This window comes from Halichoerus grypus, chromosome X (assembly GCF_964656455.1).
Source record: "Halichoerus grypus chromosome X, mHalGry1.hap1.1, whole genome shotgun sequence".
NCBI lineage: Eukaryota > Metazoa > Chordata > Mammalia > Carnivora > Phocidae > Halichoerus > Halichoerus grypus.
In genome coordinates, this window is record NC_135727.1 from 36,519,731 (window position 1) to 37,096,446 (window position 576,716).

The 576,716-nt window shown below is 39.8% G+C and overlaps 4 protein-coding genes, 1 long non-coding RNA gene, 1 other non-coding gene and 2 pseudogenes across 6 annotated transcripts; 2 read left to right on the forward strand and 6 right to left on the reverse strand.

The window, feature by feature from the left end:
• Positions 1-10,145: 10,145 nt before the first annotated feature.
• On the reverse strand, positions 10,146-211,977 carry LOC118528468 (uncharacterized). The gene is made up of 5 exons (XM_078064000.1): positions 211,791-211,977; positions 54,049-54,114; positions 53,033-53,096; positions 49,130-49,223; positions 10,146-10,478 (listed from the first exon to the last, which is right to left on the reverse strand). The coding sequence occupies exons 1-5, from the start codon at positions 211,975-211,977 to the stop codon at positions 10,449-10,451; spliced, it is 441 nt and encodes a 146-aa protein (XP_077920126.1). The 3' UTR covers positions 10,146-10,448.
• LOC118532384 (small nucleolar RNA SNORA76) lies at positions 22,365-22,499 on the forward strand. The gene has a single exon (XR_004915682.1). It is a non-coding gene; the product is annotated as a small nucleolar RNA SNORA76 (small nucleolar RNA).
• LOC118530343 (uncharacterized) lies at positions 184,223-190,234 on the reverse strand. Its single transcript, XR_004914586.2, has 2 exons — positions 189,911-190,234; positions 184,223-188,566 (listed from the first exon to the last, which is right to left on the reverse strand). It is a non-coding gene; the product is annotated as an uncharacterized LOC118530343 (long non-coding RNA).
• Positions 195,246-197,259, reverse strand: LOC118530342 (importin subunit alpha-1 pseudogene; annotated as a pseudogene).
• Positions 211,978-212,118: 141 nt separating the features above from the next.
• On the forward strand, positions 212,119-472,348 carry TRPC5 (transient receptor potential cation channel subfamily C member 5). Its single transcript, XM_078063933.1, has 11 exons — positions 212,119-212,983; positions 343,567-343,965; positions 378,460-378,981; positions 422,517-422,853; positions 424,221-424,360; positions 429,227-429,549; positions 443,923-444,118; positions 465,293-465,496; positions 466,118-466,159; positions 467,173-467,262; positions 470,014-472,348. Exons 2-11 carry the CDS (start codon positions 343,588-343,590, stop codon positions 470,704-470,706), a joined length of 2,925 nt encoding a protein of 974 aa, XP_077920059.1. The 5' UTR covers positions 212,119-212,983; positions 343,567-343,587; the 3' UTR covers positions 470,707-472,348.
• On the reverse strand, positions 384,150-384,842 carry TRPC5OS (TRPC5 opposite strand). Its single transcript, XM_078063932.1, has one exon. The coding sequence runs from the start codon at positions 384,814-384,816 to the stop codon at positions 384,484-384,486; it is 333 nt and encodes a 110-aa protein (XP_077920058.1). The 5' UTR covers positions 384,817-384,842; the 3' UTR covers positions 384,150-384,483.
• Positions 472,349-495,464: 23,116 nt separating the features above from the next.
• On the reverse strand, positions 495,465-558,859 carry ALG13 (ALG13 UDP-N-acetylglucosaminyltransferase subunit). The gene is given in 31 exon segments (XM_078064661.1): positions 495,465-496,380; positions 498,998-499,178; positions 501,175-501,215; positions 504,972-505,133; positions 511,585-511,750; positions 512,972-513,043; positions 516,376-516,456; positions 516,783-516,838; positions 516,941-516,973; positions 519,160-519,280; positions 519,628-519,784; positions 519,976-520,089; positions 520,932-521,178; positions 521,920-522,047; positions 523,085-523,185; positions 523,543-523,607; positions 525,224-525,332; positions 526,321-526,396; positions 528,257-528,419; positions 528,622-528,703; positions 533,034-533,106; positions 534,480-534,526; positions 535,252-535,302; positions 537,364-537,447; positions 538,002-538,178; positions 538,181-538,219; positions 538,221-538,345; positions 538,348-538,373; positions 555,834-555,972; positions 557,593-557,755; positions 558,740-558,859. Coding segments are annotated over 31 exon segments (3,426 nt in total). The 5' UTR covers positions 558,821-558,859; the 3' UTR covers positions 495,465-496,114.
• Positions 513,662-513,774, reverse strand: LOC118529086 (U4 spliceosomal RNA; annotated as a pseudogene).
• Positions 558,860-576,716: the final 17,857 nt, after the last annotated feature.

Below are 576,716 nucleotides of genomic sequence, written 5' to 3' on the forward strand. Positions count from 1 at the left end.
TATATATTCCCAGAAGACTAAGACTGAGTCAAAGTATCGGTGTTAAAAGTAGTGTAAGATGTCAAACTATGTGACAGATACACAAAAGTTCCGAGGGACAAATTGTTATTTTTGAGAAATCCTAGAACACACTGCAAATATTTGATCCACTGCCCTCATTTCCCAAAGCTCTATGTTGTGGGTCCCAAGCCTGCTTAGGCTTATGCAATTAGTATAAGATTATTTAAACCAGCACTCATAAGATCTGTGTACCTTCCATAATTATCTATAAAATGTGTGCATATAGGTATTTCTCTGGAGAAAATCAGTAGGTTTTATGTCATTCCCAAAGTGGTCAAAGACCCTCCACTCCTGAAACAAAGACTCACTTCTAAACTTATTTTATTTAGGAAGAACTATCCCAGTAAGGTTTCATGAGTATTAGTACTTGCTATTTTATACCTATCCATCAGTTCTAGACACTTAGCCAATGGGGCAGCACATATGGAAACTGGCTTTGGAGTTTCTGCTCAAAACTAATAGTTAGGGAATTTGGCCAAGTCACCATTTAGCCTATGTCTAAAATTCTGAACAACCACCAAGTCCCTGTAGGTACTATTTCCATGTCCAAAAACTGGGAGGCTGTTTTATAAACAATGTAACCTTAGCAACAGTTTTGTGACCAGGAAATATTATAGATTAGAAACTAGTGTACTCTTAGTTAATAAGATTGCTTTTAGTGGCAGAAAGGAAATTAATTTTAACCAAGAACCATTTTAATTCCCTTTGTTCCATCCCAAGGTAGGTATAATTCCACCAGACACCCTGATGTTCAGGTGACTGCATGGGGACTGTCACCTCATTCTTACTGATTAAGATTATAAAAGGTATGAGCAGATAGTATGCAGGTAATATTGGCAGGTAACCATATCATTCCTGAAATCTCACTGGAAGTATATGATTCATTTTAACAAACTGAACAGATAATGGATGCCCCATTCTTTAGAGTTGGCAACTAAAGGGCAAGAATAAAGCAAAATTTGGGGAAGATGAAGAACATGTCTATTAGTGGAATGCATGTTTTCAGAATTGGGTATATGATTATAGTTGGGGGCTGTTAATGGAGACCCTCTGTGACTCAGCCAGCTGTGGAAGGAAGATGAAAGCACTCCTAACAGAGGGAACAGCTTGTCATATCTATCTCTTTAGCTATCCTGCCCTCATAGCCAATAATGACTATCCCTGACATTTCCTTTGAGTTACGGAAAACAAGAGTTATAAGAAGAAAATCAAAGAGCTGCCGGAGGTCCAGATTGGCTTGTCCTTTGATTCTCTGCAGGCTGCCTGTGTTGCCATTAGCAATTCTTAGGACAGAAGCTTTCACAAGCGCAGTAGGAAGAGCAAAGGTTCCCTCTTTACACAGTAGATGTGTTCTTGGGAAGTCAGATGTAACTTGAGGACTGAAAGTCAGTGAGTCACTGAACAGTTGGTTCTGTTGAAAGAATGTTTGATTTTAAGGTCTTATTTAAAAAATTACATATATATATATATATATATACACACACACACATAGATATACACACATATATATATCTAAATTATATAACATATATTCAGATTTTTTTCTTATTGAATGGAATACATATATTCTGGATTGAGCTATTTTGCTCCATACATTTTGGGGTAAAATCTTTAGGTCGGTTCGTAGTCCAACAAAAAGAAATACTGAGATATACTTAGATTGTAAGTTTAACAAACTAGCATTTTCTAAAATTTTCATTTTATGGAATTTTAATATAGTTGGTTTTATAAACTAGATCCTGTATTAAGTGCCCATTTAAAGGAAACCTCTGGGTAAGGAATCATCTTTTGATGATTGTGATACTAAGCACCCACATTTCAGAGTACTGTGTATTTAGATTTTTGCTTATCAGGTGCTCTTAGAAATGGAGACACATGGGTATTCAATGTGGGGAACAGGCTTCAGAGGCCCTTGCATTGCTAGTTATTATCCAGCAGCACTGTCAGTTCTCCTAATTTTGGGAGAAGGGGTTACAGAGAAGATACCAGACCACAGGTAGTTTTTCCTTCTCAAATAGCAAAGAACGGGAAAAAAAGCAAAGGACAAATAAAGGTCTTCTGTCTTATATCCCCTTCCTTGGCCAAGAAAATAATTATGGTCTGGGCTCCTAGCTGGCTTTCAGCTCTGGAGGGGGGTGGAAGCATCAGAAGTGGCAAACACATTTGGATATTTTCAGAGACTTCAACAGAGGCAAAAATCGTGGAGAATACAGAAAATGCACATTCACTCCAGAGGTTATTGACAAGATTAATTACCTCATAACTGCTTTAATAAAATGACTCCGAGCATATTGCAACTATAATTATCCATAAAAATCCTAATGAATTCAATTTCTCCAGAAATCACCCTGCTGCAACTGGTGAGTATAAGAGTAGGGGGAGGAAGCCGTCCAGCTCCTGGGGGGAAAAGCAGGAGGGGAAACATAGGGAGAGGTGGTTGGTGAAGCTAGCAGGTGTCTAATTAGGTCAAGTACTTTCTGGTGAATGGTGTTTATTCTGGCTTTTGCTTTATGATGTTTTGTAATGATCTATGGACCCCATTTTTACATGCCAATGTTTCTGTTGAAAACAAACCCAAACGTCACTCTTTCCCTTTTCTCCCCACCACCCCACCATTTTCTGTGTGTGTGTGTGTGTGCACGCATGTGTGCACATATACACATATTTATATTCATGAATTTGGTTCAAATCCTCTTTGCAAAATGTACACTATAAGAAATTGGGCCAAGTCTCATCCTGGTCAAACTGAAAGGAAAGAAACGTTGCTCAGTGACGCCCTCCACATTTTCTACATCCTGCTACCAACTTGGGTACCAATCCCACCTCTGGGACCCTCATACTGCCTCTGGACTACTTAGAGCCCTTTTCTGATACCCTTCTCCCATGCAAGGACCGACTCATAGCTGGTTTCGCCTCCCTCTTCCTCATGTAAAATGTCCCTATCTTGGGTCCTCTTCCCACAAAATGGTGCTGTCACCCAGCTGTCTTACTGAAAATGTAATGACAAAGAAATGTATTTTAGACTAGAAGTCAGAATGACCCTCTACCACTTAATGGCCATGTAGTTTGGGGGAAAATCACTTAATTTCTCTAAACTTTAGTTTCTTTCTCCGAAAAAAATGGTTCAAAAATGAAATTTGCACGCCTACTTCATAAGTCAGCTATGTGCCAAGGCTATCCGGCTGGTATGTGACAGCAGAGGTATATGGACAGAGGTTCACAGACTCTCAGTCCAGTGCTCTTTCTACCACACATTACTGAATGGTACAAATGGGAATGTGCAATACTCATAAAAAGTATTAATGCCACCGTCCTTGTTTTATTATTGTGTTACCAGTTTGTAACGTGACTTCTTAAGACAATCCTTCTCTTCAGTCAAGACTATCTGTCATTGTCATCACCTCTCCACATGCCATGCCTTGGCTCATTTTTCTTTTTTCTTTTTTTAAAGATTTATTTATTTTAGAGCAAGAGAGAGATCAAGAGAGTGTGCCGCGGGGAGGGGCAGAGGGAAAGAATCTCAAGCAGACTCCCTGTCAAGCATGGAGCCCAATATGGGCTCATTTTATGACCCTGAGATCATGACCTGAGCCAAAATCAATAGTCGGATGCTCAACCGACTGAGCCACCCAGGTGCCCCATTGGCTCATTTTTCTATTTGAAAATTTTAAACTCTTTCACAAAGACTTCTCTCATGGGCGCCTGGGTGGCTCAGTTGGTTGAGCGACTGCCTTCGGCTCAGGTCATGATCCTGGAGTCCCAGGATCGAGTCCCGCATTGGGCTCCCCGCTCAGCGGGGAGTCCGCTTCTCCCTCTGACCCTCCCCCCTCTCATGTGCTCTCTCTCTCTCTCAAATAAATAAATAAAATCTTAAAAAAAAAAAAAAGACTTCCCTCATGATTTCACTCTGTATTGACAGCTTCCTTTTTTGAAGACCCACAAACCCCATCTCTACCAAGAAATATAGCAGTTGTTTATAACTACTTTCAAATTGTTCCCTAGTTACTCATTACATTAATAATAGCCTTCATTTTTTAGACTTCACTGTATTCCAAGACAATAACTTTAATAATCATAGTATTTCCAATACTCCACAGTATTTCCTGACCGAACTTCCTGTTCTATAGCCTGCTGCTCTCTGACATAAACACTTACGCCAGGTACAGTTTTAACTAGTAAATGTTGTCTGCATGTTCCATGCTTACCTAAAGCATAGCATTGTGATTAAGAGTACAGCCCCTAAGATCAGGATCAGGCTACTTGAGTTCAAAAGTGAGCTCCCACTTACTAGCTGTATACCTTGAGTAAGCTACATAATCTCTCTGTGCCTCAGCTTTCTCACTTGTAAATGGGGATAATAATAGTACCTGTCTCACCTACCTCACAGGGTTGTGTGTAAAGATTAAAGAAGTATAGGGGCACCTGGGTGGCTCAGTTGTTAAGCGTCTGCCTTCGGCTCAGGTCATGATCCCAGGGTCCTGGGATCGAGCCCCACATCGGGCTCTCTGCTTAGTGGGAAGCCTGCTTCTCCCTCTCCCACTCCCCCTGCTTGTGTTCCCTCTCTCACTGTGTCTCTCTGTCAAATAAATAAATAAAATCTTTAAAAAAAAAAGATTAAAGGAGTATATATATCAGATATATATATTATAACCTTGGAATGAATATTGGAAGTGTGTGTGTGTATACATATACACACAGCATTTAGAATTGTACAATCACATAGTAAGTGTTCAGTAAATATTAGCTATCATTTCTTGCCTGCTAACTATGTGCTAGGCTGTGACATACATTATATATTTATAATTATATATTATATACATTATATATTTCATATGCACAACAACCCTGTGACACGGTCTCTGTTATCACCCACCATTTCACAGATGAGTGAAAAAAAAACTTAGAAAGGTTAAAACCTTTGTCCTAATCATATAAAACAAATAACAAAACCAAGATTCAAACCCATATTGATCTGGCTTCAAGTCAATATTCTTTCCATTACACACTGCTTATTCAAACTGGTTTTTTGTTTTTTGTTTTTACTGTATATGCTTCGTCTTCCCAATAGGACTATAAACTTCCAAGGGCAAAATCTATGTGTGATAATACTTTTAGATCCCACCCTATCTCCACTGTAATCCTGTTTTTGTTTGCTACAATGTTGGCTTTCAATAAACATTCACTGACTTGGAAGGCACTTTTTGAGTCAAGCCTAGAAACTAAAATCCTTCAGGCACACGGGCATCACTTCTCTTATTGCCAAACTCATAAAAAGGGTTTCCTGCCTAGGACTTATCAGGCTCCCTGATCATTCACTACCAATCCAGCTGGTTTCTTATGCCTCTTTCCTTTTGTACTTTCAGGCTAGATAATCCCTATTTCAAGAGATGAAATGAGCTGACGCTAGGGATTTGAAGGGTCTCGCATGTTCAGGATCAAGTTCTGTTCTATTCATTCAATTATGTCTGCCAATTATGTGCCCGGTAACTTTCTAGGTACCAGAGACATGGACAAGACTGTCCAGACTGAAACTCCAGACTCTATAGTAGTGTTCACTAACATGACAATCACCTCCCTGCAGAAGTATAATACTTCCCTCTCCCTTGAAGTCAGGGCTTGGGCATTTGACTTGTTTGGGTCAGGGTAATGAGACACATGTCACTTCTGGGCAGAAGTTTTAAGACTTACTGCATGCTTGGCTACCTGTTATTTTCCCTCCATAGCAATGAGCAGCAACGTTATAGATGATGGCTATTCCATTAACCTGGGTCCCAGAAAAAGGCTGGCATAGAGAAGAGCCCCAGCCAATTCACAAGGAGTATGAGAAATAAACTTCTGCCAATTCAAGCCATTGTAATTTTTCAGGTTATTTCTTACTGCAGCATAATTTAGCATATCCTGATTGACAGAGTTAAAGGAGAAAAATAAAGAAAACTGCATCCCACTCCCCTTTGCATCCAATGCTATGGATTTACTAATAACTGTCCAATTGACTAATAGGGTTTGGAAGGCTGAATACGTGCACACTTGAGGGGAAACAATGCTCAATATCAATCATAGCTACAACAGTATCCTCAACAAAGTAGGTAGCACCTTCCTTAGAGAGTGTCAATAAAAACAGACACCAGTACAAGAAAACTATATACATATATCTGCATAGATCCAGGAGAGCTAAGCTTGAGTGCTTCTTTCACTAGCAAACTGGTAATCATTTTTTTTATGTTGCAGTATTTCTTTTGGTTGTTTTTCATAAAAGTGGACTTCTAACATTCTCCCTGGGAATCTCTTCACTGTACATTTTCCAGGTAAATATTTGTGGTCTACCTAGGTCATCATGACTCCATAGAGGGCTGTGGCAGCCATGAGATGGAGTCTATAATAGGCATAATTGACCAAAGGCCCTTAGCGTCTGCCCCCCCAAATCTGTCACAGCATTTGTCCCAAGTCACACTCCCTACAGGCTACTCCCAACTAAGTATGGCAGAGAAATTAAGGCAGGCCCATCCCTGGGAGACACAGGACCCCTCTGATGGTTGACTCCCCGAGGCCTCACCAACCCTTCTTTAGACTGCTCGGAAGTCTAGGACACTTCACTGGACTTTCTTTCCCTGTCCCCTTTACTCAGGGTCAGACTTAAGTTGTGATCTGACAGCTCTCCCAGCCTTTTCTGGCCCTCTTCCCATTTTCTCTCACAGGTGTTTCTCCCTAATAAAATCCTTGGACATTAAATATCATATTAGTATCTGTTTCTCAGAGAACCTTGACAACCATATGGGCCAATTTGTTGCCAGCCTTAAGATGTCACACTTGGGGCCTAGACCTGGAAGAAAGAAATCACGTCCACTTATATCATGCATATCTTTCAAATGAATGTCCTCACCGGTATGCAGGCCCCTTGAGAGTAGGGAATGTGAAACAATGTTGAGTCCACAAAGTCTAGCCCAGTGCCTAGTACAGAGTAGGTACTTAATATATTTTTGTCAAATCACCAAGTCAGTGAAATGCTCCCTAGATTAGTGGTTTGTCAATTATACTTCTCAGAATCCTATACTCCTTGACGGGAGTTTAGAGACCATTTAGTCCATGTAGGAACAAACCTATTTTGTACTAGTACCTGGAAATCTCCTGTTTGCTGACTATAAGAAATGTGATGCTACTACTCTTCGACTTATCCTAGGATTTAAGAATATTTTGGTCAAGATATTTTTTCTTATGTCTAATCTCATTCTTTGTCAGTACTCTAAATCACTTGTAGAAGATTGTCAGCATTCTCTTTATAACCTTTTTATGTTTATATATGCTCACTCATGTATTCTTTTATCAAATATTGAGTATATTCTATGAGTCAGGTTCTGTGCTAGGCACTAGAGATACAAGGTAAGACTTAGTCCTTGCATTCCACCTAAGCCTTTAGCTTAGTGAAGTAAGCAAACATTAAATAAATAATCCAATGACTAGATATGTACCCACAATTTGTGATAAGTGTTATGAAGGTAAAAGACAAGGAACTGTGGGAAGATGAAATGGGCTTAACATAATTGAGGTTGAGGGAGGAGTTAGACAAGGTCATTCCATGTAGTGATATTTAATCTTAGATGTTATATTTCAATTAGTTTCCTTGAGAAATAGTCTGTGGTTTAATTGATTCTACTACACACTTTATTTCATTTTATATGCTTCTCTTTCTGCCAGGAAAGCTCTTCTTTCCAGTCTTCACCTGAGGAGAATCAACAGACTCTAGCAATAGATTATATGTAGGGGCAAAGTAAAAGAAAAGAGTCAAGAATGAACCCTAGGTTACTGGCTCGCAGACTGGAAGGATGAAGGTGGTGCCATTCCCTTAGATAGGCAAGTCCATTGGCTCTACCTACACAATGCATAGTGTATCTAACCACTTCTTACTATATCCACTGCTATGGCTTTAATCCAAGCCACCATCGTCTCACCCTTGGACTTTCACAATAGCATTCTGACTGGTCTCCCTGCTTCCACTCTGGCCCCCTACAGTCTATTCTCCTCACAATGGGCCAGAGATCCTTCCAAAATCCAGATCAACTTATGCCTCAAAACCCTACAATGGGGGCGCCTGGGTGGCTCAGTTGGTTAAGCGTCTGCCTTCAGTTCAGGTTGTGATCCTGGGGTCCTGAGATCAAGCCCCGCATCGGGCTCCCTGCTCAGCAAGGAGCGTGCTTCTCCCTCTGCCTCTGCCTGCAGCTCCCCCTGCTTGTGCTCTCTTTCTTGCTATCTCATCTCTTTCTGTCAAATAAATAAATAAAATCTTAAAAAAAAAAAAAACACCCTACAGTGACTTTTTATCATGCTTGGAATGAAAATCAAATTCTTCTTATCATGGCCTACAAGCCCATATATGATCTGGCTCCTGGCTACCTCTCTGATATTTCTCACAACTTTTCTTTTGACTTCTTACTCCAGCCATTATGCTTTTTCTCAAACATACCAAGTATATCCCTATTCAGGGCATTTGCACTTTCTGCTGCATGTGAAATATTCTCCCAGATATCCGCATGGCTTATTCCTTATTTTTGTTCAAGTTTTCCTTAATTAATATCTTCTTCAAGAGACCTTCCTTGATCATCCTATTAAATACAGTATGCTCCCCATCACTTTTTATCTCCTTAGTCCACTTTGCTTCAATATACTTAATGTACCTTTTACATATAAAAAACCCATTGGACTTACTTGTTTTTTTATTATCACTCCCTACCAATAAAATGTAAACCTCAGAAGTCAGAAACCTGCTTACTGTTATATCTCTGATACCTAATATTGTGTTTGATACCTAATATGTAGGAACAAGGGTGGGAGAAGACAATGAGTTTAGTTTGGGATGTGCTGATTTGGAAATGATTTGGGGACATTCAAGCTGGGATGTTCAGTAGGCAGTTGCATAGTAGAGCCTGGAGCTCAGATCAATTTGGAGATAGTAATTTGAGAGCCATGAGCATAAAGATGGTATTTAAAGCCATGAGACTGGATGAGGATGAGGTAGACTAGAAAGGACTGTACAGTGAAAAGAGGAGAGGACCCAGGACTGGGTCATGGCAATCAACAATATTAAAGACCAGTGTGATGGATATCATTCTTCCTTAATCTTTTTCCTTCAGCCTCTCCCAATTCTTCCTTGGCTCTTAAATGTCTATTTCCAGAAGGTTTGTCCTAATTTGGCAGAATGCTGGGTTAAAAAGAGGCAACTACTCCTACATATACAAAATAAAACCCACCCTCAGAGAGTAACATTTTTCTGGATCTTCTAAGGGATGAGCCAAATTTAGGAAGGATCCATCCATTGAAAATACGCCTGAACAATGTTTATTATGGTTTGTGATTTAGAGTTACTTAAAAAAACTATGAAGACACTGTTATTAGGAATTCTATTAATATTAAAACCCAGGCATATGTCACTGTAACTACTAGATCATCCTTGGGTTTCATTTAATCTACTTTCTGTGCTTGTCCCTCCTTCTTTTTAACTACAGCACATTTGAAACAGTTTAGGAGAAGCTGAACCAATTCTCATTCTTCAGTGTCAGGAACCCAAAAGGAGGCAGGTCCTTAGATATAAGCTCTCCAAAATGGATTTTCAACTTTGATAAGCAAAGACATTGTGATCACTGGGCATGCACACTGAGCCTTTGATTTTAGAGAAATGAAAGCATCAATATTTGTCATTTAGCTTGTTGGGCTTAGGTTGGAGAAAAAATGAAAAATCAGGAGACTTCAACTCTGTTGGATGCTTTAAGAAAATGTCCTTTAAATTATTCAGGGTCCATTTGTCTCCATCTAAGAGTGCACAAAGTGTCAGATTAATTTTCAGCAGTTAAGAATTAAGGCTCTTGAGTGACTCTGTGATCAGAGTGGGTAACTGAAATATGCTAAATTGATGATGCCTGGGACATTTCTTTTTTGTGTCAGAGGCACAATAAGCTGTCAGGAATTAAGCAGTATGAGCAGTGGAGTCATACAAGGCTGGATACCAGGCGCTAGTGAGTCGTGCCCTAAAGGAAAAAAGGAAGGGTGGCACCTTGCCATTAAATAATGATTACAGCCTGACCCAGGCAAAGATGTAAAGCAAAAAGGAGCATTTTATTTACTCAGTTTGGAGCTAAGTTGTGGTCTGGAGAGCTCTGCTGCTGAGTGGAGCCTATATGATCTTAAAGAGCAGTAGGCTTGCTAGAGGAACTTTGTGCCTTTATTTTCAACAGCTGTATCCTTATCTATTCAAGAAGCTTCTGATCCCGTTGGGAATACTACACCTCTAGGGGAGGGTTTGGGTCTCCTCTGCAGGGTTAAGAGTCCATTCCAACTCAAAGTGGACTATCCACTGGTATTCTTTGTTGCACCTTCATCAGTCTTTGTCTCTGAGAGTTCTAGATCTCTCTGGCATTGGAATCAGGGTTCTGGAAGAGAGGACGATTGACCCGTTAGATGACAGTAGACATAACTTCTCTTAATATATCCATTTGACAGCTGAGGAAACTAATATCCAAAAAAAGGTGAACAGCTTATTCATGCCATGGTACAGCATTCAGTGGCAGAACAGATATTCAAAGTAATGTCTTCTCTTCCTAAGTGCTCATTATCTAAGAAAATGCTACCTCAAAACAATTTTTTCCATATATGATAAAAAATTAATTAAGCATTCCAGGAGCTAAAATAAGTTTTATGAAAGAGAAAACCATTTCTGCAATGGTTCTTTTGAATTAAGTCCATGAACCAGAATCTCTTATCAAAATGTAAACTTCAAAGCTGAAAACAAGTACTTAATTTTCCAAACTCTAGTATTGTTTCTTGAACCATGACCCAGACAAAATTATTATTCATTTCTTTTATTTTTTAAATTTTTTTAATCAAATTTACACACACACCTATTATAATAAATCAACAAATTCTACAAGGTTGGGCCAAACAACAGTCCCCATTCCTCTTCCCTCATTCTTTTTTTTCCTTCCCACTAGGAAACCACTTTCAAATACTTTCATTGATTCTTTTGATGCATATCTCAATATCTCTAAATTTACAAGCTTGTATTGCTAACTCATGAGTTTTCTGTTTTAGGCATATCTATTAATTTGCATGTTTGGAACGTTAAAATTTGCTACTCTTCCTTTTCTCTGCCTACCACAAACACATCTCCCATTTCTCTGAACTCCCAATATAATTATATTGAGTTTAGATCAGTGTTTACATTACGACAATATAATAACCTTGGACTATTTTCATTTTGCTGCACAACTTCTTATTTTTCTTGGAATTAATAATTGCCTGGGAATTCTAAGTTAAAATTTTTTTTTCTTCAGATTTTTAAAAGCATGGTTCCATTATCTTCTGGCTTCCTGTTTTGCTGTTAAAAAGTCCAAAATCATTCTTGATGTTTTGTCTGTGACTTTCCTTTACCCCATCCCAAAAGCTGTGGAATCTTCTTTTTTCCCCCTAAGAGTCTAAAATTTCATAATAATGTGCCATGCTGTGGGCTCATGTTTATTCATTGTGCTGGACACTAATTGGGCCCTTTAAATATGGAAAATTCACTCTTCACCATGGGAAATTTTTCTTATATTATTTCACAGATGATTTCTTCTTTTCCATTTTCTCTGTTGTCACATCTGTCTCCTTCTGCATTTCCTATTATTTAGATGCTGGGCCTCTTTGATTGGTCCTTGAATTTTCTCAACTTCTCTCTCCTATTTTCCACCTATTGTCTTTTTGCTCTACTTTCTGTGAGATTTTCATACCTTATCACTCACCCTTTCCACTTATTTTTGTTTTTGCTATTATGTTTTAAATTTCCAAGGGTTTTGTGTGTGTGTGAATGCTCTTTTTTTCTTTCTTTTTACATAATCTTCTTCTCATTTCGTAAATTCAATACAAATTTTAGCTCTCTGATGATATTTATGGTAGTGTTTTCTGGGAGGAAGGAATTTTATTCTCCCTGTATGGTTTCTGTTTCCTCCCTGTTGCCTTTAACTACTTTTTTGTTTTGATCTTTATCTTTCAAAGTTAGAGGCTTTCATCAAATCATTGTAATGCTTGGCTCTCTGCTCATATACTGACAGACAGAAGAGCTGACTGGAAATTCTGAGAGTATGAGTGAGATTGTTGAACAAGACCTTCACTGTAAGTAGTATGGACATATGTCCTGGTATCACCAGGACAGTCCCAGGTTATGCCTGCCGCCCCAGCATAATTATTAATGAAGCCTCCTTTTACTCTAAAAAATGTCCTACTTTGTATGATAAAATAATTGGTCATTGTAAACACAAGGTGATCTGCCTGGGCCATTTGTTAGGAAAGTGAATGTTAGTAGATTTTTAGGTTTTCCTCTTTGGCTGGTCAAATTTCCCAAGAAATACTCTCATTTTCCTACCTAGAGGTAAATGTCTGACTGCCAACATTCAAGAAACTGCCAAAATAAAATGTTTTAAAAAATTAAAAACAAGACTTTCACACAAATCTAGGGTCAGGCAGATTCTGAGAACATTTTGAGGAACTGGACATGACTTATAGTCATTTCAGAAGCAATTTTAGAATAAGATTGCCTGATTAGATATTCTGGTTAATGTCCAACAAGACAATACAAAATATAACTTTTGAAGTTACCTTTTCTACTGTACAAAAATTATGTGCACCTCTACTGGATAAAATCTGCAAGTTAACTTATAACTTCCCAGAGTCTGAGTCTTTAATATAAAAATCAAAGTCAAATATAGGTATATTTCCCAAGATAAGTAAATCATCTTTGGGTGGGCTTGTTAAACAGTGCTCCATATCACATCAAAATGACATGCTGCACTCTTTTAACCTTATTTCCAGCTTTTGGAAAATTTTTCCAAATAGACCGAGACAGAGGAAAAGCCTGAGGTTTCAGCATTCAGATTCATTTCACATAATCTCATGTTCTTTATGATATTCAAGCTGTCAGCTGGTCATGGTATCCCACAGCTAGAGACCCTATGTCTTACCATCTCTAGTTTTCTCCTGAGGTAGAGGTGGGGCAGTGACCTAAAAGTGTGGAGTTGAGGGAGCACATCTAGGGACCTATTTCTTAAGCAGCTTTCCATCAATCTTCCTTTAATAGCTTCCCCTTTATGCCCAGTTCAAGAGGCACATGGCGCCTCCAGCTGTGATCTTTTGATGATACTACAGGGTAAACCAGGTTGGCTCTCAACTTCCCCCACTGCCAGGCTAAATAAAATTCATGTTTATTAGATTTGCTAATTCTGTTAACCTTGGGATACCTGGGTGGCTCAGTCGGTTATATCTTTGCCTTCAGCTCAGGTCATGATCCCAGGGTCCTGGGATTGAGTCCCGCATGGGGCTCCTTGCTCAGCGGGGAGCCTGCTTCTCTCTCCGCCTGCTGCTCTCCCTGCTTGTGCTCTTTCTCTCTTCCTTTCTCTCTGGCAAATAAATAAAATCTTTTTAAAAATTCTGTTAACCTTGATCTATTTGCTTTCCAGCTCCCAAAATATTGTTGCCTTCCTTCCATTTCTATTTGTGGGCCTTATGTCTTTAAAACAGAATCATTTTATTACAGTTTAGAGGCATTTCAGGAGGTTTGGTGAACTCTCCAATGTCAGTATCTTTGGATCTTTCTTCCAAAACTGGTAAGATTTCCTAGCAAATATGATTCCAATCTGCCTGCAGAGTAAAGATCTGGCTGCCAACATTCTAAGAGTTGAATAGGGGAAGAAAACAGGAGGTTTCTGATTTCAGTATGCATAGATTCACTTCCCCTCGTCTTAAGTACAACACTCTTACCTTTTTCTGGGTTACACGAGAAGCTTTCACTGGACCCAAGAAACGAGGAAAACAAATGGAGTGAAATTAAATACATGTGTTCAATCCACCAGCATGTTAACTCATGTCTGAGTATTTCTTTCCTTTTTATTAAAATCTACAGGGATAATTATAAATAAGAAATTTAGCTATTCAAGTCATTAACTTAGGACAAAGCCAAATGTGTATTTTGTGCACTGAACCTTTTATTCATTGCCCCACCACAAAATATGAACAACTAGCGCTGTGTTAAGTATACATAAGAAGTATAGAACAGTGCCTAGAACTCAGTGTTAATTATTTGTTACCATTTTCTGAAAACAAATGACAAATTTAATAGGTAAATTTTAGTGAACTGATGAGCTGTATCAGCGGCCACATATCCCATGTGTTAATATAACCATCTATTTACTTTGCTTTTTGCTGTACATTTTAAATTAATTCAATAAACTGTATGGTTCAAGCATCTTAACTTAGTCTGTGAGCCTTTCTGCTCTATGACCTGTAGGGTAGTCTGCTAGTACCATACTTTGAGATGACCATTTCATGAAGGTAATTTACCACTCCAAGAGATTCTGAGGTCAAAGTAAGTTTTAAGTGTTGGATAAGACAGAGTTAAACCGATTTTCTTACTGTAAAATTATTTAGATCTTGTAATAAACTAGTGTAGAGTGTAGCTTTCTAAAAAGGAGATACAGTAGCTCTATTTCTCAAACTTTTTGACAAAATAAATGTTTTTTTCCCCAGGAGAATCTCATGAGGCTAATGTTCCACAGACCATACTTTGGGAAAGACCTCATTAAGAAAATAGGTACTGCCATCTTGGTGCCTTTTCAACATCAATCTCTTGTTCATGTTTCCTTTCACTTCTGCCCCTGAGCAAAATGATTGGATTTACCGACACATTTTAGCAAAGAATATGGTTGAGGCTGTCAAAAGGTTGACTGGTTTGAATAAATGTCCACTTTAAATTGAAAGCCAAATGTAGGGGAAAGAAAATCCATAGAGACAAATGAATGAAGACCTTGGAGACATTCTAAAAGATGACAGGAAAGGGGAAGAATGCCTGGTGAATCAGGTTCAGAAATGAACTACTGAGGCTCCCAAAAGCTCCCCAGAGAGAATAACAGCCAAATGAACTGAGTGCTAACTCTGCACTATTTTCTTTTCAAACATTGATTATTTCATTTTTCTTTCCAACCATCCTGTGAGATTGGTCCTAGTTTTCTCACAATTTTACCAGTGTTATCAATGCACAGAAAACTTAAGTAATTTACACAAGATCACATGGTTAGCAAATTTCAGAGCCTGCATTTGAACTCCAGTTTGGATGCCTCTAGAGGTGGTGCTCTTAAATATCATGTTAAATTCTCTCATTGAGGGGCGCCTGGGTGGCTCAGTTGGTTAAGTATCTGACTCAGTTTCAGCTCAGGTCATGATCTCAGGGTCGTGAGATTGAGCACCACGTCGGGTTCCACACTCAGTGGAGTCTGCTGGAGGTTCTCTCTCTCCCTCTCCCTCAGTCCTCCCCCCCCATACACGCTCTCTCTCTAAAATAAATAAATAAATATTTGAAAAAATTATCTCATTGAATAAGCTGTTGAAGAGTCTATTATGACAATTTCAGCAAAAGGACCACAGTTAACTCTGAGGCTAGTCCAGGGCTGGTCTAACTGGCACACTCCCACATTTAACCACACTGACACTTACTCCCCTGGAGGGAGGCATGGAAATTTATTTAGCTCTGTGGCTGGTTCTGTATATGATTTTGGTGACTTCAAGATATTTTCTACCCAGCTTTTGGACAGCTATCATACTGGAAAAAAGCAGAAAAACTAGACCTAACTAATGTGTTAATTGCAGATAATGGCCCAATAAAGCAATATAAAGTGATGTGTAACATGCAGATGCTGATGCCAAAATACTTGGGTTTGAATCTTGGCTCTGCCATTTATAAGCCATATGATTTTCATAAATTCCTTAATTTTTCTGTGCCTCAGTTTTCTCCTCTATAAAATGGAGATAATAATAATATCTTTCTTATAAGGCTGTTGTGAAGATTAAATGAGTTCATATATGTAAAGCACATAGAACAGGGTCTGGCTCATGATATGTGCTCTATTTGTTCTAGTTATGGTTATTATCCCACTATTAGGACTATTACTATTTCATTATGGGAAGCTTCCTGGAGCTAAAGAAGGGAATCTCAAAAAGTAGAATTTCAGATTTTTTCCTGTTGGATTCTTAATATTGTGTTTGTTTGGCATGACTGACCTTTCTCAGTCAGAAGGTTTGCTCTTCATTTTACAACTTCTTCTCATTAGCTTTTTGCCCTTTAAAGAAGTTTGTGTTATTACTATTTTAAAATACTGCTGAAGTTTTCTAATTAAGCTCTGCAAATCCCCTGAAGTGTTTACAGCACGGACTAAGAACAGACTGCTGACTTCTAAAGGGAACACATCTTTCCATGGAAAATAGAAGACATTCTCCTCTGAAAGTCCCCTCCAGCCTCATAACTTCAATGTATCTCACATCAAATTTGCCTTTCCCTCCAGACTGGCACCCCTTCCTTCCCATCAGCCCCTGGTATACCACACCTGAACACCCCTCTTGTTACAAGCCAGTCCTACTATGGAACAGTGGCTCAGAGGCTTCGGAGTCAGACAGACCTGGATTTGAGTTATTTGCTACTGGTGTGACCTTAGACATATTACTAACTAGAATTTATCTGAGCTTCAAGTTCCTTTTCTATGAAATGAGGATAATAATATCTACCCCCTTATAAGGCATCTGAGGAATAGCTGAGAAAAGGCATGTAAAATCATCAGCCTAGTGCCTGACATGTAATAGTAGCCAACACATACTGAGGTTTGCTATGTGCCAGGCAGTGTTCTAGCACTTTTTACATGTATTTACTCATATAACCCTCATAATTCAATGCCATAATTACCATTATTATCCTTATTTTGCAGACAAGAAGATTCAGGCATGGAAAGGTTAAGTTATTTGCTCAAGGTCACAAAGCAGAACTGGTGTTCAGGTCAAGGCAGGTTAGCTCCAGAAGTCATGCTCTTATCTTAACCACCCTACTCTTTCACCTTCCATGCAGTATACACTCAAAACTCTCACTATTTTCAACAAGTGATGACACTTACTGAATGCTGAATGCTATGTGCCAGAGACTATGCTGAAAGCTTTGCATACACGATGTTAATTAATCCTAAACTTTATGAGGTATGAACGCTTCTCTCCATTCTATAGATAAAGAAACTGAAGCTCAGAGAGGCAAAGACACTTATGTATGTGGCCCGGGTAGGAAGTGACAAAGTTGGATTCCAATCCCAGATCTATATGACTTTAAAAGCCCATGCTTCTAGGCACTTTATTCACCTTCCTGAAAGTTCTTTCCTCATATGATGGGAGGGAAATGCTCCTGTTTTTCAGGTCATTGTGAAGTTGCTATAACCAGATGAGGATTGTCCATAAGCATTGCAAATCATTTTGTTAAATGGAAGAATTCTTTTGTCATGAGATTTCACCTGAGTATAGAAATGTTAAGGTGGCACACTTAGGTCAGGGAGAGTGTCACACTTAATGCCTTCAACTGTGAATATTAATTTTTGGCTCTAAATGGCCACATTGACCCTGGAAGACAGAAATCTGGAAAACAGCCTTAAACACCTTACTCTTATTTGTTTCAGCTGAAAATGTAGTCTTTTCAAAGGCCCTATGGTGTGTGAAATGGACGTGCTATACTGTTAAGTGACCAATAAAAGTGATTACGCCATTCTTCTACTCAAAAGTCCTATAGAATTAAAATCAGTACATTCAGGTTGACATTCGAGAGCCTTCACTTACTTCCCTAACATGAAACCTATATTCCACTCAAAACTTTCTATTCACTGCTACCAAGTACACCTTTTGCCATTCCTGCCTCTGCATCTATGCCTCTTGCTTTCCCCCTCCTCCATGCCCATCCATGCAGTCCTAGCTGAGGATCTACCTCCCAGATGAATTCCAACTCCCAATGACCCCTTTGCTTCTAAATTTACAACTCAGTCCATTTCCTTACGTGCTCATTCAGGGCCAACATACCAAAATGACGATTTAAGTCATGAATTTTTGAGTTTCTTTAATTTTTTCAAGAAAATTTCTGTGTCACCATGATTTTTAAATTGTATAATGATCGAAAATCTTGTCTCCAAATCAGTATCATAAACTCCTCAAGGGCAAGAAACATGTATGTCTTCAATTCTTTTTTTTCAGTGTTCCTAACTTCTACCTCAGTTCTAGGTACATAGGGTTTTTATTAAATAAAATGAATGAAACAGAGTAATGCTATATGCAAACATCTAGAAAGCACAGACCACAGCAATTAATTGTATGGATGAGTATATCACAGAACAACCAGAATAAATTAAGCACTTGGCTTGGGGGAAATTTGGTCTATACCAAGTCCTGCCAACCCTTCAACATGTTCAAACTGTCAAGAATATATCTTTTTTTTATCTTGCTCCTTTCAAAAGATTGATCTCAAAACAGCTCAGGCTTTCTGCCATTTCTGAGTCATTGCTAATCTCATGCTGTCTTATATATGAATCATTCAATTCTCCCGCCATATCCTTTTGTCTCCGAAAGCCCTCCTTGTTCTCCTTAATCTCATCAGAGAGTATCAACTTAGTTCTCATTGTGCTGTTCTTATCTCTTTCCTGCAAACCCTAACTGATGTGGACTACTGTTGTTCCCTTCCATTTTTTGCTCTCTTTAGGACCGAATCTTTCACAGCACTTCCACGGATTAGAGCGGGTGCCTCATTGATTCCTGACTGTGCTTTTTACCCCTGAGGGGCTAATAGGCACAGCTGGCCTATACATCAGTTACTTCTGTGTTACTCAAGGGCCTTTAAAAAAAAGTCCACCAGCCTTCAAATACTCCTTCTTTACAGCCAGTGATACAGTAAAAAGTGGCATTTCACATTACTTCTCTGGGTTAAGACTCAAAAAGCCTCCTTCTCTTCAGGTGTATCCTCTTTTCTCCAAACAGAAGGCACTTCTAAGCACCAATCATCATCATGCCACCTCCTAATTGCCAACCCATTTCCCCTTCAGGGAATGGTACAGGCTGATCTGCTAACTATCAGAAAAGAAGGACCTAGTCCTAGAAAGCCAGAAAAAAAGAATGAAATAATAGGCTAATTCAGTTATTAGCAATTGGAACCAATGCCCAAACTCCATAACCTCTCCTCATCTCATCAAAATTTACCTGTCCTTTGTCTCCCTCCCTAGGAATTTTGCTGGGTAATGCCACTGTCATAAAAACTAATCTGAGCAAAGGCATTAATAACGAGTATTGTCTTAAAATATTTGACTCCTGAATATATCAATCAAAACAGTTATTTGTTATCAACAGAACTGAAAAACCAGAACTCCAGATATGTGACTAAACTAGTTAATGTTTCACAGTTCTGCAGTATTATAGAAATAGCTTTACCTAATGAATCATTGAACACTAAAAGAAAGAAAGAGAGAGAGAGAGAGAGAGAAATAGCTTTAATTCATCATTGGTAATTTTTTAAAAATCATCCAAACCAGTTAAGGCACCTGAGGAGATTCCAAGTGCTCAGTAAACAGGTTGATTCTTTTACCTTCCAACTGGTAGATGTGACCCTAATGGATATGATTAAACTTTCTCACCTAAAGGTAGGCTTTCCCAACAGAATTATTCCAGGGGTCAGAGAAAAGGCACTTGATTATAGTAGAAGAGGGAGGGGAATGAGTCCTCTCTAAGCATGCTGCCAATACTTCGATTTGAATGATGTTATAAATGGTCTTACCTAGCATTCTAATTATCCTTCTCCATAATTAATCCTGCTCATGGCACAAAGCTATGCACAATTATGTTTTTCCCTGGAGGGAACACCATGCTTCAGGATTACTGCAATATGTGGCTTGAAGTGAGTTGGACAATAAGAGGAAGAGAAAAGTGAGCTCTAGTGTTCAAATTATTACATATAATGCTTAGATGATTGGTTCAGTGCCCTTAGTTTGAAAATGAATTATTTTGTACTTTAGGACTAAAGAAAGGCACCTAAGTGAAAAATCACAGGGGAAAGTTCTACATCTTGATCTGGGAGACAGCCTTTCAAGGCAAAGGGACCTGGGATCAAGCCCAGTCCTATTAAGTGTGTGGCCCTACATTTTTTATTTAACTTGGTTGAACCTCAGCTTCTTCAGCTGTAAAACAGGCATCCCTTTCTCACAGAGTTGTCATGAGTACTAAGTTGCATAATGGGTATAATGAGTTTGGTAAATGGGAGGTACTTAATAAGTGCTAGTTCCCCTCTCTTCTTTTTCCCTGATGTGAAGTGTGTATTTGAGCAAAAGGCTTGGAAACTTGCACTGTCAGAGCAAGAGGAAGCTGAGAGTTCATCTTGTTGAATTACCTCCTTTTTACAGATGAGGAAACAAAAGTTCACAAAAGTTGTGTGTGCCTTACTGAGTTTTTTATAAAATAGGAATGGAGCTACTGATTCGAATCTCAGTACTCTGGAGAAGTCTATAATTTACTCTGCATTACCCATTCCTATCCAGATCTGGAATATGAAAAGGAGGTGCTCTTCTCTAATCTTTTCATAGGTTTTCTACTTAAGCCAGCTTTGTAGTTTAAATGGACAATTACCCATCTGCAGCCCACAACTTCCACAGCAATTTGCTGAGGCAATTTCCTAAGCAGCTCTCAGAATTACTTAGGACATGGTTATAGTCAAGTGGATACAATGAGGCTCTAGGATTCCAGAGAAAAGAAATGGCATGGAGATGGAACTGACAGAACCTGAAAATCTGCCTAAAAGTGACAGAAGGTAGTGGGGAAAAGATGTCTAAAGTTTGGAGCTTGAATGACTGGGAAAATGATGATTTTATTAACAGACATTTGGAAGTCAAGAATAGGAGTAGATTCACAGTGGAGATGGAGAAGATGATGAGTTCATTTTTGACATGTTGTGTTTGAGTTTCCAGTAGAACATTCAGGCAGTGATGCCCAGGAGGCAGAGGTACAGCTAGGCTTTTTGGAGTTTTTGTGTCAATAGTTAACAAGATGCTTTCTCCAGGTAGATAGCCCCGAGCATAAGACTTGATCAGAGAACAGACAGCTAGCACATTCCTGGAGAAAAAAGTACCACCCCTTTATCTAGTCTGCATGGTGTAGCCTGGTGCAGGGCTTGATGAGCACAGCACCAGCTAGATTACAGCCCCCTTACTTCCTCCAGAACCAGCTGCAGTTGCTCTGCCAGTAGCCAGCTAGAACTAGGTAAGAGTTGAAACTTCTCAAAGAGAGTATATAGAAAGACACAGAGGAATGGCCTTATTGGGCTTAGGTGTTGTGAGGGTTTCAAGGGGTTGTTTATCATTCATTCATTGTTTTCATTCTTTTCATTCGCTGAGAGAGCAAGCTTTATGTATACAAGGGAGAAAAATCCTTCCAGGAAGAGATAACAGCAAGGACAAAGGCCCTTAAGCAAGAATATGACTAGCATGTTCTAGAAAGAGCCAGGAGACTAGTGTGATAGAGCAAAGTAAGCAAAAGCGGAGAGTGATTGGAGATGAGGTCAGAGTAAGTAAAGGATGGGGATCCATGCCAGATTAGATAGGATCTTGCAGGCCATTGTAAGGACTTCGCTTTTCTTCTAAGTGAAATAGGAGCCATTGGAGGGCTTTGAATGGAGGAGTTACATGACTCGTGTTTTGAAAGGTCCACTCATGGTTCTGTGTGGAAAATATAATACAGGGGTATAAAGCAGAAACAGGGAGTCTAGTTAGAAGAAGCTACTGTAATGATTCAGATGTGAAATCATGTTGCCTGGACCAGGGTTATGGTGATAGAAATGGTGAGAATTGGTTGAATTCTGGATACATTTTGAAGGTAATACCAACATGATTTCCTTATGAATTCGATGGACAGGGGGAGAAATATTAAGAGAGTGTGAGAGAGAGAGGAAATTCAAGGATAGAATTGCCATTTCCTGAGATGGGAAAGAATATAGGACAAGCAAGTTTGGAGGTGAAGATCAGGAATTCCATTTTGGAAGTAGGAGTCTACAAGTTAGAGAAGAAGTCCATGCTGGGGATATCAAATTGGGGGGTTATCATTGTACAGTTAGTATTTAAAGCCATGAGGGGCACCTTGGTGGCTCAGTCAAATATCCGACTCTTGATTTTGGTTCAGGTCATGATCTCAGGGTCATGAGATGGAGCCCAGTCTCGAGCCCTGCATCAGGCACCCTGCTCAGTGGGGAGTCTGCTTGAGATTCTCTCTTTCACTCTCCTTCTGTCCCTCCATGCCCAAGGCTTGCATTCTCTTGCTCTCTCTCCAAAAAAAAAAAAAAAAGCTATTTAAAGCCAAGAATCTGAATGAGATCACTGAGGGAATAAGTACAGATAACAAAAAAAAAAAAAAGGGTAGTGAGATGGAACCCCAGGGATCACAGAGATCAGAGAACACAGAGAGGACGCGCGCTGCCTTTGAGCCCCCGCTGCACCTGCGCGAGGCGCCAGGGGGTCAGGCTGCAGCACCAGAGTAGGCGCTTGCACATAACTGGGGCCGCCTGGTTCCCCTGCCTGTGGCCCTTTTAACCTCGAGTGACACAGCTGAAAAAAAAAAAAAGAGGACACAGAGAGGAATCAGCAAAGGAAATCGAGAAGGAGCAGCAGTGAGGTAGGAGAACCAGAAGAGGGCCAAGTCCTGGAAACCAAGTGAAGAAAGTATTTTAGGAAGCATATTAGTTGTATTAATTGCTGCTGATAAGGCTAGTAAGATAAGGAATAAGAACTGATCACTTAACTAACAAAATGGAGGTCATTGGTGACTTTCACAAAGAATGATTTTGGTGGAGTGATGGAGGAAAAAACCTGATTGGAGTGAGCATAAAAGACAACTGGGGACAGCAAGTAGAGACAAATTTTTTTAAAGATTTATTTATTTGTTCTAGAGAGTGAGCAAGAGAGAGAGCACAAGCAGGGAGAGGGACAGAGTGAGAGGGAGAGAGAGAATCCCAAGCAGACTCCCCACTGAGCATGGAGCCCAAAACGGGGCTCAATCCTATGACCCTAAGATCATGACCTGAGCCAAAATCAAGAGTCAGATGCTTAACCAACTGAGTCACCCAGGCGCCCTGCAAGTAGAGACAAATTTTTTGAGGAGTTTTGCTAAGAAAGTGAGCTGAAACTGAGGCCACAGATACAGGACAGGTGGAGTTAAGAGGAGGTTTTTTTGGGTTTTTTTTGTTTTTAAGATGTTAGCAGTAATAGTATGTCTATATAGCAGTAGGAATGAACCACTAAAGAGTGAACATCACCAATGCAGGAGATCAAGGGGAGAATTGCTAAAGTTATAGCCTTGAGCAACCTAGAGGTGTTGGGATGTAGTACCCACAGGGAGGAGTTGGCCTTAGATAGGAGCAGAGATGGTTCTTTCATAGTAACAGCAGAGAAGAGAAAGAATATGGGTATACTTGCAGTAGGAGGGTAGATGTGGGAATCTGTGGGACTTCTATTCTGATTGCTACAGAAGGTCAGCAGTTGTTAAGGGACATGAGGGAGGAGGTGTTGGGGGTTTGAGGGAGAGGGAAAAGTATAGTGAGAGAGTGGATGAATGGACCAAGGAAAGGGAGTGGCAGTCAACACCAAGGGCCCAGCTGAGATTAATGGTCATGAAAATAAGGAGACAGTTAACACAAGGCTTCATCTGTATTCCCTCCAGCTCCCTCGCCTTCACCCCTACTCCTTTCTGCTCAATTGCATAAGAAACGGTGCATGGACCATGTCCTCACCTCCAAACCATCTCCCTTTTTGCCTCTGAGATGATCTCTTCTGCATAGCTCAAGATGAAGGAGAAGCAACCAGTTCAAAGTGGGAAGTTAGATTTTGAAGAGGGTAAATCTGGGGCACCTGTAGGACATCCAAATGGCTTCAGATCTAGGACTTGGGTCAGGGCTCTGGGCTGATTTGGCACAGATCTGGCACAGATTTCGGAGTTGGTTCTCATGGCCAAGAGAATGGCTGGTGTTATGCAAGGGAGGAAGGGAAGATAAAGGAAAGGAGGAGGGTTCAGGACAGAGCTGTGGAATCTGACTACACTGCCAGAGCAGGTAGGGGTAACGGGAAGATTTTCTAGGGAAGCAAACAGAGGACACGCCACCTGCCTTTCACCTGACTGCTGTTAGTCAGGCAATGTTTGAAAAAGCACAGGTATGAACCCTGCCATATTTCATCTATTTTTCACTATGCCATGAGCTGGTTGCTGCCTCACTGCTTTACAAATTCTCTCGTCCCTGAGGATCTCAAAGGACAGAGTGTTCTAATGCTGTACCAGCTTGAATCACGGATGTTAGTTAAACAGGAGGAAAACAAATTAAAACCCCCATATGTCCAGGTTACACAGGGACTCTCCCTTTCTCTCTCCTTCTTAGTCAAGCCCTGGCCCTGGGAGCTAACATCCCTTCACATCTGTACACTTTTTACTTGCAAAGAGCTTTCATGACTGTCAGCCAAACTGGATCCTTACAGAACCTCTATGAAGTGGGAAGAGAAAGGATTATAACCTCTGCTTCACAGGTGAAGACTCTGAGACCCAGGCAAGCAGAGATTTGTAGTCACCGGGCTGGTGGGTGGCAGAGCTGCTCCTGGAATGTAGGTCCTCAGCCTCCAGGCCTGGTGTCCCATCCCCAGCTGGGCACTGCTGAAAGGGCTGTTACTGTGTGGCTGCTCTTTATGTGCTCATGAGAACCTGCCAGTCGTGGCTCCAACACCTGCCTCAGCCTAAGAGCTAATTTAGAGCCTGCCACATGTCCACTACCATACCAGTGCTTATGGGGGCCTCAAACAAGGTACATCATGGCCCCTGTACTCAAAGAAATGAAATCTTCTGTATTCACCTCTCTCCTACCCCAGGCCTGGGTGGGGGTGGCAGGTATTGAGGACTAATGATGAAGGATGAGAAGATGGGGAAAAAAAGGACAACCAGAGTCCCCGCTAAGTGTCAGGCACAGTGTGGAGTACATAGGTTATGATATATGTCATCTGTATGATGTGTGTAATACACATGTGTACACACACACACACACAGTTTCCATGGATTAACTTACTTAGCTAACTCTAATCCATGTGCAGTGTCTGACACTTAGAAAACACTGAATGAATGTTAACTGTTCTTCCTCTTCCCCATCATTATAATCAGCAGATATATTTCAAAGTTTGGGGACCCGCAGTGTGTGTAGAGCTGTTTACAGAGGAAAGTGGGAAGGCTCCAAACATGAATTTGATTGACCTCAATAACCCAGTAGGGACCTGGAGCTAAAGAAACTGCTGAGCTTTGCTTGGCAATGGTGCATCTCTCTACACACTAGCCTAAAAATACCAAACTATTAGGGTTTTTGAATTTCCAAACATGTAGTAGTAGTAGTAGTAGTAACCTTTGTTTTTCCCTATATTCTCTCCTGGACACCATGGTTTCAGCCAGACACCTGACTGTCCTAAATTTTACTCTGCCACCTCTCTCTTCACAGACTACAGATGCTCAAGCCTCTTGCTTCACTGAGAAAAATCAACGTCATCAAGGGAGACTTCCTATGTAGCAACCACTCCCACTGTTGACTCCTTTTCTCCAGTCTCAAAGAGAAAACTATCACTCTTCCCGTCCAAGGCCAACTCATCCACTTGGCTCCTATTGCCCCCTCTGTTCTCACGGACATTGCTGTATAAGGCATCCCCTCACTCTCATCCGCAATCTCATTCCCTCCTGCTGACTCTTTTTCCACAGCATAGTGACATGCTCAAGGCTTTTTCACATTAAACCAAATCAAAAACCTTTCTTAACCAGCAACCCTTCTAGCTGGCATCCTCTTGCTTTCCTTCCTTCCTTCCCCTGTCTTTGAAATGATAGTTCACGCTCACCATTTAAACACTCTGATTTCTCATTAATACCTCAACTTAATGTTAATTGGCTTCATCCCTCACAATTCCAATAACCACGTTCTCCCTGAAGTCACCAATGATCTTCATAATTTCAAATTCAATTGATATTCATCTGTCATTTTCTTAATTGATCTCTCTGTTCCATTTGACATTATTGCCTACTCCTTCCTTAAATGTCTCTCTCCTCTTCTGATTTCTTGAAACCATTCTCTCATTGTCTCTTAGTCTTACTCCCTTGCTGGCCATTCATCCTTGGTCTATTCCAGATTCTCTTGCCCTGCTCAAACCTCAAATATTGTTGTGCTCCAAGACTTCCACCTTAGCCCGCCCTGGGTGATCAGCTCTGAACCTGAGGCCTCAGAACCCTATGCTTCTCTCTACCACTGTACTTAGCCCCCTGTTTCATAATTGTCTTCCTATTTGTCTACAATATCCTTGAGATCAGAGCTCATGCCCTGTTCATTCTTATATTCTCAGTGCTTTGCACAGTGCCTGTTATGTTATGCACATTCCATCAATTTGTTTCATAAATGACTTAAAGTTAAGGTTTGGCCTTAGTTAGGCTTTACCAAATTGTGAATTCCCCAGGATCAGTTGCCAGGTTTACAATTTAAGTAACCACTCAATGTTCTGAATGAGGCTAGATAAGCCCCTTACCCTGCCTATGCCTCAAGGCAAAGTTGCTTATTTAAAAGTAGATATTCATGGGGTTCTTTATGATCCTGGGGCCCAAATCGGCAAAACCTCTCTGTGATTGTGCTTAGACTCAGTATACTGTAAGTAAGGTGATGTATATGTCTAGCTGGATTGAGGCAAGAAAGATGGGGCTTAAATGAATGGGAAAAGAGAGGCATATAGATGTATATAGACATCTAGATGTCTATATACTCTTTTCCCTCAGCCTTGCAGAGAGTCATCTGCCTGGATATGTAAAGACAGTAACACTGATGACAGGACATAAGAAGGATGGTGATTGTGTTAATTTAGCATTCAAGTTTGGTATTTAAGAAATTTGCCTTTAGAAGACCAAACCTTCCCTTTGAGACCCATTATCAATGCTCTGTTGTAACAGTTCCCCAATATAATACCCCCACCTCCAGACATTCAAGGCCCTCCTCTTTGAAAACTTAGCCAGCTAACACAAGTCTTTCCTTCTGAATTAATTGCACATTACTGTGATCCTTTTCCTGTGTGCTTATTTGTCAAACGCAGAGTCAAAGGCCTCCATGAGCTGACAGAGAAGAACTCTAAAGGGCAGTGGGACCTTCTTGGAACTCCCAATATCATAGAAGATGGGCCAGTCTTAAAAGCTGTACTTGCTTCCAAGACCCAGATCCATTTCCTTCAGGGGCTCCTGTGAGCTGGTGCTGATAAGCACAGATGAGTTAGATATTGCAGCCAACAGCCATAGATAAATTATTCTTCTTTCCAGCCAGCTAAGATTCTGTACCCTACCATTAAAAAAATCCCAGAGTTTTCCATCCAGGGGGGTCAGAAGACAGAATTCTTTCTACCTCAAACTTCAAAAATTGGCCTTATCAGGATCAAAGCTCAGATCATGAGGAATAACTGAAACAGGTCTTCCAAAGCAGAAAGCATCTGTCTAGCCCACCAAAATTTCTTTTATAATAATCCAGTGCTAACCACCTTAGAAAATGTTTCCCAATTATAGCTAGAGATTCCACATTACTATCTTCTCAGTAATCAGGAAAGTCCTGGGTGGGTATGGAGAAAATATGAAGTATTTTTTTTTTAAAGATTTTATTTATTTATTTGACAGAGAGAGTGAGAGAGGGAACACAAGCAGGGGGAGTGGGAGAGGGACAAGTAGGCTTCCTGCTGAGCAGGGAGCCAGATGCGGGGCTCGATCCCAGGACCCTGGGATCATGACCTGAGCCAAAGGCAGACGCTTAACGACTGAGCCACCCAGGTGGCCCGAAAATATGAAATATTTTAGAAATATTATAGAAAATAAAACTATGATCTGGTTAAGTACTCAGAACAGAAAGACAGAAACAGAGGAAAGAGCTCCTGGGAATTGCTTTAATTGCTGATGGTTAGACAATGAGTCAGTCTCATCATGACTACCACTTTTTCTTGAAATGGAGATTGGAATTGCTTGCCCCATGTTCCAATGGGGATTCTAAGGCATACAGAGTCTAGATGTTATGGCAAAAAGGCAGATATCTGGATGGCACTGTATTGTATACCCCTGGTAGGTTCATTACATAATGTCCAAGAATAAGTTCTCCAATAGTTATTAGGTGCCAGACACTGTACCAAGTACTTTAATACATCATTTCCTTCAATCCCTGAAATAGCTCTGGGAAGTAATAGTTATGATTATCATCATCAGTTTACAAATGAGGACACCATTAACTTTCATATTAGAAACCGTAATGGAAGTAAAGATGCTATTTAGAACAGGACCAAAGAAAAACACACAAGATTTCTATGAAGAGGACTTTAAATTATCAGTAAGAGGTATAAAAGAAAACTTGCACATATAGAAAGATACACTGCTCTTGAATGTGAAAACTCAATATTGTAAGATAACAATTCACATATTATTAGTCTAAAATTTAGTCTATTCATTTGTGATCCAAATGAAAATACCAACAGGTCTTTTTGGATTTAGACATGCAGCTATTAAGTTCATGGGGAAAAATAAACATGTAAGAATAGCCAGAAAAATGCTAGAAAATAGACTATAAAGCTATGGTCATTATAACACTCTATGACTGGCTAATAAGAAAACAAACTGGTCAGTGGAACAGAACAAAGTGTCCAAAAGAGCATCTATACAGATAGGAGTTTTGCATTGTATAGATGGTATTTAAAATCTATCAGGAAATGAAGTATTCCATAACTCACGTTATTGAATTGATTACTGATTGATAACTGACATTATCAATTGTTATTAAATTGGCTAATTCCCTAACCAAAATACATCCCAGATAACAAAAGATTTAAATATATAAAATAAAATGATAAAAATGCTAATTGAAAATATGACAGGATATTTATAAATTAATCTAATATTGAGGAAAGTCTTTCTAAGCAACACACAAAACCTAGGAATCAGGCAGGAAAAGACTGATAGATTTCAATACAGAAAAGATTTTAATTTCTAACTGCAAAAATTCTTCTAAACATTTAAAGAAAAATGAAATAATATTTACAGCATAGGATAAAGACCAAATTTCATTTATATATAGAGTTTGTAAAACATATAATTAATACTAAAAACTCAAATTAAAATGGATAAACAACAAGGACATGCAGTTCACAGAATAATTTTTAAGTGGCTTTTAAATTAATAGTTAACATCACCCATAATTAAATGTATATTTTTAACTAATAGATTCCATTTCTAGAGCAGTTTTAGAATCACAACAAAATTGAGTGGGAGGTACAGAAAGTTCCTATATACCCCCTATCCCCACACATGCACAGCCTCCCCCACTATTGATATCCCCCACCAGAGTGGTACATTTGTTACAATCAATGAGACTACAGGGACACATCGGAATCATTCAAAGTTCAAAGTTTACATTAGGGTTCACTCTTCATTTGTACAACCTATGGGTTTGGACAAATGTATAATGATATGTATCCATCATTATGTCACCATAGAGTGTATTTTCACTGCCCTAAAAATCCTCTGTGCTCATTCTATTCATGCTGTCTCCCCCCCCCAACTCCTGGCAACCACTAATCTTTTTACTGTCTCTATAGTTTTGCCTTTTCATTATACAATATGCTTTTGCATTATACAGATATATAGTGACATATACCCACCATTGTAATTAAATGAATTTTTTAGTGAGAATATTTTCAACCATCAAAAGAGAATACTACAAAGAGCTTTATGCTAATTAAACTTAGGGAAAATTGTCTCCTAACTAACCCATAGAGAAACAGAAAACCTGAAAAGCCCTCCAATTATTGTTGAAAAATTGAGTAAATAGTTAAAATCTCCCTCAAACAAAAGCAAACTTTCAAAGAACATATAATATCTAATTTACATGAATATTCCAGAAAAAAGTATTCAATTATTTAATGAGCCTAGTTTAGTTTTGACATCAAAAGAGAAAAGGACAAAACAAGAATGAACAATTACAGGCCAAGCTCAATTATGAACATAAACATAAAAACACTAAATAAAATATCACAAAACCAATCCATCTATACATCACATCAGGACCAAGTTTGGTATATCTGAAGACTACAACGATGGTTTAGCTTTCAAGAAAAAAACATATTATATGTCTTTTAACATTATAAGATCAAACAGAAAAATAATTTGATGAAATGCAGGAAAAGTTTTTGATAAATATCAACACCTTTTTCTAGATAAAAACTCTCAGAAAAGAGGGGAGGAGCAAGATGGCAGAGGAGTAGGAGACCTAAATTTCGTCTGGTCCCAGGAATTCAGCTGGATAGGGATCAAACCATTCTGAACACCTACGAACTCAACAAGAGATCAAAGAAAAGAATAGCAGCAACTCTCTGAACAGAAAAGCGACCACTTTCTGGAAGGTAGGATGTGCGGAGAAGTGAATCCGAGGCGATATTCGGGAGGATAGACGGCAGGGGAGGGGGCCTCCCTCGGCCGCTTCTGGCAAGTGATAGAGCTGCGGAGCACAAAACTGGAACTTTTAGAAGTCGGCTCCACTGAGGGACATCGCTCCAGTGGCTAAGCGGGGGATGGAAACCGTCTGGGACAGTGTGGTCTCAGGACCCTTGGGGTCACAGAAAGACCAGGGGTGCCTGAGTGTGGCAGAGCTCCCAGGTATCGGAGCGGGGAAGCCGGCTGCAGAGACGGAGCCCAGGTGCGGGCTCTCAGCTCGGGGTTGCCATAAACCGTGATCCACGGCACAGTCGGGCCACTGCTCCTCCAGCAGGGACCCAACAAGCGGCAGATCTGGGGAGACTCCCCTTCCTCCCCCGGGAGGAGTGGCATGGGAGCGCACCGCAGGGATCTGCTGGGTTTGGAGACTCCACACCGAGTCGAGTGCCAGAGATAGAAACACTTGGTCACAGGATGGGTGAGCACGGAGTGCGGCCGGAGACCGGGGAGACGGGAGTGACTGACTGCTTTTCTCTGGGAGCTCACTGAGGAGCAGGGCCCCGAGTTCTTGGCTCCTCAGGGGTGGAGATTGGGAGGCCACCATTTCACTCTTGGCCTCCAAAGCTGTACGGAAAGCTTGCAGCGAACAAAAGCTCCCGAGAGCAAACCCGAGCAGATTACTTAGCCCCGACCGGGCAAGGGCGGGGCAATTCCGCCTCCGGGAAAGACATTTGGGAACCATGGCAACGGGCCCCTCCCCCAGAAGATCAGCGAGAACAGCCAGGCAAGACCAAGTTTACCGCTCAATGAGAACGGCAGAACTCCAGCGCTAGGGGAATACTGCACATAGAATTCATGGCTTTTTTACCATGATTCTGTAGTCTTTCAAAGTAAATTTTTTTAATTTTCTTTTTTTTTCTTGAATTTTTCTTTTTCCCTTTTCCAACCATCATCTTATCAATCCTTTTTTTAAAAAATCTTTTTTTTTATTTTTCATTCTTAGAGTCATAATCTATCCATTCTTGTTCTCTCTTTAAAATTTTGGGATACAGTTTCTTCTAACAGACCAAAATATACCCTATATCTCTAGTGTATGGCTTTGTTCTAGTCTCCTGCCTGCTCACATAATCTCCCCCCCTTTTTTTAATTCCTCTTCTTTCTTTTTTCAACCAACTTCTTTTCTTATTAACTCCTTTTATAAAATCTTTTATACTTTTCATCTTTATAGTCATATTCCATCCCTTCATCGTATTTACCCTTATTTTTGTACATATATAAGTTTTTCTTTCTTTAAAACTTTGGGAGGCACTTTCTTCTAACAGACCAAAATACGCCCAAAATCTGGTGTGTGGCACTGATCTATCTACAAGCCTCATCATATTTGATCATATTCTCTTTTTTTTATCTTTTTTCTTTTTCTTTTTTCTTTCTTTCCCTTTCTTTTCCCCCGGTTTCAGGTCTCTTCTGATTTGTTTAGTGTATATTTTTCTGGGATCATTGTTACCCTGTTAGCATTTTGTTCTCATTCATCTATTGTCCTCTGGACAAAATGACAAGATGGAAAAAAATCACCTCAAAAAAAAGAAAAAGAGGCAGTACTGACTGCCAGGAACCTAATCAATATGGACATTAGTAAAATGTCAGAACTAGAGTTCAGAATGATGATTTTAAAGATACTAGCTGGGCTTGAAAAAAGCATGGAAGATATTAGAGAAACCCTTTCTGGAGAAATAAAAGAACTATATCTAACCAAGTTGAAATCAAAAAGGCTATTAATGAGGTGCAATCAAAAATGGAGGCTCTAAACTGCTAGGATAAATGAGGCAGAAGAGAGAATTCGTGATATAGAAGACCAAATGATGGAAAATAAAGAAGATGAGAAAAAGAGAGATAAACAACTACTGGATCATGAGGGCAGAATTGGAGAGATAAGTGATACCATAAGATGAAACAATATTAGAATAATTAGGATCCCAGAAGGAGAAGAAAGAGAGAGGGGGGCAGAAGGTATATTGGAGCAAATTATAGTAGAGAACTTCCTAATTTGGGGAAGGAAACAGGCATCAAAATCCAGGAGGCACAGAGAACACTCCCTCAAAATCAATAAAAATAGGTCAACACCCCGACTTCTAAGAGTAAAACTCACAAGTCTCAGAGACAAAGAGAAAATCCTGAAAGCAGCTCGGGACAAGAGATCTGTAACCTACAACGGTAGAAACATTAGATTGGCAACAGACCTATCCACAGAGACCTGGCAGGCCAGAAAGGACTGGCATGATATATTCACAGCACTAAATGAGAAATATATGTAGCCAAGAATACTATATCCAGCTAGGCTGTCACTGAAAATAGAAGGAGAGATAAATAGCTTCCAGGACAAACAAAAACTAAAGAATTTGCAAACACAAAACCAGCCCTACAAGAAATATTGAAAGGGGTCCTCTAAGCAAAGAGAGAGCCTAAAAGTAACATAGACCAGAAAGGAACACAGACAATATACAGTAACAGTCACCTTACAGGCAATACAATGGCACTAAATTCATATCTTTCAGTAGTTACCCTGAAAGTAAATGGGCTAAATGCCCCAATCAAAAGACACAGGCTATCAGATTGGATAAAAAAACAAGACCCATCGATATGCTGTCTGCAAGAGACTCATTTTCGACCCAAAGACACCCCCAGATTGAAAGTGAGGGGGTGGAAAACCATTTACTATGCTAATGGACACCAAAAGAAAGCTGGGGTGGCAATCCTTATATCAGACAAATTAGATTTTAAACCAAAGACTGTAATAAGAGATGAGGAAGGACACTCTATCCTACTTAAAGGGTCTATCCAACAAGAAGATCTAACAATTGTAAATATCTATGCCCCTAACACGGGAGCAGCCAATTATATAAGCCAACTAATAACAAAAGCAAAGAAACACATTGACAACAATACAATAATAGTGGGGGACTTTAACACCCCCTCACTGAAATGGACAGATCCTCTAAGCAAAAGATCAACAAGGACATAAAGACTTTAAATGACACACTGGACCAAATGGACTTCACACATATATTCAGAACATTCCATCCCAAAGCAACAGAATACACATTCTTCTCTAGTGCTCATGGAACATTCTCCAGAATAGATCACATCCTAGGTCACAAATCAGGCCCCAACTGGTACCAAAAGATGGGGATCATTCCCTGCATATTTTCAGACCACAGTGCTTTGAAACTAGAACTCAATCACAAGAGGAAAGTCAGAAAGAACTCAAATACATGGAGGCTAAAGAGCATCCTACTGAAGAATGAATGGGTCAACCAGGAAATTAAAGAAGAATTTTAAAAATTCATGGAAACAAATGAAAATGAAAACACAACTATTCAAAATCTTTGGGATACAGCAAAGGCAGTCCTAAGAGGAAAGTATATAGCAATACAAGCCTTTCTCAAGAAACAAGAAAGGTCTCAAATACACAACCTAACCCTACACCTAAGGGAGCTGGAGAAAGAACAGCAAATAAAGCCTAAACCCAGCAGGAGAAGAGAAATAATAAAGATCAGAGCAGGAATCAATGAAATAGAAACCAAAAGAACAGTAGAACAGAGCAACGAAACTAGGAGCTGGTTCTTTGAAAGAATTAACAAGATTGATAAACCCCTGGCCAGACTTCTCAAAAAGAAAAGAGAAATGACCCAAATAAATAAAATCATGAATGAAAGAGGAGAGATCACAACCAACACCAAAGAAATACAAACAATTATAAGAACATACTATGAGCAACTCTATGCCAGCAAATTAGATAATCTGGAAGAAATGGATGCATTCCTAGAGATGTATCAACTACCAAAACTGAACCAAGAAGAAATAGAAAACCTGAACAGACCTATAACCACTAAGGAAATTGAAGCAGTCATCAAAAATCTCCCACCAAACAAAAGCCCAGGGCCAGATGGCTTCCCAGGGGAATTCTACCAAACATTTCAAGAAGAATTAATACGTATTCTTCTGAAACTGTTCCAAAAAATGGAAATGGAAGGAAAACTTCCAAACTCATTTTATGAGGCCACCATTACCTCGATCCCCAAACCAGACAAAGACCCCATCAAAAAGGAGAATTACAGACCAATATCCTTGATGAACATGGATGCAAAAATTCTCACCAAAATACTAGCCAATAAGATCCAACAGTACATTAAAAGGATTATTCACCACGACCAAGTGGGACTTATCCCTGGGCTGCAAGTTTGGTTCAACTTCCGCAAATCAATCAATGTGATACAATACATTAAAAAATAAAGAACAAGAACCATATGATCCTCTCAATAGATGCAGAAAAAGCATTTGACAAAGTACAGCATCCTTTCTTGATCAAAACTCTTCACAGTATAGGGATGGAGGGTTCATACCTCAGTATCATAAAAGCCATCTATGAAAAACCCACAGCAAATATCATTCTCAATGGGGAAAAACTGAGAGCTTTCCCCCTAAGGTCCAGAACATGGCAGGGATGTCCACTATCACCACTGCTATTCAACATAGTATTAGAAGTCCTAGCCACAGGAATCAGACAACAAACAGAAATAAAAGGCATCCAAATCGGCAAAGAAGAAGTCAAACTCTCACTCTTTGCAGATGATATGATACTTTATGTGGAAAACCCAAAAGACTCCACCCCAAAACTGCTAGAACTCATACAGGAATTCGGTAAAGTGGCAGGATAGAAAATCAATGCACAGAAATCAGTGGCATTCCTATACACCAACAACAAGACAGAAGAAAGAGAAATTAAGGAGTCGATCCCATCTACAATTGCACCCAAAACCATAAGATACCTAGGAATTAATCTAACCAAAGAGGCAAAGAATCCGTACTCAGAAAACTATAAAATACTCATGAAAGAAATTGAGGAAGGCACAAAGAAATGAAAAAACATTCCATGCTCATGGATTGGAAGAACAAATATTGTGAAGATTTCAATGTCACCTAGAGCAATCTACACATTTAATGCAATCCCTATCAAAATACCATCAACTTTTTCCAAAGAAATGGAACAAATAATCCTAAAATTTGTATGGAACCAGAAAAGACCCCGAATAGCCAGAGGAATGTTGAAAAAGAAAAGGAAATCTGGTGGCATCACCATTCCAGACTTCAAGCTCTATTACAAAGCTGTCATCATCAAGACAGTATGGCACTGGCCCAAAAAACAGACACCTAGATCAATGGAACAGAATAGAGAGCCCAGAAATGGACCCTCAACTCTATGGTCAACTAATCTTCGACAAAGCAGGAAAGAATGTCCAATGGAAAAAAGACAGTCTCTTCAACAAATGGTGTTGGGAAAATTGGACAGCCACATGCAGAAGAATGAAACTGCACCATTTCCTTACACCACACACAAAAAGAGACTCCAAATGGTTGAAAGACCTAAATGTGAGACAGGAGTCCATCAACATCCTAGAGGAGAACACAGGCAGCAAACAATTGACCTCAGCTGCAACAACTTCTTCCTAGAAACATTGCCAAAGGCAAGGGAAGCAAGGGCAAAACTGAACTACTGGGACTTCATCAAGATAAAAAGCTTTTGCGCAGCAAAGGAAACAGTCAACAAAACCAAAAGACAACCGACAGAATGGGAGAAGATATTTGCAAATGACATATCAGATAAAGGGCTAGTATCCAAAATCTATAAAGAACTTATCAAACTCAACACCCAAAGAACAAATGATCCAATCAAGGAATGGGCAGAAGACATGAACATTTTTCCAAAGAAGATGTCCAAATGGCCAACAGACACATGAAAAAGTGCTCAACATCGCTCAGCATCAGGGAAATCCAAATCAAAACCTTAATGAGATACCACCTCATACCAGTCAGAATGGCTAAAATTAACAAGTCAGGAAACGACAGATGTTGGCGAGGATGTGGAGAAAGGGGAACCCTCCTACACTGTTGGTGGGAAGGCAAGCTGGTGCAGCCACTCTGGAAAACAGTATGGAGTTTCCTCAAAAATTTGAAAATAGAGCTTCCATACGATCCAGCAATTGCACTACTGGGTATTTACCCCAAAGATACAAATGTAGGGATCTGAAGGGGCATGTGCACCCTGATGTTTATAGCAGCAATGTCCAGAATAGCCAAACTAATGAAAGAGCCAAGATGTCCATCGACAGATGAATGGATAAAGAAGAAGTGGTATATATATACAATGGAATATTATGCAGCCATCAAAAGGAATGAAATCTTGCCATTTGCAATGACATGGATGGAACTGGAGGGTATTATGCTGAGCGAAATAAGTCAATCAGAGAAAGACATGTACCATATGACCTCACTGATATGAGGAATTCTTAATCTCAGGAAACAAACTGAGGGTTGCTGGAGTGGTTGGGGGGAGGGATGGGGTGGCTGGGTGATGTATTTTGGGGAAAGTATGTGCTATGGTGAGCGCTGTGAATTTTGTAGGACTGTTGAATCACAGACCTATACCTCTGAAACAAATAATACATTATATGTTAAAAAAAAAAAAAAAGAAGATAGCAGGAAGGGAAAAATGAAGGGGGGGAAATCGGAGGGGGAGATGAACCATGAGAGACTATGGACTCTGAGAAACAAACTGAAGGTTCTAGAGGGGAAGGGGGTGGGGGGATGGGTTAGCCAGGTGATGGGTATTAAAGAAGGCATGTACTGAATGGAACAGTGGGTGTTATATGCAAACAATGAATCATGGAACACTACATCAAAAACTAATGATGTAATGTATGGTGATTAACATAACATAATAAAAAAAAAGGTATAAAAAAAACCCTCTCAGAATACTGAGAATAAAAGTTAAATTTTTAGGGGCACCTGGGTGGCTCAGTCTGTTAAGCGTCCAATTCTTGGTTTCGGCTCAGGTCATGATCTCATGATTGTGGGATCCAGCCCTGCATCAGGCTCCACGCTCAGTGTGGAATCTGCTTTAGATTCTCTCTCCCTCTCTCTGCCCCTCCTCCTGCTCATGCTCTCTCTCTCAAATAAATGAATTAATTAATTTTTAAAAAGTTAATTTTCTAAAAGTCCGAACCTTGGAGACAGTGAAAAGAAAAATTAGTGATTGCCAATGTATGTGCAGGTGGTGCTGGGAGGAAATGAATAGGCAGAGCACAGAGAATTTGAGGGGCAGTGAAAATACTCTGATATTATAATGATGGATATATCTCACTCACTAAGCATGTGTCCACACCCATAGAATATACAACACCAACAGTGAATCCTAAGGTAAACTATGGACTTTGATTATGATGTGTCCGTGTAGGTCCATCCTTTGTAAAAACTGTACCATTCTGGTGAGGAATGTTGATAATGGGGGAGGTTATGCAAGTGTGGATGCAGGGGGTATATCAGAAATCTCTGTATCTCCCTCTCAATTTTGTTGTAAACTGAAGACTACTCTAAAACAATAAAGTCTTTTTAAAAATTTGATGTCCTGGGGTGCCTGGGTGGCTAAGTCGGTTAAGTGGATGCTCAGGTCATGTTCCCAGGGTCCTGGGATCGAGCCCCGCATTGGGTTCCCTGCTCAGTGGGAAGTCTCCTTCTCCTTCTACTCCTCTCCCCTGCTCATGCTCTCTCTCTCTCTTTCTCTCTCTCTCTCAAATAAATTTTTTTAAATTTTATTTTATTATCTTATGTTAGTCACCATACAATACATCATTAGTTTTTGATGTAGTGATCCACGATTCATTGTTTTCGTATAACACCCAGTGCTCCATGCAGTACGTGCCCTCCTTAATACCCATATTTTTTAAAAAGTTAATGTCCTTGACTTAATAAAGGCTACCTACTGGAAAATGTATAACAATTGTAACTGGTGATACATTTGAAATATTTGCTTTAAAGTCAAGGACACATGAAGAATGCCTACTGCCACTGTTTTTAGTCAGTATTATACTGGGAAGTCTGGCCAATACAACTGAGCAAGAAAATGAAATCAAATATTTCAATATGGGAAAGAAAAAAATAAAATTGATATTATTTGGACATAATGTTTGTCTACACACAAAACCCAAGAAAAACTACAAGCTTTTAAAACTAAAATATCATTGGATATACAGTTAATGTATAAAGACTGTGTTCTTATACACCAGCAACAAATAATTTAAAAGTAAAATAAGTATAGATGTTACTTACAATAGAAAAAATACTATAAGTATTAAAGAATAAATCTAACAACAGAGATATAAGACTTTTATGAAGAAAATTATAAAGTATTATTAAAAGCATAAAAGAAGATATAAATATATAAAGAAACATCAATGTTCATGTGCCATATTCATGGATAGGAAAATCAGTAAGTATCACAAAGATTATAATTTCTTCCAAGTTATTTCATAAATTCAATACAATTCCAAAAAAATTTTTCCTTCAAAAGCTAATTGTAGAATTTATACTAAAGAATAAAAGGCCAAGAGTAGCTAGGAAAACACCAAAATAATAATAATAATAATAATTAATAATAATAATAATAAATGGAGGATTTACCCTCCATGCAACCATGACTTATAAAACTATAATTATTTTCTTTTTTAAAAAAAGATTTATTTGTTTATTTTAGAAAGAGAGCACACATGTGCTAGTGGGGGTAGGAACGGAGGGAGAGAATCTTCAAGCAGACTCCCCACTGAGCACAGAACCCAACTCAGGGCTCAATATCAAAACCCATGAGATCATGACCTGAGCCTAAATCAAGAGTCAGACGTTTAACCAACTGAGCCACCCAGGCATCCCTATTTTAAATTTTTTATTGAATAAATTTGACATAATGTTGTGTAAACTTATTTTTTATTTTATTTATTTATTTTATTTCATTTTATTTTAAATCCCAATATAGTTAACATACAGTGTTATATTAGTTTCAGGTGTACAATATAGTGACTCAACAATTCCATACATCACCAGTGTTCATCACAAGTGCCCTCCTTAATCCCCATCACGTATTTCCCCCATCCGTCACCCACCTCCCCTCTGATAACCATCAGTTTGTTCTCTATATTTAAAAGTCTATTTCTTCATTTGTCTCTCTCTCTTTTTTCTTTGCTTATTTTTTTAATTTCTTAAATTCCACATATGAGTGAAATCATATGGTATTTGTCTTTCTCTGACTGACTTATTTTGCTTAGCATTTTACTCTCTAGCTCCATCTATGTCATTGCAAAAGGCAAGATTTCATTCTTCTTCATGGCTGAATAATATTCCATTGTAAATATCTATATACCACTTCTTACCTATTCATCTATCAGTGGGTACTTGGATTGCTTCCATAATTTGGCTACTGTAAATAATCCTGCAATAAACACAGGGGTGTATGTATCCCTTCAAATTAATGTATTTGTATTTTGGGGGTAAATACCCAGTAATGTAATTACTGGTTCCTAGGGTAGTTCTATTTTTAACTTTTTGAGGAACCGCCATACTGTTTTCCACAGTGGCTATACCAGTTCGCATTCCCAACAACAGTGCAAAAGGGTTTCTTTTTCTCCACATCCTCACCAACACTTGTTTCTTGTGTTGTTGATCTTAGCCATTCTGACAGGTGTGAGGTGATATCTCATTTGCATTTCCCTGATGATGAGTGATGTTGAGCATCTTTTCATGTGTCTTTCGGCCATCTGGATGTCTTCTTTGGAGAAATGTCTATTCATTTCTTCTGTTCATTTTTAATTGGATTATTTGTTTTTTGGGTGTTGAGTTGTATCAGTTCTTCATGTATTTTGGATACCAACCCTTTATTGGGCATGTCATTTACAAATATCTTCTCCCATTTAGTAGGCTGCCTTTTAGTTTGGGTGATTGTTTCCTTCGATATATAAATTTAAAATGTACAATGTGTTACTTTGATATATTTGTATATTGTAATATAATTGCTGCTGTAGCATTATTTATCACATTACATAATTATAGTACAATATGGTTGTCTATATTCTTTGTACTATGCATTAGATCTCTTTGGCTTATTTACTACCTTTTGCAAGTTTGTACCCTTAAACAACATCAATATTATTTTCCTACCTCTTAGTAACTATCATTTTACTCTCTTTTTTTAGACTTTTTTTTCTAAAGAGGACATCAACATGACCAACAGGCATATGAAAAGATGCTCAACATAACTAATCATCAGGAAAATGAAAATCAAAACCACAATAAATTATCACCTGACACCTGTCAGAATGGCTATGATCGAGAAGATAACAGACAACAGTTGCTGGTGAGGATATGGTGAAAAGGGAACTTTTTTTTTTAATTAATTTATTTTTTTTGATGTAGGGTTCCATGGTTCATTGTTTGTGTAAAACACCCAGTGCTCCATTCAATACACACCCTCTTTAATACCCATCACCAGGCTAACCCCTCCCCTCACCCCCCTCCCCTCTAGAACCCTCAGTTTGTTTCTCAGAGTCCACAGTCTCTCATGGTTCGTATCTCCCTCTGATTTCTCCCCCTTCATTTTTCCCTTCCTACTATCTTCTTTTTTTTTTTTTTAACATATAATGTATTATTTGTTTCAGAGGTACAGGTCTGTGATTCATCAGTCTTACACAATTCACAGTGCTCACCATAGCACATACCCTCCCCAATGTCTATCACCCAGCCACCCCATCCCTCCCACCCCCAACCACTCCAGCAACCCTCAGTTTGTTTCCTGAGATTAAGAATTCCTCATATCAGTGAGATCATATGATACATGTCTTTCTCTGATGGACTTATTTCGCTCAGCATAATACCCTGTAGTTCAACTCATGTCATTGCAAATGGCAAGAGTTCGTGTTTTTTGATGGCTGCATAATATTCCATTGTATATATATACCACTTCTTCTTTATCCATTCATCTGTTGATGGACATCTTGGCTCTTTCCATAGTTTGGCTATTGTGGACATTGCTGCTATAAACATTGGGGTGCATGTACCCCTTCGGATCACTACATTTGCGTCTTTGGGGTAAATACCCAGTAGTGCAATTGCTGTGTCATATGGTAGCTCTATTTTCAACTTTTTGAGGAACCTCCATACTGTTTTCCAGAGTGGCTGCACCAGCTTGCCTTCCCACCAACAGTGTAGGAGGGTTCCCCTTTCTCTGCATCCTCGCCAACATCTGTCGTTTCCTGACTTGTTAATTTTAGCCATTCTGACTGGTGTGAGGTGGTATCTCACTGAGGTTTTGATTTGGATTTCCCTGATGCCGAGTGATGTTGAGCACTTTTTCATGTGTCTGTCGGCCATTTGGACGTCTTCTTTGGGAAAATGTCTGCCCATGTCTTCTGCCCATTTCTTGATTGGATTCTTTGTTCTTTGGGTGTTGAGTTTGATAAGTTCTTTATAGATTTTGGATACTAGCCCTTTATCTGATATGTCATTTGCAAATATCTTTTCCCATTCTGTCGGTTGTCTTTTGGTTTTGTTGACTGTTTCCTTTGCTGCGCAAAAGCTTTTTATCTTGATGAAGTCCCAGTAGTTCATTTTTGCCCTTGCTTCCCTTGCCTTTGGCGATGTTTCTAGGAAGAAGTTGCTGCGGCTGAGGTCGAAGAGGTTGTTGCCTGTGTTCTCCTCTAGGATGTTGATGGACTCCTGTCTCACATTTAGGTCTTTCAACCATTTGGAGTCTCTTTTTGTGTGTGGTGTAAGGAAATGGTGCAGTTTCATTCTTCTGTATGTGGCTGTCCAATTTTCCCAACACCATTTGTTGAAGAGACTGTCTTTTTTCCATTGGACATTCTTTCCTGCTTTGTCGAAGATTAGTTGACCATAGAGTTGAGGGTCCATTTCTGGGCTCTCTATTCTGTTCCATTGATCTAGGTGTCTGTTTTTTGGGCCAGTGCCATACTGTCTTGATGATGACAGCTTTGTAATAGAGCTTGAAGTCTGGAATGGTGATGCCACCAGCTTTCCTTTTCTTTTTCAACATTCCTCTGGCTATTCGGGGTCTTTTCTGGTTCCATACAAATTTTAGGATTATTTGTTCCATTTCTTTGGAAAAAGTTGACTGGTATTTTGATAGGGATTGCATTAAATGTGTAGATTGCTCTAGGTGGCATTGAAATCTTCACAATATTTGTTCTTCCAATCCATGAGCATGGGATGTTTTTTCATTTCTTTGTATCTTCCTCAATTTCTTTCATGAGTATTGTATAGTTTTCTGAGTACAGATTCTTTGCCTCTTTGGTTAGATTTATTCCTAGGTATCTTATGGTTTGGGGTGCAATTGTAAATGGGATCAACTCCTTAATTTCTCTTTCGTCTGTGTTGTTGTTGGTGTATATAAATGCCACTGATTTCTGTGCATTGATTTTCTATCCTGCCACTTTACTGAATTCCTGTATGAGTTCTAGCAGTGAAAAGGGAACTTTTATACACTGTCAGTGGGAATACACATTGGTCCAACCACTACAAAAAACAACATGGGGGTTCCTCAGAAAGTTAAAAATAAGTCTTTCACATGATCCAACAATTCTACTTTGTGGTATATACCCAAAGGAAATGAAAACAGGATTTTGAAGAGATATCTGTACCCCCATGATTATTACAACTTTATTCAGAATAGACATAGATACAGAAACAACCTAAATGCCCATCAACAGATGAATGGATAAAGAAGATGTGGTATATATATACAATGGGATATTATTCAGCCATGAGGTAGCTATCATTTTTTGTGTATTATTGGTATAAGATTAGACAAATAGAACACTAGAATGTAACAGAAAACTCAGAAACAGACCTACTGTACATATCTGAGGTTTGTATAGAAACGTAGATTCCATTATAAATTAATTAAGAAAAGATGGGATAAACTACTCAATAAATCTTGTTGAGCAACCAGCTATCTGTATGAAAAAAGATAAATTAGATTACCATTTCATCCTGCTGAATTAAAGGGTTAAATATGAAAAGCCAAACCCTAAAACTTTCAAAAGGAAAGAAGAAAGAGATTTGATATTGGGGTACAGAAAATATCTTAAAACTCACTGAAATATGCAGGTCATAAATGAAAAGGTAGTCAAATAAATTTGACTACATTGAAATTAAAATTTTCTACATAACAAAAGACACCATAAACAAAATGAAGAGGCCAGACACAAACTGGGAGAAGATATTTGTAATAAATATAGCCATTTCATTGTAATGAATATAGCCATCTACATTTAAATGTAGAATATATAAATAGGTTCAATAAATTAATATAGAGAGGGCAAAGCACCCCAAAGAAAATGGCTCAAGGATATGTGCATGTATTTCACAGAAGAAACCTAGATGATTAGTAAATGTGGGAAAACAGACTTGATCTCACTAACAATCAGGCAAATGCAAATTAGGATAATGAAGGACCATTTTATACTCTTCAGAATGACAAAAAGGCATAAATTTAACATCTAGCGGGGTTGGGACTAGGGAGAGGTAAGTGAGGCACTCTCCTCAGGCACAAAATATAAGGGAGCACCAAAAAACTCACTAGTCAAGATAAACAAGGTTCTAGAAACTCAAATTAATGCAAAAAAAAAAACCCAATAAAGAACAAAGTATCAAACTTTTAAATAAAGTCAGAATTTGACCATGTACTTGCATGACATCTCATTTACCTTAACCCTAATGTTGATCTAGTGGATCAAAAGACTGCTAAGGATTTGGGAAAATTGGACATTTTATGTATTTCTGGTAGGAACATAAATTTGTACAGCTAATTTGGAGAATAATTTGATAATACTGAAGATGCCACACCTTACATCACAGTAATTCCAGTTCTAAGATTCCATCTTAAAGAAACTCTGATATTAATGTACAAGGGTGTGCTCTGCAGCACTGTTACAGAAAAAAAAAAGGTGGCAATCATTGACAAAGATTCTTGGCTAAACTCTACCCAGGCTCCTCTGAGCCCCTTCTTGACTAGGCCTCCAACCTTGGTCTATAAGGACTGGAACAAAAACATTAACATGGTTTCTAACAGCTCAAAGCTACATACTAGGATGACCTAGCCCCCCCTTAAAGTGCCTTTCTGAAAAAAACTCAAGTCTGCTCAAAGAATTGACTGTTCCAGCCAACATCTGAATATAGGGCCCCATCTCCCAGTCTCTGTGGGAGGATAGGAGCCTAACTTCAATAAGGGCCAGTTAGCAAATCCAGTTGGATTTCACATTGACAAACCCCCCTCTTACTTCTTAATCTTTCACCTCCCTGACTCTTCTGAGTCTTTACACCCATCCCTCTTCCCTCATTCTCCCTTTAAAACTCTGTCATTTCTGTATAAATCCAAGTTGAGTTCACACTGTTCTCTTTTTCCTGTGGTAATAGTATATTACTGATTATAACCCATCCCCATAAGTTTAATTAGTGTCCATCTCTGTTAATCTTTGACAACATTTAACTGTTCCATAGGAGGAAAATGGATAAACTATTCTTTCTTCGTACAGTGGAATACTACATAATAGCTAAAATGAATGAACTAGATGTACATATATCCACAGAAACCTCAAACACAATTGTGAATAAATAAAAGCAAGGTGCATAAACCTCAAAAATAATTTTGAACTAAAAAAGCAAGTTGCAAACAGACAATGTGATACTACTATATAAAGCTTAAAAACACACAGAGATACTACATATTAATGTGAGTGTATATATCATAAATATGCATATATACACATATAGAATAATATACATTATATATTTGTTAAATATATTATTAAAGATCACTACCCCATATGTATTTGTAATGTATATTATATATTGCTATATAATATGTATATTATAATATATATATGGGTAGTGATATATATCAACTTCGAGGTGGTTATATCTGAGGATGAAGGGAGAGGAAAAGGGTCAAAAGTGGGATTCTAGTTAAATCTATAATATTTTATGTCCTCTTTAAAAAGAAAGAAGAGGGAGAGATGTGTAGCAAATAAGGTAAACTAATAGCATCTATTTAATTGTTGCTATAATACTATTTCCTGTACTTTTTGTGTGTTTGAATTTTTAAAAATAAAAATAAAAATGAATGATCACCTAGTTTCCACCTTCTAGATTAGCAGAAATGAAAATTTAATAATGCACAGCATTGAGAGGGTGTGAAGAAGCAGGCAATGTCACACGTTGGAGGGGGGAGCACAGATTAACACAACCTCTTGAGACGGCAATTATATGATATCTGTTTAATGAAGAATGCCTGCTCTCTTTTACTTGGCCAGTACAATTTAGGAATATATTTTCAGACTGGCACACAAAGAAAAAGGTTGCTCATTGAAACATTGTTGCATCATTGATTATAAGAGCAAAAGATGGCTAACCTAGATGAACATAAAACAGGGGTCTGATTAAAGAATTTATAGTTTACCCATGTGATAGAATAGTACGCAACTATGTAAAGAAGCCAGTTTGATTTGTATGTACCAGGCGTTGACAGACTACAGCCCACAGAACACATCTGGCTTCCTACTGGTTTTTGTAGGTAAAATTTTATTGGCACACAGTCAAGCCTATTTGTTTTCATATTATCTGTCTATGGCTGCTTTCATGCTACAGCAGCAGGATTGAATAGTTGTGACAGAGACCATATGGCCTACAAACTTAAAACAGTTACTATCTGGTCCTTTATAGAAAGTTCGCTGATCCCTGGAACATACTGATATGGAAAATCTTCAAACATGTTCATCATCCACAGATATTTCTATAGCCTCCAGTATGTGTCAGACATTTTTCTAGGTGCTAAAAAACAAACAAAAATCCTGCCTTCCTAGAGCTTACATTCTACTGGAATTATTACACATAAAGGACAAAGTGCAGAAAAGTATATATAGTACGATATCATTTGTATTTTCAGTTGTACATTTGCTTGTATAGAAATAGAATATTTTTGAAGGGATTCACAAGGAAATGGCAACAGTGAGTGCTTCAGGGTAAGGGTTATAAGACTATATCAATGGAGGGAAATTTACTGGTCATTGTTATAAAATGTTGTGATATTTAGATGAATATGCACTACACACACACACACACACACACACACACTCGAAAGCTAGCCTGAAGCAACCAAAGTGAAATTTAGTGGGCAAAATGAAATCCTGCCTATAAGTTGAAAATGCCATTGGGTATGTTCTGAATGAAGGGAAATTCACTTAAACAGTTCATGTGAAAAATACTCGGGCACTTTCATTAACTATAGGCTAAAAATGAATAAGTCATATGGCATGGTTGCCAAAAAGGCTAATGTGATTTTAGGCAATAAAATAGTTTTATTATCCAGATCAAGAGAACTGATTATTCCACTTTACTATATACTGTCTCAACCATACCTGGAGTATTATGCTCATTTCACCTTTGTATGCCATAAGTTAGGAGAGATACCTCCTACATCTAGGGAAGAGTATCCAGGAGAGAGAGAAGAAACTATGGAAGAGTTTCAAAGATTAGTTTCAAAATAGAAGACTTAAAGGAAATAAGAGATCTATCTTTAAATATGTGAAAGCAAGAGGGATTAGTCTTATTTTATTTTTGTCCATATATATCCAAATAGCACTACTATGACCTCCACAATCACATGAGTTAAGGGAAGCAAGTTTTGGCTCAGTATGAAAATGTTCTAACAATTTGGTTGCAAAGTGGGAGCAGAGTGGAAGGAAATTAATATTTATTGTCTACAACATGCATACATAATACTAATCTTTACAGCAATCTTGCAAGGAAGGTATTACTATCCATTTTCCAGAAGAGAAAATGAAGTCTCATAAATGCTGAACACCGGCCATAAAAGCCCTCAGTGGCAACCCATTTGGGACCCCTCTCACTCTGGAGAGCTCTTTTTCTTTCCTTTCTGTTCTTACCTTCACTTAATAAACTTTCACTTCACTAAAAGAAAAAATGAAATGTTGAGTAACTTCACCTAAGACTCTACAGCTAATAGCAGCAGCATAAGGATTTGAGTCCAGCTTACAACATGCTCCTAACTTGGTCCATACATCTCATCCTGTCCCTCCAATAACAATGTAGCCAGAATGCTCTCTTTTAAAACATAAATCTGATCATGTTACTTCCCTGCTGAAATTTCTTGGCGTAACTTGAAAAGCCCTTCATGATCTGGCCCTCTCTAACCACTTACTGCTTGGAACTGTACTGTAGCCACAAAGAATCTTTTTGAATTACTCAAATACACAGAGAAAAAAATGTATTTTAATGGAAAACTATGCATCCTCTGCAGTACACTTTTCTGGGTTATCAGATTCTATCCCCGATCTTTGTCTTTGAGCCATTTTGCAAGTCATTGCAAGTTGTAGATAACTGAGAGACCTGTAAGTTATGTCCTACCCAGCAGTGATTTAGTTGACTAGTTTCCACCCCTGTGGAAAAACCAGTTTTGTCTTTATTTGCAGTTCATCTCAATATTCCTTTACTCCATATAAATCTGTGCTGTTTTGACACCAGTTACAACATCTGCCTGATTTGCTCATATCATTTAGTAAAATAAATTCTTTAATACATATTAATTTTTATATGTGTATAAGCATCATGATTTTACCTTTCTCTGAAAATTATTTTTTAACATACGCCATGCTCTCTCCTTTCTTGTCTATTTCTTGCCTCATGGCCTTCACATAGTCTGTTCCCTCTACCTAGAACAGATTCCTTATCCCATTTTCCCCTGTTGCTGGCAAAGGGTTCATAAAACATCTGTTGAATGGAAGCAACGGGAAGGTTAGAAGGAAAAAACAGGCAACCAACTCGGGTCTATCTGACACCAAAGTTGTTTTTTCCAATAGGTTGCAGCCTTTCACATCTTGCACATCATCTAAATGGCCTACCTCAGAGTAGTGAACTCCCTGTCACTGGAAGTATTCAAGTTATCACCTCATTAGGGATGCAGTATGGTGGAATTCTGGCATAGAGACTGTTAAGTACAAAAAACATTCTGACACTTGTGAAAACGGTAAGGAAGACTTTATTCAAAGTATATTGCAATAGAGTTACTGCAGTAGTTTAGAAAGATTGGTCTGAATTCTGGCCACAGCAAAGACAGAAATGGGTATTTATAGCCAATGGGCAGCATGAGGGGATCAATGGATAGAAAATCACTGAGAGGAAATATCACTGGGGGGGAAGGGTTCTTACTAAATTGGCCTAACAGGATTCTTTCTCAAGGCAGGCCAAGGGCTTAGACATCAAGAATGAGGGATGAGGAAGTTGATCAGATATCGAGGGTAATTAGATATCAAGAGTGGGAAGATTACTTACTTAGCAGGATTCTTTGCTAAGAAAAAGCTGAGCAGGCCAAAGACAGGGCAGGGGCCAAAGTCAAGGCCTAGTCAAGAAGAGGACTTAGAGGAGCCTGATTATGTATGTAATATATTAGATATATATATAGCCCAAACCTATATGATATGTCTGTGGACACTTCAAGAGAAAGCAACCTTAGGGCAAAAGGCATTCCACCTCTGTGAGTTTCCCACAGGACCCTGATACCAGCCCATGTGGCCTTTTGGTTTTTGGTCTATTAAGTTCTGAGCAGAATCTAGCAGGGAAAGCATCAAGATGACTGTCATTTCTAAAGTGTTCCTGGAAGGCTTCCCACTGTGGAATTCTTAGGGAACAGCCCCATGCATTTTTTTAAGTGGAGCTGCTTCTTTCTATTTATGTGGGCTAGTCATATCAGTAATTTGCAAAAGAGAGAGAATGGAAATGAGCTCTATGAAAAGGTGAAAACACTTCGCAATAGACTCACCTCTTGCCCAGGAGCCACTTCTTTGACATCCATCAGAGAAGGCACCAGAGGTAGTTTCTGTGGCACACAGCACAGGTGTAGCCCAGGGCCCATGCTTTGCACAAGAGACAGAACCCAAATCAGTAGCAGAGAAGAAAGAATGACTTCCCATTAAAAGCCCCAACATGGCTCCAAACCTTTTCATATCTATTACTCCACATCAGGCATGGAGTAATTCCACCTTTAGAGTCACTCCTTTTTGCTGAAGCATTAACTCAGAAGCTTATACAAAATAGGACATGGAAAGGATAATCTGTTAGCCCCTAATAACCAGCTGTATGACTTTGGTTGAGGTAATTTCCATCTCTGGGCTCTAGGATCACCAAAGTAATAAATGAGGGGTTTAGGCCAAATCTCATCCAGCTCTGATTTTCTATGCTCCTGTGTTTCTTTAGCCCAAGAGGGCACTTATTATCGACTAGAAAGAGCTACCTAATTAAGAGAGTTCAGAATAGACAAGTTGTGATAGAGGACAGGGAGAGAGAAATGTACAAAGTGGGGACACTGCATGGAGCCAAGTCTGGCAGTGGCACCATAGCCAGAGGACTTGGGCAGCTACGGGACAGAACCAGCAGGGAAAATCGGCACCCACAGTTGTGGGGACCCTAGTGTATACTAATTACAAACTTTACTTATTACATAATTTTGCAATGCACAGGCTCCACCCACGCTCCATGTTCACACACAGATCCATGCATACACACAGTCTCTCTCTCACAGTCTCTGTCTCTCCAAATATAATAGTTTACAATAGACACTACCTTTTATTTCAATAATCAACCTGACATTGGAGGTTATAAAGCAAACACTTCCCAAGCGCATGTTATCAGAGCAGTACTTGTTATAAGATTGAGCTTAGGGATTAACGAGCTCATAGCTTAGGAGAAAGCTTTTTTTTTTTTAATTGCTTTTCCTTTTATTTAATAACATGGCTCTTTGTAGGATGTCTTGAATAATTTGGGCCAGGTAAGATGGTATGAAACAGTTTATTTTAAACTCAGTTCATTTTAGGTAGATTTCATGGCACCTAGCAATGTTGTTTATCTTTTATGACAAAGAGGGAAGCAGCTGATAGTATGGAAAAAGTTCCACTTAAATCATCTCCCAGAGCTCAGACGGTAGAGAGCTCAGAGATTGATCTGTCTCTCCGGGTGTCCTTTGGTTGCTGCTCACTTTCCATGCTTCAGTGTATCTCATTTTCATAAGGTTCAAAGACACATTTTTTATTAAAATGCTTACAACTTCCCCAAGTAAATCCTTTGAAATCGAAGTGTACCTGTTTTTCTCTTAGGCGTTGGGGCACTTTTTAAAATAAAGCTGTAGGGGCGCCTGGGTGGCTCAGTCGTTAAGCGTCTGCCTTCGGCTCAGGTCATGATTCCAGGTCCTGGGATCGAGCCCCGCATCGGGCTCCCTGCTCCGCGGGAAGCCTGCTTCTCCCTCTCCCACTCCCCCTGCTTGTGTTCCCTCTCTCGCTGTCTCTCTGTCAAATAAATAAATAAAATCTTTAAAAAAAATAAAAATAAAAATAAAATAAAGCTGTATATCTGCTTTAAAATGAAAAGCTATTTCATCCTAGCTTATTACTACCAGGTATTTGAGGGATAGAGACTGGGAGTTATGGCTATAAATCTTTCAGAAGTGAGTGCCAGCCTGCAAGGTCAATATGGAGTCATTTCTAATCTTTTATCCTTGATTTTAACACATACACCCACACACACATTATATATGATCTATGTAAGTGTGAAAAATAGTCAAAGATAGTCAAAACTAACCTTGTATAAAACTTGGTTGAATCAAGACTTAATTTCTTTACTTTAAACACTGTGAATATTGGAAAATTCCCTCAGTAATCCGGAAGTTTTCAAATGGCCTGATGTGCAGTCCTGTCTTTCGCAGGATATAAACAGGGACCACACCACAAACAAAGAATGTCTTTCATCTTTCTACACACGGCCACTGAAGGAAGGAAGAAGAGCAGGAGGAAAGAAAAGGTAGGAATGAGCAGAGAGGAGGAGGCAAGGTCAGAAAAGAATAAAGAGCTTGATGTTGGTCAAAGCACCAAGAAACAAACATCTAACACACTGACTTTTTTAAAGAAAATAGTACGTGCAATCCTTTATATTTTAACAGTAGGTAAAAATGGACAGAATTTAATAAAGTGCAGCAGTACAGGCATTTCTAAAATACTTCCTTTTTCTCATTCAAGGAGCATCCGTAAGTGAAGCTCTGTGGCTGAAAGTAGTCTTTTTGAGGATTAAATGAGTTGTTATACGGTAAAGCGCCTAGAACAGTGTCAGTAGAAATGTTAGGGTTCAGGGCAAACAGTCAAGAAAGAATTCTTGAGATGTCTTTGGTGCAAAAAGGTGGTTTTATTAAAGCATGGGGACAGGATCCTTGGGCAGAAAGAGCTGCACTAGGATTGTGATGGGTGACTGATTATATACTTTCAAGTTGGGATAGCATAAGTCTCTAAGGAATTTCGGAAGCAAGCTTTCCAGGACCTTGAGGGGACTAGCTGTTGTTAGGACAAGGTCATTTACTACTGTCTAGTAAAACCTTAGTCATGAGACTCTTCAGATGTGTATCAGTGGGCCATATGCTTGGAGGATGATTGCTAACATTTATTTGGGGTGGGGCAGGAGAGATAAAGGAAGTTTCCAAAGGAATTTTTATATGTGAAAGTAGACTTACAGGATCCTGGGGGGTCAAGATAATGTTAAGCTAAGATTGCCTTTTGCCCTTAGCAAAGTATTAACATCGAGGCAGTGAGCTCCTAGAGGAGCTTCCTCTAGGAGCTCACTGCCTGTTTCAAGGACTTGTCAATGGGCTGTAAGTAGTAAATTTAATTTTTCTTCTGCCTTTCCCACATCAAGTAGTTGGTAAATATTTAAATATGGTAGCTACTATTATTACACCATCATAGTCAACATCACAGTTATCATCAACATCGTTACATTTTGCCCAGATAAAGATCTTGAATGGTTTCCCATTCCTCTCTTATTGTTTTTAAAATAAATCCACAAAATACTTTAGACGTCACGTTTGTGTTCCCAACTACACACATAAATAGGACAGTCTTCGAGAGTATGACCTGTGGGCTAAATATAAAATAAGCTGCAAATGTGATCTTTCCCCTCTGAAGGCTAAATGTTCCCCACTACTGATAACAACCAAACATTTGATGACCAGTTGCAATTTTCTTTTGCAACTTTAAATATGGCTCGCCATGTAGCCATAACAATGCTTTCGGTTAGTCTTCTTTCTCCTGAGAGATCTGCATATAGAACGTAAATTACCAATTATTGTATTATCACTTAACTCCACTGAAGCCCCCATATGCATGTGACATTAACCTAGCTGCTGTACACACAATAAAACAATGCAATCTCTGCCCTGTGAACACTTAAAGCAGTGACACCCACAAACATAAAGGATGCACAGTCTGGGTCTACATAACATTCCCACTCATCTGTTGGCCAGTCAATTCAGCCAGAAGAGCTGATTCTAGTCCTGTGCAGTTACAGCTACAGACAAGCTCAAGGCTGAATAAATCAACAACCACACAACTTCACTTAGGTTCTCAAAATCTTAAGCCTACACATGGGTCTTTGTGATTATACGAAAGAAGGCAGTTGTGGATTTAAGTAAGAGATAATTATTTCTTCCTCTTACAGGAGCAGTACAAGAATGTTCCACTCTATTATTCCAAGAAGGTCACCGGTGGGAGAAGTGGACTGATCAAGGGACAAGCAATGGGAATTTTGGTACTGTATTAGGGCTCCCCAGAGAAACAGAAGTAGAATGTGTGTGCGCGCGCATGTGTGCATGTGTAGGAGAGAGATAGATTACAAGAAATTGGCTTACATGATTATGGATGCTGAGAAGTCCAGCCCCAGGAGTCTGAAGGAAGGAAAAGACCAATGTCCAGCTTGAAGACAAAAAGGCAGAGCGAAAGTATTCTTTCTTACTTGGTCTACCCACATTGGGAGGGGCAATCTGCTTTACTTGGTCTACCAATTCAAGTGTTAATCTCATCTAAAACACCCTGATAGACACAACCAGAAATAAGGTTTAACCAAATATCTAGGCACCCATAGCCCAGTCAAGTTGACACATAAAATTAACCATCACAGGATCTAAAGGTTGCTCAAGATGAATAGTCAGATAAACTAGTAAGCTGTTCACATACACACATACTGGCCTTCACTCCCCATCCCCCAAAACTTTATTCATTGGCATCAGTATCACTCAAGGCTTGTCACCCATTAGCACTTTCTGTTTATCCCAGCAAGAGCCCATAAAGGGATTATTTGAGTTTAGGAGGGTGAGAAGATAAGACTGTTTCCTTAACCCACTCACTAACCTCACCCTGGCCTCGTTGAAAACTATTGAATATCCCACCTTCATTTCTCTCCCCAGCCACTTTATAGTGCTGGGCTCTAGTTGACACCTTAAGGACAGAGCAGTCCCCTAGGAAGGATGTCCCCAGGACTTTAAAAGTAAGCCTGTGCCAGCAATAAGCTATCATTCAGGATAAACCTAGACTGCCTTTATCTCATTTTTCAGCACCATTCTATTGCTATCTTATTGCTAACCTAGGTTCTTATTCATGATTCTACCTCCAAAATTAACTCTGCATAGTTAAACATACCCTCCTGACCCTCAAAGCATTGTTTTGAAGAGAAAATAATCACCCAATGAACACTCCTTGGTTTTTGACCCTTAAACTCTCTACTTGAATTGGATCTGGCTTTGACTACACCTTAACCCATTCTTAACTTTGCATCACTCCCCACATTCAAAGGGTGGACCACAATGGGATACTTATCTTGCTATAGAAGAGAAACTTCCTAGAAATATATTGAGGACTCTGGTTCTACCTTTTCTTCCTCTTCCTTTTCCCAAAGCCACGATTCCTTCTCCAAACAGCCTGGCTCCTCCAGGAGCTATAAGAATGATAGGGTGCATGAGACACTGTGTTCAAAATAGGCACTCTCTAACAGATGGTGCAGAATGGTGAGTTAAAGAGAGAAAGCCATTGTTAGGCAACATTTCAAACAACAAAACTAAGTTGTGGGGGCTTGGGGAGGCAATTGTGTTTTGGTTCAAAGCAGCAAATTACCTGGATGCCTTACGGTATCTGACAATCTAAGAATATCAAATTATCCACTGAAAATCTGGCTACCTAAGCTGCTTTTCCCAACTGCACATTATTTGCTCAACAAATTTTCTGCTTGCAAGTCTCTGAGAGGAAATTTCAAAATGCTCTTTTCACCAGTAAAGAAAAATAGATATTTTTAAAAGAGACTATAGAAAGAATCTACAGAATGAAACACCAAATTTCCCTGAAACTTTCAAGTTTCTCCTGGAAATAATTATAGCTCTCTGTAGCAAATGATGCCTTCCACTTACATTAATTAAGCATGATAACCTAGATAAATTGCTGCCAACTACAGTATAAAATAAATATATATTAATTTCATCTAAAACCTCAAAGGTTTGAAGATGCTTAACCCCTTTATCATAGATGGGGAAGAATATTCACCAAATCCGTTGACATGCAAGCAGAATTGGTCACAAATGAAAGATGCAGGAGGCCCAGTTCTGCAAGACTAGCTTTCATGGTTGGAGAAAACCAGTCCTTTCTGTTCTTAAGGGAACCAGTTCAAGTCATGACCAACAGAATCCTCAAATGTTGTTACTATGGCCAAACAATAATCATCACTAGTGATCAGGTAGATTCCAAGTTATCTTCTGGAACAGGTCCACCTTGTCTTAAATGGAAAAGTGGCATGGCATAGGGGAACAAACATGAGCTTTGGCATCAGACCCGGGCTAAGTATCTGGCTCAGCCACTTACTAGCTCTAAGATGTTGAGCAAATTATTTAACCTCTGAGTTTCATTTTCCTCATCTATAATCAAGATAATCTTATTTACTAAATTCAAAGGATTTTTTTGAAGAGCAAACAAAATAAAGCACCTCAATGACCCCATCATAGTTCCTAGTACCATGTTTTGTGCCCAATAAATGAGAAATCAAAAAAATGAGGGGCCATGCCACAACATGGAGGAACTTTGAAAACATAATGTTAAGTAAAAGAAGCCAGTCACAAAAGACCATATGTTGTATGATTCCATTTATGTGAAATGTCCAGAATAAGCAAATCTGTAGAGACAGAAAGTCAATTAGTGGTTGCCTAGGGCTGGGAGTGGGGAGTGGGGTATGGGGAATGACTGTTAATGGGTACAGGTTTCTTTTTGAGGTGATGACAATCTCAGTCATTTAAATGATATATTTAGACCACTTAAATTATTCATATGTAGGGCTTAAGTCTGCTATTTTATTATCTGTTTTCTATTTATTTGTTTGTTCTATTTCTTATTCCTCTGTTTCCCTTTAAAGGCCTTCTTTTGGGTCACTTGAACATTGAATAGAAATCCATTTTGATTTATGTTTAGTGTATTTGAATTTTATAATTTATTTTTTTTGTTTTTTTTTAAGATTTTATTTATTTATTTGACAGAGAGATAGAGAGAGAGTACAAGTAGGCAGAGAGTCAGGCAGAGGGAGAGGGAGAAGCAGACTCTCCGCTGAGCAGGGAGCCCGATGTGGGGCTCGATCCCAGGACCCTGGGACCATGACTTGAGCTGAAGGCAGCCACTTAACCGACTGAGCCACCCAGGCGCCCCTTGAATTTTATAATTTATAATGTGTTTATATATGTTTTTGTTGGTTGCTCTAGGTATTACAACAAAACATTACTATGTTTTTGTTGGTTGCTCTAGGTATTACTATTACATATATATATATGATATGTGTATATATATATATATATACACACACACACACAACATAGCACATAGATGTGTATATATATATATATATATATATATATATATATATATATATACACACACACACACAACATAGCACAGTCTACTTGGACCAATATTTTACCACTTCAAATGAAGTGAGGAAACCTTACATCCATTTAAGTCCCTTTACAATATCCCCACTTTTTAAAATATAAATATCTGAAGTATTTTCTCTATACATTGGGCAGTTAAAGTTATAATTTTTGCTTCAACCAACAGACCATTCAAAATCTGATGAGAAGGCTAGTCTGTTATATTTACAGATTATATTATATATGTTATACTTACACATTACATTGTGTTGTTGTTGTTATTGTTTTTTCCTTTCTGAAATCCCAGCCTTCTTCTGTGATCATTTTATTTCTCTTTAGGGAACTTTCTTTAGCTATTCTTTAAGGGTAGGTTTGCTGGTAACAAATTCTCTTATTAGTGTTTTTTGTTTTTTGTTTTTAATTTGAGACTGTTTTCCTCACCCTTTCATGCCAGAAGGGTATTTTTGCTGCATACAGAATTTAGTATTGATAGTTCCTTCAGTGCCACTTCCTTCTGGCATCAATGGCTTCAGATGATAAATTCACTGACATTTGAATCCCTGGGCCCCTATAGGTAATTTATTGTTTCTCTTTAGCCTCTTTCAAGATTTTTTCTTGTCTTTAGTTTTCAAAGTTTTGATTATTATGAGATCTTGACATAGGTTTCTTTGGATTTATCCTTTTTGTAATTTACTTAGCTTCTTAAATCAGGAGCTTTGTGGTTTTTGCCAAATTTGTGAAGTTTTTAGCCACTATTTCTTCAAATATTTTTTTTCAATCCACAGTATTTCTTCTCTCCTTCCAGGACTCTGATAATGCAAATATTAGATCTTTTGTTATTGCTCACTGTCACTGAAGCTCTGCTCATTGTTTTTTCAGCCTATTTTCTCTCTGTTGTTCAGATTGGGTAATTTCCATTGACATTTCTTCAAGTTCACTGATTCTTTTCTCTGTCATCTCCAATCTACAATTGAGCCGGTCTGGGAATTTTTTTTTTTTTAATTTCAGTTAATTGTTTTTCAATTCTATAACATTCCTTTTTTCTTTATATTTTTTATTTCTTTACTGAGATACTTAATTTTTCATTTATTTCAAGAGTGTTTATTATTGCCCAATGAAGTGTTTTTATGATTGCTACTTTAAAATCCTTGTCAGATAATTTCAAAATCTGAGTCCTCTCATTGTTGATTATCTTTTCTCATTTGAGTTCTGGTTTTCCTGATTCTTGGTATAACAAGTGATTTTCAAATATATTTTAGAAAATGTAGGTATTATGTTGTGAGACTCTGGAGTTATTTAACCTTCTTTATAGCAGGCAACCACCATATTTAAGCACAATATGCAGGTATGGGTAGGAGTGGATGTTCAGCTTCTGTCTGGGCCTGTTCATACCACCTTAGCAAAAGTAGAGGCTAAATCAAACCACCCCACTGTGAATAGTGAAGTGAAAGTTCAGCTCCCCTCTTCACCCCATTGATACCCTTTCAGTGAATATGGGGCATAAACCCACACCAAGAGGGTGTGTAAGCTCAACACCCCTCTGGGCCCAGCTAACACCAATGATAGAGGAGGAGACAGAGGACCAACTCTCCACTTTGCACAGCCATGTTCTGCCTTGTTGCTGCCATGTGTGAGTGGAAGATCAGCTACCCTGTGGGCGAAGCTGACACCAAGAAGGGGAAAAACAGAATGCTCATTTGCCCAGCCCTATACACCATCATTCAGCCTCACTGTTGTGTGAATAGCAACTCAACTCCCCACTGATCTCTCTACTGGACCCTGCTAACATAATCTTGCTCCTCCTTGTCCTACCTTGTTGATGTTGGGCAGGGATGGAATCTCACTTCCCACTGGCCCCATTGTTTCTGCCAGGTGTGGGGATGGAAAATCAGCACTTCCTGCTCAGCCCTACCAACACCACCCAGAGAGGGAATCAGAATATCATCTACTTCCACAATGCAGGAGGTAATGGGGTGAAGGAATAAGACAGTAGAAGATCGGCTCCCTACTCTACCCATCGATGCCACCTGGGTGGGGAACTCAAAATTTTTCATCTGTTTTCCAGGTAGGGATATGGCAGAAGATGGCTTCTCAGTGGGAGAAGTGGAGCATAACCATCTATTTCCGCAAGAAAGAAGGGTGAGGTGGAAAGTTAGCTTCTGTTTGGCCCACTGAAACTATGGGGGGGGGTGTAGTTTTTTCATTGGTGTTTAGTTGGAGTAGGACAGGTATTGCCAAAAAAGTTTCTTGTTAGGTCACCCTTTCCCCAGCGCTTTGGCTAGAAGTAACAGGCTTTTCTTGGCGATTTTTTGGCTGTGCCTGTTGGTTCCAGGTTAGAGGGTACTTCAGTATGCTGTCTGGGATATATGGGAGGTAAAAAGGGAACACAGCAAAATCACTGCTGTGTTGTTCCTTAAGTCCTGAGGTCCCTAAGACAGTTTGCCTTCTTTTCTCCTTTTGGAGATTTCTTGTTTGTTTGATGTGTTAAGTCTATGATTTATTGGTAAGAGAGAGAATGTGAAAGGAGTGAGGCTGCTCCATCTTGTCTGCAAAAAGAACATTCCAGTGCTCTTTGTAATAGCAGTAAGAGTGAAAACATCCTAGTTGTCTATCAAGAGGGGAATAGAATAATTACATCTGATGTAGTTTTTTATATAAATTCAATTAGCCAACATATAGTAGATCATTAGTTTCAAATGTAGAGTTCAGCTAATCATCAGTTGCATATAACACCCAGTGCTCATCACATCACATGTCCTCCTTAAATCCCATCACCCTATTACCCCAATCCCCCCACCCACCTCCCCTCCAGAAATCCTCAGTTTGTTTCCTATAGTTAAGAGTCTCTCATGGCATCATAGGGGAAGGGAGGGAAAACAGAATGGGAAGAAATCAGAGAGGGAGACATCTGGTGTAGTTTTAAGGCAAACTACCTCAGCAACTATAAGGCATTGACTAGATCTCTATACATCACCATGAGCATAACTTAGAAAACAATGGTGAGGGGCGCCTGGGTGGCTCAGATGGTTAAGCATCAGCCTTCGGCTCAGGTCATGATTCCAGGGTCCTGGGATTGAGCCCCACATCGGGCTCCTGGCTCAGCAGGGAGCCTGCTTCTCCTTCTCCCTCTGCCTCTCTCCCTGCTCATGCTCTCTCTCTCTGTATCTCTGTGTCTCAAATGAATAAATAAAATCTTTAAAAAAAAAAAAAAAGAAAACAATGGTGAGTAAAGAAAGTAATATATGGAATAATAAGTAAAATATGATGCCAATTATATAAATAAAATATTGTATACACAAAAAACAATATCCACTGTTTATGGTGATGTACATAAGAATATAAAATTTATTATACTGCTTATCTCTAATGTGGAGAAGAATGAAACTGGGGTGGTGGTCAAAGGGGACTTTAGCTTACTTTTAATGTCATAATGCCTAAAACAGACTAGAGGGAAATAAGACAAAATGCTAAGAGTTAATTATAGTAATGGGGGGATATGGGTGTTATTATTCTTAACAATTTTCTGTACTTTACATCTCAATGGAAGTCAAAGGACACATTTACTTGGTAGTAGGAGCCATGTTAGTGAAATCTCTGAAGAAGTGGTCATTATGCAATCTCTTGTGAGCTACCTTTTTAACTCTAGAAAAGGATGACATGTTCCTTTAGTAGATCATGGCTTTTAGCCTTCTTCATATACCAACGTCATTAAGACTCACCCAGCATCATTTGACTCTCAGAACAAACTGCTCCTCATTCACCCACAAAGAATGTAGTAAGTGCCCCCTCTCCATGCTAAGTGCTGACCATATACTGGTGAATAAGACACAGGCAATGTTTAGTAATAAAATATATCTACAAAAGCTATAACAGAAATGTATACAAAGTATATACCTCCATTACGGCAACATTCAGACTAATTTCCCTTTAGAGTTTGATATGATATAATAATTAAGCTATAAAAGCTTGAAGGGAGGAAAAATCTGTTTCCCTCCCTTAGGTTGTACTTAAACTAGAGTAACATAGGAGCCAATCCCTAGATAATTTGCCAATTAGCAAATAGTAGGCATCTGCCTTACTGATGGCTACAATTCTTCCCTTATGAATTTGCTCTTCAGAGGCCACTCAGCTTCAAGGGAGATCAAGCTGGAAGTCACTACCCTGATCCTCAGGGAATTCTCAGGACAAAACTCTAGCCCCCGCACACTCTGTGAATTGTTTTTTATGAGTGAAACAGCTATGTGGCAAACCACTGTACTCCCATAGGCCGATATCTAATTGTCCCACTTCCTCAATGAACCACACAAGTCTTCCCTCCATGATTCTGATGGGAATTCTTATGACCAATGCAGCCCTTTATGATACTCCTAAAATAAATCCATCTTGGCACCTGACCTAGCACTACATAAAGTTAGTCCTGATCAAGAGAAGAGGCAACTTGCCTGAAATCTAGGATTATTTACCAAAGACCACTTAATTCTAGGGCTCTTTGGTTCTTTTCTGAAACCTCTAGGGGAGAACCCTTTTCCTTGTTTTTTCCAGCTTTTAGGAGCGGCTCACTTCTCTTGGATTATCACTCCCTTTCATCTTCAAAGCCAGCAATGGCATCACTCCAACCTCTGCTTCTGTTGTCACATTGTCTTCTGCCTTTGACCCTCTGGCCCTCTCTTACTAGGACCCCCGCAATTACATTGGCCCCACCCAGATAATCCAGGATAATCTCCCCATCTCAAAATCCTTAATTTAATCACATGTGCAAGACCCCTTTTGCCATGTAAGGTAACATATTTACAGATTCCAGGGATCAGGATGTGGACATCTTTGGCTGGGGTGAGGCATTATTCTACTTCATTATTTTATCCACCTCATAGTCTCAACTTCTGATCCAAAACTTGCCTCTGGTGTCTCTACTAATTCTTGGTATTGACCCTGGTTTGAGTCTAGACAGCATGCATTTCTCTACCTTTTGGTTACTCTGACAGGGTAATATATTTAAGGGTATACCTAGACAGTGAAGAGCAGGCCCTGGCCCATGAAGAGGGGAAGGAAAGGACATTTAATTCTCACGATGAACTTGTGAGGTAGATACTATTATCCCCATTTTGTAAATGGGTAAACTGAGGCTCATCGAGTCACATCACTTATTTAGATCACACAGATAGGAAGGGGCAAACCATAGTTGAGGGAATGCTGTTGTGATAGTGGTTTCCCAGAACCAACTCATCAAAAGTAGGCAAAAATAACCAGATAGGCAAACTGCTAGGTTCATTCAAACCATTCATTTCCCCTCCCTGGCACTTGGGCCAGCTTTGCAGGCTAAATTATTTCACATTTTCTCTTCCCTTTCATCATTTTCCCACCCCACCTCCAAAGCAATAACTTCCTCTATTGCCAAAAACATTTGGTGCAGCCTGGGATGAATGACTCTATATGAGTACTTGTAAGAAGCTATTTCCACAAACATTTACAGCTCTAAAATGGATCATTTCCTCAGCCTTACTCGTGAGTAGACTCTTGGAAGCTGAGATTTCCCTATATGCTAGTTGTAATATTTCCCAGATTTAAACAGCTAAGGACAGAGTGGGAGCAAGTCAGAATCCTTGCTCAGGAATGGCTTCTTCCTTGATGCGTCAATAAAGCCGGTCCATTGACCTTCTGGGAAGGGTGCCAGGTCCAACTTCTCAATGAGACCTTGGCTAGCCCTTATAGAGTTCTAAATTGGCTTGGCATTTTTATTGGATAGAACTAATATTTACACTTTTGTTTATGTCACAATGACTAAAAAGATATTGCCCCATAACTTGGGAAGAAATATTTTAGAGTTCTGGGACTCAGTTCCATGACAGGCCATATGGTCAAACCCTGCCTTCACAGGAGACACAATCAGGTACACTGTCTGCTTCTAAGGCAAACAACAGCCCTGGCAGTGCAGACAATTATGGGGATAGCTTTGGGCCCAAACCAAAGGAACATGGCTCTTATGAAGCACTAAGGCATTCTGGGACCTTAGCAGAGCCATTCTAGAGCTTCAGATCTACATGCTGAAGTCCACTTTCCTAAATTGAGCAGGCTGCAGGCTCAGGTTTGACTCACATTTGGGAGGTGTTCATGTCAATTGCTGCTAAGGAGACTGTATTCTAGTCTAAGGTAGCTATTTGTCATTTGTCCTTGACTGAGGCCATTAATATAAGTTGGCTGTGGAGGGTAGTGGTAGGTCATAAAGAAGCCAAACTGAAATGTCTATTCATTTGAGTTCGATATCATCTGTGGCAAATAATTCTTTGAGCAGGACTTGATAATATTTCTCAGTTTTGCTGCCAGAAACAACTTGAACTTTAAAAAAAAAAAAGAAAAGAAAAGAAGGCAACGTACCTGAATCTTGAAAACAGACAAGTCTGAATCATAAGCTCCAAGAGAAGAATCCCTGAACACATCTAAAAAGCCAAGCCTACCCTCCCACTTGCTACATACTACCCAAACCTCAAAGCCAGGGTGAATATAAGCAGTCACCAGACCAAAATCATAAAGCTCTACTGCGCACTCCCCCTCTTTTTTGCTCCATTAAGCATTATGTGTTCATAATGACATTGTTTGAGAGTGATAAATTAAGCCATCCAGGTTTGCATTTTACTGGGGGGAGTGATGTTGATCCCCACTTGCCTGAAGTAGAAATTCAAAATCAGATTTTCTAGAGTACAAAAAGGAGCCCATCAACCTGGCTTCTCTCCAGCCACTAATTTCTCTGGCAAAGGCAGAGGAAAAGGAGGAGGGAAGACAGGTGGGTAGGTGGGATTCAAAGATGACTCATGGCTTATAGCCCTTGACCCAAGCACAGCCTGTGGAAATCACAAATGTTTGCAAGCTGACCACTAGTCCTAGAGCTAACCATAACTATGGAGAAAGCACTCCTATATTTAAACTAAAAACCCAGGAGGTTCCCAGTCCCCAGAATATATGGTGTTAATGATGGTGCCACTGCAGTGAAGGTTCCTAGGAAATTCAATTATTTTACATGAATCCAGGTTAGATTTTTATATCTGCTGGTTCCATTTTTCCATGGTTATATCCTACTTGTGAGGGCTGATGACCCAACAGAAGGAACAAATGGATAAGAGTATATAAGGTGATACTCCAGCCCTTAAGTTCCAGAAAAAATTGTACTGGTTAACAAGTCAACCATTTACTACTTGTGGCAGAAAGTTTTTGTTGTTTTTTTTTTTAAGGCAAATCAATATCCATGTCATCTTGCCAAATAATGCCAAAACAATAGGGACCAGGGAACTGGTACTTGTTGACTATGTCTTCTGTGGCAGGGCACTATGCTGGCAGCTTTACCTCTGGTCTCTCCCCTAATCCTCACTGCATATTTGTGAGGAGTATATTATTAACCCTGTTGGACAGGGGCAAAACAGTACTACAGCTCAGAAAGATTAGGTGAATTTCCCAAGGTCACACAGCCAGTAAGGGTTCTATCTGACTTCAAAATCATAATCCATAGATTATTGACTGTTGAGAAAAATCTTCCAGTAAGTAAAACCAAAGTTCTAGAGTGACAATGGGACAATTTAGAAAGTCCAACAACATTCCTTTTGCTGCTACTTTTCCAGTAACAAATGGATTTCTAAAGGCAACTGTTAGGTCCATTTGAGTCACTTAATCGCCAGGAGTCAGATACACTCAGGTGGTACCTATGCCATACAAAAACATACAAAAAATGGATCTAATTCCTCCAAAAATGAATTTAATAGAAATGAAAACATTTCAATAGCACTTTGATATCTATTATTTTCTTTTACCCTCACAATACCTCTGTCAGATAGAGCAGAGACTGCAATTTGGATCATACTGATGGAAAAGCTGAGGCTCAAAGAGACCTAACTTGCTTACTATTACCCAGGGAGGAGATGGTAAGGCTCAAAGTAGGCTTGGAATTACCTGCTTTCTATTCCTTGTAACCTTTCTGTCATTCCACTGGTCCACCTGAATTACAATATCTGCCTATTCCAAGTTCATCTATCTGGACTTCTAGTTCTAGTGTGCCCTGTCATATTGCCAGTGATATGCCTTTTTGACCTCTTTGCCCCCATGTAATAATCAAAGATTGATTTCACAGAAGCAAGGGAACATAGCAGTTAAGAGCATGTGCCCTAGAGTCTGACTCCCAGGGCTTAAATCCTGGTCCTACCATTATTCCTCATATGACCTCAGGCAAGTCACATAACTTCTCTCAGCCTCCTGATCTGTAAAATGGGAATAATAATAATATTTACCATAGAGGGTTTTTGTATCACATGACAGAAGGCAAAGTGTTTATCATAGTAATATACATGATTGAACAAAAGCATTGACTCTTGAACTAGAAAAAACTAGGTTTGAAGTCCCACTTCTACCACTTGTGGCCATTAGTAAGTTGCTGAACCTCTCTGTGCATCAATTTGTTCATCTGCAAAATGGGGATGATAATAGTACTTATCTGTATAGAGCTGTTGGAAGGATTTAAGAGAAAATACATCTAAAGTATCTGGTACGTATTTAGTCATCAGTACGTAGTAACTATAATAATTATATTTTTAGCCTCAATGCCTGGCATGGTGCCTGACACAATAAATGCTCAGTAAATATTTATGGAGTGGAAGTGAACAGCCTAACACCTGCAACAAGGACAAAACCTTCAAAAGACTGGATAGTAGACAAGATAATTAGTGGGCTGAATGAGGATTAATAATGTCAAGTCCTTGTGGAGGTACTTTTTTTCCCTAGAGGCGACACCTTTCTTGGCATAAATGTCAAGCCTCACTCTTCTCATAAAGGGTTTGAGTATCTGGCATTTTGTCTTTATCAGGAAGTCAGTGAGGGAAGACTGGGTGCAGTTGCTTGGTTTTAGTAAATTGATTTGAAATTTTGTTCTGAGATAATTCCCAGCTAATCAGATCTTGTTGAGACAAAATTAGAATTATATGGAGGAAAAAAATCTCTCACAGATTTCACTGTGTTACAATTAAAATAAGAATAGTTTGAGGGGCACCTGGGTGGCTTAGTCATTAAGCGTCTGCCTTAGGCTCAGGTAACGATCCCAGGGTCCTGGGATCGAGCCCCACATTGGGCTCCCTGCTCCGCAGGAAGCCTGTCTCTCCCTCTCCCACTCCCCCTGCTTGTGTTCCCTCTCTCGTTGTGTCTCTGTCAAATAAATAAAAAAAATCTTTAAGAAAAGAGAATAGTTTGAGGCACCTGGGTGGCCCAATCAGTTGAGTGTCCGACTCTTAACTTCAGCTCAGGTCATGGTCTCAGGGTCGTGAGATCAAACCCTGTGTCTTGCTCCATGCTGGGCGTGCAGCCTGCTTGAGATTCTCTCCCTCTCTCTCTGCCCCTCCCTCCAACTGCTCACCCTCTCTTTTTCTCTCTCAAATAAATAAATCAATCTTTAAAAAAAAAAAAAGAATAGTTTCTTTGAACTTGTGGGTATGGCAGGAAGAAATCAAAGCAGAGTCTATCATGATTCTGGGGCCTGCCCTCACCACCTACCACTCTCCTCAACTAGGGCACTTCCAAGAAATGTAATCAGCACTGATTTCCCTCAGTGTTATTCAAATCCTTAGTTCTGACTCAGTGATATCCTCCAGGACCCCTGCATCCACAAGCGGGGAGAGTGAGCATTGAAAAGGGCTGTTGAAATACAGCTCTGCAACCCTCCAGTCCCTGGGCTGTCAGCAAGTGCATGCAAGTATGTCTAAATATTGTCACACCATTATCTACTGCTTCTCAGTGCAGGCCAACAGCAAGTGAAGTCACTTGCCGCTTGGCAATTCAGAGAGCTGCTCTGAACCTGGGACCCAGAATCAGCCTGAGGCAAGATGGCAAAGTCTGGAAAGTTTGTCTCCTGAGCCACACAATTCCCATTTCCGAATGGCCAAGTTTACTTTAAAAATACTCTAATATCCCCCCTCTTCTCACATGCTACTATTCAAGTGCTCTATTAACCCCTGCCCAGTTCTGATACCCAGGCAGCCCATCCTGGCCACAAGGTTAAGCCTCACTTGCCCGAATCTCACTGAGCATTACCGAACGCCTGGCAAAACCTGCTTCACTCATTTCTGCACGGGTGTCAACAGCAGCTAGTGGCTTCACTCACAATGATCACACATTGAAAGCAGCCTTCAGTAATGCCCAAGTTTACAGAAGAGCATTCCAGAAAGACTTTAGGTATCACAGAGTTACGTAGAGTTGGATAATCTCCAGCACACGAGCCCGGCAGCAAGCATCCTGGAGGATCCAGGCCTAGGCTTGCAAACTCCAGACACATCTGCCTCTCTCCCACCTGTAGGGCCAAAGGCTAAGTTGATGGACTGCTGTTGGCTGTTTCTTTGACAACCTCTTCATCACTTCATCAGCCCACTGAGCCTGGCTGCCACTCAAGCAGACCGCAATGCATGGAAAGTGAGTTTTGATACACTGGAACTTTAATAGGTGGCCATGTAGTACATCTCAATTCCAACTTTCTTTCTCCTGACTTACTCAGAGCTCTGAAAGTCATAAACAGCATGAGGCAGGAGGGGCAAATGGATATCAGGCAAGTCAGCCATTTAAGGCCATAGCTCCTGCATGGGTCGGCAGCCCTGACCAAGGCTCGGGGCGAGGCTGGGAGTCACCAAAGACAAACTCAAATGCTGTTCTTTTTGTTGGGTGGGTAGGGGAAAGGCATTCAAAGGTGATAAGGAAAACTCCTTATAGACGGTGATTTGATACCAAATAATTCAAGATGCAAAGCCATGGGTGACATCTGTCAGCATAGGGCAAATGCATGAATAATAATAACCAACATTTGTAAGAGCCTGGCACTTCCCATAAGTTATTATTAATCTTTACAATGATCCTGCAAGGTCGCTCTTATTCCCATTTTACATCTGTGGAAACTGAGGCTTAGAAAGGTGACTACTTCTCTACACAGCTGGTCAATAGTGGACCTGGGGTTTGAGTTCATGTATGTCTGGCTCTGAAACCCGTGCTCTTATCACTCTGCCCCATTGCTCTCCTGTACCATGCTACCCTGTTTTAAGCAGAGTGGATCTGCTTAGAGCAGGCCTCCAACAACGATGTCTCTCTGTAACCCATCCCATAGCGATGGGAGTGGGGAAATGATACAGGGAAGGCTTCAAGAAGGAGGCAGCCGCTGAGGCAAGCCTTGAAGGATGGGCAGAATTTTCAGAGAGAGAGCTGGAGGGAAAGAATCTTCCCAAAATTGGCTGTATAGTGTGCACAAAGGCATAGACAATACAGGGATTAAAGGCATGGGCTTGGGAGTGAGAAAGGGCTGGGTTTAAATCCCAGCTCTGTCACCTACTCACTGCATTCAATGTCCTTCCCCTTCCTATGTGCGGGCTAACTTCCTACTCACACCCTCTCATATTCACCCCTTCAGGTGTGCAGGTGCCAGTTCGTACAGGCTTGCAAGAATCAACTGTGCGCGTGGCTTCCCAACTCGGAGTTCAAGGACCTCACGTATGTAGCTGGAAATAAATCATGGTGGAAATATGTATGCCATGAAAATTGGCAAATGCTACAAATCAGATTTTTTTTTTTTTCTTTTTGAGACATGGTACCAGCATACCACCACACAAACTCTCCAGAGGTGGAACCAGGCCATCTGTGTTCTTTTAAAACCTCCGCATTAATTCTGCAGACTGGCCATTCACAAAGCTTCTTGGGACGGTGGATCTCAAACTCAGTTATGCATAAGAATCACTGGAGGGAAGCCTGCTAATATGTGTGCTAATATGTGCTATTCCTGGATCTTTCTCCTAAAATTCTAATTCAGTGGATCAGGAGTGGAGCCCAGGCATCTGTATTTTTACAAGATTGCACCCTCCACCACCACCATGTTGGAGGTGATCTAGGGTGTTCGGTCTCATCTCCAGGGTATAGACCCTGCAGACAATGCAGGCAGAGCGAAATGCAGGGCTCTCAGCTTGCACCCATAACACACATCTGAGAAATAAGAAAAAAATCACTCAAGTTTCTCACCAGGTTTTCTGTTTTTACCTTTGGGAAAGCAACTGATTAAGCAGCTGGAAAGAAATCTTTCCTCATAATGAAGGTGGCAAAAAAAAAAAAAAAGCACATGGGTTGCCTGGGTGGCTCAGTCAGTTAAGCGGCTGCCTTCGCCTCGGGTCATGATCTCGGGGTCCTGGGATCGAGCCCCACGTCGGGCTCCCTGCTCAGCAGCAAGCTGCTTCTCCCTCTCCCTGTGCCCCTCCACCCCGCTCATGCTCTGTCTCTCTCTCTCTCAAATAAATAAATAAAATCTTAAAAAAAACCCACAAGAACAAAATGCACAAAGTAAAAGAAAGCCTACCATTTAGTCATGACGATTCTCCTAGCCATCTCTCTGCCCAAATCATGCACTACATACATACATAAGGTACTAGAGAAGATTACTGGAAAAATGAGTTTAGGAGAGACCAATCTCTGGTCTTGGAAAAGAGGTGGGCTTGGAGGGTGGGATGGAGAAGAAAGTCAAAAAGGCAGAGAAGTATTGTAGGTAAGCAGGCAGCTTTTGAAATCAAACTGCCTAGCTTTTCAATCTCTGTCCTGCCACTCATTAGCGGTATGTCTTCAGACAAGTTATTTATTAACTCTGTGCCACACATTCCTTATCTGTAAAATAAAGCTGTTATGAGTAACTAACTCCTGTGATTGTCATGGAGATTACATGAATTAATATTTGTGAAGTACTTAAAATAGTGCCCAGCACATGAGAAGCCCTATATGTGTTTGTTACATAAATAAACAAACGGCCAGTTGGAAGGGAAAACATTCCTGAGGGCTATGGGCCAGACATTGTGTTCATGGCTGAATTAGAGTCTGACCACTTGTTAAATGAAAATCACACTGGTGGGGAATGCAGCATGGATCCCCTCCAGTAAACTCTCACCTGCCTGGGAATGGAAACCACTATGATTGTTTTGTGTGACCAATGGGAGAGCTTGCCTGCCATCAAGGTGACAGATGAGCGAGTGGGAAGTGCAAACATCCCTGCTGTGGGTGGCTGGACTATTTTTCTGAAAGAACCTGGAAGGTTTGTAATTATTTTTATTATTCATAATACACATAATGCAATTCTCCGAGCTCATTCGGTGTTACCCAACATACAGAGTTGCACTGTTCACTCTGTGGGCCATGTATCTTCTGGCATGAGTCTCCGTCAGACTGTCTATCCCTGACTGCCCAAGCAGTCCCAGTCTGTACCTATTCTGGCTATAACCGTAGGGAGCAATTCTGGGCTCCACCAATTCAGAACATGTGCAGAACCAGGTGAGAGCCAGGGAGAGCAGACAGTTAATCAACAGATATTCAGAACTGAGGCCTAAAAGGGAAAAATGAAGGAAATAGAACAGTTTTACCAGGGAAGACCAAGGAGTGAGTTGACTGTAATTTCCAGGAATTCTAATGCATCGCTACATGAAGAGGAAGATAGTATTATAAATCTCCATTAAGGAAAAATGAGCACTGAGATACGATGTCAGTAACTTAGGTCAGATATAAAGAAGAACTTCCTGAGAGAAAAGGGGAATAGACACTACTGTGGATTGTTGGACAGGGCAGGGAGAAGCTGAAGGTCCTCATTCAAGCAGAGTTTTGAACTTGCAACAAGGTCTGCTGGAATAGTCCCAACGTAGCTCCTCGTAGAGGGAGGGAAATGAGCTAAAAGTCCCCTCAAGATCTCTTCCTATGAGTATAATAACTGGAAATGTTCATGGCAATAGCCTGAAGGTAGCACAGATGTCCCTCGGGACAGGAGGATGCAGAACTGGGGGCTGGGGCCCTTTTATTGACCCAGATTGCACAAAAGATGCTGTCTCACAGGGGAGACAAAGGTAACAAGCACCTTACCCCATCCCCAGCTTATTCTTTGTCTTTAAACTATCTGTCTCATTTAAGATAGTCAGGTCCAAGCTAGATTAGATTACAGCAAGGAAATAGGATTCTTTTAAGTAGATAATATAAAACATGTCTAAGGAAACTCAATGATAATTGCATTATCTCTGGCATGCTGTCAGGGAATTATCTGTATTGTATTAGGTGGTGGAAAGATGCCAAAAAGCTATTCAAAATGCAAGCCCAGTTGTGCTAGTCAATCAGTCATTGGTTACAAATGAATTAAAAAGCTGGAAGTTTTCATATTCATAATTCGAGTCACCCTCCTATAACAACAGTGATGAGCGCTGAATATAATTAAGAAGTGACAGCTTGAACAGGCAGAAAAAAATTCTTGTGATGATAATCTCATCTCCTGACCCTTCTTCCTCTTCCCCACATCCAGTTCAGGCTGCTTGCAAAATGTCAGCCTCAAGAGCAGTGTTCAGCATCCCATGCATGCTTCGGTCACTGCTGAGAATTGTCAATAGTTCTCTTTCCTTGATACATTAACACTTGTATCATAATATGTTCAATCTGGACTAAATGAGGGTAAAAACAAGGGTAATGATTGCCCTCTCCCAACCCCCACTTCTTTCACTGGTGACTAGAAGGAAAGTACAAGACAGTTGTCAGCAGTATGCCAGGGCCAAGGGACCTTCTTGCCAATTACATGGCATCAGCCCCATTCAGTATTTCTTTCACTAGATCCTAATGAATGACAGAAAGATCTTTACTGTTAAAACCAATACAAAAAGAGTGCTTCACTGGCTGTGGCTATGAAAGCTGGGCCTATTTCTGATTCTAGAAGTCTGCAGTCCTAGTTGATCTTCCAGGCTTTAGAATATATTTCCTGTCCCAAGTGATAAGAGGACCCACTCTAATGGGCGGAGTGGGAGGAGAGAGTGGAATTTCTGGAGACAACATAGGGAGAGTATTGTCCTCCCATCAATTTTTTTTTTTTTTTTCTGGTCATGACTACAGATCTTATGGGTCTGGTAAGCCTCCATATATTCAAGAAAACCATTTCAGATCTTGACTTCTTAGGATACTATACAGTTCTCATAGTGCTATCTTAGAACTCACTCTCCATTCTGAGAAATGAGCTCTTTTTAGAGTGAACGAACGAGGAGTACAGAAGGAATACAAGATGAGCTCAAGATCTTTTATTGTTTCACACTCATTGTTTCTGTTGTCTAGGACACAATGAAAACAAGAGAAGCAAGGCCTTATTTTCAATAAAAGCTCAGAATCTCACAGGAAACAGAACCATCTTGAACAATGAAAGCAACTGAGCAATCCCAAAGGAGTTCCATTCAGCCCAAGAGATGCCATAATAAGGAAGTTCAATCTTTGCTTTTGATAGTCCATTACTCCTTCCTTTGGTAATACCCTGAATTTCCTTTGGAAAACAACTCCTCATGTGGTTTGGATGAGGCTGACTCCATCCCCATGACTTCACAGAAGAGCAGGTGCCCCAGGCCTGACCAGTAAGAGTAAACCTCAAGATATTAACTAAAATTACTGGAAAAGAGGGTTTTCCTGCTAGAGTTGCTAAGCTAGTAGGACATAAGTCTAGAGCTGTTAGTGCCCATCTTTCTCAGCATTTGGGAAAACTTGGCCGAGACCAACAACATACAAAAAAGCAGAACCAAAAGACAGAAACAGATTCCTTATGACCTGGCTGGAATACCTTGATCAAGCCACGCCTGATGTCAAACACCTCCACTGCACTGTTTGGTTACATGAATCAATTTTTCATTCAGAACCACCTTGGGGTTTTGTTTTTTTTTCTTACACACAGCTGAAAAAGTACTGATTTGTATACAACCAAATAATTATATCTGTTACTTAGAGAGCACCTTGCAGTTCTTTTGAATCCAATTAATTGAATGATTACTGGCTATACTGCTAATAGTGTCACTATTGCCTCAATTGTGCTATTGCTTCAACTTGACTAGAGTCCTTTAAAAAATATGATGAGCCCACAAAAAACAAATATTTTTCAATTCAGCAAATACAATCAATCTAGTTTAGCAAGACAGCTTGACCTTATTCTTAGTTTAAGAAGTCACTATTTCACCATACACTAAACCTCTTCGAGGATTATGGAATTTATTTTCCCCATTTTATTGTGACTTTACCTTTATTCATATATAGGCAATATATAAATGTGTTGTATTACTGCAATCACTGAAATTCTATGTATTTATTTCACTTATTAAAAATGTTCCATGTTTCTACCTGTTAAAAAAAGAGAAATCACTGTTTCATAGGTTTATTTAAAAGTACAATTATGTTCTAGGAAAAGAGGGCAGAGTCCCTTTGAAAGAAAAATATTAGTGTTGAGTCAGCTATAACACTGCTATGAGAAGTTTTTAATGAGTAAACATAACCGAGAATATAGAGAGGGAGCTACTGGTTTGACAGTGCAGGTGGAGGCAGAGATAAAAATATTAGGATGATTTGAATCTAAGGGAATGGGGAAACAAAGGAGGAAGTAGAGTAAAGGCTGAGAAACACAGGGAGAAGGTAGGGAAGAAGAAGGATTTTTCTATCCTAAGCAAACCTTAGAATGAAGTCACCAACAGTCTAACCAGAGCTATACACAGCATAAGGGCAGAGATCGTGTACCACACTACAAAATATTTTGGAAAATATATCCAAATATATGTAAAATTATTTACCTACAAATGATGTACATAATACATCGTGAGTCACTAATATCTCAAGGCAAAATATATACTTAGGATGGGATATGATCATTAATGATAATGAATATAGTTTTTTTCTTTCAAATAGTCTTCTCAATAATTTTGTTTTGTTCTGCTTTTGGAAAACTGCTTTTCCAAACGAATTAGCTCACTACTCTCTTTATCTGATAAATCAATAGCTGATGAAAAGCTCAGGTCACAAATAGGAGAGGTGCCAGCTCTGCCATTTTATTGTTGTTCATTTGTGCTTACGTTATGAGTAGGATCTTGAATCCACAGTTGCTTTGAAAAAATATTTATGAAGCCACATATCCATTTTATGTTAGTTTAAAACGGATAATATAATTCATAAATTCACCGAGGTAGACCTATGTAAACTGCAATGTAGTGCAATGTTCTGAAGGCCAATCAATGAGTTTCTGCTTGTGGAATTCTTACCCTTCCTTTAGCATATCTTGTAAATCTTAGGGGGAATGAGTCCCTCTAACATAGATAACGAATAAGGGTACCAATGTCAATTTGAGTATTAAATATAAGTACATCCTTTCATAATGAAAGTTACTATATCACTAGAATTTTTAACATTTTCTTCAAGCACACCATTCTGAAGACCACTAATCTAGAAACCCTCCTCAGCATAACACATAGACCGGCATCTTCCTAAAAGCCCTGAGTCATGTTTCATTTATTATTCACCAGATCAGTCTAATGTGATATTAGGAGCTACTCTGCCTACTTCTTTATTTTTATTGAAGTATGGTTGACATATCATATTATATTAGTTTCAGGTGTACATTTGACATTTATATACATTATAAAATGATCACAATAAGTCTCGTTACCATCTGTCATCATACAAAGTAATAATAATATTACTGACCATATTCCCTAGGTTGTACTATACATCCCTGTGACTTTTACTTTTTTTATAACTGGAAGTTTGTACTTCTTAATCCCCTTCACCTATTTTGCCCATCCTTCACCCCTCTCCCCTCTGGCAATGACCAGTTTGTTCTCTGTATTTATGTGTATGTTTCTATTTTGTCTTATTTGCTCATTTGTTTTTTAGATTCCACATATAAGTGAAATCATATGGCATTTGTCTTTCTCTGTCTGACTTATTTCACTTAGCATAACACCCTCTAGGTCCATTCATGTTGTTGCAAATAGCAAGATTGCATTGTTTTTATGGCTCAGTAATATTCCATTAGATTGTTCATCCATTCATCTATCAATGGACACTTGGGTTGCTTCCACATCTTGGCCATTGTAAATAATGCAGTAATAAACATAGGAGTGCTTATATCTTTTCAAAATAGTGTTTTCATGTTCTTTGGACAAATACCCAGAAGAGGAATTGCTGGATCATATGGAAGTTTTATTTTTAATTTTCTGAAGAACCTCCATACTGTTTTCCATAGTGACTACACCATCTTACATTCTGACCAACAGTGCACAGTGGTTCCCTTTCCTCCACATCTTAACCAGCACTTGTTTCTTATCTTTTTTGACAATAGCCAGTCTGACAGGTATGAGGTGATAGCTCATTATGGTTTTGGTTTGTATTTCCCTGATGATTACTGATTCTGCCTACTTCTTTTTTTTTAAGATTTTATTTATTCGAGAGAGAGAGAGAGAGAGAACACACAGGGAGAGTGAGAAGGAGAAGCAGACTCCCCACTGAGCAGAGAGCCCAATGTGGGGCTCGATCCCAGGACCCCGGGATCATGACCTGAGCTGAAGGCAGATGCTTAACTGACTGAGCCACCCAGGTGCCCCTAATTCTGCCTACTTCTTAAAGCCAGAATTATCTTGTAGTCTTTGTGACTCCTAAAAATAAACTTTAAAAGGCAAATTTGTTTTCTTTGCTTATTTGTTGATAAAGGAATTAAAATGCAAATGCTGGTAGAAGCAAAATAATTTCAGACACTGTCAACCATAGTCTACCATGACTATGGTTGCTTCCAGGAGCTCAGATCGTTGTACCATAGCTGATAACCAAGCAGCATTAATGTCTACCGAGTGGTGGCTGCTTAAATTGCCGGTAGAATATCTAATCAGAATTGTCAAGAATGAATCATTAACTCTTCATACAGCTAGCAAAAAACTGCTAGATTAAATTTCTCATTAAGTATACAGAGGCCAAAGACTTTGGAATAAGCAACAAGATGCCTTCAACTTATGGATGGATGTTAATAGGCTGCTCCACTGCCATTGGGGGAAATGAGCCAATTTCTCATCCTACAGATGCTGAAGAGGATTTCTTACCCCTTTGTACTTGGGGCTCCTGGGTGGCTCAGTGGTTTAAACATCAGACTCTTGATTTCGGCTCAGGTCATGATCTCAGGGTTGTGAGATCCAGCCCCATGTCGGGCTCTGTGCTGGGTGTGGAGCATGCTTAAGATTCTCTCTCTCCCTCTCCCCCTGCACCCTCCCCACTCACGCGTGTGTGCTCTCTCTCAAAATAAATAAACAAAATCTTTAAAATAAACATACTCAAGGAGACAATTCTATTCCAAGTCTCTCTAAAGCCAATCATACTTTCCATCTTTACAAGTCCATTAAAAATAGGAGCCATCCCAGGTCATGATCCCAGGGTCCTGGGATCAAGCCCCGCATCGGGCTCCCTGCTCGGCGGGGAGCCTGCTTCTCCTTCTCCCACTCCCCCTGCTTGTGTTCCCTCTCGCTGTGTCTCTCTCTGTCAAAATAAATAAATAAAATCTTTTAAAAAAATAAATAAAAATAGGAGCCATCCATCACTGTAGGAAAACTCTTCATGAGGAGGCAAAGAAAGTAGGGGGAAGGAAGAAGACAGATCCCAAATTTAACCCAGAATTTTCAGATAGGTTTCATATAAGTTCCTATAACCAGAACTTATAGACAAAATAAGTAATGGGCTAGAGCAGACAAAATATCCCTCCAGTGCCCAATACTAATCCCTAAAACTCTTCCTTTAGGGATAGATTCATTATCAGGGGTTTAAGGCTATGGCAGCTATCAAAATACAAATATCCTATAGTTAGATATAGGGCGATTATAAAGTCATATGTTCTAAAACATTCACTGAAACCACTCTTTTTGCTTAATTGCAGAGTTAGTGCCTAATATGGTAGACTATTTTATTTGGATAAAGTTTAAAGAGGCCTTCTATTTCAAACTTTCACTTGCTTCACCAATCTTTTCTGGAATGTCCCTGACAGATAGGGCTCCAAAAGCTGACTGGGAACCCTTTTTTTTTAGCCCAAAGCAGCCCACTTAATGTAGGTGTTTCAAATTGAGTCCAGATTGACCTCCCTAGAATGTCTACTTGGATTTGGTGCTGCTCCCTAGACCTTCAATCTGGAAACTAAGCAAGTAACACTGCCTCTCTCCAGCCCTTGACATAAAGGAAAACAATGTTGACAGATGGGAAATGTCCTGATCTTCATGTGTTGGGAACTAATCTGAAAGCCTTTATATACTCAGTAACCCTTATGCGTTACTGGTAGGAATGCAAGATGGCAGTCACTGTGGACAACAATATGGTAGCTCCTCAAAAGTTTAGCATAGAATTACCATATGACCCAGCAACTCCACCTCTGGGTGTATATGCAAAAGAATTTAAAGCAGGGATTCAAGCAGATATTTGTTCACCTATGTTCATAGCAGCATTATCCACAGTCGCCAAAAAGTAGAAACAACCAAAGTGTTCATCAACAGATGAATGGATAAACAAAATGTGGTATATTCATACAATGGAATATCAATTAGCCTTAAAAAGGAAGGAAATTCTAACACATGCTACAACATGGATGAACTTTGAAAACATTAAGCTAAGTGAAATAAGCTAGATACAAAAAGACAACTATTTTATTATTCCACTTACATGGGGTAACTAGAGTAATCAAATTCATAGATACAAAAACAGAAGGGTGGTTGCCAGGGGTTGTGGGGAGGGGGAACGGAGATAGATTTTTTGTTATGTATATTTTATCACACATTTTAAGAAAACTGGTTAAATCTGAATAAAGTCTGAAGCCTAACTAGTAATTAAAAAAAACAAAAACAAAAACAGGGGTACCTGGGTGGCAAAGTCGTCTGACTCTTGGTTTTGGCTCAGGTCGTGATCTCAGGGTTGTGAGACTCTGCACGGACTCTGCTTAAGATTCTCACTGCCTCTCTGTCTGCCCCTCCCCACTTTGCTAACACTCTCTCTTTCTCTCCATAATAAATAAATAAATTTTTTAAAAAACTAGTAAAAAAATATTCAATGGTAGAAACAGAACATGTCTACATGGCACCAAGAACTGGACCCAAGTCTCTACCTGTGATCTGGCCCCAGCAAGTACAACAGACTTTGTCACCTGCCTTCATGCGGAGAAGAGATGTTAATAAACACAGACTTATTCTCATACTACAACAATGATACTTTCTGAATGTTTACAATATGAAAGGCATTGCTCCAAGCACCACTTACTTATTCACTGATTTAAATCCTCTCCATAGTCCGATAAAGTGAATAATGTTACTAGCCTTACTTTCCTGAGGAAAAACTGAAGCACGACAAAACATTATGTGGCTTCTAAAATATTTAACACATAGTAAAATTGTAGAAAGCCCAGTCAGTTCTCCCCCTTGCTGTGATTAGTCTGTTTTCTGTTTTGCTGGCTATTCCTCCCAACTTAGAATAAAGACACAAAGGTGAGCTTATCAGGTTTTCCCATAGGGCAAACATATTGAAGAAAACAATATTGCTATTCACAAACATACTTCTATGTCCCCTCCAGGGTCATTGGCAAGCCAATGTTGTGGGGGAGGGGGTGAGGTCAGCCCGTTCAAACCCACATTGCAAGCCAACTTAGTCATTAGTACATCACCGTAATTAAATGTAGCAGCTCCTATGTAAATAGGTTTTAGGAGGGAGAGATAATATTGGTTGAACTTGGGAAAGAAAACATCCACTGACCAAGTGAAGGACACTGCAAGGTGACTAGGGAAATACTGAACGCTGAATATCTCACCGCCTATTCTGCCTCAGGCCCACCCTGCAAATATGTTTGCACTTCAACTTTGCTACTAGCAACCCTCTCTCAGAACCTCAGCTGGGTCCCCTCCCAGTGCTAGTTTAGGAGATTATGGAGATAGGACTCAAAACCCCAGCCTCAGTGTCTGGGAAGAAGAAAACCAAAACAGCAAGAGATCAGGAAAGCGTTTTAGAAGAATGGCCAAAGGACCCAGGATGTTTAGTTTGGAAAAGAGAATGTTTAGTGCCATGAGGCCTTGTTCATAATAGAATAGCAGTAGCTGTGGTTGTACTCGGTGCTAAGACTGATCTAAGTAATGCCTAGGCATCACATCTTTTAATTTCCACAAAAACCCAATAAAGAGAGTACTGCTGTTTCCCCTGCATTGCAGGTGAGATAATTTTAGGCTAAGAGAGGGTAAGTTTGCACAGTAAGTAGGTAGTAAAGCTGACCATACTACCTGATTACACACTCTCCATTCACCCCTATCACCAAAACCTATTTGTTTCTTCCATAGAAATTCCTACAGTTTGTACTCATTTTATTTTTTGTTCACTTTAGAGACTATAAGCTCGAAAGGGGCAAGATCTATATCTAGTATTGTTCCACATTTTATCTCCACCAGCACAATGCTGGTATATTATTTAGCACTCAATAAATACTTATGGGATGGAAGGAAGCAAAGAAGAAGGGAGAAACTAAAACCCAGGTAGCTCTTATGTCAGAACCTACGCTCTTAACCACTGAATTACACTGCTGAATTGTTATAGGCTGCCAGCATGAAATTTTGGCCAACACTCTGATTCAGTCATCTGCAAAGTTCACAACAAACCCAGATCCATGTGCTGTGTCAAAGCAGCCAAATCAACAGCAGGCAGAACTCCTAAGACAGTCTATTAAATGCTGTCTTACTCTGTGTGCCACCCCCATGGTCCAATTCTAGGCAGCACTGTTCTTACTGGAATACACATTCTAATAAAGCATCCTACCATGCTGGGCTGGTCTGGGGTGTGGCTCACACAAGCAGATCCACAATTTTCTTGGGAAGCAAATATGCCAATGTGCTTTTCCTGCATTCCAGTGGCCTTGGTACAAGAATCATCTATTTCACCTTCTGTCCCTATGTTTTAATTATTCCTCTTTCTAAGCTCCTCAGTGGCTTTGCTATAAAAAAAAAAAAAAAAAAGTTAAAATTAAAAGAACATTTTCCTGATTAAATCCCCTCCCTGCACTTGCAAACCTTCAGTTGTCTATTTATGACTGTGAGCTTCATTTTACTAAGTTCTATTTCTAGGCCACTAATATCATCTCATGCAGAGAAAGATGTATTCAGCATTCCATGTGGTGTCGTTTTCTGAAGGGGGTGAAGTCTCATCTCCAAAGCCTTATTATTCTTTTTTTACAGAGTTTTAAAACACATAAACCAACTGTTTTGAAGGAATAGCTCCCTTATGTCCTTGCCATTCCTATTACTGGATTTTAATGGTGAGGAATGAATGCATATCCCATGACATAGTAGAGACAATTCTCAAGGAAAAATAGCTCCCCTTCAGGGAAAATATGATGTTCTCTAGAACTTGGTGAAATCCAAGCTAAAATGCAAACTTTTATTCTCAAGTTCACAAAGAAGCTGAAAAATCTAAGACCTGCTACCATGAGCCTTTTCCTCCTTGGATGTGATGCCCCGAAGCCCATCTGAAAATTTTGGTTGAAACTTCAATGAATGCAAATCAACTATGTCAATGGTTTGTGTTGCTCATCTTTGTGGAGTCCCCACTGGCTCTAGGGAGCTCAGCTTGAATCTGGGATGAAAAGATACAGGGATTTCTGATCTTCAGGAAAGTAATAAACATGAATTTTGGATAAGATATAATGAAAATGAAGTAACGTACAAGAAATGAAAAGATTAGCTGTGTATGCCAATATCTTCAATGTTCTTGTTATTGTTGAACTAAGTAATACAGAACTAAACATATCATAACTACATTATCACATAATCCATTACATCATATTCTGTAGCTTAAACACAATGAAATCTATCATCAAATAATCACTTAATATGTGTCAGCTACTGTGCCATGTGCACATTTATTCAATTATTCAATTTTCACAACATAACCCTATGACATAGGTACTATTACTATTCTCATTTTACACACGGGGAAGCAGAAGTACAGAGAGGTAAATAACTTGCCCCATGATCACAGAGCTCATAAGTGACAAAGCTGAGATTATAACACAGGTCTGTCTGACTCTAAACATCACACTCTTAGCTACTGTCTTATAATGACTCTCAGATAAGACAAGGAGTAAAGATTTAAGAGGGCTAGGTGAAAAAATATATATATAAAGCATGAAATGATCATAGTTAAGCTGTTTTTACAGTAAAGCAAACTCTAAGAATCTAAATATTCTAAGCCAGCTTTGAAATAAAACTGAAAATTATCCTAACATCTAAGAAAACACCTTTGGAAAAAAGAATGCAGTTAACAAGAGGAGAATTTCAGAATAGGCAATCTGTAAAGAGAGAAGAAGCTGGGGGTAGGGAGGAGTAACTGCTAACAAGTATGGGATAATGAAAATGTTCTGGAATTAGTGGTGATGATTGCACAACTCTGTGAATATATTAAAAATCATTGACTTGCATGCTTTAAAAGGGCAAATTTTATGGTATATCTCAATAAAACTGTTATTAAAAAAACACTACAACAAAAACTTATGATGTACTATATGCTGGCTAACTGAACATAATAAAAAAAAAAAAAACAAGAGGTGAGAATGAAATCAGAAGTATATGATGGCAGAAACTTGCTTCAGAAATAAAGATCTAAAAGGGCTAGAGGGGCACCTGGGTGGCTCAGTTGGTTAAGCGACTGCCTTCGGCTCAGGTCATGATCTCAGGGTCCTCGGATCAAGCCCCGCATTGGGCTCCCTGCTCGGCGGGAAGCCTGTTTCTCCCTCTCCCACTCCTCCTGCTTGTGTTCCCTCTCTCGCTGTCTCTCTCTCTGTCAAATAAATAAATGAAATCTTAAAAAATATAAAAATAAAATAAAAAGGCTAGAGGTTCAAGGTCATTTGTGATCTACTTCTCCTGAGACACCAGGAGCCCTACTCACAAGGTTTCCAGAACACCTAGGAGACAACAGCACTGCCTGCCCACACAGTGCCTCCTTCTGGGCATTTGTGTATGGTGGTAGGAGTGGGTGGGGAAAGGGTAGTTACATAGAACCTTCTTTCTTAGGGGCATTTTGGTAAATAGGTTGATCTTGCTTCTATCCCAATCCTGTTTATAGAGAGCTGATTGGTGCATCAATCTGAAGGACTATGTTGTCATCACTAGGAACCCAAGAAAAATTCACTGTGAACTGATAAAAGGATTTTAAGTCTAGATAGACCACAGTACAGTCCTTCAGCCTGTGATATCACATTGGGGCTTTGCTACATATCATACCTGGAAGGTTCTTAAGAGACTCAAAAATTGCCCTTTCTCCCAAGGACTGCAAAAAGCAGTTGGACTGTGCTCCTCAGGTCAATTTCTGATCTAAAAACAGGACAGAGTATCTATGGTTGTGTCTTTACATACACACCCAGCCTTTCTGATAATTTAACCTGTTTTTAAGCAATTTAAAAGGTTTCCTTATCTAGCAAGACAGATAATGAAACTGACTTTCTCCTTTGATTAGAATGGCAGCTTAATTGAGGCCATAGGTACACGAGAGCTATATTGACTTTTTCAGTCTTCCCAAATGGCCTTTACTATTATTGGACATCATCCGAGCTCCTGGAAACAATTTTAGTGAAGAACACAAAGATCTTATTTGCTTAATCGATTAGTGAAAGAATACAGATAAACTGTTGCCAAGTCACCTCTTGGCCTCAGAGCTACTATTATAAGGACATGATCCTGCAGGCAGAACAATATCTGAGTTTGATTAATGATGGTGAGGACTCTCAGATCAAGTATGTCTCCTGAACTGGCCACTCCCACTATTTCCCAACACTGCAGAGGTCCTATTTCCCAACACTTCAGAAGTCATAATTTGTATAAGCACCAATGATTTATAAAGAAACAAGAGGAACACGAACATCTTCTCTACACAAACAATTATTTAGTGACCTTTTCAGTTGAACTCCTCTTCAACTAACAGTAGTTTGGAATCATAGCACTGTCTGTTAATCTCCAGGGTAATTTTCCCTGCCATGGCAATAGGTGCTCTGATTTAATCTTTGACTTCAGTACCACAAGTCCTTGTTCTTAGCAAACTGAACAGTGCCCTGGTCTAATAGCTGTCTAAATGGGACATATTTTCAGGCCATGGAATTCAATGGGGTCAATCTGTATAAGGTCTCTGATTTCCATTACTATTGCTAAATATATGTTTAGAATAAGCATAAGCTAGAGGAGTAGGGCCCAGTGCTGTGACCCTGCATTCAATTCTATTAAATATCTAATTCAATGGTTCAAGCCATATTTTAGAGCCCCAAGATTCTATGGTGGGTCTTAGGGGCCTCTAGAGAAGCTTTAAGGGGCAAGACTAACTGGGCAGGCACGGGATCCCAACCTATTTTCTGCTTCCCCAGAACAATTCTATTTATCTGTTTGATTTATTGGGGTTCCATAGAAGATTTCATTTGAAAACAGTGATACTCCTTTTTTAAAAATATTAATTTTATAAGCCACTACTGCAATTAATCCGGACATGAGTGACCATTAACATGGATGGGGTTTGCAAGTAATGAAATTGGGGTGTCAAGAATAGCCCTTGTTTAAAAATATATGATTAAGTTTGCCATCCATTAATTTATCACATCCATTTTGAAGCAATGTTTTCAGCCTAAATCACAGTCAAGTACTTCCAGATAGTCATAAGTACAAAGTAGAAAATATAACAGGATGATGGCATAGCATGATCAGAGTGGTAGACAATGGAACAATGTTAGATAGGATGAGAGTCAGAGAAGATCCCCAGGAGGTGACACCGGGATGAGATGATATGGAGAGAAAAATAAAACATTCAGCTGGTACTCAGTGAACCAGTGCAATATATGCAGTAAGTCAGGATGAGGTCAGAGAAATAGTTCATGCAGCCACCAAATGAGTTTAAGTATGGATTGATTAACATTTGCAAAACATTAGTCCTGGAGCTGGTTGTGGAGGAGGACAAGAGAGGAATTGGGAAAGCATTAAGGAGACTATTATAATAGTTCAGTTGAGCAAAGGTGGTGACTAACTACTAATGGTAACAGGGGAGATTAAGAAAAGTAGATATATGTGGGATATACTTTTAGAGGTAAATTTGAGAGCACATGTTGATGAATCAAATGTGATTTGTGAGAAAAAAAGAGAAATCAAGGATGATTCTTGTGTTTTAAAAGGGTTATGCATTTGGATGAATGATATAGTACCACTAAGGGAGATTTAAAAAATACTGTGTAATGAACAGATAGGTTTAACCACTTCAGAGGAGGGAAGTAGGGAACAGAATCAAGTGAATTATGTTTTGAGCATATTATGTTTGCAATACCTATTGGACATCCAAGAGATACCAAGAAGCCAATCGGATATAGGTGTCCAAAGTACTAGGAAGATATAAATTTGGGATTAGTAAGCATAGAAATGATATAAAAGCAATAAAACTAAATGAGATCACCTACATAATGGGTATAGATAGAGAAGAGAAGGAAAGATACAATTAAGCACTGAGGAAACCCCAATTTTAGAAGCTAGAGAAAGGGGTTTCCAACAAAATAGCAGAGAAACAGCATTCTACCAGGTAGGAGGAAAACCAGGACATGAAAGTTTGGAGAGGAGAGTGTTTTAGAAAGGAGGGTGTGGTTACCTCTGTCAAAAGTTTCTGAGAGGTAGAATAAGGTAAAGACAGAGTGATGGTGGGATTTCAGGATTTGCCAATGAGTAGGAAGATTGGGGGGAAAGGGGCAAGTCATTACAGTCTTCCCACCTTTTGTGAGATCCTATCACTTGGCTGGCCACCTACTTTAGAGGTATAAGAATAGCCATAGTCAGTAGAGACCTTTATGAAAGAACTAGAGAGAAAGTTATAGAGAGTAATTTATAAAGAGAAAGCATTGCAAATAAACATATTCTTTTTTTTTATTATGTTATGTTAATCACCATAATTACATCATTAGTATTTGAAGTAGTGTTCCATGATTCATTGTTTGCGTATAACACGCAGTGCTCCATGCAGAACGTGCCCTCTTTAATACCCATCACCAGGCTAACCTATCCTCCCACCCCCCTCCCCTCTAGAACCCTCAGTTTGTTTTTCAGAGTCCATAGTCTCTCGTGGTTCGTCTCCCCCTCCGATTCCCCCACTTCATTCTTCCCCTCCTGCTATCTTCTTCTTTTTTTTTAACACATAATGTATGCAAATAAACATATTCTTGTCAACTGTTGCTTAAAACTATTGCTAGGAGTAGGATCTGGCCCCATAAATTTTAACAGATCAAGTCTTTGATTTACAGGGGGCTAAAGGCCATAAATGACCACAGATGTGCCTAGAGAAAAGTGTACTTCCTCTACCACCCCAGAAAAGAGCAATATTTAATAAAGAGAGATTCAAAATGTACAAAAGGGAACTTCCAATATTAACCCTGTGCAAATGACATGTAAGTAATCTCAGGAAAGATGTGTAGGTAATTTAAAACCACAATCTATATCTAAAGAAGATATCCTAAAAGCCCCAGCCCCTTATGAGTATTGCAACATATAATCAACACACCCTCTTCTGATGCACTGCCTACTTTGTTGGCCCATGTCTAGCCAGCTCTTTTCCCATTGACTTGGTTTTTTTCCCCAGTATATATATTTTAACACATGGTAGAGATAAGGCTTCTAATTCAGACTGGTGAAATAGAATCATAATTACCACTGGGCACTCAATACTGGCTAGTTCAAAAATAAAAGATACCTCTAGGCACGTATTGAATGGAGCACTGGGTGTTATACGCAAACAATGAATCATGGAACACTACATCAAAAACTAATGATGTAATGTATGGTGATTAACATAACATAATAAAATAAAATTAAAATAAAATAAAATAAAACGCTGAACCTAAACCAAAAAAAAAAGATACCTCTATAATGGTTTATTTAAATCCTTCATATTAAAATTAATGCAGATCAATTAACTCTTTGCAGTGTGGAAGTGTTTGTACGTGTGTGTGTGTCTGTGTATGCACATATGCATCTATGAATCTAGGCACACTGTACATTTGAGAAATGAGCTGTTCAGGATGATCAACCCCATTATATTTAGCTCTACTACCAGACCAAGAATTTGATTCAGACTTTATTTTGTATAGACACAGTTCATAAATTGTTTTGTATGTGCTCCTTTTTTAAGGAAAAATATCTTCATATAATTCCAACATTTTTTTCCTTGACTTAAGTCTATCAAGAACCTCATTTTATGACCTCTTAAGTCATGAATGACCTCTTAAGGACCTCTTAGGTCATCACGAATCTCAATTATACAAGGACATTTTAGGGGAGTATGATCTATACACTTCTTTGCCAAAGGGCCCCACGAACAAGACTTTCCCTTAACACAGGTAGAACTCCTTTATGCCTCAGGGCCTTTGTATCTGTTGCTCCCTCTGCTGGTAATTGCCTACCTACTTCTGGGACCCTAGTGCCCTTACCTAATTTCAGCACAAAGAGTATTATTACCTAGCTCCTTAGCTTAGAAGTTATACATAGTTATATATTCCATGGTATTCTACAGTTCTCCAGAGTAATACTCTGCACAACTTCAATCACTTGCTCTACCTCTGACACAAATTTTTATATCTTGAAGTCCCTGTCAGACAGTCAGTATTCAAGAAATGTTGGACTTACAGGTAAATTCTATCAAATATTTAAAGAAGAGTTAATACCTATACAGACGAGTGAAAAGAAGGGGCACATGCACCCCAACGTTCATAGCACCAATGTCCACAATAGCCAAACTGTGGAAGGAGCCGAGATACCCTTCAACAGATGAATGGATAAAGAAGATGTGGTACATATACACAATGGAACATTATTCAGCCATCAGAAATGATGAATACCTACCATTTGCATCGACATGGATGGAACTGAAGGGGATTATGTTAAGTGAAGTAAGTCAAGCAGAGAAAGACAATCATCATATGGTTTCATTCATATGTGGAACATAAGCAATAGCACGGAGGACCATAGGGGAAGGGAGGGAAATCCAAAGGGGGAGAAATCAGAGAGGGAGATGAACCATGAGAAGCTATGGACCCCGAGAAACAATCTGGGAGTTTCAGAGGGGAGGTGGTTGGGGGCAGGGGGTAATAGGGTGATGGGTATTGAGGAGGGCACATGCTGTGATGAGCACTGGGTGTTATACTTAACTAATAAATCATTGAACACTGCATCAAGGACTAATTATGTACTGTACAGCAGCTAACTGAACATAATAAATAAATAAATAAATAAATAAATAAATAAATAAAATCCTAAAAAATACCTATTTTTCTCAAACAGTTCCAAAAAATGGAAAAGAAAAGAAAGCTTCCAAAATCATTCTATGAGGACAGCACTACCCTGATACCAAAACCAGATAAAGACATTACAAAAGAAAAGAAAAATACTGGCCAATATCTCTGATAAACATAGATGCAAAAATCCTCAAGAAAATATTAGCAAACCAAATCCAACATTTTTAAAAAACCATTCATCATGATCAAGTAGGATTTATTCCAGGGATGCAGGGGTGGTTCGATATTTACAGATCAATCAGCATGGTGTATCACACTAACAAGAGAAAGGATAAAAACCATGTGATCATCTCGATAGACACAGAAAAATCATTTGACAAAGTACAACATCCATTCATGATAAAACCTCTTAACAAAATAGGCTTAGAGGGAATACACCTCAACATAATAAAGGCCATATAAGAAAAACCCATAACTAACATCATAGTCAATGATACAAAATTGAGAGCTATTCCTCTAAGATAAGAGACAAGGATATCCACCCTCACCACTTTTATTCAACATAGTATTGGAAGTCCTACCCACAGCAATTAGACAACAAAAAGAAATAAAAGGTAGCTGAATTGGCAAAAGAAAAATTTCACTATCTGCACATAACATGATACTATATATAGAAAACCCTAGACTCCACCAAAAAACTACTAGAACTGAAAAATTAATTAAGACAAGTCACAAGATACAAAAATAATATACAAGAAACTGTTGCATTTCTATACACTAATAAAGAAGTAGCAGATACCATACGATCCAGCAATTGCACTGCTGGGTATTTACCCCAAAGAAACAAATGTAGGGATCCGAAGGGGTACGTGCACCCCAATGTTTATAGCAGCAATGTCCACAATAGCCAAACTGTGGAAAGAGCCAAGAAGTCCATTGACAGATGAATGGATAAAGAAGATGTGGTATATATATACAATGGAATATTATGCAGCCATCAAAAGCAATGAGATCTTGCCATTTGCAACGATGTGGATGGAACTGGAGGGTATTATGCTGAGTGAAATAAGTCAAACAGAGAAAGACATGTATCATATGACCTCACTGATATGAGGAATTCTTAATCTCAGGAAACAAACTGAGGGTTGCTGGAGTGGGGGGTGGGAGGGAGGGATGGGGTGACTGGGTGATAGACACTGGGGAGGGTATATGCTCTGGTAAGCACTGTGAATTGTGCAAGACTGTTGAATCACAGATCTGTACCTCTGAAACAAATAATGCAATATATGTTAAGAAAAAAAAAAAAGAAGAGGATAGCAGGAGGGGAAGAATGAAGCGGGGGAATCGGAGGGGGAGACAAACCATGAGAGACGATGGACTCTGAAAAACAAACTGAGGGTTCTAGAGGGGAGGGGAGTGGGAGGATGGGTTGGCCTGGTGATGGGTATTAAGGAGGGCACGTTCTGCATGGAGCACTGGGTGTTATGCACGGACAATGAATCATGGAACACTACATCTAAAACTAATGATGTAATGTATGGTGATTAACATAACAATAAAAAAATTTTAAAAAAAAAGAAGTAGCAGAAATAGAAATTAAGAAAACAATCCCATTTATAATTGTACCAAAAATAATAAAATACTTAGGAATAGGGGCACCAGGGTGGCTCAGTCAGTTAAGCATCAGACTCTTAATTTTGGCTCAGGTCATGATCTCAGGGTCGTGAGATCAAGCCCCACATTGGGCTCTGCACTAGGCATGGAGCCTGCTTAAGATTCTCTCTCTCCCTCTCCTTTTGCCCCTCCCACCCCCACCCCCCCCCATGCTCTCTCTCTCTCTCCCTCCCTCTCCCTCTAAAAAAAAAATACTTAGGAATAAACTTAACCAAGGAGGTGAAAAACTTGTACTCTAACAACTATAAAACAATGATAAAAGAAATTGAAGATGACACAAACAAATGGAAAGATATTTCATGGTCATGAAATGGAAGAAGCAATATTGTGAAAATATCCATACTACCCAAATAATCTACAGATTTAATCAAATCCCTATCAAAATATCCAAACCCTAACAAACTACTAATAACATTTTTCACAGAACTAGAACAAATAATAATAAAACTTGTATGGAATCACAAAAGACCTCAAATAGCCAAAACAATCCTGAGAAAGAAGAACAAAACTTGGAGATATCACAATCTCAGATTTCAAGATATACTACAAAGCTGTAATAATCAAAACAGTATGGTACTGGCACAAAAATAGACACATAGATCAAAGGCACAGAAAAGAGAGCCCAGAAATAAGCCCATGTTTGTATGGTCAGTCAATCTATGACATAGGAGGCAAGAATATGCAATGGGGAAAAGACAGTCTCTTCAACAAATGGTGCTGGGGAAACTGGACAGCTATATGCAAAAGAAGGAAACTGGACCACTTTGTTACACCATACATAAAAATAAACTCAAGATGGATTAAAGACCTAAATGTGAGACCTGAAACCATAAAACTCCTAGAAGAAAACATAGACAGTAATTTCTTTGACATCAGTCATAGAAACATTTTTCTAGATATATTTCCTCAGGCAAAGGAAACAAAAGCAAAAATAAACTATCAGGACTAAACCAAAATAAAAAGCTTCTACACGGCAAAGGAAACAATCAGCAAAACTAAAAGACAACCTACTGAATGAGAGAAGATATGTGCAAATGATACATCTGATAAGGGGTTAATATACAAAATATATAAAGAATTGATACAACTAAACACCAAAACCCCACAAATATTCCAATTAAAAAATGAGCAGAGGACCTGAGTCAACATTTTTCCAAAGAAGACATCCAGATGACCAACAGACACATGAAAAGATGCTCAACATCACTCATCATCAGGGAAATGCAAATCAAAAACACAATGAGATATCACCTCACACCTGTCAGAATGGCTAAAATAAAAAATATAAGAAATTACAATCGTTGTCAAGTATGTGGAGAAAAAGGAACCCTCATGCACTGTTAGTGGGAATGCAAACTGATGCAGCCACCATGGAAAACATTATGGAGGTTCTTCAAAAAATTAAAATTAGAATTACCATATGATCTAATAATTCCACTACTGGGTATTTACCCAAAGAAAACAAAACACTAATTCAAAAAGACATATGCACCCCTATGATTATTGCAGCATTATTTACAATAGTGAAGATACAAAAGCAACTTGAGTGTCCATTGATAGATGAATGGATAAAGAAGATGTGGTTAATATATATTTCATATAGATATACACCACATCTTCTTTATCTATACACTAATAAAGAAGTAGCAGAAATAGAAATTAAGAAAACAATCCCATTTATAATTGTACCAAAAATAATAAAATACTTAGGAATATATATATGGAATATATATATATATATATATATATATTCCTAAGTATTTTAGGAATATTACTGAGCCATAAAAAGAATGAGCTCTTGCCATTTGCAACAACATGAATGGATCTGGAGTGTATAATGCTAAGTGAAATAAGTCAGTCAGAGAAAGACAAATACCATACAATTGCACTCATATATGGAATTTAAGAAACAAAACAAATGAACAAAGAATAAAAGAGACAAACAAAAAAACAGACTCTTAAATCCAGAAAACAAACTGCTGGTTTTCAGAGGGGAGTTGGATGGAGGAAAGGTTAAAATAGATAAAGGGGATCAAGAAAAAAAGAGAGAAAAAAAGAAAAAAACAAACAAGAAATGTTGGATGGATGGATGGATAGATGGAAAGATGGGTAGAGGGATAAATGAGTGGATGGCTAAGTGAATGGATGAGTAAATTCATGAATGGATATCATAAATAGGTTATAGGAAAAATATAAATATTCATAGAAGTATAAATATTCACAGAACTATTGAACAAGGGAGGACAAAAGGACCTAAATTACCTTTTAGTGTAATCCTTATCTTTCATAACTTCAGAAACTGAGCCCAGGGAAAGGAACATGGCCTGGTTAAGATCTCTAGTTAGTGGAAAAGTCAGGAACAGAATCTAGGTCTCCCGATATCCAAGCCATTCATTCACTTATACATTTATTTATTCATTGAATATTTATTGGGAGTATACTACATGCCAGACACCATTCTAGGCTCTGAGGATACATTAGTAAGCAATTCAGATGAAAATCCCTGCCCTCATGGAGCTTATATACTAGTGGGAAGAGAAAGACAATAAACAGGTTAGTAAGTAAATTATGTGTTAGAAGGTGGCAAATCCGGGGCACCTGGGTGGCTCAGTTGGTTAAGCGTCTGCCTTAGGCTCAGGTCATGATCCCAGCATCCCAGGATCGAGCCTTACATCGGACTCCCTGATCAGCAGGTAGCCTGCTTCTCCCTCTCCCTCTGCCTGCTGCTCCCCCTGCTTGTGTTCGCTCTCTCTCTCTCTCTCTCTGTCAAATAAATAAATAATCTTTTTAAAAAGTGGCAAATCCATCTCTGTTCCTTGAACATATGCCCAACTCATTTTCATTTCATTTCTTCTTAAGAATAAAAAAAGAGGGGCACCTGGATGGCACAATCAGTTAATCATCTGACTCTTGGTTTCAGCTCAGGTCCTGATCTCAGAGTCATGAGATCAAGCCCTGTGTGTCAGGCTCCATGCTCAATGCAGAGTCTGCCTGAGACTCTCTCTCGCTCTCCCTCTGCCTTCCTCCCTCAAATAAATAAATAAATATATTTTTTAAAAAAGAATTAAAAAATAGTATATCCAAGTTTCTTTCCTTCTGCCCCATTTATCCACTCATACACATATCTCTTCAGAGCACGCTGCCCTCCCTATGGACCATCACAACCCCAGATCTCTTTAGTATTCCATTTTCTGCCCAGTCGCATTTTTTGCTGAGTCCTAATCCCTCACCGTGTGCTCAGTATCAGACACTCAGATGAGGCCCTCTGCTCTGAACCTCTCTTCTTTTGCTTCTCTGTACCATGGAAAAGAAGTCAGGGATTAGCTATTTATGAGGCTGTGAAGAGAAGCCAGTCATGAAAGTGACATCTACAGAAACTAATTTGGGACTTCTGCTTCCAGAAATATGTGGTCGACATACTTTTCCCTATTTCTCCCACTAAGTACAACTAAAATCCTGAAAATTACATAAAAAGCAAGCATAAGAAGATTCTGAAGGGTGAAGAGAAGAAAGTACAGCAGCTAGAGACCTCAGGACCAGAAACCAACATGGAGATATGGTCCTTGGGTTTTTGTTTTGCTTGTATATCTCAGCAAATAACCTGGTAGTGGAAGAAACCAATAACCTGGTAATGCCAATGGATGCAGTCCCAAAAATTGCCAACAAAAGTCTGCTTTTTCTAGCCAGAGAATCAGGAAAGAAGAAGCCTAACAAGAGAGAAAACTTTTAAACAATATTGCAGTGCAATACTGCAATGTTACTCTATTCCAGCTGTACACCACAGAAAAACTTGTGGCCTCATCCAAACCAGTAAAGGAAGAATGGACAGCTTAGACTTCCACACTTACAAGGTTGCAATGAGGCAGCCTAACTTCCATGCTAGGGTGGTACCAAATAATGCCAAGCAAGAAGCTGACACTTTCATCACTGTATGACCAGAATGAGCCACATTGTCAGTGGAGGCCAGGTAGGGCAACTAGACTTCCACCCATCCCCAGCATTAACAGGGCTCCATTCCTGTCCCCACTCCACCTAACTGCAGAATACACATTCTTTTCAAGTACATACGTACATATAACAAGATAGACCATATCCTGAGCCATAAAAAAAACAACAAATTTAAAAGAATTAAACTCACACATAATGCATTCTCTGACCACAGTGGAATCAAACTAAAAACCAATAATAGAAAGATAAAAGGGAAATATCTAAAAATCCTCGTAACTAACAAATACATTTCTTTCTTTTTTTTTTTTTTTTTTTGAGAGAGAGAGAGATAGCATGTGCACGAGTGCGGGGAGGAGGCAGAGGGAAAGAGAGAGAATCTTAAGCAGGCTCCATGCTCAGCACAGAGCACCACGTAGGAATCAATCTCACGACCCTGAGATCATGGCCTGAGACAAAATCAAGAATTGGACACTTAATAAACTGAGCCACCCAGGTGCCCCTAAAGAATACATTTCTAAATAATACATGACTGAAAGAAGAACTCTTAATGGAAATTTTTTAAACATGTGGAAATGAATGACAAGGAAAATACAACATCAAAATTTGTAAGACACAGATAAAGCTGTCCTGAGAAGGAAATTTATAACAATAAATGCATACATTAGAAAAGAGGGAACTCTCAAAACAATAATCTAAGCACTCACCTCAAGAACCAAATAAAAGAGCAAAATAAAACCAAATCAAACATAAGGAAGAAAATAATAAAGAACAAAAATCAATGAAATTGAAAACAAAAACAATAGGAAAAAATCAATGAAACAAAGAGCTAATTCTTTGAAGAGGATTAATAAAATTGACAACCCTCTAGAAAGACTGAAGAAGAGAAAGAGAGAGAAGTCACAAATTACCACAGGGAAACTCAAACAACACTTACCACTCCAAATCCTGCAGATATCACAAGGATATTAAAGGAATACTATTAAAAAACAAAAAACAAAAAACCTCGGGCGCCTGGGTGGCTCAGTCGGTTAAGCGGCTGCCTTCAGCTCAAGTCATGATCCTAGGGTCCTGGGATCAAGTCCCACGTCAGGCTCCCTGCTCAGTGGGGAGCCTGCTTCTCCCTCTCCCTCTGCCAGTCTCCCTGCTCGTGCACATGCTCTCTCTCTCTCCCTATCTCTCTGTCAAATAAATAAATAAAATCTTTAAAATTAAAAAAAAATCCTCTACAAAAATTTGAGCACTTAGATGAAATGAACTAATGCCTCAAAAAACAAAATCTACCACAATTTATCCAATATGAAATAGATAATATGAACAGGTCTATCACTATTAAGGAAATTAAAGTTGTAATTTTAAAACTGCCCAAAAATTATCTCTAAGCCCAGACGGTTTCACTAGAGAATTCTATCCAAACACTTAAAGTATTAATACCAACTCTACACAATCTCTTCCAGAAAAGAGAAGAGGAGGGAATACTCTTCAATTCATTTCATGAAGCTAGTATTATCCTGATACCAAAACCAGACCAAGAAAGTACAAAGAAAGAAAATTTCAGACCAATATTCCTCATGAACATAAGCACAATAATCCTTCACAATATATTAGCAATTAGAATTCAGCAATATATGAAGTGAATTATAAATGATGACCTAGTGGGGTTTATTCCAAGGATTCAAGGCTGGTTCAGTATTCAAAAAGCACTCAGTATAATCTACTGCATTTGCAGATTAAATAAAGAAATCAGATAATTATATCAATTGATGCAGAAAAAGCATTTGACAAAATTCAACACCTCTTTATGATAAAAGCTCTCAGAAAAACAGGAATAGAAGGAAATGTTCTCAACTTAATAAAGAGAATCTACAAAACACCTACAGCTAACATTACAAGTAATGCTGAAGGGGCCCTTGGGTGGCTCAGTCGTTAAGCATCTACCTTCAACTCAGGTCATGATCCCAGGATCCTGGGATCGAGTCCCACATCAGGCTCCTTGCTTGGCGAGGAGCGTGCTTCTCCCTCTCCCACTTGCCCTGCTTGTGTTCCCTCTCTCACTGTGTCTCTCTCTCTGTCAAATAAATAAATAAATAAATAAATAAATAAATAAAATCTTTAAAAAAAAAATAAGTAATGCTGAAAGATTGAACGTTCCATTCCCAAGACTGGGAACAAGCCAAGGATGTATGCTCTCACCAATTTTATTCAACACAGTGATGGAAGTTTTAGCCAGTACAATAAGGCAAGAAAAGTAAATAAAAGGCACACAGATCACAAAGGAAGAAATACAACTGTTCCTATTTATAGATGGCATGACTGTCTATGTAGAAAATCCTGAGGAATTTACAAAATCTATAAAGCTTTGCCTAGGACTATTAAAGGAATTCAGCAAGATTGCAGGATATAAGATAAACATAGAAAAACAATTGTATTTCTATATATTAGTGATAAAAATGTACAGACTAAAATTAAAAATACAATTTATTCAAAATATGAACTACTTAGGTTTAACAAAACATGTGCAAGACTTGTATTCTGAAAACTATATATTGATGAAGGAAGTCAAAGAACATCTAAATAAATGGAGAGACATACCGTGTTCATGGATTGGAAGAACAACAGTTCAGTACAGTAATGATGACAATTCTTCCCAGATTGATACATGGGTTTAATTCCTATCAAATTCCTATCAAAATGTCAGCAAGATGTTTTGTAGACATGGACAGGTTTATTCTAAAATTTTATGGAAAAGCAAAGGAACTAGAATAACTAAAGCAATTTTGAAAAAGAAGAGCAAAGTGGTAAGAATCAGAGGCAAGTGATAAAAATCAGTCTACTTGATTTCAAGAATTACTACATAGCTATAATAAGATGGCATGGTTATTAATAGAGAGATACACATAGATCAAGAGAACAAAATAGAGAATCCAGAAATAGATCAACACAAATATGCCCATATGATTTTTTACAAAGGTTCAAAAGCAATTCAGTGGAGGAAAGACGGCTTTTTCAAAAATGGTGGTGAGCACTTTGACATTTATGAGGGAAAAAAAACCTTGACCTGAACCTCACACACACAAATTATAGCCCCAAAAAAATTTCAAAGTGAATCACTACCTTAAATGTAAAATCTAAAACGATGAGCAAGAAAAAGATAAAACCTTCAGGATCTAGGAGTAGGCAAAAAGTTCTTAGACATGACATTAAAGACATGATCCATAAAAGGAAATATCAATATATTTGAACTCAGGGGAGCTTGGAAAGATGGCAGAGTAAGAGGACCTTAGGCCCACCTTGTCCCACGTTTACAGCTAGATATCACTCATACGCTTGTAAATAAACTGGAGAGCAATACAAAGACTGGCAGAACAAACTACAAAACTAAATGTAGAGAAGTCACATCTGAGAAGTTAGGAAGGGCAGAAAGAGTGGTTGGGAGGGTCCCACAGAAAGGAGGGAGTGTGAGGAAGAAAAAGCACCAAGGAGCCCACACAGCTAAGACAAATACCCATGAAGTCTCGCTTTGAAAACCAGAGGGGCTGAATTCCCTGAGTTTGTATAACCAGCGGGGACTTGGAGTTGGGGACTTTAAAAACTGCCTCAGCCCTGGGTGAGCCTAGAGGATGAGTGATAGCTGGGTCACCACCCTTAAAGAAACAGCAGCTCATGGAGAAGCAAATAGAAGCAACAGCTTGCACAACAGGAGGGAGATCTGTTTATACTGATTTCAGAGTTTGTTGGGAGGACTTCTCTGGGAACAAAGGATCTGGCAGGTGCCATTTTTCTCCCCCACTCCTGGCATAAACAGAGCCATCTGTGGGAGGCACCACTGCACAGACATTTACTACCTAACCTGCTAGCAGTGCACCCTGCTCCCATGTTCTTCTGAGGACTTGCCCACTCTAAGCCTGCTAGCCTCAGCCTTGGGTTCAGGGAAAATTTGGTTAATGCTGTGGGTTTGCACCCTGCACAGCTACCACACACACAGATGCTGCACACCTCCTGCCACCACCACTTCCACAGTGCACTGTGCCCCTGGCTACTGCCACCTCTTCATACTACACCCCTGGCTGCTACATGCACCAGGCCCCAGAGGCCACCATGTTTCAGGGGATCTGGCCTAGAACTAGCAGCTCAGCCCAAATTTTGTTTACACTGCCGCCCCACCCCCAAGCCCTCCTGCAGTCATGCTACTTCAGAACTGGCCTGCCTGGGTCTTATTAACACCACAGAGAGCAAGCACAGCCTACAACAGGCAGAGAGTCAGTGCAAAAATCTGGACTGAAAGAAAAATTGTCTCAGACAAAACAGCAGGATGCAAGCAACACACATAGGAGACTCCCCTGAAGTGCCAGGTTCTGGTAAACAGGGAACACCACACTGCAGAGTACTACAGGCCCTCTTCTTCATAAAGTTACTACTTTCAAGAGCAGAAGATGTAGGTGACTTTCGTAACACATTTGTCTAATGAGACAGAGGAATATGTCCCACATGAAAGAGCAAAACAAAATCACAGCAGGAGATCTAGGTGAAACAGAAATAAGTAACATGCCTGATAGAGAATTTGTTGTTTTAAGAATTTATTATTTTTAAGTAATCTCCACACCCATTGTGGGGTTTGAACCCACAACCCCAAGATCAAGAGTCACATGCTCCACTGACTGAGCCATCCAGGTGCCCCATGCCTGATAGAGAATTAAAAATAATGATCAAAAAAAAAAAAGTACTGATCATAAAGATACTCACTGGACTTCAGAAAATGGTAGAGGACATCAGTGAGACCTCCAACAAAGAGATAAAAAATAACATACCAGAGATGAAGAGCTCAATAAGTGAAATTTAAAATACAATAGATGGAATAAATAGTAGGCTACAAGAAGCAGAGTAACATACCAGTGACCTGGAGGATAGAATAATGGAAAGCAATCAACCTGAACATATGAGAAACAAACAAATACTACATAATGAGAATAGACTTAGAGAACTCAGTGGCACTATCAACCAAAATAACATTTTCATCAAAAGGATCCCAGAAGCAGAACAGGGAGAAAGGGGGGCAGAAAATGTATTTGATAAAATAATAGCTGAAAACTTCCTGAATCTAGAAAAGGAATCAGAGACCCATATTCAGGAGGCACAGTGATACCACAACAAACTCAATCCAAGGAGGTACACACCAAGACATATAGCAATTAAAATAGCGAAAAAAAAAATAGTGATAAAGAATTTTAAGGATTACTAAAGAAAAGAAGACAGCTACATACAAAGGAAACCCCAAAGGCTATCAGCTAATTTTTCAGCAAAAACACTGCAGGCCAGAGGGGAGTGGCATGATATATTCAAAATGCTGAAAGGGAAAAATCTGCAGCCAAGAATACCCAAACCAGGAACGTGTCATTCAGAATAGAAGGAGAGATAAAAAGTTTCCAGACAAACAAAAGTTAAAAGAATTCATGACAACTAAACCAGCTCTACTAGAAATTTTAAGGGGGACTTTGGGAGTAGAAAACAAAAACCAAAAGTAAGAATAAGAAAAATAAGAAGGACAAAAGCAGGAAAATTAAGTATACCAGTAAAAATCAGTCAAGAGAAGCACAAAAGAAAATTAGGTAAAATATGATACCAAATTGGGGCACCTGGGTGGCTCAGTCATTAAGCATCTGCCTTCAGGTCAGGTCATGATCCCAGGGTCCTGGGATCGAGCCCTGCATCGGGCTCTCTGCTCAATGGGAAGCCTTCTTCTCCCTCTCCCACTCCCCCTGCTTGTGTTTCCTCTCTCGCTGTGTCTCTCTCTGTCAAATAAATAAATAAAATCTTTAAAAAAAATAAAAAAATATGATACCAAATTTCTGAACCATGCAGGGGGAGAATGAGTTCCAAATTAAGTGACCATCAGCTTAATATAGACTGCAATATGCAGAAGATGTTACATATAAAACGAATGGTAACCACAAATCAAAAACATTAATAGATATGCAAAAAATAAAGAGAAAGAAATCCAAGCATATCATTAAGAAAACCAAAAAAAAAAAAAAAGAAAGGATCAAAGAAAAGTTTCAAAAACAACCAAAAAACAAGTAACAAAATGGCAATAAATACCTATCTATTAATAATTGCTTTGAATGTAAATGGACTAAACATTCCAATCAAAAAACATAGGGTGACAGAGTGGATTAAAGAAAAAGCAAGATGCATGTATATGCTGCTTGCAAGAGACTCATTTTAGACCCAAAGACACCTGCAGATTGAAAAGTAAGGGGACGGAGAAATATTTATCATGCAAATGATGTCAAAAGAAACCCAGAGTAGCAATACTTATAACAGAAAAACTAGACTTTAAAACAAAGACCCTAACAAGAGACAAAGAAGGACACTATATAATCATAAACGGGACAAACCAACAAGAAGATATAACAATCGTAAATATTTATACACCCAACATAGGGGCACCCAAATACATAAAACAGTTAATAACAAACATAATGGAACTAATTGATAATAACATAATAATAGTAGGGGGACATCTGGGTGGTTCAGTTGGTTAAGCATCTGAATCTTGGTTTTGGTTCAGGTCATGATCACAGGGTGGTGAGTTTGAGCCCTGCATTGGGCTCTGTGCTCAGTGCGGAGTCTACTTGAGATTCTCTCTCTCCTTCTCCTTCTGGCCCTCGCCCTGCTCACTCTCTCTTTCTCTCTCTCTCTCTCTAAAAAATAAATAAGTGAAATCTTTTTAAAAATACAGTAGCAGTAGGGGAACTTTAACATCCCCCTCACATCAATGGACAGATCATCCAAACAGAAAATCAACAAGGAAACAGTGGCTTTAAATGATACAGTGGACCAGATGGATTTATCAAATATATTCAGAACATTCCATCCTAAAACAGCAGAATACACATTCTTTTCAAGTACACTTGGAACATTCTCTAGAATAGGTCACATATTAGGGCACAAAACAAGCCTCAACAAATTCCAGAAGACTGAAGTCATACCACGCATCTTTTCTGACCACAATGCTGTGAAACTGGAAGTCAACCACAAGGAAAAATCTGGAAAGACCACAAATACATGGATGTTGAAAAACATGTTAATAATCAATGAATGGGTCAACCAGGAAATAAAAGAAAAAATTTAAAAGTACATGGAAATAAATGAAAATGAAAACACAACATTTCAAAACCTCTGGGATGCGGCAAAAGCAGTTCAAAGAGGATAGTTTATTGCAATACAGGCCTACCTTAGGAAACAGGAAAAATCACAAATAAGAAATATAACCTCACACATAAAGGAGCTAGAATGAACAAGAAACACAACCTAAAACCAGCAGAAGAAAGGAAACAATAAAGACTAGGCTATAAATAAATGATGTAGAAACTAAAAAAAAAAAAAAAAATGAGCAAACAATAGAGCAGATCAAACCAAGGAAACTAGGACCTGGTTCTTTGAAAAAAAAATCAATAAAATTAATAAACCTCTAGCCAGACTTATCAAGAAAAAAAGACAATGACTCAAATAAATAAAATTACAAATGAGAGAGGAAAAATAACAACCAACAGCACAGAAATACAAATAATTATAAGAGCATATTATCAAAAACTATATTCCAACACATTAGAAAACTTAGAAGAAATGGATAAATGTCTAGAAACATATAACCTACCAAAACTGAAGCAGAAAGAAATGGCAAATTTGAACAGACTAATTACCAGCAAGGAGACTGAAGCAGTAATCAAAAATTCCCAACAAACAAAAGTCCAGGTCCAGAGAGTTTCACAGGAGAAGTCTATGAAACATTTAAAAAATAGTTAACACCTATTCTTCTTAAACTATCCCAAAAAATAGAAGAGGAAGAAAAAGTTCCGAATTCATTGTATGAGGCCAGTATCACCTTGATCCAGATAAAGACACCACCAAAAACAGAGGACTACATACCAATATTTCTAATGAGCATAGGTGTAAAAATTCTCAACAAAATAGTACCAAAATGAATCCAATAATACATTAAAAAAATATTCACCACGATCAAGTGGAATTTGTTACCAGGGGGCAAGGATGGTTCAATATTTGCAAATCAATCAACGTGATGCATCACATCAATAAAAGAAAGAATAAAAACTATATGATCATTTCAATATATGAAGAAAAAGCATTTGACAAAGTACAACATCCATTCATGATAAAACCTCTCAAGAAAGTATGTTTTTTAATTAATTTATTTATTTTGAAGAGAGAGAGACAGAGACAGAGCATGTAAGCGAGTGTGGGGAGGGGCAGAGGGAGAGAATCTTCAAGCAGACTCCCCCTGAGCACAGAGCCAGATGCGGGGGCTCAATCTCACCATCTATGAGATCATGACCTGAGTTGAAATCAAGAGTTGGATGCTTAACTGACTGAGCCACCCAGGTGCCCCAACAAAGTATGTTTAGAAGGAACATACCTCAACATAATAAAGGCCATAAATGAAAACCCACAGTGAACATCATACTCATGGGGAAAAACTGATAACTTTCCCCCTAAGGTCAGGAACAAGACTAGGATGTCCATTCTCACCACTTTTACTCAACATAGTACTGGAAATCCTAGCCACAGCAATTAGACAACAAAAAAATAAAAGGCATCCAAATTGGTAAGAGAGAAGTAAAACATTATTTGTAGATGACATGATACTATATGTAGAAAACCTGAAAGATTCCACCAAAAACTGCTAGAACTGATAAAAAAATTCAGTAAAGTTGCAGGATATAAAATGAATGTACAGAAATCTGGTGCACTTCTATACACTAATAATGAAGCAGCAGAAAGAGAAGTTAAGAAAAAAATCCCATTTAAATTACACCAAAAACAGTAAGATACTTAGGAATAAACCTAACCAAAGAGGTGAAAGCCCTATACTCTGAAAACTAGAAAACACTGATGAAAGAAATTGAAGATGACACAAAGAAATGGAAAGATATTATATGCTCATGGATTAGAAGAGCAAATATTGTTAAAATGTCTATACTACTCAAAGCAATCTATACATTTAATACAATCTCTATCAAAATAGCAACAGCATTTTTCACAGAACTGGAACAAATGATCCTAATATTTGTGTGGAACCACAAAAGATCCCAAACAGCCAAAGCAATCTTGAAAAAGAAAAGCAAACCTGGAGGTATCACAATTCCAGACTTCAATTTTTACAAGGCTGTAGTAATCAAAACAGTATGGTATGGCACAAACATAGACACATAGAACAATAGAACAGAATAGAAAACCCAGAAATAAACCCACAATTATATAGTCAATCAGTCTTCATCAAAGCAGGAAAGAATATCTAATGGGAGAAAGACAGTCTCTTCAACAAATGGTGTTGTGAAAACTGGACAGCTATATGAAAAAGAATGAAACTGAACCACTTTCTTACACCATACAAAAAAACAAACTCAAAATGAATTAAATACCTAGATGTGAGACCTGAAACCATAAAAATCCTAGAAGAGAACACAGGCAGTAACTTCTTTGACATCAGCCATAGCAACATTTTTCTAGATATGTCTCCTGAGGCAAGGGAAATAAGAACAAAAATAAATTATTGGGACTGCATCAAAATAAAAAGCTTCTGTACAATGAAGGGAACCATCAACAAAACTAAAGGGCAACCTACAGTATGGGAGAAGATATTTGCAAATGACGCATCCAATAAAGGCTTAGTATCCAAAATATATAAAGAACTGATACAACTTAATGCCCAAAAACCAAATAATCCAATTAAAAATGGGCAGAACACATGAACAGACATTTATTTCTCCAAAGAAGGCATCCAGATGACCAACAGACACATGAAAAGATGCTCATCACTCATCATCAGGGAAATGCAAATCAAAATGAAATGAGATATCACTTCACACCTGTCAGAATGGCTAAAATCAACAACACGAGAAACAGTGTTGGCAAGGATGTGGAGAAAAAGGAACAGTCATGCACTGTTGGTGGGAGTGTAAACTGGTGAAGCCACTGGAAAACAGTATGGAGGCTCCTCAAAAAGTTAAAAATAGAACTACCCTACAATCCAGGAATTGCACTACTGGGTATTTACCACCAAAATACAAAAGCACTAATTCGAAGGGATACATGCACCCCTATGTTTATTGAAGCATTATTTACAATAGCCAAACTATGGCCACAGCCCAAGTGTTCATCAACTGATGAATGGATAAAGATGTGGTATATATAAACAATATATTATTTAGCCATAAAAAAGAATGAAATCTTGCCATTTGCAACAACATGGATCAAGTTAGAGAATATAATACTAAGTGAAATAAGTCAGAGAAGGACAAATACCATATGATTTTACTCCTAGGTGGAATTTAAGAAATAAAAAAAATGAGCAAAGGAAAAAAAAGAGAGAAACCAAGAAACAGAGACTTAACTATAGAGAACAAACTGATGGTTACCAGAGGGGAGGTGGGTGGGGGGATGGGTGAAATAGGTGATAGGGATTAAGGAGTACACAATATTGTGATGAGCACTGGGCGATGTATGGATTTGTTGAATCACTATATTGTACACCTGAAACTAATATAAAACTGTATATTAACTATACTGGAATTAAAATTTAAAAAATATATTGAAAGAAAGAAAGAAGGAAAGGAAGGAAGGAAGGGAGAGAAAGAAGAAGAAAGAAAGAAAGAAAGAAAGAAAGAAAGAAAGAAAGAAAGAAAGAAAGAAAGAAAGAAAGAAAGAAAAGAAAGAAAGAAAGAAAGAAAGAAAGAAGAGGGAGGGAAGGAAGGAAAGAAGGAAGAGAAAGAAAGAAAGAGGGAGAAAGAAAGAGAAAGAGAGAAAGAATGAATGAAAGAGAGAGAGAAAGAAAGAAAAAGAGCAAGAGAGAGAAAGAGAGAGAGCAGAAGGAAGAAAGAAAAAGAAAGAAGAGAGAAAGAAAGAAGAAAGAAAGAAAGAAAGAAAGAAAGAAAGAAAGAAAGAAAGAAAGAAAAATTTGAGCTCATAAAAACTAAAAAATTCTACTCTGTTAAAGATGCTGTTAAGAGCCCCAGTGAGATATCACCTCACACCTGTCAGAATGGCTAAAATTAAGAACACAAAACACAACGGGTGTTGGCAAGGATAAGGGAAAGGGGAACCGTCTTGCACTGTTGATGGGAATGCAAACTGGTGCAGCCACTCTGGAAACAGTATGAAGTTTCCTCAAAAAGTTAAAAATAGAACTACCCTACAATCCAGCAATTACACTACTAGGTATTTCCACAAAGGATAAAAAAATACTGATTAGAGGGGTATATGCACCCTGATGTTTATAGCAGCATTATCAACAATAGCCAAACTATGGAAAGAGCCCAAATGTCCATAAACTGATGAATGGGTAGAGAAAATGTGGTGTATATATATACAATGGAATATTACTCGGCCATCAAAAAGAATGAAATCTTGTCATTTGCAGTGATGTGGATGGAGCTAGAGTGTATTATGCTAAGCGAAATAAGTCAGTCAGAGAAAGACAAATACCATATGATCTCACTCATATGTGGAATTTAAGGAGAAAAACAGATGAACATATGGGGGGGAGAGAAAAGAAACAGGCAAACAAACCATAAGAGACTCTTAAATATAGATAACAAACTGAGGGTTGATGGAGGGAGGTGGGTGGGGGATAGGCTAGATGGGCAATGGGTATTAAGGAGGGTACTTGTTATGATGAGCACTGGGTGTTTTATGTAAGTGATGAATCACTGAATTCTATACCTGAAAACAATATTGCACTGTATGTTAACTAACTAGAACTTTAAAAAAAGATGCTGTTAAGAGGATGAAAAGACAAACTACAAATGAGGAGAATGTATTTGTAATGTACATATCTGACAAAGAAGTAGCATCCAGAATATATAAAGAAATCCTCAAACTAAACAGTAAAAAATAAATAAGCCAATTAGAACATGGACAAAAGATGTGAAGAGACATTTCACTAAAGAGGATGTACAGATGGCAAGCACATAAAACAATAAGTATAAATTGATGTTGATGAGCACACCATGCTTAAAGATATAATTTGTGACAATAACAGCATTTATGGAATGGAAAACAGCTATAGAGAAACAAAACTTTTGTATGCTATTGAAATTAACTTGGTTAATTTGAAATAAATTGTTACAATTAAGATGTTATTGGCAATTCCCAGTTCAACCACTAACAAAATAGCACAAAAGTATGCAGCATTATAAATGACAAAGGAATGAAACCGATACATCAGAAAATACCTATTTAACACAAAAAAGGCAGTACTGGAGTAACTGGGGAACAAAAAAGACATAAAACACATAGCAAACAAATAGCAAAATATCAGACATAAATCTACCTTATCAGTAGTTACATTAAATGTAAATAATGCTAAAACAATTTGGGAATGAATGGAAAGCTGGGAGAACTGGATATCTACATGCAAAGAAACATGAAGTTTGACTGCTACCTCACACTATTTACAAAAAATTAACTTAAAGTGGATCAACAACTTAAATATAAGAGCTAAAACCATAAAACATGTAGAAGGAAGCATAGGTGTAAATTTTCATGACCTTATATTAGTAATGGTGTCTTAGATATGAAACCAAAAACACAAAGAAAAAATAAAATGTACTTTATAAAAATTTAAAACTTTTGTGCTTCAAAGAACACTATAAAGAAAGCAAAAAAAAAAAAAAAAAAAAATCCAAACAATGGGAGAGAAGATATTTGCCAATCATATATCTGATTAAGTTCTAGTCTCCAGAATATATAAAGCATACTTGCAACTCAATAATAAAAAGACAACCTAATTTAAAAAATGGAAAAAGGATTTGAATAGACACTTCTGATAAAATATACATATGTACAAGACATACATAAAAAGATGCCTGGGACTCCTGGGTGGCTCAGTTGGTTAAGTGTCTGCCTTCAGCCCTTGCATCGGGCTCCTTGCTCAGAGGGGAGCCTGCTTCTCCCAGTGCCTGCCACTCCCCTTGTTTGTGTTCTTTCTCTCTCTCTCTCTCTCAAATAAATAAATACATAAATCTTTACCAAAAAAGAAAAGATGCTTAACATCATTAGTTATTAGGTAAATGCAAATCAAACCACAGTGAGATTCTACTTCAATACACACCAGGTACACTACAATCAAAAAGACAGAAAATAACAAGTCTTGGTAAGAATGAAGAGAAATTGGAACCCTCATACATTGCTGTTGGGAATGTAAAATGCTGTAACCACTATGAAAAACAGTTTGGTGGTTCCTCAAAAAGTTAAATGTAGAGCTATCATAAGACTCAACAACTCCACTCTTAAGTATGTACTGAAAATAATTAAATATTGGTATTCAAACAAATGCATTCATACAAATGTTCATAGCAGGACTGATCACTATAGTCAAAAGATAAAAACAACCCAAATGTCCATCAAATGATGAATAAACAAAATGTGGTATATCAACACAATGGAATATTATTTGGCCATAAAAATAAATTGAGTACTGATACTTGCCACAACATGGGTGAACCCTGAAAACATTATGCTATGTGAAAGAAGCCAAACACAAAAAGCCACATATTATATAATTTCACTTATATGAAACATTCAGAAGAGATCAATCCATTGAGATAGAAAGCAGACTATGGTTTTCTAGGGCCTAGGGGCAGAGGAGAATGGTGGAGGGACTGCTGAATAGGTGTAGAATTTCTTTTGGGATGATAAATATATTCTGGAATTATATAGTAGTGATGGTTACACAACATTGTAAGCATACTGAAAGGCACTGAATTGTACGCTTTAAAATGGTGCATCTTACTGTGTGTGAATTCTATGTGAACTTAAAGAGAAAGAAAAAAAAACTATGTTACCCTACTTAGTGGCTTTATAATCTTTGCCAATTTATTTAAACTTCTGTGTCCAGCTTGGTTCCTCAAGTGTAAAAGAGTAATGGTAGCTGTAGTTACCTCATATGATTGTTTTTTATTTATTTATTTATTTATTTAAATTTTATTTCATACGATTGTTTTTAAGAATAAATGAGAATATAGATATAATGCCCCTAGCATAATGCCTGGCTCATAGTGATCATTCAATGTATTACTATTATCGTAACAATAATTATTATTATTTTCTAGCAGAATGGGGATAAGTTATACACGGCCAAGTTTATTTTTTTTAAAGACATTATTTATTTATGTGAGAGAGAGAGAGAGAGCATGAGGAGGGGAGGGTCAGAGGGAGAAGCAGACTCCCTGCTAAGCAGGGAGCCCAATGTGGGACTCGATCCTGGGACCCCAGGATCACGACCTGAGCTGAAGGCAGTCGCTTAACCAACTGAGCCACCCAGGCACCCCATATACACAACCAAGTTTAAAGTGTTACAATCTGTGGCTAGCCTACCTTGATGAGTATTTTTTTTCTCCTCTTTTTCTCCCTGAAGGACATGTTTATAGTTTTCTAACACCCTATGTTTTCATATCCATGGATGTGACTGTCCACTAACAAATTGCATTCTCATTTTTTCTCCCCCATTTGACTGGTAAGATTAGTGCCACTTTGAGCTCTTCTTATCAATTTATGCTGAATATTTGGGAAGACACACACAGGGCTAAACAATATCCCTAGTGCCAAAATCTTTGGCGCATTCACCCTGACACTTTGTTTTTTTTTTTTAACTTTCTATTTAAATTCATTTTTGTTAATATATAGTGTAATTTTAGTTTCAGGGGTAGAATTCAGTGATTCATCAGTTGCATGTAACACCCAGTGCTCTTACATCAAGTGCTCTCCTTAATGCCCATCACCCAGTTACCCCAATACCCCACCTCCAGCAACCCTCAGTTTGTTTCCTATAGTTAAGAGTCTCTTATGGTTTGCTTCCCTCTCTGTTTTTATCTTATTTTATTTCATCTGACACTTTCTAGTGTAATGAGAGCCACAGGATGAAAAACATCATTCAAAAATCACTTGATGAGATCACTGAGGGTAACACGTCTGAATTGGGAGTCAAGGTCATATTTGCAAGTTTACCTCTCCCATTGGTCTTTCTAAATGCCTATGTACTTGTTCTTTGGTAACAAGAGAAGGGAGCTGAATTGGAAGGAGATCCTGAAAATCTCATGGGGGAAGTTTGCATTACAAAATGCAGCCAAAGAGTTCCACTTTGATTTGTGCTTGAGATACCTTAATGCCTAGTCCCATGGTGACAGCAGGCATAAAATCAACAAAGTTTCTAAAAAATTTTTTCAAGAAAAATTAGTCTAGGCTTTTCTCTATGACACCTTAGGATGTCAGGAATGGTAAGCGGGAAGGCAAGAAATGGATTCCCAGTAGCCATAAAATTTATCAGTATTTAAAGTTAATGAAGAATTTAGATATGCTGAATTTGAGTCTATTGCTCTTTCCATAGCATACACATGCTTTCTAATGAGACTATGTCAGAGATCAAGATTATTTTGATGGGAAAGAAGTATTAGGTAAAGGGCACATGCAATATTCCAAGAGAATAAGCCAAGATGAGGCACTTGGAGAAGTAGAGGTTACAAGAAGGAAGAGATAGCAACCAGTACAGCATGAAGGTCACACTTTACTTATTATTTTTGCATTTTTTTACCCACTGGTTCATCATCATGTATCATCCCTACCTTCCATGACACCCCCCTGCCCAATTCAGGGACTGGGCATTATGGTATTTTGCTCAGCATGCTCCAGGCGACCTCACTGGTATATTTTTAGAGTATAGGGAAAGGGATTTCCCTACTGGTAGAAGGTGAGTTGTGACCCTCTAGCTCAGAAGTCCAGTCTGAAGACAATACATGGACACTAGCCACAACACTAAATTACCCATCATTAATTACTGTATTAGGGACTAACCACATGCAGAAAGTTGACCTCAAAAAGGGAAAACAGGTCCTCCCATGAGATACAGCTATTTCATTTCCAGTGTCTCTTGAAGTGTTTCTATACCACTTTCAGACTTGCTAGCCCCAGGCAGAGAAAAACAAACTGATATCATAGGTAATTATAAATCCTAAGGAGAGAAGACAGAAATTGAATTGTAAAGTATTAATAACATTCATAAATTTCCCACATGAAGGGGAAACTCAGGAGAGGCTCCTATAGCATATAATCTATGAGAATGAGTTCCCAATAGGACTTCACCAACTCTTAGCTCTCAAAGAAGGAAATGGAATCAGGCTTTGTCAGGAAGTTTGTTTCCTGAGGAGTTTTTCTAAGAATTAGGATTAGACAATATCCTTTAGGGAGTTAGGCTTCTTTGATAGGCCTTTTGCTAAGTGAATAGATTTAACTTTTCCACTGGATTGGCTTTTCCACCGGACCAGTATGAAATTAAAATGGGAAAGATGGTTCCAAACTAAGCCAATGCCCAAAACCTGAAAGAGATCTGTTCTGCTCCAACTATGGTCAACTGAAAAAAAAAATTAATCAACAAACATTCACAGAGAACCCATTGCATGTCAAGCACCTTTAAGAATTTCATAGGCACACAAAAACATATAGAACAGGTCACTGTCTTCAAGAGCCTACACACTAGTTGTGAAAAATAAACCATGAGTAGATAATAAAAAGAAACAGGAAAGGGCAATGGACCAGGAGGCCAGAAAATATGGGCTCTAGTCTTGGCTCTAACATTTACTTACTATGAGACCACAGACAGGTCCTTTCTACTCTATGGAACTCAGTTTTCCATGTGTAAGCTGAAGAGGTTGGAGTAGATTCTTAAGGGCCTTTTTAACTCAAACATTTAATTAAAAATAATGAGTGTATAAAAGTGGGAGGAAAATAATTGAACATTCCATGCTAATAAGAGTTTCAATTTTTGGAAGATGAATTTCTTTTCTATTCCAAGGGCATGAGGTATCTTCCCAAAGCTTTGGGGTCACTGGAAGCTGAGGGCCATAGAAGTACAATGCCAGGGATAGATAACATTTCCTCTCCAAGGATCAGTAAATGCAGTCTGGAAAGTTGGTGACTCATTCTAAGACCTCCTCAGGGCAATTGTAGAGGGCAACTCCAAAGTCAGCTTCAAAGTTTTCAGACTCTCCTTTCTCATCATCTGCTGTCCAAACACAGGAGGATTGAAAGAAGATACATATCAGGGCCATTACTTTGGCAAAGAGCCCAGTATCTGCCTGAGAATAAAGGTGGTGTTTGGTGCTCATAAATAAGGCTGGCAAATTGGTATCCTTTGTAATATTGATGAGAGGACAATGCCAACTTCAAGACAGAAAGGCCCATAGGTAGACTGGAGGTGAGGGGAAGACAATGGAATGGGAATGGGATGATCTATTATAGAGAATACAAGCACAGGGTTTGGAGCCATTCAATCTTAGGCTCAACTCTAGCTCTAACACTTTGAGCAAAGTGTTTAACAATTTATTGAGCCTCAGTTACTTCATGTGTAAAATGAGGACAATAATAATATTGACAATGTAAGTGTTATTGTAAAGATTAAAGAAGATTTGTTTATAAAGGGAGGGGCATGCACCTGACACCTAGTAGGTGCTCAATAAATGGTAACTGCTAACAACACCATCATCACCAATTTCTCTCCATACTGGCAGTAAAGATATTTCTAAATCATTCACATAACAAATGACTTATCAAAGGTCATTGACATTAAATATTAAAAAGTCATCAATGTCTCCTATTTGTTACGGTTTCAGATCCAAACCCCTTGTTTTGGTACCTAATGCTTTCTACAATTTGGTCTCATGCAGCCTCTCCCATTTCATTAGTCTTTGAAGCCATTTACTTGCAATCCCAGGCCTGCTCAATAGCCTTACAAATCCTAACCATGACTGGGAGTGTATTGGGAGCTTTATCTCTTCCAGTGGATAGGTTTGGTCTTAGTTGTTCTTCCTCATTCATTGTGTCCAGTGAGCCTGGAGTGACCCCAGGACTCATGTCCCTGTGGCCTTTCTGTTCCTTAACCCATGGTGATTCAGTCTAGATGACTGAGCTTCTACCTCAGTTTCTTGGTACAAATGACTGTGTTGTCTGTCTGCCTAGATCTAACAAGTTCTTTCTCAGGAAGTTGGGTTCTGCATTATGGAATCTTCAGATATGGTCTGTGTTTTTATTACAACAGACTAATAATTGAGAACCAGGATGCCACCCCATATCAGACTTTGAGTGTTGTCTGTCACCTAGACCCTTGTGCTCTCGTGCTTTAGAAACCCCAGTACATTCCTTTGAGTACTAGATTGGACTGATGATATTTAATCAGGGTCACAGGAGGAAACAGATGTCACACTTAAAGTGGTTAATTTAGGCGAGTTTAATAAAGGGGCTATTTAAATGGTGTGGGAAAGGGTAAGAGAATCCAACAAAGGATGATGAAGCACCCTAAAGCTAGCAATAGCAGAGGAGCCTTTACCATGCCTAGGTCTAAAGGGACAAGTTGGGGGGAGCAGTTACTAGAACCCAGAGAGAGACCTATAGCTGAGACTATAGAAGACTGAAACTTTTTCCTCAAGAAATCATGGTCTTTGAGGGAGGAATTCAGCCACTGACAACTAACATGAACCTGAGGGAATAATTATCTTGATCTCCATCTCCTCCCATCTTCTGGGGCTGTCTTCCATTGGCTGCACCCAAATGAAAAGTCAAAAGGCAAAATAACCTAGTCGATATATCCATAAAGGTCAGCTTCCTGGAGCACATAGCAGAATGCAGAAGGGTAAGGACTGAGTCTAGAAAAACAAATGGAAAATGCTCAGCACAGGAGAATACTTCTGTTGGAGATTACACTAACAGGTGGACCAGTTCTGCTATCACCAGTCCTTCCCTGCTCAAACTTCCTTGTGCTGCTGAGGTACCTACCATCCCAATGTCCAATTCCCACCCCTCAACTGTGAGTTATGCCAAAGACTAGATCTTATGCATCTGTTTGTATTCCCCTGTACCATCCATAATACTTGCTGACAGATTGTTTGGCAAGAGTTACAATTTCTCCAAATTGTCTTCTTTATATCTTGTCTGCCTTTCTACTCATTCAACAAGTATTTCATGAGTTTCCATCATATGTTAGCCACTGTGCTAGGTGGAGGGATACAATGATACGTAAAAACATACATATTCTCTCCTCTCATGACACTTGCAATCTAGTAGAAGAGAAAAGCACTAATCAAAGAACCACACTAGCAAATATAAGAACTAATGTCTAGTAAATGCTTACAATATACCAGGCACAGTGTGGTGGTTTTGTATTATGCCAAATTAGTTATAATCTAGAGCTATGTTTCTCAGAATTACTTACCCTGTATGGTTCCAAGTTATGGTTGACTGCAAGAGAAATTTGCACAAGATTCGAATGGTGAAAGTGAAGGAGCAACCACTGTGACACTGAAGATCCTTATGGGACCAGGTTTCAGTTCATGATCATGGTTGCTAATCCACTGACCCAGCTCACTGGCATGGAGCAGGGGCCATGCCTACAGCTCCTCTAGCTCCCTCAAGATGTCTTCCTTTAGCTTCTCTAACTTTGGGCCAGGTACATATTCAGCTCCATGGTGAAGGATACCAGCTTTTCCTGGAGGTTACCCACATCATCAAGGCTGAAGGTGGTGAAAGATAGATAGTTTTAGATTGTCCTCATGGGATCCAGTTTGTCCTCTTAAGTTCCAGTTTGTCTTTTCTCTCCCCCACTTCCCCTGATGATTTTAGGCTCAACACCAAATACTGAAATGAGCCTTGCTGAAACTATTTAATTAGTTCCCACAATTGCATAATGTCTAATCCTTATAATAAAATATCTTTTTATCTATCACATATAGTGGTTCTGCTTCTCTGATTGAACTTTAATTGAGATTGAAGTGGTTACTATTAGTATCCCCATTTTAAAGATGTGGATACTAAGGCACAGAGAAATTAAGCTACTTGTCCAAAGTCAAGCAGATAATAAATGGGGGAAGCCAAGTTTTGAACCTAAGTAGTTTGGCTTAAGAGTGTGTGTGTGATTAACCACCATACTGTGTGCCTCTCAAACCTCAGTTTGAAACTATGCACACAGAGGTAAATAAGTACGATGAGAAAAAGCACACAATTCCATAACAGCACAGCATGTAACAAAGAAGCTTGAATGAGATTATATATCTATCTCTCTGTTTACTTATCAATCCTATCTATATACTTAGAAAAGATGTATCTTTGAGAAAATAGCTGATGCAAGAGGAAAAGCCTAACCTTATTAAAATGAGGCAAAGGTGAAGAAAAATCAAGATCACTTGCCCTCTCCTGAACCACTGTTGGGGAATAGTGGCTGTCTACTCCACAACAAAGAAACCAGCATAGTAAGTGCATAACCATGCAGAAGTTGTTTGCAGTTCTGAACATTGATGAGAGTATAGTGTTAAGTGCACTAGATTGGGAATCAAGAAAATCACCTTATAGCTCTATCACTGATTAGTTGTGTAACTCTGTGCAAGTGACTTTCCTTCTCTGAGCCTCAGTTTCCCCTTTCTAAGATTATATGGTTGGACTCCATTATCTCTAAGACTCATTCTAGTTCTGGGACTCTATAACCAGTGGCCTGTGAAATCAGAGTCTGTCCAGGCTTTCAGCTCAGTTAAGAAAACACTTGGGTAATGAGCTGGGGACCCTTGGAGATTATTTGCAGACTCTTAATAGAAAACCAGAGAGCTAACATTTAGATAATTTTGCTGGAGCTCCTGAAGAGAAAGAAGTGATGGTTGGTCCAGTTTACCTGGTCATAAACCAGTCTTGCAGTCACTGGCTATAGCCTATAATCCATTTCTCTGACCGAGATCTCAAATGAGTTCTTGTGTTATAATAAAAGAGATGAACACATTCATTTTGGAGAGGTGATCTCTTCATTCAAAAAGTCTCCAGGGGGACTTTTATCAAATAGCAGAATGTGAAAGCAAAGCATGATTCAAGGAAACCACATGACCTTCTGCCCAGAGAATGATGAATACTTTCTGCTTTGGTCAGGAAGGAAAACATGAACTAGAATTGATTTGCTCTCTTCTCTTGGGAGAGAGTGGGAGTGAGAGCATTAGAAATTCCATTTTGAAAAGTCTGGATTCACATCTTTGTATTTTTTGATAAGTGGGAGTTAAGAGAAATAAAATACTTGTCCTGTTCAATTATGTTTGTTGTTCTGCAGATTGAACTGAATACATTTTTCTAATTAAATTTTAAAATGATAGAGTTTTTAAGTAAGTGAGCAGTTCAGTATCATGGCTAAGGTTATAATTCAAGCAGCCACCTCTTAACTGAAGAAAGGAAGATAACAGCTACAGATTTAGCATCACATCCTGAAGCATCTGAATCAGATAACTGAAACACTAGGTGTGTGGAGGGGAGACTTCCTCTTATCTTTAAAGAGCATGAGGTGATTTAAAGAGATTTTTCTTAGGTCCACGAAGACCAAGGTCCTGAAGGTATATGGATGCAACGAGATCACATTGTTTTGACCTACAAGTCCATAAGGTACTCTAACTAGTTTTTAAGTAAGAGAAATGAATAACCTCATTTAATTAGCATGGAGTGGTTTTTAAGGGGAAAAAAAGAGGTTTAATTAACTGCTTGTAAATGACCCTATTTCAAAAGATGCAAAATCCACAGGGGGAGTTTATGTTTGGAAAAAAAGCTGATATCACAGGAAGCCATTTTTATCTCCCGTTTTGCTTCTAGTTGCTCCTTTTGTTGTGGCATTTGTTCAGTTCGCTCATTTATTCAAATATCTATTAAGCATGGATTTTATGTCAAGTGCTATGCTAGATATTATATTTCTTTGGCTTTTAAGAAATATGTTTAGATGTTAAGCCTCCAGAGCTGAAAGTTCAATGCCAATTTTAAGATTTTTCACTTTGCTTTGGAATTTCCTCCCTCTCTGGTTTTCCTCCAACCTACTCCTTTAATTCAGGTTGTAGACTATCAGGAAAGTGGAAAGGGGGGTGTGGCATGCAAGACAGTATAAATGCAAGCCACAGTGGGCATATAAAGGAATGTCTGCAAATGTCAAGACATTTTAGTGACCATATATAGCAAAATTTGCCTCTGTTCGTTGGACTCCCTCAGGATTCTGATCAGTACCTGTGGACAGAAATCTGCCACATCCAGCAAAGGATAAACCAAAGTACAGAGCAAATGCTTCTGCCCTAGCGTTAGTGTTTGTCTTTAGTATCCCTTGCTCACAAGTGCTGACTTGCTGTTACATTGGATTTTTCAGCTTCTAAATCATGATCACCTAGTTCTGGGACAGCACCCCCAACTTTCATCAACACTATCTATTCCCTTGCCCTGCTTTTTTATTTCATAGCACTTACCACCTCCTGACATATTATACATTTCTCCATTTACAATCTGTATAAGCCCCATGAAGAAAATTTTGTCTGTTTTGTTCACTCAGTGCCTAAAATAGTGTCCAATATATAGTTAAGCACTCAAAGAAAATATGTTAAATAAACTAATGAATGAATGATACCTGCCTGTTCCTTTTTGCCTTAGCAGACTCTTTGGGCTTCAATATCCATGTCTCAGCACTGGAGCATCAACCTCATCTTCCTGTTCCTAGGGCATCAATCCTTTGCTTGCCCTACCTGACATAACCAGATTCTGATTAATGAACTGGACCTACATATAACCCAGGAACGAAAAGAGCTAAATCAACATTTTTTTTGCATACAAAATGGTCCGCCCACAAAACTATTCATTTATTCATTTTTCTTTAAAGCTATTTTCCATGTTACTGCATATGTGAGTACATAAAATGGTTTTTACCTAAATATATGAGGCACAAGCATAACAACCCCCCACAGCCCCCCTATGAATGAATCATACTTCATTCAGGTTCTGGTTAAGCAGGTTCTGGTTAGCCTTACTTGACTTATTCTCCTTCCTAGGCAATGTTTGCATTTTAATGGGGAACACTTTAATGCCCTAGGCCTAACTCACAGGAGTGAAGAGCTATGGGCCACATTAATTAGGGGGCAGCAGAAATTGGGGCAACAGAAATTGGGGACCTTTTTAACCTCTAGTCAAGTCAGTCTAACTTGCCCCCTCTTCCACCAGCCCATTTGGTAGGCCATGCTTAGAAAAGAGTTTAGAAAATATTGAATACTAGGAATCTGTTCCTCAGGGAGGGATCAATCTAACCAACCACTTTTTTCTTTACCAACAAACTCTTTTAACTTATGCCCAGTAGGCCAAGAACCCAAGAGGACTCTTTTCTCTACTGACAATTCAAGAGACTCTTCACACTTTCTTTGCTCCCAGTGTGTGTTAAGGACCTATTTTCTAAGTATGTAATCAGAGGAGAGAAATACAATGAGAATTGTGTTCCTATCTACTTCAGAAGCGTCCTTGGTATATGTTATGTCATCCCAGGGAATTAATGTGGAAACTGGGGTTGGGGTAGGGAGGCTTGTACTTTGCACATGTTATCATAAATGAGATTGCCATGGCAATCATAAATGAGATGCCATCCCTAACAATAAAGTGGGAGGGGTGAGGTTGGGAGATCAGTTAAGAAGGCAAGTTTTTTTTTTTTTTTAAATAAACTATGTATTTTGGAATGATTTTAGATTCACAGAAAAGTTGCACAGGTAGTAAAGATAGTTCCCACATACCCTTCACTCAGTTTCCTCTAATGGTAACATCTTTATATAACCATGGTACATTTGTCAAAAGAAATTAACATTAGTGCAGTCCTATTAACTAAATTACTTGATTTCACTAGTTTTTCCACTGATGTCCTTCTACTGTTTCAGGGTCCAAGCTAGGATCTCACATTGCATTTAACAGACAGCTTTTTGGTAGAATGTGAGATCTAATCAGGAGGCCAAGCCAAGGCCGAGCTCATTAGGGGAAGCTGCTCACTCGGGACTCTTTTTTTTTTTTTTTCTGATTGCAAATTCTGGTTAGTCTGCACTGCATGGTGCAGCCAAGAGGAGTTTGGCTAAACAGCAAAATCAAAAAGGACATTGCAAGGGGAATGACATCTTTCAGATAATGGAAAAGCATGAGAGAAAAGAAAGGGAACAGGTGCCAAGTAGAGATTAGGTGGACAAAAAAGAATTTGATGGCCTCTTTCCCAGAGCCTCCAAAGTCACTAATCAGAGTTTCTGAAATGCATCAAGGAGAAGAAACCACCAAGAATTCAGTAGGACTCCATAATAAACACAGTGGCAGGGGCGTGCTCAGGCATGAAAAGGCATTATGGTCAGGCATCCAGGCTGACACACTGAACGAATTCCCTGCCTCTGACTCTATCAAGAATGACAAACCTATATTATCAGGTAGCCATGTTGGAGTTACTAAACTAAAGTGTGACAAACACATGGAATGTTCTAGACCAGGGGTGTGCAAACTACAACCCTGCAGGCCAAATCTTGCCTGCTGCCTGGTCTTGTAAATAAAGTTTTATTGGAACACTTAACATTTCCATTTGCTTACATATGGTCTATGGCTGCTTTTGCACTACAAAGAGAGTTGATGAGTTGCAACAGAGACCCTTTGGCCCATAAAGCCTAAAATATTTACTATCTGGCCCTCTTTATAGGAAAAGTGATCGAGATTTAGTCAATGGGTAGAGAAATAAGAGCCTGGATTTCTAACAAGTGGAAGCTGTGCAACTGTCAGAGGTCTAGTGCATGGCCACTGGCACACCCAGTAGTAAGGGAGGCTTCCCTGGAGACTGGGAACATCAGAGTGCTGAGCCTCGCTTCTACCCCAGGCCCAGCTGCTGAAATCTCTAATTAAGAGTAGATTACTGAACCACAGAAAGGCTGGAAAGGCATGCTAGTTGGAAGGGGGAAGTCACTCCTGACCTGTACTCTGAGAGATTGGTAATAATGAAAAACAGAAATAAAGGAAATCCATGAGTATAATCTATTTAAATATTTTGATGCTTTCCTTTGACAGAATTGTATCTTCAGGATGACTTTAAAACATTAGACTATCATCAGATAAGATACTATTTTTATCATTCAAGTCTTTATTGAATACTTAGTGCATGGCCCTATGGGGTTACAAAGAGGCATTAAACCATTATGATTTTAGTGAGGAAGAAAAGGCACGCACCCAACCACCTATAATAAAAGTACAATAGAGAAAATATCAAAATGTCTAAATGCCCCCATTTAATCCCAATTCACTCTCACTCATAGGATTGCTCTGTATTTCCTTTCCCTATATCATCCTTCCAACCTTTCCATTGGGCTCTCTGGAACCAGCATCTCAAGGTAAGCAAACTCTCTGACATGGTCAACTTCACATAACACTCCTCTGCTTAGCTGAAATCTGGCTCTACCATAAGCCTCCTCAAGCTCTCTCAAGAGCAGGCTGCTCATTTCCTTATGTCTCAGAAGTCATACAATCATAATTGCTTTTATCATCTTCATTTTAGAGATGAGAAAACTGAGGCTCAGAGAGGCCAAGTAACTTGCCCAAGGCCACACAGCCAGTGAGAGGAATTGGAACCCAGCTAGGACTGATTGGAGCATTACACTCTTTGCCACCACACTAGACAGCCTTTCAAATCTTCTATAATCCTCCATCATCATTTGTTGCTAAAAGTGAAACATCAGAAAAACAATACACTTTAAAAAATTATTTTAGGATCAGGTACTTTCCTAGAATTCTTGATGCAACTGCCTGATGTTTCTGTAGGGGCAGCAGGGATTACACAGGCTCACTCTATGTTCTAGCAGCACCTGTTACCCGCCCACTCTTTTTTCTTGGAACCAAATTCTGTCATCAGCCATCTAATTACAGTCTTGAGGCCAATTTTTGTCTGATAGAGTATCTGCCAGAAGCCATGTGGAAGTTGGAACCAGGAGAGGTCAAAAGAGACATAACCGGGAGAGCCAAATGAGCAGAGTCTGGGACAATGCTGTTAACTAGCGGTACTCCCTAATTAGTCTGCCCCAGCACTTCAGTGTGCTGCAAATGAGCTACAGGTCTGCCAATATATTGATGATATATGGATCCCTCAGCCTCAAAGTCCCAATGCTGATTGCCTCTGGGTGCTACAACTCTCATCATTTTCCACCAGGATCCCACAGAAACATTTTTTTACTTATGCCACAGTTGCAGTGCAGGTGTTTAGAAAGCCCTGAGCTTGAAGATAGCTAAACTGACATTCTGGCTGCCAAAGGTTTCGTGCCTTATATCCGATGTGTAACCCCTTCTTGTCTCCTGGTCTGCTATGATGTCAGAGGCTCCGGCTGCCTTTCAGAGAGTTTGAGAGAGTCAGGCGTGAGAGGAAGTGCGGGAGAGAAGCAGAGTCCACCACAGTGAGGTGCAGTGATGGCACTCAAGGCGCACTGGTGTCCAGCTTTTTAGAACCATTTCAGCTCTCTTGATAAATCTTTTGCTCAGCATGCAAGAGAGATGCATGAGCAAAAATGGGCTTATGGACAAATAGGTGAACCTTTCCAAAATACTTCTGTCAGTCAGATCAGCCCTGACCAGACAGGGGCTGAGATCTTGGAGACTACCCAAACACAAATGAAGTGATAGAGAAATAGACATATATATAAAGGGAAACAGTCTTGGAAGGCTATATACCAAAATGTCGACAGTGCTGTTTTCATGTTTTTAAAATTTCTTCAGGTCGGGACGCCTGGGTGGGAGGCTCAGTTGGTTAAGTGTCCAGCTGGTGATTTCAGCTCAGGTCATGATCTCAGGGTTTGTAAGATGGAGCCGGGTGTGGGTTCCACGCTCAGTGGGGAGTCTGCTTGAGATTCTCTCCCTCTGCCCTTCCCTCCGTGTATGCTCTTGCACATGAGCGCTCTCTCTCAAATCAATAAATAAGTCTTTTAATTTTTTTTTTAAATAAAATCTCTTCAGGTCTTTCTGTATCTTCTCATTTGCCTTAACATTGAGTATGCATTTTCCTATAATAAAAAATAGTAGAACTAGGGCGCCTGGGTGGCTCAGTTGGTTAAGCGACTGCCTTCGGCTCAGGTCATGATCCTGGAGTCCCTGGATCGAGTCCCGCATCGGGCTCCCTGCTCGGCAGGGAGTCTGCTTCTCCCTCTGACCCTCCCCCTCTCATGTGCTTGCTCTCTCTCATTCTCTCTCTCTCAAATAAATAAATAAAAAATCTTTAAAAAAAAAAAAATAGTAGAACTAAAGCTATTTCTAGTTTGAAAAATGCCACCACAACAAATAAAGTACTGAACAACCTTGGATACATCCAAACCTCACTTAAACTCAGTTTTCCTGTAAAATAAGGATAATACCAGTGCCTTACAGGTTGTTATAAAGATCAAAAGAAATAGTAGCAGACACGTAGCAGGAACTAAAAAAAAAAAAAAAAAAGCATTTCTTTAAGCAAACAAACAAGCCCTCTCTGAAAGAAGAGTGTCAGTGATACAAATATGAGATTGTTTCTGCAAAAAAAACAATGGAAGTCCTTGAATTCAGGGTCAGACTGCTTAGTTTTTGTGCCTATAGAGGTCAGGTAAAAACAACAGATGAAGCAATGTATGTAGAATGAGGAACCTTATTCTGAAGGAAGAAACTTTCCTAAATTCTATTAAAACATTTTGCTGTGCCATTGTTCACTCCTGTGTCACTTTAACTCCTCTATTTTCCCTTTTCCTGGTGATATGGAAGACTGAATAAACCTAATGGAGTCCTCAAGTATGTCACTGGAAGATCCACCTTGTTAGATGTAAATCTAACACACAGAAGGGCATCTGCCCTTTTTGGTACTGACCATAATGATCCAAGACTCTCTAAGTAGACACAGGATTTGGCTCAAACCAATCTGACCTATTCACCTGTAAACTCATGGCCTGTGGTATATTTTTTGCTCTAAGAAAGTTTGTCTTATCTCATTATTTCATGTGAGGTACACAAACATAGAGGCTTTCCATGCGTTTACCTTTAAACAAAAGAAATCAAGTAAGAGAACAGAGTAGGGGATACCTGTCAAGCCAAAATCAGAAGATGAGCAGCCACAGTAAAAGAGGAATGGACTCAGAAAGTCATCATAAAACAAAAAAGATAATCATTACTTATGTAGCAATTACTGTGTATCAAGCCCTGTTCATACTTCACATACATCAACTCATTTAATCTTCACACAACTTCATGGGGTAGGTACTTTTACTATCCCATTTTACAGATAAAGAAACTGAGACACAGACTCACTCAGGTAATCCAGGTAATAAGTGGTAGAACCAGAGAGCCTGACTGCTGGGTTCTGCTTGTAAAGCACAGCACTATGTCACCTCTCTAGGCCACAAAGCACTTTCCAGCACACACTGCAGTTAATCTGAGTAAAAGAGTCATGGGAATAAAAGGTACAGCATAGGGAATATAGTCAGTGGTATCGTAATAGCATCATATCGTGACAGATGGTAGCTACACTCGTGGTGAGCATAACAATTACGTTGTACCCCTGAAACTGATGTAACAATGTGTGTCAGCCATACTCCAATAAAAAGAAAAAAAAAAAAGAGAGAAACCCTTGATGTGTTCCTTCTGAGTTTATCCAGGAAGTTTTTCTTTTCAAATGTCCATCTTTATCCCTACTTATTTACCTCTTCTAGCCTGCAATCATCCTCACCCACACTTAATGACACTTGGGACCTCAAAAAACAAAACAAAACAAAACAAAACTTCAGCAGAACCTTGCCTCCAGCAGGTCCTGAAAACTAACCCCTTACTTCTTCCCTGCCTTCTCATTCATCTGCACTCACTGGATCTTGTGCTGTTGGTAGTTTGCCAATACACACAAAAAGTGTTCTGTCTCCTGCACGTGCACCACCCTTGCTCCTCCTGCCAATTCAAGCCATTCAAGAATATGGTATTTTATAGGAGATGAGAAAGAGAACTGAAAGAATTAAATATCCAAAGAATCAACTGTACCCTATCTTTACATTCCCAGGTAGTGGACCCAGAGGCTACACTGGCACTTGGAGTGTTTTCATTGGGTAGCACCTCTGAAAGACATTGCTGAATGATATGGATCTATAAGCCATTACTCATCAGCGCTTTTGTCAAGAACATTATATTATATAATTATATAATTATAATATATAATTAATTATATTAATTAATCATTAGAGCTTTTAAGAAAGGGCTGATCCTTTGGATGGAGGTGGTTTCCACAAGTCAGTTATTCCTCAGGTTGCAAATCTCTTTAATCTCCTTCCTCCTGAAGAGTGCTGCATTTTTCTATATGAATTGATTTTAATGAACATATGTTCCATTTCTAATGAATATGTTCTCCATTAATGGCATTGGAGTGGGAGGCAAAATGCTATAATGCTGGCACTCCTTGATAGTAATAAAATCCTTAGGAAGTCCCTGGCATTACACCTGCAAGATCCAACGATCTGGGGGCTGGAAGAGCACCTAAAGACTGAGAAAGGAAACTGTTATAGTGACAACTCATTCAGGCCTTCCTTGGCTGTTACCTGACTGCAGAAGGAATAGAAAGCCAAAGTAATAGGAATGTGATAGGAATACAAAACCAAAGTAATGAAAACTACAGCAAATAAATTAGAGCCAACAATATTAAAAATAAAAGAGAGCGGATTTAAACCAGTGGGCTCTGTCAGTAGGGAATGGGATTTCATACTGGGATTGGCCCAGCAGGAGACAGGTGATTCAAGTTGAGTGGGTTCAATCAATCCAATTCCCCAAGGACTTGCCGGGGCCTACCCATGTGCCTAGCTTTGCTCTCAGAGCCAGGGAGGAGGGAGGAATGGAGGTGGGATATGAAGAGAGGATTAGAAAAGAAAAAACAAGAAGAAAAAGAAGTCCTTTCCTTCAATGAATGGACCACTTAGTTGCAGAGACAAGACACACTAACAGTAGACAAAGGATAATTCATGCCAATCTATAAACAAGTGTTGGATAAGATGGTGCAAGCTACTGTATTTTCTCAAGACTAAGTCCTGTGTATTTCTTTTAGCATTTTAATGCTTCTGAAAATAAAGGCTGTCTTACAGTTATTATGTGCATTTCATATAGTGTTTCATTTTATTTTCTGAAAAACTGTTTTTAAAAGCAATCGTGCACCTTAGAATGACAGAAATACGGTATATGGGCTCTGATTCTTTGAAAAAGGAACAATCTCTATGATCCCAGTATGAGACATAGTCACCATATATGGGGCAGTATCTGGTCAGGTGCCTGAAAAATGAACGCAGTAGAATAAGGCAGAGAGAAGAAGGCACTGCTGCTGTGGATAATGGGAAGGGACAGACACACAGCCTCAACAATGCCAGAGACAGGAAGAAACGTGGCCTGGCAATAGGCAGGGGAGCCTGGCTGGAAATGAAGCTGTTTATAAGACTAACAGGAGATCAGGCAGGAAAAACAGGTGGGCCTTGCTCTTTTCAGGAGACCCCACAGTATGAGGTAGCCTATAACCAAATTGCCGTGGTCAGGAAATGAGCTAATTGAGGAAGGCACCCTGAGGTGAGTCAGGAGGGTGAGCCTTTGAGAAGCGGTTGTAAGGAAACAGACAGGAAGCCAGGAACCAGGCCAGAGTCAGAATTGAGGGGGACTATCCCAACAGGAAAAGGCAGGCTGGAAGCAGATTATAGACAGATTTTTGGATTTAGATAAAGATAGTGGGATTCAGTCCCCTCTGGGCAACAGGCATAGCCAACAGCTACCAGAGTGACATGTCCTCTCTATGCCCTGCTGGGCCATCTGTGAGCAGTCAAAAGCTGGCAAGTATGAGGGGAAGCCAGAGAGAAACAGGACTTACCTATCCCGTTATTCTATGGTCTTAGCAACTGACCGGCGCAGAGAGATTTGACTTACCTAATACTTTTTCCAGAAAAGAGTTTGTTTTTTCCTCAGCCAAAAACTCAACAGCCATTGGGAACTTCAGCAGGATAGTTATGGAGGGAAAGGCAGCTAAGGTCAAACCACCAATTCCAGGAAGGACCCTAAGTAGAGGTCAGTACTGGAGGTCAGGGACTGGGATGCCTGCAGGGAGGGTCTCCCACACACCCCTCTTCCCATCAGCTACCTCAAGAAGTACCATGAAACTCTAGCCGCATGAGGCTGCTTGCAATCAGTGGAAATCACACAGGCTTTGGATCAGACTGCCTGGTTTCATTCCAGCTCCACCACTTACTAATTGGCTTCCCATGGACAAATCACTCCGCCCCCCACCCCCACACCTGAGTTTCCTTAGTTATAAAACTTAGCCCGATTTTTACCAATGAGATGACTGAGGTTTCAAAAGGATGCATGTTACTTTTATATCCTTCACTAAACTATCTCCCATGACTGCAGAGAAAGTAAACTAGTTGCCCTATTCCCAAAGGCTCATGCAATTCCTGCCAGCCGTGAATTAATGGATTAACACTTAAGAGTGGGTGAGCATTGGAGACATCCACCCTACCCCAAGTTTTCAAAAGGAACTAGCCATTTAGTGAAAGCCTACTCTCCACCAGGTGCTTTTCATATTTCATCTCATTTAAACCTCCCAATAACCCTATAAAAGTAGGTACTATTGGGGGACCAGAGTGGCTCAGTCAGTTAAGCCTCTGACTCTTGATCTCAGCTCAGGTCTTGATCTCCGGGTCGTGGGATCGACCCCCATGTTGAACTCCCTGCTCAGCACGGAGTCTGCTTGTCCCTCTCTCTCTCTGCTCCTCCCCCCACTCATGCTCTCTCTCCTTCCCTCTCTCTCTTTCTCTCTCAAAAAAATGAAAAGAAGTCTTTAAGAGTAGCTATTATTATTCATCTCCAAACTACAATTGAAGAAATTGAGGCTCAGAGGGCTTATGTTTCTTTGCCAAGATCACACAGTTAGTACTTGAGTGGGTCTGACTCCAGAATTCAAGCACACACTTTCCACTCCAAATGTGCCCGTCATTGGAAGCAGTTTCTGGTTGTGCTGTAAAAGGCTTTATCCTCAAGGAAAAGAAATGGAGGCCTCAAAGGTTCCTCGGTAGAATGTTGGGAGGTACTTTGTGAAGTGAGGAAGATGCTGCTCGCTCTACCTATGGTAAGGGCCGCCCCTTGCTGCAGCACGCTGAAACACAGGTTTGCAAAACTCTGGCCCAAGGAACAACACCTTGGAACCTCACGTCAACCCTCTAAGGTACACAGGACTGCTATTATTACTCCCATTTCACAGAGTTAAGGATGGTGAATCTCGGGAAAGGTAACTGATTTGCCCAAGGTCACAAAGCCAGGAATTTGACAGAGCCAATATTCAAATGCAGGGTTTCTGGCTGGATTCTACACACTTGTGTTCTTTCTACAATTTCATGTTGTGCTTTGTACAGTTCCCCATGTGCTATGGATGCTCAACAAATAATCAATGATATCTACCGCCTGGCTCCTGACCAAGAGTAGAACACAGTGAAAATGTGTTCCATGCATCTCAAAGCATGGGAATATAAAGAACAGATAAATGAAGAGAAGTGTAAAGTGTGTGCCAGGTGCTTAGTATTCATCATTTAGCATCAGCAGCGGGCGTCAACGTTGAGGGAATTCTATTTTCAGATGCCGCTAAATAAATTCATCTCCTTTCCCTGGTATGACAATAATAGTAATAAATTCTTCTGACTTTTCAAGATGAAACTCTGTCTCCTTACACTCCTCTGAAGTAGAAAATACTAAGAAAATTGGAACAAAATCGGCGGCAGAAATTCCTGAATAAACTACATTCTGGGGAGGCTTGTCTACTTCAGATGGCAAAGGACATGAAATGAATCCATATATTTCCGAGATGGAATCAATGACAATTAACTATAATAAAGGTCTCCTAGTAGATAAGTACTAAAGTCACTTTTTGCCCTGAGGTTTACCCTCTCCCATAAATTTTTTAAAAAGATTTATTCATTTGAGAGAGAAAGAGAGAGAGAGCACAAGTGGGAAGGGCAGAGGGAAAGCGAGAGAGAATCTCAAGCAGACCACATTGAGCATGGAGCCTGACTCGGGGCTTGATCCCACAACCCTGAGATCACAACTCTGGGATCACAACCCTGAGATTATGACCCAAGCAGAAACCAAGTGTTGGAGGCCCAACCGACTGTGCCCCGTCTCTCCCATATAATTTTATCTAAAGAACTATTTCAGTTTAACCAGCTAGAAAATAGTGTAGTAGAAAGTACTGTGGGCAGGAGTTTCTAAACCAAATTCTATCACTAATGATGTCAGGCAAATCATTTCTCCTCTCCTCAATGGGAAAATGTTGCCAGGCTAATGTTTTTTCAATTGGAAAATGATTGACAGTTATCAGTTTTAGAACCAATCATGCAAACACTGTCCCTATGATATCCATCCCCAAAACCAATCCACTAAAGAGAAGAGTGGGAAAAAATGGAAAGGAGAGTTTTCCTAGATGTTACAAGCAGAAAACCTGCCTCCTTGGAGGGCAGTTTGTTGCCCCAGAATGATTCTCTTCAATCAAGATTGATTCAAAGCAAAATAATTTTTTCATACAGTTTTAATTGTTGTTGTTGTTTTGAGTTTCTATTTGAATTCCAGTTAGTTAACATATAGTGTAATATTATTGTTGTTTTGTTATTATTATTTCTTTGGATTCATTTTTTTAAATATGTTATGTTAGTCACCATACAGTACTCATTAGTTTTTGATGTAATGTTTTGTTATTATTATTGTTAAACCACATTGATTTGGTTAACTGCAGATCATATACCTGTGATGTAATTGTCTAAAATTTCTTTCCAAAACCTTCTTTTCTAAATAGCAAATGTAATTACATTTAATTAGAAGAAATACAAGTTATTTCTAAAAATCTATCCTGTTGAAGCTAATTATAAAAGTTGCTGGTTATAAGGGCATGACCCTAGCAAGTCATGGTTTGCAAGTGGAAGAAAAGGTGTTAATCAGAAAGGTGGGGGGCATTCAAATGGATTTTCCCCCAAAATAAAAAAAAAAAAAAGAGAGAGAGAGAGAGAACAGCAACCTGGCAGAGTAATCCTGGCAAGCACAAGGCCTCATGGTGCTCTGAGCCACATCAATCAGGCTGTCCCTCATTCTGTCTTCTTTGGCCCATAGAAAGGAGGGAAATGAAAGGTGAAATGTTAGTGCATGCATTTGACAACAAGCTGGGTAATGATTCTTTAGGCAGAAATACTCTAGTTGCTTTTGAAACTCCACCATTATAAGATTCCAGCACTGAAGTTCCAACAATCTTACATATGAATTAACTTGAAGATAGGATTCAGCATAGATTCTAAATCTCATCAATGTCTGGGGCAGATTTCAGGGTAGATTAAGCTATAACTCATAATGGTTAAGGATTAATAAGGAACCATATTGTATCTCCATGTTTAGTACTTGTTCTGAAGAATTAACATATTCGTTTGTGCTATGTTTAGTTATTTTAAGATCTATTACTAGAGATAAGACATAGGCACAGATACTGTAAAGGAAAGCTGTAACAAATAATAGCTATAACTGGACCTCAAAGAGCACATGCTTGTTGTTCAAATACCCTAGACCAATGAATCAAGGTATATACCAACTACCTAATGTCAGAGTAGCCGAAGTGCAGGATCAGGTTTAGAGGGATGGATAACCTTTTTATTACTTACATTTTCAAGCTTTAGGTGACAACAGAAATGTCACACTCACAATTTGTATTTAGTCTCTAAATCTAAAATGTAAAGATCAATTAAACTGATTGAAATATTGCACTATAAGCCATTAACAAGGTTTAAAATCATTGAAAGTGAGGAGCTTGTCTTCTGCTTATTTTGTTTCCCCCAATAGTGACTAGCATGATGTTGGGCTCATGGTAGGCATGAATTACATAACTAGTAAGTGATTGGGTGTAGCAGAGGAGAGTCTCAGATTTGCTGTTTGGCTGCTTGGTTTCTCTTTAGAAGCCACTCTCTCTCTCCATGAAAATTATCAAATTAACGTTAAGAGGAGACCATGAATTTGCAATTAAGAGTGAAGAGACCAGGCAAGAATAAGGTTTGGCAAATGAAGCAAAATGTTAATTTTAGTTTCTGTTGGGGCTTACATAGAGTCAGAGACTGAAGGGTAATCTTTGCCTCTTGGATCCAGTCGACTGGGCATATCTCACTATTACCTGCAGCTCAGCATATCAAGTCATCATAACATTCCCCCACCACACAAAAATCACCTTCTCTTAGGTATTTATCTCTGTCATTGGTACTCCGTTCTCCTAGTCCTCTAGGGTCAAAACCATGGTGAACATAAAATTTGTCATCCAAATCAGGACACTTGAGAGCAAAAGGGGGAGTTATTAAAAATAATGCCAAGATAACTGGTTTAAACCAGAGCCTAGGGTCACCCTTTTCACACACACATGACACTTACTTATCCTTTTCCAGTTAGTGAATCATGTCACTTTTTCCTTCCACATTTATTAGACCAATGCTCTCTGACTCCAGACTAATTCAACCTTAATTCATTGTACCAGCCTGATATTCCTTAAAGCACCTTTTCAGCATGTTATTTCTCTGTTGAAGTCATCAAGGTCTAACACATTTACTGCCAGAAATACCAAGCCTAAATGTGCATAGTTTTCTTTTCCCCTCCTTTTTTTACTGAGGCATAATTGACAAACACCACTATATTAGTCTCAGGTGTACAGCATGATTCAATACATGTACATATTGCAAAATGATCACCACAATAAGTCTAGTTAACATCCATCACTGTACATAGTTACACAATTTTTTTCTTGTAATGAGAACTTTTAAGATTTACTCTCTTAGCAACCTTCAAATATTCAATACAGTATTTAACCATAGTCTCCATGCTGTACATTACACCCCCATGACATCAATTTTATAACTAGAAGTTTGTACTTTTTAACCCTCTTCACCCATTTTACCCACTCCCATCCCCCCACCTCTGGCAACCACCAATCTGTTCTCTGTATCTATGAGCTTGTTTGTTGTTGTTGTTGTAGCTTTTTAGATTCCACATAGAAGTGAGATCATACAGGGGTGCCTGGGTGACTCAGTTGGTTAAGCGGCCAACTCTTGATTTCGGCTCAGGTCATGATCTCAGGGTCCTGGGATCGAGCCCTGCATCGGGCTCCACGCTCAGCAAGGAGTCTGCTTCAGGATTCTTTCTCTCCCTCTGCCCCTCCCCCTGCTCAATCTCCCTCTCTCTCTAAAAATAAATAAATAAATCTTTAAAAAATAGTGAGTTCATACAGTATTTGTCTTTCTCTGTCTGACTTATTTCACTTAGCATGATGCCCTCAAGGTCCATCCATGTTGTTGCAAATGACAGGATTTCATTCTCTTTATGGCTAAATGATATTCCATTGTATATATACACCATACTTTCTTTATCCATTCATCCATCGATGAACACTTTGGTTGCTTCCATATCTCAGCTATTATAAATAATGCTTCAAAGAACATGGGGATGTATATATCTTTTGAGTTAATCTTCTTCAGATAAATACTCAGAAGTAGGATTGCCAGATCATATAGGGGTTCTATTTTTCATTTTTTGAGAAACCTCCATAATGTTTTCCATAATGGCTACACCAATTTACCTTCCTACCACAGTGCATGAAGATTCCCTTTCTCCATGCCCTTCCCAGCACTTGTTATTTCTTGTCTTTTTGATAATAGCCATTCTAACAGGTGTGATGTGATATCTCATTGTTGTTTTGATTTGTATTTCCTTAATGATGAGTGATGTTGAGCACTTTTTCAGGTGTCTCTTGCACATGTGTGTCTTCTTTGAAAATATGTGCATTCAGATCCTCTGCCTCTTTTTAATCAGACTGTTTTTGTGGGTTTTTTTCTTTTTTTCTATTAATGTGTATTAGTTCTCTATATACTGTGGATTTTAGCCCCTTATCAGATATATGATTTGCAAATATTTTCTCCCATTCAGTAGATTGCCTTTTCATTTTGTTGATAGTTGCATAATCTTTGATAGCTTTCATAATATGACTCCTCTCTATCTTTGTAACCATGTTGCCTGCCACTGTACACATGGGCACTCACCATTCTAATTTGTGAGGAGCTCCACAATGTTTGAATGCAACAAACGCTCTCATTTCTGGGCATCCACTCAAAATAATCTCCCCAAAGACACTCTCTTCTTTCCCATCTAAATCTACACCATCTCACAGTGCCAGTCCCTCATGAACTTCTTTCCCTCTGTCCTCCTAGAAAAGGAAATTAAAGTAGGTTTCATCTTGCACACCAACTCTAATCAGCTGTGATTGACTGCAGATATATGTTGAGAAGGATTCTTAATCTGAGTCCAGGCTTAATGGGAATGAATAAAGTGATAGTCTATCCACATCTAGTGATGAGCATGAAAGAGTGGAATGGAGACATACAAACCACATGTAAAACATCCCTACCCTAGATTCTTTCTACTATTTCCTGTGGATTGGCCTAATCTCTCCCATTAGGACTATAAGCTTCTGTAGGACCTAGCACTGTTTGGGGACATAGTAGAAGCTCATTAAGTACTTGCTGATAAAAGGTCTCTGGAATAAATGAGTGCAATTTCAATTTGACATCCCCGTCAGGGAAGATTTTTGGGGAATATAATGTTGCTATTGTTGTTAAAAACATAGGCTTTGGAATCAGGGAATTTTGTATTCTAATCCTGGATTGGCCCCTTAGTAGCCATGTGTCCTGAGCAAGTGACTCAACCTTTCTACATGCCCGAGTTTCTTCATCTGTAAGATGAGAATGATGTTCATACCCACTTTGCACTGTGTGTGTGTGTGTGTTTGTAGTTTTTAAAATAAAAGATCAAGTATATATACTTAGCAGAGTTCCTGGCACATAGTAGGTGCTTCAGCAAATTAGTTGCTGTTGTCTTGGTTTGTGTGTTTGAGCTGCTGCTTATCCATATTTACTCCTATGGCAGGGAAAGCTCTATAGTCTCTGCCCTCCAGGGCTCTCTCCCCTCATGTTGTTCTTTGCCACCCCTCAAGAAAAAGCAGAGCTAAAACTTTGATTCACACTGAAGGGTGAGGGGCTTAATGTGTTTGCTACCCCAGAGGTATTCCTATTTTGAAAGAAGGATGCTGGAGAGAGGGGAATGCTTTTCTCCAAGGAATGAATCCCTGTTGTTAACATGTTAAGAACTGACATATTAAAAAATTGGGGAGAAATTTTTGAACTGGGGATAGGGACCACGTGTTTTTCACTGAAGGAACAACAAGGACATTGCAACTGCAAGACTTTACAGTTTACCAAGCTCCTTTACATACACACACCACACAGGTACTTATAAGAGGCAGTTCCCCTTGTATTTAAATATCTTAAAGAGTACATCCCTTTTTATGCACTCCTACTTATCATTTCCTTTCTCATTCCACACACTTAATGTTGCAAAACTTTATCTCTTTCCTCTAATTCCTTAGCATGGCATTCAAAGCCCTTTGTAATCCATTTCTAACCTATCTCTCAGAGCTCTCCTACTCTCTCACCTCCTCCCAAAATATACACACAAGACACACATAGACACCCACCCCCAGCTCCTGTAACATATTCTGATCAGTTATGCTTTCTCTCTCCCTCTACCTGCTAGGTCTATAACCAACATATCCACTTTAAATGTCCACCTTCCTCAAAACTCTCCCTTAAACTCCCTATGTCCCACCCCTATCCAAGCTGAAAGCATTTATTTTTTTTAATGATTTTATTTATTTGACAGAGAGATAGAGTACAAGTAGGCAGAGCTACAGGCAGAGGGAGAGGGAGAAGCAGGTTTCCCGCTGAGCAGGGAGCCCGATGCAGGGCTCGATCCCAGGACCCTGGGATCATGACCTGAGCCGAAGGCAGCTGCTTAACTGACTGAGCCACCCAAGCTGAAAGCATTTAAATACAGAGTGCTTGCTGTCTGATAAGCCCTTAAGTGTGACTTTCCCTTCCACTCCCATAGCACTCTGCGAGTGTGTTCACTATTGTACTTATCATATTGTGTTATAAGGAGCTGTGCACATATATGCTTTTGGAGTGCAGAGCTTGATACCATGCATCTCTGTATTCCCCATGCCAAGCACACTGCCTGACATATAAAGGCTTGTAGAATGAATGAAACGCCCAAGATAAACTATTAAGTTTTTGTCAGAGACAGGTTTAGAGCCTAGGTCTACCTCCCCCAAGGGACCATGACTTCCTTAAAGTCACAAACTTTTCAGCACTTAGTAAAGTAGAGGCACACAGTAAGTGCTTAATATATATTTCACTGAAATGGTAGAATCCACAAATACCAATGAACACCTACCAATTTATAAGCCTCTGCTCCGGGTTATCCCATACCAACAGACAAGATGTACTCAGGTTCTGTCCCAACCCTCAAGACAAAACCACATGTAGCCCTAAGAGATAGGATAGGACAGGAAAAACTAGAGTAAAGTAACAGAGTGTGTAGTCAGACTTTAAGATATGTGAGAAGGAAAGGATCTATAAAAGCTGAGATACGGAGGCTCTGTGGAAGTGGCTCTCTATCTGGATGCTGGAGGACAGGATGTATTTATATAGGCACAAGAAAGGGGAGGAGGAAGAGTATTGGAGATGTGGAGAACAGTAACATCACAGGGATTGCTACAGAGAGGGACATCCTTGGGATCACTGAGGAGACCAATCTGGATGGAGTACATTTGGCACAATGGAGAGAGAACAGCACGTAGCTATGCCGAAGCAGATTACTGAGGGTCTTGAATGAAAAGCTGGGGTCTGAACATGCCTGGGGACAGTGGAGAGCCCCCAGAGGTTTGTGTGACAAGGAATAAAGTGACAAAGTGAAGAAAGTGACAAAATGTTTGTCTTACCTTGCCCAGTCAGTTATTAAATAGCCTATGTAAAACTGAGTTTCTGGATTTATTTGAATCTAAATACATTGGCATGAAGAGAGGTATTTTTACTATTTCCCCTCTGGATCCCTTTGGAATATGAGATTAGTAATTTAACATGACAATATTTGGGAACATGGATGTCACATCTTAGATCAGCCACGGAAGTTCACAGTGGTACTGGGTAAGCCACTGAACTTTCCTGGGACTTACTTTCAGGCTGTCAAATATGTCTATCCTGCCTCGGGCTCCAATGGAGACTTACACTGATGCTGAAATAATAAATGAGCAAAAGATTCTACTCCTGATTATAACTAAAATTACCTATGATGGCTGCAGTAAAGCCACTTCATATCTCTACCTTAAAAAAAAATCTCAGAAGATGATACAAATCAATGTGACAAAGACAAACACACTAATAGAAAAATGGGTAGAGGACACAAAAAGGCAACACACAGAAAAAGAAATACAAGTGGCCAATAAACAGAATATAAATTAAAGCAAGAATGAAATATCATTTTTTTCTAACAGATTGTTAAAGATTTGTAAGACAGATAATACCCAGTGTGACAAGAGTTCCCAGAAGCAGGCTTTCTCTTGTGAGCTGGCTAGTGTGGATATTTGTGCAAACTTTTTGAAAGTCAGTCTGACTATACATCTCAAAGGCCTTCAAAATGCATATTCTTTGACCCAGTGTTTTCATTCCTAGGAACTGACACTCAGGAAATTATCAGAGAACAACACAAAGATATAGCCACAGATTAATTACATAATTATTTCTAATAGTAAAAATAAATGCAAACAATGTGCACGTCCAACAGTTGAAGAATGGTTAAATTATATCTTAGTACATGCACAGTAGATACTATGCAGCCATTAAAAATGTCATAGAGGAAATATATAATGACATGGAAAGATAGCCATCACATATCATTAAATGGGGAAACATCATATAGAATCTAGCATATTTGGTAAAAAAAAAAAAATCTGTGTGTGTATGTATGTATGTATGTATATGTATGTGTGTGTGTGTGTCTGTGTGTGTGTGTATATATATAATGATTTTCATAGTACGTGAAGAGAGACAGAAGACCAAAGAGGATACATACCAACATGTTAGTAGGCATCTCTCAGTGGTGGGACTGCAAGTCCTTATTACCTTCTTTTTGTTTGTCTGTATTCCATATTTTACATAATAAATATTACTTGTATTTTTAAAGGACTATTTTAAAAATCACATTAGGTGTCTAATAAGTATTTCTTTAAAAATGGCTTGTTTTTTAAAAGACATGAGCTCATTTAGAAGCGTTTCTGGTCTAGGCTGAGATTATGAGGACTTCTTGTTTATCAAAAGCAGGCAGTTTCCTTTCAGCATTGGATGCTGGGGCCAACTGCTATTCAAGTTGCCTTTCAAGGCAGCCACCTAAGAAGCAGTGGGTCAAGGCAGGTAAGGCCCGGCCAGTGTGGTAAAATCAAGAGAAATCACAAGAGCTGTTGGGTCACAGGGAAGCAAGGGGCAGGTTCAGGGCAGTCAAGAGGGTACCATGGATCCAGAAGGAACAAATGAAAGGCAAGATCTCAGCAGGGACGCCTGGCAAAGATCAGTTTCCACAGCACCAGACTGTGCTGAAGCATAATGGTGGGAGCAGAGTCTGCATTTAAGGGGAGGACCAGGCAGAGGTTTCAAATCATGCAAAAAGGAATAACTGAAGAGAGACTCCTTGGAAAGAAGGTAGAGCAGCTCAAGAAGCAGTAGAGGAGGGCATGAGTGCTGAGGCTTTCTGTGTTGGATTTAAGCAGCCCTCCTGGCATGGTGTGATTGTTTCCCTAGCGCATCTACATAGAAGTAGAATGACAGGTGTTGGGTATTGAGGAGCTTCCAATTCAATAGCATCTCCTTTCCTCACTCAGGTTATTAATCAAGAGGTTTTTGGTTTTTTCATTGTAAAAATAAGGAAAAAAATAAGAAAGATATTAAGACATAAAGCTGACACTAGAGAATGTGTTTATATCAGCAGCCAGGTATATTTTCTCTTTTTAAAACCAAATTTATCCCCACTCAAGTCACAAGCAACATTGGACAGTAAAACTTACACCCCAGAGGAGCACAGGAAGACAGGTGCTCAACCTCATCCTAGCCTCCTAAGAGGAAGGAAAGGTGGAAGGGCTGGATCTCACCAACTCAGTCCTGCTTCCACACTCACCAATAAAAATCAATTACTTCTCTCCCCTGCAGAAGAGTGAGTAAAGGAGCAGAGACAGGCCAAAAGTGCTACACTAATGGGACTCCCTCGGTGTGAAAGGAGATACCTAAAGTGAGGAGGAAGCATGCCCTCACTAACAGCAAGATCATACGATCTAAACATCTTCAGTTTCACTAGACCCAGGCAAATCGCTCATTTAAAATGTCTGTGCCAATTTGCACTCCCTCAGTACCATTTTCTTCACATTCACATTTGGAATCATCGGACTTTTAAAAATTTGCCAACGTGATAGATAAAAAGTGGTGTCTTGTTTTCATTGCATTTCCCTCCTAACTAGTGAAGATAGGCATGATTCTTTTTCTTCTTCTTCTTTTTTTTTTTTTTTAGTTTTTATTTAAATTCTAGTTAGGTCAAAAGAAAGACGGGTGCCTGGACGGCTCAGTCAGCTAAGAAACTGACTCTTGATTTCTGCTCAGGTCATGATCTCAGCATCGTGAGATTGAGCCCCACTTTGGGCTCCGTGCTGGGCATGGAGCCTGCTTAAGATTCTCTCTCTCCCTCTCCCTCTGCCTCCCAGCCCCCCACTTGTGCGTGCTCTAAATAAATAAATAAATAAGTAAATTCTAGTTAGTTAACATATAGTGTAATATTGGTTTCAGGAGTAGAATTTAGTAGTGATTCTTAACCATTCAGATTTTCTCTTCTGTGAATTGCGTGCGTATACATTTTTAATTTTAATTTTTCTAATTGGGTTGTTAGCCTTTTTTTTTAAGATTTTATGTATTTATTTGACAGAGAGAGAGCACAAGCAGGGGGAGTGGGAGAAGCAAGTTCCCCACTGAGCAGGAAGCCCAATGCGGGGCTTGATCCCAGGACCCTGGGATCATGACCTGAGCCGAAGGCAGAAGATTAACTGACTGAGCCACCCAGGCACCCCTAACCTTTTTTTATATATGTGTATATGTTCCTAAAATATTCTGGATCATTTGCCAGCTAAATTTGCCAGCTTTGCAAACATCTTACATTCTGTGAGGTGTCTTTTGATGCACAGACAATTGATTTTAATGCATTCATTAATAGCTTCCTTTATGGTTTGTCCTTCTTATGTCATGTTTATGAAATCTTTCCCAGCTCTGAGGTTATATATTTGGCTATACAAAAATTGTAAAGTTTTGTTTTTTCTGTTTAAGTCTTTGTGATGTCAAGTCTTCTGGTTACTAAAATGGAATATCCTTGTCTTTTTTTCAGGACTACTTTTATTTCTTTCATTAAACGTTTTATAATTTTACAGTGTCTCTTACTTTTGTGAATGTATTTCTTTCCACCACATTTTTCTAAATTTAATTTCTGCTGTATAAGTATTCCCTTGATTTTTTTTTAAGAGAGGGAGGGGGAGGGGCAGAGGGAAGGAGAGAGAGAATCTCAAGGAATCCCAAGGCTCCATGGTGGGGAGGACGTTGCTCAATCTCACCACCCTGAGATCATGACCTCAGCTGGAATCAAGAATCAGACGGCTCAACATACTGAGCCACCCAGACGCCCCGCCTTGATTTTTTAATATTTATCTTATATCTAGATCACTTATTGAACTCTTATTAATCCAATCTGATGAGTCCTTTTTTTTTTTTAAAGATTTTATTTATTTATTTGACAGAGAGACACACAGCAAGGGAGGGAACACAAGCAGGGGGAGCAGGAGAGGGAGAAGCAGGCTCCCCGCCGAGCAGGGAGCCCGATGTGGGGCTCGATCCCAGGACCCTGGGATCATGACCTGAGCCGAAGGCAGACGCTTAACGACTAAGCCACCCAGGTGCCCTGATGAGTCCTTTCTTATAAAAGTTTTGTTTAATATATATTGGTTGTGATTAATGGTTTTTTTTTTTTTACCTGCTTTTGACTTTTTTTTTTTTTTTTTTTTTTGCATTTTACCAAACTTTGTAATTTGGCTTTTGTGTTTGTCCATTCTTACTTTTCGTTGAGTTTCTTTATTTCATTTTCCCTCTGCTGGTTGGAAAATTTTTTAGTGATTAACTTTACATTTTTAACAAACATTAACTAGAGATTTCTGTATCCAATATCTCTATCCTCCTCTCAAGCAAGGCAAAGGCCTTCATATGTTCAGTAACACTGAACATCCACATATTTCCTGTGATTGCGTTCTAGAGTTTTAGTTAGATCTTCTGTTATAAATATACAAATGTCATTATTTTATACAGTTTGTAGTTAATTATAGTTTTGTTGTTTCTGTCCTCATCATTGTTACTTGTACCTTACTCCTTCCTTCTGGGTTCACTTCCTATTTGTCAAAATACAGTCTTAAGTAATATTGTATGCCAACTACACTTCAATTAAAACTTCTTTTAAGTGCAAATAAAGTAGTTCTCTTTTTTATATTTTAAGACTTTATTTTTTTAGAACAGTTTTTGGTTCACAAAAAAATTGAGAGGAAGGTACAGAGATTTCCCATATAGCCCCTGACCCCACACAGGCAACCTCCCTCATTATCAACATTCTCCTCCAGAGTGGGACATTTGTTACAAATGATGAACCTACATTGACACATCCTTATCACTCAAAGTCCATAGTTTACATTAGGGTTCACTTGTAGTGTTCATTCTATGGGTTTGGACAAATGTATATGAAATGTACCTGTGATTATAGCATCACACAGAGTATTTTCACTGCCCTAAAAATCTGTTTGTCTTCTTCATCCCTCCCTCCGCACTAGCTCCTAGCAACCAATGATCTTTTTACTGTCTTTGCAGTTTTGCCTTTTCCAGAATGTCACATACACAGAATTATATAGAGTGTAAATTTTTCAGATTGGCTTCTTTCACTTAGTAAAATGCATTGGGTGTTCTCCATGTCTTTCACACCTTGATAACTCATTTATTTTTAGTGCTAAATAATATTCCATTGTCTGGATGTACTATAGTTTATTTATCCACTCACCTACTAAAGGACGTCTTGGTTGCTTCCAACTTTTAGCAACCATAAATAAAGCTGCTATAAATATTTGTGTTCAGGTTTATTTGGATAAATTCATTTGGATAAATACCAAGGAGTGTGATGATGGCTGGATCATGTAAGAGCATGTCTAGTTTTGCAAGAAACCACCAAAACATCTTCTAAAGTAGCTGTACCATTTTGAAATCCCACAAATAATGAATGAAAGTTTCTGTTGCTCCACATCCTTAACAGCATTTGGTATTGTCAATATTCTTGATTTTTGCCATTCTAATGGGTATGTAGTGATATCCCATTGGGATTTTTTTTGATATCCCATTGTTTTAATTTGCTTTTCCCTGATGATATATGATGAGGCACATCTTTTCATATGCTCATTTACCATCTACATATATTCTTTGATGAGGTCTTTGTTAAAGTCCCATTCTTTAATTGGTTTTTTTTAATGTTGAGTGTTAAGAGTTCTTTATGTATTTTGGATAACAGTCCTTTATCAGACATGTCTTTTGTAAATATTTTCTTCTAGTCTGTGTCTTGTCTTTTTATTCTTGTGATAGTGTCTTTTGCAGAGCAGAAATTTTTTATTTTAATGAGGTCCAGTTTATCAATTACTTATTTCATGGTTCTTCAATTGGTTCCTTTGGACAAACTGAATTTTCTCATTGTTGGATTCAATTTGCTTTGGTGTTGTACATAAAAAGCCACCACCAAACCCAAGGTCATCTAGGTTTTCTCCTATGTTAACTTCAGGAATTTTATAGTTTTGAATTTTACATTTAGGTCTGTGATCAATTTTGAATTATTTTTTGTGAAGAGGGTATGGTCCATGTCCAGATTGTTTTTTGCATGTCAATGTCCAGTTGTTCCAGTACCATTTTTGGAAAAGACTATCTTTGCTTCATTCTATTGCTGTTAATCCTTTGTAAAAGATCAGTTGACTATATTTATGTGGGCTTATTTCTGGATTCCCTATTTTGTTCTATTGATCTATTTGTTTATTCTTTTGCCAATAATACATTGTTTTGATGACTGTAGATCCATAATAAGCCTTGAAGTGAGGTAGTGTCAGTTCTCCAACTGTCCTCCTTCAATATTGGGTTGGCCATTCTCAGTCTTTTATCTCTCATTATAAACTTAAAATCAGGGGGCACCTGGGGGCGCCTGGGTGGCTCAGTCATTAAGCGTCTGCCTTTGGCTCAGGTCATGATCCCAGGGTCCTGGGATCGAGCCCCGCATCGGGCTCCCTGCTCAGCGGGAAGCTTGCTTCTCCCTCTCCCACTCCCCCTGCTTGTGTTCCCTCTCTTGCTGTGTCTCTCTCTGTCAAATAAATAAATAAAATCTTAAAAAAAAAAAAATCAGGGGGCACCTGGGTGGCTCAGTCGTTAAGCATCTGCCTTTGGCTCAGGTCATGATCCCAGAGTCCTGGGATCGAGCCCCACATCGGGCTCCCTGCTCAGCGGGAAGCCTGCTTCTCCCTCTACCAGTCCCTCTGCTTGTGTTCCCTCTCTCGCTATGTCTCTCTCTGTCAAATAAATAAATAAAATCTTTATAAAAAAAAACAAAACTTAAAATCAGTTTTCTGCATCTATTGATATGATCACATAATTTTTATTCTTTAACCTGTTGATGTGATAGATTACATTGATCTTTGAATGTTGAATCAAGTTTGGGTACCTGGGGTAAATCCCACTTGGTTGTGGCATATAATTCTTTTTATACATTCTTGGATAGAATTTGCTAGTATCTTGTTGAAGATATTTGTATTTATGCTCATGAGAAGTGTTGATCTATAAATTTCTTTTCTTGTAACATATTTGGCTGGTATTGATATTAGGGTAATGCTGGCCTCATAGAATGAGGTAGGAAGTATTCCCTCTGCTTCTGTCTTCTGGAAGGTGTGTAGAGAATTGGTATTATTTCTTCCTTAAATGTTTGGTAGAATTCACCAGTGAACCCATCTGGACCTGGTGCTTTCTGTTTCAGAAGATGACAATTATTGATTCAATTCCTTTAATAGATATAGAACTCCATAGATTGTCTATTTCTTCTTGTGTGAGTTTTGGCAGACCATTTTTTCAAGGAATTGGTCCATTTTAGGTCATAAAAGTTATGGGCAAAGACATTCATAGTATTTCTTTATTATCCTTTTTAATGTTCATGGGATCTCTAGTCATGTCCCCTCTTTCATTTCTGATATTAATAATTTTTGTTATCTCTTTTTTCTTAGCTTGCCTAGAGGCTTTTTTATTATATTGATATTTTCAAATAATCAGTTTTAGGTTTCATTGATTTTATTTTTTTAAATTTCATTGATTTCTGTACAGATTATTATTATTTCTTTTCTTCTGCTTCCTTTGGATTTCATTTGCTTTTCTTTTTCCAGTTTCCTATGGTGGAAGCTTAGTTGTTGATTTTAGCTCCTTCTTCTTTTCTATTGTATGCATTCAATGCTATAAATTTCCCTCTTGACATTGCTTTCATTGCATCTCACAAACTTCGGTAAGTTGTGTTTTCAATTTCATTTATTTAAAATTATTTCTTAATTTCTTTTGCGATTTCTTCTCCTTCATATGTTATTTACAAGTGTGTTGCTTAATCTCCACACATTTGGGGGTTTTCCAGTTGGCTTTCTGTTATTGATTTCTTATTTAATTCCATTGTGGTCTGAAAGCAGACATTGAATAATTTTTATTCTTCTACACTTGTTAAGGTGTGTTTTATAGCCCAGAATGTGGTCTATTTTGGTGAATGTTCCAATGTGAGCTTGAGAAGGTGTGTTCTGCTGCTGCGGGATGAAGTAGTCTATACAGGTCTATACATGTCCACTAATAGCTCATGTGGTTGAGCTCAACTATGTCCTTAGTGATTTTCTGCCAGCTGGCTATGTCAGTTTCTGGTAGAGGAATTTTGATGTCTCCAACTATAACAGTGGATTCTTGCAGTTTTTTCTTGCAGTTCTATCAGTTTTTGACTCCCGTATTTTAATATTCTGTTACTAGATACATAGAGATTAAAGATTACTATGTCTTTTTGGAGAATTGAGCCCTTTATCACTATGTAATATCCCTCTTTATCCCTAATAGTTTTCCTTGTTTTGAAGTCTGTGCTGAAATTAAAATAGCTACTCCTGCTTACTTTTGATTACTATTAGCATAGTATATCTTTCTCCAGCCATTTACTTATTTTAAAATATAAAATATAAAACTATAAAATTTTTCTTTATTTTTTAAATTCTTTATTTAAATTCAATTTAGTTAACATATACTGTATTATTAGTTTCAGGGGTAGAATTTAGTGACTCATAAGTGGCATATAACACCTGCCTTTACATTACATAAGTGCCCATCTTAATGCCCATCATCCAATTATTCCTTCTCCCCACCTACCTCCCCTCCAGCAACTCTCAATTTGTTTCCTAGAGTTCAGCATCTCTAATGGTTTGCTTCCATCTCTATTTTCATCTTATTTTATTTTTCCTTCCATTCCCCCTGTGTTTATCTGTTTTGTTTCTTAAATTCCACCTATGAGTGAAATCAAATGGTATTTTTCTTTCTCCGACTGACTTATTTCACTTAGCATAATACCTTCTAGTTCATACAAATGGCCAACAGACACATGAAAAAATGCTCAACATCATTCAGCAACAGAGAAATACAAATCAAAAACCACAATGAGATACCACTTCACACCTATCACAAAGACTACAATGAACAACTCAGGAAACAACAGGTGTTGGCGAGGATGCAGAGAAAGGGGAACCCTCTGACATTCTTCATGGGAATGCAAACTGGTGTAGTCACTCTGGAAAACAGTATGAAAGTTCCTCAAAAAGTTAAAAATTGAGCTACCTTATGACCCAGCAATTGCACTATGTGGTATTTATCCAAAGGATACAAACATAGTGATTGGAAGGGGTACATTCAACCTAAAGTTTATAACAGCAATGTCTACAATAGCCAAAATATGGAAAGAGCCCAGCTGTCCAATGGCAATTGAATGGATAAAGAAGATGTGGTATACATATACAATGGAATATTACTCTGCCATCAAAAAGAATGAAATCTTGCCATTTGCAATGATGTGAATGGAACTAGAGGGTATTATGCTAAGCGAAATAAGTCAGCCATTTACTTTTAATCTATATGTCCTTATATTTAAAGTGGGGTTTTCTGGGCTGCAAGGTTGGTTCAACATCTGTAAATCAATCAATGTAATACAATACATTAAAAAAGGAAAGAACAAGAACCATATGATATTCTCAATAGATGCAGAAAAAGCATTTGACAAAGTACAGCATCCTTTCTTGATTAAAATTCTTCACAGTGTAGGGATAGAGGGTACATACCTCAGTATCATAAAAGCCATCTATGAAAAACCCACAGCGAGTATCATTCTCAATGGGGAAAAACTGAGAGCTTTCCCCCTAAGGTCAGGAACACGGCAGGGATATCCACTATCACCACTTCTATTCAACATAGTATTAGAAGTCCTAGCCACAACAATCAGACAACAAAAAGAAATAAAAGGCATCCAAATTGGCAAAGAAGTGAAACTCTCACGTTTTGCAGATGATATACTTTATGTGGAAGACCGAAAAGACTCCACCCCAAACTGTGAGAACTCATACAGGAATTCAGTAAAGTGGCAGGATAGAAAATCAATGCACAGAAATCAGTGGCATTCCTATACACCAACAACAAGACAGAAGAAAGAGAAATTAAGGAGTTGATCCCATTTACAATTTCATCCAAAACCATAAGATACCTAGGAATAAATCTAACCAAAGAGGCAAAGATTCTGTACTCAGAAAACTATAAAATATTCATGAAAGAAATTGAGGAAGACACAAAGAAATGGAAAAACAGTCCATACTCATGGATTGGAAGAACAAATATTGTGAAAATGTCTATGCTATCTAAAGCAATCTACACATTTAATGCAATCCCTATGAAAATACCATCAACTTTTTTCAAAGAAATGGAACAAATAATCCTAAAATTTGTATGGAACCAGAAAAGACCCCGAATAGCCAGAGGAATGTTGAAAAAGAAAAGCAAAGCTGGTGGCATCACAATTCCGGACTTCAAGCTCTATTACAAAGCTGTCATCATCAAGACAGTATGGTACTGGCCCAAAAAACAGACACATAGATCAATGGAACAGAATAGAGAGCCCAGAAATGGACCCTCAAGTCTATGGTCAACTAACCTTCGACAAAGCAGGAAAGAATGTCCAATGGAAAAAAGACAGTCTCTTCAACAAATGGTGTTGGGAAAATTGGACAGCCACATGCAGAAGAATGAAACTGCACCATTTCCTTACACCACACAAAAAAATAGACTCAAAATGGATGAAAGACCTAAATGTGAGGCAGGAATCCATCAAAATCCTAAAGGAGAACACAGGCAGCAACCTCTGCGACCTCAGCCGCAGCAACTTCTTCCTAGAAACATTGCCAAAGGCAAGGGAAGCAAGGGCAAAAATGAACTATTGGGACTTCATCAAGATAAAAGCTTTTGCACAGCAAAGTAAACAGTCAACAAAACCAAAAACCACTTTATGTGGAAAACCCAAAAGACATTTCTGCAAAGAGGACATCGAAATGGCCAACAGACACATGAAAAAGTGCTCAACATCGCTCAGCATCTGGGAAATACAAATCAAAACCTCAATGAAATACCACCTCACACCAATCAGAATGGCTAAAATTGACAAGTCAGGAAACGACAGATGTTGGCGGCAATGTGGAGAAAGGGGAACCCTCCTACACTGTTGGTGGGAATGCAAGCTGGTGCAGCCACTCTGGAGAACAGTATGGGGGTTCCTCAAAAAGTTGAAAATAGAGCTACCCTATGACCCAGCAATTGCACTACTGGGTATTTACCCCCAAAATACAAATGTAGTGATCCAAAGGGGCACGTGCACCCCAATGTTTATAGCAGCAATGTCCACAATAGCCAAACTATGGAAAGAGCCTAGATGTCCATCAACAGATGAATGGATAAAGAAGAAGTGGTATATATAAACAATGGAATATTATGCAGCCATCAAAAAAAAAAGAAATCTTGCCATTTGCAATGACATGGATGGAACTAGAGGGTATTATGCTAAGCGAAATAAGTCAATCAGAGAAAGACAATTATCATATGATCTCACTGATACGTGGAATTTGAGAAACAAGGCAGAGGATAAGGGAAGGGAGGGAAAAATGAAACAAGACAAAACCAGAGAGGGAGACAAACCATAAGAGACTCTTAATCTCAGGAAAAAGACTGAGGGTTGTTGGAGTGGAGGGGGGTGGGAGGGATGGGGTGCCTTGGTGATGGACATTGAGGAGGGTATGTGCTATGGCGAGTGCTGTGAATTGTGTAAGACAGATGAATCACAGACCTGTACCCCTGATACATTATATGTTAATAAAAAAAAAGAAAGAAACCAATGAGTTAACAGTGGAAATTAGAAAATATTTTAAACTAATGATAATGATATCCTAATCCGTCATAATTTGTGGGATGCAACCAAACCAGTGCTTAGAAGGAAATTTATAGCCTTAAATGATCATATTATATAAGAAAAATGGTTTAAAATAAGTGTTAACTAACTGGAATTTAAATAAAAACTTAGAAAAATTAATATTACAATAAATAAATAAATGAGAAAAAAATAAATAAAGTGGGTTTTTTTGTAGACAACATATAGTTGGGTGTTTTTTTAATCCACTCTGACAATCTTGGTCTTTTGATTTGTGCATTTAGACTACTGACATTCAAAACGATTATTGATATAGTTCAATTTATATCATATCTATATTATTGTTTTCAATTTGTTGCTTTTGTTCTTATTTTTCTTTCACTCATTTTTTTGCCTCTTGTGGTTTCAATTGAACATGTTATATAACTCCATTCTATCATCTCTCTTAACATATCTGTTATTTTTATTTATTTATTTATTTATTTTTAGTGTTTACCTAGTGTTTGCAATATACATTTACAACTAATCCAAGTCCACTTTCAAATAATGCTGTACTGATTCACTGGTAGTGTGAACACTTTATAGTAACAAAATAACCCTAATTTCTTCCTCTTTTCCCTTGTATCATTGCTTTCAATCATTTCACTTATATATAATCATAAATTAGCATATATATACATACATATACATCAAATATATTCATAAGCATACATAAATAATTTGTTGCTATTATTTTTTGAACAAATTTTTGTTAGATCAATTAGGAATAAAAAATAAAAATTTTTGTTTTACCTTCATTTATTCCTTCTTTAATATTATTCCTTTTTTGTGTGTATCTGAGTTTCTGACTTAATTTTATTTTCTTCTCTCTAAAGAACTTCTTTTATTTTTATTTTTATTTTTTTTTAAAGAACTTCTTTTAACGTGTCTTGCAAGGCAGGTCTACTGGTTACAAAACCCTCAATTTTTGTCAGAGAAAATATTTTTTTCACTTTTTAAGGGTAATTTCACAGAATACAGAATCATACGTTGTTAGGGTTTTTTTCTCTCAACAATTTAAATATTTCATTCCACTCTCATGCTTGCATGATTTCTGATTAAGTGGTTCTTTTTAAAAGGTCTTGTAAGTGATAAATTCTTTTAGTCTTCTTATATCTCAAAATGCCTTTATTTATCCCTCACTTATGAATGGTAGTTTATCTGGTTATAGTACTCTAGACTGATACTTTTTTCAGCACTTTGAGTGAAAATCTGCCTTCTACTACTATCTGCAGCCTAGAATTTATTTAGCTTTTTCTTAAATTTAAATTTCTGTATTTTTATATTTCCAAGATTTCTAATTGTGTGTATTTTTGGTTTAATTTATGCCTGGCTTAGTTTTTTTAATGGATGTCTTTACGTATATTTGAGTATTTTAAACAAGCATATTTTAATATCATCTTCTGATTATGTTATTTTCATCTGCAATCAACTCATTTCTTGATTGTTGATTTTATTGGTTACCTTCCTTAGGCTTATTTTTTCTCAATTTTGGAATGTTAACTTGCAGGTTCAACTCGAGGAAGATCAACCAATCTTTCTCTTTCATCAACACTGTATAGTACATCTTTAGTTGCCACTACTCACAAAACCCCTACCCCATTCCGTAGTTCAGAACCAAGTATCTTAGGCCCCCTGTTTTGATATGATATTGGTGATATTGTAGATAAAATTGTTGATCTAGTCAGAGATTTAGCTTAAGTTCTAAATGCTAAGATATGTCTGCTTCCACTTCCTTGGTATATAGCTTTACACGTCATAATCCCAAGTAATGGTGAACCTGTTTTCAACCTTCTCTCAATGCAGAGAAGTCTGACCTTCAGCCCCAATGCAGAAAAGACTAATATCAGCCCCTACTTCTGAGTAGCAAGCTGAGCTCTAATTTTTAATCCTCCTATAAAGCACTTTTAGTTCTGGTATTCCAAAAGAGTTGATCATCCATCTACCTCTGTGCTTACATCTAGAGTAGGATTGAAATAGACCTATGATATTAACCTTACCTTCAGGGGTGAGTTTGTGTGTGTGTGTGTGTGTGTGTGTGTGTGTTTCTGTTTAGTTTCTCATCCATGGAGATTTTTACCTTATTTTGGGTACAGCTGTGTTTTCTACATGTCCTCTGTCTATATTTTATCCATCATTGCTGTGTGTTAGGAAAGGAAGAATTCAAGCATGAACTAACCATGCCATTTTGATCAAATGATTCTTGAAGTGTCTTTCATTTACTTTTATTTATGTTACTTGGTTTTTAAATAATTTAGCTCTATGACCTGTAAGTCACAGATGATATAGGAAATAACTCAAAGAAAACAAATCCTCCTGGAGTTTTTATCAGAGAAGAGGACATTGTTGTCATTCTCTTCAGGAAAGGTTAAAGAGATTGAAAAGAAAGTCTCAAATAAGGCAGCTGAAACTACTGAGAAATTATTTCAGAATAGGCTGTAAAGGAGGACAATAACCAGAATTATTTTTTTGCACTGAAACCTAATGACCAACCCAATAGCCACTTAATTTTGTAAGCATGATGTGATGCTGAACTGCTGAAAACTTGGCCTAAAACTCCCAGAGCCATCCAGAATAAGTCAAAAGATGCATTTTGGTGAAGTCTTAACTTTAAACTATAACTATATTAACCAAATATTAATAACAGGATTAATAATTATGGTCCCTAGGGAAATGATGTCAGTGAGAATACTGAGCAAGCCCTCCCAAAAGCTACTTCTCCATAAAAGCAATGAGAACACTTGCCCAAAAAATGGCAAAATCAACTTTTTCAGAACTCTGGAAATTAATCATAGGCTTGCAACAATCCAATCAACATTTATTCAAGAAAAATGGTTGAATCTTGGTAAGAGTAGTGAGCTTTGTCATATTTTACAGGCCCTGCTGACAACCTCCACCCCCCAGCTCCATGTAACCTTGAATACCAACATGCCCACAATCACAATGAAGCTAAACAGCCTAGCAGCCACTGGATGGAGAAAAATGGTTTCAGAGCTTCGTCAAACCACTATTATCAGAATTGCCATTATTTGACCTGTCTTGCAGTTCCATTAAACCTCATGTCATTGGGCTTGTCTTTATTTGACCTAACTCAGACATTGCTCAGTGCAAACAGCCTTTTCCTTGGAGTTTTGAAAACAGTCTGTGGCAATTGTTTAATATTGCATCTACCTAAGACAGCAAAACTTGGGGAAATAAGAAGGTGGCCTAAAAACTTAAAATAAAAAGAGAGGGAATGAAGGGCACCTGGGTGGCTCCATCAGTTAAGCATTCAACTCTTGATTTTGGCTCAGGTCATGATGTCAGGTTTGTGAGATTGAGCTCTATAATCAGCACAGAGTCTGCTTGAGATTCTCTCTCTCCCTCTCCTGCCCTTCCCCTCCCTGCTGTCCCCTCCTCTCAGGGCTGCAGCTTACAGCTGGGCACTGCACAACTCAATGGGCCATCAGCCACATGATTCAGTGGAACTGGGGCCTCTAGAACGGGGCCGTGTGGTGCCCCTGTGGCCCTGGGTCTTCTCACCTCCACTCTTATCTCCATGCCCCTTCTCTCTGGAAGGAAAGAGGAAATGGAAAACTCTGGTTTAATTTTTCCCCCTTTTTTTTTTTTTTTTCCCAAAGGTTTACGTTCAATGTCTGAGCTGTGGCTCTAACCCCTAAAGCTCAGCTTACAGTTATAGCACACCGATGGACTGAGAGGATGTGTGTGAATGCATGTGTGCACCTGTGTGTATATTTTGGGGAGGGGTGTTTATTTTTAGTACCCCATTCTGGGATTCTCTAATGCAGCATGGGTGTGCAAACATGGTACCTTCTCAAGTGTAGTTCTTTCAAACATAGCCAATGCTGGAAAAAAAAGAGATGCACATATTGGGGTTTAAAAAGTTCCAATATATTCCTAAGGATCTAAAAGGCCATAGAAATGGGTAGGACTATGTGCTTCCCCAGGAAAAACTTAAGAAAGCCCTAATCTCTCAACTTTGGCTGATCTTGAGGCTCTGCATGTGCAAGTAGGAGGAGGTAAAAGGTAAGACAGAGTTATAAACTCTGAGTTATAAACTCTGCCTTATATACCTTATAAGCTGGAGGGCTAACAGCATGCCCCAACAATCACACAGAGACCCTCTGCAGTGATTAAAAGACATTTTGGTTCATGAGAGACTATGGACTCTGAGAAACAAACTGAGGGTTCTAGAGGGGAGGGGGGTGGGTGGATGGGTTAGCCTGGTGATGGGTATTAAAGAGGGCACATACTGAATGGAGCACTGGGTGTTATACTCAAACAATGAATCATGAACACTACATCAAAAACTAATGATGTAATGTATGGTGATTAACATAATAAAATAAAATTTTTTAAAAAGACATCTTGGTTCAAATAATTTAAGGAAATCACTGTCCAGTCATTAGCTGACCACTAAGATAACTAATCAGAAACTTCAGTGACCATGCATAAAAAAGAATACAGACGATACAGAATTAGTACATGAAAGTCACTAAATAAACAAAACCAGCATGCCAACAATAATAACCAATGGCAACAACAAACACTGGGGCAGTGGGAATCCAGTTTCCAGATTTGACACATTATATTATTGAACACATCCAGTTTTCAACAAAATTTTATAATACATGCAAAGAAATAAGAAATTATGGCTTATAGATAGAAAAAGAAGCATTCAGTAGAAATTATCCCTGAGAAAGCTCAGATGTTGGATTTATTAGGTGAAGATTTAAATCAGCTATTTAAATATCCTTTTAAAAAACTATGTCTAGAGAATGATGCCTTATCAAATAGAGAACATCAATAAAGAAATAGGAATTATAGGGGGCGGAGCAAGATGGCGGAGGAGTAGGAGACCTGGATTTCGTCTGGTCCCAGGAATTAAGCTGGACAGGGATCAAACCATTCTGAACACCTACGAACTCAACAGGAGACCGAAGAAAAGAGTAGCAACAACTCTCTGAACAGAAAAGGGACCACTTTCTGGAAGGTAGGACATGCAGAGAAGTGAATCCGAGGCGATATTCGGGAGGATAGACGGCGGGGGAGGGGCCTCCGTTGGCCGCTTCTGGCAAGTGATAGAGCTGTGGGGCACAAAATCGGAACTTTTAGAAGTCGGCTCCACTGAGGGCCATCGCACCAGTGGCTAAGCGGGGGGTGGAACCCTCGTGGGACAGTGTGGTCTTGGGACCCTCGGGGTCACAGAAAGACCGGGGGTGCCTGAGTGCGGCAGAGCTCCCAGGTATCGGAGCAGGGAAGCCGGCTGCAGAGACGGAGCTGAGGAGCGGGCTCTCAGTTCGGGGTTGTCATAAACCATGATCCGCGGCACAGTCGGGCCACTGCTCCTCCAGCAGGGACCCAACAAGCGGCAGATCCGGGGAGACTCCCCTTCCTCCCCCAGGAGGAGCGGCGCGGGAGCGCACCGCAGGGATCTGCTGGGTTTGGAGACTCCGCATGGGGTTGGGCACCAGAGATAGAAACGCTCGGTCACAGGCCGGGTGAGCACGGAGTGCGGCCGGAGACTGGGGAGACGGGAGTGACTGAAGGCTTTTCTCTGGGGGCTCACTGAGGAGTGGGCCCCGAGTTCTCCGTTCCTCCAGGGCGGAGATTGGGAGGCCGCCATTTTCACTCTCGGCCTCCAAAGCTGTACAGAAAGCTTGCAGGGAACAAGAGCTCCTGAGAGCAAACCCGAGCAGATTACTTAGCCCGGACCGGCGAGGGCGGGGCAATTCCACCTCCGGCAAAGACATTTGGGAACCATGGCAACAGGCCCCTCCCCCAGAAGATCAGCGAGAACAGCCAGCCAAGACCAAGTTTACCGATCAATGAGAACGGCAGAACTCCAGCGCTAGGGGAATACTGCACATAGAATTCATGGCTTTTTTACCATGATTCTTTAGTCTTTCAAACTTAAATTTTTTTTAACTGTCTTTTTTTTTGAATTTTTCTTTTTCCCTTTTTCAACCAACATCTTATCAATCCCTTTTTTAAAAAATATTTTTTATTTTTCATTTTTAGAGTCATATTCTATCCCTTAAGAGTACTTACCCTTATTTTTGGTATATATATATATATATATATATATATATATATATATATATATATAAGTTGTTCTCTCTTTAAAATTTTGGGATACAGTTTCTTCTAACAGATTAAAATATACCCTAAATCTCTAGTGTATGGCTTTGTTCTAGTCTCCTGCCTGATCACATTCTCTCCCTTTTTTTTTTAAATCCTCTTCTTTCTTTTTTCAACCAACTTCTTATCTTATCAATTCCTTTTATAAAATCTTTTATAATTTTCATCTTTACAGTCATATTCCATCCCTTCATCATATTAACCCTTATTTTTGTACATATATAAGTTTCTCTTTCTTTAAAATTTTGGGAGGCACTTTCTTCTAACAGACCAAAATACACCCAAAACCTAGTGTGTGGCACTGATCTATGCACCAGCCTGATCATATTTGATCATATTCTGGTTTTTTTTGTTTTGTTTTGTTTTTGTTTGTTTTTATCTTTTTCTTTTTTTTTTTTTTCTTTTTTCTTTCTTTCCCTTTCTTTTCCCCTGGCTTCAGGTCTTTTCTGATTTCTTTAGTGTACATTTTCTGGGGACGTTGTTACCCTGTTAGCATTTTGTTCTTTCATTCATCTGTTCTCCTCTGGACAAAATGACAAGACAGAAAAAATCACCTCAATAAAAAAAGAACAAGAGGCAGTACCGACTGCCAGGGACCTAATCAATACGGACATTAGTAAGATCTCAACTAGAGTCCAGAATGATGATTTAAAGATACTAGCTGGGCTTGAAAAAAGCATGGAAGCTATTAGAGAAACCCTTTCTGGAGAAATAAAAGAACTAAAATCTAACCAAGTCAAAATCAAAAAGCCTATTAATAAAGTGCAATCCAAAATGGAGGCTCTAACTGCTAGGATAAATGAGGCAGAAGAGAGAATTCGTGATATAGAAGACCAAATGATGGAAAATAAAGAAGATGAGAAAAAAGAGATAAACAACTACTGGATCATGAGGGAAGAATTCGAGATATAAGTGATACCATAAGACGAAACAACATTAGAATAATTGGGAAGAAGAAGAAGAAGAAAGAGAGAGAGGGGCAGAAGGTGTATTGGAGCAAATTATAGCAGAGAACTTCCCTAATTTGGGGAAGGAAACAGGCATCAAAATCCAGGAGGCACAGAGAACCCCTCTCAAAATCAATAAAAATAGGTCAACACCCTAACATCTAATAGTAAAACTTACAAGTCTCAGAGACAAAGAGAAAATCCTGAAAGCAGCTCAGGAGAAGAGATCTGTAACCTACAATGGTAGAAACATTAGTTTGGCAACAGACCTATCCACAGAGACCTGGCAGGCCAGAAAGGACTGGCAGGATCTATTCAGAGCACTAAATGAGAAAAATATGCAGCCAAGAATACTATATCCAGCTAGGCTGTCACTGAAAATAGAAGGAGAGATAAAAAGCTTCCAGGACAAACAAAAACTAAAGGAATTTGCAAACACGAAATCAGCCCTACAAGAAATATTGAAAGTGGTCCTCTAAGCAAAGAGAGAGCCTAAAAGCAACAAGACCAGAAAGGAACACAGACAATATACAGTAACAGTCACCTTACAGGCAATACAATGGCACTAAATTCATATCTGTCAATAGTTACCCTGAATGTAAATGGGCTAAATGCCCCAATCAAAAGACACAGGCTATCAGATTGGATAAAAAAACAAGACCCATCGATATGCTGTCTGCAAGGGACTCATTTTAGACCCAAAGACACCCCCAGATTGAAAGTGAAGGGGTGGAAAACCATTTACCATGCTAATGGACACCAAAAGAAAGCTGGGGTGGCAATCCTTATATCAGACAAATTAGATTTTAAACCAAAGACTATAATAAGAGATGAGGAAGGACACTATATCCTACTTAAAGGGTCTATCCAACAAGAAGATCTAACAATTGTAAATATCTATGCCCTTAACATGGGAGCAGCCAATTATATAAGCCAATTAATAACAAAAGCAAAGAAACACATCGACAACAATACAATAATAGTGGGGGACTTTAACACCCCCCTCACTGAAATGGACAGATCATCTAAGCAAAAGATCAACAAGGACATAAAGACTTTAAATGACACACTGGACCAAATGGACTTCACAGATATATTCAGAACATTCCATCCCAAAGCAACAGAATACACATTCTTGTCTAGTGCCCATGGAACATTCTCCAGAATAGATCACATCCTAGGTCACAAATCACGTCTCAACCAGTACCAAAAGATTGGTATCATTCCCTGCATATTTTCAGACCACAATACTTTGAAACCAGAACTCAATCACAAGAGGAAAGTCGAAAAGAACTCAAATACATGGAGGCTAAAGAACATCCTACTGAAGAATGTGTCAACCAGAAATTAAAGAAGAATTAAAAAAATTCATGGAAACAAATGAAAATGAAAACACAACTGTTCAAAATCTTTGGGAAACAGCAAAGGCAGTCCTGAGAGGAAAGTATATAGCAATACAAGCCTTTCTCAAGAAACGAGAAAGTTCTCAAATACACAACCTAACCCTACATCTAAAGGAGGGGGAGAAAGAACAGCAAATAAAGCCTAAACCCAGCAGGAGAAGAGAAATAATAAAGAGCAGAGCAGAAATCAATGAAATAGAAACCAAAAGAACAGTAGAACAGAGCAACGAAACTAGGAGCTGGTTCTTTGAAAGAATTAACTAGATTGATAAACCCCTGGCCAGACTTCTCAAAAAGAAAAGAGAAATGACCCAAATAAATATAATCATGAATGAAAGAGGAGAGATCACAACCAACACCAAAGAAATACAAACAATTATAAGAACATATGATGAGCAACTCTATGCCAGCAAATTAGATAACCTGGAAGAAATGGATGCATTCCTAGAGATGTATCAACTACCAAAACTGAACCAGGAAGAAATAGAAAATCTGAACAGACCTGTAACCACTAAGGAAATTGAAGCAGTCATCAAAAATCTCCCACCAAACAAAAGCCCAGGGCCAGATGGCTTCCCAGGGGAATTCTACCAAACATTTCAAGAAGAATTAATACGTATTCTTCTGAAACTGTTCCAAAAAAATAGAAATGGAAGGAAAACTTCCAAACTCATTTTATGAGGCCACCATTACCTTGATCCCCAAACCAAAGACCCCATCAAAAAGGAGAATTACAGACCAATATCCTTGATGAACATGGATGCAAAAATTCTCACCAAAGTACTTGCCAATAGGATCCAACAGTACATTAAAAGGATTATTCACCACGACCAAGTGGGATTTATCCCTGGGCTGCAAGTTTGGTTCAACATCTGCAAATCAATCAATGTGATACAATACATTAATAAAAGAAAGAACAAGAACCATATGATCCTCTCAATAGATGCAGAAAAAGCATTTGACAAAGTACAGCATCCTTTCTTTTTTTTTTCTTGAAAGATTTTATTCATTTATTTGACAGAGAGAGGCACAGCAAGAGAGGGAACACAAGCAGGGGGAGTGGGAGAGCGAGAAGCAGGCTTCTTGCCGAGCAGGGAGCCCGATGTGGGGCTTGATCCCAGGACCCTGAGATCATGATCTGAGCCGAAGGCAAACACTTAACGACTGAGCCACCCAGGCACCCCTAGAGCATCCTTTCTTGATCAAAACTCTTCAGAGTATAGGGATAGAGGGTACATACCTCAATATCATAAAAGCCATCTATGTAAAACCCACAGCGAATATCATTCTCAATGGGGAAAAACTGAGAGCTTTCCCCCTAAGGTCAGGAACACGGCAGGGATGTCCACTATCACCACTGCTATTCAACATAGTATTAGAAGTCCTAGCCACAGCAATCAGACAACAAAAAGAAATAAAAGGCATCCAAATCGGCAAAGAAGAAGTCAAACTCTCACTCTTTGCAGATGATATGATACTTTATGTGGAAAACCCAAAGACTCCACCCCAAAACTGCGAGAACTCATACAGGAATTCAGTAAAGTGGCAGGATAGAAAATCAATGTACAGAAATCAGTGGCATTCCTATACACCAACAACAAGACAGAAGAAAGAGAAATTAAGGAGTTGATCCCATTTACAATTGCACCCAAAACCATAAGATACCTAGGAATAAATCTAACCAAAGAGGCAAAAAAATCTGTACTCAGAAAACTATAGAATACTCATGAAAGAAATTGAGGAAGACACAAAGAAATGGAAAAATGTTCCATGCTCATGAATTGGAAGAACAAATATTGTGAAGATGTCAATGCTACCTAGAGCAATCTACACATTCAATGCAATCCCCATCAAAATACCATCCACTTTTTTCAAAGAAATGGAACAAATAATCCTAAAATTTGTTTGGAACCAGAAAAGACCCCGAATAGCCAGAGGAATGTTGAAAAAGAAAAGCACAGATGCGCCTGGGTGGCTTAGATGGTTAAGGTCTGCCTTCAGCTCAGGTCATGATCCCAGCGTCCTGGGATCGAGCCCTGCATCGGGCTCCCTGCTCAGCAGCAGGGAGCCTGCTTCTCCCTCTCCTTCTGCCTCTCTCCCTGCTCATGCTCTCTCTCTCTCTCTCTGTATCTCTGTGTCTCGAATAAATAAAAAAATCTTTAAAAAAAAAAAAAAGAAAAAGAAAAGAAAAGCTGGTGGCATCACAATCCGGACTTCAAGCTCTATTACAAAGCTGTCATCATCAAGACAGTATGGTACTGGCACAAAAACAGACACATAATTCAATGGAACAGAATAAAGAGCCCAGAAATGGACCCTCAACTCTATGGTCAACTAATCTTCGACAAAGCAGGAAAGAATGTCCAATGGAAAAAAGACAGTCTCTTCAACAAATGGTGTTGCGAAAATTGGACAGCCACATGCAGAAGAATGAAACTGCACCATTTCCTTACACCACACAAAAAAATAGACTCAAAATGGTTGAAAGTCCTAAATGTGAGATAGGAGTCCATCAAAATCCTAAAGGAGAACACAGGCAGCAACCTCTTTGACCTCAGCCGCAGCAACTTCTTCCTAGAAACATCACCAAAGGCAAGGGAAGCAAGGGCAAAAATGAACTATTGGGACCTCATCAAGATAAAAAGCTTTTGCACAGCAAAAGAAACAGTCAACAAAACCAAAAGACAACCGACAGAATGGGAGAAGATATTTGCAAATGACATATCAGATAAAGGGCTAGTATCCAAAATCTATAAAGAACTTATCAAACTCAATACCCAAAGAACAAATGATCCAATCAAGAAATGGGCAGAAGACATGAACAGACATTTTTCCAAAGAAGACATCCAAATGGCCAACAGACACATGAAAAAGTGCTCAACATAGCTCGGCATCAGGGAAATCCAAATCAAAACCTCAATGAGATACCACCTTACACCAGTCAGAATGGCTAAAATTAACAAGTCAGGAAACGACAGATGTTGGCGGCAATGTGGAGAAAGGGGAACCCTCCTACACTGTTGGTGGGAATGCAAGCTGGTGCAGCCACTCTGGAAAACAGTATGGAGGTTCCTCAAAAAGTTGAAAATAGAGCTACCATACGATTGAGCAATTGCACTACCGGGTATTTACCCCAAAGATACAAATGTAGGGATCTGAAGGGGTACGTGCACCCCAATGTTTGTAGCAGCAATGTCCACAATAGCCAAACTGTGGAAAGAGGCAAGATGTCCATCAACAGATGAATGGATAAAGAAGAAGTGGTATATATATATATATATATATGTATATATATATATATATATATATATATATATACAATGGAATATTATGCAGCCATCAAAAAGAATGAAATCTTGCCATTTGCAATGACGTGGATGGAACTGGAGGGTGTTATGCTGAGCGAAATAAGTCAATCAGAGAAAGACATGTATCATATGACCTCACTGATATGAGGAATTCTCTATCTCAGGAAACAAACAGGGTTGCTGGAGTGGTGGGGGGTGGGAGGGATAGGGTGGCTGGGTGATAGACACTGGGGAGGGTATGTGCTATGGTGAGCGCTGTGAAGTGTGCAAGACTGTTGAATCACAGATCTGTACCTCTGAAACAAATAATACATTATATGTTAAAAAAAAAAGAAGAAGAAGAAGATAGCAGGAAGGGAAGAATGAAGGGGGGGAATTGGAGGGCGAGATGAACCATGAGAGATGATGGACACTGAAAAACAAACTGAGGGTTCTAGAGGGGAGGGGGGTGGGAAGATGTGTTAGCCTGGTGATGGGTATTAAAGAGGGCACGTTCTGCATGGAGCACTGGGTGTTATACGCAAACAATGAATCATGGAACACTACATCAAAAACTAATGATGTGATGTATGGTGATTAACATAACATAATAATTAAAAAAGAGAGAGGGGAAAAAAAAGAAATAGGAATTATAAAAAGAATCAAATAGAAAACCTGGATTTTGAAAGTACAATAATTGAAATGAGATTTTCATGAGGGGCTCACCATCAATCTGAGAAGTCAGAAAGAGTCAGTAAACTTATAGAAAGGTCAACTGAGATTATCCAGTACAAGAACAGAAATAGCAAAGAATAAAGAAAAATGAATAGACCCTAAGAGACCTGTGGACACCATTAAGAATACTAAAATATACCTAATGGGAGTTCTAGAAGAAGAGGAGAAAGAAAGGAGGGCAGAAGGAATTATTTGAAGAAACAATGGCTAAAACTGCTAATTTGATGAGAAATCTTGATCTACAAGAAACTTAACAAATTCTAGGTAGGATAAACTCAAGAAGATTCATACCTAAATACCGTTAAAACACAAAATGGAGACCAGACTTGAAAATTCACCGAGCAAACAAAACCATCTAAGTCGTATAAGTGAAACTTAATTAAGCTTGTTCTGCTAAACAAGCAAAACTTAACTTGGGCTGCTTCTTGCAAATGCCTCTGATAATCATAAAAGAAACTCAAGTCATCTTCCTAAAAATGGTATAAGGTATTTACTTTTAATCTGGAAACCCCCATTGTAACAACCAATCATAATAAAGATTAAGCAACTTCCGCATTTTTCCCTTTATAAGCCATTTTGTACCATCATGTCCCTAGCTTCATATCAGTCTTTGAATTTGAAAGCTCTCAGTTTATGAACTATTCTTATATGCACAATAAACTCTGGCTAAATACTCTATGGATCTGGTGATTTTCATTTTGCTTTACCTAGAATTTTGACAACACATTATACTCAAACTGTTTGAAAGTCAAAGAAAAAAATCTTGAAACTATTGTACCTAGTTTCTATATTTTTTATTTTAAAATGTTTGTTTTAGGGTGACAGATGGGAGCTACACTTGTGGGAAGCATAGCATAACATACAGAGAAGTTGAATCACTATATTGTACACCTGAAACTAATGTAACATTGTGTGTCAACCATACTCAAATAAAAAAAATAATAAAATAAAATAAAATGTATGCTTTAGGACTATTTATGTCATCTCATATTCAAATAGCCAAACACAAGCATTAGAGTTTCATTTTTATGGACATGAATACTTGTATGGAAAATTGTACTTATTTCTCTGTTATATTAGCTTACAGAGAGCCTGATTGCTTGAATCTTGAATCCATAATCAAAATGCTTACAGACAAATTATTTCAGAGGAAAAAAAACTTGATTATTAAATAAATCAAAATATAAAAAACCATTACAGAAATATCTCAACAATCAACTTTCATTTAGTCAGCTTGATTGGGAAATGGCATATTTCTTAATTGATCACTCTGGGCAACTAAAAGTTATCAGCCCTTTTTACTTTCTACATAAATTGCCATTTTTCAAATAATCAAGATGATAACATGAAAACCAGAAAATCTACTCTACAGAGAATGACCATTTTTTCTTCAGTGATTGAACCTTGTTTATAGCTTTAATGTTCCCATGGAGATTATGATTGCTCATTATCCAGTACTAGAGATATAACTGGTTTTAGAAACTTGAGTTGAATATGTACCAAGTCCTAACCAGTCCTTGGATGTTGCTTTTTAAAAAATCAATTCCTTATGTCAGTTTGCTTATTCTTTCTCGTCAAAGCAGTGGGTAGAAAATGCCAAAGAAATCTGTTTATCTGACCTTTCTATGGTCTAGACTTCAGATACATAAACAATTGTTTTACCTGGCTGTAAACTAAATAGTTTGAAAGCTATTGAACACTTGTTAATGACTGGGTAAATGTTCAGTAAGCTTTTTCATAGGTTCTTTAAGGTCCTCTGGGGACATAAGTTCATCCAACTTTCTAAGATACCTTCCTTAAAGCCAGTGAGACTTTGCTGTAACAGAAGAGTCTGCTTTGACAGTTTGAAAGGACTGTGAACTTTCTCGAAGAAAATGTCAATAAAGACCCAAAGTCTTATTTTTCTTGAGTCTAACTCTCTAGTGGAGGTAAGACTAGTATAAATCTGTTGGGGGAAAAACTTCAGAAAGTTTACTGGACATGGAAGGGGGTAGAGACCACTTCTTCTAACCTTTTTAACAGGACTGCTACATAGCTGGGTTAATCTGCAGAGCAATAGCTTTCTTTCCTAAAGGCCTGTGTGGCTGGGCAGGAGAGAATACAAGGTCAAGTTGCTACCAGGGTGGTAAGTTATTCATTCATCCATTCAACAAATATGTAATAGAAAGCTACCATGAACCAGGCACTGTACTAAGCCCTAGAGATACTACAGTGAACATTAACAGACACAGATCCCATTCTTATGGAGGTTACAGTCTAGTGAAGAATAATTATTCTCCAAGTTTCCAATTATAAAAACTTTCATTAAGGGTTTCCTAAATGCCTTTCAAAGTCCACTCCAAATTTATGTTAGTCATCAACCACTGAAACTTGGAGCCAAGAACGAAGTGATTTTTCTTCAGCATCTTCCAAATTGCAGAGCACTGAGAAAAAAATTAAAAACCTCCACCCCTACCCCAGCCCCATTTATAGCCCTCACGACCATAGTACTATAGGCTGCGAAGGTATTAGGAGCAACTATGGCCATTTAGGATGAGTTTGTTCCTCTTCGGGCCAGTCTGAAAATAGCACTCTTGATTCACATAAAGAAGAAAATAGGGGCGCCTGGGTGGCTCAGTTGATTAAGCGACTGACTCTTGGTTTCAGCTCAGGTCATGATCTCAGGTTCAGGAGATCAAGCCCCACATTGTGCTCTGTGCTCTGTGGGGAGTCTGCTTGAGATTCTCTCCCTCTGCCCTTCTCCCCACTCGTGCTCTCTCTCAAATAAATAAATATTTTCTAAGAAAAGAAGAAAGTACCCTGGGCAAGATACTATAACCTTATTCCCTTATTTCTGATTGGTCCTTAAAAGTCTAGAAATCTGTAGGAAGAACCACCTCCTCCCAAATGTTGTTTGTTTTATGGATTTAGTTAAATGCTCAATAAGCACATTAAAATATGTGTTGACCTACAGTTGCTCTCTCCTTCTCCTCTGTTCCCTCTAGCATTCCATTTGTAAACCTGCATGAATGTTAACATGGAGATTTTGTGATCAGAGGAGTTATGAGGTCAGGGCTTGGAACAGAATTGCTGCAAAATAGGTTTGATTAGTCATGCTTTGAATGGATTAAAGCAGCATGAACACCTGCCTTGCTGAGGGGGACAAAAGGTGAGACTGTAGAAATAAATTAAACTCATTTTGCTTCCAGGGGAACATATAGACCATACTGAACACCATCAAATCTGTTTCTTTCTTTCCCAGTGGCTAATGAAAAGAAATCGTGAAACGACATTCAGCATTGACATGAAATCATCATACTTCTCATTAACTTCAGTGCTGGAGAAGTAGCATAAATGGCTTCATTACTGATATTTCTCTACATAATGCAGAAGTGATAAAGGCAAACTTTAGTAATGAGCCAGGATAAACTGAACGGTCAGTCCACATCAGGTTGTGAGGCAGGGCTGGAGAGAGTGGTGAAGAGGCAAGGAAAACAAGCATCTCCAAATAATTACCACTTATCAGTCTCCAACTCTATAAGTGCTTCATAATTGCATTTGGCTCAACCCTGAGCTTTTCCATTGAATATGTGCTGAGAGGCTTAAAAATCATGCACAAAAAAGGGAAGCTTCCAGACAAAGAAAAACATTCCCAATGGGACAAATCTCTATGAGACCATGCATTGACATCAGCATTCACAGCCAGCCAGGGACTGTCTTGTATGCCTGAACCTGGTTGTAAATAACATCCTTTCTTTTGGAAAATTTAAAAATGAAAGATTTAGCTTTCTTGATGTACCCTAACTACTCCTCTTTTTCTGGACTTTGTTTCAGACAATGTGGCCAGACCTCTTTCCCATGGGAGGGTGAGAAAGCAGGGGTGGGTCCTCAGAAGTCCTTGCCTGATGTGCCTCGGAATCCCTTGTGTAAACCAGATGGCCAGTACTGAGAAGAGCGGAAACAAAGAGTGCTTTTCAGAGTCCAGAGAAAATGGGTAGGTGGGAAAATAACCTCAGTTAATGCCATCAGAGTAATGGTGTCCAATTGTTTCTTCTCATAATCTTCCATGTTCCACATTCACCTTTATTAAAGCAAAAGCCCTGGTTGATCTCTTAGTACAGTTATTTAACCTGAATTCCAGGTTCCTCTAGAGCATCCATGGATGGGCCTAAGGGGGTCCATGAACTTATGGCAATAGGCAAAAATTCACAGTCATATGTCTATACAACTTGAAAAAAATATTTCATAACTATTGTCAGATTCTCAATGGAATCTTTTACTCTAAAAAGGTTAAACACCACTGTTGTGGATGCTGCCACTACTGCACGTTTGTATGTCTTCCCTCTTGAATTTCAGTATATTAAAGCAGGGGATAGAGAGGCAAAAGAAAAGTGGCTATGTTTGGGAAGGTGGTGGGGGGGCAATTTGTTTCAGTCAGGAGCAATCTATTGGAATTGAAAAAGCATCTCTGCCTAGGTTTCTGCCATATCCTTTAACCTCTTCAAGATTACCTGCCTTCTCCATTTTATCTGCTCCTTCTGGAAGTGACAAACCATCAAATTCCAACTTGAAAATCACTACCTGACTAATAAATCTATTTTAAGAACCTCATCTGTTCTAAGAACCTGGCCCCAAGATTCCTTTATGTATACACGAAGATACTGTCCATACTTGGAAATCTTCCCATCTCATGGTCTTTATATTCTTTTTCATGTACCAAATTGAAATTTCTGTTTCCAAGAAAAGCTACCAAGCTATATCCTGACAACTTCTAAAACACAGATAACTTAATTAGTGCTGGCCTAGCATCATTCTAGCTTCCTGGGCAGTGCACATATTCTTCGCTTCATGGGGACAGTAGAATTGTCCTGCCAAGTTTTAGAGAGAGCAATTTTTTCAAGGATCACCAGCATTTCTTTCAGATGAATAAAAAACAAACTCCTTGCAGTGGACTACAAATCTGAATGCCCCCTGCCCCAGTCACTCTCACTACTTTTCTGACCTCATCTTCTGCCATATTCTTTTCCTCTCTCACGTCACTCCTGGCATATGGGCCTCCTCATTGTTACTTGAACACACAAGCACACTCTAACCTCATATCTTGTGTACTGGTTGTTCCCTCTATCTAGAAAGGATTTCCTACCAGAAAACCCCATAGCTGACTCCCATGCTTGCTTCAGGTTTGTACTCAAATATCACCTTATCAGAAAGACTTTTCCTAACCACCTTATTTCAAATAGTGAGTAACTTCCACCCCAGGTTTCTCCTTCTCCTTTACCCCCTTTTATTTTCCTTTTTAGCATGTCTCACCATCTAATGTATATTTATCTTCTTCCCTCACTAGGCTATAAGCTCCATAAAGGCAGGAACTCTATCTACCATGTTTCCCACACTTTCTCCCAGCACCTAACGCAATGCCTAGCATATAATAAGTACTCAAATATTTGTTGAATGAACAATGAACAGAGTGCTCAGTATCAAAGCTCTCAAACTGAGTTTCTCATTGGCAATTTAGGGAAAAAGAAAAGGTATCTGTATTAACCATGCACTTCATTTCTATTCGAAAGTCAGATGAGAACTTGAAGTATAAGCTTCACTAACACACACTCCAATCTAAATTATAACCCCCATTATTCTTTGTCAAAGCTCCCTGCCCTTTTATTTCATAGCACTATTCAACATGTGCAATTATCTTGTATTTATTTTTAAAAGATGTTCAACATCTGCTTCTTCTCATTAGAATGAAAGCTGATGAGGGGTCAGGGACCTGGTCTGCTTTGTTCACTACTTGTATCACTAGTGTCCAAGTCACGGATGGGGACATGAGGGACTCTCAATAAATATAAGTTGAATGAGTAAATGAACAAATAAAAAGAAATTTAGAGAAGTTAAATCCTCCTTCTTCTTAGCTACACTGTCCCAATGCCAATGAAGGGGAGGCAGTTTAAAAAAAAAAAAAAATGTATAACTCCCTCAAAACCACTGTTTAAAGATTTGGAGTTGAAGTAGGGACGTATAGGAAAGTAAGCCTCCAATTAACATACTGAATATTTTACTTTGCATTTTTGACCCATTTATGTGGAGTGTGACTACAAATTTTGAAAAAACTGGTCAAATAGGAGGAAATGGGAGAAGGATGCTTTCTCATATCTGGTTTGGTAAAGAAAACACAAGTACCACCTATAATTGCTAATGTTTTATTCTCCAGATCTATGAAAGAAGATGACATGTAGTCCAGTCACAAACTTGTTTTAAATTTGACAATTTTGCTGACTGTCTTGACTTCAAATCTCTCAAAGCTCATTGAAACTTTATTTTCATAGATAGAGCAGATGCATGAGAACAAGCATAAAATTCTCTCATTGTTTTCTCTGGAGCCACAGTCAAATAAAACCCTACATTTGCATAGCTATCCAGAGTTGAGCACTTTTACCTATATGAATTATTTCATTTAATGATCACTACTCTGCGTGATGGGTACTAATGATATCACCATTTTCCACATGAATCAGCTATGACCTAGGAAGGAGCAAGGAAATTCCCCAGGTTACATGGCTGGTAGATGACAGAGTCAGGATTTTAAAGATTTTATGTATTTATTTGAGAGAGAGAGCACGACAGAGAGCATGAGGAGAGCATGAGCAGGGGAGGGGATGTAGGGAGGGAGGGGCAGAAGAAGAGGCAAACTCCCCGCTGAGCAGGGAGCCTAACCCGGGGCTTGATCTCAGGACCTTGGGATCACGACCTGAGCTAAAGGCAGACGCTTAACTAAATGAGCCACCCAGGCACTCCCAGAGTCAAGATTTTAATCTAGATTTTTAATTCTAAGTTCAGTGCTCCTTCTATGACATCCTTCTGTTTCCGTATTTTTCACTTAGGGAAGCTTTGTTGTCTAGGGTGACAAATTTGTCCTGGTTTGCCTATGTCTTTCCTGGTTTTAGCACTGAAAGTCCTGTGTCCCAAGAACCCTCCCAGTCTCAGGTAAACCAGGATGGTTCATCACCCTAGTTGTCATTCAGACTGTATCTATAAATTCACCCTCTTTCTACCTTACAGTGCCCATAACTACAACCCAAATTTGATATTTGTTTTATCCCTGCGCTCTTATTTGTCATATGTTTATCCTTTGCATATAGAAAACAAAGATTTAGAGAAAACAAATCTATATACTTTTTGCTTCATGCCTAGTGTAAACAGGCACTTAATAAAGTCTGTTTAATAATTCTGTGATGGGCACCATGATTCATGTTTAGGAAGGAGCAATGAAGACTAGATCCAAGGTATGGGTCTACTCTTTGTTTATGCACAAGACCCTTCCCCTCTTCTGGATCTCAATTCTCTCATCAGAAAATAGACATAATAATCCCTGCCCTGCTCATCTCATAATGATGAAATAAGATATGAGTGAAAATAATCTAAAAAGGGCTAAGTATATTAGCAACATTGTATTAGAAAAGCAGGAGGCAGATGATGAACCTAGCCTCATGGGTAGTGTGTATATGGAACAGCCTGGTTCATGTCAGCCATTTTTGTACTCAGCACTGCCCTGGAAGGCAAGCAGTGGATCATTAAAGCAGTGGAAATCAACAGATTAGCTCTGCCACAATCATATTATTCTGCCTGCACAGACATAACCCTAGCTTTGCCCTCATTACGACCACCCGATGGCTGAGAACATAGCACTCTTTCATCCTTCTTGGAGCCTATTTACCTATTTACTGAATTTGCCAAATATGTTCTCTGCCTCTGGGTGCAATTAGCAATAGGCAGGATGTCACATCCTGCCATTAGTACCTAGACCACTTCTCAGATGACCGGAAACTTAGAAATAGCCCCAGGCTCATATTTCTAGATATTCAAAGTAAATGTAATTTAAGAAAACTGACAATAATAAACGCTTGAACCTTGGGGAGCTTGTAACCCACAGTCTCCCCATCCAAAGAAGAAATGATATATGTCACAAACTTCCCAGACCTCTCAAACACCCAGTTGTTTTTGCTAAAGAACTTGGTGATGAGTGCATGGCAAAAGCCTGAGATTAAATCTGAGGGGGAAAAAATGATGCAAAAGAGACCCAGTAGGGAAGAAGCATTGGCAGTTTGGCATTTCACCATATGTTTGTGCCTTTTTCCAGAGCCAGAGTGAGACCCAAGATGAGGCTGTTGTGACAGTGACCATGACAGCTGAGCTGAGGCAACATCTTGAGGTTAGTGAGACACACACCCCCGACCTACTACCAGGAAAAACCAGATTAACAGCAAAATTGTTAAATCAGTTGGTGCTTGAATACATTGCTACCCTCCTTTATGCTCCCCAGCTACATTCTCAAATGATTGTTTCATCAGGCTGACTGACAGGCCAGTGTCCTCCTCTCAAAATAACTTTTTTCTTTCTACCACCTTCTTTGCTGATGACTGTAGGTAAAACAGGCAATAACCTCCAAAAGTGATGTTCTGCCCCTACATTTTGCCCCCGCCAAAGTCTAATCTTCACAAAGTAACCAGAGAGAGCCTTCTAAATTCTCCATGGCTCCCTATCTCATACTAAGAGGCAAGGTAGTACTTAACTATTACCTACAAAGTTCTCACCATCTACCTTCCAACTCCCCAGTTACCTCTCTGATCTCTTATTTATTTATTTATTTATTTATCTATCTATTTAAGAGAGAGAGCATGAGTAAGCACATGAGCCAAGGGAGGGGCAGAGGGAGAGGGAGAGAGAGAATCCCAAGGAGACTCCCCCACTGAGGGTGGAGCTCAACATGGGGCTCAGTCTCACAACCCTGAGATCATGACCTGAGCCGAAACCAAAAGTTGGACACTCAACCAACTGAGGTACCCAGGCACCCCTCTCTGGCCTCATTTTTTACTGCTGTTCTTGTTCACTCAACTCCTGCCACACTGGCCCCTTTGCTACTCTGTATATGCATTATCCACTCCCCTGCTTGAGGTTCTTTGAACTTGTCCTGTACCCTCTGCCTAGAGTGCTCCTCCCCATATTATTTGCATTTCTTCGGCCCTCTACTCAAATGTCACCTTTTCAGTGATCCCTTCACTGGTCTCTCCATTCCAAACTGAAACTCTCACTTAGGATACTTTCAATAATTTCTATCACCTTTTCCTTCGTTATTTTTCTTCCTGGTACTTAGCACTAACATACAGTGGCATATTTTACTTACCTTTTTACTGTCCATCTCCCTCAAAAATATTGTAAGCTCTAAAAAAGTGAGGATTTGTGTCTGTCTTATATCCCTAGTACCTATAAAAGGGCCTCACTCATAGCAGGCATTTATTAAATATCTGTTGAAGGAATTAATAAGTGAGTGAATGAGTGAACGAGATTAATCTTATAGGATAAACTGCTAATGTAATCATCAGCTGAGGCTTTTTTCTTTCCAGGAGAAAAGAATGACTGAATGGCTTAAACAATGAAAATACATATGTCTCCATTTGCAGATAGATGAAGGATATACTGAGATACTTAAGGGCAGGGAGACTGCTTTCCCTACCTGCCTTAGAGGCGTCATCATCCCCCACTCCCTACCTGGGCTGCTTAACAGATTAAGACACATTAATAGGATAAGATGCAGGGACTACTTCTGACACAGGTAAAACTAGTTGATTTTTTAAGCTACTCTAAACTGGGAATTTACTATGTGCCAGACCCTTTATATACCCATCTGAACTCCTCACACAAACTTATCAAAGTATACATCATTATTTTTATAAGATTTTATTTATTTATTTATTTATTTATTTATTTGAGAGAAAGAGAGACAGAAAGAGCAGGAGGAGGGGCAGAAGGAGTGAGAGAGGGAAAGAATCTCAAGCAGACTCCCCAGTGAGTGTGGAGCCCCATGCAGGGCTCAATCTCATGACCCTGAGATCATGACCTGAGCTGAAACCAAGAGTCAGACACTTAACTGACTGAGCCACACTGGCACTCCATTGTCCTTATCTTATAGAAAAGAAACTAAGAGAAATTGAGTGACTTGCTGAAAGTAACATGACTAAAAATATACCGAACTGGGTTTCAAACCCAAGTCAGGAGCACACAGAGACTCTGTTCTTTCTGTTCTACCATACTACTGTAGTTGAAGGGAGGACATGTAACCTTATCCAAGATTTTCATACTGAGCAATAGGTCAAAATCTTCAGACTTGGCATTACTTAGCAACTGCAGTGAATATTTTCCATTCTTAGCTACAGAAGGCCTTTGCACTGACACGAATTATTTGCTGCCCTGCCCCACCCCCTGCAGCACAAATGTCAATCTTGCAGGCTATTGACTGTATTTGCCTGTACGTCCCTCACTATATTTCTTTTCCTTTTTTTTTTTTTAATTTGACAGAGAAAGAGACAGAGAGAGAGGGAACACAAGCAGGGGGAGTGGGAGAGGGAGAAGCGGGCTTCCCGGCGGAGCAGAGAGCCCGATGCAGGGCTCCATCCCAGGATCCTGGGATCACGACCTGAGCCAAAGGCAGATGCTTAACGACTGAGCCACCCACGCGCCCCTGTCCCTCACTACATTTCATTTCCATTAGCAGAGCTGGGGCTGGAAGACCAAAACCAGAATTTCACACTTTAAGTGTTAAATAGCAGTCCGATCACGTTGGGAGAAGTAGAACACATGTACTCCTTCTTGTTTATGATATGCTAATAAGCACTAAGGAATTCCAAGCCTATATGACTATACAGTGCGAGTTCCCAGAAACAAAACGTTCCAATGAACACCAAATGAAAGGAAGGCACCAGGCTCCCTTGAGGTCTTCCAAATGATTTTCCTCCCCTTCTTACAGCCACCCTTTCCCAAAAAGGAAAGTCTGTTATTCACTCAATATATGTTGGATGAGCATAGTCGTCGGGCCCTGTGCTAGGTGCCAAGGTGAATGTGATTCCATCTAGTAGAGGAGACAGACATAGTCAGATGATAAATGACTTCCCAATGTGGCAAAGACTATAGTGGGGGTAGAAAGAGGATCCAGGGAGTACATAGAGAGGGAAAAGTCTGACTTTTTCTAGAGGATATAAGGAAAATTTTCCTAAAGAAATGTCAAAGAACCACTCAAACAATTCTTTTTAAATTAACCATTTTTTGAACACCCAATTTTTTCAAGTTATGATGTTGAGCCATATTCATCTAGATGTTTACCTCAAATGGGGGCAGTGAGGAGCTTACATTATGGTCAGTTCATTGAAGAGCAAGTGGTCCACCCCACATGTATTGATGACTCTGTGGTATGTGGCCCAGAGGCACAGAAGAATTTCCTAACACTGACCAACAACCCTGTAATACCAGCCCTTGGTCACAAGGAGGGCAGATGAAAATCTAAATTCTAGAATTTTAAAAGCCAAAGGACACAGAATCCATCCAGTTGAGTGGTTTGGGAAACACAGGGCAGAGAGTGGGGGGGGGTGAGTAGAAGCCCAGAATATGGGATTACTGACCTTATACTAAAGTTTGAAATAGTGCAACTCTGTGATTTTTTTATATTGGGTTTCTGTATCTACTTTTGTTTTAGATGAGGGTCCTATTGCTGAAAAAAACTGAGTAAAATGACTGGAATTTAAATAAAAATGTGGAGAAAAAAATAAACTAATCCACTCTCATTTTACAGATAAGGGAAACTAAGGCTCAAAGGAGGGAAATAATTTGCCCCAGATGACACTGTGATGTGGAGCAAATGATTTTACCTCTATGAGCTTCAGTTCCCCTATCTGTGAAATGGGAATTATAATAGTGTATTCCTCGTATCATTGTTTTGAGGATTCATTGAGCTAATGCATTCAAACACTTAGGCCAGTGCCTAAAACATAATAGATATGGGAAAAAAATGATTACTACCAGGATGATGATGATGATGATGATGATGATGATGATGATGCAATTAGTTCCAGCTAATTATTTAAAACTCAAGTTTCCTGCTTTGCAAATCAGCATTCTATTCTCTATATCATATTGGCTCAGGACAGGCCTCTCAGCAGCACTGGTCAGCATGACTTGACACAGTTGATCACTTCTTTCTCCTGGATTTACTTTTTACATTTGGGTTTCTGGGAAAGGCACTCACTGAGTTTGTCCTCCTACCTCACTGGCTATTCCTTCTTAATCTCCTCCACATCCGCATTTCCCCCAACCATTAACCTCAGGGCTCAGGCTTCAGATCTCTCCTCTCTTCTACACTCATTCCCTGGGACATCTTATTCAGGCTCATGGCTTTAAATTCCCTCTATATGTTGAAGACTCAAAAATGTATATCTCCAGCTCAGACCTCTCTCTCCTGAACTCCAGATTCATACCAACCGATACCAACCAATCATTTCAATATAGACATCTCAAAGTAAATATGACTAAAATAGAATTCTTGAGTCCAAATTTGCTCTTCCTCTCACTGTTCCCCATTTCAGTAAATACCCCCAACATCATCCCAGTCGTTCAAACCAAAAACCCAGGCACCTTTTCTCTTTTCCTCCCATTCCGTAGGCAGTCCATCAGCAAGTCACATTGGCTATGCCTGTAAAATTCATGATATTCATGATATTTACAAATTTACCCATTTCTCATTCCTGCATTGCTAAAATCTTAGGCTAAGCCACCTCCAATCTAATCACCCTGTATTCACTCTTGCCATCTTATAGACCATTCTCTGTGTAGTAGCCAGAGTGATCATTTTAAAATCATTATCCAGATAACGTGCTTCTGCAATGACTTTTCATTGGACATCCTTAGGTAAAGCAGCATAGCCTTGCCCTCACTCCCAATGCACTCTTTCTCACTATCCCGCTTCTTTCCTTCATAGTACTTACCACTATTTGAAATCTTATGTACCCGTATATATATTTTTACTTGTTTACATTTTTAAATGTCTTCCACATACACACTGGCCAATGGAATGTCAATGCCATGAGGAAGGATCTTTACCTTCTCTATTGCTCCATCCCCAGCACTTAGAACAGTGCCTGGCACAGTAGACCTTCAGCAAATAATTTTTGAGCACATGAGTGAAAATAGAAACCTGACCAGAGACTTGACTTCACTGGGTCCCAGTGTTCCCTGACTATCTCTGTGAAGCCCCCTTCCCAAATGGAGTCCACATTCTAGGTAAGACCATAGGGAGTTTGGGAAGAAACTACTTTCCACCTCATCTCGACTCTGACAGATGAATTAAGCATCAATATAGCTCTCAGAGAGTATTTTTTTTGTGTGGCAAAACTGTGATTTCTCCAGTCTACAAAGGATTTTAATGAGAAAGGATCCATCATGATCAAAAGTACTATTCCTAACTATGCTCATGATGAATGTATAATAATTAAGATATTCCAACTAGTGTCACTTGCTTGGCACATTCCAGTTATGGAGGATGCTATAAATAAAGAGATTAAAAACATCACCTGTTGCAAACATTGTATAGGAGAAGAGCTCCTGCACAGAACCCTTCTGGATAATAGCTCTGATGATGAATAGCTTATTACAACAGAAAGAAATTGACTTGTAAAACTATAGATGCAGGGAAGGAGGGGAAGATCATGCTGATGTACAGGGTCACTCCAAGCCAGCATCAGGATCCTTGAAAACAGGTCAAAGTTGAGATTAAAAAGTAGGATTGTCCCTAGGTAACAATGCACAATGTACAATTAGGGAATCTGTCCAATGGAGGAAGTGATAAGTACAAGGGTTTTTCAACATCTCCAGTCATTATTCAGCTACTTGGAGAAGTGAAGGAATAGAAGGAAATTTGGCCTGGTGTTTATAGCACAGTAGGTTGCAACATTGAATTCACATTAGAATCACCTTTGAATATTAAAAGCCACTCATGCCTAGGATTCACTCCCAGTGATTCTGATTTAATTAATCTGGAGCAAGTCCCAGGCACTGGTATGCTGTTTAAGATTCTCCGGTGATTCCAATCTGCAGTCAGGTTTGAGAACCATTTTTAGCTGATCCAAATCTTCAGAAGGCATCCTGTTTCTTTAACTCTGGTTCTCAGAGTTGGTCCCCAGACCTGCAGTAGCAGATAACTCAGGAATATGTTAGAAATGCAAATCATGGGGTCTAAACTCAGATCTACTGAATCAGAAACTCTGGGGACAGGGCCCAGTGATCTGTGGTTTAACAAGCCCTCCAGTGATAAAGCACCCCTAAGCAGGAGAATCACTGCTTTAACCAGCAATAATAGATTAAACAAAGTGAATATATCTAACTGTAATAGAGTTAAACGGCTGGAACTGCAAGGAGCAACTAGAGGTACTTTGATTACAAACTGGACTGAAGCACTACAGCTGGAGCTGGGTTTTTGCAGGGCTCCCACTTCAGGAGAAAACGTTAGTGAGTTAAGAGTGAGCTCTGAACCAAAATGTAAATATAAGATTAAATCCAAGTTTTTTTAATTTTTTATTTTATTTATTTATTTGATAGAGCGAGAGAGCACAAGCAGGGGGAGCGGCAGGCAGAGGCAGAGGGAGAAGCAGGCTCCCCGCTGAGCAGAGAGCCCGATGCGGGGCTCAATCCCAGGACTCTGGGATCATGATCAGAGCCGAAGGCAGACGCTTAAACATCTGAGCCACCCAGGTGCCCCTAAATCCAAGTTTAGAAGATATCTGGAAATATTTAGGAATTAACAACAAGGGTACCAGTTCATACTTAGAAGACTTTTTTCTTTAAAAAATATTAGTTCTATAGAAGTGCTTTTAAAAAATTATTGTGCTACTGAAACCTGTGGGCAGCTTATTAAAAATACAGATTCCTGGGCCCCACATCCAGAGGTTCTGATTTATTTTTTATTTATTTTTTAAATATTTATTTGAGAGAGAGAGAGAGCAGGGGGATGGGCAGAGAGAGAGGGAGACAAGGAGACTCCCCGCTGAGTAGGGAGCCCAACACAGGGCTGATCCGGGAAGCCTGAGATCATGACCCTGGGCCGAAATCAAGAGTTGGACACTCAACCAACTGAGCCACCCAGGATCAGAGATTCTGATTTAGTAGGTCTGGAGTAAGACCTATAAATTTACAGTTTCAGTAAACTTTTTAGGTGATTCTGTAGTAAGTGGTCTTCTTTTTTTTTAATTTTTTAAATTTTATTACGTTATGTTAGTCACCATACAATACATCATTAGTTTTTGATGTCTTCTTACCAAACTGTAAGAAATGCTGTTCTATATGAACTTGATTTTATCAATGGGCTGATCAGAAAGAATTCTGATTAAATCCTAATGTCAGTGGTCTAGATGGCAGATGAAATGTGTCCCTTGTAGATTTAATCATATGACCTTGCAAATAAACATACCTACTGACATCATTCTGGTGGCTATATACTAACTGGGAAGAAAATAACTGACAGGATTCAATGGCTTCTTTAGTGCTGAATCCACATGCCCAGAATTACAGAATAACAACAATAATGCCAAAAACAAGACCCATAAAGTGGACATGTGGGAGCTGACTGCAGTTTATTCTATATTTTCAATTTAATTCTTGTTTGGGACCTACTTATTTTAACTGTATGATCAAATTTCCTAAGTTCATCTCAGAGTAATTTTAGGATGTCTTAGAATACCTATCTTGTCATGTAAAGTAATGGAGAGGTCACAGCTTTCTGACTGACTTATCCTATAGCAGCCCAACACCATACATCTCTAGTCACAATCCATAAATATTCAGTGATGGTAATGGCATCTAAAACATTCTTCTCTATTTCCAGACTATGCCTGAATGTATGCTAACATAAGCCATAAATGGGAGATGAAGTAGTCTACTATTCAGCTTAAAACAACATATACTGTGCTTGCACCAATTACATACATACACATACAGAAACACATTCATATCACAGGACTTTCAAACTCCACTTAGCTTTTTAGTCTCCTACCCCATGGTCTAGCTGAACTTATTAGAACAAGGACAACTCATTCATTGTCATAGACCAAAGCCATTGTTTAGTGTCCTCAGAACCCCACCTTGGGTATGGCTAGTCCAGGCAATTGTCCAGGCCCTGATCTTTGACTGACAGAAGGATCTATCTTCAATAATAGGAAATAATTAGTTCCAGACTGAACATAAGTCTAGTTCTGCCTAACAAACCTAAAAGTAAGAACTGAACATATCGTTCTCTTTCCAAGTGGTGTCACTATGCCCCAGAACAAAACTAAAGAATATTTATAGGAATACAAAAAAAAAAAAAAAAATCCAACCCCAACAAAGTAAGACTCACAATATCTGGTATCAAATAAAAAATTACCAGGCATGCAAAGTGGCAGGAAAAGATGACCCATAATGTGAAAATAAAATCAACCCACCAAAACTGGCCCACTACTGACATAGACATTACTATAAGCAGAAAAGGATACTTAAAATTTATTATAACTGTATTCTACACATTAAAAGTTAAAGATATGGAAGATATAAAGAAGACCTAAATCAAATTTGTAGAGATGAAAACTACAATGTGTGATATGTAAAATGCTACTAGACATAATTAATAACGGACTAGATAATACACCTAAATCCACAAAAATAGATAGTATCCAAAACGAAACACAAAGAGTGAAGAGGAGAAGAAAGAGAAGGAAAGAAAAAATATTTAAAGATGATGGACAAAAATTTTCCACATCTGATGAAAATATAAAAACACAGATCCAAGAAGATCAAGAAAAACCAAAAAAAAAAAAAGAAGAAGAAGAAGAAGAAAACCGCACCAATTTACATCATAATCAAATTTCAGGAAAGCCAGTGATAAAGAGAAAATCTTAAAAGTAGTCAGAGAACTCAAAAACAAACTGAGGGTTCTAGAGGGGAGGGGGGTGGGAGGATGGGTTAGCCTGGTGATGGGTATTAAAGAGGGCACGATCTGCATGGAGCACTGGGTGTTATGCACAAACAATGAATCATGGAACACTACATCTAAAACTAATGATGTAATGTGTGGTGATTAACATAACAATAAAATTTTTTTTTTAAAAAGTAGTCAGAGAAAAAAGACACATTATGTAGAGAAATAAAGAAAAGAATGACAGATTTTTTCACTGGAAACAATGCAAGTGAGAGGACAGTGCAGTATTATCTTCAAAATACCAAAAGAAAAAACTGTCAAGGGAAAATATCTTCTAAAAATAGAGAGGACACACCCCTATACTTTTGAGTATGTACCCAAAAGAAGTGAAAGCAGGGACTTGAACACGTATTTGTACACCCATGTTCAAAGCAACATTATTTACCATAGTTAAAAGATGGGAACACTAATGTCCATCAAAAGATGAATGGTTAAACAAAATGTAATATACACATAAAGTAGAATATTATTCAGCCTTGAAAAGGAAGGTAATTGACATATGCTATAATATGGCTGAACATTGAGGACTTTATACTAAGTGAAATAAACCACTCACCAAAAGACAAATATTGTGTGATTTCACTTATATGAGGTACCTAAAGTAGTCAAATTCATAGAGACAGAAAGGAGAAGGGTAGTTGGCAGGGACTGATAGCAGGGGAGTGGAGAGTTAGTGTTTGATGGGTATAGAGTTTCAGTTGAGAAAGATGAAAAAGTTCTGAATATGGATGTTAGTGATAGTTGTACAAAAATGTGAATGTATTCAATGTCACTGAACTGAATAATTTAAAATGGTTAAAATGGTAAATTTTATGTTATGTATATTTTACCACAATAAAAAAAATCTTTAAAAATGAAGAGGGATTAAAGATGTTTTCAGACACATAAAAAGCTGACACAACTCATCACCAGCAGACCCATGCTTCAAGTAGTGTTAAAGAAAGTCTGTCAGACAGAAGAAAAATTATACTAGATAGATACATAGATCTACAAAAAGAAATAAAGAACACCAAAAATGGTACACATATGAGTAAATATAAGAGAACTGTCTCTTATTATTTTAATATTTTAAGAGATAATTGTTTAAAAAAATAAAAACAATTTATTGTGATATTTGTTGCATGAATAAAAGCAAAATCCATGACAACTGTAGCACAAAGGCTTAGAGGAGAGAAATGGAATTTTACTGTTGTAAGGCTCCTATACTATATGGTAAGTAGTATAATATCACCTGAAAATAGATTGTGATTAGTTAAAGATGTATATTATAACCAACCCCCAAATACTAATAAAATTACAAAACAAAGACTTAACGTTAATAAGACAATAAAGGAGATTAAATGGAATTAAAAATGTCAGTTAATCCAAAATAAAGCAAAAAACAAAAAAGACAGGAAAGGGAACAAAGAACACATATGACAAAAGAGAAATAAATAACAGGAGGAGAGGATTAAAGCTAGCCATATCAGCACTTACATTAAATGTAGATGGTCTAAACACCGGAAAAAACTCAACTGTCCATCCATATGTGAATGGATAAACAAACTGGTATATCCATACAATGGAATACTGCTTATAAATAAAAAGGAATAAATTGTTGATATACAACATTTAGATATATCTCAAAATAATTACATTGAGTTAAAAAAGCCAGACCAAAAAAAAAAAAAAAAAAAAGGATATGTACTGTATGATTCCATTTATATAAAAATCTGAGAAATGTAAACTATTATACTGTGACCAAAAGCAGTTTTCTGGGGCTGAGAGGGGATTCCAAAAAGGCCTGTTACAACTTTGGGAGATAATGGATATGTTCACTATCTTTATGGTAAGAATGGTTTCATGGATGTAGACATATGTGAAAAGATTAAATTATACACTTTAAATATATAGAGTTTATGTATGCCAATTATACCTCCATAAAGCTGTTTTGGTTATTTTTTTTAATGTACTATGGGAATTCTGAGCAGATAGACTCAAAATGGATCACAGTAGTAGGACATGGAGGCTAAGTTTCTCATCAGATGAGTGTTAAGAATGATCTCTAGGGGTAAATTATCCTTTTCTAGGATCTGTATTTGCCTTGAAATGATGGAAGTATGGAAAATCTCAAATTGCATGCCCAAGTCTGAAATGAATTAGTTCCACAGAACCTAAGATAGAGAAGGGTCTTAGAGGTCCAAAGGTTTTCAAACATTGTTCCACAGAGCACTGGAGTACTTCTGAGTTCTCCAGAGTGTATGAAGAGGGTGGTGTTACAGGAGTTGAGAAGACGTAAGAGTTAATTCTTTCTCTTCCATCCTGACTCAATTAGAGCAGCTCTACTCTTATCTGCTTTACATACTGAATTTCAGAGTAATATTTTATTTTTTCATTTTTTTTACTTTTGAGAGGGGGAGGGGCAGAGGGAGAGGAAGAGAGAATCTTAAGTAGGCTCCACACCCAGCATGGAGCCCAATGTGGGGCTCGATCTCACAACCCTGAGATCATGACCTGAGCCGAAATCAAGAGTGGGACGTTTAACCAACTGAGCTATCCAGGCACCCTGAGTAATATTTCATTTTAAAAAATAAAAGTACCCCATGACTAAAAAGATAAAAATGGAAAATCACAGGTATAGCTCAAAAAAATGTGCTATGTGACTAATTATTTACTACATCCATTTACTGTACTTATTGTAGAGTAGCTAAAATGTTAGAGAGATTGGGAGGTCCTGCTTACTATGCTAGTTATTCTAGTTATAGCATAGCATGGGAAGGAAGAAGTTCTTGAGCAAGAAAGCACAAGGGGAAAGCTAGCTGACCTGATTTTTCATGAGCCAGTCTTTGTTTAAAATGATACAGATCAATACTAATAACAGCAAACATTTATTGAGCACTTACTATGTACCAGGCACGGGATAATCACTTTACATGTATTAAGTCCCTAAATCTTCACAACCATCTTATGGAATAAGAGCTATTTATCACCCTCAATTGTCAGATGTGGAAAACTGAGGCATAGAGGGATTAAGTAGTTAAGAGCATAGAGCATAGAGTTAAAAGCATAGAGCTATTAAGTGGTGAAGCCAGGAACAGAACCCATATATGCTTGACTCCAAAGCACATGCTCTTGACCATTAAATGCTATTGCTCTCTAGATCAACTATTTTCAAACTATATGGAATTGGCTCATGGATGTGTTGGTGGTATGGAGAGGGAATGAGAAGGGGGGAGGGAATCTGACTCTTTGCCATCACTATCATCACTTTGTGATCACAGCCGCTCTACTTCTATTTGTTTATATAAGATGTCCACTGAACACATATGTTCACTACTAAAAAAATTTAAAGAGGTTTGAAAAGCACTGATAATAGTATGATCCCCTCATGTTACAAATGAAAATACTGAGGACACAAAGGGAATGTACTCTACCTTCAGTAACAGTAACATAACAAGTACGAGGCAGGTCTTGACTCTGTCCAGCATTCTTTCTTTCTTTCTTTCTTTTTTTTTAAGATTTTATTTATTTATTTGAGAGAGAGAGAGAGAGAGAGAGCACATGAGAGGGGGGAGGGTCAGAGGGAGAAGCAGAGGGATGAGAGGGGTGAGGAAAGAGTTCTGGGAATCCCTGGCCCGTGGCTATAGGGGTGAGAGCCAGCTTGGTGCCTCCTCAAGGTGGGGCTCGGGGCTGAGCGAGGTGGCTGCTTACCCCTGCCTCCCACCCGGCCCACCCCAATTACCCTTCGAGGAAATGTCTTGCCTGCCCTTCTGGTCCAAAGTGACTAGAAATTTTTTAAAGACCTTTTTTTAAAAGAAGAAGAAGAATGTAGCAGGAGGGGAAGAATGAAGGGGGGGAAATCGGAGGGGGAGAAGAACCATGAGAGACGATGGACGCTGAAAAACAAACTGAGGGTTCTAGAGGGGAGGGGGTTGGGAGGATGGGTTAGCCTGGTGATGGGTATTGAGGAGGGCACGTTCTGCATGGAGCACTGGGTGTTATGCACAAACAATGAATCATGGAACACTATATCTAAAACTAATGATGTAATGTATGGGGATTAACATAACAATAAAAAAATTAAAAAAAAAAATAAATAAAGACCTTTTTTTAAAGATTTTATTTATTTATTTGAGAGAGAGGCGGAGTGCACGGGCTAGGGGAGGGGCAGAGGGAGAAGCAGACGCCCCGCTGAGCAGGGAGCCCGATGCGGGACTCGATCCCGGGACTCCAGGATCATGACCTGAGCCGAAGGCAGTCGCCTAACCAACTGAGCCACCCAGGCGCCCCAGCATTCTTTCTTATATGCCATTATTTCACCATGAATCCCAACAAGATCTCATCAAAATTTTAGTGGAATACATGAGTTTTGAAAAATCAAAATTGAAAGTAAGCGATGTCTAAAGAGAATACCCTGTTCTGAAATTCAGAGTGAGCTGTACTCCAGGAAGTGATAGCCATCTCTAACATCCAGTACTAAAGGCAAAATATTTTTCCTTGACCACTAGTGGGCACTGAAGTGCACAAATAATTTAATGCTATAATGGAACTTTCTTAGTGCACATCAGGTACAAGTCTAGGTAGGAATTTATTTTTTTCTTTTTTTAAATTTTTTATTAACATATAATGTATTATTTGTTTCAAGGGTATAGGTCTGTGATTCATCAGTCTTACACAATTCACAGCACTCACCATAGTACCTACCCTCCCCAATGTCCAACACCCAGCCATCCCATCCTTCCCACCCCCCTCCACTCCAGCAACCCTCAGTTTGTTTCCTGAGATTAAGAGTCTCTTATGGTTTGTCTCCCTCTCTGGTTTTGTCTTGTTTCATTTTTCCCTCCCTTCCCCTATGATCCTCTGTCTTTAAACTTAAGCTTCATGCATCAAGCTTTTCGTAGGGATATGCCATAAAACTGAAGAGAAGATAATCACATCCAACCTTGCATTTGAAAATGACTCATCCAAGTTCTGGCAGAGCCAAGGTGCTAGGTTTGGTGCTCATCCTCTGTCTCAGATTTCAGGGCCATTTTTTCAGTTCCAGACCCTAAGACCTTTATCTCGGATGTAAACCTCAGAATTTGAGGGGGCTTATGAAACTCCTGAATTGTTACACAAAATTTTGCATGTATGTGCATATTTCTAGAGAGTGAATATTTAGTTTTCTTTAGAATCTCAAAGGAGTTCATAACCCCTAAAAAGTTAGGAAATGCTAGTTTGGACTGAGTTTCTATGAATGAACTGGGCATTAAGCCCTTTGTGAGATCAGAGGGAAGTAAGCTGTTAGCTTGACCTGAAAGCTCCAGCAATAGTAAAAAGTGAAGCTGGGGTTTTATATTTCTCCCTGCCTGCCTGCTGCTTAATCTCCTTTGTGGAGAGCGTGAGAAGAGGTAATAAAGAGAAACAAAAGCTAGATTATTTCTATGTGTTCTGTTTATATGATGTCAGATAACCTATTTAGCATAAACTCTTGCCTTTTAACCTGTTGTTTCAGTGTCATGCAGAGGTAGTCTGATACAGTGGGGTAAATATTGGCTTTAGAGACAAACAGACCTGGATTCAAATCCAGACTCCACCACTTTGGGACAATTTACTTAACTTCTTTGGGCCTCTGTTTTCTAATTTATAAAATGGGAATTATAGGAACTACTTCTTAATGTTGTACAGGTTAAATGGGATAAGGCAAAGAGCCTAGTAAATAGAAAGGGCATAATAAATAGTAGAAAATTTTTAATTAGAATTCACTATTATCACCATACACACAATCTTTCTACTCCAGTTTTTTAATTCCTTCTACTTATTTCTCTCTGTTCTGCTAAATCTATTTATTTTCCTGGTTGGTCCCTTTCTTCCATCTTCCTTGCTTCCCCTCTTTCTTTTCCAATATCTTTCTACCTTTCTCTATTTACTCTCTCTCCTTCTCTCACTGTATATGTCTCCCTGCTATTCACCTATCAGGAAAGAGGGAAATATGAAGCAACTTGAAGGATTCAAGACATGAATAGTCAAGGGAAAATAAAAGCCATATTTCAAAGATATCAGGTCTCTTTATTGAAGTTCTGCATCTTCACCTGAAATCTCATCTATAAATATGTAATTACCTCTAAACTTACCATGTCCCCTTGAATGGCTCAATCTCAGCCAAAATCAATGTCAGGTTTCCTGTTGCACTCTGAGCTGAAAATAAGTCCCTGGGTACCATGGAGATTTGAAGTTCTCCCTAAGCTCTTGAGCTTTTACATAAATGAAAATCCAAACATCCAAGCAATATATACCCAAGAACTTGTTTGCTACATTAATTAGTTAAAATATGATGCGAGCCCCCTTACCAATGCCATAGAGACAGAGGGCTGACTAATTTAAAAATCTCCTTTAAAGCAGAAAACAGTAAGAAAGGATACATAAATGCCTTAAATATTTTAACTTAAAACATAAATGTGCATTCCTTTTCCAATATTTTGATGTAGGACCAAGGCCTATTTATAATTTTCCTTGTATAAAACTCACCCATAAGTGTCATCAATGATTTCTAGTTTCAGTTCTTTTGACACGGAGTAAGAGCCTATAGGCACTTGTAAAGCATACTGACTGAAGAATCCTATATTGTATGATCTTATTCCCAATTATTTATAGATGTCGTAAACCCATTTGGCTTGACAGCTGCATTTTTAGTGACATGGATTTACTGAATTTTTCCAAATCAGTTTAGTATTCTTTTGTTTTTATTATTAAATGTATCATATAAAAATAACTTATAATGTGTATGTAAAATATAGAGAATAAATATTAAATGAAGATCCATGTACTCACAACCAGTTTAAGAAATATATCATCACAAATAACTTTGAAGGCTCTTGTGTCAAGAACTGTGAAGGGTCTGAGATTTTACCTACTTGTAAGTTGACAAGTTGGCCTGTCACAGTTTCACGGATGCTGACAAAAATCAATCTAGTTGTTTATCTTTATGCCAATACTACACTGTCATGATTATTGTAGTATTATATTAAGACTTGAAAATCAGCTTAAAAAATCCTCCAAATTTGTTCTTTTTTTAATTTGTTTTGGCTAATTTAGGTTCTTTATATTTCCATGTAAATTTGAGAACTATCTTTTCAATTTCAAAAAAAAGCATACCATCATTTTAATTGGGGTTGAGTTAAATCTGTAGATAAAATTGTGAATAATTAACATTTTAATAATATCAAATCTTCCTTCTGATTCATGAAAACAAGATATCTCTTTACTTACTTAGGTCTCCTTTGATTTTTCTTAGTTTTACACATCTTTTCTCAGATTAATCCATAAGTATTTAACATATTTTGAAGCTACCGTTAATGGCATTTTTTTCCATTGCAATTTTGATTGTTGCTAATATATAAAAATACGACAAATTTTTATTGATGTATAGTTGACACACAATGTTACATTAGTTTCAGGTGTACAACATAGTGATTCAACAACTCTATATGCTATGTTCACCACAAGTGTAGATACCATCTGTCATCATAAAACATTATTACAATACCATTAGCTATATTCCCTATGCTATAACTTTCATTCTTGTAACTTAACTCATTTCATAACTGGAAGCCTGTACCTCCCACTCCCCTTCACCTATTTTGCCCATCCACCACCACCCTCTCCTCTGGCAACTGTCAGTTATTTTTCTGTATTTATGGATCTGTTTCTGTTTGTTTGTTTTGTTTCTTAGATTCTACATATAAGTGAAATCATAAGGTATTTGTTCTCTATCAGACTTATTTCACTTAGCATAGAACCCTCCAGGTCCATCCATGTTGTTTGCAAATCCGAGATCTCATTCTTTTTTACGGCTGATTAATATTCCATTATATATATATCTTCATCCATTCATCTATCCATGGACATTTATGTTGTTTCCATAACTTGGCTACTGTAAATAATGCTGCAATAAACATAGGGATGCATACATCTTTTCAAATTAGTGTTTTCATTTTCTTTGGGTAAAAACCCAGTAGTGGAAATATTGGATCATGTGGTACTTCTATTTTTAAATTTTTGAGGGACCTCCATACTGTTTTCTACAGTTGTTGCACCAATTTACATTCCCACCAACAGTGTGTGAGGATTACTTTTTCTCCATACCAACACTTGTTATTTCTTGTCTTTTTTATTCTAGCCATTCTAACCGGTATAAGGTAATATATCATTATGGTTTTGATTTACATTTTCCTGGTGATTAGTGCTGTTGACATATTTTCTTGTGTCTGTTGGCCATCTATGTTTTCTAAGAAAAATGTCTATTTAGGTCCAATTAAGTGGGATTTATCCCAGGGATATGAAGATGTTTCAATATCCACAAATCAATGTGATATATCACATTACCAAAAAGAAAGGATAAAAACCATACAATTATCTCAATAGATGCAGAAAAAGCATTTGACAAAATTTAACATCTATTCATAATAAAAACTCCCATCAAAGTGGGTTTAGATGGACCATTCCTCAACATAATGAAGGCCATATATGGCAAACACACAGCTAACATCATACTCAATGGTGAAAAGCTGAAATCTTTTCTTCTATAATCAGGAACAAGACAAAGATGGCCACTCTCACCACTTTTATTCGACATAGTACTAGAAATCCTAGTCACAGCAATCAGAAAAGAAAAAGAAATAAAAGACATTCAAATTGGTAAGGAAGAAGTAAAACTGTCACTGCTGCAGATGACATGATACTACACACAGAAAACCCTACAGCCTCCAGCAATAAACTACTGGAACTAATACATAAATTCAGTAAAGTGCAGGATACAAAATTAATATACAGAAATCTGTTGTGCTTCTTTATACACTAATAATGAAGTTGCAGAAAGAGAAATTAAGAAAATAATCTCATTTATAATTTCACCAAAAAGAATAGAATACCCAGGAATAAACTTAACCAAGGAGGTGAAAGACCTGTGCTCTAAAAACTATAGATCACCAATGAAAGAAATTGAATATGACATAAAATGGAAAGATATACCATGCTCATGGATTGAAACAATTAATATTGTTAAAATGTCCATATTACCCAAAGTAATCTACAGATTCAGTACAATCTCCATCAAAAAACTAATAGTATCTTTCACTGAACTAGAGCAAATAATTCTAAAATTTGTATGGAACCACAAAGATCCCTAATAGCCAATGCACTCTTGAGAAAGCAGAACAAAGCTGGAGGTTTCATAATCTCAGATTTAAAGATATACTACAAAACTATAGTAATTAAAACAATATGGTACTGGCACAAAAATAGACACACAGATCAATGGAACAGAATAGAGAGCTCAGAAACAAACACATGCTTATATTGTCAATTAACCTCTGACAAAAGAGGCAAGAATATACAATGGAGAACACAGGTTCTTCAATAAACGGTGCTGGGAAAACTGGATAGCTGCATGCAAAAGAATAAAAGTGAACCACTTTCTTACACCATACACAAAAATAAACTCAAAATGGATTATAGACTTAGATATGAGACCTGAAACCACAAAACCCCTTAAAGGAAACATAGGCAGTAATCTCTGAGACAGCCTTACAACATTTTTCTAGATATGTTTCCTCAAGCAGGGGAAACAAAAATAATTGAGACTACATCAAAAAAAATTTTTTTGTACAGGAAACTATCAACAAAATGAAAAGGCTACCTATTGAATGGGAGAAGATATTTGCAAAGAATATATCTGATAGTGGATTAATATCCAAAATATATAATTTATACAACTCAACACCAAAATAACCAAATAATCTGATTTTTGTATGTTGATTTTCTATCCTGAACCTCTGCTAAATTCACTTAGTTTTAGTAGCTTTTTTTGGTAGATTCCATCAGATTTTCTACATAGAAGATCATATTGTCTTAAAATCATGACATTTTAAATCATGACATTTTCTACATAGAAGATCATATAGTCTTAAAATCATTTAGTTTTAGTTCTCCCTTTCCTATCTGGATTTCTCTTTCTTGCTTTATAGCAACGGACAGAACTGCCAGTCTACAGTTGAATATAAGTGGTAAAAGATTACTTTCTTGCATTGTCTCATGATCTCAGGGCAGAAACATACTTTCACCTTTACTTATAAAGTTAGCTGTAGTTTTCTGGCTGGCACACTTTATCAGGTTAAGATTTTCTTCTATTCCTGGTTTGCTGAGAATTTTTATCAAAAATGGATGGTGGATTTTGTCAAATGCTTTATCTGTGTCTATTATGATGATCATACGGTTTTTCTGTTTTCATCTATTACATTCATCTTTGAGAATCAGCTTGTCAATTTCCAAAAAAAAGGATACCATACTACCATACTCTGCCTCGTGAGCTCTAATTACCCTTCCCTCCCCAGACTCTCAGCTTCATCTCCTCTAATTACAGAGTTTAGTGGGCTCAGTCTGGGTTTCCCTCCTTGTGCCATGGGCTGAATACTCTCTCTAGACAGTAATCTAGGACTCACCTTATTTTTTTTCCTGTCTCTCAGGTATTACCACCTTTCCTTCAGTGATACCCAATGTCTTGAAAATTAATGTTTTATATGCTTTGTCCAGGTTTTTTAGTTGTTTTAGGTAGAAGGGCAAATCAAGTTCCTATTATTCCATCTTGGTTACAGGCAGAACCCTGTGGGTATTGAATTTTGTCAAATGCTTTTGCAGTGTCTATTTGAGAGGAATCTATAATTTCCTGCCTAAGGCCTATTAATGTTGTGAACTACATTGCTTGATTTTCAAATAGGAAATCAAACTTTCAATACAGGGATGAAAATAAACCATGAGTTAGTATCCTTTTTGTATATTGCTAGATTCTATTTGCTAATATTTTGCTATGGATTTTTGTTCATGTGGTATATTAGCCTATAGTTTCCTTGTCTTTTATTTTTCTGATTTCATATCAGGGAAATTCTGGCCTCATAAAATGTGCCATGAAATGTCCCCTCCTCCTCTATTTTCTAAATGAATCTGTGTATGGTTGATATTATTTCTTTTTTTTTTAAAGATTTTATTTATTTATCTGACAGAGAGAGACACAGCGAGAGAGGGAACACAAGCAGGGGGAGTGGCAGAGGGAGAAGCAGGCTCCCTGCAGAGCAGGGAGCCCGACGCGGGGCTCGATCCAAGGACCCTGGGATCATGACCTGAGCCAAAGGCAGACACTTAACGACTGAGCCACCCAGGTGCCCCCAGTTGATATTATTTCTTAAATATTTGGTAGAATTTACCAGTCAAGGCACTTGGGATTGGTGTTTCCTTTGTGCAGAGGTTTTTAATTATAAATTCAATTTTAAAAATTGATGCAAAGATATTTAGATTTTCTACATCTTCTGTAGTCAGTTTTCATCCACTGAATTTTAAACTTTCATTACAGTATTTTTTTATTTCTAGGAATTCTATTTCATTACAATTCAAGTCTGCTGGTTCATTTTTATACTTTCTTGTTCTCTAGAGATATTTTAACCTTATCTCTTAGTTTTTAAACATAGAAGACATATTTTATAAACAGTTTAAAGAAATAATTTGTGTCTCATAAATCCAACATGTGAAGCCTTTTGGGGATACTACTGTTTTTTGTTTCTGCTGGTGCTCATTCTTGGTGCCTTGATATATTTTGTGCATAGTAATTTTGACAGTGGGTTATTCATTATTCTTGGAAAATTATTTTGGGACATTCTTTTTATCTTTTTATTTAGGTGAAATTCACATAAGAGTAATGATCTTGAAGTGAAGAACTCAGTGATATTTAGTACATTCACAATGTTATACAATCACCATATCTACCTAGTTCTTAAATATTTTTGTCAACCCAAAATTAAAGCTCATGCCCATAAAGCAGTTAATCCCCCGGCAAGCACTAACCTGCTTTTCATTATTGATGGATTTATCTATCCTGGACATTTTACATTAATAGAATCACACAGTATGTGGTCTTTTGTGTCTGGGTTCTTTCACTTAGCATGTTTTCAAGCTTCATCCACGTTGCAACATGTATCAGTATTTCATTAATTTTTATGGCTGAATAATACCCCTGTGTGAATAATTTGCTCACTTACTCATTCATTAATGGGTATTTGGATCATTTCTACCTTTTGACTATTGTAAATAGTGCTGCTATGAACATTCAGGTGCAAGTATTTGTTTGAATACCAGGGTTGAATTATCTTGGGTATATAACAAAGGGGTGAAATTCCTGGGTTGTCTGGCAATTATATGTTTAACTATTGAGTCACATTCAATAGTTTTTATTTTTCTAGAAGTCTGTTTATTTCATCTAATTTTTAACAGTATTAGTATGAAGTGTTTTGTAACATTCTTATTAATCTCTGCTATATCTCTATTTAAGTCCTTTATTTTATTCCTAATATTGCTCATTCAACTTGGTTTTCACAGAAATAACAATTTTACTTTTGTAGTCATGTTCCACTGATTGTCGTAATATTAAAATTAAAGTATGGAATTACAATAGCAAGTTCAATTGGCCCAAACAGGTTTGGAAAAAAATACAACCCTATCTTGTCTCTTATACCTCTCAACTGGTAGCAGCAAGACTATTCTGATTTAATAGAGAGAAGTTTATCAGCTGCAAGCATTTAGTAAGCCCTGGGCATCTGTCAATAGGTTTTCCAGAGGGACTGGAATGTAGAGATACAATTTTTAGCATATATCAAATTCTCTGTATGCAAATGAAAAGAGGTATGTTTCAATTTGCTGAAAAGCATTTTAAAAATTGGAGTATAGTTGACAGACAATGTTACATTAGTTTCCGGTGTACAATATAGTGATTTAACAAGTTTATACATTATGCCATGTTCACCACAAGTGTAGCTACCATATATGCTTTTCAACCCCTATGTACTGTTTTTCACGTTCTCTAGTAATATAGTATTTCTGGTAGGGGTTTTTTTTGTTGTTTTTTTGTTTTTTCAGAAAAAGAGAAACTGTTAAGTTTGAGGGTTTCTCTTATATATTAATGAGCTTCCACATTCTTAAAATCCTAAGTTTTATATACCCATGTGCAAATTCTTGACCTATGTAATGAAGATTTCTCTAATTAAAAATAATTCATGTCACCTACATAAAATAACCTTGCAAAAATTCTATTTTGATGTCCATGCCATTAAAAAATTGTTATTTGTGTATTTTTTAAATTCCAGTATAATTAACATATAGCGTTGTATTAGTTTCATGTTTACAATATAGTGATTCAATAATTCAATACATTACTCAGTGCTCATCGCAATAAGTGTACTCTTAATCCCCTTTACCTAGCTCACCCATCCCCCCATCCACCTCCCCTCTGGCAACCACCAGTTTGTTCTCTGTATTTAAGAGTATGTGTTTTTTTGTTTGTCTCTTTTTTTTCTTTATTTGTTTTCTTTCTTAAAGTCCACATATGAGTGAAATCATATGGTATTTGTCTTTCTCTCACTGACTTATTTCATTTAGCATTATAGCCTCTAGATCCATCCATGTTGTTGCAAACGGCAAAATTTCATTTTTTATGGCTGAGTAATAGTCCGTGTGTGTGTGTGTGTGTGTGTGTGTGTGTGATCTATCCATCTATCTACAGATGAACACTTGGGTTCCATATCTTGGCTATAGTAAATAATGCTGCAATAAGCATATATCTTTTTGAATTAGTGTTTTTGTTTTCTTTGGCAAGGAAAACCAAAGCAAAATTAAACTATTGGCACTATACCAAAATATAAATATTTTGACAGTGACGGAAACCATCAACAAAACAAAAAGACAACCCACTGAATGGGAGAAGATATTTGCAAATGATATATCCAATAAAGTGTTAAGATCCAAAGTATATAAAGAACTTCTACAACTCAACACCAAAAAAATCTAATTAAAAATGTGCCATGACCATTTTGAAAAGAAGACCAAAATTTTGCTTTTGGTTTGGCCCCAAATGGGGACTAATAACTGTCATCCTAAAACTGAAGTTAACTAGATCATGAGCTTTCTATAAACATAATCCAAGAAAGCTGACTTGGTAAGCAGTAAGGAGAAATGCTGTGAAAACATCTTACATTAACTCATCATTTTTAAAAGATTTTATTTATTTGAGAGAGAGACAGAGCACGAGCGGGGGGGGGGGCAGGGGGAGAGGGAGAGAGACTAAGCAGACTCCCTGCTGAGAGGGGAGCCCGATGCAGGGCTCCATCCCAGGACCCTGAGATCATGACCTGAGCCAAAGTCAGACACTTAACTGACTGAGCCACCCAGGTGCCCCAAATTATCATGGTCTTTAAAGAGATATAAACCACACCAGAGGCTGGCCAATAACAGGTGCAACAAAATAAGAAATATATATTTGGTCTCTGCCCTCTGCTTCTGAAACAGAGCTCCAAACTGTGGAAGGAGCCGAGATGCCCTTCAACAGACGAATGGATAAAGAAGATGTGGTTCATATATACAATGGAATATTACTCAGCCATCAGAAAGGATGAATACCCACCATTTGCATTGACATGGATGGAACTGGAGGGGATTATGCTAAGTGAAATAAGTCAAGCAGAGAAAGACAATTATCATATGGTTTCACTCATATGTGGATCATAAGGAATAGCATGGAGGACCACGGGGGAAGGGAGGGAAAACTGAATGGGAAGAAATCAGAGATGGAGACAAACCATGAGAGACTCTGGACTTCGGGAACCAAACTTAGGGTTACAGAAGGGAGGAGGGTGGTAACCGGGTGATGGGTATTAAGAAGGGCACATGTGGTGATGAGCACTGGGTGTTATACGCAACTAATAAATCATTGAACACTACATCAAAAACTAATGATGTACTATATGCTACCTAATTGAACATAATAAAAAAATTACTTAAAAAAAGGAAAAAGAAAAAGAGCTCCTAAAATTCTTATAATTTCCTGAGTGACAGGTGTGCTAGGAGCACTGTTATCTCTAATATTTGGTCTTTCACCATGGTTCCTGACACAGAATTCCTTGTAATTTCCTTAATGATGGAGGTGATAGGAGCAACTTAACACAGAGCTCCTAAATCCCTTGGAATTTTAGGGTAATAGGAGCATTTTTTGTTCTAATGAGGAGACTTTTGATGTACCCCTAGACAGCTTCAGAAGGAGGACTGATCACCAGAAAGACGAAGCCATGATTAGAAGCTTGAAATTTTCAGTTCCATTACCATCCTATGTGGAGGGAAGAGGGACTGGAGATTGTGTTAATATTTGATCATGCCTACATGGTGAAGCCTTTATGAAAATCCCTAATTATGGAGCTTAGAGAGCTTCTGGGTTAGTGAACACATCCATGTGCCAGGAGTGTTGTACAGCCCAATTCCATGGAGACAGAAGCTCCAGCACTCAGGACCTTTCCAGGACTCACTCTATGTACCTCTTCATTGGGCTGTTCATTGTATCCTTTATAATGTTATTTATAATAAACTTGTAAATGTAAATAGATATTCTTCTAAGTTTTGCGAGCTTTTCCAACAAATTACCAAATCTGAGGAGGTTCATGTGGGAACCCCTAACTTTGTAGCCAAGTCAAAGAGATGTTTGGATACCCTAGGGACCCACTACTTGCCAATGGCATCAAAAGTGAGGGCAGTCTTGTGGAACTGAACATTTAAACATGTGAAGTCTGACACTAACTCTGAGTAATTAATGTCAGAATTGAGTTAAATTACAGGACATCCACTTAGAGTTCAGAGTTGGAAAATTGTTTGGTGTGAGGAAAAAAAGCTATATATTTGGTATCATAAGTGTTGTGAGTAGATAAACACTTTTCCTTTAACATGAAAGATAGCAAGTACTGTAAATAATCAACAGATGAACATTATGACACATTAGAGTTAGTAACACTGTTCTTTGAGTTTAAAGATGACATAAGAGAAACACAGACATTATCATCTGGGCTCTCAAGATTTCTATACAATTCTTGCTCTGGTTGGCAAACTTTTCATTCCAAACAGCTGCTGTTTTAAGCTTGCACAAACTTCTCCCATCATAGTCAGACTCAACAGAATGTCTTGCTTCCTTTATCAGAGGGGGAAAAAAAGGTACCATTAAGTGTGAAATTTCATTAAGTGTGAAATCCATTAAGTGTGAAATTTCCTGCCTTAATACTCTAATATTTCTAATAATAGAAACCATATTTTCCTCCTTTCATCTTTCAGAGGTCAATGTTTCCCCACTCCAATTCAAGTCTGTCTTGACCAAAGCTAATACATCCTTTCCAAGACTTACATATTTTCACATCCAGTGCCAGCTCATTCACATATTTACATTTTCATTATCACTCCTATGATTATGACGATGGCCTCCACCTCTACACTGGAGTGCACTCCCTTCCATATCCACTTCCTTCCATATCGAACTCCATCAATGGTCCCTTCTCTCTCCTGTGTCTCCCTGTCTCCCATTGATTTCCTTAATAAAATGGATTGATTGGTTGCTGATTTCATTGAACATCAATAATTGTGGACACTATAAAAAATTGGAAAACAGACAAAAAGAAAAAATATACTTTAAAGATACCCATAATCTCGGGTGCCTGGGTGGCTCAGTTGTTAAGCATCTGCCTTTGGCTCAGGTCATGATCTCGGGGTCCTGGGATCGAGTCCCACATTGGGCTCCCTGCTCAGCAGGGAGCTGTTTCTCCCTCTCCCACTCCCCCTGCTTGTGTTCCCTCTCTTGCTGTCTCTGTGTGTCAAATAAATAAATAAAATCTTTAAAAAAAAGATACCCATAATCTCAACACCCAGAGATAGATATTCTTGATACCTTGATGTCTATCTTTTTCCTCTCCATCTCCAATATTTGTTGTGGTAGCCAGCCTCCAAGATGGTCCCCAATGATTCCCACCTGCTGGTATTCACACCCTTGTGTAGTTCTTTCCCACATTGTAACAGGGTTTGTCTGTTTGACAAATATCAGATGACAGAAGTGATAGTATGGCATTTCTGAGATTAGGTTAAAGAAGACTGTGGGTTTTTTTCTTTGTCTCTGTCTCTACACTCTTTTGGATGACTCATTGTAAGAGAAGCCAGCTGCCATGTCATGGAAACATTCAGGCAGCTATTGTTTTGCCCATACGGTAAGGAAAAGAAGCCTCTGGCCAATAGCCATGGAGGAATTAAGAGATGACAACAACCATGTGAGTGAATTTGGAAGTGGATTCTTTGACCCAGTCAAGCCTTGATATGACCACAGCCCTAGCCAACAACTTGTCAGCAAATATGTGAGGGGCTCTGAGCCAGAGCCACTCAGGTAAGCCATTCCCATATTCCTGACCCTCGAAAACTATGATACCATAAAGTTTTTTGTTTGAAGCTATTAAGTTTTGGTATAATTTGTTATGCATCAATAGGTAATTATTACCGTAGTGTTCAGGAACCAGCTTCTTTCAAGGATATATTTCCATGTACAGAAATCTGTTGCATTTCTATACACTAATAATGAAGCAACAGAAAAATAATTTAAGAAAGCAATCCCATTTACAAATGCACCAAAAATAATAAAATACCTGGGAATATACTTAACCAAGGATTAACTTAACTAACTGTGAAAATGTCCATGCTACCCAAAGCAATCTACAGATTTTATGCAATCCCTATCAAACTACATTTTTTACAGAACTAGAACAAATGATCCTAAAATTTGGATGGAACTACAAAAGACACAGAATAGCCAAAACAATCTTGAAAAAAAAAAAAAAGCTAAAGGTATCACAATTCCAGATTTCAAATCATACTACAAAATTATAGTAATCAAAACAGTATGATACTGGCACAAAAATAAACACATAGATCAATGGAACAGGATAGAAAGTCCAGAAACAAACTCACAATTATATGGTCAATTAATCTTTCACAAAAGAGGCAAGAATATGCAATGGGAAAGTCTCTTCAACAAATGGTGTTGGGAAACTTGTCAGCTACATGCAAAAGAATGAAAGTGGACTACTTTCTTATACCATACACAAAAATAAACTCAAAATGGATCAAGGACCTACATATGAGACCCAAAACCTTAAAAATCCTAGAAGAGAGCACAGGCAGTAATTTCTCTGACATCAACCATAGCAATATTTCTCTAGATATGTCTCTCGAGGCAAGGGAAATAAAAGCAAAAATAAACTATTGGGATTACATCAAAATAAAAAACTTCTGCACAGCAAAGCAAGCAATCAACAAAACTGAAAGACAACATACTGAATGGGAGAAGATATTTGCAATTGACATATCTGATAAAAAGTTAGTATCCAAAATTTACAAAGACCTGATACAACTCAACACCCAAAAACCAAATAATCCAATTTAAAAATGGGCAAAACACATGAACAGACATTTCTCCAAGGAAGACATCCAGATGGCCAAGAGACACATGAAAAGATGCTCAACATCACTCATCATCAGGGAAATGCAAATCAAAACAAAATGAGATATCCCCTCACACCTGTCAAAAACACAAGAAAGAAAAATGTTGACAAGGATATGGAGAGAAAGGAACTCTCTTGCACTGTTGGTGGAAATGCAAACTGGTGCAGCCACTCTGGAAATCAGTATGGAGGTTCTTCAAAAATAAAAATAGAACTACCCTATGATTCAGTAATCACACTACTGGGTATTTGCCCAAAGAATACAAAAACACTAATTCAAAAAGATATGCACCCCTATGTTTATAGCAGCCTTATTTACAATAACCAAATTATGGAAGCAACCCAAAGGTCCATCAATAGATGAATGGATAAAGAGGATGTGGTGTATGTATATACAATGGAATATTACTCAGCCATAAAAAAGAATGAAATCTTGCCATTTGCAAAAACGTGATGGAGCTAGAGAATAATGTTAAGCAAAACAAGTCAGTCAGAGAAAGACAAATACCATATGATCTCACTCATGTGGAATTTAAGAAACAAAACAAATGAACAAAGGAAAAAGAGAGAAAGACAAGCCAGGAAACAGACTCTGAACTATAGAAACAAACTGATGGTTACCAGAGGGGAGGGGTTGGGGGGATAGGTGAAATACGTGATAGGGATTAAAGTGTACAGTTATCATGATGAGCACTGAGTAATGTATAGAATTGTTGAATCACTACATTCTACACCTAAAACTAATATAACACTGTATGTTAACCACACTGGAATTAAAATTAAAAACTTAATGAAAATGAAAAAACAAAATAAAACAACAAGGAATATATTCCCATATATGGCAATCCCACAGCTAACATCATATTCAGTGGTGAAAAGCTGAAGGCTTTTTATCTAAGATCAGGAACAAGACAAGGATGCTCAGTCTCACCACTACTATTCAACATAGTACTGGAAGTCCTAGCTAGAGCAAGCAGAAAAGAAACAGAAATAAAAGGCATCCAAATTGGAAAGAAAACATTTAAGTTGTCTCTATTTGCAAATGACATAATATTATATATAGAAAAACCTAAAGACTCCATCAAAAAACTGTTAGAACTAATAAACAAATTCAGTTATATTGCAGGATACAAAATTAGTATACAAAAATTAGTTACATTTCTATATACTAACAAGGAACTATCCAAAGAAAGAAATTAAGAAAACAATCCCATTTATAATAGCATCAAAAAATAAAATACTTGGGAATAAATTTAACCAAGGAAGTGAAAGGTCTACACACTGAAAACTGTAAGACATTGATGAAAAAAATTGAAGACACAAAGAAAAAGAAAGCTATCCCATGTTCCTGGATTGGAAGAATTAATACTGTGAAAATGTCCATAATACCTAAAGTGATATACAGATTCAATGCAATTCCCATCAAAATTCCAATGGCATTTTTTTCACAGGAAAAAAAAACACTCTAAAATTTGTATGGAATCACAAAAGATCCCAAATAGCCAAAGCAATCTTGAGAAAGAACAAAGCTGGAAGCATCATCACACTTCCTTGTTTCAAGTTATATTACAAAGCTATAGTAATAAAAAACAGTATGGTACTAACATAAAAACAGATACAGACCAATGAGACAGAATATAGGGCCCAGAAATAAACCCACATATATATGATAAACTAATCTTTGACAAGAATACACAGTGGGGAAAGGACAGTCTCTTTAATAAATGGTGCAGGGAAAACTGGAAATCCACATAGAAAAGAGTGAAATTTTACTCTTATCTTACACTGTACACAAAGATTAACTGGACATGGATTAAAGACATAACTGTAAGACCTGACACCATAAAACTCCTAGAAGAAAACATAAGGGAAAAGCTCCTTATCATTGGTCTTGGCAATGACTTTTTGGAAATGACACCAAAAGCACAGGCAACAAAAGCAAAAACATGCAAGTGAGACTACATCAAACTAAAACGCTTCTGTGCAGCAAAAGACAGTATTAATACAATGAATAGGTAGCCTACAGAATAGAAGAAAATATTTACAAACCATATATCTGATAAGGGGTTAATATCCAAAATATATAAGGAATTCACACGATTCAAAGCAAAAAAAGAAACACCTTATTAAAAAGTGGGCAAATGACCTGAATAGACAATTTTCCCTCAAAAAGACATACAAATGGCCAACAGGTGTATGAAATGGTACTCAACATCTGTAATCACCAGGGAAATGCAAATCAAAACTGCAATGAAATATTATCTCACACCTGTTAAGATGCCTATTATCAAAAAAACAAGCAATAAATGTGGTGAGGGTGTGGAGAAAAGAGAACCCTTGTATAATGTTGGTGGGAATGTAAATTGGTACCGTTGTGGAAAACAGTATGGATGTTCCTTTAAAATTTAAAAATAGAACTGCCATATGATCCAGCAATCTCACTTCTGGGAATGTATCCAAAAGATATGAAGGTCAGTATTTCAAAGGTATAGCTGCCCTCCCATGTTCATTGTAGCATTATTCACAATAACTAAGATATGGAACCATTTAAGTGTCAATGGATGAATGGATAAGAAAATGTGATATACATACACACAATGCAATATTATTCAACCATAAAAAAGGGAAGTCCTGCCATTTGCAAAAACGTGAATGAACCTGGAAGATATTATGCTAAGTAAAATAAGCCAGAAATAAAGACAAATACTGTATGATCTCAATTATATGTAGAATCTAAAAAAGTAAATCTCATAAAATCAGAGAGTAGAACACTGGTTGCCAGGGCTTGTGGGGGGGGTGGCGGGGGGAGGGAGAGATGTTGGTGAAAGCATACAAACTTCTAGTTATAAGATGAATAAGTTCTGGGTGTCTAATGTACACTATGGTACTTATTATTAATAATATTTTATCATATACTTAAAATTTGTTGAGAGTAGATTTTAAGTGATCTCCCCCCACACACAAAAATGGTAACTATATGAAGTGATGGACGTGTTAATTTACTCAATTGTAATAATTTCACAATGTATATATATATAAAATCATCACATTGTACACCTTAAAAAATCATGTTGTACAACCTAAATATATATAATTTTTATTTGTCAATCATACCTCAATAAAGCTGGGAAAAATTAAAAAGAACATATTTCCAGGTCTATAACTATGAGCTCTATATTACTATAATTAATGCCTGTTATATTTTATTTTAAGGATAAATCATAATTTGCCCAGTTGATCCCCTACTATTTCATACTTAGGTTGCTTCCAAATTACAAACAATATTATGAATATAATTGATATATCTATACATTAAATATTATAGATTAATAGCATTATTTCATTGGAATAAATTACTGAAAGTAGAATTGCTCATTTAAAGTCTATAAATGTTTTTAAACTTTTAAAATACATGATCAAATTCCCTCCCACAAATACTTTTTTTAATGTTTGAAAGAATTCACCTATGAAACTCTATGTAGTATTATTTCTGTTTGTTTTTATTTTGTTTTGTTGTTTGGTTTGTGGTAAAAAAAATTTATAGTTATTTGACAATATTTTCCATAGTTACTAACTTTCTACCTTTCTTGGGTCAATTTGTGTAATTTTCCTCAGGATTTTAAATGTATAACATTCTCTCTCTCTCTCTCTCTCTCTCTCTCTCTCTCTCTCTCTCTCCCTGCTATGTCTACACTGTGTCTGAGAGGATGTTAATTGTATGATTTAGACCCCAGGATCTGAAATCAATCTACCTAGGTTTGAATCCTTTAACTTGGGCAAATTACTTACTCTCTCAATATTTTCATTTGTAAAATAACATCTGCTTCAGCACCTTCACCAGGTGTTGTATGGATGAGATTAGTTAATATATACAAGCATGTAGAACACTTAGAACAATCCCTATAATATATTTAGCCCTCAGTTTTTAAGCTGAGACATACATTTGTTTTCTGGGGCTATCATTACAAAGTACCACAAACTGGATGGCTTAAAACAACTGAAATTTATTCACTCCCAGTTTTGGAAGTCAGAGTCTAAAATCAATTTTCTATAGGAAGCTAATCTCTTCAAAGTTTCTAAGGGGAGAATCCTTCCTTGTTTCTTCCAGCTCCTGGGGGCTCCTGGTATTCCTTGGCTTGTAGCAGTGTAACTCCAATCTCTGCCTCCATCTTCATGTGGGCTTTTTCCCTGTGTCTCTCTGTGTTGTTTTTTTTAAAAGAAAAGAGTGGAATTTAATCTTTATTTACAGGACGCTGCAAGAGAGGAGATTCCACATAGAAATAAGAAACCCACTGAGAGGAGGAGCTTCATTCAGGTTGTACAGTTTGGAACTGGTCAAGTAGAGTTTTGTTGTAAAAAGTGCTACAATAACAAAACACATTTAAAAAGAGTTTTTAGTAGAGAAACAGTAAGACAAACTTCTACCAAACAGAGTACACAACAAACAACTTTCTGCCTCGGCTGTACAATCTTAAAGTTAAAGGTCCCGGGAGTGTCATCCTGAACTTGGAACGTTTAGCCTTCAGAGGTAGTTTCTGGCACAACATTCTGATCTTCCTCTTCCTCTACAGAGAAACACTTCTCAATCAAGTTTAATGAAGCTTTGTACACAGACTCATTTTCATGGTTTTGTAGAGCTTCAATTTTGTCCAAACCTCCACATTCTTCAATCATTATACTAAGTTTCTCAGTTTCACCTAGTTTCTCAGCAGGCTGAAAGATGTTTGAAATGGCATCCAGAATAACCAGAATAACTTTGGTATCTTTTGCAGTTAAGAGGTTCATCAATGGTTCTATTATGCCACAATGAACGAGGTATACAATCTGTTCAACTGTCCCACCACTTGTATAGTTGGTCACAGCCCAGACAGCTTCCTTTTGTGTCTTTTTTTTTAAGATTTTTTTTTTTAATTCATTCGAGACACAGAGATACAGAGAGAGAGAGAGAACATGAGCAGGGGGAGAGCAGAGGGAGGGGGAGAAGCAGGCTCCCCGCTGAGCAGGGAGCCCGATGTGGGGCTCGATCCCAGGACCCTGGGATCATGACCTGAGCCAAAGGCAGACGCTTAACCATCTGAGCCACCCAGGCGCCCCCTTTTGTGTCTTAAAGTCTGCCTTAGAGAGAACACCAATGAGGAATGGGACTAATCTATGATTCACAACTTGCTGTATCTGGTCCTGGCGACCAGCTGTGATGTTTGACATTGTCCACATAGCTTCCTTCTGAATATTAGTTTTGGGGTTCGTTAGGAGGCTGGGAAAAACAGCAAGTGCTCCTGCATCTATTACAACCTGAGTTCTGTTCATCTGTCCCAGTGACAATATTTCCTATGGCTCTTAGCACAGGAGTCACGATGGGCAATTCAGTAGCTCCTAGAAGCTTCACAAGCTGGGGCACAACTCCTGTTTTCACAACCATTTCAATCCGTTCATTTGGACCATCCGTAAGGTAGGAAATGGCCCAGCAGGTATCTGCCAATACTTCTGGATCATCACGATGCAGGAGACGAACTAAGGTAGGAAGAATCTGCTCAACAGCATCTAATGGGGGGGCAGGATTCTTATTGCGACAAAGGTTTGAAAGTGTCCAAGTAAGGATACGTAAGTAACCACATGCTAAAGATGACATATCAGGAACTGCAAGGAGAGCCAATAGTGGGTCAACTGCACCATACTTGATAACCAAGTCTCAAAAAACTGAACCATCGCCTGCAATGTTTCCTAGAGCCCATACAGCTTGTTCACTGATGTGGGCATGGGAAGATGCCAACAGAGAAATGAATGCTGGGATAGCACCTCCATCTACCACAGCCTTGGTCTGTTCTGACGTCCCAGAAGCAATGTTAGTGAGAGCCCAAGCAGATTCAAACTGAATGGGACTACAGTCAGTTCTGCCCAAGAAGGACACAAATTTTGGAATCAAACCAGCCCGGATTATGTTGTCCATGGGGGGCTGTTTTTCCTTAGAAAGCAGTTTCCTAGCAGCTTGAGTAGCCTGGAGCTGGCTTTCCAAATTGTTGCTATTTATGCCTTTGACAATGTCATCAACAGACCAATTTACAGTGCCCTGGTTGTTGCAGTTTTCCTATAGTGGAGAGGTAGCCTCATCAGGAAACGAGCTTAGTTTCTCCTTTTCAGCATCCGGTCATCCTTCTTAGCTTTCCTCAGCTCCACATTAACTTCTATTCGGCGCCGCCTCATTTCTGTACTGTCTTTCCCCTTGTTCTTGAATCTGTTAAGGCGGGCAGCTGGTGAATTAGCATTCTTGTTGGTGGACATGGTTATGAGACAAAGGGAGAAAGCTACACGGCCGGCACAGGCTTCCACAGGAGGCGGTCTGGGGCGCGCAGGCTGCGGGTCAGCTGCCCTCAAAACGTCCACCACGGATCACCCCAGAGACGGTGTTCTCTCTGTGTTTTCCTGTGTGTCCACCAATCACTGTGTGTGTCATTTTGTCTGTCCTCTCTTCTGTGTGCTCACCAGTCATTGGATTTAGGGCTCATGCTCATCCAGTATGACTTCACTTTAATTACATCTGCAAAGACCCTATTTTCAGTAAGGTCACACTCTTGACATTCTGAATGAACGTGAATTTTGAGGGCACACTATTGGACCACTACAGAACATTTACAATGTTGTGCCTTCTTCTTTATTTCCTCTTATATTCTTGATTACTCCTGCCAGGGATTTTTCAACTTATGTGTCATTTCAAAATCTGACTCTTACTATCAGTTTTTCTGGGTTTCTATTTTCTGTCTCATTTCTTCTTTCATCTATAATAATCACTCATGCCTTCTTAATTTTCTTTTTCCTTTTCTAGCCTTGTGATGTATTTTTCTCCATTTGACAAAAAAATTATGTGGATTGTCCTTTGAATAAAGTATTGAGAGTGTTCTCTAAGTTGTTACTATGTTGTATTCATCATTATTACATAAATAATATTTAACTGAAGTTTTGATTTTATCTTTGATCCAAAAATTATTTATTAGAGGAAGTTTCCTAAATGTTCTGCCTGCTTTGATTTTGTTTATATACTTACTTTTGGATTTTAATAACTAGGCACTTTGATTTGTGATCAGAGAATGTGAGATTATGACCTAAACTACCTTTGGTTTTGTAATATATTAAAGTTTCTTTTGTGGTCTTTTTAGTATGAAAACATTATTGTAAAAGTTTCATGAGCATTTTGTAAAAATGTGTGTTCTGTGTAGTATGCAAAGTTGTAGATATAGACATATGTATAAAGTCAAACTTATTAATTATATTATTTAATTTGTTAGTTCTCTTTCTTCTTTGTCTATTCGATCTGTCAAAGACTAAGACAATTATAAAGCACAGGCTGCAACTTGCCAACCCAACAACCATTCTTTTCTTTCTTCGTGATAGCAGAGGCCCGTCTGAATTTTAGCTTAGCATATTGTCACCCAAATAAAAGACCATATTTTCCAGCCTCCCTTGCAGCTCCCACCTAAGTTCTGACAACCGTGATGTAAGTGATATAAGTGTGTGTGGCAGGGGCAGCTCCTCTTCTCCCTTTCTCCTACATGGAATGTAGCTATGATAGCTGGAGTTCAAGCAACTATTTTGGACTATAAGGCAATACACTAATGATGGCAGAACACCAAGATATAAAGCCCTGGAATAGCTATACCCAGAATTCTTTCCATAAGGGAGAAATAAGCCTTTATCCAGTTTGAGCCCCTGCTATTTTAGGTTTTTCCTACATGCAGCCAAAAGTAATTCCAATTAATACAGGTAGGTTAGTGTCTCCCACTAGGATTATAATTTTGTCAATCATTCCTTGTTAATAGTCTTTGTTTTAGAAATTGTCATGATACACTAGTTGGTGCATGAAAGTTCATGACTCACATTTATTGTAGACTTTAGCTTTTGTCAGTAAAAAATAATGCTCTTTTTTCCCAACTAATATGTTATGCCTTGCTTTTTGAATTCATTTGATATTCATTTTACTTTTTTTATTCTTTGATAATCTCTTTGTTTCTAGCCTTTCTCATTTAAACTATAAACCAATGCAGTCTTATTTCTGCTCTCACCACTGTACTGAAACCCCTCTTGTTAAGGTCTCTTTATTGCTGAATACCTTTGGTCTGTTTTCAATCTTCACTATACTTTATCTTTCTAGAACACTTCACACTTGTTTTTTAAGATACTGTGTTTTGTTTAGTTTGTTTTGCTTTGCTTTGGTTTTCTTTCTGAAACCCAGAGCCACATTTCTGACTACCTAGCTGAATCTCCCACAGCTGTCTCAAAATTGAATTTATCTTATTCCCATTTAAGCCTGTTTCCTTCAGTATACCTCATTTTGGTTAATATCGACACAACCAACCTTAACATGATCCTTCACTCTTCTTTGGGCTTTACTGTGTATTTGGTAATTAGTTACCAAATCTTGTCAATCTTACCTCAAAAATTTCTCTTCCATCCTTTCTATCATGGTTATTGCTTTAGTTTAAACATTCATTGTCCTTTACTTGGACTATTACAACAGTTCCCTGACCCATTCACTTCTAGTCTCTCCTTCATCCCCCATAAAGCTACCAATCCCATTCTCTGAAAAAGAAAACCAAAAATATTTTATTACATATCCACCTTGCTTTGAAAACATCTCTGTTGATTCTCCACTGCCAAATTCCTTAGTATGATGTACAAATTCCTTGGCAATATGACACACTCCCTCTTCCGCTTCATCTCCTACCACACCTTCCCCACACACTTCCTATGCTCCAGTTATATTAGAGTTCTCACATGACTAGAAAATATGCTTTTAGTAAATCCTTTCATGGCTTCATATTTTTGTACATGTTGTTCTCTCTGCAGAGAATATCTTCCCTCTGTTCTTTCTTCAGCACACTCTCATTAATCTTTCAATCCCCAGTTAAAATATCACCTATTCCGTGAAGCCTTCCCAGACTCCCACAGAGTTAGTAACTAGTCATTCTTTCTCCTCTATACATATCCCACCATTTTGCCCACACCACTGATATAGCACTAATCATGCCGTGGTTATCTTTTGCAGTGTCTATTTCCCTCCTACAGATCTAAACCTTCTTGAAACCAGGAACTGTCTTACTCAACTCTAGGATCTAACACAATGTCTGGCTTTAAAAAAGGAACCCATAGCCATGGCCAGAATGAAGAAGACTCCTGGTCCTCAAAACACCTACACCCTCCCAGATCACTAATGCCTAAAATTCTACCTTTCCACCTCTGACTTAAGGAACTCACTACTGTGAAAATGTGTCTCTGGGATGGGCCAGAAGTGCTCATAGTCATTTTACCAAACCTTTTCCAAAGAACACATTTAGAGAGGTATAAAAACTGCATTTTCAGCACTAGGTACTTATTGGGGAAATGGGAGAAAACAGATAACATGCTTTGTTGGAGGAAACTGTTTTTCTTTCAATATAGTCCTGTGTCATCTTGGTAGATAAAAATGAAGTAATTCAACACTTTTGTTTGTAGTTCCCAAATAGGAAAATGGTTATTTGTAATAGCTACACCACATTGTTTAATGTGGCTTCGAAGGCACTGATGAAGCTCCTGTCAGGTCACTCTGCTTAAAAGTCTAATGACACTCATTACCAACACAACTTTGAGGATACAGCTGATATATTCCTCATCAGCCTCTTGCTAAACAAAGTGGGCTTCAGAAAACATGGCCTCCCTGCTGATGACCTGGCTGAGTCTGATGACCTCGTTGCTGAGCATAGCCTTGGTAAGAATGGGTCACAGATAGAAGAACCATGAGAGATGATGGACTCTGAAAAACAAACTGAGGGTTCTAGAGGGGAGGGGGGTGGGAGGATGGGTTAGCCTGGTGATGGGTATTGAGGAGGGCACGTTCTGCATGGAGCACTGGGTGTTATGCACAGACAGCAAATCATGGAACACTATATCTAAAACGAATGATGTAATGTATGGGGATTAACATAACAATAAAAAAAATTAAAAAAAAAAAAGAATGGGTCACAGATGATAGGAATAAAACCACTCAGGCTGACAAATGGGATGTCTATACGTGGTTGGGATCTTATAGCTGAAAATAATCAGAGATGGGTACCCAGCCTTATGGAAAGAAGTACATGACATAAAAATATAACTAGGGGCCAGGTGCTGTTTTAAATATTCTTCAGCTATTAACTTTTTTGATCTCTTAACAAACCTATGAGGTAGGTAATATTATCATTCCCACCTTACAGATAAAAAAAAAAACTGAGGCACAGAGATTTTGTAACTTCACAATCATCACTCTGTAGTGGGATCAGAATTTAAGCTCAGGCAGTCTGGCTCCAGATTCCATATAATCCCTGCTACTTTAAAACTCATACCATTCTACTATAGCCTTCTAACATTCTTGTTATACACCAACTTCCCAGTCACTTTATCACCACCATCCCTATCCTCTTCCATTCACTGAAAATTTTAGGTTCTCAAATTTGTCTACACACCAACTCCTGCCATCACCTTTAGTGACATCCATGGCTGTATGGATGATCCAACCAACACCCTGATCCTTCAGTTCTATTTCCAATTATCTTCTCCTCCTTCACTGTACCTCAGCCATCCACTCTCACAGCTATACCATTGACTTTGTCAGACTAGAAACCACTCCTTCTCTAAAACTAATTTCTGACCCCACTCTCGTACCACAAGTCTCTCTATCCTTCTGCTGTGTGCACTCCATTTTTCTCAAGACAATGAAGTTCTTCAGCCTCACTGGGACCACCTGTTCATTGAGCCCTCTATTTTAACCATATCCATAGCCTCCACCTGCCTTCACTTCTCTCTCTATTGAGCTTGGATTCAACAATTCATCACATCTCCAGCTCTTTGGATCCACTACACTTCTATCACAGCCACCTAGCAAAATCCTGGATAAGTTAACCTTCTCCCTTCTGCATCTGCACTCAGTCTGCTGAGCAGTGTTAGAAGAACCACCAATCTGCTCTCAACAGTGCCTGGTAGTTCTGGTTTACTCAATTAGCTGGACCTCCCATTCTTAAAATTATTTTCTACACACTCCTTAAACCTCCAAACCTCTACACCTTGAGCCCTTCCTCTCAGTAAATGGTCTCATTTCCCAGTACTCCACAGAAAATATAAGAAGGTCAGAAGGAAACTGCCCCACCTTTGCACCATGAAATCTACAAACTTATCTTAATGCACACTGATGCTTTTTCTCCTTCATTTATGTTATAGTAGAAAAGATGTCCCCCTCCTCTCTAAGGCTAATTCTGTACCTTTTGGGGACTCCACTATATTATCTCCTTTCTCCTTCCCTCCTTTTTTATTGGTTTCTTCCTGTCATGATTTAAACATCTCAAAGCCTCTCCCATCTTAAAAATAAACAAAGAAACCCAACCTCACTTGACTCCATATGCCCCACCAACAAGTCCTTCCTTTCATTTCCTCTTTTCTGCCAACTCTCTTGAATTCCCTCTTGAAATATTTATTCCCTGGCCACGACCCTCAACTGCTATTGGAATATCACACTATTCTGATTTTTCTCCTATCTCTCTAGTATTTTCAGTCTCTTTTGTGGCTTTTACTTCACTGCTTGATCTATAAATATTGGAGGACTACACACAGCTTAGCCCTCTGCCCTCTTCTATTTATACTCTCTCCTTAGGTGATATTAAATCACATGGCTTTAGATACTATCCACATACTGACAACTTCCAAATCTTGTCACCGACCTTGACGTCTCTTTGGAGCTCCAGATTTATATGACCAACTCTCTAACATCTCCCCTTGGATGTCTCACAGGCATCTTAATTTCTTCCTATCCTACCTGAACCTATATTCTTCCTCTCAAATATGTATATCTGTCAGTTTCCCCACTCCAGTAAAATGGTATCACTATTCACCTACTTGCTCAAGCCAGAAACTTGGAAATTGTCTTTGACACATTCTTCTTCCTCACCCACCACAGTCAATTCATTACTAAGTCTTATTGATTATATTTCTTAACTATCTCATGATTCTGTCCTCTTCTCTACAACCTGACTGTGACTGCCACATTCTAGGCCACCATTACTTCTTTCCTATATTATTTCAGCACCCTCTTAGCTAATCCTTCTGCCTCTAATGTTCTTCTCCTCTAACCCATTCTCTCTAAACAGAGTGATCCTTTTAACATGGATTCCTGGTCATGTAACTCTCCTTCTTCAATGGCTTTTCACTTTTCTTAGAATAAACTTCAAAGTCTCTAGCACGGCAAGTACTCACATGATTTTATATAATTGCATAATCTAGCCCCCGACTATTCTGGCCACTCTTTTTTACTTGGAATCTATATAACAGCTGCTTCTATTTTCTTTCACTTCCTAAAACATATGTTTTTGCCCAGGAATCCTCACATACTATGACCTTTGTCTGGAATTTTTCCCTCTAATCTAAGTGACAAGGAGGAATTGCCAACAGATGTTAATGATTTTATGGAAGTGGAGGCCTAAGGGAGAGGGAAGAATCCACGATAAACTTAAGTCTGGAGGGCTGAAATAATAAAATTCCTGATTATATTTTACTTATTAAAATAAAATGGGTTTTCTGGGGAAAGTAGTCCATTTCAGAGCAACTGAGTTTGAACTGATGATTGAACATTTAAGTGGATAGGTATGGCTGTAAGAGGTAGAGACCAGAGAAGTTGATTTGCATGCCTATGAGAGAAGATGAGAAAGTAGATATAGCGGGAAGTCAGGTTTTCCATTTCATAGTTATTGCATAAATATATGAAGAATAGATTATTAGCTTTCCCATAATGGTCATTTACCATACAGAATCCCAAAGCAGAAGGGGAAATCAAACACAAAATAAGGTATAAATGGAGGAATTAGGAAACAAAAGAGATATATAGAAAAAGAATAGCAACATGGCAGTAGTAAGTTTTTCCTTATCAGTAATTACTTTAAATGTGAATGGATTAAAGTCTCCAATTAAAAGACAGATATTGACAGAATAGATTTAACAAAAAATCATAATCCAAGTATATTCTGCCTTTAAGAGACTCACTTTAGAGCCAAAAATACAAATAGTTTGAAAGTGAAAGAATGGAAAGATATTCTATGCAAATAGCTACCAAAAGAAAGCTGGGGTGACTACACTAATAACAGGAAAAATAGACTTTAAGTCAAAAATTGTTATAAGGGACAAAGAAAAAAACTATATACTGATAAAAGGTTCAACTCATCAAGAAGATCTAATGATGTAAACATATATACACCAAACAACAGAGACCCAATACATATGATTCAAGAATTAAGGGAGAAATAGTTCTAAAATAATAGTTGAAGACTTAAATACCCCACTTTCAATAATGGATAGAACAATGAGACAAAAAAATGAAAAAAGAAATAGAAGACTTGAATAATACTGTAAGCCAACTAGATGTAAAAATATATGCAGAATACTCCACCGAACAAATTTTTAGACCACAAAACAAATCTCAATAAATTTTAAAATATTGAAATCGTATAAAGTATCTTCACCAACCACAATGAAGTGAAGCTAGAAATAGAAATCAATAACACAAGGAAAACAGGAAATCTCACAAACATATAGAATTTAAACAGCAAACTCTAAAACAACAGAAGTATCAAAGAAGAAATCACAAGAGAAAATTTAAAAATACTTTAGGAATAAAAATGAAAATACAACACACCAAATCTTAGGTGATATAATGAAAGCAGTGCTCCAAGGGACATTTATATTGCAAACATCTATGTTAAAAAAAAGAACTCAAATCAACAATCTAACTTTACACTTTAAGGAACTAAAAAAAAAGACCAAATTAAACCCAAAGTTAGCAGAAGGAAGGAAATAATAAAGATTAGAGAAGAGATAAAGTAGAGAATAGAAAAAAATAGAGGAAATCAACAAAGCAAAGGTTATTTATTTAAAAAGATCAACAAAATTAACAATATTTAATTAGATTAAGAAAAGAGGGAAGACTCAAATTACTAAAATCAGAAATGAAAGTGGGGACATTTTACTATCAATCTTATAGAAATAAAATGGGTATAAGAAAAGAATGAATAGTTGTAGACAAAGAAATTAGATAACTGGAAATAAAATGGAAACATTTCTAGAAATACGAACTATCAAAACTGAAGAAGAAATAGAAATTCTGAACAGATCTGTAAAAAGCAAAGGTATTGAATCAGTAATCAAAAACATCCCATAATCAAAAATGTCTCAAAGAAAAACTCAGCACCAGATGGCTTCACTGGTGAATTCTATCAATATTTAAAGAAGAATTAAAGCTAATCATTGTTAAACTCTTCCAAAAGAAAGGAGAGAATACTTCCTAACTCATGCTATGAGGCCAGCATTACTCAGATACCAAAGCCAGACCAAGACCTTACAAAAAGACAAAGCTACAGACCAATATCTTTTATGAATACAGATGCAAAATTCTCAATAATATACTATAAACTGAACCCGGCAGCATATTAGTAGGATTATATACCACAGCTGAAGGGGAATTAGCCCAAGAATGTAAGGTTGGTTCAAGAAAATCAATCAATGTAATATATACCATGTTAATAGAATGAAGGGAAAACTATATGATCATTTCTACTAATGAAAAAAAAAAGAGCATCTGACAAAACTCAACACCCTTTCATGATAAAAAACCCTCAAAAATTAGGAATAGAAAGCAATGTTGTCTACCTGATAAAGGGCATTTATGAAATACCCACAGATAACTTCATTCTCAATTACAAAAAAATTGAAGGCTTTTCCTCTAAAATCAGAAATAAGACAAGAATGCCCACTGTTTTCACTTCTAGTCCACATTGGACCAAAAGTTCTAACCAGGGCAATTAGGCAAGAAAAAGAAATAAAGGGAATTCAAATTGAAAAGGAAGAAATAAAACTATCTCTACTTACAGACAGTATGAACTTAAATAGAGAAAACATCCTAAAGAATAAACAAAACAACTATTAGAGCTTATGGACAAACTAGACAAAGTTGCAGGTTATACAAGATCAATATGCACAAATCATCTGTGTTTCTATACATTAGAAATAAACAATCCATAAAGGAAATTAAGGAAACAATTTAATTTTTTAATAGCATCAAAAAGAGTAAAATACTTAGGAATAAACTTAACCAAGGAGGTACAAGACTTACACATTGAAAACTATAAAACACTCCTGAAAGAAATTAAAGAAAACCTAAATAAGTGGAAAGACATTGTGTGTCATAGATTGGAAGACAATATTGTTAAGATGGAACTACTCTTCAAAGTGATCTATAGATTCAGTGTAATCACAACTAAAATCCTAATGGCCTTTTTTGATGAAATGGAAATGCTGATCCTCAAATTTATATGGAGTTGGAGACCCTGATTACCCAGATCAGTCTTGAAAAAAGAACAATTTTGGAGGCCTCACGCTTCCTTATTTCAAAACTTAATACAAAGCTACAGTAATTAAAAGAGTGTGGTACTAGAACATGGATAGACAAATTAGCACAATTGGGATAAAATTAAGGGTGGCTCAGTCAGTTAAGCAGCCAGCTCTTGATTTCAGCTCAGGTCATGATCTCAGAGTTCTGGGATGGAGCCCCACATCAGGCTCCATGCTCAGCGAGGAGTCTGCTTGAGGATTCTCTCTCTCCTTCTCCCTCTGATCCTCCCCCACTCGCACACAGGTGCTCTCTCTCTCTCTCTCTCAAATAAATAAATATTAAAGAAAAAAAAGAATTCAGGGTCCAGAAATAAACCCATATATCTATGGGCAAAATGATTTTTGACAAGGTGCCAAGACTGTCCAATGGGGAAGGAATCGTTTTTTCAACAACTGATGCCGGGACCAGATATCCACATGCAAAAAAATGAAAGTGGACCCCTATCTCACATCATGAATAAAAATTAACTCAAGGGGCGCCTGGGTGGCTCAATCGTTGGGCGTCTGCCTTCGGCTCAGGTCATGATCCTAGGGTCCTGGGATTGAGCCCCGCATCGGGCTCCCTGCTCCATGGGAAGCCTGCTTCTCCCTCTCCCACTCCCCCTGCTTGTGTTCCCTCTCTCGCTGTGTCTCTGTCAAATAAATAAAATCTTTAAAAATAAATTAACTCAAGATTAATCAAAGACCTAAACGTAAGAACTAAAAGCATAAAATGTTCATAAGAAAACATCAAACTTTATCAAAATTATAACTTTTTCTTTTTTTTTTTTTTTCACAACGAATAAGACATGGAGCTAGAATTAAAACCAAGGTCTGTTGACTCCAAAACTTACACTCTCTAATACGACCCACTCTCCAAGAGCCTTCCATAGCTAGCTCCTCATTACTCCGTCCATAAGGATCTGTGTCATTGGCCAAGAATAAAGCACAGCTCACCAGATACTCCTTCACACCATAGAAAAATACTCAAATTAAAATTAAATTAAATTAAATTAATTAAAAATTTCATTTTTGTACCAAGCCCTCCCTGAAAAAAATTGCCTAAGGAGAAACAAACTTTCTCTGTCCTACCCTGGCCTCCACAGATTTACAAAGCCTGACCCGAAACTGGGGTGATTTTAGATGCCTCAGGAAGTCTTTATGTGAAAGGAATACCTGTCCCCTCACGCATTCACTTTCCTTACTAAGTAGATAGAGGCTTTACTTTTTGACAATTAGATGGGGAAAGGCTGAGGACAGAGCTATTCCTGAGAGAGAGAACACTCTGGTATTTTGATTAGGGCAGATCGTATCATTCCATGAGGGCAGGTTTTTAATAAGCTAAGGGGATGAGGGCAAGCAGAATAAAGACTAAACCTGCCCTCCCTGAGGCCACACACAGAGTCAGTCACAAAGCAGCAAGACTTGATTGGGGTCTTGTCTCTGTCACTAACTATCATGGAACCCTAGGCAAGGCCCAGTGTTCTCTAAATGTACTGTGATGCTGTAATTCCACTTTATAAATTTGCCCAGGGCTAGCTGCATTTGCATTCCTATTAATGGTAGGCACAGCAAAGTCCTTAGCTAATCTATGAAGTATGGTTCTGTTTACACTTCTTTTATTAAGATTAATCACTATTTAAGGCCTTATGCCTTGATTACAGGGATTCTGTTGTGGTATAAGAATTTGAACACACTTTTGAAATGTAAAACGTGTTTTCAATTACTTACAGCCATTCATGGTCCCAATTCAGGCAAAACTTTTACTTAAATAAATAATTAGCCTTGGCAAGAGAATCATAATTCATGAATATACAAAGTTTAAATGTGCTGACTGGTAGTGCCTGTGTTGGATTTTCACAAGTGACATGTTGCCATCTACATCTGCACGGTATTGGCCTAGGACTTATTCAAAGTAAGTGACACTGATGTAGGTCTGGCTCACCGGAAACTCATTTTCTAAGGCAGGCACTCACTCAGCTGAATTTGAACAGATATTCCCCACTTCCTCCTGTGTTTTCCTTTGCTGAAATCCGGAGCAGGATCCTACAACTCACACTAGTGTTCTTTGACTTTCTGGGGCAGCGAGAGAGTTAAAACCCACAATCAACACTCCACAGAATTTTAAGAATCACCTCTTCTTCTTCCATTCCATTCCTTTCTTTTGTCTTTGCCACCGTGGAGTATTTCTCTAATGTGCCGGTGACTAGAAGCCTTTTCCTTTGTAAATAAAAGCCTGCCCTTCAAACTGCTCAGTGTGTTAAAGCCTTTGTGATGCTGTGGTCATTTCAATGCTGGGCACATTGTTATGGTGGTGTATGTGTCACATAGAAAGAAGTCACAAAGAATTCAACATAGGTCTATGGTGCTTAGCAAGACAAAGAGCCATCTCCCTAAGGCAGAACCTTAAAGAATAAGTCACTGAGAACAAAAGGGAAATAAAAGGGGGAGAAAGCCAGGTGGGATTCAATCCAGAAACTGGTTATCCATGAAAATCTGTAACCCTTTCCCTTTGGGGACATAAAGGTCAATAGTTCCTTAGTATGCTGAAGGCTGGAATTGTGTCTTTACAGGTCTTTGCTATAATCAACACCCTGCTTATAGTGAGTGCTCAACCAAAGCTCCATGGCGGCGGGGGGGGGGGGGGGGGGGTGGTGGCAATGATTATAACAATGAATTGAATCATTTGTCAAAATTTCTCGATTTGTAAGAACTCCTTTCTATGCTGTTTCCTCACAAACTATTCCATACTTTCTGAGATTCTGGTCAATACAAGATCTGGACATGTCGTGTGGGGAGAATTAAGGTAAAATTCAGTCTTTGAAAAATGACACTACTTTAAATGCTGTGGTTCTCGGTGGGGAGGCCGATTCTGCCCCCTAGGGGACATGTGACAATGTCTGAAGACATTTTGGGTTGTCACAAGGTGGGGGGTGTTACTGGCATCTAGTGGACAGAGGCTAGAGATGCTGCTAAAGAGCCTACAATGTCCGGACAGCCCCTCACAATAAGGAATCCTATGGCCCCGTAAGGTCAGTACTGCCTAGATTGAGATACCCTGCTTAATGGGGAAAAGAAAATTCCTTGACTCTCTGGGTCTCTCACACCCATCTCACTTTGGCTCTGATATTACACCAAACTCTGGTCTACCTGTCGCACCTACCACTATGGTCAAGGCTGTAAGAAGAGTAAAGACAGTGCCCTTGAATGTTGAAGTCTCAGTTGCCTTAGGAAGTCATATCTGGATGGTGTTTGAATAGGCCAGGCCATGTGGGCTAACCTCACCTAGAAGCCAGGTAGATCTAGCTTCAATTACTCATAGTCACTTCCACTTCTGGCTTTGAACCACTTTGGCAGTTGTAGCCTTTGGTTGCAAACTGCCCTAGGAGAGTTCAAACAGACATACACTCTCAGCCACCAAGTAGAAAACTTGAATATTTCCATATTCACAGAGAAGATGAGCCCCTCCCCCCGCCCCAGCCCCTAGGCTGACAAGCAAATGAGGCAAGCTCAGGCTCCTGCCAAGTCAGCTTAACTGCATTAGGAGATCCTCCAGTTAAGTCTGTCCTAGAATTCATATAGTAGTGCCTGATATTTGAATGGGTGCTTTTAACTTTGGAAGAGATTTTCTTTTGTATATCCTTGATCTCCGGAAGAGGTTAGCAGGGTAGGGTGAGCACAAGAAGAAAATTTGGGGTCTTATCCACAATTCACTGGGAAAACATTAAAATTCAAAAACACCCATAATCCCCCTATGTTAAAGGCAATTGCACTGTATATAAGGCCTTTGAAGGAGACAGTTCACAAGAATAGGGTTCTCCTTCTCTTCCTGGACACTGCTTCTGGTTGCATCTTAAGCTTGGCTGGAAGCCTCAGCTAGACTGCACTTTGGTCAGAGAAAGGGAGATGTCCCAAGGTCTTGTCCAGAGCCACATATCCTACTGACCCCTCATGCCAAAAGAGGAACCAGCTTAATCCCAACATTGACCTCTTTCATTTGGGAGGTTGTACACTTGAGGTTGTTGGCCACAGTAAAACTGCCTTTGAATGGGTTCCAGAATCAAGTGATTTTTTTTTTATCTATATCATTGCCCAGTGTTTAGAAACACTTCCTGAAGTGTTTAAACAGTATGGAGGGGGAGGCTCCATCCTCACCCCTCTCCCCCCCTCACACCCACAAACACAAACTCTTCATCCCCTAAGGCAATACTTTTCTCAGATGCCTTGCTCCCACACAAAGCTTTATACTCTCCAGAATAGTGGGCCACCTCAGGGTGAAGGGGACTGAGGACAACAGAAAAACTTTTCTTGCTTGGTGCCCCGAGGGACTTTCCCAGGGTAGCCTAGGAGAGTTGCTAGGGCTCCCACTAAACATAACTACGCCAGCTTCAATGACAAGGCAATGGAACACTCGGCCATTTAGACAGGGCAGAAGCTTCTGGCTCCTTCTAGAGCTCCACTCAGACTCACAGTGTGTGTGCAGGCGACAGCTGGAAGAACAGTGGAGCATTCTCTGAGCTCTGGATTACTCTGAGAATGGGTACGGAAAAGGGTTTCAGGTACCAGCCCAGCGTTCAGAAAGGTAGAGAGCCTCGCACCCCCCTTTCTGAAGAGAGGAAGTGAGGGAGATAAAAGACAAAGCCGAGCTTTGGGGCTGTGAGGTGGGGCCACAAGATGATGCCAGCTAGTGGACCTAAGTGCCTGCAGGTTGCAGGTAGTAGTCTCAGGCTTGGGGGGGTGGGGGGGAGGCGGCGTGGAGCCATTCAGTTCCAGCAAGGTTCAAGAGGGTCTGCGTTCTGGGCGCAAGAGTATGGGGGCGAGAGGGGGGAGGGGGCTCACGGGACACAAAGGCGCAAAAATCAACGAGTTGCCCAAGTGTCTGGTGACACTGCCCCCCCATAGACACCACTGCCACCATGAAGCAACTTACTCCCTCATCCTACAATACCACTATCCGTCCCCACTCCCCACCCCCCTTCAATCTAGGCTGGTCTTGGGAGACCGACCCTAAGGGTGAGAAGGACACAAATGTGAGAATCGGGCTAGTTCCCGGGCTGCCTGCACTGGGTTACATTAAACCCGTCAGGGATCAAAACCAGAGCAGACGACCCCAGGTCAGCCTCTGGCGACTCAGGGTCCCGCTGTCCAGCTGTCCGGCTGTCCACCGGCCGCTAGACCACGCTCTCATTGGCTCAACTCCCCTTCCCCCTGGATGACCGGTGGCTGCCAGCGCAGCCCCACCACCGCCAGCACAGAGCCTGGGCTGGGAGGGGTGGGGGTGGGTGGGGGTCACGGTCCAAAGCAGGGGGTACTCAAGCCAAGGGGCAAAAAGAGACTCTGCAAGCCAACCGCCCCGAGGCGCTCCGGTCCCCTCTACCCGCACCCGCGCTTAGCCCCCCAGTCTCTGCCAACACCCAGGGGAGGGGGAGGCCCGGGGAGAGCAAACGAACGAAACAGAAAATTCCGTACCGAGGGGGGAGAGATGAGGCGGTGGGACGGGGCAGCGGGGGCTGACTTGGGGTTGCGGCTGCGGCTTCCTTCCACCCCTGGCCAACGAGCTGCAGAGAAGGCAGTAGCGGCTGCCCCTGCAGGCTGCCCCGTCCTCCCTCTTTCCCTCCCCCTTCCCCGCCTCCCCCGCCCCGCCCCGCCCGCCCATGCCTGGAGCTGGTGGGGGGGGGCGGTGTGAGGCCTCGGCCGGGGCTGGGGGAGGTGAGAGGTGCTTTCGCCATCCGCGGCTTTCTCCCCCCCATACACATACAGACACACACACACACACACACACCCCTCAACCGCGACGGGTTCTCCGCAGCTCGCAGACACCCAAAGGGAGGGAGAAAGGGAGAACAGGAGCAGAGGGAAGCCGGGAGCAGATAGAAGGGAAAAGGAAGAGCTCAGGGTTGGACATTTTTGGAGCTAGGGGTGGGGAGGAGAAAGGCAGCGCACCTCCTCGATTTTCCCCTCCCCACCCCTCTTTGCTTTTCTCTCCCCTTCGTTGTATAGCATTTTCCAGAAGCGGCAGCAGAAGGGGACAGAAACCTCTAGTCTAGAAAGATTTGGAGGGGTGGCCGGGTCTCCCGCCAGCCGCTACCTGGCAGCTGGAGCTTGAGCGTGCGTTTGTGCATGTGAGAGCGTAAATGCGGTTCTCTCTCTGTGGTTCTCTCTCCCTGTCTCTTCTCTCTCTCTCCCCCTCACACTCCCGCGTCGGCCACCCCTGTCAGTTTCCCCGTGTCAGTTTCTTCCCCGGCTCTTACTGTGTGGCTGGCTGCGCGAAGGGAGTGCGTGCGCTTGAAGCGGCCCAGGTTGGGTCAGACAGCCGGGAGAAGCGAGCGAGAACAGGCAGGGGGCGGGTGGAGCGAAGAGTTTCGGGGCGCTGACGGAGGCGAAAGGTGAGGAGGGCCGGCCAGCCACAGGGAAGTTTGGCGATAACTGAGGAGCGGAGGGAGAAACCAAGGTAGGAGCCAGCACTCGCGCCTCTCCCCACACCCCGCCCCTTTCCCTGTGCTCCGCCGCCCACCGCCGGGCAGCCTGCAGGCCCGGGGCTGTCCCAGGCGGCTGCTGTTTGCGCGCCGCCGGGAGACCGAGTCCGGCGAGGCGGCCGCATCGCGCGCCCTGGTTCGCGGACACCAGACGACGCAGATCCGAACAAACCACTTGGCCCCGGGGTAAGTCGACAGGCGGCCCGGTGCCCTCTGCTTCGCTGCTCGAGCGCTGCCATAAGGGGCGGCGAGGTGCGGGTTAAGTGAGGGTGCTGGGATGCTGAGGGCTGGGAGGCGCTGGCTGGCAGGCTGTGGGCTGGGGTAGTGGGGAGCCGACCAAAGCCAGCAACAGATTGTTTTTTGGACACAGGGAGAGAGATGCGATGGGGTAAAGCTCTAGGGGTGTTAGGAAAGGTGGCTCTTGGCAATGACCAAAAGAATCGTTTCTTTCCGGATGTTTTCCTACACCAGAGCTTTGCCCTACCCCGGTCAGTGATCTGCTCCATCCCTGGGTAGGTGTCAGGCTCCCTGGGGAACCTGCTCCCAGGCTTCCTCAAAATCCACCTGGGAGGTAGATGGGCATGGGAATAAGGACACTGATCCTGTTGCCAAAAGCCACTTTAAGATGCAGAGGGCTGGGGTGAACTCATGAGTGTCCATTTACCCTTCTTTCTGTTTTGTATATTTCAAACTTAAGAAATGACCAGATTCGTTTTCCTGGCTTCCTTAAAGGAACTAGGAAATGCAAATGGGGGGACATCAGTCAGATCTCTGCTCTAAAGTAAACACCCCACTCCCTCCAAACACATATACTGACTTGGACATTATCATACCCCTACACACACACACACACACACACACACACACACACACACACAGGGGTACTGAGCTGTATTTGCAGATCCTGGTATTTCTCCATGGACTCTAAGAATGTGATATGAGAAGAGCTTCTTCCCCATTGCCAACCTGGGCTTCTGGCCATAGTCAGGTATGCCGTGATGGCCGAGTGGCTAGCAAGGTTATCACTCCCTCATGAAAAGCCTGAAGCCTAGAAACCAGCGTGGAAGACAGGATCTCTGAACTTTACCCGAGTTTATTATGAGTACGAGAGACACAGATGAATCAATAATGCTCCCTTTAGAGATTGTGTGTGTCGGCCCTACTTCAAATGAGAAATAATTACTACACTGACATGGTACCCAGACCCACTTGTCTATTGCCATGTATTTATCTTTATGGCATTTAGCAAATATGACAAGTTTGTATGTCAGCATTCATGATTGTCTTTTGTCAGTTTCAGACTGGGTTTTGTTTTTTTGTTTTTTTGTTTTTTTGGTTTTTGGTGTTTTACAGCTGATTTATATCATATCTCCTTTCCCATAGATTCTTACAAAGCTGAGATATAAATGATGTCAAATAGTACCTTTCACTCACTCTTTAAAATCTGCTTATTGTAACTCAAAAGGCATGAAAATACATTCACATAGTAGCAAGTTGGTTTCAAAGCAAATATTTAGCCTGGAATAAAGGAAACCCACAGGGTCAAGAGGAACCACTCTTGCTCTGTTTGCAAGGTTGAAGGAAAAACTGAATGCCACTTGAAATCTATGTTTTGATCCCTTGGAGATGCTGCTCTCATGGAGTTTTACTATATATATAGTTTTATATATATATGCACACAGGGTGTGTGTGTGTGTGTGTGTGAGAGAGAGAGAGAGAGAGAGAGATGCTTTCTTAAAGTTGTATCATATATATATATATCGTGTGTGTATTTTTTTTCAAGGACCCAGATCAACCCCCTACAATCTGGGCTGTGTGCTGCTGTAGCAGAGAGGGGGTGCTTCCAAAGCACCCAGGCTCTTGTGTTAAACTTTCTATTTATTACTATGTTACCGGAATACAATGAATTACCTCCTTCCAACTCAGCAAATGAGAGAAACAGATTCTGCATTAAGTGAAACTGTTTATGTTGTATTGGGCAATTTGTTCTAATGCTCACTGCTTAGAGACAGAACAGAATGAGGATTACTCAAGTAAGATCTGAAAAGGTGCCCATTCTGTTACTTTTTTTAGGCAATCATAAGCAAATATCTTCTTAGATGGGTTAAAATTATACTTTCCCATAAATAGCAAAGACCAGGTTGCAGACAGGTAGGAAAGAACTGGCAGTTTCATATTGGGGAAGAACTGAAAGCGTCCACAGGGATGAAGGCTAAGGAAGGCACAGGTCTCTGCTCTGTTCTTGGTGATGTGAGTTATCTGGCTGCCACGGTGGGTCCTGATCCACAGTTACTCAGGGGACAAGGAGGTAGGTTGTGCAGGGATATAGAACCAATGTAGTCCCCAAACGTGTTGACACAGGTTCCCCGGGCTTCAGTATATGCTCCAACATAGAAACCTGCACCAAATATCTCATCTCTGCCAGCTATACGAGCAACAGTCCTATGATTCCATTCTTTCTAGAATTCACAACCAGAATGACACACAGAACCAACCATACACGCTGGGAGAAGGGTGGGCCAGAAAATTAAAGATAGGGTAGGGAGGAAGAGGAGAGGGACAGGAGAGAACCCAAAGATGTTTTGAAACACATGGAAAGAAAACCATCCAGGTGTTTGCTTTCTTTTGCTCAGCTGAGGATGGAATTAGTCCAGAAAATTGATTCTGATGTGAAGCACGCTAAAATTGCGTATGATTTGCCTTGTAAACACTGAGTAAACAATAATAGAATTCCTTAGAACCAGAGAATTGGGAGCAATGGAGTACCTTTCCCCTTTTGCCATCTCATTTCACTCCTTAGCATATTAAATTTCAATCTGTGAGCCATTCAGGTGCTTAATTATCGAATGGATATTTCAAATGTGTCATGCTATTTCCTTCCAGCCTATTTCCAAATATTCTAATGTCTTTTGCTGTGGCTCCATCACTGGAGGAGAGGAACCAACACATCTCTGCCTGGTTTATTCCTGCCAAAGATGCTTGTTTTTAGCTAAGTACACTAAGCTGTTCAGAAGCCTCCTCTTAGCTGGTGGGGAATATGAGGGGCAGGACCTTTCTCCCCAAAGCGCCCTGCGGCCTAAGGTGCCACCAACCTAAGCTGGCCCAGTCATTTTCCAGGTTTTCACAGAGGGGTATGACAAAGTTTGCATCCTACAGGCAGAAATGATGCCTCATTCTAGGCAGAAATTGCAGTAATCTGTTCTAGATCAGGGCGAAGCTGAGGCTAGCCAGTGAGTCCAGAGCTTAGTAGCTGAGATTTCCATAATGTCATTCTTTCTAAAACTGCCATAGCTTTCCTGCTGTTGATGGGTCTTTCAAGCCCTTTGAGCCGTGAGACCAACTGACCCACCCTGATCGCAAAGAAGGAGTCCTGAATAATTCAGCCGTGGTCTCATACACAAATGTGTGCATCATGCTCAATAGAGCAACAACAGATGATTCCTAAAAGAAATAAAAGCTGGGGGGACAAAGCAAAAAATCGCCGTTTGCTGTGTCCAGGGAACTTTGCAAGTTCCCTAGCTTGGGTTCTCCATCACCCATTGTGGGGTTAGCACTTAGATGCTGGTAGCCAATGCAATTGTCCCAGCTTTTTGCAAGAAAGAGCCGATGGTGGAAGACAAGCAGGGATCAGGGCAGGGCCCAATGCCCTCATTTCACCTACACAGAAATTGAGGCCCAGAGAGTAAAAATGACTTGCCAAAATCACACAACTACCTAGTAACAGAATCAGAACGAGAACCCAAGACTGCCTGCTAGTACTGAATACATTTCCTAAAGCTCTCTGAAGATCTCTCCAGGAAGTCAAGAGGAAACCAAAACCAAGTTTGCCAAGATCACAACCCTCTACTTCCTTGCCATGTTTATATTTACCATGTTTACTGCCATATCCTTGTGACTTGCCTTCTCACCCTCCATCTGCCACCAATACACACACATACACACACACACACACACACACACACACACTTCTATCTTGGCAGCTAAGAAAAATAGCATATGCCCACAGCTAGCATATTCAGGTGGAGGGCAGAATTAAACATGACAAAGATTTAGCTGCTCACACTTATCTGGCTGATCTGGCTCACACCACCAACAGCAAGGCATCTAGAAAACCCAGACTCCGCTGCACTCTGTTAGTCTTGAGAATGGAAATTGGTGGATTCCAGTAACTATGGCTCTGGCCTTGTATAGTCATTCTCAGAACAAGCACCCATAAATGCACATGTGTATACACACACATGCATTCACACACTTATTGAAAAATTAGAACAAAAGAAGCAGAAAAGACAAGGCAGATGGTTTTTATAGTAGAGTCTGAGAAGAAGGAAGGTTTGTGTGTTGGGGGGGCTGTTATTTCCTGCCTCTATTCTTTAGCCTTCATACCTGGTTTCAATTAATCCCACCCTAGATTTTTTTTTAGGATCTGAGAAAATAGGCTGATGCAAACACATCTCTTATAACCCAGAAGGATAATATGAAGAACTTCTATATTATAGTGAGGATATCATAAGGTTAGGAAAGAGAGGTTAGGTTGGAGTGGGTTAGAGTCTTGCTACTCCAAGTGTGGTCCCCACACCAGTAGAACCACCATCCCCTGGGAGCTATTTAGAAGTGCAGAATCTTAAACTCTTCCTTGGGCCTAGTGAATTGGAATCTGATTTTTAAGATTCCCCAGTGATTTGTTTGCATACTAAAGTTTGAGAGGCACTGGACTAGAGCTTATCCCAAAAAGCATCTGAAAGTCATCTGAAAATAAGCAATTATCCTCAGGGCATGCAGGGACAATTCAAGTGGCTTATCACTTGAAAATTTAAAATATAAACTTACCCCCGGTCCACTTCTCCCATTATCCAGTGTAAAAGCCATAAATGTGGGCAAGAGAGTTGATTTAAAAGGAATCAGACTGTAGGACTGTTCTGCTTACCAGGAGGACCTGGACTTGGGGATGCACACAGACCTAAGTTCAAATCCTGATCCTGTCCACAAATAACTGGCTGTATAAACTTGTACAAGGTACTTTGTCTCTTGGCCTCAGTTCCTCATCAGTATAAAGGGATTAATAATAGCACCCACTGACACTGAGTTGTTATGAAGACTACACGAGACACTATAAGACACCGGCATATTATGAACAATCAATATGTGGAAGTTATTACTATAATTAATATGATTTTGTCATTAAGTTTAGTTGGCTAGAAAACTAGTCACTGGATGTGATGTCATAGGGCACCTAGCACCTATTTCTAATTGGTGTGAATCACATTGGGCTTTCCACAAAAAGAACATTAAGACAAACAAAAGTAAAATATATTTCGACAGAATGGGGGCCCCAAAACAAATATTATTCAGAAAGAATTAAAGGTGGTCCTGATGAAATCACTTCATAGAATAAGACTAAAGTCAGAAGTGGCCCTATTCGGGGCTCCTGGGTGACTCAGTCTGTTAAGTGTCCAGTTTCGGCTCAGGTCATGATCTCAGGGTTGTGGGATCAAGCCCCATGTCAGGCTCCCGATTCTCTCTCCCTTTCCCTCTGCCCCTCCCCTCCACTCACATGCACATGCACACTCTCCCCCTCTCTCTAAAACACACACACACACACACATGCACACATACACACAAAAGAAGTGGCCTATTATATGGCATGTCTCAAAATTACCAAGTTATAAAGTTAGTAGTGAGGCTCGTTCTGCATGTTTGCACATATGTGCAGTAGGCACACACCTGTGCACACGCACACACCCCTTCAGTGGAGCAACTGTGAAAAAAATCAAGGCCGAAATAGCATTCCAGGGGCAGAACTAAATATTACTGATTTCTGGCCTGATAACAACCTGTAAAATGGGTGAATAATAACCCCTATTTCATAGGGTAGTTGTGAAATGATCTGGATAAAAAAAAAAATGATGAAGGTAAAAGCATAGCACAGAAACTCGAAGGACATTTTTTTTAACATGAGCCCACTAAAGGAACAGACATTATATATGAAGCTACAGTGATTTTTCCCCTAGAAAGTAATGACCTGTTATCAGGTAAGAAATACTTTTCCTTATCAACACGTCTGACAAAAGGCAGCTCAACAACAGTTAACACTTAGAGAGTGCTAAGTTATGTGCTAAGTGTCTTACATGCAGCATCTCGTGTAAGCCCTCAGGACAAGTCCATAAAATAGGTACATTATCCTCTTTACTGTACAAACAATACTAAAGCTCAAAGGAACTAAGTAAATTGCTCATTGTAGACTTTAATGACTTAGGTAAACACTATACCTGTCACTATTTTACAGGTGAAAGAAATGGGAAACTCCTACCTTCTCCCAGTTCTCTATCTGCTCAATTTTCCCACCCATAAAAGATGATAGGTATAGTACCTATGAATTCCAATAATTCTATGAATTTTAATAAATTTTATGCATTCCAATAAAATCACTAAGTACTTGATTCTCCAAAAACTTCTTGGTTGACATATGTAGTCTGGGGCAGCCTGATCGCGAATATAGAGATGGGCGCCACAACCTCTGGGTCCCAGTCCTTTGGCATGTTTGAGACCTCCAGCTCTGAGGCGCTGAGGTTGCTCAACAGCCATTGATTTTCAAGAGGATCAGATTAGTGGGGCATCAGTAACCTTATAATAGACAATATTGATCACTAATTTCTAAGATTTCTATGATCACCCTAAATTAACAATAGCAATTGCTATGAATTATTGAACATCTTTGTATTAGTTCTCCATTGCAGCCATAACAACTACAAATTTAGCAGTTTCAAACAATGTGCATTTATTATTGTTATAGTCCTGCATGTTAGAAATGGGACATGGAGATTGCTGGGCTAAAAATCAAGGTGTCAGCAGGGCTGCATTTGCTTCTGGAGGCCCTAGGGGAGAATCCACTTTTTTTTTTTTTTTTGCTCATTCAGGTTGTTGGCATAATTCACTTCCTTGTAGTTGTAGGACTGAAGTCCCAATTTCTTTGCTGGCTGTCAGTTAAAGGCTTCCGGAAGCCCCCCACATTCCTTGGTCTGCTGCCCCATTCCTCCAACTTCAAAGCCAGTCAGGACAGGTGGGTCCCTTCACACTTTGAATCTCTCTTACCTCTTCTTCCTTTGCCTCTCTCTGACTCTTCTGTCGTCTTCTGCTGTTTTTGAGAGCCCGTGTGAGCACATTGGGCCCACCTGGATAATCCAGGAGAGTCTCCCTATTTGAAGGTCATCTAATTACTAACCTTAATTCCATCTAAAAAAAAAAAGTCCCTTTTGCCAAGTAACCTAACACATTCACAAGTTCTGGGGATGTGTTGACTTATTTAGATGGCCATTATCCTGCCTACCACAGTCTTCTTTGTGTTGAGTGCTACAAATATGTTAACTTAAATAATCTTCACTACAGCCTCTATATAATAGGTATTATTATTCCCATTTAACAGATGAGGAGAAAAGATCAGGCAATAAGTGGTATGCACAGCTAGTAAATGGTGGAGGCAGGATTGGAACATAGATCTCTCTTCCTCCAAATCTTGCATTTCCCTCTTGGCCTACAGTATACTGCCTCTTCATTGTCAGAAAGCTCTTTCGGTTGTTTTTTTTGTTTTGTTTTCCTTGTTGTTTTGTTTTGTGCTTTCTCTTTTTTATTTACATTTTTGAATAGGTATTTTATATCCATTGCTGAAAAATCAGAATATATAAAAGGATATTCAGTGAAAAACCTTGCTCCCACTCTGTTTACTATCTACTTGGTTGCCACCACCCCTTCCTTATTTTATTTTTTCCATCTAGAACTTCTGAATGCAAATGCAAGAAACTATGAACTGATGTTCAGAAAGATCTTTACATCATAACAAAATCTCTCAAACTATAGCTCAAATCTATCTTGTCCTTTTGCTGTGTTCTCACTACAGTGTAACTTTGGAAGAACTAACATCTGTATTAAGGGACAGATCTTTGAGCTAATCAGTTATCTGAGCAACTGGTGACTATACCCAGTTTCTAAAATACTGTACAGTCCCTTTGGCCCCATGATGCTCACCTGAATACTCTGTACATCTAGAAACTTAATGTCTCAATATTGTTATATATCCCACACTGGGGAGAAAACCATAACCATAACAAATTCATGAAATATGGCTAATATTATTCCATATAATAATAAGATGACCATATTTTCAAATAAATAAGCTCAGTATCTTATTTATGAATAATCTTTGAAAAATTACCACAGCTTGCAAAAGAATGTGGAACGCCTACATAATTGTAAACACTGAAACAGACTACCATATAGTTGGGGAGCATGCTATGCAGCGACAGGTGCGCACACACACACGCGCGCACACACACAAACCACGAAAAATTACGTTTAGTTTTAAACAAAGAATTACGCAAAGCTGATAACAAAATCAATACACCACAGTTAATTATTTTTGTTATCCCTGCTGTGGGCATTGGTCTTTAGCAGTGACTTAAGAACTGCCCCTTCCCAGCGTTATCAGTTGCATGCAATATATACTTGCCCTCTAGTAGCACAAAACAGAACATCTTATCATCTCTTTTTGTTTCCATCCTTTAAACCAGTGTTTTTCAAAATGCGGGCAATGAATCATTAGTGTACTTTGAAATCAGTTTAGCAGTTCATCACCACTATTTTTAAATTAAAGCGATTAAAAGAGAAAAATGTGAATCATGTGTAGTAAGGGTAAACATTGTTTAATGACACTTTCGTTCAGTAATGCGTGTGTGTGTGTGTGTGTGTGAGTGTGTGTATGTGTGCAAATGTGCACATGTTTGTGTGTATATTGGGTCCAACGTAAAATGTTTTTCTTGCTGTGGGTTATTGTCAAAAAGTTTGACAAATATTGCTTTGAATGACTGGAACCACTGACCAGACGTTATAAACAATCTTTATAACTAAATGAATCTCTGGGGCGCCTGGGTGCCTCAGTCAGTTAAGCATCTGACTCTTAATTTCAGCTTAGGTCATGATCTCAGGGTCATGAGACCGAGCCCCACGTGAGACTCTACGTTGAAGGTGAAGCCTTCTTAAGATTCTCTCTCTCCCTCTCCTTCTGCCCCCGCCCATGCTCACTCTCACTCTCTCTCTCTCAAAAAAAAAAAAAAAAAATGAATCTCTGCCTAAACATAAAAACCATAATCTTCCTGAACTATAAAGGCATTCCATGCTGTACCTGGGCATCGTGGTCCCTAATCTGTGGCAATGCTCAGAAAGCAGCAAGGATCTAAAACACAAACAAACAAAATTTTAAAAATCCAATAAAAACCAGAATGCTTTCTCTCTGGGATATAAGAACATCTGGAGATTTATAACATCTGCATTTGGAACTAAGCTTCCCAATTGTCACTTCCTTTGCCATCTCTTAGATACAATCACTCAGGAGCCCTGACCGGTGCTGAACATGACCTGAAAGTCTGCAGTTTACGTTAAATATTTTACTTCAAGAGTCACCAGAGAATTTTGTGTTGTAGACTGTGCTGTCATCTTCACACAGTGGTCATCTCCAGAAACTTTTCCTAGATGAGTAAAATTTAGTCTAATGATAACTACCGAGCAATGAAGAAAGATTGACAAGAAGTTATGTTTGGGGATAAACTGAGGAAAAAACTGATGACATGGTGATGCATAAGTAAAGTTTTTCCTAGGATGCTGATATCACAGAAGAGAGGATTTTTACTTTTTTTGTACAGTAATTATGCCAGGGAACAGAAAAATGAGAGGACTCATGGGGAAGAAAGAAATAGGAGAGTGTTAAGGAGCAATTAAACGATTCAATCTCCAAGTGGTAACTGAGCCCCTACAATCAAGCCCTTGACATATATTCAGTAAGTGTAGACTAGATGGAAGGCACTGTGGGGTGCAAACATGCATCCCCATCCTTTTCTCTCTAGGAACTCACAACAGGGTCAGGAGTGAGTGGATGATAGGAACAAACATGAAATGAAGTCATGGTATGGCTGAGTAGAACATTGTGGTTTAATCCATTCATGGATTAAATCCATGCTTCCAGGAGACAGAGCTGGAAATTTGGGTTGTGGTAAGATTGTGGAGGACTTTATCTGTTAGGCTGTGGCTAGATTTAATTTAGTGGATAAAAGCGAGATAGCAATTGATTTGGAGATGAGAAATGAAATAATGGTAGCAATGTTTGGGGATGTTTATTCTGGAAGTGGTATGCAGGAAAGATCGATGGCGGAGCAAGAAATCACAGGCATATCAGTTAGGAAGAAATTATAGAAATCTATGGATGAGGAGTAAGTAGCACTGTGGTTAAGTAAGGAATCTAAGTCCAAACCCATTTTGGTGTGATTCTAGCTCTGCCACTCTGAACTTTAGTTTTCTCACCTATGAAAAAAAGATATTAAGAATACCTACCTCATAATGCTATGAAGAAGAAAATATAAAACACTTAGCCTGGTACTTAGCCACAGCAAACACTCATACATGTTAACTGTTACAGTTGTTATTATTGTTGTTATTACTATAGTAGTGGACCTGGAAAGGATGAGGCATAAATGACACATAAAGGAACAGTAGAAATACTGTGGTGAATGACTATATATATGTGGTGAAGGTAGTCAAAGATGACTGCAAGTCTTATCCAGGTGACAGAAAATGGTGATGCCATAAGAAAAGATGAAGGTGGGGGAGAAGGGAAGATGATGAGTTCAGATTTCAATATCATATTAAGTTTGAAGTCAGGCAAGACATCCTCATGAAAATGTCCATCAAAAAATTTGAGATGTGGGAATGTAGCTCAAGAAAGAAGTTAGGAAATGAGATGAAAATTTGGGAAGTCATAGGCATAGGTATAAAAAATTACCTCTAAGAAATAGATTGAAAAATCTCCAAGGGAGAAAGTCAGAAGAAGGAGAAAAGTGAATAGTTAAAGTAGAACTTTGTGGGCCCTATTTATTGGAGGGAGAGGAGCCAGAGAAAGAGTGAGTGAAGGCAAAAGGAGACCTGTGTGAGACACTGTGGAGAATTCACAAAAGAGAACGTTCTATGCTCTGTGGACATAAGATGTTTATAATCCAGTTGAAACAAGTTGACTTATAGACTTGTGATGGAAAGCTTTATAAAGTATGAAATATATAATAGTGAAATTCAATTTAAACACATAAGCTCCCAGTTCCAAAATATACATTATCTTGTTGACTAGAGTAGTCAAGATGACTTCATGGGTGCGTAGCTCTTGAATGTTGAATGGCATTTGGAGATATATGGGGGGGTGCCTTTCAGATGAGAGGAATTGTGTGATCAAAGGTGAGGAGTTAGAAATGGGCACATCAAGTTTAAAGGAGAGAGAGAGATCATTCTGACAGGAGTGAAGGGGAGAAGATTAAGAAAGGGAAGAGAGGAAACATTTTCAAATCAATCACATAGCTAATCTCAAGTCCCAGCGGAGGGGGATTTAAAATGTTCAGTCTCATCTTGGCTTTAAAGCTGAATGTTTCATGTCACTTTTTTCTGACATGAAACTGGACTCCCAGCTTTCTTAGTTAAGTGACCGAGTGGACAGCATTGCTGTTAACAAGAATAACAACGTATGAAGGAAAATAGTGGATTAGGGTGAGGGGATGTGGAGGTGGGAGAGAGATGACATATTAGGTTTGGAACATGTTGAAGTCAAGGTGCCAGTGGGACATCTAAGTACAGATGTTAAATAGGCAGTTAGGTATATGGGTCTAGGACTCAAAGGAGAAGTCTGAGCTGGAGATACAGATTAGGAAGTCAATATCTGATAATAGTAGCATAATAATAACATGATGATAATGAATATTTTATTAAACATATATTAACAACATGGTTCCAAGAGTTTTCCAAATAATAAATCATTTAACCTTCGCAACAACCCTAGGAGGTCACATAAGTAGTATTTATTGGAGCCAGGATTTAAACCCAGGCAAGTAAACTCAAAAGCCCATGCTCTGAGTTACTACCTTAATAGCAGGTGTTAGCCATGGAAGTAAAATCAATTACTCTAGCAGAGTAAACAAAGAAATAAGTCAACTATTGATCCTGGGAAATACCAACATTTGAGAGGTAGATAGAATAAAAGAAGCTCTCAGAAGAAGACTAATGGATCATAAAGGTAGAAGGAAAACTGGAAGTGAGTGTTGCCTTCAAAATCATGGGAGGAGAAAAAAGTGGAGTGTATCATCAGCATTAAGAGCTTATCCATTGGATTTGACAACCTGAAGAGCCCTGAACAATGCAATGGTTAGAGCAGGGGCCAGCAAACCACAACCATTGGCCAAACCCAGCCCATTGCCTGTTTTTATATGGACTGCAAGCTAAAGATGGTCTTCATGGGGTTTTTTAATTTTGTTTTTTATTTTATTTTTGAGAGAGAGTGTGTGTGCAAGTGGGGTGTGGGGAGGAGCAGAGGAAGAGGGAGAGAGAGAATCTTAAGCAGATTTCATGCCCAGCACAGAGCCTGCAGCAGGGCTCGATCTCACAACCCCGAGATCATGACCTGAGCAGAAATCAAAGGTCCTTCACTTAACTGCACCACCCAAGTACGCCAGTCTTCACATTTTTAAATGCCTGAAAAAAAACTCAGAAGAAGAAGTAACATAGTTCATAGCCTGTGAAAATTATGACATTCAAATTCAGTGTTCATAAATAAAGTTTTATTGAAACACAGTCACTCTCATTCATTTATATATTGTCTATGCCTGCTTTCACACCACAAGAACAGAGCTGCACAGTAGCTCCAGAGGACATCTGGCATGCAAAGCCTAAAACCTTCACTATCTAGACCTTTATAGAACAAGTCTATGGGTAACTGAGTTAAAGTATGTCAGATTACCTCTGTTCAAATTCCAGCTCTACTACTCACTGGACTATGTGACCTTGAATAAGTCATTCAAAGGCTCTAACCACCCTTGTATATTAAATGGAGCTTATCATAGTATTTAGGTCAGAGGGTTGTTGTGAGGATCAAATATGACTATTCATATAACGTGCCCAACACAGTGTCTGGTTCATCGTAAGAACCTAATAGATATTAGTTGCTGTTAATGTTCTGATGTGGTAGAAATGAGTCTGGAGACAGAAGATCAACTGCAATGGGTGGCAAAAGGAATTGGAGATGAAAACTATACAAATAGAAACTATACTTTTGAGAATTTTCATAGTGCAGTTGAGGATGCTGGCAGAAGTAGCTTGAATGGGAATTTGTATTTTGGTTGACGAGACTCAAAACACATTCAAGGGCTGAGAAGGGGAGAATCGAGTGAAGAAGATTGAGCATCTGAGAAAAAATATGGCACAACATACAGCGGAGGTAGGCGGTAGGGGATCAAGAGCAGGGGTGCAGAGATTAGCCTTAGAAAGGAATAGGAGCACCTCAAAAAGTAAAATAAAATTGGATACAGATATAAGATTTGCCATGGAGTGGAGGAAGAAAGGCTTTTCTCTGTGAGGTAGGAGACAAGCTTTTCTGTTGTGAGGCAGGGTGCAAGGGAACAGGATGGATCCCTGTCAATGGGACTTTCAAAAGGAAGTCAACCCAAGAAATAAAAAAAAAAAAAAAAAAAAAAAACATGTATAGAATAGCACCATGGGCTTAGCAGAGCTTAGAAAATCAGAACTTGGTGGAACCAATGTGCACAGCCAATGTGACTTCCTCTTCAGGTACTCAAAAGCCTGAGAGAAGAAATCTAGGAAATGAAGGGTTGAGTGGACTCAGGACTTGAAAAAGTGTTGAAAGGCTTGGAAAATGCAATTTTAACCCTGGCAACCACTTGAACCCACACCACCTTGTCCTTGGAACCACCACCTTGTCAGCAGACTCTGAAACGTGCTCATCTTTATCCTGTCTGGTGTGGTATCTAGTTTGCATGATGGCACAGCCTCCCAGGCATTTCTGGATTTCTTTCCCTGAGGTCTCTTTGCAACATGATAACAGACACAGTACACTGGAAAGGTCTGAGGAGGAACATAAACTGTGACTTTTATGGAGAGAGAATGATACTGCTAAAGGATGGGGACTAGTGCCAGAGGTCGCTTGAGCACCTAACAAAACTCCCATGAGCCCGACAATAAAACCCTTTTAATTTACAAGAAGCAAGACACAGGCTTTATGGTGTCCCAGCACATATCCAAATAAAATGCTACAACAGCTGGTATATTAGGTTTCGTTCCCTTGAGACCCCAGAGGTAAAGGCAAGGCTAACAGGCCAACTCCTATCTGGGCAAACCAAAGGTAGAGCAGGGATGGTAGAAAGGGATGTGTCTCTCTAGTTGCCCGAAGAGGCTGGAGATGGAAGAAACGAATGCTTTGGCTAAGAGTCAAGGTGGCAAGGAAGAAATGGAACAATGGGTGCTCCCAAACAGGTGCTCACTGAGCTCCCTTGGTGGTGTGCAGCTCAGCTGACACAACAGGGTAGATCTGAGGATTCTGCACACACTCCCTTCCTGCTGGTGAAAGAGCGTCTCCTGTAGGCATTTCTCCATCTTGCCCTGACCTTCTGACCTGGGACCCAGAAAAGTGCACATTCCCCTTGGAGGCTGCCAGGCTCATTTGGTGGGCCTACTAAAATGATGTAGAGGACCAGTTTGCAGTCAGATAGCAGGGCACAAGGCATTTCCCAAAGCACTTTCTCATTTAGCATTTTAAGCAGATGGGTGCAGTATCAAGAGCACTGACCTGGAAGTCAAAAGAGTCCTAGGTTTAAGCACTAGATCTGCTACTTACTGGTGGTGTAACCTTAAGCAAGACATTCAACCATTCTGGGCCTCAGCTTTTAGCATTTCTAAAATGAGGATAATAAGAGTACTGTCCTTACAGATCTGTTATGGTGATTAAGTAACAGTGCTTAGCACAGAGTCTGGTTTATGATAAGTATTCATTGGCTGCCATCATTGTCATCATCATTATTTTCATTTACCATGTAAAGACCCTGAAGCATGACTTCCAACAAAATTGGGCTTAAATCTTGGCTCAGCCACATAACTTTCCTGAGCCGGTTTCCTCATCCTAAATTTAAATCAGACTTTCTGATCAAATAAGATATTTTGTGTGCAAAGGTACACACTACTACCCAAATGCTCATTTTCTGTTTGAGAGAGCTTCACCTCATTTTATAGACCGAGTGGTAAAGGCATTTACTCAATGAAACAACGACAAACCTGGAACGAGAACCCAAGGTCCTCTGCTCCCAAACCATGGCTCTTCCCACTTGTATTCTCTGGGAGCCATTGGTCCTGTACCCAGAATAGAGGGTCTCCACTCATCCCAGCAGTGGAAGCTCTGCTATTATGTGTGGTTCCCTGCTGCTCACCAGCCAGAAAGGCAGCAGCACTGATGGAGGCCCTTTCAGGCAGATGTCAGGAGCAAGGACTTCACACACTTCTTTGCCCTGGTAGCAACCGAATAGTAAATACAGAGCTCTAGCTACCTTCACTCTCAAAATACTTTCCTTTCCCCACTAGCACCTGACCTTGGTGTCTGAATTTCCATCAGGTGAGCTTTGTTCCTGTAAGCTTCAGCCCTGGCTCAAAAGATGAACTCCCTAGAATCTGCATACAATGCCTGCTACCTAGGATCAGTCATCGGTTCAATAGTAGGAATCAGATCTTCAGCTCTTTTTCTCTCTGGGAGAGGGGAAAAGGGAGATCTAAGATATAAGACACTACTTGGGCCTCCCATACAGCTAAAGGGCTCTAGAGATCACAGGGAAAATATTATAAATAGAGAGAGGCACATGAAGGGTAGGCTGTTAAAGCAACCTATCTGTACCCTTTCTGGGAATGGAGGGACGGGAAGGACCAAAAAGACATCCCTGGAATGTGGAAAAGAATATGGGCTTGGAATGGAAAGGTCAGGGTTCCTATATTACAAGCAGATTTCTTAATCTCTTTAATCTCATTCTGAACCAGCAAGGCCTGTCCCTGGCCCTCATGGGGCCTACCATCAATGCTTAGAATGGTGGGGACATCCACAAATAAATGCAGAATTATAATGGAACATGGTAGGTGTACTTAGGGCCCTAGGACTCAGCTCTTGCCACACAGGTGATGGGTCCTGAGTAAGGCTGAGGCTCCTGGTGTGTGAGGTAGCTAAGTAAAGAGAATGGCAGGATGCTGGGCTTCACACTCCACTCTGAAGGGGCATTCTCACCATGCCTTCTTCTTTTTTTTCCCCTAAATGAGCTCTGAACCTTAAGTGACAGGAAGGGGGAAGGTCATTATGAGAGGTAAAATCAGAAGTGGTAAGGAAGAAACAAGCCTAGCCCCATTATCCCTTAAACCAAGCAATTTAGGCTTCTTTGTACTCTCCACTAGATTTCATTTAATTTATTTTATTAAATACTTGTTATATGTTAGACACTAAGCATTTTACAAATATTAACTCATATAATCCTCAAAACAGCTCTATAAGATAAAAACTCTAATAATGCCTCTTTTACAGATAAGGAAAGCAAAACACAGGGACATTAGGTCAATTGCCTAAAGCAACAAGACTAGTAAATGGTGAAACCCATATTCAAATCCAGGCTAGCCCAATTCTAGAGAAGAGATTATGGATTATGTTCTTTGGCTTTATGTTGTCTGACAATGTAAATCCAAACTGTACACCTACCATGTTCCATTAGAATTCTGCATTTATTTGTGGGTGTCCCCACCATTCTAAGCATTGATGATAGGCCCCATGAGCGCCAGGGACAGGCCTTGCTGGTTCATCACCAAAAACCCAGGGCTTAATATAGGGGCTGAATAATTGAATGTGTTTATTAATGAATTACAGATTCAGTGAGTATTCTCCGCAAACCAACTAAGTACCAAATACTATGCAAAGTGTGTAGGATGGTGGGGAGAGTAGATAAGACCCATCTCCCTACCTCCCAGCTTATTTTATTTGTGAAAAACAAATAATTGCAATACCTCGTGACAGGAGCTATTTTCAATGTATTTACAGAACTATCAACAACTCTGGGACCACGGGATCAGAGAAGCAGCAACTTTTGGTTCTACATATAGCACTTAGGGAGAGCTATCAGAAAGGGAGGTAACATTTAAGCTGCAACTTAAAGAAGTAGGTATTCACAAGCAGAAAACAGGTATCAGGTGAATGCATCCCAAGCCAAGACAAAGGCATAAGGAAAATCAGAGGTGTGCAAGGGACAGATAGTAAGTATGGTATGGCTGGGGTCCAAGATACGTGAGTGGGAGTAGCAAAAGATACCTTTGGAGAGTCAGGTAGAGACCTACTGATCAATTCAAACTTGATCCTGTAGCCAGAATAAAACCATCAGCAAGCTTTTAAGTAGGGGAAAGATGTGATTGAATTTGTGTTATGGAAATCTCATAATCACCAAGTGAAAGATGGAGGAGAACATGAAGTCAGGAAGGCCATAAAACAGGAGGGTACAATAATCCAGTAGAGTGGCAAATCCAGATGGCAAAGTCCTGAACCCAGACAACAGGAATAGGAATGGAGAGAAGGGAATGGAGAATAGAGGTTTTAGAGGCTGTACTGATACCTCTTGGTGATGGGGTATGGGAGAGTCATAGAAAAGGGGGATTCAAGATGACTCCTAGTTTCGTAGCCTGGGAAACAGGATAGATGGTATCACCAAAAACAGATACAAAATGCATGAGGTAGGTTAAGATGGGGGTGATGATCAATTTGGTACTAGATTTGTTGAATTTGAGGTATGTGTGGAAGGATTACATTCCATTGGCAGTGCTCAGTAGGCAGTTGGACACATAGATCTTAAGTTCAGGAGAGAGGTAGAAGGAGATGGATTTGATATTCATTGCTGTATAAATCAGTCATTGAAACTACATGCATGAGTGAGATTGGTCTTTGTTTAAATCACCTAGATCATGACTTGATCCATCCTATGTTTTAAGGGAACGCATTATCTAAAATTTTCAATAGGGGGATTATTCTCCATACAACAGTTCTAGATGCTTAGGAAAATCGATCTGTTGCAATGGACAAAGCAGAGGATTCGCTCACATTCTGAAGGCTTGAGCCAAAGACCCTGAGTGCTTCGTTCTTATATCTGAAGCTAGCTGACAGACGTATGTGGGGCTACCACAATGGACAGCAGCTCCATGATCTCTACATTACAGGAGGGACTTCATCTATCTTGCAGTTGTCCCTTGCCCCTGATGACTGATTGACTATTGAGACCCAGAGCAAAGCTTGGCAACAGCCTTTCCTTTTCAGAGGAAAATAAAAAAGAAATAGAAGGAGAAGGAAATGGGGAAGGGACAGAAGTGGAGGAAAAGGAAGAGGAAGTGGAGGAGAAGAAAGAGAAAGGGCATCGATGCTAAATTGCTTGGTGACCTTGAGCGAGTAATTTCTCCTTTGTGTAACTTGAGAAATAATGATATCTACCTGATCTACCTCACAAGAGAGCTGTGAGAATCAAATGAACTGAGGAGTATGAAAATGTTTTTTAAAATAAACTGTAAATGAGGGGCATCTGGCTGGCTCAGTCAGAAGAGCATGTGACTCTTGATCTTGGGGTCATGAGTTCGAGCCCCATGTTGGGTGTGGCGCTTACTTAAACAGATAAATGAACCTTTTTAAAAAATACACTCCAATTGAAATATAATATAATTCCAAGCACCAAGATCCATGGGCTCTACTTTCCAATTTATCATTGTTCCAATCAAAAATGGTACTCTGCATCCATTTACTTTCCTATATATGACAGAAGCAACCATGGAACTTTGTTATTTTGGAGTGTGCATGTGTTTGGGGTGGGGTGAGGAATATGCTGGTTTGTAGACAAACTATTAGAAATGGCTTTGAAATAAGTAAATGTTTAAAATGCTAAGTAGGTTTTTATATACTACCTGACATTATTCTTTTAATCTTTCATATATATTCCTCCAGTATCTCTTTTGCTTCAAGGAATTCATTTAAGCATACACTACTGAATCCAATCCCCTGTGAGGAAAGGAAAAAAATCTTCCTGTGCCTCTTAATCGCTCTTCAGGCAAAAGGGATCCTTTATTTAAATTGATAAAATAAAAATAAAGGCATCATTAGTTTTCTAGGGCTGATGCCTTCAGTTGCATAAAAAAGCAACAAGCATCAATCCCTGAGATGTCTGGTAGTTCTCGAAGTCTGAAAATGAGCGTGAAGACATATGCTAATATCAAGCAGAAAGACAGTGCTGCACAAGGGAGTAAGGAGGAAGACACATCAATGAATAAAAGGTATTTGGCCCCTATTGAGTACCAAAAAAAGGTAAGTCCAGATAGAATCAGCAGACTTAAAATTTGAATGAAATAGCAAGAGAGATGAATCAGGACACAATGTCATAATTTCAGTTGGCCCTGCCTATAGTCCAGACTTCAAACATGCCAGTCTAGAATCTCTAGGATTCTTCCAGAGTCCCAAGATACAACAATACAAAATGGACTTAAACAGACAACAAAAATAGCTCCCTGAGTCTCATCCTTTCACAAACTAGCCTAAGACAGCCTTAAACAACTTCCAAGCAGAGAAAACATTTCCGGTAATGCCACTCTTCTTCAATCTTGTGGACTAGAAGCCTGAGTCATCTTACTTTCCACCTTTTCTTTGCCCCATATATGAAATCAAGTCATTCATTAAGTCCTGTTCATTCATCTTTGACATGTTGTTACTCTATATCTTACTACATTTCCCACTGCTACTACTGTAGTTACAGTCCTTATTACTTCCTGTCCAGACCACTCTAGTAGCCTCCTAGCTAGCCCAACTGCGTCCAGTCCCTCCCTGTCAATCCATCCTGCACACTGTCACCAGATGCATCCTCCCTTGATATAATCCTTTTCTTAAAAACTTCAGTTGTTCCGTGCTACCTACAGGATAAAGTTCATACTCCTTTCCCATGCACCCTAGGCCTTCCATCATCTGGCACCAGCCACATTTTCAATATGATCTCCTTTCATAAACCCTTTGTTCTAGAAAAACTATTACTGTTGTATCCCCCAGCACAATCTATGCCTCTCGCACATTTGCCTCTACCGTGTATTCTATCAAGAATATAGTTCCTGCACTAAACTACCCATCCTTCAAGAAATATTACCCATCCTTCAAGATCTAGCTCAAATTCTATTTCACCCAACAAATATATTTATTGCATGTCTAGTATGTACCAGGCATTCTAAAGCTTTTGCTAGCCTTCCAAGTCTTTGGTGATTGTTCCCTCCTCTGAGTTCATAGGATAGTATCTGAATTTCACAATTGACCCTTTTAAATGATTCCCATTTTATCATTCTTAGCCATAGTTTTCTGTCTAAACATTTTCTCTTCCCAAGCAGACTCAGCTCCTTGAGAGCAGGGACTCCATTCTGTATTTTTTTCTATCCAATCTTCACTCCACACCCTGAAAATTACACATTGTCTTGCATATGATAGGAAGTCAATAAATATTTTTTCAATTATTTTTATAACAGCATATTTACAACCAGAAATCTTTTTGCTTTGGGAGAGAGTTGTCAGGCAGCATCAAAACAGTCTAAATGAAGCACAGCAAAAGTAGAGTAAGTTGGCTATCTTTGCCACAACACAATTGAATTCCAAGTCTAGAATGAAAACACATCTTCCTGATTAAATGGAATGGCCTGGAGATACAAAGAATGCCTACATCATATAGGAGAAATAGAAAGATGACTATAACTCATAAAGGAAAATCAAACCATTATATCATTGGAATAAATTGTTCCTGGTTTTAGGCAAGAGAATAATTCAAAATTCTCAATAATACCGGTTAGGAATTCACTTTAGGCTTCCTTACAGATTGTGGATTAGTGTAAAAAAAAAAAAAAGAGCAAAGAGGTGAACCAGCACCAGAAGAACCTACTTCTGGACTTTTTCCTTTACTCTCTTTCCCTCCCTCTCACACTGTTTCCTCCCTGCTGTGTCCCAACTACTCCTAGGGCCCCTATACACAAACACACACACACACACACACATTCCAATGTGAGTGTGGAGCAGGGAGCGGGGAGGGAGAGAGAGAGTGAGAGGGAACTGGGGAGCGGGAGAGGGAGGAAAGAGAAAGAGGAGGGAGAGAAAGCCAGCTCCCTTGGTAAAGATTGCACTTTCCTGGCTCCTTGGAGCGCTCAGATTCAGTTGGTGAGCGTGGGACTGCAGTCCTAACCCCAAACCAAATGCCAGAGACTCTCAGGGAGCTTGCTTCCTGACCTACTGTGCCTTCACCCAGCTCCTCTTCTTTTGTTTCAGCTCTGATTTCAGCCCCCCCATTCGTCTCAGATCTGAAGATTACTAATAATGGCCTTCAGTTTTCCGCTGCAGCACTCTTCCTCAGACATGGCTTTGCATTCTCCCTTAGCCTCAAATTTGTGTCTGGCCTCCCAATGAAACAAGCCTGTTTTAATATCCAGGAAGTAGCTCCAAGTATACCCTAGAGGCTTGTACACCACAGGGAATATAACAGGGTTGAGTGTCGGTGTTCAGTAGGAGATGAAGGACACCTTCTGTCAACTTTCTTTTTCTTGTTTTGCCACCTGCCCTGTAGCCTTCAGCACAGATTTGATCAAAATTGAACTTGGCCATAGAATAGACAGAGCTTGGTACAGTCCAAGAAATCCTGTGGGAGTTTAATTAATAAACAGTTGCTGAGCAGTTTCAATTGCTTACACACTGAATCAGACACAAATCAGAATGGAGCCAACCCAGGAATTGTTTTCCTTAGCATTGGAGGAAAGTTTCTAAAGACAAAACAGATTTAGGTCCGGGAAATGGCCAATTGTTGGGAGAGGCAATGGGAAAGCCAAAATTAAGCCATTAGACATTTTCATCTAGGAGTCTCCAAATAGGAAAATCAAGAAAGAGGTTTTATCTGCCCCATTTCACAGGGGATCTGTAGAGGCATGAGTTCAAAGAGAAAGCAAATTGCACCTAACAAACCAACCCTTTCTTGGGAAGCCTTTCAAAATAGGCTCTGTCAGTAGTTTTCAACCTTTTTTTTTTTTTTTTTTTTTTGCTTCTACAGCATTCATACAAACAACATAACTCCAATTAGCAACATATCTCATGTACAAAATAATTTATCGTGAGAGCTTCCCTTGGGAAGTTTTCTTATGTTTATGTGCTCCCCCAGTGGAGAACCACTGAGCTAAATTAGGGTGATCAATTCAACCAAACACAGGAATCAGAAAGCACCAATGTCTTTGACACAGGGCCTCAGATAAGGTTATTTCCAATTTGTTAATATCCGAGTAATTTATTATGCTAATATATTACACTGATAAGAACACCCTCAATGTGCATCAATATTGGAAAATGTTAGATCCTAAATCCTTCAAAAGATATATTGCTAGTATTATTTGCAACCTCACTTGAATTTATAAGAGTAATATTTTTATTCTTTCTTGTTTCAAGTTCTGAACAGTTGTATGTGGCCCTGGGTGGCCACCCCTCCCTTCAGAGTGTATAATTTCATCATTCCGAGGTAGTTTGTCAGGGGTTGCCAATTTAAATGTCTTCAGGGGCCAGACCAAATAACATAAATGTGTGAAATCGATGGATACAAGACAATTGGGAGTGGTGAGAACTATGGTAATCAGGAGAGGACATGCCCACCAAAAGACTTAAATTCAAAACTTTTTTTTTTTATGTTCAATTAGCCAACATATAGTACATCATTAGTTTTTGTGTAGTGTTCAATGATTCATTAGTTGCATATAACACCCAGTGCTCATCACAACATGTGCCCTTCTTAATACCCATCACCCGGTTACCCCATCCCCCACCCCCCTCCCTTCTGTAACCCTCAGTTTGTTTCCCAGAGTCCAGAGTCTCTCATGGTTTGTCTCCCTCTCTGATTTCTTCCCACCACATGCCTGCCAAACATGTATTTCTAAGTTTTGGACTCAACTTTGGGCACCACCTTTTCTGCCCTTGGTTAGAACTACAAGGGAAGTGGGATGGGCTGGATAAGTCTCAGCATCTTTCAGATAGATTTGGTCATTTTGTGTTTAACATTGTAAATCAATCAAAACTCCTTAAGGATCAGGTTATAAATGAGTTTTTGTAAAAATCAATTTTCTTATATTTAATACCACTCCCCTTATTCTATCCCCCAAGTTTTGCATGATTCTCCTTTGACTTAAACATCTCCATAAAGTTTCTTACATTTACTATCAACATTGTCCCTAATTATTCTTTGTGAGAGCTACTTGGGATTTTGGAGAGTATGGATCTGATGCCCTATCTTGGCCTTATTCTGAGGTCAACACAGATGAAAACTCTGAAAAACAGACACTTTGGGCACTTTGGGCAAATTTATGATGGTAAGGATGGACATGGAGTTCTTGGGTTAGCAGACAATTACTGGCTTGGTTGTTGGGCTCTGTTTTCTACATCTTCCTAACCTTCCATCCCTAAACTCTAGCATAACTCAGAAGCTCCAGAGAGCTACCTTGTCCACTAAGTGCATACACTGAACCATGCTCTTTGAATGGATTTTACATAATCTGGACAGTTCTAGAAATGGAACTGCATCATGTGACAGAGACTTTAGCAACCAAAATAGCAGTATGCAATGAGAAACTCTGCTGACCATGACAGCTGCAGAAATGCTTTAGATGTAAATTTTCTTAGAGGGCAGAGATCATTCCATATGTTGTGAATAGAATAGCACCAAATATGTTTTAGTAACGCTGAATAGCCACCTAGAAAGGCAGAATGGGCTTGGAGAGATGGTAGTCTATGAGTAGTCATGCAAGGTGTAATTGAGTTCTCATTTCACCATTGATGGAATTCCTCAAACATCAGTGAAGCTAATCAAGAATCAATATTGTTGCAATCAGAAGTGGGTTTTTGAGCAGGGAACTGAGGGGATGGAAAGAGTTTGATGAAGATTATTTTGGTGATCCTGCTCCTTGTGTTTGAGTGACAGGGTGAATAATGGTTAAGCTCATAGGCTCTGGAGCCAGACTCTCTGGGTTCTGATCACAACTCTAAGGCTATCTGTGAGGTCATGAGCAGTTTGCTAAACTTTTCTGTGCCTAATCCCTTCATCTGTAAAATGAGGATGATAATAATGATATTTACCCTACAATGTTGTGTAGGCATTAAATATGAAGCACATAGAACAATGCTGACATGTAATGAATACTCAAATAGATTAGCTATTATTAATATGCTTTCCTCTTAAAAGCTATTAAGAGTAAGAGTTGAAATCAGTGCTCAATATTTAAAGGTTTAAAGAGACCTTAGCAAGTCACATCCCCTCTCTGGGTCTTAGTTTACCCATCTGTAAAATGAGATGATGGGACAGTATCATAGTTTTCTAAGAATTTTTTGGTAGTACAACATTTTATTCAAGATCAGTTGATGCTTCTTTTTAAAAATCTATACCTTAGTATAAAGGAATGATATCCTGCATATGCTTTAGATCCTCTTAGTCCCTGGGACTAAGAGTGGTCCTGTCTACTCTGCCTTAACTCTGATATCAGAATTGTGAAATTATAGGCTCCTGCCCTCAGCTCATATGCTCACACCAGCTGCTGGGGGACGGTAGAGATCATCCTTTAACAGTGAAAGCTACAGCAAACATTTGACAACAATATTTTGTTCCTTTTGTTCCCTATCAACCTAACACTGGTCAATGGAATTACACAGACCAGCTGGTCGATAAAAAGACTAAGGTTAGCACACTGGCTTTTCTTCTCATCCTGACCTATTGTCATGCCGAATGGCAGGGTAAGACTGCTCTAAAAAGTCCAGCCTAGGAGATCAGCATCTAGCTAGGAGAGGAAATTCCAATATTGTTCTTTCTTCACTGGGTGGGGGCTCTGGAGAAGTCACTTCACCTCTCTGAACCTGGAGAAAAAAAGAGTTTGCAATCACTGTCCCTTCTCTCACAAAAACACAGCATAGAGAGCAGAAACAAGATCAAAATGGGGTCAAAAGGTACAAACTTCCAGTTATAATATAAATAAGTCGTGGGGATATAATGTGCAGCATGGTGACTATAGTTAATAACACTGTACTGCATATTTGAAAGTTGCTGAGAGTAAACCTGAAAATCCTCATCACACACAAGTAACCATGTAAAGTGACAGATGTTAACTGGACTTACTGTGGTGATCATTTCACAATACATACAAATATCGAATCATTATGTTGTATACCTAAAACTTAATATAATGTCATATACCAATTATACTTCAATGAAAAAGAAAATGCTGAGAAGCTGGTACAAACCATCCCCAAACTCCTCAGATCCATGGTTACAAAGCAAAAATATTAATCATTGTGTTTCATGGCTTGACTAGGAGTCAGTGCCCTACACATACACTTTCTTAATTCATCAGGGCAGCTCAGCTAATTCCAAGCCTGCTGAAGTTACCCCTCAGAGCTACTCCCAGGGCTATGGTAACACATAAGGTGGACAGAGTCTTTGCTCTCACAACACTAACCCACAGTGTGGCTTTAGGCTTATCAGTTTTTCTCTCTAGGTTCGTTTTCTAATCTAGAAAGCAGTAACTTGGACTGGAAACAAAAAGATAGGCCAGGGGCTAGAGAAATGGCAAGTAGTAACTGGCTTTAGTGGTCTCTCTCCATTACTATCTTTCAAGCAAGTTGTTCCTCTAATGGTGGACCACTGGTTACCTACACTGAAATCTTCTGGGGTGCTTGTAAAAATATTACATTCCTAGCCACTATTTAGACCCACTGGTTCTGAATCTGTGGTAGTAGGGCCCAGGAATTTGAGTTTTAATAAGCTCCCCAAGTGATTCATTTATTCACTGAGAAACTTACTAAAGAACCAATCACTGGCTTGGTCTAACCAATCACTGGTCTGGCCAATCACCAATTTCCTGAATCCAGTTGTAGCTGGAGAGAATTATATTGGGGAAAAGATTTTCTGGCAAGGTAAGTCAGGCAGGCACATAGGAATGTAGAACCAACAACAGCTGTGGAAACTCTTAGCACATATTTCTGTTTTTTAAAATGAGGTGACTAGTTTTGTTCATTCAGGAAAAAGCCTGAACTATGTGAAGGGAGGTTTATATTTCTGTCTCCAGAAAGAATAATGAAAGAATAATGAAAAAATGCTTTTGGTTTTGCTCTATACATTTCTTGAGCTCCACAAACCAAAATGAACTTATTTTATAACTGAAGAAACTAAGGCTTAGAGAGGAGTAGTCATTTGTCCAAGGCCACATAGCTAGTTAATTGGTTATATGTCTTTATTAAATCAGTCATTGATGGGAAGACCAAACTTACTTGGTTTAATTACCTATCTGCCCACATTTCCCTCTCCTCCCCCAAATCTGAGAAGAAAACATCATTTTTTTCCATTGTATTTTTGTCTCCCCATTAGTATTTATTGCTTATTGGCTGAAGCAGAAAACTCTTCTGAGATTTTGGGCAGAGCATCTAAAGGAGATCTAATGACACTTTGTGACCAAAAGTGAAGATTCCAAGAACACTGTTCACAGATCTTCAGCTACTCTGATCAGGCCTTCAAATTGCTGACACTAGACCTTTGGTTTCATAGCTATCTTCTGGAGCAGCCAGGAAAGAAAATGGTTTTTTAATAATTTCCAAGGCATATGAAGGATAACCCAACAATTGGAGCTGCCATTCTATGGTTGGCTGTAAATGCTGTCCATGATGCTACCCCACTTTAGAGATGCCTGCTAGACACTGGCAAGAGGAAGACATGCAATTAATGGTAAAAAAAAAAAAAAAAAATGGCCCCTCTCTAAAATACAGAGTTAAAGTGAACATATGCCTTCAACCCTCTCAGGAAAATGAGCCAAAACCAACCAGTAAAATGTAGCTGCACAGGCTGCCTGGCAGAGAATTTTCATACATCGCTAAGCAGTAAAATGCACTAAACATACAGTACTATGTCTGGAAAGGACCTTCCAGATCATCTAGTTCAACTCCTTTCATTTTAGAACTGGCTCAGAGAGGGAAAGTGAGTAACCCAGGGTCCCCCAACTAGATTACTGGCTATAGACATTCCCTAAATCAAACTTATTGGTGGGAAGGCAAGTTTCGTGAGATGTCAGAATTATAGACCAGTTTTTAAAATGCATCTCTCTTAAGAATTCCACAGAGTTTATAGAATAAATAAGTAAACATGGTATTATATAAACCAATAGTTTATAACTTTGGCTGGCCATCAGAATCACTTGGGGAGGCTTTTTAAGTGGATATGCCATTTATTAAGTATTCTCATGCAGGGCCACTGTATACAATTGTTCAGGTTATGCACTGCACAAGAGTAATGGGAGTAAATGGGGGCTCAGCTTGAGCCGGTGCAGAGACTTACCAAGCTATGGACTCTGGTATGAAGCTGCGTCTGCTTGAAGGAAGGTGAACCTTTTTCTAACTTGTACAAAGGCACAATATGAATTAGCAGCAGCCTTATATCCATGACTCCCACCTCTTGCAGGTATCACTGCTACTCCCTGTGATACCCTCCTGTGATACCCTAATATCCTAATATTCTTTTAACCCCTGATCTTAAAATATTAAAACCCCAATCTTAAAAAAGGCTTAATTTGGTGGCTGTCCCTACTGTGTCTCTGAAAAGAAAAAGCCCTTTCAGTGGGTGGTACCCTTTCCCCTTCCTCCTCATTGCAAATATGCAGTTGCTTGGTGCAAAGATTTTCAAGTTTTCTTGATTTCTAACTCTGCTATTAAGAGAAGTCTGTTATTATATATATATATATATATATATATACATATATATATATACACACATACTACCATACTGTGTACATTATAAAACAAACACAAAAAAGAAATTTTAAAGTGTACAATTTAGCTATATTTAACTTCATATAAGATGAAATTAACTATATTTTAAAATAATTTATAAATATATTAACAGTTCCAAATCCTTTTTGTTTTCTCTAAAACAGTATTAAAATAATATCTTTAGAGAGAGTAATGTGATTTAATAAACTTCATTTTTAAAAATTTTTTATTGTTATGTTAATCACCATACATTACATCATTAGTTTTAGATGTAGTGTTCCATGATTCATTGAATAAACTTCATTTTTTAAATCTTAGTTTAATCATTCATTATTTAGCAATCTGAAGCTACATTTCTAAGTTCAGTAATTTCAATTTTTGGTATTAATGGCTGTCAAACACCCTCTCCCCCCAAAAAAGATATCTCACAAAGACTTCTAGAAAATTTTTGTAGCCCACTTTATAATAGTTTATTAATTAGATTGTTGCTGGTTTTATTTGGTAATGTGACTGATGATGAGCTCATTCTAGAAGTAGAACCTTCTAGGAGCAAAATGGCATTGGCTCTGTCATTTTCTTACTGTTCTCTTGTGCTTACACTAAATTTCTCCACAATCTCTGGTTTATTTGCAGGAAGATTTTCAACTATTTGCTCATTGTGTGAGGATTAGGTTAGTTGAAACTAGACAATATGATCTGTAATTCCACATAAGCAGGCACACACAAACTGCAATGTGTTTCAATAATGTGCAGAGTAAATGAAAGAGTGAGGATGACATCATAAACTTTCCCTTGTCCTGTAACTTCCATCCTGCCCTTCAAATGCTTCCCTTATTATTCATGATCTGCAACTGGCTGAGTTCCTCCAATTCCTTTGTGAACTCTAGTCCTATGGTTTTCTTGTATCCTCTCCCAAAGTAATCACAGGAGAGATCACAGCAGTTGGGAAAGAGAGACATGGACTGGGTAAGGCTTCTCGGGGAGGCTACATCTGAGCTGGGTCTTGAGTAATGGGCAGAATTTTCAAGATGGAGAGAAAAGGCATCCCAGGAAGAGGAAACAATATGAGAACTTTCAAAAAGAGCAGGTGGATGTGTTCATAGACTTTGAGGACAGTCAGGCTTTGGGGTTCTGATCCCTAGTTCTGGCCATGGTCCTCACCTCTGTCGCATGTCACCATTGATTCCCTCTGCCCACCTCTCTCATACCCACCTGTATTGACATCTGTATTTTTTAAGCCAGGTTTGGGAACCACAAAAATATATCATAGCCATAATTATGGTTATAGTCTTTTAACTCACATCCTGTCACTCCCTATTGCAGTATTTCATAGTGGCTCCCTATTGCCTATGCAGCTAAATCCTAGCATCTTAGTCCAGCCTCCAGCACCCTCACCTCAACCACCTCATCTCTGTATACCAAGATAATTTCTTGAGGCCTTCACCCACAGCAAATCTTGTCCATCTATTATTATTTAACATATGACATTCTTCTCCCTTGACAATTCACCCCCCTTTGCTACCAATCCACATCACTCTCTTCAAGGCTCAGCTCAGAACATTTTGCCTCCAGGAGGTATTTCCCATATTCATCTACCCCACCCTGATTACTTTATAGTACTACAGCCCCTCAAGCTGTCGGTAATTTTGTACCACAGTCAAACCTCAACTAGTTTAGATCAGTTGAACATTCCAATAAATGAAGAAAAAGATCAAATTTGAAGAATGTGGAGCTTATAATACTTTTTAAGTGCATGTATCCACCTAAACTGGTGACTCTCAAAGTATTACCACATAGACGCCTGGCTAGGTCTGCTTTATTAAGATTTGTATAAAATTATAATGACTACAACAATTGGATATATATAAGCTAGATACATGAGCTAATTTGATACATGTAAGCTAATGGATTACTTAAAAACAGTTTTAAGTACATTAAGGACTGTCATATATGGAAAGACTGATACCTAGTGCCATGTCCCCTCCCCTGCCATCTCCTTTCTCCAACCTCAGGGAAAGTGTACACTTGCAATGCTCCCCATTTTCCTACACTTAGTTATCACACCAGGAAATTGTTTCTTGCGCACACACACTTTCTTCTACCTCCTTCCTGTATCTCCTCTCTGGGCCAGCTCTTGATCTGTTGTACCAGAATAACTCTCTACCATTTTCCTATATAGCTCCAGCTAGTCATTCCTCTATTAATTTTAAATAGCAGGGTATAAGGATGGTGCTATTGATATACCAGCTTCAGAACTGGTGTCATTAATCTCCAAAGCCCTTGAAAGGTGAGGGAACGGCATTGGTTAAGCACTTACTATAGTAGGTGCTGTAATAGGTGCTAAGCATACAGAATTTCATTTAGTTCTCACTACAATCCTAAAAACATTGCTACTCCTACCACCATTTTATAAATGAGGAAATTGAAGCTCAAAGAATCTAAGTCATACAACCAGAAAGTAGCAGACTTAGATTATTTGACCTCAAAGTCCTTCCCTTACCATTCTGATCCACAGTTTGGCAAAGTTCCTTCAGACTCTCCAAGTCTTCACCATTCTCCTCTTTGATTCTCAAATTAAATTTGCTTTTACTTCAGGACTAGCTTTTAAAATATATCACACAAATTATGATCTCCATTCATTGTCTTTCAAAGAACAAAATGGTCTATATTGTACACCAGAAACTAATATAATACTGTATGTTAACTATAGTAGAACTAAAATAAAAACTTTAAAAAAAAGAACAAAATGGCATTCCAGCATACCCTATTTTTTATTACCAATAACTACTATTTCAAACATTTTCTGAGTTAAATAGTCTTTTACGATTCGGCTTTAGAAGGAAGACACCATATATAACTTCTTCCTACAGGAAAATGCAGACCAGGTTCCCAACGTTGATTTAAATATCAGCTTCTGGAATTGAATCACTAAAGCCTTTGTACTCATGAGTGACCTCATTTGTAAAGTGTTTCCATTTCTGCAGTTAGACTGCTTTCTACTTGACTACACTAATGTTAATGTTGCCATTTGCTGACAGGTTTTCTTCACATTGCTTGATACTGCCATCTGATTCGTGCCCTGACTCTGTTATTGCTACCCTACCTCTTAGCACCATACTTCAATGGGTAAGGGGAGCCACTACTCTACTAAATGAAATTATTTAGACCTTTCCATAAATGTTCCCTGGCACATATAGACATAAACCAATTGAATAGACTAGAGAGCCCAGAAATAAACCATATATATGCTCAAATGATTTTTGACAAGGTTGTCAAGACCATTTGATGGGGAAAGGACAGTCTTTTTAACAAGTGGTGCTGCAAAAACTGGATATCAACATGTAAACAAGTTGGAACCTTACCTTATGCTATATACAAAAATTGATTCAAAATGGATCGAAGTCATAAATGTAAGTGCTAAAACTATAGAACTCTTGGGGCGCCCGGGTGGCTCAGTTGTTAAGCGTCTTGCCTTCAGCTCAGGTCATGATCCCAGGGTACTGGGATCAAGCCCCGCATCAGGCTCCCCCTGCTTGTGTTCCCTCTCTCACAGTCTCTCTCTGTCAAATAAATAAATAAAATCTTTAAAAAAAAAAACTATAGAACTCTTAGGAGAAACCACTAAAAAAAACTTCATGACATGGATTTGGCACCAAAAGCACAGGCAACAAAAGTAAAAAAAAATAAAAGATAAATAAGATACCAAAATTTAAAGCTTGTGTGCATCAAAAGACACAATGAACAGAATAAAAAGGCAATCTACAGAATGGAAGAAAATATTTGCAAATCATATATCTGATAAGGGGTTAATATACAGAATAAATAAAGAACTCCTACAACTCAACAACAACAAAATAATTCAATTAAAAATGTGCATAATAAAAAATAAGTAAATAAAATAAAAAATAAAAATGTGCTAAGAATTTGAATAGACATTTTTCTAAAGATATACAAATGGCCAACAAACACATGAAAAGATGTTCAACATGACTAATTATTAGATAAATGTTAATCAAAACCACAATGAGTTACCACCTCACACCCATTAGGGTGGCTACTATAAAAAAAATAAATGAATAACAAGTGTTGGAAAGAATGTGGAGAAATTGGAATCCTTGTGCACTGTTGGTGGGAATGTTAAATGGTGCAACCACTACAGGAAAAAATATTAGGTTCTTCTAAAAATTAAAAATAAAATTACCGTGTGAGCAAGCAATTCCACTTTCAGGTGTATACCCAAAAGAATTGAAAGTAGGGTATCAAAGAGATATTTGTTTGTCCATGTTCTTAGCACCATTATTCATAATAGCCAAAGGTGGAAACAACCCAAACATTCATCAACAGATGAATGGGTAAACAAAATGTGGTATGTACATAAAATGGAATATTATTCAGCTTTAAAAAGGAAGGAAATTCTGACACATACTACAACATAGGAGAACCTTGAGGACATTATGTTAAGAGAAATGAGCTAGACAAAAAGGACACCTATAGTACAAATTCACTTATTTAAGGTATCCAGGATAGGTATCTCAAATTCATGGAGACAGAAAGTAGAATGGTGGTTTCCAGGGGCTGGGTGGGTAGAATGGGAGTTGTTATTTAATGGGTATAGAGTTTCAATATTGCAAGATGAAAAGGGCTCTAGAGATCTAGAGATTGGTTGCACAACATTATGAATGTACTTAACACTACTGAACTATACACCTAAAAATGGTTAAGATTGTAAATTTTATGTTGTATGTATTTTACCACAATTTTAAAAAAGTTTCCCTGGCAAAGCTGGTTCCAAGATCAGATGAAGCAATTCAGTGGCCTCTTTTCTCATGAGAGTTCAGTTTCCATGTCCACTTCTATCAAATTTAGAGCAGATGAACATTGCTTTGGAAAACAATAGTAATCCCTGCTCCAACGTTACTGAGGCAGAAGACGGATGGGAAAAGCAGTAGATGTTGAGTTGACAAGACATACTGTATCAGTCAGGGTCTCAGCCGGAAATGGAATGCACCCCAGATGTTCAACGAGATTCTAATAAAGAGAATAAACAAAGGGTTGGTGAAGCACCTGGAGACTAGCAACACCAGGACCCCATTGCCACTCCTGGAAGTGAAGAAGTAAGAGGAGGAAACAGTGAGAAGTAGAACCTTGCAGAAGGAGCTACCTAGCAGAAGCTAGAGTTAGGGCACTAAGGAAATGACACCAGAGCTAAGAAAAAGCAGAGAAATAATATAGTGAGCTTTATCTCTCCCTATCCTTCAGTATTCTGCAGGAAACTCCCATTGGCTGATCTCAACTTAAAGCAGCTAGCAAAGGACCTAGGTTATATGTTCTGCTGGAGTTAGCCTCTCAAGACACAGATCAGGGCAGAGAATAAACAAGGGGTGTATGTGTTGGAGGAGGCAAACAAAATAAAAGCACACTTTGGTTCTAGTACTAGGCCTGTTACTAACCATGGACCTTAAGCAAATCAGTTAACCTATTTTGATTTTTTACACCCAGGAATTTGTATGTAGTAACCTCTGTCCTGCTCCCTGGCAGGAGTCCTATGAGACTCAAATAAAATAACAAACGACAGACTTTTCTTTATAAAGTGCTGTTACACATGGAAAAACAAGATTTTCTCCACTCTCCTTAATACGTTTTTCCTCTACCTCGGAAGTTCAGAAAACAATGTGGCACAGCTCCTATGTTTTCTTCCAGAACTTTCATGGTTTTAGGTCTTACATTTAAGTCTTTAATCCATTTTGAGTAGATTTTGTGACTGGTACAAGATATGGGACCAGTTTCATTTTTTTACATGTGAATATCCAATTATCCCAGCACTATTTAATAAAGAGACTCTTCTCCATTGAGTATTCTTGGCTCTGTTGTCAAATATTTAGTTGCCTGTATATGCTTGAGTTTGTTTCTAGGCTTTCAATTCTGTTCCATTGGTCTATTCGTCTATTTTTATGCCAGTAACATACTATTTTGATGACAATAGCTACACTTTATAGCTTGAAATTAGGGAATGTGATACCTCCTGCTTTGTTCTTCTTTCTCAGGATTTCTTTGGCTATCCAGAGTCTTTTGTGGTTCTATATAATTTTTAGGAGTGTTTTTTCTACTTCTGTAAAAAAATGCCATTGGAATCTTGATAGGGATTGCATTGAATCTATAGATGGCTTTTGGTAGTATTCACATTTTAAAAATATTAATTCTTCCAATCTATGAACATAGGATACCTTTCCATGTGTCTTCTTCAATTTATTTCATCAGTGTCTTGTTTTCAGCATTAAGGTCTTTCAACTCCTTAATTTTTTTCCTAAGTATTTTATTGTTTTTTTTTTTATTTAAGTATAGTTGACACACAATGTTAAATTAGTTTCAGGTATACAACGTAGCTACTCAACAAGTCTATTCATTATGCTATGCTCACCACAAGTGTAACTACCATCTGTCACCATTCAACACTATTACAACACCATTAACTATATTCCCTATGCTGTGCTTTTTACTCCCCTGACTTGCTCATTCCATAACTGGAAATCTGTTTCTTTCACTCCCCTTCACCCATTTGTCCCATTCTTCACCCCCCTTCTCTCTAGCACCTTAAGTTTGTTCTCTGTATTTATGGGCTTGTTTCTGCTTTTTGATTGTTTATGCATTTTTTAATTATTTTTAATTTTTTCACTTAAATTTAATTTAATTAACATGAACTGTATTATTAGTTTCAGAGATAGAAATCAATGGTTCATCAGTTGCTTACAACACCCAGTGCTCATTACTTCAAGTACCCTCCTTAATGCCCATCACCCAGTTACCCCATCCCCCATCCACTTCTCCTCAGCAACCCTCAGTTTGTTCCCTATAGTTAAGAGTCTCTTACGGTCTGCCACCCTCTCTGTTTTCCTCTTATTTTATTTTTCCTTCCCTTCTGCTATGTTCATCTGTTTTGTTTCTTAAATTCCACATGTGAGTGAAATTATATGGTATTTGTCTTTCTCTGACTGATTTACTTCGCTTAGCATAACACCCTGTAGTTCCATCCACATCATTGCAAATGACAAGATTTCATTCTTTTTGATGGCTGAGTAATATATCAGTTCTTCTTTATCCACTCATCTATCGATGGACATCTGGGCTCTTTCCATATTTTGGCTATTTTTTTAAATATTTTTTTAAGATTTTATTTATTTACTTGACAGAGAGCACAAGCAGGGGGACGGGCAGAGGGAGAAGCAGCCTCAGGCTCCCCACTGAGCAGAGAGCCCAATGCAGAGCTCCATCCTAGGACCCTGGGATCATGAACTGAGCCAAAGGCAGACACTTAACTGACTGAGCCACCCAGGTGCCTCTGGCTATTGTTTCTTAGACTCCACATATAAGTGAAATCATTTGGTATTTGTCTTTCTCTGTCTGACTTATTTCACTTACAATAAATACTCTCTAGGTCCATCCATCTTGTTGCAAATGGCAAGATCTCATTTTTTTTTTTTAATTCTGTACATCTCTCCTTTATTTTTTTCATCACAGTATGTGTACTCATTAATCTAAATCACCCATCCTTCCACCCACCTCCCCGCTGGTAACCATTAGTTTGTTCTCTATAGTTAAGAGTCTGTTTCTTGGTTTATCTCTCTTTTTTTCCTTTGTTAGTTTTGTTTCTTAAATTCCACATATGCGTGAAATCATATGGTATTTTTCTTTCTCTGAGTGGCTTTTTTTGCTTAGCATTATATGCTCTAGCTCCATCCATGTTGTTGCAAATGGCAAGATTTCCTTCTTTGTTATGGCTAAATAATATCCCATAATATTATTATATACATATAACACATCTTCTTTATCCATTCATCTATTGATGGACACTTGGGTTGCTTCCATAATTTGGCTATTGTAAATAATACCACAATAAACATAAGGGTGCATATATCCTTTGGAATTAGTGTTTTTGTGTTTTGTATTTTTTGGATAAATAATCAATAGTATGATTACTGAATCATAGAGTAGTTCTATTTTTAATTTTTTGAAGAATCTACGTACCATTTTCCAGAGTGGCTGTTCCAGTTTGCATTCCCACCAACAGTGCATGAGTATTCCTTTTTTTCCACATCCTTGCCAACACCTGTTGTTTCTTGTGTTGTTCTTACAGGCTATTCTTACATTCTGCCCATTTTTTAATTGGATTATTTGATTTTGAGGTGTTGAGTTGTATCAGTTCTTTTTATATTTTGGATACTATCCCTTTATTGGATATGTCATTTGCAAATATCTTCTCTCATTCAGTAGGTTGTATTTTAGTTTTATTGATTATTTGCTTCACTGTACAGAAGTTTTTTATTTTGATGTAATCCCAATAATTTATTTTTGCTTTTATTTCCCTTGGCTATGGAGACATATCTAGAAAAATGTCAGAAAAATTGGTTTCAGGTCTCCCATTTAAGGTTTTAATCCATTTTGAGTTTATTTTTGGTATAGTCTAAGAAAGTGGTCCACTTTCATTCTTTTACATGTTGCTGCCCAGTTTTCCCAACACCATTTGATGAAGAGAACATCTTTCCCATTGCATATTTTTGCCTCCTTTGTTGAAGATTAATTGGCTATGTAATCATGGGTTTATTTCTGGGCTTTCTATCCTGTTCCATTGATCTATGTGTCTATTTTTGTGCCAGTACCATACTGTTTTGATTAGTACAAATTTGCACTATAACTTGAAATCTGGACTTGTGATACCTCCAGCTTTGTTCTTTTTCAAGATTGTTTTGGCATTCCAGGGTCTTCTGTGGTTCCATAAATTTCAGGATCGTTTGTTCTAGTTCTGTGAAAAATGCTGTTGGTATTTTGATAGAGATTGCATTAAATCTGTAGATTGTTTTGGGTAATATGGAAATTTTAACAATATTTGTTCTAATTCATGAGCATGAGATATCTTTTCATTTGTGTTGTCTTCAATTTCTTTCATCAGTGTTTTATAATTTTCAGAGTATAGGACTTTCACTTCCTTGGTGAAGTTTATTCTTAAGTATTTTGTTATTTTTGATGCAATTGTAAATTGGATTGTTTTCTTCATTTCTCTTTCTGTTGCTTCATTAATAGTATATAGAAATGCAACAGATTCTGTACATTAATTTTGTATCCTGTGTCTTATTGAATTCATTTATCAGTTCTAGTAGTTTTTTGGTGGAGTCCTTAGGGCTTTCTATATATAGGATCATGTCATCTGCAAATAATGAAAGCTTCACTTCTTCCTTACCAATTTGGATGCCTTTTATTCTTTTTTTTTTTTTTTTTGGCATGATTGCTGTGGCTAGGACTTCAATGCTATGCTGAATAAAAGTGGCAAGAGTGGACATCATTGTCCTGTTCCTGATCTTAGGGGGAAAGCTTTCAGTCTTTCACCATTGAGTATGATGTTAGCTGTGGGTTTTTCATATATGACCTTTATTAAACCTACTTTGTTGAGGGTTTTTTATCATGAGTACATGTTGTACTTTGCGAAATGCTTTTTCTGCACCTATTGAAATGATCATATGGTTTTTATCCTTTCTCTTATTGATGTGATGTATCACATTCATTGGTTTGCAAATATTGAACCACCCTTGCATCCCAGAAATAAATCCCATTTGATCATGGTGAATGTTTTTTTTTAATATATTATTGGATTCAGTTTGCTAATGTTTTGCTGAAGATTTTTGCATCTATGGTCATCAGACATATTGTTCTGTAGTTCTCTTTTGTGTAGTGTCTTTATCTGGTTTTGGTATCAGTGTAATGCTGGCCTTCCAGAATGAATTTGGAAGTTTTCCTTCCTTTTCTATTTTTTTGAATAGTTTGAGGAATAATAGGTAATAACTCTTCTTTAAATGTTTAGTAGAATTCACCTGTAAAGCCATCTGGTCCTGGACTTTTGTTTGTTCAGAGTTTTTTTTTTATTAATGATTCAATTTCATTGCTCGTAATTGTTCTGTTCAAATTTTACTTCTCCCTGCTTCAATTTTAGGAGGTTATATGTTTCTAGAAATTTATCCGTGTCTTCTAGTTTGTCCAATTTGTTGGCATATAATTGTTCATAATATTCTCTTATAATCTTTTGTATATCTGTGGTGTTGGTTGTTATTTCTCCTCTTTCATTTCTGATTTTGTTTATTTGAGTCCTCTCTCTCTCTCTCTTTTTTGATAATTCTGGGTAAGGTTTATCAATTATGTTGATCTTTTCAAAGAACCAGTTCCTGGTTTCATTGATCTGTTCTATTGTGGTTTTTTTAGTTTTTATTTTGCCTATTTCTACTCTAATCTTTATTATTTCTTTCCTTTTACTGGTTTGGGGTTTTGTTTGTTGTTCTTTTTTTAGCTCCTTTACATATAAGGGTAGGTTGTTTATTTGATATTTTTCTTGATTCTTGAAGTACACCTGTATTGCTATAAAATTCCCTCTTAGAACCACTTTTGCTGCATCCCAATGATTTTGGACCTTTGTGTCTTCATTTTCATTTGTCTCCATTTATTTTTCATTTCCTTTTTGATTTCTTGGTTGACTCATTGATAGTTTAGTAGCACTTTATTTAAATTCCATATATTTGTGCTCTTTCCAGATATTTTCTTATGGTTTATTTCTAGTTTCATAGAGTTGTGGTCAGAAAAGATGCATGGGGGATGCCTGGGTGGTTCAGTCGGTTGAGTGTCTGCCTTCAGCTCAGGTCATGATCCCAGGATCCTGGGATCGAGCCCCGCGTCAGGCTCCTTGCTCGGTGGGGAGCCTGCTTCTCCCTCTGCCTGCCACTCTCCCTGCTTGTGCTCTCTCTCTCTCTCTCTGACAGGTAAATAGATGAAATCTAAAAAAAAAAAAGATGCATGGAATGACTTTGATGTTTTTCAATTTATTGAGACTTGTTTTGTGACCTAATATGTGATCTATTCTAGAGAATGTTCCATATGCACTTGAAGAGAATGTGCATTCTGCTGTTTTAGGATGGAATGTTCCGAATATACCTGTTAAAGCCATCTGATTCAATGTATCATTCAAAGGCACTGTTTCTTTAATTTTCTGTTTGGATGATCTGTCCACTGATGTAAGTGGGGTGTTAAAGTCTACCACTATTATTGTATTACTACCAATTACTTCCTTTTTGTTTGTTATTAACTGCTTTAAGTATTTGGGTGCTCCTATGTTGGGTTCATAAATATTTACCATTGTTATATCTTCTTGTTGGGTTATCCCCTTAATGACTATACAGTGTCCTTCTTTGTCTCTTGTCATAGTCTTTGTTTTAAAGTCTATTTTGTCTGATGTAAGTATTGTTACCCTGGCTTTCTTTTCCATCCATCTGCATGATAAATGCTGCTCCATCCCTTTTCACAGGATCTAATTTTTTATGGCTGAGTAATATTCCATTGTATATATATATACCACATCTTCTTTATCTGTTCATCTATCAGTGGACACTTGGGTTGCTTTCATATCTTGATCTTTGTAAATAAGGCTGCAATAAACATAGGGGTTCATATATCTTTTTGAATTAAGGTTTTTGTTTTCTCCAGGTAAATACCCTAGATGTGAGACATAAAACCATAAATCTCCTAGAGGAAAACAGGCAGTAATTTCTTTGATATCAGTCATAGCAACATTTTTCTAGATATGTCTCCTCAGGCAAGGGAAATAAACACAAAAGTAAACTAGTGGGACTATACCAAAATAAAAATCTTTTTGCACAGCAAAGGAAACCATCACAAAACAAAAAGGCAACCTACTGAATGGGAGAAGATATTTTCAAATGATATATCTGATAAGGGTTAATAGTCAAAAAATATAAAGAACTTATGCAACTCAACACCAAAAAAACACAAATAATCCAAATGAAAAATGGGCAGAGGACCTGAATAGACATTTTTCCAAAGAAAACATACAGATGGACAACAGACACATGAAAAGATGCCGAACATCACTCATCATCAGGAAAATTCAAATCAAAACCATATGAGATATCATCTTACACTTGTCAGAGTGGCTAGAATCAAAAAGACAAGAAATAACAAGTGTTAGCAAGATGTGGGGGAAAAGGAACCCTCAAGCACTGTTAGTAGAAATGTAAATTGGTATAGACACTGTGGAAAACAGAATGGAGGATCCTCAGAAAATTAAAAATAGAAATTCCATATGATTCAGTAATTCCACTACTGGATATTTACCCATATTATTTTATTGTTTTTGATACTATTGTATATTGGATCAATTTATTTGTTTTTCAGAAATTTTGTTATTAGTATATAGAAATTCTACTGATTTTGTATGTTAATTTTGTATCATGCAACTTTACTGAATTCATTGGTTAGATCTCATCAGTATTTTTAGTTTGAGTTTTTAAAATTTTCCATATACAAACCCATGTTATCTGCAAACAGAGACAATTTTACTTCTTATTTTCCAACTCTGATACTTTTTATTTTCTTTTTTCCTGATTGATCTATCTAGGTCTTCCAGTACTATGTTACATAGGATTGATGAGAGTAGGCACCCTTGTCTTATTCCTGAGCTTAGAGGAAAAGCTTTCAATCCATTCACCATTGAGTATAACATTAGCTGTGGGCTTGTCATATATGGCCTTTATTATGTTGAGATATATTCCTTCTATGCCTAATTTGTTAAGAGTTTTTATAATGGATGAATGTAGAGTTTTGTCTAATGCTTTTTCTGCATCTACTGAGATAATCATATAATTCCTTTTCTCTCATTCCAGTAATGTATCACATTGATTGATTTATGTATATTGAACCTTCCTTGTATTCCATGGATAAATCCCACTTGATCATGGTGAATGATCCTTTTAATGTGATAGTGAATTCAGGTTATTAGCATTTTATTGAAAATGTTTACATCTATATTCGTCAGGGATATTGACCTGTAGTTTTCTTTTCTAGTAGAGTCCTTTTCTTGTTTGGTATCAGAATAATGCTGGTTTTATAAAATGAGTTTGTCAGTGTTTCCTCCTCTTCAATTTTTTTGGAAGAATTTGAGAAGTATTGATGTTAATTCTTCTTTAAATATTTGGTAAAATTCGCCAATGAATCCAGGGTTTTTATTCATTGGGAGATTTTCAATTACTAATTCCATGTCCTTACTAGTTATTGATCTATTCAGATTTTCTGTTTGTTCCTGATAGGTCTTGGTAAGTTGTACATCTCTCAGATTTTTTCCATTTCTTCTAGAAATGGAAATAGTTTGTTGGCATATGGTTGTTCATCGTAGCTTCTTATGATGATTTGAATTTCAGTGGTATCAGTTTTAATGTCTCCTTTTTCATTTATAATTTTATTGATTTAGGTCCTTTCTCTTTTTGCCTTGTTTAGTCTAGTTAAGGGTTTGTCAATTTTGTTTGTATTTTCAAAGAACCAACTCTTAATTAATCTTTTCTATTGTTTTTTGTTCTCAAATTCATTTATTTCTGCTCTAATCTTTATTATTTTTTTTCATCTGCTAACTTTGGGTGCAGTTTGTTTTTCTTTTCTGTGTTCCTTAAGGCATAAAGTTAGGTTGTTTATTTGGGTCTTTCTTGCTTCTTAACCTAGGCCTTTATTGCTATGAACTTCCCTCTTAGAACTGCTTTTGCTGCATTCTCATAAGTTCTGGTATGTTGTGTTTCCATTATTGTTTGTCTCAAGAAATTTTTTTTATTTCCCCTTTAATTTCTTCTTTGTTCAGGAGATTGTTGTTCACTTTCCATGTGCTCATGAATTTTCCAGTTTTCCTCTTGTTACTGATTTCTAGTTCCATGCCATTTTTACCAGAGAAGATACTTGGTATTATTTCAATTTTCTTGGATTTGCTGAGACTTCTGTTGTGGCCTAGCATAAGGTCTATCTTAGAAAATGTTCCATGTGCACTTGAGAAGAATGTGTATTCTGCTGTTGTTGGATAGAACATTCATTTGGTCTATACAGTGTTGCTCAAATTTGCTGTTTCCTTATTGATTCTCTAGATGATCTATCAACTGTTGAGAGTGGGGTATTAAAGTCCCCTACAATTATTGTATTACTGTTTATTCATCCTTTAGTTCTGTTTTTGCTTTATATATCTAGGTGCTCTGATGTTGGATGCATAAATATTTATAATTGCTATGTCTTCTTGATGTATTGACCCATTTATCATTATATAATGACTTTGTCTCTTCCTACCATTTTTAAAGTCTCTTTTGTCTGATATAAAATAACTATTCCTGCTTTTTTGTTGCTGTTGCTATTTGCTTGAAATGTCTTTTACATCTCTTCACTCTCATCTATATGTGCATTTAAGGCTAAAGTGATTCTCTTGTAGGCAGCATATTCTTGGATCTTGGTTTTTTAATCCATTCAGCCATTCTGTTTCTTTTAAGAAATTTAATCCCTTTACATTTAAAGTAATTTTGAGGGGCACCTGGGTGACTCAGTCATTAAGCGTCTGCCTTCAGCTCAGGTCATGGTCCCAGGGTCCTGGGATCGAGCCCCACGTCGGGCTTCCTGCTCGGTGGGAAGCCTGCTTCTCCTTCTCCCACTCCCCCTGCTTGTGTTCCCTCTCTTGCTATGTCTCTGTCAAATAAATAAATAAAATCTTTTTAAAAAATAAAGTAATTTTGATAGGTAAGGACTTACTATTGCCATTTGGTTAATTATTTTATACTTTTTGTAGCTCCATAGTTCTTTTGTTATCCTGATGTCTTTTTTGTGCTTTAATGTTTTTTGGAATCGGTATGCTTTGACTTCTTTATCATGTTCTTTTGTGTAATTACTACAAGGTTTTTCCTTGTGTTTACCATAAGGTTTACATAAAATATCTCAAACTTGTAACACTATGTTCAACTGATAACAAATTAACTTCAATATAATGCATATATGTTATACTTTTACTTCTCCCCTCACATTTTAGGTTATTTCTATTACAATTTACTTGTTTTTTATATTGTGTAACTAACAGATTATTGTATTTGATTATTTTTGCTATATTTTTTAACTTTTAAACTGGAGTTGTGAGTTATTCATTACTATTACCATTGTAGAATCTAATTATGACTATATATTTTCTATTACCAATGAGATTTACATTATGCTTTTATGATATTAACTAGTATTCTTTTACTTCCCTTCAAAAAGCTCCCTGTAGAATTTCTTGTAAGACAGGTATGGTGGTAATAAACTCCCACAGCTTTTGTTTGTTTGAGAAAGTCTTTATCCTTCCTTTGTTTATGAAAAACAGCATTGCCGGGTATAGAATTCATGGTTGACAGTTATTTTCTTTCAATATTTTGAATATGTCATCCCATTCTCTCCTGATCTGAAAAGTTTCTGGTGAGAAATCTGTTGATTGTCTTATGGGGGTTCCCTTATGTATAACTTCTCTCTTTTCTCTGGCTGATCTCAAAATTCTTTATCTTTGGGGCGCCTGGGTGGCTCAGTCGTTAAGTGTCTGCCTTCGGCTCAGGTCATGATCCCAGGGTCCTGGGATCGAGCCCCGCATCGGGTTCCCTGCTCCACGGGAAGCCTGCTTCTCTCTCTCTCCTGCTCCCCTGCCTGTGTTCCTGCTCTTGCTATCTCTCTCTCTGTCAAATGAATAAATAAAATCTTTAAAAAAAAAAATTCTTTATCTTTGACTTTTGAATTTTTAATTATAATGTGTCTCAGTGTAGCCCTATTTGGGTTCAATTCATTTGGGATTCTTTGGGCCTCATGGATCTGCATGTCCATTTCTCTCCCCAGGTTCAGGAAGTTTACAGCCATTACTGCTTTAAATATACTTTCTGTATCTTTCTCTTCTCTTCTTTTTCTGGAATTCCAATAATGCTAATATTATTTCTTTTCATTGTGTCCCATAATTCCCATAGGATTTATTCACTCTTTTTCATTCTTTTTTCTTTTTGTTCCTCTGACGGTGTAATTTCCTATGTCTTAATCATCCAAATTGCTAATTCTTTCTTTTTCATGATCCAGTCTACTTTTGAAATTCTTTATTTAATTCTTCAGTTCAGTTACTGTATTTTTCAACTCTAGGATTGTTTTGTGGTTTTTGTTTTTGTTTTTGTTTTTTGATGGTTGCTATTTCCTTGTCAAACTTCTCATTTTGTTTATGCATCATTTTCCTGATTTCATTTAGTTGTCTGTTTTCTTGTAGCTTACTAAATTTCCTTAAGAGGATTATTCTGAATTTTTTGACAGTTCACAGACTATATTTCTTTAGGGTCAGCTTTTTGGAGCTTTATTAGTTTTCTTTGGTGGTGTCATATTTACCTGATTTTTTAAATTATCCTTGAATCTTTATGTTGATATTTGTGCATTTGAGTAATGTGACTCCTCTTTCAGACTTTACAAATCCACTTTGGCAGAGATAGTTCTTCACCAGTTAGCATAGTTTGGTTTTCTGGGTGTGTCTGCTGGTAATGTCTTTGGGTAGGTGGGTCCTGCTATTATGGTCTATTTTGGGGTGAGGCAACTATTTGAACTCTGAAAATAGGGATGGGGGTATACCACTGGCTGAGAACAGTTGGATAAGACTACTGGCTGGGTTCTCTACCCAAAGATGGACTTTGCAATTGCCTGAATTCTCTGATCAGGTTTACCAGATAGACAGGACTGGGTACTATATTCAGTAGTAGAGGGAGTAATGATTTAACTTTGCTGCACTGAAAGGGCAGCAGGCCAGGGCCCAGGGCCTGTACAGCTCATTTGGAAGCCCAAATCAGGCTGAGTTTGCACTAAATTTTCTGGTCAGGTGAAGCCACCAGTTTTGCTCTGCAGAGAGTGAAAGCCATGAGCTGTGTCTATGTTCAAGTGCCATGGTACATAGGGCTGTTGAATGGGTTTTGTAGCTTCCTGTGTGTTCTGGTTAGGTTCTCTGGTTGGACAGGCTAAAGTATGTATCAGTGATGAGTAGGGCTATGAATTAGATTCCCTGCCTGGGCACAGTGGGAGAAGCAGCTCTAAAATTGGTAAAGCTATTTGTTGTCCTAACTTAAGTTGACCCATACCCCAAGTTCCCTGGCCAAACTGGGCCACTGGCTTTGCACCACAAACTATTAGCTCTGTCTGTCCTTCTCTCAGCTCAACAGCCACTGGGACACACAGCTCCCAGGAGTTGTCACCAGCCATTCTGGTCAGATGGAGTGGGAAGATACTTTCCACAGTGGGTAGGGCTATGACTCAGCACCTTGCCTGAGTATGGACATACCAGGCTCTAGGCCTGGCAAAACTTTTTGTCTGGGGATCTGAATCATGCAGATCTGCACCCTGCTGAGTGCACCACTGACTTGGTTCTATAGAAGAGCAAAAGCCACTGGTTAGGATTACTACTTGGGCACTGCAGGTATGAACTCAGTCTGCCAACATCTGTGTGCTGGTTGTTGCAAGCCATTCCCCCTTTTCTATTACAGTCATATTCCTAGTGGCTGGGCCCTGCAGATTACCCTGCAGTCCTTGTGGTGCAAGATCAGAGTAGGGGCTCCCACAAAGTGACCCGCAGTGCTAGGGTAGGCTGGTTCTCTTTCCTGAATTCTCTTTCCCACTGAAAGATCAGGAAACTCAGCACTGCACTGTCCTGGGGGAGGGGCAATGTGGTCAACATGTAGCCATTTCTCTTACCCTTCTAGTACAGTCTCTCTTGGTCTCTGAGATGCAGTGCGCTACTTGTTCTATGATTCTCTCAGTGGTGTCTCATTCTTAAATAGATATTTGTTTTTCAGGTGATGGGGAGAAAAGTCAAGAATGACCTATGCTGCCATTTTGGTGATGTCACTCTCCTCAACCCCAGTTATTATTTTTGCTTTTTGTCAAACCAATATTGCCATCCATGAGAATGGAAGCCAGGGCGTTAGTTATTACTTTGTCTTTTACATTATGCTATGTAGTAGACCAACTATCCTATCCCTGAGATAATCATCTAAGGCAATATTGCCCAGCATGTGCTCATCCTGAATTTTAACAAATGTTACAAGGGTGTGGGAGAGTCATATCTCTCTGGAAAATGCTGGGATAAACAAAGGAAAGTAAACATCTTTACTGCAGGACTTCTCATAACCTTTAATGTTCTAATATGTATTATGCATTTCTGAGAGCACTAAAATATGTAGTTTTTTGCTTTGTTAAGTTTTTGCTAAACTTATTTGACTGTAGAACTCTCCCACCACTGTACCCACAGCATCTCAAGTTCTTTGGAATGATCTGAATTGCTAAACCAAGTCCTATATACAGACAGCCTTTCTGTACATTTGTATCTTAGTCCCAGATATGCTATATTTACAATTAAGATATATTTTAACCCATAACAAATGCTTTCTCTCTCAGTCCCTGCCCTGGTGACCCCTGTAGTTGGTGGTATTTCCAGGTGGATTTGAGTCAGGGGGCATAAAAAGGCATAGTTTCTTACCCAAATCAGAAAAAAAAGGCATTCCAGAATGCCATGAAGACAAGGTAGTCCCTTAGTGCTTGGCATCATTTGGGCAAGATGAAATGTGGCTGCTCTACTTGCACTAAAAATAACAATTCACATATGAAGAGCAGATGCAGAGAGGTTTCATATGCCCCATGTCATTTCTAAACAACTGAGATAGGTATGATCATCCCCATTTTACAGATGAAAAACAGCAAGATTATGTGTATATTTTAAGGTTACTCAGCAGAGCCAGGACTCAAAATCATGTCTAGACATTTCAAATCCTGTGCTTCTTTTAATTCCTTATAATGATCCAAACTCATTAAGTACTTGGTGCTAAGCATTCCACTGCTGGGACAGGAGGCAGTGTTGAGGATATGCTCTTGCCCTGGATTAATCTCCAAGAAGAAAGGAATAAGCACGGTATCTTTAAAGAGTTCCCTTTTAGGGCAGGTGCACTCCAATGTTTATAGCAGCAGTGTCCACAATAGCCAAACTATGGAAAAAGCCTAGATGTCCATCAACAGATGAAAGGATAAGGAAGATGTGGTATATATATACAATGGAATATTATGCAGACATCAAAAAATGAAATCTTGCCATCTGCAATGACATGGATGGAACTAGAGGGTATTATGCTAAGTGAAATAAGTCAATCAGAGAAACACAAGTATCATATGATCTCACTGATATGGGGAATTTGAGAAACAAGACAGAGGATCATAGGGGAAGGGAGGGAACAATGAAACAAGATGAAACCAGAGAGGGAGACAAACCATAAGAGACTCTTAATCTCAGGAAACAAACTGAGGGTTGCTGGGGTGGTGGGGGATGGGAGGGATGGGGGGACTGGGTAATGGACACTGGGGAGGGTATGTGCTATGGTGAGCACTGTGAATTGTGTAAGACTGATGAATCACAGATCTGTACCCCTGATACAAATAATACATTCCATGTTAATTTAAAAAAAAGAGTTCCCTTCTATTGCCAAAGTTAGCCATACTCATTACAAAAGGTCAGCAACTGCAAATAAGCAAAAAGAAGAAAAAATCAAAATACCAATAAACACCCATAACTATCTATCCAGAAAAAACTACTGTTGATACCTCGGTGTATAATGTTTCAAACCCTCTTCTATGTATATTAGATTCTATTATGCATTTTCTTTCATACGCTTGTGATTTGGAATTGGGCCGTGTCTTCCAATGGATGTTCACAGTCGATGTGGTAGTGCTTCCCACACAAATATGGTTAGGGTTATCATATAGATGATGTATCTTAAAATCATGGCATCTTAGAGTCAATTAGAAATCTTTTTTTTCCCAAAAATTATGTCAGATTGCTGTTTTGGAACCTGCTTTTATCATCTCCCATATTTCTTGGCATCATTACATGTCAATAGATATATTTCTACAAAAATATATTTAGTGGATGCAAAACAGTCCGCTGACTGTACCATATGTTTTTTTTTAAGCCAAACACCTATTGCCTGCCATTTAAATCATTTACAACTATAAAAAATAAATAAGTAAATTGTTTACAACTATAAACAGCACTAAGCAACAGATATCAATCGAGTAATTGAGGTCTTACTAGGTGCCAGACATAGTACTGAGTGCTAGAGATATGACAATGAACAAAATAGATATGGACCCAACCTTCCAGGGACTAGTCTAATAGGGATAGCAAGCATTAACTCAGTAAGCACATTAATAAATATTCACAGAGGTTTATAAAATATCAAACACTATGAATGATAAGAAAAATCTTTCTTGGATTAGCCAAGCATGAAAGGCTTCTCCAAGGAAGGGACGATTAAGCTGAGATCTGAAGGATAAGAAATAGACAGTGAAGGGAAGGCTGCACCAAAGTCGACTCCCACAAGTCAAGTATGAAATACCTACTTTCTTACCAATATGGAACAGTCTCCTTTTTTTTTTTTTTTACTGCTCTGCTGTGGAGGGGGACTAATTTTTTTTAAATTAGCATTTAATATTTGTAAAGTTGAGCATTTATTTTTACTTCATGCCGTTTCCTCTCCACCAGAAGAGCTAATCAATAGCATTGTGTTCTCAGCTGTGACAAGCTGTGTCTACTACACAAAACCATAGCATAAACCCCAGGCAGTGGTTCCCAAAGTATGCTCTCTCTGGGCACTTTAGAGTACAGTGGAATCACCTGAGAACTTGTCAGAAATGTGAATTCTCAAGCCCCACCAAGACCAACTGAATCAGAAAGTCTGTGGGTAGGGCCCAGCACCCAGTGTTTGAACAAGCCCTCTCCATGATTCTGACATCTGATTAAGTTTGAAAACAACTTTCAAGGGAATACTCAATGGATATTTGTGGATGGATGTAGGTCATCTCACCAACAGAACCACCAAAGACAAATCAGAATATGAGCCTCAGTTGCAACAATGACAAAAAATAAATAAATAAATAAAGGCTTGAAAAGAGTTCATTCATTCATTCTCCAACAAATAATTTTTGAGCACCTACTATGCAGCGGACACTGCGCAAGGTGCTGGAGACTCAAGAAGTAACACAAGGGTCCCTGCCCTCACAAAGCTCATTGTCTGGTGGAGCAGTTCCTTGTTAAAATGAGTTAAATGGCCAAGAAAAGTTCTAGCTTGCACCTTTTCTTTAAGTCTTGGAGAGCAGGAAAAGTGGGGCAAAAATAATATAAGTACATTATGGTCAGGATGGGGTAGACAAAAGTAGAAGGCGAGAAGTTGGTCCATCTGACTTGGTCCTGCTGAATCTCCTTTACAGACGTGCTTCACAACAGAAGTAGATTCCAGATGGGAGAGATGCCAAGGTTCTACACTTCTACACAGTTCTCATTATCCATGTTATTTCTCTAAATTGCATGCATCTTTTACCTTTTCTAGGCAGTATAGCCATGACTTCCCTTGATTCCTAAAATGTGCCCCAAGGATTTACAGTTCTATATTAATGTGATACATAAAATAGAGTCACCTTGACTTTGCATTTATCTGGCTTATGTAAGCTCTAACCTTTTGCTGCAGTGCAACAGAAATGCCAGATCCACTTTGTCTAGGCACGTAAACAAACATTCTGATTCTAAATAATATACTGGGGGCCCTGGTGACCATGAGAGCATGACAACCTGCAGAGGGTCGAGAATTAAGCCACTGATCCAAGAACTGGTATAGAGGGAAACACCAGGCTCTGGCTCAGCTCGTCCTCCCAGGAGAACTGCTCATTGTAGTGAGAGCTTTGGAAAGAGCTCCAGAACTTTTCCTTCCACTGGCTCTAAGCCAACAAAGCCATCCAGACGAGGGTTCTAATGAGCTCACCATCCCACCAAGTTCCATAGTCTTGAACGAAATTTTTAAAAATATTCTTTTTTAATCCAGAAGAAATAAATTTTAAAAACAGAGGGAAAGACTTAGTTTGCTACTAGTTTTCTCTCCCCCCAGAGCAGGATTTCTCAACCTCAGCACTCTTGATGTTTTAAGCCAGATAATTATTTGTCGTGGGGCCATCCTGTGCACTGTAAGATGTATAGCAGCATCCCTGGCCTCCACCCACTAGATGCTAATAGCTCCCTCCCTCCCAAATTGTGACAACCAAAAATGTATTGAATTATCACTGATGTTCCTTGCCTCCAGTTGAGAACCACTGTCCTAGAAATAAGCGCAGTTAGAGATCTTGGACATTAACTCTTGGGGAACCACACAGACTATATTTTCCAAGCCTGATGGATCAAATCAGTCCACATATAGAGGATACCACTTCAGGGTTCACATAAATAATTTGGATATTTAACTCCCTCCCACATACAATATTTTTTCAACTGCCTCCCTTGACTTGAAACAACCCAGCATATTGGAGTAATATTTCCCCTCACTAAAGATGAATTCCTGAAGGCCAACGTTTAGGGGCCCCAAATCAAGTTATGATGCCTGCTCCTTACAAATGTATGGCACTTTATATTTTTTGCATCTGTAACATATTTGAGTTCAGTGTAACATTCATTGGTTCTTTTCTATGTACCAGGAGCCTATAATCCTCATACCACCTGTATGAGTTTTCTGTGGTGGCTGTAATGAATCACCACATATTTGGTGGCTTAAAACCACAGAAATGTATTCTCTCACAGTTCAGGAGACCACAAGTCTGAAATCAGCATTCCTGGGCCAAAATCAAGGTTAGGAGGGCCACATACCCTCCAGAGGGTCTAGAGGAGAATCTTCGGTTCTTTAACTCTTGCAGCTTCTGGTGGCTACCAGAATCCCATGACGTGTGAACACACCACTCCAATCTCTGCCTTCTGGTGGCTACCAGAATCCCATGACGTGTGAACACACCACTCCAATCTCTGCCTCCATAGTCCCATTACCTCCTCCTTTTCTCTGTGTTGTCAAATTTCCCTCTGTCTCCCTCTTATAAAGATGAATGTGATTGAATTTAGGACCTCCCAAATAATCCAGGATAATTTCCCCATCTTAAAATCCTTAATCACACCTGCAAAGACGTTATTTTGCCATATGAGGTAACATTCACAAGTTTCAGAAATTAGGACATGAATATTTCTTAGGGGGGGTTACTATCAGCCTACCACACCACCCTTGTGAGGCAGGTAAAATACAAAGATTATAACTTCCATTTTATAGATGAGGAAATACTGGCATAAAGAAGTTAAATGACTTATAAGAAGTTGCATAATGAGAGACTGGCAGAGATGGGGCAAAAATCCAGGGCTCTTAATTCCTCTTTTTAATTAACTATTGGCCCAGAGGAATAGAGTCATTTTTCCCTTTCCTTCAGAAAACATAGTTAAAAGCACTGTGGAGTTTGTATAATCAAGAGGGATTAAGAAGTGGAATTTCTAGGCTAGGGGAAATTCTGGCAAACGCCATATCATGCTGAGGGGCTTAGGGGTGGGCAACTACATAGAATCTCCCAAGATATTGGAACAGCACAGGGGAACCAAAGTAGATTTTACCTGGTATTAGAAGAAGGCAAACTGTAGTATTTTAATATTCATTGAGCCCATGACAGCATGCTGTTTCATTTCCTATTCAGCATCTACATTGGCAATACTGAGTAGGCATATGTTATACACAATTTTACAAAACTTTTTCACACAATAGTCTCTGGCTGGATTCTCACAACACCTCTCTCTGTATGCAAGGGCAATCATTATCGTTATCCCATTTTATGGATGAGGAAACTGAGGTTTGGGAAGTTAAGTGACTTTCCCTAGCTGGAATATAATCCAAGCTTTCTTCCTCTTATCACAATTTTCTTTTCTAAATGGTACCTCTCAGTTAAGAATGAAATATGCAGATGTCTCGTAAAATTATCGAGATGTCAGTACAGATGGCAAATGCCACTTTATATATATAGTTATGTAGTTAACCCTCAAGAGACTCAAATACCCTTCAGGCACTTTTCATGTAATTCGGATACATGAACTACAGGTGGCAGTAAGTCCCCTGGGTAAGTGGTTTGAATGATGAAATTTAAACCCTTATGTGTGGGCTTACCTTAGACTACAACAAAAATTGTGGATTTCTAGGACTTCACATTTTATAAAGAATATTATACTTTGCTGGTCTATCTTATTTTAAATAATATGTTCAGATATGCTTAAAGATCAGGCACAGAAAATCATTTATAGAAAAAAATATATATATACATATATATGTTGTCCTTCAAAATAATCCATTATCAACTACAGTTTAACTAAAGCATGGTCTCATCCTCAGACTATAATTAGGATGCTGTATTCTACTTCAATCTGAATCTTTATTTTTAAATCAAATTCCTTCCTGACTAGTACATGGCTTCAAGATTTCTATTTGCCTTACCAACAAAAGAGCCATGGGCTCTTTTTCTTAGGTGGAAAAGTTTTTATTCTTCCCCAGTTTCTATCTAAGACTTCATGGAAAAGGCTTCTAGAATGAGAAAAGACTAGGTAAGACAGTTTCTCCTTTTGAGTTTCCTGTCTATCTTTTCTGCCTCTTCTCAGCAGAGAAACTATCCAACAGCAATTTGTTAATTACTACAAGCACAGAGCCCCATAGCTTTTCTTGCTATAAGAATGAGGTACATTTTTATGCTAGCCCTAAAAGTACCTTAGTTTGTTAGGGCCACTATAATAAAATACCATAAATGGGGGCTTGTAAACAACAAACATTTAGCTCTCACAGTTCTGGAAGCTGGGAAGTCCAAGATCAAGGTGCCAGTAGATTTGGTGTCTGGTGAGGACCCACTTCTTGGTTCATAGACATCCATCTTTTCACTTTGTCCTCACGAGGCAGAAAGGGCTACGGAGCTCTCTGGGGTCTCTTTTTAGGAACACTAATCCCATTCATGAGGACTTCACTGGCATGACCTAATTACCTCCCAAAGTTACCACCTCCTAATAGTGTCACCCTGGGCATTAGCTTCTAACATATGATTTTTGGGGGGACACAAATATTTACTCTATAGCAGACCAGAACATCCCTCCTCTTAATAGTTATTTCCAAAGGTAACTTGAAATTTACATGTGATGAGTTTCCTTAGCAAACTGCTAACTACCTACAACACCCCCATAGTACCTTCTGTCACAGGTAGGTTCTTTTTTCTTTCCAGGCTGTGATGTAACCCAAGCTCACACTAAAACAGCAAACTGAAGAACCTACACATTTAAGCACTTTTTATATGGATACGTTTGATGGTCAAAGATACACTGGTATGTTGTAGTTAACATGTCTAGTTTGTCACCAACCTTAAAAGTGAGACTGTCCAGACTTGGCATTCTGTAAAGAACTGTGACAACTCAGAAGAAATATATGCCACAGTTCTTGTCTCAAGAGGTTTACAATCCAGTTAAGGACATGAGATTCTTTTATTTTATTTTATTTTATTTTATTTTATTTTATTTTATTTTATTTTATTTAAGAGAGCGCACACACAGAGGGAGAGAGCGAACCAGACTCCCCACTGAGCAGGGAGCCCAATACAGGGCTCGATCCCTGGACCCCGGGATCAGGACCCAAGCCGAAGCAGACACTTAACTGACTGAGCCACCCAGGTGCCCCAAGGAGATGAGATTCTCAAATGAAGCATTTCTATAATATAAATATAATGCGTACATAAGTACTTATCAAAAAGAATGATTCCATATAGTATGAAGTATAGTGGGTTATAGAGACAGGAGGGTTTTGTGGAGGGGAACTTAAACACTGGGGAGACTTCACATAACCATATACAAGAGGCAAGAATAGTTCAGGTGGAGGGACTAAGGCTCACGAAATAAGAGAGGTGAGAACAAACCTGGTAGGGTTGCAGGCCAGAATAGGGATTTGCCTGAATAAAAATTAGGGTGGAGAAATATAGTCAAGTTTTATCATGTATGGTTTTAAAGGCAGAGAGTTTGGAAAAGATGATCAGCCTGTTAATACTTTTTGTTTGCCCAGTATGGAGACTGGGCTTTAGCAGTAAGAATGAAGGCTCAGGTGGGAGAAAGTCTGTAGTTAGGATTAGTGATAGAGGAGAAGCCAGGTGTGGGGGACTGAAGGGGGCCAATCCATGAGAAGAAGAGAAAAGGGAGGGACCATTACCTTCAGTAGGTAAGCCAAGGAAAAGGAGCAGAAAGCCATCAGCACTAATAGAAGCCCAAAAACAGTCGGAGAAGGGATATGAGTTGTGTTTGATGTGGTTAGTCTCAGAGGGTGATAGGTATATGCATAGAAGAGACCATTGAAGATGTTGACTCAGATAGAGGAAGAGAGTTAAAGGAAAAATATTCTTGCCTCTTGGAGCAACTGAGCACAGCCCATTAATAACATCAAAGTCCTCGGGTCCAATATGGCACCTTCTATTTTTCCTCCAAATGTACAGCACCATTTATCTTCCCTTCCCGCAGATCGTACATTTAATGGTTGTCACGTCGCTCAGGAAACTTGATTGCAACTCTGTCATTTCACGGGTATCAATTAGAAGGTTTATACCAAAGTCCTTGCAGAAGACAGTTTTCAGATAAGATATGCACTTGTCATATCTGCATTGAGCATCTGTCAGCTTCATCATAGGCAGCAAATAGAGAATTAGTTTCTAATCCTTAACACTCTAGCTTCCCCATGCTGCTTTTCCTGAGTGGATTGAGACATGCTAATTAAGCTTAGTTTATTTGATTTGCATTTGAGTAACCATCCCACTGTCCATAAGGTGACAGATAAAACAAAAAATATTTTCCAAATTGACCAGTTTGCCTAAAACCATTGAGAATGAGAGAAAGAGTCAAGCTATAAAATATCTTTCCTCAATAAGGGGAGCCACGTTCATAAAACATGTTGATTTCTTTCCCACTACAGAGCTATATGCAATATAACCTGTAAAAAAATAGATCAGAGATCCCTGTCATTTTCAAGGCACTGGTCCAAAAACCAACAAACGAAACCTCAGCAAGATATCTTAAATCCTCTTTACCAGCTGAAATGAGGCAGTTGATAATAAAGGAAACATTAAAGAGACAGAATCTTCAAGGTCACCAAAGAGGCAGCTCCACCCCTTACCCCCAAGGTTGCCAGTAGAATATAGTGGTCTTAAGAGTGTGGACTGGATTGTTTAACTGCCAGGGTTCAAACCCCAGGTCTGCCACTTGTTAGCTCTGTGCCCTTGAGCAAGTTATGTCAGCTGTCTAAATTTTATTCTTACAAGATGGAGATAATCACAGTATTTAGCTCATAAAGAGGGGTAAATGGGTCAATGTATTTAAAATACATATCATGGTATCTGACACATAGCAAGTATTTCATAGATGGTATGCTCATTAATTATTTCAGTTTCTTCCAGCCATATGGAAAGTCATCAGTTTCATGGGTATTAGCAGGCAACTATAATTCTAATGCTTACAATTATTAAGAACTTTTATTTATACAAAAAAAAACATTCATTTATGCCCTTGTCCTGAATGTAACAGATGCTATCATACCCATACCTCTTCACACTCACCACTTCAAAGCATATTACCCCAGCTTCCTACCGCCAGCATTTGCATTTCTTTTCCTGAGGACTTTCTCTGGATGCCAAAACTTGTTTTGCCAACCTGTGTGGCAGGTTGGACATGCCAGAGCATTAATGTCCCTAAACCAGACTGACAGGAGTTAGTGTCACCTCACCTCTCAGGTGGGATAATCCTGAAGCAAATGACTTACACTGCCTCTCAGACTTTCCCCTGAAGGCTAAGGCACCAGTCAGTCTCTGTGGTAGCTAGTTTGATAATGTTCCCTTTAATGCCGGCTTTCTTCCCTTCCTTATTTTACTACCCCATTCTTCTACCAGTGTCCCTTCAACTCTCAAACTACTTTCACGTGAATCCTTGTCTTAGTTTGGGAAGCCCCAAAAAGATCTTCTCACAAACCTGTGAGATAGGTAAAGGTAAATATAATTTTGCAATAAGTAGAGTTATGGGTCATGTGAGTATTTAATGGAAGAGCTAGCCCTAGAACCCAAGTCTCTTGACCACCTACATTCTTTTTCTGTTGCCAAAAAATACATATCATAGCTTTTTCCAGCTCCACACAGATTAATAATGTCAGTAATTCTCTCATTATCCTCCTCCTCATTGTGTATCAGTTGATCTCCCAGAAGTATGTCTGCACAAGGCAGGAAAGGGTCACACTCCAACTGACTCATATCATTGAACTTTTCCATGTGTGACATGCATATTTATCAGTTTGTTCTTTAAGGGTATAAACTTAACTAGCCATCTACCTAATGAAAACTAAATTATCTGTCAGAGTCTGGAAATGGATTGTTCTAAGTTCATCAAAGAGTATAGCTAATAGAGAAGTTCTGAATTAACTAAAACTTTTTTTAAGTGATGTTTAGCACGGTGGTTACACTGAATACAAATTAAGGTTCTATTAGTGATTTGGAAGGAAGTTGGGGACCCGGAGGGCCTAAGGGTCATGTGTATACATACCAATTCTCATTACATTGGGAGACATACAAAAAAAGCTGGGTGCTGCTGGTTCCCCACCCAATGCACTACTGGGTAATAAGGATTTATCTATGTGAGGCACCATCTTTTCTGGGCTGTCTCTATGTTCTGTATCTCCCACCCAAAAGGAAAGTACCCCATAACCCTGGGTACTAAAACTAAAGCTAGTTAGACTGAGCATCTGTTAGATGTAGAGCACAAGAAGGTTCTGTACATTGGGGTCTCTTATTTGGAGAGCCTCCTTAATTAATGGCCATCTGGTCCCCCATGAAGGACTGTAATTAGGGAAGCAATGTACGAGCAGATACACCAGTGAAAAACTTGTCTGTGCTTGCCTTCCCCCCAAGACATTCAGTACTCAGGTGAATGCCAAGGTCACATTGAGCTATTTTTATTTTTCATAAAAAATGATTTGGGTCTAGAGGTTGGGATAAAATAAATCATTGATTGAATTAAGTGACAGACACAGGACTTACTAACATCTGAATGCTCCTCACTGAACCTGATTCAGCACAGATCTGCTGTTTTCATTGTCCCTGTTTTTTCCAGTTGATTTTAGGCTCTGCAAGAAAGTAATAGAGGCTCCCTGCCGCTTCAGGATACATAAAAGAACCAAACAAGACACTTACCTTTGTCAAAAGGATCTGCGAATGTCTTTTTCACTACAAACATGAATGAAAAACTTCTATCATGGTTATTCCTTAAGAGAATAATCAAAGGAGGGTTTTTCATTTAAGTCCCCAAAGAACATTTGCCCAGGATGAAATCATCCCTGCTGCAATATTCAAACCGAGGAATGTGATCAAACCAGAAGCTTCTATTTTCATGCAAAAATAAAAATAAAAAATAAAAAGGGGCTTTACCCTGACCCTTTCTATCTACCTCATCTCCCCCATCTACAGGACCTATAGTTAAAGTCTTCAGAGTCCTCAGCATTAAGTATAAGATGTTCATGAGATCAGAAACTGAGGTTGCAGGAAAGAGGTACAACCCACTGGTGTGCTTAAATTATGGCCCTCAGCTATGGCTTAATATATTTCTCTGAAAGACGAAGTAATAAGGGTATCATTTTAGATTAACAGAGTGCAACATGGAGCATATTGTCAGCTACCTACTGGCTTTACAATAACTTGAATGTTACTGTAAAAAGTGACCCTCCACCTTTCCCAACCTCACCTTTTAACCTCAGCAATATCACTTAACTGTAATGTAGCTAAGAACCAGCAACAAAGCAAAGAGGGTATCTGAGCACCACATTCATGCATTTTAACACATGTGCTTCTCTCAAGGTGAGCTGTGATAGGACTTGATTCAGGATCTCTACACTTGTATTTTATACACAATTATAACCAAGTTTAGCTATTTTATTTTTAATCCTATCAAAGATTAGGAACATCATGACAGTGGATGTTAAAACAAAGACAGGAGAACACTTACAACAAAAGGAGAGAGGGAAAAAAAACTAGGAAAAAGCTGACAAAATAACTCTCTGCAGTCTGGGAACATTTAGTGTTGGAGCAAACGTTCTTATAGCCTGTAATAGGCCCTGAGGGTATCACTGGATACAGCACACTGAGAAGTTAAAAATCACAGCACGGACACTGAGTCATCGAGAAAAGATGAAATTATATTCAATATATTCTACTTAAGGAGGCAAGGAAGTATGCAATACATGTTAGAAAACGTTCTAGCCAAAATGATTAAATTAAAAATCATTGAAATGCAAAGAGGTAAATTTGAACTTCAGAAAACTCTATTATCCAGAAAAATTCCTTTTTCTAACATCTGAATGCTCCATGTGTTGTTGTGGTTTCATTCTACATCATTCTGACTTCATATTTTACAGCCTTGGTCACCTCTTAGTGAAAGAAGGTGATGATTTTGCATCTGATACTCCTTTTTGCAGTGGAAAAATACGTGTACCTGGTTTTGCCAAGTTTTTCGACTCTTGGAAGAAGGGGGGAATCTTTATTTTTAATTGCATACTTTTGAATGCTTCTAAGGGGTCACAAAATGTCCTGAATCTTATATTAGCAGGGAATTTCCAATTAAAATCCAGTACAAATATAGACAGCCCCCCAAAGTAGAAGAAAATTACCCACAATGCATCTTTGCTGTAGAATGTTGGTCCAATTAGATTACAAGGCAATTATTGTGATTTCTCATCTGTACATTCAGCACTTAGTCTCCATTTCACCTAGAGCAACTGCAGCTTTGACAATTTGTCTGACAGTACCATAACCTACATTTTCTGAAAATGCCAAAGAAATGGAAGCTACGTGTTTGTAAGGTACAGTTCAGAGATTTTGGGAAAAGATAACAATAAATGGACCCATAGCAGAGAGAGAGAGAGAACTGAGATGAAGAGGAAATTGTATGGCTTATTTCTAAGAACTACTACTAAGGGCTAAAAAAGTACCTATCGTGGAGGGCAATGCTGCAGAAAAGATTTAGGGGAGAAAAAAAGGTAAAGTCAAGATGGCAAAAGAAAATTATCATGAATTTCCCAATAAGTAAAATGGTTAGATTCCAGAGGAAATAGCCAGTGTAATCCAGATAGGGCAAATCTGATTAATGTATTTTTTTTGCCTGCCCTTTGGTGGTAGTGGTAGGAGGGGAATTAAAGAAAAATCTGGAGTAGCCTTTGAGTGGATCTGAGCCTTCAATGTTAAGGAGTCCAGACTAGGAATGGTAGGTGAACTGCAAAAAGTGGTAAGTATGGACTGAGAGAAGAGGACTAATCAGGCAAACTTAGATACCAGAGAAATTTCCTAGCATGGTGCGTATGTAATTATATTTCAGAGCTGTTTAGCAAGAAAATATGTCTTCCACTGAACAAAGGATATTTACAATTGATGGAGAAAGAAAGGAGAAGTAACAAAGAACAAACCAAGAGGATACTAAATGCATCAATGAAAGCCATTTGTGGGGACATATTTTGAGGGAAGACTGGAATATGGCCACTTGACTGAAATGTTGCTTGACTTCTCTTCCCATTGCCTTAATAATTAACAGAGTCTTTTCCCATCATCCATCAACATTCAAATACCTGTGGGTATCCTCTAGGCCTAATTCTAAGCAAGGAATCCTATGTGGGGAAGGTATATGGACACCAGGGTTCCTTTTAAGGGTCACTGGAGAGAAGTGTCTGTGGTGGGCAAATGTAATAGCTTTCTCAAGCCAAGCCTTCCAGAACAAGCCCTGGACTCAATAGCCCAGGTAAAACTTTGTTAATGAGAGTGATATCAGCAAAATGTCAGACTTGGCAGATCCAAACTCCCATCCCTCTCTAGAAACATTGAAGAACAGCAGAAACTGGCAGCATCTATTTTGTCAGAACTCTGGAAAACAGTCAAAGATCTACAGAAACCATGAAAATGCTGAATCCAGAAGAAAAGCAACTTCCACATTGTAGGAATGCTTTACAGCATTTTTACTTGCCCTTTTACCTACTCCCTCCCCAGCTCAGCAGCAGTCTTGAAGACAACAAACTCCATTCCTTGTATGAGACCCTGGTTCTCGGTTCTAGAAGGAGCAGAGTAGATCTTCTCTGATAATTATTATGTTTATCTCTTCTAAACTGTCTGGGAACTCCCTGAAGAACTGATGTAAGGCACTCATATCTGTTTCACTTAACTCAGAAATCATTCAGGGCACAAAAATAGTGGACTTTGCTCAAAAACACTGTAAGGCAAATGAAACACCTGCACCCACCTGGGGTAAAAGATTATGGTTCAGACAAATAATAGACTGCTTAAAGCCTGAAAGATTACCTGGGAAGAGAGTTTTTTGGAAAAGGAGGGCATTCAAAAGTACCCATGTATACTGGGGAATTTAGAAAGCCACACACATTCCCAGGGCAGGATGCATGTTCAGAAAAGACCTACGAAGATCCTAAGTTTTCACCTCTAGTTGATCTCCAGGCTCAGTGTAAACAGGAAGTGAAGGCCATGCCAGAGTTTTAAACAGTCTGACTAAGTGTTGAAATCGAGTTTTCCCAGCACAGAACCAATCTGCAAAGACTGGGAGATGCGGGCTTTTTGGTTTTGTGTTTTGATGTTGAAGGGAGTGTGTGTGTGTGTGTGTGTGTGTGTGTGTGTGTGTGTTCTGGAGTTCAAAGAAATCTCTGTCAAAATACTAGTTAAATTAGTCAGTCAGTGAAAGACAAATACTATATGATTTCACTCATATGTGGAATTTAAGAAAACAAAACAAACATAGGGAAAAAAGAGAGAGGGGGCAAACTAAGAAACAGACTCTTAACTCTGGAGAAAAAACTGATGGTTACCAGAGGGGAGGTGGGTGGGAGGATGGGGGAAATAGGTGATGGGGATTAAGGAGTGCATTTGTGATGAGCACCTGGTGATGCACAGAAGTGTTGAATCACTATCATACACCCGAAACTAATATTACACTGTGTGCTAACTAACTGGAATTTAAATAAAAATGTAAAAAAATAATAAAAAATAGAAACAACAATAAAAAAGAAACTACACTGGTTAAAAAAAATGCTAGTTAAACACAGCTAAAGAAAAAGAGACTTCATTGAGTACACATGACAAAGAATACAGTCTATGCAAAAATTGTTTGAATTTTATAGACTTCTGTGATCAAAAATAGTGAACTCTGTACTGGAATTAAAATAAAATTTTCAAAAAAAAAATAGCAAACTCTGGAGAAGTTTGATTTCCGGAGCTATGTAACATCATATTTTATTAAATATCAAGTTTTCAACAAAAGATCAAAAGGCATACAAAGAAACAGGAAAGTATGGCCCATCACCAGAAAAAAAGAAGCAGACAGAAATCCCCCCTGAGGGAATCCATTGTTAAGAAAGAAATTGACAGTTGTAAGCTCCTACATTCAAAAGAAGAAAATTATCAAATCAATAACATAACTTTACACCTTAAAGAACTAGAAACAGGAGCAAAGTAAATACAAAGGTATTTAATAAGGAAAAGGAAAAGGAAAATAATGATCAGAGTAGAGATAAACAAAATAGAGAACAGAAATCTAATACAGAAAATAAAAGAAACTAATGGCTAGTTCTTTGAAAAGATCAACAATATCGACAAACCTTTAGATAGACTGACAAGAAATGAGAGAAGATGCAAATAACTAAAATCAGAAATGAAAATGGGAACATTATTACCAACCTTATAGAAATAACATGAATTAGAAGAGAATACTATGAACAATTCTATGATAGCAAATTAAATGACCTAGACAAAATGGAAAAATTCCTAAACACTTACAAATTACCAAAACTGACTGAAGAAGAAATATAAATTCTGAGAGATTAAATTAGTAAAAAACGAACCCAAAAAAATCCCTCTCAACAACGAAAAGTTCATTGGTGAATTCTGCCATACATTTGAAGAGTAACTAACACCCATCCTTCTCAAATTCTTTGAAAAGATAGGAGATAAAACTTCCTACCTCATTGTATGAGGCCAGCATAACCGTGATAAAGACATCACAAGAAAACTACAGAATATACCTTATGAATATAGACACAGAAATCCTCAACAAAATACTAGCACATTGAATCCAACACCATATTAAAAGGATTATATACCATGACCAGATGGGATTTATCTGAGAAATGCAAGGTGGTTCAATATCAGAAAATCCATCAATGTAAAACATTACATTAAAAAAAATAAGAAGAAAAACCACATCATCTTCTTAATTGATACAGAAAGACTTATGCATCAAAGGACATTATCAAGAAATTGAAAAGATAAACTATAGAATCATAGAAAGGTTTTATAAGTTAGATATCTAATAAGGGCCTAGTATCCAGAATATATATAAAGAACTTTTGCAACTCGACAACAGAAAAATAAGAACCCAATTAAAAATGAGCAAAAATCTTAAGTATACATTTCTCCAAAGAAGATATACAAATGGTCGACAAGCACATAAAAAGATGCTTAACATCATTAGTCATCAGGGAAATAACAATCAAAACCACAATGGGGAACTTCACAGACACTAGGATAACTTATAATTAAAAGAAAAAGGACAGGGGCGCCTGGGTGGCTCAGTTGGTTAACGTCTGATTCTTGATTTCCACTCAGGTCATGATCTCAGTGTTGTGAAACTGAGCCTCACATTGGGCTCCATGCTCAGTGGGGAGTCTGTTTCTCTCCTCCTTTCTTGCTTGCCCTCTCCTTCTGCCCTTCCCCCTCTCATGAACTTGCACACACTCTCTCTCTCTCTAAAATTAAAAAAAAAAGGACAATAGCAAGTGCTGACCAAGATGTGGAGAAATTAGAACTCTTGTACATTGCTGATGAGAAGGTAAAATGGTCCAGCCATTTTGAAAAGCCATTTGGTGGTTCTTCAAAAAGTTAAACAAAGACTAAAATTGTAATATGCACCTGCATTCCACTCTTCGATATATACCCCAAATAATTAAAAACAGGTCCTCAAGCAAGTATATGTACACACATGTTCATAGCAGCACCATTCACCATAGCCAGAAAGTGGAAATGGCCCAAATGTCCATCAGTGGATTTATGGATAAAGAAATTGTAGTATATATAGGGGATGGAATATTACTCAGCCATAAAAAGCAATAAATGCTACAATGTGGATGAGCTTTGAAAACATTATGCTAAGTGAAAGAAGCCAAACAAAAAATGTCATATATTGTATGATTCCATTTATATGAAATATCCAGAATAGATAAATCCATAGAGACAAAATGCAGATTGGTGCTTGCTAGGGGCTGGGGTAGAGTGGGATAGCAGTACAAATGAGGAAGAACTGCTTCATGAATTAGGGAGTTTACTCAGTCATGATGGAAATGTTTTAGAACTAGATAGAGGTGATGGTTGCCCAACATTGTAAATGTATTGATTGCCACTGAATTGTTCGCTTTCAAATGGTTTTATGTTATGTGAATCTTATCTAAATAAATTATTGTTTTAAAAAAAAACTTTATTGGTGTTCAGTACATGTTTTAAATGTTAATATTTTAAATAGCTTGCCCCTATTAACATAATTAAGAATACACAAGCTTCATCAAACTGAAAACAAAATTAGCCAATTAGCAGGAGCAGGAATTGGAAACAGGAAGTTGGAAGAAATGCTTGCAGTTAAAATGACAATAAAAACACTGTCTGACTTTCATAGCCAAGAAGCCATTCCCTGATGCCTGTCTTTGATTTGACTAGAGGCAGGAGAGGTATACTCAGACCTTTCATCCAGGCAGACAGGAGGAAACAGGAAATAAACTTTTAATTCCATGTCTGAAGGGGCTGTGCTTTCTGCCCTTTTTCTTTCTGGGGAAGATGATGTTCATTCAACTCTAGAGGAAACTCCAGAGAGGGGAGCCAGAATTTAAAGACAAGCAAGACTGAGATTTCTCAGTTTATCTAGACTCTTAGAGAAAGCAGTAACCATGTTTTAAATGAAGGCTGAGTAGTATAGTGGAATAGACCTTCCATTTTGGAATAAAAAAGACCTGGGTTTGAATCCTAACTCCACCTTTTGAACTCACACTATTTACCTAGCCTTCTCAAATTTCAATTCCCTCTTCTCTCAAATGTAGATATATAACTCTGAAAGATTGTTGTGAGGATTGAGATAGATATAATATGCCTATCACAATGCCTGGCACATGTAAATACTTGATGCTAGTTATTTTTCTTCTATCAAATTACAAATGCCTTCTCCTCCCACTTCCCTTCCCCTCCAAAAAAAGTAATTAGAATTGGTTGATGAGAAAGGACCAGTAAGCCAAAACTCCAATTACAAAAGATACCAAAACAGTTTATCAGGTGATAAAGTAGAGTATCCAAAGCAATGCTTTTTTCACCTGATAAAACATCCTGCATGAGGACGGATAAAAGCATATTCCTCCAGGAGAGATCAGCAGAATGAGAGAAAGACGAGGCTGATGGGCAATTTAATCCCAGAATCCTTGTCTTTTCTAATGACTATATAAGAAACCAAAAGTATCCACATCCCCTAAGCAAAGGGAAGTACAGCTTATGAATGAATCACAATGAAATCACTTGAGTAGGAAGAGTAATGGTTTTCTTATCCTCCCCAGGGGTGCCAGGATTCTGAATGCTATAGTAGCTTACAAGAATGTGTGTGCAGATTCAGACAGATGCTAGTTCAATTCCCAGATCCCCTGCTCACCACCTATGAACCTAGGCCAGTCACTTTCCTTCTCTGAGGCTTGGAGTGCTTTCTCATTTATAAGTAAATACTCAACTTGTAGGTTAGTTGTGTGTATTACACAAGATAATACATGTAAAGTGCTGAGCACATAGTCAATAACCCATTAATATTCATTCCCTCCCTCTTCCTATCACATAAAATTCTACCATATTTTACAGAAAGGGATTACTTTTTAAAGATGAGGCTGCCATGAAAATGAATCATCTCCACCTTTCTTTTCATTCAAATGATCACTTCAGGGTCCCCTACATTAGGCTATGTACATCCCTACTGGCTCAATTTAGAAGTTGAGAGACAAGAAGCTTTTGTCAGTAAGGAATACAACATGCTACTAAATATAGCCCCAGATTTTCTGCTAACTAGCACACCATCTTTCTGGGCCTATGTTTACATACAGTGAATGAGGAGCTTGGGCTCACGTATCCCTTCTAGTTTCAAACTTACATGAAACTGATCACTAAAGCTGACAGTGAATGACAAGTCACAACCTCTGCTAGCAAGAAGAAAAAAATGGACCTATGGATATTTGAGGGACCTCAAAAGGTCAACTAGTTTATTTAATTTAAGCCCAGCACATAGGATGGAAATCATAAATACTTCCTTGTTGGCTTTTTCTAAAGTTTATTCTCTCTGAAAGTAAGCCTCTGTACTTTATATGCATAGAATAAAGAGTATGCAAATAACATGGGTATGTAATAGTCACTATGTTAATGTAATGAATCAACCTATTTTCAGACACATGATGATGAGTTCTTCGGTATGAAATGGTTTTGAGAAAATTATAAAATAGGACCTAGAAAAGAGAATTTTGTTATTTGATCTAAAATATCAACATAGCCTACTTTCAGATCTGAGGACATTTTTTCCTATTATCAGACTTACTTAGTTAAGCTTTGACGCCTGTACTTCAAAAGATAAAACATAACAGGACTTACAAAAGTTCACAAATGTGCACACACATGTGCACATGCACACAGACACACACACACAGACACACACACACACACACACACACACACACACATGTTCTTCTCCAAAAAGAGGTAGGGTCTATCTCTCAAATTATAGAATTAGATGGGATTCCAAGGAGACCTAAATAATTTTCACCCAGTAAGTCAAGCAGTCTACCAATGCTACCAAGGGTAGAGCTCCCAAGAAGGCAAAACTTAGGAAAGGTTACTAAAGGGCAAATTCAAAGACTCAAGATCAAAGTCAGAATGTGGTAACTATTGCCTCCATCTCCTTAGTCCAGGAAAAAAAGCAAAAACTTCTTCAGACTATTGAACAGAAGACTAAATTTTACTCCAAAGGAGCTCACCCTTTTCCTTGTCCCGCATATCTCAAGGTAGCACCTTCTTTCCACAGGCAATATATAATCTAGAAATCCAATGTCATACACAATCACTGCCTTTAAGAAGCTTGCAATCCATCCAAAACTGGATTGCAAATATGCACACAGAAGTATAGACTATAGGGGCGCCTGGATGGCTCAGTCTTTAAGCGTCTGCCTTCGGCTCAGGTCATGATCCCAGGGTCCTGGGATCGAGCCCCACATCGGGCTCCCTGCTCAGTGGGAAGCCTGCTTCTCCCTCTCCTTCTCCCCCTGCTTGTGTTCCCTCTCTCGCTGTCTCTCTCTCTTTCTCTCTGTCAAAAAAAATAAATCTTTAAAAAAAAAAAAAAAGAAAGTATAGACTATAGAGGCTAGAAAGCGTCTTTAGAGATCATCTAATTCAGTGGCTTTCACACTCTCATGCAGCTTTTAGGATTCCACAGAAGGACCTCAAACCAACATTAAGAAGGGGTCTAAGTTTTTTATTTTTTGGTTTGGCTTGGATTGGTTTGGTTTGGTACCCAGAAGACTCTCAGTCCATAGCCTTGTTTTTTTTTAAAAGAAACCCCCTTTTCTGTCTCTGTACTGTATATTGGAGTTCTACAGATTTTATTGCAGGAAGTGTTCCATGACCAAAACAAAAATTGAAAACCACAGCTCTGATCCAAATTCTTCATTTCAAAGATGAAGAGATGGAGGTCCAGAAAAGTCCAGCCATCTGTCCAAGATTTTGCTGCAAGTGTTTAGCCAAGCCATGAAGTGTTGGAGAGGAGAATACATATTGCCTTGTGGTATCTCTGCTACTACTAAGTGCCAAATTAGTGCTGGACACAAATCATGTGGGGAGACAGAATCACAGGGGGGCTCTGGTGGGCAAGGACTGCTTCCTAGGGGAGATTGGACTTAAACTGGGCTATGGTCTGTGGGGAGGGTTTCAACAATTGGAAGGAGAGGGTATCCTGGCAGAAGTATAGTCTGAGTAGAGGTACAGGGGTGCTAATGCAACCAAAATGGCCTTCTAGCCATTCTTTGTGGAAATGCTGTCAGTTACCTGTCTCCTGCTCACAAAACTTTTTGATTCCTATTTTGACAAAATCTGTTTCTATTGACCCTTTTAGAATGATGTCAGTAATGGAGGAATCTATAAAATAAGCTTCAGTATGAGCCCTAATAAGCTGCAGTTTTTACAGTTGGCATGTTCACCTAATTCTTGTTTTTATCTCCAACAAGAAGCTTGGAAATAAAATATCAAATTCTATCCCATAAACTGAAATACCATAATTCACAGGGCTTTTTTATTATATATGGCTAGACTTTTTAAATAATATCTGGACACCCATTTCCTGCACATAATTTTGTTGAATTGTTGCAACTACACACATACAAAATTCTTTCTGGAAGAAATTGTATCTTTTTTTCTATTTAAAAGACACAAAGAAAGCAAGGCATTCATGTTGCCCTTAGTATAAATAGTATCTGGGAAAATTATAACAAATTGTTCTTGGTTAAAAGGGAACAAAATGTTGGGAGTTAATATTATTGCTCATTAACAATAATTGAGTTACTTGACTTTCTATAGCATACTTATGTCATAGGTATAGGGTGAACATTCATTATAGTAGCTCTTCTCACTATAAAATGGGAGTAATACAGGGGAGATGACTTACCAAAAATCATGCCACAAGTAAATCAAGTCAGGATTACAGTTTTGGTCTCTTGATTCTTAACAAAGCTTCCTTCCTCCAAATTCACCCTAATTTAAAATATTTTCTCAAGAATAATAAGATTGCTGGGGCACCTGGGTGACTCATTCAGTTAAGCATACGATTCTTGATCTCAGCTCAGGTCTTGATCTCAGGGTTATGAGTTCATGCTCTTCACTGGGCTCCACACTGGGAGTCCACACAACAAAAAGGTATAATAAGATTTCTTAGAACTTTGTCTTTTCTGTTGTTCTTTATGGAGCAGTCAACGTGGAAGGAAAGGTGTATTAGTAAGGGTTCTCCAGAGAAACAAAAACAATAGCATGGGAGAGAGAGAGATTGATTATAAGAAATTGGCTCACATGACTATAGAGGCTGTCAAGTCCCAAGATCTGTAGGGTGAGTCAGTGAGCTAGAAACTTAGGACATCCAGTGGTATAGTTCCAGTCCAAGTCCAAAGACCTGACAACCAGGAGGACCAATGATGTAAGTTCTAGGCCCAAAGCTAGGCAGGCTTGAGACACAAGAAGAACCAATGTTTCAGTTTAAGTATGAAAGCAAGAAAAGACCAGTGTCCAGCTCAAGCAGTTGGGCAGGAGGGGTTCCCTCTTACTCAGGGGTCAGCCTTTTTATTCTATTTAGGCCTTCAACTGATTAGATGAACGCCACTGACATTAGGGAAGGAAATATGCTTTACTTAGTCTATCAGTTCAAATGTTAATCTCATCCAAAATACCCTCACAGACACACTCAGAGTAATGTTTAACCAAATATCTGGGCACAAATGGCCCAGTCAAGTTGACACATAAAATTAACCATCACAGCAGGGATGGAGGACACTTTTATCTTCTTGTCAGAGGAAATAGGGCTTGGGTAATCATTAGTCCTCTCCATTTCTGCTCAGAGATGGACCAGCATCCCTAAGAAGGTAGAGTTCATTTTTAAGATGACCTAGATTGAATGAAGCTTCCAAGACCAGAATTCCTATGGAAAAGATTCCTAGGGATTGAGGACACCATGTCCCTGCCTATATAAATGAGGAAGGGTTTAAAATTACTAGTTGAAACTGCCCTCACTCCTTTTGCAAATTTTCTTTTATTTGGACTGGTCCCACCTTGCATTTTCACCTCTGTTGGGACTTAGGCAGTGCTTAGAGCATCAAGAATATGAGGACATAGGGCGCCTGTATGGCTCAGTCATTAAGTGTCTTTCTTGGCTTGGGTCATGATCCCAGGGTCCTGGGATCGAGCCCCACATCGGGCTCCCTGCTCCACAGGAAGCCTGTTTCTCCCTCTCCCCAACTTGTGTTCCCTCTCTCACTGTGTCTCTCTCTGTCAAATAAATAAATAAAATCTTTTTTAAAAAAAGAAGAATATGAGGATATCAGGCAAAGGCACTGAGCTACAGAAAAACATGGAATTATAGCTGTAAGTAAAGGTAGATTATAGCACCAGAATATAGAAACACATCAAGAAAATAGTCCGGTTCCAGGGAGCTCATGGAAACTGCAGGTCAGAATAAAATGACAGATCAGAGCCAGGGAATCAATAGAAGACTCCAGAAGCTAGATGGCAAGGCAAATCCAAGGAAATAGAGTAGTAGAGGCTGACACAAGGATCCAGAGACAAGAAGACTTGGAAACCAGATAATTCTGTCTCTGACAGGAAGCCTCTTAGACTTTTTCACAAGAGCCTGGGACCTGCTTGCCAGGATCTGGCCAGTCCAGGACCAACATGTCCACAAGTCACAGAATCAGGATCTTTGTGAAAAGGATCTTCCAAGGACTGTGAGAAACTCACCAGAGGCTGGTGGTTGGAACAGCTTTCAGTGGCAAGTGGGAAAATTGCAAAGAGAAGGCCAAGAGGGAAGAAGACAATGAAGAATTTTAAAGTAACTAAGTCCTGTTTGTAAGAAATCTTCCCCAATCCCCAAGGATAGGTTTAATAGAGAGCTTCACTGTATCAGAATTGGACTACATAAATGCTAAACAATAAGAAGATAGAAAGTGCTAGTCTTGCTGTCAGTAACTCCATATCAGTAACTCTTACTCCAGTAAAAAAATTATTTCCAGTAAATCCCATGGCGATTAACATATATTTTTTCTCTTTTCCTAAGCTTATTCCAAGTTGGAAAACCTTACCAACGTAATTTTCTTTTTGTGGTTGTAATTTTGGAACTACGATGCCTTTTCTAGATTCCATACTCTCATTCCATGACAATTACACTAAAAAGCAATATATAGATGTTGGTTACAAGGTCCTATCTGGAACAATGAATGAGCACTCATTCACCCATTCAACACATGTATTGTGTCAGGGATTTTTCTAGGCACTAGAGATACGGCAGTGAAACACACACACACACACACACACACAAATCCCCTCTCATAAAGCTTGTGTTCCTGTGAATTGTGCTTGGGGTGGGGACTGGTAACTAGGATTTTGACCTATCCTGGAACACACACGAAGAATCAGAGGCTCTTTCCTCCCTGCCTGTACTTTAATGGTTGAATGAAGTATCTGAGTCCTAGAAAAGTACTCCTACTTCCTAGCAAATATGACAGAGGATTGGGATAAATGGAAATCTGAATGTGGCTTAGAATATCCAATTCTTACAGTATAAAGACATTATCTTCCCCCACTAATTCCTTATTTACTTACCTACTCCAGAATGTACACCTAAGCTCTACTTATTGAGCTCCTGGGCCTCTTGAAGCCAGACCCTTTAGAGTCATCATTCAGAATCTACAAACATTTACTGAATACCCATTGGGTGCCAGGTGTTTCGCTAGAAATGCTCACATAATTATTCCATTTATTCCTCACAACAACCCTGTGGGAGATGCAGAATAGGTATTCTTCATCTTCCTAGACTGTGTTTCCCAGCAAGATGTGTCAATAACTTACCCAAGATCATAAGCTAGTAAGTAGTCCACTTGGAATATGAAAATTAGTCTTTTGACTCCATGGCTCTTGCTCCCTGGTGTCCTTATGGAGGGCCTCTTTTTCCCTATCAGTCCCCCTATGTGCATGAAACATGGCCACAAACACAGCACACACAGTAGCCTTAGTCCTTGGAGCAGGTATATTCAATCATCTTGACTGTTCAGTAGCTATTATTCCCTTTAGATTCTACATTGGCATGGGGACACCAAGAAGGGACAGGGAGGTAGTGGTGGTAATGAAAGATTCATTCACTAGCATGTGACTGAGAGTCTGCACTTCTATCCCTATTCAGTTTGGGATTGGGAAATCAGAGGTTGCAGCAGTTTCACAGTAGAGGTTAATACAAAAAAAGAAGAGCAGCCTCATCTGTATAAATGGTGAAATTTATAGATTTATAGATATCTATAGATATAGATATTTATAGAGATATATTTATAGAGATATAAAGATATATAGATATAGATATAAATTTATAGATATTCTCTTTCACCACTGGTTGGTGGAGAAAACCTTCAGTTTGTTTTGACCTGGCTACAAAGAGGTAATTAGATGGATGCACCTATATTGATCACCTGGAGGCTTTCCTGTGTTGTTTTTTGTTTGTTCTCTTTTTGTTTTTTACCTGCCTATCACACTTACTCTGTGGGTTGGTAGAGTGGACACCATTTAATATTGCAAACCCAGAGGGTTTCCTGGATCACTAAGTCAGTTCTCAATTATATGTAAGGATGGAAAAGATAGGGAAACAAGAGAAAGGGATAGGTGACAGTTAATTCCCCACAGCCCAATAGAATCAATAGTGTGTTTCTACCCTAACTTCTTCCAGACCTTTCCTTAAAGCTTCAAACAACAAGAAAGTGAACTGATTTTCTGCCAGTACCTTCTATCCTCTTGTGACCCTGTGGTGGAGGTGGTAATAAGGAGAGTAAAGACCCCAAAGGCCAGAAGCAAATTGAAGTCATCAAGCAGGTAGCCTGAAGCATCAGACAACTAGATAAACATCCCCAGAAGAGTTAAGAATCGACTGCTGTTGGGAGTGGGAAAAGTCAGCTGCCGTCAGGATATTGATTATTTTTGCAGTAGAAAAATTATTCTCAGTGCCTGAACCCCTGGAAACAGAAACAATGAGAAGAAAACATTTTCAATGAATTATCTAAGCTGATCTGACAAGGATCTGAAATGGGCCCCACCCCAAATCAAAGGTAAGGAACACAGGAGGCAGATGCCTTTAAATTCAGTCATGCCAGGCAGGCCCCAGAGATTCCATTTTTATTCTTCTTCTGCCTCTGCAAAAAATAATACTTGCTCATCTCATCACATTGATAATGTACTATCAACACTGGAGGAACAAACAGTATGTGTGCATTTTTTTTTTTGTATGTGTGCATTTTTAAACTTTGGGCCTAAGAATGTCATTCAGGTTAATGTTCTTTTTTTTTTTTATGTTGTTAGGTTGATGTTCTTTTGAGACCCCAAGGTGTTACATTTCCTTCTGAATTCCTCACCAGATCCTTTTTGAGGAGTTAGAGCAAGAGGGCTTTGGGACTCAAAGGTTATTTCCATCCCAAACTGTCAAGACTCCTGGCCTGCACTTGCCGGGTCCTCTAGGTCCCTGCCCTTAAAAGCCTGTTCTCAAATCATTCCATCACTGTACTTTGTCCTGACTGAGACATAAAGCCACTTCTTTTTCCAAGTTCCTCATCTCTTAAACAATTGGTTTAAAGAAAAACATGTTTCTGAAAAATGGGAAATTCAGCACAATTCATGACCTAACATTCGGTACATTCAGGGTTAGATGTGAATGAGAGGATATATTCAATGTTATGAACAAAGTCAATTTGTTTTTCTAAAACTCAAAGAATAAAAGTGTTTTGGGGCTGTAGGTTGTTTCAGAATAAGGTAGTCATGGGAAAAGTGAGAAAGTTAGTTTGGATGAGAGATTTTAATCTCACCAGATTTCAAATGCTCCATCTGCCAACTCTTCCAACCATCAATAGATTCTACAGAGCGAACATGAGGTGGCTGCTCCCTGGGCCTCCGTTTCCACATATGTAAAATGGGAGGGTTGTTTTATATTAGCTTTCACATGCCTTCTAATCCTCACATTTCCTTATTTCAGAGTTCCCTCCACAAGTCCTTTGGCCATTTCCTAAACAGGCTTTCTCAGGCTCTGAAAGAATTGGCTCCATCTGTAGACTCCAAGTTTCTGCTCATATTTTCTTTCTCACTGAAACGATGGAAGACCTTTGTCTGAGGTCCTATGGTAGGCAGAACTCCCATATGGGCCACCAAGATTCCCAGTCACTGGTGCATACACATGTTCTCCCAGTTATTCAATAAAACATTAATCTAGGTACTGCTATGAAAGTGTTTGCAAATGTAATTAAGGTCCCAAATCAGTTGACTTTAGGTGATTATCTGGGCGGGACTGACCTAACTGCATGAGCCCTTTAAAAGCAAGGAGAGTTCTCTGGCTGATGAAGGAGAGGAAGTTAGAGAAACGTACGCTAGCTGGCTTGGAAGAAAGCAAAGATTCATCTTGTGAACTGCCTTTGGGGGCCACATGGCAAGGAACTGTGGGCAGCCTCCAGGAACAGAGAACAGTCTCCAGCCAACAACAATTAGAAGAAAATCAAATTCTTCCAACAACCTGAATAAAATTAGAAGAGGCCCTCAGCACCGATGAGCAATGTAGCCCAGGCCAAACACCTTGATTTCAGTTCAGTGAGACCCTGAGCAGAGAATCCAGGAATGCTGTGCCAAGATTTCTGACTCACAGAGACTGTAAGATAATAAACTTATGTTCTTTTAAGCCATATGTTTCTAATAATTTTTTATGTAGCAATAGAAAACTTTTACAGTTCCTTTTAAGAGGTTTTTTAAAAAGATTTTATTTATTTATTTAAGAGAGATAGTGAGAAAGAGCACAAGTGGGGGGTGGGGGGCAGAGGGAGAAGCAGGCTCCCCACTGAGCAGGAAGCCTGATGCTGGGCTTAATCCCAGGACTCGATCCCAGGACCCTGGGATCATGACCTGAGCCAAAGGCAGATGCTTAACCAACTGAGCCACTCAGGTGCCCCTATTACAGTTCCTCTTAGTCACAAAGTCCTGACTCCTGTTGCCACCTCCACTTTTTCTTTTTGAGATTTTTTTTTTTTTAATTCTAATTCCCGTATAGTTAAAGTACCACGTGTGATATTAGTTTCAGGTGTACAATATAGTGATTCAATAATTCTATACATCATTACTCAGTGCTCCTCACACTAAGTTTTTACTTTAAATTTCCTCATTTGAGGAATTATTTCCTCCTCTTCACATCACTTCTCTGAACAGACATGAGAAGGGTTTGCAAATTATAAATCTGTAAGTGGAACAATGTAACATCACTTAGTCACAGCTACAACTTCCTGTCATTAGTGACATTAAAAACATGAAGTAACTTGTTACCCAGAGGATGGAAAAATAAATCCAAGATGATTCCATGTACCTTCTAGCCAAAGTTCCAGGGTTCAATGCAAGCCCAGGTGCAAGATTAATTCTTTTATTCAGTTATTCAGAAAAACTTAGAGAACACTACTCTATGGCAGGCCACGGAGACACCATAGTAAAGAAAACAGACAAGGCGTCTGCCCTCATGGAGATGACTGAATAGTGCAACAGAAATATAATGACAGCCACACTGGTCATCTTAAATTTTCAATGATCCACCTTTAGAAAAGTAAATAAAAACAGATGGAATTAACTGCAATATATTTTATTTAACCCAACATACCCAAAATATTATTTCACCATGTAATCAATATGCAGAATCATTAATGAGGTATTTTACATTCTTTTTTTCATACTAAGTTTCAAATTCTGGTGTGTATGTTACATTCACAATGTATCTTATTTCAGACAACCACATTTCAAGTGCTCAATAACCACATGTGGCTGGTTCATGGCTATTGTAGCAGATGGAATGGGTGTGCTTGATACTACAACACACTGTGATCATTTGTTATGCTATGAGAATTACTGGGGACTGTGGGAACATTAAAGCAAGACATTAAACTCAGTCCTGAGGAAGGGGTTGGGGGGAAGGAAGGCTTAATAAATGTTAACCAGGTGAGTGGTGAGTACAAGGGTGTTCCAGGATGAGGGAATAGCATAAGCAAAGAACTGGCCATATGAAAAAGGATGAGTAGGTTCAAAAGCCATAGGAAGGAAAGCAGAGCATTCTCAGAGAGCCCCAAATATTTCAGATACTGCTGCAGTATGGATGGGGAAGGAAGAAGTACAAGGCCCAACACCCATCCCCCTCTGTCACCTCACCTCAAATTAGCCTCACTGCCTGCTGATCCACTCCGTCACCTCTGCCTCTTCCTATTTAGGGTCCCCTTGTAAGCAAACCCTGCCCAGTCCTTTCTCTGCTTGGAAACATTACTCTCTAAACCTCTCCTATCAAGAGTCTGTTAAATAGCTTAATTCGACCATGAAGTTAATGACAATCACCCAAGGAAAAGCCTATCCCGAGGGCCCAAAATAGTGGTTTTACAGTTCCCCCAATATTTAGGTTATGTTGCCACTACTATGGGCTTCTCTGCCTGCTCCAGAAGTCTCTCTCTTCCTACATGAAAGTAAAGATAATGATAACAACAGTTCACATGTGTTAAGTCTTTATAATGTGCCGAGTGCTTCACATGGATTATCTCTTTAAGTCTCACAAGAGCCCTTTATAATAGGCTCTTTGGTTATCCCTTGTATAAAGACAAGAACAGAAGCTTAGAGAGGTGAAATGATTTATTCAAGGTAATGCGGCTAATAGGTGGTATGGGTGGGATTTAAACCCAAGGAGTCTGAATTTGCATAGTTAACATTAAGCCAAAGTGCATCTTTACCTCCTCCTGCACACGCACACACAGTAAAGGCTTAGCTCTGAGAAATACATGGTTAGGTTGCACCAAGCTCTCAAAAACATGAGATGGTAGTCATTCTGAGGGAAGGGACCCAAAAGGATGGAGAGCATCCTATTCCTCATGGTCTTAAGGTAGTAGGATGTGGAGCCAGAAACAGAAAAAGGATTAAGACTGACCTACCAACACTGCTTTCTGAGTACCTCTAGCTAGGCCAGCACTTATGCCAGATCATCCCTACTCTGGGCTGCACCAGAGAGAAATTACTAAAAAAACTCAATATCTAATAAAATAGGTGTTGTTGGGGGACATACACACACACACACACACACACACCAATCTCCCAGAGGTGCTTCTCTTTAAAGTGTAATGTAATTGGTGTCTCAGGGCTGCTGGACTCATTTACCATCTCTGTTTTTGTCTCTGATCCATTGGATGGCAAATGCAAGAGATACACTGTCAGTCATTCCAAGCCGACGGAAGGACTAACCAATTCCTTCCCAACCTCATCAACCCTATCTAGCTACCCTCCCCACCACCACTGTCTTTGTGGAGAATAATTAAGTTTGCAAGCACTGAGCACTGTTAGCTAGAGCTGACTATAATATTCAAAAACAACCCAAAACATTCTTCTCTCTGATCTGCTGCCCTGGATTAAGAATGGCTTTGATTCGTTTTGTTCTTCCTTGGTGCCTATGATCTCTAATTTGCCCTTGCATTAACAATAAACCCGCTCCTCCTTAAATGGTAGAAGAGGGGCACCTGGGTGGCTCGGTCCATTGAGTGTCCAACTCTTCGGCTCAGGTCATGATCTCAGTGTTGGTGTCATGGGATCAAGCCCCATGTGGGTTCTGCGCTCAGTGGGGAGTCTGCTTAGGATTCTTTCTCTCCCTCTCTATCTGCTCTTCCCCCCTGCTCAGGTGCCCTCTCTCTCTCTTTCTCTCAAATAAAGGAATAAATCTTTAAAAAAAAAAACAAAGGGTAGAAGAAAGCTCTACCCATGGCAGGTGGAGATGGAGCCCAAGCCCTACAGAGACTGAATCAAGATAAACAAACTAATGATTTAACTCTTTCCTCAGCCGCTGGCTGCCTTCCATTACTCAGGAGAATGTTTGCTTAGTTCCCCTAATGCAGTCCATTTGTCTTTCACTTGTCTTTGCAAATGGATAATTGATAACTTTGAGACTGCTCTCCCCAACACAGCTGTGTGAGTGTGCACACCCTTACAGTGTTCAAAAATTGTCTTGGTGTTTGAGGGTAAAAAAAAAAATCACTCATCACAACTGTCTTTTAAAGGGGGTACAAGATGAAGAGAATTGTGCCCCTTCCCTTAAAAAAAAAAAAAAAAAAAAAGAACGGTGGTTTGCAAAGTGTGGTCCCTGAACCAGGAGCATCCACACACCACATTGGAAACTTGGTAGAAATCCAGATTCTCGGGCCCCATCCCAGTGCTACTAAATCAGCAACTCTGAGGGTGAAGTCAGAAGTCTTTGTGATGCAGGTGATTCTGAGGCATGCTAACATTTCAGAACCACTGCTTTACCGAACCCTTCTAAAGCAAAGCCCATAGTTGCTTAAAAAGGCAAGGAGACAGAGTAAAGGGAAAAGTGGCTTTGGTTTTAACGGTAGTTCTCAAACTTGGATGAGCATTAGAATCATCTGGAGAGCTCTAAAAATACTAATGCCCAGAGGTTCAGACTCAGATGATCTGACATGGGTCCTAGGCATTAGAATTTTTTAAAAGCTACCCAGGTGGTTCTAATGTGTGACCAGGTTTGAGAATCACCATTTTTAGAAATATAAGGTCAGGTGTCATCTGGAGGGCTTTCCCCTTTCAGTTATCGAATGGTAAATGAAGCAGGGGAATGCCAGGATGGCTCCTGAGTAATAGGAAGGTATTACCAGTTTGAGAAAAGGAAGGCAAGGGAGCTACTGCACATCAAGTGCCTGTTATGCACAAGCGCTCTGAGAGGCACTAGGCCCACACAGCCCTGGGCAGGTAGATTTCCTGGGAGCAATCATTGTAGAGCATCCAAGGGGAGGTATTAGGATAAAAAGATGACTAGTTCACAGGACCAAGCAGAGTAAATGCTCATCATAATCATTCAAGGCATAAATGAACAAAAAAAGGTAGAAGGAGCCAAGCATATATTTGGAATGGTTTAGGTACATCCCAGCATAGATGAAGAAGGCTAGACTAGATGACCCTAATAATTCTCCCTGATTTCTTCTAGAATGCTATGGAAAAGCATAAGGACAGATATGATCTGGAAGCTATTTCAGCACATTCAAAATGATAGAGAAAAGTGAGGTACTATGTCCAAAACCATTCTCATCTAGAAGTTTGAGATGATTCAGGCAACCTTAGGTAGGAACGTAGGAACCAGGTCAAATATCATGATACCCATTTTGTAGACTCGAACAGTGATTCTCAGTGTGTGCTCCCTGGAACTTGTTAGAAATGCAAATTCTAAGACCCACCCCAGTCCTAGAGTTAGAAATTCTGGGGGTGGGCCCCTGGTGCATGCTCAATTTTGAGAACTACACCTCTGGTGAGTTCATTCAATGGATTATCAAAAGAGTCTTTGATTTTTCCTTTTTTCATGTTAGTAAGTATTCACCAAGGAGCCTGCCTATTGAGCCCCTGATCACAGGCTCCTCAAAACACAGTGGAAAACACTGACAGAGGTACAGGGCTGCAGTGAGGACTCGCAATGTGGTTTGTAGGAAACACTAGAGTGGGCCTCCGAACCCTGACACATGCTTGTAGCATAGGAAGGTCACCAAAAATCCGGCACAAAGCAGTTTCTCAATAAATATTTGTTATCTGAGGGGCGCCTGGGTGGCTCAGTCAGTTAAGCATCCAACTCTTGGTTTTGGCTTAGGTCATGATCTCAGGATTGTGAGATCAAGCTCCAGGTCGGGCTCCAGGCTCAGCGGGAAGTCTGCTTGAGATTCTCTCTCTCCTTCTTCTACCCCACGCCCTGCTCGAGCTCTCTCCCTCTTCCTCTCTAAAATAGATAAATCAAATCTTTTTAAAAATATTTGTTATATGAGTACCCTTATAAATCAAGGATAATGGTGCTGAAGGAGGCAGGGTATAGTGAAGGGAGCAGGAGCGAGATATATCTGAGTTTGGGTACTGGCTCTGCCTTTAAACCCATTTAAAAAATAAATAAATAAGCCCATTTTTTTTGACCCAGAGCAAGGTATTTTCCACTTGAGCCTCAGTTTTCACAGCTATAAAATGGAAGAAGGATATTCTGATTGCAAGACCCTCAAGCATTCTGTTGACATCTAAATTGCTCTGTTTAAAGATCTGTCCTGTGATACTGAGAGAGTTTAGTGACCCAGACAGTTTTTATAAAGATAGGACCATATAAACACAAAATCTTCTTGCAGCCTCGGAATATGTTCTATATACATCATCAATTTCCAGCACCCAGCAAATGATTATTACTACTACTATAGGTGGTGGTTTAATCATTAATGTGTGGCAACCTGCAAGCACCTGCAACCACCTGATCAAACACTGTCCCAGCCCGTTTAATAAGTAGAGCTTTCCATTGTCTGAGTAGCACACAGGAGTCCCTCTTCATGGTAGGAAGCTGTTTGGAGTAGCCATGGAACATTTTGCACAAATGACAGCAAGCTGCTATACTCGTTAGGGTTGTAGGACTGAGTGAATCCCTCAATTGCCCTTAAACATTAGAAGGTGAAAACATAACAAAAGGTCAAGGAAAACCTCAATACAAATAAGGAAGGAATGCAATAGGAAGGGATGCCAGAGGCCAGCCCTGGGTGCAAATCCCTGCCCCACAGTAGCTGTGTGGGAGCTTAGACTTGTCATTTAACAGTTCTAGGTATTTTCAACTAAACATCTTTGTTATAGGCATCTTTGCTGCAAGCATTTCATTGCAAACATTTGTGCCATATAACTAACTGGCCATAAGGCAATTCTGCCATAAAATATAAAATAACTGGTTGACAGTTTGGTTTCATTTCTCCAGTGACAAAGTTCCGATTTTTATATTATATAAATCTTAGCCCTCATAATGGTCTATATAAATCTTAGTTAGGCCTCATAATGGTCTATACAATGACAAGTAGACATGGTAGTCTTAAAATAGTGGATAACAACTATGTATATTGACTTGATAGAAAATACGGTGATAAAATTTACTGGAAGTGTGAAATAAGAGTATAAAGCCAGATTGCATATGGTACTATCCTGGAAAATGGTAACGTATCAGTGACAGTGGTAACAAAGCTCAGTTAGAAATGCATTACAGAGCTAGCATTTCCTCTGCATTTTCCATAGAACCTTGGAATGTCTATCAACAATCTGCCAAGAACAAACAACAATGCAGAAGATTTTCACAACATAGTACAAAGCTCAGTTATAAATATGTCTGCTAGTATTTGGAAACTGATACCTTTCTTAATGAAGGAAGAAACTTCAGCAAAAAAATTCAAAGTGTGATGCCAAACAAGAAAACGATGAATCGACAGGCAAAAAGAAAAAAAAGTACAATACTATGAACAAAAAAACTGAAGACAAGGGCTTAGGTACAATCCACAAAATAAAATCAGTTATTTGCACAGTATTGTCCTAAATCTACACACATTTTTAATGTATTCAAATATTTTGTATATTACAATGATGTCTTTTAAATTTGTTACTCCTTTTTAGTGTTTCATTATGTCCTTTTTAATGAATGGCCCTCTTTAATTTTTCATGATTTTACCTTTTACAGCAAGATTGCCTTATGGCCAATTAGTTATGCAGTGAAAATGTTCACAGCAAAGTGCTTGCAGTGATGCTGTCTATAGCAAAGATCCATATGGCAAAAAATCGGACACACCATTTAACAACTCTGAGCCACAGACTCATCTGTGGAAACGAGACAATAACACCTGCTTCATAAGGTTTTTCTCAGGATTAAATAGGACAATGGACTATGTAAATGGACCAGTATAGAACCCAGTGCAATCTTAAATGCTCAATCCGTGAGAGGATGTTATTATCCTGAATGACCTTTGCATGTGAAAGCAAAGGGAATTGTGAGATCCTGGTTACGGCAATTTAATCAAACAGAAATAGGTTTGACAAGTACCTGCTGCATACTGAGCTCTGTGTAAGGTACTGAGAGTCATAGCCAAGAAACGGCAGGCAAAATCACACAACATTGCAACATTCGACCATTTTCCCGACGGACTCACCAAGGTTACATGGTTTGACCTGATATATGAGCCTGCGCCTCATTTCACATGAAGTCTGATTCTATGGAAGAATGATTGATGTGCAGGAAAACAGTATCAATCCTCAAATGTTTAACCAAGTGCTGAATTGTATCTAATGAAAAATGTACAGTGCATGGAGGCAGAGTTAGTGGGCCGAGGGGCAACAAATGGGCTCTCTTTTTTGGCTAAGTAGCCTACTGAGATCCCCACATTTTCCGAATCTTTTTTTTTTTTTTCTTTCCAAAATGCCTTCCTTTTGGCCACCCATCTAGCCCCACTCCCTTCCTTCCTGTTGGCTCATGGATATGAGGGCAGTGGAGCACTCAGCCTCTGCTGGAGAAGCCCTGGCATGCTGAAGGCTGGTTTGAGGAGCTCCCCTGTTCCAGGCAAAGGAACTCAGGGCAGCCCAAGTGAGACTGAGATGGATAACAGGCTTTGTTCCTTGCGTTTCCACAAGCCTCCAGCCTCTACCAAGAAGAGGCAGCAGCAGCAGACTCTTTCCAAGTCACAGTCATGATAAATCCTGTAATTTTTTCATTATAAAAATATATGCATATCCCCGTAGAGCCCTGCCATTTCCACCTTCCTTGGGTGGCTGCTGGGTTTCACACCCACCAGATTAGATACATTCTGACTTGTTCAGGCACTGCCAGTTTAGATCCCTTGGTCCTGGAAGCAATAAAATTGGCCAAGGGGATTAAGGTTCACTAAACCTAAGGAGAAATTAGGGGTCACTTTTCCAGGCAGGGGTTTCCCAAAGGCAGCTGCATCTCTCAGCTGATGATGGAATCAGACTCATCCTTCCCCCCACCCCCACTGCCTCCTTAGGCTTAACCTGTCTTATCTTTGTCAAATTGGGGAGAACAGCACTTCCTTCTGTTGAGGACTAAGACCACTCTGTTCCCAGCCTGGACGTTCCTCATGTTCTCCCCTGCGGGAGTGAGGGGCTGTCTGGCTGGCTCTCTCCCAAGCAGGAAGTTTGGCTGCCAGTCATCTCTGGCCCCACATTTATTCCATAAATATTTATGTAAGCCTTACCATGGTGCCAGGTGCTGTTCTAGGCACTATACACATAATAACTCACTGATTATTCCCATAACAACTCTGTGCAGCATGTACAGTTATTAAGCCCATTTTGCAGATGAGGAACCTGAGGCACAGAAAGATGAAATAATCTGTCCAAGGTCACAGAGCTGGTAAGTGGGAGAGCTGGGATTTGACCAGGTAGTCTGGCTCCAGAGCCTATTCTCTGAACTACTAGAGTATCCCATCTCTTGAAGTAAGGTCTTTCTAAGGGATAAATGGGCCAGAGGGAAGGCCAGAGGTCATACTCAGAGGCACAGCCACTTGCTCCAGGGCTTGAATTGTCTCCTCCTTGCCCTGCTGTGTCAGAGCTCATGCTCCGCACCCTCTCCTGAGGCATCCAAAGCCCTTCCTGAATTGTGAATAAAACTTGGCAGAGGTAGGGCACCTGGGTGGCTCAGTTGGTTAAGTGTCTGCCTTCGGCTCAGGTCGTGATCCCGGCGTCCTGGGATCAAGCCCCGCATCGGGCTCCCTGCTCGGGGGGTGGGGAGTCTGCTTCTCCCTCTTCCTCTACCTCTCTCCCCACTCTCACTCTCTCGTGTGCACACACTCTCTCTCTCTCAAATAAATAAACGAAATCTTTAAAAAAAAAACTTGGCAGGAGTTATACAGGCATCATTGGTCATTAACACTCAGGTTCAAAGCATATTATCATATTCAAAGCCAAGCAGAATCCTGAGAATCGGGGTCCCCAAACAGGTAAGTCATAAAGACAAGGAAGCAAGTTGAGGGAAGGTGTATGGCTGGAAAAGTTGCCCAGAAGAGACAGGCCTGAGAATGACCACAATGAGGAGTCCTGAGTAGTTAGGGATGTTGTGCGAAAATACTGGGTACCTGGGGCACGAGGCCTCTGGTGGTGGGTGGGTGTCCAAACTCAAAGTTGCCCTCATTGTAGCTGTGACACTCCTCAGTCAAGCCTGCCCCCAGCTCACCCACCTTGTGGCGGCATTTGTGAGAACGAGGTGACAGCAAAGCATCCAGATCAGGAGGCATAAGAAAGCCCTTTAATGGTCTGAACAAGCCAGGGTTGTTGACTATGGCAGTGACAGGCAGATCCCCTCGGACATCTTGCAACCTGGACTTTCAGCCCAAACCACTCAGCTTCTCTCATTATGATTCAGGTTATGATGACTCTCCCCTTTATCAAACATCTGATATGTGCCAGACACTGTTGTGTTTTACAGGCATTAACTCATTTAATCTTCACAGTAACTTTATTAAGTGGTTATTATTATGAATAAGAAAACCAAGGCTCTGGGAAGTAATTGGTAAAAGGTCACATGGCTAGTAAGTAGCAAATTGGGACTTTCTGTCCCCAAAGCTAGCTTCTCTGTTTCTAAAATACAGTCGAGTCCATGCAAAAGGTGACTTCTGCATGAAGTTCTATCAATCTTCTATTTCTCACATGGATGTATAAAAGATTCCAAGTTCTGTGGTAGACCAAGGACCCAGTAGATTGGGCATCAGGGAAGAAGTAGGCCAATGCCACTCAGATCATCCACCAAGGCACCCATCTCCCCACTTATGTCCAACCCAGGCCCTCCTCACTAGGATAACTAACACATGAGCATTTGTTTGGTGCTTTTCATGTTGGAAGGAGGGCCTACTTTCTTTGTAGGGTATCTTTGGAGTACAGCTGGACACTTTATGAGATAGGAGATTACCAGGGAATAAATAAGATGTGGAGCAGCAACTCCTCTCCTCTACCACCCAAATGGCTAGGACATGTTAAGTGGACTCCTCCATTTCGGTTCTTTAATATGGAGCTGCCCAAGCACTGGTTGACAAGCACACCTGCCCTGCTGCACTGGGACTGAAACCACTCTGATTCCTGTAGGTTCAGACTGTTCATTCTTCAGAGTGATCTGGTTGGAGAGCAAGGTTACCTGCTGTAGAGCCATTCAAAGGCTTTCATCTTGGACCAGGATGGCCCAGAGTGCCTCTGTGTCCTAATAAGCAGATTAGGGGGAGCAGGGCCAAGGAAACGCTGAGAACATAGGGGAGGCTGTAAGTCAAGGAATGAATCTGGAAAGACCTTCAGGATCTGAAGACTCTTGGGCATGAAAGGAGGGAGAAGTTATTGCCATGTACTCTCTAACTCCAACCCATGTAGGAACTCAATTTCTAGTCCAAAGAAAGCAGATTGAAGGAGAGTTTACTTTGCCTGCCTCTATTCCTGGAAACAAACTAAATAAATCTCTCTTAGGAAGGAAGCAAAACATAGCTTCAGGGCTAAGCCAGAGACCAAGTCACTTATGGGACAGCAACTGATATGAATTAATAACATTCAGACTCATCTAAACGCCAAGCACACAGGTGAAACTGCATAGATTTCCAGAGCAAATTTATCAATTCCTCTCTCAAATTAGCTCCCCTTCCTGATTCTTCCATTCTGTCATCCAAACTTGATCTCAGAGTTTTCACTGAATATGAGACGTGAAAGAGAGAGGAACATTCATGAAGTCTCATGGATTCTAATTTCCCAATGTGGCTTGCATCCATCCTTTTCTTTCTAGCCCTGACCACCACCACCACCTGAGTCCCTGACTTTGTCCACACCCCACCCCCTCCGCCTCTCAATACCTTCCAGACTGTCTTCCTGTCTCCAGAGCTGGCTTCATGGGCACGCTATCTCTGCACTCTCACAGGGACTCACACTTGGTTTAACACTCTGCTGTCACTGCCTTGAAAGTCTTAATAATTTTTGAACAAAGGACCCTGCATTTTCATTTTGGAATTGGCCTTGCAAATTATGTAATCAGTCCTGCCTGTCTCTCCCCATCTGGACCCATCTTACACATATTTGTTGTCAGAGTGTTTTGTTCTGGGTTTTTTTGCTAATGCCAATAATAATGCCAGTAATGTCTCTAATAGCTCTCCAGTGCCTCTAGAATCAAACCCAAACCCCTACAGCCTGGCCTCTGTCTAATCTTCCATCCATCCCATACAAATTCAATCCAGTCCAAAACTGGGGATGGTTTTTATCATGAACTAACTGCAGCAGAATGGTTAATGGCTCACATTTTGGAGTCAGAAAACCTGGCTTAGTGTCCTAGTATTATACTTACTGGCTGTGTGACTTTGGGCAAATGCCTTAACCTCTCTGAACCTCCATTTCCTCATCTGTATAAAAGGGATAAAGGGATACCAACCGAGCCTATCTCATAAGGTCAGTATAGGAATTAAATGAGATAATAGAAACAAATCTCTAAGCACAGTGCCTGCCTCCTAGTAAACTCTCAATGAACATTACCTGCTAATACTGTTGTTTGTTGTGATTGTTACAGAGCTGAGTGGTTCTAGAAGTCACCATGCCTTTGTTCCACTCTAATCAGCCACATTATTGGCTGGATTCCATGTATCTCATGGTGACCTGCCATGTCCCTCTACTTCTCTCTCATGTACACCTCAACTACCTTCCTCTGGTTTTAGAACATCATAATTTGCATGCTGTTGAACTCTCTTCTCCCTCTGCTAGTGTGAAATCAATCTGATGGGTCAGCAGAAGCTGCAGAGGCAGGCATGGAGAAGAAGCATATTTGCCAGTGAGGACTTCTGAGGGAAGGAGCTCTGGGAACTGATATTCAGGCTTTGAGCACCACTCCTTCTCCCTGCCAAGGCCTATTCACTTCTCGGGCAAATCCCGTGGTGGACCTTGGGAGATACATAGAGATTTTGGATGAGCTTTGTCCAGGCATCTGCATGAAATGGCTCTGGAAAGTCCCCTAAATCAGATCAACTCCAACTTTGCAGCACAGATTGATCCTGAGCTTCTGAAGTCATGCACAAAGTAATCAGGGAATTGGCTCAGCCTATATGAAGAGTAAGAGCCTAGCTTGGGTCTTCTGCATGGGTCCTTTCTGATAACCCAGCTGTGGTGAGAACAGCTTCCAGCAGTGTCACCCCTGTTCCTTCCCATCCACTTACAGATGTGTTTTATCCTTGTCTTGGAGCAGAGGTCCTTAACCCTGCCAAACTTGAGAATCACCTGCGGAACTCCTGAAACATACCAATGTTGGGCCACACTCAAGACCAATTAAATCTGAAGGTCTGGCAGAGGGGCTCTTGGTGATGTTGACAAGCTTTCCATGTGAGTCTAATGAGCAGCCAGGGCAAAGAACCACTGGACTAGCCAAGATTAACGGCCTCTTCTTTTTTTTTAAAGTAATCTCTATGCCCAATGTGGGGCTCAAACTCACCACCCTGAGATCAAAAGTCACATGCTTTACTGACTGAGTCAGCCAGGTGCCCCCCCCCCAGATTAGCAGTCTCTTTTTTTTTAAGATTTTATTTATTTATTTGACAGAGAGACAGATAGCGAGAGCAGGAACACAAGCAGGGGGAGTGGGAGAGGAAGAAGCAGGCTTCCCGCTGAGCAGGGAGCCCAACGCAGGGCTTGATCCTAGGACCCTGGGATCATGACCTGAGCCGAAGGCAAACACTTAACAACTGAGCCACTCAGGCACCCTGATTAGCAGCCTCTTAATCAATCTCCTGGTTTCCATGTCTTTCTCCTCCTTGAACACCTCTATGTCACCTACTGCTTAAAATATAAAATCAAAGAGCCCCTGAATATGACCCTTATTTGCTTTCCTGTGACCTCTACCCATGTACTTTACCCTCTAGCCACACCTGGTTCTTTACAGTTCACAGAGGCACCACCTAGATCAATCCCATTGAAATTTTGCTCACATTGTTTCCTTGACCTAGAATGCCTCCCCTTCTTTGCTTAAACTAATGCTTCTCAAACGTGAGGGCTTGTTACAACACAGATTGCTGGGCTCCACTTAAGAATTTCTGATTCTGGTAGGTCCAAGGGGGACCTGAGATTTGAATCGCTAACAGATTCACAAGTGATGCTGATGCTACCAGTCAAAAGACTACGTTCTGAGAACCACTGACATAGAAAAATTTACCCTTTAGGTCAGGCCAGTTCAAATGCTGCCTTTACTACAAAAAGTTCTTTTCCCACCCCCACCCCCACCTCCCAAGTGAAAGTGAGCATTTCTGCTCTGTACTCCCATGGTGTTTTATCTGTGTCTCTGTTCATTATATTTGGTTGTATTTCTGTCTCCTCCATTAGACCAGAAAGCCATTGAAGGTGGCTTTATATTGCAGGCATGCTTGCTTCCCCTATAATGCTTAATGATGCATTCATTCTGAAAGAGCTCTGTAAATATGTCTTGAATGAAACCATACGCTCTAACATGTAGAGGAAGCCTAGGTATGTGGGCAGTCTCTGCAAACTGAACTCGAGTCACATACGATAACACCATTCTTCTCTGAATGCATAGTTAAGCCCAAAAAACTTCAGCTTTCCCTTAAAACTGTAAAGTAAAAACTGCTCTCCCTTTCCATAATTTCCAGAAGGCCTCTTTCAAATTGACCCTGCAGTACCAGGGAAGAAATGACTCTAGTAGGATTTGCCCTTGGCACACATTAAAGGAACAAATTTGTCTTTAGCATCTTTCCATCTCTCTTTAATGTCTTCTTACCCCCACCCTTGTATTTCAAGCACCCAGGGTTTTCATGCTGGTCACTAGCTCTACAAAATGCTCCACAGCAGAAGGTCTCGTGCTCCAGCCAGACTTTTCTGCCCTCTTCACATGTCCTTTGGTCTCTGTACTCTGCTAAGATGCTCTGTTGATAATACAGCTTCTAGATAGAGCTCCGTAGTTAAGAGCATGGGCTCTGGGGCCAAACAGTCCTTATGGACTCCTGGATCTACCACTTATTTGCTAACACTGGGAAAGTCACTAAATTCCAATGTTACATTTTCTCATCTGTAATATAGGGATATCAGGCATACTTTGCACTGTTACCACAGGAATAAAATAAAATAATGTGTGTAGAGCACATACCACACATTTGGCACATATTAAGTACTCAGTAAGTAGTTGCTCTTACAAATGCATTAACATAATACTATTAATATCTAGTGAGAGCTTGTCAAGTTATCCACTCTACCACCACCCTAATCCTCAGGCAGCCTTTGCATTCTAACAACAACCTAATCAGGGAGGGTCTCTGGGGAAACCCTCCATTTTTCACACTGCAGCCAGAATAATCTTTTTTTTTTTTTTTAAGGGACTTTCTCCTCTTTAAGTCCAAGAATATTTTTGAATCAGATCTTCACCTCCTATCTTCAATATTTGGACAGTGATCCTTCTGACCTTCCTTTACTTTTTATTTAAAAAATAGACTTTATTTTTTAGAGCAGTGTTAGGTTCACAGCAAAATTGAGTGGAAGGTACAGAGATTTCCCATACATTCCCACTCAGGCATGGCCTCCCCTGTTATCCCTCACCAGAGTGGTACATTTGTTATCATTGATGAACCTACACTGACACATCATAACAACCCAAAGTCCATAGTTCACATTAGGGTTTACTCTCAGTGTCGTACATTCTGTAGGTTTGGACAAATATATAATGACACCTATCCACCATTACATTAGCATACAGAGTAGTTTCACTGCCCAAAAAGAATCCCCTGTGCTCCATTGATTCATTCCTCCCTCCCTACTAACCTCTGGCAACCACTGATCTTTTCATTGTCTCCATAGTTTTGCCTTTCCCAGAGTGTCATATAGTTGGAATTAAACAGAATGTAGCCCCTTCAGATTGGCTTCTTTCACGCAATATGGATTTACAAAATGATCTTCCCAGAATATAAATTGGGTCACTTTCTTCTTCCACTTAAACTGTTTCCTGTTGTTTCTCCCTTGCTTGTAGGACAAGGCTCTAAATTCAGTGGTTCTTAACTGGGGGCTGTTTAGGGACTTCTTGGTTGTCATAAATGCCAGAGGAACAGTTTGACATTTAGTGGGCAGAGACCAGAGAGGCTAAACTTCCTGCAACTTTGCATATATGAACTGGCACTCCCCACCCCCATGTACAACTGTGGTATTCCAAAGCCAGTGGCACCCCTATTGTAAAACACCCCCACTGAATTCTCCAGCTTCGTCTCCCACCACTCCCTCGCTGTCTGGACCCGTCACACTGATCTTGTTTCTAGTGCTCCACAGCACTTTGGACCTGTTACTCTTCCTACTTAGAACACATTTTTTTTTCTGTTCAGTCACTTAACTCCTACTAACCCTTCAAATCTTAGTTTAAGCAATATTTCTTCAGAGAAGACTTCATTAACTCCCCATTATAGTGTACATTTCCTTAGAACTCTGTTGCTTTACTTCAGAATATTTAACTCAGTTTATAATTATATATTCATTTGTGTAATTATTTGATTAATGTCTATCTCACCCATGAGATCAGAAGCTCCAAGAAAGCAGGCATCACATCTGTTTTTGCTCACCATTGTATACCCAACGCCTAGCGCAATGCTTGGCTACTAGTAGGCACTCACTCTCTCTGAAATGAATGCCCACATAATTACCCCTAGGCTTACTCAAGTCCCAAGAGAAAGGGTGGCTAACTACATGCCATGTTTCAGGGGTCTTGGAACAACTGGCTTGTGCTGAACTCTCTGAGTAGGAGGAGGAACTGGAAAGAGTAGAAAGAGTCTTCTCTTTAGCTATTCTGCTTGCATTCATGCTTATTAGAATGGAGTCAGAATGGTTATGTTTCCAATTTCTTCCTGATTTCAAAATGCTACACATAGACATTCTGATTGATTGCCTGCTCCCAAACCTAATTATATTAAAACAAATGAAGGAGTGTTTAAAGCATGTTGTTTACTCACTCTTTTGATACTTTCAAGATGTGCAGGGCACCTGTCTAATTTTTAGAAAATTTGGAAAACACTGTCAAGGGTCTAACAGTCTTGGAACGTGGTACTATGAGTGGACTATAAGTGAACACCTCAATTCTCTAGTGAGCTCTGCATTGAACATCAAGGCAACAGATGGCTTAAGCTCTACATGGTTTGGAGGTGGTTTGTTTGTCTTTTTAATTTGATAGTCTAGGCAATCAGAAAGAAAAAGAGCAAGAGGTATGTACAGGTGTGTAATGGGAGAGGAGCTGCTGAGAAGAGCAAAAACATACTTCTTAGGCACTGGAGCCAAGGAATAGTGGTGCCGATCATTGTAGAAAGTGGTATCACAGGGCACAGTGGGTCTTACCCTGACAGTCTTGCTGGGTGCAGGGGAGGCTGCATCTGCATTATGCTGTCATTATTGGGATGTCTGCTATTTGAAGACATCTCCTGGACCTCTAAGAAGTAGCACGCAGCTGAGGTCAGGGTTAGGAAAGTCATCTCCCACTTGCTGACCCCTTCCTTACCCCCAAGCCTGAGTTTTAGATGACTGCCTTGTCCCTCCTTCCCAGTTCTTATGTTCCAGTTTGGGCTAGAACCAAAGGAGCTGGAGTGAAGATCACTTGGATAGCCTAGTGCTACTTCCTGACTGTCAGCCAGCGTGTGGAAAACATACAAAGTGGCTCAGAGAGTTCTGGTGGACTTGTGCTTTGTAAAAGCAGAGAGCTTCCCCTCCTCCCAAAAACTCATTGTGACTCATCTGATTATATGGATTTAACACAGATGGGAAAACCAGAGTCTTCCTAATTTTTAAATCCCCTCCACTTTAGAGCATAAATTCACAGCCCCAAGCAAAGATCTGTGAATTAAACATTTTATATGAGGCTGTAAGTACACAAACCTAAATGATCCAAGCTTCACTAACCTTGTCTAGAGCTTTTACATTTTCTATTTTCCTATACTTGCCCACTATAAAGGTTTTTTAGAGGTAGAATGTTATCAATTTTTTAAAATAGGAAGAATTGTCATCAATTGATAATTTCCAAGGTTTTTTTTCCCAAAAGGAAAAAAAATCAGAATAGAGAATATATTTTTATTTTAAAAGGTAATTCTCACTCCGTGTTAAAAAAATTAATAATACAGAATTATATAAAAATAAAAGTCTACTTTTCCCTTCCCTTGTTCCCATTTTCCTCTGCCATTTCCCCCCACCTGAAAAAAAACAACACATTTCCCAGAAGACACTGTTAATAGTTTGAGTCTTTTGAAAAATGTTATTTTATGGAAATAAAAGAACAGACTTTTCAGAATGATTTTTAAATGCAGCCACAGGGAGCTGGTCCTCAGTACTCACCACTTCAGACTGACAACATTTTGACCAGACCCATAGCATGGAGAAGTGGTAACACATAATAAGGCCACTGTCCCTACAAATTTTCATCCCCAAGGCTTTTGTAAATGTTTTCCCCCATGAACCCCATGTTTTTTTTATATTTTGCTTACCAAACTGGTTTTGTAAAGGAAAAATTCATTTTTCCCACTCTCCCATAATCAAAGCCAAATATAGCTGTCCTTCAAAGGAAGTTATAGAACATAAACTGCTCCTTAGCGTAAGAAGACGCTAATTAGGGACATTACTTTTTCTTTCTTTCTTTTCAATTTTTTATTTAAATTCTAGGTAGTTAACATACAGTGCAATATTGGTTTCAGGAGTAGAATTCAGTGATTCATCACTTACATACAATACCCAGTGCTCATCACAACAAGTGCCCTCCTTCATACCCATCACCCATCTAGCCCATCCCCCACCCACCTCCCTCCATCAACCCTCTGTTTGTTCTCTATAGTTAAGAGTCTCTTATGGTTTGTTTCCCTCTCTTTTTTCTTTTTTCCCCTTCCCATATGTTCATCTGTCTTGTTTCTTAAATTGCACATATGAGTGAAATCATATGGTATTTGTCTTTCTCTGACTCACTTATTTCACTTAGCATAATACACTCTAGTTCCATCCATGTTGTTGCAAATGGCAAGATTTCATTTTTTGATGGCTGAGTAATATTCCATTGTATATATATACACCACATCTTTATTCATTAATCAGTCAATGAACATTTGGGCTCTTTCCATAGTTTGGCTATTATTGATAATGCTGCTGTAAACATCAGGGTGCATGTGCCCCTTCAAATCTCTATTTTTGTGTCCTTTGGGTAAATACCTAGTAGTGTCATTGCTGGATTATAGGGTAATTCTATTTTCAGCTTTTTGAGGAAACTCCATACTGTTTTCCAGAGTGGTTGCACCAGTTTGCATTCCCATCAACAGTTTAAGAGAGTTCCCCTTTCTCCACACCCTCGCCAAAACCTGTTTCTTGTGTTGTTAATTTTAGTCATTGTGACAGGTGTGAGGTCTCATCATGGTTTTGATTTGTATTTCCCTGATGATGAGTGATACTGAGCATCTTTTCATGTGTTTGTTAGCCATCTGGATGTCTTCTTTGGAAAAATGCCTATTCAGGTCTTTGGAAAAATGTCTATTCATGAATTACTTGAATTCATTCAGCAAATAATTACTGAGGAATTAAAATATTCCAGACACTATTCCAGGCACTGGGGATACAGCAGTGAATAAAATCACCAAAGTGCCTTCCCTGGTGGAGATGACATTTTGGTGAGGTGAGACAGATGATAAGTAACAAACAAATAACAGATATGTCAGGTGGTGATAAATGCTATGGAGACAACTAAAGTGGAGCAAGGTGGTGAGGGAACACTGGAAGTTGGGATGCTGTTTTATATAGGATGATCAGGAACAGTCTCTCTAATGGCAATATTTAAGTAGAGATCTGAAGAAAATGAGGAAGTGAATTTAGAACGCTCCTAGAAAAAGGTACAGCAAGTAAAGGATCCAGGGGCAGGAGTCTGTGCATGGTATATTAAAGAAATACTGTTCTATTCCAGTGTGAGTAAAACACATTAAGCAAAGGGGAAAGTAATAGAAGGAGAGATCAGAGAGGTAACTAAAAGCAGATCAGGTACAAATTTTGCCCTTTCCTGTGAATGAGATGGGGATCACAGGAGGGTTTGAGCAGAGGAGCTGTGTGATCTAAGTTAGGCTTAAAAAGAATCAATCATCTGTATGGAAGTGTTGAATCACTATATTGTACATCTGAAACTAATATTACATTGTATGTTAACTAACTAGAATTTAAATAAAAAACTTTTTTTAAAAGTATTTAAAAAAGGATCAATCACTTTGAGTGCACTTTAAAGAAATGATTCTGGGCAAGGAGAGGTGAGGCAGGTTTCAGTGGAGGGGGGCCCAGCATGGACAATGGCAGTAAAAGAATGAAAGACCAAGGTCAATTAGGATGATATTGTAATCATTCCAGTGAAAGGAGATAGAGGCTATTGACCAGATGGTAGCAGAGAAAACAGGGAAAACTGGTCAATTCTAGATATATTTTGAAAGTAGAACTGGTGGGTTAAATATGATGGTTGAAAGAGAGGGACTAAAGATTCATTCATTTATTCAGCAAAAATGAGCACCTTCTATAGGTACCAGGTACTATTCTGTGTGCTTGGGACACAGCAAACAGAAATCCCTACCCTCATGGAGTTTGTTTTCTAATGGATAATAATAGCTCACATTTATTAAGCACTTCCTATGTTCTAAACTCTTTGCTTTCTTAACTAATTTAATCCTCACCACAAGCCAATAAGGTATGTATGGCACATGATGTGATGAGCACTGGGTGTTATTCACAACTGATAAATTATTGAACACTACATCTGAAATTAATGATGTACTATATGTTGGCTAATTGAATTTAAAATTTTCTAAAAAGGTATGTATGTATGCATGCATGGTATCTTCTCTATTTTGCAGATGGTTAGCCTCACAGAGACAGTGTCTAAGTTTTTTGAAGTCTCACAGCTGGTAGGGAGCAAAGCTTTGTTTCAAAATCAGGAAGTTCTGCTCAAGAGTCTGACTTCCAACCACTACACTCCACTGCCTCTTTACCAGGCCAGTATACACACACCAAGGGTCAAAGCTGGACCACCTGGGTGCAAACCAGGATCCTAAGTGCTAGATGACTTCAAGTATTTTGGCCTAAAAAAAATGCAAGAATGCACTTGCCATTTACTTAATTATGAACAGAAAATAGTAGCCTATGGACTGAATTGTGCACCCCCCCCAATTCATATATTGAAATCCTAATCCCTAATGTGATGGTATTTGAAGATGGGGCCATTGGGAGGTAATTAGGGTTGGGTGAGCTCATGAGGGTGGAGCCTTCACGATGGGAATAGTGCCCTTATAAGAAGAGACATCACACACTTCCTCCCTCTCTCTCACATGCTCTAACTTTCACTCTGTGTGTCTGTGTGTGTGTGTATGTGTGTGTGAATGTGTGTCTTTCCGTGTGTGTCTCTCTCTCCCTACCATGTGAGGACACAGTGAGAAAGATGTTGTATGCAAACCAGGAACGGAATCAGCAAGCAACTAGACTTCCAGTCTCTGTTAGTATGAGAAATAAATTCAGGTTGCCCACAGTATTTTGTTATGGTAGTCTACGCTGACTAATAATATACCTGGGCACAGAAAGATTTGGGCCAGTGCATCATCTCTCTAAAATGTCCTGTATTGTTTGACACAGAATATTGTGTCATAGGACCATGTAAGTGTTAGTTCTAATTATCCACTAGAATGGCTAAGTGGAGTTCAAAAGAGCAGAAGTCATCTGGCCTGCTGAGAACCGACACACTGCCAGACAAATCAGGAGGCTTTGGTCAGTGAAATTGCCCTGAGATTCTTCTGTGGAAATCTCCCATCAATATGGCAGAAAGAAACATGTGGGAACAAGAGTGGAAAAGAACCCTGAAATTTAGAGTTATAATTATAGAAATTGCCCTCATTTTTGTTGAATGTTTACTATGGTGTAGGCTCTGTGTTAAGTGCTACAAATGCATTACCTCATTCAATCTTCACAAAAACCTCAGAAGATATTAGTATCTCTATGTATGAAACTAAGGTTCAGAAAGGCTCAGTGACTTACTCAGGCTCTCCCAACTAATAAGTGGCAGGGATGGGACTCAAACCCTCACCTGTTTGACTGCCAACCACCACTGTTCACCAGTGAGCCTTGCCAAATCGTCCACTCACTATTCCTTGTATTGCTTCCACTACTTAAATCAGGACTTCTTCATATGTTTCCATACATGCTCTGGCACAATCTCATTCATACATGTGTCCCATCTCTCCCATTCATTTAATCAGTTCACTGAGGTCAGGGGCTCTGATTTGCATATCTTTTTACTTCCCAGCAGTTTCAGTTATGGGGATCTACCCCACTAGTGTCTAATAAAGGTAGCTGATTGACTGCATTTAATAAACTACTTTAGGAATCTGCTGGGGATTCTGTATGCTTTCACCCAAGACAAGGTTAATATCACACTTGCAGGTAAAATAATAACTTCCACTTCTTTAAGGCTTAATTAGTGCCCTATGCTGTGCTAAGTGCTTTCCATGCATTCTCTAATTTAGCCCTGAAAGTATGAATTAGGTGCTCTCATTACAATCTCTTAATTTTCAGATGGGAAACTGAGACTCAGTGAAGTTAAAAAAAAAAAAAAAAAAAACTTCCCAAAGTCACTAAGCTAGTAAATGATATGGCCACAGATCCATCCAACTCCAAAACACATTTTCTTAACCACTGGGGTTAAGGTGGAGATTATGAGCTTCAAGAATTTATCTCAATGATGGAATGCAATTTTTTAAAATGTATATCTTCAAATTATTTTTAACAGCTTTATTGAGGTATAATTGAAATACAATAAGCTCCACATATTTAAAGTGTATATAACTTGATTAGTTTTGACATACATATACACATATGAAACCATCACCACAATCAAGATAATCAGCGTATCCATCACCCCAAAGGTTTTCATGCTTTTTTGCAAATCCTCATTCCACCTCTTTTCTTCCCCCCACCCTGTCTCCAAGCACAAATTATTTTTTTGAATATGCAAGGCAGTAACTTACCAGAGATTCTGCTTGCCAATGATCATATCAGTTTTGTCCCTAATAACTGGGTTCATTTGATTTGTGTCATAGTTTACTGATCTGTGACTTGGAATTCTTAGTGCTCAACTTCAGCTTCAGGCTGACATCCAAACTAACTACAGTAAGAAGAATGATGATAAATTCTCTCTGAGTTAGAAAGCTAATCTAAGAAATCAACTGGGCTGATTGATTTCTTCTTTTTAGAAACAAAAGATGCAGATTATTTATCAGATAGACCAAAATGCTAGGGATCATTTTGGGCTTCTGTGTACTAGGAAAAATGAGTTTGGTATTTATAAGCTTTTGAAAAATCTATAATTTGCCCAGTAGACAGTTTCTCAGACTATGACAAAGGTAGCAGAGCCAGTCAGCAGCTAAATTCATTTTTTAATAAAACCTACCCAACCTATTTATTTGATGAATGGGCCTAGAAGTGATAGATTACTGCCTAGTTCTTACAAAAATAATGCACAGGAGCCCTAAAGGCCTTTTCTCTATCAAATTGATGTATCTGTCAACTTTGCTCATTTGCTCAGGTGTGTTCTCCAACCACACATTGACCTAACATTTTCACTCTAAATGGCAGGAAAAAACTGGGAATGAAAAAAGATCCTATGAACATTTGGGCCCTAACAGTCTACTACCCTTGGCCACCGTCACCCATCCATCCAATTCCCAGCCCTGTTTATAAAATGGGATGACAGGGAAAGAAGATGAACATTGTTTAAATGGTGAGAGAATTCAAAGCGGTATAAGGATTAATCTATATGGTACAGCTGATATGCCATAGTGGACAGAGAAGAGCGGTCACTGTGCAATGAGGTGGTCAGGGAAAGCTTTGTGAAGGGGAGCTGGACATAAGCCCAGAGGAGAAGGGGGAAATATTCCAAATGTATCTAGCCGCTGGGATAACTACTACGTTAGAAGCAGGAATAAGTGTGCAGTGGTATAGAGGGAAAGAAAGAATCCCCAGTGTTCAGAGCTGAAGGTACCTAACAGCCCTGCATTGCTGTCCTAGAAGGGATAGAACACAAGAAAGGAAAGAGGAAAGAGGCAGACAACTGGTGGGGGTGAGAGAGTTGCCAATTAGTTCTTCTGTCTTTTTGCCACAATAATTAGCAATCAGATGTCTGGGTTTTTAAAATTTCAGACAAGCCCTTGTCTACTCATCAAAGATAAAGCAATTCTGCTTAAAGCAGCTTCTATTAGCAGCAGCAGTTAACATAAAAGAAAAAGTAAGCAGGGAAAGAAAATTCTACAGGGAAAACATCTTCCCTTGATATTCCTGTCAAAAGATAGAAGTATTCCATGGTGGAAAACATCCAAGATAATTTTCCCTCTCTGTAGTAAGCCATCTGGTAGCCAAGCCCTTCTGATCCCCAACTCCTACACTGAAGTCAGGACATAGTTCATGCAGAAGCCCAGAAAGCAATGAATCATATAAAAGAGCTGAGTCTGTCTTCTCTTGTTTCCAAAGACACTCAGTGTTGGAACAGATCTTAAAGGTGGTCTGCTCTGATCTCCCAGGGGAGAATTTAGCCAAAGTGAGCTAAGTGAGACTGTTGCAACCTTCCACTACTGAATTCTTCCTTTTATGTTAGAGCCCTAGAATTTTAGAGCTCAAAGGGACCTTAGGGAGTACCTAATCTAACGTTTTCCTTTTTTTTTTTAAAGAATGTTTTAGAAATTTATTTTTAAAATATAGAAAATTAGAAGAAATTTTATTTTTCATTTAGGACAGAATATTACAGATAAATCTAATGGACCTCCTCACAATCTGGTACACCTCCTTGTGCCCTCCCATTCCCCTCAGATGTAAGAACTATTATTAGTTTGCTGATTTTCTTTTCAGATCATATTTGATAATTCTATATACAAACATGTAGTATTTTTTTGTGTTTTATTTAAAAGTTATCACACAGTATGTATCTGGCTTTCTTCACTCAGCATTGTTTTGAGATCTAGACCATTCCTTTTATTTTATTTTATTTTTTTATTTGAGAGAGAGTGTGAACGAGCAGGGAGGGGGAGGAGCAGAGCGGGAGGGAGAGAGACAAGCAGACTCTGCATTGAGCACAGAGCCCAGTGTGGGTATCAATCCCAGGATCCTGAAATCATGACCTGAGCAGAAACCAAGTTGGACACTTAACCAATTGACCACCCAGGTGCCCCTGGACCATTCCTTTTAACTGCAGTTCAATATTCCATTGTATAAAGCACCACATTTTCTTTATCCTCTTCCACCTTGATGGAAATTTACAAATCTTCTTTATGGAGAGAGAATTGAGTCTCAGAGAAATTACAGGATTGGCCTAAGGTAAATTTCAGCATAGTTGGAACTAGAATCCACATCTTAGATGAGAGGTAGATGAGTTTCTCAAAAGTTGGCTGTCTAGGATCATTCATGGAAGCCTTACTTGGTCTAACATGAGGTTGGAGCATCAGATTGGAAAGTATGAAAATTCTGAGCATTCAGACCTCCCAGAGCTGGTAAGCGAAAGAATCTCCCAACCCATGCCTTATGTGCTGAAGAGCTTCAGAGCTCACAAATATTTCCTCTACCTTTGTTCATGGGGGTCTGAAAAACCTTCCTTTCAGAATTTATAGTTTTAGATCTTGAAGGGTTTTCCATCCATCCATGAAAGTTCCCTGGACCCACCTTGAGAGTTAAATTAAGGTAATATTGGCCATCAACATGGTTGATAATTTGGTTTTTCAGTTCACACGCTAGAACAAAGTCATTATGGAAAACGGTCTCAGGACATGCATACAAGTAGGTGGTTGGGATGGAGCAAGGGGGAGAAAGGAAAAACTTGGACATATATTGATTGCCTGCTATGTGCCAAGCAATGTGCTAGACACTTTACATGTATATTATCACAATAAGATTATTAATGCTACTTTCCATATTAGGAAACAAGAGCTCAGAAAGATTAAATAGCTTTCCCTAAGTCCATTTGTTTATTCGCTCATTCATCCACTCAACAAAATTTTGCCAAGCTACTATTGCTACATGCCAGATGCTATGCTAGGTGAAGAAATATATTGATGAATGTGACAGACCCAATTTTTGTTCTCATGGACTTGAATCCATAAGAAGTTATTTACCATTAAAATGCAAGGTAACTAAGCATGGTCAGGCACATTGGGTTGGGCACTGTGAATATAGATAGTAGGCAAATCATAAGCACCATGTGGTCTCATTTATTTCTTCAGTGACAATATAGTGAGTGCCTTCTATATGGAGGCAATATGCTAGGCACTTTGGGGGGAATATAAAGATAAATAATATAATGCATACTCCTAAGAATGCTCAGGGCATAGCAGATGTTCACTCAATACTTGAATACCAGCCTAGAAACTTTAAGTTCAAGACCAAGTGACAACCTCATGTTTCCAAGCTACTTGTCTTTTCAAGTGCAAGGGAAATTTTGCATCAAGATGAAGAACAAGAGGACGCCTGGGTGGCTCAGTCGGTTAAGCGGCTGCCTTCACAGCTCAGGTCATGATCCCAGGGTCCTGGGATCGAGTCTGGCATCAGGCTCCTTGCTCAGCAGGGAGCCTGCTTCTCCCTCTGCCTGCAGCCCTCCCTGCTTGTACTCTCCCTCACTCTCTCTCACCTATGCTCTCTCTCTCTAGCAAATAAATAAATAAAATCTTAAAAAAAAAAAAGATGAAGAACAAGAGAGGGTAGAAAATGACAGAGTATCAGCTACCATCCCCTGAAACTGTAGTGCTATGTAAAATGCTTCAGTCAACAGAACTAGGGAAAATAAACCAGTTTTTGTCACCAACTGACTGACAGGCAGATGGCACCTTATTGACACAAAGATTAGCAAGTTCTTATTCTCTGACTAGAAGCAAAATGGCAAAGGAATTTCCAGTGTGTCTAGATGTGGGCCAGTTTTTTTTCCTAAGATGCACAGCAGAGAAGTATCTGCCTTAGAGGTAGAAATCCTGCCATATAGGAAACTTGAAACAGTATACTCCCATTTTTTTTTATCCCAGCATTTGTGCTATTGCTGTCAAAGGTTTTACTTTTTATGTTACAAACTCCACAATACACTGCTAAAATCATTGCTGAAATAGTCCATTACATTCAAGGAGACCTAAATAAGAAAAAAGTGTCTTGTATATTTACCCATGTATCTTCCAATTTTACTGCTCATCATTCTTTGTGTAGATCCATATTTGTTTCTTTTTTTAAAGATTTTATTCATCCATTTGACAGAGAGAGACAAAGAGAGAGGGAACACAAGCAGGGGGAGTGGGAGAGGGAGAAGCAGGCTTCCTGCCGAGCAGAGAGCCAGACGCAGGGCTTGATCCCAGGACTCTGGGATCACGACCTGAGCTGAAGGCAGATGCTTAATGACTGAGCCACCCAGGCGCCCGTCTGTATTTGTTTCTTACATTATTTTCCTTTTGCCTGCAGTTCTTCCTTTAATATTTCTCATGGTGTGGGTCTGCTGGTAATGAATTATTTCAAATTTTGCAGTCTGAGAAACTCTTTATTTCATTTTTCTTTCTTAAGACTTTTTTTCCCAGTGAAGGATTTGACTTTTTTCTTCCACTACTTTTAAAGATGTTTCCCCACTTACCTCTAGCTCATATTGTTTCTGAAGAGAAATCTGCTGTCAATCTTATCTTTGTTCCTCTGAATCCAAGGTGTTTTTTGTCCTCTGATAACTTTTAAGATTTTTCTTTCATCAATAATTTTGAGCAATTTGATTAAGATGTCTTTTGGCATAATTCCCTTCGTGTTTCTTGTACTTCAGGTTCTTGGATGTATAGGTATACATTTCATCATATTTAAAAAATATTTTAGTTATTATTTTTCAAATCCCTTATTGGCCATCTCCTCTCTTTTCTCCTGTGGGAACTCCAGTTACACATATGATGAAATTGTCCCATAGCTCACTAATATTCTGTTTTGTTTTCTTTTGTCTCTCTGTGCCTCACTTTGGATAGTTTTATCACTGTGTATTAAAGTTAACTAATGTTTTCTTCCTCGTCATCTAATCTCTTCTTCACCATTAATCCCATGCAGTATACTACTTACCTCAGATACTGTACTTCTCATCTCTAGAAATTCAATTTGGTTTTTTTATATCTTCATCTTCAATGTCTCTATTTAATTTATATCATAAACCAGCTTTATTGATAAATAATTCATATATGGTGTGCATATAAATAACTGACTTAAAGTATATAATTCACTGTTTTTTAGTATAATATATTCACAGATATGCACAACAATCACTATAGTAAAAAACAACCACAAACCCTAGAACCAAGTCCCCCACCTCTCAGCAATGACTAATGTACTTTCTGGCTCTATAGATTTGCCTATTCTGAACATTTCATAAAAATGAATCATATATTATGTGGCCTTTTTTGACTGAGTTCTTTCACTTAGCATAATGTTTTCAAGGTTCATCAACATTGATGCATGTATCAGACTTCATTCCTTTTATGGCCAAATCTTTCATAGTATGGATATAACCATATTTTGTTTATCCACTCATCAGCTGATGGACATGTAGGTGGTTTCCACATTTTATCTATGATGAATAATGCTGCTATAAACAATTATGTGTAAGTTTTGTGTGAACATACACTTCCATTTCTTTTGTATATATACCTAGAAGTGTAATTGCAGGATCATATGGTAACTCTATTTGTAACCATTTGACAAACTATCAGACTGTTCCAAAGTGGCTGCTCCATTTCACATTCCCACAGCAGTGCATGAAGGTTCTGACTTTTCCACATTGCCATCAACACTTGTTATTATCTGACTTTTTTATTATAGCCATTCTGATGGGCATGAAGTGGTATCTCATTGTTTTGATTTACATTTGCCTGATTAATGATGAGCATCTATTCATGTCCTTATTGGCCATTTGTATGTTTTCTTTGGAGAAACATCTATTTAAGTCCCTTGCATAGTTTTAATTGGGTTATTTGTGTTTTTATTACTGAGTTACAAGAGTTCTACATATGCTAGATACAAACCCCTTATCAGATATATGATTTGCAAACATTTTCTTCCATTCTGTAGGTTATCTTTTCACTTTCCTGGTAGCATCTTTTGAAGCATAGAAAAGTTTTCAACTTTTACAAGGTCTAATTTATCTATATTTGCTGATGTTGCCTGGACAGCAATCCTTTGCCAAATCCAAGATGTGAGGCTGTATGAGCCATCTACAGCACACTACTGCCTCTGTCTCCGGAGATTAGAATCACTGTGGAAGCATCATATAATCTGTAAGCAAGGAGCAGAATTCTTCTTCCTACGGACATTTGTGTGTGCTCCTTGCCCACTAAGGGTGTTAGGCTACCCTAACAAATACATAAAGCATTTGGCTATCTTTTTCTCTCCAGAACAAAAATAGCTATCCTCAAAATTCCACTATTAAAAATTCATTACTATGGGTCTTGAAGTCTTTTTGATTTCCAAGAATCCCCTTTTTAAATAGCAAGGTATTTCCTGTGAACAGTAATATTTTCAGCCTTTTAATCAGCTAACACCTTTATGGATATTAGACAGCTAAGTGACAAGAAGGCCCTGTGTCATTGGCCTGTAGGCTCTGTGCTTAGTGCAGGCAGTGGAAGTAGATGTGAAAAGGAAATAAAAAAGGAAAAGTAGAAATATGCCCAAGAAACTGCCTTTTTCATAGTCTTTCAGAAGGTCAGCTCTATTGTACTCACATGTGGGACTGTGTTTTTAAATATTAAGAGAATAGCTGGTGTCCTTCTTCTATCTTGGCCTTAGTATCCACTAACAGGGAAAGCTGCTGACCATTCTGTCTTGCCCATCCCCTCAAGACCATTCTTACATTGGGAAAAAATTGAAAGAAGAAAAAGACAAGACCATCCATAAGTGTCAAAGGTTTAAAATACCCCTATAAAATAAAATAAAATAAAATAAAATAAAATACCCTTACAACAGTAGCCATGCCAAAATATAAAAAATCTAGGAATGTTCAGCAGTTCATGTAAGTAAAGGAATATAATAATGAGTAACCAGAGAAAAATGAGGAAGGAGAAGTTACTATATAAAACTGGGTTTGTGATGAAACTGCCATTTTGACTTAAGTTCAAAATAATAGTTTTGTTCAGATTATAAACCAAAATTACAAATGGGTGATGTATAATAATATCATAGATATATAGAATGTATATAACATTTTTTTAAAGATTTTTTTATTTATTTATCTGAGAGAGAGAATGGGAGACAGAGAACATGAGAGGGGGAGGATCAGACGGAGAAGCAGACTCCCCGCTGAGCAGGGAGTCCGATGCGGGACTTGATCCTAGGACTCCAGGATCATGACCTGAGCCGAAGGCAGTTGCTTAACCAACTGAGCCACCCAGGCGCCCCCTGTATATAACATTTTTAACACCTTTGAGTAAGAAGAGTATTAAGAGCCAGATCAAGCCCCTCTAATAATAAATTAGCAATTCCTATACAAAGCTGTAGGCCAATCCACTGAGTAGGCAACGTAAATTCCTGGTCTGCGACACTGAGTTTCCAGGGGTATAATACTACTGACTCCCACCCCTAGTGAAAAAAAAAGTCATTTAATAAAGCTCCCTCAGCTCCTTCTAACCCCAAACCCAGGGCAACCTCTCAATGCCTACTATGAGTGGATTCTATTAATTTAAAAGTATCCCCTCAGAACAAAATAGGTATAATCAATCTGTCCTATGTACACAACTGTTGGAATGTCAATGATATCTTCTTTTTTTTAAGATTTATTTATTTATTTGAGAGAGAGAATGGGGGGGAGGAGGGGCAGAAGGAGAGGGAGAGAGATTCTTAAGCAGACTCCATGCTGAGCATGGAGCCAGACGCAGGGCTCAGGGCTCGATCCCACAACCCTGAGATCAAGACCTGAACCGAAACCAAGAGTCAGATGCTTAACTGACTGACCCAACCCAGGCACCACCAATGATACCTTCTTTAAACTTTTTAATTTTTCCATTGTAAGAAGAAACCTACAGCGGATGTCTTAGTCTGCTCAGTCTGCCATAACAAATTACAACAGACTCAGTGGCTTAAACAACAGAAATTTATTTCTCAAAGCTCTGGAGGCTGGGCAGTCCAAAATCAAGGTGCTAGCTGATTTGGTTTCTGGCAAGAGCTCTCTTGGTTGCAGGCAGTGTGTCCCCACAGGGTTGAAAGAGTGACCAAGCTCCCCGATGTCACTCCTTATAAGGGCACTAATCCTATCAGGGCCCTACCCTCATGACCTCATTTAACCTTAATTACTTTCTTATTCTAAATACAATCACACTGGACATTAGGGCTTCAATGTGTGAATTTGGGGGGAGGGATATAATTTAGCCCATATCAGTGAGGAAAATTTCTATCACTTAAAAGGATTTATAAGCATAGTTCAACTTGCTAAAGGATCCAAAGGCAGAATCTTGCTGGAGCTCACCTGAAACATGGTAACCATCTTCAAATACAATGTGAAGTGCAGCCCTGGGATCACTGCAGAGGTCAAGTCACACAAAGGCTTTTTTTTAAATCATTGTATTTCATAGGGTATTCCTCACTTTTCCATTTTACACTGAATGGACCAGGTGGGAAAGTCCAGAACATGGAATTAGAAGACTTAGGTTATAATTCTGACTCTGCCACTTACTAGTCCCTGGGTGGTATAGCAAACTCTTAATTTCTGTGATGATGAAAATATTCTCTTGAACAACATGGGCTTAAACTGCACAGGTCCACTTATACATGGATTTTTTTCAATACAGTACAGTACTATAAATATATTTTCTCTTCTTTATGATTTCATAGCATTTTCTTAAGTTTACTTTATTGTGAGAACACAGTGTATAATACATGTAACATGCAAAATATGTGTTAATTGACTGTTTATGTTACTGCTAAGGCTCCTGGCGAACAGCAGGCTATTAGTAGTTAAGTTTTGGAGGAGTCAAAAGTTACACACGGATTTTTGACTGCACAGGGGGTCAGCACCCCTAACCCCTACATTGTTCAAGGGTCAACTGTATTTTAAAAAGTAAATGATAGCAACTCAGTGAGGTAGGCAAGGATATGTAAAATAATTTAATGAGATGGTATATATAAAAGAACTTAGTAATCTTAAAGCCCTTGATAAATATTTGGGACCATTAAACTAAAGAGCAGGCTTAAAAGCCTCCTGACTTGAGACATGGTTCATCTGGGAGAGACAAGGGCCAAGAGGAATATTTTTAATAAATACTAGTATCCTAAGATGCTAGTATTTGAGAAAATTTGAGGGTCAATAAAAGTCCCATATTGTGAGGGGGGAAAGATGGCAGAGGAGTAGGGGACCCTATTTCAACTGGTCCCCGGAATTGAGCTGGATGTCTACCAGACCACTCTGAGCACCCATGAAACCAGCCTGAGATGTAAGAAGATCTGGATCTCTACAAACAGAATATCGCAGGCAGTTGGTTTCGAGGTACGAAGCAGGGAGTCATGATTCCGCGGGCAGATATCAGAGGATAAACGGCAGCGGGAGGGTGCCTGGCCGTGGGGATCCTACACCGCCAGTGAGCCACAGCCTCGCACGCTGCGGATGGGGCACAGATTCACAGACCGGTAGCAGTGGGGAAAGGACTTTAGGGCAGCCCCCGGGGCGGGAACCCGGAGTGGCGGGGTGTCACACGCGTGAACTGGGAGCGGCTGGCAGTTTTAGAAGCATAAAGGGCAGAGACATGCCCCGACCTGGAGGCAGGACCGGGGGCGCTGCGGAGGGGCGCACAACCCAGGACGCTGCAGTTTATAGCAGCACGGACAGAAACGGAGACGGGGTGGCCTGGAGAGCTCACTGAAGAACAGACTGAGGTCTCTCTGCTCTGAGGCAGAGGGTTGGAAACGGTCTCTTCTGCTCTGACTCGTGGAAGAGACGTGGAAAGCCGCCAGGGAAAGCCACCAGAGAACAAAAGCCCCAAAAACTGATTCCCGCTGAGCCCATCCCCCGCCACAGGGGGGCAGGGCAACTCCGCCCAAACAGGGTTGCCTGAGTAAAAGCACGGCAGGCCCCACCCCCAGAAGACAGGCTGGGAAAACAAGAGGCCAGCAACCCTAAGGTCCCAAGAAAACAGGTGCATCTTGCTTGGGTTCTGGTCAATAATTTGGACTCTATACATTCCCTCAAACACCCATCAACAGAATGACTAGGAGGAGGAGCCCCCAAAATAGAAAAGACTCAGAGATTATGACTTATGCCACAGATTTACAAATGGATGCAGATATAACCAAGATGTCGGAGATGGAATTCAGGCTAGCAATTGTGAACAGAATGGCTAGAATGGAGAAATCAATTAATGGCAACATAGAGTCTCTAAGGGCAGAAATGAAAGCTGAATTGGCAGAACTTAAAAATGCTATCAGTGAGATCCAATCCAATCTAGATAATCTAACAGCTAGGGTAACTGAGGCAGAAGAGCGAATAAGCGACCTAGAAGACAATAGATAAAAAGAGAAAAGAGGAGGCCAGGGAAAAACAACTCAGAATCCATGAAAATAGAATCAGAGAAATAAGTGACACCATGAAGCGTTCCAATGTCAGAATAATTGGAATCCCGGAGGGAGTGGAGAGAGAGGACTAGAAGATGTATTTGAGCAAATCGTAGCTGAGAACTTCCCTAATCTGGGGAATGAAACAAACATTCGAGTCCTAGAGGCAGAGAGGACCACTCCAAAGATCAAGGAAAATGGGCCAACACCCCAGCATGTAATAGTAAAACTTGCAAATCTTAGAACCAAGGAAACCATCTTAAGGGCAGTTAGGGGGAAGAGATTCCTTACGTACAGAGGGAGGAACATCAGAATAACGTCAGACCTATCCACAGAGACCTGGCAAGCCAGAAAGGCCTGGCAAGACATATTCAGGGTAATAACGAGAAGAACATGCAGCCAAGAATACTTTATCCGGCAAGGCTGTCATTTAGAATGGATGGAGAGATGCAGAGCTTCCACGACCGGCAGAAACTGAAAGAATATGTGACCACTAAGCTGGCCCTGCAAGAAATATTAAGGGGGTTCTATAAAAGGAGAAAGACCCCAAGAGTGATATACAACAGAAATTTACAGGGACGATCTATAAAAACAACGTCTTCACAGGCAACATGATGACAATTAATTCATATCTTTCAATAATCACTCTCAACGTGAATGGCCTAAATGCTCCCACAAAACGGCACGGGTTGCAGATTGGATAAAAAGACAGGACCCATCCATATGCTGCCTACAAGAGACTCATTTTGAACCTAAAGATACATCCAGACTGAAAGTGAAGGGATGGAGATCCATCTTCCATGCCAGCGGACCTCAAAAGAAAGCTGAGGTAGCAATTCTTATATCAGACAAATTAGATTTTAAACTAAAGTCTGTAATTAAGAGACACAGAAGGACACTATATCATTCTTAAAGGGTCTATCCAACAAGAAGATCTAACAATTGTAAATATTTATGCCCCCAACATAGGAGCAGCCATCTACATAAGCCAACTGTTAACCAAAATAAAGAGTCACGTTGATAACAATACGTTAATTGTAGACCTCAATACTCCACTCTCAGCAATGGACCATCTGGACCAGATGGACCTCATAGATATATAGAGAACATTCCACCAAAAACAACAGAATACTCATTCTTCCTGAGCGCACATGGAACTTTCTCCAGAATAGATCACATACTGGGTCACAAATCAGGTCTCAACCGATACCAAAAGACTGAGATTATTCCCTGCATATTCTCAGACCACAATGCTTTAAAACTGGAACTCAATCACAAGAAAAAATTTGGCAGAAATTCCAACACTTGGAAGCTAAAGACCACTCTGCTCAAGAATGTTTGGGTCAGTCAGAAAGGATGAATACCCAACTTTTACATCAACATGGATGGGACTGGAGGAGATTATGCTAAGTGAAATAAGTCAAGCAGAGAAAGTCAATTATCATATGGTTTCACTTTTTTGTGGAACATAAGGAATAGCATGGACTACATTATGAGAAGGAAGGGAAAAATGGGGGGGGGGATTGGAGGGAGAAATGAACCATGAGAGACTATGGACTCTGAGAAACAAACAGGGTTTTAGAGGGGAGGGAGGAGGGGGGATTTGTTAGCCTGGTGATGGGTATTAAGGAGGGCACATACTGCATGGAGCATTGGGTGTTATATGAAAACAATGGATCATGGATCACCACATCAAAAACCAATGTTGTATTGTATGGTGACTAACATAACATAATAAAATTAAAAAAAAAAAAAAGAATGTTTGGGTCAACCAGGAAATCAAAGAAGAACTTAAACAATTCATGGAAATCAATGAGAACGAAAACACATCGGTCCAAAACCTGTGGGATACTGCAAAGGCGGTCCTAAGGGGGAAATACATAGCCATCCAAGCCTCACTCAAAAAAATAGAAAAATCCCGAATTCACCAACTAACTCTACACCTTAAAGAACTAGAGAAAAAGCAACACACGATGCCTAAGCCACGCATTAGAAGAGAAATAATTAAAATTAGAGCAGAAATCAATGAATTAGAAACCAGAAACACAGTAGATCAGATCAACAAAACTAGAAGTTGGTTCTTTGAAAGAATTAATAAGATCGATAAACCACTGGCCAGACTTATCCAAAAGAAAAGAGAAAGGACCCAAATTAATAAAATTATGAATGAAAGGGGAGAGATCACGACTAACACCAAGGAAACAGAAACAATTATTAGAAATTATTATCAACAACTCTATGCCAATAAACTGAGCAATCTGGATGAAATGGAGGCCTTCCTGGAAACCTATAAGCTGCCAAGACTGAAACAGGAAGAAATGGACAACCTGAATAGGCCAATAACCAGTAACAAGATTGAAGCAGTGATCAAAAACCTCCCAAAAAACAAGAGTCCAGGGCCTGATGGATTCCCTGGGGAATTCTACCAAACATTCAAAGAAGAAATAATACCTATTCTACTGAAGCTGTTTCAAAAAATAGAAACAGAAGGAAAACTTCCAAACTCATTCTTTTTTTTTATAAGGTTTTTTTTTTTTTTTAATTTTATTTATTTATTTGAGACAGAGAGAATGAGAGAGAGAGAGCACATGAGAGGGGTGAGGGTCAGAGGGAGAAGCAGGCTCCCTGCCGAGCAGGGAGCCCGATGCGGGACTCGATCCAGGGACTCCAGGATCATGACCTGAGCCGAAGGCAGTCGCTTAACCAACTGAGCCACCCAGGCGCCCTCCAAACTCATTCTATGAGGCCAGCATTACCTTAATCCCCAAACCAGGCAAAGACCCCATCAAAAAGGAGAATTTCAGACCGATATCCCTGATGAATATGGATTCCAAAATTCTCAACAAAATCCTAGCTAATAGGATCCAACAATACATTAAAAGGATCATCCACCACAACCAAGTGGGATTTATTGCCGGGATGCAAGGGTGGTTCAACATCCGCAAATCAATCGATGTGATAGAACACATTAATAAGAGGAGGGAGAAGAACCATATGGTCCTCTCAATTGATGCAGAAAAAGCATTTGACAAAATACAACATCCTTTCCTGATTAAAACTCTTCAGAGTATAGGGATAGAGGGAACATTCCTCAAGTTCATAAAATCCATCTCTGAAAAAACCCACAGCGAATATCATCCTCAATGGGGAAAAGCTGAGAGCCTTTCCCTTAAGATCAGGAACACGTCAAGGATGCCCACTCTCGCCACTATTGTTCAACATAGTATTAGAAGTCCTAGCAACAGCAATCAGACAACAAAAAGAAATAAAAGGTATACAAATTGGCAAAGAAGTCAAACTCTCTCTTTTCACAGATGACATGATACTTTATGTGGAAAACCCAAAAGACTCCACCCCCAAATTACTAGAACTCATCCAGCAATTCAGTAATGTGGCAGGATACAAAATCAATGCACAGAAATCAGTTGCTTTCTTATACACTAACAACACAACTGTAGAAAGAGAAATTAGAGAAACGATTCCATTTACAATAGCACCAAAAACCATAAGATACCTCGGAATAAACCTAACCAAAGAGATAAAGGATCTATACTCTAGGAACTACAGAACACTCATGAAACAAATTGAAGAAGACACAAAAAGATGGAAAAATATTCCATGCTCATGGATCGGAAAAATAAACATTGTTAAAATGTCTATGCTACCCAGAGCAATCTATACCTTCAGTGCCATCCCAATCAAAATTCCAATGACATTTTTCAAAGTGCTGGAACAAACAATCCTAAAATTTGCATGGAATCAGAAAAGACCCCGAATCGCCAAGGATATGTTGAAAAAGAAAAACAAAGCTGGGGGCATCACGTTGCCCGATTTCAAGCTATATTACAAAGCTGTGATCACCAAGACAGCATGGTACTGGCACAAAAACAGACATATAGTCCAATGGAACAGAATAGAGAACCCAGATATGGACCCTCAACTCTATGGTCAAATAATCTTTGACAACGCAGGAAAAAACGTGCAATGGAAAAAAGACAGTCACTTCAATAAATGGTGCTGGGAAATTTGGACAGCCACATGCAGAAGAATGAAACTCGACCATTCTCTAACACCATTCACAAAGATAAACTCAAAGTGGATGAAAGACCTCAATGTGAGACAGGAATCCATCAAAATCCTAGAGGAGAACATAGGCAGTAACATCTTTGACATCGCCCACAGCAACTTCTTTCAAGATACATCTCCAAAAGCTAGTGAACCAAAAGCAAAAACGAACTTTTGGGACTTCATCAAGATCAAAAGCTTCTGCACAGCAAAGGAAACAGTCAACAAAACAAAGAGGCAACCCACAGAATGGGAGAAGATATTTGCAAATGACACTACAGACAAAGGGCTGGTATCCAAGATCTATAAAGAACTTCTCAAACTCAACACCCAAAAAACAAATAATCAAGTCAAAAAGTGGGCAGAAGACATGAAAAGACACTTCTCTAAAGAAGACATACAAATGGCTAATAGACACATGAAAAAATGTTCATCATCATTAGCCATCAGGGAAATCCAAATCAAAACCACATTGAGATACCACCTTACACCAGTTAGAATGGCAAAAATGGAGAGGGAAAGAAACAACAAATGTTGGAGAGGTTGTGGAGAAAGGGGAACCCTCTTGCACTGTTGGTGGGAATGCAAGTTGGTACAGCCACTTTGGAAAACAGTGTGGAGGTTCCTCAAAAATTTAAAAATAGAGCTACCTTATGACCCAGCAATTGCACTCCTGGGTATTTACCCCAAAGACACAGATGTAGTGAAAAGAAGGGCCATATGCACCCCAATGTTCATAGCAGCAATGTCCGCAATAGCCAAACTGTGGAAAGAGCCAAGATGCCCTTCAACAGATGAATGGATAAAGAAGATGTGGTCCATATATACAATGGAATATTACTCAGCCATCAGAAAGGATGAATACCCAACTTTTACATCAACATGGATGGGACTGGAGGAGATTATGCTAAGTGAAATAAGTCAAGCAGAGGGGCGCCTGGGTGGCTCAGTCATTAAGCGTCTGCCTTTGGCTCAGGTCATGATCCCAGGGTCCTGGGATCAGGCCCCGCATAGGGCTCCTCGCTCTGCGGGAAGCCTGCTTCTCCCTCTCCCACTCCCCCTGCTTGTGTTCCCTCTCTCGCTGTATCTATCTCTGTCAAATGAATAAATAAAATCTTAAAAAAAAAAAAAAAAGAAAGAACTCAAGCAGAGAAAGTCAATTATCATATGGTTTCACTTATTTGTGGAACATAAGGAATAGCATGGACGACATTACGAGAAGGAAGGGAAAAATGGGGGGGGGAATTGGAGGGAGAGATGAACCATGAGAGACTATGGACTCTGAGAAACAAACAGGGTTTTAGAGGGGAGGGGGGAGGGGGGATTTGTTAGCCCGGTGATGGATATTAAGGAGGGCACATACTGCATGGAGCACTGGGTGTTATATGAAAACAATGGATCGTGGATCACCACATCAAAAACCAATGATGTATTGTATGGTGACTAACATAACACAATAAAATTTTTTTAAAAAATTAAAAAAAGAATAAACTCCATTGGAGAAAAATAAAAAGTCCCATATTGTACACTAAGTTGTAGACATAACTTACAGAACTGCTTACTATAAGTAGTAGTACAGGATGATTAATTATATAAATAACACTCAAAATGTTCCGATCAATTGGTATTCATCAGATTACAGGACCACAAATCACTGGTGTTCTTCAGGTTGAAACAAGGTATTCCACCACCAAAATCAATCTATGGGAGTCATTTCTTTTTTTGTTAATTATGTTATGTTAGTCACCATACATTACATCATTAGTTTTTGATGTAGTGTTCCATGATTCATTGTTTGCATATAACACCCAGTGCTCCATGCAATACGTGCCCTCCTTAATACCCATCACTGGGCTAACCCATCCCCCCATGCTCTTCCCCTCTAAAACCCTCAGTTTCTTTCTCAGAGTCCATAGTCTTTCATGGTTCATCTATCCCTCCGATTTCTCCCCCTTCATTTTTCCCTTCCTGCTATCTTCGTCTTCTTTTTTTTTAAACATATAATGTATTATTTGTTTCAGAGGTACAGGTCTGTGATTCATCAGTCTTACACAATTCACAGCGCTCACCATAGCATATACCCTCTCCAATGTCCATCACCCAGCCACCCCATCCCTCCCACTCCCCACCACTCCAGCAACCCTCAGTTTGTTTCCTGAGATTAAGAATCTTTTATGATTTGTCTCCCTCTCTGGTTTCATCTTGTTTCATTTTTTCCTCCCTTCCCCTATGATCCTCTGTCTTGTTTCTCAAATTCCTCATATCAGTGAGATCATGATACTTGTCTTTATCTGACTGACTTATTTCGCTTAGCATAATACTCTCTAATTCCATCCACGTCATTGCAAATGGCAAGATTTTGGTTTTTTGATGGCTGCATAATATTCCATTGTATATATATACCACATCTTCTTTATCCATTCATCTGTTGGTGGACATCTAAGCTCTTTCCATAGTTTGGCTATTGTGGACATTGCTGCTATAAACATTGGGGTGCACATGCCCCTTCAGATCACTACATTTGTATCTTTGGGGTAAATACACAGTAGTGCAATTGCTAGGTCGTAGGGTAGCTCTATTTTCAACTTTTTGAGGAACCTCCATACTGTTTTCCAGAGTGGCTTCACCAGCTTGCATTCCCACCAACAGTGTAGGAGGGTTCCCCTTTCTCCGCATCCCCGCCAACATCTGTCGTTTCCTGACTTGTTAATTTTAGCCATTCTGACTGGTGTGAGGTGGTATCTCATTGAGATTCTGATTTGGATTTCCCTGATGCCCAGTGATGTCGAGCAGTTTTTCATGTGTCTGTTGGCCATTTGGACGTCTTCTTTGGAGAAATGTCTGTTCACATCTTCTGCCCATTTCTTGATTGGATTATTTGTTCTTTGGATGTTGAGTTTGATAAGTTCTTTATAGATTTTGGATACTAGCCCTTTATCTGATCTGTTATTTGCAAATATCTTCTCCCATTCTGTCAGTTGTCTTTTGGTTTTGTTGACTGTTTTGCTGTGCAAAAGCTTTTTATCTTAAGTCCCAGTAGTTCATTTCTGCCCGTGCTTCCCTTGCCTTTGGCGATGTATCTAGGAAGAAGTTGCTGCGGCTGAGGTCGAAGAGGTGGCTGCCTGTGTTCTCCTCAAGGATTTTGATGGATTCCTGTCCCACATTTAGGTCTTTCAACCATTTTGAGTCTTTTTTGTGTGTGGTGTAAGGAAATGGTGCAGTTTCATTCTTCTGCATGTGGCTGTCCAATTTTCCCAACACCATTTGTTAAAGAGACTGTCTTTTTCCATTGGACATTCTTTCCTGCTTTGTTGAAAATTAGTTGACCATAGAGTTGAGGGTCCATTTCTGGGCTCTCTGTTCCATTGATCTATGTGTCTGTTTTTGTGTGGCAGTCATTTCTTAATCTGCAAACACAATTTTAGTTCATGGGGAGAATTTTCTCCATTTCAGGTTTTCAGTCCAGATTCCTCTTAAATCCTTTAGTGACTGGAGCAGACAGCAAAACAAATGAACATGTAGCAGAAGAACACCTAGGACAAGCACACCAGGTGTCACCAATGGCTTGCTTTTGTTCATTTGTGGTCACATACTTGTGTCTGCACTTTAAACTGCTAGTAAAAATACCCTGTGGTCATATGATGGTATGAAACATACTGTCTCAATCCCACTTGTAAGAGCCACTTGCTCACATAGGAAAGTAGTGGGGGGGAGGGGGAAGAGCAGGAGATGCAAGAGAGGGCAATTGTAACCTGAGGCAGTCCTAGAGGCAGAAAAATCTGAAAGGAAGCCAAAGTTTGAAGCCAAGAAGAACACAGTTTACATTAGCATTTAATCCAGAGAGCAAGGTGTAGATAGAATAGGTAGCTGGGCGAACGGGGTTGAATTGAGTTGAGAGCTGAAAAATTTGCTGAACAGAGTTTTTGTATGTGTTAGTATGCCCCTCTGTTTACATGGAGCTCAGTGCATATTGAGGTAGTAGATGCAAATACTTAAAGAAGTTGGAATACATTTATAGCAATATTTTATAGGGTCCACAGAGAACATTCTGACCTCCAAGTGATCTGCTATCCAGATTTCAGAAGCACTATGTTAAGTTGTGGATAACACAGCCATAAGGGATCATTAATAGGCAATAGAGATACTCTGGCAATAGTCTTAATTTTTGGAAGGGGCACAGTGGAGTAAAACCTTCTCTTCTAACAACATACTCCTTGGAGTCTCTATTAGAGGAAAGATCTTGGGCTGGTTCCCCTTATGATAAAATTACTAGGATTCTTTAAGATGGCTCTGAGCAGTATGACTGCTATTTCTGGGAATCAGCACTCAAGAGGCTGTAGGCGCAGACCTCAGAAAATCAGAGCAACCCCACCTTTAGGTCCTGTTATATTCTACTTTAGGAGAACCGGCATATAATGTTGGACTGACCCCAGTGTCAAAGAGAATAGTTATTCAATCAGAATTATTTAGTTTATTTCATCTATAAAAACAATCCAAACCAGTAACTGAGTCTCAAACTTCGTTTCTTTTAGCCTGAATCATCCTATTTGCTATCTTTATGGAGTGAACACATTGGTGTTGTATCTAACCCAGTGGTCTCTAAGTATCATAAATGTTGCTAATGCTGTGCGAACATCGTTTTAATACATAGTTGATTTTAGGGCTGGCATTGACCTTAGCAGTCATCTTTTTTATCTTTCTCATTTCACAGAAAAAGAAAAAGAGACATAAAGAAGAGCTAAATGTGACTTGCTCAAGTTCATACTTCAATTAGCAGAAGAGCTGAGACTAGAATCCAGGTCTCCTAATTCTCTTGACACTATTCTTTAATTTGCACCATTTCACACATACAGGAATGTACCATTATTTCCAGGGAAGTCCCCTGAGAAATTTTTAACTTTTGTTTTGAAACTGTACTATTGTAACATTTCAAGTCCTAATCTTAAATGTTCGTCAGGAAGGGAGGTGGAGATCCAACCAACTTTGCAGGAAATGTATCCTTGCCGAAAAGTAAAACTCTCTCAGTAACAACAAGGGTGACCTGGTTTTAAAGATCCCAATATGCAAAATGAGAAAGTTACAAAACAGTCACACTGAAGGGGATTGCATTAGAAGGGAATACTCAGCAGAACTTCTTGAGTGCATTTAAGCATTTACGGTTATTACTTGGCAGAATCCTCTGGGACAGAGAACCAAAGTTAAAATGCTAAGAGCCACTGCCAGATGAAGACCAAGAAGAAGGCAAAATAAGCATCTTTGAATTAAAATGGAGGTTATGAAGAAATGGAATCTGTTTGACAGAAACTCAGTTCCCTCTGAAAGTATCAGAGCCTGAGTAACCAGCCTAGTGAAGAGCCTTTCTCAGTTCTGTGGATAGCAGCACTACCAGTCTTATGGTCACTCAGGCTTGAACTTGAATATCATCTTGAGGCTCTGTCTATACTTCATCCTCTATAATACATCCATTACCAAGCCCTGTTTCTCTCTTTCTTTGAAATAACTCTAACATTCTTCCCTTCTCCATTCTGACTGCCAGCATTGTAGATGGGACTCCATTATCTTCTGGGGAAAAAATCCTATTCTCTCCTACTCTGATTTACCACTGGCACAACCATAGGAGTCATCTTATACAGCTTTCTTGATCACATCCTGTTTAAGAACCTAGAGTGACTCCCCAATGCCTACAAGATCAAGACCTAGTTTCTCAACCAAATGTTCAATATCCTCCAACTAAAGGGCCCAGCTTAGCTACTCCTACATACTTCCCTCTCTTCCCAAATACTGCTATACCCAAGACAGTGCTAATTCGAACCTTTGACTTCCATCCCCTTCCCGCATATAACAGAGGTGTTTTCCCAACTCCCACATCTGCCTATCTAAATCCCACCCAGCCTTTCAGACCCAGCTCAGGTTTACCTCTTCCACATACCTTTCCTAACCACCTCCCCAGAACTCCAGCTAGTACTGATCTTTAGAATTTTAATTAGTGCCAGCTATGCTCAAGGCACTGATCTTCTTGCTTCTTTAGAAATGGGAAAAACTAACAGGCAAAATTTGGGACCCATTTAATAAAGTCCTGCTCTGAAACAGGGACAGACAATGTTCATGTAGCCCTTAGTGTCTGTTACTATAGAAAGTGCCAGGCCATCAGTTGAAGAATTCACCAATCTTTCTTCCTCCTAAGATGAAGGTAACATTTTGGAACACCCAAAATATACTTCATTCATGACACATTACCCATTTGTCACATAATCACAGAATCTTAAAATATATGAGAAGGAAGGGGCTTTGAATCATTAATTATATATAAGAAAAGTGAGGTCTATTTCTGGTTTCTGGGTATTCTGATGTTTTCTTTCCCTTGAGAAAGCTACTGCTGGCAAATAACACAATTTTAAAAGAAATTCAACAGTACATATCTTTAAAAATGCTCCTGGTTTTTTGACCCAGTAATTTGACTTCTGGGAAGCTATACTGAGCAAAAAAATCTTGAATATTAAAAAAATTTTATGTACAAAAATATCACAGCTTTGTTTATAACAGTAGAAATAAACTGGAGACACCCTAAATATCCCCAAATTGGAGACTAGTTAAGTATATTATGGTATACCTGATCCAATCCAATCAAATATCATATAGCCATTTAATGTGATATTCTAACATATGATGGTGTAAACTGTACTGTCTCAATCTCACCTAGCAGAGTCACTTTCCCACAAAGAAAGATGGTGGTAGAAAGGGTAGAAGAGTTAAAGAGTGATATTATTGATTATAATGTGTGGGAAATTCTTACAAGTGAAGAATTTCTGGATAGAAAGTGAAGAAAACTGGATAGAAAATGTATACACAGGATAAACTCATTTAAAATGCATGGGGGGAAAGACTGGAAAACCTTGTTTAAGCCAATTGTTTGATTTTTTCATGAAAATTCATGATTTGCTGGTTTATGTAACTTTTTATTTTAAAATAATTTCACATGCATACACAGGTATGAGAACAGTACAAAGAACTCCTGTGTACCCCTCACTCATATTCCCTAAATATTAGCATAAATAAACTTTTATTTATTTATTTATTACAGTCTTGAGGTCTTTTAATTTTGTTACACTTATCATGCCATGAATTCATAGGGAATGGGTTCCAGCAGCTCAGGCTCCTTTCCATTAGTTCTCACGAAGTGTGCTTCTCTGGGTGGAGCAGGTTGGTGCTTCAGTTGAACCCAAGTACCTTTATCTTTGACTTCCTTCTTTTTCTGATCATTTTCCTTCACACGCTTCAGAAAGCTATCTCAGCTCTTTAAGTGATTAATATGCTCAATACATACATTAATTCTCTTGGCAAGAATCTCACCCTTGTTTGTTTACAACAATGCCAATGGCATGCTAGGCAACATTATAGACTCTTCCAGTTTTGCTATGATAATATTTATGGGGCATTCTGTTTTGAACAGTGCCCATTCCCTTAATGTCCACAATATCACCTTTCTTGTAGATTTGTGTGTATGTGACTAAAAGAACAACTCCATGTTTTCTGAAAGGCCTAGAGAACATATAGTGGGTACCTCTCCTTTTTCCCTTTGTGTTGGTCATTTTGGTGAATTACTGGAAGATGCGGTTCCTGTCAAAAGGGATAAATACTTTTAAAAGAAGTCCTTCTGCCCCATTTAAGGATCGTTTGGCCAATAAGCTCCTATGTGAACACTGTCACTTTAGATTCCAAAGTGAAGGGGTAACAGAAAGGAGACAGACACTCATTTCTCATGGCCTATGGAATCTGGGATGAAAGCCAGTCCCAAGACTAATAATCAGATGCAAGACTTTTAACCAATTACACTGCCTATTATTTACTGTAATTGGTGTCATCCCATTCTACCTTTCCCTTGACTACTTCAAGGAACATCATGGAGACAAAGTGATAATGAGTGTTGAGCAACAGATTTAAACTTCCTGATTCAGATGAGTGACTTGAGGGAGACAAATATATATTTTTTGTTCATGCCTTCCCTCTGGTGAAAATGAAAAGCATCAATTTAATCCAGCTGCCAACAGCTCTACATAACTGCCCTGGACATCAAAGAGAAAGGAATAAAGAGTTGAGGGCCATACAGAAATAAAAACACCACATGTCCATAGCCATGAAAATGCATTATGTAAATGAAATTACCCACATTTGGGTCATCTAGCACTGTCCAGACTTCTGGTAATGATGAAAATGCTCTCTGTCTGTGCTGTTCACTATGGTAGTCATGAGTCATTTGTGGTTATTAAGTGTTTGAAACATGACTGGTGTAACTGCAGAACTGAATTTTTTATTTCATTCCATTTTAATTCATTTAAGTTTACATAGCTACATGTAGCTAGCAGCTACTATACTGGACAGTGGAGAGCTAGACCTTTCTCCACTCTAAGTAGAAATTTCCTCTCTAGTTCCCCTGACCTCTTTGCACTCTCACTGAAGATCACATCCATGCCCAACAGCTCCAGTTACCTTATAATGATGGTACTTAATCGTGGCTGCATATTACATTCACCTGGGGCACTATTCTTAACCTCACTGTGTGTGTGTGGGGGGGGGTACTATGACCCAACCATGAGTATTTTTTAAAAGGTCCTCAGATGACTCTAATGTGCAGTCAGATTTGAGAACCTTTGATCAATATGCTGATGACTCCCAATTCTATATCACCAGATCTCAGTGCTGTGCTACACATGCTGATAGGATCTTCCCTTCCTGATTCCCCTCCATTCCTCTTCCCCAAAACCCTCAAACACCAATATATCTAAATGGAATATCATTACCTAGTATTGCCCTCACCCAAATCCTTCAAACTTTAGTTACTGGGCTTACTTCTGCCATTTTGCTATTTGTTTTTTATATGTCTTATGTATTTCTTATTTCTCAATTTCTTCATTGTAGCCTTCCTTTGGGTTTGTTTGTTTTTTAATAATTTATCATTATGATTCACTTCTCATTTCCTATTCTATATATTTTTTTAAGTAAACTCTACCCCCAACATGGGACTTGAACTTGTGACCCCAAGATCAAGAGTCTCATGCTCTACTGACTGAGCCAGCTAGGTACACCAAGAGGGGTCTCTTCTAAATGTTTTTAATTATTTTCTTAGTGGTTACCCTGGGGATTAAAATCAACATCTTCAATGTATAGCAAGCTAGTTTCAATTAATAACGTAGTTGCAATAGTATAAAAACTCTGTTCCTATGTAGCTCCATTCTTCCCCCTCTATGTTGTTATTGTCACAGCTTACGTCTTTATATACTGTATGTCCATTAACATAGATTTATAATTTTTGTTCTAAGCATTTGTCTTTTAAATCATATATAGAGGGGCGCCTGGGTGGCTTAGTCGGTTAAGCGTCTGCCTTTGGCCTGGGTCATGATCCAGGGTCCTGGGATCAAGCCCCACACTGGGCTCTCTGCTCAGCGGGGAGCCTGCTTCTCCCTCTCCCTCTGACTGCCACTCTGCCTGCTTGTGCTCTTATGGTTTTGAATTGCTGTCAAGCCTGAAGGACTCCCCTTAGCATTTCTTGTAGGGTGGGTTTACGGGCAATCAACTCCTTCAGCTTTTGTTTACCTGGGAAGGTCTTAATTTCACCTTCATTTTTGAAGGGTAGTTTTGCAGGATATAGAATTCAGGTTGAGAAGGTTTTTTTTTTTTTTTTTTTTTCTTTCAACATTTTAAACATATTACCCCACTGCCTTCTGGCTTCTATGGTTTCTGAAGAGAAATTATCTGTTAAGTTTATTGAGGATCCCTTGTCTATGACAAGTCACTTCTCTTGCTAGTTTCAAGATTCCTTATATGTCTTTGTCTTTTGATAGTTCAATTTTAATGTGTCTGTGTGGAATCTCTTCAAGTTTAGCCTTCTTGGAGTTTGTTAACCTTCTTGGATATATAGATTCATATATTTCATCAAATTTTAGAATATTTTGGCCATTATTTCCTCAAATATACTTTCTGCCATGTTTTCTCTCTCTTCTCCTTCTACAACTCACATTATGCATCTGTTGGTACACTTGGCAGTGTCTCACATACATCTGAGGTGCTATTTACTTCTCTTCATTCCTTTTTACTTTCTGCCCCTCAGACAGGATAATTTTAATTGATATATCTTTAGTTTCACTGATTCTTTCTTCTGCTCCTCAAATCTGCTGTTCAGCATTTGGCAAATACTACTACGAAGTCTGCTCTAACTCTGAGGAAATTCCAAGGGGGGGAGGGCGTATAAAACAAAGGTAAACCTGAGGCACCTCAGTGGCACATTCAGTTAAGCATCTGACTCCTAGTTTTGGTTCATGTCGTGATCTCAGTGTCATGAGACTGAGCCCTGTAGGGAGTTCTATGCTCAGCACAGTCTGCTTAGAGTTCCTCTCTCCCTCTCCTTCTGCCCCTCCCCACCTCTCTCTCTAAAATAAACAAATAAATCTTAAAAAAAAAAACAAAGGCAATCCTCTCAGCTGATCCCTCTCTTTCATACAGCAATTCTATAATATATATATATATTAACCTGTCAAAACATACAATCACAATTCTTTGAGAACAAAATCCATATTGCCCTGCCTGGCACCGGCAAGCCACAACGAGGAATGTGGGCACTGTCTCCATAGCTTTATCCAAGCTAAGGAGTAGGAGATGGTAGGCAGTTCAGTAGAAATGCTCCAACACTCTCTTACCAAAATTTAGTAGCTTCTTTCTTCATTAAACACTAATCTTACTGTTTTAAGTTTTTATTAGATACCAGAGTTCAGAAAAAGTTGATTCTGATGGTTTTTGCTATAATGGTTAATTATTGCATTAGTGGAGAGATGGGTTTTTGGAGTTCTCTACTTTGCCATTTCTTGCCTTTATTTCTTAATCAAAAATTTTGTGGAAATATTTACACATTTATCCTTTCATTTAAACTGTAATTTCTTGTCCAGCTCCATATAAAACCTGAATGACATACTTTTTGTAATTTAAATCTTAATTTAATTAAGAAATTATATTTTTATTAGTCTGAATCTTTCTATTCAGCAACATAATGTGCTTCTCTATTCTTTTATTTTATCCCCTTCAATAACTCCTTTTACATGGGTCCTGTTCCTTTCTAAATAAATTAATTCATGAATATCTTAAGATGGCACTATTGTGCATTGGATTTCTTTCCATTTCAATTTCAGAGTGATGATGATGATTATGGTTAAATTTTTTAAAGCTATTGATATTTGCATATTTTTCTTACATTCTATCACCTTACCCTTGTTAGCTCTAACAGATTTTTGTAAAGTTTTCTTGGGTGTTTTATTATATAATTATATAATGTACATATAAAGGTAAGTTTGTCTCCTCTGTTAAATATTTATCATATTTTCATGTCCTCTTACTACAATAGCCAGAACCTTAAAATTGAATAATAGTGGCATCCCTATCTTGTTCTTGATTTTAATGGCAATGGATCTAGTCTTTCACAACTTATTATGATATTTATTATTGCTCTGAGGTAAATAGTGTTTTTGTGTGTAAATAGTTTACTTCTGTTCCAATTTTAGTTTTTTTTAATAGATGCTGAGTTATATCAAATTATTCTTTTTCATGTATTGATATAATCGTGTTTTCTTTCCTTTAAGTCATTGACTTATTTACTCAATTGTATTGAATTCTCAATTGTATTGAATGATTCATATTGAATCATGCTTGCATTCTTAGGATAAATTCCCCTTGGTCATAATGTATCATTCTTCAAATTCACTACTGCTTTATAATTTGCTAATATTTTATTTAGAATTTTTGGAATTATTTTCATGACTGATCGTCTATATTTTCTTCTTAGGTTATCTTTATTAGATTTTGGCATTAGTATTATGCTTGCTCTGTAGAATTATTTCTTTTTCCATAATCTGAACTATTTTTAGCCGGCTGTGGTGGTGCAGGCCTGTAGTCCTAGCTGCTCAGGAGGCAGGAGGATCTCTTGAGCCCAGGAGTTCTTGGCTGTAGTGCATTATGCCAATCAGGTGTCCGCACTAAGTTTGGCATCAGTATGGTGACCTCCTGGGAGTGGGGGACCACCAGGTTGCCTAAGGAGGGGTGAACCAGCCCAGGTCGGAAATGAACTTTTTTTTTTTTTAAGATTTTATTTATTTGACAGAGAGAGACACAGCGAGAGAGGGAACACAAGCAAGGGGAGTGGCAGAGGGAGACGCAGGCTTCCCGCGGAGCAGGGAGCCTGATGTGGGGCTCAATCCCAGGACCCTGGGATCATGACCTGAGCCGAAGGCAGCCGCTTAACTGACTGAGCCACCCAGGCACCCCGGAAATGAATTATTTTTAATATCAAGATAACTATCTGTATTTTTTAAAGTTCTATATATACAGCTGTGAAACCGCTTGAGCAGAATGACTTTTAATTGGTAGATATTTCAAACTATGTTAATTTCTTCTATGATTACTAATCTGTTCAGTTTTCCCATTTATTTATGGTTTAATTTTGGTGATTCTTCAGAAAGTGCAGTCACTTAGGATGTCTTCAGCTTCTTGTAACACAAAAGCATGCGTAAAAGTGGGTTAACAGAAAGGGAGTTTTTCTTTTTTTTTTTCTTATCTCTAGTTTTTCTTTAATTTTTTATTGTTATGTTAATCACCATACATTACATCATTAGTTTTAGATGTAGTGTTCCATGATTCATTGTTTGTGCATAACACCCAGTGCTCCATGCAGAACGTGCCCTCTTTAATACCCATCACCAGGCTAACCCATCCTCCCACCCCCCTCCCCTCTAGAACCCTCAGTTTGTTTTTCAGAGTCCATCATCTCTCATGGTTCGTCTCCCCCTCCGATTTCCCCCCCTTCATTCTTCCCCTCCTGCTATCTTCTTCTTTTTTTTTTTCTTAACATATAATGTATTATTTGTTTCAGAGGTACAGATCTGTGATTCAACAGTCTTGCACAATTCACAGCGCTCACCATAGCACATACCCTCCCCAGTGTCTATCACCCAGCCACCCCATCCCTCCCACCCCAACCCCCACTCCAGCAACCCTCAGTTTGTTTCCTGAGATTAAGAATTCCTCATATCAGTGAGGTCATATAATACATGTCTTTCTCTGATTGACTTATTTCGCTCAGCATAACACCCTCCAGTTCCATCCACGTCGTTGCAAATAGCAAGATCTCATTCCTTTTGATGGCTGCATAATATTCCATTGTATATATATACCACATCTTCTTTATCCATTCATCTGTTGATGGACATCTTGGCTCTTTCCACAGTTTAGCTATTGTGGACATTGCTGCTATAAACATTGGGGTGCACGTACCCCTTCGGATCCCTACATTTGTATCTTTGGGGTAAATACCCAGTAGTGCAATTGCTGGATCACAGGGTAGCTCTATCTTCAACTTTTTGAGGAACCTCCATACTGTTTTCCAGAGTGGTTGCACCAGCTTGCATTCCCACCAACAGTGTAGGAGGGTTCCCCAGAAAGGGAGTTTTTATCTCACACAACTAAAAGGCTAGAGATTGAGCAGCTCCCAGATTGGTTAACTCAATGGCTCAAAGAGATCATAAAGGACTTGATTTATGCCATCCTCAGCATGTAGGCTGAATCTTTTAGGTTGGCTGTCCTCTTAGTTCCAAGGTGGCTACCAAAGTCTTTGGTGTCACAGGAAAATGACAACATTCAGAGGCAAAAAGGGAAATACTCCTTTTTTGCATCTCTTTTTCAGAACAAAGAAACCTTTCCCAGAAGCCCCCCAGGACATCTCATTAGCCAGAATTGCAACAAATTCTCAAACCTAGGCCAATCACTGGCCAAAGAAATGAAATTACCTATATAGACTTACTCCTAGACTAATTAAAACTTTCCTTGTGATGAAGGAGGGGCTTCTTGCCTGAGCACAAGGCTGCATGGAAAGGAGGAGGTTAAACACACAAACAAAAGCAGAGCTCTACCGACAGAACATTACCCCATCTCTATCCTCACCATTATTTCATGTAGTACTTCCATACAAATTTATTGAGAGCCTACTATGTGCCAGGCTCTGGGTATAAAGTAGTAAATATGACCGATAAGGTTCTTGCTATTATGAAGTTTACATTTTGGTTGGGAGAGCTAGTGGTTAAAATAATAAACAAATATAAATATGATCATTTCAGATAGTGGTAAGTTCTTGAAGAAAAACAAGTCAGGGTAATGAAATGGAGAGGAACATGTGAGAGGCTTGCTGCATTAGAAAAAGTGATCTAGGAAGGCTTACTGAGGAGATGACACATTTGATCTGAAGCCTACATGTTAAGAAAGAAATTGTGAAGATCTGGCAGAAGATTATAGGCAGCAAACTACATGTGCAAAGGTCCCAAGGTAGTCACATGCTTGAGAGGTATGAAGAATAGAAAGTCAGTGTTCTCTTAAAATACCATTGTGTTTCATATATCCACACCTGAGCACATGTTGTGTCTGTTGCCTGAGATGACCATCCCTACACTGCTGTCTAGCAAACTCCTACCAACTTTTCAAGACAAAGCTCAAATATTACTTTCTCTTCAACTACTTCCCCAGGTAGAGTTAAACACTTCTTCCTTTGTGTCCCTACTATGTGTTAGAATCCTTATCATACCCTAGTACATTTAACATATTTTCATTTTTTTTCTCCCTCTGGACTGGGAGCTGCTTAAAGGCAAGGGCTATATCATTTATATATGTATATTGGTATTCCCCACTACCAAGTACTCTGGGCCTGACAAATAGTAGGTGCATAACAACTATTCGTTGAAACACTCTATTCCTGGCACTGTTATAGGCATTATGGAACATATAAAAGAGTCCACTTTCATTGAAGTAGTTAAAAATGTAGACTCTGGAGTCAGAAGCTTGGCTCTAATCCCAAGCCACCAATTATTAGCTGTGTGAACTAAAGCAATTTACTTAACCTCTCTGTGCCTCAGGTTCCTTAACTGTGAGGTGGGAGTTTATAATAATAACTGTCTAAAAGTGAGGAATAATTTAAATAATGTATGTGAAGCATTTAGTAACATAGTTTCTGGCATATGATTAGTGTTTAATGTTAATTTATTATTATTTATAAATTAATGAAATTATTGAATTGATAAGATTTATACAAATGAGAAACAATACTGCAATACACTACTATGCAGGATGGTTTAACATGCCTCCTGAAACTAGAGATATCTTGACCTCAACAAAGCATTGCTGAATATATGAATGAAGAAAAAAATAGCCACAGTGTATTGTGCTGGCCTGACCATTCTAGAGCACTGGTTTCATTTCTGAGCATCATATTTAAAAAGAAACAAAACATAGTGTAACTGGAAACAGATCACTAGAATGATCATAATTCTAGAGAAGGGAAGACTCGGAGTAGAGAGAGACATAAGAGCTGAAATCAAACATTTGAAGGGTTGTCATGCAGAAGAAAGAGTTTTGCTCAGCGCTGCTCTAGAGAAAAGAACTAGGGCAATGAAATAGAAGTTGTAGACAGGTGATTTCAGCTCAACATAGAAAAGCATTTGCTGAAAGTCAGCATTCACCACACAGGCAAGAAAGTGGTGAGTTCCCCATTGGCAGAAGTGTTCATTAACTGAATAATCACTTAACATATTGTCAAGGGGACTTTATCATTGGGCAGGGGATTATTCTAGATGACCTCTGAGGTCCCCTGAAGGGGGTTCAAGATCTGGGCCTTTCTGGGAAAGATTAGTACATTAAAATTAGGAAGTTCTCAAAGTGGTACTATGAAAGGAGCCAAGATGCTCTCAAAATCAATACCCCACCAAATGCGCATACATGCACGCTCACAGATACACACACAGTCTCTCTCTGACCAGCCCACTCCTGTGCCTTTGTACATAACATTTCCACTTTAGTCACTTTGTGGATTGGGCATTCAAAGTTCCTCTTCAAATGTAATTTTTTCCTAGAAGAGGTATGGCTTTAAGCCACCCAGCCATTTTCATCAGCTTCTATCACAGTGCCTGGTACATAATCATTAAATGTGCTCGTTATCCACCATTTACACTTGAGATTGTACAAGTTTATCAGATTAAATCTACTTGTCTTAAAGGGCTCTGAAGAGATGCAGAAGTGGATAGGTAGGCATGGATAAGGGCGAGAGGTCACAAGGGCTTCACTATTCAAGCTCAGTCCTCATGGCACAGAGTGTAAGCCATGCACAGATACCTCCCACACATCCCTCTAAAAGCACACTTTTTTTTTAGTTAGGTATAAAGCGAGGCTTTCCTCTTCACAGACAAAGTCCAGAGATGGGCAGTGATCTGGGCTGGGATTTGCGCCCTGGCCTTCTGCCCAGCCCACTGATTTAGCTCTTTAAATCGCATCATTTAAGCCTACAAATGTCACAGATCCCATTAGACACTCTCCTCTGGCTAGAAGCATAAAAAAGAGAGAACACAATAAGTCCCCTGAGGCAGCCTGTTAGACTATTCCTAACATTCCTTACTTGGTGGACTACATTGGGAGTGAGGTTCACTTGTAGAAATGGCATTAAGTGCTGGCTGGTTTTGTTTTGTTCAGTTAAGAACACACCTCAAGGCCAGTGCATAATGATGGGAAAGCCAACCTCATCTCTTGGCTTAGGTTAATGACAAATGAGTACAATCTGCCAAGTATAAAGGTAAAGAGTGACGGGAAGGAACCTTCCCAATAATACAGCCTCAAGAGATGCCAGAAACTCTATCATTAGCTATTTGTTCCCAGAAAAATGGCAGAGTAGGACTAACAGCTTATGAAGAAAGGACTGGTCTCAGCCTGGAGGAAGGCTGAGGCTAAAGCTGTAAGTAAGGGTCACATGGCACCAGCTGTGGGGAATGGAAGAGGGTAGGGCATTAGGCAAGTCATTAGATGTCTACATAAGCCTACATGTAGACAGACAACACAAGGAACCCATTTTACATCATTGTCAATGTGTAATGTCGAGGTGGGAATGGATACATAAAAGAGATTCCCAAGGCTGGACACCAGGCCTCTCCTTTCCCCTTCACCACACCTTCCCTGCCTTTCTAGACACACGTCTCTGTGCTCCCAAGGCCACAGCAACTTTCCTCCTCAAGGAATCCACATTAAGGTGTTAACGGCTGTTAGTCACATGATTTTTTTTATTCCTTCCAGGGGTAGTTTTAGAGATGTAGTGCCTTAAAGCAAAGGAGCAATTCCCTAGTAGTACACTCTCAGGCAAACCTCTGGAGGAGATATTTTTCTCTAAGGGGAATACTATGAGGTTTCTCATATTCCAGCTCACTGGAAATGCAATAGACCAGATCAATTTCAAATGCAAGAGATGAAAAGTAAATCTAGACTCTGAATTGACTATATATAATCCAATTATACTTACTTCGAGTCTCAAATTACTGTGTTTTACTGTCCTTGCTCTTCACCACTATAACCCACACATCTGGCACATAGTGAAAGTTCAACAAATGGTACTGCTTGTCGCCTTCATTATTACTACTATTACCACAGGAAGCAGTAGTAGTAATAGTGCTGCCCTGGCACAATGCCTGGGACATATTAAGTATTCAAAACTCTACTAATTATTTTGTTGCACCAGCTCCTGGCACAGTGCCTGGCATATAATAGGACACCAATTTAGTTAGTTCCCTTCCTTCTCATCTTGCACTAGGATACATTTGTCTTCAGTTTATCACACAGCCTTGCCTTACGGAAGTGGACAAGATCTTAGTGCTTAGCACAGCAACATCTGTGACATCATCTGAAAAGACATCTAGCCTTTTCTCCCATGGTAACCTCTTAAGTGGCAAATGGGCAGCAAGTATTTAAGAGCATTTTTCTGATGGGAAAACTGAGGTTATGAGCTCTTGCCTTGAAATTTTAGCACACCCTTAATCTTTGTATCTTATTATAGCCTGAAAACTATATCCACCACACCCCTCCAACTAGGCCATGATCAATCTCACCACTGTTGTCCTTATGCTCTACGGTGTCTGGACTATCCTCACATTTTCACATTTAATTCATCTTCCAAACACTGGCTTAAGAGCTACTTCTTCCATGAAACCTTCTCTGAGATCTCCAGCCCTCACCAAGGCCTTTCTGAAATCCCAAAGCATCATATCAGTGCCACACAATTTAATACTTTATTCTGTGACCATGCCAACCCTCCACAGCTAGATCGTATTTGTTAAACATTCATTTGTCAAGCACCCGTCATGTTCCAGACCTGTGTGAGTCCTCAGAAGGCAGGAATCAAGGTACTCCTACCCTAGTGGCAGAAAGACAAGCATGCAGTTAGGTGACATTGGAGAAATGTCATCCAAGTACCAGTGGAGAACTCAGAGGGGGATTGGCTAACTTTCTGAAGGTGTTGGGGGAAAAGTTCACAGAGAAGGAGAACTGTGAGCAAGGTGCTGAAGCCGAGAAGGAATTTGTTAGGTGCAGAGAGTGGGATGAAGCTATGTGCAGACATGGTCATAAAAGGGCAACTCAGAGAGCACGGCTCAGTATGGCTAGAACTCAGGGTGGGATGGAGAGAATATCATGGAAGGTTTACTCATTCACTCATCAAATATATATCAAGCATCCAGGGCATGCCACGAACTTGGCTAGGTGCAGGTGCTATAACAGGACAGATGCAGTCCCTGAACTTGAGCTTTAAAGCAAATTGGACAGAAGAGATGATTATCCAGTAAGACAAAGAAATATGTAACTACCAATTGTGATAGGCATTAAGAAGGAAAAGAATATAATGGAGAGAAGAATATGAAGGAACTACTTTAGACAAGGTGGCTAGTGAGGGCTGCTCTGAGGAGGTGACATTTTGTTGAGGTATGAGAGATGAAGAGAGCTGGAGAAGAGCATTCCAGGAGGTAATCAAAGGTCTTGAGGTGGCAAAAAAGCTTGGCATGTTGGGAGAATCAAAAGAAGTTCCACAAGGCTAAAGAATAATGGATGAGGGTGAGAAGCTGAAGAGGTAAACACAAGCCCAGACCTAGGAGACCTCAGAAAGGAATGTTGATTTCATCACAAGAGCATCAAGAAACTAATCAAGGAGTGAAATGGAATCAGATGCGTGTTTCATGGGATAACTTGCAGGTGGTGCAGAAGACCATGCGGAGGGGAAGAGAATGGAGTCAGGATGACCAACCATAAGGTAGTGGAAGGGTTTAGGTGAGAGACAATGAAGGCATGGACCTATTCTTTCATACCCTCCCAAGGTGACTAGCATAGTGCAAGGCACACTGCAGGCTTCCAGTGTGTTCACACTGATTAACTAAATAAATATAAACTAAATCAGGTTGTTGAGTCTCTCTTCAGGAGATCACACTTTCTCTTCTTCCTCCTCCTTCTTTGTTTATAATGGAGTTGGGGAGGCAGGGAGGCAGTCTACAATTAGTATTATTAAAGTCATTTGCTGTTTAGTGACAAATGCTTACTCTAAGTGCCACTTCCCTTTAGCCACTGCTGAGTTACTTGAAAGTAGCACAGAAAAATATCAGTGCTTCTTGAGACAGCCAAACAGTACCCTGCTCTCCTGAGACTTGGATGCAGAGAGAATTTTGTCATTTGGGCCTGTTCAGGGCAAGAGGTGACACTCACCTTCAAATACCTACTTCCCAGAAGATCACAAGCACATGAATTGCAAATGTTACTTGGTATAATATATGCTTCTCCCTTTGCCAAAGCAGGGATGTCATTACCTAGAAAAGTGAGGCAAATGTTTGTGGAAGCTTCATGTCTTTATCTGCTCTTCCATCCAGGAAATGAGACAAGTGGCCCTTTATCACATTTCCATTTCCTTTTGCTGGCAAAACAGTTCAGTAATGAGACACTTAAATCGGTCCAGCCCAACTCAGCCTCCAGAGGGTCCTGGAGGTCCCAGGGATGGGAGGGAAAGGGGAGCCAATCACCTTATGGATCTGAGCCTCATCTTCTCCCCTGGGGAGGATAACCATTCCTATCTCACAGGGCTAGTACAAGGAGTCAGTAAGGATCGTGCATGAATTTGATCTGTAAACTACAAGGCAAGAACTCTATACTGTTATTCATTCCATACAATTGAAGGCAAAGACTGTCTTTTTCTTCTTGGTTTCCCAGAGACAGTTAAACACACTGTAGGAATTCAATAGGTTTTACTTTAAAATCAATTCCATTAAAATCTGGTTTTAGATGTGGTGCTTATAAAATAGACCATTCACTTCTCAGAACTGAATCAAACAGATTATCAGATCCATCAGCTCCTTGGTTTCAAGCGGTAGAGGGAAAAATCATGAATAGGCAGAGGGGGTACTTAACTTTGGTCGAGTGGAGCCAATAGCTGTTCCCCAGTGAGCAGCAGCCAGAAGCAAGGTTTCAGTTAGCATGAAAACCGGATTTCAATCCAGAATCTACATCTGGGACAGCTGCAAATGTAACCCTGAAAATTAGCTCAGGCCCATGGGCCCAGGGCCTAAAGGAAACTGGCCAAAGGTAGCTACAACTTTGCATCATCCATCAGAAGTATTCTCATGAGTATCTTCAGACAGCAGAAGGGAAAGAAGGAATTAATTTGTGCCATGTCTTAGGAGGTTTACGCTGTGCCAGTTGCTTTGAAAATATATTATCTCACCTGACTCGCACAAGAGCTTTATGAGGGAGGAATTATCCTTTAGCGCAGGGCCTGGTACACAGTAAGCAGTAACTAAGTGATAACTGCTATTAATGCTATTAATATCAGTAACCTTAATAATAATAAACCGAAGCACAGTGGGCTTGAATGACTTATCCAAGGTCACAGAGCTGGTAAAGCCAGGATTTGAACCCAGGTCTTTCCCACCCAAAAGCCTGGGCTTTTTCTGCTATACCCCTTTGTAAGAAGAGAAAGATGGTAGTGTGAAAAGAGTTGATTTTCCAACCCCTTAGCCAGGCTGCCTCCATAAACCAGCCACTTGAGACCTTCAGGCACCTAAGACTCTCTTTGGTCTCCCTCTCTCTCACTCAGGTTGCTAAATTGCTATGAACCATGGCCCAACTGTACTACAAAAAAGTCAACTATTCACCATACCGAGACCGTATCCCCCTGCAGATTGTGAGGGCTGAGACGGAGCTCTCTGCAGAAGAGAAGGCCTTCCTCAGTGCTGTGGAGAAGGGGGACTACGCCACTGTGAAACAGGCCCTTCAGGAGGCTGAGATCTACTACAATGTCAACATCAACTGCATGGATCCTCTGGGCCGGAGTGCCCTGCTCATTGCCATTGAAAATGAGAACTTGGAGATCATGGAGCTGCTGTTGAACCACAGTGTGTATGTAGGCGATGCATTGCTCTATGCCATCCGCAAGGAGGTGGTGGGCGCTGTGGAGCTTCTGCTCAGCTACCGGCGGCCAAGTGGAGAGAAGCAGGTAAGAGAAATTCCTGCGGGCTGAGGAAACAGCCAGGAACAATAACGCCCCAGGATCAGAAGCTTGGAAACTAGGGAAGGTTAGGTAGGCTGGAGTTAAGAAGCCCTATCATCGCAACCCTCTGCTCTCAGAAATAGCATCAGTGATCTCCGGTGGTATCCTAGAGCTACCCTGCATGGTCCACACTGAGCTTTCCTCATTTGCCTTTTCCTTGTGAGCATTTGCCCATATACATTCAATACTTAGCAACCCAAGGGTGCCTGGGTGGCTCAGTTGGTTAAGCGTCTGCCTTCGGCTCAGGTCATGATCCCAGGATCCTGGGATCAAGCCCCACATCGGGCTCCCTGTTCAGTGGGGAGCCTGCTTCTCCCTCTCTCTCTGTCCCTCTCCCCACTCATTTTCTCTCTCTCTCTCAAATAAATAAATAAAATCTTTTAAAAAAGTACTTAGCAACCCGAAAGTGTACATTCCATTTACATAATATCCAAGCTCCTTCGACACTCCCTACCCTCTGCTCTCTAGCTTCATTTTCTTCCTCTATTCGAAGGTTACATTTTAGGAAGGAAGAGACCAAACACAGACATGGGATTTGTCTTCACCAGCCTCTCTCCTGGAGAACGACAAAAGGCCTTTAAATGTGAATGTCATGGTGTAGATGCAGAGAGATACAGGGACTCATGTATTTTCCCAGTACCTGTGATGCAACAGCATTCCACCTCTAAATGTTTAGGATTTTGCCTCTGTGACTCTCTACCCTCCAAGGCACTTAGGCTTAATACTCTGGAATCATCTTTGAGTCCTTCCTTTTCCTTGTCTCTGTGTCCAATCCCCAAGCCCTATGGTTTCTTCCTGCCCAATCTCTCTTTCACACTTTCTTTCCTCCCACCACTCTGCCTGTGCTCCTCATCATCTCTCTCCTAGATAGGTGATTCTCAAAGTGTGGTTCCTGGACCAGCAGCATTAGTTAGCATCACCAGGGGAACTTGTTACAAATGCAAATTCTCAGGCCCCACCACAGGCTGACGGAGTCAAAAACTCTGGAGGTGAGGCCCAGCATGCTGTGTGTTGACCAGCCCCTCCAGGAGACCCTGATGCACACTCAAGTTTAAGAACCACTCTCCTAGAATAACATGAAAATCTTCTAATTGGATTCCCTGCCTATAGAACCCTCTCTTTCTCACAAGCCATCCTGAGCAACAATGCTGGCTTATTCTCCCCAGTACAGCACAACAATCCTGTCATTCCTGTCCATGCTTTCAGTGACTACAAGGTCCCATTACAAGAGAAACCAACACATGAAGTCTAGTACTCGTTACCCTTCAGTAATGGTCTTTTCCGGTCCTGTCTCCTGCAGGTTTCTCCTAAACCCCTCAAGTCAGACAGGTCTCTTCACTGTCTTTCTTTGGAACATAGTAGGGACAAAGAAAATACAGAGTTATCAAATGTGGAATACCATAATACATTAAAAACCAAAAATAGTACATATCAAACCCCAAATTGCAAAATGCTTAGATAAGGAAAACACTTGACATCAAACCTTATGGGATACGACCAAATCTTGGTTTAAGGGAATTCATAGCTCTACTACTTGCCTGCCCAGTTAAACAAAAAGGAACAGAAGTAAGCTAAGTGATAACACATAGACTAAGCATTGGAATGGAGAGAGCAGAAAGAAAAACAGTAGTTTAAAAGTTCCTTGAGCAAAGGTCCTGAATGCCCCCATGCTCCATCAGCACTTAATACAGTGCAGCTGTAGCCCCGCAGTAGGAAAGTGCCTGTAATATCACAGGCACTCAATAAATACTTATTCTATGAACAAATAGTTCATAATAGCTCATGTGCAGCCAGCACTGCGCTAAGCATCTTACACCACTGAGCTCATTTAATTCCCACAACTCTGTTAAGTAGACACTATTATGACTACCCCCATTTTACCAATGAGAAAAATCGAGTCACGGTCGAATCAGTTGTCCAAGATCACAGTGTCAGAGTCAGGATTCGAACCCAGGCAACTGAACTCCTAAACTCACTCACTTAACCACTTGCTTATACTGCTTCTATGGCAATCTAAGTCTTGGGATTTCCAGCACAGGAGTTCTGAGACTAGGGTTGATCAGTGAAGGATAGAGAGCTCTCTGGAAAGGACAGGCCAGAATTTGGATGAATAGCAAAGCAGAGAGGTATGAACATGTTCCCTACTCAGTCTGTGTCACGATTCCCACCAAAACTGATTTGTTCTGTGCCCTGTTTTCCCACAGTCCTGCTAAGGGCCTGAGTGATTTACTGTGTTACTCTGAACTAAGGCTTACCCAGATAACCTGCTCTATGATGACCTTGCCCACCTCTGAGATTAGCCATTAGCTCTATCCTTCCATTGACACCAATCACAACCACTATGTATTATTGGCCAGCCTTACTTGCATAAATGTCTAGTCTCTGTAACTAGATTGTTTCTTTTCTTTTTTTAAAAGATTTTATTTATTTGTCAGAGAGAGAGAGAGAGCACAAGCAGGGGGAGGGGCAAAGGGAGAGGGAGAAGCAGGCTCCCCGCTGAGCAGGGAGCCCAATGTGGGGCTCGATCCCAGGACCCTCAGATCATGACCTGATCCAAAGGCAGATGCTTAACCGACTGAGCCACCCAGGCGTCCTAGATTGTTTCTAAATGTCAGGCATAGTCTAATGCCCAACTGTTTCCATGTTTACCCCAATAGTACCTAACCCAGTGCCTAGTATATAACGGGTGATATATAAATATTTGCTGATGAATAAGAAGGAGCTACATTTATCCCTTAGAAAAGTATATGGCTAGCTGATTGAACAAGACATCCTGGACTTTCATATTCAATCCCATTTACTTCATAACTGTGGTGAAAGATAGGAGAGCACAGGGGAGTTTCCAAAGAGGAGGCTAGCAGTACCAACCCTATCTGAGTTTTGAAAGTAGGCTATGTCCTTATTTGATGGCCCCCATCCCCCCAATCTTTCCCCAGTGCTCTGGCAAACTCTAAGGAAGAAAGTCACCAGAAAAACTTACCCTGAAGTACAATCTAAGGCATGACCTCCCCTGGAGAAAGGCAGTGCTTAAGTCAGGAATGAACCACTAATGGTGAAATGGCAGGCATATGGAACAGAGGTGAAGCTGTTTGGGACAGGCTGTCTTTTCCCAAGATCCTTTCAGACATGCTGCCAATGTAAAACCTCTTTTGTCTGTACTCTAATATCACACCATATGTACAAACGCACAAAGCCATCAGCCCCATCCCCAAGTCTTTTCCGAAAACTTTCTCCTCCCACTCTCCTCTCTCTCCCAACCCCCACCACCAGCCTCTGCTAAATTTTATTTTCTCCCATTGCTCTGACAATCGCTGCAATAAGTCATATGTCAGTAACTATAACAACAGGCTGCCACAGTGCTGGAGTTCTGCCTTTCTGGGAGATAGAAACAGGATTTGTTTACCTGGGAGCAATCAGGGATATGAGCAAACACAGGCCTCCTGAAGGACCACGGGTCCAGCTGGGTAGGCTACTCTCAGGAAGGTGCCCCTCCCACACACAGAATCCAAACACCTGGCCTTTTTCCTGGGCCCTCCCCCATCTCTCCAAGGGACTGGGCACAGCTGACCTCCATCAGTCTTGGGTGGATAAACAAGTGCCCTTTTTGGCTTTACTGGGCAAAGAGTTTGGTCTCAGGCTGGCTGCAAGAACCACTCTGCTCAGCCCACCGTGCTCTTCTCCATCTTCTAGCCTATCAAAAGTGCTCTCAGATAAAGATCAGAGGCCAGGCATAAATGGCTGACACTGGCTTCGAGGATCAACACTCACATGGATATCTACGTTTTTAATGGGGACCAAAACTCAAAGTAAAAATGGCAATGCTTTATCAGAATTTTCTGCACCAGACAAGTATAAGACTCTGTGTGTGTGTGTGTGTGTGTGTGTGTGTGTGTGTGTGTGTGTGTGTGTGTGGTGTTAGTCTTTTGTCTTCTTGTGTATGTGTTGTTCTGAGGTCTTCTTGCTGCTCCGGAAATCTGACCCCCTTGGCAGTATCCACTCCCTGACCACTACAGCCTATTTCCTCAGTGGCAGATTTTGTGATTCCTTGGGGTAAACATTCTTAAATAATTCTCAGAATTCAAAAGTTTTGTACTACAGAAGGTTTAACACCAGCCTATTTCTTGTATATCAAGCCTTCTCCCTTTGGCCCCACTGACTCTGGGAGCCACTAGAGGAGCATCATCAACCAGAGGAGCCAAACCAGCTACAATCCAGAGCAGAGTCTTGTACCTGTGTCTTGTCAAAACCAGCTCAAAGATTAATCATTGCACCTATGGAGAACTTGTCAAAATACAGATGCCTGAGCCCCTACAGAATCAGAATCTTGGGGTTTGAGCCTGGGACCAACATTTTATTTATTTATTTATTTTTAAAGATTTTATTTATTTATTTGAGAGAGAGAGAATGAGAGACAGAGAGCATGAGAGGGAGGAGGGTCAGAGGGAGAAGCAGACTCCCAGCCGAGCAGGGAGCCCGATGCGGGACTCGATCCCGGGATTCCAGGATCATGACCCGAGCCGAAGGCAGTCGCTTAACCAACTCAGCCACCCAGGCGCCCCTGGGACCAACATTTTAATAAGCCCACTCTCACCCATTTCTAGGTAAGAGGTCTATTATCCACTCTGTATTGTTTCCTAGGACTGCCATAACAAATTCCCACAAACTGGGAGGCTTAAAATAAAAGAAATGCGTTCTCTCATAGGTCAGGAGGTCAGAAGTCTGAAATGAATGTACCAGCAGGGCTGGTTCCTTCTGGAGGCCCTAGGAGAGAATCTGTTCCATGCCTTGGCTTGTAGCTGCATCAATCTCTACCTCCATTGTCACACAGAGTTCTCCACTGTGTCTTTTCCCTGTGTCTCTAGGTCCTGATCTCCCTCTCCTTTCTTTTATAACACACCAGCCATTGATTTAGGGCCCACCCTAATGCAGGATGACCTCATTTTGTGACATCTGCAAAGACACTTTTTCTAAATAAGGTCACATTCACAGGTACTGGGGGTTAAGACTTGACAATATGTTTTGAGGGGACACCTTTCAACCCACTATACTCTCTATGAGAAATACAAGTCAGGTAAGTGATTTTCAAACATTTTCAGAAACAGAGCCTTTCATTAAATGAAATCCTGCCCAGATGTAAAACAGACAAGCAGAACCACGCAGAGCTGGCCTAGTTTATGTGCAGACCAGGGCCCAAAACCCCACTTGTTCACACACACACACATACACACACATACACCTATGCCTCCTTGGCCCCTGAGGAGCAAGCGTAGATGGAAAACCACTCATCTCGAAGACAGAATGACAGACTCGAATTCAGAGTTTGAGGTACTAACCAGCTTGTAGCTAACAGGGTGTCCTTGGGCAAGGTACAAGATCTTTTACACATGTCCAGTTACAGAATCACCCTACGGCTTAGTTTCCTCATATATAAAATGAAGCTAATGATACCAGTCCCTACCTAATCTAGGGACTTCTCATTAGGAAGAAAGAAGATAAAGATATGTTAAAGTCTTTTGAAAAAAAAATGGCAGAGGTCAATGACTGTCATTCTCAGCTTCATTCCATCAATTTGACTTAGCCTGTCATATTGTGTGGAGAGACCAGCTGGCTAGTGGCACTCATCACAAGGAACCACTAATACAATGAGAGAGAGAGAGGCTGGTGAGCGAGCTGGCCCAGTTCACAGATTACCTCCTTCTGCCTGGCCTTGATGACAATGATCTCCCTTCTGCTGTTAGGCAAGCTGTATAATCTCGAAGTCATCCCTCCTCATTCACTGGTGTCTTTAAGGATTTAAGCAACAGGGAGGTAGAGCTGCTGGCCTCTCCATCAACAGCCCACCCAAAGAATTTTCTTTCTTGGTCACTTGCGTCAATGCAGGCAGGCGGAAAGAGGCTAAGCCAACCTTCTCCCCAAGGCCCACCCCTCTGGGCTCTGCCATAATTACTCATTTGTCTGTGGCAGATGGCTCCAAATTAAAATTGGTCTCACAGATGAGCTAGCGAGATTAAGTTTCAACAACACTGATAAGTGTTTGTGTTAAGATTGTAGAAAATCAGCAACAAGACATTCCATTTACTCCCTTCTATCTGACTCGTGGTCTCAGGGAGAGATTGCACAGTGTGGAGAGGAATACTGAGGGCCTGGGCAAAGATGACTGGAGCCCAGAGAAGAGAACAAAAGAGTCTAACCTCTACGTCTCAAACACTCAATATGAGAGCAGAAAGCGAAAGGGAGAATGGCAAAAGTCACCCTGCTATTCATAGACAACCTGAAGTGGAAGAAAGAACATAGGCTTCGCAGTCAACCACTTATTAGATGTGTTTCCTTGGACATATCACTTAATCTCTCCAAACCTCAGTTTCTTCATCGGTAAATGGGAACAACAATGGAGTCTACTTCATAGAGGTAAAGTGAGAATTAAGTGGAATAATGCACATATATTACCTAGAACAGTGCCTGACACATAGCCAATACTCGGAAGGGGTAGTTAGTACTACTCCTACTCCTACTAGTGTGAAGCCATGCTGATATCACCTTCTGGCTAATCTCACGTATCCATTTTTTCAAAAATGTGGTAAGCACCCACTCGCACATAGTAGCTGAGAGTTCAGACTGAGTGACCTTGACAAAGTTGTTTACCGTGATTGAGCATCAGTTTCCTTATCTGTATAATGGGGATAATGATACTGCCTATGCCACAGATTGTTGCAAGATTTAAATGAGAATTATTTTTGAAGATGTGGCATAACTTGTGGTACCTAGCATTTAATATATGATACCTATATCCTTAACATTAATACAAAATAGTATTAATATTATGAACTCTTTGTTACCTGAATTGCCCAATCTAACAGAAGGTATTTAGTCTTTGTCATAATCTGAGGAACAGCTTTAATTCTCTGATTTTCGTTCTAAAATCAAAGTTCTAGACCAAAAAACTGGGTTGTGCCAATCAACTCAAGATAATAAATCAGCCACTTCTTGGGAGGAGGTCAGAATAACTGCGTCACATCATAGCGCCCAAACTGATACACTGAGTTACTTCCTCTTGGGTATCTGTGCTTTCAGTGGACAAGGCCTACTGCACTCCCAGAACACAACTGTAGGAGTTTAGAGATTATTTGGCCTGAAGTAACAGGTCCAAGGTCACTCAGCTGAGTCTGAACTGACACAAATGCTTCCAGTCTCCCAAGCTACTCGTTCTACTACTCCACTCTGCTTCGGAGGGACCACCAGAAGTGGTAACAATTACAATGAAGCTGAAAATAAGCAAAGCAGCTCCAAGTAGTGTCTCTCCAGAACAACTCATTGATGACAGAGTTTCAGCAAATGATTAATTCTCTTCAGTTCTATTCAGTTGTCTAAGTATTTTTGACTGCTAATTATATGCCTCACAATTGAAAGATACAGTGAGTGCCCTCAAGAAATGTATAGGATTGTGTGGAGAACAAACATGCACATGCTGTCCCTCCAGTCCCCACCCCTCTTAGTGAGCATGGCCTTCTGTGTTCCAAGAGACACATAAGATTTAAGACAGTGATAGTCACCTCTCAGAAAGGAAAAAAAAACCCACAATTACTTAAACTTGGTTTCAAGAAAACCAAGGGAGCTGGCTGCCTAATACCTCACAAAGAAGAAACCATGAAGTAATATAAAAAGCCAATCACTAAATAAAAACACATGTGAGCTCTCTCTCCCTTCAGGGCTACCACCAACTCAGGGCTTCCTTTCTAGAGCTTCCTGCTCATGGTTGTGTATAGCCCTAACTGACATACACATGTCCAGCTAAGAAGTTTCCTATCCGCCTCTGTCCCAGGGCAGATATATCTCATCTGCCTGTGATATCATCCCGTCCTCCTTCACCTCACATGTTTGATTGTCTAAAAGGCAGCCATTTTCTGTCTCCTTTTCATCCTAGGCTCCTCATTGCCATTGGTTGTTCCAGCTTATAGCTCTTGTTGAAAATTCAGTTCAAGTGTGAAATATTGGTGCAAAATCCAGAGCTCTCCTTCCATCTCCCTTCCCAGCTTTCCTATCCTAGCGCACCAAACACAACCCTGTTCCTTTCCATATGCCAACAAAAACCATGGGACAGAAATAGAACAGTGCAAGCAAATGTATGCTACATCATCCAAAATGTGTGATGTGGACAATACAGGAAGACACTCCAGACACAAATAGACACAGAGGTTTCAAGGGGAGAACCTTTTAAAAAATAGGCTTTGAGCTGGAAAGGAAGAAAGAAGAGGATGGCACGCTGGTCAGAGGGAAGTGAATGAGCAATGTTGAAGGGAGTGGGAATGATGGTGGCCTATTCACAGTGGCTGCTGGATGAAGGGTTAGTGATAAAAGCAAAGCTTGGGACTCCCTTACCCTCACAAGTTTAGCCTCATGATGGAAAGCCCCAGATACCTCACCCAGAGTCAGGGCACTGGGCCAGGTGCATCCTGAGTCTTACATAAATGGCAACTGTTGGGTTCCTGTGCTCATCTATCTGCCCTCCCTCTTGTCTTCTCTGATCCTAGTTGAAGTAAAGGGGAATTAGTCTATGGTCACTGGTTGAGCCACTCCTTAGTTGAGACCTTGGTGAACAGTCACCATCATCCCAGCTGGTTGTTACTGGTCCTCTGACTGGAAGTTGGGGCAGAGAAGACTGAAGTGGGTTGAAAGAGGCTGGACCCATTGATAACTCAGGGGACTGGTTGAACAGCGCTACCCCTCAGCAAGTATTTGTGAGGAGCTGGCCATATTGATCTTTGGCTCTTTCCCCTTTCATCTACTACTTCCCCAAATGACATTCTCTCCCTCCTCTCTTCCAACCCCTCCCCATACACACAGTTCCAATGTTGGTGTCCCACTTTAATCTCATTGTTTGGCAACTCTCTTGGCTTCCATGGTATCATGCCTACCTGGTGCCTCCTCCCTCTCTGACCACTGCCTTTTAGTCTTTTATTCAGAGTCCTTATATTTTTTTCCCCTTCATTACTGGTGCTACCCAGAGCTCTATCTCTTCTCCCTTTGTAGCTCAGTATCTAGCATGAGATCTATAATTTCTTTTCCAAATTTCAGCTAGATATACCCACCTAGATGTACCCCCAGACCCTTACAATTCACTATGTCTAATAATAAAAATAGTAAACACTAATTTGCACTTACTATGTACCAGGCACCATTCTAAGTACATAATATACATTAACTTGTTTGATACTCACAACCATCCTATGATGTGGGATAATACTCATTCTTACAAATGGAGGCATTAAGGCACAAAGAGGTTAAATAAATTTCCCAAGATTATACAGCTGGTAGGTAGACTAACTGGGATTTAAACCTAGGCAGTCTGGCTGCAGAGTCTGTGTTCACGCCTGTGCTAGCCTCGCTTTGCCCTCCATGTCCTCCTCCTCATCCAGTGTATCCTCTCCCAGGTGATGGCATCCTCATCCCTCCCATTATCCTTCCAGTGTTCTAGATTTGAAACCTTGCAGTGGTCTTCATCTTCACCCTCTCCTTCAGCCGCCTACACCGAGTTGGTTACCAAGTCCTTTAAATAACTTAACTGAGGTGAGGAGGCAAACATATAAACAATTATTCAAAATATAAGTGCTGTTAGAAATAAGAAAGTACTGTATTTGTGGGGGCATAGGTATCCGGTATGTCACTCACATGATCAGGGTTGCTTCTTATTTCCTATAGAATAAAGTTCAAAATACAGGTGCAGGGTTGATAGTTTGAGGAAAGAGGCCTGGCAATTCATGTTGAATTGTCACTGATAAATCCAGCCCTAAGCTTAGAGGGATACTGAGTCCAACGGACAAGACAATATAAGGGAAGTGGTTTCTTCTACCAGGAGATACTCTCCGGAGTCAGGACAGCTACCTTAGTGAGGGGCATCCTGGATTCAGGGACCTGCTGGTAAATTTACACTTAATCTGGTAGCTATTCTCTATTCTAAAAAGTACGTCAGCCCTCTGAAGTCTTCCGCAGAGGGAAGGTAATCAGCATATGATTACTAGGATCTTGAATGAGGGAGTTTCCTGTTTCACCACGCTATCAGTGGATTGTTATTGCTGGTCCATTAGTTAAAAAAAAAAAAGGGCTGTGAGCCAGATAAGAAAAAGGCACTGAAAGAACTTTGCAAAGAAAGAAATACAAATAAGAGAAGGGAGAGGAACACGGTCCCAATAGCAAATCTACCGCCTTTACCTACTCCTCCAGAAAAGGGGGATGATGACCCATAGCGAACACTTCTGAAGCTGGAGAGTAGAATTTGTAAATCTCCCTCTGCTCTTCAAGGACAACCTGGAGTGACCTGATGTTTGTGGCCACCATCAGCTCCATTATTCATATGAGAATTGTGGATAGAACTTTTGAGCAAAAAATGACCTCTAGAGATCCTCCAATCCATCCCCTTGTTGTCAAATAGCAGGTAGATCTCCCCACCTTCCGATGGGCCTACACAGGGAAGGCTTCAATCCCTACTGAGACAGCCAGAATTTAGAGCAGTTTGGGCTTTGTCTACCCAACCAAAATGAAGATGTGTCATATTTACTCAAGCAATTTTCTCCCTTTCCCCCCTCCATTATTTCTTAACTCTCAAACTCAGGTTATTCAAGTATCAGGGACCCAGATCGCCACCATCCTTCTCCACAGCCATGTTTATTTTGGAGTTGTTTGTTTTTTTTTTCAAGATTTTATTTATTTATTTATTTGACAGACACAGTGAGAGAGGGAACACAAGCAGGGGGAGTGGGAGAGGGAGAAGCAGGCTCCCTACTTAGCAGGGAGCCCAATGTGAGGCTCGATCCCAGGACCCTGGGATCATGACCTGAGCCAAAGGCAGACGCTTAACAACTGAACCACCCAGGCCCCCGGAGTTTTTGTTTTAAAAACAATACATGTCATTACTCTCAAAACCCACTCCCTAGAAGTCATCATTATGAACAATATAGGTGTGTCCTCCTAGGTATTTTCTGTGCATATTCAAACAGAAACATATACACACAAACACACACACAGACTTCTTTTCACAAAGTTCTGCAACTTGTTTCTTTTTCCTTTACAATACATTGTGAACATCTTTCCCTAAGAAGATATTTATCTTTACCATATTCTTTTTAATGACAATATTATATTATATCATACAAATGTGCCATATTTATTTAACCAGTCCTCTATTAATGAACATTTAAATTGTTTCAAGAATATTTAGGTTGTGGATTTTGCTTTTCTAAACAATGCTGTGATGAATATCCGTGTGTGTGTGTGTCTTTGAACACTTGTGTGATTATATCTATAAGGTAAATTCTTAGTAATGAGATTATGGAATCACAGGGTATGTGCATTATTTAATGGCGATAGCTATTACCAAATTACTCTCCTACCAACAGTGTGTGAGCATGCCTGTTTCTCACATCCTTGGAATCATAGATAGCAAAAAAGTCAATAATTTTGGGAAATCTTTGTCAATCTGACAGTTAAATATGCTAGCTCATTATTGTTTTACATTTGAATTTTTAATTTCATACCCTTTCATATTGTGTTATATTCTTCTGTGAATCAACAGAATTCATTTTTTAACACATTTTCCTACTAGAGTCTTCATCTTTTTCTTACTGATTTGTCTAAACTCTGTATATTAAAGTCATTAGCACTTTATTCATTCTTGAAAATTTTTCAATCTAATTTATTAGAGAATAGTGATTTACTCAGAGTTTTACAGCAAGTCTGGAGCAAAGAGCAAAGCTAATAGTACTCTAGATTTTTTACCTTTTTTGCATAAAAGTATACAATTGTTTTAAGTGATGCTTAAAATGTCTTAGAGTCTCTCTGGTATAAGAAAGCCAGGATGAAAGAATATTCATGCTTAATCACTCCTTTATTTTTAAGTTGCCAGTTTGGTGTTTAAGTACCTTTCTCCAAAGGAAAGAAACACTATATGGCTGTTATGGCTAGAGTTTACCAAGTTGGAGGCACAGAAAAGGACCAGACAGGCCTACACATCAAGAGCAAGGGAAGTAGAAATGACACAGAAACAGGAAAAAGGGTTGGTCTTTAGCTGAAGAATGAGTTCTAACACCCAAGCAATGACAAAAATCCATTTAATGCATTCTTTGCCTGGGTTTCATTGGCAGCAGAATTGCTACTCCAGAAAAAAAGGGAAAGTATCAAATTATACAGGAAAACGTTTTCCTGAATTTCCTCAATAGGAAGGAAACATATGAGAAAGGAAATGTGACGTGACAAGGCTATACTGTTTCGGGTCTAAACTCTCCAAATAGCCTACATGGATCAGATAAATAGGATAGTTTCCAAATTCTTACTTTACTTGATGACATACTGATATAATCATCTAGATTAAGAATGCGTTTGGGACACTGACAGAGTAGATGAATACCTGTGTCAAAATAGGATGGTTGGACAACCCTAACTGATATACCAGAAAGATTCTTGATAATGTAGAAGCTTTTAGCGTCTTCTTGTCCTGCAGTCAATAAAATGTCATTTAGCCCTGGAATAGAACAACCTTAACAAGCTCGGTAGAGGAGAAGCCCTCTCTAGACTGATGGTACCAACAACCTCCATTGTCTGTTACTCAACATATTTTTTTTCTACTTTGATTTGAGAAGAGTTAGGAATTTAGGGAATTCACAAAAGGGATAAACACAAAATTTCTTGTGTTTGAACTATGTGAACTGCAATTATAGACTCATGATATCTGGAAGGGGCACAAAGAATAGAGGAAATCATGAGATTTCCATGACAAGAAACTTTACAAACCCTGAATCATTCCAGACCACCCTAGAATCTGACCATTTCTCACCACCCCCTACCACCTCACCATAGTCCAAGCCACCATTACCTCTTACCTGGATGATCATCAAGGCCTCCTAACTAATCTCCCTGCTTGCCCCCTAATACCCACATAATCTAGTCTTTTCCCAGCAGCAATCAGTCACCCTTTTAGACATAAATCAGACCATGTTACCCTGGTCAAAGCCCTCCCAAGCCCTTTCCAATGCCTTCAAGGCCCTGCATGATCTGGCCCCCTGCTCTTTGCTCTCATCTCCTACCACTCTCCCTCACTCGATCTGCTCCAGCCATAGTCACCTCTTACAAGAATGGTCTAGCCTCAGTGCCTTTGCCTGAAATGTTCCTCATCCAAGTAGCTGCATGGCTGGCTTCCTTCTTTTGTTTAGATATTTACTACAGTGCTACCTTATTAGGCAGGCCTTCCTTGATCTACCTATATAAAAATAACACCTTCCCCATTGCTCCCTACCTCCTTGCTTCAAGATTATCCACAGCACTTATCACCACCTGACATATGTTCGTTGCCTGTGTCAGCCTCTCTAGAGAAGTAACGCTGTGTATTTTGTTCATTTTCAAATCCCAAGTGCCTAGAACAGCTTTTAGAATGTGGCATGTGCTCCATAAATGTTTTTGTTGAGATATAATTGACATAAAACAGTACATTAGTTTCAACTGTACAATGATTTGATATTTATATATATTGCAAAATGATCACCACAGTAAGTCTAGTTAACATCCATCACCACACAGTTACACACTTTTTTCTTGTGATAAAAACTTTTAAGATCTAATCTCTTAGCAACTTTCAAATACACAATCCAGTATTATTAACTATAATCATCTTGCTGTACATTAGATCCCTAGCACTGATTTATTTTCTATCTGGAAGTTTGTATCTTTTGAACAACGTCATCCATTTCCCCCAGCTCCCACCCACTGCCTCTAGCAACCACCAATATGTTCCTTGTGTTGATGAGTTTGGCTGTTTGTTTTTTAAGATTCCACATATAAGTGGGGTTATACAGTATTTGTCTTTCTATGTCTGACTTATTTCACTTGGCATAATGCCCTCAAGTCCACTCCTATCATCACACATAAGTAGTTATTCGAATGAGTGAAATGAATAGAATGTCAGACCTAGAAAGACTGTCTAGTCCACCTCCTCCCCATCTTATAGATGGGAACAGTGAGACTCACAGAGAGGAAGTGATTTCTCCAGGCTCAACGGACTGACTCATATAACAGAGCCAAGATGCATAACTTCTGACTTTCAACTGAGTGTTGCTTCCACTACATTAAGTTACTCTGTCTTGAAATCCACCCAGAGTAAATTCTATGACATACCATAGCCACACATTCTGGAGTCTGTCTTCCTTGCCTCTAACCTAAATCCTTCATCTTATAGGCTAAACAATTTTCTCTACTTCAGCTCTTGGTGAAGAGGAAAGACATTCTAAAGATATACAGACCTTCTTTCAATCAAATATTTCTTATTTCAAGGAACTGATATTTGCTATGAACAAAATCCAAGGCAAGGTTTCTGATCTCCATGGTGCCCCAAAAAACTTATATCAACTCCATGAAGCAAGTCTCTCTTGTTATATGTCAGGGATCTGGAGACCCAAGGAAATAAGGCCACATAAATGTCTAAGTGACAATATCTTTGACTTCAGGTTAGTGCAGTTAGTGCAGGAGAGCAATAAAATATATTCTCTAAAATTAAAACATTTTTGTGTCTAAAAACCAAACCTAAGAGCCCCTAATATTGCATCTGAAACATTCATTCATGATATAGATGTGGTCATAATTCACAGCTTCTGCTAACCAAACAACCTTCCCTTGGACTACTAAGGGGGTACACAGTGGCTCTGCCTTCCCCATTGAGAGCTTGATTTCTTTCTTCCAGTGTTAGAGTCTCCATCATTTTAATCAGAGACTGACATGATTTCTAAATTGGATGATCCCATTTGTTTTTTTCTTTGTTGTTGTTTTTTAAAGATTTTTTTAAATTTATTTATTTGACAGAGAGATAGAGAGCACAAGTAGGCAGAGCGGCAGGCAGAGGGAAAGGGAGAAGCAGGCTCTCTGCTGAGCAGGGAGCCTGACGTGGGGCTCGATCTCAGGACCCTGGGATCATGACCTGAGCCGAAGGCAGCCGCTTAACCGACTGAGCCACGCAAGCGCCCCTGGATGATCCCATTTGTAAACCAGAAGCAGGACAAGGTGGGCTCCTATATTCTGCTGTCAGTGCTAAGCTTTTCTGGGTAATAGCTTGTCTGATCAGAATGGAAACTGTTCTCTGGATCCTAGAACTGACTTGAGAGAAAGTGCTATAGATCTCTGGGGGAAGTGACTCAAAGGAGCTAGGCTGTCTTTACCTGGAAATCATTCTTTGGTCATTCCCACTACTTTTTCATTCAAACTACCTAGGAGGAATCCTGAATTCATAATTTCATAATTTCAACCAAATGATTTGACTGATAGTGTCAATTCCATCCCCCTTGATCTTCAGGATTAGAGAACACAACCCAGTAACCAGATAGAACAGTATGGCCTGATAAGAACACTGAGCTGGCACTCTCAGTCCGGAGCTCTTTCCTTGGAACCAGGCTCAAATATTTCCTAAAAGACCCTTGAACCCAGCATCCATAAATTGATCAGATGAGCAAGAAGCTACCTTGTACCTTTAGGGAATGAACTAACTATAAGATAAGCATGTTCTCTTTTTTTTTTTTTTTTTTTTTTTTTGAGCAGGGGGGCTAGACCAAATGGCTTTATTCACAAAAATCAGTATCACAAAGCACTTAAGAGTTAATATTGGTGAACTTCTTGCCAATGATGAACATTGATGAAGCAACAGTATTACATCCATTGTGGATGCAGCCCATCATCATCTCCTCCTCCTCTCTTTACTCTTCCTTTTTCCCTTTTTGGTTACTCTGGGAGTCTGGCTTCTCACTTTCCCAGTACAGGCCATGGACTTCACCTCCAAGCAGGTGGTCAGCTAGCTGTGGAGACATGGCCAGGGCTTCCACCTTACACTGACCAAGGGTAGCCTCAACCTCCAGAGGTGTGCCTGCCAGAAGCACCACTTGATCTTCTGGAGTGATGCCCTCCAGTGAGGTTCCATGATTCTTGATCTGGGCAACTGTCTCCTGGCCAGTCACCTTGAGGATGTGTAGCTCCTGGGCATAGACAAAGAACTACGTGTTGGCTACTGAAACAACCACAGCCATAGCTGTCCCTACCATGAAGATGAAGTCAAGAAATAGGGAGGAGTACATCCTCACTGTCTGTTGCATAACATGTCACTACTCAAGAAAACATTGTTAATGAAAAGTTCCATACTAGAAAGAGCAGCCCATGGGTGCTGAGTAGCGTTTGATGGGGAGGAAGGAAATGTAGCCACCCAATTTCAAAACCATAATATCAGTTGTGAAGAGATACAAAATGACATATCACCACAGGACATATTTGAGCAGATGCAGACTAGTAGGAGCATTACAAAAGGGATTAAACATCTATTATGAGGTTGGACTATGTCATCTCCAACATCTCTTCCAACCCTGCGATTTTGCAGTGTGTATACCAGCTGTGGTGCATGATATGATGAACAAAATCTTAGAGTAGAGTTCTCATATTGACTCCATCCCTCAACTCTTTATGTGGCCTTAGGCAAATTACTCAATCTCTTTATAGTTTAACCTCTTGCCATTGAAAAGCAAAGGGATAATACTAAATAATATCCCAGGGATGCTGTGAGGAAATGAACAAAGTTTTGAAATTATTCTAAAACTACTTTATAAACCCACATTGAAAAGGTACTGTGCTTGACACATAATTGGTATAGTAGAAAGAAAGGCAAGAATACAAAGCCCCTATATATATAAAAACCATAGGGGAGTTCACTAATAATTCTACAGGGTGTGATGTCATTGATACATTTCTAGAATAAAACTTCTGGAGTTCAGAGGGGCGCCTGGGTGGCACAGTTGGTTAAGCATCCAACTCCTGGTTTCGGCTCAGGTCGTGATCTCAGGGTCATGAGATTAATCCCCACATCTGGCTCTGCACTCAGCAGAGATTCTCTCTCCCTCTCCCTCTGCCCTTCCCACTCGTGCTCTTTCTAAAAATAAATAAATAAATCTTATTATTATTACTATGTTCAGTTAGCCAACATATAGTACATCATTAGTTCTTGATGTAGTATTCAGGGATTCCTTAGTTGCATAAAAAACAACTTCTGGAGTTCTGGTGGATATCTCTTTGGCTGTGGCCTGCTTAATCATAGAATCATCAGGATTAAATGAAACATAGTAGCAATCTAGGCCATTTCTGTGTCACTGCAATCAATCTGACGTGTATTAACCTCTAGCCTCAGCCTCAGAAAGTGTAAGGCACCTCAGTGATAATTTGATGGAGCAGAACTTTGGCAGGGTGGGAAAGAAATCCCAAGGCAATTCCGTGCAAGTGTCAATTGCCCCGAAATCTTCCAACATATGTCTGGGTCCTCGAGGGAGTCTCAAGTGTATAAATGAATGGTATTATGAGAGCACAGATGAAGAAGAGTTTGCTGGGAGCTAAGCCTCCTCCTTGCATACCTGATGGCCTTTGCAGCTCTCTTCTGACAACAGACAATCCCCAGTATCTATGGAGCTCTCTGCGAGCTGGGTGCTGTTTCCTCTCCCATGAGAAATTGGGGGTGGAATAATCAGACATCCGGGAGCCTCGATCACTACCTCTTGCAACATTTCATCCCTCTTTGGGATTCTTGTCCCCCTATTAACTGAATATGAAGGAGAAAATTAAGCAGTAGTGAATTTAATGTGGAACCCTAGTTCCTTCTAGACTCCTTCCATTAGCCCTGGCCTGCATTTCTGAAAAGGTGCCCCAGAGTGAAAGACGTCAGTGAAGTCATAAGTTGTGTCTAGTTACATGTGTCCTTCAGAGAGAGGGGAATGTTTTGCAAGTGACTGAAAGGTCATCCTTACATTTGAAATGTCTTTGCCTTTCCATGCTTCAGATTTGGGGCATGTTTGACTTCAGGGAAGTAAGGACAAGGCAGCTGATGTCTTCCTAATTCAGCAGTGATTAGCACCTAGCTTACCTTTCTCTGGGAAGACAGCAACCTGCTCCTGTAGCCTGGGAGTGCATGGGAGAAAGACAGGCATGAGACAGGAGAGAGAGTAGCCCTGGGGTTAGAAGCCCAGAGTAGCTCTCCCTTCTTCCGTCTTCAACCAGAGGTAGCCAAGCTCCTGCCCCTTTCCTTAACACTTGGTCTGTTCTGACACGAATAAAAGACATTCTGCTTGAGAAGGCACTATTGACCATGCAGCTGCCAGTCCAAAGCAATAAAATTAAAAGTAATGTCAGAGAGAGGAAGAAATTATGGTGGGGAGGCGACATTTGTCTTGAGTTTTTCCTCTCAAAATTCAATAGAGGGAAAACATATGAGTAAATGCAGTACATTATATGGATATTAGTAAAGCTTTGCTTGTCAAAGACTGTGTTTGGAAAGAACTTGCTTGCAACTGATGATGTCAACACGATGGGCATTAAGTTCAATCATACAATGACCTAAGCTGCTTTTCCTATCAACCAAAAGTTACATACTTTTTTAAATATGACCCATTTATTATTATGACCCTGTAATTTTATTCTGGTCATTGTATACTGAAAAGTCAACTATTTCTCATGATGTATGCTGCCATAGCCATCAGCCTTTTGTTTTTTTAAAGATTTTATTTATTTATTTGAGAGAGAGAGTGCACATGAGCAAGGGGAGGGGCAGAGGGAGAGGGAGAAGCAGACTCCCCAGGGAGCAGGGAGCCCAATGCCAACTCCCAAAGCTGATGCAGGGCTCCATCTCAGAACCCTGGGATCATGGCGCCCCACCATCAGAGATTTTGAATCCTGTGTTTCTGCTAAAGAAGAAGAAAATATTCTTAAGAATTTTTTTTTTTTTAGGGGCGCCTGGGTGGCTCAGTCGTTAAGCGTCTGCCTTCAGCTCAGGTCATGATCCTAGGGTCCTGGGATCGAGCCCCACATTGGGCTCTCTGCTCAGCAGGAAGCCTGCTTGTCCCTCTCCCACTCCCCCCTGCTTGTGTCCCTCTCTCGCTATGTCTCTATCTGTCAAATAAATAAATAAAATCTTAAAAAAAATTTTTTTTTTTTTTTTTATTGGGGCACTTGGGTGGCTCAGTTGGTTAAGCATCTACCTTCGGCTCGGGTCGTGATCCTGGGGTCCTGGGATCGAGTCCTACATCGGGCTCCCTGCTCAGCCAGGAGTCTGCTTCTCCCTCTGCCTCTGCTCCTTCCCCCTGCTCGTGCTCTCTCTCACTCTGTCTCTCTCAAATAAATAAATAAAATCTTGAAAAATAAAAAAAATTCTCGGAGCACCTGGGTGGCTCAGTCGTTAAGCGTCTGCCTTTGGCTCAGGTCATGGTCCCAGGGTCCTGGGATCGAGCCCTGCATCGGGCTCCCTGCTCTTCAGGAAGCCTTCTTCTCCCTCTCCCACTCCCCCTGCTTGTGTTCCCTCTCTTGCTGGGTCTCTCTCTGTCAAATAAATAAATAAAATCTTTTAAAAAAATAAAGAAAAATAAATTTTAAAAATTTAAAAAATTCTCTTCTTTTAAAGATTTTATTTATTTATTTGAGAGAAAGCACAAGCGAAGGAGGGGCAGAGGGAGAGGGAGAAGCAGGCTCCCTGCTGAACAAGGAGCCCGACACAGGGCTTGATCCAAGGATCCCAGGACCATGACCTGAGCCAAAGGCAGAGGTTTAACCGACTGAGCCACCCAGGAGCCACAAAAAAAAAAATTAAAAAATTAAAAAATTAAAAAATATATATATATATATATATACTTGAAATGAGTTTTGCCAAGATTCCTGTTCTAGGTGGACCTAAGCTTCTTGGCATTATCCAGGCTCAAGCTTCTTTTCTCAAAAGCTTCCCAACCTCAGCCAACTCCTGCTACAGAGTAAGGGACTCCTTATTGCATGGGTGTTTCTGAGAGAAGCCACTCGGAAATCCCAGGTCAGCAGTTCAAGAAGAAAGAACCTAACTACAAAATTCCCCGGGGTGCCTCCAGCAACACCAACCATAAGACATGTTTCCTGCCATGAATGGCAATCATTGTAGGTTTGTCTCATTTTGCGTGGAACATCCATAACTCATGGAGTTTCCATTTGGATGATAACCAAGGGCCCTGACTGCTGGTGCCATGAGATGCATGGGCCCTGACTCCTTTTCAGTGCTATTAAGGATAATAGAATAATAGTATCGTGCCATGGGAAGGTGAGCTCCATGATGAGCTGCCTAGTTCCCCGCCATTGTAGCCCTTCGGTACCACCACCTTCAGATAAAGATAATTCACTCCCATGGGGTGACTCTTCTAGTCCAGGCTCTGGGACTTGTCCTGTTCCTGTTCATGGGGACTCTTAGATCTGGAGGCCAACAGCTCAGCAGCTCAGCATCCAGTCTGCCACGCTGCTGGTCCCCTCTGAGTCTTGTATTCTGGTAGCCATACATAAGCCCTTGCCTTATTGTCACATAACCAAGGGTCTGCTTTTACACTCTGCTTTTCTAAACTGCAGGCAATTTTGTGCCACAGGGGGCATATTTGGCAATGTCTCAAAATGTTTTTGGCTGTCACACTTGGGGAGGAGCTGCTACTGGTATCAAAGGGGTAGAGGCCAGGAATGCTGCTAAATATCCTACAAGGAACAGGACAGCCCCTCCACAACAATTAAAAAATCATCTGGACCAAAATGTCAAGAGTGCCATGGTTGAGATATCCTAGATTAATTCCAGTAACTGAGTCCCTATCTTATATCCTGCCCAGTACCCCCATTCATGTTTCCAGACCATTACAATACCAACCACCTGCCTCCTAGACCTCTGTGTACAACCACAGTCTCCAGATACACTGTTCTGCCCACATATTAAGAAAGCTTTCTTAGGGGCACCTGGGTGGCTCAGTCAGTTAAGCGTCTGCCTTCGGTTCAGGTCATGATCCCAGGACCCTGGGATCAAGCCCTGCATCAGACTCCCTGCTCAGTGGAGAGTCTGCTTCTCTCTCTCCCTCTGCCCCTCGCCTGCTCATGCTCACTCTCTCTCTCTCCTCTCTCTCACAAATAAATAAATAAAATCTTTTTTAAAAAAAGGAAGCTCTCTTATCCACAACTAGCATGTCTGGGCTGCTTCTGATGCCAGACACCCATCATTCTACCACCTTGAGTCCATATCACACTCCTGTTAACAACCCAAGCTCTGGGTCCAAACTGCTTGGATTTAAGTCCTGGCTCCTCCATTTGAGAAGGATCGGTGTAACCTTAGACAAGTCACTTTACCTTTCTGAGCCTCAGTTTTCTTATCTATAAAAATCTGTAAAATACTTTTCTTATCTATAATGGCAGTTCTGACACCAGAAATGAGATAATACATACCAAGTGCTTAGCAAAGTTTCTAGCACATTTTTAAGAATTTAGTAAATGGGGGCACCTGAGTAGCACAGTCGGTTGAGCGTCCGGCTCTTGGTTTCAGCTCAGTTCCTGATCTCAGGGTCAAGCCCTGTGTTGGGCTCTGCGCTCAGCACAGAGTCTGCTTGTGACTCTCTCCTTCTCCCTCTGCCCCTCCTCCCTCTCTAAAATTAAAATAAGTAAATCTTTAAAAAAAGAAGACTATGGTAAATGTTTGCTATTACCCATTGCTAAAGCATTTCTAGATTGTTTCAGCAGGTCTCTCTTATCCAGTGATTATCAACCTTTCAGAGCAGTGCTATCCAACAGAACTTTCTACCATGATAGAAATGTTTTTTATCTATGCTGTCAAATAAGGTGGCCATCATATGGCTACTGAGTAGTTGAAATGTAGATACTGTGACTGAGGAACTAAATTTTTAAAATATTACTTAAAAAATAAAAGTAAAATATTACTAATTTTAGTTAATTTAAATAGCCAAATATGGCTAGTGGTCATCATAATGCACAACACACTTCTAGAGTTTTTTAAACCTAATATTCTACTGAAAATAAAATTCCAATAAACTCTCCAGGGGAAAGGAGTGGCATTCCCACTCCCTGTCCTTCCAACCGTTGAGAATTATTGGCCTAGTGAGCCACTGTACTGATGGGAGTGTATTGCAATCCTCAGGTGGATTGGGATAGATGAGCCTAAAACTGGCCTTATTAATTCTAGCTAGTTCTGCCTCTCCCTGCTCCAGTCAGCCCATTGCCAAAGACGCCTCATGCCTTAGAGCAGCAGTTCCCAACTGGGGTGATTTTGCTTCCCAGGGGACACACTTGGCAATGTCCAGAGATATTTTTGGTTGTGAAATCTGGGGGAAGAGAGAGCCAATTGTGGTGTCTAGTGGGTAGAGACCAGGGATACTGCTAAACATCCTATAATGCACAGGACGTCCCCCCGACAACAAAGAATTGTCTGGCCCTGAATTTTGAGAAACTCTGCCCTGGGGGAGTATGAATTCTAAAACAACCTCAGACAGGGAAGCATCTATTCTGCTCTTAAAGGTCTCCAAGGACAAGGGCACCTGGGTGGTTCAGTCGGTTGAACATCCGACTCTTTATATCAGCTCAGGTCTTGATCTCAGGATCTTGATCTCAGGATCTTGATCCCGGGATTGTGAGTTAGGCCCACGTTGGGCTCCATGCTGCGTGTAGAGCCTACTTAAAAAAAAAAAAAAAAAAAGTCTCCAAGGACAGAGGTCTCTAACCTTCCTGAAGAATTCAGTGCAATGTTCATACTAACCCCAGTTTACTCTTTTCAAATTACCTGCAAGGAAATTGTTCCTTTCCATATTAAGGACAGAGTTTCAAAAACCAATTTTTCAATCTGAATTGTGAAGAAAAGAAACCTCTAAGATGATGGAAGCTATAGAGAAGGAAAACTGGATCTAGTTCACCAATTAATAGGATATGGGAAGGAATAGAGCCTTTGAACCTGCCAAAGCTTTAGGATGAATGACAGATTATGATTTCCACAGTATATAATAAAACAGCTGACCACATTACCCCAAAAGGTGATACAGTATAAAAGGGTAAAGACATTCTCAAAAGGTGTTGGATTTAGCTATGTTTACAGCTTCTGAAATCATAAGGAACTATTTGGAGAGGCCTGAAATATTAGGGCCATGCCTCTTTGAAATTGATAGCATGGAAGGAATTCATGCTCTCTCCTAACACCTCCTGTGCCTCAGAGACAGAAATCTTGTGTGTAAGGCCCACGAGCCTGAGACAGTCATTGGGCTATATCTTATGTTTTAGGTCTTCTGAATTTCTCCATGCTGCAGTTTAGGTACATTTTCTGACATGCTGTCTTCAGGGAAGAAGCTGAAAAACTTCTATGTTCATTTTAGAAAACCAAACTGGATAATTGAGATTATAAACCCATTTTTCTTCTAACTCTGAGCTTGGGGAAACTCTAAACTATACTACGTAATTGTCCCCTACCCTTCACTGCACTTTGTCTAATTATATACCAAATGCCTCCATGTAAGAGCAATCCTCAGGGCCAGATATGCAAAATTCAACCCTGCAGATGTTTTACCACTAGACAGAAGAGAATTGATGACCTTATAATGTTGCCTCTGCTAAAAAGATTGAGGGTAGTCATGTAAAGAGAAATTATCTCCCCCCCTGCTCAGGACCTATGCCCACATTTAAAGTAGCTGTTGAGCAGTAGTATTCTACCTCTGGAGGCTAAGGCCAGCCGCCTGGATTGTCTCAGGTGTGGGTAACTAAGGGAAGCAGGAATGTGGGGTCAATAATTGCTTCACAAATGTGACACAATCTCCTCTCTCAAGCCTTGTCCTTCAACTATATAATCCTTCAGTCCGATGCCTGCATATGAACTGAGCAACTTTAAAACAAAACACCATTTGGCATGTGTATGGAGCATGAGATGAAAATCATTATTAGCAGAGGGAATACTTTTGATAATATTTAACATGAATTTGGCTTCTAGATTTCTGACCTGGTTTTCTTTATACCTTTTTAAAAGGTCTCTTACCTACCACAAACTGACATGAGGCCCTTTTCTTTATCCAGCCTTATTCCACACTGTTTTTGAGAGTAATAGTGAGAATTACCCTTTTATAACTTTGTTACACACTCTGAGAACGAACTGAGCTTAACTTTTATCACCCAAGCTCTTATAGGCCTAAACTGGCACTCCTGGTCGTACCTACCAATTTTCAATTGTATGGCAATGAACATACTTTTCTTTTCTTTTTTTTTTTTTTTTTAAGATTTTATTTATTTGACAGAGAGACAGCGAGAGCAGGAACACAAGCAGGGGGAGTGGGAGAGGGAGAAGCAGGCTTCCTGCCGAGCAGGGAGCCCGATGCGGGTCTCGATCCCGGGACCCTGGGATCATGACCTGAGCTGAAGGCAGACGCTTAACGACTGAGCCACCCAGGCGCCCTGAACATACTTTTCAAGTGTATGGCTATGAACTACCTAAAACGAAATAGAGATTGTTGGCTCCTTTTTTTCTCCCCCCGATGAAAGACTTTCTTTTGGTTCATTCTCATTTTGTTTTGCTGGCAAATGTGCTTCTATCAAGATCAGTACCCACTGGGGCCGTCTGGGTGGCTCAGTCAGTCAAGTGTCTGACTCTTGATTTCAGCTCAGGTCATGACCTCAGGGTCGTGAGATTGAGCCCCACGTTGGAATCTATGCTGGGCATGTAGCCTGCTTAAGATTCTCTCTCTCCCTCTGTCCCTCCCTGCTTCTAAAAAAATTAAAAATTAAAAAAAAATTTTTTAAGATTTTATTTATTTGACAGAGAGAGTGAGAGAGCACAAGCAGGGGGAACAGCAGAGGGAGAAACAGGCTCGCCGCTGAGCTGGCAGCCCAATGCGGGGCTCGATCTGAGGACCCCAGGATCATGACTTGAGCCAAAGGCAGACGCTTAACCCACTGAGCCACCCAGGCGCCCCTAAAATTTTTTTTCAAAAGATCAGGACCCACTGGAAAAATTGGAAAATAATCAATGGCAATTTGTATCAAATCCTATGATATAGTTGATGTCAATCTGGTTCCCCTCACATGGTCCTCTGCCTTGGTTTAGTCACTAAGGTTTCTGCATCTGGGTTCTCAGCCCTGTCCAGAAACCATTACCATGCTACCCAAACTCACACTGGTTATGTGATAAACAATGACATGGAAAACTCTAAATCAGTTTGGCAGCATCCTCTTCCCAGTAAAGCAATCTACAAGAAAGTAGATTAAATTAATCTAATTAATCTAATTAAATTTAATCTAATTAAAAATTACCTGGTGACCATAAAAAATGAACCAATATCCTAAAGAGATATTTGTATCAGCTCCACCATAGGGCTATCTGCCAAGCTACCTACACTCACATTGGCAGATTGGGGTTCCATTCCTCTGTGTGGTCTTAGACACACAATGACCAACCCTTCACTTCTGACATTTTTCCCATCTCCATAATAACCTACATCTTCTGATTTACTTATTTTTGACTCGCTGCATCATCTTCACTATTGTCCTGGGAAGTGTCATATCTTAACTGTGCACAGAATGCCTTCACAGAGGGCGCCTGGGTGGCTCAGTCGTTAAGCATCTGCCTTCGGCTCAGGTCATGATTCCAGGGTCCTGGGATCGAGCCCCACATCGGGCTCCCTGCTCCGCAGGAAGCCTGCTTCTCCCTCTCCCACTCCCCCTGCTTCTGTTCCCTCTCTCACTGTGTCTCTCTCTGTCAAATAAATAAAATCTTTAAAAAAAAAAAAAAAAAAAAGAATGCCTTCACAGAGGGCTAGCGCCCCAAAAGCCACCCACAGCATATGCCCTTCCTATCTTGGCTTCTTTTGCCTCCTCCTTCACATTTAATATCTATCCAAAGGTGCACCTTACTTTTGGAGTCAGTGACCCCCATCATTCATTATATTCGTATTTTGCAAAGGAAAGTGTATGGAATGATTCATTTACACTTTGTCACCACCTAGATTTGAGAAGAATGCCTTTCTAGGTTTCCTCCACCTAGAAACCTGAAATTATAAACTCTCACCACCTATGGAGTTAGCTATATGTATTTTCTCATAGACTTAGCTCTTGTCTTTTTGAAAAATTAAGAGCCCCCATCTGATGAGAAATCAAGAATGGTTTTATAGGCTTCCAAACCTTGAGCAATGCTATATAATGTTTATCTGGGTTTAAAGTAGAACATTAGTTGATGAGGTCAATTAATACCCAATAAAACCTGTAATATATACTTATGATATATCTGAATATTCAATGTTAGGATTGTTATAGATTTGTTTATTGATGTAATGAAACCAAATAGTTGATCTTTTGGTGGTTGGAGGTGAAGTAGTATAGTGGTTAACAGTGTAGACTTCAGAGCCAAACTGCCTGGGTTCAAGTGCTGGTGACTCTATTCCCTAGCTATATGACCTTGGACAAGGCACTTACCTTCTCTGAGACCAAGTTTCCTCAGGTGTAAATGGGAATAATTACTATGCCTACAGCATAGAACCATGGTGAGGACTAAATGAGATGCTCCAGCATGGTGCCTGGTGATGTGGAATGTTGGGATTCAGAGCAAATAGTCAAGAAAGAATTCTTGAGATGTCTTCAGTGCAAACAGTTGGTTTTCTTAAAGCACAGGGACAGGACCCGTGGGCAAAAAGAGCTGCACTGAGGTTGGGCCGGGTGACTGACTACATACTTTCAAGTTGGGAGGCGGTTAGGGACAGCACAACCCTCCAAGGTATTTTGGAAAGAAGGTTTCCAGGAACCTGAGAGGGCTAGCTATGGTTAGGAAAATGTCATTTATTACTGTTTAATAAAACCTCAGTAATGAGACCCTTCAGATGTACATCAGTGGGCCATATGCTTGGAGGAGGATGCCAAAATACATCTTGGAGGGCAGAGATAAAGGAAGTTTCCAAAGGAATGTCTATATGTTTAAAGTAGACACACGGGATCCTGGGGGGTTGGGACAATGTTAAGCCAAGGTGGCCTTTTGCTCTTAGCAAAGTGTCCACATCCAGGCAGCTGAGCTCCCAGAGGAAGGTCCTCTGCCTGTTTCAAGGCCTTGTCAATGGGCTGTAAGTAGTAAGGACATGTAATTTTTCTTTTGCCTTTGTGTCCCACATCATCTGGTATATGGAAAGGGTTTGATAACCAGTAGCCATTAGTATTATTTTTATTCTATGTTAATCAGGCTAATGCTGGCCATTGTTATATACATTATTGATTTTTACATATCAATATTGACTGTTTTTTAAATACCACGTGGGTTCTGTAACATTGTCCCCAAATAAGTTTTGTCCATTTTTGTCTTCCAACCTGGATTATATAGACTTTGGCCTTGAAATCAGCAGAGATGATCTAGCAAATCTTAATTCTGATGGTTCTGTTTTTATCAGACTCTGGGAAACAGATTATTTCCCATCTGATGCCAAAGTAGCTCATGCATTATCTCCCCTACTAGCTAACTGATCTTACAGGTAAGGCAGAGTGGGCAGCTGGTAATGGGACATGATTAGATGCTGGTGTTCTTCATTTTTTGAGTAATACCAGAGAAATGAAATTTCTTTTCCAGCAGTCCTTTGGACTACTGAAAAGATTGAACATTGATTCTATCTGGCATGTTAAGGGTGGGGGAGGAGGGGATCCAGCAGGTAGCAAAAGAAGTATTTACAGTTTCACTAAATCCAGGCACAAGATGGGAGATTTGTTTCCAACATGATGCTATCAGGCCAGCTTCATGAGGAAGTGCCAGTTGGAGAGGTTTGGCCTATGACCAGATGACATTGTGGGTATGAATGAGGTGGCTCCTGATAAGGGTCTGCCCATTATTACAAATGGGGGGTTTAATTTCAGAAGCTTGTGACAAACTCCAGCAAGGGCGCCTGCCTAAGGCTGGTAACAATAAGGTTCAGAAAAATTCCAATTAGCAGATTATGTCCAGTGATGAGGTTAAAATGAATGTAGCTTTTGGGCCCCTTGAATACAATCACTTTGTAAAACCTCCAGCCAGTCTGGAGCGGGGAGAGTGGGGGAGGTGGAGTATTATCTATTCCTCTGTATCCTGTGGCAATGGAATTTAGGTGAAAATATAAAGAAGCTGACTTTAGCTCATTCTGTTCACTGTACTGCATTTTATGTGATGATCCCTGAGCCTAGCGACTCTGTTCTTGTGCTCATTAATCCGAAAGGATCCTAGAATATAATGCTAGCTTTTCAACGGGGAGACCTAGGGCAGATCCAGGTGCAAACTCATTAGTGTCTGAATGCAAAGCCCCAGGGAGAGGCGGGCAAGGTAACTTCTTTAGCGGCCTTGCCCTAAGTTAGCCACATTATTGCAAATTTTAAAGCTCAATCAAGTCAGTTTATGCAGGTTTCTATAGAAATACAGTTGTAGATAATGGGAACGAAATCTAATCTCTTCGTGTGTTGATTTCCTTCTCCTCCCCCCTTTTCCTTTTAAAAATCATAATTTTTAATGGGAAGCGCAAGATCATTCAGTATAATTTTAGACTCCAAAGAGAAGACAAAACTTGATAAGAAAAGAATAAAATGGAATTTTCCACCTGACCTCAATCTCAACACAAAATGGCTGTTAAAGGAAAATTTGAGAAAAGAAAGGTAAACCATGATTCTTATACAAATTTAAAGTAAACACGTATCAAAGAATTTATTTAATTTATTAATTACTGAGGGATCCAGGAGGCCAGGGGTCTGTAAGCTATGGCCTACAAGCCAAATTCTGCCTGTCACCCGTTTTCCTAAATGAAATGTTATGGTGCACAGCCACACCCATTCATTTCCATATTGCCCATGGCTGTTGTCCTGCCACAGTGGCAGAGTTGTAGGGCTCACAAAGCCTAACCTATTTACCATCTGGCCTTTTATGGAAAATTTACTGACCCCTGATATAGGCCATCAGGAATGCTGAAAAAAAATTTACAAATAGATGCAAAGAAATTTACAAACAGATGCTTAAGGCAATGATCAATTGGATTTCACCAAACAAGAAATATTTGCATGACATTTACAGCCTTGTAAAATAGCTCAAAGACAGTGAAAGCCCAGATAATCCAGAAAATATACAAGACCTGGACTATTAAACCAGTTACATGACATTCAGATTAAGATCCAGGGAGAGGGCCCCTGGGTGGCTCAGTTGGTTAAGCGACTGCCTGCAGCTCAGGTCATGATCCTGGAGTCCCAGGATCAAGTACCACATCAGGCTCCCTGCTCAGCAGGGAGTCTACTTCTCCCTCTGACCCTCCCCCCTCTCGTGCTCTCTCTCATTCTCTCTCTCTCTCAAATAAATAATCTTAAAAAAATAAAAATAAATTTTAAAAAATAAATTTAAATGGTAGGGAATTTAAATTTAAAATAAATAAAATTTTTAAAAAATTAATTTAAAAAAATAAATTAAAAAAAAAAAGATCCAGGGAGAAATCTTGTTTGATAAATGAGGGCACAAGTGGGGAAGAAGCTGGGATTCAGAAACTAACAGAAAAAAAAGCACCCTAATGCAGGGCCCCTGTGATTGGAATTTGGAATGGAAGAGGCTGAGACTGGCTACTTGAACATCCTACCTCAAGCTTCAATTGCTCTGGAAATGGGCTGGGCCCAGCCTTTGGGGTAGATCAGCAGGCAGAGCTGCAGGGGAGCTGGGGCAGGCTGAGGCTGATCCTGTTTACTCCCTTGGTTTCAACTACTCTTAGAGGCTGAAGACTCTCACACCTGTATTTTCAGCCTTGACCTTTCGTTCAAGATTCATACCAGAGTTATACAGTTCCCTGCTACTGTTCCAGTAGGTACTTTAAATTCAACATGTCCAAAATTGACTTTGTTTTAATGCCAAACCTGCTCTTCCTCCTGTATCAACTCTCTCAATTAATGACACCACTATTCAACCAAGCGTGCAACATCTTTGACTTCTGCTCCCTCCAGTACTACCTGACACATCCAGTGAATGTCTTAAATCTGCTCTGTCCTATCTCTAGTGTCTAGTTTAAGACCCCACCATCTCTTCACCTAATGAGATCTTTTAACTAGTCTCAGCTTTCTGAAACTCAGTCCAGTGATAGGCTGGAGCTGGCTTACACTGGGCAGTGAGAGCTGGTTGTACACATCGCTTCCCAACTCTGGGTTCTATGATGTCATATTGGTAGCTTGAAATTGGCCACAATGGGAATACACCACAGAAATTGGCAAACACTACAAATCAAGTTTTTTTTTTATGGAGAGCTTCTTATTAAACATTTACCAGCACATTTAACTGCCCCAGTCTTGCGCCAAACTGATCTTTGTAAAACACTTGTTCAACTATGCCACTCTCCTTGATTAAAACTCTTCAGTTAGGGGCCCCTGGGTGTCTCAGTCAGTTAAGCATCCAGCTCTTGGTTTCAGCTCAGGTCATGATCTCAGTGTTGTGAGATCGAGCCTCGTGTCAGGCTCCTAGCTGGGCATGGAGCCTGCTTAAGATTCTCTCTCTCTCTCTCTCTCTCTCTCTCTCTCTCCATTTGCCCCCTCTCCCCCTCCCTCTCTAAAAAAAAAAAGAAAACAAAAAAACAACTCTTCAGTAGCTCCCCATGGCCAACAGGTAACATTAAATTCCTTAACATAACATATGAGGCTTTTCATCATCTGGCCTCTGCCTAAATGTTCAGCTTCCTCTCCTACCCCTCCTTCATCTCATAAGTTATATGCTAGCTCAAAGGTCATAAACTGGTTCACTCAAGCCTAAATTGCCTCATATATGTATCTTGTTGGGACCGCACACTATCTTTAGCTTTTTTAGCCAACATTTAAAACTTTAAGAAATTCTACCCTGAAAGAGATTAAGAGGTACAAACTTTCAGTTAGAAAACAAAGCATGGGAATGTAATGAACAGTACAGGGAATACAGTCCATAATATCGTAATAACTTTCAATGGTGACAGATGGTAACTCTACTTATCATGGGGATAATTTTTATCATGTTTCAAAATATCAAATCCCTACGATGTACACCAGAAACTAATAGGATATTGTCTGCCCATTATACTTCAAGTTAAAAAGAGGATGCTATTTGACAACAAAATAAGAAATTCTACAACAAAATCCATTGTTTCTGACTTCTCTTAAGCACAACATTGGGCCCTTGTGCATGCTTATAACAACAATTTTATAACAACAAGGAGTGCAGCAGCAAATACCCCCTTTGAGAGAGCATGTGCTCTACAGTTCACTAGTTCCTATCATCCACTCATCCAGATTATGCATATGTACCCGCATGTAACCTTCATTTCTGTTACCTACTGTTATAGACCATATCACAAAGTCCTGAGTATTATCAGAAATCTCTCACCCTCATTATAGAATCTATCTTTACCATGGCTGTTCTGATGATAGCTCATGGTCCCTTCCCTAGAAAGGGAAAGGCAGCAGGATGAAAAAAGAAGAAGCAGAGAAGGGAAGAGGAGTATAAGTCTGTGGTCTTTGTGTCAGAGTCTCCACTTTAAAACACCAAAATTGCGAAAATGGCAGGCAGGGACTGTCCTAGGTTGGGGGACCTCAGGATATTCCCTATAAAGCCCATTTGCTAACCCTCCTTAGTCTTGGAATGTCTACTACCTTCTCAGATGGACATGAGAAGGAAAGACCCAAGGAAATTATCTCTCATTGGCTCAGATTATGGGAGCCAGCCAGGTTTGTAAATGACTCAATTTCTTAATTTGAGAATAGAAAATTTTTTTTTTTTTTTTTTTGCCCAGTGCCTGTTGTGTGTCTAGCGTTGTACTAGATGCTAGAGGGAAAACAAAAGCAGTCTAAGACAGCTCTGTCTTAGACTCACAACCTTATTGATGAAGCAAGAAATGCATATGTGAAGTAATTAAAGAAAAATATAAGGGGGCAGCATTAGAACAGTAAGATCTTGGATATAACCTAGTGCCCACAACATCTGGGTGGTCAGTAAGGGGTAGGATCAAGTTAAGAGGAGGAGCTATTGAAGAAGCCAGGCCTCACAATGGCCCTTCACTGGCAGAGAAATGGGGAGATCCCCCCACACACGGGGGATCCCACAAGACTATATACCCAGAGAGCAATGAGTGAGATGAGTGTGGCAACCTGTGAATAGTAAGGTTGACTGGAGAGTGGGAAGACGTGGTTGGTCATTGTACACCAGTTTTCTTTTAAAAAGATGTCCTCTCTTGTGTCACATACTCAGAAAGTCAAATAGAGAATCAGAGGCTCCTTGTTGAGCACCACATTAAAGACAATGGAATCAGATGGCTCCAGAAAACATTTCACTTTCTAAGCATAGACAGCAACCTTTCAATGACACAAGTGGGGCTAAGCAATAGTCACATGTACCATTGTCTGTCTTGGACAGGCTTGTCAGCACTGGCATAGAGGAACAGAAAGAAAAAAGAGAAAGAAGAGTAAGAAAAGTAGAAAGAGCTAGGAAGTGGGGGGAGAGAGAGGACAGGAAGAGCACCATGGCAGGGAGGATGCATTCCTCCAATCTAACCCAGGGAATCCTGTGCTACAGGCTATCCTCCCTCCACCCGCCACCTCCTGCCTCTGGGTCATAGCAGAGATTGAGAAACGCTTCTGTCCACTGGGAAGGGGCAGATTTCCAGATCTGAGCTCCTTTCTTCTGAGCAGACTGTGACATATTGCTCACTTACCATCTCCCCAACTCAAGGCTTTATGTTGGTTGTTGTGTTTATGTATATTACTGGGCCCACTCAGACCTACTTCTTCCTTAGCCTGGAGGCTTATGTTAATTTCTGAGATTATTCTTTCCTGTGTCCAATTTACTTTATGAGCCAGTTGCTCACTTCCTGCTGTCTTGTTTGTAGCTGCTTCCTCTAAATGTTTAACACTGCCGTCTCGCCGCTCCATCCAAGTAATTGATGACCAATGTGCATCCAGTTCTCAACTATTCAGAGGCTGACGCAACCACTCCATGAAAGAAACAGATTTCTTGCAAACTCCTCCCCCTCCTTCTCCTCCAACCCTCTCCCACTTCCTGTTTTCTGATCTCTTTCCTGTTTGTGAATCCTTCATCCAAGGTGAGAAGGAGGCAAAGATGATGAAAAACTGTAACACGTCCTTTTGTCTGTTCATCAGGAACTGCAATGTTCTAAAAAACGTTTTTTAAGAGTAAAGAGAAACTATTAAGTAAAACATGTTTGTCTATTCCGTGACAATCTCAATTATCCATGTTTTGTTCTCCCCCAATTCAAATGAGTATTTGGAAGTGTTTTCTTCGAAGTGTATTAAGATCATTTCACAATTTCCTGGAATCCTATCCATGCTTTCAGTACTCAGCTCCACCCCTCCATGAAGCCTCCTCTGACTATCCCAGTCCTCCTTATTCCTTAGCTCTAGATCCTACCACACTGAGACTCTTCTCTGGGTATAGAGCTGCCTCCATTTCCCTATTACACTGAGAATACGCTGGGTCCCAAAACACACATTTTAAAGTCAAAAGATTTTTTTATTCATTGATCAGGTTCTGCAAACTCACCTAAAAATGCTCCTGAATGCCCAAAGAACCCCAGACCTTCCTCCAATAGCTGCTAGTTACACCAAGCATTACATCATAGATAGAATGATGTTATCAAAGGTTCCTTTTGCTATTGTTAACACTTCATCCAAGCCAAGAGGTCTTCATTTACAGAGCACTTCTTTTTTTTTTTTTTTTTTTTAAGATTTTATTTATTTGACAGAGAGACAGCAAGAGAGGGAACACAAGCAGGGGGAGTGGGAGAGGGAGAAGCAGGCTTCCAGCCAAGCAGGGAGCCCGATACGGGGCTCGATCCCAGAACCCCGGGACCATGACCTGAGCCGAAGGCAGACGCTTAACGACTGAGCCACCCAGGCGCCCCTACAGAGCACTTCTTTCTGATAATAATAGATTCTCTCTACCTTGCTGGGACCTGCAAGAAGTTGGAGGAACACTATCTGGCCTTGGTCTTTGGTCCCCTAATGTCCTATATACATACAAAGTCAATGGAACCACTTAAGATTGTCTTTTCTTCAGCATCCGGGGCTTGATTTAGTGGTATCGTCTTTAAAATTACTGGTTGTCTTTAGCCTTTCAAACAAATATTCCTGCAGTCTCTACTCATTTGGAACTGAACACGTGCTACTATGTACTCCTACTTACCAATTTTATGTAAGTTTGATCTACCCAACTAAGCTCCAGAAGGTTAGGGAAAATGCCCCTTACTTCTCTAGAACCCCCATCATGCCTCAGACAGAATTGGGCATATTGTGGTTGCATAATTTTCAGAACCAAGCTCTAGCTTCCTACTGCCTGGGTTTGAATCTTGGCTCAGTTACTAAAAACTATGTGACCTTGGGTATGTTCTTTAACTTCTGTGTGCCTCAGCTTCTTCATTTGGGGAGAATATTTACCTTACAAGGTCATGGGGCTTAAATGAGTAAATACACGTAAAGTGCTGTGCGCCTGGCATATGGCCAGTATTCCACAAATAGCTATGGCAATAAGGGGAATTGACAAGAGAATAGTGACTCCAATTCCCAAATCACTAACATTGGATGGGCCCTATGCTCCCTCTCCCAGCCTTAATCATGCCCTTTATGATTTTATTTTATTGTACCTAGGTCCCCACCCTCATGATGGATACCCAGTTCTCTGAGTTCACACCAGACATCACTCCCATCATGCTGGCCGCCCACACCAACAACTACGAGATCATCAAATTGCTTGTCCAAAAACGAGTCACTATCCCACGGCCCCACCAGATCCGCTGCAACTGCGTGGAGTGTGTGTCCAGTTCAGAGGTGGACAGCCTGCGCCACTCCCGCTCCCGGCTGAACATCTATAAAGCTCTAGCAAGCCCCTCGCTCATTGCCTTGTCAAGCGAGGACCCCATCCTAACTGCCTTCCGTCTGGGCTGGGAGCTCAAGGAGCTCAGCAAGGTGGAGAATGAGTTCAAGGCCGAGTATGAGGAGCTCTCCCAGCAATGCAAGCTCTTTGCCAAAGACCTGTTGGACCAAGCTCGGAGCTCCCGGGAATTGGAAATCATCCTCAACCATCGAGATGACCACAGTGAAGAGCTTGACCCTCAGAAGTACCATGACCTGGCCAAGCTGAAGGTGGCAATCAAATACCACCAGAAAGAGGTAAGCTGAGCTTTTTCTCTGCTTTCAGGAAAGCTTAAGCCATCCAGAGTCCAGTGCAGCAGAATGAGAGTCGACATTTTTTCTACCATTTAGTCCTCTCACAATTGAATGGTTCAACAGGCCTCAAAAAAAGTGAGGCTCATTTTCCAAGGTACATACAGCCTCCACATATTTTCTTTATAGACAGATAAGTAGGGAAAAATACTGACCATCTGATTTGTTGATGGGGAAGTACTCATTCTTTCAAAAAATGCTTATTCAGCACTGTTCTAGGTGTTTGGAATACAAAAAACAGGCACTGACGCTGCCTTCATGAAGCTTACAACCTAGCTGTGGACATTACGTAAATGATCACATTAGTGAATATGTAATTACAAGCAATGTAAGTGATCTGAAGGAGAACTTCTATGAGAACACATAACAAATGACCCCACCCTACATATTGGGGCCATGGTGGTCAGTAATCATGGAGGGCTCACGGTCTGGATGCTTTTGGAAATGAATTATTATTGTTTTTTTAATTTATTTTTTTATTAACATAATGTATTATTTGTTTCAGGGGTACAGGTCTGTGATTCTTCAGTCTTACACAATGAATTTGTTACTAGCATCTTTGATTAAAGGAATCTAAAACACTAAGGTCATGTTTCATAACTGTGGCTCCCTAGTCCACTTTACATGAATACTTATGTTAAACTCAAAAATCCCTCTTGAGATGCTTTCAGCATTTTACTAAGGTTTTTAAAATGAAATTGTGACAAGGGGTAGAGAATTCAGTGGTTTTCCTTACCTTGCTAAAATGCAGTTCCATCCTTCAGAGGTATAATGGAGATCACCTCCAAAGATTCTTTATTACCCTGAAGAGATGTGACATTTAAGACTGATGGATAGTTGTATCTGTCAATACAAATAACTCCCAAATAACTAAAGGAACTAGAGGTTATTTTTTCTTTTTTTATGTTTTTGTTGTTTGGTTGGTTGGCTGACTGGCTTGCGAGCTAAGGGTTATATAGGCAGAAGAAAAACAAGTTTTAAATATGGACTGGAGGAATAGGGTCCTTGATAAAATAAGTATATACCCAATACAATGGCTCAATACCTCTAGTCTATTGAAATAAGTCTATCAATACAAGAACACAACAGTTGGGGTGCCTGAGTGGCTTAGTTGGTTAAGCATCTGCCTTTGGTTCAGGTCATGATCCCAGGGCCCTGGGATCGAGCCCCATGTCAGGCTCCCTGCTCAGCAGGCAGCCTACTTCTCTCTCTCCCTCTGCCCTGCTCAATCTCCCCACTCATGCTCGCACTCTCTCTCAAATAAATAAATAAAAATCTTTAAAAAAAAAAGAACATAATAGTCAACTTTGATGTAAAAAATCATTGTAAAAATCTAATTGGGTAATAGTGGGTTAATAGTGTTCAAAATTACATAACCCCCTCAGGAACAAAATCTTAGCCTTAAGTGGAATATAATTTACTATTTCCTGGAAGGCTTTTTCATTGTTGGTTTTTCCTCATTACTATTCCTACTTGCACTGGAGTGGACTCCCACAAAGAATCTAACTAGGTGGTTAAAAAAAAAGAGCTCAGAAGAATGAAACAAAAGCTGATTCCAAACTACAACTTTCACATGGAATAAAATAAGAAAGCTCTAATCTTTTAGAAAACAGGTGTAAAACTATTGGATAATCTTTACATGTCACATAGACTCTCAGGTGTTGTCATATAGACATTTTTCAGATATTCCTAAAAAGTCCTGATTTCATATATTGTCCCATTGTCAGATATATCATACCAAAGTCTTTGAAAATTTTATCACTGTATTTCTTCCTTATTACCATTGAAGGTAGACAGAAAAATTATTATAACTCATTTTACAAACAAGAAAGGACTATATTTCAGAGATTTGTTCAGGATTGTCTGACAAAGCCAGAAGTAGAACTTACAACTCCTGGTACAATACTGTCTCTGAGTGTACTCCATCTTCTGCTGCGTGGGGTTCTTTTATGCTCGTTTGGGACCTCCAAATTCACCACCAGGTAATTTAAGATGAACACAAGTTCTTTGATTTATGAATGAAAGTTTATTAGTTAAAATCTGTTAAAGCACATAGCAATAAAACAGTGTGGATCAATAACAAGGATGATGTTCAATTCTAATTTAATGTCTGGCATTAATCATCACATAAGGATACAATTATGTAGTCGCAACATCTCATGCAAGTTAGCCAAAACACCCAAGGATAAAGACTAATGCTTCCCAATTCATTGCCATCTCCAACTTTTCTCCCTTGGTTTTCACACCCTCAAGCTTGTCTCAGAATGACGAGCCTGTCTCCCTCTCTATCCCTCCGTGCCATACAAGAATTGGCTCTGGTGTTAGTCTCAAGAAGATCCAGAAAAGGGCTGGTTTAAATAAAGGACCAGCCATTCTCTCCATTCTCCTGGAGGAGAAATCCAGGATTCCAATCAGAGGTATCCAATAGGTGGACTGCCAAGTTAAGTAATAGATCTCCTTCTAATTGGGCTTTTAAGTGCATGACCTGTGTGGATCGCCAACCAGCTACTTCTATCAATATCAACGACTTAGGGTTGGCTGATTTGCATAGGATAAAAGCAGGACTTTGTTCATAAACCTGCTTAGGAAGTAACTCTATACCATGGCTTTCCATCCTAAATAGCTGCATGACTATTCTATACAACTTACTGCTTTTCTTCTCTCGTCTGAAAATACTTCCTTACTAGCTCTTATTCCTAAGTATTTTATTATTGCCTACACTTACTTATCACTCACTCCTGAAAATACTTCCTTACTAGCGCTTATTCCTAAGTATTTTATTATTGCCTACACTTACTTCTTATCACTATCAACTCTAATCATACTTAATACAACAACCCATTGTTTGGAGCGGGTTTACATCTTAACAGTTCTTAAACACATGTAATCACACAATCAAAGCAAACATCGAATATATTTTATCTAATCCTGAGGTGCCACTGCAGTACAATCTTTCCACATGACTCATCTGCCAGGAGGCTAGCCAGCTTCACATATTACCAGGATGTAGCATCTTCCAGCTTTGACACGTAAGGACCATGTTGAGCATTAGTTGCTTTATAGGCTGGTTCAAGCTTTATCTTGTTTCAAGGTGTGTAGTAGTCCCACAGATTTCTCTTGATGTATTTTGATGACCAGCTTTAGTTAGTATGCTTGCTTGTGTTCTCTCATTAATATTAACAGTTTTAATGAGCTCACACTAATCTGTTATAGCGCCTATATTCCAGAGTTCTACATAGGGGAATAGCTACCGTTCGGTATCAATCATATTCGAAGAGCACCAGATCTGTCCATTTACAGTGAAATTGTTCACTAAATAGAATTTGTAGCAGACTGATGGTCTCTCCTTGGATGTTTCCTGATCTTGCCCAAGTACTCCTGCTTTGGGTTTTATTTTGACACAAAATTAGAGCCAATTTCCTAAAGTCCAAATTCCTAGTGGAGAGTATATATCTTTTCCAGCTGTTTCCAAAACTTTAATTAAAGCATAGATTCTATCTTTTAACTTTTATCCAATTCCTCTGTGATTCTTCTTGGTTGGACATACTGCAATAGCTAGAGTCCCCTACCCTAGGAAAGTAAGGCTCGATTTGTCCAATTAGTACAGCAGCGAAGTCCCTCAATCTGCTGTCTGGTCTGGCTTGTAATTACCCGCGGTAGTTGCTTGATGATAGAACTTTTATTTCTCCTCTTTGTGTCTTTGTGCACCCATTTAAGTGTCCTGGATCCTCATCTACTCCACATAGCAGTCTATTGTGGAACTTTCTCATAGTAACATGTTTGAGTAGCTACCTAAGTGCCTCTCATTTTCAAAAGGATGTGTGGTAGCTTTTTTTTTTGATACAGCAGTCTCCTTTAATTTGTTACATGCACTCACCCTGAAATTCAGTGGTGAAATTGACTTTGTTTCTCCTGCCACTGCTTATCCACATCAGATCTCTAATTTCCCCCACATTTACCTTTAAAAGCAGCTCATTATCCCTGTATGTAGACCTCACTTAGGATTAGATGCAGCATCTATCATGTTGGTTAGTTATGAATCTATCTGTATTCAATGTATTTTTAATCTATTTGCTAATAATATGCTTTAGGACTCTATACGAATTGGGTATAGTCTGGTTTCCACCAGTGTGGATTAACTTCCACATGTCATTTCTTCACAATTTGAATGCACCAATTTGTCCTAACTACTACTCTGCCTTTACCTAGTTGTTGCCCATGTTGTAAGATGCAAAGGCCATTCTCTAGGAAGGAGGACCATAGTGTCCATGGGCTTGTCTGAAGGGTAGCTATTTTTCCAAATGGAAGCAAGATTACTATATGGCATGGAATTAGTATGAGCAGTGAATTTCCCACACATTTATTGGGTCTCTTTCTATTTTGATATGGGGAGAGGGGTCATCCAACTATTGCATTTTAGCCTTCTGGTATTTGTAGAATTATTAGGGCTAAATACCAGTCCATATTTTATTCAAATTCATTATTGCTCCCATTTGTCAATAGTTAAAATTTCTATGTCAAGGTGGCAGCAGGTACCCTATAATAAGCCTATCAGCTATTCTTTATAAATCTAGCTATACCCAACAAGATATACTTTATCCACTTCTATTTGTGGACCATCACGTCTGAGCCAATGCCATAAGGGTTTGACTCCATTGGTGAACAGTCTTCATGGGGCTCTGTTTAGACCTGTTAGTACTACTCCTCCTCCTCTCATTGTTATTTGATGTAATTCGCCCTTTCCCCAAATGGGGAACAATACTGAAGACTAGTTGTAGTGTGGGTCATCATTTGAGGGAATAGTCCTGCATCAGAACCTCTTGGCCTCAGCTTTTTCAAAGGTTTCTCCCTGACAAAAGTTATCTGAAAACCTTTCTACAGTTTTATTATCTGATAGATGGTGCTTTTTCAAAATTGCTTCCCCTAGTCTGCTCTAGCATTCTTTGGTTGATACATCCTCTCCTAAAGGCCTAGTGAGGAGTTATATCTTTTCAAATAGAAGTGCCCCAACGCTGTCCTGTCAGTGTGATGTATTCATTATAATACCGTCTTGGGGGATATTCCCCTTTTGGTTTCCATTCACAGAATAATGACATTGGGTTCCAACACATAATAGAGTCCATGAGGTCTTCACTCCGTTGTTAGGTGAGGAGTTTCTTTTTTTGGTATTATTTGCTTCTGTTATTAGGAACCCCAACAGGAGAACAAGAACAGGTAGATAAAAAGCCATATGGCTAAAGTCGGGGCTTTTAAAAGAAATATAAAGAAGAAAACAGACCAGCTTCTTCTACTGGAAGTAAATCTAGTATTACTTGTTCTATAAGCTATTAGTAATGAAAATGTACAGAACTAGGAGAAAACAAACATTGTTAATACTCAGAAAAATCAGAATCTATTTAAAACAGAAAAACGATCAGTTCTCACATGCTGCTGGGGGCAAATTAGATCTTAACCACTTCTTAGGTCATTGTTTATACTGGAGAGCACATCTTCATATAAATCTTCTATGTCTAACATCGCTTGATCTATGTCAAGGACTAGGTCTTCATCTTCTCTTGGTGTAAGTATTGACTCTAAGTCTGAGAGCTCAGCAAGGTCTGGGAGCGAAGCTTCCTCAGGAGAAGGTGCATCCACCTCTACCTCTTCTGCTCCAACATTTTGCTCTACACAAGGAACCTGTTCTTGTGAAATCAGCTGTAGAAGCTCTTCAGCTATTCTTATTAACTGGGCTACACAATCAACAAGTCCAGCAACCAGCACGGGGACTGGCACGGGCTCCATGCCTCAACGATCTCCTCAGTAGATAAATATTACTGAAAGCTGTAGCAAATGGGCTCTTGGTGATAATGGATCCTATGGGGCTAGCAATGGTTCTATGGTTGGTTTGGTTGAGAAATGAGGCTGTTGATATGATCAAGTACAGAATGAGGCCAGTGGTCCTACAGCACTTTTTGATAAAGTTGGTGAACCTCCCACAAAACTTACATACGACGCTCTTGTTTGTGTTGGCAGTCAACTGCTATTATAATGACCACCAGAGGGACTGCCACCGCCAAAAGAAAACAGCAAAGCAGATCTAATAATAGAAAAGAGAAATATAAAGATTATTATTCTTGAGGCTTTATCTGTCCTACAGGTTCTGGCTATACGATAAGGTTGAAAGAGTATCCCTAGTTATTGATCCTCCTTTTTGATGGCCTTATGCGGATATACTACTCATACTCTCTTTTCTTCATACTTCTCATCTTTATCTCTTCTTAGAGGATTTGAGAATAAAGTGAGCATAGGTTTTTTGTCCATCTTTCTTGAACATTTCTATCGAGGAAGTTACATTCACTCAGAGTCTTTCAATTAATTCTGTCTTTATTAGCACTTTACCTCATTGCCATTTATATCTGGTGCTGCTAAATTCTTTCTGTGTTTTAAGTCTTCCATTCATTAAGGTTTCCAATTGGCCCTGCAGCCTGGGGAATTTGTGAAATGAAAGTTCCACAGTTTGTGTCTTTTGCCAAATTTTGGACAACTTCTGAAATAAAAGTAGTTCCTTGGTCACTTCCTATTACTGCCAATACTGCATATCTAGCAGCTAGTTCCTTCAATTTTGTCTAATGCCATGAACATACTATTCTCATCTGCATGTCTGGTGTGCTCTGCAAATCCTCTTCCTGAGGAAGTTTATACTTCTATAAGGTAGTATTCTTTGTTTAAAAATCTAAAGATTGGCCCAGTATCATCTACTTCACACATTGGTCTGGCTTAACATGCCCCACTCCTCTTAAAAATGAGTTTGTTGGGACGCCTGGGTGGCTCAGTTGGTTAAGTGTCTGCCTTAGGCTCAGGCCATGATCCCAGGGTCCTGGGATCAACTCCTGCATCAGGCTCCCTGCTCAAGGGGAGCCTGCATCTCCCTCTGCCTGCTGCTCCCCCTGCTTGTGCGCTCTCGTTCTCTCTCTCTCTCTGACAAATAAATAAAATCTTTTTAAAAAAGAAAAAAATGAGTTTGTTGAAGATGCAAGTTTTTAGTAATTTGACATGTCTCATATCGCTTACTCACTTGTTTGTTTGATTCATACATTTTCCCCCACTCTTTCCCCTCTGCTTACCTAGGGCATTCATGTCCAAATGCCGTGAGGCTTCACGGGCCCATTCTGTGACCTTAAATTGAACTGACAAGGGAGTTGAGTTCAAACTTGGAGTCCCCAGGACTGTAGAGTCCACATTAGTTTTGGGGGTCAGATTGTCTCCTCTTTTACTCTAAATAGATTATTCTGTCTTCCTGTTCTGATGAGTTGGTACATGTCCTACATGAATTGTTAAATTTCTTTCATTGATTTCTTTTCTTATCTCCCTTCACCAGATTGTTTTTCCTGCAGTAGTCCAGTCTGTAATGTTCCATTTATTATAACATACATCTTCAGTCCATGGCTGATCAGTTTAGCTATATACTTTGACCAAGTATTTCCTTGGGTACATATACACATTGAATTTCTAGCAGCCAGTCCTGCAAATGGGGCTGCTTTTATTTCTCTAGCCTCAGTTGAGCTTTTCCTAGTGGAAAGTATTAGGAAGCAGCCATCCATCTCACTCCTTAAGGATATTGCCAAATCTATCAATGCCCTATTTCCATCAGTTCTGACCAGAGCGGGGCCCAGCAAACCACAGGCACTACCTCTGGCTAACTGTACTCCTTAGACCTTTATCTGAGTACAGCAAACCACTGGCCAGATGAACTGTGATTTTCAGATGGAGCTTGCTGGTCTCCATGGGGCCTGCTTTGACCCACTCAGTTATATACTATCTCCACTTAACGTAAGTTCTTTCAGAACCATACTTTTTTTTTTTTTTTTGGTCCGAAATCCTGACAGTAGATGTGAAGCTTGCCCCGAGAAGGGTCACAACAATTATGATCAGAAGGCATGATTATGGTTGGAGATAGCTTCTCATCTGAAATATGGGAGAATGGGCACTGGAGGTTATTTTATTAGCTTAAAGAATCTCCGCATTTTGACTAGAGAAAAATCAGTCTGGTGGAAGGAAATAATGGAAAGAAACTGTGAGAGGAATTTGGCATTAATGTAGAGTGTGGATCAGAAGGGAAACACAGAAGAAAGGTGTGTGTTAAATATTACTAGAGGAATACACTCACACTAAACCGATTTAACTTCTGGGTTCTCCTTCACCCAGGTGTTTTTTGTTTTTTGTTTTTTTCCTCAGCATCTCTACCTCCCTCTAGGACTCTGATATTCCTCCTCTTGGTCAATAGACCTCCATTTATTCACCTATATGTTTCATTCTATTTGACTCTCTCTGTATCTCCTTCTTCCACTATCCCTTCCCGTCATCTTTTCTTCTCTCTCTCCCTGAACTGGGAAAAATTTCAAAAATAAATTATATTCCACTTACTGAGTTGATATTGTATTGAAAAAGTCTTACATTATACAATCTAAATGTAAAAAGCAGAGAGGTGGAACATTTCATAGCTCGCTGTTTTATAAAGATAAATGTAGTTACTTTTTACTTATGCAAACCTTGATTTATTTCTTCAATCACTTGGTCACCTTTGAGGGGAAAAAAATATCCCGACTTAGCCTTAACCCTGTTGACCATTGTGTTAACTAATCCACAATTCCTAGCTTCAAAGCATCTTGGAACCTAGGACCTGGGGGCTTGGAGAAGACAAGGAGGGTGTTGAGAAACTGCTAAGTACTGCAGTACTAAGAAAGAGTAAGACTATAGCATCAGCTTATTCCAGTTGTGATAATTTTTAAAGCAAGTAACCCCTGACACCTTAGTTTGCCTGAAAGGGGGTATGTTGGATAGTTTGTGCCTAGCCCCAACTTACCTTAAGGGCCATTTTTTTTAAATATATTTCTTAAGTCTTTTTGTTTTTATTTTTATTTCTTTTTTATTGGTATATAACATTAAATTAGTTTCAGGTATACAACATAGTAATTTGATATTTGCATATATTACAAAGTGATCACCACAATAAATCTAGTTGCCATCCATCACCACACAGCTGACCCCCTTCACCCTTTTTGCCCACAACCCAACCCCCTTCTGCTCTGATAACCACCAATCTGTTCTCTGTATCTATGAGTTTTGTTTTGTTTTGCTTATTCATTTGTTTTTTAGATCTCACATATAAGTGAAATCATATAGTATTTGTCTTTCTCTGCCCAACTTATTTCACTTAACATAATACCCTCTAGATCCATCCATGTTGTTGCAAATGGCAAGATCTCTTTCTTTTTATGGCTGAGTAATATTCTGTTGTGTATATAAACCACATCATCTTTTCCGAAATTCACCCATTGATAGACACATATGCTGCTTCCATACCTTGGCTATTACATAATGCTGCAATGAACATGGGGTATGTGTGTCTTTTCAAATTAGTGTTTTTATTTTCTTCAGATAAATACCCAGAAGTAGAACTGCTATATCATATGGTAGTTCTATTTTTGATTTTTTGAGGAAGCTCCATACTGTTTTCCATAGTGGCTATACCAATTTATATTTCCACCAACAGTGTTTAAGGGTTCCTTAAGGGCCCTTTTATTTTTTTTTTTATTTTTTTTTTTTAAGATTTTATTTTTTATTTATTTATCTGACAGAGAGAGAGAGAGAGACAGGAGAGAGGGAACACAAGTAGGGGGAGTGGGAGAGGGAGAAGCAGGCTTCCCGCCGAGCAGGGAGCCCGATGCGGGGCTCGATCCTAGGACCCTGGGATCATGACCTGAGCCGAAGGCAGCCGCTTAACCGACTGAGCCACCCAGGCGCCCCCTTAAGGGCCCTTTTATTAGCTGTTCCCTCTGCCTGGGATCCCTTTCCCCAGGAAAAAAAATGGCTTCTTGTCATTCTGTTCTCAGTTTAAATATCTTCTCAGATTTCTCACCCTCCAACCTAAAAAAGCTCCCCTAACCATCCCTTTCTCGTTATACATGCAGTACATTTTTGCATTATGGTACCTACAGGCTGGAGGAAGGGACAACTTTCAGCTCTTTCATTCAGAAAATATTATCAAGTTGCATCCATGAATAGAGATAGCAAGGGGTACAAAGATAAACCAATTCATCAAAACACACGGTAAATAAAATGAGCAGCAGTCCACAGACTGAGAGAAAATATTCATAAAACATATATCTGACAAAGAACTTGTAACCAGAATATACAAAGAGCCCCTACTGGGGGGTGGGCAGTGGGTGAAATGGGTAAATGGAGTCAAAAGGTACAAACTTTCCATTATAAAATAAATAAGTCACAGGGATGTAACGTACAGCATGGTGACTATAGTGAATAATATTGTATTACATATTTGAAAGTTACTAAGAGAATAAATTTCAAAAATTACAACAAGAAAAAATGTTTTGTAACTATGTATGGTGACAGATATTAATAACATTTATTGTGGTGATCACTTTGCAATATATACAAAGATCAAATCATTCTGTCATATACCTGAAACTAATATACTGTTATATGTCAATGATACCTCAATAAAAAAACAGTGCCCCTACAACTCAATAATAAAAAGATAAACCAATTAAAAATGGGCAGAAGATTTGGACAAACATTTCACAAAGGAAGAAAAATAAATAGCTAATAAGCACATGAAAAAATATTCAACATCATTAGTCATCAAAGAAATACAAATTAACATCACAATAAGACACCACAACATACTAATTAACTGGTTAAAAATTAAAGACTGACAACACCAGATGTTGACAAAGCTGTAGAGCAACTAGAATTCTCACACATTGCTGGTGGGATATAAAATGGTACAACCTCTTTGAAAATGTCTGGCAGTTTCTTATAAAACTAAGCAAGCACCCACCTTGATCCCCAGCAATTTCACTCTGAGGTGTTTAACCAAGAGAAATTAAATTCACAAAAAGACTTTTAGAAGAATGGTTATAACAGCTTTATGCATAATAGCAAAAAAAAAAAAAAAAAAAAAAAGCGGAAAAAGCCCAGCTGTCAATCAAAAGGAGAATGGATAAACAAAATGTGGTATATTCATACAGTGTAATACTAATCAGCAAGAAAAAGAAAGCCACTACTGATAGGGACCATAGCATGAATGGATATCAAAAACATTATACTTAATAAAAGAAGCCAGGGTGCCTGGGTGGCTCAGTCGTTAAGCGTCTGCCTTCGGCTCAGGTCATGATCCCAGGGTCCTGGGATCGAGTCCCACATCGGGCTCCCTGCCCGGCAGGAAGCCTGCTTCTCCCTCTCCCACTCCCCCTGCTTCTGTTCCTGCTCTCGCTATCTCTGTCTCTGTCAAATAAATAAATTAAAAAAATTAAAAAATAAAAAAAAAAATAAAAGAAGCCAGACATGAAAGAATACATACTGTAAGATTCCACTCATATGCAATTCTAGAAAATGCAAAATGACCTATGATGGAAAAAAATCAGAAAAGTGGTTGCATCTAGAGAACTGATTGGGAAGAGGCAAAAGAGAACTTTCTGGGGTGACAGTAATGATTATATTTTAGAATTTTGGGTTACAAAAGAATATGAATATGCATTTGTCAAAACTCATTAAATAGTACTCGTAAGATCTGTGCATCTCATTGCATGTAAATTTTACTCCTTCCAAAAATTTAACCAAGCATAATCCCCAGCCTCAAGAACCATATATCAGATGAGATGACATGCCCATGAATAATTATTCTAATAAATGCTCACATTTGTAGAAGACCTATTATGTTTCTGTGAAATCCACTTGTCTTATATTAGGACATTTCATCCTCACAGTAACCCTATGAAGTTACAGATGAAAGAACTGAGAATCAGAGAAATTAACAAACTTGCCCACAGTCACATGGTTAAGTAAAGATGCAGAACCAAAAGTCAGCCCAAGTCTGACTCCTGAAGTCCTATGCCGGAGGGCACCAATTCAGGTGGCTACATAGGAGCAAAATTTGCCTTATTCAGGCCCGAGCTGACATCTCATTCTGAGCAGGGATAGAACTGAGAATGTTAATCTCATTTGCCATCCCTGGAAACTGGCTGAATTCCAAGCTGACTATGAGCCCTAAGGCGGAGGGATGGCGACAGCCTGATTGGTGCCCTCAGGGATCCTCATCATCTGTGGAAGAAATGCTGTGTCCATTTTATCTGCCCCTCCACTGACCTACTGAATTGGCCCAAACACTCAAACTACTCACCTGTGATAGAGCTGAGATGGATGAGAAAGTCAAGGTTCCAGCCCGTGAATGTTTTCCGGACTTCCGCTTTCAAGCGGGGATGTGAATGCTCCTGTCACAAACTAAAGAACAAAAAGAAGGATAAACTGCAAAATCAATACGTAAAGATATCCCTGATCTGTGGAAACAAGGACAAGATGAACTAAAATTTCTGAGAGCACAGAGCCTTTCCTAAGTGAGCTGGTCATCCAGAGCTTTTTTCTTCATGAGACATTTGCTCATTCTGGGCACAAGTTGAAGATGAGGTTTGGCCCCAAGGCAGAAGGACTCTACTGTGGAAAAGGAGAAATCTGCATAACATTTGAGGCTAGTAAAGAAAACTAATCCTGAATTTCAGGCTTCTCAAATTTCCAATCCATTACACACCACATACCAAAATTAATAATAATAATAATAATTGTAAATGGATCATAGACCTAACATGAATGATAAAACAATAAATCTTCAAGATCAAACCATAGGCAAATACCTTCTTGACCTTGGTAGGTAAAGATTTCTTATTTGACACAAAAAATATTAACTATGAAAGAAGACTGATAAACTGGACTTCATAAAAATAAATAACTTCCATTTATTAAAAGACCCCTTAAGAGGGTGAAAAGGCCAACCACAGACTGGAAAAAAATATTCACAGTATGTATGTGTATATCTAACGAAGGACTTGTATCCAATATATACATATATTTTTTATAGTCTTTCAAATCAGTAAGAAAAAGAGAGAATCCAATTTTTAAAAAAAAAAAAAGAGTCCCCCAATTTTTAAAAAAAAACAAAGAACTAAATGGCACTTCACAGACGAGAACATCCAAATGGCCTACAAGCATATGAGTAGGCTTTCATTACTGCACATCAGAAAAATGCAAATTAAAACTACAATAAGACACACAAAACCCCACCAAAGAATAGCTAAAATGGAAAAAACTGACAGTACCAAGCATTGAGAAGAACATGGAGCAACTGGAACTCTCATACATTGCTGGTGAAAGTGTTATGTGGTAATAAGTACTTTTAGGAAACTATTTGACAGGGATGCCTGGGTGGCTCAGTCTGTTAAGTGTCTGCCTTCGGCTCACGTCATGATTCCAGGGTCCTGGGATCGAGCCCCGCATCGGGCTCCCTGCTCAGCGGGGAGTCTGTGTCTCTCTCTGCCTGCCACTCCCCCTGCTTGTGCATTCTCTCTCTCTCTCTCTCTCTCTCTTGCTAAGCTCCCTGATAAATAAATAAATAAATAAATAAATATCTTTAAAAAAAGGAAACTGCTTGACAGTATCTACTAAAACCAAACATACCTCTATCTCATGACCCTGCAATTCTACTCTTCAGTATCCAAAAGAAAAATGTACAAATGTCCCCCCGAAAAACATGTACAAGAATGATGAAAGAAACCAGATGCATAAAAGTGCATATTGTATAATTCCATTTACATGAAATTTTAAAATAAGTAAACAAGTCTATGGAATGGAAGTGAATGAAGTGGTTACCTTTGGGTGGAGGATTATTGACTGGAAAGGGATATGAAAAAGCTTTCTGGGGTGCTAGAAAGGTTCTATGTCATAATATGATTTCATATGTTTTTAAAAAAACATTCAGTTCTACCCTTAAAATTTGTGTGCTTCACTGTATGTGTATCTCAAAAAAATTGTTTTAATTTTGGGTCTCTTTCCTGTAAAACCAGTAAGGACAGCAAGACAGTGATGAGAATCTTGGCAGTGTTTAGCAAGCCAGTCATCACAGCCAATGACAATCGAATGAAATCTGAAGGTACAGAGCAGGGTCCCTTTGACCCATGTGGCTCTCTACCTCAGGTCAGTGCTAACTAAGTAAAGCAAGAGAGCCTTATAGCTAGATGGAGTTATAAACTGACACAAGATGAGATGACCCACATCTTACAAGTAGCTCAGAAAGACAGCTGGAACAGAGAGCAAGCTAGCCATCCGATAACTAGGGTCTTTAACCCCATAGGTTTTTATTAATTTCACTCTTATGACATTTTTGTCAGCACAACTAATCAAGAGCCATCGTTTTTCTTTTAGCTGATAGTCCTATCCTGCTATTTTGTGATGCTCATAACTAGCAAACTGGCAGTAAGTGTCTAACAGGAGGATGGAAAAGGAGCAAAGGAATCCAAATCCTCTGGGTCTATGTTTATAGCAGATAAGCTTCTCTGCATCAAGTAAGGTAAATTAGTTCATATCCAAGGGGAACAGAGGCAGTTATGTGAGAGAGATTAAAATGCGCCTTTGGTGAGTGTAGGTGCCAGGTTCCTATCTACAAACAGTACATTTTTTCATAATGCTCCCTTCTCTGAGGAGAAGGTGCTGCAGTACCATTCGGATACATGCATTCAATACAGATTAAAAAAAAAAAAAAAACACCCCCCAGACATTACTTCTCATTGCTGTCCTCACCCCTGAGGAAAACATCAAGAGGTCCTTGTCCCCAAAGGACAAATCTTATAATTTTTTTAAAAGATTCTACTTATTTGTTTGTTTGTTTGAGAGAGAGAGAGAGAGAGAGAGAAAGAGAGAGCAGGAGCTTGGGGAAGAGCAGAGGGAGAGGGACTAAGAAGGCTCCATGTTCAGTGCATAACTTGACACAGGGCTCAGTCTCACGACCCTGAGACCACAACCGGAGCCAAAATCAAGGGTCAGAAGCTTCAGTGACTGAGCCACCCAGGTGCCCTGAAAAATTTTATAATTTTGACATAGCTGGTGCTCTCTGAGGGGCTACAATGAACAAAACAAGTGTTTACCCTTTAAACTCTTTTTTTTAAGCGACAAAACTTTGCCTTTAAAAAAAAAAAAAAGCTGTGTGCAATAAGGCATTTGCCTGTTATAGGATCTGACATTTAAAATCCCCATGAACCATCTTTAATTTATCAAGAGAGAAAGGAAAGAATTGTGCAGCTGAAGAGCTAAACATGGTCCCTTCTTGAAAATATATGAAAAATTCAAAACAGAAACTGGAAAGAGAGGGAGTAGGAAATGTCCTTATGGTCAATTTAAACTGAATTCTACTGAATTTCTTTCCTCCTCCTCCAAATTTGCTCACTGCTGCAGAGAGAATCACAAATTCTTGCTTACCGTTCCGAAAAACAACTTAGTCACTGGAGAAAAACAACCACTTTTGAAAATGTATCTCTTAGTTATTTTCCTAGACAGACAAAGAGTTTCCTCAAAACTATTCAAACGGGAGAACAGCCCCCCCATCTTGGCTTGGTGGGACCCTGCACAGGCTTGTCCCTGAATCTTGGCTACTATGAGAAGCCCACAGCCACCACCCCCCCACCCCAGAGAGCCTAAAAAGAGCTGTACTACTTCTAGAAAGGTTCTTGGCTTTTAAATATTACCAGTGCAGAGGACATGGTCTAAAATAAGGGAAATAAGAACAAAACTTGGAAGTAACAGGAAAAGGGATTCTATTTTCACATCTTCTCTCAGCTTTCTGAGAAGGAAAAAGGCAAATCGCCATTGTTTGTTTGTTCGTGTATTTTCTTTGGGAGAGTCAGTCACGTGATGCTAGTGGTTGAAAGGGTAGGATCTGTGTCAAACAGATCTGTGGTTGAATCTCAACTTTTCCACTCACTACCTTCCAGGTAGAAGGTAGAGTACTAGAGTACTACCTTACTCTGGTAGTAAGGCTACTCTGCCTCAGTTTCTCATCTGCAAAATGAAGGTAGTAAGGGTTGTGACACCAACTTGAGTTAATATACGCAACGAGTATAGAATGGTGCCTGCTATACAGGAAGCTCTTAATAAATGCTAGCGAATGTAATTGTTCTGGAGAAATTCCAGGATCCAGGAACCGGTGAGTGGTGCATCCTGAGTACTGACTAGTGACCCTGTGAAGGTAGGAGGGGAGGAGCTGCAGGTATTACAAAAACTGGAAGGAAGGGCCAGAGATGACAATTTATCTCATGGTTAGAACTAACATGACTTTGAACTGGGTAAAGATATGAGGGAGCAGGACTGTCTTGTGACTCTTGCTCACAGGTCATCCTTCCAGAAGACCTGAGGCCAATCAGGTAGGGAATCCTTGAGGATTAGACGATCTTCCTAGCCTAACTCCTTCTTGCCTTTGAAGCATGCACGCACTCTGGCTCCTAGCTCTGGCGGGAAGAAGCTGGCTACACGTCAAGACTGCTCATTGGCTATTCCTCCAGTATAGGGCCAGCTGCGTGGAGAAGGCCCTCTGCTTGGTCTTATGGTGATGCATCTTTCAAAGCATTAACTAGCTTATTCCTTGGAAACATTCACTTAGAAAGTAATTGGCAAAGTCATTAAGGCAAGAAAACGAAGGCCATTACCCTGTGTCTAGCATGACTTCACCTGAACCAGCCCAGACTTTGAGATCTTCCTACGTGAATCGTTTGGGTAAGAAAAGGAGCATCATACATAGATCTTTGTATGCTTTTTATTCTCTACCATCTTAGCCTGGCTTTAGTCCTGAGTTTCAAGAATACTTCTCAGAAATTTGACAAGAGCAAGACTAAGCACCAGCCGTGGCCTCCTCTCTGTTTCTGTGGCAAATGCCAGTTTGCCAGGAAAGACCTGGTTCGTTTCTTTTTCCACCTGGAAAAAAGATCAGAGGCCATATAGTTCTTCCTTCTGCCTGAAAATGTGCTTACTACTTATCCACCAAAGGAAGAATGCTTCTGTTTTTAATGATCTCAAAATATGATTCCATAACGTCCCTTGGTAGTTCATCTGTGTTTCGTCATTTCCTCCTTCTGCTAATTATATCCTCAAGTACCTTCACATACATTAACTTATTTAATCCTGATAACATCCTGTGCAACAAGGATTATTCCTTTTTTACGACTGAGGAAGTGAAGATGCATCATTGATAAGTAACTTGCTGGGATTACACAGCTGGTTAGTAGCAGAGCAAGACTGAGAATCTGATTCTTCAGTCTCTCTACCCTCTGTGCCGTCCTTTACACTGTGGTCCACCTAGTACTGCTCTGGGCAGCTCCTAATCACCAACAGAATAAGATACAGTGTTAAGATGGCAACAAGAACACCATATGGCCATGGTGAGTCATAGGCCACAAGTCCCCTTGAGGATAACCATTCCATTGTCCTCATCCCTACATACTATTGTTCCCAGAGTGCACCTATAGTCAGAACATTCTAGTAAAAAGAAAGATACCAAAAATCTACATGAACATTAAAATCACCCAAAGACCATATGCTGCTCCATGGAAATAAAAAATAAGACTTCTCCATTTCTGACCTCTGAGATAAATAAAATCAGAATAAACTGGAGGAAGGGAAGAAGAGAAAACATTTCTTAATATCCTATAAAGAAAAATGTTTTGCCCTTGGGCATGAATTCGTTGCTTCCTTTCCCTCTGAAGATTTCATTCCTCTACCTCTCAAGGTTCATAAAGGGGCCAAAGGTTGGCATTTTAAACATGAGTAAAGAGCTCATCCCATTACCTATATGCTTGGGACTCAGAAAAGCACATCAGGGCCTCAGCTCTTTGGTCTGGCAAGAGCCCTCAAATGAAAGGCTGGGTGGAGTTGTCCTTTCAGGATTCCTCAGTTTTCTTTTTAATATTAGTTAGAGGCAGGGGAATCTCTAGGCAGTTTTGCTTGACAAGAACAAAATCTCTCTCTTGTCTCATGACTGATATTACCAGGTTAAATATTTGTTCTAAAACACACACTTTTAATGAAATATAATGGCCACTCCACTTAAGTACCCTTGTCCAAGTTCCCAGTGGCTTCCACCCTTGACATGGTTGATCAGTCCCCAGGTCCTCCTCTGCTCCATCTATAATTACTTCCTTAGTGATCTCCTCCAGGCTGTAAATAATACCTATAACACAGATGACTCTCAAATTTATTTAGCTAGTTCAGACCTTTCTCCAGAATTTCCTCCTTGTGTATGTAATTGCTTCATGCTGACCTGTGATATCTGAAACTCGGTATATCCAAAACTGGATCCTTGGTCTTCCCTCCAAAACCTGCTCTACCTAGAGCCTTCTCCAGCTCAGTAGATGCCAACTCTATCCTTCTCGCTACTCAGGCGAAAAAATCTTGAGTTTATCTTTGTTTGACTCTTTTCTTTTCCCCACAATCCACAGCCAATATCCTTTTGGCTCTGCCTTCAAAATACATTCAAAATCTAAAACTTGTCATTGTGAGCCACCAGCTACCAGCTACCTCTCACCCTGATTATTTCAACAGCCTCCTCACAGGATTGCCTTTGCCTCACCCCAGTCTCTTCTCAACACAAGAGCCAGAGTGAGCCCTTTACAATGTAAGTCAGAATGGGGCAGCTGGGTGGTTTGGCTGGCTAAGCATCCAACTCTTGACTTCGGCTCAGGGTCATGAGATCGAGCCCTGAGTTGGCCTCTGCGCTGGGCGTGGAGCCTGCTTAAGATTCTCTCTCTCTCCTCCCTCTGCTCCTCCCCATGCCCTCTCTCTCAAAAATAAAATAAAATTAAATAAAATAAACTCAGACCATGTCTCTCCTCCTCTAATGGTTCTGCATATCCTTCAGAATAAAGCCCAGATCCTTTATAATGGCCTACATGGCCCCCCACGATATAGTCTGCAACTTCATTTCTACTTCTCTCCCCCTCCCTCCACTCCAGCCACTCTGGCCACTTTGCCATTCCTCAAACTCACCAGGAACACTTCTTCTGTAGGCCCTTTACACCGGCTATTACTTCTGCCTGGAATGTTCTTTGCTCAGATATCTGAATGACTAAATTCCTCCCCTCCTTCAGACTCTGCTTACATCTCACCTTCTCAACGAGAGCTACACGTGCCACCCTTTGAAAAATTTAACTTCCCCCTCCCCACCTGGCACTCCTGAGTCTTCCTTATTCCTTATTTATTCTGCTCTACCTTTTCCATTTTCTTAGAACTTGTCACCTTCTATATATATATTGTATAGTTTACTTACTTATTATGATTACTGTTTTATGGCTCCCCCCACTCCAGAAGGTAAACTCCAACAAGACAGTGATCTCTGTTTCATTTAAGCACGCACGCACAGTGGGTACTCAATAACTATTTGTTGAATGAATAATAGAACTAACAATTCCTCAGATTTTTTATAAGGCTTTATACTTTTTCTACTGTTTTCACATTATATCTCATTTGATCTCCACAGTTACCATATAGCGTGGATAGGGCAACATAGAGTTTATTACCTCCATCTTACATTTAGGAAAATTGACACCCAGAGAGACAAAACGATCTACCCAGAGTCACACAGCTGGAATGTGGTAGAACCAGAAGTCTAGTTCTGTGCTCCCTTTCCGTAGCCTCCAACATTGTACTGCAAAGCCCCCAGGCCTCCAGGAAGGCCTTCCAGATCTTTTGTTAGGACAGAGATATGGCCTGCTTATGCCATTAACCCAATGCCTTGAAGCTGAATGTGCTTCACCAGCTCATGGAAATACAAACACATGAAGTCATCTAAAGCTTATGTAGGGAGTCGCCATGTGCATGTCAGAGAAAATAATGCCATTCCCACATGGCGTCCTCTCCAAGAAAGAAAGCAACGTTTGAATCTACCAGCTGCTCAGTGAAATAAATCATTTGTTTCTTCCTAACCGGCTCTGTCTGCCTCTCGCATTACAAAGTGAACCAAATAGTTCTCCAAAGCAACCTAAAGGCAAAAAGCAGGAAATTATGGTCCTGAAGTGCATCCTAGTGGCCTCTTCCCCAGTGCCCCCGTCCGGGCCACTGACCACCCGTGCTGCAAGCTCCCCCCACCACTATTACTGCCACACTCCCCCCTTCTATCTCCACAAGCAGAGTGGAGGCTGTCCCTTGAAATGTACCACTGAAGAGGAAGCTGGTGTTTATTTGGCAGAGGTGGGGGGAACAGGATACTTCATGCTTGGCACATTGCTACCATTGGCATCCAATCCAGAAGCTGCTACATTCTGCAGGGGTGGCAACTATTTTGTCCTCAGGATAACACAGTGGAAGATACAGCTATATTTACATACAGGCTTTTTAACAGAGACACCTGTCACCCCTGGTAAGCTTACAGGAGGCAAGAGAAATGGCACAGCCAGGAAAAGGCAAGCCAAGTTCTCAGTGCCTTCTGGCAGCAGAACCCTCAGTAACAGAGAGGGAGGCCTCATTTCTTTCCCTGGTCCCCAAAATGTCATTATAACACGGATGTATCCAGTCACCCTCCTGAGAATTCCTAAGGAGACCAGGTTTGTCTTCAGTGTATTCGTCCTTTGATCACAGCAAATCAAGTGGTTGAGGTTTAACTCTACTACCAAGTCAGCTCTGCTGCCAGGCTCAACAGACTCCCCCTCATGGGACAATAAGCATCAGGTCACTAGATAAACCCCAGGCTGCAAACAGAAGTGTCAACGCAAGTACAGTCTACCAAACACCTGATGGACCTCAGATAATGTATCAACGGAAACATCTCGGAAAGCTGCAGACCCTGAAACAGTCTCAGCCACACACACACACGTACTGAAGTACCTGACGCTGAGCAAGCAGGAAGAATGGAGGAAAGAGATTCTCTTAAGGGGAAAAAGAAGGAATTTGGAGGCAAAGAAACCTGAGTTTAAGTTTAAAAGTTTTCTTACCTTGGGCAGGTCACTTAAGCTTGCCGTAGCTCACTTTTCCTGATCTGAAAACAGACGATGGTAAGGGCCTTGAGCAAGTATTACTTTTGTAATTTCGACAACTTTTAATTATGGGGAGAGGCCCCTTGACTGTAGCTTAAAAAATAACAGCACGGCTTTTGAATTCAAACATTGTGAAGTTTGGTTTAAGCTCTACCTTTGACACTGACGGCACAGCGCTGAGGAAGGCACTTCTCTCTAAACCGGAGTGTGCTCGTCTGCACGTCAGGGATGAGGGTAACACCTATCTCAAATGGATGCTATACTAATCAAATGAAATAATGCCGAAAATGTGTTTTGTAAACTATAAACCAAAACTATAAACTATAAATGTGCTTTGTAAACTGCAAGGCAAAGAAAAGTTTTCTTTAAAAGGCCCTAATTGGTCTCTGAGAAACAAACTGAGGGTTCTAGAGGGGAGGGGGTGGGGGGATGGGTTAGCCTGGTGATGGGTATTAAGGAGGGCACGTACTGCATGGAGCGCTGGGTGTTACATGCAAACAATGAATCATGGAACACTACATCAAAAACTAATGATGTAAGGTATGGTGATTAACATAACATAATAAAATTAAATTTTTTTAAAAAAGGCCTTGACTGGAGTGCCCAATCAGTCTGGTTTGCCAGGGGCCAGGGGATTTTCCAGGACCCAGAACTTTCAGTGCTAAATATGCAAAGTCTTGGGCAAACTGGATGAAGCTGGTTACCCTGATCTTGACTAACCCTTAACAAAGTGAGGGCCTAAATAGGCCTTAACTGGGATGACGAGGCCTTAACTAGATGTGAGGCCTTAACAAGATGTAAGGCCCTGGCTTCACCTTAACTAGACTAACTAGGCATTAACTGGGCTTAGGCTCTGGCTAGGACTTAACTACACTCTGACTAGGACATAACTAAGTTTAGCCCCTGGGCTAAAGAGGTCTTAAATAGACCAATGTGGGGCTCGATGCGGGGCTCGATCCCAGGACCCTGGGATCATAACCTGAGCCAAAGGCAGACGCTTAACGACTGAGCCACCCAGGCCCCCCTGGGTTGATTAAGTCTTAACTGGGCTTTAGAACCTTGATATCCCTTAACTAGACTCTGACTATAACTTCTCTAGATTTAGGCTGCAGCTAGGCCTTAATTAGACTCCAACTATACCTTAACTATGTTTTGACCCTGGCTAGGGCTTAAATGGGTTCTAGCTAGGCCAAAACTATGTTTAGACCCTGGTTAGGCCTTATGTGAACTAGCTAAGCTTTAACCAGTCTTGGGCTCTGACTAGGCCTGAACTGAACCCTGACTAAGCCTCAACTGAGCCCTGACTAGGGCTTAACTGGGCTGATGAAGCCTTAACTGGGCTTTGGCCCTAGCTGGGCCTTAAGTAAACTAACTAGGTCTTAATTGGACAAACTATCCCTTAACTAGCCTCGGGCCCTTTATACATTAACTAGACTCTTAGGTTCTGACTAGACCTTCACTGGGCTCTGACTAGGCCTGAACTAAACTTTAGCCCTAGTTAGGCCTCAACTGGCCTGGCTAGCTTTAAACTAGGTTTAGGTTCTGGGAATACCTTAACAAGACTCTGGCTAGGCCTTAACTAGGTTCTGACTAGGTTTGAATAAGCTTAGGCCCTGGATCTACCTCAAGCAGTTTCTGACTAAAACTTTATAAATAGAGTTTGGCTCTAACTGGTCTCTGACTAGACATAAACTAGGCTTAGGCCATCGCTAGTCCTTATCATACCCTGATGAGATCTAAACCATGTTGGTTAGCTTTTAACTAGACTAGGCCCTAGCCATACCTTAACAAGATACTGGCCAGGCCTTAACCAGGCTCTGACTAGAATTTAATAAGCTTAGGTCCTGGACCTACCTCAATAGTTTCTGACTGAAACTTAAGTAGATTTTGGCCCTAACTGGTCTCTGATTAAACATAAACTAGGCTTAGGATCTAGCTAGTCCTTAATATACTCTGATGAGATTTTAACCATGTTGGTTAGCTCTTAACTAGGCATAGGCCCTGATATATATATTTTTTTAAGATTTTATTTATTTTTTTGACAGAGAGAGACATAGCGAGAGCAGGAACACAAGCAGGGGGAGTGGGAGAGGGAGAAGCAGGCTTCCCGCAGAGCAGGGAGCCCGATGTGGGACTCGATCCCAGGACCCTGGGATCATGACCTGAGCCGAAGGCAGACACTTAACAACTGAGCCACCCAGGCGCCCGGCCCTGATATATTTTAACAAGACTCTGGCTAGGCCTTAACTGGGCTCTGACTAGGCTTTAGTAAGTGTAGGCCATGCATCTACCTCAAGTAGTTTCTGACTAAAACTTAAGTAGATTTTGGCCCTAACTGGTCTCTGACTAGACATAAACTAGGCTTAGGCCATAACTAATCCTTATCATACTCTGATGGGATCTTAACCCTATTGGTTAGCTTTTATTTCAGCTTAGACTTTGGCTATACCTTAACAAGACTCTGGCTAGGCCTTAATCAGGCTCTGACCAGGCTTGAATAAGCTTAGGTCCTGGATCTACCTCAAGTAGTTTCTGACTAAAACTTAAGTAAATTTTGGCCCTAAATGGTCTCTGACTAAACATACACTAGGCTTAGAACCTGGCTGAACCTTAAGAAGACTCTGATAGGTCCTAAACATGCTCTGGCTAAGTCTAACTACACTCTGACTAGTAGTTAACTACGTTTAGGCCTTGGCTATGTCTTAACCAGACTCTGACTAGACCTTAACTGAGTTATCTAGACTTTAACTGGACAACTAAGCCATAAGTAGGCTTAGGCTCTGGTTATATCTTAACTGGGCTGACTAGGCCTTAACTAGGCTTTGAACCTGGCTGTGCCCTGGTCAGACCTAACTATGCCAGGACCATGGCTTAATTGGGTTCAAGCCCCAGCTGGGCCTTATCTAGACTGTGCTCCTGAATAGGCCCTGGATTTGCCTTAATTAACCACTGCTTAGGCCTTGGCTAAACTGCAGTTAATAGGACTGTACACGCCTAAGGACTCTTTACTAAGATTAACCTCAATCAAAAACTCCTTTCAGCCCTCACCTCCCCTAGTTTACATCTGCCATTACCTCAGTTATCCTGCAGTTTCAGGCTGCCCTCTGGGTCATAAAAAGGATGGACATAATCCCACCTTACCCAATTGCAACAGGAAATAAGCTACTTCTGGCCTCACTGCAGCCAGATTTATAGTGTCACACAGGAAGCAACCACTGAATTGATAACCCCCAAGAAACCAGGGGAAACTCTTTTAGGTAACACTCCACCCAGAAATAAATCTTTTCATTCGATAAAGATGGTCGTACAACTGCTTCCAGGACACCGACATTTTGTAAAAAGTTTGTAACAGATCCAGAAGAAAGGCTTCCCCAAGGCCAGGAGATGCAGCTACAGCTTTTGCCCATAATGTACAACTGGGAATTAAAAAGAAAGACAGCAGGGCACCTGGGTGGCTCAGTCAGTTAAGCGTCCCACTCTTGATTTCAGTTCAGGTCATGGTCGCAGTGTTGTGAGATCGGGCCCCACGTTGGCTGCCCGTCCCCCACTCCTGCTCTCTCTCTCTCTCTCTCTACCAAAAGAAGAAGAAGGAGAAGGAGAAGAAAAATAGCTAACATACTACAATTGCAGTAAAGGGAGTATAAGTTTCATAAGGCTGAACTCGAGCATTTGTTCACTTCGACTCCACTAATCATTTTTGTCATCCTCATCAACTTAAATAAGCCTGTACAGTCCTATTAACCCCTTCAAGTACAGGATGACTCAGGATCAGCCCTGAATGAACTAACTGAAATTTGTGGGTACTCTCCAGGACAAAGAGGGCAAGTAGCCCTCCTCACAGGATAGTACCTGAATAGGGCCTGTTCTTGTAGTATATAACCACTCCTTACATTAGGCTGTGTGTAGTAGTAGGTCAAAGGGACTGATCTGGGCACTAGGATCAGGAAATCTGTGTATTCATTCATTCACTCATCCCATAAAAATGTACTGATCACCTGCTATGTGCCAAATATCATCCTAGGGCCTGGGAATATGATGGTAAGCACAAATAACCACAGCTCTGGCCCTCGTGGGGTTTTCATTCTACAAACAAAACCAAGGGCGGTTCTGCACAGCCATTAGTTGAAGCCTAAATTAAAACAATCTACAGGGACGCCTGGGTGGCTCAGTTGGTTAAGCGTCTGCCTTCGGCTCAGGTCATGATCCCAGGGTCCTGAGATCGAGCCCCATGTCCGGCTCCCTGTTCATCGGGGAGTCTGCTTCTCCCTCTCCCTCCTGCTCTGCCTACTTGTGCTCTCTCTTTCTCTGTCAAATAAATAAAATCTTTTAAAAAATTTTTTAAATAAAACAATCTACAAAATCACAAAGCAAAGTCAAAAGCAATGGGCACAGCTCAAAATGAAAGAATAGGTGTAGGAATTTGGGGGTAAATGCCAGGTGGTCAGAAAAACAGACAACAGCAACAAATGAATATCATCCTCACTTTAAAAAGATGGCAACAGAGAATTGCTAAAGATCACCTGGCTGTAAGCGGCAGATAGGATTCCAACCCAGAACTGATGGACTCCAGAGCCAAAGGGCTTTCCAGGGCCACCACACTCCAGGACTGATGTCTGACCACAGAAGTCTCAGGAAATGAAGGAAAGAGCTTTAAGGATCTTCAGATTCCTCTACTAAAGCCACTCATCACCAGCTCAGTCCTTCTTCAGTTCTGCCTGCTTTTGGATGATGGGGCAGGGATATGGTTTTGATGGGAAGGGAGGAGTGAAAATCCGGTGATAAGCCTCAAGGGGTGTGGCATGGACAATGGCTGAAAATAAAAGGATGGTTACAATTGTATAAAACCTCTGGGCTATGACGACTTTTGTGGGAAAAAAGGCAAACAAATGAAAAAGGATACTTCATGAAGATTTGTTCCTAGTAAGTTACTGAGAAAGGCCTGTGACTACTGAATGTAACAAAAATCTCTGAGGGATTTACAGTAATCCCTGGGGTTGTTAGAAATGGTAATGCTTAATAGCCCGCATTCTGCCAACAAAACGGATTATTCTTGCATGTAAATATGCTATCTATATCAAACAAAAATAAAATTAAGTCTCTCAGAAACAAGAGGCTAGCCCCATCCCTCTGATTTATTCACCTTGACCCAATGATGGGAGGGAGTTCATTGCACAGGGGTGGTCAGGGGAATTCCAGCTGACAATAGGAAGCCAACCTTCTTCAAGGTCAAGGATTTCCCAAGGTTATTCCAGACTTGGAACTGTTACTCAGTTAAATCCTGGAAGATGCCAATTGGTTCTGCAGTTCTCCTCCCTCTTGCTCCTCAAAGTGACTCAGAAGCAACTTCATAATGCTATAGAAAACCTCTCCTTTTGTGGCAGCTAGATTCTCTAGCCCAGCTCCTTGGTCAAGGTGTGTAGTATATTCTTTCAATATTCTCTATTCTCTATTTTATATATATTCAATATATTCTTCAATCCTCCTGGGAGATCCTGAAGGGACGCAATGTACTCCCCACTCAAAGCCTGCTGGCAAGGTAACTATAGCTAATGACCGCCAATATCCTTGGGAAAGAAAATGGCTCCATCATCTGGTTTGTCAGTGCCACAGAATTCAGAAATTCAATATCACACAATTAATGGCAGACTTCTTTTTCTAGTCCTTTCATTGTTTCCTAGAATGAGAGGTGTCTTATCTTCTAAACTAGAAATAATGTGATAAGGAGAAAAGAGCACACACAATAAAAGGAAGAAAATGTGTTTTCTAGCTTCTTCCACTCCTACCCTTATCATCACCACCACCAACACCACATCATCCTGGGCAAGTCATTTATACTTTCTGGTCCACAGTTCTTCCTTCCATAAAATGGAATAGCTTACCCATTTGAAAAAAAAAAAGGACAGGAAGTGGACCAGATAAATGAATCCCATTAGCATAGTAGATAAAAACACAGACTTTGGAGTTATATAGAATGGGTTGGAATCGCAGCTCTATAACTTTGTAGCTATATGCCTTTGGCATGTGATTTAACCTCACTGATTTAACATTCTCTTCTCTGTAAAAAGAGGCCAGATACTAATAATACCTATTTCATGGAGCTGTCATGGGGCTAAAATCCAAGAATATACAGAAAATTCTTAGTTCAATAAATTAACATGCTCCATTAAGAACCAGGAAGAATGAGCTACAAGTTGTGAAACCTTACTCCTTTTATTCACATCACTTTTTGGTGTCTTAAGAGTATTTATCATGTACTCAATAAAAATGTACTGACTGATTTATTGGACTTTCCCATAGAGCAGCAGTAGGAAGATTCACAGGGCACTACCAAGGAACCTCAGAAGCCTAGAAAATGGTGTTAGAACAGGGCAAGATATCAGAGTGGTTTTCTTATCTTCACCCACAGTCTAGCTCAACCCACATGAAATGTCTTTTGGGAACCACGGGCCCCATTGGGATGATACATAAAAATGTCAGGAAGAGGGGTGCCTGGGTGGCTCAGTTGGTTAAGCGTCCGACTCTTGACTTAGGCTCAGGTCATGATCTCAGGGTCGTGAGATCGAGCCCAGCGTCAGGCTCCATGCTGGACATGGAGTCTGCTTGGGATTTTCTCTCTCCCTCTCTCTCTCCCAAATAAAAAAATAAATAAAGTGTTTTTTAAAATGTCAGGAAGACACTTCAGTTTAACCTAAAGAATGAGAGCCCAGGACTCCTGGGTTCTCCGCTCTGCTCGGGCACTGAAACGTTCTGTGCCTTTATTTTATACATTTTCTCTTTCTCTGATTTCCCCACCCTCTGGTCAGTCTCTGAGGAGGCTACCAACAGAGTTATAATATAATATTTGAAAGATACGTTGAAAAGAATAAGCATTATTAACTACTAGTTACACTTTGTGAACAAATTAATAAACGCTTCCCTTACAGTTGTAGAAACATTACAAACTGCTGCTGTAATTAGATGTCTCTCCGGCTCTGCTTTGATATTCAGGATCATAAGGGAAGTGTGTTGGCATCATTTCAGTACTTTGTGTTTAAGTGCAAGTACTGAGCCATTAACTCACTCCAGGGAGAGGCAGAGAAAGAAATGAGTTTAAGGGTCTCAGAACTGAAAGCGAGTAACCAGGGAAGGTTATACTTCTCTTTCTGGAGGCTGTGAACTGGACACCCATGTTTCTCAATGGGAAATGGCTTTGGATTGCCCCTGCTGAAGGACAAGGGGGTAACTAAGCTAGGCTCCAGTCACATAGGCAGTGGGTGTCAACTGAGTTGATTCCTGTGCGCACACGCGCACACACAAACACATACACACACAGGGGGAAACATTTGGCAATGTCTGGAAATATTTTCAGTTTTTACAACTATAAGAGGGTGATAGGGAAGTGCCACTGGCAAATAGTGGGTAGAGGCCAGGGATATGACTGAACACGCCACAGTGCCTAGGACAGTCTCCCAGAACAAAGACTTATCCAGCCCCAAATGCAAATACTGTGGAAGTTGAGAAAATGTGAACCGGAGAATCTTTCCATCCTTCCCATCCAAACAACTAGCAAATATTCTCGAAGGCTTCTCTTGTGGGCATGATGAGAGATCTAAGCTGTGGTCTCTGCCCCTCAGGAAGCTTAGAGTTTAATAGGAAGACCAAACAAGCACACTAGAACCTACCAGAAAATAAAGAAGTATATCACACATAGCTAATATGTTTTTCCTACAGAGCCCCTGGGGCTCTAGCAACTTTGAGAAGGGGGAGAACAGGAGCATGGCAATTGTTTAGGGAAATTTAAGAAGAGCTGGGTCTTGAGCTGGTATTTAAAGGAGAAAACTATTCTTTCCCTTCCCCTCATTATTGGGAGAAAGATGAATCTCTGCTACCCACACTTCCTTTCTTCTCTTTCTCTATTTCACCAGCATCTTATAATCTGATCTCAGGATGCCACAGACTCTAGGACGCCACAGAAAGTGTACTCTGGTAGGTGGTCAGTGACATATTAATTACCAGAGCCAATTGCCTGTCCTCAATGTTAATCTTCCTAACGCACACCCTTTTGAAATTCTCTTCCTCCTTGACTTTTTTGACACTGTCATCCGTTCTGGTTCTCTTTTGCCATCTTATGGCTCAGCCTTGGATTTCTTTCCACAGCCCACCTGTGCGGATAGGTGTGCCTCAAAGTGTGGCCTGCTGTCTCATTCTCACTCAGTTCTCACTCACCTCTTACTCTTCGTTAATTATTTGATTCATTCATTCATATTCACAAGGATCTAGAGTTCCACAGGGGATTTGAGGTAGGTATAATCTCATGCCGTGTATTTTCCCTTAGTTATCCTACCCACTCCTATGGGCTCACCCATCTTCTGTAACAGGCAACTCCCCAAACTATACCCCTGACTCTGATGTCCTTTCTACACACCCCTCCTACATGCCCAGCCAACTCCTGGACACTGTCTGCAAACACCTCAAATCCACCGTATCCTAAACTTAATGCAATGAATTTGTCCTGGTCTGCCCAGGACTTACCCGGGTTTAGCACTGAGAGTCCCACATTCTGGGCATTCCCTCGATAGCAGACAAACCCGGCCCGTAAGTCACCATACCTAAAATGAACTCATCAGTATCTGTCCCAAACCCAGTCCTCCGCCTGTTCCCTTGTATCATGTAATAGCAGAGGTATCCTCAGCTCCTCTTCACCTTCCACCCCTTCATGCAATCCATTCCCAAATACTGTCAATTCCACCTTTGAAATATCTCCATTACTGTACTCTCATTTCCACTCCCATTGCTCTAACTCAGGCCCTGTTACCTCTCACTTGGAAAGTTACAACAGACTCGTAATCAGCCCCCCATCTCCAGCCACTCTGTCACACCAACCCCATCCCCCTTTGCAGATTCTTCCTCCACACAGCCAAGATTGATCATTCTGAAACACACATCTGAGCACACATAGGTAATCGTCTCAGCAATCTGGAAGTCTTGTGAACTGAATCGTTAAGACCAGTATTCAACCAAAGCTCCCGGGTATTCGAGCATGATCACTACACAGTGTGATACCAGTAATAATATGAGCTTAAGTAAAAGGGAAAAGCAAAACCAAACGAAACCAACTACCATACCCTTGAGAAGCCAGGAATTCTGAGTCTGTTGCTTACAGTTTTGCATCTCATTTCTTCAGAGAAGTATATGACAACCACAGTTAAGGCAAGTAAGCATTGCCAGGGAAGTCCCGGGTGGTATAGCCCAGTTATGACCTTGATCCTCATCTGACACAGAATCACCTGGAAGTTACAGTATGCAGAAGCTAAGATAGTTTGAGAGAGAATCCACTTGCTCCCCTAGGCTATTGGGTCTTAACTTGTCTGTGGTCCTGCTCCAAATTATGTTTGCAAGAGCCATCGGCTTTCCACCCCGGACTGGCAAGAAAAAAGAGAATTGGCTTGAAAGATGTTTATATCAGTGACAGGAAATATGTATCTCATTTGAATAATGGACATAGGACTCCAAATATAGATCATGAGAAGTGAAAATCCAAAAGAGAAGGGCAGGTGCTTTCCCCAGAGGGGAAAGAGAGCTCATCCCTTCCTCCCTCCGCAAAACATATCTATGCTCCATGTCCTCTCCAATGCTTGCAAGTGGTGAATTGTTTATGAAGGAACTCACCTTGGGAGGGAAGGGTTGACCATCACAGAGACATCAGGAAAAGATGGCTCTCAGAAATAGAAGGGCCATCACCCAACAGCTTACCTGTCAAATATAGGAATTTCTATCATTTGAAGGTAACGTCTTTCATCTGGGTAATTGAGAGATGGTGGCCACACAGCAGAAGGTCCCCTGGTGTGGTTATTGCCTTTTTTCCACCAAGTTCTTGTTCTAGTTCTGTTGCTTAAGAGGACATTGAAACACTGAAACACTTCACTTATCTCCCAATGACCTTGCTTCTGAAATTCATTCTCCTTTCTCTATCAGAGACCTCTCCAGTAAGAAACACACACACACACACCCCCCACAAACACACATCCCTTCATTGTTTAATAGTAGCAACACACTCCTTCTTCCTGAACCTGGGAGACAGAGGCCATGGTATCTGCCCTACAGGAGTTAGGAGTCTAATCAGGGAGACCAACCAAGCACAACTGAGAACAGAATGTACCCCAGAGTCATTTTTTTTTTCTTTTTGTTCCCTACAGGAACTTGGAGAGTGGGGAGGTTAGCACACACTGGAATCTTGAAGAAAACTGCAAAATTTTCAAAGAATAGAATCAGAGTCCATTCAAGTGTAACACAGGAAAAGGGATTTTGAGGATGTGATTTAAAAAAACACACACACACACAGAATCCTGCTCTCTCTTGCTGTCTCTCTCACGCACATACACACACACACACACCCCTCACTTTGGTCACATAATATGGTTCAGGTTTATTCAGGCTTAAAGCTTTAAACAGCTTATTCCAGAGCAAATCCTCTGCTGTCAACCACCCTCTAGGCCAAAACCACTGTGTTCACTGCCCTGCACTGCTGTTCCGCACATCTCTACCTCCAGCCCCAGACTTCAGTGTTTTATTCAGCAACCCAAGGCCCTAGAAAAGTCAGTTGGGTAGCGACCGCCAATTGCACAGATAAAGACCCAAACACAAAGATGCACCCTGAGTCCCACCACAAATCACAGGCCAAAAGAGAGTCAGAGTTCAAGATGTATGTTTCCAAAATGTGTTCTTTCTTATAGCTAGGGGTTAAGTTTCCTCCACTCCCTTTATTCTGATTTCATCCTGAAGATTTCAAAGTGGGCTGCTCACAGCAGGTCATGAAACCTCCAGCCAAGCTTTCTTATAAATGTGAAAACTATTTGGGTGCACCTGACTTAGTCTCCTTTTGTGCCCCCAATGTTTCAGGACCTGCCATACCTGCACACGTCTTGTGACCTGAAAAAAAAAAGGACCCAAGCCCTTAAGAACTAGATACACTGCAGGCATGAACACATCTCACCATAGATCTCTCCATTGTTTTCTTTTATTAACTGAACAATTACAAGTCCACAATTCCAAAATCTACCAAGTCCTGAAGACCAAAAAAAAATTTTTTTCATAAATTTCCTATCAAAACTCATATGGTGGCAAAACATGAGATGAACTGATGTGAGGCAATTTATTGTCTTTATTTATCCCATTGAGTCTAAGCATTCATAGGTTTCACTGCTGTGATACTAACATGTTTGACTATAGTAGGATTTCCAGATAAAATACAGAACATCTGGTTACATTTGAATTTCAGACCAACAGTGAATCATGTTTTAGTATAAGTATGTCCCAAATATTATAAGGAGATACACTTATACTAAAACATGATTCACAGTTGATCTGAAATTCAAATGTAACTAGACCTCTTATATTTTTTTTTATAAATAATTTTCTTTTTTTTCTTTTTAAAGATTTTATTTATTTATTTGAGAGAGAGAGAATGAGAGAGAGCACATGAGAGGGGGGAGGGTCAGAGGGAGAAGCAGACTCCCTGCCGAGCAGGGAGCCCAATGCGGGACTCGATCCCGGGACTCCAGGATCATGACCTGAGCCGAAGGCAGTCACTTAACCAACTGAGCCACCCAGGCACCCAGACCTCTTGTATTTTTATTTGCTAAATCTGGCAACCCTAATTATGAGTGCTGCCTTAAATCTCATTGGGAGTGTTACCTAATATATGGTACAGATGGCATATTATTGTTCTGAAATCCGACAAATTTAGAATTCCAAAACACATCTGGCCACACGGATTTTGGAGTAAGTACTGTGAATCTGTGAACCTGTAGCATCCTCCTAGCACTGGGCTTGGAACTGCCCAGGACACCCAGCTCTCAAAGACTGATGCCATCAGAATTGGTTGCCCCTTTGGCTCTCATTATATTTTGCCCCTGTTCTAGTCCATGGGCCACTAGCTGACCTGGTCACACCCCGACTGACTTCTTATTTGGCTTTAGTGAGCTTCCAGGCTCTCCTCTTCAATTGCCTGACATGCTGGTTCACTTGCTCCCTCCCAGGTGAGAAGTTTTCCAAGACAGGCTCCTCTTTCCTTCTAGAATACCCTTCTTGGAAGTAGGAAGTGCGTTCCCACCGCTCTCTGCTGCCCTCTCATGGCTAGAATAAGCCACCGCATTGGACTTAATTTTGCAGCACTAGATGCTTTCAGAGTCTATCACCTCCAACAAGGGAGAATTATAACATCTATCAGGAAACCCCATTTAGCAAATTCCCACTGCTGTATATACATGCAAATGGGAAACTATATTTTTTAAATATGTGTTTAAAACCGAGTTTTCAGCATCTAACCTCACCTTCCTTCAGTTAGTTCAAGCTAGTGAGCCTTAGCTCAAATTTGAAATTAGAGGTATGACTGCCAGTTGACTTATTTGATGAGTCTGAACTTCTGTTGCCACTGATACAGGCAGGCTAGTTCAGGTCCCAAGGGTACCAGGTAACTGCAGCAACAACCAGATGAGTACAAAATAGCTCAGTAATCCCTGGGTAAGCACCGCATCTCCTTCTTTCAAAAAAATTCACCATGGATTAGTGATCTGAGTAAGTAAATATAAAATCGTTTTAGACAGAGACTACATGTAAAATGTAGGGGCCACTTTGAATTATGACCTGGGCCTAATCTACTTGCCAAAACCTATCTCTTCGTCTCATATTTCTGCTGCTGTGGTAAAAAGCTGAACCACTTCATAACAGTACGGCTCAGCAAGCTCATTGTAATGGCAGAGAAGGAAGGTGTTTTGTACATTTTCCCCTCTTTGGAAAATTTTGTATTGCCCCTGATTTCCTTTTTGAGCATTTTTCTCCTCATCAGAGCCCAGCTTGATTGGCAACTACAAAACAAACCAACAAAACTTGTTCTATCTCAGATCATTTTTGTGGCTGGCTTTTTAAATACACCCTTACACACAACTGGACTCTCTTTTGAAGAACTGACATCTCAGGCGATGAAAGGTGGGCCTATTCCATTGTGTAGCCACTCACTGAGGGAGCAGAGGAAGGTTCTAGAAAGATCAGTAGACTTTTTCCAACCACCCAGAAAGGCCCTTAGCTCAAAGCCTGCCATAGTTGGAACTCAAGTTTTCTTCCCCATCCTGGACTTCCCTGGGGGATGTTGGGGGGGGGGGGCTCATTCTCACCTTTCAGATTTTCCTTTCCTCTAAGTGTACTAAAGGAAGAAAGGTTTACAGTGTAAGGCCCCCAGCTTGAAGTCAGCTGCTCTCTTAGAAAACACACAAAGATAATTCAGTGCCAATTACTTCAGGGAACAATAGGCCTGAGCCGCTTAACAGAGCTCTGAATGTTAAACATAGGTCAAGGTGACCTTTCTTCTAGTCTCATCTACTGCACTTTATACATACCCAACAGTCTAAAATCATGTGCTAATCACCAGTAAGGTGACTCAATGTGGGACTGACTTGTTTTATCCTGATCTGATTTTTCTCTTGCTGACAGCCTCCATGGCACAGAACAGAGTGGACTGTGGGAGTTAGGAAAGACTTTTCTCCTCTGACCACATTGCCCATCCTTAGGGGAGCCACTGAAAACCCAACTGCTACTGGCTTTTTTTTTCTCTGCCTCACAGCTTGGTTTCCTTCTCAAGAGCCCGCCCTTCACCCCCAGATCCTCTGCTCCTACCAAGGGATTTCCCCTCATTTTCCATGGTCTTGTCAGAGACGGGGTCTTGGTCACTAACCAGGGAAGTGTATCCCAGGCTCACTACTCTTAAATGAGCACTCACCGTAGTGCCTGACACACAGTGAGCATTCAAATGTTCATTGTTGCTGTTATCATTAGCATTTAACCTCTCTGGGCGTCAGTTTTTCTCATCTGTAAAATGGATGTAAATGCAGTACCAACCTCCTGGGTTGGTTCATACATATAAAGGGCTGTTAAAAGTATCCAAAACACAGGAACTTCTATGGATATTTAATCTGTGACTATTATGACTAGTATTAGAGAAATACCTTGTGGGTACACAGAATATGAGGTGAAAGAGAAGTGTGTGTGTGTGTGTCTGTGTGTGTGTGTGTGTGTGTGTGAGAGAGAGAGAGAGAGAGAGAGAGGTTTGGGGGAGAAAAAGTTCCATTTGGGTTATGAATTTGAAATGCTCACTAGGCAGTGAACATTCAGGACTAAAGTTTGGCAGGAAAGCAGAGAAGAGAACTTTCTCACTTTAACAAGTACAGTAAATGTCTGCAAAGCCCTTTGGGCTATGAAATGTCATACAACATACAAAATTATCCCTCCCCTTCAGAAGCTTACTGGGGTAAGAAAGCCAAGTCACGGGCTCTACATAAAAGTAAGTGTAACACAGGTCAGGTTCTAAGAGGTACCTCAAGGAAGAAGCAAAGTCGTCTGGGTTTGAGGAGGAGGGATCGCCTCTGGCTGGGGCAATCAGGGAAGGCTTCCAGAAGGAAGTGAGATTCTCTGATTTAATGATTCTCTGTAGCCTTTCTTTCAGTCTCTAGTGCCTGCTGATTCGTCCCTTCTCTGAATGCCCTGAGTTCCTAAGTTGTTGTGCCTCATGACAACGTAGTCAATTTTTCCTAACGCTAAATGGATCCAGTTTGAATGACTGTACTTTATTCTGACATTTCTTTTTATGAAGTGGTGCGAACAGAAGAGTCAAAGGGGCGTGGGCTTTTTTTTTTTTTTTTAATCACGTCCTTACTTGGCAAAATCTCCCAATTTGGAAGGGAGTAGCCTTCACCAGTGTGTGGCCACCCCCCAGCTGAGAACCTGACACTCGTACCATCTGTACCGCTTGCGCAGGCCATCTGAACACAAACATGACTGTCCTATTACTTGTTTCACGTGAGTCTGGCTGGTCTGTCAGTGAGATCCTGCAGGCCAGAATCACTGTGGGTCTCTCTTGCTGTGACCCTCTCCCCACGCACCACACAGAACTGGACACGGAGCAGATGTACAGAAATACTTGCTGAAACGGCTAAACTGATTCACATTGATCTTGCATTCCCTTAGCCATGAGCAAGTCAAATTCTGTTCTGCTTTGGGGTCAGCATGTGAACCAAGCACTAAAGCCACGTGATTATTTAGACAGCTGTAGGAGCAAGCATGCGATGGACTGGTGGGGACCTAGGGAGAGAATTCTCCTCACTGAATGAATGAAGTCAGAGCTCTGCCTAGGTGAAATCGGAACAGTTTTGCTAGTGGTCTGGGGGAGGGTGGCGCTCTTTCCAGTAGAACCTGACGTTATTCCTATCAAGAATCTCTCTTTCGAGGGGCGAAGAGCTATTGAGCCCCTCCATTTACAATGCAGCTTTATGTCAAAGGAAAAAAGCCAGGGCTTTTCCAAAGGTCCTATACAGTAAGGACAAATTTCATTTTCAGCTATTGCCTGAGAGCATTGGAGAAATGAAGCGTCATGGATTTTTAAAAATAAAAGGAACTGCACCGAGGGCCCTAGCAGGTTTGTGAAGAAAAGATCTGGGTGGTTGTAAAGGGGAGTCCTATATAGATCTGGCCTGGGGCGGCTAAACCAAGAAACTAAGATCTTCAGCGTCTCCTCCCCCGCCTCCCCTCCCCTGTGTCCTTTAGCTCTGCATCTTCCCTCCTGCCTTTCCTAGCTGCCACTCAGGAGCCCAGACCTGGGCTTCTGATCATTGCTCTTCAGCTTTGCTGGTGGACAGGCCCCTTATAGGTAGGTAACTGGCTAATATGATACACTCACTTTTAAACTGTTAGTTAATAGTTTTATATGTTACCACCTCCTAAAAACATGAATATACTTTCTTTTTTTAAAGATTTTATTTGAGAGAGAGAGAGGATGAGCAGGGGGAGGAGCACAGGGAGAGGGAGAAGCAGATTCCCCCTTAGCAGGGAGCCCGATGCAGGGCTCGATCCCAGGACCCTGAGATCATGACCTGAGCCAGGCAGACGCTTAACCAACTGAGCTACTCAGGAGCCCCATAAAAACATGAATATAATTTCAACACCTTGACCCAAAGCAGTAAGTGACAGGAGCATTTTGGTCACTGTGGCCAGGCCAGTGGGGACAATATTGGGAAATTCAGCTTTCTGCAGGCCTCAGCTCATACCAACCATGGACTGCCTGAGTACAGTGTTGAAGGGCTTGGTCTATAGCATCAGCCAAGCCAGGGCTCCAGTCCTGGCCCTACCACATACCAGAAATGTGATCTTGAGCTTAGTTCCATCATCTGTGAAAGGAGTATAATGCTAATATCTGCCTTTAGGGTTGTTGTGAGGTGATGCATGTGAAATCTGATACAGGGCCACCTGGGTGGCTTAGTTGGTTAAGTGTCTGCCTTCGGCTCAGGTCATGATCCCGGGGTCCTGGGATCGAGTCCTGCATTGGGCTCCTTGCTCAGCGGGGAGCCTGCTTCTCCCTCTGCTTGCCACTCCCCCTGCTTGTGCTCTCTCTCTCTCTGACAAATAAATAAAATCTTAAAAAAAAGAAAATCTGATACAATGTTTGGTACATTATAGGAGCTCAATATATGGTAGTTAATCTATGTTAAGAGTAGTTCGTCATTTCAACTTCCAGGAGGCTTGTCTTAACTACCACACATCACCCCCTATATACACTAAGGAAAGAAAGCTTTGGAAAGAGAGCATTCCACCAAGGTTCACCTATCACATACCTATTTATTCAATCACTCATTTAACAAATATTTATTCAGTGTTTACCTTGTGCCAGGCATTTAGCAAAATACTGGGAATATAATGGAAACTAAGACATGCTCCTATTCCTTGACCAATACCCAGCCCTCTGGCTTTTAAGAAGCTCTCATACCGGGCGCCTGGGTGGCTCAGTGGGTTAAGTGTCTGCCTTCGGCTCAGGTCATGATCCTGGAGTTCGGGATCGAGCCCCACATCGGGCTTCCTGCTCAGCGGGGAGTCTGCTTCTCCCTCTGCCCTTCACCCTGCTTGTGCTCTCTCGTGCTCTCTATCTCAAATAAAATCTTTAAAAAAAGAGAAGAAGCTCTCATACTGCTCAAACTTTGGTGTTTTTTTTTCTTTGAAGCCCCCTGAGGAAGAAATTGGGAAAGGGCTCTATCCTTTGCATTAGGCCACAATCTAACAACCCAAATACAACATCACCTCCCACAAAAAGTTAAAAAGTCACAAAGGGAAAACACTTCCAGAATGGTGGAGTTGGGACTTCTGAAAATCCACTCCTCCAAAAAAGCAACAAGGCATAGGAAAAATATTCCAAATAAACATTTTCACAATTCTGAAAATTAACCAAAGGCTTGTAACAACCAGAGGAGCATGTATTCAAGAAAAACAGCTGAATCTTGGTAAGAACAGCAAGTTTTGCGATATTTTAACTTGCCTGTTCCTCTCCCCCTTTATCAAGCCCCACCATAGTCTTGAAAACCAACAGCCTTGGAACCACAGCAACTGTGAAGAGCAACAGCTTGGCAGCTTCTCCACTGGAAAGGAGAAGACAGAGTTTGGAGCTCCCCCAAAAGACCCATCCCCAGAAAACTGTCATTATATGACCTGTCTGGCAACTCCCTAGAAAAGTTCCATTTACACAGCTTGTGTTTATGTGATCTTACTCAGGACCAACAGCCCTTTCCCTAAGGGCATTTGTTGAAAAATTCAGCAGAAACTGTTTCACATCGCAGCAGCCTGGGAAACAGTGGATAGCAGTTGAGGCGAACAATAGGCTTAACAAAAAACAATCTGAATCCAGAAATAGATAAAAAGGATTGTACACCATGACCTAGTGGAATTCATCCCAGTAGTGTAGGAGTGATTCACATAACAAAATCGATGTATTACATTATATCCATAGAAGAAAGGGAGAAAAACACACATTTCAATTGACATAGGAAAAGCATTTGACATAATCCAACACCCTTTCATGATTAAAAAAAAAAGAAACCACTCAGAAAACAGTTTAGAACTTCCTCAACCTGATGAAAGCCATCTATGAAAAAGCCATAGCTAATATCATACTTAATGGAGACCAACTGAAAGCTTTTCCCCTAAAATCAGGAACAAGACAAGGATAGACTTATTGATAAATGGAATAGAATTAAGAGTCCAAAGTAAATCCTTACATTTATGGTTAGTTGATCTTCAACAAGGATGCCAAAACAATTTAACGGGGAAATAATAGCCTTTTCAATAAATAGTGCTGGGACAAGTGGATATCCACATGCAAATGAATGAAGTTGGACCCCTTTCTCACACAATATGCAAAAGTTAATTCAAAATTGGATCAAAGACCTAAATATAAGAGCTAAAGCTATCAAATCCAGAGAAGAAAACCTAGGTACAAATCTTTGTGATCTCGGATAGGGTAATGGTTTCTTAGATATGGCAGCAACAGCACAAGCAACAAAATAAAACACAAATTGGACCCCATCAAAATTAAAAACTACTGCTCTAGTCTCTGTACAGTTTGGCTCTTAGTACAATCAAGCATCCAATGCATACACACTCTGCTGTTTTTCCTGCAATCTCTCCTTCTGAGGCATTCTTGAAATCGAGTAGAGATTGATTAAATAACCTGTCAAATTTGAACTTCAGTATGCAAACAGGAATCAGGATTGTGCTTTCAAGGCTCACAGATGTTTTGGGCTTCCATACTACGTGGTGGCTTAACAAAAACTTCCTTTATAATATTCTAATTGCAGTTTGTTCTGCCAGAATCCACACCACCCTACACTACTCTTGTCAGATGTAGAAACAGAAAATAAAAACCTGTCCAAACTTTAAAATTACCATCTTCAGCCTAGTCGAAAATCAGAGCAGAGGCAGTGAAGATAGAGGTTGGATGGTAATATCCTTTATTCAAAGAAGCTTCACCTCTGCACTTTTGCCTAAGGGAAAGTGATTTCTGGAGTCAGAGTTCTTGGGGATACATGAGGGGAAGTCCCAGGCAGTCATAAAGACCACTGCTGACATGGTCCAAATATTTGTTTGGTCCTAGCAGCAGCAGGGAGCAATATCATAGTACAGGGATTGGCAAACTACAACTAAAGTGTTAATTGGCAGGGGGCGCCTGGGTGACTCAGTCAGTTGAGCATCTGACTCTTGATTTCAGCTCAGGTCATGATCTCAGGGTCATGAGATCAAGCCCTGCATCAGGCTCGGCACTCAGCAGGGAGTCTGCTTGAGATTCTTTCTCTCTCTCCCTCTGCCCCTCCCCAACCTCGCTCTCAAATAAACAAATCTAAAAAAATAAAAAATAAACACCCATTCATTTACATATTTACATATTGTCTATTGCTGAGTTTGCACCGGAACAGTTGAGTAGTTTCTACAGGAACTATATGGACTGCAAAGCCCCACATATTTACTATCTGGCCTTTTACAGAGAAAGTTTGTCAACCCCTGCATCAGTACAGCAGTCCAGATATCTCCATTCAGCAACACAGAGACAAATCTAACTCTGCATGCATCTCCGTAAACCTGTTCCAGCTTCAGTGTTCCCACTCTCAGATGATGACACTAATAGCTACCAATTCACCCCAAAGGGAAGTCCCCCACCCCTTTACACTCAATCCCCTTCTATTACTTCACTCCCCATCCATCACCACATCCTGCCACTTCCTTCCACCTCCTCACAGCATTTTGCCTCTGAGCGAGGCTTTCCATTTCCACTGCCATTACCTTAGTCCAAGTCACAATCATCATATACCAGACTCCTAACCGGTCTTCCTGCCTCAAGTTTTGCCCACTTTCTGCCCCCCATTCATCTCCCACTCGATCCCCAGAAGGATCTTTCTAAAGTCTAAGTCTGATCCTATCACATGCATAATAATATCTGCAGCTAAGATTGAATGAGCCCTTACTATGTGCTAGGCATAGTTCTAAGTACTTTGTATGTAGTAAGTGGTCTTTTTTTCCAAGAGATATTTATTTTTTTTAAGATTTTATTTATTTCTTTGAGAGAGAGAAAGCAAGAGACAGAACATGAGTAGAGGGGGAGGGGCAGTGGGAGAGGGAGTAGCAGACTCCCCGCTGAGCAGGGAGCCTGATGCAGGGCTAGATCCCAGGACCTGAGCTGAAGGCAGACACTTAACTGACTGAGCCACCCAGGCACTCCTATTTATTTATTTATTTGAGAAAGAGAGAGAGTGTGTGTGTGTGTGTGTGCGCGTGCGCATGAGTAGGGGGAGGGGCAGGGGGAGAGGGAGAGAGAGAATCTCAGGCAGATTCCCGGCCAAGCGCAGGGCCAGCATGGGGCTCGATCCCACCACCCCAAGCCAAAATCAAGAGTTGGACGCTCAACCGACTGAGCCACTCAGGCACCCCATAAGTGATCTTAATTCTCACACCAACCCTTGCTGGTAGATGCTATGATCTCCATTCTTCAGACAAAATCACTGAAGAACAAAGAGACCCAATGCAATCTAGCTCCAGAGTCTACAGTGGAGAATCTTAACTACTCCACTACTCTAAACACACACAAATACACACACTCACACTCGCACACACTCACACACATAAACATATTGCTTATGGCTCCCTATCTCTCTTAAAATGAGTCATACTATTTACAGTAGCCAAAGGTTATCATTTTAATCTTCTGTAACCCCTGTCTACTTCTCCAGCCCTATCTCCTGCCATTCACAGCTTTGCATTTCAAGCTGTAGCCACCCCAGACTGCTCTAGTTCCTCATACAGGTCATGTTCTTTTTTAACCTCGATGCCTTTAGTCATGTCATACCCTCTGCTTTGGCTGTTCGCTCCTTTTCCCTCTCCATAACTCCCTTTCCCTTCCTACACTTAACCAACTTCTACACGTCATGTCATGCTCCACTCAGGTATCACCTGCACCAGGGAGCCTTGGCTGCGCAGTCCAGATTTGCTCTCCTTTGTGCTCCCATTATGCTTTCTTCATATCCATTTTCACTTGAAGCCCTTACTCTACTGTTTTATAACTGCCTTTTTATATATCCATCTCCCTCACTAGATTGTGCACTCCCAGTGCTCTTCCCACTGCATCCAAACATCTTGCTTTACCTAACTTCTACTTTTCTGTCCTTTTTTTTTTTTTTTTAAGGACTTTTTCATCCCAGCCTCTGGCATAGGCTATTGTGCACCAAGAAGAGTAGTAAGAGACTATAGGATTGTGCCTTTCTATGTGATCCAGGACATGCTGGGGATCATAAGCATCTTTGAAGAAGATGAGATCACATGATAAAAAAATGTTAGAGTTTATTTTTGATAGTTTCATAATAGTAAAGTGCTTTAGGGTAGTCTCGACTCCCAAATACATAATGGCTCAAACATACTAGAATCCTCTCAGTCATGTAACAGTCCAAGGCAGGTATTGGCAGGATAGTTCTCCTCTATATGGTCATTGATGGACACGAGCTGACAGAAACTCCTAGGTCATCCTGGGTTACCACATCCTAGTCAGCCAGAAGCAGGAGAGAACATGGGGGAACACACATGGGAAACTTCTATAAGCCAGGCCTGGAAGTACCACCCATCATTTCTCAGCAGTCCCATTATTAAGAACTTAGTCATGTGGTCACGTCTCACTGCAAGGGAGACTGGAAGGTGTAGTCCAGCTATGTGCTCAAGGAAGAGCAGAATGGTTTTGGTGGGAAGCCAGTGACCTTCACAGATATACTAACAGTAAAGTTGGGCTAGTCTACCTCGGGTGTCGGCTAAATCATGGAAGAATTTTATTTCCTTTGTCCTAGTAAGCTATATGGTACAGCTCTATTTAACCTTTCCCATGGGAAGCTGGGAAATGTAGGCAGTATTTAAAATCACGGCTGACAGTTGAGCTCCCTATTGAGTTCCTTACCAGGAAGTGGCAGCTTGATGATGACTTGCAATCCTGATGAATCCTTAACTATTAATCACTGACACTTTGGAGATTGCCATTAAGTAAAATCCCAGCTGAGTTGGTACACAGTGTTGTGATTTGGGCCCCCAAATATTGTTCCCTCTTCTGCGTGTCTAGACTTGAGAGGGTGTTAATAGATGGCAAAGCAGCAAGCTGATTCACTGCTAGCCAACCAAGAGGTGCTCAAAACCAAAGGAGAAAAGAGACAAAATCAAGCAGGGAACTCATTTCCATTCTAAACCATAGCCACAGGCATGAGCTTATTCTCTGCCAGTTTGTGTTTGCCCAAACATAGTGCACATTTGTTGATGACCTCATGTAAGCTCAGGGAATGAGTAAAAGTGAACCAATTTGAAATAAAATGTCCCCATGATTCTCTGCTAAAAGACATGGATATTCCCAGAAGAACTTTGTAAAACAGCTGCCCAGGCTCTACTCCCCAGAGATGCTCATTTAGTCAGTCTTTGGTGTAACCTGGGAATCTGAATATTTTAATGTTCGCTGGATGAATCTGATGGAGAGCCAAGGTTTGGGAGCCATTTCTCTAAGATGATGGGAGGAAGAATAGGGAAGTATGACAAAGCACAAACCCAACAGAGTGATTATGCTTAATACATGAAGCAAATAACCCTAAGGAAAATCCAGTCTCATAGCTTGAGATGTAGAGCTGTCTCTGGGGTTAGATCCATTCATGGAAATCTGGAAAAAAGGCCTCTTCTGGGGATTGGCCATGAAGCTGGCTGTAAACTAGGAGAGGTATTATGAATGTAGACGTCCCCCTGGACGTCCAAGATGCCTAACTTGTTCTCTTTCTTTCCCAGTTTGTTGCTCAGCCTAATTGCCAACAGTTACTTGCCACCCTGTGGTATGACGGCTTCCCTGGATGGCGACGGAAACACTGGGTAGTCAAGCTGCTTACCTGCATGACCATTGGGTTCCTGTTTCCCATGCTGTCTATAGCTTATCTGATCTCACCCAGGAGCAACCTTGGGCTGTTCATCAAGAAACCCTTTATCAAGTTTATCTGCCACACAGCATCATATCTGACCTTCCTCTTCATGCTTCTCCTGGCTTCTCAGCATATCGTCAGAACAGACCTTCATGTACAGGGGCCTCCCCCAACTGTCGTGGAATGGATGATATTGCCCTGGGTTCTCGGTGAGTCAAAGAAACCAGGAGCTATGGCCAGATTGCCTGCTGCTCCTGTTTACAGAAAATACTGGAACAGGCAGATGGACTGGCCCTGAATCAGGACATCTTCTCTTTGTGCCGTGGGGAAGTCCTTTGTTGGGAGTCTCAGAAATGTGGTTCCTTCTTCCCCAGACCCCAGTCACTTAGTATTACCTGGCCCACAGTGAGACTGGCAGTGAACCCAGGGCTTAATTCTGCTAACCTAACATCTTCAAGGACAGGAAATTGTGTATAAGTTGGTGTGGAAGGAAAGCCTAATATCAGTCAGAATGGGTTGCAGGTAAGCTAGACAGAGCAAGTGTTAATCTATTCAATGCCCTTTCTATAACTCAAGAGCACTTGAACCTTTCTTGTGGCTACTCCACAAAATCCTAGTACTTATTCAGGGTCCACATCCTATATAGGTAATGATTCCACAGTCGGGAGGGGAACCTGGGAAATTCACACAATTCATGGTAAAAGTAATTTCACCAGTAGTCTCCAAGCATGGTTAGATTGCATTGGACCCTCCAATGCATTGCTATCCTCCAAATCCTTGCTACTCAAACTGTAATTCCCAAATCAGCAATGTCAGCATCATCACCTGGGAACTTGTTAGACATACAGAATCTCAAGTCCCACCCTAGATCTAGGGAATCAGAATCTGAATTTCAACATTATCCCCAGGTGATTGACATGCACTTTAAAGTCTGAGAAGCACTGCCTTAGACTACAGCCACACCTTTTACTGGTTTCTTGATTCCAAGATTCAAGAAACATCTATGTCATCAGGCAGAATTCCACAAAACCCCCCACACAATGAGAGGAGAAAGGAGAAAAGAGGGTTCTAAGTTATTTTGGGCCCCTTTGCCTAGTGTCAGCCTCAACATCCAGTAATTCGGTTGGTGGTCAGCTAGTTCACCTCAAAACTTACTGAGTTTTCCCTCTAGCACATGATGGAAACTAAAGACTATAGGATAATATTGACCTCATTAGTTTATTAATGAAATTAATAAATTTCCTACTTCAAAATGGGAATAGGATAGAATCAAGCACCCAAAATTGCAACAGCACCAGTAACTATAATAATAATGCTAAAAGTGAGTAGCATCTGGAAAAGTATAATGCATGAGCATCTTCAGGTAAAGCCTATCAGGTTTGGCAAATCCACAAGTGAGAGGTGATGCAGGAAAGAAAAAGAGATATGTTATTATTACCATCTCTGGGGGCTTCTCTCCAGTGATCTCAATTCATTCATTGTTTCTGCCTGTCTTTACTCAGGGGAATCCTACTGTGATGACTATGATACTATTTTGACCCTGTCTAGAAATAAACCTCTTGCCTCCATTCTTTAGGTTTCATTTGGGGGGAGATTAAGGAAATGTGGGATGGTGGATTTACTGAATATATCCATGACTGGTGGAATCTAATGGATTTTGCAATGAACTCACTCTACCTGGCAACCATTTCCTTGAAGATTGTGGCCTATGTCAAGGTAACTTGGAATGTTTGCCCTTTTTCTTAAGCAGTGATTTGGGTTACATTAAGCTTTAGCATGGGGAGCATGAAGAGTTTAGGGGAAAACTGTTGTTGACAGTCCAATCCATGCGGGAAAGTACCATATAAACAGACATTCTTTCAATAGTTTGTAAGTAGTTTCCACCTAAGTGAAGAATAGAACAATTTACAAATGAATCTTTAGCTTCTTTAACTCTGACAGTAGAAGGGTCTTCAGCCACCAACCCACCCAGTGAGTGTTGAAATCCTCTCTACAATATCTTTGCCAAGATGGTCCACTGATGCTTCCATAGGTCAGGGACAGAAAACACACTGAATTCACAATCTCCAAAAACCTCTCTTAACCCTTGTCACTTCATTAAAAAGTGCTACTTTATGTTTTTCTAATATTATTTTCCCTGTGACACATCCATTAATAATCCTTATTCCCTGTGGGGTCAAACAGAACAAAGCTCTTCCTTTTCCTGAATAGTGCTTCCAGTGTGAAGCCATCTCTCCCTAACTTGCTGACTTGACTCATCTCAAAGCTAAGTATTCACACTTCCCTCAAGTGTTCTTCATATGACAGGCAGAGGAACCCTAGAAACTTCACTGCAGGAGACAGAGATCTTTGATCATCTCTGCCTCCCTCATTACTGCCAGCACCAGGATGATCATTCAAGCTGTTATAAATCCAGCTTTTTGAGTATCACTCAACCTATGCCTCGGTACCAATTCAGATAATGAACATACACACACACAGAGTATCTTAATGCTTTTCCCACACAATGTACAGCCTAAATTGTCCTGAAAAATAGCCTCATGTCCAACATCTCATATTGGGTAGTCCTAGGCCCTGGGTTCAGATTTGGTGCTCATTAGATGATAGAATGGCTGGCTCCTTCTACCCTGAGTTGAACTTCTCCAGCATGAGGAAAAGCTGACAATTCAATCTCCAAGATTGTCTAGTCAGTCATGCTTTTTGGCACTAACTCCCACATTAGGGAGTTTTAGAATGGGAATATGGCTGTCCCCCAAATCTCCAACAACTTATTTTTATATCCCTAATATGCATATTGCATAAATTTGAAGACCTTGGGAGTTAGTTATGTGGAGCATGAATATTGAATGCAGTCATGAAACATTTTTGAAAGAAGCCTAAGAGTATGCCTTATACTTGTGGTGATCGTTTAACACATACTTACAACTTCCTTACAAGAAAAAGCTGGTGAGGAAAATGTTTGAATCTCTCTGGTTAATGTGCCTGGATGAAATCCATGTAATTCTGGCACTCTGCTGACTAAGTAACACTGTTTGCCTTAAAAAAAAAAACCCTCTTCCTTTGGAAGTGTTATTTATACACAGGAGGGACAACAGATTATCAATCTAGAAATTGGTAGGTTTTGCTTAAACAAGAAAGTTTAGAATAAATGATCAAGAAAAGGATTTACTCTTAGGGATATAAACATGTCTACAGATTCCCAATATTAACTAATTTTATAACCTATTCAATTTCACTGGCAGGGATTCCGAGGAGCTAGAACTTCCCCATCACATAGTGGAAGGATAAATCAGCTATATTAACCTGAATAAATGCCCCTCAACTGATAAACACTTAACCCAAAGGAGACATTTGCCAAAAAGTTGGAGCTCTTCTCAAAAAAAAAAAAAAAAAAAAAAAAAAAAGGAGAATTAATGAAGCAAGACATGCCACATGCAGATTTGGATTTGCAATGAGAAATTGCAAATGGTCAGTCTGGTCTGCTCATCCACAGAGACATACTAGTCTGAGATGAACTTCTCCAAGTAGGCTGAGACAACCTCTATGAGGTAAAGCCACAAAAGCTGGTCCCCAGGCCCCCTGAAACATTTCTGATCACTGTTGTACTAAGGCAGTACAGAAATGCCATGGGATAAGCTGGCCTTACAAAAGATCCTTTATTAGAGCAAAAACAAGATATATACTCCACTGCACATGGTCTTCAACAACAGAAACCAAAAGGCACATACCAAAGTACTCAAAAGGAACAAATACACATAAGATCGGCCCTCAGTGCCCCCCAGATAATCCTACAAATGGAGAATAATTATCTTTGTGTCTTCTAGGATAGTACCACCGAGATTTATCCCACCACCACCTTACTTCCATACATTCAAACTAAATCTGAACTTTGGTACCCATTGAGTTATGGTCCTTTCTTCAGCCAGTACTTGGCTGAAGACACAATCTCCCACTCCGTCCTTATAATTAAGTCCCTACCTTAGGCTGGCCCTCTTCATATTTTGCTTCATGAATTGTCAGAGTGCCATTTATACCCCTTTGAAAGACATGGAGGCCAATTTTCAATCTGCATTCTATCTCAAACAATGTAAGAAAAATCACTCGCCTCCTAGTATCACTAACTCAAGAATCAGGAAACCTGAATGTAATCCTTGCTCTGTCCCAAGCTAGAATACCATAGGTCATCCTTCTACCTCCCTGAGCCTGAGATTCTGCCTCTGAAAAATAAGCAGATTGAACTAGATCAGTGGCTGTCAGCCTTTTATTTTTTTCCATGAAACCGTATCTTGAAGTTAAAACTTATTCAGAACTTCAATATATTAGAGAGCTCAAAGATTGAATTTGGATTGAGGAATCAATCTCCCAGGCCTCCTCTTTGGCTCCCAGAGTGGCTACCAGATGCCTCTACTGAACCTTCAGTCTTCAAGGAACACAATTTGCAAACCACTTGTATTAGACCAGGAGCCATCAAACTATGGTCTGCAGACCAAATTTGGCCTGCTGCCATATCCATTTGTTCACGTATTCCCTATTAGTTCTACAAGGAAGAGTTGAGTAGTTGTGACAAGGACCATATAACCCACCAAGCCAAAAATATCTACTATATGGCCCTTGACAGAAAAAGTTTGCTGACCTTGATGCTAAAAGAGCTCCAAGTTTATTCCCTGCTCTCATATTCTATAATATCTTCCGCCAAAGGTATAGATGCAAAACACAGATTTGCCATAAGAATCATTTTTCACACCTCTGAATGTTCTACAAATGCAGACTCACTGTCCCCCGGGCAGCAGACTTCCCTGTGCTTACAGCTGTAATTATGGAGGGAGAAAATCCTGAATTATGAGCTGTGCATGTTCCAGTTGATAATTTCTAGTTTTAAAATATAAGTCTGTTTCATTATCAGTAGTCTCCATCTCTCACATAGAGCTCAGAACTTTTAAAGACCCATCTAACATATGTGCTGTGACATCAACTATCATTTGAGTGAACATTTAATAGAGATAATGCCAGACCGAGTGTATGGAGATCACAATTTTAGTCCTGGCTCTGCTACCAGCTTGCTGTGTGATCTAAAGCAAGTCACTCTGCCTATCTGGATTTCAGTTCCTCCACTTGTAAAACAGGCATGACAATGCCCACCCCTCACTGCAATGTAGCCAATGTGGGGTGTTTTTATTGTTGTTGTTTGGGAAGGAAAAATGTAGAGATACAAGATTTGGCCAAGAGTGTATAAAACGGATTAGCCACCTAGAGTTCATCTAAAACAGAAGCACAAGGGTGGCAAGGTTTCTCCCAACTCCTCTGACAATGAAGAATATTGGATACACACAAATGATTTTAACAACACCAGTTTTGTCAGTTGTTGGAACTGAAGCACAGTTTAGAAATGCTAACAATATGATTTGGCCCCCAATGCAACATTTTTTCAGAAAAGTTGTTTACATTTAGTCCTAAGAAATTGCGATATTTAGATGAGAGCTCTAGGCAATATGCTTCGGATTGAATTCCAGGCAAAATCTACTTCTGTCTTGGGGAAGGTAATACGCAAATTCTTATATTTCCATAACATCTCTCCTTATGGAGCACACATTCTCTCACATATGGATACATAATCACAAACCTGTGCAGTGGATAGGAGTAGATATTATACTCATTCTATGATGAAATGGAGAGATACAGGCAGTTTTAAGTTGACAAAGCCCAAATCGGACCTAAGGTCTCACAATGAAGCCATCTTTCTATAAAGCTGCTCCCTATATTCCCGGACCTGGAAGTCCAGGATAGGGCTGAAAAATGGGCAACCAACACCAGAAATACGGCTCTTCCCCTCCTTCAACCCCTTGGTTCTTCATTTGTACTAGAAGGACATCTGAACTTGTAGGGCTGTCAAAAGAACTATAAAATACATGCCTACACCACCATGTGGAACAGTACTAAATTCACTACCTGGAAGGCTGACATGCTTTTTGTAATAGTATGAAATACATTACAGACTGCTAAAATTCAGCGGAAAGCTGAGTAATGACAAGGTTGCTCTAACAGCCCCAAACTGCAAGTCAGCCAGGAAGTCAGGATAAACATTGCACACCGAGGAGGCCAAACCTATCCCTAGTCCTTCAGTAACTACAAGTTGTCCATGGTGCTCAGAAGGAAATGGGGGATTGGGGAGGTAAATCTGATTTGAAATCTCATTAGGAGGCAGAGTAATTTGTCCCCACTACCTGGGGCGTACCAATGGCGCTGTTCCAGTGACACTCCCCAACAATCTGGTAAACTCACAGTTAGAAAATGCCTGTGGATAAACCACAGGTGGTTGCTCCAGATGATTGCTCTAAAATTCATTTTTCTCTGTGTATATGCAGGGAATATATTTGGGTGAGAGTGGGAGGAAAAGAGTTATTAGCATCATATACTGATTGGATAGGGAGGGGAGACAAACAGTGCCATGCACGGGGCCTGTTGTATAAATGAATGCTTGATGCTTACTTTGGTAGCTTTATTTGGGTGCTAGACAGGAGAAAAGAGGAAAAAGTTTTATAAATGTTCACTGTACCTCTCATCTTGTGCACTTGTTTCTTACAGTATAATGGTTCTCGTCCAAGGGAAGAATGGGAAATGTGGCACCCGACCCTGATTGCAGAAGCACTCTTTGCAATATCCAACATCTTAAGTTCGTTGCGTCTCATATCCCTGTTCACAGCCAACTCCCACTTAGGGCCTCTGCAGATCTCTTTGGGGCGCATGCTGCTTGATATCCTCAAATTTCTCTTTATCTACTGCCTAGTACTGCTGGCTTTTGCCAATGGATTGAACCAGCTTTACTTTTATTATGAGACCAGAGCGATCGATGAGCCAAACAACTGCAAGGGAATCCGATGTGAGAAACAGAATAATGCCTTCTCCACGTAAGACCCCCCCCCTTTGGCCTTTTTCTGCTTTCTCTTCCTTTGCTCTATTTTCAGTCCACAGCTTTATCACTGTTTCTTTCTTTTTTAAGATTTTATTTATTTTTTGACAGAGAGAGACAGCGAGAAAGGGAACACAAGCAGGGGGAGTGGGAGAGGGAGAAGCAGGCTTCCCGCCGAGCAGGGAGTCCGATGCCAGGCTTAGGACCCTGGGATCATGACCCGAGCCAAAGGCAGACGCTTAACGACTGAGCCACCCAGGCGCCCCTTTATCACTGTTTCTTGAGAGTGCACACAAACCTCACTTATGGATCAACCCAAAGGGTCTGAAGACTATAGAAGATTGAGAGGAAGCAGTTAGGTGAGAGAGGAAAGAGACAAACGCAGACATGGGCTCCCAGGAACTCATCTAAAGAGCTAGTTCTGAACGATTTTGGTAGCACCTCATATTTTTAAAGGAATTTGTGGGAAGGGAATAAATAATTCCTCACTCAAAAAAGCATCACTAACCAAGGAAATGAAAGAGCAAGGCTATTCCTCTGAACAATTGATTACCAAAGCTAATTTAACTATTCTGAATCAAGAACAAAGAAAAAAGATGGATGCAAGAATTTCTTAATGCAGCCTGGGATATGATGATGTATAATAAGAAATATGTATTTGGCCTTCTTGTTTCTAGCACAGAGCTCCTAAAAGCCTTGGAATTTCCTAAGGGCCAAGAGTGACAAAGGTGTCTTTTGTTGTGTTAAGGAGGTGACTTTTGGACCCCCACCTAAGGATGGAGGCTGGTTGCCAGGGGAATCAACCATGTGACTAAAGAGTTGAAACATTCAGTCCCACCCCTCAACCACCAGGGAGGGGAGAGGAGCTGAAGATTGAGTTTAATCACCAGTGGCCAATGAGTCTAATCAATCATGACTATGCAATGAAGCCTCCACAAAAACCCAAAAGATAGGTTTTGGAGAGCTTCCAGATTGGTGAACACATGGGGATTTGGGGACAATGTGGTGTCTGGAGAAGGCATGGAAGCTCTGCCCCTTTCCCCCATTACTTTGTTCTATGCATCTCTTCCACCTGGCTGTTCCTGAGTTATATCCTTTTATGATAAACCAATAGTCTAGTAAGTGAAATGTTTCTCTGAGTTCTGTAAGCCACTCTAGCAAATTAACTGAACCCAAAGAGAAGGCTGTGGGAACCCCTGATCTATAACCCATCAGTCAGAAGCACAGGTAACAACCTGGACTGACATTTGAAGTGGGGGAAAGAGGGCAGTCTTGTAGGGACTGAACACTTAATCCACAGAATCTAACATTATCTCCCAGTAGTGTCAGAATTGCACTGAACTACAGGACACCCAGCTGGTGTTGGAGAATCCGTGGTATGGGGGGAAATCCTCCCCACATCCATATGTTGGGTTCAGAAGCCCTTAGTTGGCATCAGAGAAATAGAATTTGCTAAGAGAGCCCTGACTCATGGAAACGTGTGGTTTGGGAAGAGAAAGGATAAAAGGGCAGGGGATGATGAACCTTTGATCCCTGGATGGCTACCTACTCACCCACAGTACGAAACTGCAGCTGCACTGTGATCCATTACTAAAGGTAAAAATTACCAATTGAATTTAGAAATGGTGCTGTTGGAGATGAAAATTTTTCTTTTACCCTTCAAAGGTTTTTCCAGCTGGTCTAAGAATTAAATTGATATGAGACAGATAAACAGGAGAAAATCAAATTTAATTTCGTATGTATGAGAACCCCCCATATCTGAGAGGTTCAAAGACAGAAAAGTAAAATGAGGTATATATACCATCCTGAGCTAAGGAATGGGATATAGGCCTGGGGCTTCAAACAGTGATTCACAGGACAAGAAGAACAGCAGATGTTTGGCAATTAGGTGTTTGCCCTGCCATACAGATGGTCATTTAGATAAAATTTATCTCTGGTAAAAACTCTCATTTTGGGAAAATTTTCCGACTTAAATCTTCTAGGTAGTTAAAGGAGGGGCGAAAATTTCTCTTGAGCCCTCTGGGTCTTGATTACCTTCAGCTCAAAATAGTTCGCATGCCAAAATGGTATACTTTGGGGAGCCTTATTCTGAACCACTTCAGTAGTAAACCTAACTCTTGAAGAGTTAGCTTATTGGATATATAAGGAAATACAAAATAATAATAACCATGCTAAACATACAATCCCTTGGTTATTATCCATAATAGCTAAAATGAAAGTAAAAGAAAGTGCTGGGTTGGGCCTTGATGCTAAACCAAGCTCAGATTTGCATCAGTCTGAGTTTGGGCCACTAGACTCAAAGTCACCCCCAAGGTAAAAATTGTAGATCCCTCTAAGACCTCTGGTCACCAAGAAAGTAGTCAATGGTGGGGGAGGGCAAAATCAAGAAACCATTGAAACCAGAGAGTATTGTGTGAAAGAACTGTTTTCATTTTGTGGATCAGTATCATCAGCTTCCTGAAGACCCTTTACTAAAATAAATTATGAGAGGAACTAATTTAGGAGCTGTGCCTTTGATTTTGAATACTGTGGAATGGAAGGGCATGTTTGGGTTGATACACGACCCACGGCTCATGACTGAACAATCACAGATGGCTATATGTGATCCAGATACAAAGGAGGTTATTCCTAAGGGAATGACCAGGCCAGTTAACTGGACAAAAGCCACTGTAGGGTCTGATTACCCTGAGAAGGGGGACTTCTCAATTGCCCCAAAAATGCCAAGTGGAATACCCCAGATGAAGCCGCTGACATGCTTCATATGCAAGCTACATGGAACTGGCTTTAAGATGACTGAGTTATTTGCCTGCTGAACATGCCCATTACCCAGGTCATGGTAAATGCTGTGGTTAAGGGGTCTCTTTCACACGAGCACCCCATATAACCTTACTGCTGCAAAACCAAAAAACACTCTGGGAAGCCTTTGCCAATTTGATGTCTCAGCTTTCTCTCATGGGTCTTAATAAAAACATCAGGTTAATTAACAATAGAATAGGAAAAGGCCACAAAGGTAGAAGATTTTGAACAGTTAGTAAGGAATAAGGTGAATAAAGCAAATATTGAAAGGAGTAAAACAAAGAGGAAACAGAGAGGAGTCCCAGGACTCATCCCACAGGATGGAAATCTTTAGATGGTTATTAAGAAATGAGATGAATAAAACAGACTTTGATAGAATTAAAGATTTTAGTACAACACTGCTAAAGGTTGGGAGGGCCAAAGGGACTCTGTGTTGGTCCCTCAACATTAAAGGGCCCAAGACAAGTCTACTCTATTTATCCCAGTTTGGAGAACTTTAAAAAGCCAGCAGGCAAAATTGCAATGAGAAACCTGACCAGCAATCATTTGGGGCAGTGTTTGGACAGATTAATCAAGTTAAAGATTGACAAAAAGGCCAGGGTCCCTTGGCTCAAACTCTGGCTGGGAACCCAAAGCCTTCTGCACAGAGTGGGTAAAATGGTCAGAAGGTGGAAAAGAGAAGTTTCTGGACTCATTCATTCAGGACTCCTCCTAACGGTGGTACCAAAACCCCTTGGTGACACCCTGACTCAGGCTACAATTAGATTGAGAAAATATAAAAATGTAAGGGTAGGGACGCCTGGCTGGCTCAGTATATAGAACACGTGACTCTTGATCTCAGGGTCATGAGTTCAAGCCCCATGCTGGGTGTAGAGCTTACTTAAAAGGAAATAAAGGGTCGCCTGGGTCGCTCAGATGGTTGGGCATCTGCCTTTGGCTCAGGTCATGATCCCAAGGTCCTGGGATCGAGCCCCACACCAGCCTGCTTCTCCCTCTCCCTCTGCCTGCTGCTTCCCCTGCTTGTACACTCAATCTCTGTCAAAAATAAATAAAATATTTAAAAAAAGAAATAAAAAAATAAAAACGTAAGGGTTGATAAGATCATGAAAGGTGGAATGTTTGAGCAGGCTTTATGTAAAAACGCTGTCTCCTTTACCTAAATGTTTTTATGGGAATGAATATTATGTCTGGCTGGGGAAAACTTCCCCTACCATGTATTAAAAAGCCAAAGCCTGTCAATGAAATCCTAACAGAGACTGGAGGTAGGACCATAGGAGTTGATGGAATTAAGGTAAAAGTTTGTAGGAGAACTGGTATGTTTAAACAAGCTTTAGGCAAAGTGGTTGCATCCCTTCTGCCTGATTACATTGTGGGGATGGACATTATATCCAACTGGGGAGTGTTTCTCCTACCTAGTATTGTAAGACAGAAGGCATGCAAATCCACCCTTCAACCAATATTAATTGGGCATGCTTCATAAGAACCAGTAAGATTGCCTGAGTCCACACAGTGTGGAATAGAAGCTGGAGTGCTGAGAGGGACAAATTCTCCGTGCCATAGCCCGAAGTAGAGCATAGACAGGGCTTACAATAAAAGCCTGTGAGCACCTCCCAGTGATACCCATATCCCCTTTCACAGGAGTAAGCTAGACAGTGGACAGGCTGAAGGCAAGATTAGAATCAGTTCACCTTCTGGGATTAATTTAGGGCCCCTAGCACGGATCAGAAATGTCTCCTTTTCCCACTTGGGACACAAGGAAACAGCTCATGAGGCTGTCCATGAGTCCACTGCTGTCAGACACATGGAATTTCTGTACCTTTTCTTTGTAAACTCAACGTCTACTTCTTTAGGACCTTCAAGCCTCCAAGATGGCTTTTATTTTCTGAAAATCACTGTTAGGGGAAACAAGAAGAAAATAAGCACACGATAGGAAATTTGTTAGATTCCAGAAGAGGTCCTGGGCTTACCCTAGACTCAATGTCCTATAACTTGTCCATCTCAACCCCCCAGTTCTAGAAAGTGCCACTCATCACTGGTATTCACAGTAATGACCCCAAGGTCATGAGAGGGTTTTAGACATTAAACTAAGATACATTTTTTTCCTCTTAACACTATAAACTAAGGCAGTTCAGTGAACTCAGATGTCCTAGAAATGTTTTCAATAACAAAGGCCAGGGGGAAAAAGGAGTTTCTGCTCACCCCCAAGTTGCACCAATAGAGAGGGGAAAAAACAATCCTATGTAGCCTACCCCTATTATTTGTTTCTAGCAGCATTTCCTCAAATGGGTTACAAATAACCACAGTTCACGGGGATGTTAAGAGACATAAATATGACTGCCTTTTGGAAATACTAGGACAAATTTTAAAAGATTTCTTAACTGCGGGTCTTCTCAGAGATGTTTCATTGTGAACCCACGATGTAGGGAGAGATTACACCCAAATGTATTGGCCAGGATGACATACCAATGCACAGAGTTTGAAAAATGTTGGCTCACTCCATTGCCCATTTTCAGTACCCACCCCCTCCACTAGGCCACACCCCCTGCCTCTCTTCCCAGAACTCAGGGGAAAATCTTGCTTTGGGGAAATCAGACTCATGTGAAAGGAAAACAAGAGGCCATATGGGTTGATGAGAAGATAGTGGTTTTTTTGGTTAAGCCAACCAGGAGTGTATAACGGCAACCGGTCACCTTGCTGGTGCCTCTTGGCAAGGCCCTGCTTCCTCTCCTCCATTCCTCTAGAGGCAGAACTCCTATCAACCTGTTTTCAATATGAAGAGCAATTCTGTAGTAGCTTGAGCACCAGGAGGCTGCATTTGTTCACATCAAAATGTGCAACAGAACTGAACACCTGAATGTGAGGTGACTTCCAGGAGGCCAGGTCCCCTGCCAATTACCCTTTCATGTAAACTCTGCTGAAGAAGTTTATGAAATGCCTTCTTGCAAGTTAGTATAGTCATTATTAACACCCCCGTTGCCAACTAAGATTTTGTTCCCATCACTTGCCCAGCAGGGACAACTGACAAGAATGGGTACCTGGCACACACAAAATTATACCTTGGGGCATCAGGTATAAAGAAGCATTGTCATGCTGGAGCCAAATCAGCAGTAATGTTACCTCAACTTTTCCTCTAGGTGTTGGTTTTTTTCCTCCATAGAGGTCTGACTCAGCTTTATGTTTTCTTTTAAACACCTCAACTCAGGCATTTATAATACCTGCTAAAATACACACTATTTGGTCAGAGCACCAGAAAAATTCAACTTTTAAGAGAAAGAGAAAACAAGCCCATTTATATACCTAACATAAACTATACCATCGGCTTACTGTCATCCTTTTCCTTCTGATTTTCCAGAGACGCCTTGGCTATTCTTTGGCTTAAAAAAAAAAGATATTTTCCCCAGGCACACAGTTCAGGAAGACCTCACTCTCCTTGCTGACAACCACATGACGATACTATTGGCGGTTTTAAGTCTAGTATTCTATCCTGGGGACACCTGGCCTTCATTTACCACCGAGAGAAGCAACTGGAAAGGCATCAGCATTCTGAGGGCATGGGACCTGTGACAGAAAAACGGTGGAAGTGGCAAGAAGCTAACTTGCTGGTCTCATTATCTCTTTCTGAGGTTCCAGCGCTCAATTCCAGATACCTCCTGAAAGCACATGGCTGTGTCACGGGGGTCTCAAACACAAAATGTCCACAGCTAAATTCCGTTATCTCCATATCCCCACCCCAAACCTATTTCCCCTTTAATTCCTCAACTTATTAAACACCAACCAGAATCCTAGGAGTCATCTATGCCTCTTACCCTCTTCCTCGCGCAGCTCGTCCAGTCTCCGACCACGCCACGCCAATTGGACTTTCTAAATGTATCTTGAGTATATCCTTACGCACGTGCACGCACATGCGTGCATGGGCATGCGCGCGCATGCGTGGGTGCATGGGTGGGCGGGCGCGCGCATGCGTGGGTGCGTGTGTGGGTGGGTGGGCGCGCGCATGCGCGGGTGCCCGCCCACCCACACAGTCACCCGCCCACCCACACAGTCGCCCACCCACACAGTCACCCATACAGCGGTTTCCGTGCTTCCAGTCTTTTCTCCAAACAATATCCCACCTGCCTCACAGAAGTTTCTTCGTAAATACCAGTCTCATCTTGTCACCACCCAGCTTCATGCCTGCCAGGTATTGAAATCTTCTCCAGTGTAAAATCCACCTCTTTACCATAACACACAGGGCCTTGATAATGTGGACCCCACCTCTCCAGCCTCTCACTTCTCTTCCCCATAGGCAACATCTTATTCTTCCCAACTACAGGAGAGCATCTTGGACCTATGGGCCTTTGCGCATCCTACGCCATTCCCTCTGCCTGCCTGGAATGCCCATCCCCACCTGGCCAGCCTAGAAAACTCTAACCCATCTTTCAAGTCTCTGCTGAAAAATCACCTGCTCTTCTAAGTCTCTTCTTACCCATTCTAACCCCACTCTCAGTTATAGGCTCCTCCTGTGTTGGTTTCCCATGGCATTCTAAGCACATCTCCATGACAATATAACTTGTATGTTAGTCATTGTTGGCTTTTTCACCCACCAGACTGAGATTACCCCACTTTAGTAAGCCTTGTACCTACCACAGAGGCCTAAAACATAATGATGTTCGACATGCCCATCCTATCCTCGATTCTAGATTTACTTTTGCACTGTCCCCCTCATATGGCTGAAGTATCTGGCCATACTGAAGATCTGAGAATCAAATATTACAACACATGCAAAGCACTTAGCACAGTGTCACTCTGCTGATCCACTTTTAGCTTGCTGTCAGAAAAAATCCTTGGCATTTCTCCTACATCCCCCATCCTGAATTTGGGCACTTGGCCCAAGAGCAAAGCTCTACATTGATCCCTATTAAATTTCATCTTGTTAGTTCCAGCCCATTGCTCCATGCTGTTGAAACCTTTCTGAATCTTGATCCTGTCATCCCATCTATTAGCTATCCCTCCCAGTCTTGTGTCATCTGAAGATCTTAGAAGCTTGCTATCTATTCTTATCCAAAGCATTGACAAAAATGTCAGATGGGCTTGATATTCACTGGGTGGCATATTGGGCAGCTATTAAAATGATACACGTGAAGTTTCTATATATACACAAAAAGTAACATATCCCAAATGTGTAACTCTTAAAAACACAAAAATTATACATACTATGGTTGCAACTATGAACAACAGGATATGCAAATGGATGACAATCTATGAAGACAATAAAGAAATGTGAAGGTTAACAATAATCATAAAAGTATCTAATATTTACTGAGTGCTAGGTCTAGGCACTAGTACAAAATGAGCTTTACATGAATTAACTCATTTAATCCTCACAATCATGCTATGAGGTAGGCATTATTATTACTCGTTTTACAGATAGAGAAATTAGGGTACAAAGCAGTTAAACAGGCTGCTTCCAGTCACACAGATGATAAGTGGCCAAATCAGGATTTCAGTCCAGGCATACAAGCTGTAATCTGTGCTTTTATCCAGGGATGCAGGTGTAAGACTGGTTTTGTGAAGTTACATAAAATTTGTTGTGTAAAGTTGCAATAATCACGAACACATGCAAAGCCATGGCAGATCAAAGCGGTGACACAGCAGATCACTTGGGACCTCCTTGTAGACTAACTCCATTCAATTGTGGCTATTGCTACTTAATCAGTGGTGATTTCTCTACCCAGCATTCAGCCCATATTTTCCCATCTTATTTACATGGATACAAACTCAGTCCCCATCAAAGGCTCTTTATGTTTCTGGCCAGGTTTTAAAGATTGTTATTGATTGTCTCCTGCTTTTCCCCCTATTTTATGTTCATAGCCTTCCTGCTACTCTTATCGCAGGATGGTACCAATTATCTGTACTTTCCTTAGTTGTGTGCTTCTCCCATCATCTAACATTTATTCAACAAACATGTATTCAGCAACTGCTACGTGCCAGCCAATGAGGATGTTAAGATGGCATCCTTATCCTCAAGAAGTTCATAGTCTAATGAAGAACATTAGTAAACAATTAGAATAGCTGCCATTTTTAATGCTTATGCCAAACACTGTGCCCAGTGCATTATATGTGGTGTCCCATGTAATAGAGAAAAGTGAGTAAGCATGTGGGCTCCAGGATCAGAAGAGCCTGGGGCAAATCCTACCTTTGTCACTTCCTACCAGTGTGACCACTCTGTGCTTTAGTTTCTCATCTGAAAAAAAAAAAATAACAGTAGCTATTTCACAGGGTTATTCTGAGAATCAAACATTACAAGACAGGCAAAGCACTTAGCATAGTGCCTGGCACATAATAAGGGCACAGTAAATGTTAGCAATTAGTATTTATCCTTCCAATAAACTATTTTAGACATGAAGAAACTTGAAGTTTAAAGATTATTTAAGTTTTCCAAAGTTAAATAGTTAATAGGGGAGGAGTCTAAAGTTTGCTCTTAGCTACTCCCCTATACTGTCGCTGAAGTGTGATATATGCCTTTGTAGAATCAGGCTAAGGTGCAATGGGAGAGCAAAAGAGGAGCACCTAACCCAACCTTGTAGGGAAGGAGGCAGGGCAGGACAAACAAGAGGTGGGCAGAGAAGGAGACAGGATGAAAGTGGAGGCCAGAAGTTGGGAGCATGGCAGGAGCGGAGCATTCCATCCAGAGTTAGAAGCTTATGAAATGTATGATGGAATAAGAAATGGCAAGTCTAAGGAACAGCAGAATCGGCATGTGAAATCCAGGATGACATCACTGCTTTCACCCAAGGAGCCTTTCTATTTCGGTTTATCCTCCCGTTCTTCACTGGTCTGATTTAAGTCCAGCAGGGTAAACCCTCTCCATAGTCCTTCTACCTTTTGAAAGATGAACTGCCCATCTCACAGATGAGACTTTCAGAAAGTGTCCAGAGGACTGCAGTTCTGTTCCTATCTTCATTCCACTGTGCCCCTCTTAGCTTTGTGATCTATTTTTGGATGGCTCTCAACACGCTCAAGTTCCCCCTTAACCAGCTGGGATGGATTTGTCTTCCATACATTTAATATCAAGTCTTCTTGAATCTTTGTATCCTCACTTTGTGCTCCTTCTTGAGCTATCAAGTTCCATATGTTTGTTTACTCTCTGCTAAATAAAAATGGATTATTTTCTTTAAAATCACATCCTTTAAAATCAAAAAAGATATTCCTTCGACATTAGGCTTCTGGGGTTTGGTCAACATCCCTTTCCATCCCTGTGATCTGTGATGATTTTATTATGGACCTGGCCACCAGGTAATGCCCACTCCTCTAGGGAGTGGCCCTTTCCATGTAAATTCACCTGAGCCTAGAAGCCGCAGGACTTCCTACAGTGGTATCTCTAGAATGCTCTTATCTACCCCATATGTCAGTCACCCATTTTACCTGGGCGTACCTTTCAACAAGCCAGCTTCTCTTAGTGGCCAGGCCATGTTCCAACATTTTGTGCACCATACTGAAGGCATTCTCAGTATGAACTATGAAAACTGAGGAACAATCTTTTCATCTTTTTTTTTCTCTCTTGTACAATTATACATATAGGATCTCCCTGACTAGAATATCACCACAGTTGAAGGAAGATTTTAAATGCTTGAACTTTCACTTTTACGGAATCTTTGTATCAGTCATTGGAACAGTTTGTAGTAAGTTCTACTCTCAAGCTTAACCGTTGCATTTTTTTTTAAGATTTTATTTATTTCACAGAGAGAGAGAGAGACACAGCGAGAAAGGGAACAGAAGCAGGGGGAGTGGGAGTGGGAGAGGGAGAAGCAGGCTTCCTGCCAAGCAGGGAGCCCAATGTGGGGCTCGATCCCAGGACCCTGGGATCATGACCTGAGCTGAAGGCAGATGCCCAACGACTGAGCCACACAGGCGCCCCAACCATTGCATTTTTTTAATTAAAGATTCTTATTTATTTATTTGAGAGAGAGAGAGAGCACAAGCAGGGGCAGAGGGAGAGGGAGAAGCAGACTCCCCGCTGGGCAGGGAGCCCGACACGGGGCTCGATCCCAGGACCCTGTGATCATGACCTGAGCCGAAGGCAGACAGTTAACAGACTGAGCCACCCAGGCACCCCTTACCATTGCAATTTTAATTGTTTACGGGGACGGGGGTAGAGGAGTGTAACACCCTCCATTCTGGACCCTGCCAACATATGGATTATATACTTGCCCTGGTTTGTGGCTTTGTTGTCTGTCATGCAATGAGCAAACATTTACTGAATGTTTTCTTTTTTTTTCTTTTTAAAGATTTTATTTATTTATTTGACAGAGAGTGACAGAGAGAGAGAGCACAAGCAGGGGGAGCAGCAGAGGGAGAGGGAGAGGCAGGCTCCCCGCTGGGCAGGGAGCCCGATGTGGGGCTCAATCCCAGGACCCTGGGGTCATGACCTGAGCCAAAGGCAGACGCTTAAGGACTGAGCCACCCAGGTGCCCCTTACTGAATGTTTTCTATACTCGAGGTCATTGAACTTCCAGAGACCCTGGTTTTTCGAACTACCATTCCGATTTGCTGCAACTCCTTTCTGTTTTTCTGAACCACACCCACCCTGGCTTCTGCTCTCCAGCTATTGGCTAGCTGCTTGTGCCAGTGCTGGCCTCCCACCTGCCCTGATTTCAGATGGACCCTGCCACGTCCTGGTTGTGCCTTCTTGGTAGAACCAGACTCCTGAGCCCCATATCTTTCTCATTTTTGATCCTCTGCCTGGCTCTGTAATGCACTGTCTTGCCTGGCCCTGACTTTTAGACTCTCCTGGAAATTCGGATCCTGTGCTAAGTCTGACTTGCCATATTCTGGTTCTTGTGCCAACCTGGCCCCTGAACTCCAGGCTCTCATCTTACTTTTGATTCTCAAATGCTTCACCAACCAGCACTTATTTTCATCAAACAAAAAGCAAATTTCTTCCTTCTAGGCTAGCTCACAAGCAATGTGATGTTGAAAGAATCATGGAAGTTACCTATGATGATACAAGAAGAGCCATGTAACTGGTTGAAAAGGGCCACGTGCATGTTGCCCAGACAGCCCTGAAGGAGGCTCCATGAGAGTTAGGCCAGTGCAGACAGAGCGCAACCTTCATCAAAATGACTAATCCCACTGTGCCGCCTATTTCCCGGACAATTGTCAATGGGACTGGCATCTTCTAGACTTTAATCCATTGATAACAGTAATAGTAAAAGTTAATAAGTATCCATTCATTTCTTCAACAAGTATGATCCAGTGCCTATCATGTGCCAGGTACAGAGGAGCTGTATGTCTCTGCCTTCCTAGAGCTTACATTCTAGTGGGGATGGACAGAAAATAAACACTTAAACAAGAAATTACTTCATATAATTTTAGGGAGTTTTTTTTTTTTTTTTTTTAAAGTTTTGAAGCCCTCACCACTGTAGGTCACAGGCAGTCGGTCTGCACTTTTGAAGATTTTATTTACAAATTTTTAGGGAGTTTTAAATGCTACAAAGAAAATTAAACGGGACGGGATGCCTGGGTGGCTCAGTCGGTTAAGCGTCTGCCTTCAGCTCATGTCATGATCCCAGGGTCCTAGAATCAAGCCCAAGGTCAGGCTCCCTCTGCTTCTCCCTCTCCCTCTGCCCCTTCCCCTGCTTGTGCTCACTCTCTCTCTCAAATAAATAAATAAAAATCTTTAAAAAAAAAAAAAAAAGACAGAAAGAAAGAAAAGGGGGCGCCTGGGTGGCTCAGTCGTTAAGTGTCTGCCTTCGGCTCAGGTCACGATCCCAGAGTCCTGGGATCGAGCCCCGCATCAGGCTCCCCGCTTAGCAGGGAGTCTGCTTCTCCCTCTCCCTCTGCCCCTGCTTGTGTTCCCTCTCTCGCTGTCTCTCTCTCTGTCAAATAAATAAATAAAATCTTTAAAAAAAAAAAAAAGAAAAGAAAAAAACTGGTGGATCTACTTTTGGTAGAGTGACCAAGGAAAGCTTCTCTGAGGAAGTGACATTTGAGCTGAGACTCCAGTTATGTTAAGGAGATGGTCATGCAAAGATATGGGGGAAGATCACTCCCAGGTAGAGGGAATCTCTAAAACATTTCCCAGATACCCCCTAAATGAACCCAAGAATAAATCTCTAAGCCTCTCAGAATGTATTGCACCCTAAAAACATATTTGGGGGGCACCTGGGTGGTTCAGTCAATTGGGCATCCAACTCTTAATTTCGGCTCAGGTCATGATCTCAGGGTTGTGAGATCAAGCCGCATATCCGGGCTCCGTGCTCAGCAGGGAGTCTGCTTCTCTCTCTCTCTCTCTGTTTTTCTTTCTTCCTCTGCCCCTCCCCCTGCTCATGCTCTCTTTCTCTAAAAATAAATAAATCTTTAAAAAAATTAAAGCAACCTATTTTGAGCAATAGAAAAAGGGCATCTAATCTTAAAGTAACATTTCTTATGTTCTGCCCCTCATCTGTGAGCTTGAGAAATGGTTGATTTCTGCCACCCGGAGCTGGCTGCCTTTTATTGCTACCTGCACAGACTTCTGAATATGAGGCCAAATAAACCCTAGACACCGAAAACATACTGCAAAGTTACATATTTGGAGACTAGGAGAGGAAACAATAATTTGTGAAGCCATCTAATATAAAATAATGCAGTGGTTTGAGAAGGTGAGATGGATTTGGATTTTGAATTCTGGCTCAGCACTTAGAGCTGAGTGACCTCTGAATCTCTGCTTCCTCAGCCATAACAATAAAGTTTTTATAAGGATAATAATGATCATGTATGGAAAAGTGCTTAACATGTTTATATATAGTAAGTTCTCAGTGAGTGTTAGTTGACATATCGTTTAAAATAATCTACACAGTGTGTTAATTCAAGGATCCCTAAGCTCCTCCACTGAGCTTAGCACCCCGCTGGGCCCTGTCAGAACCACAAAAGAAGTATCAGAAATGGTAACTTGTTCACATTCACTTGGCTAGCAAATGACAGAGCTGAGATTTCTAACCCAAGCACCATATTCTTAACTACTCATTTACTGTCATTATGTAATTAGAAAGGTGATAAATCACATGGTCTCAAGATGAAAGAGAAAGTTTGGCAAAGGAAGGAGCCCTGGAAATAACTCTTAGAAAAGCATAGGCTCAGGACGCCTGGGTGGCTCAGTCGGTTAAACGTCTGCCTTCGGCTCAGGTCATGATCCCGGGGTCCTGGGATCGAGCCCCGCACACATCGGGCTCCCTGCTCAGCGGGGAGCCTGCTTCTCCCTCCGCCTGCTGCTCCCCCTGCTTGTGCTCTCTCTCTCTCTCTCTCTCTCTGACAAAGAGATAAATAAAATCTTTAAAAAAGAAAAAAGAAAAGCATAGGCTCTGTGTAGACTGAGAAGAGAGAGAAGGTATTCCAGGCGGAAGGGGAAAGTCTAAGAGACAGAAGCGGTAACAAACAAATGAGCCCACCTGATAGGTTTGTGTGGGGAAAGAGACCAAAATCATGTGACATCATAGTCTCCCTGTTGGGATGTAAATCTGACAGGCCCCTTATTAAGCAGATCCCTTCACATTTTCTGTCTATTTTTCTTGCCCTTCCTAGAGTATTAACTAACCTGCTCTTCGACCTCTTTCAGGCTCTTCGAAACCCTCCAGTCTCTCTTCTGGTCTGTCTTCGGCCTTTTAAATCTCTATGTCACCAATGTGAAAGCCAGACATGAGTTCACAGAGTTTGTGGGAGCTACCATGTTTGGGACATACAACGTCATCTCCCTAGTTGTGCTGCTGAACATGCTGATTGCCATGATGAACAACTCCTACCAGCTTATTGCCGTGAGTAGCTTTGCTTGACAAGGGTGATTACTTCATTTCTAGAGTGGTCACATTGGCCTGGAGCCCACTGGAAGCTCAATGAAGCAGTGTGTTGGCATCAAGTATTTTCCATTAGCTTTCCCAGTTGTTAGAGTGAATTATTTCTCTCTAAGGCAACTCGGTTTGGACTCTGAGTCCATTGAATCTCAGTAATCTAGAAGAGGACGTTCTAGTTAATAAGACTTTCCAGTTGTTAGAGTGAATTGTTTCTCTCTAAGGCAACTCGGTTCGGACTCTGAGTCCATTGAATCTCAGTAATCTAGAAGAGGACGTTCTAGTTAATAAGACTTTCTGGTAGCCTTAAAACTCTGAATCCATTTTCTTGCCTTAGGAAGGAGAGCTTGGGAGGTATGAGCACAGTTTGGCTATAACTTGTCACTCCACTAATCTCCAGGGTGGATTGAGCTGACTGGTTCTCTAGGCAGGAGGGTCTTATCTCCTTCATCACTGCAAACATGTTCCTCACAAAACTGAGCCAAAGGTTGCCAAAGACAACCTTCTCAGGCAGAGAGTGACTCTTTTTTGATCAAGAATATATGAGTAATTACACTCCACTGTGAGACACTCTTTAGTAGAGTCAATCACTGAATCTTTTTTTGACCATCATGCTACCATTTGGATCAGCAATATTACCCTAAACAAGAAATGGTGAAGGTATAGGACAGGGGATTGGTCCAGGCCCTGCCCTGGTTTTTGATGCCAAAGTAAATATCTAACCTTAGCATATTTTCTTATGATCTGCATATCATATTTAGAAATGGAGTATTAGCAAAGGAGTTTTGGCTATCTGAGGTCCTGTTTAGTTGGGTACCAGTGGATTTGGATGCTTAGTTCATATTAAGATGCTAGATCACCCCCATGGGTCTATCTGTTGCTGAAAGTTTTTGCTATAGCACAGAAGACAGATGAAAAGACCTGACTCTTGTCTTCCTTCATTGATGCTATTTCTCAGATTTTGTCTGCCACTGAGGAATCATTTAGCCTACAGAAAAGCAGCTTAAATTATTGGTTATATAAATAAAAGTATACATATAAATATATACATAAATATACACACATTTTTACACACATAGATATACACACATATTGTCCATATTTCATGAATATTTCTGGTGATAGTGACCATCTGTGATCCATTTCTTTTTTTTTTTTTTAAGATTTTATTTATTTATTTGAGAGAGAGAGAGTGAGTGAGAGAGAGCACATGAGCAGGGGCAGAGGGAGAGGAAGAGGGAGAAGCAGACTCCCCGGCTGAGCAGGGAGCCCGATGTGGGGCTCGATCCCAAGACCCTGGGATCATGACCTGAGCCGAAGGCAGATGCTTAACTAAGCAACTAAGCCACTCAGGTGCCCCTCTGTGATCCATTTCAATTAAAGACAGACCGAAGAGGAATGGGTTTATGTTGTAGCAGGAGGCTTTTAAGTTATCTATTAGGAGAAATTTCCTAACCATAAATAGCAATGAGATGTATTCTCCCAGGTGGGTTTGTAGAATTTCTCTCACTGGACAGTTTAAAGAAATCAGAATATAAAAGTATCCATTAGGATGGTTTAGATCTTAGGTACTTAGGTGGAGGCATATAGTGAAAAAATATATTAGGAGTTAGAAGACCAGGGACCCTAGTCTTAGTCCTGTCATTTATAACTGTGACCTTGAGTAACTTACTTTCCCTTTGTAGGCCTCAGTTTCTTCATCCAAAAAAGTAAGAGGGTTGAAATGGATGGTCTTTATTGAGATATAATTGACATATGGCATTGGGTAAGTTTAAGGTGTACAACGTGATGATTTGATACAGATATATATTGCAAAATGTTTATCATAATAAGGTTAGTGAACACATCCATCACCTCACATAAATGACCATTTTGATGAGAATATTTAAGATAGCAAATTTCTTAGCAACTTTCAAGTATACAATACAATATTGTGAACTAGAGTCACTATGCTGGACATTACATCCCCAGAACTTATTCAACTTCTAACTGTAAATTTGTACCCTTTGACAAATATTCTCCATTTCCCCCAACCCTCAGCCCCTGGCAAGCTCCCTTCTACTCTCTGTCTCTCTGCATTGGACTCTTTTAGATTCCACGTATAACTGAGATCAGACAATACTGGCCTTCTTCGGCCTGACTTATTTGTCTTAGTATAATGCCCTCCAGTTGCATCCATCCAGGATTGCCTTCTTTCTCATGGTTGAGGAATATTCTGTTGTAGATATACACACCATATTTTCTTTTTCCATTTGTCTGTCAAGGGACAGTTAGGTTGTTTCCATGTCTGGTCTCTTGTGAACAATGCCACAGTGGACATGGGAGTGCAGATATTTCTTCAAGATGATGGTTGCCTCTTCTTTGGCTATATACCTAGAAGTGGGACCGCTGAAACATAGAATAGTTCTATTTCTAATAGTTTTGAGGACCCTCCATACTGTTTTCTATAGTGCCTGCACCAGTTTGCATTCCCACCAACAGTGCACCGGGGTTCCCTTTTCTTCACATTTGCACCACACTTGTTACCTCTTATCTTTTTTTTTTTTTTAGTTTTCATTTTATTTTTTATTTTTTTATTTTTTTATTAACATATAATGTATTATTTGTTTCAGGGGTACAGGTCTGTGATTCAACAGTCTTAAAAAATTCACAGCACTCACCAAGGCACATACCCTCCCCAATGTCCATCACCCAGCCACCCCATCCCTCCAACCTGCCTCCACTCCAGCAACCCTCAGTTTGTTTCCTGAGATTAAGAGTCTCTTATGGTTTGTCTCCCTCTCTGGTTTCATCTTGTTTCATTTCTCCCTCCCTTCCCTTATGATCCTCTGTCTTGTTTCTCAAATTCCTCATATCAGTGAGATCATGTGATACTTGTCTTTCTCTGATTGACTTATTTTGCTTAGCATAATACCGTCTAGTTCCATCCATGTTTTGCAAATGGCAAGATTTCTTTTTTTGATGGCTGCATAAAATTACATTGTATATATATACACCACATCTTCTTTATCCATTCATCTGTTGATGGATATCTAGGCTCTTTCCATAGTTTGGCTATTGTGGACATTGCTGCTATAAACATTGGGGTGCACGTGCCCCTTGGGATCACTACATTTGTATCTTTGGGGTAAATACCCATTAGTGCAACTCCTGGGTCATAGGGTAGCTCTATTTTCAACTTTTTGAGGAACCTCCATACTGTTTTCCAGAGTGGCTGCACCAGCTTGCCTTCCCACCAACAGTGTAGGAGGGTTCCCCTTTCTCCGCATCCCCGCCAACATCTGTCGTTTCCTGACTTGTTAATTTTAGCCATTCTGACTGGTGTGAGGTGGTATCTCATTGAGGTTCTGATTTGCATTTCCCAGATGCTGAGTGATGTTGAGCACTTTTTCATGCGTCTGTTGGCCATTTGGATGTCTTCTTTGCAGAAATGTCTGTTCATGTCTTCTGCCCATTTCTTGATTGGATTATTTGTTGTTACCTCTTATCTTTTTGATAATAGCTGTTCTCTAACAGTTGTGACATGATAGCTCCTGGTGGTTTTGCCTTACATTTCTCTGATGATTACTGATGCTGAGCAACTTTTCCTGCACCTGTTGGCCATGTCTGATGCAGTGGTCTTTAATATCCCTGCCGGCTCTGACATCCTGTGAGTCTGGATGTCTAGATGAACAGGCTAAGCTCGCAAGGTCTCTTCTAGCTCTGAAATGCTGTCCATCTGCTGCTTTTGAAATGGAATATCACTCAGTTTTATACTTCTCTCTCTCAATAGTTCGAACCCAACCAGGCCAAGAATTCTGGAATGATCTATGCTCACTCCAAGTCTGTCTGTATAAAGGGGACAGGCCTAAAATCTCAGGGGGTTATTTTTCCACTGCTATGCCTAGCATCCCCTTACCCTGCCAAAGATGGCAATATTCATGCTGAGGCCCTTGTCATTTTCTCCCTGGGTGTCTTGCAGCTGATCGCTCCTAATGGCAGTGGAAAACAAAGAGATTTTCTTGTCACCTAATACAGGGCTGTGGTGTCTCCCACTGAGCTCAGTGACATTTGGTAGGAAGGGTGGAAATAATCTTCTGTTTATGTGTCTTTAACATTTGGAACTGGATCCAGTGGGGTCCTGATATTGGGCAACCAGATTCCAAAAATATCTGGATCTGTCTGAGCAGTAAAGACCAGCAAGTAGATTCGATTCCACTCACCACATCTCCACTTCTGTAGTCAATGTAGTTTTTAGAAGGGCCCTCATATGGAAGAAATGTCATAAGAAGGGAAGCCACTGAGGATAAATCTCTCCTACTTCAAAAGGTATCAACAGGCTGACTCAGTCTAAGTGGAGACTCAGTTGTTGACATGCTTTACTGGGAATATGTTTAGTGTCTTACATCCTAAGACAGGGCTCAGGAACACCAGGTAATAGCAATCCCTTGAAAGGTCAAGCTCTTTCTCAATGCTCTGCACAGGATGCAGAGCTGCTGGTGGAGTAGAGATATGGCTCTTGAGAAATTCATATTTCTATGCCAGAGGAGGCTCCACTGCAGTCATAGATAGTCAGCTTCAAGATATGGGGAAGCAAGGATCACTCCAGGCGTGTGCTCTGTGGTCCCAGCCAGCATCATCAAGTGAAGCTGGCCATATTTTATATTATTATTGTTTGTGATTATCATCGATTTCCTCTTCTCCCTTTATCCTTTTCTCTCTCTCAAGCTGCTTATTTCTCTCTGTAACACTTCTTTCAACACATCCACCTTGTCACTGCTGCTCCTCATGTGTATGCTCCCAGTTCCATCAAGTGAAGTTGCCCTTGATACCATTTTCATCAAATTCACCCTTATGAAAATATGAGGTGGGAGAGACAGACCAGCCCCACAACATTCATTTACCTTATGACCTAGTCCTACGTCCAACTCACCTACAAGGGGCATCTCTTTTGCCTGAGACGGGTCCTCACAAAACATGGGGCTTATTATGATCTGTGTGATATAGCCTCGTGCGGCAAGTTACTAAGAACCCTCAGTTTCTCTGGCTACTGTGGAGTGTTCACTCTAAAGCTGAGATTAAGTAAACAGCACTTGCCTCACTGAGCCACATCTGCTGCAAGGCTTGGGGAGAGCCCAAATACATAGAATTGATTATCTCCCTTGGGGTGGCAGCATTTGGAGGCTCAGATAATGGATGAAGTCTCCAACTGCCAAAGATAGCTATGCCCATGAAGACATTCATCAAAACAATCCCAGCACTGCAAAAACAGTAAACAAAGCCGGAAGGGGCCACCGCACACCCGCGAATGTCAAGGGAGGGGGCAGGTGGTCTTCCTGCCCACCCCCAGTCACCCGAGACCAACCTCAGACTTTCAAAGCACAGAGAAGACGACAACTCGCACACTACACCCATGATTTGTAACCCACTAACCAGGCAGATAACCAACTGCTATGCACTGATACGGCACCCAGTTGTGAAGACATTGAAATGTTTCCATACCAGTTGGTAAATAGCTGCCACTCCAGCTGTTCCCTCTGGGATGCCCCTAGATCACCTCACAATCCAGCAGGTGAAAGGTATTTTGCACGCCTCTGTCCCAGTGCTATTGCTGGTATACATTCTGATTGGTTAGTTTCTTTTTTTAAATTATTTTATTTATTGATTTGAGAAAGAGAGAGTGTGTGTGTGCACAAGCAGGGAAGAGAGGGAGAAGCAGGCTCCCCGCTGAGCAAGGAGCCCGACATGGGGCTCGATCCCAGGACCCTGGGATCATGACCCGAGCCGAAGGCAGATGCTTAACAGACTGAGCCACCCAGGCGCCCCCGATTGGTCAGTTTATTAAACAGTCTGAATGTCATAGTGACAGGCAGAATCCTAAAATGCTCCCCTAAGATTTCCCACCCTAATTGTCAGGACTGTGAATATGATGAGATGGCACATTTGTGATTACATTGCATATGTGGCAAAAGAGATTTTACAGATGTAATTAAGGTTACTAATCAGGGAGATTATCCAGATGGGCCTAATCTAATCACATAGGTCCTGTAAAAGCAGAGTTTTCTCCAGCTGGTAACAAAAGAAGATGTCAGAGATTCGAAGCATGAGGAGGGTTTGCTGGGCCGTTGCTGGCTCTGGTAACACCACTCACCACCTCTTCCAGTTGTCCCTCCAACTCTAGGGATAAGAGGGGCTTCCTGTTGTTGCTCAGCTGAAAATTCTCTGAGCTGTCTCACTGTCCTGTTTGGCTTCTTATCTCTTCCATCATCAACATACTAATCCCTGTTTTAAATTTTCTGCTTGAAAGAACTAGAGTGATTTCCATTTGTCTGGCTGTACCCCAACCTATCCATATGTCTCTGATTAGGTTTTTGTGGGGTTGGTTTATTAAGGACAGATGGGGCTGAGACTTGAAGGTCAAATTTGGAAAGACAGAAAAGGGGGGATAGCTTTCAGATCTCATTTCTGGCAGGGAAATAGTTTGCACATCAGCAAGGATCGGCCTGGTGTTGATTGAAGGCAACAAGGGTGTAGGAGATGGCCTCATTCTTTTCTGCCTCCTCTTCTTTGATTTCCAATGGAAATATCTTCAAATGGGGGGCACCTGGGTGGCTCAGTCGGTTAAGTGTCTGCCTTCAGCCTAGGTCATGATCCCAGGGTCCTGGGATCAAGCCCCAGATCGGGCTCTCTGTTCAGCGGGGAGCCTGCTTCTCCCTCTCCCTCTCCGTGCCACTCCCCCTGCTTGTGCTCTCTCTCTCTCTCTCAAATAAATAAATAACATCTTTTAAAAGAAAAGTAAAAGAAAATATCTTCAAATGGGAATAATGTCCTCCCTGTGCCGATAGGGAATATGCCCCAGCAATGAAGAGAAACATATAGGGGAATCGTATCTCTAGGAGCTGGATGAGTTCAGAGCCTGCCTTTAGAAAAATAACTTTAAAAGATGAGGTCTGCTCTTATGGCTTCTCACATCCCCATTCTGTGTCTTTATACTGCTGTCCACCCGGCGCAGCATAGCACCCTGGGCTAACTGCCTTGCCTTACGTGGACCTTACCTCGGACAAGCCCTTTGCCTCCACCTCTAGGCCCGAGCTGAGCTTTCTCAGTCCCCTAAGGCTTAGAGAAGTCAGTAATAAGCCTGCAGTGACTATCTAGCATACAGACAGCCTTTATTAATCTGATAGGCATTCAACTGTTTTCAATCTATTATCATTATAACTCCCATCAATAATAACTAGCATTTATGGAGCATTTATTATATGCCAGACACGATACAAAGCACTTTTCATACATATCTTCTCATTTAATTTTTACAACCTTGTGAGGCAGGTACTATTATTAATTCAGTTTGATAGGCGAGGAAACTGAGGCACAGAGCTCAAAGTGACTTACCCAAGGGCACACGCTTAATAAGGGCACTGGCAGGTGTGTCTAATCCAAAGTAATCACAATACTATACCCACCCCTTTCCCTGCCTGCATTCCAACTCCCCAGACCTGGATGCACACCCCCCCCACCCCCCCCTACACCCAACCTTGGACTCCCTCAGCTTTATCCTTCTACTTGATTCACTGACTCGGACTGTCTCCTGACTTCTAATCAGAGGACTATCCTCTAAGGAGTCTTTCCCTTGGTTCTAGAGATTAAGTGCCTTCCATTTCCCTGAGATTCCCTGCCCCCTCCCCCCCAACACACACACACACACACAAACACACACACACACACGCTGGCTCTCTTTTTCTCCTTCAGTGTGCCTGTGCGCACTTCAGACTTCCAGTTTCTTCTTAGCTCTGCCCTGAATACTGCCAGCCTCCTCAATGAACAATCACACAACCCACCTGAGATAATCACACCCACAAAGGGTAAAAAGTTCAGCGCTCTCAAGCTCATTTGCATGACAAGAATTCCTCATTCAACTTACACATCCTGCCTTTGGATCGGCCTCTCATGCTGTCGCTTCCCAGAGAGCTCTTGCGTGGCCGAAAGGCTCTCTTGAAAGTACATCCTCACAAGCGAGTGGACTTCAGGGAAGTCTCGAGAAGAGGAGCATTCTCTCTGCGGATGCTGCAGGGGGCACCAAAGGCTGACTTTTCAGATCTCTGCATCTTGCCTGGGCCTGGCCTTCCCCCTGCTGGTCTAACACAGAAATGGATTCCTAGGTTTTTCTGCGTCAAGGTCCATTCATGGCTTTGTCAGCCAGCGGTCCGAGAGCCCGCATCTGCTGAGGACGGAGCTCTTCACCTCAAAATGCCGAAGGTATCCTTTGGCAGGTCTCTGCTGAGCGGCAGTCTCTGCTTCTGACAGCAGCAACAGCCTTTGATGCCTGCTACCTGGTAATGATCTTGGTCACCAACAAAGATGAGGTGGAGGGGGGAGGACGGTAAGAAGGCAATGAAGGGAAGTGGGGTTTCCTTCCCCCGTGCTAAAAGGCAACCAGACAGGGCAGACGGCCGTACTGCCCCTCTGCATGCCAGATTCTCCTGTCCTGGATGTTCAGCAGGAACATCAGTAGTTGTCATGGTGACTCTTCTCTTGGGTGACTCAAACCAAACAAGACCAAGTATGCAAGAGGCTTAATGCCCCAAGAATCCCTCTGTCCATCTACTGGCTGATGTCCTGGACTCTTTCACCCATTCACTTAATAATAAATATCTCTTGGATGGATAAATATTTATATTTATATATATATTTATATTTAACAAATATTTATTGAGAGACTACACCATACTATACTACATTCTTGTTACTGGAGACACATTAGGTGACAGGTGAACAGGACAGACAGACCCCTGTCCTCATGGGGTCTACAATCACGGAACCACAGTTTCAAATTTCTCTTTGCATTTCCTTTCTTCCTTGAAGACTGCCTTTAACTTTTTCGGGGCCATGGATTGCTTTGATCATCTGTTAAACATGGACAAGAGAAATGCGCATATGAGCAGACATGATCAAATGCAGCATAAAATCTCAGAGGATTCACAAACCTCCTCCCGCTGTCATCCAGAAATAGCTCACCTTAAGACCTGTCGCCAGTTAGCATGCAAATATGTGTTAAGCTGTTAGGAGGTCACTTGTGACTCAGTGTAAATGAATCTGATCCCTTACTGAGATCAGGTTTGCATAGGGGGCCAAGCGAGTGAGACAGACCATGAGGGAATTGTACCTGAAGACTGCGGAAGGGACACCAACAAGGAAAACAGATCAGAGGCACTGAAGGAAAATGTCGCCATCATCACAGCTTTGCAAAGGATCATCAGGTCTGTGCAACAGTCCCCGAAGCCAACGGTGCCTTCAGCCACTCTGTAAAATAACAACCATCAATGGACAATCTGTGTCCATAAAAATGACCATGTTTGTATTTCCAATGATTTCAGAGCTGAGACTCGGGAAGAACTGTTCCTCGTGGAAGACTTGGCCTCCCTATGGACTGGTCTCTGAATGTTCTCTTCATTGGCTACAAATCATATTTGTGGATGAGTCAAAGGTCCATGGCTGAAAGGTCATTGTTGGGAAATGGGGTTCTTCTTGGCTTCTGCTTGTTCCCATTATCATTGTTCTGGGCACCAGGAGTCAGTTGACTGGAAAGCTAAGTGGTACAAATGAGCTTTGATTTCTGAGCAGTTGAGGTTGAGGAACTAAATGTGAGCTCGGAGTGATTAATATTAATAAGGCCTCTCTCTTCCTGTGGTCATCGGAGCCCCATGTTATAGCCCAAGTCCATGTGAGAGACAGCACAGGCCAGGAGGTGTCCTTGAGCTACAACACAGAAGTCACAATACCCAGAAGGAGCATCGGAGGTACCAACCCGCTGCATTACTCTGCCTTTCACTCGAGGCCTGACAGCAGTTACGTTACATCAGCTGTCAAAGAAAATTTGTTTTTGTTTGAGAGAGAAAAACAGAGGAGATCTAAGAGTAAAACTGAAGAGAAAGGGTCATTGTATTTCTTTCTTATCCTCCTGTCTTCTGTCACAGGATTCTGCTCTTTCCTCTGTTCTCGTTCCCAATTTCCCCTGGGGATTTGACCTTCTAGAGAAGTACCTGGGCCTATAAAATTGTGAGTTCATCACAAAAGCTTTATGACAAATATATTTATCTCAAAGCTGCTCTTACTAAATGTGGCATATCCGGAAGCTCCCATAGTTAAAGAAAAGAAAGTGTTCTAGATCCCCTCATTCATTAGAAAATCAACATTATTAAAGAAGGTTTGAACTATTAGAATTAGAATCCTCTCAACTAACTCCACCAAAATTCCTATTGACCTTGCCCTAAAGATTCCTGGGGGTACAAAGAAGTTTCTAGCACCCAATAAATCTTCTAGGAGATTTTGCTACAGGGTTTTTCTCTTAAGACGTCATTTCAAACATTTCATAAAAGAAAACTAATGCAAGAAACCTGATGCTGGAGTCCCTCCATCCTTAACCAGGATGTGGGTGTCGGACACATAGGCGGCTCTCACTTAGTATCTACTGAATAAATGAGCAAATCCATGAATTCCCAATGCATGTGACAAAATATTTTAAAGTGTGAAGACAGAGCAACAGACAAAGCTGACCAAAGCTGAGCTCCTTGGCCTCTATTCAGGGGTTGGTCAAATTTTTTCTACAAAAGGGCAGACAGTGAATATTTTAGGCTTTGTGGACAATAAGATCTCTGTCACCACTATCCAATTCTGCTATTATAACACAAAGGAAGCCATAGAAATACATAAACAAATGGGCATGACTGTGTGCCAATAAAACTTTATTTACAGGCACGGAAATTTGAAATTCATATAATTTTTGTGTAAAAACTATTACTCTTCTTTTGATGTCTTTTCAATCACTTAGAAATGTAACAACCCCTCGTAGATCTCAGGCTGTTCAAAACCAAGTGGCAGGCAAGATTAGGCCTGCAGGCCATCCTTTGCCTACTGCTGTTCTAGTTGTTTCCATATGTATCTCTTTTCTACCTTTGTAGACTGAGGCTCCTTGAAGACAGGGGCTCTGCTTTAGGTTTTCTTTATATTCCCCTGCTGCTTAGTAACATGTGGGACACATCATAGGTACTCAACACATACTTTTTCACTGATTGATGGGGAGAAGCTTGAGGAAATCCCTGATCTTCGGTTTGTCGACCATGTTAAAAAATGCATAATGCGGATTTATATCCATTGCAAGTGTTTGGTGTTTGGAGATTACATTTCTATGGCAATGGGTGGAAGCATTATCTGACTGAAAAGAGATCTGCCTACATGATGGATTTCATAATTATAGTAACATAGCGCTTTATACTTCCCAAAGCACATTTGCAGATATTGTCTTATTTGATCCTCATGAGGACTTTTGAGTGTAGGCAATATTATCTGTGGGTTACGGATGAGGAAACAGGCTTCCAAAGGTTGAGACTTGACCGGGGCTACATGGCAAGTTTGTTCATTCATTAATTCATTCTTTCTACAAGGACTTGAGAGGCTGCCGTAGGCAAGCAATTAGGTCAAGGTGAATGCAGGGCCAGTGACTCCTCAGGTGATGTTAAGAAGCAATCCAGAAAATAGAAATGTGCCCTGGAGGGGCACCTGGGTGGCTCAGTGGGTTAAGCATCTGCCTTTGGCTCAGGTCATGATCCCGGGGTCCTGAGATAGAGCCCCATGTCCAGCTTCCTGCTCAGCAGGGGGGCTGCTTCTCCCTCTGCTCCTCCCCACGCTACTCATTCTCTCTCTCTCTCAAATAAATAAATAACATCTTTATTTTTTTTTAAGATTTATTTATTTGAGAGAGACAGATAGTGACAGAGATAGCGAGAGAGAGTACAAGCGGGGAGGAGAGGGAGAAGCAGGCTCCCCGCTGAGCAGGGAGCCCGATGTGTGGCTCGATCCCAGGACCCTGGGATCACGACCCGAGCCAAAGGCAGACGGCCAACCGACTGAGCCACCCAGGCGCCCCTAAATAACATTTTAAAAAAAAAATAAAAAGAAGTGTGGTCTAGAGAGTTCAAAGTAAAGTCCTGATAAGTGAGGCATATGGGGACAGACAAGTAGATTTTCCCGTGCCCACGTGATCAGGCACACCTCTCTCTTCTGCCCAGGCTCAGAAATGGAAGGCCTGACTGAATTAGTCCTGGTTATTTCTGAAAACTGCAGGGTGAGCTCAGCCAACCACAGCTCTCACCACCATCTGATGGCTTCTGTCCTCCGAAAGGAAAAGGTGCCTGTACTCCCCAAATGAAAGATACAGGCAAGCAGAACAATCTGTGTCTCCTTTCAATTTACATTTCTGGAGACGCCCAGAAAAGGGGACAGACAATTCAGTGAGCTTCAGGACCACCACGTGTGCTGTGAACGGTGCTGCCAGAATTGTGCAGTGTATAACCTACACGCCTGAACGCAAGAGCCCTGCAAAGGTCTCTTCACAAGCAGAAAAAGCTGAAGGAAACAAGTGGAAAAGAAACCTGGGCCGACAGAGGCCTGGCCAAGTGTGCAGTGGAATCTGTTTTCAAAATCTCAGAGTCTGATCAGCAGGCTCTGTCTCTGCACTTTTTGCAGGTACCTTTCTGACACACAGGAGTAAACTTGCTGCTTGTTGCAAAATCCCACTCGTGGAGCACTTCCCAAAGAGACAGTACACCTTAGCACCTTAGTGGTTAAGAGCTTGGGTCCTAGGGGCGCCTGGGTGTCTCAGTCGGTTAAGCATCTGGGATCCTGGGGATGGGATGCTTCCACCATTGCCATAGAAATGTAGCTCTAGACAAGTGGCAAGTTCTGGCTGGCTGATGTCCCTTTCCCAGGGGCAAGCTAAAGGTGAAACACTTGGCATTTTATTTTCTGGCCCACTGTGTTTGAAAATGGCCAGAAGGCACTTACGTAGAGAAGACAGCGGCTCCAGAAAGCACTAAGAGAGCCCTGGTGTCATGACAGCCAGCACCCCTTGTCAGGATGTAGGGAGGGACAATTCTTCCAGCAACGGGGCTCAGTAGGATCTGAGAGTCCAATTAGAGCTTATTTTCTTTGAGGACCCCTGGAGAGATCTATCACAAGTTCTTTTTTTGCAGTGATAAACGGGAGGCCTAGAGAAAGTAACATGGTTTGTTTCCATATGATCTACATAGTTTAGATTACCCAAAGGCTTGTAAGGTGCTATTCCTCAACCAAAACTTACCTACGCTGGGGTGTCTGGGTGGCTCAGTTGGTTGAGCATCTGACTCTTGATCTCAGCTGGGTAACCAGTAATAGAGTAACACACATCAAGCCCCTGAGTGGTCAGAGTGGTAATTCCAACCACTTAGCAATCGCAGAGAGGGATTTGCAGCTGTTTCCCGCCTGGGGAGGGGTGGGGGAGGGGCGAGGAGGGACAGACACAATGGCCGCCCACTAGGCAACTGCGTATGTTCGGTCGGGAGAAGGACCTGTTTGTAACACCCAACGAGGGGGCTCTTGCAGTCTGGGAAGGGTTAACTGGACTATTGAGGGGGCATCAGTACTAGGGTGCGAGGGATGCTGGGGACAACGGCTGGGCGGGGAGTTGGCACTGGAGGAAGGACTCTCTTTTATACCCCGATGTTTTGCAGCTGAGTTTGTGCCCTTGAACTGAGGTTGCTACGAGGGCTCTGAAGTAGATAAACCAATCTCAACGTCACTCGCAGCAGGCCCCAGAGTGATAGGAATGGGACATTCTGTTACAGAACCTGGACTAGATTGCCCTACGGAAGAACCAAGCGACACCCGGAGATCTTGGAGGATAGGAGGTTTATTTAACACTGTGGGGCTCAGAGGACAGTAGTCTCCAAAGTCTGAGCCCCAAGCACAAAGGGGACAATTTATACACTTCTACTTCCGCATACTGGGCACTTTCGGCGAGTGCGCGAAGCGGGGCAGGGAGAGGAACCCGGATTCGTGCGTGTGGGAAGCAGAGCAGGGAGAAGAACCCGAAAGAGCCCCCCGGGGCAGGGGCTGGGACTCTCCCACTGGCTCAGTCGGCCATCTTAAGACACAGATTTTCCTTATCATAACCAGCCAGCCACCTTGGGGAAGAGAGGAGGACTGCCGATTCTTTAGAGCTGGGGCACTGAGTCCCCGCTAGACCACCACACACGCGCAGTGAGCCCGGAGGTCAGGGCATGGAGGGGAATGGCGATACTCACTGAGGGGACGTTCTCTACTTCAGGGCTTCCAAGAGACCTGGACTACTTCCATATTCTGAAGATTCCTGTATATTTTTTTTAACTGAATTCAAACAAAAATGGAGTTACAAAAACCATGATATATTTTAAATGCTTACATCTTTTTAAAATGGCATTTTTAGCCCCGAGGCAAAACCACAATACAATGTATAGCATTGGGTGCAGTCCAGAAATCTGCATCTTTAACAAATGCCCCATATGCACACCAACCTTTGAGAAGCGTGCCCTGAATTCTACCAGGTGAAGAAAGCACTCCAAGTGGGGTCGGCTTCCCTCGAAATGCCAGGGAAGTGAATTCTCTCGCTTCAGTTTGGGGTGTGTTGCCTTCCCCTCATAGGGAAACAAAGTGGGGCTTCTGCCCAAATGAAGTAAGCAGCTACTAGTTAATGTGAAAAAAATGCCAAAATATCCCTTACCCAAAACACCCTGCAACCAGCCTGCCATTGGGCCCAAGACTCCTGGGAGTAGCTTTTCTCCTTAAAGGTTATTAGTTCTTCTCTGCTATGTCTCTGCCTGCCGCTCTCCCTTTGCATTATGTTATAAAGCTTTCCAATTTGCTCAGGCAAGATGGTTGCTGGCAGGAGATCTAAGAGCGTGCATAAGAATTTGTCAAAAGCTGGTAAGAAATGGGCCTCGTGGTTTGATTGCAAGGCAAAGAACCTTGAGCTTGGATTTGTTGAGAAATGTGAAATTGAACAGACATGTGCATTTGACCTTGCTGTGGCCATGTGTTCTGGATCTGAGCTAGTCAACAACATTTGAGGGTGTGTTCTACAGTCACAGACATTACACTGGGTCAGTGAAAGGAGATAAATAGAAGCCCTGGCCTGCTCTACAGGACCTGACAATCTCAAAGGCAATGCATGGCACACACGTGAACTAGAACACATATGTAAATCTATGTGTCATTAAAAGCACATTATGGGGGCGCCTGGGTGGCTCAGTCTTTAAGCGTCTGCCTTCGGCTCAGGTCATGATCCCGGGGTCCTGGGATAGAGTCCCGCATCGGGCCCCCTGCTCAGTGGAGAGTCTGCTTCTCCCGTCTCCCTCTGCCCCTCCCCTGTGCTTGTGCGTGTGCTCGCCCACTCTCTCTCGCTCACTCTCGCTCTCAAATAACATCTTTTTAAAAAATTAAAAAGTAAATAAATAAAAGCACATTATGGTAGCACAAAAGTCCTTAAAATTTTGGGAAGTCTGGAAGAGGAAGAACCACAAAAGAACCCTCCCAGGGGCTGACTTTGGAGAATGTTCAAGAGTAATAGTTGAGCAGAAAGGGTAGGGCAGAGAGTAGGAGAACGCAGCGCCGCCAAACACTGAAAATAAGCAAGGAAAAGACAATGTCTGATTTGCCCATCACACAAGGTGAAAGGCTAGCCCTGTGCAGATGCAAGAAAACCTTTTGGGCATCATACATTCAGGGAAGTTGTAGACAAATACAACTACACAAGCCACAGCTCTAATCTTGCAATTCAAATTAGATCAAGGATTGAAAATAAAACAGGTTTCTAGACGCCAAATCATCTTTTTGTCCCTGTTGTTCACGGCTACAATCCCAACACCTAGCGTCTATATATATTTGATGAGTGAATGAATGTACGAACGAATATTTACTAATCACTTTACAGCTCACACAGTTTAATCCTGCCAGGTGCTCTCTTATTTCCAGATCTTCAGGTTTCAGCCATTAATTCTGTATGCTAATCATGTCCTGTGTGATATTCCCACCACTTTTGGACAGTCATCTCTCTCTACCCAGCACCTAGCACAATGCCTGGAATATAGTAGCTCGTTGCTCAACATGGGAACCAAAGAATGGAGGTTAGGTGCACTATGAATTAATACATGATGAATGAATGGAAAAGCACTACTGAGACAGTAATTTGCAGTAACTTCTCTGTTAAGTTAGTACATAGAAATTCCCAACCTGAGCTCACCTGAGTACTAGGGGCAGGAAAAGGTAGCAGTGGGGGTCCTTGAGCTGTTTTCAAATTGCTTAGCCAAAATCATATCCCCCATCTAAATGGACTAGGGGCAAGGAGGGACACCAGAAAGCCTCCTGAGCTCACAAAGATGTCTATGGTTTGTCACTTGGCCCACTTTATGACTCTATTCTTTGTTGAGATCGAATGCCTTTTTTTCCCCTCAGCATTTTAAACAACTGTTGTTTTTTTTAAAAAAGGGACATAACTTCTTAGTGTTTAAAACACAAACAAAAAGCTTAACTCACATAGGGATTAAAAAAAAGAAAAGAGCATTTCTAGATACCAGGATATCTAGGCGAGTTTGAAAATGTGACTCAGTTCATCTTAAGAAATACTTAGCTACTTCATTTCAAGAACTACAGAAACATTCTGCGGATGAAAGACTGGCTATTTGGGGCCATCAGAGGGTAAAATGAAAATTCAAGGTTTGTTTCTGGTGTTATGGGCTCAGAAATGTAGTGGAAAAAACCCCTGTCCTCCTCTGCATGGCAGCTTGCCTACAGCACCATTGTCTCTCAAGGCAGTGATAGTTACTATACCAATAATTGTGTGCATATATATATATGCAATTTATATATTGAAGCTGTCTTAGTCCTGGGTCTCATCAAGGACATTCAAGCGCTTTTCCAGCATACTCTCTAATGAATTTGGTGGGAAAAAAATCTATATATCCTTTTATATGTTTTTGAGTTGACATCAAAATATGTCATCCTAAGTTTAAACCATTGCAAATGATGTAATTTCTAGAATAGGATAAATACTGACATTTAAAATAAAACTACCTAATCACTCATTTAAATGTATCCAATGAAATCTGAGTACCATAGCAATTTGTGACTGATAACCATGTATTTAAAAATTAAATGGCAGGGCACCTGGGTGGCTCAGTCTGTTAAGCGTCTTGCTTTTGGCTCAGGTCATGATCCCAGAGTCCTGGGATCAAGACCAGCATTGGGATCCCTAGCAGGGAGCCTGCTACTCCCTCTCCTGCTCCCCCCTGCTTGTGCTTTCTCTCTCTCTCTCTCTGTCAAATAAATAAATAAATAAATAAAATCTTTAAAAAATTAAAATTAAATGGCTAAAATCTTCTTTAAAGGCAGAAAGTTTACATCATTCCTTTTCTCCTTGCATTCTTATTTCCATTCACATCCCCACAGGATTTTACCCTAATGCTATAAAATTTTTGTTTTAAATATTTTATTACTATTGATCACTCTATAAGAGTTCTTCATAACAAAAATATAAATTAAATTTTAATTTTTTATTTCCTGTGGCCAGAAGGCAATAAATGTTAAAGCATTTCCTTTGAATTTAGTTATGATTCCATGATTAGCAGTACAAAACACCTCAAAAGAACACAAATATAATACAAATTTTAATAAATAACTAAGACATAAAAATACATTTTTATTGAAAATGAATTGCTTATATAGGTGAATAGAGTTTTTCACTAACTAGTTTTATATCCACAGAATATTAAGTAATATTCAGGAACAAAATTCAGCATCAACTATATTTTTATATTTTTATAAAATTAAGTGCTAAGAAAACTTTTCATATCAATAAGTATATGTGAATGGACAGTTTTATTATGCCATTGTCATTCAATTTTCTAGAACTCTGAGTTACATGCCAAAAAGTCATGTAATGATTTTTTGTAAAATAATATTTCAATAATCTATCATCTGACAACTTGATTAGGTTTGCCTTATCTTTTATCAAAAGCAAGGAATTATAAACCACATGACTTAGAAAAGGATTTGTTACTCAAGATTACAGTCATTCAGTTTCTCAATTTCTGGGAAGCAATACGGTAAGAAGCCTCTGAGACGGACCCCACTGATCCCCACTTCCAGGCATCTGAACCCTTATACAATCTTTTTCCCTTGACTGTGGGCTAGGGACTCAGTCCTAACATATGAGACATGGCAGAAGTGATGTCACTTCAGAGAGTAGGGTACATGAAGACCATGGCTCTTCTCATTCACTACCACTGAGTGAAGCCTGCTGCCATGTTATGAGCTGTCCTATGGAGAAGCTCATATGGCAAGGAACTGAGGAAAGTCTTCAGCCAATAGCCAGCAAGGGACTAAGATCCTCAGTCCAACAGTGATAAATTTCACTTCACTGAAATTAATACAGCTTGCTCTATGAAAGAAACCATTAAGTGTGTGAAAAGACAAGATGCAGCTGGGGAAAAAACATTTGCAAGTCACATTCCTGACAAAGAGCTTGTATCCAGAATATAGGCATACCTCATGGGTTGTTTTTTTTTTTTTTTAAGATTTTATTTATTTATTTGACAGAGAGAGAGAGAGAGAGCACAAGAAGGGGGAGCAGCAGAGGGAGAGGGAGAAGCAGACTCTACGCTGAGCAGGGAGCCCAGTGTGGGACTCCATCCCAGGACCCTGGGATCATGACCTGAGCCAAAGGCTTAACCAACTGAGCCACCCAGGCACCCCAGGCAAACCTCATTTTATTGTGCTTCGCAGGTACTGTGGTTTTTTGTTTTTTGTTTTTTGTTTTTTTTACAAATTGAAGGTTTGTGGTAACCCTGCGACGAGCAAGTCCATTGGCACCATTTTTCCAACAGCATTTGCTCACTTTTTGTCTCTCTCACATTTTGGTAACTCTTGCAATATTTCAAACATATTCAATAATATTACATTTGTTATGGTGATCTGTGATCAGTGATTATGACTTGCTGAAAGCTCAGATGATGGTTACCATTTTTTGGCAATAAAGTACTTTCTAATTGGGGTGGCTGGGTGGTTCAGTCGGTTAAGCATCCAACTCTTGATTTCAGCTCAAGTCATGATCTCAGGGTCCTGGGATCAAGCTCCACATCAGGCTCCATGCCCAGCTCAGAGTCTGCTTGAGAATAAATAAATAAATCTTTAAAGTACTTTCTAATTAAAGTGTACACATTGTTTTTTGAATAATGCTATTGCACACTCAACAGACGACAGTATAGTGTAAACATAACTTTTATATGCACTACGAAACCAAAAAATTCATTTGACTTGCTTTATTGTGATATTTGCTATGTGATGGTCTGGAACCAAGACCGCAATATCTCTGAGGTATGTGTTTGTGTGTATATATATATATATATATATATATATATATATATATATATCAAAATTCACCTGTAAGAAAACAATGCAATAAAAATGGGCAAAGGATCTGAACAGCCACTTCACCACAGAGGATATATCGATATAACGCATATGAAAAGATGCTCAACATGAGTAGCTATTTGGGAAATGCATCTTAAAACCATAATGAGCTCCAACTACTTGTCTGTTAGAATGGCTAAACTTTAAAAACCTGACACATGGCACTGGGTGATGCAGGGAAGTGTTGAATCACTGTATCGTACACCTGAAACTAATGTAACACTGCATGTTACCTAACTGGAATTAAATGTTCCACTAAAATGGAACATGGACGAATCTCAAAGCCAATCTCAAAAAGGTATCTACTGTATGATTCCATGTATCTGGTATCTTGGAAGAGGCAAACTAAAGCATTGGAGAACGGAGGGGCACCTGGGTGGCTCAGTCGGTTGTCTGCCTTCAGCTCCGGTCGTGATCCCGGCATCCGGGATCGAGCCCTGAGTCGGGATCCCTGCTCAGTAGGGAGCCTGCTTCTCCTTTTCCCTCTGCCCCTCCACCCTTGCTTGTGCTCTCTCTCTCTGTCAAATAAATAAATAAAATCTTTTTAAAAAAATAAAAGTGCTGGAGAATGGAGCAGTGGTTCCCAGGGGCTAGGGGTTGGGGAGAGCTTGATTACAGAGGGGCAACACTAAGGAATTTGGGGGAGGTGGTGGGACTGTTGTGTATCCTGACTGTGGTGGTTACAGCAGTCCATTCAGGTCTTAAAACTCCTAGAAAAGTGTGTGTGTGTGTATCTTGATTATGATGGTGGTTACACAGATATATACACTTGTCAAAACTCATGGAAAACCTAAAATGTGTGAATTGGATGTGTGTGAATTTTATGTGTGAATTTTATGCTATGGAAATCATACCTCAATGATACGGAATTTTTTAAAAAGCCTCGGGGTGCCTGGGTGGCTCATCAGTTGAGCGTCCGACTCTTAGTTTTGGCTCAGGTCGTGATCTCAGGGGTCCTGGGATGAAGCATCCTGTCGGGCTCCACACTCAGCAGGGAGTCTGCTTGGGGGTTCTCTCCCTCTACCCCTCCTCTCTCTCTCTGAAATAAATAAGTCTTAAAGAAAAAAAGCCTGCCCACATCAATTCCACTCCTCAAAAATAACCACTGTTGACAGTTTGGTATGTACCTGTCTAGAACATGTAAGCATGTCATATAAAGGGTTCTTCGGGTGCATAAATGGCATCATGGTACACAATAGATGCTTTATGTTGCTTTTTTCACTTCCAGGTCTTGGAGCTCTTACAGATATATGGATAAGCGCATATACACATATATATGTTCTATATATAAAATGGTGATAGATGTACTATATTTGTAATAGCTATATTGCAAACCATTTTGTGGACATAACATCATTTACTCAAGCAGGCTCCCACTGTTGGATATTTAGGTCGTTGCTAGTTGTTTCACTATGACAAGCTACAGTGCTAACAGTGAACGACCCTGTGCATACATCTTTTTGCAAGTATGATGATCAGATAAATCTCTAAAAGTAGGATTACTGGGTCCTGGGGTATGTGTAATTTGAATTTTTTTAAAGATTTTATTTATTTATTTGACAGAGAGAGACACAGCGAGAAAGGGAACACAAGCAGGGGGAGTGGGGGAGGGAGAAGCAGGCTTCCCGCGGAGGAGGGAGCCCGATGCGGGGCTCGATCCCAGGACCCTGGGATCATGACCTGAGCCGAAGGCAGATGCTTAACGACTGAGCCACCCAGGCGCCCCTGAATTTTTATACCTACTGACAGATTGCCCTCTATAGAAGCAAGCCGAACTTTTAGAAGGAGGCATGGGTGCATTTTGCAGTTTCCTATTCCAAATTCCTGAACTTCTCTCTTTCACAGGATCATGCCGATATTGAGTGGAAGTTTGCAAGGACAAAACTCTGGATGAGTTACTTTGATGAAGGCGGCACCTTGCCACCTCCTTTCAACATCATCCCCAGTCCCAAGTCATTTCTCTACCTTGGTAACTGGTTCAACAACACCTTCTGCCCCAAAAGAGACCCTGATGGTAGACGGAGAAGGCACAACTTGAGAAGCTTCACAGTAAGGCTTTTTAAAATTCCATTTTTTTTAGGTGCTCAGTAAATATTATTATTTTTTTATTAACATAATGTATCATTTGTTTCGGGGGTGCAGGTCTGTGATTCATCAGTCTTACACAATTCACAGCGCTCACCATAGCACATACCCTCCCCAATGTCCATCACCCAGCCACCCCATCCCTCCCATCCCCCACCACTCCAGCAACTCTCAGTTTGTTTCCTGAAATTCAGAGCCTCTTACGGTTTATCTCCCTCTCTGGCTTCGTCTTGTTTCATTTTTTCCTCTCTTCCCCTATGATCCTCTGCCTTATTTCTCAAATTCCTCATATTAGTGAGATCATATGATAACTGTCTTCTCTGATTGACTTATTTCGCCGAGCATAATACCCTCTAATTCCATTTCTTTTTAAACAAAACTGTTTTCTATCTTCCCCCCTGCCCCACCCTTCATGACAGTCCCTATATTAAACAACATAAAATCACTCCAACCTACAGAGGCCTGGGGGTTTGTCAGGCAGGAGCTCCTGTGTTATTCTCCAGTCCTAACATAAAGAAATATATTCGAGTGGATGGGCTGCTGGGAGACCACTGATGTGAGCTCTCTGTCCATTTTCAATTACAGGAACGCCACGCTGACAGCCTGATACAGAATCAACATTATCAGGTAAAGCTCGTCCCAGTGACTAAGCAAAATCGTTCTTGGTCAGTTGGTGTGACCTCGGACAAGTCACTTAACTTTGCTGAGCCTCGGTTTCCGCATCTGTTAAATGGGGGTGATATAACTTAACTCACAGGGTTGTTGTGAGAATCGAGTGGTGAGCATGCATGTGTGATCATGTGTGTGTGATCGTGTGTGTTGTGTGTGTGCGCACGTGTCCTGGCACATTTAGTGGTAGCTATCATCATCACTGTCACTGACACAAAGTAGAGTGACCACGTGTGTGCCATTCCCAGGAGGCTAAGTAAAAAGTGGCCATCCTGAGGTGCCTGGGTGGCTCAGTCAGTTGGGCTTCCGACTCTTGATTCTGGCTCAGGTCATGATCTCAGGGTTGTGGGATCGAGCCCCGCGTACCTGCACCAGGCTATGCGATCAGTGGGGTGCCTGCTTAGGATTCATTTTGTCCCTCCCCCACTCTCCCTCTAAAATAAATAAAATCTTTTTTAAAAAAAGAGGTCATCCCTGTAAAGGAGAAGTGTACATTGACTTTAAGAAAAATATCTGGATTATATAATAAGCAGACGTTGAAATCAGCAGACTTCGTGACACCAAAGAATGACTTTATCAATTCTACAAGAGGGAAGAACAACTCTCATCTTACAAGGAGGGTTAAAGTTTAATCCAGCCTGAAAGGGAGGGTATTGGCCATGACCATCCAAGGATTATTCCACTCTCATTATTCTGTAAATGTGAATCTGTGTTTGCCTTCTCTGTGGGCAGAAATGTTTCGTGTTGGATGAATTTGATTTTGCTGGCCCACTCTGCCACCACATTTGGACACACAGTCATTCTTCATTTAACCAATGGACTGAACAGGATTTTTGAGGAAAATGACTGGATCCCGGGAGGATTTCCTATTGCAAAGACAGTCTGAGCATGTTTTTTTCTTGACAGTGTTTCTTATTTTCCTGAGAGCCTGAGAAGAAAACTGAATGCCCCCCCTTTTTTTTAATTTCCAGGAAGTCATCAGGAATTTAGTCAAAAGATATGTAGCTGCTATGATAAGAAATTCCAAAACAAACGAGGGACTAACAGAAGAAAATTTTAAGGTAATTGAATCATGAAGTGGTTTAATTTCTCACTTCACATTTCTTAAGCATTATAATCTTCACAGGGTTCGAGGTTTCTGGTGATCATTTAACTGCCTATAATACAGCAAAACCAGCTATGATTTTTATGTTCTCTTAGAATGGTCTGTCATTGGGGCGCCTGGGTGGCTCAGTCGGTTAAGCGTCCAACTCTTGATTTCAGCTCAGGTCATGGTCTCAGGGTAGTGAGATCGAGTCCTGAGTCAGGCTCTACGCTCAGCAGAGAGTCTGCTTGTCTCTCTCCCTCTCCCTCTGCCCCTCCCCCCGCCCACTCATGTTCTCTCTCTCTCAAAAAAAAAAAAAAAAAAGAATGGTCTGTCATCCAGCTAATGGAGAGATTTCATCAATGTCTGCCACCATAATCAGCTTTATGAACAAAAGAAATTTGCCTTATGCATCCCTTTTAATATTCTGGGTGTCTCCCAGTGTGGGAATTGAGGGCTTTAAGTGTTGTGGCAAGGATGCACGGTGAGGGGCAAGAAAGCAAAAAGAAAATGCCTGCAAATGTAAAGGCCTTCTTTACTTCAGAGATATAAGATGAAGACCAATTAATCCATCATTAAATCTAAGATTTAACAAACCCTACCACAAAACATCAAAATTCTCCTAATACTAGCATTAGCCTAAAACAGTGGTTCTCAATCAGGGGCAATTTTGTTCCCTAGGGCACATTTGGCAATGTCTGGAGACATTTTTGGTTGTCACACTGGATGTGTGTGCTTGTGACATTTAGTGGGTGGAGATCAAGATTGCTACTAAACATCCTACAATGCATGGGACAGCCCCCCACACAACCAAGATCATCCAGCTAACATGTCAAGTGATTGAGAAACCCTACCTTAGAACACATGCATATTTTCTTTTTTAAAAAAGATTTTATTTATTTATTTGTCAGAGAAAGCACAAGCAGGCCGAGGAAGAAGCAGGCTCCCCGCTGAGCAGGGAGCCCGATGTGGGACTCGATCCCAGCACCCTGGGATCATGACCTGAGCTGAAGCAGACACTTAACTGACTGAGCCACCCAGGCGTCCACACATGTATATTTTCTAAGAAACATAAAAAGGCCATTATCCGTGCCTGGGTGGCGCAGTTGGTTGAGCCTCTGACTATTGGTTTTGGCTCAGGTCATGATCTCAGGGTCATGGGATCAAGCCCCGAGTCGGGCTCCACATTCAGCGCAGTCTGCTTGGGTTTCTCTCTCCCTTTCCCTCTGCCCCTCCCCACCTCTCTCTCTCGCCCTCAAATAAATAAATAAATCTTTTTTTAAAAGGCCATTATCCTAATCCATAGATATAACTCATCTATTGAGGGCCTGCTGTGTGCCAAGCACCCCACTGGGTGCTGGGGTACAGTGATGAGCAAGATATCACCAGCCCCCACTCTCATGGAGTGACACACAGACAGTAACAAGAGAAGGTGACAGGGACGCCTGGGTGGCTCAGATGGTTAAGCATCTGCCTTCGGCTCAGGTCATGATCCCAGGGTCCTGGGATCGAGCCCCACATCGGGCTCTGTGCTCAGCAGGAAGCTTGCTTCTCCCTCTCCCTCTGCCTGTCTGCCTACTTGTGATCTCTCTCTCTGTCAAATAAATAAAATCTTCAAAAAAAAAAAAGAAAGAGAAGGTGACAAATGACTGAGTATTGTGACAGGATAAACACAGGGTGCTGTGGGACAGAGAGCAGGGACACAACTGGGATCTGGGGAGTCAGGGCGGCTTTACAGAAGAAGCTGTGTTTTAGCTGAGGCTTGCAGATAAAGGAGAATCGCCGAGAAGAGTGTTCTAAGTGGAGAGAACAGCACAGGCAAAGACCCAGAGGCAAGAGAGACTATGTCCATGCAGGTGGACAGTAGAGAGCCCGAGGAAAGAGTAGGAAGGGCTGACACGGGGTCTTGAAAGACCTTGTAGCCCTTGGAATGGCATTTCTACTTTTATCCAAGGTCAGTGACAAGTTACTAAAAAGTTTTAAGCAGGGGAGCAATAGGATCCAACTTAAGCTTTTAAAAGGTGGCTTTTAAAGGAGCAATCTAGCATCTAGGCCGTCAGTTAGAGAAGACATTTCCTGGGGACACCTGGGTGGCTCAATCAGTTAACCGTCTGCCTTCGGCTCAGGGTCCTGGGATCGAGTCTCGCATCGGGCTCCTTGCTCAGGTGGGGAGCCCGCTTCTCTCTCTGCCTGACACTCCCCCTGCTTGTGCTCGCTCTCTCTCTCTCTCTCTCTGACAAATAAATAAATAAAATCTTAAAAAAAAACAAAACAAAGAAGAAGATGACATTTCCTCGGGACTTGAGTGGACAGGACCCCCTGTCCCCAAAGAGCAGTCTCTAACCTGACACGTTCCACTTCCCTACTTTCATTCCTTAGGGTCCTAAAAGCTTTTTCATCTTCCACAGTCTTTCTATATGCAGATGAGAGCTAGTACCTTAGTTGCAGGTTAGCGCTTTAGCAGGGACAAGTCTGTTGGTGTCCTCCTGATAAGGGCCATCTGAAATCAACTTTGCCAACTGCACGATTTTTCCAATGGCCAGCCCTGCCCACAGAATTATTAACATGTTTTTCTTGTGCTGGAATAATGTGAGATTTTGCTGGTAGTCTGTGTACTTTGTGATTTGCCATTAGGCAAAACCTGGAACATTCCAAAGGACACCCAATGAGCCTATTTTGAACTAAAGACCAAGCTTCTTAATGTAAGGTGTCTTCTCTCTTGCCCTAGGAATTAAAGCAGGACATCTCCAGCTTTCGATATGAAGTACTTGACCTCTTAGGAAATAGGAAGCACTCAAGGAGAAGCTTTTCCACAAGCAGCACTGAACTCTCTCAGAGGGATGATACCAATGATGGCAGTGGTGGGGCTCGGGCCAAATCCAAGAGTGTCTCTTTCAACTTAGGCTGCAAGAAAAAGGCCTGCCATGGGCCACCTCTCATCAGAACCATGCCGAGAGCCGGGGGTGCCCAAGGGAAGCCAAAAGCTGAGTCATCAAGCAAACGGTCCTTCATGGGTCCTTCGCTCAAGAAACTCGGGCTCCTGTTCTCCAAGTTTAACGGTCATATGCCTGAACCCAGTTCAGAGCCAATGTACACCATTTCGGATGGCATCGCTCAGCAGCATTATATGTGGCAGGACATCAGATATTCTCAGATGGAGAAAGGGAAAGCAGGGGCCTGCTCTCAAAGCGAAATTAACCTCAGTGAGGTAGAATTAGGTGAAGCCCGGGGTGCTGCTGAGAGCAGTGAATGCCCCCTAGCCTGTTCTAGCTCTCTCCACTGTGCATCCAGCATCTGCTCCTCAAATTCTAAACTTTTAGACTCCTCGGAGGATGTATTTGAAACTTGGGGAGAGGCTTGCGACCTGCTCATGCACAAATGGGGTGATGGACAGGAAGAACAAGTTACAACGCGGCTCTAAGTCAAACCCCTATCCCGTTGTGGAACACAAGAGAAAATTTGTAATTTCCTTGCTCTCAGAGGTGACATAGAATCTGATTCCCTCATTGCCCACCCCCCCCCCACCACCACCACCAGAAAGGAGAGGGAAACTCCTAGTTATCTTCACTATCTTTTATAGCCACATTTTCCATTTTTTTGTTCTTGTTAGTATGATGATTATTATTGCTATGATTTGCCTTTTTATGCCTGTTAACTCGAAGTCCATCTCACAACCAACTGCAGGGGTGTTCACCCCGAATCAGCAGAGGTGCAGCCGGGTGCTTTCCCCTTTGGCTTTGCTTTTCTTACCCTTGCTTCCTTGAAGCTCCAGGTGCCACTTCGCTACTGTTGCTGCCGCGCAGATCTCTGACCTTCGTCAGGATCTCACGCCATTTCCCCACGGGGCTGCGGGACGAGCTCGGCAGTCCCCACCAGCTATCAGATGAGGCTAGCCAACCTGCCCATCTCTGTCGCCCATTCCAATTCGATGAACAGCATCAAAGAGAGACTGAACAGACTCCAAAGAATTGTCAGCTTGTGGTTTCTAGGTAGAACTGGCCTTCTCCTTGTTTTTGTTTTTAAACACAACGACTTCTCCTTATCGTGGGGGCTGTTGAGTGTTTTGTTTCTAAAAGATGTGTTAGTTTCCCAAGATGTGCTAGTGAATATTTACCGTGTATTATGTGTCCTATCTAATAAGTTAGTGAATTCCTTTCCTGTGTTTGTGTGTTTCAGTTGACTTACTACCTTTCAAAATGTGATAGTATTGAGATTAGTATTTAGGACGTGTGCTATTTTAAGAACTTCTGCTGCACTCTAACCAGTAGTCGCTACATCTCATACATTGGCAAGAAAAATAGCCGGTACATATATAGGGGCCTATCTACTGTTGATAGTTTTAATCATCATTGCTATCAAAAGCATTTCTAAGGTGAAAGTCTGGGTTTGAAAATATTTTTTTAATCAGAAAAATAACATCTTGCTGAGGTGTCGAAATCCAAAAAGAGCATCTTCATTTTCATTAATTGCATTCTGATGAAAAAACAATTTTAGGTCTAGATAACCTGATTCAGGTTGCAGTTTTAATATTCATTGCAGGCAGGGGAATTGCATGTGTCAACTTATGTTAGATATATAACATAACCCTAGCGCAATCCAAATTCTGTCTTCAAAGAAAGCCGAATTTATACATACAAACAAATTATTTTCCACAGCTCAAGAGTACCTCATCAAAATCTGAACGTGCAGGTTAAAAAATGAAGTCTATAATGCATATGGTCATCATGTTGACCCAATAACCACTGACTGATAACCTGCTCACCAAGGGTGGGGTTGTGGGTTTTTTGGGGGTTTTTTTGGCTTTGGTTTTTGTGGTTTTTTGTTTTGTTTTTATTATTTTTTACCAACATTAGCACAGAGTTGTCCCCAATTCACACTCTAACATATGACCCAAACAGCCCTAGGTGTGGGTCCTAGAGAGTAAATTAATAGTGCGTAGCTCAGAAAAGTAAGAAAGTTAGGTGTTGTTCTGTTCTTGTAAATGTCAACAGTAACAGAAATCCATCTAAATTCATGTGTGTACTTTCTGATACAAGTAAGTAAAATGAAACATTTTCAAAGAATGCATATATGCCTCCATATATCTGAATAAAGCTCAGATCCCAGGAAAAGTGATCAAGAGAACAAGCTGCATCGAGACCCATTTGATAAGAGGTTGTAAATTGTACAATTATTTGGTTGTCCCCAAATAATTCTTTGATCATGTCTGAAGTGATTATTTACTCAACTCCAATTTCTCTCCCGCTCCCCTAGGTTGGGCTATCATAAATGACCTTGACCTCAATAACAGGTGATTTTCCAGAAGGAAGGTTTCTAAATTTACAGATTCGACTTTTCCAGTTGTCAAACTTGCTTTTGATAATAAATAGCACCCGGGCTACCTCCCTAATTCATACTGATGGCACCAAAAACCAATACGTGGCCCTATTTCCTCAAAAGAAAAAGATACCTCTTTCTCACAAACACATGTACTTGTGATAAGCTAGGTAAAATTGTTCCAGCTGTCACTGTATCAGTTTGTCAGAAAACAAGGGCAGCTACAGAGCCAAAATAGTCTTCTCTCAGTTACATTCTGAGGACAGAATGTGCATAAATGATAGCAGCCAACCTTGACCACTAAAAGAAACCAGTGTCCTATTTTCATGGGCAGTACATTCCTTTTCAGATCTTCTCAGGGTTATCGTCTTTATGACTTGGGCTTACAACCGCACTAGCTACCTTGAGGCCTAGTTATGATGGGGATTGAGGCCAGTGAGCTGTTAAAGCTGGACAGCTATTGCCATAACTTCCATATTGGTGACATCAACAGTTTTATTCACTCTAACTCAGAAAAGTAGGAACTTGTAACATAGAAAGTAGAAAGGAAAAGAGATTTGTGTTCACCTCTGGGCCTCTGCAGACACTCTGGACCAGCTACTATCAAGAAAGGTATTTCAATTTTTGCCCTTGCTTCCCTTGCCTTTGGCGATCGCCAAAGGCAAGGGAAGCAAGGGCAAAAATGAACTATCGGGACTTCATCAGGATAAAAAGCTTTTGCAAAGCAAAGGAAACAGTCAACAAAACCAAAAGACAACCGACAGAATGGGAGAAGATATTTGCAAATGACAGATCAGATAAAGGGCTAGTATCCAAAATCTATAGAGAACTTATCAAACTCAACACCCAAAGAACAAAGAATCCAATCAAGAAATGGGCAGAAGACATGAACAGACATTTTTCCAAAGAAGACATCCAAATGGCCAACAGACACATGAAGAAGTGCTCAATATCGCTCGGCATCAAGGAAATCCAAATCAAAACCTCAAGGAGATACCACCTCACACCAGGCAGAATGGCTAAAATTAACAAGTCAGGAAACGACAGATGTTGGCGGGGATGCGGAGAAAGGGGAACCCTCCTACACTGTTGGTGGGAAGGCAAGCTGGTGCAGCCACTCTGGAAAACAGTATGGAGGCTCCTCAAACAGTTGAAAATAGAGCTACCATATGATCCAGCAATTGCACTACTGGGTATTTACCCCAAAGATACAAAAGTAGGGATCCGAAAGGGTACATGCACCCCGATGTTTATAGCAGCAATGTCCACAATAGCCAAACTGTGGAAAGAGCCAAGATGTCCATCGACAGATGAATGGATAAAGAAGATGTGGTATATATATACAATGGAATATTATGCAGCCATCAAAAGGAATGAGATCTTGCCATTTGCAATGACGTGGATGGAACTGGAGGGTATTATGCTGAGCGAAATATGTCAAACAGAGAAAGACATGTATCATATGACCTCACTGATATGAGGAATTCTTAATCTCAGGAAACAAACTGAGGGTTGCTGGAGTGGGGGGTGGGGTGGGAGGGATGGGGTGGCTGGGTGATAGACACTGGGGAGGGTATGTGCTCTGGTAAGCGCTGTGAAATGTGCAAGACTGTTGAATCTCAGATCTGTACCTCTGAAACAAATAATGCAATATATGTTAAGGAAAAAAAAAAAAAAGAAGATAGCAGGAGGGGAAGAATGAAGGGGGGGAAATCGGAGGGGTAGACGAACCATGAGAGACGATGGACTCTGAAAAACAAACTGAGGGTTCTAGAGGGGAGGGGGGTGGGAGGATGGGTTAGCCTGGTGATGGGTATTGAGGAGGGCACGTTCTGCATGGAGCACTGGGTGTTATGCACAAACAATGAATCATGGAACACTACATCTAAAACTAATGATGTAATGTATGGGGATTAACAGAACAATAAAAAAATTAAAAAGAAAAAAGAAAGGTATTTCAAATACAGCGCTTAAATGTCATCTGACCCCAGAGAAAGTATAAGCTGATGTGAGAGTGAATTTATAAACAGAGAAAATTGGAGCTAAGAGAGTACCTTAGAGAGAATCCACTCTATCCCGACCTCTCTTCCAACCTCTTATTTCACAAACAGAAAAAAAAGGCCCAGAGAAGAAGAATGATTTGCTCAAGGTCACAGAGCCAACCAATAAATCCAGATCTACTAAATTATAGAAGCAAGGCATTTATTATTAAGCATATATATGATATAGTATACATAGGAGATGTGAAAATGGAATGGCCGCTATACATACATTTTCTTCATTTGCCCCAAAATTTCAGACTGACATATTTAAATGTAAAGTGAAAAATGTACTCTGAAGTCAAATATAATAATACATGGTATAAGAATCATTTACTACTTGTCCAAATACCTATACCACGGTTTACCTCCATTACAGTTGGCTTTCTTGTCACTTCTAGACACCTGTATTCATTTGTTTGATTCCACCATAATTCCATCAGTGTGTCCCTGATAATGAGTAAGGGTATAGATCCTGCAAAGAAAATGTCTGAATTATATTAGAAAATGACCACTGTTGAAGAATCTCTTCCACTTCCAACTTTAAGTCCAGTGGAGTACAAAGACAGAGGAAAGATTTCAAATTCAAAGTCATCGTTTTTGGAAGATGCCAAATTTTACAGGGGTATAAATGCTCTAAGTTATATTTCTGTCCACTTACATCAGAACATTGCAGATTTCTTTCTGCCTCCCATAGTCATTTTTTATTCTATTCTGACCTAATTTAGGCTATTTCAGCTAAGCCCAAAACATCTAAACATCTGCCGGCAATTTGATTAAAGAACTGAAAAAAAAACTAGGGCCTCTACCTTTTGAATGACTTAAATAATAAACAAATACTTTTTCAATAAGAACTTTATAGTTGTTATGGCAGTGCAAAAGCTCTCCTGTAGATTTCATTGAATTTCAGTGAAAAATATGAGCTGATACCTTAGCCAGAAAATACCAATGACCATTTGATGTTCCTATTTAGGCCTTGCGAGTGAGACTCAAGTGGTGTTTTGACTAACAGTTTAAGTGGCCCAGACCTTGCTTGGTTTATTAAATCATCAGATAAAAAGTACTTGAAGTTAGGCAGACATTCTTTCCTGTTTAAAAGTACATAAGAAGAATTGACCATATTATTCTGGTAATCGAGTTTCCAAAACAATGCTAACAAACAGATTGCTTGTATAGACATAGCCAAAGTAAGCTGATGTAATTGTTCTGATCATTTAAATAACTTCTTCGTACCTACCTGTCAGCTCCCTCTAACCCCTGTGGCTTTGCCTAAAATCTATGGGCATTTTAGTTTGTTTCTCTGGCTTGCCTTATCTAGATAATTGTTCCAAATATCCACTTTGCTGGTGAAGAATTCGCCACTGGGAACTGAGTACTGCAATTCAATGTGAGCATTACTTTAGTAAAGAGAAATGCTATTTCTACTGGATTTCTGGTGACCTTTTCCATCACTTTGTATCCAACAGATGTGAGTTTTGGCTTGTGTTGCCTTTAGGGGGATGTTTGTAAAAATGGGAACCTTATCTGTGTCACACACACATGCACATGCACACAGTGAAACTTAATAGCATTTGATCGTTCTGGCCTTGGCCAGATCGTTCTTTTTTGGTAATTATTTGATCATTTTGAAGGGAGGGGGAACAGGAATAACTTCAATGCAAAGAAACTTCTTGAGATATGGTGAGGAATTTCTGAAATAAACTGCCATGTCTGCCATGACAGAATCTGCTGTAGCAGATTATTAATATTGAAAGCTCTCAGAATTTTGGGTTTCTGGCTTGAAGAAAAAATAAAGCATTTAGGTCAGAAGAAAAGAACCTACCTGCTAAATAAAAATACGCATTTTTGGTGAATTAAATTAAATCTGTATACTTTGGATTTATTGCATACTTGAGATACTACTATTCATATGCTGAAACGTGGCCTAGGATTTCCACCTATAGGCTGCTTGATGGTCCAGAGACGAAGATTCCGGTAGGTGGTTTTGAGAGGTTTATTTTTAGAAAATGAAACTTTCAGTAAGAAACAAAGGAGGGAATTGCTTGGGACATACAGGCAGCAGACCAGGCTGCTCTAGCATCTTTAAGCTCCGTATTTGTTTTATTCCTGCTCTAGAGTGGACTTGTATCTTGTACTTGATACTTTATTGGATTTGAGTTGTGGTCTTTCATTTTTTAGATATACCATCAGTGCTTGTGGTACTTGAGAGACACGCACATATTAAGAACGATAATGTCTAAATATAAAATTAAGCAGAATGCCCTTATGCCAAAGCTAGCTTTCTTATCTAGTGTGAAAAGTTGTAAAGCTGTGTAAGAACTTCCTGTTAATGAATTGCAATTTTTGTAGTAAATGGGAAGAGGCCATCACTTTCAACCATCGTAGTCAACCTTCAGAAATCCATAACTGTAACATCCACGTACTCTACCCTCATTCTTCACCCTCAAAAAGAAAAGCCTTTTTTACAACTCTCCAAATGACTTGATAGAACCAAAAAAGACTAAATGAAGAAGCAGGGAAGAAGGGCCTGCAGTGTGAAGGTCATTTTCACCAATTTGCAGCCTATTTTGCCATCCAACTTCATCGATGAGCAGGTTTCAGGGAACCTAACATCCCAGGAGCTGCCCCTCAACACATGCACACACACATACCGAGGCAACATCCTCGGTGGCACCCGAACAAGTAGGTGGCAGTGGCCTTTTATTTTAGCCTAAGGTGGCCAACCATGTCCACGTACACTTAAGCTGGGCTTGGCCATTCTATGCCTTTTCCCACAAAGTTCAACATACCCCAAAATACTCATTGCCACCACCTGCCTTCCAACTTAGAAAACCTGTTGCCAGTTCTCTGGTCTTATACAACCCTTAAAACTGACCCTTGGAAGACAAGACAAACAAGAGGCTTTGAGTTTTTACGGGGAGTGCTGGAGGTACTTACATGGTGGTGGTATAGTAAGAGACAGAAAAGCTGGTAACAGACGGAAAAGCTTGCAAAGAATGAGTATGGACAAGCGCTTTAAAACACAGGACGAAACCACCAAATTGTCGAACTCTTTAGATGACCAAATTGAGATGGACTTCCCCAATAAAAAAAAGTGTAGTTCCTGAATTAAAACATTAACATCACCGTTTTCTCACTCAGAAAAATCCAGACGTGTAACAGTATATGAAAACCAGCTCTGAACAAACTGTAAATTCATTTTTCAAAGGTCAGGTCAAATTTAGTTTGAATTTCAGATCATGGCAATTTCTCACCTTGTGGTCACTATATTGCTAAGTTCAACACATCAGACTCATAGTAAGGTTACATTTTAAATTGTGCAATATTGTCGATTAGCTTTTATAAATATGCACGTTTAACCAGTTACTGGGATTGATCTCTCCAAATTTTATCTAAGAAATAAAACGAATTTGTCAAAACTCTACATCAAAGAGAAATAAAAGGTAAAATTGGGGGAGGATAGTATAGAAGGCTAGATTCTATATCCGGTGTCGTCTTTTAGCCTCATAAATTCGGAATAAACATATCAAGTGAAATTATAAAATAATGAGATTGATATCTTCATAAGCATGCTGGAATGTATGTGCCCAAATGAATGCTCTTCTTCAAAGTAATCACCTTAAGCTGCACCCATATTCAAAGGCTGTCATTACTCAAATCACTGTGGACGTCTGCTTTTGGGAGGACTTTCAAAATCCATAAAACAACCTCTGAATATCCTCAATGGTAGAAAATCATGATCCTATAAGATAAAAATTTTTAAAACAGTCAAAAATAATTTTAGGTCCATATTTGGTAAAAAGGTGGGTGATCAAGCTGAGTTCTACTTTTTCTGGTTCAAGTGCTAATACATAATAGGCACTTTAATAGGCACAAATATAAAACGAAATGGTTTCTTGTGTGATTTGTAAAGTGACCTGAAACTGCTCTTTGGGAACCAGTTAATTTTTTTCTTATCAACTTTACTGAGGAATGACGTGTACAATTACCTGCATCCCTTTAAAATGTACAATTCAGTGAGTTTTTGCAGTTGTATATATCCCTGGAACACCACCAACATTAAGATACAAAAATTTCCACCACGCCCAGAGTCCTCGTTCCTCTTTGCAGTCTGAAATCTAGTTTTAAACATGCTTGAAGCAGTTAAGTGGCCGCCAAAGCCTCCCAAGGAAGAAACATTAAAGAACACCATATTTAGGTATAGAACCTCCACTGATTTGGCAACAACCATAATGACTTAACCCTTGAAACATCTGTGTTTAAATAGTAAAACACATCCCAAGTTCCAATAGTTTGTCAGAAATAAACCCAGAATTGGCTTCCCAAACCTCACCTGAGCCATAAGAAATGACACTTTATGATGCAGAGGTTCTGACAACTAGGCTGTTAGCCGGAAGAAGGGGCAATACAGAAAAGCCCCAGGCTTTGTAGAAAAATGGAGGGCGGCGGCGGCTGGACCCAGGAGGAGCTCTGGTAGCAGAACTAGGAGGTAGCTATACGGGGAGGACGGCGGCAGCTAGCTGAATGTTCAAGTCATTTGAAAGGCACATGTATTTCCTGTGTAAGGTCTAGTTACATGATTTAAGGTAAGGCTTCAGCACTTTGTGGTCCCGCCTTGCAGGACTTCTTTTATGACAGATATTCAATGATCAGTTTAAATAACCAAAGCAATGCAGCCTGTAGTCCAACAAGCACAGTGATAACTGTACTTAGTATACTTGGACAGAAGAAGCAGAATTCTCAAGTAACTAACAGGATCATTAGAACCAATGACACTAAAATGAATGTCATGTGAGCTCATGAGGAAACCTCTAAACCCAAAGGATTAACACATTAGTCTCTGGCTTCCTTAATGTAAAGGCAGTCTAATTTGATAAATTATTAGCTTTAAAAGTTTTAACTGTTCAAATTGCTCCTTTAACAAAGCAAAAGTAAACCCATGTGTTTTCTTATTTCAATTGTAAAAGGAAAGACTTTCTCAAGGACATTTCAGTTAAGTATAAACAAACACATCCTTCTCAAGTGGAAACATTTTGTCTTTGTTTCTTATAACATAGGAATCCACACCAGTGATAGTATTCAAGAAAATACCAATATTTAAACCTTTCACAAAATTATGTTTCAAGATTTCTCAAAAACGAGGTTGAAACTGAGGTTGAAACAATGAATGTAGTTTGGAACTCACATTTGACACAAGACAAAGAATAGTAAAAAACACAGGTGGTGTTTAATTCACTTTCTTAACCTAGGTGACAGCCCGATCACACATCACCATACAGAAAATGTTTGCATCAAACTTAAGGTTAAAATTAGATCTCTTGGGCTTAATCATGAAAAGGGAAAATTCCAAATGTGTTTGTGTAAATGGCATTTTGGCTTTGCAGACTACAATTTTAAAAGCTAAAACCTTGAGGAATTTCATTTGGATAATTTCCGTAAGAAGCGCAAAGTTAGTGTCATCTTCAAATGTGTTAAAAAATATTGTACAATAAAATGATTTTGTGTATTTTTAGCTTCAGTATGAAGAAAAATAAAGCACTGAGTTTCTTCCCCCCGAATTGTCTGGCTGCTCAGAATCAAGGTGTTTTGTTTCTCCATTTTCCCATCATTTACAGCCACCTATTATTAATAAACATTTGTGAACAATGGATTTTACACTGGAATTTAACCACCATACACTTAAAGGAGACCTCTGCAGTTCCATATACTTTGAAAAGCAGATGATTGAGAATAAACATTAATATCATTCTACCTTTTTATTTACCATTAGAGCTGTGACTATCAAATATTTAAAAACTGAATAAGCATTCATAAAGAACTTTGAGGGGTGCCTGGGTGGCTCAGTCGTTGGGCATCTGCCTTTGGCTTGGGTTGTGATCTCAGGGTCCTGGGATCGAGCCCCGTGTCGGGCTCCCTGCTCAGCAGGAAGCCTGCTTCTCCCTCCCACTCCCCCTGCTTGTGTTCCCTCTCTCGCTATGTCTCTCTCTGTCAAATAAATAAGTAAAATCTTAAAAAAAATAAAGAACTTTGAGATAATGACATAAAGGGACCAAGACAGTTATAAAGCTTGAGCTTACACATTGAGCAACATTACTGGCCTTATCCTGAAAATTTCTTATTCTTTATTGAGTACCCAAAGTATAATACATGTTGTGCAGAACAGTTTGAATCTGTGGGCCAGCAAGAATTTACATAAACTGGGGCACCTGGGTGGCTCAGTCGTTAAGCGTCTGCCTTCGGCTCAGGTCATGATCCCAGGGTCCTGGGATCGAGCCCCGCATCGGGCTCCCTGCTCCACGGGAAGCCTGCTTCTCCCTCTCCCACTCCCCCTGCTTGTGTTCCCTCTCTCGCTGTGTCTCTCTCTGTCAAATAAATAAATAAAATCTTTAAAAAAAAAAAAAGAATTTACATAAACTAAAACTAATGATGTAATGTATGGTGATATAACATAAAAATTTAAAAAAACTTTAATAATAAATCTATTTTTAAAGGGAAAAAAAGAATTTGCATAAACTGAGGTTAAGCTGGTCATTATTAAACTAGTATACTCTAAGTACATTTGGGCAGTATTTCCTCAAGTATCAGTTGGTGCTGTAAGATTTTTTTTTTTTTTTTTTTGTAATGGGGCGCCTGGGTGGCTCAGTTGGTTAAGCATTGGACTCTTGATTTAGGCTCAGGTCATGACCTCAGGGTTGTGAGATCAAGCCCCACGTGGGCTCCACACTGGACATGCTTATACATGGAGGCTGCTTAAGATTCTTCCTCTCCCTCTGCCCCTCCCCAACCCACACTTGCAAGAGCGCTCTCTCAAAAAAATAATTTTTTTTACCTTGCCCCTAATTAAATCAGATTCGAAGTTTTATTGTTTTTATTTTACTAACATTAACTTTAGGCCACGAGAAAACTGGTTAGCATACCAGAACAGCTTAACTTTCAGCCAAATAACTCGCTTGCAAGTCCTGGCCTAATTATTTAAAGTATGATTGGGTGTATAACATCTACACATTAGTTAGGTGAGTAAGGACAACTAAATAGGCAGTAATATAGCTGAAAAGATCTGCAACTGGCATATGCAATAAACTCCTACAACTCAATAATAAAAAAAAACAAACTTCAACATACCTCAAAAAGAAATATATACAACTGGCAAATAAGCACATGAAAAAGTGCTCAACACAATCTGGGAAATGAAAACCACAACGAGATACAACTTACTACACACCTACCACAATGGCTAAAATCAAAGACTGACACTACCAAATGTGGACAGGGCTGAAAAACAAGTGGAACTCTCATACATTGCTGGTGGGAGTGTAAAATGGTATACTCAAATTTGGAAACATGTCCTGCAGTTCCTTACAAAACTAAACATACACCTAAACTGTGACCCAGCAATTCCATTCCAAAAGGAATGAAAACAAATGCTCAGAGGCTTGTACAAAAATGTTCATAGTGATAAGGAAAAATCTGTGTCCTAAGATGGCCAACTGAGCCAGCAAGGGAGTTCCAGCCCCTGCTCCGGGGCTCTTCCGCGTTCTTCTCCCTGCTCTGCTTCCCACACGTGCCAATCCGGGTTCTTCTCCCTGCCCTGCTTTGCGCATGTGCCAAGATTGCCCAGTATGTGGAAGTAGAAGTGTATAAATTGCCCCCTTTGTGCTCTGGGCTCAGACCTTTGGAGACCACTGTCCTCTGAGCCCCCCTGGGTTAAATAAACCTCCTATCCTCCAAGATCTCCGGGTGCTGCTCGGTTCTTCCATCAGGTGATCCAGTCCAGGTTCCGTAACATTTGGTTCCCTGACCGGGAAACCCAACCGCGCTGGCCCATTGTTGCCATCGGTCTGGGGGCAATGGCAGGGCGGTGACGGAACGAGGGATCCTAACCGAGAAGGCATGCCCTGCCTGATTTTCGGCAGTCTCCTGCCCTGGTCGCCTCGGGCCGGCCCCACTCCACTGTTCCCGCCGGACTCGAGGAGACTTGGCAGGTGAGGACCTGGTCCTGACATCCGATCACGGTAAGGCCTGGGGCCCCAGGACCCAGACTGGCCCACCCATTGGGGTGGAAGGGAAGCCTGATCACCTCCCAGAGACCTCTTAGAGGTCTCCCAGGTAGGGATTCCCAGGGAGGGAATGTAATAACTTCTGGAGTGAACGTGTGAGTGAATGTGCAATCCGACCTGGCTTACTTACAAGAGGACTGATTCTGTGACTCCACGGGTGGGCACCCTTAAGGACCCCAGAAGCCCCCAGAGTCTGAGTGGGCCTGTCTGCGATTCCATGGTGAACGGCATATGGTCTATGGCGGCATCGGAAGTTTCCGATCATAAGTCACAACGCTGAGACCGCTACGGCTAAGCCTCACCTAAGCTCCTTCGGGACACGGCCAGACAGGCATCTGATTGGTCTCCTCACCTCAGGAGGCACCCCCCCCTTTGTCTGTCTCTGCACCACCGCACACGGGGACATCACCATGGGGTCAGGGCAGAGTAAACCTATGGTTCTAGAGACCATGATCAAAAATTTCAAGAAGGGGTTTTCGGAAGACTACAGAGTCAGGATGAACCCCGGCAAGTTGAGAACCCTATGTGAATTGGAATGGCCCACCTTTGATGTCGGGTGGACTTCAGAAGGGACACTGGATGTCCCAAGGATTCATCGAGTATGGCGAGTCGTAACAGGAGAACCAGGACACCCTGACCAGTTTCCATACATTGACTCCTGGCTAGGAATTGCCCAGATCCTTCCCCCCACCCTGCCCCGGGTGCAATTTGCTTGCAATAGTCAGGGACAGGCCAGGGTCTTAATTGCCTCATCCAAGCGACCGAAAGAAAATCAGCAAAAGCCCCAGTCTACACAAATCCTAGCCGGAGATCCCGAGGATGAACCGATCCTGCCCCCACCGTACGTAACCCTGAGAGTCTACACCTGGCCCTTCAGCTCCAGACACTCCGCCGCCATCGGTTTCACTGGCGCCCCCAGGCCCAGAGGATCCACCGGTGCCCCCAGGCCCAGAGGATTCACTGGCGCCCCCAGGCCCAAAGGATCCACTTTCTCCAGGACCAGCAGCCAGGCTGCACCCCAGGCTGGGTGCAAGTGCCCTCCAAATGCCGGTACGAGAGACGCGGGAACCCGAGAGGCACGATGAACACGGGACGGTCCAACCCGGCCATTCCATGATGTATTATCAGCCCTTCTCCACCACTGACCTCCTCAGCTAGAAACATAACGCCCCATCCTACTCTGAGAAACCACAGGCTATGGTAGACCTCATAGAATCCCTCTTCCAGACTCATCAGGCCAACCTGGGAAGACTGCCAACAGTTACTCCGCACCCTGTTTAACAGAGAGGAAAGGAGGAGAATAATGAAAGGTGCACGGCAGTACCTGGAAGAGCACGCACCAGCAGGAGTCATTGACTCTGCTGCCTGGGCTAATACGGCCACACCCGAAGAGCGCCCAGCATGGGACTTCACCACATCTGAGGGACGGGCCCACATCCGCCGGTACCAGGAGGCCTGCCTCCGGGGAATCTGGGCAGGAGCTAAGAAACCCACGAACATGACTAAGGTATCCTCGGTCACTCAACAACCAGGGGAGTCCCCCGGGGACTATTACGAAAGACTATGTGAAGCCTACAGGATATACACTCCATCTGACCCCGAGGCACAGGAAAGCCAACAGATGGTAAACACCTCCTTCATAGCTCAGGCCGCCCAGACATCAGAAAAAAACTTCAGAAACTAGAGGGTTTTCCCAGGATGAACATCACGCAGCTAATAGAGATTGCCAATAAGGTTTACATGAACAGGGAGGTTGCAGCTGAACGGGAAGCCAACAAAAAGATGAAAAAGAAAGTCAGCCTCCTTACCGCCGCCCTGAAAGAAAAGGACAACACAAAGGCAGGGAGACCCCGACCACCGAAAGGGGGGAGACCCAGAACCCCCTTGGCAAGGGATCAATGTGCCTACTGTAAGGAAAAAGGGCATTGGAAAAACGAATGTCCCAACCGGGGAAAGGCCCAGAAGCCCAGCCGCTACAAGGAAGAACCCCGATAGGAGGACTTCATAGGCCTGCGGGAATGGACTCAGACTGAGGGGGACCAGGCTCTTTCCTCCTTGGCCCCCATGAGCCCACAGTCAGAATGAAGGTGGGGGGCCAACCCGTGACTTTTATGGTTGGTACTGGAGCCGAGCACTCTGTTGTCACCTCCCCAGTGGCCCCTTTCAGCAAAAGGACTGCAACCATCCTTGGGGCCACCAGGACGCGGGCGATACAACAGCCCTTTCACCAGGCTCGCCAGTGCGAACTCGGGGGCCACAAGGTCTGACACGAATTCCTTTATCTGCCTGATTGTCCCATCCCTCTCCTGGGCCGAGACATACTCTCCAAACTTAGGGCTCAGATAACCTTTGAGCCCACTGGACACACTAGCCTCCGATTAAACCCAAGGCAAGAGGGGATGGGGTCTCTGGTACTAGAAATTACCACACCGAGGGAAGAAGAATGGAGGCTATTCTGTGCCCAGGCCCAACCGAATAGCCCGCCGGAGTTCAGACTCACCTTCCCTTCAGTATGGGCTGAAAACAACCCACCTGGACCAGCCTGGAATCAGGCCCCTATCATTGTTGAACTGATCCCAGGAGCCCAACCTCAGAGGCAAAGGCAATACCCCCTCCCACAAGAAGCTAAGATCGGCATCCAAGAACATCTGACCAAACTCGAAGAAGCAGGAATTCTAGTCAAGTGCCAGTCAGCCTGGAATACCCCACTCCTGCCAGTCAAGAAGCCAGGAGGGGGATACCGACCAGTTCAAGACCTGCGGGCCATCAACAAGGTGACCATCTCTCCGCACCCAGTGGTCCCGAATCCATACACCCTCCTCAGCCAAATCCCAGGGTCGGCCAGATGGTTCACTTGCCTAGATCTGAAGGATGCCTTCTTCTGCCTCTGCTTAGCTCCCCAGAGCCAGCCCCTATTTGCCTCTGAATGGTCTGAACCTGATACAGGGCGCCAGATGCAACTGACTTGGACGCGCCTCCCGCAGGGGTTTAAAAACTCACCAACCCTCTTTGCGGAAGCACTGGCCATGGGCCTCGCCAGCTTCCCAAGAGAGGCCACACGACGCACCCTCCTCCAGTATGTGGATGACCTCCTCCTCGCCAGTGACACACAAGAAGACTGCACAAGAGGCACAAAGGCCCTCCTACAGCTCCTGTCAGACTCGGGATACCGAGCCTCAGGGAAGAAGGCACAAATCTGCCAACAACAGGTCCGATACCTTGGTTTCCTCCTCACCCAAGGGAAGAGAGAACTAGGGCCGGAGAGAAAGAAAGTCATCATCTCCCTGCCACAGCCGCAGACAAAAAGGGGCCTACGAGAATTCCTGGGAGCTGCAGGATTCTGCTGCATCTGGATCCCTGGGTTCTCGGCAATAGCAAGACCCCTCTATGATCTCTTAGGGGGACCAGATCGAAAACCCCCTGTCTGGACTGAGGAAGCAGAAGCCGCTTTCACAGAGATAAAGACTGCCCTGGGGTGGGCTCCAGCCCTGGGCCTACCAGATATAGAGAAACCCTTCAATCTCTGTGCATGAAAAAGAAAAGATAGCACTCGAGGTACTCACCCAGACTGTTGGGCCCTGGCAATGGCCAGTTGCATATCTGTCAAAGAAGCTGGACCCCATAGCAGCGGGATGGCCACCGTGCCTCAGGGCACTGGCAGCCACAGTCCTACTCTTCAAGGAGAAAGACAAGCCCACCCTGGGCCAAGAACTTAACGTCAAGGTCCCTCATGCAGTTGTGTCCCTCATGAACGCACAGGGATACCGCTTCCTTTCCAACTCTCAGCTAGCACAATACCAAGGGCTCCTCTGCGAAAACCCGTGGGTCACACTCGAAACAGTAAAGACATTAAACCCAGCAACTTTTCTCCCCATGGACGAGGAGGAACCAGAACATGACTGTTCCAAGGTGACTGATGATGTCTACGAGAGCCGTCCAGATCTGCAGGCTCAAGCCATAAAGAATCCAGAGCTCACACTGTCCAGCGATGGCAGCAGTTACCAACAAGAGGGTGCCCGGAAAGTGGGTTATGCAGTAACCACAACCACTGAAGTCCTAGAAGCTAAGGCATTACCAGCTGGATGGTCAGCTCAACGGGCTGAACTATATGCCTTAGTCCAAGCCCTCACCCTCGGTGAAGGCAAGCGAGTCAACATCTATACTGACTCTCGGTACGTCTTTGCTACTGTACATATACATGGAGCCATCTACGAGGAAAGGGGCCTTCTAACCGCTGCAGGAAAAGCTATCAAGAACAAGGAGGGGATACTGAGACTCCTCAAAGCCGTCTGGCTTCCAAAGGAAGTAGCAATCCTGCAATGTGAGGGACACTAGAAAGGAGACGACAACCCCATAGCGCAGGGAAATCATCTGGCAGATGAGGCAGCCAAGACCACAGCCAGTGAGGACATGGACAGAGCCCCTTCCCTCGCCATGGCCCTGACACCTCCGGAAGAAGTCCCTCCACCCAGTTACACTAAAAAGGAAAAGGAATGGGCCATGGCTGAGGGAGCCACCCTGACTGAAAAGGGATGGTGGATGATGCCAGATGGGCACGTCTTCATTCCAACAGCAACTGGAGGGCATCTAGTCAAGGAACACCACCGACTCACTCATCTGGGGGAAACTGCATTAGAGGCCCTTCTCAGGAAGCACTACTACATCAGTCAGCTGCTGGCACTATGCCGAGCGAGTGAACGGTACATAACATGTGCTAAAAATAATGCTCGGTTGGCACCACGGCCCCCGCCAGGTGTCCAGAAGGTGGGAGCAACCCCCTTCGAGGATCCAGAGGTAGACTTCACAGATGTGCAGCTCTGGGTGGGTCGAAGCTTTCCCGACCAGGACGGAGCAAAGCCGGGAGGTAGCTAAAGTCCTCTTGCGGGAGATCGTGCCCCAGTTCGGCCTGCCATTAACAATCCATAGTGACAATGGACCCGCATTTGTGGCAGACATTGTACAGGTCTTGACCAAATCTGTCAACATCACCTGCAGACTCCACACCGCTACCGGCCCCAAAGTTCAGGGAAAGTAGAGCAAATGAATCGCACCCTCAAGGGAACCTTAGCAAAGTTTTGTCAGGAGACTAACCTCCCATGGCCGGATCTACTACCCCCAGCTCTCCTGCGTACTCGCTGCACGCCTGGGACATTAGGTTTCTCCCCATTCGAGTTAATATATGGATGGCCTACCCCATGCTTGGGAAGCCTTCCAGGAAACTTGCATCAGGTTGGAGATAAAGGGATAAAGGAGCAGCTTCAGGCCCTGGGGGCCACCCTAAATAAATTACAAAAGTACACCATTGAGAGGGCCCCAGTCTCCTTAGGGTCTCAGGTACACTCCTTCCAGACAGGGGACTCAGTTTGGATCAAAGATTGGAAGAAAGACCCCCTCAAACCGCAGTGGACAGGGCCCCACACTGTTGTTCTAACCGGCCCTACTGCCCTCAAGGTCTCAGGTGTCACCCCGTGGGTCCACCACTCAAGAGTGAAGAAAGCTCATCATGCGGACGAGGAGCCGCGCCAGTGGAGTCCAGCCAGACCTCACGAACCCGCTCCGGCTTCACCTTCGACGAGACCCCACCGACTGATGGACACCTGCTCACCGTGGTCCCTGGCTCTCATTGGCATGATTTCCCTCATCTTGGGAGTCAGACTCTACACTGTTGCCCCACCTGATTGGACTTTCCTCCAAAGGCTGACTACTATTGTCATTGCTTATTGGGTGACCCTAGGGTGTATTACTGCACTTAATCGTCCACAGGTTTCATCTGCTGTCGGGTTAGCCCCGATGGCTCCCTCTACCTAAGGTCGTAGGCCACTTTTACTGGCCCTCTGCTGTCTACTCCTAAGCACATTTCACCATGGTTTTCCCGGCCCCAGTCAGTCCCGGTCTTCTGCTGCCTGGTGTGCTGTTCCTCCTCACTGCCTCTAGCTTGCCCGGCCAGGCAAGGGGGGCAAACTCTCGTATCACCGTTACTGGCAAATGGACTTTCCAGCTTATCCCCCTCAATCCCGCACCAGCGCCCCCACTGACTTCTTCCACCTGGGATGGGCACACACCGAAGGTTGACCTCCACTTTGATGGATGCCAGCTTCTTGATACCTCCTGGGAACCTCATAGACGGTGTTCCTACCATGGCCCTCACTCAGGTTACCGGCTGGTAGATTTCTACATCTGTGGAGGCCCTACGCCTCAACAGCCAAATACCTGCTCCCAGTTCTGCTCACAAACCTGGAGATGCGAGTCCTGTGTGGCAACTTGGCTGGGAATGGAACAACGGTCCAATGGGTGGTGGAGCCTCAAACAGCGCAGTGACACCCGGATTTCCTTGTCTCGCAGTGCCACCCCATCCTCTTGCTCTAACAATCACTGTATACTGCTCACTCCCTCGGTCCTAAAACCCAATGCCACATCATGGGCCACAGGAATTACTCTCCTATTGGGCCAATATCACTCTATAGGGACCGACCCCATGGCCAAGTTTATGATTAAGTCCGTGTTCGCCCTCAGTCAACCCTCAGAGTCAGACAGAAAATAACTCGCCCTGGCATATCCCTGGGTCTCCCATCCACACGCAGCAAGCATCTATAGAGCAACTGTTAGGTATGATTAACGCCTCCCACCAAGCACTTAACCACTCAAATCCACCCCTAGCGTCTGACTGCTGGATCTGTATGAAGCCCGGTCCCGTCCAATACCTAGGTGTCATCCTCAACCAGTCCACCGTGTCACCTCCCACCTTGGCACTGCAGACCTCAGATTCTCTTTTTGGCTCCGGTACTGCTGTATGGAAACTCTTCCTTTCCCGTCACGGGTCACAGTCGGGTCTGTGCGCCTAACACTTTTCTGGCTTGTGATCAAGGTGTATATATCTGCATCACCCCGCACAATCAATCATGCACACTTATCAATCTCTTACCCGATCTTTCAGTCCCGGGGCCCCACTTATATGGAGACCTCCTAGCTGACCCCGACGTTCCCCCACAGCCATCCCTCTTATCGTGAGTCTGTGGGCTGTGTCAAGTGTTGCCTGATGTCTCAAGTTCAGTACCAGGGGCTAACTCAACAACTCACGGTGGATTTTTCTGCCCTCACTCAGTTGACCCTGGCCCTGCAGCGCCAACTCGATTCACTGGCCCCAGTGGTCCTCCAAAACAGGCGCAGGCTCGACTTGCTCATGGCCCCACAAGGGGGGGCTCTGCCTCTTCTTACAGGAGGAATGTTGTTTCTACGTAATGAGTCGGGGGTGGTCCAAGAAACTCCCGACTCAATTACGGGAACGAGTAAGTCACTGGTGGGAAGCACTCCAGCTGACATGGTGGGATTCCCTCTCACAATGGTTCCCTTGGTTCGCCCCCCTCATCAGCCCCCTCCTAATGCTCCTCCTCACAGCAGCATTTGGTCCTTGTATTCTTAATGCCCTTACTAGATTTATCACTGCTCAAATTGCTAAGATCAGACTCCAGTTGCTCCTTACTATCGCCCCATAGATGAAAATGATGCCCTGTAAACTAGGTGTTTAAAGGGGCATCAAAGGGGGGAATGATAAGGAAAAATCTGTGTCCTAAGATGGCTGACCAGGCCAGCAAGGGAGTCCTAGCCCCTGCCCCGGGGCTCTTCCGCGTTCTTCTCTCTGCTCTGCTTCCCGCACGTGCCAATCTGGGTTCCTCTCCCTGCCCCGCTTCGCGCACGCGCCAAGAGTGCCCAGTACGCGGAAGTAGAAGTGTATAAATTGCCCCCTTTGTTTGTGCTCGGGGCTCAGACCTTTGGAGACCACTGTCCTCTGAGCCCCCTGGCGTTAAATAAACCTCCTATCCTCCAAGATCTCCGAGTGCCGCTCGGTTCTTCGTCGGGCGATCCAGTCCAGGTTCCGTAACAATAGCAGCTTTATTCATATCTAAAAACTAGGAACGGCTCACGTGTCCTTCGATAGAATGGATAAACAAATGAGAGCATATCCATACAAGAAATGCTGCTCAGCAATAAATGTGAACTGGCACACACAACATGAATGAATCCTGAATACACTGTGCTGAAAGAAGCCTTACACAGGGGCGCCTGGGTGGCTCAGTCATTAAGCGTCTGCCTTCGGCTCAGGTCATGATCCCGGGGTCCTGGGATCGAGCCCCGCATCGGGCTCCCTGCTCGGCAGGAAGCCTGCTTCTCCCTCTCCCACTCCCCCTGCTTGTGTTCCCTCTCTTGCTATGTCTCTCTCTGTCAAATAAATAAAAATATTTAAAAAAAAAAAAAGAAGCCTTACACAAGGGAGCACATGCCCTGATTTATTTATATACATTTTGAAAAACAAACTAATCTATGATGGAAAAATCAGAAGGAACAGTGGTTACCTAGGGGATGGTCTGGGATGACAGAGATTGACTAGGAAGGAGCATGAGGGAATTTCCTGGGGTGATGAAAATGTTACCTAGATAAGGGCTTGAGTTTCACAGATGCAGGATTTTTCAAAATTCACTGCATCAAACACAAGATTTGTGCATTTCATTGCCTGTAAATTTTACCTCAAAAGAGAAGAAAGTGAACCTTTAACAAATACTCAATTCTAGTTAACAATATGCTGAAACATTTAGGGGTGAAGTACACTGGAGTCTGCCATTTTCTTTGTAATGCATAAAAAAACAAGGATTTATAGATGGATATGTGAAAAGTCAAGTAAAGTAAAACGTTAATTGTAAAATCTAGATGGTGGATACACAGATGTTCACTACGCAATTATTTCAACTTCTCTGTACTTTTAAAATTTTTCATAATAAAATGCTGGAAAAAATAAGCAGTGAGTAAAGGAAAATAAAACAAAAGCCAAATCTATACCGTGCTTCAAAAGTAGGAGGGGGAAAACTTCTTAGGTAGTTGAAGCTATTTTAGCAGAGCAAAAGGAATGAAAGAAAATTAAAACAAAATTCAACTGCTGAAGCAGGCAAAACAAGTTATAAAATCATGGTGTTTTTTGGGTTTTTTTGGGGGGGTTGGTAAGGCCATCCATATGGTAGAACTTTTCTATTTTATTGTGGTAAGAACACTTACCATGAGAGTTACCATCTTAGACTTTTAAGTGTACAATACAGAAGTGTATTATACAGCACATCTCTAGAACTTCATCTTGCATAAAAAATTTATCAAGATAAAAACTCACTTTGATCTGGCTAATATACCAGGAAGGAAAGAAAACATTAGTTTTTTTAAGTCTAGAACTTTAGTACTCCAGTACTAGGGTAGAATTTTTTTTCTATAATTCTGCAAATGATTTGCAAAACCCGTATTGTATAGTTTGGAAAAAGCCATTAAGGTCTGCCAGAAAAGATCCATTACTTGATTAGGTGAAGGAACTGACCGCCCACAGAACACCAATAAATCAATACAATTAATCAGTAATGTTTGCTAAGATAGATCTTAACATTTTTATTCATGGACTGGCCTGTATTTTCACAGGAAATGATCCAGTTTAACCTCTATATTGTGAATCACTTCTCCCAGCCCCCTTTCACAAAAAATCTAGCCAGTGGCAAGGACCACCTACCAGAAAACCCCAAAACACAACAGCTGTTCAACAGTAAAGGACTGCCTGATTTCCAAGCTCATAAGCAGTGAACTCAAAAAGCGTTGATTATTAGGGAATTAGTGAAGCAGTAAAACCTGAAATGGTTCACTCACCTCAATTAGTTTCAACTACAAATGTGTATCATGGTTTAACAAAATTTAGTTTTACAAAATAGCTAGTGAATACTTTTGAGAATTACAAAATTTGAAGACTCAGTTGCCTATACTATAGGCTTCTCCCAACCCCCAGATGTGCCTTGTTAGGTACCTATCTACAGACCTTACGTGATGGCTTCTCTAAAATTGTTTTTCAGCAATCAAGGCAAAATTTTTTAAAACCTTAACTCTTAACTCGTAAACATGTATTCTCCATATTGCCAGTTGCCAAGGTAGTTTTTTTAAAAAAAAAAACTATTATGAAAAACTTCAAACACTAAAGTAGAGGGAAGAGCATAGTGAACCCAAGCTTCAACAAGTATTCAACGATTAACATGCAGCTCATTTTTCATCTATAAACCCTGCCACCCAGGTTTGAGGTGATACCCAGATTTATCAATCTGAAGTGGTTTTAGTCCCACAGTAGTTACCTAAACTCAGGTCCATCCTTTCCTGAAGCTGTTATCACCCCAAGCACAGGGACCCCACACATCCCTGAATCTGCCTTTAATAACTGAAACAGAAGACAAGTGTTCTAATCAAGCTGCTCCAACTGAAACTTATTCTAGTGAGACGGGGGAAACAAGAGGTTGTCTTTTGCTGTATTTATTCTGAATTTAGTTCTTATTACAAATGGAAATTATAAATGGCTTCAAGGGTTTCATGCAAAATGAACATTTGTCCCAGATTTAGAAAAAGTCTAGATTAAGTTCATGTACAGCCCTTCCTCAATGGGCTATAGATTTCATTATTCATAGAGATTTATGTCTGAATTAAGTTCTGGATGTCTGGTGTTCACATAAGAAATGATTTGTTCCTACTTTTATTTCCAAAGCTAATTAAAAGGTTATGCCTTGATTATAGGTTCCAAAGGAAAAATGAAAGATGTTTGAAAAATTCACAAGTCTTGAATTTCAATAGTAAAACAGATTCAGTATTTTCATTTGCTCTTAAACCAAGGCAGAAAACTGCAATTAAGGGGCGCCCGGGTGGCTCAGTCGTTAAGCGTCTGCCTTCGGCCCAGGTCATGATCCCGGGGTCCTGGGATCGAGCCCCACATGAGGCGCCCTGCTCAGCGGGAAGCCTGCTTCTCCCTCTCCCCTACTTGTGTTCCCTCTCTCGCTGTGTTTCTGTCAAATAAAATATTTTTTTAAAACTTCAATTAATTTTGAAAGTAAATATACACAGCATAAAAAAGAATTCTCATTGTTTTCCTCAGTATGGAAATGATCCAGCTTTCTACCTTTGCTTTGGTGTAATCAGATCTATCTCAGGAAGGGGGTAGAAGTAAAGGGTCAAGAATGAACCACAGTGCCTTTGGAGCAGAGGGAAGACAGGAAGTTTTTTTACAACATTAAGGGCCCTAAAGAGGTAATATGAAAAAGAAAAAAGTCTACCACTATGTTTATACTATAGGTTGATTAAACACATTAAGTCTTAGGATTTTGTAATTACCAGAAAAACCACTTCCTTTTTATCTGGAAGCTACTTTTCAAAAACCACTGCAGACTTCTGCAGCAATACAGGTTACCTTCACCCTCTCAAACCCCAAAACAATAGGAGGGCCAGGGTACATGCTTGATTATTTCTTTGAGAAGACTGACTGGAATACATCAACAAGTAGACTAAACTTGCATGATTTTAACAGACCATAAATACTGATTTCCACACTGGTGACAGACAGTTAATAATTAGGTTGATCTAGTATACACCACGATCCCTGGTTTTCTGGTTAAGAACAAGTATCTCATTAAATCACTTTAATTAGTAATGGAACTCAAAGCAAAGCAGCAACCTGTAAGTTTAAAATAAAAACAAATCAACTGGGAGCTTAAGGCAAACATGCTTGTCTCAAAACCACACAATTTCCAGACCCACATTCTCAAGACAGACTATAACCTTCTAAAACAATCCTTAGAAGCTAATTAGTAAACCATTGAGAGTTGAAGATACAGGACAATCACTTACTGTGAGTTATATATATTCCAGAAATGTTAGCATATTTGAAAAATCTCGGAGAGGGGTTGCTCCATGTTTTAAGTTTGACTAAAATAAACCTTTACTTAAACATGAAACAATTTGTAGGCTGCACAAATTGAGGACCCAGGAGGTCAGGAGAGAAGAAGCTAAAACACTAATACACAGTCAGGTTGTTATAAAGATCAGCACACTGTTGTCCCATCTTTCTTTACTAAACCCTGATGCCAACTTGTACAGCAAGGGCTTCTTAAGATGAAGGATGTAAAAACAAAACACAACCAGTTCCGTATCTATTTAGAAAGAGAAGTCTTAACTAGTACATGGATTTAGAACTCATTAATATCAATTATCTTCAGAACAGTACATTGAAGATAGTATATCTTCTTTAAAATGGTTCCCCCCCCCCCCAATACTTTAAGCTGCTAAGTTTCCTGGAGCCTGGAGGTTCTAAATGGTTCTTTTTGCCTAGGGTGTAGCTGAAGGTGGGAAAAAATGGACTGATTCACAAGAATAACCTTTAAAGATGGCAATATAAGTAGGTTTTGTGGCAACCAAAGAATTCTTTTTAAATAGCTGTCAGGTGAGATACAGCAAAGCATTCATTATGAATAACCCCTCACAGAACTGATGAATACAGAGGATCTTGTGGTCTTTGGGTAAATAAAAGGGAAAAGATGAAAGAGTTCTCACAGAAAGTCAGAGACAAGGCAAGGCAGGCCTACAGAGATACAAGGTAAGTCTAAAAACAAAAACTGAAAGATACAACTATTGGAAGTACAGGACAATGAGAAAGTAAGTCTAGGTTAAAGTTCCATAAGGGAGTTAAAATTTAAAAAACAACAACAACAACAAAACTCCACAACCTAAAAAGGGACATTTTCAAGGGAAAAGAACTGGTAGTATGCATCATAATGCCTTGCGAATGAATCACATTTCAATTGGGACCCACAAGTTCATGTCATAAAATTACATTTTTTTTTTTTGCCACCAAGATAGCAGGGGAAAAACATTAGGACAATCCAATGTCTGGTACTCTTTGCTGACACAAAAAAAAGAAAAAAAAATCCCACTCATTTTAGCAATTTTAAATGCTAATTTTTATTTACTGCTAACTGTGCAAATGACACCAATTCAATACTGTGCAGTAAAACAGTTACATAAATCCAATATCAAACAATAGCATATGGGATATATCTAAAGCAGAGCACCATGTGCCTTCAAAACTGATTAATATCACAGAACATAACTCAGTTCAGACAATTCTTAAGAAACCTGAAAAGCTCTCTCATTTAATATTTAGTTATCCAGAAGCAACTGCTCTTGGTTTTTTTATTTCCTAGAAAAAAGTGAAAGTTATTCCAATTTTGCACGGTTTAATATGATGTGTGACATCTGAACCAAGGAAGTAGTTTGTATGATTTATTCCTTTTATCAACTGGAACCATCAGCTAATACAAAGTTGACAAGCTGGCTGGCAGGAAAACAGCTGAATGTAATGAAATATGCTCAACATGGGGCTAGCTGTACATCCATCTCAATTTCTTTATCCACAACCCAAAGTAATATTCCTTTATTTAAAGTAGTATTTTAAATCAAAAGATAAAATAATCTTAAAGACAGATAGTAACCACCCTAACCACCTAAATCACTTTAACATAAAATACTTTTTAAAAACCAAAACAGCAAAAAATGGCAGTGCAAGAATACTTCATACTGCTGAATCTTACATATTCTGAGGTATGTAATGAGAAGCTGAGGGAGGCGAAGCAATATAGCCAGCTGGCCCAGGATTCACAGCACCATGAATTTGAGAAGAACCACCATATGCTGCACCAACTGGATGCCAAGGGGCAACATAGGGATAATCTGGCATAACAGAAAGACAGGAATCAAAACCCGGCAAAGGTGGTGGCCCATAGGGATCTGACATCATTGGATAATAGACTGCTCCATGAGGGACAGATGCAGGGTCAGCATTTGGAAAAGTACCTGAAACAAAGAATGCAAACAGTACACACTTTATATACAAAGATTCACTAAAACATCAACATAAATGGATGTTCAGGTAAAAGTGAAACTCAGCACTAACTACAGGAAAGATCACAGCAAATGTGGCAACAGCACTTTCATATATTTATTATTTTTTTTTAGAGAGAGGAAGAGGGGGGGTAAGGGGCAGAGGGAGAGAACCTCAAGCAGGCTCCATGCCTAGTGCAGCACCCAACGCGGGGCTCAATCTCTTCGACCCTGAGAGATCATGACCTGAGCAGAAATTAAGAGTTGGAAGCTTAAACGACTGAGCCACCCGGGCATCCCAGAGCACTTTAGATATGAACATTAGGGACTGAAGCCAGCTACTAAAAGATTATATGAAAATTTCCTAATTATAAAAATTTAAATATGTGTGTGTGTATAATGGGTCAAATGTATTCTACCTAGAGACAGCTATCTTTCTGGGATGATTTAGTACCTACAGACTACATACAGAAACATTCTCTAGAGTCCTTCTAGTCTCATAAGGGTAGTTCCCAATTAAGTTATCCAATAGTTCCCCACAGTGACACATATTATCCAAATAACCATTTTGTATTACTTTAGCAATTTAAAACTCTGGTGTGTATACAATCTGGTCTATACTTGAAGGTTCTGAAAAGCATCCTAAAGACCAAACATTAAAGTGTCACCTCTTGAATATCATTAAGATCCTAGCATCACTTTAATTTTACACCACTTTTGCTACCATGAGTCAGTTTTAGTGGAAATAGATGCAGTTCTGTCCTTGCTATAGTGACTATGTAAATATTAAAAAGGAGTCCTTCATTACCTGGAATAACGTAGATGAGCACATTCTGTGGAATGAAGACTGCCACTGTCTCATGGTTTACAATAATTAAAAATAATTCTATAAAAGGTACATGGTACAAAAATGCAATGAAGGTTGACACTTTAATTTTTATTACTATGGGCCATATCACATCACCACACTAGGGATAAGATTCTATAGTGCTAATATTTCCAAACCATTAAAATGCTTTAAATGAAGGGAGAAACAAAAGGAAATTCACATTTCTCACACGCACCAGGCACAGTATACTTCTACATATAGTATATACATGTATCTCATTTAGTTCTTACAGTAACCCTGGCAATATTCCTGTCAAATAGTTCCCATTTTACAGAAAATCGGGCTTAGGGAGGTTAAGTAACTTAGCTGAGATCACAACCATCAAGTAGCAGTGCTGTAATGTGAGATAGATTTGGTTCTGTTAGTCTATATAATTTTTTCTACCTCCTGCTGATTCCTTCTAAGGGCAGTCAAGATCCTATTCTAAATCCTTTAAAATGCTGCTCCATCTATACAATACTGTTAATTCATAGAGAAACCATCTTTATGGTCTGGCACAGCGATCTCAAACTTTTTGGTCTCAGGATCCCTTTACACTCTTAAAAATTGATTATTTCAAACAGCTTTTGTTTATTTGAGTTATACCAATATTTACTGTATTAGGAATTAAACTAAGAAAGTTAAAAATATTTATTAATCCATGTAAAAATAAGTTTATATTCCAAAACAAAAATATTGTGAGATAAGTGTCATTGTTTTACATTTGTGCGAATCTTGAATGTATGGCTTAATAAAAGACAAATGGATTCTCACATCTGCTTCTGTATTTAACCAATTGTGATACATTGTTTTGAAGTATATGAAGAAAACCTGGCCTCATACAGATATGCAGTTGGAAGAGAGAGAAGTCTTTTAATAACCAGCCTTTTCAGATAATTAGATATTCTTTGATGCTACACCAAAACTAGGTAAGTGGTAGTCGTCAAAGGTGAGTAGCAATGTGGACTTTTTCATACTCTCTCAATATTGAAATCCACTGTTTTATCTTGCACTTTGAATATATCTTTTACAAAATTATACATAGGTAACACCATGCATTGGTAATTGTAAAAGTATTATTGTACTGAGTTACACAGATCTCCCAAATGTTCACACATTTTATTATACAGTGTGAAAAAACACATTCATTAACAGCCCCATCTATCTTTTTAAGCTTTTATTTTTTTTAAGTGATCTCCACCCAACATGGGGCTCAAACTCGCAAGTCTGAGAACAAGAGTTGCATGCTCTACTGACTGAGCCAGCCAGAGGCCCCAATAACTCCATCTATCTAGAAAAGTATTGAGAAGCTGTCAAGCTCATGGCAGCAGATATAAGTTTTCCAAAATTCTAATTTTTATTTGAAAGCTGGGATTTTTATCTTTGTTTTTTCCAAGATTTATTTATTTGAGAGAGAAAGAAAGAGAGAGAGGCCCCTGGGTGGCTCAGTCAGTTAAGTGTTTGACTCTTGAATTAGGCTCAGGTCATCATCTCAGGGTCATGAGATCTAGCCCCACATCAGGGTCTGCGCTAAGCATGGAGCCTGTTTAGGATTCTCTCCCTCCCTCTGCCCCTCCATCCCTGCTCATGCTCGCTCTCTAAAACAAACAAGAAAACACAGGTCTAGAATATGGGCCAAATGAGATATCTGAAGGTTATTATTAAATTACACATAATAAAGTCCAATTGTCCTTCTTGCAGGCACTCTCATTACATACTCACTGTTTGCCGATGCTTCCGCCTGTGTGCCATCTTGTCTCCCCACCTCACCATACAACTGAGGAACTGTCTGCTCTACCAGAGAAGATGACTCAGCATAGACTGGATAATTCTCTGCATGAAGCTGCTGCTGCTGCATCTGTGGCGCATAGACCATGGAGTGCCAGTAGTTGTGGTGATAGCACTTGGGTAAGAAAGAAAGAAAGACTTTACAATCTCTTTTCTTAAAGTAGTACAGTTACTCACTAAAAAACAAACAAACTAGGCTATGATTTTCAGGTAGAGTAGCATTTTTGACCTAAAAGAACATTTGGAAAATCTATTCTCTACTACAACTTTTAACTTCTTTTGCAGGATCTATCTCGTATTTGAACATAGGAATTCTTTTAAGAAGGCATCCTAAGGAAATTACAAATATACACAATGACCTGTATACAAAGATGTCTTTCCTAGCATTATTTTTAAAAGCAAAACAGAGTGGACTAAGTCACAGGGATGAAAGGTACAGCATAAAGAATATATATAGCCCATGGTATTGTAATAGCATTGTATGGTGACAGATGGTAGGTAGCTACATTTGTGATGAGCACAACAAAATGTATAGACTTATTAAATCACTATACTGTACACCTGAAACTAATGTAACATTGTATGTCAACTATACATCAATTTTTTTAAAAAGAAAAAACAGTGAACCACCTAAATATTCAACAATAGGGAACTGGATGAATTATGATATATCCATGATGGGATACAATAGAGGCAATAAAAAAATTGTGCTGTGAAATATTTAAGAAAAAAAGTGCTCACATTGTTAACTTAAAAGTTTACAAAATTACATAGCCTCATCAATATTTTGTAAAAGAAATAAATAAGCTATAAGGAAATATATCACAGTGTATAGTGGTTGTACACATGATTTCGGTTATCTTTATGCTTTAATATTTTTCACATGTACTACAATGAATGCTATTACTTTTGATATAAAAAAGCATTAAAATAACTATTCTGAATGTCTTTCTATTCCCATGATGTAAAATGCAGGAGATGTTTTAAAATGCCTCAGACATCTGACATGAATTACAGTGTTTCCACATGTACCTATAATAAACTAATATAACTGAAGGTGCAAGTAGTTTATATTTTCAATTCTTGAAACTGCATTTAGGAAATAAGAACAAACATCCCATTCCACTATTCTTAATTTATAAATGTGTGCCAGTTGGAGAAGACAGTTTTCTAGTGAAATCAGTGTCTGGGAATATGAACTAATCTGAGCATTATCCAGGAGTCTGTCTGGTTTACTATCATCTGCTAAATCTTAAAATGTATCATTCCATTTTAGGAAATATGCCATCTTGTTATATCAGAAGTCAGGTGTATTTCGGGGGGGGGGGGGATGATGTCTGAAAGAACAAAATAAAAGAGCTCTTACCTGAAATCAGAGACACCTTTCAGGGATATTAAGATATTTGTCAGAACCCTCACCCTTCTACAATTCAGGGGAGTGGTGAAAATCAGTGTTTGGTAAATATCTATGAACACATAACTGCTTTAAAAATAATACAGCCCTAGGGGGCGCCTGGGTGGCTCAGTCGTTAAGCGTCTGCCTTCGGCTCAGGTCATGATCCCAGGGTCCTGGGATCGAGCCCCGCATCGGGCTCCCTGCTCCGCGGGAAGCCTGCTTCTCCCTCTCCCCCTCCCCCTGCTTGTGTTCCCTCTCTCGCTGTGTCTCTCTGTCAAATAAATAAATAAAATCTTTAAAAAAAAAAAAATAAAAAAAAATAAAAATACAGCCCTTTAAATGTCTTTGAATCAGTCCAATTACTTTTCATATAAAATGTAGAAATAACCATAAAAATGTTTCAAGCAAGACAAATGATCCATTTATTATTGAAACAGAAAAACACAGTGAAGGGTTGGCATATATATGATGCTAAATATGGGGGCCAATAAATGTTTAAGTTGTGCTGCTTAGAGCCACCACTTGCCATAATTTAACTATTTTATAAGAGGAACTGAAGCACTGGGAGGCTCAAGTACAAAACTGACTTATATCATCTTCAGAATTATCTTATCTCTTCACAGTGTTCTTGGCTTTTAAAGTTCAAGAGTCTGATTATCAAACCAGCTTACATTTTTAATCTAGAGTTTGTCAAAGCAATTTTAACATGACTTACCTGCAATCCCAGATTGAAATAGTACTGCAAAACTTTTGTATCTAAAATTAAAAATCTTAATTTTAGTGCTAGAAGACATAAGCAATTAGAACTACCACTTAAAAGCTTTTCTGAGTATAAAGTAGTTATAAATATAGTCTTCTTGCATCACCACCACCCTCAATTCTATCTTATAGTAAATGACCACTTACCTGCCACTATAGGTAAGATCATTTTCTGATCCAAGGTTTAATTACCAAATACATATTTTATTTCTAGTCTGAGTATTAGGCAGATGTTACAGAAATACTACTCTGCTAATATTTAGAAAGAATCCAGTAAAGGCATTTTCTTGCTTGTCTCAAGAATAAAATCAAGACTTTATTCTTGAGACAAGCAATTTACTACATAACCAATCATAATTGTCTTCTGTTAATGGAGCTACTACACAGTACAAACTAATGCTCTAATGCCAAGATTAATGATGCCTAATATAACTAGCACTGTATCAAACAATTCACCTTGCTTTTACTTAACATGACTAACATACCACACCACTAGAACTCCAAAAAGAGGAGGCAGTAAGAAAGGTAACTCAAAATAATTTATATCTTAAGGTGATAAAAGCTTCTTCATAGAACTTAACATATTTCACAAATAAATAAAAACTAGATGTTATGGGATAAGAGGGAATAATCTTAGCATTCTAATTATATCTCTAAATGAATTTTTATTGACTGACCTGGGATCCATGTATATTCTTCTAAGTTAACTTGAGTCCCACTAACAAACTCTAAGAAAACCCCTTTTTCTTAAATTGGAGACTTCTGATATGTAGAAATATATTTACTACCATTTTAAAACAATCATGATTGCTTTTATTTTGACCATTATGTGGGAGTAGAGTATAAAGACTAAAGGTTAAGCTAAAGAATATCAAAAGATAATAGCAGGAAATAAATTCACAAATGGCAGAGGATTCCATTCCTTGGTGTATGTACGTTCACACAGAATTTGTATACAAATAGCCATAGCAGTATTATTCACAGTAGCAAAAAAGAGAAAACAACCCAAATGTGCATGAACTAATAGATAATAAAATGTGGCATACTCATACAATGGATTATTCAGCTATAAGAAAGAATGAAGTACGGATACATGCTACAACATGGATGAACCTTGAAAACATCATGCTAAGTGAAAGAAGCCAGTCACAAAAAGACCACATACTGCATGATTCATATATGTCAAATGTCCAGAACAGGCAAATCTATAGACACACAAAGTAGAAGAGTGGTGGCCTGGGGGAATGAGAAGTGACTGCTAATGGGTACAGCGTTTCTTTCTGGGGTGACAAAAATGTTCTAGAAATAGTGGTGATGATTGCACGTATTTGGGAATATACTAAAAACCACTGAACTGTACACTTAAAATGGGTGGCTTCTATAGTATGTGAACTAGATCTCAAGCTGTTAAAAAAAAAAAAGGCGCACAGATAGGGACTATAAAAACTCAGAAACATCACTTTGAGATATAATGGGGGGTATCATGAAAATGACTGGATTTTAAGAGGAAGATGGAAGACTGGAGGGGAAAGAATTTGAGTAGATCACCATATGCCAGCAAATGTTTAGAAGTAAAAAATCAGGTGCAGAGTTCTTGCAAAAGTAGAAAGAGGTAAGGGGCACCTGGGTGGCTCGGTCATTAAGCCTTCGGCTCAGGTCATGATTTCAGGGTCCTGGGATCGAGCCCCGCATCGGGCTCCCTGCTCAGAAGGGAGTCTGCTTCTCCCTCTCCCTCTGCCCTCCCCCGTGCTTGTGCTCTCTCTCTCTCAAATAAATAAAATCTTTAGAAAAAAGTAGAAAAAGATAAGATACAACTTTGGAAAAATGACCAGCAGTTTCTTATAAAACTAAACACACTTATCTATGACCCATCAATTCCACTCCTAGGTATTGCCCAAAGGGAATGAAAACATAGGTTCATAAAGACTTTTTACAAGAATACTCACAGCCTTATTCATAAAAGCCCCCAAATGTAAATAACCCAGATGTCCACTAACAAAAGAATGAATGGGAATTTTTAAAGATTTTTTTTTTTTTTTTGAGAGAGAGTGAGTAAGCGACAGAGCATGAGCTGGGGGAAAGGCAGAGACAGACTCCCCGCTGAGCAGGGAGCCCGACACAGAGCAGGACCCTGGGATCATGACCTGCGCCAAAGGCAGACGCTTAACGGACTGAGCCACCCAGGCGCCCCTAAACAGGAATTTTTATACAATGAAATACTAACTCAGCAATAAAAGCAAATGGACTACTGATATATGCAACAATATGAAAGAATATAAAAAATAAGGCTGAGCTTAAGAAGCCTTCCATAAAAAGTATATATTGTATATTCATATGAAATTCTAAAACAAGTGAAACTATGACAAAAAAAATCGAACAGTGGCTGCCTCTTGGGGGTAAGTAGAAGCAGGGGTGGAAAAAGACTGGGAAGGGGCATGAGGTAACAGTGAGATAATGGTATCATTTTATACTTTGATGGGGATTTGGGTTACAAAGGTGCATGTACTTATTTCTCAAAACTCAGCAAGTATACACTTAAAGATTTGTGCATTATATGTTAACTTTACATCAAAAGAAAAAATAAACTCCAAACTCTAGTTAATGATATGTATGCTGAAGTTTTTATGGGGAAGAATGTTGATGTCTGCAATTTACTTTGGAATGCACCAAAACTGAAATGGATGACTTGATGGACAAGGAGATGGATGGAGGGAAAGATGGACAGATATGTGATAAAGCAAGTACAGTTAATGATAGAATCTAGGTGGCGAATACATGAATATTCATTTTGAAATTCAACTTTCATGTATATTTGAACTTTTTTTTAAGGATTTTATTTCTTTGAGAGACCGACTGACAGATAGTGAGAGAGCATGAGCAGGGAGGAGAGGGAGAAGCAGGTTTCCCGCTGAGCTGGGAGCCTGACGTGGGGCTCCATCCCAGGGCCCTGGGATCATGACCTGAGCCAAAGCAGATGTTTAACCGACTGAACCACCCAGGAGCCCCTGAACATTTTCATAATAAAATGTTGGGAAATGCAAAATCACCATTATGTGGTGACAGAGTAGATCTTGGGCAGGGATAGGTAAGTAAGCTACTCCTTAGTTTAATTAAAGAAACAAGACCACATGGCTTAAATCTGAGGCAGATCAGACCCCCAATTCCTCAAAAAAAAAAGAAAAAAAAAAAAAAACCTTCTCAGACTTCAAAATTCACTTGGAATCCTAAATATCGAAAACTGCAACAATTTCATACACTTGTGGCAGGAATGTAAGAAATGGAGAAATTTTGGTATCAATTCCTGCTTTTCAAAAAAAAAAAAACAGGGCACCTGGCTGGCTCAGTTCATGATCCTGGAGTCCCAGGATCGAGTCCCACATCGGGCTCCCTGCTCAGCAGGGAGTCTGCTTCTCCCTCTGACCCTCCCCCCCCTCATGTGTGCTCTCTCACTCTCATTCTCTCTCTCAAATAAATAAAATCTTTAAAAAAAATTTAAAAAAATAGTTGAGAGAACAAAAAGAAAATGTTCAAGACAGACCTGTAGCTATCCAAAAAACCATCCACTTCTTGATTATGGAGAAGGTTTTCTCAGCTTTCAATTCTTTCTTTCCTTAGTCACTTACCTAGCATTATGCTCTCAGGTCAATTTCCATTTGGACCCTACCCCCAGTAGATAACCAAAGAGAGATATGCTCTAAAATAAAAAAAATTTCAGACTAAATAACCCTCACACAACTCTCAAAATCTCTTTACCTTGAGGCAGATCACTGCCACTTGGATCACAGGAATAAGGTGGAGGTGGTGGTGGTAAGTTTGAAGCCTCTCCCACCTCAAGAGGAGGAGGTGGAGGTGGTAAAGAAGCAGCAGCAGCAGGAATAGGAGCAGAAAGGTATGGATAGGATGGTGAAGCAATCACTAAAAAAGAAAACAAAGTAGCAATGCACAACTATAACACCTTATAAGCAGTAGTTCATCTTCTACTTTTGTGTCCCCAATATGGTCAAACAACTCTAATTCCTATGGTTTGACTTAAAAACTTGGAAGGTGAATTGCCCACATTCTTAGACATCGCCAGTTGAAACTGGGAGTTCATTACAGGTTATTTTGAATTAAGGTAATTACTGAAATTAAAAGGAAAAAAACTGGAAGTTGCAGAGTTTTGACTATAAAGACTTCATGATAAAAAAACATCAGCTAACAGATACATGAATGAAATACCATTAAAGCAAAATTTTTACTTAGCTTAATATAAAGTTAAGGATGTTTTCAGCCATCTGCCATTCTTAGTCAAATCACAAGATGCAGAAGCTAGTAAGAGAGACTAAACTACACAGATTACAGATTTAAGTAAACCTTGAAGGTTTCTACTTATTAGTAGCATCACTGGAATTTGGGCATTCTAAACCATGACAGTTCCATTTCTAAGGACACACAGAATCTAAGACAGGCTAGATGAAATACCTTATCCCTTTGACTTTATATACCTGTGGCTATAGTTTAAAAACAATATTCATTCAGGAGTTTCAATTTTTGACGTAAGAAATTCCAACATAGTAAAAGTAAGTATCTCCCATACACATACCAGATAAATTTGTTAAATTTGATGAAAGATGAATGATACAACCCTTCAAGTTCAATTCAATCATTTTAGCCAACTTAAGACATTCAAGTACTAAATTTATTGTGTTACCTGCACTGTAATTTTAACCCTGAGAAGTACAGAAACTTTAGTTTCAATGTTCAATAAAGATTTAAGTTCAGAGTTTTAGAACACTTAGTTTAGTACAGGAATGGTGCACACAAGCTGAATTTGTTATTCTGTTAATTTAGCAAGAAGAATTTAAGGTTAAGTATTAGAAATAATCCCTACTGTTTTTATTCCCTGACATAAATACTTACAATATACTTATCTATACCCTTTATACAGTTACAGGCTAACAGTGATAGAAGATGTCTTAGGGTGATTTAAAACTTGGATAAACAACTCTTTGGGGGTGATGAAACTGTTCTCTCTTGATTGTGGTGGTGGTTATACAACTCTATGCATTGTCAAAACTCAGAACTGGGCACCAAAAAATGATTCTTACTGTACCCAAATTAAACAGTAACATTTTAAAACGTGCTCAACTGTTTTGGAGTTTTGTCATGTACGTAGAAATCTCCACTTTCACAGATCTGGAAGAGGCATTTAAGTTTTAGAGTATCTCCAAATATTCAAAAGGCTTTATGAATTTGTTTTCCATAAAGTAATGGCTTTTTCAACTAAGCTCCACTTGTATTCCTTTTAAACTAGCACTCAAATCACACCATTTAAAAAAAAAAAATAGCCATTAGCTAAAGATAGCAGAATGTGATTATGATCACTAGGTAAAAACCAACTACTAGACATGGATAGCTAAGTAAGTTCTCATGGGCCTGAATCAAAAGCAGAAGAAATTTGGAGATTATTTTATCTGAACTCACCTTCCCTGAAAATGCGTATTATAGTAAGTCCCTGAAGAAAAAGTTTTATAATTTCCAATTGCTCTAGAGATACATGAGCATCTCATTTGTAAACTTAACAGGGCTCTATAGGTTTAACAGGTAGAATTTAAGGGATAGCTCCAAAACAATATAAACTTTACTAAAATATTAATGGAAACAAACATAGTCCATTCAAAATGCTTATTTGCCCTATGAAGCTGCAGTCTGTTTCAGGACGTTTCAGAAGAGCATATGAATATATATAGTAAGGCTTGATCATGATCTCAGGGTTGTGAGATCAAGCCCTGCATCAGGCTCTGCGTTGGGCGTGGAGCCTGCTTAAAATTCTCTCTCTCCTCCCTCTGTCCCCCCACCTGGCTCCTATACACAAACACGCTCTAAGGAAAAAAAAAGTACAATTAAAGTATTATTTACCTTGATTACTGTGGTTTTTGGCACTTTCTTAAGTTTTGCACCCAAGGCAAATGAGTCACTAGTCCTGGCCCTGACAAAAGCCTTGGGAACAGTTATCAAAACTCAGTTAACAGTATTTAATGCCTATGGGGAGATTCATATTAAAGGCAATCATTGCATCTAATGCCATGACAATGCCAGATAAGAAGTGACTTCATAATGGAGGATGGGTTGGGGCTGCCAGAGAGACACAAGAATAACACAATGGGAAACATGAGCTGTTTCATCTAGAGGAGTGAAAGAAATGTTAAAGTGTGATTACATAGCAGCCATGACCTAGTAGAGTTATAGCTGAGGTTGATAAGTGACTCAAAGAAGTAAAATAAATGCATTTTTAGAAATATCTACACAGAACACAATCTGACATTTAAATGGGAAGCTTTCAATGACTGTACATAAATGAGGCACTCCAACCAATGTTTGATTCACCTGTCATTTGATTTGAAGCTCAGAAGTCTGCAGAGCAGACAACTAATGCTTTTCCTTGCAATTAGCACAAAGTAGTAAAACCAGGGTCTACACTAACGTTTTCAGTGAAAAATTTCTATGGTCATTAATGAACATATATTGAATGCTTTTATTCCAGGAATTATGCTAAGCACTAATTTTTAAATTATAAGTGAATCAGATACAGAAAGCAAATCAAAATGAATTATTTTAAAGTGGACACTATCCAGGTCAAGAAATAAAACTTTGCCAGTCACTCCAGAAAACGTCTTTGTGCTCCATCCCAATCACAACCCTCTCCCTCCCACCGTAATTTAACCATTACCCTTTCACAGTAATCACTCCTTTGTGGTTTTAACAGTTTTGTCATCCAAACGTGCATCCCTAGATAGCTTTTAAAAGTTGAGGTCTTGAATGTCTTTTAAACTATCGGTCCCTTCTCCATCCGTCATTTCCTTTCAGTTTTTTTGAAAAATCTTGGCCCTTTGACCTATTGAGTTTCCCAGTCTGTATTTTCCTGATTATATAGTCATGGTGTGTTACAATATGTTCTTCTGTATTTCCTGCAAATAGGCAGCTAGATCCAGGAGACTGGATCAGACTCAGGATTGATTCCTTTGACATACCTATAGGTAATGTTTCTGCAATCTTCACAGCTATTGCTGTTTAATACCTAATTCAGTAAGGACTGCAAAACAATTATCTTCACTGTTTAGTTAGAATACTAATATATAGAAACACTTTCCCTCATCTATTTGGTTACCCAGTGGTACAGTTCATATAAGGTAGGCAGGATAAATGCTTTATTCTTTCACTTTATTTTCCAGTTAAGAAAATGAACTGGTTTCTTGTCATCCTAAGGTGACCAATTTTTAAAATATCATTAAGAACTTTTATGTTTAACATATTTGGTATGTTCCAGTCTGCTGCAATTATCATCGTTGAGACTCAAATTGTTCCATCTTTGGCCAATGAGAACCTCTTCAAGATGGCTCCTGAGTTCTTTTGACATGGCCCCAGTAGTCTGATAGCTTCTTTGCTATCTGGTATGACAAAATGATATAGGCTCATCTTGAACATTTCCTGCCCAGACCTGGAATCTGCAGCCATTTCTCCACAAAGCTGCTTGGTTTTTTTAAGTAAGAAATGGCATGTGAAGACCACAAAATGAGTGCTAAGAATATTGTTTCTAGAACTTTTCAATGGACAGAGCTGGGAAATATACACGTATATTTAAAGATAAAACACCTGAAGTTATATTGATACTTCCAACTCAAATTTGAGACCATAAAAACTTTTCTTTAGCCTTATTATATCCATATTACCTTTCTTCCATACTTAGACTCCTGGTTTGCAAGGGCACAAGGGGATAAAATTAGAGTATCCCATACTCACTCATTTGTTTTAGCCGACATTAGTCTCAGAATAACAATCTGATTATCTAGATAAAAGAACCTCATGTGATTATTGAGGATTAAAAAATGCTTGGCATATGGTCTCTCAACTCTATTTTTAAGAATAGCCATACAATATCTACATAGTCCAAACATAAAGTTATTGCTATTACATAGTGTATTCTCCACCTCTTAGCCCTCATTGTCTTAATTCTTTATGTAATTATACATTTAATACTTACCATTAGGTCTTCTGTCGATGTCTTTGTTTTGGTAGTCTAAAAGTCAACTCATTCTCTGGAACACTGATGTCCATCTAATACAACTTTCCGTGATGGCAGAAATATTCCGTATCTGTGCTGTCCAATACACTAGCCACTGGCCACATGTGGCTATAAGCACTTGGCATGTGGTTGGTGCAACTGAGCAACTGAAGATTTTATTTAATTGTAATTAATTAAAACTTAAATTGTCACATGTGGCTAGTGATTACCTTGCTTGACAGCATAGTTTTAGTAGATTCTTCAGGAAGGGCTCATGCAAGTAATATTCTCTGAATTCTTACTGCCTTTTAGGCTTGAAAATCAGTTTTGGTTGAATATAAAATCTTTGTTTTACACATTCCTTATTTTAAATGTTACTCCATTTTCTTCCAGCATAAAGAACTGCTGTCAAAGTTTGATGATTATCATTTTATTTATTTTATACTCCATAGGCTCTTTTATCTAGATAATCAAAGGACTTGCTTTTTCTTTAAAGTCTGGTCATTTTACTAGAATTATTTTGGTGTTGGCTGTTCTGGGTCAATATTCTCAGGGATGCAGAGTGCTGTTTCAGTATATAGTTTTAAAGTTTTTTAATTTCAGGGAAAGTTTTCTGAATTATAGTTTTCAGTATTTGTTCTTTTCCCTTACTTTGGTTTTCTTCTTCAGAGACTTCTATCACTGTTTGATCTCCTTTGCCTAACTTTAACAAGTCACTTGAATCTTTATCTTCCTTTTCTTCATTTTAGATTCCCCCTCCTTCTTATATCTTTCTTTTAAAGCATTATCTGTTGTATATACTTGGTCATGTTCTTTATAGTTTAGTCTTCGTAACTGAAATGAGTTTCTGCCATTTTTAATGCTTTTCTATCACTTCGAGTTTTTCTAATTCTGATCTGTTATTCTAAGATTTTTAATTCCAGTTATTCTTTAATGTTTTGTATTATATTATTTATATCTTTAGCTCATTCTGAAATAGCTGTTAGTTTAGTTGGCACATTTTAGTTGGCACATTTCTGACATGTCTTTACTGTCTATAGGGATATTATTCTTTTTTGTTCTTAAAACATCTTTGCATAGGATTTCACCTTAGTGTTTTTCCTTTGTCACTTGAAATTTTTTTCGGGGAACTTTAGAATGAGGTGGATATAGGGTAGTTTTGTTTTTGTGTAGTGTTCAAAAACATGACTGCTTTCTAGGATTCCATGGCTCTGTTCTCCTCTGCTTTGGTCTGGACATGTTCTTTTCCCAATCCCGATCAATTCTGATTCCACTCCCAGTAGTTTCTCCCCAGTAAGGAATACTATCCTGACAGGGAGCCCTGGCAGGTCACTTTTGAGGGTTCTTAGGGGCCAGATTGCTCCAAGCCCTTCAAGTCCCTTTACCAGGTACCCAAAGCACTCACCTAGTATTGGAGAGGTCAAATCCCTTCCCAGTCTTAGCTGCTCCTTCCAAATTGGCCGCCCCACTTTCCAGTGAATTCTTATTAGCTCTTTTGGGGTTCTTCTGTTCTCAGGTCCATCAGACAACATCCCTGATGCTTCCGTCTTCTTGCTCCCACATAGACCCTGATAGCATGCAGGTCTTGTGACTGGTGGTTTGTCCCTAACTGCTTAGGGACACCTTGTGGGGATACCTTGTCACCTAGTTTCACTGTAAATGTTGTCCATGGGTTTTGGTTTTGCTATTTCCATTTTTATTTGAGGATTCAGATTAAATAGCTATGTTGTTGTTGCCACCACCTTCCCAGAATTCTGAGAATTCTAAATTATATTAACTCATTGGAATTTCATGACCACTTTATAAATTGGTACTACCAGTACCCGCAAGAGCTCATAGGTAAGGCTAAATAACTTGTCCAAAATTACAGAGGTAGGGAGTTGTAAAACCAAAATTCTAACCTAAGTTTCTTAAATCCTAGAGCCTATATTCTTTCTTACAACATTCATGGGAAAATGATTCATTATACAGAAAAGTATTTTACAGCAAACTTTTCAGGAATTCTGTGAAGTGTGAAACACCTCTACTTTAATTCCTGTATAATAAAACTTAAAGTTTAACTAGTAAAGTCCTCTAAATTTTCAGTGAGGTAGCAAAACAATAGCTACAAAATCATATCAAAGCCAAATTTGCAAGAAAAAAATTGAAACCCTGGCCCTGAAATCTCATGGATTCCTCAAATACAGAACATACTTTATTAAGTAGATTAAACAAATTTAATACTAGAAATTAAAGTAATCCTATCTAATCACTAGAATTGTTGTATGTGCATGCTCATGAACAGGAAAAGAGGCTTCCCAAAGTAAGCAACCACCAATAACCTACCTGGCCTGCCTTGTATAGGTGGAGACACAAATAGAGGCTGTACAGCATTCTGTGAGGAAACTGAAGTGGTACTACTAGCTTGATTAGCTGCTGCACAGTTAGGTAAGACTGGAGCTGGAACACTATTGGCACAAGAAGCTGCAACTGCTGTAGAATTTACCATCATCTGTAAGTGCAGAAGAAAAGTTTAGAAAAGTTTAGTGATTTCGCAAACACTGTTAGTCTCTTATCTGATTCTAAGTTTCAAGATCTAGTATTTGGATGACTAAAATACTGAGAAATCAATCTTTATGTAAACCGTATATGAGGTTATTTCTTTTAAAAGAGCACAATTAACTTTAAAATCTTAATTTTTAAATTTATTTTTCTGAAAAATATATTAATATGATTCAAAAATCAAGTATAAAATTGTATACAATGAAATGTTTCCTTCCAACCCCTATCTTCCATCTGCCTAGTTCCCCTCCCCTCTCCCCAAACAGGTAATCTCTGGATTTCCTACATATTATCCAGAGATTGCTATGTTTGTTTTTACATGTGGATACATTTCCCCACGCTAACACATACTTTTTTTTTTTAACAGAAAAGGTGCTTTGCTTTTTTGTGTGTAAACTTCATGGGACTGCAATTTGTTTTTTCTGATGAGGCTGCAGCACCCACTACAGCACTGTGCACAGAGAGATGTTCACTACATAGTTAACACACACTTCATGAACATGCTGCTCTCAATGCAGTCTCCGTTTTCTTACCACACACTGCTGTGTGGCTGCTACCCATTCTGGTCCTCAGAAACTGTATTCAAAGTCACCAGTGGTCTTCATGGCAACAAATCCTAATAGACTCTTGCTAGTCCTTATGGTGCTTGACCTCCTGGCAGCAACTGACACTTGACTATTCCTTGAAACATTCCCTTCCTGGGGCTCCCATAGTACTACACTCTCCTACTTTTCCTCTTTCCTTAACTATTCCTTCCCTACCCATTTGCTAAAATTTGGTGATCTACAGGCTCTGTTCTGGATGCTCTCCTCAAATCTCTTCCTTTCCCCAGGATTATCTTATTCGCTCCCATGGTTTCAGCAACCTTTCTGACGCTAGCTCCCTATTCTTTACATTTCAGTTTCAGTACATGAGAGATTGACCAGTAATTTATATTAATTCACTTGTTATTTAAGAGGTTTGGAATAGAAGGACTATGAGTAGTCAAACGCCAGCACATAGAACAATGTCTGGAACACAGGAGATAATCAATTTCTCGAATGAATTTTACTGATCACCGTGCCAGGCACCACAAAGTGCAATAATACTTAAATACGATGAAGGACAAGGAGAACAAAAAAAAGTCATTCCCCCCACCCATGTGATTGCTTGATAACACTATTAAGATTACCTTCTGGGGGTAGTTGTATGAGGTAACTGTGTCCTGAGGAGACATAGAACATGGTCTTCTGTCCTGAAGAGACTTTAATGAATATAGAAATGTAGTTAAGTAAGGGTAAATCAAGAAACCAAACAACATATCAATAAAAGATCTGATTTGTTCCAACATCTCCTAAAATTAAGTGAAAAGTGATCTGTCCTGAACGTGTTCAGATTTGGAAGCAACTACTAAGATAACGTTCCAAAAGGTATCACTCCAGTGCCTGATTTAGGTGACTATGCTATTTCCCATCTACAGAGAACCTGATCGTATCCAATTCTAGTCCAATGTAGATACTAAAATGTAGCGGAGGATTATAAACACTTTTTCAGTGGCCTTTCTTGCCTTAAAAGCTTCAAACTTAGTAGGACCAACAACAGTTTTACTAAACAAAAGCATTCCATCTAAAAATGTAGCTTGGGACAAGGGTGGATATATCTGGTTATTCAGCTGTAGCCTATCTAAGCAGGATGGAATATAATCCGACCACCACTCCCCTCTGGCTCAAGGTCTTCTTTGAAAGTAAAAATGATTTTTAAAGGGCTCAGTTATACATGACAAATTGTCGTGACAACAAAAACAAAAAACCTAGCAGAAATTGGTTTAACAATGGTAAGAGCACAAAGGGAATCAAGGAAAGTAATCACAGAGAACAAGAGGAATCATATTGTGACAAAGATGAGCCCAACTTACCATAGACTGCACATTTCTATTAACAATAATCGCTCCTCGGATAAACCTCATTGGCTACGATACTGCCACTGCACATTTCTAAAGTCAGTTTTCAAGTACAACCAAAGCACCTGCCAAAAAGTAAACTTTGGCTTTGACTCAGGGGGCCCAGTGTGAATGCTAAACAATTCTACAGAAGGATTTAGTTGAGAGTTGGGCACAGAAATAAATAGCAATAAATATTTATAGGGTTTTTTTTTTTTTTTTAGGAGGCTCTGTGCCTGGACATCTGTAAGTCCTGCACTGGTCCTCTCCCACAGCATGCTGTGAAAAAAATTACTTAGAAACTTGCTATAGAGGGCGCCTGGGTGGCTCAGTCGTTAAGCGTCTGCCTTCGGCTCAGGTCATGATCCCAGGGTCCTGGGATCAAGTCCCACATCGGGCTCCCTGCGCGGCGGGAAGCCTGCTTCTCCCTCTCCCACTCCCGCTGCTTGTGTTCCTGCTCTCGCTATCTCGGTCTCTGTCAAATAAATAAATAAAATCTTTGAAAAAAAAAAAAAGAAACTTGCTATAGATTTGGTGACTGGGGAGTGGGAGTGGAGCACATCCTGAAGAGACTGAAAGCTACTGGGGATGTATGATAAAGTAAGTTCAGAACAAAAATGAACATGTGACAAATGAAATTAAAGGGAAAGAAATTAAGTATCAAAAAAGAGAGAAATTAAATATCTACTCTTGTCATCCTTGATGGTGAGGTTTTTACTTGTTTTTTCACTGGGGTGGCTATTTCAAGAAATGGCCTAAGAAGCATATGATGAGAATAGTAATGGCACAGTGAGAAGAAAAACTATTTCTCTAGAAGGGAAAAGGAAAGGGAAGGAGAAATAAGGGGAAGAGAAATCACGTATCATAGTTTTCTTCATTCCAAAGATGTACTGCCTAAACAGTGTAAACAAAAATTTAGTATGTGAGGTTAAGATTAACCATAATTAGAGAACAGAGGGTTGTTATTCAAGTTCTTACAAATATTCCAGTTCTCCTGGGTACATGGTAAGTTGTTCTTCCTGGCCCCATCTAAAGTTAGGTGCGGCCATGTGACTTATTTGGTCAATATGAACAGAAATATTAAAAGCCAGTGTTCAATTACCCTATCTTTGGTCCAGCAAAGTGACTGTGAAAGCACACATGTCCATCAGCCTGGGTCCCCCGAGTGACTATGATGAACAAAAGCCTGCTACCAACCTACACTAGACATAGAACATGAGCAAGAACAACTGTCCTGTGTTAAGCTGCTAAGATTTGGGGTGGGGGGGGTGTTACTGCAGCATAACTTAGCTTGACTGAAACAGTAATTTGGTAATTAGAAGTAGGGTACGGTGCTACTGTAACAAAAACCTAACTTGAAAAGGAGAGAATGAACTTTTATCTCTTAGGGGAGGTTTGGAAAACAATGTTAGTTTTGTGTTTTGATTACTGTTGGCAGAGTTTAGCAACATTTTTTAAGATAGATGTGTACAGGAAAGGAGTTTGTAGGTAGGAATGAAAGGGAATAGAGAATCCTTGAATACAGGGACTTACAGGGTTGAAGACGCAATTGCTTCAAACCAAAATTGTAAAATATAAAACTGATAAATACTTTGGACAACAAAAAGCAGTTAAAACTTGGGTTTGAAGCAAAAATCAAATTGTTAAAATCTGATTGCATTAAGATATTTCAAAGCAAGAGTCCAACTAAGAATGCAACACCCACTGAATCCTTGCAATTGGACAAAATGGCTCATGGAAAAGCCTCCAAAAGTATGGCTCCTCCATCCCTGATAAGGTCAAGGTACTTGCAATCAGAGAGACACAGGGATAAGAAAGCAAATTATAGCAAATCTAAGTAGTATATCTATTAAAAAAAAGAATTGTCAGTATGGCTACTGGCATATGAAACCAAGAGGAATCATAGAGAGAAGCAGAATAAATTAATCACACAGCCAAAGAAACTATGAGCAGAACTAAAACCATCCAACTGAGATAAAACAACCCCTGGGCTCCTAATTTTCTCCAAGTAAGAAGCAGGCTGAGAAAGCTGCTCAGCTGCCAAGAAGGATTATTCCCCAAAGCCTACTTCAAATATGGCCAAGGAACAAAGGGCCCTGGAGCAACCAAGAGCCCCAGAAACAATGAATCAGAGAGCCCCTCCAGGGGACAATCCCCATGCCTAGGTTGGGGGCCCTCACAATGTCTGTCCATGATGTGAGAATTGCTACAGGCCATTAACTATTTCTCCCATTTTCCCCCCTTTCTGAATGGGAACTTTTACTGCCATTTTTCAGTCCCTGCTTCACCATTATAAATTAGGTATGTAGCGGTTAAATAACTTTGTGTCTTTGGTTTTAGGCCTCCAGATGAAGATGAGCCACATCTGGACCCAATGCACAGAGTACTACACATTTCCCAGAAACCTTGGGCTTTGAGTTTATTACACTGAATAAGATTTTTGGATTGCGTCCCTTGAGGTGGAATCGTCTTTTGCCTGTGGGAGGGAGTATGAGTTGAATGTTGTGGTCCTTAGCGCTGTTAAAATATTTCCAACTTTTTGACTTTCAGGCACGCATAAGTTATACTTTAATGGAACATATTCTGGCTAATGAAAAAGAAAGTGACAGGTGTCATCTCCAGGTGGAAGCTGTAAGAGCCAGGGCATCATTCACTACCTTTTGGTTCCTTCCTTGGCAACCATGAATGGAGCTTCTATCAGCCTGAGTCCCTGAGCAGAGCCCTCCTGTAGACCTCCACTGGATACGAAGCATAACCGAGAAACAAACTTTTGTTATATGAAGTAACTGAGACTTATGGCCCATTCTTACGGAAAAATCATAATAAAATCCTCTAAAAAATCATCAATGCCAATGTTTGAATTTCCTCTTGTATCAGCACATTAGGAGTATCATTAAATAGATTAATTTCAGGGTATTAATTTCATCTACAAAATGGGAATGAAGCCCTAACTACCTCATAGGATTATTCTGATTTAAATACATTTATATGTATCTCTCTTAGAACAGTGCCCTAGTACACAGTAGGAGATATAAAGTGCTTGCCATTTTTATTAAATACCTACCAAGTTTGCTGTAGATTCAGTTGTGCTATAAACACCTGAGGTTTCATAGTCTGGTTCTAGAGAATATAGCCAAAGTAAAGTAAAAAATGAGCATTATTTTATAATTTAAAATTGTATAAACAATGATGAATGTCAGATTATATCTAGATCTCACTGACCTGAAGGATAAATATATTCTTCATGATATCTCCCTACAAAAAAAAGACAGAAGAAGTGTTTATGTAGGGCTTTTTAGCTCAGCAGAGCCAGATGGCCAGCACTTGCTTTTTCTCAAGGTTTATGGATATATATTCAGAACTAAAATGTATACATCCTTGAAACAAATGATTTGAACTTTCATACTAGTCAACAGATATTGAAGCCAGATATTGACTGTAAACAGGACAAATTTCTCCTCTGAAAATTCCCTTGGTTCTTAAAAGTTCAGGCAGAGGTAAAAACCCAGTTGTATTCAATTTTTCCAGTCAAGCAGTAGAATATGGTGATTGAGTTCACTGGCTCTAGAGTTAGGGCTGTCTACATTTGAATCCTGATTTAACTTATATCACTTTAGGTGGGTTATTTAATTTTTGTGCCTCAATTTCTGCACGATAAAATAGGATAACAGTACCCAGATCATAGGGGGTGAAAAGAACATAGCATGATATACAGTAAATGGTGTCTGTAGAGTATAACCCATATTATGCTTAGGTGGACATTAAAGGGGTATATCATGCCTCATCTGTTTCTCAGCCTGTCTTAAGTAAATAATACATTTTTTAAAATTGGTTTGTTCTCAGAGGATGGCTCAGTGATCTAAAGTATTTTGCTGTTAAGACTATACTATACCATTGAAATGCAGAGAAAGTTAATCATCAACTGGACAGTTTTCCACCAAATAAACCCCACAGGTCAAAACTGGATTTGATTCTTAAACATGTCACTTATCAATCACATACATGCAACCACTCCAGACAGCAGGATTTCAGCTGAGAACAAAGATTTGGTTACTTTGAATATGCCACTACAGGTGAGCAGTACATCTGAAGGTACCCACCAAGCTAAAGGGAAAAGACGAAAGGGTCATGCTGAGTAAAAGAGCAGAGAGTACATGTCCTTGAGCACATGCATGGGGACAAAGTCTTCACAAGTCATTCTTGTGCTAGATGTTTTGTCCTCATTAAATTCCTAGAAATACCTATTTTCTTCTACACATGTACACAGAAAAACATCACAAGAAAATAAAGAACTTGACTGTTAAGTCAGTGAGACTGCCTCATACCTCCTTAATCCACCCAATTCCTCCAGAATTGTTTCAGTAGAATTGTCTGTCACTCATACATCATTTTACAGTAAAATGGTAAAAACAAGCACACCCCATGGTGAGAGGCACCACAGCAACTGTTAAGGACATACATACAGGCTTTAGTGTCAGACAAACCAAATTCAAAATTGACCTCTGCCAATCACAAAGGACCATATATTGCATGATTCCACTTATATGAAATGTCCAGAATAGGAAAATCCATTAAGATAGAAAGCAGACTTGTGGTTGCCTAAGGCTGGGGGCGGGGGGGAATGGGGAGAAGCTGCTAACGAGTACAGGATTTCTTTTTGGGGTGATAAAAATGTTCTAAAATTGATTGTGGTGATGGTCATGCAACTCTGTGACTATATTAAAATCACTGAACAGGTGACTTTTAAACCCTTTTTAAACAGGTGAATTATACCGTATGTGGATTATATCTAAATAAAACTGTTATAAAAAAGTTAAATCTCTGCCACAAAGGGTATGACTTTGGCTATGTCATTTACCCTTTGTACCTCAATTTCCTTATGAACAAGGATACCATATTCCTTAGAGGGATGCAGTTAAGTATTATATTAAATTATAAATATAGTTCTTTAGTACACTGGATGACCAATAGGATACAATGAACAGTAACGCTGTAAGTCAAGCAGACTTCTTTGGGCAACGAAATTATTTTCATAATAGCAGTCTCATAAAATAGTCTCATAAAATAGCAGCTAGTCACAGAAAAGCCCAAAGTAGTTCTACAAACAAACAGTCCTCACCATAACATAAATAGTGCCTTCCTAATAAGGAATGGGTATTTTCCATACCAAAATCTCACCAAATCAAAATTCACTAGAAGACCTAGTGAGAGAGCTGAAAGTAAACTGTGACAATGTGGTGGCCTATAGAAATAGAAGTCTGTCCTTCTGAGAAAAACCAAAACATCTTCAAACACCTAGCAAGCTCTGAGACAAGAACTGATGACTCGTTCAACAGTGTGAGATCCCCTCAAACCAAAACTTTAAATCTACTTCACAGCCCTGATGTGTTAATGCCACAAGAATCATCTTTTAAAGAAACATTTAACTGTAACTGACTCACCATTGTCACTCTGGCCACTGCCCTCCTCTGAATTCAAAGTCTTTTTGCCCGAGCTATGTCCTCGCCTTGCAACACAGTATCTCGAAGCAGCAGGAACCATTGTAGAGGGCCCTCCATGATTCTGTACCAAAGACACACACATAGACATGCAGTTCCGGAAATAAAGCTATAAATATATCTTAATGTACTTTAGAATCAAAAAACATGAGAAAATGATCAAGAAAACAGAAAATATTAGCCCATACTACGTAAGGCAAGATTATTGGTCCACCTCTACCCCTTTTCTCTAATAGTTTTAAAAAGTTCTCCTCTCCCATCTTTTAAAAGCTCTAAGATAAAAATTCATGTTTTCCAGAAGTGCTTTATTTGGTGGTTTGTCAAAACCTAAAATCTATCCACACTGCCTTTAAAGAAAAAAAAGAGAGAGAAAGTAAACAGCTTTTTTGAATAAATCTTTGACCTACTTACAGGTAAAGTTGGATAAGCAGTCTCATCCCCTTCTTCAACTTCATAAAAGGTAATGGTTTCTTCCAAGCCCCTGGGCATCTGTCCACTCTCTGGGGCAAAGCTATACTGGCACTCCTTATTCATACAATGCATCTGGCGGTGACTACGTCTAAAGGAACTTAAGTATTAAGCAGTTCAGAGAAAAGGGGAAAAAATGATAAAATTTGGTGGTAACGTTTCTAATTTCTAAATAACAGTTCAAACATCTCAGTGTTGACACTTCTAAAAAATTTAATCCATGTATTTGTTGCTCAGCAATGAAGCCAAACTTACCCATTTTCTGATTTTCAACATTTAAAATTCACTTACCGAGATCTATAGGAGAAGTTATCATAGCTCTGGCAACATCTTTTACCTGGGCCAGGGTAAAAACCAACTTTAGGGCCCTCCATGTTATGCCTGTTTATAAAGCGAGATGAATCCCTAAGAATGAAGAGAAAGGAAAACAAAACTCTTTATTCACTAGTGCTTGAGTCGTCAATCTTTACACTTAAATAGAATTAACACATCTTTCTAAAATTGTCCTAATGGGGCGCCTGGGTGGCTCAGTCGTTAAGCATCTGCCTTTGGCTCAGGTCATGATCCCAGGGTCCTGGGATCGAGCCCCACATCGGGCTCCCTGCTCTGGGGGAAGCCTGCTTCTCCCTCTCCCATTCCCCCTGTGTTCCCTCTCTCGCTGTCTCTCTCTGTCAAACAAATAAATAAATAAAATCTTTAAAATAAAATTGTCCTAATAGAAAGAGCTATGCTCTCCTCACTACTGGCATTAGGCCTATCCATTATTAATGGATACAGAGCCAAATACATGGCACTCAACTTGATAGCCCTAGCATGTCTTCAACCATTCCATATTTCCTTGTAGACAGTGAGAATACAAATCTCCCAATAAATTCATTTGACAAAAATTTAAGTATACATCAGTTACATCCTCTATGCAGACATTACAAAAGGGAGCTAAACTGCTAAGACATTTCTAAATTCTACTGTAATTCTGTCCAGGAATTATTCACAATACATAAACAGAGGGGCACCTGGGTGGCTCAATCGGTTGAGCCTCTGCCTTTGGCTCGGGCCATGATCCCAGGGTCCTGGGATGGAGCCCTGCATCGGGCTCCCTGCTCAGGGGGGAGCCTGCTTCTCCCTCTCCTCCCTGCTCATGCTCTATCTCTGTCTCTCCCTCTCAAATAAATAAATAAAATCTTAAAAAAAAAAAAACAATACGTAAACAGAGATGTACATTATCTTGAAAGTCAGTTAAGCCTTACCTGGGCATCCCATATCCCCGACCTTGTCTCTGAGATGCATGTTGAGGATGAAAATGTTCATTAGACATAATACTGCCAGCCGTCGGTGGGTAGTGCATTGGAGGGTCATGCCCATAATGCATACTGTGCTGAAGCCTGGGCGGGAGGAGGGCATCTCCCCTGCTGTAAGCCATAGTCATATAAACCTCTTTTCCTCTAACTTTTTTGAATATCTTCTTCCGTTGTTTCATGTCCATCTCTGACACAGCTTCCAGGCAAACAAAGAAGCAGCCAAATAAGCTTCATAACCAAAGCAAAAGATCCAGTCCTCCCCTCCCCAAATGTGTAGAACGTTTTTTTTACGGGAACAAACTAAATAAATACAGGGAGAGAATGTCTGTATTCTTTAAGGATGTACTAGATCTTCCATTTGGAAGGGCAAAACCAGCAGGTAATTTCCATATCAATGGACATCTCAGAACTATCTTTAATACAGGTGGCTCTGATCATCAAAACATAGTTGGCCAGTCACCTACATTACCTATTTTCCAAGAAATTATGCCTATTAATGTCACTGGCTGCTTCTATGAGGTGTTTTCCTAGTTCCTTGAGAAATCTATTCCCTAAAGTTTTAGAGTCTAAAATCCACTCCAGGTTAAGTTTATACGAAGTCCCGTAGAACAGTGGTTCTCAACCACAGGCAATTTTGCCCCTCCCCACCTTGAGGCACATTTGGCAATGTCTGGAGACATTTCCGGTTGTTGCAACTGTGGGGAAGGATGCTACTGGCATATAGTGAATAGAGGCCAGGAATGCTAATCAACCTACAATGCACAGAATGCACAGGACAGCTGCCCACAACAAAGTTACTATCCATCCCAAAATGTCAGTAATGCCTAAGTTGAAAAACTCTACCAGAGAACAAGACTTATCTATGTTGTCTTTTTTTTTCTTTTTAAAGATATAAGTACAAGAAGGGGGCTATAATAAAAACCTTCAGCATACAAACCCATTTCTGGGACATAGCCCCCGGAAGTTTTCTGGTAACCTCTTCCTTTCCGACTGGGCATAGCATTCCAGGCAGGAACAGGTGTGACTTGGGTAACTGGTTTTAAGTTAGCCAGCGGAACCACATGCCTTAAAGTTAAAGACACCACCATAAGCCACTGCAACAGACTTAATTCTCACTGGATATATATACCCTCACCCATCCCGCTTCATTTTCAAGTGTATTCTACTTAAACTTGTTGACACTAGCTACCCTATTGAGGTTTTCTTTTTAGGTTAGAAAACCTAAGAGTAGTTTGTACAGTTTTACAGCTATTTGTAGCACATATCACATTCCAGAGGAAATACTGTGACAGAGTAGTCTACAAATATTTGTTGCCTTTCCTTGGAAGAGGATTGTATTTTCCCACCCAACTGACTTCTGGCTCAGCTACGTAATCCACTTTGGCCAATAAAACGTGAGCAGATGCTTTAAGAACCAGCACATGGTTGATCATGTTCATTTCTTCCCTGTGATCATGGAAAACTGTCTAGATAAAGCCTTTGTTGGCCTGAGTCTCCCCTTCGCTGATGCACTATAAAATGGTAAATGAGCAAGAAATGAACTTTATTGTTTTAAGCTACTGATTTTTTTGGTTATTATAAGGGCAGCATAAGCAAGTTTAATGGTTCTTCAAGTGGACCAACAGCATCAATATCACCTGGAACCTTGTCAAACGTTCAAATTCTTGGGCCCTACCACAGACATACTGAAATCAGAAACTCTGGGGATGGAACTCATCGATCTGTTTTAACAAGCTCTCTAGGTAATTCTGGGGCATGTTAAAGTTTGAGAATGACTAGACTAGCTTATCTTAGTATAGGCAGAGGCTCAGTCAGCAAACTAGCTTTCCAATTAGTATGAACAGTTTTATACCAGAATTCTGTTGTATTTAATACTTCTAGTAAACTGGCTAGTGCCTAGGGATTTGGAAACTATTCATATACAGGTGTATTGAGATTTCATACTTCAGCATGTGCTTTTAACAATCTGAGGTAAGTCATCTTAAGCTGGTACCAGATGTAACTGGATTTCTTACTATCATCTGGTAATTCTCAATTTAATATTACAAAAAGGCATCAAGAGCCAAAGATTTTAGTAATTTAACAAACCATCGTATTCTTACTTTTCTGCCAATTCTTCAATGAAGACTGTTACTGAATTGTTCTCATTTCCAACTTCCTGAATATGAGCATTATAGTATCTTCCACCTGATCCCAAGCGAACCTGAAAGAGGATAGGAGACAGTAAAAATACATCCAATCTCCAATCTACTGACAGATATATCTTCTGCCAAACAAAAGTACAACTTCTCCCCAAACAGAGTTCAGTATCTACTTATTAAAGCCGTTGATAATCAACACTGCGATCCAGTCTGATTTAATAGAAGCGGCACATGCTGGAAGATCCTTACATTTTTTTTTGAAAGATCCTTACATCTTCTTACATAAGTTTGTAATTAAAATTTAACAAACATTAAAATTTTTTTAGCATTTTGTAAATGAGCCTTGTTGAACTTATATTAATGACTGAAACCACAACCTTGGAGAAACAAATGACTGAGTTTTTAAAAGATGAACTAACCTGACACTTGTCTCCCAAATAGTAATGTCTCCCAGCATACTCCATGTAATCAGATTTTTGAAGTTCTATTAAAAGAAAATGAAGATTCAAGCTCATCCGAACTGGTTCCTTTCCCATTTTACATCATTTAATTTTCTAATTTACTTTTACCAGTGTTTTTGACAATGCTACTACTATAAGGTAAAATCGGGGGGGGGAGTTCCTAAAGGGTCATTCCCTTACTCTTGATATTCATTTCTATAGTCAATTAAGGAGATACCAAAATAGTTTTGTGCTAAAGAACATAGATAGGTGGAAATTGGGAGGTTGTAATCTTAGTTGGTCAAACACCAGTAAGGTACAATTTGAAGTAACACACCTCGATTAAAAAAAAAGAAAAGAAAAAAGAAAAAAAAAACACTACATAGCTTCTTCAAAGTAACCTGTTATTTTTAACAACTTACTGTGTTCCACAGGGTCTTAACCTCATTCTAGATTGTTAGGTTGTTAACTATACCTAAGTTAACCAAGGTTCAAGAAGTTGAATATGAAACATTAAAGGCTACCTTGAAAGCAGAGCTTTAAAGGCTAATTTGATCAACTTCTCTTGGAAGGAGATAAACAATTACCTATTTCAAAAGTTGGCAAACTTGCTTCTTAAGGAGCCAGACAGTAAATATTTTAATCTTTGTGGGTCATAAGGACCCTGTCACAACTACGCAGCTCTGCCATAAAACTATTAATGGACAGTAAATTTGAATTTCATATAATTTTCATGTGTCACAATATACTGTTCTTTTATATTTTTTTCTGCCATTTAAAAATATAAAGACCATTTTTTAGCTCACAGGGCCATACAAAAATAGCTGGCAGGCTGGATTTGGTCTGTAGGCCATAGTTTGCAGACACCTGACCTATTCATTTACCAGTGAGGGTAGTCTTAACATTTTAAATTTAAGATAAACTTATTTGCAGTTACAAGTTTCAGGTACTCTTTTTTTTTTTTTTAAAGATTTTATTTATTTGACAGAGAGAGACATCAGCGAGGGAACACAAGCAGGGGCAGAGGGAGAGGGAGAAGCAGGCTTCCCACTGAGCAGGGAGCCCGATGCGGGGCTCAATCCCAGGACCCTGGGATCATGACCTGAGCCAAAGGCAGACGCTTAATGATTGAGCCACCCAGGCACCCCAACAAGTTTCACGTACTCTTAAAGTTATCTAAAAGTGATTTCCACACAATCTTTGCAAAACTGAAAGTCTTGGATAAACATCAGATTCTAAAAGATCCCTTCCCACTTCTAAACCTATTTGTTTCCTCTTTTGGATTTAAAATCATGAGAATATACGGGGCGCCTGGGCTCAGTCAGTTAAGCATCTGCCTTTGGCTCAGGTCATGATCCCAGGGTCCTGGGATCCAGCCCTACTTGAGTAGGGCTCCCTTCCCTGATCAGCGGGGAGCCTGCTTCTCCCTCTCCCTCTGCCCCCCACACCCCCACTGGTGTGTTCTCACTCTCTCAAATAAATAAATAAAATCTCTTAAAAAATAAAATAAAATCATGTATCAAGTAAGCTAAAAAGTACCATGCTATTTTTTTTTTTTTTTTTACAACAGTACATTAAGAACATCTCAGCAGAAATAATTTGCAAAATTTTTTCCCTGGATCTGTCAGGATTCAACAGTACGCCACTGATATTTCATTACCTTTTCTGCTGTCCAACCAAACATCAAATTCTACATTACGATAGATTTCTGGATCCAGGGCTTTGAGCACCTTATAGGGGAAGAGCATCTTTGATGGACTTTCTGGAGACTAAAACAAAAATAATCATGCTACAAATTCACCATCCTTAACTTTAGTGTCCTTTCTATGAAAAAAAGAATTAAAGTTCTTTTTTTAAAGTATGTACATATGCCTCCCTTTTTTATTAAAAAAATAAATAAATGTCTTAAGTTTTATTGTGTATTTTAAAAATCAGGACATTAAAGAAGCAATATGCAAATAATCTAAAAGGTTTTAGATGGCAGAAGGGAAATACTGTCTACAACTCAGGATACATCTCATATAAATCAATCCACACAGATTAAAGATTCAGTCAGGCTATTCAATAAATCTCATCTTGATAAACAACACAGAGGTGCAACTGTTTCTGTACCCTAAAATCACCTGAAAAAAATTTGAAAATTTTATTTCATTTTGGTCAAAATCTGTTACAACTTCCAAAGAAATTACCTTGTTGTTCTGCTTTCCTAGAATTTCATCATATCTAATACTGTTACTGTTCCCAAATTACCAACACTTGGGGCATACATAGATTATTATAATAGTATCTTCAGCCCTATTTAGTGAGCCTCAAACTAAAGGTCTGCTTGATTTTAGTCCTATAAAGATGGTAAAAATCTCTCCCCTTTCTCTAAACAGGATTATTACCTATTTATCTTTGAATAGGACAAGCATTATATTCTTTAATGACAAAAAGAAACCTTAGCATCAGAACACTGATTACAAACTAAGTATCTACTAGATTTGTAACATTACTTTAACTTGAAAAACAGCAGTTTCTGCAAATTCTCAAGTGTTCAGAGTTTGCTTGGAAACAATCCAAACAATTCCATCAAGAATAAAAATTCAGAGAACATTAAGCACCCATTTTACATTTTCAGATTAAAACTTCCACAAAGGCAAACCTGAACTCCTCCTCCACACCATATAACTAAAATGGACCACCTGACCTTAACTTGTTTGTTATGATGCTGCAAGCCAAGATTATGAAAATTCTTTGCCCTAGAAAATTTCAAACCTTTGCTTCTTCTGTTCCTTGATTGTACCCCTCTGGTATATTTTCAACATTGCAGCAGGCACCCAACTCTTCAGTCCTAATTGAAAAGATTTAGAACAAAGAGCTTTATATAAATGCAGTAGCTAAATTTTAAGTCTAATGACTATACCACCACCTAGTGGTAAAGTAGCTCAGGTCTAAAAATGAGGCAAATACTTTTTTACCCCAACATTTACATTTATGCTTCCTTTTTCTAAGTATGTGCTACAATATACTTAGCAGATTATCTCCTAAATTTCATACCTCCATCTCTTAAGATGGCCCTATGATCCTTGCCTCCTGGTGTGCACATCCATGTATGATTCCCTGATCTCAAGTTTGCTTCTAACCAACAGATAGGATGTGTTATTATAATGCATAAGAATGTAGTGCCTGTATTGCTGACCTCTCTCTTGCTGACTATAAGGAAGCAAGCAATCATATTTCACCAAGCCCATGTGGAAAGGAGCTGAGGGTTACCTCTGGCTGACAGCCACCAAAAAAAAAAATTTATTTTTTTCAGTCCTACAGCTGCAAAGAACTAAATGCTGCCAAAAACTACATAAGTGGAAAAGTGGATCCCTCCTCAGTCAAAACTTGAAATAAGAACTCAGTCCTGGCCAACAACCTCATTGCAGTCCTGTTGAGACCCTAAGCTGAAGACCCAGCTAAACTGTGCCCAGATTCCCAACTCATATAATTGTGAGATAAGTGTATATTAAGTTGCAAAATCTGTGGTAATACGGTCACGCAGCAATAACTAACTAATACATCTTGCCTTTTTACTACTATAGTTTCCATAAAGCCTGATGTCCTTAGGACAAGTCACCAGTGAAGAATGAAGCAACTTCTACCCCTGCATTCCCAAGTAAGTTTTAAAAACCACTCCTCGGGGCGCCTGGGTGACTCAGTCGTTAAGCATCTGCCTTCGGCTCAGGTCATGGTCCCAGGGTCCTGGGATTGAGCCCCACGTCGGGCTCCCTGCTCAGCGGGAAGCCTGCTTCTCCCTCTCCCACTCCCCCTGCTTGTGTTCCCTCTCTCGCTGTGTCTCTGTCAAATAAATAAATAAAATCTTAAAATTAAAATTAAAAACCACTCCTCTACCAAAAAAAAAAAAAAATGCAAGCCACAAATATGCAAGAAATAAAACTGCAAGCAAGACAAAAAGACAAGGTGACACCTGACTGGCACCAAGCCTATCTGAATTTCCTAGACAGAAGTAGGTATCAAGAAGAAATACAAGATAATGCCTACTTTATTATCTCTAACACAAAATTTTTGACCAAATCTGTTAATAACAGTTTCCTCAGAGGCCACAAACTACCTTCTCCTAGTGAGTACCAAAGGTAGACACTCAAAAGCTCCTAAAACTTCCCTTAGGCTGAGAGATTCTTTTCTACTAGCTGGATGTACGTGTCAAGCAACCTCAGTTACCAACTAACAAAATGATGGTGCTGGTTTAAATTAGTTTTTTCTCAAAGTATGGTCCAGGTCCACAGCCTACCTACATCAGAACACTTGGGGTGTCCTTGTTTAAAAAAAGCAGATTCCTAGCCCCACTGTGACCTCAGATTTTGTGAAAGTAGCCCCAAGAATCTGCCTTTCTAACAAGCACTGTTAAGTATACCTTTGTATACAACTGAAGTTTGGGAATCATGGGGTTAGGTAGTTCTAAAGTCACCTCCAGCAATAAAAACACTGATTCTGACTTGGATCAAACCTCCAAAGCCTGAACATCTCAAAATACAACATATCTTCTTGGTAAAATTTCTCTTCCCCCATTAAAAAATGTATATCCATATACATATGTGTGTGTAGTGTAAGTTATAAGTTTGTCAAGCCCCTTCCACTTTCAAATGATGATGCACAGAAACATGAAACATGATCATGTAGTTGACATCCCCTTTCCCTGTATTACCTATCCTGAGCTGAACTCTTGTAGTCAATATGGACATCTTCACTGCCAGTCAGAGCATTGTTTCTGTTCTTTTTGGAACCACTTCGAAACAATTCAACTGCAGTCTTCAACTCTTCTTCATCCACAACAAACACATCTTTATAGAGAATTTCATACAATACAGCTAAAGGAAAAAAGAGCCAAAACTCCCAATTATCAAATTAAGATCTCTTTATAACAATGTGAAAATAGCCATAAACCAGTATACAATTTCAATAGGTATGAACAAAGTCTTAAAAGAGCTATTTGCGGCGGGTCCTTCAATTTAAAAATGGGCAAAAAAATCATCTGAAATACACCTAAGCATTTATACAGCCTTCACATACCCTGACAAACAGCTGCACTTGACTGAAATTGTTTCGAGTATACTGAATCATAATGGCCATTACTTGAATAGCAGAGTAGAATCTGAAGAAAAGAAAAACACACAGAATTAAGTGAATGTTACATATCTTACAACTATGAAATACTTGAAATTAAATCGCTAACTAGAAACTGATAACTAATGTTTTTAAAAACATGACTTTTTTTAGATTCCACAGATTAAGTGATATCATACAGTACTTTGACTCATTTCACTTAACATGATGTCTCAATAAAGCTGAGGCAAAGTGATTTTCTTTAATTTAAATACAGATAAATGGTAAGCTAGAAGTCAAAGGGATTTTCTTGAAAGTGACTTTTAAATGCCAAGATTAAAATCACTACTAAGGCTACACTGTGAGCCTATGGCACATTCCCATTAATATACCACACAAGTACTGATCTACAAATTTGCAAAAAGATGGGAACTTTTATAAACTGACTGAGTAAATCTAATAGAAATCCTAACAGAAGTCAAAAGACCCAGCTTAACTTCAAAAAATGACTGGAGAAATTAGGTCAAATACCCAAATACTCTAAACTCAAGACTATAGGGGGAGAGACTTAATTTATTCAAAATGTTATCCCTTGTACTAAGTAGCACTATATGAATACACCATATAGGAGCAATACTGCTAAAGAGACTTCCTTAATGAATTAAGGCACTGAGATGGCTACAAAATAGTTAATTTCTTTGATCTTTAATCTCTAGTTTTCCCAAACAACAATCCAAAGCCATGCTTACTAACCAAAGTATTTTCATAAAAATGCTTATGGGCTCTATATAATGAAATGTGTTTGAATAACAGCACCAAAGTCTTTTAAAATTTTTGTTCAAAAACCTGTCTTGTGTAAAGGATTAATACCTAGTGATTAAGTCTATTTTATTTTGAAGCCACCTCTGGTACCAGGAACTTAAGGTACCAAAGATGATTCTGTGTTCTATGGGAGGATGCTGCCACCAAGCTTCTTTGGCAGAAAACCATAAGCACCCTGTTTGCTGCCTTCCTACCTACTCTGGGCTTACTCCTTCCAATAATAAAGTTCTCTATATCAAGTCTGTTATTCTTCCCCAGCCTTTTTTTGAAATCACAATTCCAACTCCATCAATATAATTCATTTCAGAGTACTGAAGGCAAGCATCAAGCTAAAGTTAACTCATAGTGAAGTTTAAGTTATGAAGTATCACACGCCCCAAGGGGTATTTGCCTTTAAGAGTTTATTAATCCAAAAGAACAGTGAACAGATTTTGAGCAGAGAAGCCCTTTGTACCTTGGACTGGAAAAACGTGAAACTCCAACTAAGAAAGGTAAATAACTGGAGGTAGTTGTTAAGGAGTAAAGGAATCCAGCTAACCAGAACTGAATAAATAAGCAGGAAAAAAAACCCAGAGATAATGGTGTAATTTATTCATGTGGCAAGTTCCATTTTGATTGTAAGAGGTAAACTAGACATGATGGCTTTTATGTTCCTTGGGGTATCCCAACATAAAATAATAGTTCTCTGATACACACTTGTGGGTAGGTTAAGTGGGATGTCAGGGCATTAAACTAGCAAAAAAATGAGGTAGATCTGTATTACTGATGAGGATAGGTGAAAAGAACAAGGAACAATATATTTACTATGAGCCCATCTACATTAAAAAAATAAATGCAAAGAGAATGATAGAGGATACCCACTCAAACTTAATAGTTGTTATTTTGAAGCACAGGACATTGAAAAGCATGAATGAGGGCTTTTTATTCTACCTTTCAGATTTAAGTTTTGTTTTTAATAGAAGTACATCTATTCTTTCTAGGTAAAGAGGCTAAGTGAAGATGGATGGCTACCTTCCAATGGCATTCACTTTGATACTGAATAACTATGTAAAATGCAAAGTTAAGTCAATAAACGTTTACTGCTTTTAATAAAGTCATTTTTGAACTGAGCCTGAACTGAGAAACAGCAACTAAGTTTTTGACAAAGCAAGGTGTCACACAAGTACCCTGCTGCCAACTGGCTCTTTCATATTTAAATTTCAAGATGAACGAACATACTTTATACATTTGCAAATGATACATATACACATTATCCTGTGCATGCAAATGCCCAACTGCTGGTAAGTATTAGCTTTGTATGCATGTACAGATTAGAGTTATACATGATATTCTCGTGGTTGCACACACTCAAAAGGTCTTATACATTTTGTATTCTTATGGTTCCCAATGGGTGAGGTTTTCCCCTTAATTAGCTCAATATCTCTGTAAAATATACAGGACTCATTTAAAAATGGAGCTGTGTAATTGTAGGAACTAGGTGATAGGGATTATGAATGTTCACTATACAAGTCTTTTAATTTTTCTCTATATGAAAATTTTCACAGAATAAAATGTCAGGGGAAAAAAACTGAATTGCAGGTTTAGAGTCCTGGTAAAGGTCTAAATGTCTAAATCTCTTCTCCGGCAATGCTGTATATAATTGCTAAAATACAAAAGCTACCACTCTTCCTTCCTCAAAGAATTCTGATTATGTCACATCCTTGCTTAAAAACTATGAATGAGTGTTTAGAGCAATTGTACTGAATGTCTGAAATTTACTTTCAAATACACCACAGGGGCACCTGGGTGGCTCAGTCATTAAGCGTCTGCCTTCGGCTCAGGTCATGATCTCAGGGTCCTGGGGTCAAGCCCTGCATCCGGCTCCCTGCTCTGCGGGAAGCCTGCTTCTCCCTCTCCCACTCCCCCTGCTTGTGTTCCCTCTCTGGCTGTGTCTCTCTCTGTCAAATAAATAAAATCTTTTAAAAAAATAATAAATCTTTAAAAATAAAATACACCAGAAATTAAGATGGATTGATGAATGGATAGATAGGTGATAAAATAAGGATACTAAAAGTGGTGGGAATTAGAATGTTCACCATAAAATTCTTTTAGCTTTTCTGTATTTTTGAAAATCTTTATAATAAAATATTGGAAAAAAAGCTACAACTATTCTGAAAAGCCAAATTCTTGGCATGGCCCACTCATTATGTAACTCTAGCCTATCTTTACAGCATTGGCCTCTCCCCTAACCAACTACTTGAGTCCGAAAGCGTCTGCTGCTTCCATGTCTTTGCACAACTCCTCTGAATAGATTGCCCTTCATACTTGTTGGACTCATTGTTTGATATTCCACTTAAATACCACTATCACCAGGAAACTTTCTAAACTCTCTCAAGCAGAGAGGACTTTTTCTTCTATGTTCTTTGTACATACTTCTATTATAAAACTTACCACTTCACTGTAAAATTAACTATTTGCATTGTCTGTCTTCATAGTCTGTTAGGCCCTTGGAGAACAAGTATGTTGTATTCATTTTGGTGTCCCCAAAGCCCAGTGAAGTACCTGATACATTACAGGGGCTTAATGTTGCCAAACAAATTAGATGGCAGTACCACTGATAAAACAAGGTGCCCCAATTTATACTTATTTTCTAAGTTTTCTCTTGCATTCTACTCTATTCCTAATGCCACTTCCCTGGTTCAGGTCTTTTGTTGTCTAGATTACTTTAACATCCTAACAGTTCTCCCAGTGTCTAGTCTTGTCTTATGATCATCAAAATGTTGCCTGAATTATGGTCCACCATGTGAAACAAGACTTGCAAAACGCAATTACTGTATAGTCTATACTCACTAATCAAATAATCATGATAAAAGGCTTTTCTGAAAACTCTTTGGAAGAAAAATTATATGCTGAAGAACAATCTGTTTAACTGCCAAGAGTTCTCAACCAACAAAACAACCTCCTACTATTTTCCAAGTACCTTACTAGGCAGTAATAGCACACTGTCCTGTCCTCAAGAAACTTTCAGAATGAGAGAAATAGACATGAAAACAAATACAACGTGATAAATACTGTAATTACTTGGGTGATGCTAGAGGAACACAAAGAGAGGAAATAACTCCAGGGGAGTTGGGAAAGTTTCAAAGGAATTAACATTTGAGATACAAAGGAAAAGAAAAAAGTATAAAAATCGGACTATCTGGAATCATGGTATACTAAAGTTGCAGGACAATGGAGATGAAAAGGAGGTTTGGGACCCTTTAAGGGACTAAATGCCTAACTTCCAAGTTTGAACCTTATCTTCTAGTCAACAAGGAGCCAATTATGGTTTTGGGTTTTGTTTTTGTTTTTTTTTTTTACCTATTACAGGAGTGCTAAGATCAGATCTGTTCAGAAGGGTGGCTAACAACACTGAAGATAACTGAATGGAGAGGAAAAGGCTAGTGACAGAGAAGCTTGGCATTTAGACTATGCTTTTTTTCCCATTAATTTGGTAACAAAGGATGATTTCTTACTATCTTGGTAAGCCAGTAGCATCAATTTATTTTATTTTAGTAAACATTCACTCATCTTCTTACCTTGTCTTCATAGCCATTATCTGTGACATAAGTTGGAGGCTTTCCAGGATAGCGATAAAGAATGAAATCCCGACTACATAGGTAGAAAACATAGGTGGTTGAAAAGAGATAATTTAGTATATGCAAGAGATAGTTATAAGAACAAGTATTTGGGCTTTTAAACTGTCACCTTATTCATACAAAATAATCCAAATGTTTAAGAGGCTAAATAATGTTAATTCAAAGTAGACAGCTAACTGCCCCTAAAGTTCTATGGATTTTTAAACTGTACCTTAATTTGGGGAAAGGAGGAATAAAGATAGACTACCAACTGTACGTTGGCTCCCCACTTATTTAAAGCATGGGCCGGCAAATTTTACTTGGTAAAAGACCAGATAATAAGTGTTTCAGCTTTTGCAGGTCATATGGTTTATTCAGCTTTGACTTTGTAGCAAGAAAGCAGCCGCAGACCATGATAAACAAGTACACGTGACTGTTCCAATAAAACTTCTTATGGACACTGAAATTTGAATTTCATAAAATTTTCACATGCCATGAAACATTATTCTACTTTTGATTTAACCATTTAAAAACTTTTTAAAAATTATTAGCTCGAGGGCCATAAATAGAAAGAAGGCCAATTTAAAAGCTGGCCCTTGACTTAAAAGCAACAACTGATTAGCTACCTGTCCAATGCCTCTTCTATACGACTTCTTGATGGATTTAGTGAGAAATGAGCAGGCTGCAAAACACTAACTTGAAGGAGTACCACAATGAGAGGGTTTGGACTCTACCACATATGCCATCTCACCATCCTAAAAATTGTGACGAGTCTTACGTATAGAAATCAACTTCCTCAGATGAACAAGATTCCCACTAGCCTCTAACCTACATTATATAACTATTTTTCAAAACTGCACAGCTTCCAGAAATGCCACTTTTGCTGTCTTAAAGACCAAAGTGATAGAGCAGTGTTTCTCAAAATGTTCCATTATCATCTCCTTAGAGAGCCTTTTTACTTTTCATAATTTCCCTCTGATATTTTAATACCACAGATATACTGTGTATCTGTTTAGGTACCATAACCCTTTGAAGGACCACAAAGCACTGTAGTATCTAATTATCTTTTTGTCTTGAAGAACCAATTTCTACCCTCTTAGAAGCTGTATTGCCCCAGTGAAGACACATGCAAGAAGCACAAAGTTAAATATACAAGAATTCTAAGAAACATATTCTGATTTCCTACAGGAACACTAGCAGTTCTTAAGTCCTTTATTTCATTCAAATGGACACAAATGCTAGAGGCTCTCCACCTAAAAATTAACACCAATTAACTATGCTTAGACCTCTTCATTCTACATATCATTACATTAAATCCAAATTTCCCAAATTCTAAAGAGACTTGAAAAGAAACTTTACACACAATCACACATACACACTCAGTCTTTAAAAATAGATTTAACTTACTTATAAATTAGAGAAAGAGCTCTTATTTCCAGCTGGCCAGCACTTTCCTAAACATAAGTAGTACATAAACTTTTTAAAAACATTCTGTAGCTAAGATATAAAAGTTTCTGCAAGTTCAACATTGTTATTTTAGATGCTTAGCACTGTTTTAGATGAAGAATTTGTAGAACACACTATTAACTTGCTTTGAGGTTTGGGATATTGTGTTACTCATTAACATTCTGAAAAAAAAATAGTCCTAAAGACCTTCTCAGTTACCTATTAAGTAACAAGGACAGGTAATATGATTTAAAAGGCACAATAAAAATGGAATTAATGTTAAGAATATGAAGTTAGCAGGGTACTTAGTAAATGCTAAGTCCAGAACTATGGAATTAATCATATAAATTATTTTTAATTAAATATGCGTTTATAGAGCTTACTTCTACATAAAAGGATAACTACAATTCAGGTGAACTTTTGAATAAAAAAATAATGACCTCCTATTAACATTACTATCCCTCCTCCCCCATTAAAGTGAAAAGGCTTAGGCTTGTCCTGTTTGCAAACAGTCTATGGATGATAAAATTGTTGACACACAATTCTCAACATTCAACACAAAACAATAGGTCAATTGCCAGCCTCTTAACTTTTGCAAGAACTATTTGATTCAACACAGCTGGCTACTTAAGAAAACAGGTTGCGTCTAGCTAAAGCGACACAGATGAATGAATATTTAGGTTTACTATTCCATAATACTCGGAAAAGATTAAACCCCCATATTTGATCTTACCTTGGGATCTCCCAACCGTTCCAGGTATTTCTCAAAAGATCCCTCCACATACTTCAAAAATAAAACAAACTTGACTTAACCAAATACATAGCATTACTAAAATCTGATTATATTCTGCAATACTATCCTCCAATGGGTTTTTGTTCAGCTCAATAATTATGGTATTAAATTACTATTTTGCACAGCACCTCAAGAAGATTTGCACATACATAAAAGTTATGAGTGGAGAAAAGCTGGACTATAAAACTATCTTAGGAAATGGTCTGGCTGATCCACATACCAGTGCATTTCATCAAATATAACACCTTTGAGTTTCTTTTGAAATGCCAATTTAAGTTAACTTGACAATTTTCATAAATTATGCAAGCCCAATAATTGTAAGGATTTTAAATCTGATAGGAGACATGCATTTGCAAAGTTAAACTGAGGAACATTATTAGGGAATTTTATTAGTTTCAGAAAAGCCCAGGGCACACGGGAACTTCTTGGGGTAAATCTTGATTGCAGTGGCGGCTGCATAACAATATGATTGCCAAAACTGAAAGTGCTAAACTTAAAATGGTGAATTTTATTGTGTGTAAAATATACCTCAATAAAAATAAACTTGGGGAACAGAATATATGTCTAGTTCCATGTACATATATCACTGGACAAAGTTTTTTAATTTTTCCCAATCCCTTTTTAAACAGCGTGAGGTATAATTGACATACAACAAACTGCTCATATTTAAATGGCACAAATACATTCTGACATATGTATGCACCCAGGAAACCATCATGACAACTGTGATAGTGAATAGATCCATCACACCCCTAAGTTTCCTTGTGTCCCTCTATAACTCTACTGACCCCCACGCAACCACTGATCTGCTTTCTATCACTAGAGACTGGCTTGCATTTTCTAGAGTTTTATATAAAGGAAATCATACAGTATGTACTTTGGGGGAGGGTCTACCTTCTCTCCTTTGACATAATTATTTTGAGATTTATCCATGTAAGTTTTAAAATTTTACACAAATCTTTGTTACTCAAAATGTGGTTACTATTACTGTATCATGAACAAGAGCAAGCATCACTTGGGAGTTTCGTTAAAATGCAGAAATCTCGGGCCCCAGCTCAGACCTACTGAATCAGAATCTGCATTTTAACAAGATCCCCAGGTGATTTGTATGCACAAAAATACTTGAGATGCACTGTTTTACATCATGGTCTTGCATTTGAAGTAATTTCATGAATAATCCTTTCCCCAGATGTAGTAAAGACTGTAATTAACTCCTAGGTAATAAGCTTTAAAGTCAAGAAGCCTTCACATAGTTTTAAAATTCACTGAAACCTGTTGAGAAAATTAAGAGTAAACTTCGAACAGCAGGCAAATACCCATAATATACAGTCAGAAGAAAACAAATAGTACTGGAAGGGCTAAGAATTTTTTTTTTTTAAGTCACACAAAAGGGCACACTACAAATCAAACCTTGATAAAACCTCATTCCATTAACAAGAATTCAAATATTTCCAAGTACTCAAAGATGTCTTCTAGAAGTTGTTTTAAAGCCAATCATTAGTGGCAGAGTACCAATTACCAGTTCGTCACATGAAGATAAATGTTTAGAACCTAATTTGTTTCCTTACAATTAGGTTTTATAAGATTCTTCATATCGGCTGAAGATCATTGTGTACAGAATTAAGAATACAGAAGGGTTTCCCATTTATACATACTTGGAAGTATACATTTAAAAATATTAACATAGCCAAACTTTGTGAACTATGATTACTTGGTTCAAGAAAACAGTGATATGGATAATACAGAACAGTAGTCAAAATGTAACTTTTCAGGGCTTGCCAGATTATGGGCAGTATGTGGGGAGTAGAAGGTAGTGGGAAGGATACAGATGAACTGTTTTTTTCTTAACTTTTAATTGGAGTACAGAACAATCTTATTCTGGAGGTGGTCCAGAAGCATGCTAGCTAGGGGGAAGACAGCTGAAAATTAAGTATTTGCTATTGAGAGGAGATTGCAGGACATAATTTTCATTATGTAGATGGCTCAAAATTCATTTCCCATTTGCTACACACTCTACTAACATCTCTACCTTGCGTTATGTATTCTACTTACAGACTCAAAAGTTTGTTGATTTTCTCTCATATATGAGACACAAGCCTTCCTGATTTCCAAATGATGGACCTGGCTGCAAAACAACTAAAAAGAAGAGAAAGACCAGCTGTCAACAGTCATTTGAAATAGCTTTTAAATTAAAATGATGAACTAGGCACTGAGTCCCCCCTTATTCGAAACATATGTAGGAAATTAAGTCCTGACCTTACTAAAATCTTTTTTCCATCTTTACTGGGGTTGGAAGAGATGGTTCTGTCTTACCACCCCCACCCTTTTTCTAGTTCTTATGGGCACAATCTATAAATTTTTCCTTAGGCACTAAATTTATAAAAGTAGGGGCTGTTTATAAAGGATCAAGATTCATTTCAAAGTTTTCTGTAATTCCATTCTTATCTTACATTCCAAACTGGCATTTAGAAAACAGAAAAAGACAGCAAAGGCACAGCAATATATCTGGACTCATCAGCAAAGGCATACACCAAGCTAGTAAGTGGCAAACAGGCCTGGATATCTTTACTAGAAAAGAGAAAAGGGATTTTTTTTTTCTGGTGGGCTCCAGGTCTTCTAGCTCCAGTACCATGCCATGTGTCAAACCCTGAAAACTCAGTATAGGGAAGATATATTTGTTGTCCTTTTACCTGCTCCGAAATAGCCCGAAAGAGGCAAGAGGCATCCTTGGCAGTCAGCTTTCGAAACAGCCCTAAGCTGCCTAAATATTCATCCATTGATGCCTCATTCAGAGACTTCTGGCCGCAGTACTTTTTCCATCCTTTATGCATTTTGCCAGGGGTGGAGGTGGGGAAGGGGAAAAAGGAACACAAATGTGGCAAGAAGGAAAAAGCAGGATGCAGGTAGGAATGGGTAGCAGTGACAAGGGCTTGCTTATGCAGGTATCCGGAAAGCAGCCCAAAGTCTAGGGATGAGAAGGCAGTTGGAGTCAACGCTGCAGAATCTTGGCACTTCTCAGGAGCAGAAGCAAAGGGCTGGCTTGCCCGGGACAAGTCGGGACCCTGTGAAAAGAAGAGGAAGAGCCGATGCTCCTAGGAATAGAGAACTGGACTTGAGAAGACATGGGAGAAGGCACTTGGGGAGCTACCCTGTTGGGGAAGGATGGGATTAATGCAATCAGCCCAAGGTTGAGAGAAATATGCACAAGCAGCTGAGCTTTGGGACCAAAAAGAAGCCGAGTTTGCAGTTAACTCACGGCAACTGCTGCACGAGGCTGCAATGGGACTGCAACAAGACTCAGGTGTATATGATGCAGCCTGGCCCACATTATATTGCTTTAAGATTTCTGCCCCAAATTTTCAACTACAGTCTCTGCCCAAGTTCCCTGCTCCCCTCATAATTTCATGGAGATGAGGAAAAAATTATAAACCTAATTAATTACCGAACTTCTGTATTAAGATCTTCAAAAACTAAGAAAGTCAGAGGCTGGGGGCGCCCTTGATCTATAGGGGCTAAGATCACAGTTCAAGCAAAATAAAGTGCCAAAGCAGTTGCCTGGTTATTTCAGGTAAGGGGTTTTAAGTAATTTCATTTGGTTCTCCTAGATAATAATAACTCTCTGCTAGGATCACAGAAACTAAATCCATTAACTATACTAGAAAACAGATACAATTCTTGACTAATATCCCCAAATTATTGTATAGCATTAACAAAAAGAGAAAATGCAAAAAGTATTTCTTAAAAACTGGAAACAATGAAAGTTTAAACTGAAGCAGCATAAAAGAAAATGTCTTACCCACAAACTTTCTAACAGACTACATTTAAAATGCTGTGGCACAGCATTAGAGCTGTTGAACATGAGAGTATTTCCATGTATTATTAGGACAATTTTCTGGAAAAACTACTCTGGATTGTAAGAAAACTAAAATAAATACAGCTGTATTTGTAAGGTTCAAAAACAGGACTGATCACTTGCATTACTTGATTCCACTGTCAAGTGTGTCCTTTTTATTTAAATGCCAAAATTAAGTTCCTTTCTTAAGTGTTAAACAGATCCAAAGTTGGCTTTGGAGAAGTTGCAAAATTAAGCTGCTTTGAAAATTGTTTTTCTTGTATCTGTGGATCCAGTAGCTATCATGACTGCCCTGCCTATAGAAAAAGTATCGATAATAAAATAATTTAGGAATGAAATAAAAGCATGGTAAAAAATAAAATCTTGACCTCCTTTAGCCTATCAATTTGAAATTACTGTAATTAATTTCTTTTTTAAGGAAACCAGAACACTAGGGAAATTATGCCTTTTGAAAAAGTCCTGAAACATGGTTTGGGAAGAGGGATCACCATCTTTTTCTAAGGCCACAAATTCACTGAGAAAAATTAAAGGTTATAATGAAAAAGTTAACTCATTTTTGGCAGTTTTTACTTTGAGGAAAAAAATGCCAATTCTTCATATTTATTGCTACTGAAACTAAAAATAAGGTACATAAAACTTCAATTAATACTAATCTACATACTTCATTTTGATGAAGGGAATAAAAGGGAAAACTGGGAGAGGAAAAAGAACTAGAAAAGTAATACAAGAAAAAGCAGTAAACAAAAATTAGAGACAAGACGACAAAAAGAGATGAAAGAAAGAAAAAAAGAGGAAAGAGAAGTACACAGAAAGACCAACACAAATATGGTTAATGGATTACTGACAAAGGTTCAAGAGTAGTTCAACAAAGACAGTATTTTCATCAAATGGTGCTGTACAATGGCATTCATATATAAAAAAATGATCTTTAGCCTATACCTCCCATCTTATACAATAATTAAAATGGATCAAAGGCCTAAATGTAGACCAAAATTTCAAAACTTTTGGAAGAAAGCATAGGAGAAAATCTTCAAGACCTTGAGTCAGGCAAAGAGTTCTTAGATATAACAAAATGAGTAATTGGACTTTATCAAAATTAAAAACTTTTGCTCTGCAAATGTCACCGTTAGAAAATGAAAATGCAAGCCACAGATTGGAAAAATATATTAATATATCCCATCTGACTAAAAAGCTTTGTATCAAAAGTATAAAAAGAATTCTCAAAAGTCAACAGTAAAAAAACACAACTAAAAAATTGCCCAAATGATTTGACTACACATTTTACCAAAGATACAGGAATGGCTAATAAGCTAAAAAGATGTTCAACATCACTAGTCATTAGGAAAATGCAAATTAAAACCATTATGAAATATAAATACAACCTACTAGAATGGCTATAATAAATACAGACAGTAACAAGTGTTAGCAAGGATGTGGAGAAACTGAAACCTAAGTAAAAGAAGGTAGGTGCAAAAGGGGTTTGATTCCAAAAGATATAGGATCCCATTTATATGAAATATACCAAAAAGGCAAATCTATAGAGATAGAAAGCAGATTAGTGGCTGCCTGGGGTTGGGGTATGAGTATGTATTAACTGCAAACAAGCACAAAGGATCTTTTCTGGTGTGGTAAAAAATGTTCTAAAACCGTGATGTTTGCAACATTTCTGTACATTCACTAAAATTACTGTACACTTAAAAGTGGTGGTTTTTAACAGCTTTTCAGTTAATATACCATGCAATTCAAAGTGTACATTTCAATTACTTTAAGTACATTTACAGAGTTGTCATCCATTGGCACAATCAATTTTAGAACATTCTCATTACATTCAAATGAAACCACACCCATAACCAACCTAATCCCCCACTGTCCATCAACTCCAGGTAACCACCAATCTACTGTCTCTCTATATTTACCTATTCTAGACATTTCAATAAATGGAATCATACAATATATGGCCCTGGGCAACTGACTTCTTTCACTTAGCAGGAGGCTTTAAAGGCTCACCCATGGGCAGCTCTTTCTGCCCATGGGTCCTCTCCCTGTACTTTAATAAAACCACCTTTTTGCACTAGAAACAAATTAAAAAAAAAAAAAAGGTTCACCCATGTTGTTGTAGCATGTATCAATATTTCAATCCTGTAGTTAAACTATATTTTACTTATCCATTCATCAATTAGTAGACATTTGAGTTGTTCCCACTTTTTGGCTTTTTATGACTAATGCTGTTATAAACATTCACGTGCAAGTTTTTGTTTGGACATGTTTCTATTCTTTTGGATAATACCTAGGAATGGAGGTGCTGGATCTATGTTTAACCATTTGAGCAACTGTCAAGACTGTCTTCCACAGCAGCTGCACCATTCCACATTCTCATCGGTAGTGTATGAGGGTTCCCATTTTTCCACATCCTATCCATAATTACTGTCCATCTCTTGACTATAGCCCATCTAGTGGGTATCAAGTGGTACCTCACTGTGGTTTTGTTTTGCATTTTCCTGATGGCTAACAATGCTGAAAACCTTTCATGTGTCTAATGGTCATCTGTATATCTTTAATGAGATATCATTACATACATTTTAAAATGACTAAATTTTTTTTAAAAAAACTGACAACAGCAAGTGTTGACAAGGATGTGGATCAACTGGAACTCTCATATGTTGCTGGTATGAATAAAATAGTACAGCCACTCTTAAAAAATTGTTTAGTAGTTTCTATAAAGTTAACCAGAGTTGCCACATAACTCAGCAATTCCACTTCTAGTTATCTACCCAAGAGAAATGAAAATTTCAGCTCACACAATAACCTGTACATGAATGTTTATAGCAGCTTTATTCATAATCATGATCCCCCCCCAAACTAGAAACAATCCAAACATCCTTCAATTTTTGGTAAATGAACTGGCACATCCATACAACAGAATACTCCTCAATAATAAAAAATGAGGTATGATACACAAAAGAACATGCATGAATCTCAAATGAATTGTATTCAGTAAAAAGACAGATTCAAAAGGCTACATACTGTATAACTGCATTTATGACAAACTGGGAAAGATAAAACTTATAGAAAGGGAAAACAGATCAGTTGCTGCCAGTAGTTAGGGTTATAGAAAAGCCTTACTGCAAACGGATGAAGAAAGGGGATGTATGGGGGTGATGTATTTTGTATCTTGATGGTGGTAGTGGTTACACAATTATACGTTTGTCAAAATTTACAGAACTATACAAGAAAAATGCTGATTTTGCTGTATTTAAACTGAAAAACAAATTTTAAAAAAAGCAGCAGAAAGAATTTAGAGTTGAGGAACTCACAGAATGGACAAGATTGAAGAAAAAAAAAAACAAGAAAATCAGAGGATCACTACTGGATAGCCAACATCTAACACAGGAGGCCCCCAAAAAGATAAAGTGGAGGGGAAGAAATGATTATGATAATGATGAAAAGAAAATTCTAGCACTGCAGAATAGGAGTACCTATATTTAGATCGAAAGGGTCCATGAAGTAGCCAGAACAATAAAAGTAAAAAAGATGATCAGCAATGCACACACCATTTCTGAAGTCAGGGATAAAGACTCTAAAGCTTTCAGAGATGAAAACTGGGTCATATACAACTTCTCAACAGAATAACTAGTAGCTAGAAAAAAATAAAGTTCCTTATGTGAGGGAAAACTATTTCTAACCTTGAACTCTATACCAAGCTATCAATCAGATGGGAGTAGAAGCGTTTCCAAACATGAAAGATTAAAAAATTTACCATCCTTTCTCAGAAAGCTATGAAGGATATTTGAAACCAAAATAAATAAGTTAAACCACAAAAGGGCGGGGGCAGAGAGTCCTAGAAACAGAAGATTCAATGTAAGAGAGAAGCAAAAGGAATTTCTAGGATAAGGGTGAAGGGGAAATCCCAGGACAGACATTCAGCAAGACTACAGAATCAATGACCAGTTCACCTAAAAGGGGACAGAACTCCAGCACAGACATTTCAAAAATAAATAATAATGAAAGTTAAATATAACCTATTTAAACATACTAGGAAAGATGTATACCTCTGTTGGAGAGCTTGAGAATATTTTTATAGAAAATCAAGCAAATGAAAACATTAAAAATGAGGTAAATAGAAATAGGAATGTAATCAATGAATACTGACTACATGACTCAGATGTGAATATTGTACTTAAGTAATCACGTCAACACTGAAAACAGATCTCACAAGAACTAAATTATTTTTTTTCAACTTAAATACCATCTATAGACTTCCTACTGTGGAAGAGGAATATAAAGCCTCCTCCTCCATACTAGCAAGTGTATAGCTGATATTTAAATTAAAAAATGAAAACAAGTTTAAACATATTCACTTATAAAACAAAGGTAATATGGCCAACTACAGAAAGCAGATCACAGATGGGAAGAAGTGGGACATAGAACTGTTTGATACACCTTGTAGAACTAGTTAATACTTTATACTATTTATGTGTATTATCTTAAGATGTAACAAAAATTTAAAAAAATACTAAGTGAAGAAATAATAGCATAATAAACTAGGAAAAAAATGAAAAATAGAATTTTATAGCTACAGGACCTCCTATTTTACAAATGAAGAAACAAGTTTCAAATATTATGAAATTTGTCCAAGTTTTCACATCCTATCAATAATAGTACAAGGACTATATATTGTCTGATTATTGTAAAGAGGAATCATATATCAAAAAAGAAATGATGAACAAAGGCTCAGAGGTGGTTAAGTACAGGTTACATTCCCCAAATCAGTACAATAGGACTTTTTAAAAAAAACCTGCGGGATAATACTTCATCCTGTGTGTAACAGCCATTTCATATTATTTAATATTGTCCTTCAAAGTATCTATTGCACTTGAAATCCCAATTGGCTTACTATTCTTCTACAGCAAACTACTCCAAATCCTGTAAACCTCTAGAACAGAGAAAGGGCTCCATAAAACAAATTACCCCATGCCCAGAGATTCTGATTCAGCAGGTATAGGGTGGGTCCTGAGAATGTGCATTTCTAACAAGTTCTCCGATGACAGCTGATGCTGCTGGTCCAGGAACTTTGGGAACTAGCGTTCTCAAACAATGTTGTTTCACAAGTTCTTAGTAAGTGTCTCTAAAGAGTTTCAGGGTGAAAATTTCAGCAAATACTGCACACTATAATCCAATCTCTGAGGTTCACAATGTCCATTAGCAATATTAAAGGCTCTAAGGAATGCTAACGTTACCTACTTAACTTTGATCTGGCCTTTTCCATAGGGGAATCTTTTACAAAGACTTTCCAAATCTTTCTGAAGATTTAGGAAAAGCCAGATCAAAGTTAGGCAGGGAACTTTAGCGTTCAAGTTAACAAGTTTTTAATGCACAATAGCTACTGCTTTTAAATTGTTTCAAAGTTTGAAAAATGTTTCTGTACAAATTTTTTGTCATCTATACCTAAGGTTACTGGGATAATTACATAAGATACTGAATGTTAAGTGCTTAGCACAAAAGTGCTTAAATATTGATTGCTGTTAGCTGCTACCTTACAAAACAATTCACTAAGAAATTCTTAGTGAACAGAACAATTTCAACTAAATTCTACTGGAAATCAAGCCAAAGTTCAAATATAGCTCCCCAGAGGAGCTTTCCCCAACACTGATAAAGCTTCTTTCACTTCTGAAAATAATGGAAAGAAAAATAATTGCCTTAAAAACTTTTAGGCACTGTACTCTGGGTACAGATTAAAATGAAACAGATTGAAGAAAATCCAAGTAACTTAAAATAATTAACATTATGACTTATTATAAAACTGATGTGCTTTTATAATTACTACTTTTTATATTAAAATTTAACCTGCAAATGTGACTTGTTTTAATTGCTAGAATTGTCTTATTTCTTCACTGATCAAATAGGATCATGAATACTAATAGTTTCAGTTCTGAGGTAACACTTCTTCATATTTCAACTAATTAAATGAGGTACATGCCTGAAAATTTTTTTAAAGCATACATTATCTGTGACACAGAAGGTTTAGTTGTAAAGGTATATAGGACATGACACTTCTGAGTTACTATTTTAGTTTGAGAGGCAACATGGTACCATGAAAAAAGTATTATGAACTTGGTTATGCTACTTTCTCTGAGTCAGTTTCCTCATCTATAAAAGGAAGGAGGTATGGTGCATGTTTAAGCTCTCTTTCAGGTCTAAGGAACTGTGAGGAACTGTGATTCAATGGTGGATAACAGATTTGCCCTCCCTTTAGATGGTCAAATTTGTGATCAACATTAACCATAAAAACAGCTTGTAGGAGGATTAACCTATTATCCCGGCAAATCGTGGGGTTGACTGGCCCACATAAAAATGAGTAAATCTTACCTTACAGATGAAATAAACAGACCTAGATTTTTGAAGGCAACAAAATTTATAACCATGTGTGGTGATGGATATTAACTGTGGTAATCATTTTGCAATATATACATGTATCTGATTGTCAAATACATTAAACTTTTACAATGTTATGTCAATTTTATCAAAAACTGCAAAAAATAAAAATGACAATGACATGTATGTAAAGATTTGTGGGAAACTGCTGAAAGGCAATCAGTATTAAAAAAACTCATTTATTTCACTTATTTTTAGTACCAAAATAACAAGGAGCCAATTGGGGTATATAACTCAACCCTACAGGACCTATTTTTAAGGTTTTTCATTACTTAAAAATATAATGGTAAACATTCTGAAACATTTTTAACAGCACCCTGGAAATAGAACCTGTTGCTTCTTTTCATAGTAGACATTTAAACAAAATGAACAAAGCAAAATTCATGAAGGGAACACAATGGTTCCAAAACAAAATTTGGCCATTCGATCCTATTCAACCTCTTAAAGTGCAAAGCTTTAAGAAAGAGACAATAAAGAACTGATTTCCCAGAGTAGTGATCCTTCAGATAAGCAAAATAAAAGAAACATTACCAAGAGCCACTTGCTTTCATTTCCTTCTCTTCCCCACTTCCATCTGAAGCACTCTAATATAGATTAGGGGAAAAAAGGAAAGTAATGCTTTGTTTAAAAATGCATCCTAATGGCACAGAAATGCTAAGGGTTGGTTTTTTATTCAAGATACTTACAGTGTCTGAACAGTCTACCAACATACAGGGGATTGAAGGAAAGGAGAATACAGACCAGAACACTCTTGTTTTGATGCGCTCACTTAAGCTTCTAAATAATCTTTAATTCTCTAACTATAACCCCAGCTACAGACTATGAATTTCAATATGAAATTCAATGAAGACTTTGCTTTCTGTATCATTTAGGAGTATATACTGTGAATTCCAGGGAAATATCTCTAAGTCTACTCCTACTTCTTAAAACAAAAACTCTAACCGAGAAAATGTATTACTTCAATGACATTTTTTTATTTTCAAACATGCCACACAATTGGTTTTGTGTCTCAGAAATCACCTATGAAGGAAGTTAGCTTTACTAATTCACAAATGGGAAAACTGAGATTCAGAAAATTACTTAGGCCAAGAACTTAATGTTTTTCACTCCTAAATTTGGGAAGTATATTACTCACCCACTGCACACTGGCAGTGGAGAAACCACCAATATGTTCTGTACAAAAGGAGAAATGAACAGTAAAAAAGATGTAATATATGGCCTCACAGACATCATTCCAACAGTGACTTATCAGTTCAGCAAACAAATACATTAGAAGCACACTTGACAGTAAATAAGGTACAAAACTGTATTGCTTTTCCAAATAGCCTAATCTAGTATATCCTAGAATAATTACTACAAATGAAAAAAATTCCACTTAGTTCCTTTTATCAATTAGAAACAGTGCTACACAAGACATTATGGGTTATAGACAGTTAATAGTATAACAATATTAAAATTAGTTTCAAATTGTGTTCGGTATGTGTTAAACTTGGTAAGTTTCTAATTTGTTATGTGATAAAACTGGGAATTACTAAACTTAAATGTATTTAATCAGAGGGCTTCATTATAAAGGAGTCTAGTAGTTATCACCAGAGTACTAATGAACAATGAACGAGGAATGAAAATACTTAAATTGGCCTCAGTCTGGAGATTCTCAACCTGGAGCCTCAAGGTACCTGGGAAAAACTCCCCGAAATTCACTGCAAAATATGTGTCAGTATGCGAGAGAAGCAATAGTTTTAAATATTTTGAAGGGTTCCATGACCCAAAGAGGCTTATACTACTGCCTTAGAGAGCAGGACTATAGCCATCAAAATAAAATGACAGAGTATCAATCAAAATAATTTTGGTCAGGATGTGGTAAAAATTCCTAAACATAATAAAGAGCTAGAAGTCAAATACCAAAACAGATGGTATTTAACAGTATAAAAGACCTTAAAAATATTCTATCGATATCAGAGTCAAGAAGCATATATTCTTCAGGAAATTCCTGTTTGAAGCAAGCTAGGTTTGCTCACCTTCTATCTAGCCACCTACAAAAATTATAATTTAAAGAACTATTCAATATAAAGATTGTGCTAGAATACTCACTTTTATAAGGAATTAACCATTTAACAAGGAATTAAATGTTTAGTGGTTATCTTAAATCCTTTTCCATGTAATCTGTTATGGGAAAACACTACAGCTACTGCTTTTAACAAACCTCTTCATTTTTAACACGTTTTACCAAAAATCCCCAACAGGTACCATTATTTGACAGACACTTAAATACCATTAGGATATTACAGTGTCAGTATTGCTATGTTTTAATGCCAGTCCTGTAAATGTTTGATCCTACAAATTTCACCATACAATGTGATGGTCACATCTTTCTTCTGAACAAGAGACATACTAGACTCCAAGAAATGACTATGTGCAAGATTACAGTGTTTCCTAAAGACCGATCCCAATTAAGACAATGAGAAAAAGTGCAATTATGCATTTATCATTTATGGAAAGCCTACTGTGCTGCAGGCAGAGGATTCATGAATGAGTAAGACAGTTCCTCCTCAACTAGACTGTTAAAAGAGTTCCTCCAGAGCAGTAATCATGTCTTGAGTGCTGCTGATACAAAAAGTAGATGCTTATTATGCATTTATGTTAAAGGACTAAATGAGCAAATAAATGGGCTCAAGATATTTAGAAAGCAAAGCTAAGAGAACCTGGTGACCAATCAGATATAATGGGTTAGAGATATCATTTAGTCCTCCAGGCTTAAAATACCATCAATACGGGCGAGGATCTCAGAAGGATGGAAGGAGAAATAAGATTTTAGTTTGGGGCACATTAAGTTTACCATGCTTAGAGCATTAACAGACATATATGACCAATAGGTAACTGGAAATACCATTCAGAAGTTCAGATCAGAGTCGGGGAATATAGATAGAGCATTACTAGTAGCTCTGGGAGTAATGAAAATATCAAGAAAAAATATAGAGAGAACAGAACCAAAAACAGAACCTAAAACAAATATTTGGAGAAAACAAAAGAGCCAGTTAAGTAACTTGCAACCAGACAAACCACCTGGGAGTTTCTCCACATGGATTTTGATCAGCATTCAGTAGGCTTTTAAAAATAACAATGTGAAGACTGAAATAAGTAATATACCTGTGGTTATCATACAATCAAAATTTCTTGGAATAGTCCTGACTTCAAATATTGTCCTGTCACCACAAATGATGGAAGAAATACAGTGGAAATCAGCATTCTAGCAATTACAATTCCCAGTCTATCAGACACTTAAGTAGCATAAAACTTCCTTTTTGCATTATGCTGAGCTCAGTTTCCTCATCCGCAAAATGGGAGAATAGTAGCTATTTCATAGAATTATTGTAAAGATTAAGTAACTTCGTACCTGTAAACTGTTTTTAAAAAATTTATTTACTTGAGACTGAGAGTGAGCACAAGCAGAATTGGGGGTGGGGAGGGAGAGAGCAGCAGAATCCCAGCTGAGCAGGGAGCCAGACATAGGGCTCAATCCCAGGCCCTGAGATCATGACCTGAGCTGAAGGCAGACACTTAACGGACTGAGCCACCCAGGAACCCCTAAACTGCTTTAAATAGTACCTGATACATACTAAGCACGCAACAGGTGTTAACTATTGTTATTTTTCATTCCCCACTCCCCCACAAAAATATAGTATTAGTTGTACAGCAGAAAAACAGATTAGTACAACTATCTGGACCACCCATTCCAAACCTTTCCCCCAAATCAGTTTCAAATAGTCTGCCCATATCTCATTTCTTATACTGTATGCAGTTTTTTGGTCATGTCTGAAAATTTTACAATTTGAACGAATCAGAGAGATTAAGTGCTTATACCATAATAAAGGGCCAAGAAAAATGTCTACATTACTTCTAGTCATTACGGACTTTTTTTTAGTCTTGGAAAACTCTTCCTCAAACTATCTAAGTGGTGGTACATATTTTTATATTGCCCTTTTTATCTACATGATTTACCTTTAAAAGCACAGAGTAGTACTCTAAGGTGTCTAAAATCAGACACTTGACAGTACTTTCAGATAATGACCAGGGGACCCTTGAACAACACGGATTTGAACTGTGCAGGTCTACTTATACTTTTTCTAAAACACAATATTGTAAATGTATTTTCCTTGATTTTCTTTACATTTCCTTTTCTCTAGCTTACTTTGTTAAGATTACAGTATATAATACACATAATATACAAAATGTGTTAATTGACAGTCTATGTTATCAGTAAGGCTTCCACAGTCAACAGCAGGCTATTAATCAAATCTTTGGGGAGTCAAAATTTTTATGTGGATTTTCAACTGTGCAGGGTGCAGGGTTCTTGGCACCACTAACCTCCACATTGTTCAAGAGTCAACTTTTAATGTTCCAGAATCCCACTTCAAGTTCATCAGTTGCACTCTTACCTACCAAATCCTTCCAGCTTTCTTTCCTCCCAAATCAGTCATCAAAACTCCCTACTTCCCAAGGTCATCCTATAACCTCACATCACTTTTCATCTACTCCAACATCAACTTTCTACTATTATTACTCGTCCACCTCTGAACATATCCATGATGAGAATTTCTCAAAATACTCCTTTGCTTCCTTATCCCTGGAAATTTAAATACCTCTAACAGAAAACTGCTAAATAAACTACACTCCACTTACCCACTGACTTCAAGAACCTGAAGCCCTGCCATGCAATGAAACCAAATTTCACTCAGAGCAAATATTCCCAATAGAATATTACCGTTAATTTTTCATAAGGACCAATAACTGGTAATTTTGGCAATTAATTTATCTTAGCCTTCTTCCTCATCTAAAGTGGTTTGTAGTAGGTATGTTTAAAATTCTCTTCCAACTCCAAAAATCTGCAAGTCTTTGTCTTAAAGTCTTCCTTTATTCAATCTACTATCAATCCTACCCATGGCATTTTGGATTCCAAAAACTCAGGAAGCACAGGTTTCTAAGTCCAAGGTAAGTTTATCATACACCAAAGAAAAACCCAATTAAGGGTGAAATTCCTACTAAAGTAAACAACTTCTAATAAATGAACAAAACTCTCCTTGGAAGGGAGTAAAGTAACTAAATACTAGACAATTATGAAGAATCAAAAAGCTTACAATATATATAATGGTGTGGTAGAAAGAGTACAAGACAAGGAGTCAAAAAGCTGCTTCTAGTGGCAGCTCCCTGTCAAAGGCTGTTAGACAAGTTGTAAACCTTTGGCCTTCCACATCTGAGAAATGATGGGATTGGACTAGATGATCCCAAGAATTCCTGCCAAATGAAATTGATCCGGAGAGATCCCCGGATTTTTAAGCCGAACTGATAAAAAAAAATTTCACAAAGGTATATAGTCAAGGGATATCACTACACGCAATTAACACCATTGGCTTAAGCCTCTGCTAAATGAAATAATGCAATCAGGGTTATATATTCTTGTGGGAAAGAAAACAGAGGATTTGGGGTCCCATATTACTTTACAGTTGTCTGATGTTTAAGTTGACCCTTTGTTTCTGATTCTCTATGGTTAGTCCTTCATGACATAACTAAAAACCAAGTGATCAAAATACATTTTAAGCCACAATTTTTCTCAAATTAGAGCACTTATGAAAGAGCCCAGAAAATTCTCTCCAAATATTTGGAAAGGGCCTTTCCTATATAACATTAGCATTAAGACTAATGTACATTTATGATTATGGTGCTGTGAATTCTCAACTATGTAGATATAGATTACTCACTTTTTAGATTATTCTCAGCAAAATTTTAATCCAAGTTGGCTTCCTCCTGCTACCCAGAGTATTTCTCAGCCACCACCTTCTACTATTAGTTAAGAATTTATTTTAATATTAGCCTAAGTAAAACACAATCAGGAAAATAAATCTATAGAAACATTATATAAAGCATCCCCAGTAAAATGCCTAGAATAGCCAACATTTTGATTATGGAAAGTATGTCTTTATAGTGTATACTATTTTTATAAACTCTATCTAAAATTTCTACCAGAAAACTATGAACATTTAGAATCAAGACTACTTACTCTAATCAGAATTTCATAATGTATCAATCTTGAGGAACATGAACCTAAAAGTCATGTATTTAGGCCATTATATACATCTGATCGTATATTTGCTTGTAGAACTAATTTTTTAAGTAAATTATAAATTCCTCTGTGATGTTACAATAAACGTTTCAACACCACTGTGAGAAGGGGCCCCTAAAAATAATAGCAAGTTCTCTTGGCCTAAGTCCTTTTTGATTTACTCTTTTCAAACCAATAAAACTTTGATACTGAACAAGATTATTTTGTCATTTTCTATTTGCATTTTAGAGGAAAGAGAACAAATCTACTCCACTAAAAGTAATTTCTCCAAGTACCATAATCAACTGATTTGATATTTAATCTTGTTAACCTTTAATTAATCTTAATCTTTTTAAGGTAATTATTGAACGTTTTATTTCACAGAACACAACTCATCATGTTTGCTTGTTTTTTAAAAAATTGGTTCCTTAAACTGTACAGCTAATGATGCTGACTCTCAAATGCCTTACAAATTTGTTACTGCTTCATTTTATTTATTCTAAAGAACACCAAACTAATAACTACATTTGAGGTTTTGGGATTCTAGGATAAAACCTGTGAATGCTCATACATATTTTAACTAAAATATAAAGTAAAAATCTACTGAATTTACTAAATTGCGGTAAGGATTTGGACCCAAATGCTAACATTCACACCATAAAATTTTCTATACATTCTATAGATGTATAAGTTTATTAATTTATATTATTCTGCAAATATACTATATATTTAATTTGATTTAACCACATTCCATAGGTTGGATTTGGGGGGTGTTTTTAAAGTGTTCAGAGTTTAGTGTTTATTTTTGTAATCCAACAACTTTATCCAAAAATGCAGAAAATTTTTCTGGCTGGCCAGGAGGAAAACATTTCAGTGTTGATAAGTCCATTGACTGTAACAGCCCAGGAAGCGTGCTAAAACAAAAGAAGAAAAATATTAGGTAACAAGGGAGAAAATTCTGTAATTCATCTGCTGCCCACTTGATGACTGAATCTAACTTCCGAGAATATTGTGATGCTTCTCAAACTGTACATACGAATTTTAATATAATTTTATTTTAGGTATATAGTTGACCCTTGAACAAGGTGGTGTTAAAGGAACCGACAATCCGCGCAATTGAAAATCCATGTACAACTTCCAGGGTCACCTGGGTGGCTCAGTCGGTTAACTGTCTGACTTCAGCTCAGGTCATGATCTCAGGGTCCTAGGATGGAGCCCCACGTCGGGCTCCCTGCTTAGCAGGGAGTCTGCATCTCCCTCTCCCTCTCCGCCCACTCATGCTCTCTCTCGCTCAAATAAATTTAAAAATCTTAAAAAAAAGAAAATCCATATATAACTTCTGACTCCCCCACACACCTTAACTACAAATAACCTACTGTTGCCTGGAAGCCTTACCGGTCACGTAAGAGTCAATTAACACACATTTTATACATTATGTTATGCACTGTATTCTTAACAATAAGCTAGAGAAAAAATGTTATTAGGAAAATCATAAGGAAAACACATTTACTGAAAAAAAAAACTTGTATAAGTGAACCCATGTCATTTAAATCTGTGTTGTTCGAGGGTCAACCGTACATACAACGATTAAAGCAATACGAAGAGCACTATGTAGTACCTGTCAATACCAATTCAACAGACACTGTATATCGTGTCAACAAATATTACAGAAATGTTATTTCATGAAAGATGTGGTCACATGGCTTTTAAACATTTCTCAGGACTGGGCAGATATAAACTGAAGCAAAATTAATTTATGAAAACAGAATAAATGAAAACAAAATTAATAGCTGCCAGACAAGAACAATAAGCTGGGAAGACTACTGGACCATGCATGAAGATTGTGAAATAGCTTTCTTTTGCCAGTAATTTACTATCATAAATCCATATATAATTAAGTAAGGTACAATCACCATGCATGTTCGAAGATTCCAAACCATGACATAAAAGTATTACTTCAGAAATTTAAGCAGCCACTTAAATTAGAACAGACATACAACTACCCAGCCTAGATTTGGGGGAATAATGTACCTAAAATGAAAATACAACCAATTATTGATTCTTACAGAATTCAGGTATGTGACTTTTAAATTAATATTAAGAAAAAGACTTCTAAAACTATAAGAAATAAACTGGAGACTTGTACAGCTTCCTTTTCAACTTGAGTAAGGAATCAGGATGTTTTTCTGAAATCAGTGCTTTCTCCTTTTAAATGTACTGACATAAAATCAAAGCTGACTTAACATGTAGAACAAAAATACTCATTAAAAGTGTCCGGAAAAATTGACTTGCATAAACCCGATAGGAGGCGGAGTTTATTCTTCTTTAAAAAATGTTAACCCCGGGACGCCTGGGTGGCTCAGTCATTTAAGCACCTGCCTTCAGCTCAGGTCACGATCCCAGGGTCCTGGGATCCAGTCCCTCATCAGGCTCCTTGCTCAGCGGGGAGCCTGCTTCTCCCTTTGCCTGCCGCTCCCCCTGCTTGTGTTCCCTCTCTAGCTGTGTCTCTGTCAAATAAATAAATAAAATCTTTAAAAAATAATAAAAAAATAAAAAATAAAAAATGTTAACCCCTAACAATCTCAACTACCCAAGGACAGTTATCTGAAGCCTACATAATTTTTATTACCTAGCTTCTCCCGACTCACAGTACTTTTAATAATGACTTCTGTGTTATACAGCCACCCTGATCTTTCCTCTCCCCCATCATATAGGGATTAGGACACCAACAATTGTTCCTGAAACAATCAATGAATTTGTCTCCTCTCAATGAGAACAGAATTGTCTGTTTTGTTCACCAATACATGACAAGTACCTAGAATAATGCCTGGCACATAGTAGGTGCTCAATAAATATTTAATGAAAGAACCAGTATTTACTGAGTGCCTAAGAGACAGACGCAGTGAGGTTAAAAGACAAGCCTTTTATGTTCTAGCCAGTTTCTTTTAAGGTTTTCCACTTGAAAATTAATTTCAATTTATTATAACATAAAAAATATATTTTATAATACTTCTATAAGGTCTTTACTTTTTAAAACATCAAACTAGGATAGCTTTTAAAGTCAAATAATTGGGAATTACTGACCTGACCCTTTTGCAAGCTTCTAGTGTCTCAAGAAGAATTAATAGAAAACCAACCAGCAATTTTCTTCATCCTTCTACAGTGATGTTGACCAGTTCTTGTTGAATTTTAATATACTTCTAGAAAATAATACTCCTTACCATAGTAATTCCTTTGCTTAAAATACTTTAATGGCTTCTCACTAAACACAGAATAAAATCAGAACTCTTACGTGAGCTATCCCCACCCAGTCTCATCTTATACTATCTTCTCCCTTGCTCGCCATACTCCTGCCACACTTAACCTTCCCTCTGTTCCTCAAACAAAACAAACTCCAAGCTCTTTCCTAACTTAGGACCTTTGCAGTTACTGCTGTTCCTTCTTCCTCTAGAGCTTCACATGACTAGCTCTTGTCATTTAGGTCTCAGCTCAAATGTCATATACTCAGTCATGCCTTCCCTGACCAATCTAATTAATCTTCACTCCCAGCTATCATATCACACCCTGCCTTATTTTCTTAACACATTTCACCACGTGAAATTATCTTCGTTTATTTATGAACGGTTAACTATGTCCCCCTACTAGAACATAAGTATCAAGAAAGCAGGGGCTTTACCTCATGTTTATCACTGTATCCACAAGCACTTAAAAACAATGCCTATGACATATCAGGTCTAGTTTAATTAATGAGTGAGTAAATTTCACTTAGGGATCCCAATGGATTTACTGAAGGCAAAACCTTAATTATAAAAAATCAGCAAATGCCTTCCTTGAATAATGAAAATCTAATGAACTCAAAAATTATATTCTCAAGAGACTTGCGCACCAGATGGAACTTACATACATGCGTACACACAGACATTCACATGAAATGAAACACGCAGACACAGAAAGAAATATAACAGAGATCACACTCACAGCATTAGACAAATAAGAGGGCTTTACAGGTGAGAAAAATCAAAGTATGTTTGATAAGCAGGAGAACGTAAGAGGTTGAAAAGACAGACAAGTTAGGTAGGTGGATAAGAATAGCCAGGGAGGATTTAATGCAAGAGGTCAAATTATCAGTCTGTAGTATACCTGCAGGTACAGTAGAAGAGATGCCCGTCTTTGTGTAGCTGCTTTGCCAATTCCAACTGATGATTGTTCATCAACTTTTCGTTTACAACCACTACAAGGGGCTTTCTTTTTTCCAGAGTCTCCAAACAGCTTCCTGCACCTAAATCAAAATTGTTAAGTTTAAAAAAAAAAAAAAAAAAAAAAAAAAAGCTAAGGTGCTCCACCAAGCTTTATAGGCAGAACTGAAGATGATAAACTTAGCTGGCAGAACTACAAACCAGGCCTTTTAATTATACATTCAAATGACCAAAGTGTAGTGACCAGTTCTCTATATTATGTTATAAACTTGACTTGAAAAATACATTCTTTACCACTGCCAACAATATTATGACCTATGATTCAGTGCTTTGCCACTTGCCCTCTACTAGTATGCCCTGGGCATGAGCCTTGAATTCAATTAAGATTTAAGTTCAACATACTACACATGAAACTGTACTGCACTTCTATTCAAACACAAGTGGAAAAAGCAAGTCTTCAATAGTGACAGGCACCAAAAAGAAAAACTCTGACCATCCTTATAAGTCTGCTTGTGAGGTACCATCCCCAAAATGTCAAGAATAAGTCTCCATAAATGTGCATATATACAATATTTGGGTCAATTCAGCTCTGAAATCTAAAATCGTTTAGGTATTTTAAATGGGAGTGAGAAGGGCGCCTGAGCGACTCAGTCTGTGAAAAGCCTGCCTTGGGCACAGGTCATGATCTCGGGGTCCTGGGATGGAGCCTGGCATCAGGCTCCCTGCTGGGTGGGGAGTCTGCTTCTCCCTCTACCCCTCTCCACAGTTCGTGCTGTCTCAAATAAATAAAATCTTAAAAATAAGTTAATAAAAAATAAAAAAGTAAATGGGAGTGAGGAGACTGGTAAGTAGACAAACCTTTTTAGGTTGACTAATTTAGAGTAGTAGGTAGGACAGACTCCAACACCAAGACTTTTATCTACTAACTTGACTGGAGAAGTACAGTTAATCTGTGTCTCTGTTTCTTCATCTGTAAAATGGGAATACTAATAATACTTAGCTCATAGGTCTGGGAGGATTCAATGACTTATATATATACACAAAGCACACAGAACGGTACCAAAAGCTATTAACTATTATCCTATACATTTCTAATCACTAATCTGTTGGTAATGTTTACTTCTAGTAACTTCTCCCTTCAAACTAGACCTCTTAAGAACTAAGAAGCTTCTTCCCTCACTTATCCAGCAATCGAAACTGCAATGCTCCCCAAAAACAGTTCTTGTGACGGTACTGGCAGTCTAACTAGATCAGGATGGTTTTTGAAGAGCAATGATTTACACAACATGTGGTTAAAAAATATTTTTGACTGCATTCATTTCATACTCCCATTTAAAATATAAAAAAAACTTTCAAAGCCAATTTCTCCATGTCCAATCCAACCAATAAGCTGGCTGAACATTCCTGCAAATCTAAGCCCAAATACTAATTTCAAATTTGGTAACTCTTTACGCACGACGTTGGGTAAATTATTTTGCCCGGGTTTGGAGTTTCTTTCTTTAAAGTTAGTCTATGTTGTTAATTTCCTCGTATCACCCAGAAATAATAAGTTCTCTAGTAATGTTCTCAACAGGTATATTCAAATAAGTATTATACTCAAAAGGCTACAGTGCGTTACTCTAGTGATTTTACTTTACCTCAAAAATTTCAAGTTTCTGTTCTTACTACCAAAACCCAAACTGTGGTATTCTAAGGCACTTTACCTGCGTGACTAATAACAAGATCTGCTTTCTGAAGATCTTCTTTCAATGAATCCTTGTACCTGTAAACATCCAGAGCAAATGACTCAGTACTGAATGGTTCAGGTACCACCTTTCCTCTACCTATCTGAAGGACAAGTCGGTTGTAGCCCAGGCTCTTGATGATCTGCAAAGGGAAAAAAAAAGAAAGAAAGAAAAAGCGGGACTTTTAAACAGGGTACTGTAAAAACAACAAACCCTAAAGTCGGTGTTCAGACCGCAGCGCGGGCCGCAAAATCTTCTACCTGCGGCCGATTTTACTTTTCCAGAACGACGCTTTACCCCCGTACCGTGCCCCGACAAGGTACCTCACGAGTCCTACCGGTAAGATCTACGCGACCCTGCTCACCAAGCCGTTGAAAGGACCGGCCACGCCACAGGCAGAAGACCAAGCGAGACCCTGAGGAAGGCGTCAAAAACTAGAGGGGAGACGAAGAAACGGCCCCAATCCGCCTCAGGGCTGAAGCTGCGCGAACCACCGGCCCGGAGGAGCCGCCGCCGCAGCCGCCGCCGGAGGACGCCCGCCTCGAGGACGCCTGACGAGACCGCGAGGCGCGGGCTCGCCCGAGCGCGGCGGGGGCAGGGCGGGGACGGCGCGCTGAGTGGGACCGGCCGGATCGAGCCGGACCGAGCCGGGCCGAGCCGGGCCGGGCCAGGCAGAGCTCACCGAGGCGTCTGACGCCGACCACGCGACCCCGAGTGGACCTGAGGAGCGACTGGAGGCTGGCCCGGGCCGAGGAGCCCCACTCGGAGAGGCGGAGCAGCGGGAAGGAGGGGCGAAGCACGAGGAAGGAGAGGCGGAGGCGGAGAGTCGGAAGGGAAAAGCCGGGGAAAGGAGGAGCCGGAGAAAGGATGGGGAGGAGCGGCCCGGAGGGCGGCGGGGAAGCGGGAAGAGGAGGCGGAGGACGCTAAGGAGAGGGGGAGCTGGAGGAGGGCCCAGCCGAGCGCGGGGAGGAGCCAGCAAAGGGGCGGCGGCACCTGAGGTAGAGCTGTGAGGGGTTCTTCCCGAGCGCTGCGGTCAGGCAAGGTTACCGAGGCTAGTGGTAAGGCTAGCGGCGGCGAGCGGCGAAGGAAGCCGCCACGCGCCCGCACGCCCGCCTCCCCCACTCACTTGCAGCGTGTCGTGCGCCGAGACACGCGCAATGAGGTCGTCAAAGCTGGTGGTCCCTACAGTAACAAATACGCACTTCATCGCGCGGGTTCCCAGCCCCGAATCGCAAGGGCCGGATGTGACGTAGCGAAGGCCACGTGGGCTGCAGCGGCCACGCTCGGTGGGGATGGCGGAAGTCGACCAGGGCGCCAGAGGGCGGTGGGAATCGGGGGGTGTGGCGCGCGGGCGGCGGGGGTGGAGCCGAAGGGTGCAAATGGCCTACGTGCCAGAAACGTGATGTGTGTGAGTTCACCGGGCCGTCACAATAGGAAGGTGGGACTTGCCAGATTTACTTTTTTCCAAAGGTATTTAGAAAATAATGGTGAAACCTCATACCTAAGCGCTGTGCTGGCGTTATTGCTTGGGTACCACACATCTTTTGAATGATACAGGAGTTTGGGACTCTATTTGCTACCCTGTTTTGCCAATACTCGTTTGAGCTATGGTTTTACCTCAAGTCTGTTGAGAGCCTGTGAAAAAGAGCCTTTTCAAGATGACTCATTAGCATAGGCTCTTCATACTAGTTCTCAGGAAGCCAGAGCCCAACAGGGTCTCTTGGAAGCTGCAAAGAGTCGGTTGCCTTCACTAGTAAGCACTGTATGTAAAATAGAGGCACTAGGGCCTGAAGCCTGCATCTATAATTCATTGAACTCATCCATTGAGCCCTTTAAAATGTAAAATTATGATAAATTTAAATTACGATGAAATGTAAAGTTATACATTAGCATGAATAAACACCACAGATACATTACACTGAAGTAGTCAAGTACCCGGGAGGTAATTTCTCAAGACTCCCTTTTTTTCTCCTACCACCATTACTAAGATGCTTTATTTCATTCTAATATTTTCTGTATTTCCTACTTAAAATCTCACTTTAGTTCATATTTGTGTTTTCCCCTGCCTGATTACATACAGAAAGGAAGCTGTGAGAAGAAAATAAAGAGGAAAAGGATTAGAGGTGAATTAGGCCTAGAACATAAGCTGAAAAAAAACCTCTTAAGGCGTATTTCTACTGGACTGTTCCTTTAAATCTTGTAGCTTGGGTAATTGTCTTTTTGAGGAGTGATATGCTGCTACGCCTTTCTTGATAACGATTTTCATGAATTAATGATACGGTGAAACAAACTACAGTCTCATAATAAATGTAGAAAGATCATGGTTAAATAATAAAACATAAGCATAATCCCAATTTTCTGCCCAACAAGAATAAACTATGAATATTTATTAAAATACGAAGAGAAGATATTCCAAAATACTCTGTAATTCAGAAAGACCTTTACCTCTGGTTGTGTCTGTGAAATCTTTTCCTGTATCTAGAAGATATTAAAGAAGCACTGTTCTGATTAGCAGAGAGAGAGAAAATAAGCACACATATAAATTGAATATTCTTAAATTCCCAGAAAATCAGAAAACTGAATTTCTAATATTTTAAATGTGCTGGACTTTAGTAAAGCATCTTCTTGCAGAAACTGATCCAGAAATGTTTTAAGGACCCAAGATTACATAATTAATGTAAAATTTTGGCAAGTAAGTCTTTTTATTTTACTTAAGTGTGTTTTTCCTAAACTTACACAGGCTTACTGATCAAATAAGTTAACATTACCCACAAAAATGTTTATAGTTACGAAAAATGTAAATGTTTTCAACTACATTAAATCAGTATTCTGACAAACTTTATTTCAGCTGCAAATATGCTTTGTAGTATGCCAGCTTGAAGATAATTTTCAAGATCTTTAAACAACTTAAAATCGTGGACTGACATTAAATTGAGTTAATGGATGCCTAATCATTGCACCACTAGATGCTTTCGAAGTAAAACAGAATATTGAAACATTGGTTTAGACTAAGCATAATTCCAATATAATGTTTTATATATTTTGCATTTTATTTTGAAATGCTATAGGGAAGCTATATCTTGGAGTTGTATAATGTATTCACTTTTGCCACTTTAGGAAGTTATAAAAAGGATTTGTATGGCTATGGGAAGTTTTGTCATGTGTATTCTTAAGCCCTGCTAGTCTGTAAAAATGTTTGTATATGCCATATAGTTCTGTTTTCCATCCTTCACTTTTCTCTTTAAAATAGAAGTTAGTCACTTTGATCTAAAGTTATAATTTAAAAAAATAAAATAAAGTTATAATTAATATGGTAGTTGAGGCTCTTCAAAGAGTAACAGTGACAATTACAATACTATATGTGCTTTCTTTTTTCAAGGAAAAAGAACAGTTTTTGTCTAAAGTAGCTTTTTCGTTTTCAGACCCTTTTATATTATCAAAAATTACCAAGAACCTCGAAGAGCTTTTGTTTATGTAGATTATAATGTATGTTAAACTGTTGATATTTACCATCTTCAAGATCAAAGAGAAAATTTTAAAATATTGATTGATTCATTGGAAAGTAGCAATGATGAGCACATTGCATGTTAACGTAAGTGACCTGTTTTTTATGAAAATAGCTTTTTTTCCCAAACAAATATTTTCATGGAAGGAATAGCATTGTTTACTATCTGGGGTAACAGAAGAAAGCCAGATATTTGTATCTACTTTTGCATTTAATCCACTGCATTTCACACATCACATAGCCTCTGGAAAATTCCACTGTATACTCATGAGAGGAAGAGAGTCAAAAAGACAGATAATATCTCAGTATTGTTATGAAAATCATTTTGATCTCACAGATTATCTAAAAGAACATGAAAGAGTATAAAAAAAATGACAGAACTTAGAAAGAATTTTATTTGCTTTGGCTTATAATACCTGAGTCTGAAATGCAGCTATGAAATATATTCAAATGTTTACAGTACCCCCTCAGTTTAGATGGTCCTGCTTTCTTTATTTAGTAATTAATTCTTCTACCTACAATACAAAAGGTTGTTCTTTACATGCAATCTGCCTAGGTAGCAGAGATTCTGTGTCTCACAAGAATAATTTTCTATGATTTAAGTTGCCTTTATTATGTACCTGATTATTTAAGGGGGAAAAACCCCATAGAATATAGGCTCTTCACTTAAACAATAGTGTTAGCTTTGTGTTTCTTTTCAAATGCTTTATTTGTACAGGAACACACACACACACACCCAGCCCCCTTATTAGCTGTTTCTCTTTCCGGGATTTCAGTTACCCCACTCAATCTGCAGTCCAAGAAACAGAAGATCTTCCTCCTGACTTCTATCATCAGAAAGTCAATAGTAGCTTAACACACTACATCAAAATGCCTAGATCAGTCACCTTGCTTCATCCTATCACATAGGTATTTTATCATCTCATATCATCACAAGTGTGGGTACAGTATATTTTGAAAGAGAGAGAGAAAGAGAGACCACATTCACATAACTTTTATTACAGTATATTGTTATATTTTATTATTAGTTATGATTGTTAATCTCTTATTGTGCCTAATTTATAAATTAAACTTTATCATGTGTGTATAGGTATGAAAAACAGTATATATAAGGTTTAGTACTACCTGCAATTTCAGGCATCCACTTGGGGGTCTTGGAATGCATTCCCTGTGAATGGGGGGGGGGCTGCTGTGCCTTGATTAAATAGGTAAGTATTGTTTCTTAGTCACTCATGATCCAGTCAAGTGCACAGATCTCTTCTGACAACTCTTTGGTTTTGCCTTCCCAAAATCAGTTCCTGAATTTCAAACAAATAAAATTTTCAGGATATATTTTAAAACTAACAGTAAAAACTTTTATGTGTAAAACCACTAAGATTTCTCAGAGGGCCTTTGGAATCACAAAGATTTGCTCTGTCTCCTTATAAAGAGAGATACTGGAAATAACTAGGATTGTTTATGTGTTCCTACTATAAAGTTGCATGGGAAGAGTTGTTAGGTCAGAAGGGACACGGCCATCCCTAAATTAGGATTTTCTGGTAAAATATTATTAATATAAACATTTTAGAAATTGTATTCTTTATGGGAAGTCCCTGGTGATTTGTCAGTGCCCTTTCTGTGTATAATACTGTTTTACCTTCAGGGGTAACCCTCATCAAAACTCTGATGAAATAATTATATACTGTACTCCAATATAGAGTTTTGCCTCTCTCTACTGAGGATTGGCAATATATAGAATTGGCAATAGTAATAAATTGACCACAGCCATTAAATCTCTTAATGTTCTTGTTTTACTCTAAAGCTTACCTGAAGGTTCTACTGTAAACTACAGGCCAGAATTTGCATCTTCAACAAAGAACAATCTCAGAGCCTCATGGAGAGGGACCATACCAGGTACCTCATGATTGCCACTCCAAAGAATAGACCTCGGGGTTCAGGCTTCCGAGCTGATATCACTTAGATAACTTTCAGACCATACCAGTGGGCTGAGGCAAGATTTCCAGGGTTCATTTTATTTATTTATTTTTAAAGATTTTATTTATTTATTTGACAGAGAGAGAGCACAAGCAGAGGGTGCAGCAGGCAGAGGCAGAGGGAGTAGCAGGCTCCCCGCTGAGCAGGGAGCCGGATGCGGGGCTCGGTCCCAGGACCCTGGGATCTTGACCTGAGCCAAAGGTAGACGCTTAACGACTGAGCCACCCAGGTGCCCCCAGGGTTTATTTTAATCCAGTGAAAGGCACAGATAGCATAGCATCGGATAACCAGGATGCATGTGCTAAACAATGCCTAGCCTTCCATCAGATGCCTAGTAATCCTTTTTTCTTTGTTTTTTTCTCTTTCAAAATATTTCAGAATTTTTCATCATATGAAACCCAGGTATCCTGACATGCATTTTAGAAAAAAAAATCATATGTCCCTTCCCAGATAAAATAAAGATGGAACTATTGCTGAGAATCTGAAGGAAATATGGAAAATAAAGTAGCATTAGTTATCCCTATCATAAGCGTGGTCTCTTCATTATTTTATATAACTGAAGAGCTATTCGATTTTTTAAGTAATTTAGGAAGAAACTGTAATGAATGTATACCATATTAATTTATTCATATTCTTTTTGTATGTTTTGTTTCTGCTCTTACTATTTTCTCTGCCTCTCCATCATTATGGATAACTAATCCTTCAAGATTCAGCAGAGGTGCAATTTCCTCCAGGAAGCCTTTCTCTGACCCTTGTAAGTTATGTCCATTATGTAAAATACTACTTTGCCTACCTCGGTCATAATTCTTGATGTTTAAGTTACTTATATACTTTTTACTTCCTCTGGACTGTAAAATCCTAAAAGGTAGAGACCATGTCTACCTCATCTCTGAATTCCCAGGATTCAGTGCTATCCCTGGAATCTAGACAATACTCAATAAATGTTTATTGAACTAAAAAGAGTTAAATTATTAAGTACCATGCTAGGCCCTGTGGGGATTAGAGATAATTAAAACATAGTTCCTTTTCTGTTCCAATAATAGAGTATTTATTTTGTTCATTGGCTGACAAATGGTTCACGGACTTTTAGAATTAAGAAACCATGGCATCCATTCTTTTTATCTTAAGGACAAGAAACGGAGGTTCAAATAGATTGTGATTTTTCCCAATATTGTAATAGCAGAGTAAAGGGTTAAACCCAACCTTCCAGGGGCGCCTGGGTGGCTCAAACGGTTAAGCGTCTGCCTTCAGCTCAGGTCATGATCCCAGCGTCCTGGGATCGAGCCCCGCATCGGGCTCCCTCCTCAGCCGGAAGCCTGCTTCTCCCTCTCCTACTCCCCCTGCTTGTGTTCCCTCTCTCTCTGTCTCTATGTCAAATAAATAAAATTAAAAAAAAAAAAAACAACCCAACCTTCCAGATGCCTGGTAAGTGCTCTCCTATACTATGCTGAGTTATCCTTTAATGATAAGCCTACAATAATGGCATATGCTTTATAATATAAAGCAATAACAGCAATATAACTTTTAAAGGAAGATAAATCAGAAGTGTTTCTTCTTAATCCTTTCAAACACAGCACAGCATAGAATCTTCGAGCCGCCTAACTTGTGTTTAGATTTCTTTAATTTGTCATCATTCCTGAAAGGTTTGTGTCTATCTTTTCTTTATTATTACAGTAAATATCTTATCAAAGCTGAGAAGTCACATGCTATAAAACATTTGTTTTTAATCTCTGCTTTGTGGATCCCTTGTGTTCTTGAAAAGTTGCCAAAACTTGACTCTCCTTTTCTTTTTGCACCTCCAAAATGTTATTGATACAACTGTCTTACTTTTAGAGATACCGAAATAACTATTTCTTGGCTACACTGGTCAAATCTTGGATTAAAATTATACTATAATAGAGTCAATTTTTTAGAGAACCATAAAGAAAATGGTTTAATTTTAAAGGGTAGCAGAACATGCCACCCCAAAAAATGCACTTTGACATGAGAATTATTTCAAGTTGATGGCAATTGAAAAGAAGCTGACAGCAGAGAGAATAAAATGGAATAACCATTGCTAAAAGAGTTATTTAAAATGGAGCCGGGAGGACATTGAGATGGGGCTTATGCACATCTTCTGTCTCAAATTCTTGGAATTTTTGCTGAACTCAGCTAAAAGCCAAGGCATCTGCTATATGTTAAAATGGACATAATGGGACTTTCTGCCTAACACTAGCCTTAGCAACCAATCACATACAGATTAGTGTAATTGTAGAGAAACCAGCACCAATCACTTTTTCTTCAAAACAACTTATGTAAATCCCCTGTTTCCTCTTTAAAAACTCTAACCTCCTTTGTCTCTTTGGAGCATGTTTTCGATTCTGCGAATCTGTCTCCCGGATTGCAATTCCTAAAACCCCAAAAAAACACACATATTTTATTTTGCAGCTTGCAGTTTTGTCTTTTGTTGATTGACAGAGCGGATACAAGAAAAACTCTCTGCCTTCCCCTTTACGCCTAAAAGTAGTTGTAAAGATACCCTCCCCTTTGTACCAGGAAGGACAGAAATTAACCACCAGAGACAATTCTACACCTTTATAAGCCTGGAGTCAGCACTATAGGAATCTACATAACAAACTACTAACTCGCCCTTATGGTCCGTTTTATCTTTACCTTCCCCCAGTTTGCCACCCAGGAAACTCAAGTCTTTTTCCTTTGTCTTGTCACTAATATAAAAATTGTTCTTTTGTTAAGATGCTGTATAAACTCAAGTTCTAACCACCCCTTTCAGTTACTCATCATTGAGTATTCCCATGTGCTATGCATGATGCACATATTAATAAACTTCTGTTAGTTTTTCTCTCGTTAATCTGGTTTTTTTGCCAGTCTAATTTGTAAGGCCCTAGGTAGAGAATCTAGAAAGGCAGAGGACAAAAAAAATCTTTTTCCTCTTCTATGGTTTATTAACTGATATTTTTATTTTAACAATGTTTAAAAAATTCAGACCAAGCTGCCTAGTTTCTTCAAGATCCTAGTGAGTAAAAGAAAGTACTTCATTGGGGTGCCTGGGTGGCTCAGTCGTTAAGCGTCTGCCTTCGGCTGAGGTCATGATCCCAGGGGGCTGAGGTCATGATCCCAGGGTCTTGGGATGGAGCCCCGCATGGAACCCCCGCATCGGGCTCCTTGCTCAGCGGGAAGCCTGCTTCTCCCTCTCCCACTCCCCCTGCTTGTGTTCCCTCTCTAGCTGTCTCTCTCTGTCAAATAAATAAAATCTTAAAAAAAAAAAAAAGAGAAAGGACTTAATTTACCTAAGGGTGTGCAAGACAGCTGATAAAATCAGGATTCAAAAATATACCAAAAAAAAAGATATGAAAGAAAATATTAAGAAACAGAAACAATGAGTTCAAATAAATCAGACCAAAGTCTTAGGCTAAGGTTAAAAAAACACTATACAAGTATAAAATTGGGTTTTAATGGACTGTAATGAATGAGTTGGCTGCACCACTACTTGAATTATCAGAGTCAGAGAAAAAAACCCTAATTTTTATTAAATGCTCCTAATGTGCCAAGCACTGTGGTAGATATATTACATGTCTGATCTCTTTTTATTAGGCTTAAATTGTAAGATTTTTACAAATCTGATCATGAAATTACTACTCATAAAAATTACACTAGAAATCATATGAAAGCTACAATATTACTGTAATAATGAAAACGAACCTTCATGAATTTCACTTCACATCCCTTCCCAGGCTACAAAGACAAAGATCAAAAACCATGAAATGCTCTCTTTAAGTAAAATCCAATTGAGTATGGAACAAGTCACCTAAATGAAGCATTTAATTCTATTATAGTGACTACAAGACTAAGTTATACATCTCATTACCATGTATTTTTAGAAGAAGGAAAAGACATTTATGTGATCCTGATTATATGGGTATGTGCCTCCTGTGTGGATCAGTGATGTTAATTAACCCCTTGTTGTATAAAATTATCATAATCAGCTTAACTACAAATGATACAATGCTTGATTAAAGGAGACTGTACTGAGTAAAACATAATTCCAGACATTGCTTAGAATCCATTGTATATGAGGAGGCCAGCGTTTAGATGAACCGAAGATATTAAGGTTTTAATGTTTTTCAAGAACTCAAGTTTCGGGTGCCTGGGTGGCTCAGTGGGTTAAGCGTCTGCCTTTGGCTCAGGTCATGATCCCAGAGTTCTGAGATCAAGTCCTGCATCGGGCTCCCTGCTCAGTGGGGAGGCTGTTTCTCTGCCCCTCCCCTGGCTCATGCTCTCTCTCTCTCTCTCTCTCTCTCGCCCACTCTCTCTCTCTCTCAAATAAATAAAATCTTAAAAAAAAGAACTCAAGTTTTCAAAAGGTCTGAATTTTATTTTGTTTGTATTTAATTCTCTTTATCTAGTTATTGCTAACATATAGCAAAAACTACAGAACATAACGTCATTGTTTATAAATGTCAGAGACATGGATAAATCACTTAATAAGAAATTAATTAAAAAATATTTATTGAGAGACGCCTGGGTGGCTTAGTCAGTCAAGCGCCTGCCTTCAGCTCAGGGCTTGATCCCAGGGTCCTGGGATCGAGTCCTGCATCAGGCTCTTGCTCAGTGGGAAGCCTGCTTCTCCCTCTCCCTCTGCCTGCCACTCCTCCTGCTTGTGTGCGCACTCTCTCTCTCTCTCTCTCTCTGACAAATAAATAAAATCTTAAAAAATATATAAAAAATATTTATTGAGCACTTACAATGTCCAAGTTCCTCTGCTACACACAGATGCACTAGACAGCTTAGAGTTTAGTGAAAACACACAAACATGTATACAAGTATGTTTTTACAAATTGTGGTAAAATGCAATAAAAAACAGAGCAAAACATGAGAGAATAACAAGAAGACTGGGGGTGGTGTGGAGACCTCCTTTAAATTCAATGGTCAGGAAAACTCTGCAATAGTGACATTTAAGCTGAGCCTTGGAAGATAAGGAGCCAACCAGGAGAAGATTGAGGGAATAACCTTCAAAGCAAAATGAGTAGACTGTGGGCAGGTCATCAGGAAAGGTGCTTTGCTTGTTTGAACAAAGAAATGAAACAGGACAGTGTATGTAGAGCGTAATAAGCAAAGGAACCAGTGGCATGCAACGAGATTAGAGAGTTCAACAAGCCCTACAGGTCGTGGTGAGGATTTTTATTTGTGTTCCTCAAGAATTGAGTAAATGGCAAATATGCCACTGTATATATAAGAGGATTTTTACCTGTCTTAAGAATTGTGATTTTTAGATTAGAACATGCACACAATGCATCTCAGAGGAATTAAGCTAAGCACAAAAATGCATTGTTCATAAGAATAACTCATCTTTAAACTAAAATTTTAATTTTACTAAATTAATACCTTGCACAGAGATTTTTTAAAAATAGCACAGCAAAAAAACAACAGTCCTCTATCCTATCCCTCTCCATTCCTGATTCTCACTCTTGAAGAGCAGTAACTTTAAACAGTTTTAGCTGTTCCCTATAGCATTTACTACCATGTTTTTATCTAGTAACTCTCTATTATGAAAGGTGGCAGGTTGGCTGTTCTGCACCCATAAACACACACTTCCCCTCCTTCCAAAAGTTTTGGTGAAATCTATATTCAGTGATGATGTTACTATGACTTTATAAACATTATTCAGAGTTTAACCAAGTATTGAGTATGTTGTTACATTTCCTTTCCTCTAAAAATTTTGTTTTGACAAATTAATTTAATTTTTATTTGCTTAGGACTTTTTTATGCATCTATGACTTACTCATCCCCAAATAGGTTTTTCCAAGAAATCTCCACATCTCCTTTCTGTGTGTTCAAATACATCAGGTTATCTATAACTCATTTTTTTTTTAAAGATGTCTCTGATGGGGATATTTGTCCTTCTGTTCCAATGTGAACTGGTTTAGTCTTTCTAAATAGCTGCCTTCCTGGCTTATCCCCATACCTTTATCCTGAAAATTGCTTTTGCCTTTCTCTTGTGTTGGATCCCATTTTATGTACACTATGTTTCCCTCACTTTCACTTTAACTCCCTCATTTTGGTGGACAAATATCCTCCAGTAATTTCTTGAGAAAGACGGTACCTTTTTTGAGCTCTTGAATGTCTGAAAACACTTCGTTCTAATCTCTTTTTTTTAAGATTTTTTATTTATTTATTTGACAGAGAGACAGCGAGAGCAGGAACACAAGCAGGGGGAGTGGGAGAGGGAGAAGCAGGCTTCCCGCGGAGCAGGGAGCCCGATGCGGGGCTCAATCCCAGGACCCTGGGATCATGACCTGAGCCGAAGGCAGACGCTTAACGACTGAGCCACCCAGGTGCCCCTTGTTCTAATCTCTTATCTGAGTGTTAGTTCAACAGATACAGAGTTCTAGGTTGATGTATTAGGTGTCCTATTGCTACTGTACCAAATTATCCCAAACTCAGTGGCTGAAAACAACACAAATTTATTCTCTCTGGATCAGAAATCTGAATTGAGTTTCAATGGGCTAAAGTCAAGGTGTGGGCTTGGTGGTTCCTTCTGGAGGCTATAGAGGACAATCTTTTTCTTTGCCTTTTCCTATTTCTACAGGCTGCCTGAATTCCTTAGCTCATAGCTCCTTCCTGTATCTTCAAAGCATATTACTCCAACCTCTGCTTCAGTTTTCACATCTCTTTTTCTTACTTTGATTTTCCTGACCCTTTCTTATAAGGACCTTTTTGATTATATTGGGCCCACCCAGAATCCAGGAGAATCACCCCATATCAAGATCCTTAACTTAATCACATCTGCAAAATTCCTTTTACCATGTAAGGTAACATAGTCACAGGTCCAAGGATTAGGATAAGGACATCTTTGTGGGGAGGCATTATTTATGCTACCACAGTTGGAAATTATTTTCTGTAAAAACTTATCTTCTAGATTCTGGGGGTACAGTTTAGAATTTTGTTCCTAATATTATTTGTGATCCTTTGTATATGACCTGTTTTTTTCTCTCTGGAAGCTTTAAAATCTTCTCTTTATTCCATCTTCTGAAATTCCACTATAATGTACATTATTGAGAATCATTTTCTCATTCACTATTCTGGAAACTTGGTAGACCTTTTCTTTAAAAAAAAAACCTTTTCAATCTGGATACTTACATATTACGGTGCTAAGAATTTCTCTTATATTATTCCTTTAGTAATTTCCTCCCTTCTACTTTTTCTGTGTTGCCTTTCTGGAACTTCTGTTGGTCTAATTTGCCCCTCCACTACTGAATCCTTGAATTGTCTCAATCTTTACTCTATTTTCCACTTCTTTTTCTTTCTATTCTACTCTCTAGGAGAACTCCTGAATTTTAAATTTTTATTCTTCTTTTTTTTAAGATTTTATTTATTTATTTGACAGAGAGAGACACAGTGAGAGGTGGAACACAAGCAGGGGGAGTGGGAGAGGGAGAAGCAGGCTTCCCGCAGAGCGGGGAGCCCGATGTGGGGCTCGATCCCAGGACCCTGGGATCATGACCTGAGCCGAAGGCAGACGCTTAACGACTGAGCCACCCAGGCCCCCCAAATTTTTATTCTTCTATTGATTTTTAAATTACTACGATAATATTTTAATTTCTAGATGTTCTTTCTCATTCCTTGAAAGTTCAATTTTACAGAATACTGTTCTTATGTCTCAAATATAGTATCTTCTCATATCTCTGAAAAGATACTGATTATAGTGGGTGTTTTTGTTTCTCTTTGCTTTGACTTTTGTTACTTTTGTAGTTTTGGTTTCTGTGTTTCATTTTTTTAAATTTTATTTAAAATCAATTAATTAGGGGCACCTGGGTGGCTCAGTTCATTAGGCATCTGCCTTTGGCTGAGGTCATGATCCTAGAGTCCCAGGATCAAGCCCTGCATCAGGCTCCCTGCTCAGTGGGGAGTCTGCTTCTCCCTCTTCACCCGCCCGCTCCCCCCCCCCCGCTCATGTTCTCTCTCTGTCACTCTCACAAATAAATAAATAAAAATCTTTAAAAAATAAAATCACTTAATTAGCATAAAGTGTATTATTAGTTTCAGAGGTACAGTTTAGTGATTCATCAGTTGCATATAACACCCAGTGCTCATTACACCAAATGCCCTCCTTAATGCCCATCACCTAGCTACCCCATTCTTCCACCCAGCTCCCCTCCAGCAACCCTCAGTTTGTTTCCTATTGTTAAGAGTCCCTTATGGTTTGTCTGTGTTTCGTTTTAGAACTTTCCTCAAATATTTAGGGATTTGGCTAGCCATAAATATTTAAGAGTGAGGCACAAAAAAGAAGTTCTGTCTCCATTGTTAGGACTTTTGGATTATTGAGCTTCACTGGGGAGTAATTGGGCAGTTTTCTCAATGGGAGAATCCCAGATATCAGTGTCTATAGGGCTCTATACTAGTGCTTAGTCAGCTTCTCCAGAATCCTCCAATCCCCTGCTCAGCTGATAATATCTTAGAAACCAAGCAGCAGAAAGTCAACAGGGTTGGGAGGACTTACTATTTAGTACATAGAGACTCAATCCTCATTTTCATTAAAGTTCACACCCCAGCCCTCAGCTATGCCTATTGTTTCCAAGGCTAGAGCTTTTTTTTTTTCTAGAAAGGTGTCTCAATTACTCCAGAAAATAAAACTTGAATCTTTTGTTGGAATAGATAAGGGGTTTTGGGGATCTAATTTTTTTCTAATATATACTTTTGATCAATTTTTAAGCCTCTTTTTTTTAAGCCCTCCCTTCATCCTGAACCTCAGAGATATCCAGTAACTTTAAGCACTGAATCCATTACCACCACCCTTAGGTTTCAGCTTTCTCTAGTTTCTTAAATTAGCTTAGCACTCATCTTGTCTAAGGCTTTCCAACTTCCACAGTTTTGTTGACTCCATCTATCTGCTGTCATCTCCTCTCCTCTCCTCTTTGTCCTTCTCCATTTATATCTTTTAAAAAATTCCTTTATTGTCATTTTAGTGGAGCTTCATGATGCCACAGAGATAAATACATGTGTCTCATCTGCCTTGTTTAACTGAAAGTCTTATAGCATACTCTATATCCACAAATAAGACACTCCAAAGTTAATAACATTGAGGGTGGGAGATTAAGAGGCCCACTTCTGCAACAGAAAAGTAAAAATCTGTTTCAGAGAAACATGAAATAAACAATTCTAAAATATGTAAGCCATATATATGACTATTCACTGCACTGTAAAAAAGTAAGATCTGTTGCTACAGAAAACTGAATTGTATCAACTTTCAAATACTTAAAACTATAGATAATTTATGATAATACATAAATATAAGATACATGGGCTTGGCTAGACAAATCAAAACCACAATGAGATACCACCTCACACCAGTCAGAATGGCTGAAATTGCGAAACAACAAATGTTGGAGAGGATATGGAGAATGTGGAACCCTCTTACACTGTTGGTGGGAATGCAAACTGGTGCAGCCACTCTGGAGAACAGTATGGAGGTGCCTCAAAAAGTTAAAAATAGAACTACCTAGGACCCAGCAATTGTACTACTAGGCATTTATCCAAAGGATACAAAAATAGAGATTAGAAGGGGCACATGCACCCCAATCTTTATAGCAGCAATGTCCACAGTAGCCAAAATCTGGAAAGAGCACAGATGTCCACTGACAGATGAATGGATAAAGAAAATGTGGTATTTATATATAATGGAATATATACATATATAATATAATGGAATATTATAAGTGGTATTTATATATATATGAAAATATATAATGGAATATTACTCAGCCATCAAAAAGAATGAAATCTTGCCATTTGCAATGACATGGATGGAACTAGAGGGTATTATGCTAAATGAAATAAGTCAGTCAGAGAAAGACAAATGCCATATGATTTCACTCATGTGTGGAATTTAAGAAACCAAACAGATGAACATAGGGGAAGGGAAGGGAAAATAAACTAAGATAAATACAGAGAGGGAGGCAAACCATAAGAGACTCTTAACCATAGGAAACAAACAGGGTTGCTGGAGGGGAGGTAGATGGGGGGAATGGGATAATTGGGTGATAGGAATTAAGGAGGGCATTTGATGTAATGAGCACTGGGTGTTATATGCCACTGATGAATCTCTAAATTCTACTCCTGAAACAACTAATACACTGTATGTTAATTAAATTGAAATTAAATTTAAAAATTAAAAATAAATAAATAAATGGGAAAAAAGATATATGGGCTTGTCTAGTGTTTTTTGGATATCCACAGAATGCCTTTTTATAAGAAATTGTCTTTAGACATTAACTGTCCTCATTGAGGAACTTTAAGAAGCATGCCATTTAGTGACTAGAAGGACCAGCTCCTGTGGATTTCATGAAATGGGTGATTTCAAGACACAATTTCAAAAAAATTATTCAGATAGATCTTAAGTATTAAAAAAAAAAGTCTGGGGACCCCTGGGTCGCTCAGTCAGTTAAGCGACTGCCTTCGGCTCAGGTCATGATCCCGGAGTCCTGGGATCAAGTCCCGCATGGGGCTCCCTGCTCAGCGGGGAGCCTGCTTCTCCCTCTGCCTGTTCTGCCTGCTCGCCTGTCGCTACCCCTGCTTGGGCTCTCTCTCTCTCTCTCTGACAAATAAATATATAAAATCTTAAATTAAAAAAAAGTCTGCATGATCCTTCTCTATCCTAGCCCTGACCACACATCCTGCCTGTATGTAAATTTGGGAAAAGAGGTCATGGTAAAGGCAAAGATGGGGGGCGGGGGTTGTACACATTAATAATAATCACTAACATTTATTTACCTTTACCAAGTGCTTACTATGTACTGGTAACCATGGTAAACACTTTTCATGAATTATCTTTTTTTTAAAAAAGATTTTTATTTATTTGAGAGAGAGACAGAGAGAACATGAACAGGGGCTGGGGGAGGAGCAGAGGGAAAGGGAGAAGGACAAGCAGACTCGCTGCTGAGTGGGGAGCCCAGCACAGGGCTCAATCCCAGGACCCTGAGACTATAACTTAAGCTGAAGTCAGACACTGAACCCACTGAGCCACCCAGGTGCCCCTCATGAATTATCTTATAGTAAATTGTTAGTGATTATTTGACAAATGAATTTAAACAGTTAAAAAGGAAGGACAAATGAGTGAGGAGGATGAGGGAAGAATGCCACCAAAGATTCCATAATGTTCTCATTTCCTATTTTTCCCCATCCCTCCCTTTCTCAAGTATACTCTAGACTTACTTATATTCATAGCATAATTTTGTATACTATTCCTGCCTTTTGGTGTTTTTTTCAGTGTGTTAATATTAAATAGTTTATCTTAGATACTTGAATTTGAAGGTTAATGATTTAAAACTTCAAGCAGTTCTGATTTAAATAGTTCACTGTTTTGCAAAATATACCACCAAATATTTTTTAACAGAAGATATGGAATAAAACTAGAGGAGAAGAAAGAGTAGCCTGCCAAGGCATTGCTATAACTTTTAAATCTGTTTTTATGAGTAATACAGCTGATGTTTCCAAGTGACCAAATTTTTAGAAAACTTCGAGATAATAGGAACCTGTGGTGATTTAATATATATTCAGTCAGATTACCAAGAATGCATCGGTCTGAAACATGTATAAAATTGGTCTAGAATCAAAGGAAATAATCTAGACAGAGGAAATGAGAATTTAAATAATTAATTCTCCTGAGGTGCACTCAATCAGTAGAGCATGCAACCCTTGATCTCAGGGTGGTGAGTTCAAGCCCCACACTGGACGTAGAGCTTAGTTAAAAAAATAATAATAATTCTCCCAAAGACTAATAAGATATATTTGAGCCTGCAGATTATTTAAAATTGAAAATTTTGCATTTTTAAGATTTTATTTTTAAAGAATCTCTACACCCAATGCAGGGCCTGAACCCACAACCCCGAGATCAAGAGTCGCATGCTCCCACTAACTGAGCCAGTCAGGCGTCCTGAAAATTTTGCATTTTTTATTGTAAAAGAACAAGATAGACTTTTTTTTTGTTTTTTTACTTAATTGGTATGTACTGAGTACCTACTCTGTGTAAGAAGTTGTGATGGGTGTTATGGAAGAAAGGATATAAGAATGTCTTGTTTTATCAAGAAGGTCATAATTTAGTGTTCAAGATAAGACATATGCAAAATTGCTATATATGGTGTTATGTGACAAATGCCACTTGAATGACTACAAATATTTTGATTTTTTGTTTTGCCAAATTGCAATATAAATGGAATGAATTATGTAGTGAACTCCAAATATATGTTTCTTTGTATAATATTTATACATGCTGACCTTTGACTACAGTTGTAAAACATCATTAAAACCAGTTCGGGTAGGGGCTCCTGGGTGGCTCAGTCCATTGAACATCTGACTTCAGCTCAGGTCATGATCTCAGAGTCCTGGGGAGCCCTGCGGTGAGTGAGCCCAAGGCAGGCTCCATGCTCAGCAGGGAGTCTGCTTGTCCCTTTTCCTCTGCCTCTCCCTTTGTTCGTGGGCCCTCTCTCCCTTTCTCTCAAATAAATAAATAAAATCTAGAAAAAATCAGAAAAAAAAAAAAAAAAAACAGTTCATGTACAAGTCCAGAAAAAGAGCTACCAGCTATGGTACAGTATGAGAAAAAAAATTACTGGTTTTGAAGAGATACATATGTGTGTTTCTTTTAATGGAATATATATCCTGTTGATTGTTTACTAGATTCCATTCACCCAAGTGCATTAGGTATATATTTCATTTAATTTTCACAATAGGTCAGTACTATTTTTATCCCGTTTTTCAAAAGAAGAAACAGGCTCAGAGAAACTACATAATGTGTCCAAAGTTACACAGGTGGTAAATGATGGAGTCAGGAGTTGAACTCAGTCTGTTTCACTCCTAATCTGCACTCTTAACCATTTCTCTTAGGGAACATGCCAGTGGAGATATCTGGGAAATATTTAGATGTCTTAGTCTGGAGTTCAAGAGAAAGAGACTAGAGATACAGATCTTGCAGTCATCAGCACGTGTTACATCCTCAAATATAAGGAGACCTCAGTAAGGAGAAACTAAAAAGATTTTCTTGTTGGGGGGCCTGGGTGGCTCAGTCGGTTAAGCTTCTGCCTTTGGTTCAAGTCATGATCTCAGGGTCCTGGGACCCAGCCCCACGTTGGGATCCCTGCTCAGCAGGAACTTGGCTTCTCCCTCTCCCTTTGCCCTCCCCGTCCCACCCCCATGCTCTCTCTCTCTCTAATAAATAAATAAAATCTTTTAAAAAAGTTTTTCTTGTCACCTGGATTATAAAAAGTTTTAGGGATACAGACAAATTAGTAAAATATCTACTTGTAGCACTTAAAATTTCACTTTAGTAAAATAACTACAGCTGTATTATAAAAATGTTAATTTAGCTTTATTGATTTTTCTCCTCATATTTCATGAAATAACTTTAATTTTCCAGATGCATTTTCAACATTAGTGTCTGCATCATTACTAGAGTCTATTCTTATCATCTATTTTCCAGAGCTCAGTGTCCTCACTTCTACATATGAATCTAATTGTATCATCTTACTGTGAAGGAAATTTTATCCCAAGTCATAAATACCCATTCACATAACATCACATTTGCAGTTGTGATGTCATATTCCCAGGACTAATCACTACATTTGAATTAATA

Coding starts and splice junctions, on each gene's coding strand:
- TRPC5 (XM_078063933.1), top strand. CDS start 343,588: ATGGCCCAACTGTACTACAAAAAAGTCAACTATTCACCATACCGAGAC. Junction 378,982..422,516: donor TCAAATACCACCAGAAAGAG/GTAAGCTGAGCT, acceptor TTTCTTTCCCAG/TTTGTTGCTCAGCCTAATTG. Junction 465,497..466,117: donor ACAACTTGAGAAGCTTCACA/GTAAGGCTTTTT, acceptor TTTCAATTACAG/GAACGCCACGCTGACAGCCT.
- TRPC5OS (XM_078063932.1), bottom strand. CDS start 384,816: ATGGAGCCCGTGCCAGTCCCCGTGCTGGTTGCTGGACTTGTTGATTGT.
- LOC118528468 (XM_078064000.1), bottom strand. CDS start 211,977: ATGGGCGGGCGGGGCGGGGCGGGGGAGGCGGGGAAGGGGGAGGGAAAG. Junction 54,115..211,790: donor GCCTCATCTCTCCCCCCTCG/GTACGGAATTTT, acceptor TCATTCTTATAG/CTCCTGGAGGAGCCAGGCTG. Junction 10,479..49,129: donor AAGTGGCTCCTGGGCAAGAG/GTGAGTCTATTG, acceptor CCTCTCTTCCAG/AACCCTGATTCCAATGCCAG.